Source organism: Rhineura floridana, chromosome 4 (genome assembly GCF_030035675.1).
Source record: "Rhineura floridana isolate rRhiFlo1 chromosome 4, rRhiFlo1.hap2, whole genome shotgun sequence".
Lineage (NCBI taxonomy): Eukaryota > Metazoa > Chordata > Lepidosauria > Squamata > Rhineuridae > Rhineura > Rhineura floridana.
In genome coordinates, this window is record NC_084483.1 from 7,732,580 (window position 1) to 8,270,632 (window position 538,053).

Below are 538,053 nucleotides of genomic sequence, written 5' to 3' on the forward strand. Positions count from 1 at the left end.
CAGGACACGGAATAATGGGCTCAAGTTGCAGGAAGCCAAATTTTGAATGGACATCAGGAAAAACTTCCTAACTGTTAAGAGCCATATGACAATGGCATCAATTACCTAGAGAGGTAGTGGGCTCTCCAACACTGGAGGCATTCAAGAGGCAGCTGGACAGCCATCTGTCGGGAATGCTTTGATTTGGATTCCTGCATTGCGCAGGGGGTTGGACTTGATGGCCTTATAGGCCCCTTCCAACTCTACTATTCTATGATTCTATATAAATAAATAAGTTAAACATTGGATATAATTTTTATGCAGATAAGTGATCAAATCCTGGTTAATCAAATCTGCCAGAGTGGGAGTGGCTGACTGGTTGACATATTTAATTAACAACTCCCTAAGGGAAGGTTCTATGCCAACATTGTTGAAGGAGGCTGTGATAAGACCTTTGTTAAAGAAGCCTTCGTTAGACCCTGTAGATCTTAACAACTTCTGCCCAGTCTCTAATCTCATCTTTTTGGGCAAGGTGATTGAGAAGGTAGTGGTTGCTCTGCTCCAAGTTTCCTGAATGAATCAGACTATCTAGACCCTTTTCAATCAGGCTTCAGGCCTAGTATGGGACAGAGACTGCCTTGGTTGCCCTGCTTGATGTCCTACACTGGGCATCAGACAGAGCATCCCTGTTGGTGCTGCTGGACCTCTCGGCAGCCTTCAATGCCATCAACCATGCTATCCTTCTGGGCCCTCTAGCTGGAATGGGATTGGAAGGCACTGTTTTATGGTGCCTCCAGTCCTACTTGATGGACAGGACCTAGAACGTGGTGCTGGGAGACTACTGCTTGACCCCCTGGCCATTGGCCTATGTGGTACCTCAGGGTTCCATTCTGACTCCCATGTTGTTTAACATTTATATGAAACCACTGGGAGAGGTCATCTGGAGATTTGGAGTGCAATGTCATCAATATGCTGATGACACTCAACTCTATCTTTCTCTAACACCAGATTGCAGGGAGGGAGTGCTCATCCTAAACTGGTGCCTGGAGGCTGTGAAGGGCTGGATGTGGGCTAACAAACTGAAACTTAATCCAGACAAGGTGCTGGTTGTTGGTCAAGGGGGAAACTGCACCAGGGATAGGGTTGCAACATATTCTGGAAGGAGTTGCACTCCCCTTGAAGGAGCAGGTCCACAGTTTGGAAGTCCTCCTGGATCCTGTCCTGCTGCTTGAATATCAGGTGGCTGCTGTAGCCAGGAGTGCTTTTGGCCAACTCAGACTGGTCTACCAGCTGTGCCCATTCCTGGAGGCAGTTGACTTGGCCACAGTGACACATGCATTGGTGACATCGAGGCTTGATTACTGTAACACACTCTATGTGGGGCTTCCTTTGAAAATGGTTCAGAAATTACAGTTGGTTCAAAATGCAGCAGCCAGAATGTTAACTGGAGGACGGCACAAGGAGCATATCACCCCTGTGCTTTATCAACTCCACTGGCTCCCAATTTGTTTCCGGGCCCAATTCCAAGTGCTGGTTCTGACCTTTAAAGTGCTAAACGGCCGTGGACCAACGTACCTGAGGAACCACTTAAGCCCATATGTACCTGCCCGGGATTTAAGATCATCTGCCTCTGGTCTACTCTGTGTGCCTGGAATGAAAGAATTTAGACTTACAGGCAGGCAGAAGAAAGCCTTTTCAGCTGTGGCCCCCAAGCTTTGGAATACCCTACCCAAGGAAGCCTGTTGTGCGCCCTCCCTGATGGTTTTCTGGAGACTTCTGAAAACTGTCTTGTTCCAGAGAGCCTTTGGGAGGGACTGAAAGTTGAGCCTGAAACTGGTTTTATACCTTCTATCTTAATTTTACCTCTTTAGTATTTAGCTTTATACTGTGAAAGCAACAGAGAGAAATATTGCATTCAACTGTTCAAAATTGGGCTTTTATTTCTTTTTTACCACATGTATGTAATTGTAAAACTCAAATATGCTGCAATGCTATACCCACTTATCTGCGAGCAACTTCCGCTGAACTCAGTGAGGCTTACTTCTGAATAGACATGAAGAGAGGGAGTGTTCCTAGCATTATTCCCTCTGTTAGACTTAGGTACCTTCATCTGAATCTGAACACTTCTTGAATTTTGTTGCCTACAGATAACAGAAAGCACTGTGCTTTTAAAAGACCAAACCAATTCTTCCAATCGTAAATTGTTTTAACAGATTTTAACATTGTATATATTGTTGTAACTTGCCCTGGGACCTTATGGTGAAGGGAGCATTGTTGTTGTTATGTGCCTTCAAGTCAATTTCGACTTATGGCGACCCTATGAATCAGCAACCTCCAATAGCATTTGTCATGACACATGAGCTACCCTGCTCAGATCATGTAAGTTCAGGTCTGTGGCTTCCTTTATGGAATCAGTCCATCTCTTGTTTGGCCTTCCTCTTTCTACTCCCTTCTGTTTTTCCCAGCATTATTGTCTTTTCTAGTGAATAATGTCCTCTCATTATGTGTCCAAAGTATGACAACATAAGTTTCATCATTTTAGCTTCTAGTGATAGTTCTGGTTTAATTTGTTCTAACACCCAATTATTTGTCTTTTTTGCAGTCCATGGTATGCGCAAAGCTCCTCGAACAGCACATTTCAAATGAGTTGATTTTTCTCTTATGCACTTTTTTCACTGTCCAACTTTCACATCCATACATAGAGATGGGGAATACCATGGTCTGAATGATCCTGACTTTAGTGTTCAGTGATACATCTTTGCATTTGATGACCTTTGCTAGTTCTCTCATAGCTGCCCTCCCCAATCCTAGCTTCTTCTAAATTCTTGACTACCACCCCCATTTTGGTTAATGACTGTGCCAAGGTATTGATAATCCTTGAGAAGTTCAATGTCCTCATTGTCAACTTTAAAGTTACAAAAATCTTTTGTTGTCATTACTTTAGTCTTCTTGACGTTCAGCTGTAGTCCTGGTTTTGTGCTTTCCTCTTTAACTTTCATCAGCATTCGTTTCAAATCGTTATTGGTTTCTGCTAGTAGTATGGTATCATCTGCATATCTTAAATTATTGGTATTTGTCCCTCCAGTTTTCACACCTCCTTCATCTTAGTCCAATCCCGCTTTCCGTATGGTATGTTCTGCATATAGATTAAACAAATAGGGTGATAAAATACACCCCTGTCTCACACCCTTTCTGATTGGGAACCAATCGCTTTCTCCATATTCTGTCTTTACAGTAGCCTCTTGTCCAGAGTATAGGTTGCGCATCAGGACAATCAGATGCTGTGGCACCCCCATTTCTTTTAAAGCATTCCGTAGGTTTTTGTGATGTACACAATCAAAGGCTTTGCTGTAATCTATAAAGCACAGAGTGACTTTCTTCTGAAACTCCTTTGTCCAGCCCATTATCCAACGTATGTTTGCGATATGATCTCTGGTACCTCTTTTCTTTCTAAATCCAGCTTGGACATCTGGCATTTCTCACTCCATAATGGTAAGAGCCTTTGTTGTACAATCTTGAACATTACTTTACTTACATGGGATATTAAGGCAATAGTTTGATAATCACTGCATTCCCTGGGATCCCCTTTCTTTGGAATCGGATTGTATATTGAATGCTTCCAGTCTGTGGGCTGTTTTATTTTCCATATTTATTTGGACAGATTTAGTCTCAGTAACTTGTAGCAGCTCTATTGATATGTCATGTGTTTCTGGTGATTTGTTTCTTCCAAGTATTCTCCAAGAGCAGCTTTCACTTCCCATTCTAAAATTTCTGGTTCTTCATCATATGGTTCCTCCGTGAATGAATCTGTCATTTTTGCATCTCTTTTATAGAGTTCTTCAGTACATTGCTTCCATCTTCCTTTTATTTTATCTCAGGTTCTCCTGTTGATTACTCAACATCCCTACTCTTGGTTTAAATTTCCCTTTAAGTTCTCTAAGGGAGCATAAGACACCCAATAAATAAATAAATATCGTATCCAGTTGTGAGACAAAAGGGGCATTTGGCTTGAAGAAAAAGGGGCATAAACAATAAGTTTATGGCCCATGATAAAGTGGGACTGAAAGAAAAACTTAGTTTAGATACAGGACATGTTCCATGCCTCTGGCATTAACAGAGGAAGCTGTGGGCCAGAGAACCCAGAAAGATGTGCAGGAATTCATAGGAGAAGACTTTAATATACTGTATGATGCTCACCATCCAAATCTTTGGTTGAAGACCACCAGTTTTATGTAAAACATTTAAAATATAGATGTAAAAAGCTATACTTTACTGTTCAATTTTGTCAAAAAAAGCTCATCTTGTTAGTAATATTTTCCCATTCAGAAGGTATGTTTTCTGAATAAACCAATTTGCAGATCTAATCAATAAAGAAGCAGGCTTTTTGCTTGCTTTATCAGAAAGATGACAAATGAGCAAACAACCAGAGATTACCTTCTCAACAACACCAGTAACTACTGAACTGAAAAGTTACTATATTCATTTGTTTAAAGCAGATTTGGAGTTATGATTCTGGAGATTACACAGAATAATGTAAAAAATTGCCCTTCAATTTCCCCAAACTTAATCTGTTGATGCCTCATCAATGCATTAGCCTTGCTAGTATTTTATTCCACAGTGCAGCAAAAGCAAGCTCAGTGTCTCCTATCACTATGTAGAGCTCTGAAACCACATGTTTATTTTCCCCAGCTATAAAAAGTTTATAAGGGTAGCTGGCATTCTTATGGGCCACTGTACAGTGATTTGCTACTGCATTCCACTCTAACACAGACAGGGCTCTGTGTTTCGTACCGGAGGGAAATCTTTGTGATATGGCTGTTCAGCAACCAACAAGAATACAGACCTCCTAAAATATATCACTGCGTTTGCTTTTTAACAAACTAATCTATGAATGGGAGAAAGCTTTGCATATGTGAGGAATTAATCTAAATAGCCCAAGAAGGCTGGAGAGTATCCAGAGATGCAAGTTATCATAAGAAGCATATTCTCCCCCTCTTAAGTAAATCATGTAAATAATAGAAGCACTCCAGTGCTTCTCCTGCTCATCTGATATTATAAGTCAACGGGTTTCCATTCATTTCAGTGGCAGTATGCTTATTAGATTCAGTAGAAGAACTGGTTCTTTTAAGCAGTGCACCTTTCAGAGCAGGGGATATCTTCAAAAAGCAGCAGACGTCAGAACATAGCAGAGAGGGGTATCTATGTATTGCAATAAGGTGCCTATGGAGCAATAAGTGAACAGAGCAGATGAGGAAAAGGACAGAATCACTAGTCAAATTAATCCTCCATCAACATGATATGGCAAAATGAAGCATGGCATAATCACTTTGCTCATGTAATTAGTGTAATAAACAACGATTCAGACAGCCTGTAGCCGGGGTGGGGCAAAAGGGTGCACTGCCCCCCACAAGCTGTGCTTTGCCTCCCACCCCAATTTTTTTTTAAAAAAATATCTTTTTAATTTGTGACATGACAGACAATGACAGTCTTCATTTAAAGCTTGTTTTAAGAATAGGAGCAATTTAAGAATAGAACCCTCTGAAAAATTCACAACACAACAAAAGCCGGTTCACTTGATTTTCCCTGATCATGGAAAGGCCATAGCTCAGTGGCAGAGTATCTGCCTTGCATGCAGGAGGTCTCAAGTTCAATCTCTGGCATCTCCAGGCAGGCCTGGGAGAAACTCCTGCCTAAAATCCTGGAGAGCCCCAGCCAGTCAGTGTAGATAACACTGAGCTAGATGGACCAATGGTCTGACTCTGTATAAGACAGCTTGCTATGTTCCTATGAGGGTGGATATTTCATGATCACATTCACTCCATAATTACTTCAGTGATCCTGACTTTGATTAGGTATCTCAGTTTTAGATAAACAAACTTGTCTGTCCTAGAAGGTTTATGGAAGGGCAGACAGAAAATAAATACTTTAGGGTATGTTTGTTAACTCCTTGAGGGTCCCTCCTTCTGGTCTTGCTCCTGACGTTTGGATTTTCTTTCTTGTTGGACAATCAACTGGTTGCTATTTAAAGGACTAGCAAAATGATTGAAACTAATTGTGAAAAGCAAATGATTTTTTTTTACTGGTTGCTGGGTTGATTTTTCTGCCCAGAAACCCTTAAAAAGCCTCATGCTGAGCTGCACACATTGGGAAAATCAGAAATTAGGCCTGAGTTACCAGGGCCAGGGCCAGGCATGACTAGGTCCATGGGCACCACCCTGCCCCGGGCCTGTGGCACCATAGCTCAATCCCCTATACAGGTGTTGCAGGGCTAATAAGCCTGCCTGCACACCCAATCTACCTCTCATGTTGTGAGAATGACATGCACACATAGTGTGCATGCCTGTCATCAGGCAGCAGGGGTGTTAGCCCCATAGGGAAGCCCCCACCGCCATATTGGGTGATGGCAGACATGTGTTCACAGCATGCATGGAATTCATACTGATGGGAGAGGTTTACTGAAGCCCGAAGTGAAGAAACTACACTTTCTGTATTGAGGGGGTGCCTGGGAGCTCCCTCTGTGCAAACCACAGCATGACCCGACACTGCTGTGGATCATGGAACAAGAGCACCACCGTCCCACAATAAGGGCTACAGGGACCCTCAGCCAGGGCCCAACCTGGATGCCCTCTGGTGCTGGCTCTATGAGTTATATAGCTTAGGTGGCCAGCCAGCTAACTCTAGTGTGCGCAACAGTGTTTCTATTCCTCTAGGGCTGTTTTCATCTTTTGCCATCAAGTACTAATGATAAAGAAGAAAAATAGCCACTATGATTGTGAGTATAGTGAGTGCTTGAAAAGAGTAAAGGGTAACTTAGGGTAGATTTTTTTCAGATCACTTTTAAGTTATCTCTTTATTTCACCTTTTAGCAAAAAGCACCCAATCTTACTCTACTCATCATAATAACTGCAGAATAAATAAACTCTTACTTTTTACTGCAGGCATACATGCTTCTTTAGTCTTAGCTGCATAGAGAACACAACTGAAACTGAAAAAAAGCAGAGCATGTTACTATACAGGCTGTTTTTTTCACGATCACTTAAGTAATGATAGGGTGACTGTGATCGTGAAAAATCAATCAGGAAAAATCTTGAGTGAGCAGGCTTTGAGGACTCTTCCAGTTGAGGTGTTCGTTGTGCACTCACTTTGCCTTATTCACTGAATTTTTCAGAGGGTCCTATTCTCAAACAAGCTATCATTTTTTAAATGGAGTCTGTCATTGTCATGTCACAAATTAAAAAGACAATTCCCCCAAAAAAAAACTAGGGGAGGGAAGGCTGGCGCACCCATTAGCCTCACCCTGACTACAGGGCTGAGTTTGGTCCTGTTTCTACAGGGAAAAAAGGTTATGAGTGTTTGGCCAATGTTTGGTTACAGCAGAGGGCCTGGTGTTTATCCACAAAGGTTTTGTTCCTTCCCATTTCCTTCCCTGGTTCATGGTGGAAGCTTATCTGCATTTGGGGCTTCATAGCAATAGCCCCCTACTTTCTGCACTGTGCATACTTTACCTGATGTACCCTTTACGGCAGATAATGATACCTACCTGTTGAGGAAGACACATTTCCCAATCTCGCAGAGGGGAAAAAGAAATGTGCAGGATTGGTGTGTGAAGCAGTCTGGCTTTGAGGCACGCACTTTCCTTCCTTGGCTTGCCTGGTTTTGCATCCCCAGCAGAGCTGTTTACTGTTAACTCTTGACTGTTTATATCTGGAGTGCTGAGGTAAAGAAGCTGTGAGGGTGCTGAAAAGGCAAGGGGATCAAGCAATATACTCTTATTATATTTGTTATTAGGCTGAGCTGTCTTTTCTCTAGAATTTCCATTAACAAAAGGCGCCACTTGTGTGCCCTAGACATGAGGACAGAGTGATATAGCAACATGCCTGATGTCTAAGTTGTGTGTTTCCTGGCTGGAGTTTACATACTGCTCTTTTTGTGCTATGGTTGCTAAAGGGTTTTCAGGTGTTCAATGACTGCTTTGTAACTGCCATCCAAATAGCTTTCCTCACAGCTCAAGCTGATAGTTATCTCTTTTTTAAAGTGTGTATTTCTTGCCCAGTAATATTAACACATTTGTTTATTATGGTGTACCTTTTTAAAAATAACCACTCAAGTGATAATTGCGGGTGTAGGACCTGCTTCCAGTTGGACATATAAGGTATATATAAGGAAATAAACTTGACATAACCAAATAGTAGGCAACAGAATGCTGCAAAATAAACAAACTGGACTCAAAATAGCTGCTGCCACCCTGATCGTGGTGAGGAGAATAAATGACCACTCTTCGGATGTACCTTTTTTTTTTTTAAGTAGTTTTAAATTTATTTTTGTTCCATGTTTTCTACAGAAAGAATTGCAGCCCAGGAGTGGAACATCTGCTTTGCATGCAGAAGGTCCCAGATTCAATTCCTGGCATCTCCAGGTAGGGGTGGGGATGTCCCCTGTCTGAAACTCTGGACAGCCACTGCCAGTCCATGGAGAGACAATACTGGGCTCGGTGGTCCAGTGGTCCAACTCGGAATCAGGCATCTTCCTGTGTCCCTGTGTTCTCTCACCATTGGGAAAGAGTTAGAACTGCCAGGATTACACCAGCTAATTTATATTCTTTAAGTGATGAATATGACAACTAAACAGACTGATCTAAAAATGAAAATGGTACAACTTTAGTGTTCCAGTGACCAGCTTTTCTAAGAATGAATTAACTGGAGGCCCTTTTTAGAGCAATGGCCCTATGAAGGTCACTAGTGCCACACTTAGTTAGTCTGCCATTGTTTGCCTTGAGAAATCAAGTCATAGCCACAAAGCAAGATTGAAGGGGGAGCAAGCAGAATACGTCTAAAATAACATTGTTACAGCCAATTTCACAATTGTAAAGCTTCTATATCTAATGTGTGTTCATGGTGACTGACTTGTTTCTGAATTGCCTAAATTATTAAACATGCAAAAGACTTAGGATTTGAGGCTGGTGAAGTTCTTTCCCCCCTCTAGGATGCACACCTTAACATGGTGAGGGGGTTTGAGAGTGTTGAAGAAGCTGAGAGCAATGCCGTCAGGAGTCTAGACCAAGAGGCTAGACTCCTAGCAGGGGCGCCCACGGTGGAATGGTCAAAGCTGAGAAACCAGACTAAGATGCACCCAAACTCAGAGGAAGGTAATGGTAAACCACCTCTGAATACCTCTTACCACAAAAACCCTATGAACAGAGTATCCAAAATGCAACACGAGATAGTGCTGGAAGATGAGACCCCCAGGTCAGAAGGCACTCACCAAGCTACTGGGGAAGAACAAAGGACAAGTATGAGTAGTGCTGTGACTAATGTTATGTTATGTTAATATTTATTTATACCCCGCCTTTCGGCCAAACGGCCCTCAAGGCAGCTTACAGAAAAAGTAAACACAACTATAAAAATACATCAACAAGGCAATACATCAATAAAGCAATACATTATACAAAACATTAAATTAAATAGCAAATAACATTAATTAAGAAAAATTATCCAGGAAGGGAATTCCATCTTGCAAAGACATTTTTTGAGCAACCAAAAAGACAACTGTACACATGGATATCACCAAATGGTCAATATAGGAATCAAATTGATTATATAATTGGTAGCAGAAGATGGAGAAATTTCATACTTTCTGCAAAAACAAGATCAGGAGCAGACTGCGGTACAGATCATGAACTGGTTGTATCGAAAATCAGAGTAAAGCTAAAGAAGAACAAAGCAATCATAATGCCAAAATACAATTTAGATAACATCCCAGAAGAATATAAAGATCAAATAAGGAACAGATTTGAGGCTTTAAACTTAGTTGACAGAGAACCAGAAGAACTATGGAGTGAAGTCAGAGACATTATCAGGGAAGAATGCAAAAAGGCAATACCTCTAGTTAAAAAGAGAGAAAGACCTCCCTGGATGACTGAAGAAACTCTTAAAACGGTTAAAGAGAGAAAGAAAGAAAAAGCAAAAGAAGAGAGAAACACGGTCAGAACCCTAAATGCAACAATACAGCGACTAGTATGTAGGGGCAAAGAGAACTATTACAGTAGCTCTTGTATAGAAATAGAAGAGGACAACAAAAAGGGTAGAACAAGAGCCCTATTCCAAAAGATTAGAGAAATGAAAGAGAAATTTAAACCAAGAGTAGGGATGTTGAATAATCAACAGGGGAACACACTGACTGACTGAAGTGAAATAAAAGGAAGACGGAAGCAATACACTGAAGAACTCTATAAAAGAGATGCCAGGATGACAGATTCATTCATGGAGGAAACGTATGATGAAGAACCAGAAATTTTAGAATGTGAGGTGAAAGCTGTTCTTAAAATACTTGGAAGAAACAAATCAGCAGGAACAGATGGCATACCAATAGAGTTGCTACAAGTTACTGAGACTGAAGCTGTCCAAATATTGACAAAAATTTGTCAGAAATATGGAAAACTAAACAATGGCCCACAGACTGGAAGTGTTCAATATATATCCCAATTCCAAAGAAAGGGGATCCCAGGGAATGCAGTAATTATATCGAACAATTGCCTTAATATCCCATGCAAGTAAAGTAATGCTCACGATTCTACAACAAAGGCTCTTACCATATGTGGAGCAAGAAATGCCAGATGTCCAAGTTGGATTTAGAAAGGGAAGAGGTACCAGAGATCATATGGCAAGCATACATTGGATAATGGAACAGACCAAGGAATTTCAGAAGAAAATCACCCTGTGCTTTATAGATTACAGCAAAGCCTTTGACTGTGTAGATCATGTAAACCCATGGCATGCTTTAAAAGAACTGGGGGTGCCACAGCATCTGCTTGTGCTGATGTGCAACCTATACTCTGGACAAGAGGCTACTGTAAGGACAGAATATGGAGAAAGCGATTGGTTCCCAATCGGAAAGTGTGTGAGACAAGGGTGTATTTTATCACCCTATTTGTTTAATCTATATGCAGAACATATCATACGGAAAGCAGGATTGGAACAAGAGGAAGGTGGTGTGAAAATTGGAGGGAGAAATATCAATAATTTAAAATATGCAGACGATACCATACTACTAGCAGAAACCGGTAATGATTTGAAATTAATGCTGATGAAAGTTGAGGAAAGCACAAAAGCAGGACTACAGCTGAATGTCAAGAAGACTAAAGTAAAGACCTGAACTTACAAGATCTGAACAGGGTGGTTCATGATAGATGCTTTGGAAGGTCACTGATTCATAGGGTCACCTTAAGTCGTAATAGAAGGCACACAACAACAGCAATAATAATTTCTTGCTTGTATACAACATGTATATACTTCCAATTTAAGGTCCATGCTCAAAAATATGTTGGTTAATTTATTTTTTTATGTATCCCATGACTCATCATCCAGCATAGGGATGATGCAACCCTGAATTAATTCCTAATATTATATTATGATTTCGGTTGGTTTTACATTTAAGAAAACTGCCTACAAAAATGTCTTTATTAGGAGAAATTCTCTCTAAAATACTGGAATTTTTAGTAGAATAAAAAAAGAATTCACAAATGGCTGTAGAAATGCAGACAACTAAATTCAAGACTGGAAAAAAGAGAAGCTGAGGGGTCTTTCCATCCCTGCACTCCTGTCAACAATTGTGCTGCAGCACTCTGCACAAACTGGATATTCTGGACCAAGTGTATTTAGTACATTTATATATCACCATTCTGCCAAGGAGCAGTGTACATGGTTCTCCCCTGTCAATTTTATCTTCACAACAACCCTGTGATATAGGTTAGGCTGAGAGACAGTGACTGACACAAGGTCACCTAGTGAGCTTCATGGCTGAGCACGGATTTTAACCCTGGTCTCCCAGGTCATTGTCCAGCACTCTAACCATCACATCACACTGCCTCTCCCGATCTAGAAATGAAACGTATAACATTAGAGCAAGTTTGTCAGTGAAAATGAGATTCTCCCCATCTTGCAGCATGAGCATTCAGAAATAATGTTTAACACATGGAAATCCTATCAGCACATCCACATTGGCTTGTCATCTGTTGTCTCTCTTAAACATACACCAGCTAACAGGCTGCATCTGCTCAGCATGGTAAGCTGTTGGTCTGTGGTATAGGCTGTAGCCCCATGTTAATATGTGTGCAAGAACTACCCACATCAGATTGTTTGACTTGAAGTATAAACGTGTGCTTAAGGAAGACAAGTTTGACAGCTCAGGGACCTAATCTTTTCATTAGCAGCCTTCCATGTCTATTAGCCTGTCTCCCTGGATTTCCTTTTGTGCCACAGCTAGAAACAGCTTTTGAAACAGAACAAACAGGCACGTGCAAAAATTTGCATTCTTTACATAAAAAATACTTCAAGATGTAGCTAGGCTAGGGATTGCTTTCTCATACAGTAAGAATCCCATCTCTAATCATTTCCTGTGCACAGTCAGTTGCTAAGTGACTTGTTCCTATGTCACTTACACTTTGCTCAGTTCATAGGTCAATTCCCATCACAAGGGCAGTTTCATGTATAGTTGCATTGTGCTCTTTCAAAAAAGGGGGAAACAAGGAAAAAGTTATATCTAATTTTATTTCTTCTCTACTCCTTGGGACTGAAATATGGAAACTGCAATAATAATAATAATAACAATATTTAATTTGTTTGTCGCCTATCTGGCAAATAGCCACTCTAGGCGACGTACATTAAAATAAGATAAAATACAATAATATCAGATGCAGTCACATTAATAACAATAGATAAAAATACTGGACAGTCATCAATACATATAAAAACAATTATATTAGCAGCATACGATAGATAACAAAATCATGGAGATTTACCCCTCCCAAGGACCTCAAAGGCCTGTTGAAATAGCCACGTCTTCAGGGCCTTGTGGAATACCTCTAGGGAAGGGGCATTTCGAAGATCACGTGGGAGGGAGTTCCAGAGAGTGGGGGCCACCACAGAAAAGGCTCTCTCCCTAGTACCCACCAACCTAACTGTTTTGGTTGGCGGGATTGAGAGAAGGCCTTGTGTGGCTGATCTAGTTGGGCGGCATAGGTGGTGGCGGTGGAGGCGCTCTTTCAGGTAAGCTGGGCCGAAACCGTATAGGGTTTTAAAGGTTAATACCAACACCTTGAATCGGGCCCGGAAAACAACCGGCAGCCAGTGTAGATCAAATAATACTGCCGTAATGTGGTCCCGGCGGCGGCTGTTGGTAAGTAAGCGCGCCACTGCATTCTGTACAAGTTGTTTCCGGGTCGTTTTCAAGGGTAACCCCACGTAGAGCGCATTACAGTAGTCCAATCGAGAGGTGACCAGGGCATGTACCACGAGCGGGAGCTGTTGAACAGGGAGGTAGGGTTGCAGCCTACGTATAAGGTGTAATTGATACCAAGCTGCCCGGCTCACAGCCGAAATCTGAGCCTCCATGGACAGCCTGGAATCAAGAACAACCCCGAGGCTGCGGACCTGGTCCTGTAGGGGCAACTTCACCCCATCAAACACCAGGTCAACATCTCCTAACCCTCCCTTGTCTCCCACAAGTAGTACCTCGGTCTTATCAGGGTTCATCTTCAACCTGTTCCTGCCCATCCATCCACTCACGGATTCCAGGCACTTGGACATGGTCTCCACAGCCCTCTCTGGTGAAGATTTAAATGAGAGATAGAGCTGAGTGTCATCCGCATATTGGTGACACCACAGCCCAAATCTCCTGATGATCTCTCCCAGCGGCTTTACATAGATGTTAAATAGCATGGGAGAGAGGATAGAGCCCTGTGGCACACCACAATTGAGAGGCCAAGGGTCTGAAACCTCATCACCCAATGCTACCTGTTGGTGCCTATCAGAGAGAAAGGAGTGGAACTGTAAAGAACCTTGTTTTTTAGACAATGTTAATGTTTTGTTGTTTGAATTTCTGTGCACTGTATTCTTTTCTGATGTGTATTTTGTATTTGTGTTTATTTTATTTTTTTGTGAGCCGCCTTGAGGGCCTTTGGCCAAAAGGCAGCATAGAAATAGAATGAATGAATGAATGAATGAATGAATGAACCACCATAAAACCGTGCCTCCCAATCCCAAACTCTCCAGGTGATCTAAAAGGATACCGTGGTCTACGGTATCGAAAGCCGCTGAGAGATCCAGGAGGACAAGGAAGGTGAATTCTCCCCTATCCAGTGCCCTCCTCATATCATCGACCAGAGCGACCAAGGCTGTTTCAGTTCCATGTCCAGTCCTGAAACCCGATTGGTATGTATCTAGATAATCCGTTTCATCCAAGTGTGTCTGCAACTGATTTGCCACCACTCTCTCAATGACCTTGCCCAAGAATGGTAAGTTCGAGATTGGGCGGAAGTTGTTTAAGATCTGGGGATCCAAGGAGGACTTCTTTAAGATGGGTTTAATAATAGCCTCCTTGAGGACTAGTGGCATAACACCCTCTTGCAAGGATGCATTAACCATTGCCTTGATCCCCTCACCCAATCTCTCTTTGCAGCTCATAAGGAGCCACGATGGGCAAGGGTCATTTAGACAAGTGGTAGGCCTTACAGATGAGAGCACCTTGTCCAGATCCTCAGAAGGAAGAGGCCGAAATCGATCCCATTTGACCGGTTTGCAACTGGTCAACTCTAGTTCACTCACTGTATCCACAACGCACTGAATCAAGCTCCTCAGGTGTTCGATTTTATCAGCAAAGTGCTTTGCCAATTTGTCACTGGAGGCCTTAGACTGTTCCAAGGGTTCCTGAGCAACTGGACCGACCAGGCTTCGGACCACTTGGAACAACCTCCTGGGACAGCACTCTGCGGACGCAATAGAGGCAGCAAAGAATTCCCTCTTTGCCGCCCTTACCGCCACCTGGTAGGCAGCTATTGCTGCTCTAACCTGTGTCTGAGCATCTTTGGAGCGCGACTTCCGCCATCGGCGCTCTAGTCGTCTCACCTCCTGTCTCAAAGTACGCAACCGTGGTGTGTACCATGGTGCTACTTGAGTTCTGTTCAGGGGGAGAGGACGTTTCGGAGCCACTCGGTCTAACGCCCCGGCTATCTTCTCATTCCACTCCATCACCAGGGCTTCAACCGGGCGACCTTCAGCAGGTTCCAATTCCCCAAGCACCGTCAGGAAACCATCTGGATCCATCAGGCGCCTGGGGTGGACCATTCTAATAGGACCTTTTCCCCTGCGGAGGGCGTGCGGCATCGAGAGATCCATCTTTACCAGATAGTGGTCTGACACAGGGGTAGAAGAATTGGCCCCTAACTTCAGCACACTACCCTCCCCCCCGGGACAAATACAAGGTCAAGAGTATGACCGGCTACATGGGTGGGCTCAGTGTTACTAAGGCGCAGTTCCCAGGAAGCCATGGTTTCCAGGAAATCCCGAGGAGCTCCCATGAGAGTGGTCTCGGCGTGTATGTTAAAGTCACCCAGAACTAATAGCTCCGGGGACAACATTCGCACGTCCGAGATCACCTCGAGCACCTCGGCCAGGGAGTTTGCCGTGCAGCGGGGTGGGCGGTGCACGAGTAGGATCCCTAAACTGCCCTTCGAGCCCAACCTCCAGTACATACAATCAACAAAGCTAGTCCTATGAAGGGGAGGTCTGGCAAAGAGCAACGACTCTCGGTAAATAACTGCCACTCCCCCTCCCCGCCTTCCGACCCTCGGCTGCTGTGCGTAACGGAAACCTGGTGGGCACATAGCCTCAAGAATAGGAGCTGAGGCTTCATCTAACCAGGTCTCCGTAATCCATTTTATCTGTAAACATCCAATGCTTGTGTGTTTGAAAGTTGTGTTTGCCTTGTCATACATGCAGTAGCAAATCTGTAGGGGCAAATTCAGAAGCACAGGGTCCCTCCATGATGGTCACAGCCATGCCCCCTTCTAAGATTATAAAACCATCTAAGTTTATACAATAATCTGGACAGGCTTGAATACTGCTTTCTGCTTCTCCATTACTGTAACCATTTGACTGTCCTTTCTTACTGTCAGAGATATTGCTTGAATTATGGAATTAAGTATTTATCTCCTGCTGCTACCAAACTGCTTGATGATGTGGATGGGATGCTATCATCAGGAGTCACTGTCTTTTCTTCTGCAGTTACAGAATTCTCCCTCTCCACAACTTGGCGTTTTGAAGTAAACCTCCTTTCACTCTGGCTCCAATCAGTAGCAAAGGCAAGGAAGCAAGTTAGAAGACTCTTCTTAGTGGCTAACACATTCCCCTTTCATGCTGATTGGCTGATAGGATGCTGGAGAGATAGGGACCCCTCTGGGACCTGGCTCCCCAAAAGGTAATTGGTCTAAGGCCCCCTGAGACCCTGTATGACTATACCCTTGCATACATGATGCTCAATAGTGTCTCACTAACTCCTTCAGCCTTCCTTTTCTGTACATTCTACACACAAACTGTTTCTTCAAAGTTTGAATGCAGTATTTAACGGCCAAAGACTTTTTAATGATCATGTGACCACATATTGAATGAATGTATTTGTTTTGGTCGTAGACCAGCAAAGTGTGGCCACATAAAATGGGAAACTTTCTTTGGAATTGTTAATTAGCAGCCTTCAGTTGTTAACTGGGAGTAAGACCCCATAGGGTCTAGAGAATATATTTACAGGACAATTTCCCCCTTCCATACCAATAGAGTGGGTACACTAGATGGTAAGAAAATGCATTGGGAGGGTTGGGGGAAAACCAACCACTTGCTTTATTTATTTGTTTATAAATTACCAATTATTAATATTTATTTGTTTATTATTAATGAGCCCAGGGTGGCAAACATGTCAAGACTAACACAATACAGTTTAAACTTCTAAAACAGTTACAAAGCTATCCCCTACTCTTAAAAATTAATAATTTCAGGATGGCCAGTGACAGGTCTTTCAGCCATCAATAGCCTGGGTAAACAGCAATGTTTAAAAATTTATCCCAAAAGTTAATAGTGGGAGGAGTGAGACATCTCACTAGGGAGGGCGTTCCACAAACCATGAAGGGTGTGTTATGTGTTACCACCAACCATGCAGCCCAAGTGCAACAGGGCCTCCTGTGCTGATCACAGGGATTGAGATGGTTGTTAGTGGGGAAGGCACTCTTTTAATCCCCAGCCATGCTCCAAATCCCCAGATGACAACTCCCAGCAGTTTCATAAAGATACTGAATAGCATAAGAGACAGTATGGACCCTTGCAGGACCACACAGTTCAAAAGCCATAGACCTGAGCAACAGTCTCTTAGTGCTCCTTTCTGGTAGTTACCCTCCAAGTAGGAGTGGAAACACCACAGTACAGTGCCTCCAGTTCCTACTCCCCTGAGTCGCTCCAAAAGGATATCATGGTCAATAGTGTCAAAAGGTGCTGAAAGGTCAAGGAGCACCAACAGGGTCACACTTCCCCTGTCTCTTTCCTGATAAAGCTCATCAGTCAGAGCAACCAAGGCTATTATTTCAGTGCTAAAACCAGGCCTGAAACCAGTCTAGAATGGTTCTTGATAGTCTGCTTCCTCCAGAAATATCTGTAGCTGGTGTGACACCTCAGTCTCCGCTGACCTTCTTCCCAAAGGAAACCAAACTCTGGAGAAGTGCAGGGACCCCTGAAATCTCACCGCTTGGAGATTGGGGGAGGCACGCAACAATATGATGAGAAATTGCCTAGTTGAAACGAAAATTAGGAGAAATTCACACTAAAATTCCAGAGAATTTTCATGAGGGTTTTTTTTTTAAATTGCAAATTGCTGCAGAAATGTGAACTGAAGTTATGATTGGAAAAATGAGAAACTGAGAGAAACCAAAACTGGCAGATCTTTCCATCCTTAACACAAACTCAAAACTGGTAAATTATGCCTGATTGAAGATGGAATAATGATTATGTTACAAAAGGCCCTTCATATGAAGCAGAACTTTATATTTTCTCTCATCAGAAACTGTGGTGCAGTAAAGCAATTAAAAAAATAATTAAAAATAAAAATCTGAGTAAAGCAAATGGTGCAATCCTTTCTGCTGATAGCATCTTTACATTCTAGGCATCATCCTAGATACTCCAGAACCTGCCTCCATTAAACCAATCAGTATTTGGAAAGTTTTCTGTCAGCCTCACTGCAACTCCATAGAGAATAGGTTGAAGTACTCAAACTCTGGAACTCCCTTCCTAGGGCGGTTAGACTGGCTCCCTCTCTGTTGTCCTTCTGTTGGTAAGTGAAGACTTTTCTATGCCAACAGGCTTTTGGGAATTGAATGCAAGGACTATTATGGTGCTGTTATACTGATTTGTGCGTGTGTTTTAAACACTTTTAATTATATACTTTAATTACATTTTAATTATAACTCTGTTTTACTTATATGTTTTTAACTGTATTTGTTTTATTTGTTTGGACTTCTTCTGGGAGTAAGGGCAGGATATAAATTTAATTAATACATAAAATAATAAATAAATGTTTGTAAACCACCTTGAGTCTTAGTTCTGGGGAAAAGGCAGGATCTAAATGACTACTACTACTACTACTACTACTACCAGAGCTTGGAAAAGTTACTTTTTTGAACTACAACTACCATCAGCCCCAGCCAGCATGGCCACTGGAGTGGGCTGATGGGAGTTGTAGTTCAAAAAAGTAACTTGTCCAAGCTCTGACTACTACTACTACTACTACTACTACTACTACTACTACTACTACTAGAAAAGCTAAGATGACCATAATAATAATAATTCAGTGATATCCATTGTTCTGCATTTTATGTTTACGTTATTTTGTTATGTACACCACCATATTTTGCTATGATTCGGTAGTTTACTTTTATGGATTAAAATTAAATGATTGAGTCATAGTGACCTAGCCATCCTTGTCCAGGAAAGGGCACAATTTATGCAAAAGCCAAAGTTGATGGTAGGTGCTCTTTGCCTGGATTTACATAGACATTGGTGGTATCAATAGCACAGAGCTTGGAAGTAACTCGTTATTTTTAACAAGTTACTTGTAATTAGTTACAATTTTAGATAACGAGTGGGTAATTCCATTACATTTGGCAAGTAACGGAACGACTAGTAATTTCCCTACTTTTCAGCTGCAACTTTAACGTTTCCACGTTAGGTTGGACGTTACTTGGCAGCGGGAACAAGGGGAAGTCAGCTCCTGGCTGTGATTGGTTAACACAAGACATGTGCCTCACACTGATTGGACCTCTGCGCAGACTCTCTCTTCCCTCGTGATCTGTGTTAGGAGGCACGAGGGAAGAGGTGAATAGGCAGGGGGGCCTGCTAGCGTCTGACTCTGAGAGGAAAAAATGGACGCCGGAGGAAAAAGCCAGGGCAAGGACAAGGAGGAGAAGGCAGCAGCAGAATGGTGAAGAGCTGTGGAGGTGAGTGACGATGATTTGTGTGTGCGTGTGTGTGCCCCAGTGTTTGTGTTTTTGGCTGGAGTCTCTGGTTTTGGGGGGTCTCTGGCTCTCTGGCTACCACCCCTTACTCTCCAGACTCTCAGCTTCAATTTAAAAAAAAAAGTAAGTTTCTAGGTGGTCTAATTCCCGAGATATACACCAAAACGTCAACCGCCCCCCTGCACAACTTTTTTTAAACAGATCCATGCTCTAGCTACAACTCCCATCAGCCCAATCCAGTGGCCATGCTGGCTGGGGCTGATGGGAGTTGTAGTTTAAAAAAGTAACATTTCAAAGCTCTGGCTGTAACCCCGCCCTTTCATGATTGTAGCCAATGACGCCAGAGTTGTGACTTGTTGATCCAGGCATGCCTAGGCTGAATGTCAGAATATGGTGGCTTTGAGTTTTTTGCAGTTTGCGTAAGTAATATGGCTTAATGTTTTTTTTCCTCTTCTGTCCAAGAGTCAGACCCTGGGCTATGAAATATGAAAGTATTTAATCCAGTATCTGCTTTTCTGGGAGTAAAGCCATTTCTGGGAGTAAAGCATGTACCTGGAGTAAACCCCATTGAACTCCATTAGGACTTGCTTTTGAGTAGACATGGTTAGGATTGTGCTGTAAATTAATGGGACTTGTGAGTAAACATAGCGCAGACTTGTGTTTTTTTAAAAAAATGAATGAAGTTTATTTATTTATTATTTGATTTATATCCTGCCCTTCCTCCCAGTAGGAGTCCAGGGCAGCAAACAAAAGTACTAAAAACACTTTAAAAATCATAAAAACAGACTTTAAAATATATTAAAACAAAACATCTTTAAAAACATTTTTAAAAGCTTTAAAAACTTTTTTTTAAGAAAAAGTTTAAAAACATATTAAAAAGCAATTTCAACACAGACGCAGACTGGGATAAGGTCTCAACTTAAAGGACTTGTTAAAAGAACAAGTTCCTTATCACTTGAGGCTGCAGTTTTCCCTGGTTGAGTAAGCCCCATTGAATACATTGGGACTTGCTTCTGAGTAAACAAACATAGGATTGCACTATAAATATCTTTACAGGTTATATAAATAAACATATTTGATAGTCATGCTTATATAAATATTTTCATAGAATCATAGAATAGTAGAGTTGGAAGGAGCCTATAAGGCCATCAAGTCCAACCCCTGCTCAATGCAGGAATCCAAATCAAAGCATTCCCGACAGATGGCTGTCCAGCTGCCTCTTGAATGCCTCCAGTGTCGGAGATCCCACTACCTCTCTAGTAATTAGTTCCATTGTTGTATGGCTCTAACAGTTAGGAAGCTTTTCCTGATGTCCAGTCGAAATCTGGCTTCTTGCAACTTGAGCCCATTATTCTGTGTCCTGCACTCTGGGATCATCGAGAAGAGATCCCGGCCCTCCTCTGTGTGGCAACCTTTCAAGTACTTGAAGAGTGCTATCATATCTCCCCTCAATCTTCTCTTCTCCAGGTTAAATATGCCCAGTTCCTTCAGTCTCTCCTCATAGGGCGTTGTTTCCAGTCCCCTGATCATCCTTGTTGCCCTCTTTTGAACCTGTTCCAGTTTGTCTGCATCCTTCTTGAAGTGCAGAGACCAGAACTGGACACAGCACTCAAGATGAGGCCTAACCAGTGCTGAATAGAGGGGAACTAATACTTCACATGATTTGGAAACTATACTTCTGTTAATGCAGCCTGATATAGCATTTGCCTTTTTTGCAGCCACATCACACTGTTGGCTCATATTCAGCTTGTGATCAACAACAATTCCAAGATCCTTCTTGCATGTTGTACTGCTGAGCCAAGTATCCCCCATCTTATAACTGTGCATTTGGTTTCTTTTTCCTAAGTGTAGAACTTTGCATTTATCCCTGTTGAATTGCATTCTGTTGTTTTCAGCCCAATGCTCCAGCCTATCAAGGTCCCTTTGAATTTTCTTTCTGTCTTCCACGGTATTAGCTATGCCCCCCAATTTTGTATCATCTGCAAATTTGATAAGCATGCTCTGTACCTCCTCATCCAAGTAGTTAATAAAAATGTTGAAGAGCACTGGGCCCAGGACCGAGCCCTGTGGTACCCCACTCATTACTTCCACCCAGTTTTGTCATGCTGTGTCCCTATAAGTATCCAATTGCATACTATGGTTGTACAATACTTCCTTTACATTTTAAGTATGCCTTGGGGTAGTCATGGTTCTCCATTGTTTTCATCCTGAGGGGCAGATAGGCTGAGAAATGGTGAGTAGCCCATGGTCACCCACTACACTTTATAGCTTATTTCCATTTTGAAAAATTAATTAAAACAATTTACATGCAGGCAAAATTTATTAAGCAGATTCACACAATATGTGTAAAGTACATGCAACTCGCATTTAAAGCGCATGACTTCCCCTAAAGAATTCTGGGAAGTGTCATTTCCCCCTCACAGTTATAGTTCTCACCACTCTTAACAAACTGCAGTTCCCATGATTCTGTGGTGGGATTCATGTGCTTCAAATGGGTGTTGAATGTGCTTTAAAGGAATGGTGTGGATCTGCCCTAGGTATGATGTTCATTCAAGAGTGAATTGAAAAGAACAATTTCAAAAGATACTTTATATATATATAAATATATATATATACAGAAAGAAAGAAAGGAGAGATGTAAAGGGGAGTATTTCTTTAGATGTTACCCTACTTTCCATTTTTGCTTTCTATTTGCTTCTAGCCCTATTCTGTCACTCTCCAGTACACATGAAGAAGGGGCAGTGAGGGCAACTCCCAAACCTGGGTGTTGCGCCTCCAAGTTAGTTACTTAGAACTAGGTATGCCTTTCCTATCTACAATGTATTTCTATAAATGAAATAGCTTTTCTTATTTTACTAAGTCTTACGTCTCAGTGATCTCAGTGCAGGGTAAAAGCCTGCCACAAACACACACATTGGTACACACAAGCATCATAGACTGTTGACAATCTCTGCTAATATCTATACAAATGTACATAACATGCATCACCTGAACTCACATGATCTAGAGTTACCTTAGATCTTGCAAGATTTGCAAATGAGAAGCAATAGGGTTTTATATTAGTTCTGATTGTCTATTGGGCTGTCATAGGTTATATGTTTTTTTCATTTTCTATGGCAAAAACTCCAGCTTCAGTGGAATTTATGTGACGTGTTCTAATCATTTGAATTTGGCTAATGAATGCTTTATTCTTTCATCAGAACTTTAGCAGTAGTACTAAAATATTAATAAAGAAAAGGGAAAGAAAAAATACTTTACATACATCATTCAGCTGTATTGCTAATTATAGATATAGATATAAAAGATAAACGGCATTTTGTCAAAAGTATTTTTGTCTACATTTTATACCTCATCCTTGGTTTTCCAAGCTTGGCATGGAATGCTTCTCATATAGAATTAATTTGAAATGCTGCATATATATTATCATAATCATCATATTCAAAATAAAAAATGTGTACCGCCTTCAAGTTGATTCCAACTTATGGTGACCCTATGAATAGGGTTTTCATGAGGCTGAGAGGCAGTGACTGGCCCAAGGTCACCCAGTGAGCTTCATGGCTATGTGGGGATTTGAACCCTAGTCTCATTTTGTTCTCACAACAACCCTGTGAGATAGTAGGTTAGACTGGCCCAGGCAGGGTTATTCAGTGAGCAAAAATGATGCAAATAGGATCTCTTTTAATTGTGCTATCGACCTGCTTACTTCCACTCTGACTGGGGCATCTTGCAGCATGGGGAAGAGATGGGGGCACATCACAGCTGAAGTTCACCCATATAGGAGCATTATCTCTTGTTTATTACAGAGACGCCTGTTGCAGGTTTTGCTGCTGAGAGCAGCAGTCAGTTAGTGCGGCCACTTGAGTCACAGCTTGTTGATCCTGAGGAGGCAAAACTAGAAAGTGAGGTTCAGAAAGGAGGCCCTGTGCATGAGGAGGAGGAGGACATGAAGCAGTGCCAGTTGCCCACAGCCACATCTGCAGAACAGCAAGTACCATGGTTTGGCTTTGAGAAAGCTTGTACATTTGTGAGCCAGAGTGGGAAAAATGTTGTTGTACGATGCAATTACTGCCTTCCAAGGATCAAAAATCTGAGATCAGCTGTTTCCTCCTCATCCAATGTGAAGAAACATTTTGAGGTAAGCCTTTGTCATGCTGGTCCTCAAAGAGTGTCCATTGTCTATTTATGTTTAAATTGTGAAGTTCTTCTTCCATTTTTTCTTGGATTCATGCTTTGTTCTTCTTCCTCAGAGGGCACACCCTGAGAAGCTGAGAGCAACTGAAGAAGCAATAAAGGCAAGGAGACGTGGCCTTCCTGAACCAATGCATGACACCCCTCCTCCCAAAATGCTGAAGCAGCAGCAGACAACCCTTGAGAGGTGGGGATCTGGCAGGGAGCCTGTCACCCAGAGCAATCTCGACAGGAGAATCATTGATTTCATTGTAGAGGAGACATTACCACTTCAGACTGTGGACAAACCATCATTCATTAATCTGGTTCGCATTGGACTCCCCAAAGATCTCACCATCATATGTGCCAAGACTCTGAGAGACAGAATTGAGAAGAGAGCATGCCACATGAGAGAAACTCTTGCAAACCGAATGGGTGCTGTGGCATATATAGCAACCACTGCAGATTGTTGGACCAATGGCAAGAAGAGTTACTTTGGGGTAACAGCCCACTGGATCAACCCAACTACCCTGAAACGTGAGGTCGGGGCCTTGGCTTGTAAGCGTCTGAAGGGGCGCCATACATACGATGTCCTTTCAAAAGCACTGCATGATGTACATCTGCAGTACTGGATCCACAACAAAGTTATGTGCACTACTACAGACAATGGCTCCAACTTTGTGAAAGCGTTCAGAGTTTTCATGGCCAAAGAACCAGTGGAAGCTGCAGGCACCAGTGACGATGATGGTGATAACCAGGAGGAGGAGGAGGCTGAGGTGGAGTTTGTGCCTATCTGTGAGATCCTGGACACAGGACCTGAGGCAGAGGAAGAAGCTGCAGACAGAGAGGATTTTGTTTTACCACCACACCAGAGATGTGCTAGCCACACCCTCAACCTTGTGGCAACACAAGACATAGAGGCCATGCTTTCTGACTCCTCCAAAAGTAGTCTTCTTGGTCCTTTCAAGAAACAGTTTCGTTCCTTGATGGGAAAGTGCAGCAAGTTGTGGTCCAAGCAGAACCAGTCAGCACAGATTGCTGAGTATATCCATGCGCAATGTGGTGTGTATCTGAAGGTACCGAATAAGACCAGGTGGAATTCCACCTTTGATGCATTGAAGCAACTACATGAGCTCCTGTCAACTGTGCCACTAAAAATGCATGCCATAATGGACCGCTGCTCCTTGTCCAGGATCACAGCTGCTGAGATTGAAGTGGTACAGGAATACACAGAGATTATGGAGCCACTAGCCCAGTCCCTAGATATCCTGCAACGGGAGAACGGCATGTTCATGGGGTATTTGCTACCAACGCTCTGCAATCTGGACCGCAAGTTAGAAGGACTGGAAAACAAACCTGAGAGGTACACATACTGTTTTCAGCTGCTGAGGGGTGTGCGCGAAGCCCTAAGAAAGCGGTTTGCAGCTATCTGGGAGGACAAGAGGCTTCTTCTGGCAGCCTGCCTACACCCTCGCTTCAAACTAGATTGGCTGGAATCGTGTCAGGCCGCCACCCATACCAACAAGTAAGAACATTAGGGAAGCCCTTTGGGTGGATTACTCCAAGGGAAATGTTGTCTCAAGGGAGGCATCAGAGGGCTTAAGGTGGTAGGCAGGGGCTGGGCCTTTTCTTCCTGGGGCTCCTCATCACAACCTTGGGTTGCTGCAGGTAATCCTTAAGGGTCTGCTGTGCTGTCCCATGAGTGTGGTGACTTGGTCACCTTCCTGTCTTCCATGTCATCATCCACAGGCTCAGGCTGGACCCTGAACCAGGGGACATGACAAGCATCAGGAAATGAAGAGCAGATGATGGTTTCCTAACATATATGTGTTAACATATCCTCTCTCTTTCTTAGATACACAATGGAAGCCTTGTTGAAAGCTGAAATGAAGATGGGTGTACTTAATGAGGACAGTGATCAGTCTTCAGATAAAGACCAGGAAGGAGATGACTTAGAAGATGACTTCTTTAACTTTCTGCCCCAGGGCAAGAAGTCAGCAGTGGACACTGCTGAGGAGGAACTGGTGAGGTACCTGAGGTCTCCCAGCAGGATGCCCGGAGGATTGTTATTAGACCCAGGGCCTTTTCTGTGGTGGCCCCCGAACTATGGAACAGCTTACCTGAGGAGATACGCCTGGCGCCTACGGTACTTTCTTTTAGGCGCCAGGTTAAGACCTGGTTATACTCCCAGGCATTTTAACGTTCATGTTTTATATTTAATGTTTTTATTCTACTTTGTTGTGATTTTGTATGTTTTATTGTAACTTTGTATTTTAACTCTGCTGTTCACCGCCCAGAGAGCTATTCGCTATGGGCGGTCTATAAATAAAATAAATAAATAAATAAATAAATCACTCCATGGCTTTCCACGTGTGCTGCGGGGTTTTTTGCAGCACAACACAGGCATGCCTTCAAGCGCCACAGTAGAACGCCTGTTCAGTACTGGTGGCAACGTAATGACTGTAAAAAGACATTCCTTGTCTGACATGCTCTTTGAGCATCTTGTTCTTTTGAGACATAACAGAAACATATTATAAAAGCATTTCAAGTGTAAAATTTGATTTCAAGAGTTGGGGCATCTTCATTGCTTGGGGGGATGTGAGATTCTGTTATGCCATTATGTTAATCTTATGGATATTTTTTTTTATTCTACTACCCCCTGTGTGTGTCTGTTTATTTTTAATATTGTTTTAGGCTTCTTAGATGTGCAGCAGCCAAGGCCAGCACCTTGTAGGAGTTTTTTTAAAAAAGTAACTGAAATGTAATCGTAGTGATTACTTTTGAGAAAAAGTAAAGTAATCAGTTACTTTCAGAGCAATTGTAATTGTAACGGTAATTACTACTTTTTTTGGGCCAAGTAATTGTAACTGTAATTTATTACTTTTTAAAAGTAATCTTCCAAGCTCTGCAATAGCACCCCTAAACTGTGAACTGTTCCTTCAAATGGAGTGCAACCACATTTAGAACAGACAAAATTCCTAATTCTTGGACCTGGGAACCATTCATCAGCAGGATTCAGCTGATGAGGAATTTTGTAGTTCGTTGGACTGGGTGCCCTTGAGGGAATTGAGGACACATGCTTGAAGCAAAAAGGTAGGCCTTTATTGGACGACAAGTGTACGCATGGTACTGCTCGCCTGGAGTTTTTATACATTTCAGGACAAAGAAATTAGCATTAACGAATCAGGAGGCTACACATCAGTATGGCAGTATTACATAGGCATTGCATAGGCATTGCATAGATATTGCATAGGTATGGCATGAGCATTACACTGTTTACATTATGATCTCATTCAGTTTGGCAATGTTCAGAACTTCCCATCCCAGAACATTTTTGCTATGAGCTGAGTACTAAAGCTCATGAGCTAAGCAATTTAGGTAAGCATTTTGGCTACTGCACTTTTCCCTACATTCTGGAGAGTACAGAGATGTCCAGAGATGTTCAGTGTCTATTCAGTGTTATCTTAATTGTTTAGAGTACAAGCTGTTCCAAACAAACCAGCACAGTCAGACAGCTCCAAAAATGGGTTCTGGCTGGCTACTAAACTTACTAAATGTTAAACTAAATTATTAAAATATTTTAAACCTTTATAAACTTTTATAGCTTTATAAAAGAATATATTTTGCTTATTGTTTGTATATAAAGAATTTCCCCAACACAGCTTCAGTTTATTGCCCCTCATCCAGCCCACCACTGCCTTCAGGCTTGTGAATGGCCTCTCCTAACTCAGATTTAATAAATACAGCTGAGTGTCATCAGCATACTGATGACACTGCGCCCCAAATCTCCTGATGACTGCTCCCAACGACTTCACTTAGTTGTTTAATAGCACTGGAGAGAAAATAGTGCCTTGCAGCGCTCCACCCCTGCGTTTCCAGAATACAGGGTGGTAGAGTTGCCAGGCTCAGGGCCTGAGAATGATTCTGTATCTTTAAGAGAAGAGAAAATTCAGCCAAGTGTAGGTTTTCTTGCAACACTGTAATGGGAAAAACCACAAGGTGGAATTCTCCCTTCCCCTTGCACAACTTTTAAAGATACAGAAGACCTCTTGGAGGCTGGGCCTGGCAAGGCAAAATTTTACATGGTATCAATTGCATTTAGAATTTATTTGAGCCTGCTCCCAAAACAGACTGTGAGAAACAATAAACTGATATGCAAAGGGGATGTCATGTTAAAAAGATAAATGTAATGGATCCAAATTCTATTAACTCCAAGCAAACTCCAGAGCTTGTCGAGAAAGAATTCCTATGGCACAAGAATGAGCTGGCAGATCTTCAGGACAAAGAGAGTTCCACCAATGTACCTGCTATGGTGGCGACATATCTGGCATTCCACTAGCAGATCTTCAGTGCAGGATTACGCCCTTAGACAATCATATGCAAAGTTATGGAAGATAATAAACTCACTCTAGAACTGCAATGGCTCATACAGCCAGTGGTTTGTAGTACCCTGAAACACATTTTTCCATAGCCTCAGTGGCCCACCTTGCTATGCAGTTGCAACAGTACAGCTATACTCCATGACAGGACATTAAAGAGTATTGGTTCTCAGCCACAGGGGCTATGGTAAAACGTACCTCTCTGTGTTTCAGGGTACTACAAACTACTGGCTGTATGAGTCATCGCAGTTCTAGAGTGAGTTTATAATCCTCCCTAACTTTGCATATGATTGTCTAAGGGCGTTTATGAGTTTATAAGCAGTTATCACACCGTAAATAGTCACTTGATCCTATCTACTGTGTGGTGGGGAGTGGAAGGAGTTTGGTGTTGAAACTGTGCAATGCTGTTGATGTCAGCTCATCTTATCTAGGGGAGTGCTGAAATTGGTCTGCTTTGCTAAAAAAAACCAAGCAAAACACTGCCTAACACATCCTCTGTATTGGAGATCTGTTTCCCATTTTCCCAACAGCAGTGGCACCGCTAGCTCTTTAACTAAAAGAACCCTGCCCAAACGTGACTCATAGGACATCGGCATTAGATTTTCTATAGCATTTAATTTTCCACAGAGGCAGCTGCCACTAAACCTACATTAAATATAGGCTTGGTAATACTTCTGACATTCATAGGCCATCATGAAATATTAATGGGAAACTTGGGGGGGGGAGCCACATGAGTGAAGCTGCTGATTTTCTGAAATGGGGCTGTAAAGGGCTTGTGGTTTCTGTCCCACAGGATTTGAAAGAGCATTTTAAAGTCACATAGAGGTATTATCAGTTCTGGAATTCAGGGTTGTCCTAGGAATTGGATTCTACTCACTCTCCCACAACACTCAAAAGAATTCTCATGTATGTGAGGTCTCTGTGACTGTAGGAGCTGTCGATCCTTAAAATAGATTACTTTCTTTTTCCTTGTCATAACAGTTTTTTCCTGATAACAATAATATTTTACTGTACTGTTATTATTATTACCGACAGGCACTGTTCAAGGGCAAAAGTTATGCACTTTTTAGGTCCCAATAATTTCTATGGGAAAGTAAAGGACATGCTTACATCTCTCAAAATCCATGGGATTCAAAAGTGCTAAATTTTGACTGAATCAAGCCTACAATATTTGACGTTATAATTATTTTAAATTAAAATAATAATTATTATTTCAATTATTTTAATCTCAAACAATTCTAATTTATGATTATATTTCAGCATGCCCTCCAACTCATAATCTCTCCTGCAATTGTCATTGTACATCAGTTCACAGACCATAGTTCATTGACCACAGTAGGTCTGGTGCATAAGAGCTTTTATTAATAATTTTACATTAGACTTCATTTATGTTTGATATCTTTGGAGCACTAGTTTTTGCATAGGTTTTTATTGCTCCCATAAGACATGCTTTCTTTCATCTTCCAGTTAAATTTTTCATCAGTCATACTAGTTTTAGAGAAAAGACTCATTTTTAAATACAAAAATACCTTCTGTCATAACCCAGTTTCAGCTGCCATAGGTTTAAGTTGCCTTTCAGTCTCTATAAGGAATTGGTCTGCTCTTTTCTTCCCCTTCTTCTGATCTGACAAAGGTGCCTGGGTGCAATGTACAGGGTATGTCTTACCAGATTTGCACAGAACCACCTAGCAGCACTCTCAGTTCAAGTGACCATCTTCTTCCATTGGATTAAGGCCAGTTTCCATTTCCTAGGAGCTGATTGGGAATCTACGTCCCATTTACCACCCTTTTTCTAAGCAACAGAAATTAAATCTCCCTATTCTGTCCAACAGAGGCTATCAGCTGTTTATCCTGGAACAAAACATTGTTCCTCATGTACATGAGGGATGTACTAGTTTAGTACATGTACTAAACTAGATGTGATATTAAGTACATGTTTGAATTCCCTGGTTGGGATTTTTGATGAGGATAGAAGAACAGAGAAACGAAAGTGATATTGTGGTGGGACAGCATATCACAGACTGCCTAGCCAGCCAGAAGACATGGGATGATGCCTAAAGCAGATGATATAACATTCACAGAGGAGGACCATAGTAGCAATGGGAGATTTCAATTATCCCGACATCAGCTGGAAATTTAACTCTGCTAAGAATGGAACATCCAATACATTCCTGACTTGCCTTGAGGACAACTTCATCCCTCAAAAAGGGGGAGGAGGGAACAAGAGGTCTGCTATTGTTAAGATAATCTTGACCAACAGAGAACTGCTTGGAGAAGTAGCAGTGGCAGAAACCATGGGTGAAAGTGACCATGCCATTGTGAAATTTATGATAGCAAGGGACGTGAAAACTGAAAATAGATGGACATGTGCCTTGGACTTTAGGAAAGCTGATTTTTGAAGAGCTTACAGAATAATTGGCTAGAAAGTTTGAGGTGGGAAAGAGTCCAGAAAGAATGGGAAATACTGTGGAGTACTGAACACACAACTGCAAACTTTCCCAATGAGAAGGAAAAATGGGAGACATCTAAAGAAGCCAGTGTGCCTTCATAGAGAGATCTCTGATGACCTAAGACTTTAAAAAAAGGCATGTACAAGAAATGTGTGTATGTGTTATGTGCCTTCAAGCCATTTACAGCTTATCGTGGCCCTATGAATCAGCGACCTCCAGTAAACCACCCTGTTTAGATCTCATACATTCAGGTCTGTGGCTTCCTTTATGGAATCAATCTATCTCTTGTTTGGCTTTCCTCTTTTTCTACTCCCTTCTGATTTTCCCAGCATTATTGTCTTTTCTAGTGAATCATGTCTTCTCATGATGTGTCCAAAGTATGATAACCTCAGTTTCATCATTTTAGCTTCCAGTAATAGCTCTGGTTTAATTTGTTCTAACACCCAACGCAATACAAAAAGTACAAGAAATAGGAAGGAGGAACAAATAGCCAAGAATGAGTACAGTATAGCATCTTGCACCTGTAAGGATGTCAAGAAACCTAAAGCCTAGAATGAACTGAGGCTTGCAAAAGTTATTAAGAACAAAGAGTGCTTCTTTGGCTACGTTTGGAGCAAGTAGAACAAGGTAGGGGTAGATCTGCTGATTGAGGAAGCATTGGCAGGAGATAGAACCAAGGCAGAACTACTCAACTCTTATTTTCCTTTTATCTTCTTCAGCAAGGGGGATTGTGTGAAGGCTGCAAATCTAAATACTCAGTGGGACTTACTTTTGAGTATACATGATTGCACTGTAAAGGAAGTTAATGAGGAATATCTACTATCTCTAAAGCAGATTTGAAGTGTACAATCCCCCCCAAAAAAGTATTTTAAAAAAGCCCATCAGTTTTTAGAAATCTTATGTATCTCTTTTAAAACATTTGAGAAATGAGTTTCATTCCCCAATCTTAAGAAATCATAGTCTAATCCAAAATCCACTGAAATGATCAAATGCTTTGTTCTGACAATCTCCACGTTAGAATTGCATATCTGTTCCTTTCTGTGTGGGGCCGTGCTTCCTGTCAGCAGGAGTCAGTACAGTACAGTACAGTAATTTTCAGAGAATAGCATTGGGTGATTGTCTTTTGGCTTCCTGGCAGCTGTGCTGTGGGGTGCCCGCAGAGCTTGGAAAAGTTACTTTTTTGAACTACAACTCCCATCAGCCCCAGCCAGCGTTTGCTGGCTGGGGCTGATGGGAGTTGTAGTTCAAAAAAGTAACTTTTCCAAGCTCTCTTGTTCCCCATGCTGCTTGGGTGCAGTCATCAGGAGCTCTGTTTCCAACTATGTTTCTCAGCTCTGTTTCTCTGTAACATCTGAACTGGGAGAGGCCATGCAAGCCGTGGACTGGTGCCTGGACTCGGTGGTGGGCTGGATGAGGGCCAATAAACTGAGTCTGAATCCTAGCAAGACAGAGACGCTGTGGGTTGGTGGTTCCAGAGTTCGTTTAATTGGTCAGTTACCTGCTTTGGATGGGGTCGTACCCCCTCTGAAAGAGCACATTCATAGTCTGGGGGTTCTCATGGGCCCATCTTTGTTGCTGGAGGCCCAGGTGACCTCAGTGGCTAGAGTGCCTTTTACCAGCTTCAGCTGGAAACACAGCTGTGGCGGTTTCTGGACTGGTATAGCCTTACCACTAATCCATGCACTGGTAACCTCCAGGCTGGATCACTGTAACACGCTCTATGGGGGCTGCCTTTGAGGTTGGTTCAGAATCTGCAGCTGGTGGAAAATGCAGCGGTGCAACTGCTCACTGCAGCAGGGTATCGCCAACATGTCACCCCACTTCTGAAAGAATAGCACTGGCTGCCCATTAGCTACTGGGCCTAGTTCAAGGTTCTGGTTTTGGTGTACAAAGCCCTATCCAGCTTGGGATCAGGATACCTGAAAGATCATCTTACCCCTTATATACCCAGTCAATCACTATACTCTGCAAGTGAGGGCCTCCTGCAGATACCATCTTTTCAGGAGGTCCGTTCCACACAACGTAGGAAGGGGACCTTTAGTGTAGTGGCACTTACCCTATGGAATTCCCTCCCCTTAAATATTAGGCAGGTGCTATGTTTTTAAAGCTTTTTTTAAAAAAACGTGGTCTGTTGTTATGATATCTTGGAGTGCTTTTTGGTATTTTTGTTTGCTACCATGGACTCCTACTGGGAGGAAGGCCGGGTTATAAATAAATAAATAAATAAATAAATAGATAAAAATGTAGCATTCCCTCTCTTGTTTACTTAAGGCATGGCCACCAGAGGACAAGGCTAGTATGTGTGTCTCCCTTATATATTGACTAAATGCATCAGGGGGTTATGATAATCCCCCCCCCCAAAATGGAATCATCCAGCCATGTCCAATGCAGAGAAAGCATGCTGTGTGTTGAATCTACTGTTAAGCCACTGTTCTGGGCTGATTGTCTTGCAATAAAGAGTCATATCTACAGCAGGGACTCATGCAAAAAACACAGGGAAAGTGGTCTCTTTTAAGAATGGGTAATTGCACCCTGAAGAGTAAATCTTTTGAACTGTGAGAATGAAGCATAGCTTCAGTTCTGATTTAGGGAAAGAAAAGGGAGTACCTCAGCACAAAGGAGGAAATGGTTTATTCTGGTAAAAAAAATATTTCAACTGATGCATGAAGAGGGCAAGGAAAGTGACACACAGGCACAAGTATAGTAGACAAAAACTAAGCCTACAAGGGAGACATATAACAGGAAGAGACAGAACAAATCCTGATAGCTGTGTGCAGTGTTAATACATTATCTGAATGATTGCTAGATTTAGAACATGAAACAAGCATTAAATGAAAAGCAGTTTTGTTAGTTTTCTTTTCTTTTTTTGCATCTTGTTAGGAAAATAGGAAGATTTATGTAACTTTAAAGTTGACAATGAGGACATTGAACTTGTCAAAGATTATCAATACCTTGGTACAGTCATTAACCAAAATGGAGACAATAGTCAAGAAATCAGAAGAAGGCTAGGACTGAGGAGGGCAGCTATGAGAGAACTAGAAAAGGTCCTCAAATGCAAAGATGTATCACTGAATACCAAAGTCAGGATCATTCAAACCATGGTATTTCTGATCTCTATGCATGGATGTGAAAGTTGGACAGTGAAAAAAGTGGATAAGAGAAAAATAAACTCATTTGAAATGTGGTGTTGGAGGAGAGCTTTGCGCATACCATGGACTGCAAAAAAGACAAATAATTGGGTGTTAGAACAAATTAAACCAGAACTATCACTAGAAGCTAAAATGATGAAACTGAGGTTATCATACTTTGGACACATAATGAGAAGACATAATTCACTATAAAAGACAATAATGCTTGGAAAAACAGAAGGGAGTAGAAAAGAGGAAGACCAAACAAGAGATAGATTGATTCCATAAAGGAAGCCACAGACCTGAACTTACAAGATCTGAACAGGGTGGTTTATAACAGGTGCTATTGAAGGTTGCTGATTCATAGGGTTACCAAAAGTCGAAATTGACTTGAAGGCACATAATAACAACAACATACATTTTATCGTTCAAATCATTTTTGAACAGAAGTTTTAGAAAGTGTACATGCTGCAGTGTTATACCTTTCTAATTAAGGAGTCAAACAATTTTTTATTTTACTGGACTGTTGAACAGGGCAGTTTATTTGTCTTATTCATAACCTGTTTTGAAAACCTTCCCAATATGAAGCTTTTCTGGGAGTAAAGCTGCAATGCTAATTTCATATACCTGGGAGTTAACCCCATTGAATTCAGTAGGACTTACTTTTGAATAGACATGGTTAGGATTGTGTTGAAAATCAGTGGGACTTTTGAGTGAACATAGAAAAGGTTTGTATTGTAAATCTTTCTCTCCCCCTCTGATCCTTTTTTAAAAAATGTAGTTAGGCAGGGCTTACTTAGGTGTCAATGCTTTTATTTGGCAGGAAATCAATACTTTAAAAAAATGTTCTGCAATGGCCAACAGGTTTTGACAACAAACTATTATATGGGGTATGCATTTTTACATATCCAGTGTGCGTGTGTATATGGAGTCTTTCCAACAACCCTGTGAGGTAGGGTTGGAAACCAAGGCAGCTCACAATAATAAACAAATCAATTTAAAATCCAATAACCATAAGTTGCAAAACAGCTTAAAGTGGCATGATTCTGAATTTTGGATTGGGTGAGTGAAGTTCCTTGTCACTGAATTGCAGTCCTGTGCTTGCTTTCCTGTCTGAGTAAGCCCCATTGAATACATTGGCACTTGCTTCTGAGTAAACATGCATAGGATTGCACTATAAATATCTTTTCAGGTTGTGTAAATGATAAACATCTTTGACATTCGCATAAATCTTCTGTTGTCATTACTTTAGCCTTTTTGACATTCAGCTGTAGTCCTGCTTTTGCGCTTTCCTCTTTAACTTTCATCAGCATTCGTTTCAAATCATTAATGGTTTCTGCTAGTAGTATGGTATCGTCTGTATATCTTAAATTATTGATATTTCTCCCTCCTTCATCTTGGTCCAATCCTGCTTTCCGTATGATATGTTCCGCGTATAGATGAAACCAATAGGGTGATAAAACACACCCTTGTCTCACACCTTTTCCGACTGGGAACCAATCGCTTTCTCCATATTCTGTCCTTACAGTAGCCTCTTGTCCAGGGTATAGGTTGTGCATCAGGACAATCAGATGCTGTGGCACCCTCAGTTCTTTTAAAGCATTCCATAAGTTTTTGTGATGTACACAATCAAAGGCTTTGCTGTAATCTATAAAGCACAGGATGATTTTCTTCTGAAATTCCTTGGTCCATTCCATTATCCAACGTATGTTTGCAATTTGATCTCTGGTACCTCTTCCCTTTCTAAATCCAGCTTGGACATCTGGCATTTCTTGGTAAGAGCCTTTGTTGTAGAATTGTGAGCATTACTTTACTTGCATGGGATATTAAGGCAATTGTTCGATAATTACTGCATTCCCTGGGATCTCCTTTCTTTGGAAGTGGGATATATATTGAATGCCTCCAGTCTGTAGGCCATTGTTTAGTTTTCCATATTTTTGACAAATTTTTGTCAATATTTGGACAGATTCAGTCTCAGTAACTTGTAGCAACTCTATTGGTATGCCATCTGTTCCTGCTGATTTGTTTCTTCCAAGTATTTTAAGAACAGCTTTCACCTGACATTCTAAAATTTCTGGTTCTTCATCATACGTTTCCTCCATGAATGAATCTGTCATCCTGGCATCTCTTTTATAGAGTTCTTCAGTGTATTGCTTCCAACTTCATTTTATTTCACTTTGGTTAGTCAGTGTGTTCCCCTGTTGATTATTCAACATCCCTACTCTTGGTTTAAATTTCCCTTTCATTTCTCTAATCTTTTGGAATAGGGCTCTTGTTCTTCTGTTTTTGGTGTCCTCTTCTATTTCTGTACAAGAGCTACTGTAATAGTTCTCTTTGCCCCTACATACTAGTCGCTGTATTGTTGCATTTAGGGTTCTGACTGTGTTTCTATCTCCTTTTGCTTTTGCTTTCTTTTTCTCTTTAACCATTTTAAGAGTTTCTTCAGTCATGCAGGGAGGTCTTTCTCTCTTTTTAACTAGAGGTATTGCCTTTTTGCATTCTTCCCTGATAATGTCTCTGACTTCATTCCATAGTTCTTCTGGTTCTCTGTCAACTAAGTTTAAAGCCTCAAATCTGTTCCTTATTTGATCTTTATATTCTTCTGGGATGTTATCTAAATTGTATTTTGGCATTATGATTGCTTTGTTGTTGTTCTTTAGCTTTACTCTGATTTTCAATACAACCGATTCATGATCTGTACTGCAGTTCATTTTACAAAGATGCTGCTTGAGACCTGATGGGAAAAGTAGCTGAAAGAGTTGTCTGTCATTTCAACCAAGAGGATGATGCCAGGACATGCCTTTGGCAATCCAATCAATGCAATCCCAAAAGTAAATGTAAAAGTTTGGCCCTCAGAGAGGAGCCCATTGTTTGAATCTTATCAAGCTAGCTAAAAGGTGAATGACACCACCTGTCTTCACATGACTCCCCCCCCCAAAAAAAATCCTGGCAAGTGTAGTTTCCTCCTCAGAGTTATAGTTCCCATCGCCCTTAACAAACTACAGTTCCCATGATTCTGTGGGATTCATGTGCTTCAAATCTATGTTGAATGTGCTTTAAATGCATGGTGTGGATCTTGCTTAGTATGCTGTGCATTTATTAGTGAATTGAAAATAACAATTTTAAAATATACTTTTTAAAACAGGGCTGTAGCTCATTGGTAGGGCATATGCTTTGCATGCAAAGGTCCAAAAGACTATTGCCTGGAATCCTGGAGAGCCAATGCTAGTCCATGTCATGAGTACTGAGCTAGATGGTACCAAATGGCTTGACTCAGTATAAAGGAAGAAAGAGACCCAAGGGCCACAGTGACTCTGAAATTTATTTATGTATTTTATTTACAACATTTATATATTTCTTTATTGTAAAAAAAAAACCCCTCAAAGCAGTTTATTTGTTGTTATGTGCCTTCAAGTCGATTTTGACTTGTGGAGACCCTATGAATCAGCGACCTCCAAAGCAGTTTATAGAAGGAATTAAAACAATAAAATTATTGACAAAAAGGCAGGTATTTAAAAACATTAAAAATAATAAAACCAACAATGAGTTAAAAACAGATAAAAAACATAACAGCTTCTACATGCCTGGATAGGCTTGCCTAAAGAAAAATGTTTTTAGCAGGTACCAAAATGAGTACAATGAAGGTGACTACCTAATGTAAATAGGCAGGGAGTTCCAAAGTCTAGGTATTGCCACACTAAGAGTCTGATTTCTTGCGAGAACAGAACAAGCACTATGTGGAACCCGTAACATGGAAAACACACCTTGAACTTGGCCTGGTAGCAAATTGGCAAGCAGTGCATATTTCAGAGCAGAGGTATTATATGTTGACAGGGTCTCACTCATGTCAGCAATTGTGCCACAGCATTCTGCACTTACTGCAGCCCCCCCCCTCGGGTCAGGTTGTGCTGCATGGGGATTTCTGTGACTTTGGCTGATTGGCTGCCAGATTTTTTTTAGTTTTGGTTAGGAACCCTGACGGGTTGTGGGATGCTGAGTTTTCTGCCTTACTCATAGGAATCTTGTTGTGGTTGGTATGGATTGCATTTAGGAAATCATCACTGTGTTTTGTTTTTCTATTTGCATTTCATTTACCTCTGACCTTAATCCCTCATATCCATAAAAGCAACAACAGTGGTTCCATGTGGTCAGCTCAACCCACTGATGTTAAACCCACCTTGTTATTTGCATGATGGTTTGCTTCTTGCCCAGTAGTTGTAAAAGAGAATTCATATACTGGGAAGTGTGGCTTCAATTGCTGTTGTTCCCAATCGACTGCCTATGAAGGTAGACCAAACCTTTTGTGTTTTCTTTCTGTCAATTATTACTCACTGGAATTTGGTTGGCTGTCAAAGTGAGTTTATAGCAGCCCAAAGAGTAGGCAGGAAAGAGGAGAGTCTTCTTAACTCTTACTCATTTCTCAAACCTCCTCTGCAGTGAAGGGTCAAGTCTGTAAAGAAGTTTAGAGCGGCCATGTTAAAAGGCAGACAGGGCATTCCAGGCAGGGGATTGTCAACCCTGTTTTGATATGAATATTGTTGCAGAGGATCCCTAGTCAAGCCTTACCAACAGCACAATCCTAACAATATCTACTCAGAAATCCTGTTGAGTTCTATGCGGCTTAGTCCCTTAGTAAGTTTAGAATTGCAGCCTTCAGGGGCATCCATCTTTACCCTTGAGCGCTCCCATCTAACATCTCCACAACACTAGGCTTTCTTCCTACAATGGCCAGAAGCAAGTAGGCTAGATTAAATGTTCCTTACCCAGGTTCTCTAAGCAGGTGAGAAGGAGTGATCCTATCACTTCAGCTGGACCTGGAAACACCCTCATTTAGCTAAGATTTCTATCTTAATTTCCAATCAGAGAATTTTTTTTGTTTAAGTGGTATGCTCCAAGCAACTGTGGTTGATGCTTAATGTATCATGCTTAATGACATCACTGGGGCATGCCCCATGATATCACTAGGACATGCCCCTGACATCTCAGGGTTTGGGATGCTTCTGACCTGGCAACTCTAGAGGATGTAGCTCCTACTCTGCAATTTGCGCTAGCACCAGGTTGTGGAGTGCGAACAACAGACATGCATGCTTGCTCTGCTTGTGAATTCTGTTATTTAATTCATTTTAAATTGAACCTATTGCAAAGGCCAAACCAATGCACATTTACTCAGATGTTTGGGAGTATTCACATTCTCTTCCCACTTTCTCTTGCTGATCGATGTGCTGCCTCATGATGACACAGACATGTGCCCCAATGTCTGTTAGTCTTGTCCTCCATCAATCAACATTGGTCTCCCCTTACCAACCCCTTACAGTGTGTCATTATTAATATCATGGCATTCTTTTCAACCCAATTGAAAACCCAATCCATATAAGAAAATCAAAGTCTTACTGTGCAGCTATGTGGCTATTGCCAGAACTTCAGTATTGCCTGCAATGTACAGGGGATGAGGATTGTGACTGAAAGGGAAAAAATGGGTGCATTGAAGCAAGCACAATATGTGAGATTGTAGAACGTATTTACTGGAAATGTTCAATATCTTTCCCCATTTCATTACTGCAGGTGTAATTGATATTAAAACCTGCGTTCATTTGATTGATTAAAATCACATGCATTTCTTCAGTTATTTGTTGTGCTAGCATTCATTTGTGTTTTTTCCCTAACCATTATTTTTATTGCTGTTTGTGGTATCAACAGCAGCAGAGGCCACTCTGGCTATCCCTAACAACCCTTATCTTGTTTATCCAGAATGCCGCAAACATTGCATTGTTCTTGAGCATTCTGGGAAAACTGGGGCCTCTACTGGCAGCTGCTGGTCCCCGTCCTCCCCCCCCAATGATGCAACAGCCATGGCAGTTTGCATTTAAAGGCACATCTTTGCAGTGCAGTTCTCTAGCCAGGTAACGTGTACAAAATGCATATATTAGTACAAATAACATACAAAAATGTATTATATTGGTGAAAATGCTTTGCAAAAATGTGTATATTCTGCAAAATTACATACAAGCAGGTGTATATTAGGATAAATTCACACTAAAATGCTACTGAATATTCATGAACTTTAGTATTTAATGCTAGTCCTACTCGGAATAAACCCACTGAAGTTAATACACATGACTAACTTAGGTTCATTAATTTCAATGGGTCTATTATGAGTAGAATTTAGTTGAATACAACAAAAATTTTTAACAAAATACACAACCTAATGTGGTAATGTGGAAAAGTGTAGTTAATTAAGATTCAACGACTACTGAGCAAAACAAGAATTGAGCGAAACTGCAGTGGACAGATTTGCCCCTCCCTAGTGATAATATATCCTTCCCTGGACCCTTGCCTAGGGAAATTTTATCGCTTTGGAACTGAAATACAAAAGGTCCAATTAGCCAGCAATATGTCAGCAGAATTTATTATAGGAAACAAAAGTTGCCAAAACTGGAGCCCAACAAGCCGGGTCCATATGAAAAAATTCAGGTGGTAATTTATCCTTCCCTGGAGCCTTGCTTGGGGAAAAATTTCTAATAAGACATTTTACTGCTATTTCATTAACAGGTAGCCAATTTTGTAACATCTCAAAAGTTGTCCTATTTAATTCTTTATAAACTACAACAAGTGTTGCTTGGGTCAACTGAAGAATCCCAGCACTGTCACTGACGGCTCAGGAAGCCTCAGTGGCTAGGAATGCCTTTTTCAAGTTCCAGCTGGTTTACCAACAGAAATGACTTGGCCAATGTACTTCAAGCTCTGGTAATTTCCAGACTGGGTGATTGCAGTGCTCTTTACATGAGGCTGCCCATGAAGATGACTCAGAAACTTCAACTGGTCCAAAATGCAGTGACCAGATTACTGGGCTGGGGTTCCATTTAGATCTCATATAATCCATTTTAAAATAATTGCATTGGTTGTCAGTTCAATGCTTGTGTTAGTGTTTAAAGCCCTAAATGATTAAGGCCCCATATTTCTCCTTCTCTACAGACCCTCTCAGGTGTTAATATCTGCAGAGGAAGCCCTCTTGGTAGTTCCACCAGCCTCAGCAGCTCAGGGGTGGTGGTGGCCTGAAAGAGGGCATTCTCTGTGGCAGCCCTAAGTCGTGGAACTCCCTCCCCACAGAGGTGTGCCTGGCAACTTTACTATACAATTTTTGGCAAATGCTGAAAACTCACTTTTTTACCCTCGCCTTTGGCACTTGAGCTATACATTTTTAGCACCCATCCTATTTTTGTGATTGTAGGTTGTTTTAAATTGTTTTAAATGATGTATTTTAAATTGTTATAACCTCCCCAGGGACCTTAGGGTGAAGGATAGGTAACAGATTAAAATAACAACAGTGTTTGCACAATTTCTGGTTACACTGTACTACAATGCAATATTATTTTTCCCATGCTCATATTTATGCATTGCAGATTTTTAATTATTTGAAAACCTGTATAATTTCTTCTTCTATATTTCTTCTCTTAGTCCTCCTATAACTCCTATTGCTAGTAACAAAAAGGAATCACCTTATTTTTCTCCCAATGCTAGTGAAAAGGGCAATTGATGCTCAGTCCTGTAGCTAATATCATTCCTAGGAATAAGATCTGAAGATCTCATCTGAATATTTAGTTCTCTGCCTTTTAAGGGGTTGTTTCTATTGCTTCCATCAATGATTTATGAAATTTCAAGTATCTGATTCTTGCCCTTCCATGATATATGGAATTTTTTTAAAGTGTCATTATTTAAGGGACCATAAAAGTTGTATTGGAATATCTACCCTTTTACTGGTTTCAAAGGCCATCTGGCCTTACTTAAGCCACCAAATGTACATTCAATTCCTCCAGGGACGGTTTTGTTGCATAATGCTGGCTTGTTGCCCTCTGAAAAAGTCAAGGATTTAATGGATGCCACCAAGTTTCCCTAGCTGTACGGCTGTTCTATACAGATGTACTGTTGGAGTTTTAAAAGTCTAACCTGGTCCCTTGACTTAAAAAAAAATATGAAGAAGATTCACTTAGCCAATAAACTGTAATAGAATAGTCTTCAACTTGGGGCGAGACCTATGACAAATGTCACTATCTATTTTTTCTTAAATTATCTGTGGAAGTGTTTATGTACTATGAAACATTCCACATGAGCTAGACAGGAAACTATAAAATATTTTATGATAATTGCATATGGCTGACAGCAGTTTTAATGCAAATTTGGTCCCATTCTGAAGAATGCCAGAAAATATTTTTCCCCTACAACAATCCTGCTTTGACACCCCCCATTTGACTTCACACCATTAAAGGAAAGTTCTGTTTAGAACTTATAATAGCTTTTTTTTTCAGAGCTTGGAAGTAACTAGTTACAAAAAATTGTTTTAAATGTTTAAATTGTGTTTTAAATTGTTTTTAAAAGATGTGTTTTAAATTTGTATATGTGTTTTTAGTGTTTTTAGGTACTGTAAACCGCCCAGAGAGCTTCGGCTATGGGGTGGTATATAAATACAATAAATAAATAAATAAAAATGAATTACGTCTAATTTATTACTTTTTTGAGGAATTAGTGGGTAATTTTTTTACATTTGATTGTAATAGAACAAGGAGTAATTTTATTACTTTTTGAGGAGTAACTGTAATGTCTCCAGCATTACTTTTGGGGGGTAAGCAGGGGAAGTCTCCTGCTTCTCTGATTTGTGGATGAAAAATGTGCCTCAAACTGGGCTTCTGTGCAGTGTTGCTCTTTCCTCATGCTCTGTGGATGGGTAGGAGGCGACGAGGGACTAGGTGGAGAGGGAAATGGGGGTGAAGTGGCAAAAGCAATTGTTAAAAAAATGGACAGTGGTGGAGAAGAATGGAGTGGAGGGAGAAAAGTGCTGGAGGGCAAGGAGGTAGATGAAGGAGGAGGAGACAGCAGCTGAATGGAGATAAAGAACTGTGGAGGTGAGAGACGACAATGTGTGTGTGTTAGGGTTGCCAGGTCAGAAGCATCCCAAACCCTGAGATTTTGAGAGCGAGCCCCAGTGGATGTCATGGGGCATGCCTGAGTGATGTCATGAGGCGGGCCTGAGTGATGTCATTAAGCATGATACATTAAGCATCAAGCACAGTTGCTTGGTGCATACAATTCAAACAAAAACATTTCTCTGTTTGGAAATTAAGATAGAAATCTTAGCTAAAAGATGGGGCCTGGGTAGGGAACATTAAATCTAGGTAACTTGCTTCTGGCAAAAAGGGTTTAAGTGCCCTCAGGCCAGGCCAGGCCGGCCAGGCCAGTCACCAGAAAGCCATTGTAGGAAGAAAGGTAAAATCTGACATTTGTCAGATGTTCTTTTTTTCCATATTGTGAAAAACAAACTAGGATGTTCCTCAGTGGAGCAGAGTCCTTAGGTTTTGTAGTTAGTGCATGGTCAGCGCTATCAAAGTCTTCAGCTGATATTTCTAGGTCAGGTATAATTGAAACAAGCCATCCCGCTATAAAAGATGATGGCACACATGCGTGCTACGTGTGCGCATCCCTGCCATGAGCCAAGATGGTGGCAGAGGCTTCAGCACCTTAGGGAAACCTTGGCCCCCATCTTGGTTAAGGGCAGCACTGTGCACATAACCGCACAACAGCTGAGAAAGGTAGGTTGAGCAAGGGAATGGCGGGGGCTCCAAAGCTCTCGCCATGCGATCCATGGCAGCAGTCCTGCCACGAATCATGGAAGGGGAGCTCCAGGGCCTGGGGTATGCTTGTGCCCAAGGGCTCCAGCATGTCTGGGGCCGGCCCTGCCAGCTTCCTTCTAGTTTTTTCTCCAATATTCCTAATTCTAAGACCAGTTCTGCTTTGAAAGTAGAAGTGTTCTGTCCCATATTGCCATTAGACATTTGTGCTGATTTATGATGCCCTGGTGCCATGTTGTCTGTTAGAGGCCTTTTGTTTGAGGCAGAACTATCCCATTCAGTTGGATAAAAATAGCCTGCTAGCACTCTTTCTTTGGTCTTAATATAGGAAGATATCATACCTTATTAGCCAAGTGGATCAATATTTGCAAGTTATAGTGTTTAAATGCTGCAGAAAGTGTTTTTTCCCCTACAGGGGGAAGGGGTGCTAAGAGATTAAGTGGTCATCTTGTGGCTCACCTAGCCATGCTCCCCATTTTGCAACTGTTTATAGTTTTTATGGTTATTGGATTTTAAAGGGATTTATTTGTTATTGTGAGCCGTCTTGGCTTCCAGTCAGCAACCCTACTTCACAGGGTTGTTGGAAAGCCTCCATATATACACACACTGGAGATGTAAAAATACATACACTCCATATAATAGTTTATTGTCAAAACCAGTTGGTCATTGCAGAACATTTTTAAAAAACAATTAGATCAGTATTAGTTTCCTACAAAATAAAAGAAGTGGTACCTAAGTAAGCCCTGCCTAATTGCTTTAAAATAGGATTGGAAGGGAAGAGAAAGATTTAGAACACAAACGCAACCCTTTGCTACATTCACTCAAAAGTCCAATTAATGTACAGCACAATCCTAACTATGTCAAAAGTAAGTCCTATTGAATTCAGTGGAGTTTACTCTGGGTATGTGGGATTAGCATTACACCTTTGCTCCCAGAAAAACAAGTACCGGATTAAAGCTTCATATTGAGAAGGTTTTCAAAACAGTGTCTTCTTCAACAGCCCAGGAAAATTTAAACTTGTTTGACTCCTGCACACAAGAGAGAAAAAGACTGAAAGCTATATACTTACTTAATTTATGAAATTTTTAGAAAAGCAGGAAAAACCAAGTTTTCTGACTTGCAAAGGGCTCTGGTTATTTCCTTGTCAATCACAACCCTGACTTCACTTATTGGCTGCAAACCTGAAAGGGCAGAATCAGAGCAGCCAGCTACGAGCTCGTTTAACTGAAGTTGTGGTGTGTGTGTGATGTTTTGGTGTATATCTCGGGAACCAGACCACCTAGAAACTTAATTTTAAAAAAATGAAATCTAAGAGTCCAGAGATTAAGGTGACTCACCCAGAGACAACCCCCCAAAACTGGAGTCTCTGGGCAAAAACTGGAGACCTAGTAACCCTAACACCCTCCAAGCCACAGGGGCCCCTATCAGCCATAGGGGCCCTCAGCCAGTGCCCAATCTGACTGCCCACTGGTACTGGGCCTGACCCCACCTACAGCATTGTGTCTTATTTCTTCAACAACCACATGTTGTGCACAGTTGCATGTGCCAAAAGCCCAATGAGCAAGCTCTTGTGTGATAGGAAACCCACACAACCAGGTGTCCTGATCGCACAGGGCCCCTACTACCTGGGCATGAGAAAAAGCCATTTTGCTTACCTGTTAATTCCTGTTTCCTGAGGTAGCTGGAGGAAGCAGTTACCCTGCCCAGTTTTGTGGGCCATGCAGTACAGTTTTGAGGGTTGGGGGGAAAACCAAACAGATTTATTTTTATTAAATTTCTGCCCTGCCCTTCTTCCAAAAAGGAGCCCAGGGTGGCATTTATGGGGTGGAGACAGGGACAAATCCTTGTACTGATGGAATAATACAACCTATCGTATTTTGTGGTAGTTTTTTAAAAACTGCTGTAGCTCAGAGTTTCTTCATTGGATTTTTCTGAAATTTTGCTAGCTACTGGTAAATATTCTATGCCAACTTTCATGTTGATGAAGGTGAATGTTCTTCTGCGTTTTCTTTAATTCCATGGAATCTCAGGTTTGATCTACGGCTGTGATTTTCCAATTCTGTCAGCTTATTTTTGAGAATTTTATTTTCATGTTTGAGGAATAGTATGTCCTCTGAGTTTGTCAAGCTCATGTCCATAGCTTCTGAGGCTGTGGTGGCAATTTCCTCCAGCTGAGAGTTCAGTGTTTCTAATTTATCATCTATGGGTCTTACTGACACCATCCAGCTTCCTTCTAGCTTTTTCTCCAATATTTCTAATTCTGAGGCCAGTTCTTTCTGGAGAGCACCCCAAAGACCTGGGGAGCACCCCAAAAATCCAGAGTCTGTGGGCAAAAACTGGAGACCTGGCAACCCTAGTGTGTTTGTGTGTCTTAATACTGTGTTTGCACTTGGTGTTTGAAGTGGCCTCTGCCGCCCTCTGTGCCTCCTTTGCTGCATTTGCAGTGTTTTATCTTTTTTGCACCTCAGGGAAAAATGTTTGCTTGGGTGGGTGTGCCTTAGTTGGTGGCAGGGCAGGGTCCAGGTGGTGGTTGAGTGAGAGAGATGATGCTGGCTGGCTGTGTGTGTGTGTTACCTTTGGTTTAATACACAAAGATCTGAGCGGTGGCCTCTGCTTCCCTCCCTGTCTCCCTTACCAATGGATAGACCACCAGTGCTAACTTATGGATAAAAATAATTATTCTACTACCTCTTTGTGTTTATTATTTTTAATGTTGTTTAGACTACTTAGGTGTGCAGCAACCAACGGCAGCACCTTGTAGGCACTCTAGGTTTTTTTTTTTTAAAAAAATAACTGTAATTGTAGTGATTACTTTTGAGTAACAGTAAACTAATGAATTCCTTTCATAACAATTGTAATTGTAATGGTAATTTATTCCTTTTTGAGGCCATGTAACAGTAATTGTAATTTATTCCTTTTTAAAAGTAATCTTCCAAGCTCTGCTTTTTTCTAATAATACTCTTTTAAAGTTTTAGGTTTTAAAAATAAAGCCTAAAGTCCTGACATACTAATATAGGAATCACAGCTTCACCTAAGTACGTTTGGGATGCGACTTGCTTCAAATGTGCAGATGTTATGCTTGTTTTTCAAGTTAATAGGCTAATTCTCAGGCAGGTTTCTTACCCTACACAGCAAACCATTTGAAACCTTGTAAAGAATACTCAGGTTTCCTTAAGGCTCGTCCTGTCTGTAAACTCATTCTTAACAGTGAGTGTGCAGGCTTTCAAATGTTCAAGGTTCAACTATGTGCATTCTTCAATAGTACAGTGATGTGGTGGATTGTACATTAAATTACTGAGGGTACAATCCTATTCACATTTAACCTGGGAGTGTTTCTCATTGAATTTGATAGGCCTGACGTGTGAGCTGAGATGAATAGCACTGCAATGTGAGTTACTCTCAATATATCTTCATTCTACCATGTACATCTACGATATAGAACCTATTTAGTTATTTAGAAACAAAGCCTGTTAATATACAGTACTTGATCCTTGAGGTTTTTTTTTTCAACACAGTGTCCTTCTTGGAGACTTTGTTCTGCTATTTATCCTTTCTGAACATATTTCTACCCAGACTTTGGCATATTGACTGACTTCAGTGGGCTTGAGAATGCCTAAATATGTTGGAATGCTGCTGATGCAGCATGAAGATGATGATTATAAAGCAGGGTGAGCAACATCGCCCTAACATTTATTATTGTGAATGGCTCCCTCATCCTAAATGAACAAAAGCTTTTTCTGTTCATAGAGTGAACAATTAAGATTGAAGCCAATATGTATAGGATGAGAGTACAGGAAAGAATAATAAGGTTATGAGGGGGAATCGTAAAAGTAAAAACTCAAAAGAATATTGCGTTCACCCATTTTGTGAATATATACAGGCTGGTCCAAGAGAGTGACACAAATGTAGCTTGTTTTCCTTTAAAGTTTTGCTTCTTGGCTTCTTTATAATTTTTTCTTCTTGGAGAAAGGAGAGGTTATTATATGGGTTTCTTGAACAAACCTAGATTTTATAAATAATTGCCTGTCAGACTGTTCAAGACAGACAAATATACAGCAGACCAACAAAAACATGATCTGTCATATTTCTTAAAGAAATATGTTGATTTTTCATTCTCTGGGGTTGTAAGTGTACCAGTTAGAAACAAATGCCAGTGCTTTTTCTGCTTATGCATTTTTAAAAAACAAATGTAAAATGTGGTAAAGATACAGCTAGAGAAGGAATTTTTATTCCAGTATTCTTGGCCCAAAATGTTTTCATTTGCTTATATGCCTGCAGATCGAAACCAAATACAATAAATGCTGGTGTCCTTTTTTAAAAGTCTGGATGTTTACAGAAAGCATATAATTTTCCATCATTATGGATGCCAACAAAAATAAGAAATCATGATAAAAAGAAAAGTTTAATCATACATTTCAACAAGCACAGACAGAACATCAGAAATGTTTTTTCTTGTTCTTTATTGTACACATGATTTTCAGTTCTTTAAGATGCAGATTAGTTCCAGGAAAATGGCATGTAAAAAAGGTTTCTTTAAAAAGTACAACTCTGCCACTATCAACAGTATGCTATTGAAGGTATTGACTGCAACAATTTACTAGAATTTCCAGTTTTGAAAATTGCCCAGTGAGGAGGTTAGTACACATAATAAATCATTCTGTTAATTGATTGTGAATGTCCTCCATTTGGAATCTTTCCTGGTCCTTGTAATTAAGTCTGCTGCAGCAGCATTTACCATTGGATTGATATAGGAGGGTTCAAGTGAAACATTCAATGAGTTTCCCATCGAGAATGATTACCACAGGCCTTTCCATGTTCAGCTTCACCACAGAGTCTGAACTATGTATTGCAATAGTCTTCATAAAGAACAAAGACGTATGAAATGAACTGGGAGAAAAATGAACTCCATTTATTTATGCTCCTCTGATACACTTGCTGTAATTATATTACAATTGAAGGAAATATTTTTATAATTTCATCTTCTTTGAAATTAATAACAGAAAAGTATAGATTGAACAAAAGATTAGATGGACCAGAGAAGGACTGCATGGGATGTAGTGAAGAGAGCTGTTGCCTTCAGCAGAAGCCAGCGAATGTGTTGCAGTTATCAACAGTGGTAGGATGGAATCACAAAGCTCAAGAGCTTTCACTCAAAAAATACTGAAAACACAAAAGTGACATTTGAGCAAAGGGTAAGCCTTTACTTCTTTCAGTACTGTGGGAACTTGTAACAACGTTTTAAATTTTAATGTTGTTTTTTGAAGGTTATTATGACTTGGTCTTGTTAATCTCACCTGAAAATATATATTATTTGATCCTGGGCATGGTCCTAAATACTAGCCCAAATGCCTACAATTTAAGCAAAAAGGCCACAGGCCGAAACATTCTGTACACATTATAGTCCTTTAAAATGTGTGGTTCTGGGTCATGGAAAACTACGTATGTTCAGTGGGCAATCTACATTCCGTAGTTTGTTAAGAAGAATGAAGCAGCCCCCAATGGAAAACTGAATCACCAAGATTATTCTAAAACTTTATCTATGCTTTTCCTCAAGTTTCTAATTCTCTGCAGTGATGCTAAGAATAGAAACAGTTTTTCTCTCTATTAATGTGTATTAAAACCGTATGCACACTTTACCCTTCAATCTGAAAATATGAAAGAGCAAATTACCTGCCTTCAAAGGAGTCCACTCACAGAGTCAGGAGGAAGTTATAAGGCCATCACGTCCAACTCCCTGCTCAATGCAGGAATCCGTATTACAGCATACTCAACAGGTGGCTGTCCAGCTGCCTCTTGAAGGCCTCCAGTGTTGGAGAACCCAACACCTCCCTAGGTATCACTGTCATACCGCACTAACAATTAAAATGTTTTTCCTGATGTTCGTTGAAATTTGGCTTCCTGTAACTTGAGCACATTATTCCATGTCCTGCACTGTGGGACGATTGAGAAGAGATCCTGGCCCTCCTCTGTGTGGCAACCTTTCAAGTATGTGAAGAGTGCTATCATATCTCCCCTCAGTCTTCTCTTCTCAAGGCTAAACATAACCAGTACGTTCAGTCCCTCCTCATAGTGCTTTGTTTCCAGTCCACTGATCATCCTTGCTGCCCTCCTCTGAACCTGTTCCAGTTTGTCTGCATCCTTCTTAAACTACAGTGTCCAGAACTGGAGGCAGTACTCAAGATGAGGCGTAACCAGTGCTGAATAGAAGGGAACCAATACTTCACGTGATTTGGAAATTATAATTAATGCAGCCTAAAATAGCATTTGCCTTTTTTACAGCTGGATCAGACTGTTGGCTCATATACAGCTTGTGATCACCAACAATCCCAAGATCCTTCTTGCATGTGCTATGGCTGAGCCAAGTATCCCCCATCTTATAACTGTGCATTTGGTCTCTTTTTCCTAGGTGTAGAACTTAGCACTTATCCCTGTTAAATTTCATTCTGTTCTTTTCACCCCAATGCTCCAGCCTATCAAGATCCTTTTGAATTTGGTTTCTGTCTTCCAAAGTATTAGCTATCTTTCCTAATTTTGTATAATCAACAAATCTGATAGGCATTCCCTGCACCTCCTCATCCAAGTCATTAATAAAAATGTTGAAGAGCACTAGGCCCTGGACTGAGCCCTGCAGAACCTTGGTTGTTACCTCCCACCAGTTTGAGAATGAACCATTGATAAGCACTCTTAATGTGTTTCTGCAGCCAGCTGTGGATCCACCTGATAGGCATTCCATCCAGCCCACATTTAGCTAGCTTGCTAATCAGAGTATCATGGAGCATTTTGTCAAAAGCTTTGCTGAGGTTGAGATATATTATGTCCATAGCATGCCCACAGTCTACCAGGGAGGTTACCCAATCAAAAAATGAGGTAGGATTAGTCTGGCAGGATTTGTTCTTCATAAATCCATGTTGGCTTCTAGTAACCACTGCATTATTTTCAAGGTGCTTACAGAGTGACCACTTTATAATCTGCTCCAGAATTTTTCCAGGGATCGATATCAGGCTGACTAGTCTGTAGTTCCCCGGTTCCTCCTTCTTGCCCTTTTTGAAGATAGGGACAACATTAGTCCTCTTCCAGTCAGCTGGCACTTCACCCATTCTCCACGATTTTGCAAAGATAATAGACAATGGTTCTGAGAGTTCTTCAGCCAGTTCCTTCAATACTCTAGGATGCAGTTCATCGGGCCCTGCCAATTTGAACTCGTGCAAAGTGATTAGGTATTCCTTGACCATTTGTCTATCAGGGTCAAACTGAAATGCTGCCCCTTCAACTTCACACTGTCCCGGAATGTCATAGATCCTCTTTTGGGAGAAGACTGAGCCAAAGTAGGAATCGAGGACTTCTGCCTTTTCTTTGTCATCTGTTATCATTTTCCCATCCTCACTGAGTAGCTGTACCACCAATTCTTTTCTCTGTCTTTTACTATGGATATACTGGAAGAAAGCTTCTTTGTCGCATTTGGCATCTCTCGCTAACCTCAGCTCTGACCCATCTTCGATTCCTTTTCTCATCAGGGTCGCCATGAAACCTTACTTAGCATTGTTCTGAGTTTATTAAAAACGGCTTTCCTGAAGTTCAGGGTGTGCTTATGGCTACTCTTGGCTTTTGCTTCCTTTAACATCAAGAACTCAAGTATAGCGTGGTCACTTTCCCCAAAAGTTCCTGTAACTGCCACTTCATCCACCAAGTCACCTCTATTGGTTAGAATCAATTCAAGGATAGCTGATCCTCTAGTTGCTTCTTTCACTTTCTGCAGGAGAAAGTGTCATGGCCCCGTCAGAGTACTCCTCAGATGAGGATGACTCGGGAGTAACAGCAGCAGACCCAGGAGCAGCAGGAGACACGGAGGAGCCTCCTGAGAATCCAGCTCCTTCTGCCCCTCAGCTGCAGAGCACCCCAGGGACAGCAGAGGCCCTGCAGCCAGACACAGACAGTGAACAGGATACTCCCCCCTCACCTGCAGAACGTAGACAGCAGAAGGTCAGGCAGAAGAGAGGCAGGCCTGTCTCCTTAAGGCCCAAACGCTGAGGGCTTACACCTGCTGTCCATCCTGCTCTTTACAAGGCACACCTTGGCTGCAGCTTGTTGCTGACTGCAACGTCAGGCGTGGCTTTGTGTAGACCTAGTTTCCCTGCAGCATCTCTTTGACTGACCTCCTTGGCAATTGATCCCGGACCTCCACTGACCTCACTTCTGGACTTCTGACTCGGCAAGTCCGCTTCGGATAGGCCTGGCAGATTTACAACCCGACTGCTGGCTAAGGACTTTCGTTCCCTGCCAAAGACCCAGGAATTTCCAGCCCCCCCTGACACTGCTGATGCAGTGTAGAGCTGACAGTAAGTCACTTTCAACACAAGTCAGAAATTTCTTGGAGGGGCCGTGTTTGGCAGAATTTGGCTCCCAACAGCTATCAGGGTAACTGAAGTCCCCCATTACTACTACATCATTCCTCCTTGAAACATTGAAACATTGGCAATTTGCTTTTCAAAAGTTACATTCTCATCTTCTGCTTGATTGGGTGGTTGGTGGTAGACTCCAACTAACATGTTCCTTTTATTCCTTGCCCCATTAATTTTAATCCATCATCATCATCATCATCTTTATTGTTACGGTCATAGACCAGAACATTCACATATAACGCTATGAACAATTATACAAAAGTACGAAGATACAATCATAAAATAACGGTAAAACAGTTACATAGCGTGGCGAAAACACTCATAATAAAAATCCAGATATTCTTGGTGGAGCTGGTAAGGTCACCCTCCTGTATTTCTGTGTATTTCTAAATATATATATATTTAATATATAGTGCGACCTCAGTCGCTGTATTCCAGTCATGGGAGTCATCCCACCAAGTTTCAGTTATACCTATTAAGTTTTATTTACTCCCTGTGTTAAGAGTTCAAGTTCGTCTTGTTTGTTCCCATATTCTGGGCATTTATTTTTCTTTCCCTTTCTATTCCTCTTCCAAGTACCGGAAGGATGGATGAGAAAACTATTGTGGCCCCAAAGTCCTTGAGTTTCCAACCCAGAGCTTCAAATTCTGATGTGATTTCTTTGTAGCTCCGCTTGGCAGTATCATTCATTCCTATATTGATATGAAGAAAGGGATATCTGTCGGTGGCCTTTATGAGCAATGGCAACCCTTCCATCACATCTTTTATCTGTTCTCCAGGAAAGCAGTATACTTGGCGAGTCCATGGATCTTCTTGGCATACTTGGGTTTCAATCTCGTGCAGTAAGGAGTCTCCCACCACTACTACTCTTCTCTTCTTGTTGTTGTGGGGCATGGTTTCATTACCTCTGCTTGGCTGAGCTTCAGCCTCTTGCTTGCTGTCTCATGGGGTCACCTGTAATTCTATCCCTGCAGACTAGTCTCATCCTCAAGTGCCTGGAAGCGGTTCCATAATTCCACTGGTGAAGATTGTCTTCTAGCTCTTCTGCTCCTGTCATCCTTTTCCATGGAATTTCCTCCACTTCAATGTTTCTTTCCACAAGAGTCTCCTTTTCTGCTTCAACATGCTGTTGTTCTTCCACCTCCTGTACTTCTCTTTGCTGTTGTTATTCCAGTGTTCTAGAACTCTTCATCTTCTCTAATATTCTTCAGTGTGGCCACCAAGTATTTTTCTTCCAACAGTGCCACCAGCTTGCACTTGTTGCACATTTACACCATGTTATTCTCAGGCAAGAAAGCAAACATTGCACACACCATGCAGGTCACCACCACTGTAGTGTCCTTCCAGTGCATAGTATCTACTACCTTTTGTTTCTTTCTTTCTACTGGTATTGGAATGGACTATGCTTTGTCCTGCCCTTCTTCAGGGTAAATACGAGAGTCCCACTGGTATGTGGTGCGGCGTACAAGGGAAAAACTTTTTAGGGACTTCCCCTTTGATCTTCCCCACCGAACTCCTCTGCCACACTCCTGTTAGCTCTCCCTGTTCACTCACTCTGTTCACTCACTCACTCTCTGAGAGCTGGCTCACTTGTATCTCCTCTGGACTAGCTTACACATCTCCCTCTGTTCTGCTCAGTTAGGAGTCAGAAAGCCGGAGAGTGCCCCAGATGTGATGTGGGAAAAGGTTTTGTGGTCAGATGAGACTAAGATAGAGCTTTTTGGCCAAAATTCAAAGCTCTTTGTGTGGCGTAAACCTAACACTGCCCATGCCTCAAGTCACATCATCCCTACAGTGAAGTATGGTGGTGGCAGCATCATGCTGTGGGGATGCTTCTCATCAGCAAGGACTGGGCATCTTGTTAAAACTGAACAAAGAACGGATGGAGCAAAATACAGGGAAATACTGCAAGAGAACCTGCTTCAGTCCCCTAAAAAACTGAAGCTTGGGAGGAAATTCGCTTTTCAGCAGACAGTGATCCCAAGCACAAGGCCAAAGCAACATTGGAGTGGCTCAAGAACAAAAAGCTGTATGTCCTACAGTGGCCCAGTCAAAATTCTGATCTCAATCTCATTGAGAATCCGCGGCGCTCTTTGAAAATTGCAGTCCACAAGCGACATCCAACCAACCAGAATGACCTGGAGCGAATCTGCCAAGAGGAATGGGCCAAAATCCCTCCAATACTGTGTGCAAAGCTGGTACATATCTACCCCAAAAGACTTAAAGCTGTTATTGCAGCAAAAGGAGGCTCTACCAAATATTAATGTGTGTGGGATGAATACTTATGCAAGCAACATGATTCAGTTTTTTATGTTTCTTACAAACATTTCCCAACATAAAACCAATGTCACCTTACAATAATTGATTTTGAGTTTCAGTATTTCAAAATAAAATCGCATGCAGAACGAAAGTACAATGTACCATTTCTAATTCAGTAATATGAGAGCATTGGCCAGGGGTCTGAGTACTTTTACAAGGCACTGCATATATTTTTAACATATAACTTAACTCCGCCTCCCTTTCTATTCCTTCTGTTCTTTTTGAACAAGTTATATCCTTTCATGGCTACATTCTAGTCATCCCATTAAGTTTCAGTTATACCCATGAAGTTGTATTTACTCGTGTGTATTAAGAGTTCAAGCTCGTCCTGTTTGTTTTCCATGCTTCAGGCATTAGTATACAGACATCAAAGACCATGTGATTTATGGCCTGGCTTCCTTCCTATATGAAGACTATTACTGGGCCCCATTAGAGCCATTCCCTCAGTTCCTCTGACTGTGCACAAGCCTTTGTTAGTCGTTACTGCCAAGTTTACGTCTCCTTCTCCCTTAGGATTCATTTTCAAGCTCTCCTGGTGAATTTCTCCATTCAGTGGCCAAACATATTCTTCTCAGTCCTTGTGAGGTGCAACCCATCAGTTGCCAGCAGTCTATCTTCCAGGAAGCATAGCACGTGATCCCAGAATCCAAATCTCTCATGTGGGCACCACCTTCGTAGCCAGTCATTCACCCAGAGTATTTTTCTTTCCCTTTCCACTCCTCTTCTAAGTACCGGAAGGATAGACGAGAAAACTATCAGGGCTCCAAAGTCCTTGAGTTTCTTTCCTAGAGCTTCAAAGTCGGACCTGATTTCTTCATAGCTCCGCTTGGCATTATTATTTGTTCCCACATGAATGGGAAGAAAGGGAAATCTGTCAGTGAGCTTTATGAGCGATGGCAACCCTTCCGTCACATCTCTAATCCATCCTCCAGGGAGACTGCATACCTGGCGAGTCCATGGATCTTCTCGGCATACTTGGGTTTCAATCCCATGCAGTAGGGAGTCTCCCACCACTACTACTGTTTTTGTTGTGGGGCATGGTTTCATTGCCTCTCCTTGACTGAGCTTCAGCCTCTTGCTTGCTGTCACGTTGGGTTCTCCTGTAATTCTTCCCATGCAGCCTAGTCTCATCCTCAAGTGCCTGGAAGCGATTCCATAGTTCCACCGGTGAAGGGTGTCTTCTGGCTCTTCTGCTCCTGTCACCCTTTTCCATGGAGTTTCCTCCACTTCGTTGTTGCTCTCCACAACAGTCTCCTCTTCTGTTTCAACATGCTGTTGTTCTTCAACCTTCTGCACTTCTCTTTGCTGTTCTTCTCTTATACTCTTCAGTGGCAACCTGCCATTCCGGGCCCCTCACTTTTTCTTCCAACAGCACCGCCATCTTTCACTTGTACACCATATTGTTCTCAAGCAAGAAAACAAACATTGCACACATCTTGCAGGTCACCACCACTGGACTATCTTCCCCATCCATAGTCTCTACTGCCTTTTGTTTCTTTCTACTTTTATTGGTATGGCCTGTGCTTTGTGCTGTTCTCCTTCATAGTAAATAAGAGAGTCACACCAGTATGTGGTGTGTTGTACATGGGGAAATTTTTTTTTAGGGACCTCCCCCTTGACCTCCCCCACCATACTCCTCTTAGCTCTCCCTGTTCGGTCGCTCTCTGAGAGTTGGCTCACATCTATCTCCTCTGGACCAGCTGAGACAGCTCCCTCTGCTCTGCTCAGTTAGGAGTCAGGAAACAGAATGAAAACTCCCAGCATGCACAGCTGCTCCTAGTTGCACTCAGCAGCTATCAGGCCACGCCCCTTCCAATCAAGCTGCTATGGAGCCCTTCAGAGCACATGGTTTCAGAGCCTCTTTATCTGTCCCTTCCTACACCTCCTCTGCCAAACTCCTGTTAGCTCTCCCTGTTCGCTCGCCCTCTGAGAGCTGTGTCTATGCAAGTATCACTGTTTTGAGCATGCCCTGATTGAAAGAGCCTCACCTAGGGCATAAATTCATACAGAGACACGATGGGCAGCTTTCTTTGAGGGTGGATAATTATGCTGCATCTCTGTACCAGGAGTGATGAAAATTGCTCCAGTTACACTGCATGCAGAGATGCACCAGAATTGCTTTCACCTGAGGACACCCGTGGTTTGGGCTTGCAGGAGGCCTTATTTATTTGGTAAGTATTTTCTCATGCTACAGTGTCAATTCTCTCATAGCACATAGCTTGGAAATCACACTCTTTCAAAAAGCAAATAAGGTAGACCATTATTATTATACGAATATCACAGACGGAAGCTGAGGCTAAGAGATAATGGGTTGCCTGGTGAGTTCTTAGCTAGGCTTAAATATCATATCAAGGACTACCTGGCTCACAGCTCATGGAGTTAACCATTCAGTTCTCGAATGAATACCTAATGGCTTTATAAGCCTTAAAAAAAAGCAGATCAATTAATAACCCTACAAAATATTTTCCTCATAATTAAAAAAGAAAAGAAAGATGATTTGTAATTCGGTGGACAGAAAATAAACCACATGCAACTTTTGTCCTGATATGTATAATGATATATAGTGATGAACTAAATTTAAGAAAAAGGACACTGCTGTTTAGATGTGTGAGGTGACACTGAAATAAGAGCTACTGGAAATGTCAGAATTGTGTGAACTGTATTTTCCTTCACCTACACAATATAACAAACATCCTGCCATTAATTAGCTAAATGTTCCATTTAGAAAACAAGAGTAACAATTAAGGGGGATGAAAAAAAGACAGTCAGTGATAGTCACAACAAACCAGCCCACTCACAATTACACATACACATTCTGGAGTTCTTATTTATTTATATTTCTCCCTCCATGAAGGGTACAGAAAAAAAACCACCTTAATATAACACTGTCTTTCTTGTTGCTGTAGCCACATCCATATCAGCAAGCAAGAAAAGTCATCCCGTTTCTGTGGTAGGCACTCTGTCAAAGAAAGAAAATCTGTAATGAATTATCACATCAACTTAAACAAGGAAAAGAGGCAGAGAGCAAAGTAAGGCTTTCTTCCTGTTTTGTACACTATTGGCTGCAGTCTAATAGCAAGCTTAATCTTAAAATTTCTGGTCGGGAAGCATTAAGCAACCACTTTTTCTGTTAAAGCTCAGTGTGGTTAGCAAGAGGTTAGAGATTCTGTTTCAGGACATGTGCAAAAAATGTCATCCTATTTTGTTAATTACTTAATAAATAAATACACTGAGTCAAAAACCTACTATTTTAATATTTCTGCCCTTCATAAATCCATGCAGTCTCTTCACTATGGGCAAGATTCACGCCTTAAGTACAATAAATTACTGTGGTATCATGGTCATTCTACGGTCTAGGCTAAAATCTCTTTGAGTTATATAAACAGACATCAGTGTCACTACAATACTCATCCAATCACCCATCACTTCATCTAGCAGATGGATGTCTCCCAGTAGTGTAGTTGTTTCTGACACTGCCTATTATAACATGCTTTTGAAAAAGGGGCAGGTATTACCAAAGTCAATGCTATAACATGTGAGAAAGATAAAAATCCACCCTAAAACCAGACTTTCTTCAAACAAAACACATTCCTTAAAGGAACCTCTGTTTAGCTACTAGTTATTTTCTCATAGCATGACACACTTGGTACATGTGCATTTCTTACACAAACTCTGAATTATGATCCTAAATTTTCAGAAGTACAAACTGAAGGTTGGGTGGGTGCGTGGTAATATAATCAGCATAAGAAATAGAAAAAAATGTTATTTTCTTAAACTAAATCTATATTGAGTGTTAACACATAGATTATTAGTCAACCTAGAGCTATGAATGAGGTAAAATATGAAATTGCATAAATTATTAGGAAGTAGGCAATTTTTAAAAAATGATCAAGAAAGATCCATAGAACCAGAGGTCCATCAGCTCAACATTTATTCTAAGTAAATGGTTGAAAATATTATTTATTATATGATTGTTCAATGTTTAGATAATCATTCCAGAGAGTAGTAAAATTAATTAAAAATCGGCCATGACTTTTTTAAACTTTGAAACTGCAGGTCAGAGTATGGGGCAAGGTCAGTAACAGGATTACAGATACTCTGTGAACATGGCTGATTTTTAATTAATTTCAACAAACTGTGAGACCACTGACAGAAAAACGTTCAACAGGGGTCTAACACTCTTGGTTTAGACTTTGAACTCTGAATTCTCTCTGAGTGTTTTGTGTATCACCATGAAAGAGGGTTGTTAAGGAAGTGTTTCTGAGTTCATGTAAGATTTTATTTGGAAATGAGCTTATGGGAAGCAGCAGAATGACTTGGGGGGTATCATTCAACATGGTGGAATGTGAAAAATCCATGCTGGCTATAGCATACAGCCACTCTTGTGGCTGCATAATAAGGAACCTTAAAAAGATATCTACAGCTGTTGGGTTACAGAGTGGCTTAGTTCGTACATAAAGCTAAGCCAAACTATGGCCTAGGGAGAGCAAGCAAGCATGTAGGTGCCCAGGAGGAAAACTGTAGCTGCCTCACTCCTCCCACAATCTTGCTGCTGCCATTCTGGCTGGAGCTAATTATGTGTGAGCCCAGGCTTGTGGTTTTTCTTGCTCCTAGCAATCCATGAGATCTAACCAACATTTGTTCTTGGTTCATGGTTTGGTTCATGCCTGAGTTTGCCCATAAGCCTGAGTTTGCATGTAATGCTAAGCAAACTCTGACTTACCTTATATAATGAAACTTGCTAATGTATCTTCAAGGATGTGATTGACTAAGTTTGACTGATGTGCAGTAGAGAACCTCAGCTTCAGGAGTCACTCCTTGACACAGACACCATGTCAATCTACCCTGGTCTCCTAGATTCAAATCCTTCTACTCTGGCTTTCATATTCTTTCTACATTGCTCACACACATACATGAGATAGATAAGATATACTGTATATTGAATACAGATACAGTTGAACCTTTCTACCCAAACTTTCAACAAGGGCCTCTAAGGCAGCTTATAAACCAATTAAAACAATATAAGATTATCAACAATAACTGAAAAAGATTAGATAAAAATAAAATGAGCAGGATTATTATAGATTTAAAAACGAAGGAAAGCTCCTAAAATTCATTTGATTTTAAAAGGTTGGGTAAACAGGACAGGGTCTGATGTCTAAAAGCTAGTGAAGGAATCAAGTGTATTTGCTAAGGGAGGGAAGTCTACAATTATGATACTATCACAGAGTAGCTTAAGGCTACCCTTTCTCCAGTAGTTACCTCTAAAGGTAGAGCACCAAGAGATGAAGATCTTAGTTGATAGGCAGGTTCACTTGGTCACTGGCCTTGTAGGGCTTTGTAGGCTAAAGCTTGCATTTTGAATTGTGCCCAGAAACAAAGTGGAAGTCAATGAAGATCTTTGAGCACAGGGGAAGTATGTTCCTAACAATGAGTGCCTGTTTACAACCTGGCTACCATGTTTTGGACCAAACAACGTTTCTAAACACCTTTTAGAGGCAGTCCCATATGCAATTAGGGATGGACAAATCTGTCCATTTCCATTTTGCTCTGTTTCTCATTATTCCATTCTTATGTTTAGTTAACCCTATTTCCACGTTTGCAATTTTTAAAAGAAAGGTTTACATGAAAACAGAAAAGATATAATTCACAGAAGATCAAGGCTCAAACACTGGGCATTTTCTTCCCAGAAGGAAATATCCTACTGAGGCAGGGCAGGGCTGGAGAGTGGGACAACTCCTCCCCTTCAAAGAGGAGGCAACAAGATCTAAAGACCCTGCCCATCACATCTGGAGGGAGGCATCATCCTACCTATAGAATGTCCTCTAAGTTAATATGTCAAATTCATATGTATTCAACTAATACATTCCATCAGTGCAAGGATTTCTGCTTGTGCAATGGGACTTCCCCCTCCCCCTGTGCCTTCCCTAAATCTGTGCCATAGAACAGATTTAGCATGGGGAGAGGAGAGGGGGAGAACGTTCCATTGTGCAAGGAAAAATCCTTGTGCTGACAAAATGAGAGATGTAGCGCTATGTTGAATTCTACCCATACACATTTTTGTATGCATTTCTTCTAATATATATACTTTTGTGTGCAATTTTGCCTAATAGAGTATTCTTCAACCTTGGGTCCCCAGATGTCGTTGGACTATAGCTCCCATCATTCCCAGCCAGCTTAGCCAATGGCCAGGAATGACAAAGAATTGCAGTCCAGCAAGATTTGGGAAGCAAAGGTTAAAGAATACTGGCCTAGTATATGAATTATTGCAAGCAGGTTTCCCCTGCATTCTAAGACATTATTTTCACTAATATATACATTTTTGTATGCATTCTTTGGCTGGAAAATTACATCACAAAATATGGATACTGTGAATGTCTGCATTCAAATGTGGACCAGAAAAAAATTATCTCCCAAATTATCACATAATAATGCATTATAATTATCAAGCCTAGGAATTGCCGAAGCATTGCTAATTGTGGCAGGTCACTTATTTTGGGGGCAGGGGGAACTGATGTACCAACCAAAGACAGGTATTTCACACCATGGATACTACTTGTACAGCCATCAGGCCCTTACTCTCTAAGGTGAGTGCAACACCATCTAGTACATGTTGACTGTCATCTCTGTCAAATAGACACCAACCAACAGTAAGTCAGTTTTGTTAGGATTGAACTTCAGTTTATTAGCCTCCATTCAATCCTTTACTATACACACTTATTTGAAACATCCACAGATTCACCTGAATGAGATGAACAGGAGAAAAAGACTTGGGAGTCATCTGCATACTGATGATACTTTATCCCAAATGACTTATCCCAGCTGTTTCATGTGGATGTTGAGTATCACAAGAGACAAAAGAGAGCTCTGCATAGTCCTTTAGCATAAATGCTGCTGGGTCCTCCTCTGTGAGGCATTTGCACTTACAAGACATTCCCCTTTGGACACAGGCTATCAATCAAGAAAGATAAGGGTCGAGCACTCCCATAATAGGCTACATTTCTGCATTTCTCTGTTAACATCTCTAGACTGGAAAAACAAACTCATCAAAGCAATTGCAAGCATATGACTCTGTGGAGAACATCCCACATATATTCTACATTTAATATAGAGACCAATTTGGAGCAGATAGGAGTAATTTTATTCACTAAAAACTAACTCTATAGCAAACTACCAAGTGCTTTATAGGTTTTAAATCTCAGGATTTAAGGCTGCAATCTATTCAGAAAGACTATGATCTATTCAGAAAAGGTTCACTAGGTGGCATTACATGGATACAATGGTAGAGATAAAGCATGTTTAGTTTGTTGCTACTACAGAGTGGGCCTTCAAATGGCTCTAGCCTGTGTTTGGTTAGATTAGTTTTTCTCCATTTTAGTTTTAGTTGTCATCACCTTAAGCTCTTAGAGTACCAGAGAGACTATGTGGCTCTAGTCAATGGGAGATAATTTTCAAGGCTGGTCATGTGTACTACTCAAACCATTTCCAGAGACTGACTAGAGTACCAACAGTAAATCCCCAGAACTGTCATGAAATCATCTCAGTCTATGGAAAGGGACTGCTTTCAAGTCGATCCCAACTTATGGCGACCCTATAAATAGGGTGTTCATGGTAAGTGATATTCAGAGGGGGTTTGCCATTACCTCCCTCTGAGGCTAGTCCTCCCCAGCTGGCTAGGGTGTGCTCAGCTTGCCACAGCTGCACAAGCAAGCCCCTTCCTTGTCTGCAACTGCCAGCTGGGGGGCAACTGGGTTCCTTGGGACTATGCAGCTTGCCCACGGCTGCACAAGTGGCAGGGCACATAACCCCTGAACCACTCCCTGTGGGGGTGATCTTTAGCTGGCCCTCGACACCCAGGAGACACGAGCGAGGATTTGAACTCACAAACTCTGGACTCCCAGCCAGGCTCTCCTCCCCACTGTGCTGTACCAGCCTTCTCAGTCTATGGAACAGACCAACCAAATCAGCATACACCACTACAGACGTCATGAACTGCTATCAGTCTAGACTAGGGTTGCCAGGTCAGAACCATCCTAAACCCTGAGATTTCAGGCCCTAGTGATGTCATGGGGGCAGGTCCAAGTGATGTCATTAAGTATGATACATTAAGCATCAAGCACAGTTGCTTGGCGCATACAAATAAAACAATTACATGTCTCTGATTGGAAAATAAGATAGAAATCTTAGCTAAAAGATGGAGCCTGGGTAGGGAACATATAATCTAGCCAAAAGCAAGAAGGGTTTCAGTGCTGCCAGGCCAGGCCAGTCACCAGAAGGCCACTGTAGGAAGAAAGGAGCCTAGTGTTGTGGAGATGTTAGATGGGAACACTCAGGAGTACAGATGGATGCCCCTGAAGGCTGCAATTCTAAACACACTTACTGAGGAACTTACTTCTCAGAAGATATGGTTTGGATTATGATGTTGATAAAGCTTGACTAGGGATCCCCTGCAAAGATATCCATATCCAAGTAGGGTTGGCAACAGTCTGCCTGGAATGCCCTGCCCCTACCTTCTAACATGGCTGCTCCAAATTTCTTTACAGATCTGACCCTTCGCTTCAGAAAGAGATCTGAAAAATGAGTAAGAGTAAGAAGATTCTCTACTCTTTTCTGTCTCCCCTGTGGGCTGCTATAATCTCACTTTGACAATTCCAGTGAATAATAATTGACAGAGAGAAAACACACATGGTTTGGTCTATCTGCACAGGCAGCTGCTTGGGAACAATTGCAACCCCGCTGCCCAGTATATGAATTCTCTTTTACCACTATTGGGCAAGAAACAAACCGTCATGCAAACAACAAGGTGCATCATCAGTGGGTTTAAGGGGGTTGAGCTGAGTGCATGGAACCACTGTTGTTGCTTCTATGGATGAAAGAGAGTGAGGTTAAAGGTAAATGAAATGTAAATAGAAAAAGAAAAAGACAGTGATGATTTCATAAATGCAATACCATACCAACCACAACAAGATTCCTATAAGTAAGGCAGAAAACTCAGCACCCCACAACCAGTCAGGATTCCTAACCAAAAACCAAAACTAAAAAAATCCTGGCAGCCAGTCAGCCAAGGTCACATAAATCCCCATGCAGCACAACCTGACCCAGAGGCTGCAGTTAGTGCAGAATGCTGTGTCACAGTTGCAGACATGAGTGAGATCCTATCAGCACAATACCTCTGCTCTGAAATCTGCACTGGTTGCTGATTTGTCACCAGGCCAAGTTCAAGGTGTACTTTCCATGTTATGGGCTCCATATAGTGCTTGTTCTGCTTTTGTAAGAAAGCAGTCCTGTACTTATGCTTTGGAACTCCCTGCCTATTGACATTAGGCAGATACCATCTTTGTACTTTTTTCAGCAACTGCTAAAACCACGTTTGTTTAGCCTACCCAGGCATGTACAAGCTATTGTGGTTTTTATCTGTTTTTAATTCATTGTTGGTCTTATTATTTTGAATGTTTTAAAATACCTCTCTTTAACTGTTTTTGCCAATAATTTTATTGTTTTAACTCCTTCTGTAAACTGCTTTGAGATTTTTTTAATAAAGTGGTATATAAATGTTGCAAAAGATAATAAAGTGGTATATAAATAAAAGATCCTCCGTGGCACAGAGTGGTCAGCGGCGGTAATGCAGCCGAAGCTCTGCTCACAGCCGGAGTTCAATTCCAACGGAAGGTGGAAGTCGAATCTCCGGTAAAAGGGGTTGACGTCCACCAGCCTTCCACCCATCTGTGGTCGGTAAAATGAGTACCCAGCATATGACGTCACCCTAAGAGTCGGAAACGACTCGCACTGTAAGTGTGGGGACACCTTTACCTTTATATAAATGTTGTAAATAAAATACATAAATAAATTTTGGAGTCACTGTGGCCCTTGGGTCTCTTTCCACTTTTAGGAACAAAGGAATCTGCCTTCTACCAACTCGCCATTATAAGTAAAAACATATTAAGAAACTGCTTTACAGGGGTTGAGTTGTGGAGTTTATTGCTGAGATGACATTGTGTGTAATTTGACACTGCTGATTAGTATGTATTCATTATGTATTATCTGTTACTATGTACTGCTTATTATGAATTATATTTATATACCTGTTTTAACTTTTTGTATTGCATTGATGTTATGTTATATATTGATAGATATTTATAATTATGCAGTATTGTAAACTGTCTTGATGAAGGACAGTATATAATTTTAATAAATAAATAAATAAATAAAATCAGGTCCTCTGCTAGCTCCTGCAGGGGTGTATTAGGCAGCTTGTGAGCAGGACACTAAATGGTTAACTGATCATGAGAACCTAACACTAGATACTACATGCAGACACTTGAAACAGGGGCTTTCCAACACAGAACCTGGACAAGGGGATAGAATTTTGATAGGTGTGGGGAACCTTTGGCCCTGCAATTCCTCATCAGCCCCAGCCAGCATGGCCTATAGTCAGGGATGATAGGAGTCATAGTCCAGCAACATCTGGAGGGCTAAAGATTCTCTACCTATAGCAACTCCATCTCCTGATCATCTATGCTGATGCTTTACTGAGAACTAAGAGAGGAAAATACTATTCTGCTTGTCCAGCAAGATCAGGCTGGTGTTTCTGCATACTCTGATCTGGCATTTAAGCAACAGCACAGATAAGCCTAATGGTATGTTTTCACAGTAATCTGGGTTTCCTTGGATGGGAAAGGCACTGGAAACAGGGACAGCCATTACCTATACATCACCTGGTTTGCCTGATTCTGACTGCCATATCTTCCTTGTCCAGAATATTAACAATTACAGTAACTTTATCCCCTGCCTCCAAGTCTATCCTGTAGCAAATGACACACATATTAAAACACTTTATGCCACCTGGTGCCAAAGAACAAAGAATATCTAGTATTAGATGTGCCACAAAAGAGAGAGATAAAACATTCCATGTTTGCAGAGACTCTACAATCAGTTGTTGCCCTAGTTTTGCAACTGTAAATACAGGGACTTACTGAGTAACAGTTACTTAAACAATGCAGTTTCAGGAATCCACACTTTCCTATGCAGCCTAAAAATATAGCTCTCACCAAACTCTACAGTGTTCTTCTCTTACCAAAGGATTAACCACCAACAAATGAAACCCTAGAGGATTGGGACATCCTCTATTATATTAAAAAATACTTCATTTTCTTTTTTTAAAAGAGGTTTAACATTGTCTGCAGTTCAGACCCACACAGGGGCTTCCTGCTCTTATTTATGAGAAGACAATTTGTGCAAAATAGAAAATATTTCACTCTGTATCTAATTTCATATATTATTTTCCAAGGGTGGGAAGCAAATGCACAAGTGAAGCTCCAGAATTCACTTTTTAAGACAAACTCTATGCACGCTTACCTGGGAGGCTTACTTCTAAATAAACAGTGAGGCTTAATTCTGAATAAGCATGCACAAAATTATGTTGTAAGTGTATTAATTAACCAGGCAAAGCATATGAGCTTGAACATACAGAGTATTTTTAAAGTAAATTGTAAGATAATATCATAAAAAATTAATAGCTCAGAATGAAATATTCAAAGGCAGGCCAGACATTAACTGACTAAGAGAGATCCAGTATCCCACAAGAACCACAAGTCCAAAGATGTCATAGTTTTTCATCTTGTCCAAGTTATTAGAGTTTGCATTTGAATTTCATGCAAAAATAATGCATTTTCCTTCTTGACCTTGACATTTAAACAGTTTTATAACCACAGCAACAACTTTTAACACATAAATACAACATTTAAAGCTACTGTGCAGCCTATATGGAGACAAATGAACATGAGAAAAAACTTGGATTCAGATTAAAGTTAAATAGTTTAATTCTCCATGGTTTGGGGCAGGGCTGTGGAGTCGGAGTTGGAGTCGTGGAGTTGGAAGCAATTTTGGGTGGAGTTGGAGTGGGTAGAAATGTACTGACTCCGACTTCAAAATAAAATTAATATTTTAATATTAATATTAATTTATTAATATCAATACATTAATATACATTTGCCATTTATGAAGGAGTTAGAGTCGGAGTCAAAGGTTTGACATACCAACTCCACAGCCCTGGTTTGGGGGATGACATTTTGGCAATGTCACACACACAAGTTTGGTTTAGGTCATCTAGGAAAGAGCCTACTCTATACACTCTCCCTCCCTATTCAAAAACAAACAACCCCCTTCCCTGTTTCTTGCAAGCAAATACTTACATGATTGGAAGACAACATCAAAGCATGTATTCAACAGTATTTTAGGCAGTTCCAGCTTCAGTTAGGGTTGCAAATCACACATTTTCTCAAAAACAATTGATCTGAGTGAAAATGGAATGGCCTAGACAGTGGGTAACCACCACTGTGCAAGCAGATCACTTCCACACTTTGAACATGATCAAGGCTGAGAAATAACACTCAAGTGAGGAGGAGAGGGGAAATCAACATTTGGTAGAATGTATTTTTCACCTTTCCTAATGCATGCCACCTTTTAGCCTATTCACGCAGACCTTGTTCATGAACATGAATAAAGTGGCGAGGGACATGCTCGCAAGCCCCAACTCTAACAACCCTGCACTTGCCGGCTCCTCTTCAGACTCAGAGGAAGATTTCTAAAGACATTTGCTTGAATATGCTTAAAAGCAGAGGGTTCCCAATAGCAGAAAGGCGTCTATGTGCATTCATCTGTAGAAGCCCCCTTCAGACCTTTGTGCTGAATAAGACCATGCACGAGAATGTTAAGAGCAGGGCATTGGGGGGCACTCTCTACTTTAAGCCCTTCCAGATTCTTCGCTAAGAGCTATAATTAGTTTCGCACCAGCACTTAGGTGTGGGAGGATTGTGCATCAATATTGCAATATTGTACACACAACTACCCAGTGTGATTCTTTCACATTGCAGTTGGTAAGTAAGCCAAGTCATGGCAATATCTAATGGGACTTCATTGCCATATGGAGAATGTACATATTATCTATGAAGAAGGAATTGTGCACATCTCCCGGTCAATATGCACGCTCAGTGGGGAAGCAATATTCATTAGGATTGTGGGGGAAGGGAATGGTTAAACCTCCTCCCATGCTTCTCAGCTGATAGGCAGCAAACACCTTAGTAGCAGGGGGGAAAGAGCTGGGTTGCAGGAAAAGTTAATCTTATCTGCAACCTGCTCTTTCCCTTGCTGTTCTCCACCGAGCAGCAGGACTCAGCAGCAAACATTTTGGTCCAACCACATTCAGAGAAGTGTAGATTTATTGGGAGATAAAAGTTATACCAGTTAAATGGTGCAGTATAATCAACACCATTAAGAGAAAAGCTGTGTGTAGTTCAGTTAGCTGCATCTGAAAAATGCAAGATAAATGTGCTTGAATCTAGATAACTGAAACATTTTTTTTCTTATTACGTTCATTTTCTTTATGATAGCAATGAAGTCTAGCTTCCCCAATATCAGATCAAAATACGAATGCTCAACACTGATGAAAGACTAAGGGCCAAACTACACGTTCAAGAAAAATAGCTTCTTTAATGAGCACACAAATAGGGAATCTCTGGTCCTCCAGATGTTGGATCCCAACTTCCATCAGCCTCAGCCAGCATGGCCAATGGTCAGGGATGCTGGAAGCTGTTGTCCAGCAATATCTGGAGGGCCAAAGGTAAGCCATCCCTGACCTAGGTAAAAGCTGCTTTAAGAGCAGGATTTGAAGAAAGGGAGGTGCCTTCCTCACTTAGTGCTTCTCTGATCCATACCCCTCCCCAAATCCTGCTTTTTCCCTGAAGGGTTCCAAATGTATGTTTTCTCTCCAAACAGAAGTTTAGAACCCTGTAGCAGAGCTTGGAAGTAATTCGTTACAAGTAACGAATTACTTGTAATTCATTACTTTTTTGAGTAACGAGTGAGTAATTCCTTTACATTCTGATTGTAATAGAACCAGGAGTAATTTTACTACTTTTGTGGAGTAATTGTAACGTTTCCAGAATTACTTTTGGGCATTACTTGGGGGGGAGCAGGGGAAGTCTTCGGCTCCTCTGATTTGTGGATGAAAATCATGTGCCTCAAACTGGGCTTCTGTGCAGTGTCGCTCTTTCCTCATGCTCTGTGGATGGGTAGGAGGCAATGAGGGAGGAGGCAGAGAGTGAGACGGGGTGGAGTGGAGAAAACAATTTTTTAAAAAACAGATAGTAGTGATGAAGAATGGAGTGAAGGGAAAAAGGATCTTGAGGTCAAGAACATGGATAAAGGAGGAGAAGGAGGCAGCAGCAGAATGGAGATAAAGAACTGTGGAGGTGAAAGATGACAACGCATATGTGTGTGTGTGTGTGTGTGTGTGTGTGAATACTGTGTTTGCACTTGGCACACAAAGTGGCCTCCACCACCCTCTCTGCCTATTGTGCTGCATTTGCAGTATTTTAACTTTTTTGCATCTCAGGGGAAAATGTTTGCTTGAGTGAGTGTCCCTTAGTTGGTGGCAGGGCAGGGTCTGGGAGGTGGTTAAGTGAGAGAGATTATGCTGGCTGGCTGAGTGGGGGAGTTGCACTTGGTTTGACGTGCAAAGATCTGAGTAGTGGCCTCAGCCTCCCTCCCCACCACCCTTACCAGTGGAGAGACCAGCATTGCTATCTTATGAATAAAAATAATTATTCTACTACCTCTGTATGTGTTTGTTTATTTTTAGTGTTGTTTTAGGCTACTTAGATGTGCAGCAGCCAAGGCCAGCACCTTGTAGGTTTTTTCAAGTAACTGAAATGTAATTGTAGTGATTACCTTGGAGGAAAAGTAAAGTAATCAGTTACTTTCAGAGCAATTGTAATTGTAACGGCAATTACTAATTTTTTGGGGCCATGTAACTGTAACTGTAACTGATTACTTTTAAAAAGTAATCTTCCAAGCTCTGCCCTGTAGTGGGAAACACTGATTTGGATTGGAGAAGCAGTGAACAGAGGAAGGATTAAGCACCCCCTCCCTTGTTTCTATACTCAGATTCCGTCTTCTGCAGCTGTTTTTCTTTAGAAAAAATAGTCCATCAATGGTTTAGTTACACACATGTATGCAATGTATAATTCCATTCTATTACAGAACTGGCATACTGCTGGAATTCTCCATCTTGTTTTTGTTTTTTCCCTGTGGGCAGACAAAGTAGCAGCAGAGATCTAGATTGCCACTCTGCTGCTCACAAAGGACCAGTTGTCATTTGTCTCAGGAGAATAGGGAAGGGGTAAATTGCAAGGATGAATCAAGCTGTCAAGTAGAAGTGCCTTTAAATTACTCTCCTCCGAGTTGGAATGCCCCTTTACCACTTTTCATACTCAAAACATTTGCTTCTAGTTGCTAACGGGTCACCGAAGTACAACTTATATCTACAGTCATTCCTCTGTTCTGAAGATATATGGACTGTAATATTAATCTGCCTAGGAAGGATGGTCAGTTGAAGCCTTCCTTAACATACTGCCATGCTTAGAAGAGCAGTTTATAAATAAATGAAATCAACAAACCCTTGAAAAAAATAGAATAATTTTCCTGTTTATGTGGATAGGGTTGAGGAATGGGCTTCCAAATTCTAAGCTCTGCTTGATATATTCATCTTAGGCTGAAATACTCAAAACTGTTTACTCCACACAAACTTCTGTTAATATAGGTAAGAGATGATTCCTTCAGAGAATACAAAATTAGAAGCAAGGACTTAATTTCTGAATAATGGATTTACAATTCTGGGTATTCTGCCTCCCTCATTTATTCTTATACAAAGTCCTGCTACAGATGTCAAATTTCAATTGCAAACAAAAGGGCAAATATCTACCAGTTAAGCTGCAAGGAAATAAGATGGAGTACATTTTATTAAATTTATTTTATGGTTTTATTTCAAAAACACACAAAAATGTATATAGAGGTTTACAGTTCAGTTTCCTTTAAACAAAGAAACCAAACCCAATGGAGTGCATACAGAGGCTAGGATTCAAGGCCATGTACTCAGATAAAGTGCTTCCAGATGGGCTTCTAGCTGCAGCCCCCAAAGCCACACCATTTGAGAGGACCCCTCACCTTCAGGAGTAACTTTTTGGAAAATGCAAAGGGCTGTGGAAAGAGGTATTTGAAACTCCCTGTACGCATACCATGGACTGCACATAGCATTTTGAATCCCAACTTCAATAGTTAGAAGATGCATCACAAATACCTTTAAAACACTAAAACGTGCACACACATACAACCTCATTTCAATCAATTAAAATGCTTCCCTAATTAATACATTTTTGTGGGCTACCTAAACAGTGGAAAGCTCTATGCTTAAGAGGGCCTCTTCGGGGAGGGAGTTCCTTCTTTTTGTGACACTACTGAGAAAATCTTTTCTCTAGCTCATGTTGGTGAAATGGAATTCAAAGCTGATCTTAATCGATAGAATCGATAGAGTGATGGTTCCATTTGGAAGAAGGGGCTCCCTTTTCAAGCACTATATGGCTACAATTCCAAGTGTTTTAAGGACAGTCTTCTTCCACATGAGCCTGCTAAGGAAGAAGAAATCCCTTCTCCAGTTGCTCACTACCAGAGATCAGGTGTACTATCACTTGGGGCGTGGACCTTTTTGACTGTTGTGCCCTGCCTCTGGAATGCTCATCCCAGCAAGGCTTGCCTGATGTTGAATCTTTATGCACCATGTGAAGGCCTTTTTATTTAGCTAGGCCCTTTTAAATTGCTGGTGTGTGCATTTTGTTAGCGGCGGTGCTGATTTTATTATTTATTTGCTATCTTATTGTTTTGGCTACTTTTATTTATTGCATTGTTTTTTTCTTTAAACCTGTAAGCTGCCTTTTTTTTAATAGGAAGGAAGGATAGAAATATTTTAATAAGCAACAAAAAATGTGGCACACAAGTGTGTGGCACACCAATTTATCGCAGTGTAGCAGCATCTCCTGCCCAAATCCATATCATAAAGTAACTCATGGTTGTAAATCTCGATGTCTTCCTTTCCAGTTCTGTTTATTGGTAAAGGAAAGAGCCATTCTCTGACCACTGAGTCAATGGAATTATGTAGTTTATCATTACTTAATTTCAGTTTTAGTACTTTATTATTTACGGATTTCAAATATACTGAACCCATGGTCTTTTCTCCCCATGGAGACCTCCTTCTTTCTTGTGCCTCACATTCAAAATGTCTGTGGTGGTGCATGTACATGGGATTCATATGCATAATCTATGACTTTGAGACACTGGATGTAATCCAAATGGTTAAAATAAATGGAACTCTCTGCCACTGACTTCAGAGGGTGTTCATTGCAATCATTGTGTAAGCATTTATTTGCAGGAGAGAATACACTGGTGTATCACTCTGCTTCAAACAACAAGGCTAAGCAACAAGGCTAGAAATAATTCTTTAAGCAGTAACTTGGTGGCACAGGCAAAAGTAGTTATCACTTCTGTTTGGATGGCACAGGCATTGCTTGTAATGCACACCCATCCCTGCACAACTTGTGACTCACTAAGATGAATAAAGCTTGCTAGCTACAGATGATGGCCCAACTCAGGCCTATACAAGTTGTGACTTACCAAATCCCTGCTATGTCTGCAAAAATAGCATTCAGCAAGCCATGATGGTGGGCTACGTTCAACTTGATGGATCAGAATTTTTTCAGACCTAGTGTTTGCCTTTAATGCAGATGGAAGCAGATCAAGCAAAACTGTATGAGGATTTGGGGATCAGAGTCATCTTAAAGTGGATCCAACCTATAGTATTCTGCCAGTGCAAACATGACCCTAGGACTGGGAATGAAGCTCAGAGGAGCCAACACAAAGGGACATGTTACCCAATAGGTATATGCACAATCACAGAACCCCCCCCATACATTCCTTTCTTTGTGATGATTAATGTCGAGCCCCAGCTCTCTCAGGAGGATCAAGGAGGAGGGCTGGATGAGCATCATTGCCGGCTGCTATGGCAAGGGGATGAATCAGAGGGTGTTGAGACTTTCGAGGACGAGGTGGGAGGGTGTGTGTTTGACACTGTGCCAGTTCCCACGGTCAGTTCTCCCACCAAAGAAGACCACGCTCAGCTTCCAGACACCCCCATAGAGCCGCTGGGGGATGTCTTGGTGCACGAGCCAACTCCACTCCCCCCAGCTCCCCCCTTGGCACGTCAAGAGCTTCCCTACCTCCTGAAGCTGAGTCGGCACCTATCGAGGCTGTATTGCCGGATGAGCCAGCGGAGGCACGTCCCCTTTCAACCCGTGCCAGACGCTGGGAGAAGCACTTTGGTCACAGGGAGGTTCTTCAAACGAGTCAGAGATTATGGGCAAAGACCTTTCCTACTTAAGCCTGCTCCCCCTTGACCGGGGTGCTGACTCAACTTCCTTCACATGCTGCAGAGTTTATTTAGGTAGCCTAGTTAGGGATTGCAGTGAGGTAGCACAGTGTGCCTATGAAATATATTGCCTTTGATGTTACTTTAATAAAACAGGAATTGATTCCATCCTCATCTCCATTCATGTCATGAAATCGTGCCCCCAAGAGCCACGGTTTGCATGCTTCAGACCCAATTCCCACCCGTTGGGCAATTGATCTGGAACCCAATCACCAAATTGCCCTTGCCAAGGCTGTGCAAACCAGCACCAACCCTGCAAGGTAGAAGATAGGCTGCCACCACCCCTTCACTGGTTCAACTCTGAGCTAGGGGAACTCAGAGCCCAGAAATAGGTAAACCAAGGTTCAGTGAGAAAAGAGCCAAACAAACACTCCTTGTCCAGAAACCTCTGGTTACACCAAAATACACTCCTGCTTAACTTCTTGGTAGTTTGTGGTCAGTGGTCAAGGTGCTGGATTCAGAACCAACTTTCCCCCTCAATGAATACATCAGGTTAATAAGAAGTAGCTTTATTAAAAATATCAGTGCACATTAATATATAGCAGCAAGACAATTCCTCAAAACCACACACCCAACCAGGGGTTCAGGTATAACATAAGAGAGTTCAACACACAACAGAAAATAACAAACTGTCTAGCCTGTCTACTTACTTAAGAGGTAGTTGATGGTAAGTCTCATCTCTCCTCAGAGAGAATAGCATCAGGTAAGAAGCAGTGGAACCCCACATAGGTAACCCCCCATCAAGATGGAATCCCAGGGGAACATTTAATTATGTTCTCTTTATTTACTCTGAATAACAATGAGACAATCTATGGTCTAGGTTCTGCCACTGGCATTATATTGACTCTAACCTACCATAATTTTGCTTCCTAGTCATTCAATTCCCTTTTCTAGCACTGCATCAAAAAGCCTTTAACAATTGCTGCTCCCACTTCCCAGGACTTGTCTGATATCATCATGAAGAAAGAAAACAAGGCAAAAGGATGATGGCATCTGCTCCAGTAAAAACTTTGAGGTGTGGGAATTGTGCATGAATGTTTGCCAAAAGGAGAAAGAAGAAAACTGTAATGGAATGAACTGAGCTTCTCTCACCATAGTTTACAGTAGCCTCTGAGAAACTTAAAATATGGTGAGAGCAGCTTTAAAAAATGAAACTATAAAACAATACTTGGCAGTAGCTTTTGCAGTACAAACATAGTTATGCAAAGTTCTTCCCATCACTGCCACAAACTTTAATAGACTTATTTTTCTGAGGAAGAGAAGTTCTGGAAATAAAGTTAGGCTGGAAGCCTTAAGGGAGATGTACTGAGAAAGAAAGTGACTCTAAGGGTAGATTTTAAAAACCAGGGCAGAGCATTAAAACCTGTACCCTACTAACATTAAGACCTCCCACAAAGTATTATTGAAGATTACTAGTACAGTGTGTAGTATAGTGATTAGACCCTTCACTAAATAGGGCTCACGTTTTCAGTTAGCTTACAAATATTTATTTGGAGCTGCTGCTCTGGTCAGGGCCAAACAAACGCGTCTGTGTCCTAGTTATTGTTATTCCTGACAAACTCCATGGAGTATTTTAAGGCCATTTGCTTGGAAGAGAAACAGTGTGGTTCAGAAAGCTGAGCTGGAAGGGAGAGGGTGGGTTGGAAGAGCCAGAAGACGCTGGGATTTAATACTAACTGCACTGCTTATTTGCTGTGTGGGCTCCAAAACGCCATTCACCCTTGATGGCATTTCAGTTTCCCTGTCTTTAAAATAGGGATACGATTACTTTCCAAGAGTGTTTCAATGGATTACAAGGCAAAAGTTTCTTTAATGCTTTCAAAATATAGCATGTTGTATAATTATTATTTGCATTAGGCCATTTCTCCCCATTGTTTCTTATGGCTAGATACCATGATTACTGAAGTGGATGTTGAAATAGGCACCGACTGGAGTGGAATGTTCATGTAAGCAACTGAAAACGTTTGGAGAGAAATAGATATTTTCCGTGAGGTGCTACAGCTATGAGCTACTCAGGCACCGATTTTCTCTTTTTAATATTATCACAGGATAAACACCTATATATTAAAGCAAACATATATAGTTTCCTGGCTGTGGTATGCTCCATGAAAAGTGTGTCCACTTTAGTGTGTGTGTGTGTGTGTTAAATTTGATAAATCTTGTTTGTTGGGAAAATAAATCATTTTCGTACTGTAAGCATGGAAAACTCTCAGGCTTGATTGCCCTTTGGTGGCAAAGACTTTGGGTGTGGCTAGTTCTATTACTGCTCAGTAGTCCTTGCTGCCCGATGTACTCAGTTTCTACTGAGGCTCTTGTTCACCAAAGCAATGGGAGGTAAGAGGAGTTAAGGCAATGCATCATTGGTTGCCAGTGGTGGAGATGGGAAGAAATAAAAAGTAAAAGAAATATACGATTTCAATCAAAGTCTGAAATTTGTAGAAGTGGTTTTGGTCTCAAAATAGAAAAAATATTTATCCAAGAAACTCCTACTCAGGTGCGAACATCCTACTTCTAGTGGGATTTTGTTTGGCAAAGTCCTGGGCAAGAGTGTAAGCTAATACAGAACATGTCTATAAACAAATATATGTATTTAGTACAGACTGACACATTCACCAGAGTATTTCTGTGATTTTAAAGTATAAACTATTTCCTAAAGTCGTTTCCTTTTGTGATTCTGCTAATTTATTCAATCCCCTCCATTCTTTGTGCATTGAGCGTTAGGAGCTATTTTAGCCAGCCTGATTGAAATGTGCGTTGGAGGCACACACTCGCTTGCATCCAAAATGGTCTTGTCATTTTTACTCCCTGAATAGCTGAGTAGAGGAAGGAGCTTTGTACTTCCCCTTCCCCAATGTGCTGAAATGGGGATGAGCAAGATGCATGTGATGCAAGAATGGGCTAAAACAGCAAGCCATTAAGCATGTTTTTTTCCCCTTACACTTGATACTAGGAAAGAAAACAAAACCAATCAGGACAGTGCAGTGCTGTTAAAATACTGTCAATTCCATTTAATTCCAGAATGAAAATTTCTCTTAATATAAGAAAAACAGAAGGCGATTAATCAAAGAACAAGGTTTTAAAGAAACATATTGGATAACTGAATGAAAATTGCATATCCAGTGTATGTTTTGTAACATATGTCACCCTCAAACCTTCTACATATCCTGCTGTCATGAGCTAAAATATGAGGTCTTCGGGCATTCAGGACCACAGAACAAAACACTGCCACTACAACAGCATTGATCTCCACCAAACTGCAGCTCCCTTTTTACTTGTTGGCTTTTGATTGCAAAGCAGTTTGTGGTAACTCTTGAATGTCAAGCTCATATTTTTAGCCCTACAGTAGCTCTGAATTACCTTGGGTTTGTGGGTTTTAAAACAGATTCTTAACATTACTGATGTGGCATTTTGTTTTCAGTAATTGATATTAATTTTCAGGTTGCACTTCTGGTTTCAATCTGAGAAACTCTCCAAGGACTGCAGCTAGAAGGTTCACAATAGAATGGTACGGGATTCCTTTTAGCTTTGGAAAAGTTTTCACTGCGATATACTCTTCCAGTTTCGCTTGCATTAAATATTGCCCCTGCACAGTACAAAGCATTAACATTTGTCTGGCTGAAACAATTATTTTGGCATTTCTGCAAGTAGCCTAGAATCTGGTGGTAATCAGTATTTCTACAAGCTCAAGTTGATACACTGGACCTGTATTACACACTTTAAAAAAACGACGAAAACACCAGCCATTTATTTATGGGGCGATAATATACCAGCATCAGATGCTTTCCATATGTAGAGTGCAATGCCAATCTCCTGCTCTCCATTGTTCTTACATTGTAGACTGTATCCAGAGATAGCACAACTGGTCATGATCAGCCTCTGCCAATATTGTGTAGCTGAGGACTCACCAATTCTCCATAGGTCAGTAATTAGGAAAATACACAGCCCAGACTGTTCCTTAGTGCCAGATCTTTAAAAAGTAACAAGCTGTGCTTCTAAACACACTGAAAATGGAAATGGACTGCCTTCAAGTCGCTCCCGACTTATGGCGACCCTATGAATAGGGTTTTCATGGTAAGCGGTATCCAGAGGGGGTTTACCATTGCCTCCCTCTGCGGCTAGTCCTCCCCAGCTGGCTAGGGCCTGCTCAGCTTGCCACAGCTGCACAAGGCAGCCTCTTCCTGTCCGCAACTGCCAGCTGGGGGGCAACTGGGCTCCTTGGGCCTATGCAGCTTGCCCACGGCTGCACAGGTAGCAGGGCATGTAACCCCTGAGCCACTCACTGAGGGGGTGATCTTTAGCTGGTCTTTTACACCCAGGAGACACAAGCAGGGATTTGAACTCACAGACTCTGGACTCCCAGCCAGGCTCCCCTCCCCTCTGTGCTATACCAGCTGGTTAAAACACACTGAAATGGCACAAAATCGTGTTGTTTTTTTAAAAAAGATAATGTGTAGGTGGAGACTTGGATTTTGAACATGAACATGTTATAATTAAAATCATTTCATAGAACCGGGGTTGGGGGGTTGGGATGGAGATCAGAAAAAAGATGTTTCCAGATTATTTACAAGACACTAGGAGATGGTGTGCGTGGGGGGGGGCAGGTAGATCGTTAGGCCAGCCTGAAGCTGGTGCAGCAATCAGCCCCAGACCAGGCCCAGTGCTGTCATACAGCGGTGATGACTCAGCCCCTCCCTGCCCTTGGAATGTCCCCTTTCAGGGCTTTCTCTAGGCTGCCACTACCAGGCATCCTACTGACAGTATGTTTGAACACATGTTCAGTGCATGGCAATGGACACTGGGAGGTCAGTGGAGGCAGGGCTGGTTCTAAAGGGCACTGGCCTGAGGGCCCCTGAAGCTACAGGATATCAGGGGCCCCCTCAGCAGCCCCTCCACTCCCCTTCCGCGATCTGCAGCCCCCACACCCCCTATTTACCTGTTTCCTGCCTTTTAGTATTGCCCTTAATGAAGATGGCAGCCGTGGTTTCCCTAAAGTACTGAAGCCCCTGCCACCATCTTAGTTGATGTCAGAGCTGCGCGCACGTAGCATGGACGTGTGCCTTCAACAAAGATGGCGGCAGAGGCTTCATCCCCTTAGGGAAACCGTGGCCACCATCTTGGTTAATGGCAATAGTAAAAGACAGGAGACAGGTAGGTGGGGGGGCGTGCATGCGCGAACGCGAATGCGCACATACGCCGGGGCCCAGGGCGAGCTGATGCCCACGGGCCCCGGCATGCCTGGAGCTGGCCCTGAGTGGAGGGATACCTCCACTCAGTCCAACTTCTCTCCCCTAGACCACTACAAAGGGGATTTGAATTATTTTATTAGTGACCCATCTTGGAAAACCACTAGCTCTCAGCTTAATGTATGTGAGGTGCATGATGTAAGTACTGTATTCTGAAAACTGCAAAATAATGTTACTCTAGTAATAATTGGCTTGGCAACACTAGATACTAATTTACTAATAGGCAAAAAACCTTGTGGTTTGAGAACGTACCTATAGCCAACAGATATTTCTATCAAACTTTTAAAAGCAGGGAAATTGTGCAACTATAGTGAATGCACCAGGGGAGCAGGAAATCTGACCTCCTCTCTGAGATATTCTACAAATTGGTCAAAATGAAAACACAATTTGGGTTGGTCTTTCACAGTCCAATCCACTTCCTGTGTAGCTTGGTAAAATTTGGTAACATGTGCCTCTGAGCATATGGTGAGTGGTGGCAACACCTGTCATCTCCAAAGATGGAGAATTATATTTTTGTATGTTTGTTGGTGTTCTTACTTTGCTTCTTTCCTGTGTTACTGATGTTTCTACAGAGAATGTAATCTAGAAGATTTAATTTCCCTCATTATTCATTCTAGAAATCTGTGTTAATTTTATTTTTAAAAATTTCAAAGCCTTTTTACTGGTCAATGTCATATTATGGTGAAGACAGCCTTTTGTGTTTCAAATTGGAGGTTATGTTCTACTTCTATTTTGGGTGCATTAACAGTTGAATCTGAAACAGCAGTTTGATGTAAAATCAGACGGATGACAATATGTTGCTACTTAAGCAATGACTCTAGCTGTTGGACAAAAGAGGGTGCATGTTTTCAGCCTGCTATGTTTAAACCACTTCATTTAAGGCAAGGTGGGCATGGTCAATTAAAAACATAGAAATTTGCTAGAATATATTTCACCTTTTATCTTGTGCAAACTGAGACACTCTTGATGTCCACTGGAGACTATTCTGCAGAACAGTCAGAACAGTCAGTGCCATCATTCCACAATTATTTTTGGAGTTTTTTAGTGTAAATTTGCAAAGTGTTGCTGTACTTCACATGTTCACAGAAACAGAAGCAAAAGAAAATAATTTACTATAGGAAACTTCCTTAAAATTGCAAAGTAAAGTAAAGAACTGCGAAAAAGACAAATAATTGGGTGTTAGAACAAATTAAACCAGAACAAATTAAACCAGAACTGTCACTAGAAGCTAAAATGATGGAACTGAGGTTATCATACTTTGGACACATCATGAGAAGATCTGATTCACTAGAAAAGACAATAATGCTGGGAAAAACAGAAGGGAGTAGAAAAAGAGGAAGGACAAACAAGAGATGGATTGATTCCATAAAGGAAGCCACAGACCTGAACTTACAAGATCTGAGCAGGGTGGTTCATGACAGATGCTCTTGGAGGTCACTGATTCATAGGGTTGCCATAAGTCGTAATCGACTTGAAGGCACATAACAACAACAACCACCACCAAAGTAAAGAATGATACTGTTCACAATGTTTTCCTTCTGGAAAGGAAAGGTGCTTCCCCTCTGCCCAGTGCCCACCCATCCAATCTCTTCCCCTTCCCTCCCCCTTCCTCCCTCCCCTCCCCTTCCTGCCCTCCTTCCCCCACCCCCACCCCAGGTCAGTATCACCTATCCTAAGCAGGATTGCACAGGTGTAAATCCCACTGAACTTAAAACGCATGCAATAATCAAACCTGCCCCCTCCTCCTACCTCCTATCCCCTTCCTCTTGCCCCTTCCCTCCCACTTCCTTCCCCCCTCCCTTCCCCTCCTCCATTCCTTTCCACTCCCCTCCTTCCCCCTCCTTCTCCTTCCACTCCCCTCCCCCTCCTCCATGGTCAGTTTTACCTCTCCTAGGACTATGAGCTGGGAGACCAGGGCTCAAATTTCCACACAGCTGTGAAGCTCACTGGGTGACCTTAGACCAAGTCACTGCCTCTCAGCCTCAGAGGAAGGCAATGGTAAACCACCTCTGAATACTGCTTATCATGAAAGCCCTATTCATAGGGTCACCATAAGTCGGAATCAACTTCGAGGCAGTCCATTTCATTTTCAAGCATGATTTTATGGGATTAAATCCCATTGAACACAATAAGCATGCAAATGATCAAACCTGCCCTCCCCTCCTCCTCCCTCCCATCACCTCCCTTTTGCCCCTTCCTTCACCCCTCCCCATTCCTTTCCAATATCCTCTTTCCCCCTCCCACTCCTTCTGATCCTCTTTCCCCCTTCTTCCTTCCTTCTACTCTCCCCTCTCCCTCCTCCTCTCCCATGGTCAGTTTTACCTATCCTAGCCATGATTGCACAGGAGTAAATCGTGTTAAACTCAAGAAGCATGCAAGCGATCAGACCTGCCTTTCCCCTCCTTCCCCTCTCCTCTCCTCTCCTCCTCCCTTCTTCCTTTCCTCCCCTCTTATTTCTTCCTTTGTTTACTCTCCCCTCTCCCTCCTCCTCTCCTCTCCCATGGTCAGTTTTATCTATCCTAAGAATGATTGCAGGGGAGTAAATCCCACTGAACTCAACAAGTATGCAAGTGATCAATCTGTTCTTAGCAAACTTGAACAGGATCCCATTTCTTACCTCCCAGACTAAAAAGCAAACTGGAGGTTATGCTCTATTTCTATTTTGGGTGCATTAACAGTTGAATCTGAAACTGTAGTTTGATGTAAAATCAGACGGATTACAATATGTTGCTACTTAAACAATGACTCTAGCTGTTGGAAAAATAAACTTGGCCTGCCCAAGATGCATGTTTTCAGCCTGCTATGCTTAAACTACTCCACTTAAGGAAAGATGGGCATGGTCAATTAAAAACATAGAACACACCTAGAATTTTGCTAGAATATATTTCACCTTCCACTGTGTTATCTTGTGCAAAATGTGAAAAATCCACACTGGCTATAGAACACAGCCACTCTCGTAGGAGTATAATACAGTGTGCTGAACCAGATCTTTAACAATGGTCCTTATGGGCATATGTCTGTGCTGCAAGACCTCATTAACTCACCAAGCATGCCAAGCTCATGGTGTTTTCCTGTTTTTTTGGCCATGATATTCAAACATTTAGATAGATTCTAAAAAACTGTGCACTTTGGAACAAGTATGGAGATAAACACCAGAATGTAAATGGGATCAGAAAGGATGTATACATACCAACAAACATAGTTAAAGCATTTTTAGACATGACATAAGCTTTTGTCTATTCTGTGTTCACTCATATATAAATGAATAGCCTTGTTTGAAGGCCTAAAATGAATATTTCAACAAAGTTCAATGCACCTTGGCTGAATTTGGAGGCAACCTCCACTGTTGAAGGCAGTATGCCTTTGAATACCAGTTTCTGGGAACTGCAGGTGTAGAGAGTGCTGTTGCATTCAGGTTCTGCTTAAGGGCTCCCCATCAGGGCCGGCCCCAGACACAAGGCCCCAGCGCTCCCTTTCTGCGATTCGCGGCACGATTGCTGCTGCGGACCGGATGGCGAGCTCCGGAGCCCCTGCCATTCCCTTGGTTCTTCAACCTACCTTTCTCGGCTGTTGTGTGGTTGCACATGCAGTGCTGCCTTTAACCAAGATGGCAGCTGAGGTTTCCCTAAGGGGCTGAAGCCTCTGCCGCCATCTTGGCTCATGGCAGGGATGCGCGTGTATAGCACTTGTTTTTGTAAAAAACAAAACAAATGTAAATAAATGTAATGAAGTGATGAGTAAATCTTTTAATCATGTATTTAAAATTGTTGTACCCTGGGACCTTGTAGTGAAATCATCATCATCAGACAGACGGTCCTTTAGTGGTACACTTTGAAGCACAGGAACTTGTCATGACAACCTCCACAGCCACATCCCTATTAAGACTATATAACAAAAATTAAATTTCTTATCTTACTGTTTATTTCAACAGTTCAGTCAGGATTTGCACAAGAGCTTTTACCTCTAAGAGAGCTGTTGCTTTAGAACAGTGGTTCTCAAACTTTTTTGGTTCACAGCGCACTGTAAAACATATAAAAATTTTCTGGGGCACTTTGTGTACAAAATTAAACATATATTAATATATATTGAACTATGAATAAAGGTTACTTAAATACAGATGGGTTTCTTCTCATTTTTAAAATATACTTTCATAATATTCACGGCACAACTAGTCACCTCTTGTGGCGCACCCGCGGTGCACCGTTTGAGAATCACTGCTTTAGAAGTTAAGCAGCCCAGACTGAAAGCTGATATAGGAGTTGGAGACAGATCCTGATCTTGGCAAATGCCTACATGCTCTTCCTCCTCCTCCTCAGTAACGTCACAAGCATCTAGGCAGGTACTTTGCCGGCAACCCTAAGCTCTTTTCTGGCCCACCATCTCCACAGCTGCTGTGACCCTGGGAATGATGGAGGCCATCCAAAAGCTGGCCAGGGACCAAGGCAACTGGTATGGAGCCCTCTGGCAGGGATATCTGGATCAAACAGCTGCTCAGGCTTATTGGAGGTGTGGAGGTCTGCTGGTGGGGGGGGGTCATTTCCCCCATTGCTTCTTCAGGGACAAGTCAGGTTTTGAACAGGGTTGAACCCTGACATCTACACAGAATTCCTTCAGACAAGTGGTAAAGCCATGATTACAGCATATCAATGGGCAAGTCAAAGACCTCTATGTAGATTTAGTGCTCAGTTTGGCCTCGAAGAGGGTTGGTAGGAGTTAATGTAAGTAAATTGACCTTTGCTGCAATCTGAAAGATGTTTTGTATTGGGGGGTGGCTGTTGACTAGAAATCCAGACTCAACCTGCAGTGTTAGCAGTGGACTACGTTGCAGGGTTACTCTGGCTATCTGTTCCACACACACCCCTCCAACCTTCAGTATAGCAGTCTACACTGCAAGGTTGCCCCCAACCTGCAATATGCAGTTACAAGCCACTTTTTCACAGCCACATCCACTCCAACCTGCAAGATGTGGGCAATGGACTGCATTTGTATTGGTATGACTATTGATTTATTTTTGATATTGAACCTCCCCATGTCCAAAGTTTCACACAAAGTAAAAACTGAGTTAGAAAGAGCAGAAACCTCTCTTTTTGCTGCTACCATTTGTTTGGGAGTGGACACATAGATACCCAATCACAGTTACATTAATGTCTTGAATTTCACCACTGATGTATCTGGACAGCTGTAAGGATTCATTAATAATACGATGCACCCACAGGTTTCTTAGTTTAAATAAGAGACATATGTCTCATTTTTTAAAAGGCAACTGTGGAAGATCCATCTTCTCCAATCGAGTAGCAGCTACATGAAAAGTGGAAGATTGGCACATTGTCCTCACCACTTTCTTATTCTGCTCCACTCTGCTTCGATGGCAAGACTATGCTCAAATGAAGCAATGACACCATAGCCATCAGTATGCGTGCACACCATGCATATAAATGACACCTGCTAAAGCTTCTGCCTCTGCCTGCATGGCTTTGGCTCCAACCTCATGCTTTCCCTCAAAAGTTCACTGTGTGCTCAGACCCAGATCACACAGGTGCAGTATAGCACCACACACATACAACACCATTTAAAAAGGGAGTCAGCATTGGGGCAGGCAAGCTCAGTTGAGAACAGGGAACAGGCAGACAGGGGATATGGGAGCCAGGATGCTACTGCCAACCAGATTACTAGCACAGCTGAGGGCTGGATCAGGTGGCTGAGCTCCAGAAGATTACATCGTTGCTCTTCCTCTGGGGAAAAAAAAAGGGTTATGGAGTGATTTTCATCCATGTCACTTCATCTTTGAATGCAGCAAGATGCCGGGGGTAGAGCTCTGACTTTATTTCCCCCTGGTCTTTCTTCAACAAGCACACAGATAGCTTCCCAAAATCAGGAAAGCACTTTTGTAAAATTTATTTTCCTCTAGTAACAAGACCACAAAAGACTGAAACGTACAACTTTGTCAGCCATCATCCTGTTCTAGATGGTTGTATTTTAATAGCTACAATAAAAGCCATGCAAGTAAATTATATTGTACATTTTTGACTCTCTTGGGCAGAATATGGACAGTCCCCTAGGAAAGTGAGCTTTAGAAGTATCTGCTCCTTTATGACACAAATGGAAGGATAGATTCTTTTTATTGTACATTTTATTTCTGAAAGCCTGCCTGAATAGTTACAAATTCAGATGAAGCTACAAGAACACTTGAGGCTCATGTAGCCTCGGTGGCCCGGAATGCGTTCTACCAACTTCGGTTGGTAGCCCAGCTACGTCCCTATCTGAGTAAGGAGGACCACTCATCAGTGGTACATGCTATGGTAACCTCGCGTCTGGACTACTGCAATGCGCTTTACGTAGGGCTACCTTTGAAGACGATTCGGAAGCTACAGCTAGTGCAAAATGCGGCGGCCAGACTGCTAACAAGAACTAAGCGGTCTGAGCATATAACACCTGTGCTAGCCCGTTTGCACTGGCTTCCAATATGCTTCCGGGCCAGATTCAAAGTGTTGGTACTTACCTATAAAGCCTTATACGGCACGGGACCACGATATCTGTCGGAACGCCTCTCCCGATATGAACTGGCCCGTACACTACGGTCTACTACGAAGGCCCTCCTCCGGGTTCCGACTCATAGGGAAGCCCGGAGAGTGGTGACAAGATCTAGGGCCTTCTCAGTGGTGGCCCCCGAACTATGGAATGGTCTCTCCGAGGAGATGCGCCTGGCGCCGACACTATCATCTTTTCGGCGCCAGGTTAAAACCTTTCTCTTCTCTGAGGCATTTTAATTCCTGTTAATTGTAAATTATTATATTTTGATTTTAGACTGTACAGTTTTGTGTACAGTTTTGTGTTATTTTTATTGTATTTTTAATGTTCACCGCCCAGAGAGCTGTTGCTAGTCGGGCGGTATATAAGCTTAAATAAATAAATAAATAAATAAATAAATAATCTCAAGAAACCAAAATTTTTTTGGCCCTGGTTTTCTGATGAATAAAGGCGGAAGAAAACTGTTTGTACTCAATTTTCAGAGCCACAGAAGCAGGAAGAGAAGGAAAATGAATGTGAAAAAGGATTACTTAAAAAAAATGAAATCACAATGGAAACAACAAATAAGTGAAAAAGGATAACTTTCTTTGTTTCTTTCAAACAAAATCACAATGTCGCAGCAGGCAAGACTAATCACTGTCTCTTTTAAGACAGATAGTCTCCTCTCAGGAAGACGACAAGCTAATTATAGTGTTCCTGCCAGAGGGAACTCACACATGCAAACCATTATGTAAAATATAAGGGTTTTTTTCTTCAAGAATGCTCAAGATCATTAGACATGGTTTCTCAATGCTAGAAAATCAAGCCAAATATGAAAACAAACATTTTCAGGAATATGCAACATAATTCCCTCAGCATTTATGGAAATATAGTAGAGTCCTACGAAAATGTGGCTTGACATTTCATGATGTTCTGCTTTTTTCACCTCCGTTTTCAGCGTTTCACTTCTTTTACTATATCAATTCTAATTTAATTGTATTACAGAGAGTGAGGGTAGCTGTACCCATGGCTATTCACTGGAGAACATGTCAGTCTGATTTCAGTTAACAAGCAACAGGAAGGCAGTACCGACAAACACTGATGAAAATGAAACTCATTATAAATTGCATTTAGAAATAACAGCTCGGAAGGGGGTGGGTAACACTGGGAGTGCAAAAGAACAATTTACTAGGACCACTGACACACAGCACTGCTTTCCTTACTTATCTGCTGTGATAATTTAAGGCCAAGGTGATGACCCAGCTGATTTAACAGCTAAGCATGCAAATTCTGCTGTACGTTATGGGTGATCTACCAGCAAACCATTCATATAAATAGCTGCAGGAAGAAGACATTTCAGTTCAATATATTCTTACAAAGCCAAGGAAAAATATTTTCACTGGAAGCACAGAAGGGCTTTAGTAAGTACAAATGTAACTATCCTTTCACTCACTATTAACCAAATCACACCAGGATGCAAATCTGCAAACACTGTTTTGCTTGATTTTGTGCATGGCACCTAATCTTTCTTGACATTCTGTCATCTTCCTCTGCTGTAGAACATTGGTGTTCTACACACAAGGATAGTGTTGTAACCAGCAAGCAAACCCCTCAGTTATCATTGCCAAACCATTATTCATCAAACTACAGTAATAGCATGCTTGCTGCTCAGGATGCCTTTGGTAAGAGGATCTAATCCAAAAGGAAATAAAACTTATCTTACTGAATTTATTCCCAGCGTCAGTTGGGAAAGGATTCAATATAATGTTTCGTCTGATACTTTAATCCAATGTGGAAAAAATTACAATCAATCTAGAATGCAAGAAATATGTCATACAGAAGATTAATTAAACTTTGTTATTATGAGAATGTAGGCAGCATTCTTATTTGACATGTGAAAAGCAAACAGTGAATGATGTTAATACTAGGTACCAGTGGGAGCTGGTGCCCACTGGATCTGGTGGAGCTGCCAGGAGGTCATGAGGGCATAGCCAAACTGTTCTAGTTTTCTCCCCATCCTTCTCCCCTGCAAAGATACTTAAGTGTTGCTGCTGTAGAAATAGTTAGCACCTACTAAACTGAAAAGTGTCCTATTTTGGTTCCGAAGGGGTTTGTGCTGCCATGGTTGCTTCTCGGCTGAGAGAAAAGCTGTGTGGCCTCTACCTGTTCTGGTTCTACTTGTTCTGTTCTGTCCTCTGCCTTTGAAAAGAAACAGTGGACACTTAAACATTGCAATTCTATTAACACATAGCATCTAAGTCAGCCATGGGGAGCCTTAGGCCTGGGAGCCAATGTGGCCCTCCAAGCCTCTTGGTTCATCCCTCGTAACTCTCCCCAGGCCAACTTCTTATTCCCAGGCCACACCCTTCACTGGCCCTGCTTCACACCCCAAGTGCTTTTGCCTAGCTGGAATGTGTTCTTGAACTCTGATAATGCCTCTTGATGATGATGATGATCCACCCTTCATCATTAGGTCCCAAGGCAGGTTACAGAAATTTAAAATACAGTATTAAAAACCACTAAAATGCATTATATTCACAGGAGTAGGGTGGGTCCTGAAAACATACATCTCAGATGCCAAAGGCTGGGGTAAAGAGGTGTGTCTTTAGCATTTGACAAAAATTGTGTAGCAAAGCTGTAGGAAGGGAATTCTACAACTTAGGGGCTGGCACAAAGAAAGCCCTCTCCTAGGCCACCATCTCCTGAGCTTTCGAAGGTGATAGCACTAAAGAAGGTCCCTCTACTGATCTTAACATCTGAGAGTGTCTGTAGGAAAGGAGACAGACTGAGATATTTGGGGGCTGAGTCATTTAGGGCTTCAAACACTAATGCGAGCACCTTGAATTGGGCCCAGAAACAAAGAAACACGTCAAGGATGCCTGCTGTCCCTGTTACTTTTTGACATCTTCCTTGAAACTTTGGCAATTTCCGTAAGAACTCGCAAGAGTATAAAGGATATTAAATATGGATTTGAAGAAATCAAAGTATCTTTGTATGCGATGACATAGAATTATCGTTGTTCCAACCAGATTCTTTGAGAGAAGACTTTTGGCTTTTCCAAACATATGGCAAAGCTTCAGGCTGTAAAGTAAACATCTCCAAGTCTGAAATGTTTGCATACAACATCTCAAATGATTTGCAGAAGATACTTTCAGACCTAACCAAACTTAAATGGAAGTCTTCCCCAGCAAGATACCTTGGCATTTGATGGCATCCAAAATTTGATCAAATGCATAAACACAACTGCAACCTAATCTCCTTGCAACTGGACAGGGATATACTGTAAAAGCCTGGGAAAAGCCTATCAATATCTTGGCTTAAAAATGATTATATTACTGAAGGTGATATTTTTCTGCTCAACTTTCCTGCTTGAATTTAAACATGTAAAATTAACTGAATGGCAACATAAACTCTTTGTATGGGGGGAATAAATCCCAAAGATCTATACCAGAAACCACGCAAGGGAGGCCTAGGATTATCCAATGTCCACCGCTATTATGAAGCACCTAAGTTGGCAATAATATTTGATTGCTATACAGCCACCATCTTAACAGATATGCAACAACATTTTTACAAAACACAGCTTTGGGAAATGCTCTGGTATAAGCCTAAACAATATATCCTGAATCCAAATATTTTGCTCTCTATTAAGACAACATTAAACAAGCAAAGAAGGCACTGAAGTCTGCTTCCTTCTCTTGTGTCTCTAACTCCACATAAATGAACTAACATATATAAAATGAATGTTTTTTTGCTGGGGACGTGGATCTCTGAGAGCAAGCTACCTACGCATTTTCTGGAAATGTAATAAATTTCAAGAATTTTGGAAGGAGTGATAAGCAAGAGCACTGGCTACAACTTTCCCCACACTCAAAAGACGATGTCTTTGCTATGTAAAATCTAAGGTTCAACCACAGGACTTTGAAGTGATCACAACTCTTTTAACAACTGCAAAAATATGCATCAGAAAAAGATGGAAAGTTGAAGAACCTCCTCAACTAAAAGAATGGCTGCAAATGACGTAAGTGATAACTTCGATCACATTGACGTATATGTGAAGAAAAGGTTTTAACCAACTAGAGAACAAGCTTATAGAACATTGGGCTTTATTTCTGAGCTACTGGAATGAGAAAGTTGAAGATGATATACATCCGTACAACTTATTTACAGTTATTTGAATAAGACGCTCCTCACTCCATGATCAACTATGGAATGCTTTAAAAGAAATGGGGGCATCTGATTGTCCTGATGCGCAACCTATACTCTGGACAAGAGGCTACTGTAAGGACAGAATATGCAGAAACTGATTGGTTCCCAATAGGAAAGGGTGTGAGACGGGTGTATTTTATCACCCTATCTGTTTAATCTATACGCAGAACATATTTTACGGAAAGCAGGATTGGACCAAGATGAAGGAGGTGCGAAAACTGGAGGGAGAAATATCAATAATTTAAGATATGCAGATGATACCATACTACTAGCGGAAACCAGTAATGATTAGAATCGAATGATAATGAAAGTTAGAGAAAAGCACAAAAGCAGGACTACCGCTGAAAGTCAAGAAGACTAAAGTAATGACAACAGAAGATTTATGTGACTTTAGAGCTGACGAGGACATTGAACTTGTCAAGGATTATCAATACCTTGGCACAGTCATTAACCCAAATGGAGACAATAGTCAAGAAATCAGAAGAAGGCTAGGACTGGGGAGGGGAGCTATGAGAGAACTAGAAAAGGTCCCCAAATGCAAAGATGCGTCACTGAACGCTAAAGTCAGGATCATTCAGACCATGGTATTCCCCATCTCTATGTATGGATGTGAAAGTTGGACAGTGAAAAAGATAGGAGAAAAATAAACTCATTTGAAATGTGGTGTTGGAGGAGAGCTTTGTGCATGCCATGGACTGCGAAAAAGACAAATAATTGGGTGTTAGAACAAATTAAACCAGAACTATCACTAGAAGCTAAAATGATGAAACTGAGGTTATCCTACTTTGCACACACAATGAGAAGACCTGATTCACTAGAAAAGACAATAATGCTGGGAAAAACAGAAGGGATTAGAAAAAGAGGAAGGCCAAACAAGAGATGGATTGATTCCATAAAGGAAGCCACAGACCTGAACTTACAAGATCTGAACAGGGTGGTTCATGACAGATGCTATTGGAGGTCGCTGATTCACAGGGTCTCCATAAGTTGTGATTGACTTGAAGGCACATAAGAACTCCACACCATGATCACCTTTTCTTCTTCTTTTCTCTCTCTTTTTAAAAATCATTTTATTATATATTTTTCTTTCTTTTTCTTTTAGTTCTTCTTCCCCCCTTTTCTTTTTCTCTTTAACGGCAATTTAATGGCAATTTTGATTAATAAAAGGTTATAGCAGTAAAATCAATTTTGTTGAATGATTTTCTTTCCCTTTTTCTTCCATTTATTTTTGAGTTTACTATACAGGCATATTTAAAAAAGAAAATAAAAATCATTAGATGACGAGATAATGCTCTGAGCTGTAAAAAACGAAATTACTTTTTATTTTATTTCTTGTTACAAACTGATCTAACAAGCTGCTGAATGGTAAGAAGCCTAGCATCATTTTGATTTTGCCAATTTATGAGGAGCAGGCAAAAAAAACAACAGAAGAAACAGTCAACTTACTATTTATTTACTTATTTATTAAATTTATATGACGCTGTTCCTCCCAAAACAGCCCAATGTGGCAAACACACAAGCAATAAAATATCTAAAAGCATATTTATAAAAATAAAACAAATAAAAGTACTATGAATTATGAAAATTATTATTTCTCTACCAGTCCTCCATAGTGTCAATCAGACATAAAGCACTCACTTCTATAGAAAGAGCTGAAAAAAAGAGGCGGAGGGGAAAATAACACTTAATACTTCCTGAAAGTTAATCCATCTCATTTTCTCTAGCACTATGAGTTTCTGCTTCTTTGTGTTGCTCTGTACTTTCTCCCACCCCTTTGAGGCCTACTCAAGAGGGCAGAAAGAGATTTACCAACTACACCAGCAAGAGAAGTCCCCGAAGAAAGAAGGTCTGCTTCCTTCTCTTGTGTCAGTGGCAGTGCCTCCTAGATGCAGGAATGCATTTTGCTCTTGCATTTGAGAGTTGTACTCTCAGAGAGTTGTACAACTCAGGACTTGCTTGTCCTCAGTGTATAGGAATTGTACTGATCAGATACATAATCTTACTTAAAATCTCCTTGTTACTGCATTTTTGAAATCATTTCAGGGAGTGAATATACAAACACCTTGCAAATATACAAACACAATTTCCCCCGTTTTTTTCTGGACCTTTACATCTCTATTCAAAACCTGTGTGTGTGTGTGATGTGCCTTCAAGTCAATTATGACTTATGGCGACCCTATGAATCATAATCAATTTGTTCATGATCAACTTTGAAGTTACATAAACCTTCTGTTGTCAATCCTATAAAAAACTTCAAACAAAAGAGAATTTTCTCAACTATATCAGAAGGGAGAAATGGGTTAAACTGTTGCAACCAAGTTTTTCTGGGTTTTAACTTTCCTGTGATGACATAAAGCTAAGGTGGGGGAAAATACCAGTTTGGAGTTGAATATGATTTAAATTTGCCAACTCCAAACTTTTCTGGCAGCTTGCCAGGCTTAACTTGGATGTTGGCATTTCAAAGTTTGCACAGCTCTAAGTTTAATCTGCTGCCGTCCAAAAGAGAGGACTTGGTAATAGATGTGAAAATATTCCACATTAATTCAGCACAACTGGCAGTCTGTTCCCAAGATAGCAAACCACAAAATCAGAATGTTTTTTAATTGTCTCACACCAAAAAGGGGTGACGGTGATACTGTGACCCTCTGAGGAAAAGTATCCATGTCAGTCATATTAGAGAGGAATGATATCCGATACCACGTAACAGTAATGATTGCAGGAGGAAATAGGACTGGTTTTTCAGAGTAACACTTGTAATTCTTATTTGCAAATCTCCACATTCAATAGGTTCCCCCACCCTGTCTCTATAAACATTCAGATGGAAAGCTCCAGCAATTGGAATAAATTATGGCCAAGCTTCATCTGCGTTCTAGAGAGTTTTCTGTCAGAAGACTTACTCTTTACTATTACACTGTTATCGGTAAAAATGTGTAGTTAAGTAGTTAGTGCCTAAGAGACCCATAGAAGGACCTTGAAATAAATGAACATATTCTGATAAATGTGTTGATCGAGAATGCCAAAAGGTCTCTCAGGACTCAAGACTGAAAATCAGAATAATTCAGTAAAAATGGTCTTTTTGTCCTAAATGAAAAACAAACAGAAATGTAGTGCATTTATCATTATAACTACTTTTAAGCCGCATGCCAACTAAAAAGGTGCTTTTATTAACACATGGCTCTGAACAGAAAATTGTAATAACTTACCTTCTCCCTCTTCCTGCCCTCCACACAATTGCCCCTTTACAATGAATTGAGTGTTAGATCCCATTCATTCTAGAGCAATAGAATTTGAGGCCACAAGCAAAACAATGGAACGATACTGATATACACAGTAGCAGATCACTGATTTTACATGAAGCTTAACTGTCAGGCTGCAGTGGGAACACTAATGTTACGGTAGGTTATTTCTATGCTGCCTAAAGTACAAAGATACAAGATACACTCACACATAGGAAGGAATCACACCAGCATCTTCTACACAGAGTTGACCACATGGTAAACTGAGCAATTAACATGCTCCTATAAACTTCCGCAATTCCTGTGGTTGTGGGAGCACAATATAACAATACTCAGCTCACAGCTAGAGGCTGGACAACATCCCCAGCCAGAACTGCCACTTTGTAAGCTTTTAAGTGACCTCCACACAAATAAGCAGTAATGTGATCACACCCTAACACTGCAGTACTACTGTGTCAAGGACAATGTCTACTAACCCAACAACACAAAAATATGCTAAAGGGACTGAACATTTTCCAAATATGTATCAGGCCAGTTATTGGAAGATTGTAAAGATCATCATGAGATAGGCAGAAATGTCTCACTATACCCTTTCCTACCAAGCCGATTGGGGCATATGCTTTAACATAGGTTATTGTCGCTGCTGCTCAGTCTTGCGCATGGAAATAACCTGCTCACAAATGCCTTATTCATTTCAATTGAGTGACCCAATTGGCAAGTGTGAAGAAATATGAATGTGAATCAGTTCCTTCCATAGGAGTGAGAAAAATTACAGGTGCAGTATGGGCAGGCCCATGGATTTCAGAATTTTATGTAGCACCTGTCTTCTAACAGGTTCAAAAGATCTATTTACAACAATAACAATGATTAATTATCATTAATATCCCATTCTTCCATTAAAATGCCCAGAGCAGCATATTTAATCATGATACCAGAAAATGTAATCAATTAAAAAAAAATACTTAAAACTTCATTGTGGGTATCCAATACTATTTATTTGCTAGCAACATGCTTATCATTATGCTGGGTAGTATGTGTTCAGAGTAGGACTTGCAGGGATCCCATTTCCTCTGTCCCTTTCCACTACAGGATCCCTGCGTGAGGACAGGACAGCCGCTATCAGAGGTTGAGGGCAGGATGTGCAATGCCTTAATTACACTAGTGAAGGTTCTGCTTTCCACCCCTTGTGACATTATTCCTAAGAACCAAGCATGTTCCTATCAAAATTGCCCCATCCTAGGTTCTCTTGCTTGGTCACAGTAATGGCAGAATGTTGGGAGAACAGAATAGCATGGTTGGAACTGGTGTGTGTGTGAGGGGGGGGATGACCAAAAAACAAAACCCAGGGATGAGCTAAAAATTATTCACTAACAGGCAAAAAACCCTTGCGGTTTAAGAATGTACCTATAGCCAATAGATATTTTTTATCAAACTTTTAAAAGGAGGGAAATTGAGCAGCTATAGTAAATGCACCAGGGGAGCAGGAGACCTGACCTCCTCTCTGAGATATTGGACTGCCCTACAAATTTGTCAAAATGCAAACACAATTTGGGTTGGTCCTTCACAGTCCAATCTACTTGCTGTGTAGCTTGGAAGAATTTGGTAACGTGCCTCTGAGCATATGGTGAGTGGTAGCAACACCTGCCATCTCTAAAGATGGAGAATTACGTTTTTGTATGTTTGTTCTCATTTTGTTTCAGTCTCTGCCAGCTGCACCACTATCCCCCTAAGTGGAAGGGAAGGGGGTAGGGAGAGGGGAAGGGAGGGGAGGAAGGGGAGGGAGAGGGGAAGGGAGGGGAGGGAGGGGAGGGAGAGGGGAAGGGAGGGGAGGGGAGGAAGGGGAGGGAGAAGGGGAGGAAGGAGGGGAAGGGGAGGGAGAAGGGGAGGAAGGGGGAGAAGGGGAGGAGATTGGGTGTGTGGGCACTGAGCAGAGGGAACACCACTTTCCTTTCCAAAAGGGAAGCTTTATGAACAGTATCATTGTTTTTAAGGGTTTCCCCCACCTTTTTAGTCTACAGCAGGCACATGTAGTCTCTCACCCAAATTTAAACCAAAGCTGCCCTCGGCCATGTCCACACCAGACCTATATTTCATTTTAGACAGTCATGGCTTTCTGCAAAGAATCCTGGGAAGTGTAGTTTGTGAAGGGTGCTGAAAGTTGCTAGGAGATGCCCTGTTCCCCTTACAGAACCACAATCCCCAGAAAAGGGGCTGACTGTTAAACCATTCTGGCCACTGGAGCTCTGTCAGGGGAATAGGAAGGAGTCTCCTAACAACTTTCAGTAACCTTCACAAAATACACTTCCCAGGATTCTTTGGGGGAAAGCCATGGCATTCTAAAGTGGACTATATGTCTGGAATGAGTGTGGCCCCCTGATTAGCCAAGCCAAACAGCTGTGAGTCTGGCTTCTAGAATACTGACAGTTGGTTCTTACTGAGCATGCCCGATGTTATAATAGATTTCAATGTTAAATTTCTTAAATTAATTAAAATGAGCCAGGCATTTTGTTTTAACTTTTAAACTGCAGAAGATGAAGGACAGGGTATGGGGCAAGGTCAGTAATAAGATTACAGGTACTCTGTGAACATGGCTGATTTTTAATTAATTTCAACAAATTATGAGATAACTGACAGAAAAAGTCCAACAGGGGTCTGGATTTTTTTCTCTTGTTTTACATACTTTGAACTTTCAATTCCCTCTGACTGTTTTGTGCATTGCAATGAAAACATAGGGGGTTGTTAAGCAAGCATTTCTGAGTTCAGGACTATAAGTTTTGTAAGGTTTTGTTTTGAAATGAGCTTATAGGAAGCAGCAGAATGACATGGGGTGAAATTTCAGAACAAACACAACTCCTAACCACCATGAAGAAGAATATGGACTAGTTCACGGCATAGTGCACATCCAACAACTCATATCAAAGTACATAGAAATGATAGAACCTGGAAAATTGATACAATGGAACACCGATGGGTACCAACTAGTTAAAAATAGTTTAACTACAGCTAGCTAAAAAGTAGACTTTACTATGAATTAATTTTATGTTAGTGAAAGTGATTGGAATAATTTTTGTAACTTCTTTGAAGTAGCTAAGTAGTGTCAGCAAGCTTCTAAAAACTATCCCCATTTAAAAAATTAAATCTTGTTTTTGTTAAATACATTGAACCAGCTAGTCCTGGAGTTATCAGTGACTTTAGACATTTAGTTTAGCCAAGAAATCTTTGCAAATTATTCTGAACAACTAGAGTTTTAAAGTAATTTTTTTTAAAAAAAGATTATTCTCTAAATTAGCCTATCCCAATTTGTGGCCCTCCAGATGTTGCGGTACTACAATTGCCATAATTCCTGAACATTGGGACTGATGAAAGTTGGTGTCCTACAACATCTGGTTCGCAACAGGTTTGGGAGGACTATTTTAAGATTATTGGGAACAATCTTTTTACCTACATCTTTGAGTCTTGTAAGTAGTCAAGTAGGCCTGTCAATTACAAATTCCATGCAGGTCTTCCAACTCCTCTGGATCAGTCTGAACTCCTAGTTATTCCAAGCCAGCCTCCTTAGAAACACTATGCTGAGCATACTCCTAACAGTTAGCTGCAGGCATAAAAAGGAGTTGCCACATCCTTTCCTGGGAATTAAGAACGTAAGACCCTGCTTATCTAGTGCAGCATTTTGTTCTCACAGTAGCCTACCTGATACCCATGGAAAGACTGCAAACAGATCCCCACCTGTGATTCCGCAAATTGGTTATTCCAATCTGGTCTGCTTAATGCTAGCAGCTTGTAGTCAAACGTGCCAATTCCAGTCTTTCCAGCCAACCATGACCATAATTAAGAACCAAGGATTAGATAACTAATTTTCCATTCCAGCTAGGGAGCAGACACAAGATGGATAATCCAGTTAAGGCTAATCTGTACATTTGAAGAAACTGAGTGATGCGTTATTGGTTGGTAATTTGGGAAGCAAGCTACCTTGAGTTTATGCTGGGCTGGGGGGAGTTGGATGTGGTGGACCACCGGCTGAGGTGGCAGGCTCCCAGTGCCAGCAGAAGCCCCTTGTCCTGGCTCAGCTGTGGCAGTGCCAAGAGCATTCCGGGGGTGTGGCAGGGGAGGGGACTTACGTGGCATCCAAATCCCCTTTGGAGCACTCCCGTGGGTCCCAATCAGGATGGGAATTCCACCGGCAAAAAGGTTGGAGAGGAAAGCAACAGAACTGTAGATCAATGGAGACTGCTTACTCCCTGATAGTGCTATTGTTGGAGGGGGCGGCTCTTTCTTTCCGACTCCTGCACGCAGTTGCCAATGGAGCCTGTGTCCAGTTGGACCGGCTGCCAGCTCCTCCACTGCTGCTCCCCACCAGCCCCCCCCCGAGTTGGATTGCTCTCTTGAACTCTGATTGTGAGGGAAAAGGACTTAGCTGAGATCTGTTAATCAGGTGATCCAATCCAGGCTCCTGCACACCACGCCAAATTCTGGCCCAGGCACCAACCCTTATTGGGTCCTTCAATCCTGGTTCAATTTGCTCAGCGGCCACCGAGCAGAATAGGGAGCAAAGCAAGACTACAGAAAAACCACAAATTCAAAACTGTAACAAATACACCAGTTTATTACACAAAGAAATGTAATAAAAATATTATGGAACTGATAGAATAGAATATAAAACAAAAATAAATGAAAGTAATTTAAACAGTATCTTAAAGAAGAAAAATATATTTTTGCATAAGCTTAATGGTGTTATAGGGTTCTTTAACTTGTGTAGGCAAAAATTCCTTATCTATATATATTGAAATGTGGGAAATGGAAATTATGGGACTTGTTGACTAACTTTTGATAATAATAATACAATTATTTTTTTAAAAAATATAGAGTATATTTTACATTTTCCTCATAAGTCAAAATGTCCAGCTTGTTTATAGACACTGAAGTTTGAATCTTTAAGAACTAAATCAAGTGGGGAGAACTGTACTCAAAGAGTGCTTATCAATGGTTCCTTCTCAAACCAGGGGGAGGTAATGAGCAGAGTACCACAGGGCTCCGTCCTGGGCCCCGTGCTCTTCAACATTTTTATTAATGACTTGAATGAGGAGGTGCAGGGAATGCTTATCAAATTTGCAGATGACACAAAATTGGGAGGGATAGCTAATGCTCTGGAAGACAGAAACAACATTCAAAGTGATTTTGATAGGCTGGAGCACTGGGCTGAAAACAACAGAATGAAATTTAACAGGGATAAGTGCAACGTTCTACACCTAGGACAAGGAAACCAAATGCACTTGGCTCAGCAATACGACATGTGAGAAGGATCTTGGAATTGTTGTGGATCACAAGCTGAATATGTATGCCAGAGTACAGGACACGGAATAATGGGCTCAAGTTGCAGGAAGCCAGATTTCGACTGGACATCAGGAAAAAATTCCTAACTGTTAGAGCCATACGACAGTGGAACCAATTACCTAGAGAGGTAGTGGGCTCTCCGACACTGGAGGCATTCAAGGGGCAGCTGGACAGCCATCTGTCACGAATGCTTTGATTTGGATTCCTGCATTGAGCAGGGGGTTGGACTTGATGGCCTTATAGGCCCCTTCCAATTCTATGATTCTATGAGCAAACAGTATGATGCAGCTGCAAAAAAAGAAAATGCTATTTTAGGCTGCATTAACAGAAGAATAGTATACAAATCACAGGAAGTATTCGTTCCCCTCTATTCAGCACTGGTTAGGTCTCATCTTGAGTACTTCATTCAGTTCTGGACACTGCACCTTTCTGTCATCAGCTGTAGCCTTTGATAGGAAGGTCCTTCAGAAGGCTGTAAGGCAGTGAGGAGAGGGGCAGAGGAAGCCCACTCAGGTCTTGAAGACTGCTCTGTTATATCCCTATCAGGAATGTCTTATCTTGAGTGTCTAATTACTGAGTATGATTGATGACATTCTGCCCACCTCTCCTTCCTCTGCTGGCAATCTGAGGGGTGTGGTTTATGGCTCCCGCCACTGCTATACATATGGTTAGGTATTTTTCTGTCCTTTCCACATGTGTGCTCCATTGAGGTTTTGGGGTTGCTGTTTTACTTTGGTGTGGTTAAGCCCTTTTTTTGCTGTGCTTCTCTGTTCCCTGTTGGTTTCTCTTTTTCTGTTCCATATAGTTTCTGAAAGTCAGGTTTCAGGGATCGATAGAGTTGAAGTTGGAATGTCAGCATGGGGACTAGGAGTTGTATGCTCTGCTAGTTGATCTGGTGAGAGGGATGATTCCTCTCCCTGGAGTAGAGGCAAGAGGCTTTAGTGTACCCTGCCTGTTCCTTCCAGTGGGAGGTGTCATCCCTATCAGGATTGTCATCCAACTTTCCCAGTAAACAGAAATTCACAGTAAGACAATTTTTCTGTTTTCTTTCAGTCTCTCCTCATAGGGCTTTGTTTCCAGTCCCCTGATCATCCTTGTTGCCCTCCGCTTAACTCGTTCAAGTTTGTCTGCATCCTTCTTAAAGTGGGATGTCCAGGACTGGACACACTACTCAAGATGAGGCCTAACCAGTGCTGAACAGAGGGGAAACAATACTTCACATGATTTCGAAGCTATACTTCTGTTAATGCAGCCTAAAACAACATTTGCCTTTTTTGCAGCCACATCACACTGTTGGCTCATATTCAGCTAGTGATCAACAACAATTCCAAGATCCTTCTCCCATGTAGTATTGCTGAGCCAAGTATCCCCCATATTATAATTGTGCATTTGGTTTCCTTTTCCTTGGTGTAGAACTTTGCACTTGTCCCTCTTAAATTTCTGTTGTTTTCAGCCCAGTGCTCCAGCCTATCAAGATCCCTTTGAATTTTGTTTCTGTCTTCAAAGGTATTAGTTATCCCTCCCAATTTTGTATCATCTGCAAGTTTGATAAGCATTCCCTGCACCTCCTCATCCAAGTCATTAAGAAAGAGGGAGAGGAGGAAGCATAGTGGGGGGGAAAGCAGACTTTGAAAATACATGATAGGAAAAGCATAAGACCAAGAAAAAGCAAATACTCCAGAGAGAACCAAAGGACCCAACCATCACCAACTGCAGGGTCAGTCTGGTGAGAGGGATGACTTCTTCCCCTGGAGAGGAGGCAAAAGGATTTGGTGGACTCTGCCTGTTCCTTCCAGTAGGAGGCATCACCCCTATCAGGAATGGCATCATCCTCAGGTACACTGTGCATGTTTAGCCTTGAGAAGAGAAGCCTGAGAGAGATATGATAGCGCTCTTCAAGTACTTGAAAGGTCGCCACACAGGATCTCTTCTCGACCATCCAAGAATGCAGGACATGAAAGAATGGGCTCAAGTTACAAGAAGCCAGATTTCGACTGAACATCAGGAAAAACTCCCTTAATGTTAGAGCGGTACGATAATTGAACCAATTGCCTAGGGAGGTGGTGGCCTCTCCAACACTCGAAGCATTCAAGAGGCAGCTGGACAACCACCTGCCCGACAAGCTTTTCCTTGGATTCCTGCATTGACCAGGAGGCTGGACCTGATGGCCTTATAGGCCCCTTCCAATTGTACTAATCTGATTCTATGATTCTCTGGCCCAATCCTGAAGCATTGTTCCACAGGGAACTCTCCATGGTCCTACCTCTCAGTTGCCTGACCTGCACCTTTCCACATCTGACCAGGTCATCCCCATATAACAGCTTCAGCCTGGAAAAGGAAATTATGTAATCAAACAATGGTAGAGTTCAGTTGTGATCAGGGTTTTTTTTTTGAATGTATGATTTGTTAAAAAATACTTTTAAAACTTGAAATTATATTTTCTTTTTAAACAGAGGTGCCTCCGCTCACTCACAAGAAGCTACACACGCTCAAATGCAGATACCAAGCATTCATATGGAATTGGTCTTTGGGTCCCAGTCCAAATAATCTGGCTTTATTTATGGGTCATGCTGCCTATATAATGCCATATATGGATATAATTTATCTTTATGTGTGTCTATAGGGTATGTGTGTGTATCTGTCTGCTTGTCTCTGTGTATATATATACACACATATGCAGACATGAACACATTTTATAATGCACATGCTTTTATTACATTGGATCCAGACTTTCCTACAGCTGCATATTTAATGCACGTAATTCCGTAATAAAACATATTAGTTTTCCAAATTATCCATTTATGTAAACTAGGATTTAATAAATATAAATATATTTGTTTAACTTTCAGAATTCTCTCTCTGTTAATCCCGTTCCTATAGCCTAATTACCCCCTTACACTATTATTGTTTATGTACCAAAGAGCTCACAAGGACTGGGAAGAATGTGTTTGACCACAGCATGGAGCTTTTCATCAGAAGAGCTTTAAACTGAATCTTGAGGTAGGGAGATGTGAACTTGGCGGTAATGACTAACAAAAGCTTGTGCACAGTAAGAGGAACTGAGGGAACTGCTCTAATGGGGCCCAGTAATAGTCTTCATAAACATGTAGGAACGAAGCCAGGCCATAAATCACATGGTTTTCTATGTCTGTATAGTAATGCTCAGAGTGTGGGAAACAAACAGGACGAACTTGAACTCTTAATCCAGAGAGTAAATACGACTTGATAGGTATAACTGAAACTTGATGGGAGGACTGGGCAGAGGTGGGAGGATGGGTGGTTTGGGCGCCTGGCCAGACGGAGGGCTGGACGGACAGACAAGACAAGCGGGCGCCCTCTTTTACCTCCTGCGGGGTGGGCCAGCTGATGCCATGGAGAGCAGCCCGGCGGCACTGAAGAAAATCCCACATAGCATGAATATAAGTGTGTGCAGGTTGATTGAACACCAGAACCGGAATTGTCTGCTCCTCCTCTTCACAAAGTTTTAGTCTACTTGACATCATCCCTGCAATCTCATACTTTTGTGATGGGGGGCCTGTCATCATGGATGTGCTCCTTGGAGTGGGTGCTGGAAGAGGCGGCGGCCAGCGGTGCCCACAACCTGGAAGCTGGGGGATTATCCACAAGTCAGTGCCGCTAGCCACGATCTTAGCGATACCATCCGCCACCTCCTCCTGGTCCCGGTCCCGGTCCCAGCCCTGCTTTGCAGGCCAGCCGGCCATGAACTTCCAGGGTGGGCCCCTGCAGGGTGCCAGGCAGCAGCAGCAGAGCCTAGTGGCACTGGAGGTCCCATTGGGCCCATTGCTGGGCGGCACACCACAGCCGCAGTTCGGCCTCTCTAACTCGGCGGCCACCCGCGTCGAGATCGGGCGCTTCGAGTTGGTGCACCCTAACATCTACACCATCTACGACCTCACTGAGTTCATTGACAATCTCGCACTCGCAGAGCCGGATTCATGAGCACGTCATCTCCATCGAGGGCCACAGAAATACAGCTGGAAGAGCTGGATCTAAAACCATGCAGGAGACGAAGCTGTGACAACTCAAGCCAGAATTTCCAGCAAGATCAGAAGGATCCAGTATGATTCCTACAGTATGATACCTACTACTGGGAGCTTGTAATTGCTGTTGTTTTCTTTCTTTTAATAATGTTATTCATTATTTAATTTTGGGGATTGTATTATTTTATTGATATATTATGTTCTATTGATGTATTGCTATATTGGTGTTTTTTGTAAGCTGCCTTGAGGGCCTTTTGGCCATAAGGCGAGGTATAAATTTAATTAATAAATAATAAATAAATTACTCCCATGACTGGAATACAGTGGTCGAAGAATATAACTTGTTCAAAAATAACAGAAGGACTAGAAAGGGAGGTGGAGTGGCACTATATGTTAAAAATATATATCCGTACACAGAAATACAGGAGGATGAGTTTGGCAGCTCCACCAAGAGTATCTGAATTAAAATAAATGGTGCAAGGAATAAAAGGAACATGGTGGTAAGAACCTACTACTGATCATCCAATCAAGGAGAAGACAAGGATGAAACTTTTGCAAAGCAAATTGCCAATGTTTCGAGGAGGCATGATGTAATAATAATGGGGGACTTCAATTACTCAATATCTGTTGGGAGACAAATTCTGCCAAACACGGCCCCTCCAAGGAATTCCTGACTTGTGTTAGAGATAACTTTCTCCTACAGCAAGCGGAGGAAGGAACTAGAGGATCAGCTATCCTTCACTTGATTCTAACCAACATAGATGATTTGGTGGATGAAGTGACAGTTATGGGAACTCTGGGGGAAAGTGATTTTTAGCCAGAGGTGTACCCTGGACTTCAGGAACACAGGTTTTAATAAACTCAAACAATGGTACTTAAGGTTTCATGGCAAGCGACCCTAATGAGAAAAGGAGTCCAAGATGGACGGGAGTTTGTAAAACAGGAAATTCTAAAGGCACAATGGCAAACAATTTCGTCAAGGAAAACTGGGGGGAGATCAGAAGAAGCCATTGTGGCTTCACAAAAAACTTAGAGATGACCTGAAAACAACACAAAAAAATGACACATACAGGAATTGGAAGGGAGGCCAGACCACAAAGGAAGAGTAGAGACAGGAAGCACAGAATTGCAGGGATGGTGTCAGGAACGCTAAAGCTGAGAATGAGCTGAGGTTAGCAAGAGATGCGAAAAACAAGAAAAAAGCTTTCTTCGGGTACATCCGTAGTAAAACACAGAGAAAAAATGGTGGTACAGCTACTCAGTGAGGATGGGAAAATGATAACAGATGACAAAGAAAAGGCAGAAGTCCTCGATTCCTACTTTGGCTCAGTCTCCTCCCAAAATAGAGTCTATGACACTCCTGAGAAATGTGAAGTTGAAGGGGCAGGATTGCAGTTTGAACCTGATAGACAAATGGTCAAGGAATACCTAATCACTTTGAACAAATTCAAATTGGCAGGGCCCAATAAACTGTGCATCCTAGAGTATTGAAGGAACTGGCTGAAGAACTCTCGGAACTACTGTCTATTAGCTTTGCAAAATCATGGAGGATGGGTGAAGTGCCAGCTGACAGGAGGAGGACTAATGTTGTCCTAATCTTCAAAAAGGACAAAAAGGAAGAACCTGGGAACTACAGACAAGTCAGCCTGACATCAATTCCTGGGAAAATTCTGGAGCAGAGTATAAAGCAGTCAGTCTGTAAGGACCTTGAAAATAATGCAGTGATTACTAGAAGCCAACATGGATTTATCAAGAACTAATCCTGCCAGACTAATCTCATTTTTTGATTGGGTAACCTCCCTGGTACACTTTGGGAATGCTGTGGACATAATATATCTAGACTTCAGCAAAGCTGGTCTGCCACCACTCGTTCAAGGACCTTGCGCAGGAATGGAACATTTGCTACCGGTCTATAGTTATTAAGATTTTCTGGGTCCAGGGAGGGTCTCTTCAGGAGGGTCTCACTACTGCCTCTTTCAGGCAGCCAGGGCCCACCCCCTCTCGCAGAGAGGCATTAATCACTTCCCTGGCCCAGCCAGCTGTTCCATCCCTGCTAGCTTTTATTAGCCAAGAAGGGCAAGGATCCAGCACAGAAGAGGTTGCACGAACTTGTCCAAGCACCTTGTCAATGTCCTCAAGCTGTACCAACTGAAACTCATCCAAAAAATCTGGCGGTATAATTTCCAAATCACGTGAAGTATTGGTTCCCCTCTATTTGTACTGGTTAGGCTTCACCTTGAGTTCTGCGTCCAGTTTTGGACACCACACTTTAAGAAGGATGTAGATAAACGTGAATGGTTTCAGAGGAGGGCAACGAGGGCAATGATTATGGGACTGGAAACAAAGCCCTGTGAGATGAGAGTGAAAGAACTGGGCATGTATAGCCTTGAGAAGACTGAGGAGAGATATGATAGCACTCGTCAAGTACTTGAAAGGTTGCCACACAGAGGAGGGCCAGGATCTCCTCTCGATCATTCCAGAGTGCAGGTCATGGAATAATGGGCTCAAGTTACAGGAAGCCAGATTTCAACTGAACTTTCTAACTGTTAGAGCGGTACGAGTAATCGAACCAATTACCTAGGGAGTTGGTGGGTTCTCCAGCACTGGAGGCATTCAAGAGGCAGCTGGACAGCCGCCTGTCGGGTATGCTTAAAGTTGGATTCCTGCATTGAACAGGAGTTGGACTTGATGGCTTTATAGCCCCTTCCAACTCTATGATTCTAACCTTAGTAAAGTTGTATGGTGGCACCAGGATTACAAGAGGATATAAGAACCACATTCTCCAGAGATTGGTGGCAATATTCACATTTGGTGTCACAGTGTGGAGGTAGCCCACATGGTTCCACAATGCCTGATACAGTTTGCTGTGATTCTTTAGTACTGCTGTCTTGCCTGAAAGAATGAATTTGAGCTTCTGTCTTATATAAGCAGTTGTCACCATTTTTAACCCCATTTCAAAGAAATGCTGATGCACGTTTTTGTGGCTTTCCCCCTTTTCTATTGCTGTACAGCTGTGAAAATATTTGCTTGAGATGACTATTAAATATACTAAAAATATTTGGAGTGTAAATAGCTGCAATGATTGCCTATATTAAAATGTAGAGAATTGAAGAAAAATAGATAATATTTATGGAAAAAATAAACTGGAATTGAAGATTAAAACAAACCGCCATTATAATTATAGAGGCTGCTTCCATTGTGAGTTCACTGTGTATATGAACTGGAATCAGATCCACCAGCAGCAGTAGATTCCACAGTGTACAATTTGTATCTATCAGTGCAGAGGTATTCATACTAGTTACTAATTGCTTGTTGCGAAGAAGATAATTTAAGCTAACTTAAATAAGGGGTGGAAAAAACATGTTTTGAACATTATTGTCTCATTTGCAGGTATTACTGCAATTAAACTGAATTGTAATTGCCCAATAGTTACCAAAACTTGGCATAATGGAAAAAGAAAATAAAAAGAGTCCAGGAAACTTCTTAATTTACTTTGTTTTACTTTATTTTAAAATGTTTTGTTTCAGTACCCCCTTTTAAAAAGAATAATGCACCAACAGCGCTTGTTACCCTGCTTTCCTGGTTTATTTATACTGATTTTGTTTTTAAAATGGCTCTCTTGAAAGTAATAAATACATAATATTCGTCAACATTAGTTTACAAATAATATATGCTAATAGTATGTAAATTTAGATGTTTTACTAGAAAGACCTAGAGTTCAAGACCTGAAGTTCTTGCTCAGGTCAGGGACTTACAAGATGAGTACAGGATTGTAGACAGCCCTTCAGCTGTCAATCACTTCGGTGATGGCTGTTGCCTACTAGACAAGGCAGGGCTGCCAAAATGTCATGGGGGCCAGCCAAGTTCTGGTTTTCTCTCCATCCTCTTCACTTACAAACATACTGTGGACACTTAAACATTGCAGTTTTACAAGCACCTAACTGAACTGTCTTACTTTGGTTCAAAAGGGGTTCTTGCTGTCACAGTTGCTTTTCTGCTGGGAGAAAAGTTGTGTGGCCGCCACCTGTTGTGTTTATAAACAGTGGAGACTTAAACACTGCAGTTTTAATAATACTGAGCACCTAACAGAACTTTAGTCCTATGGTTGCTCTCATGAGCGTGCACACAGTTAAGGTATACCTCCTCGGTACTGAGCAGAAGCCTAGATCTCTGCTCATCCAGTAATACTCTCTAAATCCTGTTTTAACACACACACACACACAAACACAAAGCAAGTGAGTTGCTGGAAACTCACATTCTGAAGGCGCTACAAAAGGCTTCAGTCCTATGTTCACTCTCATGAATAAGCCCCACAGACCACAGTGGGGTTTACTGCCTTCTGAATAATAATAAAGAAGGATTATGTTAGTCACCACAAGTGCTTGGAAAGTTCATTTTAAAAAGAAACAAAATAGTTCCGTTCAAGTTAATCCACATGCACTTTTTAATTTGTAATAATTTCTGCCTGCCACACAACTGTTAAAGGCACAAGAGTGCTGCTCCCCCCCCATACTAATACTAAACCATATGAAGAACTCAAAAGTAAAAAAGAAAAGAGCACACTAGAATCGTAGAATCATAGAGTTGGAAGGGGCCTTGTAGGCCATCAAGCCAACCCCCTGCTCACACCAGGAAATCCACAGCTAGGGCATCTCCCGCAGATAGCTGTCCAGCCTCTGCTTGAAGACATCCAGCGAAGGGGATCCTACCACCTCCCTAGGCAGTCGGTTCCATTGCTGAACTGCCCTTACTGTCAAGAAGTTCCTTCTAATGTCCAATCTGAATCTACGCTCCTTCAACTTAAAACCATTAGACCTAGTCCTACCCTCTGGGGCAGCAGAGAACAAATCTGTACCCTCCTCTATGTGACAGCCCTTCAGGTACTTAAAGAGTGTAATCATGTCGCCCCTCAGCCTTCTCTTCACCAGACTGAACATGCCAAGTTCCTTCAACCTTTCCTCATAAGACTTGTTCTCCATACTGGCTATCATCCTCGTCGCCCTCTTCTGAAACCGCTCTAACTTGTCTTTATCTTTCTTAAAATGAGGCGCCCAGAACTGAACGCAGTATTCCAGATAAGGCCTGACCAATGCAGAATATAGTGGGACTATTACTTCCCTCGACCTGGAAACTATAGCTCTGTTTATGCAGCCCAAAACCGTGTTTGCCTTTTTTGCCGCAGCATCACACTGCTGGGTCATGTTCAACTTACGATCCACTACAATTCCAAGGTCCTTCTCACACGCACTACTGCTAAGCCGGGTATTTCCCATCCTGTACCCGTGCATTTTGTTTTTGTGGCCTATATATTTAGGCAACTTGAATATATTTCTAAATTAAAAACAAATTGCATCTGTAATTGTATAATTGTATAATACAGAACTAAGTCATGCATTGAAATCCATTGAAAGTTCCATAGCATTAATACAGAACTAAGGAGAAATAAATCAATGGATTTCAATGAATTTTTTTATTGACTATCAAAATTATACAGCAACGAGAGTGGCTGTATACTATAGTCAGCATGGATTTTTCACATTCCGCAATATTAAATTGAAAATACCCCCCATGCCATTCTGATCCTTCCCATAAGGTCATTTCAAAACAAAACCTTACAAAACTTGTAGTCCTGAACTCAGAAACGCTTGCTTAACAACCCTCTAAATTCTCATGGTGATACACAAAACAGTCAGAGAGAATTGAGAGTTCAAAGTGTAAAAAGAGAGAGAGAAAAACCAAACCTCTTTTGGACTTTTTTCTGTCAGAGTTCTCATAATCTGTTGAAATTCATTAAAAATCAGCCATGTTCACAGAGTACCTGTAATCATATTACTGACCTTGCTCTATACTCTGACCTTCATCTTCTTCAGTTTAAAAGTTAAAAAATGCCTAGCTGATTTTTAATTAATGTAAGAAATTTTGGCTTGAATTCAATGATAATGTCGGGCATGCTCAATAAGAACCAACTGTCAGTGTTCTAAAAACCAGACTCACAACCGCTGGGCTTGCAGGGGCCACACCCAAACCAGATTTTGATTTCACGTGAGACAGTCATGGTTTCCCCCAGCGAATCCTGGGAAGTGTAGTTTGTGAAGCGTGGTGAGAGCAGACTCCTATTCCCCTAACAGAGCTCCAGTGGCTAGAGTGGTTTAACAGCTGACTGAAGCTCTGTGAGGGAAACAGGGCATCTCCTAGCAACTCTCAGCACCCTTCACTAACGACGCTTCCCAGGATTCTTTGGGAGAAGCCATAACTGCCTAAAGTGGAATAACAGTCTAGTGTGGATGTGGCCAAGAACAGCTTTGGTTTAAATTTGGATAGGAGGCTACATGTGCCTGCTGTAGAATAAAAAGGTGGGGGAAACCCAAAAAAGAATGATACTGTTCACAATGTTTTCCTTCTGGAAAAGAAAGGGGCATCCCCTCTGCCCAGTGCCCACCCATCCAATCTCCTCCGTTTCCCTCCCCCTTCCTCCCTCCCATTCTCCCCACCCCTCCCCAGGTCAGTTTCACCTATCCTAAACATGATTGCACTGGTGTAAATCCCACTGAACTTAAAAAGCATGCAAATAATCAAACCTGGCCTCCCCTCCTCCTCCTGCCCCTTCCCTCCCCCATTCCCTTCCAATCCCCTCCTCCTCTTCCTTCTCCTCCCCTCCCCCTCCTCCTCCGTCATGGTCAGTTTTACCTCTCCTAGGACTACCACCTGGGAGACCAGGGTTCAAACCCCCACACAGCCATGAAGCTCACTGGGTGACCTTGGGCCAGTCACTGCCTCTCAGCCTCAGAGGAAGGCAATGGTAAACCACCTCTGAATACAGCTTACCATGAAAGCCCTATTCATATGGTCACCATAAGTCGAAATGGACTTGAAGGCAGTCCATTTCATTTTCAAGTATGATTGTATGGGAGTAAATCCCACTGAACACAGTAAGCATGCAAATGATCAAACCTGCCCTCCTCTCCTGCTCCCTCCCATCACTTCCCTTTTGCCCCATCCCTCCCCTTCCTTCACCCCTCCCCCTTCCCTTCCAATACCCTCTTTCCCCCTCCCACTCCTTCTGATCCCCTCTCCCCCTTCTTCTTTCCTTCTACTCTCCCCTCTCCCTCCTCCTCCCTCATGTTCAGTTTCACCTATTAGCCATGATTGCACAGGAGTAACTCCTGTTGAACTCAATAAGCATACAACTGATCAGACCTGCCTTTCTCCTCCTTCCCCTCTCCTCTCCTTTCCTCCTCCCTTCTTCCTCTCCTCTCATCTTCTTTCTTCCTCCTCCCCTGCCTACTCTAGACTTCCCTCCCCATGGTCAGTTTTACCTATCCTAAGAATGATTGCAGGGGAGTAAATCTCACTGAACTCAATAAGCATGCAAATGATCAATCCGTTCTTAGCAAACTTGAACAGGATCCCATTGCTTACCTCCTGGGCTAAAAAGCAAACTGGAGGTTATGTTCTATTTCTATTTTGGGCGCATTAACAGTTGAATCTGAAACTGCAGTTTGATGTAAAATGAGATGGATTACAGTATGTTGCTACTTCAGCAATGACTCTAGCTGTTGGAGAAACAAACTTGGCCTGCCCAAGATGCATGCTTTCAGCCTGCTATGCTTAAACTACTCCACTTAAGGAAAGGTGGGCATGGCGATTTGAAAACACAGAACACACCTAGAATTTTGCTATAATATATTTCACCTCCCATTGTATTATCTTGTGCAAAATGAGACCATTGGAAACTATTCTGCAGAACAGTCAGTGCCATTATTCCACAATTGTTTTTGGAGGTCTTTTTTGGATAGTGTTGCTGTACTTCACATATTCACAGAAACAGAAGCAAACGAGAATGATTTACTATAGGAAACTTCATTAAAATTGCAAAGTAAATCAAACATATTTAAAGTGACTATCTGAACTATATCAACTGTCTTAATATAGTTGCTTCCTACCTGCTAAAACAAGATCAGCCCAGCACATGTCTTGTTTCTGTTATTTGTGCTGATTGCAGATGTTGCCACCATTCACCATATGCTCAGAGGCACATCTTACCAAATTCTTCCAAGCTACACAGCAAGTGGATTGGACTGTGAAAGACCAACCCAAATTGTGTTTGTATTTTTACAAATTTGTAGGGCAGTACAATATCAGAGAAGAGGTCAGGTCTCCTGCTCCCCTGGTGCATTCACTATAGCTGCTCAATTTCCCTGCTTTTAAAAGTTTGATAGAAATATCTGTTGGCTATAGGTACATTCTTAAACCACAAGGTTTGTTGCCTATTAGTGAATCAAAATGGAGATTCGGAGCGATCCCCTGCCCTCCCGAAGCCACTCCTACTGGAATGCTGTTCCTTCCTCCACTTTCTGTAGGAGACAGTTATCTCCAACACAAGTCAAGAATTTCTTGGAGGGGCTGTGTTTTCCAACACATATCACGGTAATCGAAGTCCCCATTACTAGTGCATCATGCTTCCTTGAAACATTGGCAATTTGCTTTTGAAAAGTTTCATCCTCATCTTCTACTTGATTGGATGGCTGGTGATAAGCACTATTTGAGTATGATTCCCTAGCCAACTCTGGATCCACCTGATAGTTGTTTCATCCAGTACACATTTATCTAGCTTGCTAATCAGAATACCATGGAGCACTTTGTCAAATGCTTTGCTGAAATCAAGATATATTATGTCCACAGCATTCCCACAGTCTACCAAGGCAGTTATCCAATCAAAAAATCAAGATAAGATTAGTTTGGCAGGATTTTTTTCTTGACAAATCCATGCTGGCTTTTAGTAATCACTGCATTATTTTTAAAATGTTTACAGACTGACTGCTTTATAATCTGCTCCAGAATTTTCCCAGAGACTAATGAAGATAGGACAATGTTAGCCCTCCTCCAGTCATCTGACACTTCACCCATCCCCTATACTTTTGCAAAGAAAATAGCCAGTGGTTCTAAGAGTTCTTTAGCCAGTTTCTTCATTACTCTAGGATGCAGTTCATTGGCACCTAAAGATCTGAACTCATTCAATGTAATTAGGTATTCCTTTGTCTATCAATCTCAAGCTGCAAATCCTGCCCCTTCAAGTTGTACTTCACATTTGCCAAGGGGGGTCACAGACTCTCTTTTGGGCCTCTTTTAAGCCAAAGTGGGAATTGAGAACTTCTGCCTTTTTTATCCTATCATTTTGCCATCATCTTTAAGTAGTTGACCCATCATTTATTTTCTCCGACTTTTACTATGGATGTACCTGAACAAAGCTTTTTTGTTGTTTGTGACATTTCTCGCTAACCTCAGCTCATTCTCAGCCTTCCTGACACCATCCCTGCAATTCTGTGCTACCTGTCCAAGAGTACAGACAGTTGGCCTTTGTGACCTGGCCTTCCTTCCACTTCCTGTATGTGTCCTTGTCAGAGCTTGGAAAAGTTACTTTTTTGAACTACAACTCCCATCAGCCCCAGCCAGCATGGCCACTGGATTGGGCTGATGGGCGTTGTAGTTCAAAAAAGTAACTTTTCCAAGCTCTGGTCCTTTTTTGTTTTCAGGTCATCTCTAAGCTTTTTGTGAAGCCACACTGTCTTCTCTGTGTTTTCCCCCTTTTTTCCTTGTTGGAATTGCTTCCCGTTGTGCTTTTAGAATTTCCTTTTTTAGAAACTCCCACCCATCTTGGACTCCTTTTCTCATTAGGGTCGCTTGCCATGGGACCTTACTTACCATTGTTTTGAGTTTATTAAAATTGGCTTTCCTGAAGTCCAGGGTAAGTGTATGGCTACTCTCAGCTTTTGCTTCCTTTAAAATCAAGAACTCAAGTATATTCAGATATCTGGGTAAATGAACTCCATTACAACTAAATCATGCCTCCTTGAAACATTGGCAATTTGCTTTTCAAATGTTTCATCCTCGTCTTCTTGATTGGGTGGTTGGTAGTAGACTCCAACTACCATGTTCCTTTATTTCTTGCCCCATTCCTTTTAATCCAGATACTCTCAATAGGGCTACCAAGCTTATCCTCCTGTATTTCTGAGAAGGGCTATATATTTTCAACATATAATGTGACTCTGCCTCCCTTTCTATTCCTTCTCTGTTTGTACAAATTATATCCCAAAAGTTTCAGTGATATAGAAGGGGGCAGGAGGTGATTTTAGCAAACTCTCCCTTTCTACTGCAGGTCCTTGCACTGCTGCTGTGGAGTTTGTCAGTCCTCTGGAGCAGATCTCCAGGTGCAAGGATTGCAGAGGAAAGTGGGAATCAGCAACAATCCTCACTCCTGCCATTTGCACTACCCTCTGCAGAATCAAAGAGCTTTCTGTGGACAGAGGGACATAATAAGGTACAACTCTGTGCCTATTTAATAAAATCAGGGTTTCCCTTGCGGCAGGAAGCAGCTCAAGAGTAGGGTTCCATGTTCAACCCTAGAATGTGTATTTCTGAGAATATGCCTTTTTCTTCACCCCTGTGAAACCATGACGTCATAACAGTGGCGAGGAAGGGATTACAAAGTGTAGAGCTGATCAGGCAGACATGAGCCCAGACATCTAAAATCAAGCTAGAAATATCATTGAATTGGCTCATAGAATCAGAACATTCATTTTAACATAGGGGTGGCTAATCCATGGTCCTCCAGATGTTGTTGAACGACAGCTCCCATCATCTCTGACCATTGGCCATGCTAGCTGTGGATGATGGAACTTGGGAGTCCAACAGCATCTGGAGGGCCAAAGTTTAGCCCCCCTTGCTACACTCCCTTGAAGTCAATGCAGCTTACTTCTGAGTAAGCATGTGCCTGTAAAACTGTTTTTAAATTAGTTCTTCACATCTGTCTTAATTCAATTGCACTGTGCAAACAATACTTTTTATTGTTTAGCGTCTGTTTTACTGTTTTCAGCATCTAATTCCGTAAACCCACATCTTTTAGAAGAAATGAGCCCTTTTAAGAAAGAAATACTGCTACTGAAGAAAAATCAAAACGCCTATAAATTCTGAACTAGTATCTTAAGCCATTTCTCAACAAGTCCATTTCTGCATATTTTTGTTTTTAGATTCAGTGCTGTGTTTGAAATAAAGCAGAAAATAACTCGAGTCTTCTCATTCAATAATACAACTTTCTAAGTGGTTCAACACTAAGTTGGTGAAGACCAACAGTAGGAATGTATCTTTATCCACAGGCAGCCAAAATGTACCATCTCATCTTGGAGTAATTTATCCAATGAGATGATTTAGGGGACAGTTCAATGGCACCAGTTTTGGAAGGTAAAAGCAGAGGGGAAGGAATATAAATCAAAGGTGACTGGCAGGTAAAGGATATATGCAGCAATCAGCCAAACCATGTGCATGCTGGCACAAATTCAACAAGATCATTTATAAAAAATTTAAGTCAGGAATACACAAAAGGGGGTCTGGTGCTAACTAAATCCACAGATAGATTACACGCCACTGAAATAAACACTTCCAGATGCTGGTGTACAAAAACCTTTCACAGAGAGAAATGTTTTCTTTCATAAATTTGAAGGGAGGAACCTTGGGTAAAGCTAAGAGGAAAACAAGGGCTCCATACTGTGACCTGACTTCCTACTGCTTTTATGGGACTGGTCATTTTTTTCCAATACAAAATGTAACATACACAGAAACAATATCCTGAAATACAGCATTAACTATGTAAATTTTTAGTCATGCTTAGATAGCAAAAAGAGAACCATGGAGTATTTTATAAAGTACTTAAAACTGATTTCGTCTCATTGACTTCAATCCTAGTTTTCACTAATGTTTTGAATGGCAAGAATTTTGTCCTTAAAGAAAACATAATTTCCTGAGCATTTTTTTTCATCTATAATAGAAATTATATATGAATGTGTTTCCAGCATTTGGTCCAAAAATATTGAACAGCTAAGCCTCAACGTTTGTGTTAATCATATATTTGTCTATTGCCTTATGCCACATGCTAATATTCATGCTATTCATGATATTATTTAATTCATGCACATGCTTTGTCGGGAATGCTCTTTTTACTCACAGAAGTCATCCAGCTGTGAGATGCAACAGTTCACAGATATCAGTTGCAACAACTTACATTACTCCATTAGCCACCTTCCATTTCCTCAGCTCTCCTGACTGGACTAGCATCCAATGTTGAACTGAGTGTTCAATATCCAAATGGATTCTACACCTCCCTTGCAACTTTCTAGATCTATTTCAACTAGGCACGCACATAACACCAACATGCATGGTTCAATATACAGAAACTACATCAAGCCTTAACAGAAAATACTGGGGCCAGTTTTGGATTGTGAGGGAAAGATCTGAATAAACTTTTTCCTTTTCTTTTCTGGGCTTTTTACAGCGTGCAATATCATTTAAGTGCTGACCCAAGTCTTTGCAACCATGGTAAGTATATAATACTGCATCTGTCACTGCCTCCCAAGATCAATACTACAATCCAGACTATTGGTAAAGGGAAACACGACCTAAAAATGTGAGAATCGTTGTTCTAAGGGAGTCTTCAGCATAAGCAGCAAGGCTCTGCTGGTGGCCTAAGACAGAGCAATGGGAAGCAAAGGTGTTAGTGCTTTCCTGACCCCCTTATATGCACTGTGCATGTATTTTGATGTGGCTGCCAAGGACTTATGAAAGACAGAAACAATAAAAGAAGGAAATGGCACCCAGCCAACAGAAAATACAGCCTTAGGTAGCAGCAAGTAGAGACTGTAACTTGTGGGGAGGGAAGTGTTCAAGAAGCGACAGCGTAAAAGTTGGCTATGGGTAGAGGAAGTACTGGTGGCTGGAGATGGAAGCGAGATTGAACAATGTGTGCAGCAGCAGATGATTTACCACAAATGGGGTAAAAGCAGGGGAGGGAAAGAGAAAACTGAGAAAAATCTTACTATGTTCCTTAATATCCACGAGGGAGATAGACCTTTCTGCTTTCATGGTTCTACTGGAAATGTTTAATTCAAAGTTTGGGATAAAATAATGGCTGTGTCAAATTACATTACAGTGCCTTACCATAGCAATTTGCACTGTACATTTTAATGGAAAAATGTGGAAGTATAACAAATGCATTAGAGAACTTCTGGTTTAAAATATTGATGGTTTTAAATATTCTATTTACATTCTTATTTACATACCTGGGCCCATAAATGATCAAACCTGGGTCACAATGTTCCATGAATCAAAGTCTTTCATAAAACAAATACTATGACAATGTCCTGTACACAGTGGATATATTTGAATCAGTTATCTGCAGCCAGGCATTCAGACGTACGCCAGGAACAACTTAAGAAAAATTGTCATGTAGAACTACCATTTCTAAAAGCATAGGCAACACATTGGAATAGACAATGAGAATGAAGGACTGAATGTTAGCTTCTCACAGGAGCATTGAACTGAGCCTCTAACTTCTGCTTGCCAGAAGCTCCTGTACATCACATATTTCTGTGTCTAATGTGGGTGTTTACAAACCAAAGATGTTTTAAAATTATCTCTGACAATCACAATCCCATTTCTGATTTTAAGTCATGATCTAACAAGAAGAGTAGTTACATTGAAATCAGTGGCATGCTTCTGGAGAATGTAACACACTGTGTCAAGTAAAACCTTTTCTAATTTTTGTTGTTATTGACAATTTCCATCAACATCAAATGAAGTCAAAAGCAAGACTAGGGACTTAACGTCAGTTACAGTTACCACAATTAAGTAGCATAGGGTGGGCAATGAAATATTAAATGATGAAATCCATGTAGAAAAAGCATCTTAGTTTTATTTAATTACAGAATATGAGAGGTGCATTGACTAATTCTAAGGTTTTGAAAAGTGTGAAGTGGCACTTGTCTATCTAATCAGTGGAGAAATTCACCTTAGGCAAGACAAAGAAAGATAAAATATGATCTAAACCAATCCGATTAAATTATTTTTCATGTTATTGATGTTATTTTGCTTATAAGGGGGTACAATTGTTGGGAGATGTAAAACATGTTTAAAGGGAAATTGCAGTGCTCTCTCTCTCTCTCTCTCTCTCTCTCTCTCTCACACACACACACACACACACACACACACACACACACACACACACACATAGACACACATGCACAGACACACACACACACACACACACACACCTTCTAAATCAAATTTTAAGATTTGATACTGAGCAGTTTAGAAGTTCCACTGATGTACACTCTATGGCTGTTAAACACACTAGTCACCAGATTAAAGTGTTTCCATTAGCCACCCCTGGAGGGGGAATGGGTTGGTCTGCCAATCACTTCCAAATTCTCTTTGAAGCTGATTTTTTTTTAAAAAAATACCATTAAGCTGCTCCCACCAGGTTTTACAGTACAAAGGGGGTGGGGTTTGACTGCATTTTGTGCCCCCATTTTCAGAGGAGAGAGGTGCTGGGACCAGCAGAACAGTGAGTGTGTTTCTAGCTTACATTTCCTCCAACTGCAGCTAATGAATGAAGCCAGAAGGGGACTTTGGTTCTTACCTGAAATAAATTTCTCCTGGATGATAGTCAATCAAGCGGATACATGGCACCACTTAGCGTCCATAGGCAGGAAATGCAGCAGAACTGCAGGGACTAGGTTGCCTCAACCACATGATCTCCCCAGTCCTTTCATGATGAGTTGGAGAATAAAATATTTAAAGGAAGGCACCCTCTCATAAAGAAAAAAAGTCAGTTAAGTTCAAAACAACATAAGACCTACTCCCGATACGTAACAAAAGACACTGAGACTGCAAAAAATAGTTTAATCAAATGTATTGTATTATATTGAAAGAAACGTCATGGACAGAATGGATCCATGGAGAACAAATGTATGCATGCTTTACTAAAATTGTTCAAATGAATACCCATGAATTAACCGGAAAAACGTTTGTAGCAAACGGTAACAGCTCCAAAGAACTGGTTGAGCCAAGTTAAATAGGGTGGGCCTTGGTAGACTATCATCCAGGAGAAATTTATTTCAGGTAAGGGCCAAAGTCCCCTTCTCCCTGGATGATAGTCCATCAAGTGGGATATACTCAGGCAGTCCCAACCAAGACTGTGAGGGGGGAGTAGCATGGCTCAGATGACTCAAGAGGTAACCATGTGCTGCAGAACATGTCAACCAATGGCAGCTTTGGCCAAGGCATAGGTATCCATCTTATAGTGAGTTGCAAATGTATTGGGCAAGGACCAAGCAGCAGCCCTGCAGATCTCCACCAGTGGAGCATTAACAGAGAAGGCAGCCGTGGTTGCAGCTGTTTGTGTTGAATGAGCAGCTATGTTTTTGGGAAAAGGTAACTGTAAAGAGTCATAGGCTAACTTAATGCAGGCTGACAAACAACAGGACAAGGTAGAATTAAAAACTTTTCTCCAGGACCCAGGATGAAACGAGATGAACGGCGAATCGGTAAATCTGAAGGCCTTAGTTTGATTGATGTTGACCTTCAAAGCTCTCCTAACATCAAGAGAGTGCCAAGCTTTCTTATGTAGATGAACTGTGTTCGGGCAAAAGGATGGTAGAACAAGTTCTTGTTGACGATGAAAGGAGAAATTCACTTTGGGCATAAATAAAGGACCTGTTCATAAGATGACCCTGTCTGCATGAAAAATACAAAGGTGTTTTGCCACTGATAATGCATTCATCACCGAGATGCATCTGGTGGATCTAATTGCCACTAGAAACAGAACCTTGAAGGACAAAAGACAAAGAGGAACAGTGTGAAGTGGTTCGAAGGGTGGTCTCTGAAGCCTAGTTCAGACTGTTTGAAGACTCCAGGAGGGATATCTGTGGACTGTGGGTGGGCAGAGTGTCATGGTCTCTCTTAGAAAGTGCTTGATCAATGGATGAGAACTAGTTATCCTCGGGGAAAGCAGAGACAGCACTGATGATAAGGTTGATACTTGACACTGCAGGATGTCAAGCTTTGAATCTGCAGTCAGCTCATCTTTCGACAAGAGTTCAATATGCCCTGTGGAATATGCCAACAAGTAGGGAGGAGGAAGCCCGAAAATGGACCCTAGGGCCTTTTGACTTTTGGCGTGGGTGGTGGAAGGCATGTGCTGGCTTAGGAGCAAGCTTTAGAGCTGGAGCCTCTGACACTGGAACTGTGACAGCTGAGGATTGGATGGCAGCCATCCCGGTCATTGACTCAGCATAGAAAAGCCCCCAAATGGTGGCCATTTTCTTTTTGATGGGCTCCACTGAGGAAGCCAAGTTCAAGATGGTGGGCTCTGCACCGGTGACTGGGTTCACAATGGTGGCCATCTTTTTAGCTGGGCACTCTGCCGCTGTGGAGGGGGAAGCTGCCTGATGCTTGGATTTCTTAAGGGCTTTGAACGGCACTAGCCCGCTCTCTGTGGCCATTGTTGGTATGATGGGTGGTTTTTGCAGGAGTAGCCCACTCTCCACTGCCAACAACGGGGTCTGAATGATGGAGTGTGTGAGGCTGTGGAGATCCGGACCTTTTGTTGGCCAAGCTTGAAGCATCTGCCGTGGGTAGCTTGCCCAGTAAATGATTGGGGTGAGAGCCCTTCAGCCTCCATCCCACTCAGCTCACACACATGCACCTTTCTGGGATGCAGAGGAGGCCCGAAGGTAAGCAGAGAAAGCAGATGACAAAGTCCACAGTCAGCTATCAGTTATAGGCTCTAATTCAACCTAGACAGTGAATCACACTCTCTCCTGCTCCAAGCAACTCAGGCAGAGAGAGAGGAGGATTGAAAGGAGTGGGGCAAAGGACAGAGGGGGAAATATTTTTTTAAAAAAAGGGGGGAAAACTCACCACACCAAGATAACAATACACACAGAAAGAAAAAGCTGAGGCAGAGAAGTTTGGAGTAAAGGAAAAACGCAACCGCCTAGGACAATGAGGCAGGAATGGACTGGGGAGATCATGTGGTTGAGGCAACCTTATCTCGCAATTCTGCTGCATTTCCTGCCTATGGATGCTAGGTGGTGCCATGTACCCACTTGATGGACTACCATCCAGGGAGAAGCACTATAGGCTTATAGTCTAGCCTTTTCTGCTAAAATGTGAAACTGCTTTTGAAATTTCACCGAGTTTAAATAGCAGTTAAATAGCTTTGGTGAGGCAGCTGCTAAACAAAAAACGAAACAAAACAAAAGCGGCAAAACCCTGTACAGTATACATGCTGGCTTCTGAGCAATTTACTTTGCTAAATTGCTACACTGGATTTTGTTTTAAAGAGAAATGGTTAACTCTCAAAACAGTTGGGAATTTGCACTATGCCCCTAGATTTCTCAAAAGGCCCAGTCTATCCTGAACTTTATATAATGTTACATGGAGATAATTATGGCCATGTGAAGGCTACTTTATATTGCTTTCCACAGTAGCTCTGTCCATTATGACAAGAGATTTGTATGCAGTTGTATACACCATGTGTAGTGGGTTATTTCTCTCCTTTATTTTGATGTTCATGGAGAAAATAACCGGAAGTGGATAGGCCATGTACATGATCAGATCTGCTTAGAGACAGCCAGCATAGGGAACAATGTAACACACTTGCCATGTGGTGATCATACCGAGCGCAACAACCCTTAATTTTCCTATTCTGTGTTACATCCATATTAAATTGATATGAAATTGAAACTTGGGCAAACGACCAAAAAGAAAATACTTTACAAGTGCATAAGATTATATAATTATTTTATATAATTTCCATCCCATAGCACCAAGTTATCCCCAGTAGAGAATGCCAACATATTTTTCATTTAGAAGATTATTTTTCATTTAGTTAGAGAACTTTTTGGCATTCTGCCATTGCAACTTCAGTTTAGGTGCCCAGTAATCTCTCAGAAACTCACAGTCTGTCAAATTTTAATGCTTCAGCATAAAACAACACTGACTTTTGAACAACTGTATTGTCAGCACAAGTGGATTTATCTTAAATCAGCAACATGTATGGGAAACTGGACATAAAAACCTTGAACTGCAAACCATGCAATCAGACAACCCATTTAATGAAAGATTGGGAAACTATAATAAGATACAAGTTGAAACAAATTCAGAATTGGGACTGTAAATTAGTTAATTATTTGTTTAGAAAAGATCTTATTATATTTCCTTTAAAATAAATATCCATAGTTCAAAACATCAATGAAGATGCATTTTTAAAAATCCTCAAGGAAGGAAATAATTTATTTTAAGCATTAAATAAGGTAGGCTGTATTATTATCCCCTTTTTCAGAGGATGAAGTTGCTGATTCAGAGTGGGAGGGGAACCTGTTCCCGGGCCAGCCCCAAAATCATCTAATCTACTGGAAGAGCTTCCACAAGAGGAGCTTCTGCAGGCAGTACCTCTCCAGCCTGAGGACCTCACGTCACCTTCCTCAGACTCCATCTCCAAAGTCCTAGTGCAGCCGGGGTCACCTCCACCTTGTAAGTTTAACATTAATTACTGAGGCAAAGCTGTGGCTCCTATATAAAGCTCAGTTTGCCAGTAACTACTGCTGAAGTGACATCTGAGCGTTGCTCTTAGGAAGTAGTCAGTCTGAGCCCTGCACAGAATTGCCTTGCCTTTGCAGAGGTCAGCATTCACAGCAGAACAAGCTGTAATCTTATACAGGCTTACCAGGGAGCAGGTACTACTGAACTTAGCTCTGAGTAGACATATAGGATGTTAGAGCTTAACAAAGCTACCAAACATTTTCAGCACGGAAGCCATTATTTAATATTTCCTCAAGTTTTTGAACCTAAGATAAAGAACTTTAAGAAGTTAGACAAACGTTAGTTACACGTGAAGGAAAGAACTAACAAATTTGTATGACAGCACAACCCAAGAGACTCAAGGCCTTATGTTTTGGGTGTTTTTTTGCCCCCCAAATTACTCAAGAGGCAAATTTTAATTTGATATTAAGATTTTAATTGATTACAATTCTATTCAAAACACAGCAATCTTATTTACCCTAGGATATCAGCTAGAAAGTGAACACACATTGTTAAAAAACAAAAACAAAACAGTGAACCTGCACTGTAATGATGATGGGCTTGATCCATTCTATGGGGCTCAGTAGAGTCTTGTTTTCCCCATCACCCCTTCCCCCTGAAAGAAGAGCACGCAGGCAGAACAAGGTGATATCGCACACCTCCCATATCCCCATTGAACCTTTGTACTCTGTCCAATACACTGGGCCTAATGTATCTATGATCAAATTTTTGTTGTGTGAAATGATAGTAATGATAGTAATTCTGCTCATGTAATTTGAAGATGCATTTTATGACTAGATTATTTAGCATTATCTGCTTAGAATTAGATTTAATTTATTTAAAATTTAATTTTAATCCTGTTATATAACCGCATGGAGACGCTATTTCAATTGTTATGAAATTGCCCTATCCAGAATTTACATATAGATATATAACTCCTGGAATGAGTGGTTGCAGGCCAGCTCCAGACTCTCTTGGATGAGACTGATTATCTGGATCCATTTCAGTCGGGTTTCAGGCCTGGTTTTGGCACAGAAACAGCCTTGGTTGCCCTGTATGATGACCTTTGTCGGGAGGGAGACAGGGGGAGTGTGACTCTGTTGATTCTCCTTGATCTCTCAGCGGCTGTCGATACCATCGACCATGGTATCCTTCTGGGAAGACTAGCTGAGTTGGGAGTGGGAGGCAGTGCATTGCGGTGGTTCCACTCCTACTTGACAGGTCGCCTCCAGAAGGTGGTGCTTGGGGAACATTACTCGGCACCATGGACTCTCCGGTATGGGGTTCCGCAGGGGTCAGTTCTGTCCCCCATGCTGTTCAACATCTACATGAAACCGTTAACACTGTTAACTTTTCGGCGCCAGGTCAAGACTTTCCTCTTCTCCCAGGCATTTTAGCATGTGTTTTAAATTGTTTTAATGTTTTTGGTTGCTGTAAACCGCCCAGAGAGCTTCGGCTATGGGGTGGTATACAAGTGCAATAAATAAATAAATAAATATAACTCACATGAGTATTCTAACCTTGCAAATAGGCAAGCCTACACAACAGCCAAGTCAGCCCTTCTCTTCCAGCTAGAGAGCAAGGATAGGTAACTTTCACTTTGGTCTGTTTGCTGCTCAGAAAAATTGGAGGGGATGATGGAGAGAGAAAGAGCCTGAAGATACAGTGAGCAAGAAAGGGACAGACAACAAGGAAGTGGTACTAGCAGTATAACGTTTTGCCCAAGTTCAGGGAAAATGATGTTTGGATGGATGGAGACCATGAGACTGTTAGGACCTGATGTTCAGGGATTGCCAGCAAATGCTTGTGGGAAAAGAAAAATTCAAATTTTATTAATTTATTTATTATTTTATTTATACCCCGCCCTTCCTCCCAGCAGGAGCCCAGGGCAGCAAACAGAAACACTAAAAACACTGTAAAACATCATAAAAAGACTTTAAAATACATTAAAACAAAACATTTTTAAAAAATGTGGGCCTGTAGAAGTTACCACTCCCCTCTTTTCTCCATCCAGGTTCTACAGTGCCCACAGCCTTTATTTATCTGTTTTCTTATTTTGACTAGGATGCAATTACGTCTAAACTCACCCTAAAGAAAAACTTCACTTTCTCTTACAGTGAACAGTGTGTGTGATTAACATAAGCATGCCCCACACTTAAGCAACTTAAAGCACTTGGCTAACTAAGTAATGCCTATTGGTTTTTTCACTCCTCTCACAAGATGTTCCAGCAGAGAGCTGTTTTGCACCAATCTGGGGATCCTTTGTGGGCAAAGGTCAGTGCTGTCCCCTCTACTGAAATGAATGGGAAGTCCACAAGTGCAAAAGTTCCACGTGTGCTTCACAGCATACCTGGAGCTGTTTTATTAATAACTGATGTTCCAATTCCTATACATTAAAACATATACTTTTGGGTCATCACAAAACATTTTGAAACTATGACTAGCATGCACATGTGTGTGTTTGAAAAGGAACTGGTGAAAATATAAGCCATACTAAGAGTTCTGCTGGATCATACTAATGAAACATCTAGTTCAGCATCATGTTTCCAACCGTGGGCGACCGGAAGCTGCCAGGAAGTCCATCAAGAAGGCATAAAGACCACAATCATCTGTTGTCTGTACCCCCTTTCCAGGCATTCAGAGGCATTTAGCTGACATGGCTAATAGCCATTAAAAGGCATATCCTCTAAGAAGTTTCTAACCTCCTCATCTCATCTAAGCCAGTCAAGTCATATCACAGCAGCTTGTAGCAGTGAATTCTGTGCTAGTTACGCATTGTGTGAAAGTTGTACACTTTTTTTGTACTGAATCTACTATTCAATTTTATCAGATGGTCCCAAATTCTAGTAGTATGAAAAAAGAGACACATTTCTCTCCACTTATTACATTTTCATTAGGAACATAGGAAGCTGTCTTATTTGTCCATCTAGTTCAGTGCTGTCTGCACTGACTGACAACAGCTCTCCACGGTTTCAAGCAGAGGTCTCTCCCTGCACCTCCTGGAGAAATCAGGTATTGAACCTAGACCTTCTGCATCCCCACACCCCAATGGGATCTACTTGGTTAGTCATGACCACCTACGTATCATGAGGAGGCTGGGGGAACAAACACATGGCCACACAGCCTACTGTCTTTGTGTTCTTTGTAAACCACTAGCTATCTTACAACTTACTAGAAGCTGAAGGTTCCATAAAAGCCAATCCTTCTAGACTTTTAAATACGTCGCTTCAGAGATGAATTCTCTGTTAGAAGCAAGATCTGCCACTTAATTAGTTTTAGAATAGTCACTCTTCACAATATTGTAGTACCTATAATTTAAAATAACTATACACGTAAACTTCATAGAAACTGAAAATATTCAACAAAAAGAATAATTTATAATGAAAAAGGAACTATTTTTTAAAAAATACGTCTTTCCAAAAGAAGACTGAAAATACTGTTTTATTTCCCAAAAGAATTATGCCATTTTATAAAGAAAAATTATAGTTGCCACAAATTGTTCTCAACAATTCCAAAGCTTCTTCAGTTGACCACTTGAAAATCAAAGTTCTTTAACATTATAAATATAGCTTCTTATGACTCTGTTATTACATACTGTGTATGGGGAAAGGGGTCCAATCTTGTGGCCATAGCGTCGAATGGCCTCTCTGATGTGGGCAGGCTGGATGGCATCGCTCTGAGCCTCTGCGCCACAAGCTGCAGTACTCTGCAACAGGAAAACACATTTGTTCAGACTAAATCAAAAACATACAAGCATACAGTGCATTAATTAAGATAATACTTTTAGAAAATGGACTAGTTCCCCCCTTTTTTCAGGACACAACGGTTGCTGCATACTTTGCATTAAAATAAAATCAAACACCTATTAACAAATCAAAGGGGACTTTTAAATTACCCCTTCCTAGAAGATAAAGAGTACACTATATGTGCCCTTCAAATTTCTACATAGTATTTTAGAACAGAAGATTAAATGCCAAAATTGAAATAATAAATTCTTAAGCATCAGTGCTTGTTGTAAGCTTCCAGCAGTCAAACGTTTGTGTTGGCTGGTGCACGAAACTTCAAAAGTCCATAGAAGAGGTACAAGGGGCCAAGCAGCAACCTCCAACCCTGCCTCCCTCTTTACTTCATTATCAATGGAAGCAACTGATTCACATGTTCATGTCAGGAGAAAAGAAAGATGGAGTGCTGATGCCAGTACACTGAGCCCCAAGCACATCCATAATTTTGGATGCCTCCTATCATCGGTGTGGCAAAGTGGTTAGAGTGTTGGACTATGGGTGTGGGAATGCTGTGGACATATATCTCGACTTTAGTAAAGCTTTTGACAAAGTGCCCCATGATATTCTGATTAGCAAGCTAGCTAAATGTGGGCTGGATGGAACAACTATCAGGTGGATCCACAGCTGGCTACAGAATCGTACTCAAAGAGTGCTTATTAATAGTTCCTTCTCAAACTGAGAGGAGGTAATGAGCAGGGTACCACAGGGCTCGGTCCTGGGCCCAGTGCTCTTCAACATTTTTATTAATGACTTGGATGAGGAAGTGCAGGGAATGCTTATCAAATTTGCAGATGATACAAAATTGGGAGGGATAGGTAATACCATGGAATATAGGAACAAAATTCAAAGGGATCTTGATAGGCTAGAGCACTGGGCTGAAAACAACAGAATTAAATTTAACAGGGATAAGTACACCTAGGAAAAAGAAATCAAATGTACAGTTGTAAGATGGGGGATACTTGGCTCAGCAATACTGCATGTGAGAAGGATCTTGGAATTGTTGTTGATCATAAGCTGAATATGAGTTAACAGCATTTTAATTGCTTAATGTTAAGTTAATTTTATATCAAGTTGTTAAACGCTTAAGCTGTCTGTTTTAGGGATTTTATCTGATTTCTTTTTTACTGTATTGTATTTTATTCCTTGCTGTGAACCGCCCAGAGAGCCATAGGCTAGGGGCGGTATAGAAATGGAAATAAATAAATAAATAAATAAATAACACTGTGATGTGGCTGCAAAAATGGCAAATGCCATTTTAGGCTGCATTAACAGAAGTATAATTTCCAAATCGTGTGAAGTATTGGTTCCCCTCTATTGGGCACTGGTTAGGCCTCATCTTGAGTACTGCATCCAGTTCTGGACACTGCAGTAGAAGGATATAGACAAACTTGAACAGGCTCAGAGGAGGGCAACGAGGATGATCATGGGACTGGAAACAAAGCCCTATGAGGAGAGACTGAAAGAACTGGGCATGTTTAGCCTTGAGAAGACTGATATGAAAGATTTCAGATACTTGAAAGGTTGTCACACAGAAGAGGTCCAGGATCTCTTCTCAATCATCCCAGACTGCAGGACACGTAATAATGGGCTCAAGTAATGGTAAGCCATATTTTGAGTGAACATCAGGAAAAACGTCCTAACTATTAGAGCGGTATGACAATGGAACCAACTATCTAGGGAGGTAGTGGGCTCTCCAACACTGGAGGCATTCAAGAGGCAGCTGGACCTGTCCTGTATGCTTTAAGTTGGATTCATGTATTGAGCAGAGGGTTTGACTCGAGAGCCTTATAGGCACCTTCCAACTCTACTATTCTGTGAGCAGGGAGCTCAGAGTTTAAATCCACACTGGCTGACCTTAGCCCTGTCATGCCTCTTAGCCTAACCTACCTCACAGGGTTGTTGGGAAGAAAAGAGGGGGAAGAAACATGTATGCCACCTTGAACTCCTTGGAGGAAAAGTGGAATATAAATGCAATACAGTAGAGCCTCAATATAACATGCCTCAATGTACCGCATAATTGGATATATTGTTTTCATGCCCCTCCCTTACAGTAAAATAGCTCAGCAGTTCACATGTCTTTTAAGTCACAAGATCAAAAAACACCGCAGGCTCCCATCCCATCAAACAACTTTCCTCACTTCAGTCCCTGTCTAGGAACCAGCACTATACTTCCTGGCTTTAACCCTTAAGGGTGAGCCTGAGCTGAAATCATCTGGGGAAGGTTTCTCATTCACTCTTACATCAGTCTCTACTCTATTTTTGTGTTTGTTACTGTCAATAGTGAGTCCTTCCGTTTGCTTTCCTGGGTGGTTTTGAGCCATTTCCCCCGTCGGTGCCCTTTTACCCAACCCCCCCATTTCCCACCCTTTTTTCTTCCCGGCAGCTTTCTTCTAGGGATTTATCACTCAATCTTTTTCTCTGCTTTGGTTAGTTCTCAAGCCCTTTTGTTATTGTCTGCGGAGTTTAATTTGTTAAGTTAGTGTTACCTTTCCTGCTTCTTCCTTACCCACTTCCTTGCCAAGTGGCAGTAGCAGCAGTTTTTCAAGGGTTTTTCTCTTTTTCCCTCTGCTGCCCTATATTGGTTACAGGTTTTCTCTTTCTGCTCCCAATTACTGTTTTTATTAGTTTTGGTTGCATCTTCTCCTTCTGCCCCGATCCTCTCATCTGTTTTATTAAAAAAACATTCTAAGTGCCTGCCAGAGCAGTTTTCATTATAATGTGGAAGCCCTATAATGCAGGTGCAATCTTTGTTCCCCAACCCCTGTGGTATACTGAGGTTTTACTGTAATAAAAAGTGACTAATAAATAAGATTATTTATTTATTTATTACATTTATACCCTGCCTTTCTTTTCATGATAGAAACCCAAGGCGGCTTACATATGGTTCCCAGGCGGTCTCCCATCCAGGCACTGACCAGACCTAATCCTGCCTAGCAAAATTCTTCTAGCTTTCCTTGAGATCTTTTTGACCTGCCACCAAAAGTGGCCCAATTTCTTTTCCTGAATGAAATTCTTTGGAAATCCTAGGGCGTTTCACAGCATTTTTAGTTAGCATATCAAAATAACCAGTAAGTATACTTTTGCCTGAGTGCTACAAAATTGTATTTTCCAAACTAAAAATGACCAGCTCTAGTTGGTCATATTAGTCACATATCTTGACCCATGACAGATCATGGTGATAAGTGATATGTTACACATTTTGTGATAAACCACTTTACACTGCAAAACAAAGAAAATTATTTTTTCCTGATGCTCTGGCAGTGATCAATGACTAACTGAAATTTCAATTTACACTCTCTGTGGTCAGGTATGTTTGCTCACAAATGTGCGCAGTGCCAAAAAAAGTAATATTTAGTATTATGTACCTGTTGTGCCAAGCTTACATATATTTTTCCTGCTCAAAGGCTGGTAAAATTCCACCAGAGGAGATTCCTAATGTTTGTTCAGCAATGTTTGCTCTTCCACTTATCTTTAATTCTGTGACTTACGTACTATTTCATTTTAAGCAGCATTTCTCACCAGACTGGAAAACCTAACAAATCCTTCTAGCAAGCTAGGTCATATAGCCAACCTTGATTCTTAAGATCCCTGACACTGTTAATCACAAATGATAAATATTAAGGTGGGGTATTATTTATTATAAGATAGGTAGGTTTCTGAAATATCAATGTTCGTAGCTGTCAATTATTCTAGATATTTTTACCTGTCTTCCCACAGCAGCTCACATAAAATCAAAACAGTAGCCAATGGGGACCAGTTATGAGTAGAGCACAGCAGATACAAATTCAATGATAACTGAACTAGAATGGTCCCAATAAAAAAATTAAAAAAGTTTTCAATTGTATCCAGTGGGGAAAAAACACAGGGCCAGCTGGACCTCCCTGGGAATATTGTGTCACAACACCAATGAGAAGTCTTTTTCTTTAGTTACTAGGCACCTCACCTTTGACAGCGGAGAAACCTAGAGGAAGGCCTCTGAGGACCCTCAAAGCAGGTCCATGTGGGAGGAGGCAGCAATTTGTGTACTAAGGTTATAAGCTGCTTAGGTCTCCGAACTGTTATGTTAGCTACCGCTTTCAAAACTCATGAGATGTGACTGATACTCAGTCCCAGTTAGTCAATTAGTTTCTGTATTTTGAACTATCTACAGTTTCCAAACAGTCTCCATAGGCAACCCTAAATATAATACACTACAGTGATCCAAATGGGAAGATACTAGAGCATGGAAACTGTGTGCAGGCTATCTCTGTCCAGATAGGGTCACATCTGGCATACTAGCCTAAGGGCTTCTGATATTGGGCATGTCTGGCTATCAAACCTGGGCTGTATCACAAACCTCAGGAAATGAGACCACTTTGCAGTAATTCTATATGGAAGGGGAAGCTGACATGGAATGGATATACCACACTGTCAGCTTGAGATCAAGACAGTAGCTTAAGGGTGGCGGCATCTAGATGAAGAATCCACCCTTAGTCCCAACACAGCAAATGCAGCACCTCTGGCAATAGATGTGGCAGGAGAGAAAAACCAGGGCTGTGGAACACCATTGCCTGGGCTATCATAGAGTGACAAAGATACATTTGGCCCCAGCTTGCTATATGTTTGTGACTGTCCTTGTGATCATCAGGATTAGTGGGAACATGTGGAAGAAACATCCAGCCCAACTGTACAGGAAGGCATCCATGACAGACCTCTGGTCCAAACCCGTTGGCTACAATACTGCTTTTTACTGAAGGTAGCAAAAAGTTCATGGTCAACATCCTTCGACACCAGTAAAGGCTCTTCTAGATAGTTTACACTGGTGGCAAGATGCATTGCAATTGGTATGATAGAATCATAGAATAGTAGAGTTGGAAGGGGCCTATAAGGCCATCAAGTCCAACCCCCTGCTCAATGCAGGAATCCAAATCAAAGCATTCCCAACAAATAGCAGTCCAGCTGCCTCTTCAATGCCTCCAGTGTTGGAGGTATGTTGCACTTGGGCACACCCCAGTCCCACAGTTGTAGGGTGAGTGCTAATAGGGTTGTCAACTTTGTACTACCTCATGTTATTGATATAAAAGGTGGTAGTCACACTGTCAGTGGCCAACTGAATTGACTGTGAAGGGATACCTCAAATACCTAGAAGGCCTTGATGATATTGTTGTGCAGCTGCAATTCCACTGAGGACCACAAGGTGTTGATCTTGAGCAAAATGGGAGTCTGATGATCCCATCAAATTGAGATCTTAATTGAGATCTTAATGTCCACGGATCACAAGTGACTACAGAGTACAATGACATTGGGTTTTATCCAAATAAGTCATCGTATTCACACAAAGGCATCCACTTGTGCAATGAAACTTCCTCTCCCTCTCTTCCCACGCCCTCCAAATCTGTCATGGATTTTCCCCTCCAACCCTCTGGAGATGACTGGAGGGGGGAGTGCAGGGGACACATGGGAAGAAGAGAGGGAGGAGAAGTTTTATTGCACTGGTGGAAGGACCTGCACGAATGGGCTAACTTTGTTGGATATAAACCTCAGTATCCAAGATGTACTCCTTAAACAGTGGGCAAAGGACCAACATGTCTATCTGACTGCTTAACTAAGGCCATGGCAGTATCTGTCTCTGACTCTAGCGCTATGAAAGGCTTTGGTCCTGATGGTGGCATAGATCTCAAGTTGTTCTCAAGGCAACTGTTTGCAGGATTATGGAATATGTTAATATTATGCTGTTTAATTTCTCCTTCAGACATCTTCTCCAAGACTGGCTATGGTGAACAGTGCTGGCTGAGCAGTTTTGTATACTTCTACTAAACAAGGAAGAAGGCCACTTAGCTTTGGCCTTTTTTGGCTGTTGCCTCACATCCAGATTCTTCCTCAGCTTGAAGGAACTGAAAAAGTTCAAGTAGAGTACCAAATTTGTCAATACTGAAGTGGCAATAGTTATGCCGAATACAGAAATCAACTCCAATGGAGAGCAGTGCCATGGCTACGCTAGAAGAGTCTACTGTTGTGCTAGTAACCTTGCAGTCCAAGCTGATTCTGAATGAAGATGCTTTGAGAGGAATGTGGGGAGGAGGAAAATATATTTAAAAAACCTTCTCTATTTAGAGTCTCTTGTTATTGCTGTTATGTGCCTTCAAGTTGACTATGACTTATGGTGACCCTATGAATCAGCGACCTCTAACAGCATCTGTTGTGAACCACCTTGTTCAGATCTTGTAAGTTCAGGTCTGTGGTTTCCTTTATGGAATCAATCCATCTCTTGTTTGGTCTTCCTCTTTTTCTACTCCCTTCTGTTTTTCCAAGCATTATTGTCTTTTCCAGTGAATCAGGTCTTCTCATGATGTGTCCAAAGTATGATAACCTCAGTTTCATCATTTTAGCTTCTAGTGATAGTTCTGGTTTAATTTGTTCTAACACCCAATTATTTATCTTTTTCGCAGTCCATGGTATGCGCAAAGCTCTCTTCCAATACCACATTTCAAATAAGTTGATTTTTCTCTTATCAGCTTTTTTCACTGTCCAACTTTCACATCCATACATAGAGATTGGGAATACCATGGTCTGAATGATCCTGACTTCAGTATTCAGTGATACATTTTTGCATTTCAGGAACTTTTCTAGTTCTCTCATAGCTACCTTCCCCAGTCCTAGCCTTCTTCTAATTTCTTGACTATTGTCTCCATTTGGGTTAATGACTGTGCCAAGGTATTCATCATCTTTGACAAGTTCAATGCCCTCATTGTCAACTTTGAAGTTACATAAATCTTCTGTTGTCATTACTTTAGTCTTCTTGACGTTCAGCTGTAGTCCTGCTTTTGTGCTTTCCCCTTTAACTTTCATCAGCATTCGTTTTAAATCATTACTGGTTTCTGCTAAGAGTATGGTATCGTCTGCATATCTTAAATTATTGATATTTCTCCCTCCAGTTTTCACACCTCCTTCATGTTGGCCCAATCCTGCTTTCCGTATGATATGTTCTGCGTATAGATTAAACAAATAGGGTGATAAAATACACTCTTTCCAATTGGGAACCAATCGGTTTCTCCATATTCTGTCCTTACAGTAGCCTCTTGTCCAGAGTATAGGTTGCGGATCAGGACAATCAGATGCAGTGGCACCCCCATTTCTTTTACAGCATTCCATAGTTTTTCCTGATCTACACAGTCAAAGGCTTTGCTGTAATTTATAAAGCACAGAATTCAGTAAGTCTTTCTCCTGCTTCATTTCTGTCTCCTAAGCCCCATTTCCCCACAATTCCTAGTTCTTCTCTGTTACCTGCTTTTGCACTCTAGTCCCCCATGTTTATCAGCACATCTTGTTTTGGTGCGTGATCAATTTCTTCTTGTACTTCTAAGTAAAATCTCTCCAATTCCTCTTCTTCTGTGTTTGCTGTTGGAGCATAGAATTGGATCAGTGGGTCTTAAACTTTTTTGGTTCGTGGCGCACTGTAAAACATATGAAAAATTCCTGGCGCACTTCGTGTACAAAATTAAAAATATATTAATATATTTTAAACTATGAATAAAAATAACTATACAAATGTGTTTCTCCTCATTTTTAAAATATACTTTCATAATATTCGTGGCACACCTAGTCACCCCTTGCGGTGCACCAGTGTGCTGCAGCGCACTGTTTGAGAATCACTGAACTGGATGATGGTTATGTTAATAGATTTCCCGTTGAATCTCATTGATATAACTTGCTCAGACCTTGCATTGTAGCTCCTAATTTCTTTTGCTACATCACTTCTATTAAAGCAACCCAATTTCTTCTTAATTTCTCATTTCCTGCATAAAATATTTTGTAGCTGTCTGATTGAAAATGTCCTATTCCTGTCCATTTTAATTCACTCACGCCAAGTATTGTAATGTTGATACATTCCATTTCTTGCTTGACAATTTCTAACTTTCCCTGGTTCATGCTTCTCACATTCCATGTTTCTATTGTGTGTGTCGTACAACTCTGGACTCTCCTTTCGCATCTGTGCGCATCAGTCTCTGGGCTTCCTTTCAGCTTTCACCCAGCTGCGTCATTAGTCACAGCGCTATTTGTACTTGTCCTTTGTTCTTCCCCAGTAGCTTGGTGAGTGCCTTCTGACCTGGGGGTCTCATCTTCCAGCACTATCTCGTGTTGCATTTTGGATACTCTGTTCATAGGGTTTTCATGGTAAGAGATATTCAGAGATGGTTTACCATTGCCTTCCTGTGAGTTTGGATGCATCTTAGTTTTATGTCTCAGCTTTGACCATTCCACCTTGGGTGCCCCTGCTAGGAGTCTGGCTTCTTGATGGCATTGCTCTCAGCTTCTTTAACACTCTCAAACCCCCTCACCACATTAAAGTGTGCATCCTAGAGGGGGTTAGAGTCTCTACACCAGCAAATTCTGCCTAAAATGGGGAGGCTGAATCCTGATGCCTCCAGAGTCAATGTCTGTCCTTAGTGTGAGAAAGGCTGAACTATGGTACTCTTTATCGCTATGAAATTTCCATGGCAAACAATCTAGAAATTTCCAAAGAGGGACTAGATACTGATAGAAAATGGTGCCAGTAACTGCTAGCTTCTTATGCCAATCTACCACCACTCACCATCCTAGCTTTGACCTTGCACCACTATTTTGAGAGGGAGGATCTCCAGTAATATTGAGGACCTTGGGGTGGAAAGTTTATTGTAGACCATATAATTAGCTATATCTTAACACAAATTAAGAGATGAAGCCTTTGTTTACATTTAGCGTTACATTTACCCCCTTCTGAGTTTCTACTAAATGTTTAACCTGAATGTGTGTGTTTTAAAATTTTTATGAATGGATATACAATTTTATTTAACTCTTCTAAAGCTGCTGCATAGTCAGTTTTGACAACCACACACCGAGCATAGCCAAGGTGTCAAGATAGCCTAGATACAAAATGAAGAATGCTATTCATATTGCCATAGGGTCTATTCCAGCAGTAAAATATTTGGGTTTCACATTCCCTTTATAGATGTCACTCAGCAAAGGAAGAATACTCTGCAACATTATTACTGAATGGATGTAGCATGTGTACATATTTCAAGCTCTGGGTGTTGACTGCTTCTAAAAATAAAGCTACATCCTGTTCTAGGAAACATCACCAAAGATTTTGGGCTCTCTCTGGCTTGAAGTGAGGTTTTCATTGATACACAGATCTTATATAAAATTGGGGAGATTTCTTTTTTCATATATTTTTGTGACAAAAACACTGTTGTACCTTACTTTGTGTTAAAATTAGATCTTAAGGCTGGATAAGTCATGAACTTTTGTTGAGTTGGAAAAAGCACCATAAGATGCCTTTTCACCATAATTTCCATAGGTAACACAACGCTGTGAGCACAAAAAACTCACCAATACCATGTGCTGGAAGCTTACAGGACACAGCATTTTCTTATATGTAAGAAACAGATCATGCTGGGGCACATTCAAAAGATCACATCACCATGTGAATAGAGCAGAGAGAAGTCACCTAAAAAAGCTGTCAGCCCTCAGATAAACAAAAGACTTCCCACCAGACCACATTGGGTATTAAGATCAGCAAAGGGGGCCCTCTTGATAGTTCCACTGCCCTCAAAAGCTCAGGTGGTGGCGGCCTAGGAGAGGGCATTCTTGGTGGCAGCTCCTAAGTTGTGGAACTCTGTGGAACTTCATTGTACAATTTTTGGCAAAGGCTGAAGACATCTCTTTACTGTTTGACACCTGAGAGGTATATTTTTAGAACCCACCCTATTTTTGTGATTGTAAATTGTTTTTAAGTTGTTTTAAAGGATGTATTTTAAGTTGTTATAACCTGCCCTGGGACCTTACTGTGAAAGGCAGGTGATGATAATGATGATGAAAGCAATAATAATGGCACTGGACTCCTTGGAAAAGTAAAATGATAAGTAAATCAAGAGGAGGTAGGTGCTGGATTTGTAAAAAATCAAAGCGGGATTTCATCCATATGTGGTGGAGCTGTGATAAAGCTCAGTGCTATAGGAAAATCGTGGTAGATCTAGTTGAAGAAATGTTTAAAGTAAATGTAGTAGCTGAACCACTGCTGTGTCTATTAAGGCCAGGAAAGTGTCAAATAATATCAGATACAAGTTTTATACATAATGAACATAGCTAGGATACTCTGCTAAAATCTGGAAACAGGACAGCTATCCAAAGAAAATCCATTTAACCAGGAAAACCTGGGAACAACTGGAGGTTATAAAGCTGAGATGCGGTAGCCACATAAACCAGTAATGGAGAAATGGCTAAGTAATCTCCTAAAATAATGATTATTAAAAAAGAACTGGGGTTAGATGATATAGGAGTAAGCTGTAGGCTGCGATAATTTAAAGAACATAAGGTGTATGTTTATATCAATTATAATTATTACAGTTAATATTTATAGCAAAATTATTTTTAACTACAATGAACTGATGACTATTTATTTGTATCCAATGTATTTTTTCTTTTCTCTCTCTCTATTTTTTCCAGTATATTTTTGTTATCTGTCTAAAATAAAGAAAATTATAATAAAAGATAACAATAATAATAATAGCATAATCTCCACTATATCTTAAATTTCCATTTGAAATCATGTATTTGGTACTTCAAAGTGGGAAATGTTTTGAGAATGCTCTAGGTCTGACTTTCCTGTACTGAACAGGAAGTTGGACTAGATGTCCTACAAGACCCCCCTCCAATTCTGATTGTATGCTCATTGGCCATCATCTGATGTCTAATCTTTCAGGAACCACTTTGATACCTGGTCCATCTATACATGCTGCAGAGAAAGATGTTAGCATCCTGAGGTAATACAATGGACTGTACCACTTCATATTACGGGTACAGAATACCATTTTGAACAGATAAGATTACTTTTAAATATATATTAAAATAACAGCAGCAACTTGTGTAAAGGGGCTTTAAGTGCACAATAAGGTAATGCTTGAAATATAATTCCTTCATTACTAGCAACCAAGCATCTAAGCACTGTAATTGTAAACCCTACTTTTTTCCTTTTTCTCTGTTTGACTTTTGAGGAATCTTGTCCAATGCTGCCATTCCCCATGGCTGCAGACTGGATTTTTCCAAGGTGTTGTGGGCCTGTTGCTGGAGGGGTGGGTGTTGTTGGTGGTGTGTTTTCAGGAGAGTCTGGATTGGTCTTCATACTTGCCATCTGCCCTAACACGTGCATCTAAAAAAACCAACAGATGACTGTCTATTACTATGTTTTGTTAATATATTTACTGAGCAGTCACACTTTTGGAAGTGCAAGCATTAGCCTAAAACATTTCTAGATCTTGATTAGAAGCTGGGGCAATCCAAGTAAATTTTGTTTAATAACATTTATTTATTTATTTATTTTATTAAACAAAATTTATAGACTGCTTAATGAAAGAAAATATATTTAAGCCATTTGCATAAAATAGTGTAGAATATTTATCAATAATACTGATAAAATCAACATACTTTAAAAACAAGTAGACACAATAAAATTATCAAAAATGCAGATTAAAATCAACAGAATATAAAAAGAAGCACACTTAATAAAATTCCGTGTTTGGGTAAGGTTACCAAAACAAAAATGTTTTTAGCAGGAGAGAATGTCCTCCATTTCCATTTGGCAAACTTGTCCTCATTCTTCCGGGAACAAAGAGGCTTGGACAGAGACAGACTCAAACCACTCTGACTCAGAGACAGGTTCACAACCATCACTGAGAGAATGGGCCTTACTGATATATGCTTATTCTTATGAGAAAATCAATACATTGAAAACGCTAAGTACATATTTACCTCAGTAGAACTAGGATACTGAATGAAAGTCGCAGATATTGCATGGCTGAAGGGGTCACCAGCTTTGAGAGCCATGTCCTGCTTGATCAAAAGGGCCAGATCCACCAGCTAAGGAAATAATGGCAATAAGGTTCAAAAACCCAGAATTATTAACTTGTCTGGCTACTTAATTAACTAAGATCTGCACCATAAGAGGAAATTAAGTTTTCAAGTTTAGGTTTCACTTTAAATCTGGATAAAATTGCAGCCATTATGCATCATGCGCTTGTCATTGCCTTTCACATGTGGCTGGTAATTTTCCAAGTAACTTTCCAATTATTATATAGAAAAGTTGGTACACCTAACATATATTGCACATTATGCTCTGTTAATGTATAGTACCATAGTACCACACTCCACAGCATAGTACAAAATAAATAAAAACCCAAGTATATGGCACCATTAAGGTTATGTGGCAGATAAGAGAGAATAAGGTAAGATAAGAAACAATAAGATAAGAAAGAATTTGGTTTGTTTTTAAAAATTGCAATAACTGGGCATTTCCTCCCTACAATTATCTGATCCGTGTAGTGCACTCATTTACCTGTGCTACAGTCTCATAGGCTAAATAACCCAAAATTTCCATGGCAATAGCATTTGGTTTTATTTCCATACTGCTACAATCCAACCAGTCTCGGAACTTGGAAGCCTTCTTGACTGTGTAAATAAAACACAAAACAACTGTAATGTTAACACTGTCCCCTCTCTTACAGATAGCTACTTATAAACATTAAGAGATACCCCTTGGGCAACAAGGAGCTGAAGTCAGCACTCTAAATCCTGAAAACCTTTGGCTATGATCTAGGAGAGCCAGGATGTAATTAGGCATGAATTACCAATGGCCATATCTGTTTCTTCCAAGGGAAGTCCATAGCTGACATGCTGACTGAAGCTCCTTAATAGCAATCTGGCTATTAAGGCCATCTGAACAGCCAAAAGTAGCATCAACTCCAGGAATAAGTTGCAAATCTGATACTAAAGGGGGAGTGCAATTCCACCCAAAACAGGCTGTATACCTATCTTCACATCAGAAGAAGCTCCAATAGTACCCCTGTATTGGCTGGATTAAAACTGAAGCTTAATCCAGGATAGCTTGACCTCAGTTGTCCATGCCCTTGTGACCTCTCACTTGGACTATTGTAATGTTCTCTACATGGGGCTGCCCTTGAAGATGGTCTGGAGGCTGCAGCTAGTTAAAAATGTGGCTGCATGGTTGGTAAGTGGGGCAACCTGATGGCAAAGTCTTGCTCTGGCTGTTGATGAGCGTCCAAGCCTAATTCAAGGTGCTAGTACTTGTGTACAAAACCCTAAAACACATTGGGATCCAAGTACCTAAAGATGTGACTCCCGCAGTCATCAACCATCTTGGGATCTATGATCGGGATCTATGACCGGTAGGGGACATCTTGGTGGCGGTGCTGCCTCTGACTGTTGCCTGGTTGGTGTTGACCCACGACAGGGTCTTTTTGGTGGTGGTTCCCCCATTTGTGGAATGCTCTCCCTGGTGAGGTGCACCTGTCTTCCTCATTATTGATTATCAGGAGAAATTTAAAAACATTCCTGTTTACCAAGCACTTGATGGCTGAGAGATGCTGGCCATGGCAATCATGAAATTAGTAACTGTGAGGGTAGGTTTTTAAATCTTTCTGGATAGTTTTTAACTGTTTTTGATTAATTTAAATATGTGCTTATTTTATTTTAAATTGTAATGTTTTAATTTGTAGTGTTTTACTTTTTGATATATATCCCAATTCCAAAGAAAGGGAATCCCAGGGAATGCAGTAATTATTGAAATATTCCCTTAATATCCCATGCAAGTAAAGTAATGCTCAAGATTCTACAACAAAAGCTCTTACCATATATGGAGAGAGAAATGCCAGACGTCCAAGCTGGATTTAGAAAGAGAAGAGGCACCAGAGATCATATAGCACACATACGTTGGATAATTGAACGGAATAAGGAATTTCAGAAGAAAATCATCCTGTGCTTTATAGATTACAGCAAAGCCTTTGACTGTGTAGATCATGAAAAACTATGAAATGCTTTAAAAGAACTGGGGGTGCCACAGCATCTGATTGTCCTGATGTGCAACCTATACTCTGCACAAGAGGCTACTGTAAGGACAGAATATGGAGAAACGGATTGGTTCCCCATCAGAAAGGGTGTGAGACAGGGGTGTATTTTATCACCCTATTTGTTTAATCTATATTCAGAACATATCATACGGACAGCAGGATTGGGCCAAGATGAAGGTGGTGTGAAAATTTGAGGGCGAAATATCAATAATTTATGCAGACGATACCATACTACTAGCTGAAACCAGTAATGATTTGAAACGAATGCTGATGAAAGTTAAAGAGGAAAGCACAAAAGCAGGACTACAGCTGAACGTCAAGAAGACTAAAGTAATGACAACAGAAGATTTATGTAACTTTACAGTTGACAATGAGGACACTGAGCTTGTCAAGGATTATCAATACCTTGGCACAGTCTTTAACCAAAATGGAGACAATAGTCAAGAAATCAGAAGAAGGCTAGGACTGGGGAGGGCAGCTGTGAGAGAACTAGAAAAGGTCCTCAAATGCAAAGATGTATCACTGAATACTAAAGTCAGGATCATTCAGACCATGGTATTTCTGATCTCTATGTATGGATGTGAAAGTTGGACAGTGAAAAAAGCTGTTAAGAGAAAAATCAACTTATTTGAAATATGGTATTGGAAGAGAGCTTTGCGCATACCATGGACCACGAAAAAGATAAATAATTGGGTGTTAGAACAAATTAAACCAGAACTATCACTAGAAGCTAAAATGATGAAACTGAGGTTATCATACTTTGGAAACATAATGAGAAGACATGATTCATTAGAAAAGATAATAATGCTTGGAAAAACAACAGGGAGTAGAAAAAGAGGAAGACCAAACAAGAGATGGATTGATTCCATAAAGGAAACCACAGACCTGAACATACAAGATCTGAACAAGGTGGTTCATGACAGATGCCCTTGGAGGTCGCTGATTCATAGGGCCGCCATAAGTCATAGTTGACTTGGAGGCACATAACAACAATAAAACCTGGACTCCTTTGAGAGGTAGGTGAGGGATACAAATTTAATAAATAAATAAATATTTTTTGACAGAGATACATTAGCCATAGTATTCCATGTCTGTTAACTTCCAAACTGGATTGTTGGAATGCACTGTATGTGGGTATGTCCTTGAAGATGACTTGGAAACTTCAATTGGGCCAAAGTGCAGCAGCCAGATTACTGCCTAGGGTTCCATATGGAACTCATATAATTCCTGTTTTAAAACAGCTGCATTGCGAGTTCATTTCTGGGCACGATTCAAGGTGATCACAGTATTTAAAGTCCAGCCTACACGACTTAGGCCCTAAATATCTGAAACACTGCCTCCTTCCCTACAGACCCTCTTGATGTTAAGATCAGCAGAGGGGGCCCTCTTGGTAGTTCCATCGCCCTCAGACGTTTGGGGAGGTGGTGGCTCAGGAGTGGGCATTCTCTGTGGCAAATCCTAGGTTGTGGAATTCCCTTTCCACAAAGGTGTGTCTAGCATTTTCATTCAGTATCTAGCGATGGGGTTTGCTGCCTAGTTCTGATCCGCTTGTATGCTTGTATGCTTGTATGCTGATCGTCCGTCATTTGATCCCAATCCGCCCTTTTTTGTTCTCCCTTGCTTTGGCAATTGTTGATTCGATCCGCTGGTTAATGTTTTGTTTGTGAAAAAAATTGCATAATTTTTAACATAAATTCTTATGTGTTCCGTGTGGTTTATTTTTTCCTTTTTATCACACCTAAACACTGTTACAAATGCATCAACTTAGAAGAAATTATGAAGATAATTATGTAAAATTGGGGATTTTTTTTTTTTAAAAATCCATTGCTAATTACAGCCGTGGCCCACAGCAAAAAATCAGTGCTGGTCCAAAAAGATAGTGTACTGTCAAATTCAGTCAGAATCTGGTACTAAGTCCAATTTAGCGGATATTCCCTCCCAACCCTAGCCTTTGACCTGATACATATATTTTCAGGACCCACCCTATGCCTGTGACTAAGTTGTTTTAAATTGTTTTTAATATTGAATTGTTGTAACCTGCCCTGGGGCCTTAAGATGGGCAGGTAAGAAAATGAAGTAATAATTATAATACCCCTAGACTTTTCACATTTACTGCTCTCAGTACAGATGTCACTCATTCTATCCTCATGCATCTGATTTTTTCTACCACCTGGAGCCTCTCCAGATTCCAGAGATCGAAAGGAGCATTGACAGGACCACCAGTCATGTCAGCAAGTAACCTCTTCAGAATCATAAGGAAACCATAAGGATCCTTCAGTCTTCACCAAAAAAAAAAATGTAATGTACATAATTTAAAAAATGAAATATTAAAAACACTTTTAGATATCCTCAAGAAATGGCAGATACTGTAACCTCAGAAGTGGGCGTTGACATTGTGTATTGATAAGCTCCTAAACCCAAACAGTTTTGAGTTCAAGACACAGATAACCTGACCAAGACACAGATAACCACAGGTATCATGAACTATCTGTGTTCTTAATGAAGTTAGACTAAAGTCCATATCAGCTGAACCCAGCCTTCTATTACCCTCATTAAGTCTATATGGTACCTCTTAGGTTAGCAGATTTAAATAAGATGATTAAAATATATCAGTTATTCTTGTTTTCATGGTGTGTGCGTGTGTGTACATGAATGATTCTATGTTTTTATTTTTAAAAAAATGCTTCATGGTTCAGGAGTTTTTCATACTACTAGTTTGCATGTTGAAGATTTGCATATTGAAGATTTATATTGGTATAGTCTCAATTATAATTTTTAGATGCAAACTGCAAGTACATCATAAGCCTCTCAGATTGTCAGCCTAAACATTTACAGATGTCATGCAGTGATCTAAACTGAGCTCACAAAAAGCCCCACCAAAATAGGGGAAAAAAATCACTTACAGACCAACTTTCCCTCCTGTTTGACATTTACAGAGGATGCAATCTTGAATGTGTCATTTATTTTTCACATTGTGATTTGCAAGGAAATTAGTCATTTCTCCAAATCTAATGCTTGTTATGGAAAACAAGATTAAGTGGCTTTTATTGTGCTTCCATAATGCAATGTCATGTGTTATTATGTCATGCTTTTTACAAACTCTTTCACTGTACTCTTTTTCTCTCCCTTTCCAACTTATAACCCATAAGCATCATCTAACTGCTTCTGTAGTGATTTTGTTTTGTATAATGAAGCCCATTAACCTGGGTCCCACAAATATGTCTAATGGGTTGTTTTCCAATGATGCTAACACCCCAATGCTTTCATTGTGTTATTTGGCACAACAGCAGTGTGCACTGATGATTCTTGTAATTTAAAATAAGCTCCACGGAAAGAAGCTACAGATTTTAATTTAGAAAACATGTTTGGTAGAAATGGAAATTCAATTCAATTTGTTAACATTAGTTAATGTGAAATAACTACTAATTAATGAGCAAGTGTTGTGGCACCTACCCTGTGGAACTCCCTACCCTTAAATATTAGACAGGCAGCATCCGTATTGTCTTTCCAACACCTTCTGCAGACCTTCTCCTATTTAAGTAGATACTTGAATCCCAGTAAGATGTTTTTAAAGATGTTTTCTTTGTAAGATGTTTTCAAAGAATTTTAGTGTTTTGTCACAATTATTTGCCACCCTGGGCTCCCTTCAGGAGGAAGGATGGAATATAAATTTAATAATAAATAATTAAATAAAAAATAAATAAGAACTTTTCTCATCACATATTGTGAATTTTCTCACCTTGTGTGACAGACCTCACTAGTAAGGTACAGAAGACTGTTACTCTGAAAAATATCATATCCTGAATGTTTGCTTTAAGAACATAAGAAGAGCCTGCTGGATCAGGCCAGTGGCCCATCTAGTCCAGCATCCTGCTCTCACAGTGGCCAACCAGGTGCCTAGGGGAAGCCCACAAGCAGGACCCGAGTGCAAGAACACTCTCCCCTCCTGAGGCTTCTGGCAACTAGGGTGGCAGAGCACAGCCATCATGGCTAGTAGCCATTGATAGCCCTGTCCTCCATGAATTTGTCTAATCTTCTTTTAAAGCCATCCAAGCTGGTGGCCATTACTGCGTCTTGTGGGAGCAAATTCCATAGTTTAACTATGTGCTGAGTAAAGAAGTACTTCCTTTTGTCTGTCCTGAATCTTCCAACATTCAGCTTCTTTGAATGTCCACGAGTTCTAGTATTATGAGAGAGAGAGAACATTTTTTCTCTATCCACTTTCTCAATGCTATGCATAATTTTATACACTTCTATCATGTCTCCTCTGACCTGCCTTTTCTCTAAACTAAAAAGTCCCAAATGCTGCAACCTTTCCTCGTAAGGGAGTCGCTCCATCCCCTTGATCATTCTGGTTGCCCTCTTCTGAACCTTTTCCAACTCTATAATATCCTTTGTGAGATGAGGCGACCAGAACTGTACACAGTATTCCAAATGTGGCCGCACCATAGATTTATACAATGGCATTATGATATCGGCTGTTTTATTTTCAATACCTTTCCTAATTATCCCTGACTTCACTGAACCAAGCTAGCCATTAGCTCTCTTTACCTGGAAGAAATGTAAATGCTTCCTGTGCAGGCCAAGACCACCCAGAGGAGCCCTAGCTGGCATCTGATTCTGATTCTTGGTTTGGTCTCTGACTCCTGGGTTGACCCCCCTGCCTGTGATCTCAGGCTCCTAGTTCTTAGTTTCTCACTCCTATGCCACAGCTGACTACACACCCATACAGCTCAGATCCAACATCTAGCAATGAGGTCACTGCCACAGGCACAGAAAAATGCAAACACATACCTGCTTTTGCAAAGCCTCCATGCCCTGAGGAGGAGGTTTGGAATGCTTTCTCCCCTTTGTAACTCAGAAGGGGAAGTTGGGAATGTTTCATACTTTATCTATCTGGTCACAATATGCTATGCTGCTAGGTTATCTAAAAATCCCAGTCAGAAACAATATAATTATTGTATAATACTTACAAAAACTCAATTGACGACTTTCAGAGAATTCTGCATATTGGGTTGAGTCCATCATTCTTGCTTGTCTTTCTGCCCTCTGTAAAAAAATATATAAAAAACACTTGTTATCCATATACTTAGCACCACAAAATCCTCACAACTGTAAGTCTGATAGCAACTCTCAACACCAAATTAGTACTGCTAACAGATTTAAATACAAGTTGATGACATTGACACAATCCTGCTGAGTACATGCTCATCATTGCACATTGCATTGCTGACCTCACAGGAAATTGTTTATTACATTTGCAACCTGTCTTTCCTCCATGGCGCTTAGTGACATACCTTCCCCTCCAGACGCCACACACACATACCTTTATTACATCAACTACACAACATACACTATCATATTATGCTGAAAAGACTTGAAATCTTTCACTGGGTCAACCTAGCTTAACTGTAATCCAGACCTTTCTCTTTAGACTTCTAATATATTTATTGCCTGAGCAAAACTGCCAAACATGCTTTACTATAGTTGGTTAAGTACTTTACCTGTTCTGTTCTACAAAACAGCACTCATTGTCTAAATTATGTGCAATTAATTCCACAGTTCTGAACACATTTACTTTGAAGGAAACACCAGTGATTTAAAATGGACCTTACTTGTACATATATTTCCTTAGAACAGCCTTTCCCAACCAGTGTGCCTCCAGATGTTGTTGGACCACAACTCCCATCTTTCCTGACCATTGGCAATGCTGGCTGAGGCTGATGGGACTTGTGGTCCAACAACATCTGGAGGCACACTGGTTGGGAAAGGCTGCCTTAGAATCACTGTGTGGAAGCTTTGCCTTTAAATGGGTAACATCCTAACAGAAAAAAATGGGAGACTTCTCAGTGCCATTTCCCTTCTTTTTTTGCTCTCATTGTCCTTAGCATTATTGGCCCATATTGCTGATGAACGCAATTGGGTAATGGAACCAATGAACAAATTGGCTAACAGAACACTGCCAACTTCCTGTGTGCTAGGCCAAGGATAGTGGATAAAATGATGCAGAGAAGAACGGCACAAAAAAACCACATGAAATTGCCACACACTAGGGTTGCCAGGTCAGAAGCATCCCAAAACCTGAGATTTTAGGGGCGGGCCTGAGTGATGCCATGGGGTGGGCCCGAGTGATGTCATTAAGCATGATACATTAAGCATCAATCACAGTTGCTCGGAGCATACAATTAAAAAAAATATCTGATTGGAAATTAAGCTAGAAATCTTAGCTAAAAGATTGAGCCTGGGTAGGCTACTTGCTACTTAATCTAGCCTACTTGCTTTCGGCAAGAAGGGTTTAAGTGCCTTCAGACCAGGCCAGTCACCAGAAGGCCGCTGTAGGAAGAAAGGAGCCTAGTGTTGTGGGGATTGTTAGATGGGAGCATTTGGGAGTAAAGATGGACGCCCCTGAAGGCTGCAATTCTAAACACACTTACTAAGGGACTAAGCCCCATAGAACTCAACAGGACTTACTTCTGAGTAGATATAGTTTGGATTGTGCTGTTGGTAATGTTTGACTAGGGATTCTCTGCAAAGACATTCATATCCAACAGGGTTGGCAACCCCCTGCCTGGAATCTTTTAATGTGGCTGTTCCAAACTTCTTTACATATTTGACCCTTCACTCCAGAAAGAGGTCTGAGAGATGAGTAAGAGTAAGAAGATTCTCTACCCTTTCTGTCTACCCTGTGGGCTGCTATAAACTCACTTTGACAGCCAACCCAATTCCAGCGAGTAATAATTGACAGAGAAAACACACATAGTTTGGTCTACCTTCACAGGCAGCAGCTTGGGAACAACTGCAGCCACACTTTCAAATACAGGCATACCCCGCTTTAACGTTCACAATGGGACCGGAGAGTATACTTTAAGTGAAAATCTACTTTAAGTGAAGCAATTGTCTTCACTTGTACTGCACGCAATCACCACTAGATGGCAGCGGCGTCATTCCAATAAAATGCATGTTATTGTGAAGCACGCGAACGTTAAGTGGGGTATGGGGACGTATGGAGCATGTACGTTATAGCGAGGCAACGTTAAGTGAAGCAACGTTAAGCAGGGTATGCCTGTATGTGAATTCTCTTTTACCACTATTGGGCAAGAAACAAACTGCCATGCAACCAACAAGGTGCATCATCAATGAGTTTTAGGGGGTTGAGCTGAGCACATGCAACCACTGCTGTTGCTTCTATGGATGTAAGGGAGTGAGGTTAAAGGTAAATGAAATGCAAACAAAAAATGAAAAACAAAATACAGTGATGCTTTCCTAAACACAATACCATACCAAACACAACAAGATTCCTATGAGTAAGGCAGACAACTTAGCATCCCACAACCAGTCAGGATTCATAACCGAAAACCAAAACTAAAAAAATCCTGGCAGCCAGTTAGTTAAAGCAGAATGCTGCGGCATGATTGCTGACATGAATGAAATCCTATCAGCACATAATACCTCTGCTCTGAAATCTGCATTGGTTGCTGATTTGCTACCAGGCCAAGTTCAAGCTGTGCTTTCCATGTTATGGGTGCCACATAGTACTTGTTCTGCTCTTGTAAGAAATCAGTCCTGTAAAGTGGCAGCCTTTTGGATACTCTGCTCATAGGGTTTTTGTGGTAAGAGGTATTCAGAGGTGGTTTACCATTGCCTTCCTCTGACTTTGGACACATATTATACTTTGGACACATAATGAGAAGACATGATTGACTAGAAAAGACAATACAGAAAAACAGAAGGGAGTAGAAAAAGAGGAAGGCCAAACAAGAGATTGATTGATTCCATAAAGGAAGCCACAGACCTGAATTTACAAGATCTGAGCAGGGTGGTTCATGACAGATGCTATTGGAGATCACTGATTCATAGGGTCACCGCAAGTCAAAATCGACCTGAAGGCACATAACAACAACGAAGTGGCAGCATCTATACTTTGGAACTCCTTGCCTATTGACATTAGGCAGACGCCTCTTTTCAGCACCTGCTAAAACCATTTTTGTTTAGGCAAGCCTATCCACGCATGTAGAAGCTATTGTGTTTTTAAATCTGTTTTTAACTCATTGTTGGTTTTATTAATTTGAATGTTTTTCAATACGTCTTTAACTGTTTTTGCCAAGAATTTTATTGTTTTAATTCTTTCTATAAACCGCTTTGAGATAAATACAATAAAGCAGTATATAACTGTTGTAAATAAAGTACATAAATAAATTTTGACGTCACGGTGGCCCTTGAGTCTCTTCCCCCTTTTAGGAACAAAGGAATCTGCCTTATACTGACTCAGGCCATTTGGTACCGCATAGCTCAGTACTGATGACATGGACTAGCATTGGCTCTCCAGGATTCCAGGCAATACTTTTTCCTCCCAGAAATTGAATTCTGGACCTTTCCATGCAAAGCATATGCCCTACAATGAGCTACAACCCTTTCCGTTTAAAAAAGTGTCTTTTAAAATTGTTCTTTTCAATTCACTCTTGAACATCCACCATACCTAGGGCAGATCCATAGCATGGATTTAAAGCACATTCAACACACATTTGAAGCACATGAATCCCACCACAGAATCAGGACTATAACTGTGAGGGGGAAACTACACTTCCCAGGATTATTTAAGGGAAGTCATGTGTTTTAAATGCGAGTTGGATGTGCTTTAAATGTATTGTGTGGATTCACTTAATAAACTTTGCCTGCATGTAAATTGTTTTAATTAATTTTTCAAAATGCAAATAAGCTATAAAGTGTAGTTGGTGACCATGGGCTACTCACCATCTTTCAGCCTATCTGCCCCTCAGGATGAAAACAATGGAGAACCATGACCACCTCAGGGAAGAAAGGCATACTTAAAATGTAGAGGAAGTTTGTACAACCATAGTGTGAAATCGGATACTTATTGGGACACAGTATGAAGAAATATTTATATAAGCATGACTATCACATTTGTTTATTATTTACACAAACTGTAAAGATATTTATAGTGCAATCCTATGTTCATTTACTCAGAAACAAGTCCCAATGTATTCAATGGGGTTTATTCAACCAGGAAAAACTGCAGCCTCAAGAGAAAAGGAACTTGTTCTTTTAACAAGCCTTTTACGTTGAGACCTTATCCCAGTGTCTGGGTTGGAATTGCTTTTTAATATGTTTTTAAACCTTTTTAAAAATGTTTTTAAAGCTTTTAAAAATGTTTTTGAAGATGTTTTGTTTTAATATATTTTAAAGTCTGCTTTTATGATTTGTAAAGTGTTTTTAGTGCTTTTGTTTGCCGCCCTGGGCTCCTACTGAGAGGAAGTGTGGGATATAAATCAAATAATAAATAAAAATAAATAAATAAACTTCATTCACCCAACCCAAAATTCAGAATCATGCCACTTTAAGCTGTTTTGCAACTATTTATACTTGTTTTATGGTTACTGGTTTTTAAAGGGATTTATTTCTTATTGTGAGCTGCCTTGTTTTCCAATCACCAACCCTACCTCACAGGGTTGTTGGAAAGACTCCATACACACACACACTTGTAAAAATACACCCCATATAATAGTTTATTGTCAAACCAGTTGGTCATTGCAGAACATTTTTTAAAAAATGTGATACCTAGGTAAACAATGCCTAAATGTTTTAAAAATAGGATTGGAGAGGAAAGGGAAAGGTTTACAATACAAACACAATTCTTTGTTATGTTTACTCAAAAGTCCCACTACAGCACAATCCTAACCATGTCTACTCAAAAGTATGTCCTAATGAATTCAATGGGGTTTACTCCAGGTACATGGGATTAACATTGCTTTACTCCCAGAAAAGGAAGTATTGGATTAAATACTTTCATATTAAATACTTTTCAAAGCACTGCCCTCTCCAACAGCCCAGGGTCTGACTCTTGCACACAAGAGAGAGAAAAAAACGTTAAGCCATATTCTTACTTACTCAAACTGAAGATCTCAAAGCAACCATTTCCTGACATTGCAATGAAGTCTAGGCACTGCCTTGGTCAACAAATCACAACCCTGGCTTCACTTATTGGCTACAATCCTGAAAGGGCAGGGTTAGAGCCAGAGCTTGGAAAAGTTATTTTTTTGAACTACAACTCCCATCAGCCCAGCCAGCATGGCCACTGGATTGGGCTGATGAGAGTTGTAGTTTAAAAAAGTAACTTTTCCAAGCTCTGGAGTTAGGAGCTGCTATAACAGATCTGTTAAACAGATTTAACAGTCGCAGGGGGTGGCTGATGTTTTGGTATATATTTCGGGAACCAGACCACCTAGAAATGTGTTTTTTTTTAAATTGAAGTGGAGAGTCCGGAGATTAAGGAGAGTTACCCAGAAACCCAGAGGGAACCCCCAAAAGCCAGAAACTCCAGCCAAAAACCGGACACTTGGTAACCCTACTACACACACATTAATAGAAGGAACAGTTTATATTTAGTCCCACAGAGCTCTAGTGTGGCTAGAAAAAATCTAAATGTCATCTAGTCTACCACTGAGACAGTATCCTACATACACAAATAAGTCTACATTAGCCTGTCTAATAAAATAACGAGGCCTATGTTAAAAGTAGATCATCATTATAATCATCATCATCACCACCACCACCACCACGTAACACAAATTCTTTAAAAAGGAAGAGGCTTGCCTTTAATTATAGGTTGATGCATTTTGTTTCGAATTCTGGGCCCTGATGCACTGAGTGACATGAGAGACACTGTACTAATAGCTTAGCTAAAGGGGTACAGTGGGGGACTTTAATACAAGGCCAACCTGTTGTCCTGCCCAGAGTGAGAGTCACGAAACGGAGGTGAGGCTAGAATTAATTCCTGTTTTATGAGAGTAACATCAAAGGCAATGCATTTCATAGACTTAGCTGTGCTAACTCACTACATTCCCTAACTAAGCTACCTAGGCTTACTCTGCAGCATGTGAAGAAAGTTGACTCAGCAACCGGGTCAGGGGGGCGCCGCCTTAAGTAGGGAAGGTCTTCACTTGCAATCTCTGACTCCTGCGAAGTCCCACCTTCTCTCGACGTCTTGTGCGGGGCAAAGGGGGGCGAGCTTCCGCCGGCTCATCTGACAGTACAGGCTCAATAGATGCCTCAGGAGGTGGGAAAGTGTTTGAAGTGCCAGGCTGGGAATCTGGGGGGGGCAGAGCTGGTGTGCCCGCCTGGTCACCCCTCAAAGGCTCTGTTGAGGCATCTGTAGGGGACCAAAGTCTGCTTCGGCGGGAGAACTGTCTGTGGGAACTGGCAGGCTGTCAGCTACTCCCCCTCCCTCATTGTCCTTGAAAGTCTCATCTACCTCTGATTCCTCCCCCTGCCCTATCTGAGGAGGCTGGGACTCGGCCGGCTCCCCACCCTGATTCCCCTGGGAGAGCTGGGCCTCCACACCTGTTCAATGGTGCTATTCATTCTGAGATAAATTATACATCATGATGCAAAACAAAAATACTGTGTACACTTTTCTTGGATGACACTGAAAGATACAATAGATATAAACTGGCATTTGTACTATATGTTTAGTCTTCAAACAGTCTCTTTCTATAAGGGAACTAAAAAAGCAACAAGATCTAGGTCTAAAAATTACTTTGATTCCATCTAAAAACTTCTATTCTTCATACATTATTTGAGCAGGCCAGAAGCAAAAGATCAAGGATAGCTTAATTAAACCCAGCATTTGGAGGAGCTGTGCTGATGAGCTGCCTGCCTCTAAACTTTTAATCAAAATACATATCCCTACTGCTTGACATCGGTGTTCACAAAGAAACCAACATGATAGTTTTGTACGGTACACAGTTTCCTAATTCTAAGGGCACCTTGGTTGTATGGATGCCACAGTGAGTATGGAATTTGCTAACCTGGAAGAAAAATCAAATAATTTGCCTGGAAGATAAATCAAATAATTTGCCTGATCCAAATCAGGTACATCAAAAATTTCTTCACAGGTTATTGAAATGACACCTCTCCCACACATTATGATAGCTTCTTGTATACATATTTAATGTAATGTATTAAAGGGAAAGACACATACAAAAATACAAAAGAAAAGCATGACTACAAGCCATGATCGATCCTTTTCACCATGATAGAGCCTCCTGCTTATATTTGAATTCATTATTTCAGCCTTTATGGTAAGCACAATGGAACTGCGCAGGAAAGCACAACCTCCACTCATTGTTTGTGCACAGGGTGAGAGAAGGTGCAAGCAAGGACAATCGGTAGAAACATCCTCTCAAAGCTCCAGAACTTTCTGCATTGTGGATTGCCCCAAATAGGGTATGCCCAGACATCATGAAGAACATCTTTTACACAGTTAAATGAACATGATCTGCTGTTAAGGAGAAGAAAAACAAAAAAAGTACCATTAAAAAGTTAAATACTCCATCAAGAAAATTCCATTGCAAATCCTAGCTGTCTTAAAACGTATCTCATCACTTTCACTATAAAATGTAACTGACTCGCTCTTCTTCAATCCACTTTTTACTTAACTGGAAACCAAAGAAAAAGGGGCAGCAGGGCATGAACCATTTTAAAGATTAGACACACTTTCCGTCTTATGCTGAAGCTAAGAAAACCTTTTTGTGGCAGATTGACAGATATTGTGATAAAACTGCAGATTTGGCAATAAAGAACAGATACACAGGTAATACTTTGTTATCTTACTTATCCTTGCATTATAAAGCAGACCGTTCTTTCTGTCTTACCCATTAATTTGAATGAGTATGTAAGAAGTGCAAGTCTTTGATGTCATGCAGCTGGTTTATACATGCACACTGTCCGGAATCTTCCCACGTAAGAAAATTTCATTTATACCAAAGGCAGGATAAGATCTCAACCTAAAAGGATCCCAAGAGGAAGCTGGAGCGCCAAAGCATCTCTTCTCTCCCCTTCTACGTGAAACAATTATTTGTGTGTGCGTGTAATTTCTGTTAGGGTAACCTGGGAAAAACTCAGCAATAGCTTATTCAGCCACGTGAGGTACAAACTGGGAAGGCTCCCAGCCGCCCAGTCTTCTTGCTTTCTTCTCGGGAGGAAACTACTGAAACTCTCTTCCCTTCATGCTTCTACCCTGTTGTTCACTATTCTGCACAATATGCATGGGGAACCTCAGGCTGATGGGCCAAAGGTGGCCCTCCAAGCATATCTATCTGGCCCTTCAGACTCCCCCTAGGCACACCTACTCACCAGTCACACACCCCACCAGCCCTGCTTTGCACCCGCCTTGAGTGTTTTTGTCTGGCTGGAATGTGTCACTGAACTGTGAGGATGCTTCTTGTTTGCCTGGACAGAGAACAGAAAGGGATCTGTGACTGTGTGTAGAAACCAGCCTACTGTTCAAAGATAAAAATCACATTTATTGCTTTAAGCACTTTTGCCTCTGGCCCCACCCACCACTAGCATGTGGCCCCCAGAAGGTTGCCCAAAAGAAAACATGATCCTCAGACTAAAAGAGTCATCCCAAACAGATGACTCATCCTACCTTCTGTGTATTTATTCCAATTTAGAACAATAACCTAAGAATAGTTCCACACTGCTCATACAATAGATTCACTAACAGGCAAAAAAACCTTGTGGTTTGAGAATGTACTTATAGCCATCAGATATTTCTATCAAACTTTAAAAAGCAGGGAAATTGGGCAGCTATAGTGAATGCACCAGGGGAGCAGGAGACCTGACCTCCTCTCTGAGATATTGGACTGCCCTACAAATTTGTCAAAATGCAAACACAATATGGGTTGGTTTTTCAGTCCAATCCACTTCCTGTGGAGCTTGGAAGAATTTGGTAATATGTGCCTCTGAGCATATGGTGAATGCTGGCAGCACCTGCAACCAGCCCAAACAACAGAAACAAGACATGTGCTGTGCTGATCTTGTTTTAGCAGAGAGGAAGCAACAGTATTAAGACAGTTGTATAGTTCAGAAAGTCCTGTTAAATGTGTTTGATTTACTCTGCAATTTTAGTGAAGTTTCCTATAGTAAATTATTTTCTGTTGTTTCTGTTTCTGTGAAGTACAGCAACGCTTTGCAACACTAAAAAAAGCTCCAAAAACAATTGTGGAATAATGGCACTGACTGTTTTGCAGAATAGTCTCCAGTGGATATGAAGAGAGTCTCAGTTTGCACAAAATAAAACAGTAGGAGGTGAAATATATTCTCACAAATTTCTAGGTGTATTTATGTTTTTAATTGAACATGCCCAGCTTTCTTTAAGTGGAGTGATTTAAGCATAGCAGGCTGAAAACATGCATCTTGGGCAGGCCAATTTGTTTTTTTGGGGACACGTGAGAGGGCCTTCTCAGTGGCTGCCCCTAGGCTTTGGAATTCCCTTCCTAGGGAGGCAAGAATGACCCCCCCTTTGCAGTCCTTCCGCCGACAAGCAAAGACCTTCCTATTCCAACAAGCCTTTGGAATTGAAGGCTAAGGATAGGGCGTGAAGGGTGCTGCATTGCTAATGTCTATTATGCATTGCTGCATTGCTAATGTCTATGCTAATTGCTGCATTGCTAATGTCTATTATATCATTTTTAAACTAGTTTGAACTTTTTTAGCTATATGTGTGTATGGTTTTAATATTGGAAATAGTTTAATCTTATTTTAATGTAGACTTTGTATGTTTTTAATTATATGTATTTTTTTATCTGGAAGCCGCCATGAGTTCCAGTTTTGGAAAAATGGCGGAGTATAAATAAAGATAATAATAATAATAATAATAATAATAATTTTCCAACAGCTATACTCATTTCTTAAGTAGCAACATATTGTAATCAGTCTAATTCTACATCAAACTGCAGTTTCAGATTCAACCGTTAATGCACTCAAAATAGAAATAGAATATAACCTCCAGTTTGAAACACAAAAGGTTGTCTTCACCAGCATATGGCACTGACCAATCAAAACACTTTGAAATTAATAAAAATAAATTTGACACAGATTTCTAGGATGAATAATGAGTGAAATATAGTTTTCTAGGTTAGATTCTCTGTAGAAATAGTATCAACACAGGAAAGAAGCAAGGAAGAAGAACAGTCCTTATTGCAGGTGTTGCCACCACTCACCATATGCTCAGAGACACGTTACCAAATTCTTTCAAGCTACACAGGAAGTGGATAGGACTGTGAAAGACCAACCCAAATTGTGTTTGCATTTTGACAAATTTGTAGGTCAGTACAATGTCTCAGAGAGGTCACATCTTCTGCTCCCCTGGTGCATTCAATATAGCTGCCCAATTTCCGTTTTTTAAACTTTGATAGAAATATCTGTTGACTATAGTCACATTCTCAAACCACAAGGTTTTTTTCCCTATTAGTGAATTTCTCTGCTTTTAATCCAGGAGATAAGAAATGGGATCAGTTTGCTGAGAATGGATTCATTCTAGAGTACAGGACACGGAATAATGGGCTCAAGTTGCAGGAAGCCAGATTTCGACTGGACATCAGGAAAAACTTCCTAACTGTTAGAGCTATATGACAATGGAATCAATTACCTAGAGCGGTAGTGGGCTCTCCGACACTGGAGGCATTCAAGAGGCAGCTGGACAGCCATCTGTTGGGAATGCTTTGATTTGGATTCCTACATTGCGCAGGGGGTTGGACTTGATGGCCTTATAGGCCCCTTCCAACTCTACTATTCTATGATTCTATGATCATTTGCATGCTTATTGAGCTCAGTGGGATTTACTCCCCTGCAATCATGCTTAGGATAGGTGAAACTGAGCATGGGGAGGAAAAGGGGGAGGGAGGGAGGGTTGGAGAGGGGAGGAAGTAGGGAGGAGAAGGAGAGAAGAGAGGGGGAGGAAAAGGAGGGAAGGGATAGGAGGGAGGATGAGGGGAGGGCAGGTTTGATTATTTGCATGCTTATTTAGTTCAATGGGATTTACTCTCATGCAATTATGCTTGGGATAGGTGAAACTGACCTGGGGGAGGGGCAGGGAGGGGGAGGAGGGGGAAGGAGAGAGAGGAAGGGAGGGAGAGAAGGGGGAGGAAAGGTGATTTTCTCCATGTTTTTATTCTACAGCTGGCACATGTAGTCTCCCACCCAAATTTGCACTATCCCCCTCACAGAGCTGGAATCCCCACTCTGATCACTGGAGCTCTGTCAGGGAATAGGACTCTTGTAACAACTGTCAGCACCCTTCACAAACTACACTTCCCATGATTCTTTAGGAGGAAGGAGGGAAGGGATAGGAGGAATGAGGAGGGGATGGCTGGTTTCATCATTTGCATGCTTATTTTCAATGAGATTTACTCCTATGCAATCATGCTTGGGATAGATGAAACTGACCTAGGGGTGGGGCAGGGAGGGGGAAGGGGAGGAGATAGGGGGAGGTATAGGGGAGGAGATTGGGAGGGTCGGAACTGGGCAGAGACACACCAGACCTTTATTCCACTTTAAACAGTCATGGCTTTCCCCAAAGGATAAGAACATAAAAACATAAGAAGAGCCTGCTGGATCAGGCCAGTGGCCCATCTAGTCCAGCATCTTGTTCTCACAGTGGCCAACCAGGTGCCTGGGGGAAGCCCACAAGCAGGACCTGAGTGCAAGAACACTCTCCCCTCCTGAGGCTTCCGGCAACTGGTTTTCAGAAGCATGCTGCCTCTGACTAGGGTGGCAGAGCACAGCCATCACGGCTAGTAGCCATTGATAGCCCTGTCCTCCATGAATTTGTCTAATCTTCTTTTAAAGCCATCCAAGCTGGTGGCCATTACTGCATCTTGTGGGAGCAAATTCCATAGTTTAACTATGCGCTGAGTAAAGAAGTACTTCCTTTTGTCTGTCCTGAATCTTCCAACATTCAGCTTCTTTGAATGTCCATGAGTTCTAGTATTATGAGAGAGGGAGAAGAACTTTTCTCTGTCCACTTTCTCAATGCCATGCATAATTTTATACACTTCTATCATGTCTCCTCTGACCCGCCTTTTCTCTAAACTAAAAAGCCCCAAATGCTGCAACCTTTCCTCGTAAGGGAGTCGCTCCATCCCCTTGATCATTCTGGTTGCCCTCTTCTGAACCTTTTCCAACTCTATAATATCCTTTCTGAGATGAGGCGACCAGAACTGTACACAGTATTCCAAATGCGGCCGCACCATAGATTTATACAACGGCATTATAATATCGGCTGTTTTATTTTCAATACCTTTCCTAATTATCGCTAGCATGGAATTTGCCTTTTTCACAGCTGCCGCACACTGGGTCGACATTTTCATCGTGCTGTCCACTACAACCCCGAGGTCTCTCTCCTGGTCAGTCACCACCAGTTCAGACCCCATAAGCGTATATGTGAAATTAAGATTTTTTGCTCCAATATGCATAATTTTACACTTGTTTATATTGAATTGCATTTGCCATTTTTCCGCCCATTCACTCAGTTTGGAGAGGTCTTTTTGGAGCTCTTCGCAATCCCTTTTTGTTTTAACAACCCTGAACAATTTAGTGTCGTCAGCAAACTTGGCCACTTCACTGCTCACTCCTAATTCTAGGTCATTAATGAACAAGTTGAAAAGTACAGGTCCCAATACCGATCCTTGAGGGACTCCACTTTCTACAGCCCTCCATTGGGAGAACTGTCCGTTTATTCCTACTCTCTGCTTTCTGCTTCTCAACCAATTCCTTATCCACAAGAGGACCTCTCTTCTTATTCCATGACTGCTAAGCTTCCTCAGAAGTCTTTGGTGAGGTACCTTGTCAAACGCTTCTTGAAAGTCTAAGTACACTATGTCCACTGGATCACCTCTATCTATATGCTTGTTGACACTCTCAAAGAATTCTAATAGGTTACTGAGACAGGACTTTCCCTTGCAGAAGCCATGCTGGCTCTGCTTCAGCACAGCTTGTTCTTCTACATCACATCACTCGAAAATGCTTGGAAGTTGTTTAAAAACACTATATTAGAAGCTCAACTGGAGTGCATACCGCAGATCAGAAAAGGTACCGCCAGGGCCAAGAAGATGCCAGCATGGTTAACGAGCAAAGTCAAGGAAGCTCTTAGAGGCAAAAAGTCTTCCTTCAGAAAATGGAAGTCTTGTCCGAATGAAGAAAATAAAAAAGAACACAAACTCTGGCAAAAGAAATGCAAGAAGACAATAAGGGATGCCAAAAAAGAATTTGAGGAGCACATTGCTAAGAACATAAAAACCAACAACAAAAAATTCTATAAATACATTCAAAGCAGGAGACCATCTAGGGAGACAATTGGACCCTTGGATGATAAGGGAGTCAAAGGTGTACTAAAGAACGATAAGGACATTGCAGAGAAGCTAAATGAATTCTTTGCATCTGTCCTCACAGTGGAAGATATAGGGCAAATCCCTGAACCTGAACCAACATTTGCAGGAAGGGATTCTGAGGAACGAAGACAAATAGTGGTAACGAGAGAGGAAGTTCTAAGCTTAATGGACAATATAAAAACTGACAAATCACCGGGCCCGGATGGCATCCACCCGAGAGTTCTCAAAGAACTCAAAGGTGAAATTGCTGATCTGCTAACTAAAATATGTAACTTGTCCCTCGGGTCCTCCTCCGTGCCTGAGGACTGGAAAGTGGCAAATGTAACACCAATCTTCAAAAAGGGATCCAGAGGAGATCCCGGAAATTACAGGCCAGTTAGCTTAACTTCTGTCCCTGGAAAACTGGTAGAAAGTATTATTAAAGCTAGATTAACCAAGCACATAGAAGAACAAGCCTTGCTGAAGCAGAGCCAGCATGGCTTCTGCAAGGGAAAGTCCTGTCTCAGTAACCTATTAGAATTCTTTGAGAGTGTCAACAAGCATATATATAGATAGAGGTGATCCAGTGGACATAGTGTACTTAGACTTTCAAAAAGCGTTTGACAAGGTACCTCACCAAAGACTTCTGAGGAAGCTTAGCAGTCATGGAATAAGAGGAGAGGTCCTCTTGTGGATAAGGAATTGGTTAAGAAGCAGAAAGCAGAGAGTAGGAATAAACGGACAGTTCTCCCAATGGAGGGCTGTAGAAAGTGGACTCCCTCAAGGATCGGTATTGGGACCTGTACTTTTCAACTTGTTCATTAATGGCCTAGAATTAGGAGTGAGCAGTCAAGTGGCCGAGTTTGCTGACGACACTAAATTGTTCAGGGTTGTTAAAACAAAAAGGGATTGCGAAGAGCTCCAAAAAGACCTCTCCAAACTGAGTGAATGGGCGGAAAAATGGCAAATGCAATTCAATATAAACAAGTGTAAAATTATGCATATTGGAGCAAAAAATCTTAATTTCACATATACGCTCATGGGGTCTGAACTGGCGGTGACTGACCAGGAGAGAGACCTCGGGGTTGTAGTGGACAGCACAATGAAAATGTCGACCCAGTGTGCGGCAGCTGTGAAAAAGGCAAATTCCATGCTAGCAATAATTAGGAAAGGTATTGAAAATAAAACAGCCGATATCATAATGCCGTTGTATAAATCTATGGTGCGGCCGCATTTGGAATACTGTGTACAGTTCTGGTCGCCTCATCTCAAAAAGGATATTATAGAGTTGGAAAAGGTTCAGAAGAGGGCAACCAGAATGATCAAGGGGATGGAGCGACTCCCTTACGAGGAAAGGTTGCAGCATTTGGGGCTTTTTAGTTTAGAGAAAAGGCGGGTCAGAGGAGACATGATAGAAGTGTATAAAATTATGCATGGCATTGAGAAAGTGGATAGAGAAAAGTTCTTCTCCCTCTCTCATAATACTAGAACTCGTGGACATTCAAAGAAGCTGAATGTTGGAAGATTCAGGACAGACAAAAGGAAGTACTTCTTTACTCAGCGCATAGTTAAACTATGGAATTTGCTCCCACAAGATGCAGTAATGGCCACCAGCTTGGATGGCTTTAAAAGAAGATTAGACAAATTCATGGAGGACAGGGCTATCAATGGCTACTAGCCATGATGGCTGTGCTCTGCCACCCTAGTCAGAGGCAGCATGCTTCTGAAAACCAGTTGCCGGAAGCCTCAGGAGGGGAGAGTGTTCTTGCACTCGGGTCCTGCTTGCGGGCTTCCCCCAGGCACCTGGTTGGCCACTGTGAGAACAGGATGCTGGACTAGATGGGCCACTGGCCTGATCCAGCAGGCTCTTCTTAAGTTCTTATGTTCTTAATCTAGCTTTAATCATACTTTCTACCAGTTTTCCAGGGACAGAAGTTAAGCTAACTGGCCTGTAATTTCCGGGATCCCCTCTGGATCCCTTTTTGAAGATTGGCGTTACATTTGCCACTTTCCAGTCCTCAGGCACGGAGGAGGACCCGAGGGACAAGTTACACATTTTAGTTAGCAGATCAGCAATTTCACATCTGAGTTCTTTGAGAACTCTCGGGTGGCTGCTATGCGGGCCTGGTGATTTGTCAGTTTTTATATTGTCCATTAAGCCTAGAACTTCCTCTCTCGTTACCACTATTTGTCTCAGTTCCTCAGAATCCCTTCCTGCAAATGTTAGTTCAGGTTCAGGGATTTGCCCTATATCTTCCACTGTGAAGACAGATGCAAAGAATTCATTTAGCTTCTCTGCAATCTCCTTATCGTTCTTTAGTACACCTTTGACTCCCTTATCATTCAAGGGTCCAATCGCCTCCCTAGATGGTCTCCTGCTTTGAATGTATTCATAGAATTTTTTGTTGTTGGTTTTTATGTTCTTAGCAATGTGCTCCTCAGATTCTTTTTTAGCATCCCTTATTGTCTTCTTGCATTTCTTTTGCCAGAGTTTGTGTTCCTTTTTATTTTCTTCATTCGGACAAGACTTCCATTTTCTGAAGGAAGACTTCTTGCCTCTAAGAGCTTCCTTGACTTTGCTTGTTAACCATGCTGGCATCTTCTTGTCGGTGTGTGCGTATAGATATCATACAAGTAAGAAATTCTGGTGTCGAATAGATCCAGTGAATAAACCAGGCCAGGCAAGTTTCTTGTAAGAGTCTTTACTGACAAAATACAAAACACAGTTCTTTCACTCCAAACAACTTTCCCCCACACCAGAGCTTCTGCAAGAGCAGCTTCTTATCTACCCGGTTGCCCTTGTCAACCACCTGCTGGCCTTGAGGAACCTGGCAACCCCTCTGCTCTGCTTAACTCTTTTGCTTCAGGTTTCCTTCTCTCACTGAAAAATCCTGTCTGTGAGTCTCATAACTTGCTTTACTGAACAACACTTCTTGGCCCTGGTGGTAACTTTTCTGATCTGCGGTATGCACTCCAGTTGAGCTTCTAATATAGTGTTTTTAAACAACTTCCAAGCATTTTTGAGTGATGTGACCCTCTGGACTTTGTTTTTCAGCTTTCTTTTTACCAATCCCCTCATTTTTGTGAAGTTTTCTCTTTTGAAGTCAAATGTGACCGTGTTGGATTTTCTTGGCAATTGGCCATTTACATGTATGTTTAATTTAATAGCCCTGTGGTCACTGCTCCCAATCGGTTCAACAACACTTACATCTCGCACCAGGTCCCGGTCCCCACTGAGGATTAAGTCCAGGGTTGCCGTCCCTCTGGTCGGTTCCATGACCAACTGGTAGTTTGTGTAGTTTGTGAAAGCTGCTGAGAGTTGCCAGGATATACCCTATTCCCCTCACAGAGCTGCAATCCCCAGAATTTTCTGGGAAGAGGGCTGATTGTTAAACTACTCTGGCCACTGGAGCTCTGTCAGGGAAATAGGAGTCTCCTAACAACTCTCAGGACCCTTCACAAAATATACTTCCCAGGACTCTTTGGGGGAAGCCAGGACTGTTTAAAGTGGAATAAATGTCTGGCGTGGGTGTGGCCCCCTGTTTAACCAAGCCAAACAGCTGTTACTTTGGCTTTTAGATACTGATGAATGTAAATTTCATTAATTAAAAATTTAAGCCGTGCATTTTTTTTAACTTTTAAACTTCAGAAGATGGAGGTCAGAGTATGGGGCAAGGTCAGTAATAGGATTACAGGTACTCTGTGAACATGGCTGATTTTTAATGAATTTCAACAGTGTTTCGGAGTTCAGGACTATATGTTTTGTTTTGTTTTATCATTAATTTTATTCAAATTTTCAAACAAAACAAAACAAAACAAAAAAGAAACAAATTAAACAATAAAATAAAATGTTGACTTCCGATTTGTCGCAGATCAGTTATAGGTCTATGATATATAGCAAACCTGTCTCTTAATATATTACAAAATCACTTTCCTCCAGTAGTTATCTTAATTAATCATCAAATCTCATTAACATCACTTTATTCTTTCCGCAAAAAGTCAAAGAGAGGTTTCCACTCCTTGAGAAATATATCCCTCGATTTTTCTTCAAATAAACATGTCAATCCATCTCATCAATTCTACTAGGACCAATAATTTCAATAGCCATTTTTCCATTATCAGTGTTAATTCCATCTTCCAACTTCCATCCTTGCACCCATAATAATCTTGCTGTCATAGTCATAGTCATATAGTAAGAGTCTGATGGGAATTTCCTTCATCACAAATAGTTCCTTGCCATCAATTCTGAATGTGTTGCTGAAATATTGTTGTAAAGTCATATCTCTGTTCCTCTTTTTTACGAAATGCACTAGCACATCTCTTGAGAGTTTTTCCATTGTCACATATCTGGAATTAATTCTATAAATTTTCTCTATTTCAAGTTCCATCAAATCATTCCAGTCCAGAAATTCCATCGAAACATTGATAGCTTTATCTCTGATATCTTCATCAATTTCTCCAGGGACAACGCCGAATTCCAAACAGTAATCTTTATCTCCAGGATCCACAAACTCCAAATATTTTTCCAGTTCCACACTTGATATATCTGTTCCAATCTCCAGGACTTGCATCCTCCCTTCAATTTTTGCCATAAAGTCCAAATCTTTTTCCAATTCCACATTTGATATATCTGATCCAATCTCCAGAATTTGCTCCTTCCCTTTAATTTCTTTTTCATCTTCTATTGCTTGTCCATCTGCTTCTTTTCTCATATAATCTTTATTTCTTTCAACTCCTGTTTCACTTTACCAAATTCAGTTGCCATCTCTTGTCTACTCTGTCCCAGTTCTTGTTTCGTTATCTTAATCTCATCCATTATCTTCTGAAACATATCCAGAGGGGAAAACCCTTCCAGGGGTACATCCAGGGTCTCTGCCACTTCTTTGATTGTCATTCTTAAAGCCGAAAAAAAACCCCTTCAAATTTCCAATATAGCCACAATTCCCAAGAAAAGAGTAATTTGCTTCTTTTTCCAGCAATAAGGGAGTTAATATTCCAGGCCTGTTGACATCTGGCCAGCACAGTTCTTATCTCTCGCACGTCCAAGAATGCAAAACAAATTTGGTTCACAGCGCCGAACAATTAGTAACATACACAAACAGCAGATTCGTCTAAAGAAAGTAGTCCAAGAAAAAGTAGTCCCAGACATATATCAATCAAATAATAATCTAAATCAGATTTTCTCTTCGGGTAAGTTGCCCCTCATCCGTTTTAATCTTTATAGTTTCCAAATTCAGGCCTGCTTTTTGCCATAAAAAATAAGATAAGCTTTTTAAATTTTCTTTCCTCCTCCTTAATTCCTTGTATAAAAGAGAGAAGTGTAACTCACCCAGGTATCTTAATTGCTGATTCTTAAACAAATCTCTTTTACTGTAGTAATTTAAGCCAAATGATAAGATTAGACAGAAGAAAGCTCGCCCGTTGTGGATCGTTTAAAAGAAAAAACGTCTCGCTTTTTTTCAGCCCAGCTTGCTGAAAGTCCTAACTCCGTCCTCGGCTGCTAGGTATGCCTTCCTTTCCTAGAGAATTCCTGATCAATTCCAGCCACCGACAGCCCAATGAAGTTTCTGTGGATAATCTCTTCGGTTCACCCTTGCCTGGGAGAACATTTACACCAGTCAAAGTTCCCTTTTGACTGATTTTAAACTGAAAAAAGCTTCCTCTGAGACAGAGCTCATCTCAGAGGCAGCCACAGGCGGAGCAATCTTCCGGGAAGTTTCAGGACTATATGTTTTGTAAGATTTTGTTTTGAAATGAGTTTATGGGAAGCAGCAGAATGGCATGGGGGTATTTTCAATTTAACATGGTGGAATGTGAAAAATCCACACTGGCTATAGAATAGAGCCACTCTCGTGACTATATAATATGATTACTGCAGATATGCTGGCTCTAGACTAGTGCTTCATGCAGCAAATACTTAACAGCATGGCCAGCATACTGTCATCTTTAAACACCAGTGCATGTATTGTTGCATACTGTCCCAATCTCCAACCGTTGTGAGACTTCCAGGGGTTCCAGCGCTAACCCAGGGTTTTGTTTCCTTGGAATGAAGATGGACAGAGACTGTGGTGTGGTTTATTTACACATATACACAGCCTGACCTTAAGATAGAGGGGTCCCCAGCTTTAACAGTCCATCTGATCTTGTTTCCCAAAGCCCATAGCTTTGGGAGTTAAGACACAGAGACCAAACCTCTCTCCGTGTCTTTCCGGCTTTATCTGAAGACGAGACTAAAAAACACAAGCCTCTCCTTGGCTTCAAGATGTGGAGGAGGGGAACCTCTCTCCTGAAAAGAATTCCAATAGCACAGAGTTTCTTGGTCACATCTGTTTGGATATGCAGATTGACCACTCAATAAGCCCATTAACTCACAGGCTGATTTGACTAAACTATTACTTTATGTAAAGGAAATTAGGCTGACCAGTAGACCAAAGAAAATTAGAATGACTTGGTACATCTCTTACAGGCACACAATTGTAAGCTAGAAGGGGTCTCACAGATGCCATCCAAACGTATCCCTCACAATTCTATAACCACATGTTAAGGAAAGAGTGGGAGGCCTTCTTGGCTCCATGGGCTAGATCTCTATCAGAATCTCCCTCATGGGCCAAATTTGACTACCTGTCAAGCATTGTCAGGAGATTCTGTCCTCTGAAGTCTCAGAGTTGGACTGCACCACAGCAGGCAGCAAGGTGAAGCTAAAAATAAGTTTTTTCCCTTCGTTTCAGCAGCTGTTTCACTGCAAACCCCTTCATAGTGAATTAGCTGCAGAAACAAAGTAAAAAAACCAAACACACACCCTTGCTTTTCGCTGCACCTTGTTGCCTGCTATGATGCTTTGAAAGCACAGCTAAACTGAGCAGGTTTGTGTGCATGACAGAGTTTCCTGCAGGGAGCTATCTTGCGGACCCAGACCAAGCAGATCACATTCCCTTTGCATCAACCAATGCGGAGGGATGGCAATCCTGTTAGTGCTGGGTTCCTGCTTTGTACAGTGCTTCAAAGGCTCCCAACAACTAGCTGGTTGTTGGGTGCTTTGGAAACTGTGCAAGAGGACTGTAGCTGCCCTTACCTAGGTGATGTCAGGTGTAGGGTAGATGGGCATGGATTGACCAAACAGGTGGGCCAAACAAGGAAGCCTGGTGGGTCAAGATTGGTCCATGGGCTTGAGATTCTAGACCCTTGCATGAATGAATCCTGCCCTACTCAAGGTTGTCAGGTATGTACATGCATGTTTTTAAAAAAATGTTTTTACATTTGCAGTTTACATATTTGCTGTGGAAAACATCAGCGTAATCCTGGCATCCCTGAACAATTGTATCTGCCATATTGGGGTGGGGAACCTTTTTCAGTCCAGGGCCAAATGCCCTTCTGGGAACCTTCCAAGGGCCTATTGCCAGTGGTGAGTGGGGTCAGAGGGAAAAGTGGGCAGAGCAAGAATATACATTTCACCTTTCTACAGTAGGGTACTTTTTACACACACAAACATCCCTTTCTAGGCAAGCAAGTTACATTGTCAGAGTTCATGAATACATTCCAACCAGGCAAAAATATTTGAGGTATGAAGCAGGGCAGTGAGGGGTGTGGCCTAGGGAAAGTGGGTGTGGCCTGTGGAGAGTTCTGGCCCCAGGCCTGACATTCCTGGGGGTTTCCCACTCCATTCATTACTACCATCACCCCTAATGCCTGGAGCAATTCAGAACTTGTTTTTGAAAGATTTGGGGACTTGATTTGGGAAGAAGAAAAATCAGAAAGATCTGCTTCAATAAGTGTTAATTCCCCACATGCAGGTTTAGAAAAGAGTGGGAGATGTCCTGTTGTATTTCTGTTTCCAACACTGTATTAGTCTCAGTCCACACATCCTTCAGCATAACAGCAGGTTGCACACAACTGCACATGACAATCTCTGCACACACATTTGTGGAATAGATTGTTGTAAGGTGAGGCCACAAGACAGAATAAATTCAGATGGCCTTGGCAGCAAGCTGAAAGGTTTGAGAGAAACTGCTTAGAATTACAACTGACTATAACAAAAGGTATTTCCCATCTGGTCTGTTTACTTTAATTACTTCCTTGATTTCTAAAGGACCTTCTCTGCTATGGGCAGAAATAACACTTTCCTATCTCATCTTCCAACTAGAAGAGCAGATCGTGAGGTTGGCTAATGAAGGAAGTTGTGGAATCTGTTATTCTAATTTCTATCTGATTAAAGATTAGGACTAACTGCTTTCCTGTGATTTCTACTTCATTGTTACAATTTACTTAAATCTGCAAAGCAGTGAATTTTATTCAAGATTAAGTTTCACTGAAAATTCTAAACACAACTTTTCTGAAAAGATTTTCCAAGCTTTTAAAAAGCGTTTTGGTAAAACTAGCCTAATTCACATAATAGAATATATAATAACCTAATTGGGGGGTTGGATAACACCAATTCTGAAGGTTCTGAAGGTTTATTAAAAACTGGAATACAAAGTGAAACCCACCATAAAGCAAACCTATGCAGGGCAAGAATCAAGGAGAAAACTATAAAGCTGTTTGCATCCCACTATGTGCATAATTATCCCACTCCAAATAACATATTTGAAACTACCTGCTACGCACAGAGAAGCTATACATCTGAATTTGAAAGACTTCAGTAGCAAGCAAAGGCTTGCATAGTCCTCATGGTTAATTCACTGTTTCATAAATATATAACAAAGTAATATTCCAATATGTTACAACACTATTGTTCTGATAAAGGTTGATTCTAGGATGCATGGGAGAGTCCAATGGGATGGCAGGTAAAAACGAGGGCAAAGAAATTCAACTGTATATGGATTCGTTAGCATGAGCTTTACTGATAATTTATCCCATTTCCTAATGAAAGCAAAAAAAAATAAAAGCACCACCACCATGTCTCTATTAAAATGCAATCAGATTTGGTATGTTGGTGACACTTTAAAGAACACATTATGTGGGAAAACAAAATAAACATTTACCCTGGCAAACGAAAGTAGGCTTGGGGTTTTAACATACTTGGCAGGCAGGCAGAATTATATTCACGTCAAGCACACAGAAAACCTAATTTAATATTTAAATATTTGCTTAAGTAATATACTATTTTAAAACAGCACATTAGAAGATACATTTTTGACAAGACGTTTCAAATACTCTATGAATAACATATAGAAGCAATATATTTAGGTGAGATCACAGACTTTTGCTCTCTTCTTTATCCTTCCCATCTGCTTTCAGAAGATAATATAATCTCAGTACAGAAACCTTCATAATGCTTCCAGCAAAGGCTATTTCAAAACTATCATTTAACAAGTTTTGAACCTTCTATAGAAGCAACTTTTGAGGAATACATTGTTCAGGATTTTTCTATGCTAACAATATTTTGAGCATTATGTATAGCCTAAATTACCAATGAGACTGATTTGGGTCAAATTAGGTAACATAATTATTTTCCCCTGAGTTTCTAACACAGTTCATTCTAAATGAGAAAGGATCTTCAGATATCGAGCACCAGACAAACCAAGCAAAAGGTCTCATACCCTACTGCAGGAGTGTGGAACTTTTTTCTGTCAGAGTTCTCATAATCTGTTGAAATTCATTAAAAATCAGCCATGTTCACAGAGTACCTGTAATCCTATTAGTGACCCTGCCCCATACTCTGACCTCCATCATCTGCAGTTTAAAAGTTAAAACAAAATGCCTGGCTGATTTTTTATTAATTTAAGGAATTTTGCATTGAACTGAATGATAGTGTCAGGCATGCTCAGTAAGAACCAACTGTTAGTGTTCTAAAAGCCAGACTCACAGCTGCTTCGCTTGGCTAATCAGTGGGCCACACCCACACCAGACTTTGATTTCACTTGAGACAGTCATGGCTTCCCCCAAAGAATCCTGGGAAGTGTAGTTTGTGAAGGGTGCTGAGAGGAGACTCCTATTCCACTGAGAGAGCTCCAGTGGCCAGACTGGTTTGAAAGTCAGCCACTCTGAACTCTGATTGAAGGTCTGTGAGGGGAACAGGGCATCTCCTAGCAACTGTCAGCTGCCTTCACTAACTACACTTCCCAGGATTCTTTGAGAGAAGGCACGACTGCCCAAAGTGAAATAAAGGTCTAGTGTGGATGTGGCCAGGGACAACTTTGATTTAAATTTGGGTGGGAGGCTACATGTGCCTGCTGTAGAATAAAAAGGTAGGGGAAACCCTGAAAAGCAATGATACTGTTCAAAATGTTTTCCTTTTGGAAAGAAAAGGTGCTTCCCCTATGCCCAGTGCCCAGCCACCTAATCTCCTCTCCTCCCCCACCTACTCCCCTCCCTGTCCCTCCTCTGTCTCAGTGTTGGACTATAACCTGGGAGACCAGGGTTTGAAGCCCCACACAGCCATGACGTTCACTGGGTGACCTTGGCCAGTTACTGCCTCTCAGCCTCAGAGGAATGCAATGGTAAAACCACCTCTGAATACTCTTTACCATGAAAACCCTATTCATAGGATGGCCATTTTCAAACATGATTGCACAGAAATAAATACCACTGAACTCAAAAAGTATGCAAATGATCAAACCCACCCTCCCTTCTCATCCCTCCTATCCCCTCCCTCTTGCCCCTCTCCTCCCCCTTCCTTTGCCCCTCCCTCCCCATCCCCTTCCAATACCCTCCTTCCCCCTCACCCTCCTCCCCATGGTCAGTTTTGCCTATCTTAAGCATGATTGCATGGGAGTAAATACCACTGAACTCTATAAGCATGCAAATGATCAAACCTGCCCTCCCCTCCCCCTTCCTTTGCCCGCCTCCCCATGGTCACTTTTACCTATCCTAACCATGATTGCACAGCAGTAAATCCCATTGAACTCAATAAGCATGCAAGTGATTCCCCACCTTCCCCTCTCCTCTTTCCTCCTCCCCTTCCTTCTTCCTCCTCCCCTGCCCACTCCAGCCCTCCCTCCAGCCCTCCCAGTCAGTTTTACCTATCCTAAGCATAATTGCAGGGGAGTATATCCCACTGAATTCAATAAGCATGTAAATGATCAATCCATTCTCAGCAAACTTGCACAGGATCCCATTTCTTACCTCCCGGATTAAAAAGCAGAGAAATTCACTAATAGACAAAAAACCTTGCGGTTTAAGAACATACCTATAGCCCACAGATATTTCTATCCAACTTTAAAAAGTAGGGAAATTGGGCAGCTATAGTGAGTGCACCAGGGGAGCAGGAGACCTGACCTCCTCTCAAAGATATTGTACTGGCCTACAAATATGTCAAACTGCAAACCCAATTTGGGTTGGTCTTTCACAGTCCAATCCACTTCCTATGTAGCTTGGAAGAATTTGGTAACATGTGCCTCTGAGCGTATGGCAACACCTGCAATCGGGACAAATAACAGAAACAAGACATGTGCTGTGCTGATCTTGTTTTAGCAGAGAGGAAGCAACGTTATTAAGATAGTTGATATAGTTCAGATAGTCACTTTAAGTATGCTTGATTTACTCTGCAATTTTAATGAAGTTTCCGATAGGAAATCATTTCCTTTTGTTTCTATTTCTGTGAATATGTGAAGTACAGCAACACTTTGCAAAATTTACACTAAAAAACCTCCAAAGATAATTGCGGAATAATGGCACTAACTGTTCTGCAGAATAGTTTACAATGGACATGAGGAGCGTCTCAGTTTGCCGAAGATAAAACAGTGGGAGGTGAAATATATTCTAGCAAAATTCTAGGTGTGCTCTATGTTTTTAACTGACCATGCCCACCTTGCCTTAAATGAACTGGTTTAAACACAGCAGGCTGAAAACATGCATCCTCTTTTTTCCAACAGAGTCATTGCTGAAGTAGCAACATATTGTCATCAGTCTGATTTTACATCAAACTGCAGTTTAAGATTCAACTGTTAATGCACCCAAAATAGAAATAGAACATAACCTCGTTTGAAACACAAAAGGCTGTCTTCACCATCATATGACACTGACCAATAAAAAGGCTCTGAAATTAATAAAAATAATTTTGACATAGATTTCTAGGATGAATAATGAGGGAAATAAAATTTTCTAGATTAGATTCTCTGTAGAAACATTAGTAGCATAGGAAAGAAGCAAAGTAAGAACACCAACGAACATACAAAAATATAATTCTCCATCTTTGGAGATGTAGCCGTAACTGCAGGGGTTGCCACCACTCACCATATGCTCAGAGGCACGTTACCAAATCCTTCCAAGCTACAGAGGATGTGGATTGGACTGTGAAAGACCAACCCAAATTGTGTTTGTATTTTGACAAATTTGTAGGGCAGTATAATATCTCAGAGAGGAGGTCAGGTCTCCTGCTCCCCGATGCATTCACTATAGCTGCGCAATATCCCTGCTTTTTAAAGTTTGATAGAAATATCTGTGGGCTATAGGTACATTCTTAAACCACAAGGTTTTTTGGCTATTAGTGAATTTTTATTGTCTGGTCAGGTTTCTAGCCACCAAAGATTGTATTCAACTAATTTCTACCCAGAGTAGACCCAGTGAAATTTATCAATCTAAGTTAGTAGTATCTATTAACTTCAATGGCTTTATTCTGAACAGCACTAGCACTGAATACCAAGTATTTGGGATGTAGGGTTGGGAAGAACACCCTTTGCTAGCTTGTGGAGCTTTCTTTTGGCTTTCCTTTGTTGTGATTTTGCTGTCTTATATTGTTTTGCTCGCTGGTTAAATTTATGGCATTTTATTGCACTCTATTGCATATTTTGTTTTGATATAATGTTCATCGCTTTCTGGGCCTTTGGTCTGAGAAATAGTATATAAATAAATTGTAGTAATAATAGCTGTAATAGTAACAATAACAACACAGGTTGTATCCAGTGGTGTCCATGCACATGCAGAACAGACTTCTGCCTTGTGCAGTGGAATATCTCCTCCTGTGCACCCTAACTCTTTTCCAGAGGGTTGGGGAACCCTCTTGAGTAGATTAGGGAGGGCAAGAGCGGGAGAGGAAGAAGTTCCATTATGGAAGAGAACTGCTGCTTCCTGACAATGGTAAGCCTCCTGAATTTCATCTCACCCACAAAAATCATTGAATGGTCCTGGAAATGTTCTGCCTCCTAATGACATAGTAAATTTGGGGAATGCAGGGTCAATTTTGGCTATGCACTATGACTTAGACAGCAGTTCAGATCCATGTGGTGGAAAGGAGAAACAGTTAGGTATTGCCAGCATACTGGTGACTATACTCCAAATTACCTCTACAGAAGAGGTGGCAAAAGGCATATGTTAGGCCTTGAAGTCAAGCTGCCTCCAGCACATGTTCTCATGGACCCTTGTGAAGAATCTTCCTACCTGAGCATTCTCTCGGGTCATAAACAGATCTACAGGAGGTTTCTCAAAATGGTGTGTTAGTGCCAGAAAGCCTGAGGACTCAAGTCCTCATCCTTATTGTCCCTGCCTGCTCACTTGTATTCTCTGAACACACAATAAGGAGGTTAAGAAGGGGCAACAGGCAAATGGGGTTTGCCTTCTCCCTTTGGACAGTGGTGCAGATCTGGCCCACAGGTAGACAATAAGCCCCATCCTTAAAAACCTTGACACTGTCACTGCTGCCCATTCATTGTCTTTCTCCCTCAGAGGCCCAATCTGCAAGTGGAGATGACTCCTTCATCTTGATCTCATCTCTACTTGCAGACTTGGAGAGGGTGGGTGAACAGGCGGCAGCCACAAGGAGGAGAAGCAGGGTTAGGGGGTTCTGCAGTCAGCAATGGGCCCCTGGCTGGGGCATGTGTCTCAATAGGTGCTCAACGGAGCTGACTCTTGATGCCAAGTAACATATCTTCTTTACTTTGAGTGTTAAACTTTCAGGGAGAGAAATCTGCCTCACACATCAGCTGTAGGATGCAGAGTGCAACAATGTTACATTGCTAGCCACTGGCCCTTTCGTTTATAGAGTTATTAACCATTTTGGAACTTGTATAACTACAATCAATCTGAAGATAGCATTACAATTATTGTATAAAAGAGTTCATAGCATTTGATACCAACTGACATGGCTGGCATATAAATATTTTTAATTATTTCAAAGCGGATGTAATGTGTGCATCCTTTTTCTTCTTGCAAAACGTTGTTTGATTTGGTTTTCATAAGGATTCCCATTGCCAGATGCTGTGAACAGCACAATGTTTTTTCTACAGATGTCTGCAGCCTATGAGAATCAGCAGTGCTTTGAATAACACCCCCAGTATAACAGTCCTCTTGTCATTGTTGCTGTATATTATAGCATATAAATCCCACACAAGTGGATGAACAGACTTTAAATAATGCCATCTGACAATGATAGAAAAAGAAGTTAGAAGTCTGACAAAGCCTTGGAAATGGTTGTTAGCATTAGCAAATAAAATCCAGGCCACTGGGGGAAAGAAGTCTCATCCTTCTTTGCTTTGATCAGACCAAAACCTTATTTTCAATTATTGTTTCCTACAACTCACAGGAAAAGGTTTTACCATTATTTAAACACTACTTAAGAGAAATTGCCTTTCCTTTCATAAATGTAATCCCAAATCCTATTTCGTTGGAAGAACAACATCCCAACCCATGTGAGGTTGTTTCACACATTATAGTAGTGGTCATGCTAAACCAGAATATGAGATGTAAAAAAAACAAAATCATTATATACTGACTTCAATATAGTGCACATACATTGAGTACATATAGGGAACTCTATTTGGGCAGAGTCCCCTGCCAAACAGTAGGGTAGTGGCAAATGCAGAAGCGCAGGGTGTCTTCAGGCCCCCTCATAGCCACACCCCCTCTAAGATTATACAACCTTCTAAAATAATACAGCCATTAGAGTGGTTGTATACTATAGCCACGATGAATTTTTCACTTCCACAATGTTAAATTGAAAATACCCCCATGCCATTCTGCTGCTTCCCATTTCAAAACAATGTAACAAAACTGAACTCAGAAACACTTACTTAACAAACCTCTAAGTCTTCATGGTGATACACAAAACATTCAAGAGAGAATCCAGAGTTCAAAGTCTAAAACAAGAGTAAAATAATCCAGAGCCCTGTTGGTCTGTTTTCTGTCAGTGGTCTCATAAATTGTAGCAACTAATTAAAAATCAGCCATGTTCACAGAGTACTTGTAGTCCTATTATTGACCTTGCCCCATACGCTGACCTTCATCTTCTGCAGTTTAAAAGTTAAAAAAGTGCATGGCAGATTTTTAATGAATTTAAGAAAATTAACACTGAAGTCTATGACAGAGCAGGCATGCTCAGTAAGAAGCAACTGACAGTGTTCTAAAAGCCAGACTGCTTGGGATAATACCAGCACCAGACATTTATTCCACTTTGAACCGTCATGGCTTCCTGCAAAGAATCCTGGGAAATGTAGTTTGTGAAGGGTGCTGAGAGTTGTTAGGACTCTTCTATTCCCGACAGAGATCCAGTGACCAGAGTGGTTTAACAGTCAGCCCCTCTACTCACAGAATTCTGGGAACTGTAACTCTGTGAGGGGAATAGGGCGCCTCCTAACAACTCCCAGCACCCTTTACAAACTACACTTCCCAGGATTCTTTGGGGGAAAGCATGACTGTTTAAAGTGGAATAAATGTTGGGTTAGTATGTGGCCAGGGACAGCTTTGGTTTAAATTTGGGTGGGAGACTACATGTGTCTGCTGTAGAATAAAAAGGGTGGGGGGAAACCCCGAAAATGATAGTGTTAACAATGTTTTCCTTTTGGAAAGGAAAGGGGCTTTCCCTCTGCCCAGTGACCACCCACGTAATCTCCTCCCCTCTTCCCTCCACCTTCTTCCGTAACCCTGCTCTTCCTTCCCTCCTCCCTGCATCTTCACCTGGTCAGCTTCACCTATCCTAGGCATGATTGCACAGGTGTAAATCCCACTGAACTCAATGAGCATGAAAATGATCAAACCTATATTTTCCCTCCCTCTCTCTCTCCTTCCCTCCTCCCCCTCACTTCCTCCTTCATGGTCAGTTTCACCTATCCTAAGCATGATTGCATGGGGTATATCCCATTGAATTCAATAAGAATGCAAATGATCAAACCGGACTTTTCCCTCCCTCCCTGCCTCCTCCTCCCCCAGGTCAGTTTCACCTATTGTTAGAATGATTTCTGGTGAGGAGATCCTACTGAACTCAATAAACATGCAAATAATAAATCCATTCTCAGCTCATTTGCACAGGATCCCATTTCTTACCTCCCGGATTAAGGGGTAGAGAAATTCACTAATAGGCAAAAAGCCCTTGTGGTTTAAAAACTTACCTATAGCCAACAGATATTTCTATTGAACTTTAAAAAACAGGGAAATCAGGCAGCTAATGTGAATGCACCAGGGAAGTAGGACACTTGAGCTCCTCTCTGAGATACTGTACTGCCCTACAAATTTGTAAAAATGCAAACACAATTTGGGTTGGTCTTTCACAGTTCAATCCACTCCCTGTGTAGCTTGGAAGACTTTGGTAACATGTGCCTCTGAGCACACAGTGAGTGGTGGCAACACCTGCCATCTCCAAAGATGGAGAATGACATTTCTGTACGTTTACTGGAGTTCTTCTTACTTTACTTCTTTCCTGTGTTACTACTGTTTCTACAGAGAATCTAACCTCGACAATTATATTTCTTTCATTAATCATCCTACAAATCTGTGTTATATTTATTTTTCTTAATTTCAAAGCCTTTTTCTTGGTCACTGTCATATGATGGTGCATGCAGCCTTTTGTGTTTCAAACTGGAGGTTATATTCTATTTCTATTTTGGGTGCATTAACAGTCGAATCTGAAACTGCAGCTCTCACGTAAAATTAGACTGATTATAATATGTTGCTATTTAAGCAATGAATCTAGCTGTTGGAAAAAAACAAAATCGCCCTGCCTGAGATGCATGTGTTTAGCCTTAAACCACTCCACTTAAGGAAGGGTGGCCATGGTCAATTAAAACATAGTGTACACCTAGTTATTTGCTAGAATATATTTCACCTCCAACTGTTTTATCTTGTGCAAACTAAGATACTCTTGATGTCCACTGGAGACTGGCTATTCTGCAGAACAGTCAGTGCCATTAATCCATAATTTCTTTTCAGGTAAATTGTTGTTTTTTAGTGTAAATTATGCAAGGTGTTGCTGTACTTCACATATTCATAGAAACAGAAGCAGAAGAAAACAATTTGCCACAGGAAACTTGACTAAAATTGCAAAGTAAATCAAACATATTCAAAGTGACCATCTGAACTGTATCAACAGTCTTCATATTGTTGCTTCCTCCCTGCCAAAACAAGATCAGCACAGCACATGTCTTGTGTCTGTGATTCAGGCTGACTGCAGGTGTTGCCACCATCCACCATATGCTGAGGCCAAATTCTACCAAATTCTTCTAAGCTGGATTGGACTGTGACAGACCAACCCAAATTGTGTTCACATTTTGACAAATTTGTAGGGCAGTTACAGTTGACAATGAGGACATTGAACTTGTCAAGGATTATCAATGAACTGCAAAAAAGACAAATAATTGGGTGTTAGAACAAATTAAACCAGAACTATCACTAGAAGCTAAAATGATGAAACTGAGGTTATCATACTTTGGACACATCATGAGAAGACATGATTCACTAGAAAAGACAATAATACAGTAATGTTGGGAAAAACAGATGGGAGGAGAAAAATAGGAAGGCCAAACATTGATTCCATAAAGGAAGCCACAGACCTGAACTTACAATATCTGAACAGGGTGGTTCATGACAGATGCTCTTGGAGGTCGCTGATTCATAGGGTAGCCATAAGTCGACTTGGAGGTACATAACAACAACAACAACAACAACAACAACCAATAGAGAGGTCAGGTCTCCTGCTCCCCTAGTGCATTCATTATAGCTGCCCAATTTTGCTGCTTTTAAAAGTTTGATAGAAATATTTGTTGGCTATAGGTACGTTCTTAAACCACAAGTTTTTTTTGCCTATTAGTTAATTACAGCATAATTGGGCCAGGTTTGAATCTGCTTTTCTATCCTTGTTAATGCCTTCTTCCACAAAAACAGACATCCGTAGGAGCTAATCAGCATGAAAGGGGAATGTGTTAGCTACTGAGAATAGCCTTCTCTGTGGCTGACTCACCTCCTTTCACTGTGATTGGCTCCAATCAGTATCAAATGAGAAGAAAGCATGTTAGAAGACTTTTCTCAGTGGCCAACACACACCCTTTCATGCTGATTGGCTTGTAGGATGCTGGTGTCAAAGGAACCCTGCCGGGACCCTGATCCCAACAAAGTAAAAGGTCAAAGACCCCCCTGAGACCCTGGATCACTACACCCATGCTGCCGAAACATAGATTTTTTCTGGTAATGTGTAAAATTGTGTGGACGCTCAGCACCAGAATTTGTTCATAGCACTAGAGCACGGTACTAATAAAGCAGCATCACTGAGAATATGGATCTATGAAATTATCCCACAACATTGAAATTGTCACTGTCTGTCCCCTTCAGATCATGGAAAGAGATTATAGGCAGGTGTCAAGTCAAGTCAAGTCAAGTTTATTACAGTCATCAACCAAAGCAAACATAGCAAAAATTATACAAATATAAATATACTTTTAAAACACAATTACAAAGTTAAAATTTTAAATGACTGAGGTTAGAATTTTCCTAGAGGCAACAGCTGCAGCACAATATTTAGCTACGGCTTCGGTTACATATACTTGTCGATCTGCAAGAAGGAAATCCACATAGAAGGCATCGCTTCTTCCAGGGAGATGAGAAAGTAAAGGACTAATTAGGTGATATCTAGCCTCACAATATTACGGAGAGTGAAGTAGGACATGGGTTAATGATTCTATCTCACCGTCACCACAGGGACATTTCCTGTCACTATAGGGTATTTTTTTGAATCTACCTTCTAAAACCGCAGACGGTAAGCAGTTTAATCTTGCCAACGTGAACGCCTTACAGAATTTCGGTAGAGATAGGTTGGATAGATAAGACCTAGCGAGCTGGGGATTGCTATTATGGATATGTTTTTTTACCAGCATCAAATGTTGCTGGAGATCCACATCTTTAACTTGTTGAGTAATGAGCTCTTTAGCTTTTAGAAAACCCATTAATGTAATTTCAGGAATTGAGAACCCCAGTTTCGTTATTTTATCAATAATCGTCTTTTCCCATAATGAATGAAAATTATCCTGGAGTATATGCAGAACCAATCCTATTGGGGTAAATATCAATTTCAGCCAGCTGTTAATTCTAAGGCACCAAATTCGTGCTTCTATTGAAGGTAGTCCTGTTTCCATTCTTAAAATAAAGCTAGGGACACAAGTAGGAACTGCAAGTATGGACCTTAGAAAAGTATTCTGGACTGCTTCCAAGGGTGCAAAGTTCTCACCAGTAGTTCCTTGTGAGCCATATAGCAATTGGGGAATTATTTTTGCTTTGAAGACTTTAATGGCTGCAGTGGGGATTTGGCCTCCTTTGTTATAATAAAAAGATAACAAGGCTTTGACAGTTCTTTTTGCATTTATGATGGCTAATTTCGTGTGTAAGGTCCATTTAGCAGTAGATTGAAAGGTTAGTCCCAAATATTTAAATGCTTTGACTTGATCAATTATGTGGCCATTTATCCTCCAAATATGTTTTGTTCTTTTGTTGGTAAAAATCATTACTTTGGTTTTTTCGTAATTTATCATTAAAGATTCTTCAGAACAAAACCTGGCTATCTCAGCAAGCAGTCTTTTCAGGCCTACAGGAGTTCTTGAAATTAGCATGATATCATCCGCGTACATCAAAATAGGTCTAGGAGTATCAGCTAGCTTTGGAGAATGTGATATAATTGAAGTCAGCCTATAAACTACCGGATTTATATAGATATTAAATAATAACGGGGCCAGGATACAGCCTTGCTTAACCCCTTTATAGGTGGGAATGGGGTTCGTTAGCTGTCCCATGTTATTGCACCTAACACGAAGATATGTGTTGTCGTATAGACCTTGAATTAGTACTAACAGGCGGGTATCAATATTGGAATTACCTAGCTTATTCCAGAGCCTTTCTCTCGAGATAGAATCGAAGGCCGTTTTTAAATCAATAAATGCAGTGAATAATGCACTCCCAGTTCCTCCCTTGTATTTATTAACCAGATGCTGAAGCACCAGAGCATGATCCCCCTGAGACCCTGGATCACTACACCCATGCTGCCGAAACATAGATTTTTTTCTGGTAATGTGTAAAATTGTGTGGACGCTCAGCACCAGAATTTGTTCATAGCACTAGAGCACGGTACTAATAAAGCCGCATCACTGAGAATATGGATCTATGAAATTATCCCACAACATTGAAATTGTCACTGTCTGTCCCCTTCAGATTATGGAAAGAGATTATAGGCAGGTGTGAACCCCAACACCTTTCTTCTTGAAAACAAAGCAACTTCATCATGCAGATTTTGTCAAATTTGTCACTTTTAGCAACCCTTTTAAGTACTTTACTCTAAGTAAGAAGCTGTTTCAGGTGACATGCCTGACAATATGACAGCAAGTGGAGGAAGTCCAGTCCTCCATTGGACCTGTGTCTATACAAATTTTTCTATTAATCCTATTCCTCTTTTCCCTGTTAATGAACGGTTCAATGATTCCTTGCCATTATTTAAACCAAACCTCTGAAACTTCTATTGGGAACACTTGGAACATGAGAAGAAATTTGGGCAGGATAGTCATTTAGACTGTGGCACTTCTGCCAAACCATGGTATGGATAAGTGCTTCTAGGAATGCAGTTCTTTTGCAACCTCTTCTGTCCAAATTGCTCTTCTCCAATCCTTTGTTACTACTACTTCCTCCATAACAAAGGTCATGACCCAACCATTTCTGCAGCCTTCTTTGAACTATTAAAGAATTGCTGAAATGTAACAACTTTGATTTTCTCCTATTTCATGCCTGCTACTGCCTAAATCCTGCTACTGCTCTAAGATAGTATGGATGTGCTGCAGCACTCTATAACCATTGGTTAAAGAGAGCAGAATATCATCTGCAAATAGGTTGATGGTACGTCACTTGCCATCTGCAGAGTGGATTTATACTGCCAGCACCTCAAGGTCGAGTGGAAAAAGCAGGGACGATAATTGGCTTTGTGCCTCTTAGTATTTTAACAGGAGTTTTGCATCCATTAATTCATATTCTTGCATTTGAAGTAGAATACATGCAATCTAACAACTGCTCAATTTCATCTTCTGTGCAAGTTTTTTGATGAATAATCATTCATCATTTTGGGACATGCCCGGCCTGTATAAAAGGAAAGGGTCCACTTGAACCGAGAGGGAATCAGACTGTTGGCGCTGATAAAAGGAGGCTACAACACACGAGAACGCTTGTAAAATACGGGGGAGCCCCCCCTTCCTTCTATACTGCCTCCCTCGTTATTTGACCTGGACTCGGACGCTAGCTATCGGTATGACCCAGGGACGCGACTTGATATTCCATCTACGCCAGGCCGCCACCGCTGCCGCCTCTTGCAGTGGAGGGCACTGAGCCGGGCTGGAGCCAGAGAGGGACTGTGGCTTCTTGGTGGACCTGATGCTTTGGCCTGTCCTTGGAAGACGCCATTTTTGCTGTGAAGATCTTTCGGTGTCTTCTGAGAGCTGGGAAGCGCCCCTGCAGTTGTTGCCGCTAAGATCAAGAGGAGATGTAGCCTTTGATCTTGCAAACAGACTATCACCCACATTGGCTTTTAGTGGGAAGACTTATATCTGGAGCTTCCATTTGAAATTACATCTTTTGGACTATACAGGCGAGAAGCCCTATTAGTGAAATCTAGTTGCCTCTACCTTATTGTTTAGTCTTTATTGTTTAGCTTTGATGTTTTGATGTTCTGATGCTCTTGTTGTTTTTGATGCTCTGATGTTTTATATGTCTTTGCTTTGTACGTCGCTCAGAGTGGCTGAGTATTCCAGCCAGATGGGCGACTAATAAATCGAATAAATAAATAAATAAAAATAAAATAAAAGTTCTCTCCCTTCCTGCTGTTTTTAACAACTGGTATTCAGAAGCATGCTGCGTCAAACCATGGAGGCACAGCACAGCCATACTAGCTATAGCTATTGATAGCCTTATCCTCAATGTATTTGCCAAATCTTCTTTTAAAGCCATTCAAATTGGTGGCCATCCCTGCCTCCTGTGGGAGTGAATTCCATATTTTAACTAAGAGCTGCATGGAACAGTACTTTCTTTTGCCTGTCCTGAATCAGCTTCATTACATGTCTATGAATTCTAGCAGTGGAGACTGGTCTATTATGGCAGGTAGAGCACTGCCCTCCCTAACCCGCCAAAATATAGCCCAGTCCCGTCTTTGCTCCTTACATTCATATTCAATACAGTATCTCACAAAGAGAAACTTTGCATTTGTTTCCGTCCAACTTCTGTATTATGGCTATTTTATCATTGAAGTGTGAGCTGGATAATTTTACGATGTTATTTTTGATTTTATGTTGCATTTTATTCTACTCTTTGGATGCTACCATGAGAGCTTTGACTGAAATATAATTAACATATAAATAATAAAATATTTATGTGCATAGTTTCGTAGAATCTCAGATTTGAATACAAATCTCCTGCCAGTTTGTGGATGTTAGTTCCAGAAAGTTCTGAGCAGATGCAGAACCCATTTGTGCGCCTCCACAGAAACGATGAAGAACAAATTGTAATTATATATGGATGTAGGTATACAAAGAAATGTCATACGACCATGAGCAATATGCCCCATCTTTGAACACTAAAACCTTTAGGTACCATCTGCACCTTTTCAACCATGTTTTCACAACCATGGGGTCTAAAAGCATGCTTTTAATAAATATAGTGTAAATTCTACTTGATGCAAATCTGCAAGCTGGCAGATTCTGTAAACATTTAATGAGCAGAATCACAGAAAAATCGGTCTAGTACATCACCTCAGGAGCAATGCCTGGCCATTATCTATGGTTACCATTGTTAGATCAACATATTTCGAAGTCTAGCTACCACACAACCATCAAAATAGACAAAGAAATCCTTCTGTTAGTATCAATAGCTTCCTTGTCTAATAAGCAAATAACAAATTAATGAGGCCTTAGAGGAAGGCTGTATTTTAGGAAGTAGTGTTTTAAATTCATTTTTTAGTTATCTTGTTTGTGAATTTTGCAGTATTTTTTTAAAAAGTCAAATATTTTGTCATTTATCTCTCTCCAAAATGAATCTAGCATCAGGCTTGGCTGGCAAGACGCCTATTTTTGAGTTACTATTTTCTTCTATTCATGTTGTTGGCCTTCCAGTGTTTATTCAAACATGAAATGTACTATGAAAGCAGTATGGTGCCTGTGTTGCTGAATTATTGCTATGTAACACCCAAGAGTTGGAAATATATCCCTATACTAGAAGGCAGAGTGACAGATGAATAGTGTTCCTTTTAATCCTGTGGGAGTAACAACTGAAATGCAGCATTCAGAGCACAATATTGTTTGCATACCAGTCCAGGGATGGGAAGGGTTTTTCTTTCCGTGTGTGTGGGGGGCAGGGGAAGGAGAGATTCCCATTATAAAACAAATGACAGCAACTAATTTTATTTAAAAGAAAAAAGACTTTCTATAGTAAATCGTATTAACTATAAATACAGTTTAAAATGCTTCAGCTAAAAGTAATATTTAGTTTTTAAGATGCATTTTCTTTATCTTATCACAACATACGAAGCACATTTCAGACAAAGAAACTTTAATATGTAAAAGCTAGGAAATGCTATATTAGAACTATACACTGGGGATTCTCAAGAAAGTATATAAAGAACACAAATTCCACTGACTTTCATTTAGACTTTGGCTGCATTCAGACATCATGTTCTTGATCTTCCAAAGCATGGTTTAGACTGAGAATGAGGTCTCTGCTTGTGTGCTGACTCCTTCAGTGGTGGCTGCTGCCCACTGGGGCTGGTGGGCAAAGGACAGGCCAACAGACAGTGGAGTTAGAGGTAAGGAGAGCTAGACATCACAATAGGCAGAGCACACTTGACAGAGAGAGAGGGGGAAATGAAGGTACCACTTGTACTCACCTTAAAGGTGTTTCTGAGGGGCATTAGGACACCACCAGGTGGGGTTATTATCCACCTATCACTTGAAAAGGCAGAAATACATCAGAGTTTGTCAGGGATTCCCCTGGTCCCTCAGCCTCACTTCCTATAAAAACAGGTTCCTTAATTCTTTGCTGCCATCACTTCACACAGAATACTTTTTAAACCCTCCTAGTAGTGTGTATGGAAGGCTTCAGGTGTGAGATGACACCACCATTGAGAGACAGTATATATCTTAAACTATGTTTGTATGCTTATTAATATTATTTACAAAAGGGATATTATTTACAAAAGGGAACACTTACTTATTTTGGGACTTTTGCTGACACCAGACTCTAAGTGGCTCTCCCATCAGGCCAATTTCCCTAAACCTGCACCCCAGCCAATTACTTTCACAACCCACTCCAGCTACTGAAGTCAATCTGCCTCTGTACCCCAAAACTCATCTGGTTGTGCTCTCAGCTGCTTGAACAGTTTAGCCAGTGTTGTAATGGGTTGCAGATGGATTACTGGGCCCTGTGTCAGGAGAGGCTTGATTAGTGGTAGAGTCTAAGGTGGTTCAACCACTAGTGGCACAATCTCTGAGAACCAAGGCCTCCTGGGCCAAAATGAAGCTATTAGGACTATTGATGCTCTCTCTTGTTGTACTTTCTTTAGTACTCGCACAATCCGTGGTGTTGGAGGGAAAGCACAGACCCTTCGGCAATGTAATATACCCATGCCTTCTATCTGCATGTCTGGAACCTGGTGTGTAAAACCTTTTCAGTTGGTGGTTCTTGTCTGATGCAAAGCAGTCCACCTGCATCTTCCTGAAGTGGACGGTGATGTATTTTCATGAAGGTGTCATTCACTGGGCATTAATTTCCTATGATTCAGCCAATCTGCTTGCACATTGTCTGTTCCCTGTACATGCTCAGAGACTAATGAGTTCCTTTCTGCCTATGGCAATAGGAGAGTTGCTTCTGCCTGGAGGGCTCGTGATTTCTTGCCTACCTGACGATTTATAAGTGCTTTTGCTGGAGTATTGTCAGTTTGAATTAGCACATTCTTTAGATCCAGGGCTAGAGCAAATTGAAGCAATGCTGGCCTTGCTGCTCTCAATTCCAGCCAGTTTATGCTTCAGCTGGCCTCCATTTGAGTCCAGGTGCCCTATACTGTCCGGCCTCTGCAGTGTGCTCCCCAGCCAAGAGACTGACATCTGTTCTTATGGTTTCTTGAACAGGTTCCCTCATGGGATACCCTTGGCTATGTTGCTCCTCTTCAGCCACCATTTGAGTGCTGAATGGATCTGTAGTGATGCTCATATTTGTGTTGACTGCATGCAATGAGTGACTGAAAGGGTAAGAGCATCTACTGCAATAGTCTGGTGTGAAACCTTGCCCATGGTGTTATTTGTAAAGTTAACTAGCATTCCTAATGGCTAAATTCATTAAGTCTTCTGAGAATTTCTTTACTAGGCGGGACACAACTGCTATTATTTTTTCTGTTTGTTCCTTTGACAACAAGATGATTTCTTTGTTGGTATCTATTAGAGCCCCTTGGTGTTGTAGGCTCTCCAAGGGGTTCAGATGGCTCTACTTTGTGTTTATCAACAATCTGTGTTCTTTCAAGGCTGCCAAAATGCTGCTCAGATCTTGGTATGCCTCCTGAAGGGATGGTGATCGAATTAGAATATCGTCAAGATATGGATACAGATGTATTTCTTCCTAATGTAGATGGGCCACCAGTGTCACCATTATTTTTGTGAACACTCTCAGAGCCAAGGCTAGTCCAAAAGGCATTGCCTTGCACTAGCAGTGTTGATCTATGTATGCAAAGCACAGGAACTGGTGGTTGTCTGGTTGTATGGACACATGTAGATATGCCTCCATTAGGTCTATAGAAATGAAGTAATCAGGAGGTTGGAACGCTTCTCTAATGGAGATCTGTTTCCATTCAGAATTTGAAATACATTACAAACCTGTTTAGGTATTTTAAATCCAATACCATCCTCCAAGCACCCCTTTTCTTCAGAATGATGAAAAGCAGTGAACAGCCTCCTGAGAATCTCTGTTCTGATTGTATGCATCTATTGGTGCTATCTCCAGGTGTTCTATTGCTGCTGAAATCAGCTTCCAATTTTTTGATACCTGTGAAGCAGGGAAGTGATAAATCTGCCTGGATGCAAGAACTGGAACTCCATCTTGCATCCATAATGTATTGCTTCTTTTACCCATTTGTCCAAAACCATAGATTCCCATCTCCCCCTACCTGATGGCATGAGTCAGAAATGCTTTTGACTCTTTCCGCCTCTTGTGGTGGAGTTATTGGAGAACCTATTATTTGCATTCTGTGGTCTTGTGAAGCCTTCAACATTCCTAGGCTGGTCTGTAGGGTCTACAATGCTGAGTTCTGGTTCCAAATCTTGGGAAATGAGAGGACTGGTATGGATGAAAACACCTTTTCCTTTTAGTTTGCATTTGGCATCACTTTTTTCTTATCTTTCATCTCAACCAAACAGATCTCCAAAGTTTGGTCCCCTAATAGTTTCTTATGATAAAAAGGCTTTGTAGCAAGATTCAGGTGAGAACTTGGATCTGCCTCCCACCACACTGTTCTTATCACAGTTTTCACTGCTATGGCTGTGGAGGAAAAATTGTGTTGCATCTATAGATGCTTCTGTCATAAAGGTAGTTGCCCTTGTGATCTTGAAGCAGGCCTTTCTGAACCAGTTGAGATCTTCACTGGGAAATCTTAAAATGTCATCTATCCATAGTTAGGCTGCTCTTGCAAACACTAATGCTGTGCAAGATGCTCGTAAGGCCAATGCTGATGCTTCACGTACTTTCTTTAGCATGAAGTCGAGTTTGTGTTCTGTTATATCTTTCAACTGACAGTCCCCTTCTTTAGACAGGGAATTTTTGGACAACAGAGCTGAAATGGGTTCATTCACATCTGGCACCTTCAGCTGCTCCACCATTGCTTTTTCTAGCATGTAATATTTGCTGACATAAGACAATTATTTCTTTAACTGTAGTTTCTTTGTTTCTTTAACAAGTTTGGAACCTTCATTACCAGAGTAGTCATTCCATTCAGAATGTTCCCTATCAGGAGTGTTACTGCAATGTTCGTCCTCCCCTGATTTTTGGATGTGTAGTTCTTGACTCTGTTGAAATTGCTCTCACTTGACCCTTAGAAGAATAGAATTATGAGCAAATGGAGAGAACTGCTATTAATTCGCCATATTTAGCGGAATTGTCACTGGTTGTGCATTGTAGGACAAAGCCTGTTGATCACAATTAATATTGGGTACTGCCACGATACTTGATAATAATTGTGTTGATATTTGTGACATTAAGTTCTTTTTAATTTGTGTGATCAGTGGCAGAGGCTGATCTTCCTGACCAATCTTCCTGCAGCTGCAGCAGCTGCTGCTGCTGCTATTGTAACCCACACTGTCTTGAAGAGACAGCAGAAGAATAAGGTACTTTTTGTACAATAAAGAATTTAGGCTTAGTATCGATATCATTAAAGGGCTATTTTTGCATGTCTTGACCAGAGGGGCAGGAGACACCACAACATTAGGCCCAAAGTGCTGTAACCTGACGTGTCTAGTGGTGACAGCAGAGTCAATTGCTTTTAATGTAACGGAATTTGTCGGAGCATAGGATATCATTTGATTGTTTACTGGGGATACTGAATTAAGCAGTAAATTAGGATTTGGAACCTCTTTCTCCTCCTCCCCATCCAACAGTTCTTCACGTTCAAGGTTTGTAACCTTGCCTGCCTGAGCTATAGTCCTGAACTCAGAAATGCTTGCTTAACATCCCTCTAAGTTTTCATGGCAATGCACAAAACAGAGGGAATTGAAAGTTCAAAATATGTAAACCAAGAGAAAAAAAATCCAGATCCCTGTTGGACTTTTCCTGTCAGCGGCCTCATAATTTGTTGAAATTAATTAAAAATCAGCCATTTTAATAGCGTACCTGTAATCTTATTACTGACCTTGCCCCCTACTCTGACCTTCATCTTCTGCAGTTTACAAGTTAAAAAAAATGCCTGGCTGATTTTTAATTAATTTAAGAAATTTAGCATTGAACTGAATGATAACGTTGGGCAAGCTCAGTAAGAACCAACTGTCAGTGTTCTAAAAGCCAGACTCACAGCTGCTGGATTTGCCTAATCAGGGGGCCACACCCACACCAGAGCTTTATTTCACTTTAGATAGTCATGGCTACCCCCAAAGAATCCTGGGAAGTGTAGTTTGTGAAGGGTGCTGAGAGGAGACTCCTATTCCCCTGGACAGAGCTCCAGTGGCCGGAGTGGTTCAACAGTCAGCCACTCTGACTGAAGATCTGTGAGGGGAACAGGGCCTCTCCTAGCAACTCTCAGCACCTTTCACTAACTACACTTCCCAGGATTCTTTGAGAGAAGCCACGAATGCCCAAAGTGAAATAAAAGTCTGGTGTGGATGTGGCTAGGGACAGCTTTGGTTTAAATTTGGGTGGGAGGCTACATGTGCCTGCTGTAGAATAAAAAGTTGGGGGAAATCATGAAAAATGATACTGTTCACAATGTTTTCTTTTTGGAAAGGAAAGGGGCTCCCCTTCTGCCCAGTGCCCACCCACCCAATCTCTTCTCCTCCCTCCCCCTCCCATTACTGCTGCTCCCTAGGTCAGTTTTACCTATCCTAAGCATGATTACACAGGAGTAAATCCCACTGAACTCAAAACGCATGCAAATGATCAAACCTGCCCTCCTCCTCCTCCCCTCCCCTCCCTCTTCCCTTCCCCTTCCTTCATGCCTCCCTTTCTCTCCCAACCTCTTTCCAATCCCCTCCTTCTCCTTCCCCTCCCCACCTCCTCCCCTTCCCCCTCCCACATGGTTAGCTTTACCTATCCTAAGCATGATTACACTGGAGTAAATCCCACTGATCTCAATAAACATGCAAATGATCAAACCTGCCCTCCCCTCCTCCTCCCTCCCATCACCTCCCTTTTGCCCTTACCTTCCCCCTTCCTTCACCCCTTCCCCCTCCCTCCCCCCTCCTTCTGCTCCCCTCTTCCCTTTCCCTCTACTCTTCTCCTCCCCTCCTCCTCTCCCATGGCCAGTTTTACCTATCCTAGACATGACTGCACAGGAGTAAATCTCACTGAACTCAATAAGCAAGCAAATGATCAGACCTGCCTTTCCCGTCCCTTCCTCCCCTCCCCTCTTCCTTTTCCCTCCTTCCCTGCCCACTCAAGGCCCTCCTCCCCATGGTCAGTTTTACCTATCCTAAATATGACTGCATGGGAGTAAATCACAATGAACTCAATAAACATGCAAATGATTAAACCTGCCCTCCTCCTTCCCCTCCCCCACCTGCCTGCTCCCATCCCCCTCATCCCCTACCCATCCCCTGTGGTCAGTTTCACCAATCCTAAGCAAAATTGCAGGGGAGTAAATCCCACTGGACTCAATAAGCATCCAAATGTTTTTAAAAATGTTCTTAAAGTTGTTTCGTTTTAATGTATTTTAAGGTTTGTTTTTATGATGTTTTAAACTGTTTTTAGCTTTTCTATTTGCAGCCCTGGGCTCCTGCTGGGAGGAACGGAGGGATATAAATCAAACAAATAAATAAATAAAATAAATGCTTATTTTCAAAGAGGGTTGTGGCACAGCAATTGCAAGTACTCTTGGATGAAACAGATTATCTTGACCCATTCAGTCTGGGTTTAGGCCCTGATAATGGGACTGAATCAGCTTTGGTTGCCCTGATGGATGACCTTTATTGGGAGAAGGACAGGGAGAGAGTGACCCTGTTACTCTTACTTGATCTTTCAGGCTTTTGATACCATTGACCATGGTATCCTTCTGGGCCAACTTGGCATGGATATTGGAGGCACTGTTTTACAGTGGTTCCAATCCTATCTCCAAGGTAGCTTTCAGATAATAGCATTGGGTGATTGTCTTTTGGCCCCCTGGCAGTTGTGCTGTGGGGTGCCTCAAGGTACCATCTTGTCCCCAATGCGGTTTAACATCTATATGAAGCCCTTGGGAGCAGTCATCAGGAGATTTGGAGCGAGGTGTCAGCAGTACACTGATGATGCCCAGCTCTATTTCTCTGTAACATCTGAATTGGGAGAGGCCATGCAAGCCCTGGACCACTGCCTGGACTCGGTGGTGGGCTGGATGAGGGCCAATAAATTGAGGCTGAATCCTAGCAAGACAGAAGTGCTGTGGGTTGGTGGTTCCCGAGTTTGTTTAATTGGTCATTTGCCTGCTTTGTCCCTCTGAAAGAGCACATTTGTAGTCTGGGGGTGCTCCTGGATCTATCTTTGCCAGCTTCGGCTGGTAAGACAGCTGTGGCCGTTTCTGGACCAGGACAGCCTGAGCACTGTTGTCCATGCGTTGGTAACCGATAGGCTGTATTACTGCAATGCGCTCTATGTGGGGCTGCCCTTGAGGTTGGTCCAGAAGGTGCAGCTGGTGCAAAATGTGGCGCCGAGACTGCTCACTGGGGCAGGATATCGCCAACATGTCACCCCGCTGCTGAAAGAACTGCACTGGCTGCCCATTTGCTACCAGGCCAAGTTCAAGGTTCTAGTTTTTGTGTACCAAGCCTAAACAGCTTGGGACCAGGATACCTGAAAGACTGTCCTACCGCTTATATACCCAGCCAATCACTGCACTCTGCAGGTGAGGGCCTCCTGCAGATACCATCTTATCAAGAGGTTCGTTCTGCACAACATAGGAAACAGACCTTTAGTGAGGCAGCACCTACCCTGTGGAACTCCCTACCCTTAAATATTAGACAGGCGCCATCTCTGTTATTTTTTTAGTGCCTGTTGAAGACCTTCCTCTTTCAACAAGCCTTTTACGTGGAGACCTTATCCCAGTTTGCTTCTGTGTCGGAATTGCTTGTTAATACACTTTTAAACCTGTTTTTAAAACAGTATGTTTTTAACATGATTTTTAAATTCGTCAAAGCTTTTTTAAAGAAATGCTTTACAAGGTTTGTTTTAATGTATTTTAATGTCTGTTTTTATGATGTTTTAAAGTGTTTTTGTTTGCCGCTCTGGGCTCCTGCTGGGAGGAAGGGCGGGATTTAAATCAAATAATAAATGAATGAATGAATGATCCATTCCCAGCAAACTTGCACAGAATCCCATTTCTTACCTCCCAGATTAAAAAGAAGAGACATTCACTAATAGGCAAAAAAACGGTGTGGTTTAAAAACGCACCTATAGCCAACAAATATTTCTATCAAACTTTTAAAAGCAGGGAAATTGGGCAGCTATAGTGAATGCACCAGGGGAGCAGGAAACCTGACCTCCTGTCTGAGATACTGTACTGCCCTACAAATTTGTCAAAATGCAAACACAATTTGGGTTGGTCTTTCACAGTTCAATCCACTTGCTGTGTAGCTTGCAAGAATTTGGTAACATGTGCCTCTGAGCATATAGTCAGTGGTAACAACACCTGCAATCAGCCCAAATAACAGAAACAAGACATGTGCTGTGCTGGTCTTGTTTTAGCAGAGATGAAGGAACAATGTTAATACAATTGATATGGTTCAGATAGTCACTTTAAATATATTTGATTTACTTTGCAATTTTAGTGAAGTTTCCTATAGTAAATCATTTTCTTTTGATTCTGTTACTGTGAATATGTGAATTAAGTAACACTTCACATAATTTACACTTAAAAAACCCTCTAAAAACAATTGTATAATAATGGCACTGACAGAGGACATGAGGAGCATCTTAGTTTGTACAAGACAAAACAGTGGGAGGTGAAATATATTCTAGCAAAATTCTAGGTGTGCTCTATGTTTTTAATTGATCATGCCTTAAGTGGAGTGGCTTAAGCATAGCAGGCTGAAAAAAATGCATCTTGGGCAGGCCAATTTTTTCCCCAACAGCTAGATTCATTGCTTAAGTAGCAACATATTGTAATCAGTCTGGTTTTACATCAAACTGCAGTTTCAGATTCAAATGTTAAAGTGTCCAAAATAGAAATAGAGCATAACCTCCAGTTTGAAACAGAAAAGTCTGTCTTCGCCATCATATGACATTGACCAATAAAAAGTCTTTCAAATTAATAAAAATAAAGTTGACACATATTTCTACGATGAATAATGAGAGAAATATAATTTTCTAGGTCAGATTCTGTGTAGAAACAGTAGTAACATAGGAAAGAAGCAAAGTAAGAAGAACACCAACAAACATACAAAAATGTAATTCTCCATCTTTGGAGATGGCAGGTGTTGCCACCACTCACCATATGCTCAGAGGCACATGTTATCAAATTTTTCCAAGCTACACAGGAAGTGGATTGGACTGTGAAAGACCAACCCAAATTGTGTTTGCATTTTTACAAATTTGTAGGGCAGCACAATCTCTCAGACAGAAGGTCAGGTGTCCTGCTCTCCTGGTGCATTCACTATAGCTGCCCAATTTCCCTGCTTTTTAAACTTTGATAAAAAAATATCTTAAACCACAAGGTTTTTTGCCTATTAGTGAATACCATCTTTCTATTAGTTTGAGAAAACTCTCTCTGAAAGACAGCTTTCTCTGAATTGTTACCAGTTCCACATACACAGCCAGCTGGACAGGCTCATGTCTGTAATCTCAATGCGTGGATGAGGCTATGGTGTCAGGAGGAGGGGTTGGATTTGTTAGGCACTAGGGAACACTTTGGGACAAGTCAGGCATGTACAGAAGAAATGGGCTCCACTTGAATGGGCATGGAACCAGATTGCTGGCACTTAAAATAAAAAGATGGCAGCGTTAAACTGAACGAGAGGGAACATCAAACAAGAGTTGAGGAGGGTCTGGTTCAGAACAAATATCTCCTTTGGGATAAAGATATAAAAATGATGAAAATTTAAATGGGGTAGGCCTAGAAGTTGGCATTGTGAGTGAAGGGGCACAGGATAGCAATTCAGGCCAAAGTATCACAGGCCAAACCAAAAGCGCCAAAGACTCTTGCAGACAGACACTGTGCTTATACACTAATGCTAGAAGCCTCCATGCTAAGATGGGAGAACTGGAGTGCTTTGTCTTAGAGGCTGGGGTGTAGTCACTGGGGTCCCAGGAGGTCTTAGACTCCTTACATTTTGGGAGCCAGGTCCCAGCAGGATCCCTATGTCTCCAGCATCCTGCAAGCCAATCAGCATGAAAAGGGAGTGTGTGTTAAACCACTGAGTGTCGATTGCAAGCAAGCCTTTATTAGTTCCTACTTCAAAAAGCCAAGGCAAGTTGTGGAGAGTGAGAATTCTGCAATTGCAGAAGAGGAGACAATGAATCCTGATGATAGCATCCCATCTGCATTGTCAATCAGTTTGGTAGCAGCAGGAGATAAACATGCAGACACTGAATTCAGTAATTCAAGCAGTATCTCTGACAGTGAGAAAGGACAAACATGGTGACAGAGAGAAGCAGAAAGCAGTATTCAAGCTTGGCCAGATTATTCTATAATTTTAGAAAGTGGTGTGGCTGTGACTATCATGAAGGGACCCTGCAGTTCTGAATTTGCCAATACACTACTGCTGAGAGGATGTAGTGAGCATAACTGAAACCTGGTGAAATGGAGAACAGTGGGACACAGTTATCCCTGGATATAAATTAAATTGGAATAGCGTCATGGAAGTAGTGTCGCTGTACACGTGAAAGATGACCCTTAATACAGCAAGCTAGAAACTTCCTGCCCAGAGGCAGATTCCTCCACAGAATCATTGTGGGTAGTGATACTGAGCTCTAAGGGTATTGCTGTAAACCGCCCAGAGAGCTTCCCCTATGGGGCGGTATATAAATGTAATAAATAAATAAATAAATAAATAAAATAAGGGTAATCTAGTACTGAGGATGTTCTATCATCCCCCTGAACAAAATGCTCAGGGGGATCTTGAGATAATAATGAAATCAAGGAAGTGTCCAAACTGGGAAATGTTGTAGCGATGGGTGACTTCAACTATCCTGACATAGTTGGCTAAATGTGTGTTCCAGTAATGATGAAGAGATAACATTTCTAGATACCCTAAATGAATGTTCCCAAACAGTTGGTCACGGAACTGACCAGAGGGATGGTGGCCCTGGACTTAATCTTAAGTGGTGTCCAGGACCTGGTAGAAATGTAAGTGTTCTCAAACCAGTTGGGAGTAGTGACCATAGTGCTTTTAAATTAAACATACATGTAAGTGGCCAATTGCCAAGAAAATCCAACACTGTCACATTTGACTTCAAAAGAAGAAATTTCTATAATTGAGGGGATTGGTAAAAACAAAGTTGAAAGGCAAAGTCAAGAGGGTCAAATCACTCCAAAATGCTTAGGAGTTATTTAAAATCACAATATAAGAAGCTAAAGTGGAGTATATACTGCAGATCAGGAAAGGTACCACCAGGGCCAAGAGGATGCTGGTGTGGTTAATGAGCAGAGTTAGAGGTAAGAAGACTTCCTTCAAATGAAGGTCTTGTCCAAATGAGGAAAATAAAAAGGAACACAAACTCTGGCAAAAGAAAGGTAAAATGTAAGGGATGCTAAAAAACAAATTGTGGAGCACACTGCGAAAAACATAAAAACCAACAACAAAATGTTTAAATGTATTCAAAGCAGGAGACCACATAGGGATGTGGTTGGACCCTTGGACGACAAGGGAGTCAAAGGTGTGCTAAATTAGGATAAGGAGACTGCAGAAATGTTAAATTAATTATTTGCATCTATCTTCACAATGGAGAATATAGGGCAGATCCCTCTACCTGAACTAACTTTTGCAAGAAGGATGTCTGAGGAAATGCGGCAGATAGTGGTGACTAGAGATGAAGGTCTAGGCTTAGTAGACAAAATAAAAACAGACAAATTGCTAGGCCAGAATGGGATCCACTCAAAAGTTCTCAAAGAACTCAAATGTGAGATAGCTGATCTTCTAATAAAAATATGTAATGTGTCCTTTAGATCTCCTCTGAGGACTGGAAAGTGGCCAAGGTAACACCAATCTTTAAAAAAGGGATCTGGGGAGGGATCCTAGAAACTACAGGCCGGTTAGCTTAACTTCTGTCCCAGGAAAACTGATGGAAAGTATTGTTAAAGATAAAATAACCAAGCATATAGAAGAGTAAGCTTGGCTGAAGCAGAGAAGCATGGCTTCTGCAAGGGTAAGTCTTATTTCACCAACCTATTTGTGTTCTTTGAAAATATCAACAAACATATAGATAGAGATTATCTAGTTGGCATAGTGTATTTGGACTTTGAAAAAGCTTTCAACAAGATACCTCACCAAAGACTCCTGAGTAAGCTTTGCAGTCATGGAATAAGAGGAGAGGTCCTTTCGATACCGTTGACCACGGTATCCTTTTAAACCACCTAGAGGGATTAGGAATAGGAGGCACTGTCTTGCAGTGGTTCCGTTCCTATCTCTCGGATAGGCAGCAACGGGTGGCATTGGGAGATGAGGTTTCAGACCCTTGGCCTCTTCATTGTGGAGTGCCACAGGGTTCTATCCTCTCTCCCGTGCTATTCAACATCTATGTGAAACCGCTGGGAGCAATCATCAGGAGTTTTGGGTTGCAGTGCCATCAGTACGCAGATGACACTCAGCTCTATCTCTCCTTTAAGTCCTCACCGGAGTTGGCTGTGAATACCATGTCCAAGTGCCTAGAATCTGTAAGTGGATGGATGGGAGAGAATAGGCTGAAGCTGAATCCTGACAAGACTGAGGTATTACTTGTGGGAGATAAAAGGAGGTTAGGAATTACTGACCTGATGCTTGATGGGGTAAGTTTACCCCTGAAGGACCAGGTCCGCAGTCTTGGGGTCATACTTGACTCCCAGCTGTCCATGGAGGCTCAGATTACAGCAGTGAGCCGGGCAGCTTGGTATCAATTACATCTGATACGGAGACTGTGTCCCTATCTTCCTGTTCGCCTGCTCCCTCAGGTGATACATGCCCTGGTCTCCTCTCGCTTAGACTACTGCAATGCGCTCTACGTGGGGTCACCCTTGAAAACGGTCCGGAAATTACAGCTGGTACAGAACGCGGCGGCACGCTTGATTACGCATAGCCGTCGCTGGGATCATATCACCCCAGTGTTATTAGATCTTCACTGGCTACCAGTTGTCTACCGGGCCCAATTCAAGGTGTTGGTGTTGACCTTTAAAACCCTATACGGTTTCGGCCCAGTATATCTGAAGGAGCGCCTCCAGAATCACCGATGGTGCTGCCTGACGAGATCAGCCTCGCAAGACCTTCTCTCGGTCCCACCGGTGAGAACAGCTAGGCTGGTACGGACCAGAGAGAGGGCATTCTCTGTTGTGGCCCCCACCCTCTGGAACTCTCTCCCTTTCGATCTCAGACATGCTCCCTCCCTGTCCAGCTATTGCCGAGCCTTGAAGACCTGGCTGTTCAGGCTACAAGATTGGGACAGATTAATTTATGTTCTGAATTAATGAATGGTTTTTTAGCTTAAAATTTGATTATGTTGATCTATATGTATTGTTTTTATTCTTGTTGTTCGTCGCCTAGAGTGTCCCTAACCCGGACAGATAGGCGGCTGAAAAATAAAAATTTATTATTATTATTATTATTTTGGATCAGGAACTGGCTAGGAAACAGAAAGAAGGGAGTAGGAATAAATGGGCAGTTCTCCCAATGGAGGGATGTAGGAAGTGGAGTCTCTCAAGGATAGGTATTGGGACCTGTGTTTTTTTACTTGTTCATAAACATCTAGAGCTAGGGGTAAGCCAACTCAGGTGTTAAGAGTTAGGTGGCCAAGTCTGCTGATTATGCTAAATTGTTCAGGGCCATTAAAACAAAAAGAGATTGGGGAAAGCTCTGAAAGCAGCGTCCCAAACTGAGTGGATGGGTGGTAAAATGGTAAATGCAATTTAATGTCAGCAAGTGTAAAGTGTTGAGGCATGTTGAGGCAAAAAACCCCTTAATTTCTCATATACACTAATGTGGTCTGAACTGGCAGTGACTGACCAGGAACAAGATCTTGGGGTCATAGTGGATAGATCAATGAAGTTGTTGACCCAGTAAACAGCAGCTGTGAAAAAGGCAAATTCCATGCTAAGGATCTTTAAGAAAGGTATTCAAAATAAAACTGCAGGTATTATAATAACAAACAAATCCCTGGCACCACCACATTTTGAATACTCCTGCTGGGAGGAAGGGAGGGATATAAATCAAATAATAAATAAATAAATAAATACTGTGTACGGTTTTGGTTGCCTCACTTCAAAAAGGATACTGTAGAGTTGGAAAAGGTTCGAAAAAGGGCAACCAAGAAGATCAAGGGGATGGAGCGACTCATCTGTAAGGAAAGGTTGCAGCATTTGAGGCTTTTTAGTTTAAAGAAAAGGAGAGAAAGAGGTAACATGATAGAAGCTGAGAACGTTCTGCATGGCATCGAAAGAGTGGATAGAAAGGACTTTTCCTCTCTCCCTCATAACACTTGAGCTCATGGAAATCTGATGAAGCTGAATGTTGTACGGTTCAGGACAGAGAAAAGAAAGTACTTCTTCACACAGCATATATTTGCTATGGAACCTCCTCCCATTGGAGGCAGTGATGGCCACCAACTTGGATGGTTGTAAAAGAGGGTTAGAGAAATTCATGGAGGATAACGGTAGAGGCTACTAGGCACAATGGTTATGCTCTGCCACCAGAGCTGGAAGCAGTATGCTTTTGAATAATAGTTTCTGGAAACCACAGGAAGGGAGAGTGTACTTGTACTCAGGTCCTGCTTGCGGACTTCCCATGGATATCTGGTTGGCCACTGTGAGAACAGGATGCTGGACTAGATGGGGCACTGGCCTGATCCAGCAGGCTCTTCTTATGTTCTTACATTTGCAGAAACCAATCCACTGCCGGTGTCTTCAGCTGATCCATCGCCCACTGTGGGGAAGAGATAGTGTTAGTTGATCAGCTTGTGTGAAGGTTTGTGCTTATTGGGGGTAGCCCATTCCACTTTCCACAGATCTGGAAATGAGCCAGGAAAAGGAATAGTGACCGTCTTCTTGTGGCCTTCTGGAAAAGCAGTTTTAACTCCCTTAGAAGAGGAAGCCGTGCCTTCCGTGGTCTTAACCTGTTCTTCAGGCAACTCCAGGATTCTCCTGGCCTTAGCCACCAAAACTGGGAAAAACTCAGATTGGAAAAGTCTCCCCTTAGGGGCAGAGCCTCCAGCTCATGCTCTGAGACCTCTCCCTCCTCTCTCTCCTCCAAGGAAAGGGAGCCCTCGGACTCTAATAGCAAACCTAGAACTGCTGCCACCTCCTGCTATGTTTGCACTTCCTCCCCACAAGGGGCGCCCTTGTAGCCATTTGTAAAGAACTGTGACCCTTGGTCCTGTGTTTATGCCCCTTACTCTTGCCCCTGCCATCAATCAGGGATGACTGAGGGGAGGGCAATGATGTTATAGAGGAGATATGTGAGGAGGAGCAGAGGACTAAACATGTGGGGAATGGAGACTTAGTGCGCCTGTGTTTAGAATGGTGGGACTTGTTAAGATGCTTCCTTTCCCCCCTCTTTTTCTCAGCAAGGTCCTCTTCTTTGACCCCTTCTGGGAACCATGAGTGGCAAAGGTCCTAGGAGTGCCTGCTAAAGCCTTGGCACCCTGCACCTCCTTTTCCACTATCCCCCTAATCCAGGCCATGAATTTGTGGAACTCCTCCTCCCCAGGAAGACCAGTCATGGGGTAACCACATGCACTCACCGCATCCTACAATTCCTGTTGCTGTGCCCCTGACTGAGTCAGCCCTGGAAGATCAACTGGAAGGAAAACCTTTCTGGTCGCTGTGAGGAGAGCCCATCTGGTCCTCTGTGGGGATAGCAGCTCTGCTGGTCTCCACAGCAGCTAATGAAGCAGCTCTGGCCAATGCCAACATGGAGGTGGGTGAGAAGCCAGTCTGAGCTGTGAGCCGGGGCTGCGTTACATGATCTTGCTGTTTGGGAGTTTGGGTGGGGAAAAACACGGCCCATACCAATACAGCTGCCTGCCAACAATCGTGGTCATGCCCCTGCTAAGCTGAGTAGGCATGTCCTGCTGGTAGCTGGGTGACTTGTCTGGAACGGTAACATGGTCACACCTCCAATTGTCTCCTGGAGTGCGACCCGCCACTGAAACTCCCTCGCTCTGCTGCTGTCGCAGCCTGCTAGTGCTACGCCCAACCCTCCCTGACTAAGATTGGTGGGTGAGGGAGGGAAGAAAAGAGGGTTAGAAGAATAGAAGTGGAAACAGGTGAGCTAAGAAAACAAACCAAGGAAGCACAGAAGTATCTGAGCTCTGAAGGAGCTCCGCTAGACCCAGCCATTCCCAGGGCCAGTCCGGAGAGCAGGGATGGCCCTTCCCCCTGGTCTGCTGTCCAGGAACCTCCGGGGAATATGTTATTCCTGATATATTTCGGTCAATAGCTGAGCCCCATATAATAGATATTGGACATCATAGGTTTGGAAATGAAATGAAATGAATCTTTATTGCTCAGAGCCATAGGCTACCACAATTAATAGGTTTGGAATAACACAAAGTTTGTCGAGTAACTAAGCCAGCTTTCACTGCTGTACCTTTTAAAATATAAATCAATGGAACATAAACAAAAACACAAATTTTAAGTCCACACAGAGACTTTGGTTTTCAGTTGCTTTCACACCACATTATCTGACTTTTATTTACTCCCATAGTGATTCTCATCCCTGTGTCGGCAAATCTTCTTAATCTTACATGAAAGTTAACAGAAATATACTCTCCTCATGGTATTCAATGGGTTAAGCTGATATTTTTCAATCAAAATTTATTATACTTTGTTAATATTTTAGAATCATCATAGTGTTTTTCTTTATATCAGTGATGCAACCACATGATGTGCATCCCTGGAAACAAAAAGACACGCCATTCAGTTTAAACAGTAATTTAAAAAATTTATAATTATTTCAGAAAGACAGTTTTAAAGAAATACAGCATAAACAATATTTGCTTTCTGTATAATTCATTGTAAGTGAAACCATACCACTAAACAATCATATCCTGTTTGGGCCATAATGACATCAGAAATACATGTTTATCATCTGCTTTGGACAACTTAGCATGTTTTTGGCCCAGGGCAAACTGGAACTGAAACCATTTGCAGTTGGCCAAACCAAGATAACCACACATTTCTGAAGTAATTGATACCTAAAAGGAACATAGCCTTTAGATCACAATTCATGATTTAAGTACACTAATTCTTTAAAGAAGGTTGTAAAGATGTTAAAGAGCGCACTGGACTTCCTCCAAAACTTAGCATGCAGAAACCATATTCTACTAAACATGGTAAATAAGATATCCTATATTACTTGATATTCTACTACCATCTTCTTTCAGAACATATTTTCTGGATTTTAAAAACCCAGAGTATTTTTAAAGATACTTTTTTAGAAAAGTATCCACAATAAGAAAACCTCTTCTTGACCAACCAACTTTTGACAAAGTAGAATGCAGTTTTCCAGAAAATTTTAAGTTCCTAGTAACAACAAAACAAGTTCAATTTCCCGAATCTTTCCTTCTAAGCTGTTCACACAACACACATTCTCTGGTGCAAATCTCTTCTCTTGTCCCTTCTTGGTTTAAGCAATGCAGATGTATGTTTGAATTGCATTTGCAAACTTAATTAAGAGAAACTCTGTCACAGCATAGAGATTTCTGAAATATTAAGTAGTATATAAGTGTTTTTAAATAAAATAAATATAAATATTACTCGTGGCTTGCACTGGTGCAGATGCAATGTTAAACCATGTGTCATGGTGTGTTAAGAAGTTGGGGATAAATTGTAGAAAATGCACAGAAATGTATAAGGTTGACCTTTTGTTACATTCAGTATGGACCCCAATGCTCCTTCCTATCTTCTTTCTTACAGAGGCATATGGAAATTAAGGTTGTCCTTTGTTTTACCCTGCCTTATATCCTGAAGTAAGCCATGCCAGCATGTCAATTTCAGAGTTAAATTCCTAGAAGTGAGAGTAACCCCCTTCACACATGAACAAGTATCACATGTAGAAAAGAAACGTAGACTTGTTTTGCTGGCCTTGCCCTCCAGTCTCTATGCAATAGATGTGGATGTCTGCAGGAGAAAGCCTTCATATGTGGAGTTCTATGTGCGTATGCTTTCCATGTGAGCTGGAAGCCAACTGTGCAGGATTCCAGCGCACATGGAAGGACTGCATGCTAGGCTTTCCCTTGACAGAGGTCCATGCCTAACATAAAGACAATGGAACCAGGGACAAGGAACCATGTAACATTTAGGACAGAAGTAGCAGTGAAGTCATGTAGCCTCTTTTATATGTGATGGGGGGGGGGAGAATCTAGTCTTTCAGTTAAGGAATTATCTAGTCTCTGGTATCCAGTTAGAACCGTGTTCCCTGGAGTCCATGCTCTTCTTCTACCAGGACAGAACAACATATTTTATCTGTCTCAACAATTGTTTGTGAAATTTTAAATTTCAAATGTTAATTTTAATTTTTTTGTTGTTGCAATCTTGTTTTCACGTATGTTATAGTGCATTTTATTTATACTCACTTGTATTTTAACCTGTTTCTATTGTTGTACACCGCCCTGAGAGCTTATTGCTAAAGGGCGGTATAAAAGCACAATAAATAAATAAATAAATATCTTGCACGCAGCTGATATTCAGAGGCATGTTGCCATTGACAGGGGTGATAGAACATAGCCATTGTGTCTAGTCAAGCCATGATTACAGTGAACACGAGAGGAGAGTGGGGAATTCATATTAGAGAGCAGGAGGAGGGAATGGGCAAGCACACAGTTGCTCCTGATTTGTTAATTGGTATTAATAAATTGTTGATTTTAAGTCTGCAAAAAGCCCTAGTGAGATGACAACATGGAACAGTCTATGCCATAACATTATACTTGATACGCTAAATGTTAGCACAGTGGTTTCTTGCTAATAGAGAATCAGGACAACTTGAAATTCTTCCACAGAGTCATGGCCACAGTGAAGCTATGTAGCTAGAAGAGCATATTGTTATAAATAAGCAGTTTAAAAACCCGTTGAGTAAATGCTGTAGGAGACATAGGAACACAAGAGGCAGGTGAGACTAAAGACAGTCCAGCATCCTCTTCTCACAGAGACCAACCATATGCCTATGGGAAGCTGGGAAGCAGGACATGAGCAGAACAGCACTTTCCCCATTTGTGATCCCCATCAACTGGTATGCAGTCGCAAACTGCTTTTGATCCTGGAGGTAATATACAGCCATTACGACATCAGTGTTACTGCTATAAAATGTCTAGAAAGGAAAAAAAAAGTGACTAGAGTGATAAAAGTGCTAAACATCTCATTCCTTTTCTGCTATGCTATAGGTCTTATGTAAAAGTTCAGGTTTCTATTTAAGGAGGAAAACAGAACTAAAATAGTACAAATAGAACGGAAACTGTCCCTTCAGGTCAACAAGAATGAAAAAAGATGTCTGCACTGGGATGCTTGAGGTTACGTAGGAAAAGAAGGGAGAGGAAATGTTATGCTATGAAAATCTTAACTACCACTTCCCAAAGTAGAGAGAGATTGGCACATTCACAAATTAGCCTAAGGACAAGGAAAGCACTATAAATTCAGATAGCATTCTGTTCAACATATGGCTAGTGAGGAAGTCTGCTCTTGACCCTTCGCCAGAAGACCCTAACCATTGATATGCTTTAACATATTCTTATATTAATCACATTTTATAAAGTTGCAAGGTGCTGGCAGAAATGAGGAAGTGAGTACTGCATGAACATTTGTGAGCAAAAAGGGAAGGAACAGGAAAATTTGTAATAGCTAAGGGACTTTTTACTGTTAGCTGGGGGTCATCAAACGGGGGGTGGAAGATGCTGGAAAATGTGTCCATGTGACTAATGTACACCCCTTGATACCACACCTCATGTATATCTTTGTTGCCTTATAAGGAAAAGTTGATCTTATTTCCTATACTTATATAAACCATTGTAACCCTAGGCCCAGTTAGACAAACATTCTTTTGTGTTCAGGCAACTGGCACTTGACTCTCTCTCCTGATGTACATCAGTATTTTCTTTTATTGCAATAAGCTGGCAGCCACTCTCCAGGGCTTCAGGCAGGAGACTTCCCCCAGTCCAGCCCTCCCTGGAGATGCCGCCAAGGACTGAACCTGGGACCTGCTGCATGCAAAGCAAGCGCTCTACCACGGAGCTACAGTCTTATCACACTCCACTATAGGAAAGCTTGAAAAGTGCTGTCCTGTGACCGCTAAAAAGTTGCTCATCTTCCCAAGTTTTACTCAGATGACCAACAGCTGAAAATATATCACGGAATACTTGGAAAATGGCAACTCGCATAAGGTCACCACACAACATTAATCCAGCAGTTCCGTACCATGAACAGTATGTAAAATATATTTTCTAAACCCGAGAGAAAATATATTCCATGTTACACTGCCTACCAACAAGCATACAGATCAGGAACATACATGGTAGCCATAATTTGCATTTCTATTTTATATTGAACACCCAGAAAACTGACATGCCTTTCTGGGTTTATAAACTACTGCTTTAAAATCAACTGGTACATTTGCTAATATTTTGAAAGCAATTTTTAAAACATTAACATTTTTGTTAGGATCCCAAGAAAATTGTCTCTTGGCGGAAAGCTTTTATTTAACGGTGTTTATACCTCTTAGGATTGTGCTAAGTGCTATATTTTGAGTTAGGAACTACTCTGGGTATGTTTACTATTTTGCTGTTTCCTGCAACATGCGGATATGCTCATTTGCCTAGACCACTTGCTTTATTAAAATGTTCATTGCTGACCAAAGCACCTTCCATCCTTCCCATTCTCTGAAGGCTGGTAGAAGTTCATTGTCATTTAAGTGAGTTAGTGTGGGAGCTGTAGGTGAAGGATCCTGCCACATATCAAGGAGATGAACAAACAACCTCCTTTTAATTGTGTAAAGTAAAACTGCCATATATTATGTTTCAGAAAAAGGTAAAGAATTTACCTCCATTCTTTCTAGTTTTACATCATCAATCTCATCATCTTCAAACAAGCCCAAGAGTTCTCCAGTCTGATCAATGGAGATAAGGAAGTCTTGAGCAATTTTCTGACGTTTGTTGGCGCTGCTGCTACTGAGTTTGTCTGAAAGAGATTGAAAGGGGAAACAAATTATTTGATTTGACTTTGGTGTTGTTATTAACAAAATACATAATCGTTTGCCAAAACATTTCTAAATGCGACTCTGGAAACCAGGCATTGAATCAAGTGTAAAGTTCTAAGACTATTTGTTTTAAATGTAGTCTCCTATTTCTCATTCCTCTTATTCTATTCAAATTTTGTTCAATATGGTTCCATAAATCATGAGGGAAGATGAGAACCTTAAATCTGCACAAAAAATACAATATTACTTACTCTAATGCCTAATTCACACGGCTGTCTCTTCACCACTTTCTTGGTATAGATCCACATCACTTTTGGGTATCTCCTTCATCCAACCCATCACAATATTGCGACAAGCCCATATGCCCACAACTATCAAGTTTTATTCAAAGAGTGCCAGTCTTTTATAACAAAATGGCAAAAGTTGCCTTTAACTTTCTCTGGTAAGATCTCAGCCGTTAAAAAGACTTCCAAATATCAATTTTTTACTTCAGCATTTGCAATTTAAAATAATACCTCAGCAACTGAATAGGTGGCATCAACTTATACTCACATTTATATGGAATTAAAACAACAACAACAAAACTAGGCTAAAAACAATAATTCTATATGACAAAAAAGAAAAAGTAGGACTTCAGGTGCCAAACCTAACACTTTATTACCTGCCCATTAATTTGAGAAGTTAAAGTAGATTTGAACATGGCAGTTTGGAATACAGTTAAAAAGTTGTCCTTTGAGATACAGCTTATATAAAAACATTACAATATTTCCCATAGGTTGGGCATAAGGTGAAACATAATATAGCAAAGTCAAGAATAGTAATGTCTAGACCAGACCAGACCAGACCATATGCACGACTTGCTGTTATGTTTAACTTCTTATAAATAAAAACAGTAAAATGTAAAATAATGTCCTAGAAGTCACTTTCAGATGACAGGATCGTAGTATGCATGAGTTACAATGGAAGTAACAGTCAACACAAAGAGAAAAGGGAGATAAACTAAGGTATATCTTTGTTACAAGTTATTTATTTATTTATTAAATTTATATCATAGAATCACAGAATCATAGAGTAGTAGAGTTGGAAGGAGCCTACAAGGCCATCGAGTCAACCCCCCTGTTCAAGGCAGGAATCCAAATCAAAGCATTCCCGACAGATATCCATCCTTCCTCCCAGAAGGAGCTCAGGGAGGCAAACAAAAACACTAAAAACATTCTTAAAACATCTTAAAACAAAAGACTTTAAAATACATCAAGACAAAACTTCTTTAAAAACATTAAAACAAAACTTCTTTAAAAGCGTCTTATTAAAAAAGGAAACCGCTTTAAAATATATATTAAAAAAGCAATTCCAACATACACGCAGATTGGATAAGGTCTCTACATAAAAAGCTTGTGGAAAGAGGAAGGTCTTCAGGAGGCGCCAAAAAGATAACATAGATGGTGCTTGTCTAATATTTAAGGGCAAGGAATTCCAAAAGGTAGGTGCCACAACACTCATAGAATCATAGAGTAGGAAGGTCCTATAAGGCCATCGAGTCCAACCCCCTGATCAATGCAGAAATTCAAATCAAAGCATTCCCAACAGATGGCTGTCCAGCTGCCTCTTGAAGGCCTCCAGTGTTGAAGAGCCCACCACCTCCGTAGCTAATTGGTTCCATTGTCATACCACTCCAACAGTTAGCAAGTTTTTCCTGATGTTTCACTCAAAATCTGGCTTCCTAAAACTTGAGCCCATTATTCCATGTCCTACTCTCGGACAATCGAGAAGAGATCCCGGTCCTCCACTGTGTGGCAACCTTCAAGTACTTGAACAGTGCTATCATATCTCCCCTCAGTCTTCTCTTTTCAAGACTAAACATGCCCAGTTCTCTCAGTCTCTCCTCAGTGGAATTTCTTTCCAGTCCCCAATGATCTTCGTTGCCCTCTTCTGAACCCGAACCAGTTTGTCTGCATTCTTCTTAAAGTGCAGTATCCAGAACTGGATGCAGTGCTCAAGAGGAAGCCTAACCAGTGCCGAATAGAGGGAACCAATACTTCATGCAATTTGGAAACTATACTTCTGTTAATGCAGCCTACAATAGCATTTGCCTTTTTTGCAGCTACATTGCACTGTTGGCTCATATTCAGCTTCTGATCAACAACAATCCCAAGATCTTTCTCATATGTAGTATTGCTGAGCCAAGTATCCCCCATCTTATAACTCTGCATTTGGTTTCTTCTTCCTAGATGTAGAACTTTGCACATATCCTTCTTAAATTCCATTCTGTTCTTTTCAGCCCAATGCACCAGCCCATCAAGATCCCTTTGAATTTTGTTTCTGTCTTCCAAGGTATTAGCTATCCCTTCCAGTTTTGTATCATCTGCAAATTTGATAAGCATTCCCTGCACCTCCTCGTCCAAGTCATCAATATGCATGTTGAAGAGCACTAGGCCCAGGACCAAGTCCTGCAGGACTCCACTCATTACCTCCCTGCAGTTTCAGAAGGAACCACTGATAAACACTCTTTTACTACAGTTCTGTAGCCAACTGTGGATCCACCTGATAGTTGTTTCATCCAGCCCAGCTTTGACAAAAGCTTTGCTGAAGTTGAGATGCATTATGTCCACAGTCTGCCCACAGTCTACAATGGAGGTTACATTTTCAAAAAATGAAATTAGTCTGGCAGGATTTGTTTTTAATAAATCCATGGTGGCTTCTAGTAATAACTGCATTGTTTTCAAGGTGCTTACAGATTGACCGCTTTATAATCTGCTCAATAATTTTCCCAGGGATGTCAGATGGACTGGCCTGTAATTCCCAGTTTCCTCCTTTTTCCCCTTTTGAAGATAGGGACAACATTAGCCCTCCTCCAGTCATCTGATACTTCACCCATCCTCCACAATCTCATAAAGATAATAGACAGTGGTTATGAAAGCTCTTCAGCCAGTCCCATTAATACTTTAGAATGCAGTTCACCGGGCCATGCAGATTTGAACTTGTTCAAAGTGATTAAGTATTCCTTGACTATTTGTCTATCAATTTCAAGCTGCAATCCTACCCCTACAACTTCACATTTCTCAGGAGGGGGTCATAGATCCTCTTTTGGGAGAAGACAGCTAAACTAGGAATTGAGCACTTCTGCCTTTTCTTTGTCATCATTTTGCCATCCTTATTGAGTAGTTGTACCACCATTTCTTTTCTCTGTCTTTTACTATGGATGTACCTGAAGAAAGTTTTGTTGTTGATGCTTCTGGCATCTCTCGCTAACCTCAGCTCATTCGTAGCTTTCTGACGCCATCCTGCAATTCTGTGCAACCTGTCTGTACTCTTCCTTTGTGGCCTGGCCTTCCTTTCACTTCCTGCATGTGTCCTTTTTTGTTTGCAGGTCATCTCTAAGCTTTTTGTGAAGCCACATTGGCTTCTTCTGTTGTTTCCCCCTTTTTTCCTTGTTGGAATTGCTTGCCATTGCGCTTTTAGAACTTCCTTTTTAAGAAACTCCCACCCATCTTGGACTCCTTTTCTCATTAGGCTCACTTGCCATGGAACCTTACTTACAATTGTTCTGAGTTTATTAAAATCAGCTTTCCTGAAGTCCAGAGTGCGCGTATGGCTACTCTCAGCTTTTGCTTCTGTTAAATCAAGAATTCAAGTATGGTGTGGTCACTTTCCCCCAGAGTTCCCGTAACTGCCCTTCATCCTCCAAGTCATCTCTATTGGTTAGAATTGTGGAAAATGATTTTAATTTTGTTATAAGTTGTTTGTTAGGATATTGAAAGAAATAGACGCCCACATCGCCCTTGGAGAAATTCCTTGAAGTAGCCCTTGTAGGGAATCCTGTAGCATCAGGGAAAATGTGTGACAAAGTTCATGTAGTAAAGGTCAATGTTTAATTTACTTGGGTAGTGTATTTAGGCAAAAGATGGCGCATGTACCCTCACCAACGCCCTAACCTAAAGAAGAAAAACAACACCATATAAGGGGAAATGGAAACTAGAAGGGTCTACCACAAGGAGTAAACGAAACCGCACGTATACAATTTCCTGTAAATGGGCTGATTTCGGGGAAATGGGCATGTGCTTATGTTATACTTTCTATACGTAACCTTCCTGTTAATAAAAAGGCTGGCTGCGTCCAGCTAAGGTAGAATCAGTTTGGCTGCTTCTCCACTTGCAAGTGTACTAATAAACTTTGGCATATTTTTACTATACTTGTTTCGTCGTCTCCAGGTTTATTGGAACCTTGTGATCTGGGAGCGAGCCTTAGCCTTTCAATATTCAAATATTGAGGCGTTATTGTTAACAGAATCAAGTCCAGGATAGCTGATCCTCTGGTTGCTTTCTCCACTTTCTGTAGGAGGAAGTTATCTCCAACACAAGTCAGAAATTTCTTGGAGGGGCCGTGTTTGGCAGAATTTGTCTCCCAGCAGATAACAGGGTAATTAAGTCCCCCATTATTACTACATCATGCCTCCTTGAAACATTGGCAATTTGCTTTGCAAGTTTCACCCTCATCTTCTCCTTGATTGGGTGGTCAGTAGTAAACTCCAACCATCACACTCCTTTTATTACTTGCCCCATTTATTTTAATCCAGATATTCTCAGTGGAGGTACTAAACTCATCCTCCTGTATTTCTGTGCAGGGATATATATTTTTAACATATATCATGACTCCGCCTCCCTTTCTATTCCTTCTGTTCTTTTTGAATAGGTTATATCCTTCAATTGCTATATTCTAGTCATGGGAGATAACCCACCAAGTTTCAATTATACCTATGAAGTCGTATTAACTCTCCTGTATTAAGAGTTCAAGTTCGTCCTCTTTGTTTCCCATACTCTCGGCATTAGTATGCAGACATCGAAGACCATGTGATTTACTTCCTTCCTACATTTTTATGAAGATTATTACTGTGTCCCAGTAGAGCGTTCCCTCAGTTCCTCTTACTGTGCACAAGCCTTTATTAGTTGTTACCACCAAGTTTACTCTTCCTTGCCCTTAGGATGCAGTTTAAAGCTCTTCTGATGAATTTCTCCATGCTCTGGCCACACATATTCTTCCCAGTCCTCATGAGGTGCAACCCATCACTTACTGGCAGTCCATCTTCCAGGAAGTGCAGCCTGTGGTTCCAGAACCCAAATTTCTCACGTTGGCACCACTTTCATAGTCAGTCATTCACCCAGAATATTTTTCTTTCCCTGTCTACTCTTCTAAGTACGAGAAGGATGGATGAGAACGTCCACTTCCTATGTTGTGCAGAATAGATAAGATGGTATCTGCCGGAGGCCCTCACCTGCAGAGCGCAGTGATCAACTGGGTATATAAGGGATAAGACAATCTTTCATGTGTCCTGGTTCCAAGCTGCATAGGGCTTTATACACCACAACCAAAACCTTGAACTTGGCAGGGTAACTAATGGGCAGCCATAGCAATTCTTTCTGCAGAATGATGACATGTTGGCGATACCCTGCCCCAATGAGCAGTCACACCGCCAAATTTTGCACCTGCTGCAGCTTCTGGACCAACCTCAAGGGCAGCCCCACATCACAATAATCCAACCTGGAGGTTACCACTGAATGGACAATAGTGGTCAGGCTATCCCAGTCCAGAAATGGCTTCAGCTGTCTTAGCAGCCGAAACTGGTAAAAAGGTAAATCAGAAAAAACTTACTAACTGTTAGTGCCATACGACAATGGAACCATTTACCTAGAGAGGTAGTGGGCTTTGCAACACTGGAGGCATTCAAGAGGCAGCTGGACAGCCATCCTAGGTTTCGACGGTGGCTAGGAGTGCTTTTGCACAGTTAAGATTAGTGCACCAACTGCGCCCGTTCCTTGAGCTGTCTGATTTGGCCACAGTGACACATGCCTTAGTTACATCCCGCTTAGATTACTGTAACACACTCTGAAGACTGTTCGGAAACCTCAGTTGGTTCAACGTGCTGCAGCCAGAATGTTAACTGGGGTGGGTTACAGCTCCACTGGTTGCAAGTCTGTTTCCGAACAAAATTCAAAGTGCTGGTGATGACCTAAAAAGCTCTATACGGCTTAGGTCCAGGCTATCTATCAGACCGTATCTCCTTGTATGAAACTGCCCGGGCCCTGAAATCTTCAGGAGAGGCCCTTCTCTCAATACCCACGCCCTCTCAAGTACGACTGGTGGGGACGTGTGATAGGGCCTTCTTGGTGCCTGCCCCATGGCTTTGGAATTCCCTTCCTAGGGATGTAAGAATGACCCCCTCCTTGCAGTCCTTCCGGCGTCAAGCAAAGACCTTTCTATTCCAACAAGCCTTTGGTATTGACGACTGCTAAAGATAGGGCTTGATGGGAACTGCATTGCTAATGCCAATTCCTCCATTTTTAAACTGGTTTTTTTATTCTCTTTTAGCTATAAGTATGAATGGTTTTAATATTGGAATTAGTTTAATTTTATTTTAATCTAGACTCTGTGTGTTTTAATTATATGAGTTTTTATCTGGAAGCCGCCGTGAGTTCCAGTTTTGGAAGGATGGCGGGGTATAAATAAAGACAAGAAGAATAATATAATAATAATAATCTGTCGGGAATGCTTTGATTGGGATTCCTGCATTGAGCAGGGGGTTGGATTTAATGGCCTTATAGGCCCCTTCCAACTCTACTATTCTATGACTCTATTATTCTAAAAGGCACTCCTAGCCACTGAGGTCACCTGGGCCTCTAGCAACAAAGATGGATCCAGGAGCACCCCCAGACTACAAACCTGCTCTTTCAGAGGGAGTATGACCCCTTCCAAAGCAGGCAACTGACCGATTCAGGAACCACCCAACTACAGTGCCTCCGTCTTGCTAGGATACTGACTCAGTTTACTGGCCCTCATTCAGGCCACCACCAAGTCCAAGCACCGGTCCAGGGCTTGCACGGCTTCTCCTAATTCAGAAGTTACAGAGAAATAGAGCTGGGTATCATCAGCGTAATGCATAGTACCCTGCGGCACAGCACAGCACAAGTGCTGGGGGGGGGGGGGAGACAGTCACATAATGCTATTCTCTGAAAATGACCCTGGAGATAGGATCAGAACAACTGTAAAACAGTGCCTCTGATACCCATCTTTGCAAGTTGGTTCAGAAAGATACCATGGTCAATGGGATGAAAAGCTGCTGAGAAATCAAATAAAAATAACAGAGTCACACTCCCCCTGTCCTTCTCCCGATAAAGGTCATCCATCAGGGCAACCAAGGCCGATTCAGTCCCATAACCAGGCCTGAACCCAGATTGGAACTGGTCAAGATAATCTGTTTCATCCAAGAGTACTTGCAGTTGCTGCGCCACAAGCTTCTCAATCACCTTCCCTACAAAAGGAATATTTGCAACCAGGCACTAGTTGTCACAAACCAATGGGTCCATGGTGGGCTTTTTCAGGAGTGGTCGGATCACCGCCACTTTCAGGGCAGCTGGGACCACTCCCTCCCACAAAGAAGCATTGACCACACCCTGGACCCACTTAGTCATACCCCCTTGGCAAGCTTTAATAAGCAAGGAAGGGCAAGGGTCGAGTTGACATGTAGCTAGTAGCATTGTCACAAGCACCTTATCCAGGTCATTAGGCCGCATCAACTGAAACTGATCCCAAGAAGTTGCAGCAGACGTTGCACTGGACACCTCACTGGGGACTACAGTAGATGTGGCTGGGGCATCAAGATTGCTACAGAGGCGAGCAACCTTACCCTCAAAGCGCCTTGCAAACAATTCACAGTGGGCCTCTGAAGGACCTAAAACTCCATTTTCCTGGAGTTGATGTCTACAGACCCCTGACAATACATAAAAAGTAAATTGAACAACTACCTGAGGATGTAATGGAGGCAGAGAACTGGGCCTTCTTCGCCACCCTCACCACCACACAGTAGGCACAGTTATGATGCTTTACTTGTACCTTCCATCATCCCCATTTAGTATTCAGGTTTCTGTTTTGTTTTTTAAAAAGGGATTTCCAGAGTTTCAGTCAGGCTGGGATTCTCACGCATCAAACTTCATCCCTAATCTCAGGTAAACTGATACGGATTATGGTTATTTAGAGGTGAAAGAAGTACATTTCCAGAGATACTTTTGCTATTTTCATATTTTCAAAACATACTGTTTAAGCAATAAGATGAGTAATGTTATTTCTGCTACAACATTCCCTTGTACACATGTGTATATAAAAATTTATGGCACAGGAGACCTCCATAACTTTACATCAGACAACCACAGACTTATTAAGATCAAGGCAGCCGCCCATCTAGTCCTGCATCCTGTTCTCACAGTGGCCAACCAGATACCTGTGGGAAGCATAAAAGCAGAACCAGAACCCCACAGCATTCTCCCCTCTTACAGGTTCCAGCAACTGGCATTCAGAAGCATACTGCCTCTGACAGAGGAGGCAGAACATAGTCGTTGAAGAAGTACTTCATTTTTCTTCCCTGAATCTTCCAACATACAGTTTTACTGAATGTTCCTGAGTTCTAGTGTTATGAGAGGAGAAAAACCTTTCTCTATCTACCATGCAAAGTTTTATACATTTTCATCATGTCACTTCTTACTTGCCTTTTCTCTAAACTAAAAAGCCCCAAACGTTGTAACCTTTCCTGAATCTTTTCCAACTCTACAATATCTTTTTTGAGTTGAGCTGGCCAAATCTGTACACAGTATTCCAAATGCAGTCGCATCATAGATTTTTATAACGCATCATATTGGCAGTTTTATTTTCAATTCCTTTCCTAATGATCCCTAGCATGGAATTTGCCTTTTTCACAGCTGCCACACACTGGGTCAACATCTTCATCAAGTTATCCACTATCATGCCAAGATCTTGCTTCTGGACAGTCACTGTTAGACCCCATAAGCATATATGAGACATTAAGATTTTTTGCCCCAACATGCATCACTTTACATTTGATCATATTAAACTGCATTTATCATTTTACCGCCCATCCACTCAGTCTGGAGAGGTCTTTTTGAATCCCCTTTTGAATCCCTTTTTGTTTTACTCACCCTGAACAATTTAGTATCATCAGCAAACTTGGCCATCTCACTGCTCAGCCCAAAATTAGTTCATGATGATAATGATAGTGGTGCTGGTGATGAATATGACTAACCCTAGATTATTTGTGACCAAGTTAAAAGCACAGGTCCCAACACCAATCCTTGGGAAACTCCACTTTCTAAATCTCTCCATTGGGAGAACTGTCCATTTATTCCTAGTCTCTGTTTCCTGTTTCTTAACCAGTTCCTGAACCATAAGAAAATCTGCCCTTCGTCAAATCCCTTTCTCTCAGCCTTTCCAATCCATACTTGGGAATTAACATACACATTATCTTTAAAGATTTTCTGCCACAGACTGGTTATCTGCCTTGTGGACAAGTCACTCCTCTCGGTATCTGTTAAGATGAGAGGGGTAAAGCAAGGAGATTTGGGTGGGAGGAAATTGGTGTGGTACAAGTGTGAAGAGATTATTGGTGTTTAAGATAGCATTTGAAGCATCACTACTTTTGGTGAAACCTCAGCCTTTTCTGCCCATAGAGATACAATAATTTAATATGAAAATGGGAAGGAACTAAGCAACACATATATAAATCAAATCCAACATTAAGAATACAGTGAGCTAGAATACAAGTAGCTGTGGTTCAAGATAAACAATATCTTGTTAGATATATTGCAGTTAGATACTGCAGTTAAGAAAATGTGAAGAAATTGCTTAGCATAGAGATGTGGAAGGAAACAAACTTCAAAATAAATTATTGTTTTATAGCAAGTTATTTTCTTTTATGCAAGTATCATGCTAAGTGATCAATTAGGCATTATGGTACTGTCTTACAGTCACCAAAGGCTTGTCCAGCAAATGAACATCCTACAATAAGCTCACAAAAGGGAGAAAATAATGTTTTTTCAATGCACATTGGCTGCTTACAATTTTAAACACCTCCAAGCTATACATCAGTATTAAGTAATTTTATATTAAGGTTGCTTCATAAAGTATGGCAGGTTCATTTATAATCAATTAACAAAATGTCTACTCAACGGAATTTCAAATCCAAGCACCTTACTTATGTAGGCTGCCACATGTAAATTACACATGCTGAAGTCAATTAAGTCTTTTAATCAGCAGCAGTTACTTAGTTTAACACAGCTCTTGACATTAAACAGCTCTACTTATCATCTGGTTGCTGGACTGACATACTGCATTTTTATAAGTAATCTGAATGGAAAAACACAAGGTTAAACGGAGTTCCCAACTAAGTAAATATTTTTGGATGTCTAAAGCTATCTTAATAGACTTGAAGGCACATAACAACAACAACAACAACAAAAGCTATCTACATGAGGAATATATTTCCCATTTGGTATATACAATGCATATGTTGAATATTCCCCACAGAAAGTCAACTTATCTAGAACATTTTCTACCTTCAAGAAGATCATCTTCTTCAATGCCTTTGACAACTTTAGATTTGTAGTCTCGGAAAAGCATGTATTTAAGTAGCCTTCTCAGCTTTTTCTAGGGATAAAGAAAAGGAGAGATGCTAATTACTATCAATACAAATACTCCCTGCCAGAGCGAGAAAGATAGCTCCAATGGAAAGAATCACAGCAACAATCTTTTTGTGTATGCATACAAAATTACATAAGTAGAGCAACAACACGCTCATTGATACAATACAATTTGCTGACATTTAAACTTAATGAAAGTTAAATAAGAAATATAAATCTGTCAATGAACAAAAAAGCAGATCCCTTTGAGCAAGTATATTTTCACTCTAGTTTTCATTATACATAATATTTCTTTCTTTCTTTATTTGATTTATTAGTCGCCCATCTGGCTGGTTATCCAGCCACTCTGGGCGACATACAAAATAAAATATCCAAATACAGTGTGTTGAGCTGAAGCCTGCTTTGCTGGGTGCACAAAGCGGAAAGTAGTCAGTAAGTCAATCAGGCTGCACGAAGCAGAAGTCTACCAGCAACATTCCTTGGTATACAGTAATACCTCGGTTAACGAAGTCGATGAATTCCTGGACGTTACTTCTTTAACAGAAACTTTGGTTACCAGCGGCAGGAATAACATGGAGAGTATAGGGATAGCCTCCTACCCCACTAAAAAGTAGAGCAGTTCAACTTATTTTAGCAAACATTTTATTAAAAACTAAAATACACATGTCTGAAATGAAACAACCGGATCAGGTAAAACTTGCATAAGTAAACAAAAAACATTTTGAACCTTCTACACACCGCTTGAAAGCTTCTTCCAAAGTGCATCCAGGGATGCCTGGCTTGTCTTTTTTTCTTTGATCCTATAGTATCTCACTGTAGCAATCCAAACCTTTGAGTACAGCTCTCTTTACCGTAAAGCTTGCTCAAAGTCAGGATCTTTTACTGATAGGGCCTCTAAGGCAGTGGTTCCCAACCTTTATGAGCACGGGACCCCCTTTATAAGCTCAAACTTTTTTGTGACCCCCTCCCCCCAGGGAGGCAGGCTGGCTGCCAGGAAGGAAGGGGGAAAGCAGCCTTTCTTTGCAGGCTTGCTTCTTTTTTGCTTCACAAAAAGCCCTCTCCTCTCATTCTAAGTAAGGGCGTTGCCAGTAGCGGCAGTGCAAGGAGACGGGAATCAGTGATAGTAATCACCTCTTCTTCCTGGTAGCTCCACCCTCAGCCTCCTTTGGCATCTGCCATGTATTTTGTAGGTAGATGCCTGCCCTTAGTGCGTCTGAAAGACGCTCTGGCGCTTCAGCAAAAGGCCTCCCCTCTCATTTGGAGCAAGGGGGAGGTGTCATCTGCAGCGGCAGTGGAAAGCAGACAGTGTAGAAGGAGTGAAGACTTTTTAAAAAAAATAATAAATAATTCATTTCTTTACTGTTCATGGCCCCCTCTGGATTATTTCGTGCCCCCCCTGGGGGTCCTGGCCCCCAGGTTGGGAACCACTGCTCTAAGGCACAAGACATCTAACTTAAATAATCAAACATTAAGTGGTGTTCCCTCTCTCTCTCTATGTCATCCTCCCCTAGACTCGAACAAGCATCTGCTCTCTACCCCGTGCTCTCTCTCTCTGCCATCTTCCACTACACTCAAGCAGGCAGCTGCCACCTCCACCACCTCATGCAATCTCTCTCTCTTCCATACTCCCCTACACTTGAGCAGGCAGCCACTCCCCACTACTCTGTGTGCGCTCTCTCTCTCTGCCATCCTCACCTGCACTCAAGCAAGCAGCTGCCATCTCCACTACCCCATGCTCTCTGTCTCTTTCTGCCACCCTCCCCTACACTCGAGCAGGCAGCCGCCACCTCCACCATTCTGTGTGCTCTCTCTCTCTCTCTACCATTGTCCCCTACACTTGAGCAAGCAGTCATCACCCCACTACCCAATCCTCCCCTACACTCGAACAGGCAGCCACCCCCCACTATCCCATGCTCTCTCTCTCTCTCTCTCTCTCTCTCTCTCTCTCTCTCTGCCACCCTCCCTACACTCGAGCAGGCAGCTGCCACCCCCACTACCCCAGGTTCTCCCCCATTGTCTCTGTCACCCTCCCCTAAACTTGAACCACCCCCACCACTCCATGCTCTCTGCTATCCTCCCCTACATTCAAGCAGACAGCCGCCACCTCCACCACCCATGCTCTCTCCATGCCATCCTCCCCTACACTTGAGCAGTCAGCCCCCACCTCCATCACTCCATGCTCTCTCTCTCTCTGCCATCCTGCCCTACACTCGAGCAGGCAGCTACCACCCTCATTTTACCCTATGCTCTCTGTCCCCCCTCTCCTATATTCAAGCAGGCAGCTTCCACCCCAACTACCCCATGCTCTCCCCCCCTCTCTCTGTGCCATCCTCCCCTCCACTCAAGCAGGCAGCTGCCCCCTCCACTACCCCATGCACCCTCTCCCTGTCCCTGTCTGCCATCCTCCTCTACATTTGAGAAGGCAGCTGCCCCCTCCACCACCCCATGCACACTCTCTTTCTCTACCATTCTTCCCTACACTTGAGTAGGCAGCCACTGCCACCATCAACCATGCTCTCCCTCTCCCTCTCTGCCATCCTCCCCTATATTCAACCAGGGAGCAGAGAAGGAGGAGGAGGGGAGGTGCTATTTTGAGTTGACAAAGGGGAAAATTAGAATCTAGTAGCCTGACCTTAAGTTGCAGCAGCTCTTGGCAGCAGGCAGGAACTGAGAAAGAACTGTGCATTGCTCTTGTAGGCTGACTTCTTAGCCTTTTCTCTCTCACTCCCCCTTATCTCTCTGTAATTCCCTCTCATAAAGTGTGTGTATATTTGCGTGTGTGTAATGCTCACTCAAACTGTAACCATGGGCAGCTGTTTTTGTTCTAGCACAGCAGCTGAGCTGTTTTTACATTCATGGGGAGAGAAGAACAGAGACAGAAAGGGATGAGAGGGGCCGGGGCTTCACTGTGCTAGGCTGAGTGGGCAGGAATAGGAAGGATGCATCCATTAGAGGAGGAGGAGGAGAAATTGATCAGCCTGGCCTCTTTGCTAGCTGTGGCTGCAATGCACCCATCCTGACCCTCTCCCTCTCTCTCTGCGACCAGGCAAGGAGGACTTATTAACTGTGGCTGCTGCAGGCACTTCTCACACGCAGCTGGAATCATGCTGCTTGCCAGGTCATGCAGGCGCATCTGCGGTAGAAAGTGCTTCTGGGGCATTGGAAGCATAGTTTACGGTAGAGGTGCCTGCGCCACCTGGCAAGGAGTGCAATTCCAGCCATGCATGAGAGAGACGCCTGCAGCAGTAGCTGCTGAAATTCAGCAGGAAAGGAGCCACATTATGACCAAGTCAGAGTGTGCTTCTCCGCGCCCCAAAAATTATTCATTGAAAGGAGCTTTGTTCCTGGAAGATTCATTAACCGAGGTATTACTGTGCTTCAGAAGTGGAAGATCTCTGAATAAAGCAGGACTAAGAAATAATCTGCTTTTGAAAAGAAAATTATAGTCTTTAGTTGAGGAAAAAATATTAAATGCATCCTCTCATTAAAAAATTCTGTTTTTCTTAGTACATTCACCTAATATGTGACAATGAACATGTCAACAGAATCCACACCAAGGTTATTTGTTTGTTTAATAGTAGGTAGGAGGAGGGATTTTTATTAGGACTATAGTTAGTGGGAGAAGGTTTAACGTTGCCTTCCTCAGCCGCAATCCAAATTAAAATCACACACTGCCAATGGTAGCTCTTTTTCCTAAGGTTAATCGCTGTGTGTATATCTCAGGAGGGTTCGCTAGGGAAGGTTAAACTCCCCCCTTATGCTGCAATCCTTATGAAAATCCTTATGACCCCCACTTGTACTATTACATTTGTAAAGTAACTTGCATGCTACCAAGTTTGTTTTCATATGCAGCTTGGTCCTGTCTTACTCACACTACCAAGCGTTTGTGTCTCAAAACTTTCATTACAATTTGCTTCATATTTACATAAATATACATAACTGAACACCTTTTATCTAGATGCACTGAGGTGCGGTGAGCAAAATAAAATCTGTTTCGCATGGTTAAAGCAAGATCTTCATTAGTGTCTGTGAGAGGGAAGATACCTGAAGCAGCTGAATGCTTCAAGGGCTGGGCATGTCAGAAAGGACTGACTAGGCTACACACTGCATTTTAAAGCTCTGAAATCTAGGCATTTTTACCACAAAGAAAGAATTCTGCTTGAAGGCATTCCACTTCACTCAATGGCGTACCTAGAGTATTTGACACCCGGGGCGGATCATTTTTTAACACCCTTCTCCTCTTAATAGTCCCCTCCCACCAAGACCCTCTGCAATTTTGAAGTGGTCCTTGGGGGGGAAAGGTTTGGGAATCCCTGCACTAGATTCGTCCCCCCATGAACTACAAACAGACATGTTTAAAAGTGGAAACATTTGACTCCTCTTTACTGGCATTCCCACAGTAACAATCTCAATGTGATTCCTACTGCCGACCTCAAAACTGTCTTGGAATTTATTTAACAAGCTCCCATTCTGCTTAAACCATGCGCAGGGGTGATATCATTAAGCATGACACATTAAGCATCAATCACAGTTGCTTGGAGCATATAATTAAAAAAAAATCTGATTGGAAATTAAGCTAGAAATCTTAGCTAAAGATGGAGCCTGGGTAGGCAACGTTTAATCTAGCCTACTTGCTTTTGGCAAGAAAGGTTTAAGTGCCTTCAGGCCAAGCCAGTCACCAGAAGGTCACTGTAGGAAGAAAGAAGCCTAGTGTTGTGAAGATGGGAGCATTCGGGAGTAAAGATGGATGCCCCTGAAGGCTGCAAACACACGTACTAAGGGACTAAGCCCCCATAGAACTCAACAGGACTTACTTCTGAGTAGATATAGTTGGGATTGTGCTGTTGGTAAACCTTGACTAGGGATCCTCTGCAAAGACATCCATATGGAAGGAGGGTTTACAACCCCCTGCCTGGAATGCCCTGCCCTTATCTTTTAACGTGGCTGCTCCAAACTTCTTTACAGATTTGACCCTTCACTCCAGAAAGAGGTCTGAGAGATGAGTAAGAGTAAGAAGATTCTCTACCCTTTCTGTCTACCCTGTGGGCTGCTATAAACTCACTTTGACAGCCAACCCAATTCCAGTGAGTAATAATTGACAGAGAGAAAACACACATGGTTTGGTCTACCTTCACAGGCAGCAGCTTGGGAACAACAACTGCAGCAACACTTTCAAATATGTGAATTCTCTTTTCCCACTATCGGGCAAGAAACAAACTGCCATGCAACCAACAAGGTGCATCATCAATGGGTTTTAGGGGGTTGAGCTGAGCACATGCAACCACTGCTGTTGCTTCTATGGATGTAAGGGAGTGCGGTTAAAGGTAAATGAAATGCAAACAAAAAAAGAAAAACAAAAGACAGTGATGGTTTCCTAAATGCAATACCTTACCAAACATAACAAGATTCCTATGAGTAAGGCAGACAACTCAGCATCCCACAACCAGTCAGGATTCATAACCGAAAACCAAAGCTAAAAAAATCCTTGCAGCCAGTCAGTTAATGCAGAATGCTGCGGCATGATTGCTGACATGAGTGAGATCCTATCAGGACATAATACCTCTGCTCTGAAATCTGTATTGGTTGCTGATTTGCTACCAGGCCAAGTTCAAGCTGTGCTTTCCATGTTATGGGAGCCACATAGTACTTGTTCTGAAGTACTATGGGCTGAAAACAATAGAATGAAATTCAACAGGGATAAGTGCAAAGTTCTACACTTAGGAAAAAGAAACCAAATGCAGACTTATAAGATGGGGGATACTTGGCTCAGCAGTACAACATGTGAGAAGGATCTTGGACCTGTCGTTGATCACAAGCTGAATATGAGCCAACAGTGTGATGTGGCTGCAAAAAAGGCAAATGCTATATTAGGCTGCATTAACAGAAGTATAGTTTCCAAATCGCATGAAGTACTAGTTCCCCTCTATTCAGCACTGGTTAGGCCTCATCTTGAATACTGCATCCAGTTCTAGTTTCCGCACTTCAAGAAGGATGCAAACAAACTGGAATGGGTTCAGAGGAGGGCAACAAGGATGATCAGGGGACTGGAAACAAAGCCCTATCAGTAGAGACTGAAAGAACTGGGCATGTTTAGCCTGGAGAAGAGAAGACTGAGGGAGATATGATAGCACTCTTCAAGTACATGAAAGGTTGTCACATAGAGGAGGGCCAGGATCTCTTCTTGATCGTCCCAGAGTGCAGGACACGGAATAATGGGCTCAAGTTGCAGGAAGCCAGATTTCGACTGGACATCATGGAAAACTTCCTAACTGTTACAGCCATACAACAATGGAACCAATTACTTAGAGAGGTAGTAGGCTCTCCGACACTGGAGGCCTTCAAGAGGCAGCTGGACAGCCATCTGTAGGGAATGCTTTGATTTGGATTCCTGCGTTGAGCAGGGGGTTGAACTTGATGGCCTTGTAGGGCCCTTCCAAATCTACTATTCTATGATTCTAAAGAGGCATGCATGTGACCCCGTGTCTGTGTCCCAGAGCATAGCCATCTGCTGCAGTGAATCCCTGCATTAGATACCATTGCTCTTGAGTTGAACTGGAGTGCATCTAGAGCCAGCTGAATCATCCTGGAAGGTTGATGAGTAGCAATCTTCCTGAGTACATCCTCTGCCTAAAGCATGACATCCTGGCAAAGACCGAGGTAGCAGCTGAACCCTGAAGGCTGCTGCTTGTGCCTCAAACTCCTGGTGCAGTGCTGTCTCCACCTTCTTATCACAGGGATATTTGGGGCCCCTTCGCCTTCCATGGGAAGGACTGCAGAAGACATGAGCCCAGTTACTGGGTGGTCCATGACCTTGGCTTTAAAGGAATAGTGCCTATTCAGCAGTTTATGCACCCCTTTGTGCTTGTGGGCTCTCACCCACTCCACATTCCATATTGCATCAAAAGAATCAAGGAACAGCCATGTGACCTGCTTAGGGGTCCCATTGGGAAAACTTTTGATTTCTCTTGAGGAGGCGGTCCCAAACTGTGGTCCGTGTCCTTCATTCAGGTGGTCCGTGGCATGTCTGTGGATTTGTAGTTAAAGACAGGAGATAGCATACCTACTGCATTAAATGTTCCCATTGATTTTTATCACTGCTTTTATATCTCATGTTGCATTGCCGTTTGAATTCTATGGAATGCTAAGGTGGTAGCATGTGTCTCAGCCTGGTCTGCTGCTTACACAAGGCCTCTTGGCTCACTTTTTTCACTGTGTCAGGGAGAACCACCTGCCCCGCAGTGGGCTTGTATGCCAAGCCACTGAAAGCCCTCCAACAAATTCAAGAAAAAGCCGCTGCTTTTCCCCCCGCTCCAGCGTCTGCCGTTTGTTCTGCTGCTCACCAAGTCTTGGCCTTACACTTCGCTCACTCGTGAGTAAAGCTCAGAGGTGTGACCCACTTCCTGCCCTGCATGCTGCTAGATGACACCTGACTAGCTAGTGCTCTGCAGGAAGGGGAGGAAGACAGGCAACAGAACATGAAAGAATCAAGGAAAAGGAGGTGAAGGGTGAGAAAGCAGAAGTAATAGTTGGGGGGGGACACAAAAGACGACTAACAGCAATGCCTTTATGGAACACTAGCCACTCAACCAGCCTCAGCAACAGGTAGAACTGGTGTGGTGAACAGGGCGGGCCCTTACCTCACTGAGGAGGATAGAAGATTGTGGATCCTGCCTGTCTCAGCTAGTGGAAGGAACAATCCCAAGGAGAGGACCGTCCTCCATGTGCCACTAAGGAAAATTATGTTTTGATTTATAAGTTATTTTAAACATGGTAGCTACATTCATTAACAGAGTAATTTGTACCAACAATTATTTTTTAAAATTGTACCTTATCTTTGCGCATCAAAAAAATAAGATCTTCTGCAGAGATTACTCTTGCTCCTCTCATTTGAGAAACTTCAGAGGCTTGCTGTAACTGTAAACAAAGAAGTAAGGTAACATAATCAGCAGCAGTGCTATAATTTGTTTGCATGCCCTTATTCAAATGCATTAGCCATAACCTATAGCAAATACAAAAAGTTCTGCTTAAGAGAACTTAAAAAATCCAGTATGTTCCCTTAGAATTTCAGAAGTTAAAACACAAGTGAAATGACATCCTATTTCTTCACTACGCAAGTTAGGATCTTCTGTTCTGCTGATCTCATTTTGACAGATGCTATTGCAAAAGCATTTTATTGTGCGTCTTTTCCTCCTAGAAGAGATATGCTATCTTACAAGCAATTGTACCATGTGAGATTTCTTGTAGAAGTTGAAGACAACGATCTAGCTACTACATCAACGGAGAAAAAAGTAATGTAATTTTTTATAATCCCCATAAATACAATTGTACATTACTTCAGCCTTTCCCAACCTTTGGGTTCCCAGATGTTGCTAGACTGCAACTCCCATCAACCCCAGCCAGCATGGCCAATGCTCAGGAATTATGGGAATTGTAGTCCAGCAACATCTAGGATCCAAAGTTGGGGAATGCTGCACGATTGCAATTCAAGATTAACTTTCCTCCCTCTTTTTTAAATTAAACTTTCTTTGTATTATAGCATAAGAACAACAACTTGAGGGGAATTATTGTATTGTACAATCTAGCAACCAGGTTAGCACTACTTAAAGTGTTAAAATTGAGAAAGTTGCTCTCAAGGGCCTGTATGTTAGATCACTGAGGTTTTTATGAAAGTGCTGCTTGATTAAAATAATTTATACCAAGGTGAGAATCTATTGGACTCAACCAGCATACTAATCTTATTTTTTTATTCCTTGTCACCTTTACTTTATATTCAGTTTGCTAAACAGAACATTTTTAGTGTATACTCTGGAATATCAAACGATGTATCAGGAAGTAAAACCAAAAAAAAAAAAAAATGAAAAATTGCAAGATGCTGTAAGTGATTTTATTTGTAACCCCCCCCCCGTTTCAGCCTGCATACACTTTAGTCCATCAGGGGCTGAAAAATAGGAACAATATATCACCAAAAAAAATCTTAACAACAATACAATTAATTAAATATTAAAAATAAATTTGATATACTGACTTCAAAGTGAAAACACAAATTTCAGAGATATCGGGCAATACACGGCCACAACAATCCAACACAGAGGAGGCCGGCAGGAGGGGAGTTGGCATAAGGGGCCATCACATCCTACCATGGTTCAGGAGCTCCAGGGAGGGGAGTATGCTTGCTGCACCAGCAGGGCGCAGTTTAATGAAATGAGATGCATGTTTTGTTCTGCCACTCTTTTCTCTAGTGTAGCATCTGCCGGCAGCAGGGACCACAGTATGGAGCCCAATGGGGCCAGGATGCAGCGTACATCCTTCTCCCCTCAGTTCCACCTTGACACCCCCCCCAGAATGCCTCTTTTTCTCGCCTTGTGCTGGCTTCAGCTGCACCAGCCTCAGCTGTGCCAGCCAAGCCTCAGCTGCACTCGAGTGGCAGCAAAGTTGCCCAGCTGTGCTGCAGCTGAGTACCCCCCCATTCCCTGGACATATGCCACATCCTGACTCCCCTCAACCTGACGTAAACACCAGAAGGATTGCCCCCTAAATCTCAGATAAAATCTCAAATTACTAACTGCAGGTACTAACTGCAGGTACTCTCTATTATATACTTTAAAGAAATCATGGCCAGGTGTTAATACAAATTGTGTCAGATTTTTTTTTCATCCGATAGAAAAGCCATTGCAAAAAAGAATAAAGGAACATCTCCAAATCCCCTGTTCTTACAAAAGAAGAAGAAATCGAATTCCAAGTTTAAACCTCAAGGTGTCATTGTTTTTAATCTTAATATCCATCCCACCTCTTTCTTCAATAAAACCTTATTTTCATCCATATGCATTACTTCCAATGCCCAGAATTTAAGATCCTTTAGAGAATGATTTAATTCCATAAAATGACTGACTAGAGGAGCCCCCAACTTGTTATTCCTATTCTTCAGAATCCTAGAAGTTTTTCCCACATTATCCTTCGGCAGCTACATTGTAATACACAAATGATACAGGCTGTACCACACATAGAAAAACCCTTCGTTTTTTATTATCGACATAGTTCATAAGCCACAGATGTTGATGCAGCAACTCCCCTCTTCAGCGCCCACTTCAGTAGGTTTCTTTTTTGTGCGAAGACAATGGCTCCGCCTTAACCCGACCGTTGCTCTTCACACTGAAGCCGTGGGGAATGGGGTGAAGGGGGCTGGAGCTCAGCTTCCCCCTGTGAATGACGGGGGCTAACAGTCTGTTCAGGCATGGGAAGCAGCTGGGGATCAGCAAGTTGGCAAGGCGGTGCTTCAGGCGCAGATGAGAGGGAAGTGTCCAAAGGAGCAGCCTCTAACAGCCCAGGCTGTGCTTCCGCGGGGGGACCAGGTGATGGGGCGTGCAGCAAGTCTTCCTCTCTCAAGTCATCTCCCCAGTCCTCAAAGTCAGAGTCCCCTTCCTCAACCACCACCACCCCAGTCCTGAGTCATAACAGTTCTATTGTGAGCATTTTTCCTTTTACTATGGATATTACCCATATGGTGTCTTTATCTTTATACAACACACTGCCACACAAGAACTGTTTAATGTAGCTAAATACTCCTCATTATTCTCCACATCTGTTTTTACTGCATATACTTTATGGTATTCTTCCAGTCTTTTCTTTTTATCACTTTACATTCTATTGTGTGACAGACCAACACACACTTTGTACATGTTCCTGTTTTCCACACTTCCAGCAAGGAACAGAGGTGGCAGTCCATTGCCTTATGTCTTGTCTTGCCACAGTGTTTGCATTTTCCTTTTGATTCTGCTTTGTTTCTTTGATTTCTGACTGGGGTGTTTCACTCCAGTTTATGGCTTGTAATTCTTGTAATTCGTGGGTGGTGTCTTTCATGAATGTAGCTATTTCCATGGCTTTCTTAAAGGTGAGAGTAGGAGGTGTTTCCAAATAGTTTCATCTCTGAGACCACAGACCAGCTGGTTCCTTAGAGCCATTTGTATGTTGTGTTCTGTCATCCTTTGGTGTCCAGGGTCCATAAGCCATAACCATTTACCTTTCCTGCTCTCTGCACTTGTGAAATGAAAATTTCATGGTAGTTTTTCATATATAATTTTAGATGAAAAATATACCTGTAGCAGAGCTACAATTTCAGCAAACAGTTTAGAACATGGCTTCTTTAGGTATGTCAAGCTACAAAGCAAGCTCTCTCTCTCTTTCACACACACACACACACACACACACACACACACACACACACACACACACACCACCCCGCACTCATACGCATACCCAACAGTTCAATAATGCAGATTCTTTCAAACTTGGGTATTACAGAGTGCAAAATATTGCTCAAGATGTTCAGTATACATCAACCAGTCTTCTAAAGTATTATTAAAAGTGTCCATATTCTCCATGGGATCCCCCTTTTTAAAATGGAACATTCATGAGGTTGTTGTATGGCCGCTTCACATGCTTTCCCAATTCTGTTTCCTCTGCCCACTGTTTTCTTAGGTCTAGTTTTATAACAAGATCTCTATGTCTAAAACAATCCAATCAGCTCAGTCACTCACACTTTCCTGATCCTCTGCTGAATGCAGTCTACAGGAGTACAGCAACAATGTCATCTCATCTTCACTGCCACTGCAATATCTGTGAGTTGTACTAAGGACTCTCTAGATACAGCACTGTAATAACTGCTTCTTTATTAGGTAGTCGTGTTGCTTACTTGTCTGTTTGCCTTGTTCAGAGACCACAGAAGCTCCCTAGAAGCTTGATCTACACAACAACACTGACATATTTATCACTCTCTACCAAGTCTCTTTCCTTTGTGTTCCCACAAACAAATCAAAATGACAGATCCCCTCATTTATTTGTTTGTTTTATTTCCTGTGAGGTAGGTTAGTTTGAAAGATTGTGATTGGCCCAAGGTCACCCAGTGAGCTTCATGGCTGAGCAGGGATTTGAACCTTGGTCTCCCAGGTCTTAGTTCAACACTCTAACCACTACACTGCACTGGTCCTTGTCCTTTTTGGGACTCCTGCAAAATGGAATTTTCTGCATAGGTATGTATTATTTTTTAAACATGCACACACAAACCCGAGCCTCCCACAAAGAACTAATTGGGGAATGAGCAAATGCATAAACACAGAAAATGAACACTGGGCTACACAGGGACTTTGGGAGATAAAATATACAAAATGAAAATGGGTGCTGGTGCAGACATAGGCTTTCAAAAAGATAAACTACATTAAAATTTATTTCTCATCTGTAAGGTGAGACGATAAATAGAAATCTGATTTTTTTAATTAAAAATATTCTTAAAAGGTTTCTTACTCACCTTTCATAAACACACCTGAAAATAATTTGAAGAAATATGCCAATGGTTTTTCTCTCTAGTACTGGGTGAATAAGTATATTATTAATCTAAGATCTCATGCTGGTATGACTTGAAATAGGCCTATTCAGAAGTTAAAAAGATCAACAAAAACAGTAGCTGTTTCTAATATGGAAAAGGGGGGAAGCTTTCAGTTTTGGCAAGCATTCAGTGGGAAAAAAAGATTCAGTCACTAAATCATAATACTGGACTGCATTATTTTTTCCCCAACTCTAATCACATACACACAAAATCTGAACTGAATCTGGTATGCACAACAGAAAACATACTGCATGAAAAAACTTCACATTTTTCCTTTGAAATGCTCAAGAGGGCCTTTGCAGCTACAAAGGCGAGAGAACTTTCAGGAATTCAGAAGTCACAGTAACATAATATTCCTTGAAACTGAACTGAAAAGTACAAGAATGTGAAAAATGATAGTTCTATTTCTTTGGCACAGTAAAGTGGCTTCTTATTCTGATTAGTTTAAGGATACACAAGGTACTTAAATTTCCAGCATAAAATATAGAAAAGCTGGGTAAAATTATAATACAAAGAACAGGATGGATACCTCATTGGTGTAATGTCGATGAACCCAGAGGACTTATAACAAGCATGCATTTACTCAAAAAGTGCTTAGAAAATTGATGTTAGTTTGCTGATAATACAACACATATTTTTTTCAAATTTCATATATATCTACAGAACCCTTTGAACTAAATTGATAATATAATATAAATCTCTGTTGGATAGGAGGTAACAAATTTTTAATACACTGTGGCCACAACCTGATAGAGAGTAGGGTGTGCTTATGCCCAGTGATTTCTGTTTGTGAACACTGGGTGCCAAGTGGCACTATTGCAATTTAGGCTGCAACCCAATACTTGTCTCCTCAGAAGGAAGCTCCACTGGTTCAGCGGGACTTACTCCCAGGTAAGTGTGTATTGGATTGCAGCCATAGCCACTTTAATTCCATTAGACAAGGATTGCATACATTACATTCAACATTTTAGGCATGAAGTCCAGCTCCCTGCAGATGTATACACAGATGTCCGGGGAAAGGGCTTCTCAGTGTGTATGACATCAGGGGTGGGGCTGTCATGAACCTGTCAGAATGGTTCAATGTAACATGGCTCTGATGCAGTGAATTGTGGGGATTTCATCTTGTGTAGAGATGGGCCTCTGAGTGAGTGGAAAAATCCAAGTTTCGTTTCTCAGCTGCCTGTTTATCTGATGAGAGCCTGGTGCCAAGGTCAAGCAGGCCTGAGAACAGGGAGGATGGGCCTGTTAGGTGCTAAGACTGGAGAAGCCTCGAGAAGCATTACCTCATTAGAAAGCCCCTTGATCGGATAAAATAGTATGGTCTGTTGCTAGGATCTTTTCCTTAAGTATAGGGGGTGAAACCTATAGCTTTTGTTCCCCTGGGTTCCATCTGGACAGGTGGTTACCTGAGTGGGGTTCCACTGCCTTTCACTACCCAAGCTATGCCTCTCTGGGGAGGGGTGAGACTTGCAACAACTACCTCTTCAGTAAGTAGAACAGGTTAGTTAGTTTTGTTATTTTGGTTTGTGTCTGAACTCTCTGTTTGTATTTTGCCTAAGCCCCCTTTTTGGGTGTGGGTGTTAAGGAATGTTTTGCTGCTACTAATTGTGCACTTATATTTTATTCCAATAAAGCTACTTCTTATTTACCCATGTGTGTTCTTTGCAGGAGGGAAAGTTTGGCTCTGAATCTGGTACCTTGACCACTGACTATTGTGTTTGGGGGTTGTTTGGGGCTCCAGGATGAGGAGTGCCTGTTTGGCTCTTGTCTTTGGGAATCCCTGGCAGAACTATTCCTGGGCTCTGGGTTTCCCCTGACTCAGAGTGGTTACTCAGATTAAGGGGTGGTGGGAGCCTAAGTACTACCTTGCAGGGTTGTATTTGGTTTGCTCAACATTGGCAAGGGGGGATAATTTGCTGGGATCAATTGCCCTGGGTTAGGAATTGGGTCCTGGAAATACACCTAGTGCCTGTTGGGTGGCACTAGGGCATGACAGGGACTACTTGGCACGACCCCACTTTCCATTCCTGTGCTGGTCAACACGGCAGCTAGAATGCTTGAAGAGGACTTGTGTGATTGTGTTATTAAGAATTTTGTAACATCAGTTTATTCAAAACAATGAATTAAAGGGGTACGGGAGTGTCTCTTTAGTGAAGGCAAGTAGCAAAAAAAGGTTCCATCATTATAAATTATATAGCTTATAAATTATATAGCTCAAAATTATATAGCTCATAGAATGGCATCTGTTGAGCTCATAATGTGAATGAACTACATGTGTGCCAAATTTCAAACCAATCCTATAAAAATTGCCACAGGCCGAGTAACTTAAGAAACAATTACAATTGTCACACTGACTCTCTTTACTTGAATTTCTGAAACAGATGTATCTATCTTTATTTCCAAGATTGATGAAAACAACTGCTGTACTTTATTCAGGCTTGCCGATGAAGGCTTAGACTGATTCACTAGCTATAGTCTTACCTGGACCAGGATAGCCTGGCCTCAGTTTTTCATGCTCTGGTGACCTCCCGCCTGGACTACTATAATGCACTATATGTGGGGCTGCCCTTAAAGACAGTCCGAAGGTCCAGCTAGTGCGGAATAGTAAGTAGGGCAGCCCAATGGGACCACATTGCACTGGTCCTGAAAGTGTTGCACTGGCTGCCACTGAGCTATCAGATCCAATTCAAGGTATTCATACTAACCTATAAAGTCCTAAGTGGCTTGGGGCTCAAGTACCTAAAAGAATGCCTTCCCCAATATCAACCATCTCAGACCCTACAATCGGCAGGCGAGTCCTTGTTGGTGGCGTCACCACTGGAGGCTGCCCAGTTGGCACTGAACCATGATAGGGCCTTCTCAGTGCCAGTTCCCCATTTCTACAATGCCCTCATGAGGTGCATATGTCTTCCTCATGAGGTGCATCTGTCTCCCTCATGACTGACTTTCAAGAGAAATTTCCCCAGGCGTTTGATGGCTGAAAGATGCTGTTCCTGGCAACCCTGAAATTATTGGCAGAGAGAATGATTATTTTTAACTAGTTTTAGTATGTTTTTATTGGTCTGTCTGCTGCCAGGTGTCCTTTGGGAGGAAGGATGCAATGTAAATTGAATAAATAAATAAATAAATTCATGCTGTAGCACTATGAATTGCATTTTAATCTGCTGTATGTAACTTCCACAACAGGTTGCAGTGCAGTGTACAGTCTGGCATTCCAAGTGAAAACTACCAATTATATTCAAAAATTAATAGTTACAAAACAGCTACTTTCATGTTTAGTAGAGCCTAATATTTTAATATATTTCCTTCTCAAAAGCCAGAGAAATCCAATATTAAAGAAAGCAAAACCCTGTTGGTTTAAGATCAAAGTTAATCTCATATTTCCCAAAGCTGGGAAGCTGGGAGATAAAGGCTGATACTTAACAGACCTGCCCCTCTCACGTCACTGAGTCTTACTGTAGTGCCACATAAAAACCTCCTCTGTGGGAAGCCAGCGCGTGGATTGTGAAGGGTGCTAGAAGAGGGCCCACTCCTGCTCTTTAACCCATCCTGCCAGCTATTGATATGGGCAACAAGCAGGCATGGGTCAACTCTCAGGAAGATTCCTCTAGCAATACAGCAAGGTTCAAATGTTTCATAAGACAATGCAAAACCATGACAACTTGGGGCATCTGTGCTGGTTCCTGGTACTTCTCCCTCTCCATCTGGATTTGAGCCTAAAAGGCCAAGAAAGAGTGTGGATGTAAGTTGTGAGCAAGAACAATTTGTGACATTACACAAAATGATTGCTGATCACGGGACGTCTGTCAAATCATCAGCCTTAACCAACATGAGATAGCCTTAACTCTGATTGACAGGGGTTTTCATAATTCAATTGTATTTTACAGTTCAATTGTATTACTATAGCCAAAGTATGAATTGCCTGAAAATAACCCAAGTGATGAAACATACCAGCACTACATAGGCAACTGCTTGAGCAAAATATTCAGTATATAATAAAGAAAGCAGTGGATATTGTAATTGTATCTTTAAAACTTACAATAAATAACTCAGGAATAACATTTTAAAACTTCAGTCACAGTTCTAATGATTCTATGTGAAAAAGGGATCAGGGCGGAACCACTTTATCCCTGCTATTATATTTTATCTATAAAGCACCTAAAATGTCTAGGTGCTGTATAATACATTTTAAAACATAATTTTACACCTGCAAGTGCACAGTCTAAAAATTAAGTGATACAAAAGGGAGGGTAAGAGGAAAGTGGGGTGGAGGATATGGACAAAAACTGGGCTCCTGACGGGAGGAAGGGCGGGATATAAATCAAATAATTAATCAATAAGTAGCACCAAATTCTTAAAAGAAAGTGTGAAAGTGAGGTGTTGAGGATGGTGGTAAAGTCATCAAGAATTTATATGGCTATTATGGCTTCATTATAGGCTTCTCCAAGCTGCTAATTCCAAAATTTATTTTTTAAAATACTACAAATTTAAAAAGGAACATGGATGGTGGGTTACAAAAAAGGCATTCCAGCCCTGTTCTTTACTTAATAAATGTTACTTACAAAGATATCATGGACATCCAAGAAACAAACCTATGAACATAACAAACTCCCTCCCTGAAGCAATTCAACAGTGTTACTAAAAATGCCACTCTAAAAATCTACACATGTTGATGGGGGTTGCCATTCTCCAGCATTATTACTTGCAAAGTCAATAAATAGGCACCAAATTTCAAGAAAATTGCCTGCATCTCTTTTACCACTAAGTACTCTCATCCTCTCTATTTAGATTGGGCCCCATACATTCACACCCACACTCACCTCCCCACAATTGATTGGCAAATACTGCTTCTTATGTATATATATTACCAATATGAACAGTTATTTTGAATCCAGTCTTGATTTAAGATGTATTTATTTAGCAGTCCCCCCAAGGCATTTTACAACAGTTATAAACAGTTCAAAACCCATAATCATATAGTTATTAAATCACATTTCAACATTAAAATAACATTAAAAAATAGGAGCAGCTAAAAAACCTTCTGCTCCTTGATTGAAACAACTTTCAGCCTAACCTACCTGCCAGGGTTACTGCAAAGATAAAAGAGGGAGGAAGGACCCCGGAAGAAAAGCGAGGTGCAAATATATCGTGTCATGTTCACAAACCATGCAGTGTGGGGGAAAAAAAATGCACAGAGGCAACCCTCCTATTGCTTTAACTGCAATATTCTATAGTCCTTACATTTTACAGCAAATTACCCAAAAGAACAACTCGCCAACGCGCACATTCTCTTTTTTTTTATCATTAATTTTTATTCAAATTTTCAAAGACAAGAAACAAAGCAAAACAAAAACAATTAAACAATAAAATAAAATGTTGACTTCCGATTTGTCGCAGATCAGTTATAGGTCTACAATATATAACAATCCTATCTCTAAAATTATATTATAAAATCACTTTCCTCCAGTAGTTATCTTAATTAATCATCAAATCTCATAAACATTATTTTATTTTTTCCACAAAAAGTCCAAGAGAGGTTTCAATTCCTTAAGAGATATATCTTTCAATTTTTCTCCAAATAAACATATCGCTTAATCCATCTAATTCAAATCTGTTAGGCCCAATAATTTCAATAGCCATTCTTCCATTATCTATATTAATTCCATCTTCAATAATCCTGTTAAGTCCAGTAATTTCAGTAGCCATTCTTCCGTTATCAGTATCCCATAATAATCTTGTTGTCATAGCCATAGTCCAAGCAAACATATCAATTAATCCATCTCGTCAAATCTGCCAAGTCCAATAATTTCCACAACCATTCTTCCATTATCAATATTAATTCCATCTTCCATCTTCAATAGTCCTGTTAAATCCAGTGGTTTCAGTATCCATTCATCCATTATCAGTATCCCATGATGATCTTGCTGTCATAGCCATAGTCATATAACAAGAGTCTGATAGGAATTTCCCCCATCACAAATATGTCCTTGCCATCAATTCTGAATATGTTGTTGAAATATTGTTGTAAAGTCACATCTCTGCTCTGGGTGCATCTCTGCTCTGTCACATATTTGTAGTTAATTCCATAACTTTTTTCTATGTCAAGCCCCATCACATCATTCCAGTCAAGAATTCTGAGTATGTTGCTGAAATATTGCTGCAAAGTCATATCTCTGTTCTTCTTTTTTACAAAATGCACTGGCTCATTTCTTAAGAGTTTCTCCACTGCCACATATCTGTAGCCAACTCCATTGATTTTTTCTATGTCAAGCTCCATCATATCATTCCAGTCCAGAAAATTATCCAAGACATTGATAACTTTACCACCAAAATCTTCATTAATTTCTTCAGAGACAACGTTGAATTCCAAACAGTAAACTTTATTTCTAACATCCATAAACTCCAATCTTTTTCCAATTTCACATTTGTTCCAATCTCCAGGGCTTGTAGCTTCCCTATCCCATCAAACTCCTCTCTCACAGAATCCATTGTTTCTTTAAGCTCCTGCGTCATTTTGTTAAATTCAATTTTCATCTCCTGTCTACCCTGTCTCAGGGTTTGTTTCGTTATCTCAATCTCAGCCATTATTTTCTGAAACATAATTTCTTCCATGGTCTCAATCACTTTCCTGGTTGTCTTTCTTAAAACCACAGAAACAAAAATTATTTCAGCCACAACTGGGTTAATGTTCCAGGCTTGCTTATATCAGTGGAGACATTACAGCCTGCCTTATCTCTATGTATTCAGGAATACAAAAACAAACTTAGTTCCCAACATCAAAACAATTAGTGGCGTCGTGAACAAGCAGATTCGTCAAAATGAAATAGACCAAAAAAAAAGTTTTTGTTCCCCCCTCCTCGAAATAGAAATCCCTCTTCCGTTGGTATCTTTAGAATGCACCTCCAGGACAGCTTTTTGCGATAAAAACAAAGATAAGCTTTTTCGATTTCTTTCCTCCTTAATTTCGTTAGTGAAAGAGAAAAGCCATAAACTCACCTAGAAGTTCTTCACAGCTGATTCATTGACAAATCTCTTTTTTGCTACACCAATTTAAACCAAGTAAAAAAAGAAAATAGAAAGAAGGCTTCTTATCTGCCTGTTGAAGTCCGTTTTTCTTTAAAGAAAAGATAAACGTGTCGCTGTAATCAGCAAGAGCTTGATGAAAGTCCGTCCGGCATTGCAGTTTGAACCTTCTCTCATAAATAAATGAAATCCAGTCCTCCCCACAAAAACAGGCTTTGTGGTTGATCTCTACGTTTCTCCCTGACCGGGAGAAAATCTTTACCAGTCAAAAAGAGCGTTGTGACTGATTTTAAAGCTGAAAAAGCTTCTTCTGAGACAAGAGCTCGTCTCAGAGGCAGCACAGGCAAAGCAACCCTTCACGGAAGTCGCCAACACGCACATTCTCTAAGCATGTGCAGCTTAACTGAATCAACTTTCTGCTTAACCTACCTCTCAAGGTTGGTGCAAAGATAAAGGGGGAGGGAGGACTGTGATGTTCCTGTATATATATAATACTGTAAATATGATAAGTGCAGGTTTATTAGAGTATATTGTGTAAGTAGACTGAGTGAGAGGGGGGAGTACATGGGTTGGAATGTTGATGAGTGTTGTATTATGATTGGCTGAGCGCTTGAGTGCCTGAAGGTATAAATGAGAGGATGACAGTAGAGTTCAGTTGGTTCGGTTGGTTCTGAGGGTTGGAGGGTGGATTGGATTAGGCGGGTAGTGAGGCAGGTTAGTGATGACTAAGAAACATAAAGAGTAACGCGTCTTATGAAACCACACGCTTGTTGACTAAACCTTTAAGTAATCTTGTTATTCCCTGAGTATATAAATAAATATTTCTTGGTTTACCGAAACTCCTGATCCTTGGCTGGGTTTACACAGACCAGAAGGGTGGGCAGGGCAATTACCAAGGTTGGGAAACAGTACCAATGGTGGCAGTGGTGAAGAGATAGCGTAACATCAGGTATCCAGAGCAACCCAGGGCTGTAATCTTTAGAGGCACAAAGATACAGGGAGGTTGAGGCCTGTAAGTGCACCCAGACACAAAGTAGCAATAAACCAGGAGGAGACTAAGGCGCAGTCTCAAGACATTATTGTTTACAGGGAGTGTCTGGTGCTGCTGCTTAGCAGTGGGATCTTGTGAGATCTTTGCTAAAGAGAACTGTTTTGAAAGCAGGACCCTGAGGTGGGACCGTGACAAGGCGGTGACCACAGGAGGGATCCTAGCAGGTGGCGCCTGAGGTGGGATCCTGACAGGTGGGGGCCTGACAAGGACCTAAGAAGAAAAGCAAGATGTAAATATATCATGTCATATTCTCAAACAATGCAGTGAAGCGGGGAAAAATGCAAGGGCAGCCCCCCATTGCTTTAACTGCAACATTCCACAGTCCTGATATTTTATAGCTAAATACCAACCAGAGAGAGAGAGAGACAGAGAGAGCAAGAGTGAGAGAGAGAATTTATAAAATAATCCTTTGTTATGTTTACTCAAAAGACCCATTGATTTACAGCACAATCCTAACCATGTCTACTCAAAAGTAAGTCTATTGAATTCAATGGGGTCTGCTTCCAGGTATGTGGGATTAGCATTGCAGCTTTACTCCCAGAAAAGTGAGTATAAGATTTAAGCTTTGTATTGGGAAGGTTTTCAAAACAGGCTATGAATTAGCAAATAAATTGACCTGTTCAGCAGCTCAGGAAAATTTAAACTTGTTTGACTCCTTATATTTAGAAAATTATAACACACTGTAATGACATCATAAACCGCATGTATACTTCTTTATTTCCGTTCAAAATTATTTGATAAATAAAATGTACAATATGCTATTTTTGCAAGTAATTAAAAAAACCCTGCATGCACACTTTTATTATCATCATCACTGAAATTGTTTACTGTGCATGCCTACCAAGATCCTGCTGTGATCTGTTCTGGACCTCAATCTGTATGTGCACACAGAGAGAAAAGTGGCTGGGCAGGTGCATACGCTGTTGCTGCAAGCTATAAGCTTATTCCATTCATGTGATATGCAAATGCACACCATTAAGCAATATGCACAGACAAACAGGAAAAGGTAGCTTATTTCAGGACTTGTAAGAGGTTCTAGCTATTGCCTGGACTTCAATAAATGCCTTATCAATCACAACTCTGACTTCACTTATTGACTAAAAACCTGAAAGGGGGAGATTGAAGCAGCTGGCTAGCTCATTTAACATAAATTGCCAGGGTGTGTGTGACATTTTGGTATATAACGTTTGATCCAGAGCACTTTAGAAACGTACTTTTTTAAAAAAATAAAAGCCATCTAATCTGTTGGTGGCCCTGAGTTCACCCACTCACGTACTCCAAATCAAAAAAACAAAATAGAGTCAATAGAAAAAAATGCAGTCAATGTGGGAAGGCAGGACACAAGGCATTCCTACAGTTAAAAGGCCTGGGGTTTGGTAATTAGCCAACTAGATGGACAATCCCATATGTAAAACATCAACCACAATCAAGCTTGCTTGCTGGAGCTGTGATCTGTCTAGGAGTTCCACTGCTGTTCACACACACATGCATGCACCACACACACTATATACAAACCAGACACACATGCATCTCTCCCTGCCCAAGTGCATCTCTCCTAGATCACACATACACTTAGACACATATGTACATACCTCTTTCTCTCACACCTACATACATAAATACTCCCCTCCTCTCTCCCACAGAGTGCATATCTTTTGCATAGATCAGACATACACACAAGCCACACACACATGCATACTTTTCTCCCCTCTCACACACAGACAACATATATCTCTCCTTCTCTCACACAAACCATGAATACATACAAACCATGGGGCAATCCCCATAACTACTTTTGTCCCTCTCCCCTTCCCCAGACCGAGCAACTGGCCGTCATTAGCTCCATGCGGCTGGCAGGCAAATAAGTGAGCAAATGGGGCAATCCCCGTCACTCCTTCTCCCCCCCAACTTTATAAAAAATCCCCACCACAGAACTGTACATCTATCTGCCTGCCGTCAGCTCCATGTAGCCAGTGAGCATCATATTACTGACAGAATGAGGTGATTTCTTCCTCCTCTACCTCCAACAGAGGCCTTCCACAGGGTGAAGAAGCAACCTGCTTGGCACATGCTCCTGGTTGCCTCAGGGACAGCGAGAAGGGCCTTTGTGGATGCAGGATTGATAACCCTTGGAGTAGAACAAACAGTATTCCCAACAGTGAGTTGGTGGTTTACACTCTTCTTTAAAACAGATTGAAAATGATTTTAATATAGGGAGTGTCTGCAGCATCTGATGATGAAGAAAAGCTGTCAGATGCATTATTCACCTCCAATCTAATGCCTTCTAAAGATAAGTAACATCAACCATTACCACCACCACATTCTGAAAAAGTCTTTATAAAAAAAGGTTTATAAAAACAGTCGTGCTTCACAGTTTGTTTCATGTTTTTTCAAAGATCCAGGCCTGTGGCTAATCTAAACCATCACTCATTAAACCTGCAGACATTCCACTATGGGGCAAGAACAGCTAAGCTACCTAACTATTTGTCTATCAAATGTGAACTTGGAAGAAAAAATGCCTTTGGTGAGATAACTCTAGATCATTCATGAAGTGAAAAAAGCTTTAAAGCAGGAGTGGTCAACATGGTGTCCTCCAAATATTGTTAGACTACAACTCCCATTTTCCCTGACAATTGACAATGCTGGCTGGGGCTGATAGAAGTTGTAGTTCAACAACATCAGGAGGGGTACCACAATGGCCATCCCTGCTTTCAAGTGAATTGGGCTCTTTATAAAATGTTTTCAGCCATATTGGCCTATTAGAATAAAATAATCAAAACATGGCAACACCTTCATGAGGTCCAACAAAAAGTTACAAAATATTTAGCAAGCTTTGTAGGACTCAGGCTAGACATGTAAGCCATTGTTGAATTTCAGAAATGTAGAAAATGTAATTTCATAATTAATTTTTCTTTCTTTCTTGAATGATGGGGCTGTATGTATGGGATGTGATCATGATATGTATATGACAGAGGGGTGCTGTATGTGTACTGGGCCCAACATTTAAATGCATGTGCACTGGATAAAAGATACACTCCCACCTTCCCTGCCAAGTTTAGAGAGCTGCTAGAGGAACAACTCCAGCAACTTACATGAAAAAAAAAGTAAGAAGGAACCCCCCACCAAAATAGGGACTGTGATTTATCAGGGACAAGGACAAAAACCAAAAACCAAAAACCAGAGACTGTTCCAGGTAAACAGGGACAGTTAGAGCATCACCAAAACATCCCAAAGTAAGACAAATGGTCAAACTAATCTGAACATTGCCATTTACATAGTGCACCTTTGGACAATTATACACATTCTTAATACACATAGACAGACAATTTTGTCACAATTGACTCTCAGCAAGGGATGCGAGAGGAATTCTGTTTGGTTTGCTTTTCACAGAGGACTGACCAAATTCAATGTTCCCTGACTTATTTTCAGATCAGAATGCAACTATCAGTCACATTATGCAGTTCTCCTGAACTTGCAATGCACTTTCGGTTTATAAAACAAATCCACTGAAAAGTACATACAAAATGTGTACAATTTGAATGTGTACAATTTACATGCAGATTTTTCAAGTGATCTTTTTGAAAATCTGCCAAAAAAAAGTGTCTAAATGATTGACCTATGACTGAGTGCCAGTGACACTAGTATGGAATAGACTTAGACTGCTCAGTCTATTCCTAGCCTCAGCTTAATTGGATTCAGTAAGATCTGTCATATTTACAGAGCCTTATTTAGGGTTCCTTAAAACAATGGTTTACATATCATTTTTAATGCTTTTAAACACATTTGAAGCACACACACACACAGAGGCAGAAATTTGATTATCAGTAAAATGTTCTTTTGTTGCCCACAACTCATGCTAGGTGGTGATTTCATGCTATATTGTGAACTTAAGACAATTTATTTATTTATTTATTTATTTAATTTATATACCGCCCGACTAGCAATAGCTCTCTGGGCGGTGAACATAAAATAGCATAAAAATACAATGAATAACAAAATAATACTAAAATACAATCATCAATCCAATACAATAAACATTTTAAAAAGTAAATCAGTGTAACTTAAAATGCTTCAGAGAATAGGAAGGTTTTGACCTGGCGCCGGAAGGAGAGCAGAGTCGGCGCCAGGCGTACTTCCTCGGGGAGACTGTTCCATAGTTCGGGGGCCACCACTGAGAAGGCCCTAGACAACACTCATTCATTGCTGTAGAAAATAGCATTTATTCAAATCCTGCATCCTTCAATTGCTTACACAAGGAAACTGCATACTAATTTATCAAATTAAATGCAAAAGGGGCAAAATATCCTCTTTGGTGACACTGGTGGCCCCGTGCTTTTCTTTGGGTTGTACTACCATATCTAAAAGCACATTTTGGCCCATTTTTTTCTTTTTTTTATTTCCTCGCTATCAAAAATCATATATAGATATGCTTGTGGGGAAAAACTATGCCCGACCAAATAGATTAAATATGGAGTATGAATGCCAGCCCAATTTTATGAACTGCTGAGCTCAAATACCACTTCCTAATAGTCCCTGCACACCTCAAAAGCCTGAATCTTTTGGACAGGATCCAACAGAACTATCATATGGCCCTAGTTTTGTTGTTGGGACAAAATTTATGTAGGACTCCCTGTAGTTGAAGTCATTTTAGGGCTTTGAAAGAGGCAAGTAGGGCAGATCCACATAGCTCTGCTTGAATAGTACAGTTAGATGCTTTGGTACAAACCTGTTTACACTGTACTGCATATGATTCACCTGTCCATCTGGTGTTGTTTTAATACATATAGAAACATAAAACTTATAAATCACAGAAGACCACAGAAATGCACAAGGTAGTTGTATATCCCCCTGCCAAAACCCCACTCTTCAGGAGGAGTTATTTTACCTTTAGATTTTATTATCCTACACACTACCAGAATCCCTGCTTCCATGCTCTGCCTGGCACAAGCAGAGATCCTAATTCCACAAACTGAGTTAAGCAAAGCTGTTGCTAGGGTTCTTGTTTTCTTCTCCACACCTTTGCTTACAAACGGCCTTGGCAACAGAAAGCCTCAACCCCTCTGGATACTTTATAGTATCTAAAGATCCAAGCTATGGGTTGCTGTTCTGCTAGCAGTAACTTCCTCTCTTTAATGGAAACCTTGCTGCCACTACTAATAACCATCTCTGCCCTTATTTGTCTTATACCTGTCTATTGTGTAGCTTTGTCACTAGTCACAGTTATACTTGTTCTATTTGGTAACTAGGCCAAGAATCAGCCATGTGTTAAATACAAATGAATGTTATTTAATTAACAGATGTAAGAAATATAAAGAAGTTTACATCATATGCAGGTTCCAGAACTGTCTGGTTACAAGAGAAAGATTACTAGTTTCATTTATCTTACTCTTTGCAAAATCTCCTCGGAGAATAAAAATATAAGCCTAGCTATCTTAACCATTACTCTCCCCAATCTTCCTCCCAGATATATTCACCATCCCCCATTAACTCTGCCAATCAGTACACAGCATTCCTCAACATTCTAATTCACTCGCTCCCCCTCTCCTCGCTCCATACCACATTTGCTCTAACACAGGCACCTTCCAAACTTTACCTGCTTAACTGTTTATAACAAACCATGAAAAGTAAAACATAATAGAATTTCATTATCTCTAATAAAATATTTCACCATAATATAGGCTGGTCTATAAATATCAACAATAAACAAACAAACATTATTTTACGCATTTATAGGCCAACCTATAACAAAAGGCCCCATATAATGCATAAGATGTTGTGAAGGCAGGCAGATATTCTACCAATGACCTAATAGCTCATTCCAATTAAAGTGATATCAGTGCAGTGTAGTAGTCAGGGGCATGAACCTGGAAGCCTGAGTCTTAAATTCCATCAGCCAGGAAACTTGCCTGGCTACCTTGGGCATGTTAGTCTTTTAGTCTAACCTCCTGCACAGGTGGCTATAAGGATAAATGGGAAGGCAGAACCATACACCACCCTCAACTCTTTGGGATTAAAAAGTTTAACAATAAGAACAACAATGAAGGAGGAAACAACAACAACAATGGATGAGGGGTTATTATTCACCATGAATATTCTTTATTGACTCTGACTTTACATACTTGTCACATGTATCCTTTGCCTCCTCCCAGTCTTCATACATCCCATAAACCTTCTGGGTAGGGAATATAACTTATTGATTAGTCTATGGAAGGTCTGAGGTCTAGCTTGGTTAGTCCACTGTTGAGACTACATCCTTTCAAAGGACTGTGGGAAAGACACTGTTCAAGCTGTAACTGGTGCCTGGAGAAACACTGCCTTAAGCGTTTCAGAGAGTGAGTTTGCTATCCCTGTATCTGCAGGTCCAGAACTACAGGGCCAGAACTGCTTTAGCCATGAGCTTACAATCCCTAAACAAAATTATTATGTTGTACCCATAAAATAATAAACTTGTACATGGGACAATAGCCTGGGACAGGTTCATAGTGGGGAGAATTTAGATCAGGAAAATTATATAGGAGAAAAGAGTTAATGTTTCCTATCTCAAAGCCATGGACCTAGTCAGTTCTCCTTGACACTAACTGAGAGATAAAATCTGAGAGAGAAAATCACCTGTCTCCTGCCATATTAACTAGTTATTTCTTAAGAAACTATGCCCTGCTTAGCTTTCAAGGTGGCTTACAGCCAAATAATTTTTTAAAAACAACCAAAAAGCAATTTATAAAGCATAGTTAAAACAACCTAACTCACCACCCCTGTTTTGTTATATGGAGCTTAATATTAATAATAAAGTCATTTCTGATTAAAAATACCATTCTGTGTTGTTAGGATTACTGTTTCCTGTTACTGATGCGAAAGGAGAGTCAAGAGTTGTATGACACACACAATAGGAACATGGAATGTGAGAAGCATGAACCAGGGAAAGTTAGAAATTGTCAAGCAAGGAATGGAACGTATCAACATTGCAATACTTGGTGAGAGTGAATTAAAATGGACAGGAATGGGACATTTTCAATCAGGCAACTACAAAATCTTTTATGCAGGAAATGAGAAATTAAGAAGAAATGGGGTTGCTTTAATACTGAGAAGTGATGTAGCAAAAGCAATTAGGAGCTACAACACAAGGTCTGAGCGAGTGATATCAATGAGATTAAATAGGAAACCTATTAACATAACCATCATCCAAGTCTATGCTCCAACAGCAAATGCAGAAGAAGAGGAATTGGAGAGATTTTACACACACGCACAAGAATAAATTGATCACACACCAAAACAAGATGTGCTGATAATCATGGGGAACTGGAATGCAAAAGCAGGGAACAGAGAAGAACTAGGAATTGTGGGGAAATGGGGCTTAGGAGACAGAAATGAAGCAGGAGAAAGACTTATTGAATTCTGTGAAGCCAATAGTTTGTTTCTTGCGAACTCTTTTTTTGAGAAACTGAAAAGACGACTGTACACGTGGACATCACCAAATGGTCACTATAGGAATCAAATTGATTGTATCATTGCTAGCAGAAGATGGATAAGTTCCATACTTTCTGCAAAAACAAGATCAGGAGCAGACTGCGGTACAGATCATCAACTGGTTGTATCGAAAATCAGAGTAAAGCTAAAGAACAACAAAGCAATCATAATGCCAAAATACAATGTAAATAACCCTAATCCCAGAAGCATATAAAGATCAAATAAGGAACAGGTTAGAGACTTTAAACTTAGTTGACAGAGAACCAGAAGAATTATGGAGTGAAGTCAGAGACATTATCAGAGAAGAATGTAAAAAGACAATACTTCTAGTTAAAAAGAAAGACCTCAATGGATGACTGAAGAAACTCTTAAAATGGTTAAAGAGAGAAGGAAAGCAAAAGCAAAAGGAGATACAAATATGGACAGAACCAGACCTTGGAAAAGTTACTTTTTTAAACTACAACTCACATCAGCCCCAGCCAGCACGGCCACCAGATTGCGCTGATGGGAGTTGTAGTTCAAAAAAGTAACTTTTCTAAGCTCTGGTCAGAACCCTAAATGCAACAATACAGTGACTAGTACGTAGCGACAAAGAAAACTATTACAATAGTTATTGTATAGAAATAGAAGAGGACAACAAAAAGGGAAGAACAAGAGCCCTATTCCAAAAGATTAGAGAAATGAAAGGGAAATTTAAACCAAAAGTAGGGATGTTGAATAATCAACAGGGGAACACATTGACTGACTGCGATGAAATAAAAGTAAGATGGAAGCAATACACTGAAGAACTCTATAAAAGAGATGTCAGGATGCTCTTAAAATACTTGGAAGAAACAAAGCACCAGGAACAGATGGCATACCAATAGAGTTGCTACAAGCTACTGAGACTGAATCTGTCAAAATTTTGACTAAAATCTGTCAAGAAATATGGAAAACTAAACAATGGCCCACAGACTGGAAGTGTTCAATATACATCCCAATTTGAAAGAAAGGGGATCCCAGAGAATGCAGTAATTACCAAACTATTGCCTTAATATCGCATGCAATTAAAGTAATGCCCAAGATTCTACAACAAAGGCTCTTACCATATATGGAGCGAGAAATGCCAGATATCCAAACTTGATTTAGAGAGGGAACAGGTACCAGAGATCATATTGCAAACATATGTTGGATAATGGAATGGACCAAGGAATTTCAGAAGAAAATCACCCTGTGCTTTATAGATTACAGCAAAGCCTTTGACTGTGTAGATCATGAAAAACTATGGAATGCTTTAAAAGAAATGGGGGTGCCACAGCATCTGATTGTCCTGATGTGCACCCTGTACTCTGGACAAGAGGCTACTGTAAGGACAGAATATGGAGAAACCGATTGGTTCCTCATCGGAAACGGTGTGAGATGGATGTATTTTGTATTTGTATTTTGTCACCCTATTTATTTAATCTATACGCATAACATCATATGGAAAGCGGGATTGGGCCAAGATGAAAGAGGTGTGAAAACTGGAGGGAGAAATATCAATGATTTAAGATATGCAGACGATACCATACTACTAGCAGAAACCAGTAATGATTTGAAACGAAGGTTGATGAAAGTTAAAGAGGAAAGCACAAAAGCAGGACTACAGCTGAACGTCAAAAAGACTAAAGTAATGACAACAGAAGATTTATGTAACTTTAAGGTTGACAACGAGGACATTGAACTTGTCAAGGATTGCCAATACCTTGGCACAGTCATGGAGACAATAGTCAAGAAATCAGAAGAAGGCTAGGACTGGGGAGGGCAGCTGTGAGAGAACTAGGAAAGTTCCTCAAATGCAAAGATGTACCACTGAACACTAAAGTCAGGATCATTCAGACCATGGTATTCCCGATCTCTATGTATGGATGTGAAAGTTGGACAGTGAAAAAGGCGGATAGGAGAAAAATTAATTCATTTGAAATGTGGTGTGGTGTTGGTGGAGAGCTTTGCACATACCATGGACTGCAAAAAAGACAAATAATAGGGTTTTAGAACAAATTAAACCAGAACTATCATTAGAAGCTAAAATGATGAAACTGAGGTTATCATACTTTGGACACATCATGAGAAGAGAGGACTCACTAGAAAAGACAATAATGCTGGGAAAAACAGAAGGGAGTAGAAAGGCCAAACAAGCGATGGATTGATTCCATAAAGTCACAGACCTGAATTTACAAGATCTGAACAGGGTGGTTCACGACAGATGCTCTTGGAGGTTGCTAATTTATAGGGTCGCCATAAGTCATAGTTGACTTGAAGGCACATAACAACAGGGTTACCGTTTAATATTTAGAAATTGCATGACATGTAAAAATTTGTATGCAATAAATAATGATACATCATATTTAGTGCAAATAAAGAAGGAATATAAAAATGGTTTTTGATTTCTAAGGGTGCAATCCAACTTGCATTTATGTCAGGCTGAGAGGAGCTGGATGTAGCAGATCTCTAGTTCAGCTGGCTGGGTCTTGGCTCTGCCGGGCTATGGCAGCATAAGTGTCTCAGCCCAGCTCAGCCAGCCTAGTCCAGCTCAGCCAGAGCTCAGCTAGCTCAGTTGAAACCAGCCTAAGTGAAGCCACATAAGCCAGCCGAGGGGGCATTCCGGAGGCGTGTCAGGGGAGGGACTGAGGTGTGGGGACTTAGGCCACATTTAACTTGTGTTTGGAGCTCTCATGCAGGTCCCAACTCGGGCAACACTGGGGGGAAAAGTCGATCTAAGAAAATAGATACAATCGAAGTCAATGGAGAGGGCTTGCTCCCCAGTAAGAGTATTTGGGACAGCAGGCTTTTACTTTCTGGTCCCTGCACACAGCCCCCGACTGAGCTGGTGTTTAGCCAACCCAGAAGCTCGTGAATGGCAATTGGATGCAGTGAAACTTTACACAAGTTTCTCTTGCACCAGCACCACTTATGCGAGCTTCCCCTGAGTTGGATTGCTTTGCCTGCCTCACTTAATATTCATTTTAAAAGACATGATTTTTCAAAAATATTTATGTGGACAGACTATTTCATATAACTTTAGAGCAGGTATGGGGAACCTGTGCCCCCCCCACAAATGTTGTTCAACTCTCACCAGCCCGAGCCAGCATGGCCAATAGTCAGGGATGATGGGAGTTGTGTAGTCCAATTTCCTCTGAGTTCCAGAGAGGCATGGACCACTTCCAACTTTTGAGGCGATACAGAAATAAGAAATGATGATACACAAAAACAAAATAAGGCATTTGTAACTCTTTTAATCCAACAAAATAAATTTCAGTTAAAAAATAAATTATGTCTTTTACCAAATCACATCTCTTGTTTGCTTCAAGTTGCAGTCCTAAACTGAGATTGTGTGTATGACATTTTGGTCAAAGCCACATAAAAGCAAGCTGCAAAACTTATCAAATGCCAAAAAAATTAACAAGTGTCTAAATCTGAGGCTTCCTTGGAACTAGAGGCCTAGGGCAAATAGCAACTTTGGATTGGCCATAGGTGGGTCACAGAGTCCCCACCCCTATTTGAGAGAAAGGAGAAATAATATCTTTTAAGCTGTGAAAGGTTGGTGAGAGAAAATAAACTTGTTTAACATTATTTCCTCTTAAGTACTACTGCAAAAAATACGAAATGAAATCTATTATATAATTACATTGGATCAAACAACAGGAATGGAAAGGAATAGGGAAGCCACAGCAACCCCATAAGAATAAATTATTAGACTACCTTTTGGTTCAGGTTCTAACATGTGGAGTAAAATTGTCCGAACAACTTAACATCAAACTATCAAGAAGCCAGTTGAGATGTCTTTTTCAATAAGCAAGATGCATACAACTTTCACTGTAAACGTTCATCAAACTAATTCCCAAGAGTGAAATATAAGACACAGATCTACCTTGACACCCTTCATTATTTTAAGAGAACCACAAAAAACAATGCTCAGTTCCTCAGTGCTGTTACAAAAGAGCTTTAACATCATTTTTCCAAGGAAGTCTGTTTTTAGCTTCCCTTACCATGAAACCTCTAACATTTCAGCAACATTTTATTTTTATATCACCTTTAAAGGTAAAAACCTTCTAAAAAAATTACAACACATAAAACAGTAAAATACATGAAACTATAATTAACTAAAACAACAGCATAAAAATAACATGGCAAAAAAAAAATTTAAAAGTCCGTAATAGTTAAAAGACATGCTGTGAGGTTGATCGGGCACAAGTAAAACATCCTAACTGTGCCTACTGTGTGGCTGTGAAGGTGGCAAAGAAGGCCCACTTCTCTGCCTCCATTGCATCATCAAGTAGCCATCCAGTGCAGCTTTTTCGTATTGTCAGGGGTCTGTTGACATCAACTCCAGGAAATGGAGTTTTAGATCCTTCAGAGGCCCATTGTGAATTGTTTGCAAGGCACTTTGAGGGTAAAGTTGCTTGCCTCTATAGCAAACTTGATGCCCCATCCACATCTACTGTAGTCCCTAGTGAGGTGTCAAGTGCAACGTCTGCTGCAACTTCTTGGGATCAGTTTCAGTTGATGCAGCCTGAGGACATGAACAAGATGATTGTGACAATGCAACCAGCAATGTGTCCTCTCAACCCTTGCCCTTCTTGACTTGTTAGAGTTTGCAGACGGTGTATGATTGAGTTGATCCAGGGTGTGCTCAATACATCTTTGCAGAAGGGAGTGGTCCCAGCCACTCTGAAATAGGCGATCATCTGACCACTCTGAAAAAGCCTACCATGGACCCATTAGTTTGTGACAACTACCCCCCAGTCACAAATACTTATTTTTAGGGAAGGTGATTGAGAGGATTGTGGTGCAGCAATTCCAAGTACTCTTGGATGAAACAGATTATCTTGACCGATTCCAATCTGCGTTCAGGCCAGGTTATGGGACTGAATCGGCCTTGGTCACCCTGATGGATGACCTTTATCAGAAGATGGACAGGGAAAGTGTTACCCTGTTTATCTTACTTGATCTCTCAGTGGCTTTTGATACAATTGACCATGGTATCCTCCTGGGCCGACTTGGTGAGATGAGTATCAGAAGCATTGTTTTACAGTGGTTCCGATCCTATCTCCAGCGTCGTTTTCAGAGAAAAGATTGTCCTTTGGCTCCCTGGTAATTGTGCTGTGTTGTGCTGCAGGGTAACAACTTGTCCCCAATCTTGTTTAACATCTATATGAAGCCATCTGGAGCAGTCATCAGCATACTGCTGACACCTCGTCCCAAATCTCCTGATGACCGCTCCCATGGGCTTCATATAGATGTTAAACAGCATGCAGGACAAGATGGTACCCTGAGGCACCCCACAGCACAACTGCCAGGGGGCCAAAAGACAATCACCCAATGCAATGAAAATGATCTTGGAGACAGGATTGGAACCACTGTAAAACAGTGCCTCCAATACCCATCTCATCAAGTCGGCCCAGGAGGATACCATGGTCAATGGTGTCAAAAGCCACTGAGATATCAAGTAAGAATAACAGGGTCACACTCCCCCTGTCCTTCTCCCAATAAAGGTCATCCATCAGGGTGACCAAAGCTGATTTAGTCCCATAACCAGGCCTGAACCAGACTGGAGTGGGTCAAGAGAATCTGTTTCATCCAAGAGGTGGTGCTGCACCACAACCCTCTTTGCAAATAAGCATTTGCATGCTTATTGAGTTCAGTGCGTTTTCAGTTCCCAACATTTCTCAACTTAGAATTAATTAGTCCAAAGAAGGAAAACAATATTTCTACACCTGAAGAGGCTACTGCTGTTAAGAGCTGGATTACCACTCCAGTTCAGATCAACTTCATCTCCTCAAATTCTTTATTCATGGACCTTCTCCATCTTTGTGCTCTCTCTCTCTCTCTCTCTCTGTGTGTGTGTGTGTGTGTGTGTGAGAGAGAGAGAGAGAGAGAGAGAGAGCACACTTCATGTACACCACATGCAGAATAGGACTGATCAGGTTGTCTCCCATCTCCATAAACTGCTGTTAACATATTCATAGAATATAATTAGAAGTTGTATAATTGAAGCTAGGCTATTTTTTTACTAATTATTTTAAGAAAATTTTTGAACTATTTAAATTAAAAAACCAATTTAAATAAAAAGATCCTATTTTTTTTAAAAGAAAATCATTGATTTTTATCAGCCCTGATTAGGATTGAAGAAATGTTGGGAATTTTATGTCGTTCGTGTGAATAAGCGCGTGCCCAGTTCCGGTGTTAGCCGGTAAGAATAACCAGAGAACAGAGACAAGTGCAGAAAGTTCTAAGAGTCTTTTACTTGTAGATAAAACACAAGCCTCAGACAGATACAAAACACCAGCTCCGCTTTCCTCCATAGACTTTTCCCCCACACTCAGCTGGCAGAGCTGTCCAGCCTTTATCTCCCTTGGTTGCCTTGGCAGCACCAGGTGCTGGCCTTGACAGCCTCACCAAGGCTCTGCAAGGCTCTGCAAGCAGCTTAACACCTGCTCTGCTCTTCTTTGCTTTAGTCTTGATGGAAACACAAGGCAGTCATGCCTATGGGTCAACATTTTATAGTACAACGTACTCAGTGCATACTTCTCTCTGTGGATATGTATAGTTGCTCAAGCTTTCTAGCACAGGGATAGTCAGTGTGATGCCATCCAGATGCTGTGGACTACTAACACCTCTGCCCATTGGCCATAGTGGAGTTATAGTCCACAACATCTTGAAGGCACCATGTTCGCTATCTAGTACATCTACCAAATGCCTATATAGTCAAAACATAGAAGAATAGTTTTTTTGGAGTGATTGTAACATTTTACAGAAATGGGAATATTATTGATGCCTTGTAACAGGCTCCACACAACCTGGGACCCACCAAGTCAAACACAGCCCACCAGGTGCTAAGTAACTCGCAATACCAGGCAAGCAGCAAAAACAGGAAACTTACTCCCTCTTCAAGTATTGTTGTGTGTAGGGCATTCTTATAGTGAAAAAAGAGTGGGATCATACCATTAACCTCCACTCTCTGGCCTAGTCCCAACCCTAGTCCTTTGATGTATGCAAAACAACCCTTTGTTGTTCTTTTACCTCACATTTTTCATCATATGGTTCCTCCGTGAATGAATCTGTCATCCTTGCATCTCTTTTATAGAGTTCTTCAGTGTATTGCTTCCATCTTCCTTTTATTTCACTTCAGTCAGTCAGTGTGTTCCCCTGTTGATTATTCAACATCGCTACTCTTGGTTTAAATATCCCTTTCATTTCTCTAATCTTTTGGAATAGGGCTCTTGTTCTTCCCTTTTTGTTGTCCTCTTCTATTTCTATACAATAACGATTGTAATAGTTTTCTTTGTCTCTACGTACTAGTTGCTGTATTGTTGCATTTAGGGTTCTCACCGTGTTTCTATCTCCTTTTGCTTTTTCTTTCCTTCTCTCTTTAACCATAAAGTTTATTCGGTCATCCACTGAGGTCTTTCTCTCTTTTAGGTGTCCCTGCTAGGAGTCTAGCATCTTGCTCTCAGCTTCTTCAACACTCTCAAACCCCCTCACCACATTAAGGTGTGCTTGTGCATCCTAAAGGGGAAAAATAACCTTTATGCAGGAGCAATTTCTCGTGCACAGAGGCTCCATGTGATCAGTATGGCTGTGCAACTGGGTGTCTTGATCACATGGAGCCCCTATAGAGCAGTTGCTCATATGTAGTATTCCTTTGCAGAGATTTTCTATGTCAGGACTAGCTTGAGGACATAATGCTAGAGGCAGGACCAGCAGAATATTTCTACTCCTGCTTCACCCCATGATTGCACACATGTGAACTAATGGGAGTGAAGAAGACTTTAACGAGCCCTTGATATAAGTATGGTTGTCTGTGTTTCCATATGGGGATGGGAGGGATCATAACTTTTCCATGCCAGCCTACATCAAAAATATGATTAACATATCAAAGCCCAGCATGAATAATGGTCAGCAGTTATGGGAGTTGTAGTCCAACAACTGAAGGGCCGCAGGTTCCCCATCTCTGTGCTACAGTCTCCTCCTTACTTCTTTTTGCACCTCTAGCATTTACAGGGAATTAGAAGTTTTTTAGGAAATGCTAGTGTCTACAATTTAAGTAATAACCTGCTCATGTATGATGTAGTCTAATTTGCTTAACCAGTGTGTGAAAATCAGCACTTTGGAAGAAGGGTTGTCTTGGATTCTATATCCTTATTTTGGCTTGCTATCAGACGGCATGACCACAATGACATAACAGCTCTTGGTCAGAAACATTCCATCTGTTCAGAGACTTCTAAATGATATACTTGTGAAAGGCACATATAAACGACTGATCAGTGAAATCATGCTGCCCAGAATGGAGCAGGTGGACTGAAGAATATGCCATTCCACAAAACCAAAAACGTATGTACTTATTTATTTAATAGAAGTATTTATATACCACCATTTACATACCGTACTACTAGGGTAGTATACAAACATTAAAAAAAATTAAAATCAGTATAATGACAGCAATCCATCTGTGCAATTTTAATAGCAAAACACCTCCTCCTCATTTTTTCCCAATAAAGAAAAGAAAGAATATACATCAATGCATTTTTCTATTTAAATATTTGTGTGCTTTCAAAATGCCAACATGTTATTTTGCTTTTTTTTTTACTTTCAGATGTTTTAATATCCTCCATAAAGAAAGAAAAATAGATCACATACAGCACTAATGGTTCCTAAAGTAAACTTATGCTATGAAACTGATATAAAAAATGTCCTTTGACAAAAGATAAAGCTTGAATAGACTTGAGACATGTATCAGTTCTCTAAAACTTAAGTACAGTAGGGCCCCGCTTTACAGCGTTCCGCGAATGCAGCAGTTGTCAGTTGCAGAAAGGCCCCGCTCTTACAGCGCTTGTTCCGTTTTTACGGAGTTTTTTTGCTGTCGGGCACCATTTTCGTCAATGTTAGTCAATGGGTTCCGCTTTACAGTGGTTTTCGCTTTACAGCGGGGGTCCGGAACGTAACCCGTTGTATGAGTGGGGCCTTACTGTAACGATATACATCATTGGAAGCAGTATCTTCCTTTGAGACAAATAAGCCATCGGGCATGCTCAATAAAACAACAAATTACAATAATGGCAATGAAAAATAGTATTTACAGTATTACATCTTGAGCAGCATTTTTTGAGTAAGGGTGCTAAGGGAAGTCTTTGTCTCTGCCACTCCCAACAAAGCATTGTATTAAAGGCCTTGCTGGAACTCACACAGACAAAATGGAAGGATTCAGACCCTTTGTCTACTGCTGTAAATAGGAAAAATGAGTGTGGCTCCTTAGCCTCCCATTATATTGACCATATAGAGCTTACTTGAAGTACCACTCTGAATTATAACTGATTTCAATAATTAATCCTCAGTAACTAAGTTTAAGTGTAAATGCATCTACTGCCATCCCTGTCTCTCCTTTGTTCCTTATTCTGGCGTCTTTTGGATCATCATTTTTAGATGTATGGCGACCCTATGAATCAGCGACCTCCAAAAGCATCTGTCATCGACCACCCTGTTCAGATCTTGTAAGTTCAGGTCTGTGGCTTCCTTTATGGAATCAATCCATCTCTTGTTTGGTCTTCCCCTTTTTTTACTCCCTTCTGTTTTTCCAAGCATTATGGTCTTTTCTAGTGAATCATTTCTTCTCATGATGTGTCCCAAGTATGATACCTTCAGTTTCATCATTTTAGCTTCTAGTGATAGTTCTGGTTTAATCTGTTCTAACACCCAATGATTGGTCTTCTTTGCAGCCCATGGTATGCACAAAGCTCTCCTCCAACAACACATTTCAAATGAGTTCATTTTACTCATCTCCTTTTTTCACTGTCCAGCTTTCACATCCATACACAGAGCTCAGGAATACCATGGTCTGAATGATCCTGACTTTAGCGTTCAGTGATACATCTTTGCATTTGAGGATCTTTTCTAGTTCTCTCATAGCTGCCCTCCCCAGTCCTAGCCTTCTTCTGATTTCTTGACTATTGTCTCCATGACTGTGCCAAGGTATTGGCAATCCTTGACAAGTTCAATGTCCTCGTTGTCAACCTTAAAGTTACATAAATCTTCTGTTGTCATTACTTTAGCCTTTTTGACGTCCAGCTGTAGTCCTGCTTTTGTGCTTTCCTCTTTAAATTTCATCAGCATTCGTTTCAAATCATTACTGGTAGTATGGTATCATCTGCATATCTTAAATTATTGATATTTCTCCCTCCAGTTTTCACATCTCCTTATATTACCCTACAACTCTTGGGTTATTGTTATGCTATACTCAGTTCAAAACCAGAAACTTTTGGAGTAAAACAGTATTCCTCATGGAGATTAAACCCAATGCCAGGCAAACAAATTGTAGCATGAGAATACAAGATCTTTATTTAAATAAAATTATGTCCCTGATATGTTACCTACAGTTGTTTGGGTCTATTTGCAAGTGAAGGAAGTGTGTAGAAGTAACCAGAGAAAAACTTCTTTAGGAATTTGCTAGTACAGCAGTGTTTCTCCAAGTGTGGGGTAGGGACCACTACTAGGCCTTGCCCCACTTTCAGGGGGGCCTCAGCACTGTAGCCCATCCCCAGATCAAGCAGTAGCTTTTGCATGAACGGATGCTACCTTCAACAGCTTCAAATGTAATAATAATGAATTGAGAACAGAGGAGAAAGGCATAAAGAGCAGGGAAGAGGATGAATGAAACTGGCAGTTGTGTGGTGGGCATGGGGTACAGGTTGGATGTGAAAGGAAAAGGGAAGAAGAAATTATAGGAGAAAATACTTTGAGAGACATAGGGAAGAGGATTTTTTTGAAGAAATAAAAATAAAACCCTCTGTTTAGAGCCCCTAGATCAGCCTTTCCCAACCAGATGTTGTTGGGTGTCGGGAGGCAGAGTTGGGGTCCCGGGGGGTTGGAAGAAGGGGATTCAAACAGATGGCAGGGAGGAGGGGGAGCAACTTTGCCCGAGTGGAGCGAAGACGAAACAGAGGAAATGCCAGAGATAGGGTTGCTTAGCAACGGAGAGCCTGAGAGCTTTGGAGTTTCAGAATCGCCCCTGGACATTCCCGCGCCTCCCCTTCTCCGAAGCTCAGAACAGGAGGGAGAAGAGGGAGGGCTGCCCAAGGCAGAAAAGCCGCGAGGCAGTTTACCATCAGCCCCCCCAATCTCCCATACTGGAATCAGAAACTTCAGAAGAGGAGGGGCCGATGCTTCCCCCTTCGCCGCGCACAAGAAGACATCTGAAAAGACAAGAGAGAAGGGGAGGAAGGCGGGTAGTACCTGAGGGGCAGTTAAGGAGGAGCGAAAGGTTGCGTGCCCGTTTAGCCCCTTCTTAAAGAACAGGCGGGAAGCAGCTCCTTGCTCTGTCAACTTTCTCTCAATGCCGCAGGACCTGTATTTCTGTACTGCTTCATAAGAAGACGCAGTCTTTGTTTGGACATTACTCTAATAAAAACTGAATTACTTACAACCCCTGGTCTGGTTCCTGAGTCTCATCCTGGGCCTGACATTGGGCCACACTTCCCATCTTTCCTGACCATTGGCAATGCTGGCTGAGGCTGATGGGAGTTGTGGTCCAACAACATCTGGAGGCACACTGGTTGGGAAAGGCTGCCCTAGATCAACACATTCTGCCTAAAATGGAGAGGCTGAGCCTTGATGCTTCCAGTGTCAGTGTCTGTACTTAACTTGAGTTAGCAATTTCCAAAGAGGAATTAGGTATCAATAGAAAATTGTGTCAGCAATTGCTAGCTGCTTATGCCTATCTCTACCACCATCTTGTTACTGTCTCTGCCCTTACACCACTGTTTTGTTACTGGTGAGCCTCGGGAAATTTTAGCCCTCTCAGGTGGGCCTTGGTGGTGGAACGCTTGAGAACCCCTGGATCTCATTTTTTTGAACTGGGAGACAAGGATATCAGCCCAATAAACCAAGAATTGCCAATATGGTCCCCATGGGTGAAATGGCACCCTTGAAGTCTTTTCCTCTTTGAAAAGTACACAGAGCTGAAGGAGGAAGAACAGTGATGCTCTTGCCACTTCCTCGTTCATCTCGATATAAGAACATAAGAACATAAGAAGAGCCTGCTGGATCAGGCCAGTGGCCCATCTAGTCCAGCATCCTGTTCTCACAGTGGCCAACCAGGTGCTTTTCAAGGTTCAGATTAACTCTACTGGATCCAACTTTACCATATCCCTTGGAAAAGCAAAGTTTGTGTGCATGCATTTTCTCTCTTTCTGTCTCTCAGAGGTGGGGGAATGATCCAGGGGAGGAGGGGAGAGAATTAATCATAGGAGGTGGAGCCTATGCTACTCACACAAAAATCCAAATGTGCCCACAGGCCTGAAAAGTTTGGCAACCCCTGCAATAAGACCAAAGCTCATAGCATTTCTAAGCTTATGGAAATTACATGTGTTGTGTGGGGTCAGGTTTCTAAGGCTGGAAGGGGGCAAGTAGCACAAGATCCAGAGCAGGCAAGAATAAAGTCCTGAAAACAACAACCAAGGATCAGATGGGGCAAAAACAGATGGCATAATACAAGATAGACTGCTGGAGGTTTAGTACTAAAAGCAGAAGTGTGGGGAAGGGAACAGGAGCTTATCTGGCCAAGGCCTCCTCAGAGCAAGGAAAGACTGAAGGGCAAGCTCTATAGCTGGCACTTTATGGGGCCAGGTAGAGCCTGGCTAATCCTTACAGTTTCCTGACAGAGTGGTGTGGATTGTGTTACAGGCAAAGTAGGCACTCTTCAACACAACAGTCTTCCTGGGTCCTTGCACCAAGAACCATGGGTCTGGTGATAGAGAGGAAGACGCAGCAGCCTGGCTGCTAGGAGCCCCAGTTCAACATTTACACACAAGCAATGAAAAATAAGTGATGCCAGTAAGATGTAACAGTGGATGGACAGGTTTGCAAAGGACAGTGTCTATCCTTTCTCTCACACATCTGTGTGCACACAGCTAAACATTACTGCTGTTCTAGTGAAATCCTCTTGTTTATTGGAACCCCTTTCCCAATAACAGATCACAGCCACTTCTATCCTTAGGTTTTTACGCTGATAGTTTATGAGGATGTTCATAAAATCAGAGCACACCACAACAGCCTCCAGCTGTTGATCTTCAGGCCTTCCAAAATGTCCTCATATGCTCTCCCCCTCCTTATGACTTCTGTCAGGTTGTATACACCTCCCCTCTCTCACTGGCACCTTTGCCATTTCAGTTCACTGACTCCTCCATCTGTCAGCCCTCATTCTGTGAGTCTCGAGCACATTGCCCAATACTCTGTCCCTTCCGTCATAGTCTGCTGATAGACTTTCCCCGCACATAGACTTTCCCTGCCTCTGTCCTCCTTTTCAATGTCAACAGCACTTTCCTGCCAGTCGCTAAGCCCAATGCAAGTTTTTCCTCTGCCAAACTCAACTTTCCCTGCTAGAAACTGCATTGCTTGTCCACATACTTACTACTGCCAATTTCTTCCTTCAATTCATAAATATTCCATAAGATCAATCAGAGGTTGCAGGATAATCATGAGGAGTAAGTCTTTAGCCAATTGTAATTTTTTTTGTTTTTAATTTTTTAACACTTTAAATAAAGTTAGGCAGATTACAGCATTCTCTCTAGGATTTTTTGGAACACAAACTTTACAATGTAATGAATAGCAACAGAAATGGTTAAGTATTCAGGGCACAAAGGACAATATGTAAAAGTTAGCTTGCAGCTCAAGTATTAGAAGTTAACACTACCATAATACTTGGTCTTCAAAACTAATAAGCCTTTGTATCTGTGCTGAAATGTACAGTTCTTCAGAATATCAAATGATAAGTTCTTGTAAATTGGACTTGTATAGTACAACATGTCCTATTAACTCTCAGGAGATAGAACAGCACCTTGCCTTATGAACATGCACCAGAGATAACGCTATCTGTCTGGGAAGGATAATCTGCTAATGGGGGAGGTTTACTGTTCCAAGGTTTCGACATGTATTCTGTCATGAATGTTCCAACTGTGGGTACATACTAAGCCATTTATTTTAAATTAGTTGGTACAACAGAACATGCTGGGAGAAAAACACAGCAGCATCAGATGCAATTTGTTGGAGATAAAGGTAGTGTGCATATTGCCCAGTGTGGCATTTTTAAGCAAGACTTAGCTTTCCTGAGAGAACATTTACAACAAACAACAATGTTAATCATTGTCAATGCATTTTTTGAATTTCAAAATATTTACCTCAGAGAATCATATTTGTCACTTTCTGTTTCATCTTAGCAGTCATGGACTTTCTGTGGGTTTTGATTTACATTACTTATTGTTTTTATACTGAAATGGAAAATCTTGAACATTTACTATTTTAAAATAACATTTACTGTCCTGCAAATAGCTTATGATATATTGCATAAATAGGTGTTTCAGAGCAAAAAACTAAGTCAGTGTGACAACTACTGCAAGTCCCCTAAATAGAATACTGTTCTTCTCAATTAACACCAAGTAGAGGAAATTAACACCAAATTGAGCACACTTTTAAGTCCCTTCAATTTTCAACTCCCTTGGCTTCATCTGTTCCAACTACCTGGTCCATTTTCCACCCAATAAAACATTCACTCTAACCACAAAAATGACAATGAGAAAGGAAACAAAAAGGAAGAGACAGACAGACAGAAGAGGAATAGGACAGATGAGGGAACTTGGTTTTTGGGAAAAGAAAACCTTCCCTTTTGAAAATCAGCACAGAAATGGGGCCTAGCCCCCATTCCTCACATTTCCAGTTACAAATCATGTCAGGTAGCAGTGCCGGGAAAGCTCTTCGAGAGCTGTTGCTGGACAGGGTAGATAACACTGGTCTGAATCAGTAAAAAACAGTTTCATATTTAATGCCCTAAACAAACTAAAATTAGAATTGTCAATTTGGGGGTTTACTGAGAAACAAACCATAAACAAATATTTAAACAAGAATTACTCTAAGTGACAGCTCTGTATAGTATTTCTCACACTACAGTTTAGTAAATAACATTGCACATTTCTCAGGAGAGTCTTCACTGCTGAATTTAATAAATGTTGTATGTTAATTTTTAATGTGATTTTATTATAATGTTTACTTTTTGGCCTGGCACCTAAAAATGTGCTTATTGCAGCATACTGCATGAATAAATGAAGAATTATTTCTCAGAGGCATGCAAAAATACATAGTGATGTCAGCAGTATTAAATTCCAGTGCCAAGTTAGGAAACAGCTACATTTAGTTCAACTTTAAAAAATCAATATTATACTAATTTTAATAAGAGGGAGAAGATTTACTTTATTTTTAGTTCAGATATGTAGTCATGTGCAAGGTAACTCAATACCCACTGTAAAAAATAGGAACTATGAAAATGTTCTACAGCTGGTTTTAATCAGCTTCCTTTGTTTAACATTAGAAACTAACCTCCAGAAGACATATACAAGCTGCACATCCTACAGGTAATAGCATCCAGATGAGATGCTCTTATTGAACATCATGCTCAATATCATAAAGAATATACTGTGAAACAAGCACCTTGGCAAAGACCTTGAAGTTGACTTATTTCTGGTATCGCTGCAGCTTTTTCTTAGCACGTGAATATACGAAAACTATGCCGAACTCCTCATATGCAGAGCAAAGGGGCATTTAATGCAGGCCACATTTAAGCAGGTTGTCCGCAATGGCAAATGTTAACTTCCTAATGATGTCTTTATTTCTCTAGTGAAACTATTGTCAATATTAGTGTCTTGGCTTTTTGCTGTTGTTGCAACACAAACCAAAGTGCTGTTGCTGCACATTTCAGCATATTATCTTGATTCTTTTCTGGATCCATTTTAGTTGGGGTTTATACCTTTGCTGGTAGTGGTGGATTATCTTCATCTGAAGATTGATAGAAGTGTGATCCTGTTGGTCTTGTTAGTATTACTGCAGGTGTGGGGAATCTTTGACCCTCCAGATGTTGCTGAACTATAGCTCCCGTGATACCTGGTCATTGGCTGTGCTTGCTAGGCCTGATGAGAAATGTGCTTCTCCAACATCTGGAGGGCCACATATTCCTCACCCCTGTATTACTGCTGTTATTGGAGTTGTCCTGTGGGATTTCTCTGAGTTCCATCTTTCACCCAATATTATTTAGAATCTATGAAACTTAAATGGAAGGGAACCTGCCTCCTTCCTCATGTTGAACATCTGAAGCAGGGCACCTTCTCTACAACTGCATGCTGCCTATGTGGTTTAGAAGCCTAAACACACAGGATTATAAATCATACAGGGAACCTACACATGCACAGCAGTCTTCTTATTTCATACCTTCCTTCTCAAATGTGTGGAAGGCAGCAGGAGCAGGTAATGGGAACTCAGCAGAGGAGGTAGGGCTACCAAGCATAGTCCCACTGTCCCTCCTCAAGCTGTGGTAAGCACATAGGGATGAATGTAAGGTTTCTAAGTTTCTTCTTCATGATATCCAGGTGCAATGGTCCTAGCTATGCATCAGTGTCTAGAAATTATCACAGGCTGGATGGGTGTCCAAACACTGTTATTGGATCCTGATAAGACAAAAGTTATGATGGATAGTAAAGTAGAATATGTGAAGCAGGAAAATTTGCCAGTTCCACATAAGATCACGCCATGCCTGCAAAAGTGGATTCTTTGGTGGCAGCAGTAGCCAAGGGTGCCCTTTTCAACCTGTAACATCTGAACTGCTGTCAGTACTAATTCCTAGAGAAAAAGAATCTATCCACACTGCCATACATGCCTTCAGCTTCCCAAATCAATTATTCAATACACCCTTTTATGTGGGGCTAGTACCCTTGAAAACTGTTTGAAAGGTGCAGCTGGAGCTGGCAAAAATAGGTTTACATTTCAACTGTCCTCTGGGCACAATTCAAGATGCTGGATGGTTGTGCCCAGCATACCCTTGGCAGTTTATTTACTTATACGAACACCACCATCTATTCAGAACTTCATCAGAGGATAGATTTTCTTTCCCATGAAAATTTGCTTAAACTTCACAGATTAAGTAGCAAGTAATTAGACCCCTTGGATTTAAACAATTTCCGCCCAGTCTCAAATCTGCCATTCCTGGGTAAATTGGTTGAGCGGGTAGTGGCGAACCAACTTCAAACGTACTTAGAGGAAGTGAACTACCTTGACCCATTTCAATCAGGGTTTAGACCCAGACATAGGACAGAAACAGCATTAGTAGCCCTGGTGGATGATATGAGAAGGGCACTGGATAGAGGGGAATATACCCTCCTTGTTCTCCTGGATCTCTTGGCGGCTTTTGACACTGTCGACCACGGTATCTTGCTGGATCACCTAGAGAGGTAAGGGATTGGAGGCACCGTTCTACGGTGGTTCCGCTCCTTCCTCTCTGGGAGATACCAGAGAGTGGTACTGAGGGATGAGGTTTTGGAGCCCTGGCCTCTCACGTGTGGGGTGCCACAGGGCTCTATCCTCTCCCCGATGTTATTCAATGTTTATATCAGGCCACTAGGAGATGTCATTAGGAGATTTGGGCTGCAATTCCACCAATATGCAGACGATACCTAGATCTTCCTCTCATTTAAATCTTCCCCACCAGCAGCAATAGAAATGCTGTCTAAGTGTCTGGAGTCGGTGAGGAGTCTGGTGATGAGCAGGAGTAAGCTCAGACTGAATCCTGATAAAACTGAGGTTCTGTTGGTGGATGATAAAGAGAAATTGGGGATTACTGATTTGATGCTCAGTGGGGTATTATTGCCCCTAAGAGATCAAATCCGGAGTTTGGGGGTCATTCTTGACTCCCAGCTATCTATGGAGGCGCAGGTAGCGGCCGTCAGTCGGGTGGCGCTTTATCAACTACATCTCGTCCGAAGGATACGCCCTTACCTCCCGAGCCACTTGCTTCCCAAAGCAGTACTTGCTCTGGTCTTATCCCGGCTGGATTATTGGAATGCCTTATATGTTGGTCTTCCCTGGACTATGGTTCGTAAGCTGCAACTAGTGCAGAATGTGGCAGCTCGCCTGATTAAGGGCAGTCGCCGCCGTGACCATATCACCCCAGTCCTTAAGGAATTGCACTGGCTACCTGTGGTTGCGCAGGCCAAATTAAGATCCTGGGTTTAACTTATAAGGCTCTTTTTTTTTTTTTCAATAATTTTTATTCAGATTTTCATAAAACATACAAGACGAAATCATAAAACATTCAAAGACAAAAAACAAAATCAAAAATAGTTAAACAAAAAGAAAAAAAGAAAAAAAAAACAAAAATAAAAAATAAAGAGTAAAATATTGACTTCCCATTTGTCAAAGATCAAATCAGTTATAAGTCTATAATATATAACAATCCTGTCTCTTAAGTCATATTATAAAATCACTTTCCTCCAGTAGTTATCTTACTTAATCATCAAATCTCATAAACATTACTTTATTCTTTCCACAAAAAGTCAAAGAGAGGTTTCAATTCTTTAAGAAATATATCTATCAATTTTTTTTTTCCAGATAGGCATATCGATTAATCCATCTCATTACTAATTATGATAATCTTATTGTCATAACCATAGTCAAAATAAACATTTCAATTAATCCATCACATCAGAATCTGTTAGGTTCAGTAATTTCAGTAGCCATTGTTCTATTATCCCTATTAGTTCCATTTTCCATCTTCCATCTTCAGTAGTCTTGTTAAGTCCAGTAATTTCAGTATCCAATCTTCCATTATCAGTATTCCATAATAATCTTGCTGTCAAAGCCATAGTCATATAGTAAGAGTCTGATGGGAATTACCTCTATCCCAAATATTTTCTTGCCATCCATTCTGAATAGGTTGCTGAAATACTGCTGTAAAATCATATCTCTGTTCTTTTTTTCAAAATACACTGGGTCATCTCTTGAAAGTTTTTCCATTGTCACATGGCTGCAGTTAATTCCATAGATTTTCTCTATATTGGGCTCCATCACATCATTCCAGTCCAGAAGATTATCCATGCCATTGATAACTTTATCTCTAGAATCTTCATTAATTTCTTCAGAGATAACATTGAGTTCCAAACAATTGATTTTATTTCTAAAGTCCATAGACTCCAAATCTTGTTCCTGTTCCACGTTTGTTCCAATCTCCGGGATCTCCTCTCTCACAGGGACCCCTGTTCCAGTCTCCAGGGTCTCCTCTCTCACAGGGACCCCTGTTCCAGTCTCCAGGGTCTCCTCTCTCACAAGGACCCCTATGTCTTTAATCTCCTGTGTCTCCAAACAATAGATTTTGTTTCTAAAGTCCATAGACTCCAAATCTTTTTCCTGTTCCACGTTTGTTCCAATCTCCGGGGTCTCCTCTCTCACAGGGACCCCTTCCAGGGTCACCTCTCTCACAGGGACCCCTATATCTTTAATCTCCTGCTTCATTTTACTCAATTCAATTTTCAGCTCCTTACAACCCTGTCGCAGGTTTTGTTTCGTTATCTCAATCTCATCCATTATTTTCTGAAACATAGTTATTTCCAGATTCTCAGCCACTTTCTTAATTGCCATTTTAAAAGAAAAATATAGGAAAACCACTTCTTATTTCAGCAACAATTGGGTTAATACTCCAAACTTGGTGACATCACAGTATAAACAGAGCAGACAGCCTTATCTCTCCATGCTTAAGTAAACAAAATGCAGTTCCCAGGATCGAAACAATTAATGGCGGTCGTCAGGAAACAGATTCGTCAAAATAAAATAGACCAAAAAGAGAGTAGTCTCAGACAATATAATATTCTTCAAAATAAAAATCTGGAATAGAAATCCCTCTTCTGTGTATATCTTTAGAATGCAAATCCAGGACAGCTTTTTGCAACAAAAACAGAGATAAGCTATTAATTAGTGAGTAGCAGAGAGAAGTTATGGCTCCCCAGTGAGATGTCAAAAACCGATCAATCTGGCAAATCTCTTTTAAATAGCAACAATTTAAGTCAAGTAAAAGAAAAATATAGAAAGAAGGGTGCTTGCCTGTTAGTGCGTTCTCTCTTAGAAGATAAGATGAACGTTCGCTTTATCAGATAGAGCTTGTTGTTGAAAATCCGTCCCACCTTCGTCGGCTGGACCTCGTCCCATAAATTAATGAGATCTGGTCGTCCCAACAAAAATAGGCTTTGAGGTTAATCTCTTCGTTTCTCCCTACCCGGGAGAAGTTTAATCAGTCAAAAAAAAAAAAATCTGACTGATATATCTGAATAAGCTTCTTTTGAGGCAGGAGCCCGTCTCAAAAGCAGGCACAGGCTAAGTCACCCTTCCCGGAAGTCCGGTTTAACTTATAAGGCTCTTCATGAGGCCGGCCCACTCTATTTAAAGAGTCGCCTTCATTTGCACCAGGGGCGCCGGCTTACAAGATCGTCCTTGAATGGCTCACTTCTTATACCTCCAGTAAAAGAGGCGAAGTTGGTGAGGACAATGTCTAGAGCCTTTTCTATCGAGGCTCCTACACTTTGGAATTTGTTGCCAACTGACCTCTGTCAGGCCCCCTCCCTGCTATGCTTTTGGCGGACCTTGAAGACCTGGCTCTTTACCCAGGCATGGGAAGGGGATTAGGCTGGCAGCTTGCAGTTCTTGAGGGGTTTAAACCCAAATTTAGGCTGGCAGCTTGCAGTTCTTGGGGAGGTTTAAATCTTTAAGCTTTCAATTTTTAATTTCTAATTTTTAGGATTTTGATTACGTTTATATGAAATGTACTTGTGTTTGGTTGTAAGTCGCCCAGAGTGGCAGATCAACCTCTGCCAGACGGGCGTCTAACAAATCAAATAAATAAATAAATAAATAAATAGAACCAATGATTGAGAATGAAAGATGGCAAAGAAACTAACATTGAGATGTTCTGAATCTTTTAAAATGGGGTTCACAGTTCACATATTTTCACAGATACAATATATTAATCAGAAGTGTTTAGCCCAATGTACCTTGTCTTGAGTTTCATGATGGAAGAAAGGTTGACTATAATTGCAAAATAAAATTAAGAATATGAACCTAAGGACAACTTCAGAGACCCTACTGTAAATACAGCAGGTGAGCACAAGGTCAGGCTGTTCCCTTTTCTGGCACCACGATCATGGAGTTCTCTTCCAAGGGAGATCCATTGGGATCCATTTCTGCTCACTTTGAAGAGGGATTTGGGGGCACTTTGTTGTAGCAAGAGTGGATTGCTGTTTTAAATTTTGATTGCTGCTATTTTTTAAATTGTACAGGATTACAATTTGTAAATGTACTTATTATAATGTGGATTTGCATTTTAACAGCTGCTTTAAGTATTTCCATGAAAAAGAGAAGTAGAATAAAAATACTATTCTTGTTATAATTCTAGTATTGGTGGTACAACCAAGAAAGATGTTGCACCCCAGAAAGAAACGGCACGAAACTCTTTTCTAAATCTGTATCTCAGCCAATGAGAGCTTTGACTGTCTGAAAGTGTACTTTATTTTTTAAACAATGAAAGGAAGAAAAATATCAAGGCTAATAAAAATAACCGAGGCCCTTCCAGAATGTGCCTTAGTGCATGAGTGAGAAACCTTCAGAACACAAGCCAAACCTGGCTCAGGCTTCCCCACTTGGCCTGCAAGGAGGTTTGGGGCAAGCCACAGCCATCTGCCCTACACCTGACATCATACATTATATTAGGTAATGCAGATAAGGGCAGTCCTGGCCAAAAGGCTTTGTTTGCCGCCCTGGGCTCCTGCTTGGAGGAAGGGAGGGATACAAATTAAATAATAAAAAAATAAAAGAAGCTTTGTGGGTGCAGCTGATTGGAAGCACCTGCAAAGCCCCCTTGCACAGCTTCTGAAGCATTGCACAAAGCAGGATTGGACTCCTGCACATCAGCTGATATGCAGGGAGGTCAATCCTGCTTAGTTTAGGTGCTCAAGAGAGCACTCTGTAGGGAACTCTTGCACACCTGAACCTACGCTAGGCAGGATGCAAACCCCTGCTAAAATGAAGTTTTTTTCCCTTTGTTTAGCAGTGGTTTCAATTCATACCCCCTGAATCCTGCCAAACTGAGCAGAATCTAAAATTAAGTTTTTCCTTTTAGCAGCACCTTGCTACCTTTGAGGTGCTTTGATGTCTTTTGTGACATGAAGTGATTGACAGGTGGGCAGCCTTTCCCACCTAACAAACTTGGCACCCTGATAAGGATCTGGCCCATGGAGCCAAAAAGATTCCATATACCTGCCTTATAGTGTATATTCTGCTCCCAAATATATGTTGGTTTAATTATGTCCCTTTTAATTTTCTCAGTTGATTTGGCTGAATAGTAAAGTAATTGTCCTATTGAAAGAAAAAATAAGGAAAATCTTTCAAAGAACTGTTAATCTCTTTAGTCTCTTAAGAGAAAACCCTTTTTGGTATCAAATTTTATTGCATTCTTAGAATTTAGAAATTGATGGACTGCTAAGTTTAGCCTAGTTGTCTTTTCTAGTTAGAAATCTTCACACAACAACAACAAAAGCATCACATTGTACTTGACGTGCAACAAATGAATGAAAGTTCATTTTGCTGATGTGGTTTTTTCCTCCTTCCACTTCATGTTCCAGGTGCAAAAGCTTGCTAAAATTGATGTGGCAGGCAGTTGTTTGAAAGCAATGTCTGGTTCAGTATTTTATCAAGTCCATGAGTAAAATATTCTGGAACTACTGCAGTTTCACAAATCTACTTTTATAGTTAGAGCTCTGAATAATACTATAAAAATGGCCTAACGTAACCGTAGGACCTATAATAAACTTAAGTAGTATGTTTCAGAGCAATCTAAAAATGTACAGTACTGTATACACAGTTTCATTATGCTGTTCTTCTACAGGGGGAGTAGCCAGTATGGTACTCTCCAGATCATCATAGATCAAGCGAGTTGGGAGTCCAACATCTGGAGGGCCTTGGGCCATAGGTGAGCTGTTCTACAGAAGATATTGGGAGAAAAACCTTTATTTATTGCATAATGGGCTTCTTCAAGGAAAATGTCTTAGTTTAATAATGAACATAATCTATCTCCTCCTGTGCAGCTGCTCACATAGGAGGGGATCCCCATTGGACTTTAATTCCCTCAAACTACTACTGAGTGCACACACAGCAGCATGTCCTTCCATTATCCAGAATGGGACACCTGTGCATGTCTCCCAGAGAGCAATCCAGCAGGCTCACTCTTGCCCAGAGTGACATGAGTAGCCAGTATGCACCAACTGGGATCACTGGATTTCCCTACAGGAGGCACTCAAGAATTTTCCAGTCCAAGTAAAGGCATGGTACATTAGAGTGAGGTCTACTATACACATGCCTGGCCTAGTACCAACAATTTAGGGCACCCCACTGGGATTACTTTCCACATTCACAGCAAATTGAGCCATTCTTTTACACTACTTAGAATATAGTTTTTTTCCTCATTGTAATAAACAATGAGAATTTTTTCACACTATAAATGATCAAAGGCAGATATTAAAGTAGATGACAATATAAAAGTATAGCTCTGTGGCCAACAGTAGTGATAAAACTGCTTATCTCACCACTCCTTAATCACTCCTTTAAGTGTAGACAAGTAAACCAGTAAGTGAAATAATTATGGTGTACTTCTGTGTGATGGCATTGATTTGAGTAAGGTATTATCTTGACCATGCCAGCAACTCATTAACAACAAACTGAAATAGTGAACACTAGGTGTCAGTCAGTGTAAGAAATGGAGAAATATCAAAAACGTATTGTTTCCAGTCAGGTGGATGAGCTAAAAAACCAGAACCAGCTGTGACCACATTGGCTTGTAACTGCATATTACTGTTAACAAGCCAATCTTCCTTAGAAAAACTGAATCAGATTCACTTGAAATCAGGTAAGTTGATTATCAGAAGCTACAATGATTTCTCTCTATTAAATGCCACTGAAGTTGCTGTTGAAAATACATCCAAGTAGCTTACAATATTAAGCATTAATTTAATCTGTCAATACTTGTCAAGGCTGCATGAAGATGGCAGCTGATCCTACCAACTACAGCACTAAATAGGAATTGAGGGGGAAATTACCTTAAGGAAGAATAATGTGACACAGTAGATTTAGTACCACCATAATTGGTAATTTGGAATATACTACCCTGGTGCCCCTGCTAACTCAGTTCCCAGTTTGGTCTGATGAACCTAACTTTGCAAAACTATCCAGCTGAAAACTAACAATTTTGAAGTAATCTTAAATACAGCTAGTTGTTCAGCACAAGATCTCCATTTGGGCACAAGTACACCTTAGATGAAAGGCAGGGTACTTCCAAAAAATAGCAGCAAAATGCAGAGTTGCCCCTTCCACACCGTAATGTGTACATTTTCTCTCATGTCCTGATGTGATCATACGTATGATTCCCCACTACACATCATTGGCTGCAGCTGACATAGGCTGGGAAATAATGGTATAATGATGTCAGGACCAGGGCTAAGAGGGGAGGAGAACGACTTGATATGGGGCTGCTATTTTCAGCAACATCCCCAAGTTTCTTATAATGTGTAACTTTTAAAGTTTTAGGAACACAACTTTATCCCTTTCTTTCTCAGATATTATCTCTTGGTTTTGATATTGGAACTGATTCCCTTGCTTCCCATTTCTTTTCTCCTTTCTCTCCATTTCCATCCACTCTCATTTTTATTCTGCTATTACAATTGTCTCCTCTTATCCTTGCAGTTTTCCTTCAGTTAGCTGTCTAGGCCTGGTTGGCTAGATTGGGTTCTGTTAACACTGCTGCTGCAATCCTTGCTCTCTAAAGGAGCAAACACCACTTGCTCAGCACCCGAGCAGAGAGGGATGTGCACTGTTGATAGTAGCTGCTTTGGAATAAGAACTTAATTGCAAGACTATGGATTTCAACCCAATCAGATGATAATGCTATTTCATAAGAATCTAAGTACAGTCTACTTTCTGTCTGTTATTTAAGATTGCCATTTTTCTTTTTTGAAATAAAAAAGTATGTGTAAAAATACAAGATAGAGACAAGTAAAAAAGAAAAGGTGCTAGATTACATTACCATTATATTATAAAAAGAAAATAAGTTTTTAACCTATCCTGAAACATATTATTCCAGTACTTAATAAACATTTCCCAAATTTCTAGAACTTTGTTTAGCTGGAAACTTCAAGTCCTTTTGATATCATCTGAAAATTAAAAAGCTGTGTTTTCCCCCAAGTAGTGCTATATACAGCTTAGCCACAGTACAAAGACTAACAAGACTAATTTTAAATCTTTAGGTATCAAACCATCAGTTATTTCATTTATCATGCTAGTAGATTTCTCAGAAATTTGAATTAGCAAGCAAACCAAAAGAACATGAAGAATGTTTGAATGTGTCAAGCTACAATGCCAACAAAGAATTTGCATTTGATAAATACAACTGATAGCCCAATCCTTTACATGTTTACTCAGAATTCCGTTACATTGTTTTCAATCAGGCTTGCTCTCAGATAACAGGATATGGGGTTGCACCTTATTTGGTGTTAAATACTACTGACACTGAGTTTTGAAGAGATTTGCTTCTAAAACTGGCAAATAATAATCTTAGAAACACACTTTCCATATCAACTATACTCTATATCCAAACTGTATTTGACAGAAACAGGGACAAAAGCAAACAACTTTTATAAAGTTGTCATTTATAATCATACACTTTAGAAAAAAATATGACACTGATTGTTGCAATCTCCTGACAAATGAAAATATCTCTTTTTGTAAGATTTCTGAATCTACCAGGTTGATTCTGCACCAAAACAGGTGTGCCATAGGTCTGCAGCAATGCAGTTACGTTGTTTAACTCTATGGTAGCAACAGATGAATATCCCAAGGATTTTGCCCAGATGGTTTTTGTGACCTCCTTTATCCATTCATGTAAACACACCATATTTTCCGGTTTGCTGAGTTGTATATACATTCTACGACTTTGTACTAAGTCTGAATGTTTAGTTAGCCAGAAGATTGTTTCCATCCTGTGATTCATTAGATCCCTATGGGATCTCCACTTCCTTTATTTTATACAATCACAAATTATATTAGCTTGTCCTATTTTGATAACCCCTTTAATTAATGTCCTGCACAGGAAGCTTTATTACTTCTTTAAACAATCTCATAAAACAAGGACTTTTCCTGGTACTGGGTTGGCAAGAAGGGACAGCTGCAAATAACTTTCTAACTATGGTTGTGCAGTATTTCTCATGCATAGCTTGACACCAGTTAAGTTCTGTCGATGAATTTAACACATTGATCTGTTTTTAAAAGGATCTAAGGGAAACATAAAAGAGCCCACTAGATATTTAACAAAAATGGAAAAGCCACATTTATATAAAGTATTAAAGATATCCCCCAAAGCTGAATTCAGACATCACACCAAAAGCAGGATTTTTCTAACTGTAAATGTCCTGTTCTAGGGACAGTAACATGGTTTTCCCTCCAACCACCAGGAGGAGGCAGGGCCAGCTTTAAATTTGACTCATCTACTGGGGAGGGTGCTTCTTAACTCCCAGAAGGAACTGGAAAGAGCAGTCTCTAAATGAAAAATCCAGTGCGACTATATGCTAAGATGCCAACATGGCTAGCCTTGGGAACCTTCCAGAGAAAAACTCTGAAAACAGTTGAAAATTACTGACAAGAAGGAAGGTGGAATGAGAAACACAGGTGACCCTAATGCCCCCCCTTCCTGGTAGCCTCTCATCCAGAAGAATGACACAACCATAAGAAACAACAGTACAAGACGCTTATATCTACTGTGATCTTTTAGGGACAGCCATGCAAACCCCTTTCATACTTTCTCCTCCACATCATGTGAGATGCTTGTGGAACTAGAAGGTGTGCCTTAATGTTAGAGGTACTTATGAAATATTCTTACAGGAGAAACTTGAAAGAAATATTTGTTAGGACTGATATCTTTGACAAAGAAGCTTTCTCTGACCTGCATTTTCTGATGATTATGTGTTCGCACACCCATCTGCATACTGATTTCTTGAAGGGGGGTGGATTCATGTTAATTTCTCAAACAGCAATTGTGATTGCGCATGAGAGTTTCTTGAGGTTTGTGTATGTATGTGAGACAAACGGGCAGAAAGATACTGGGTAATATTTGCCAGCTTAAGTTCTACATCTTTTGAATGTAGCAAATGGAGTCCCCCCCCCCCCGCCTCAATGTGTTGGTTACCATGCTTAATGGAGTAGGCTAATTCTCATTATGCCAAACTTACCTTGAAACGTCCTGGTCTCTGAATGAAACTGAGGAATTTCTTATTTATTTATTTTTTAAATCTTCTTACCAAATTAATTAGCTGAGCGTGGACAATGTCTTCCACCAATACTGCTGACTCATGTAGAGGCCTGCGAGCATCTCCTAAGGAAAACCTGAAAGGCAATTATTTTGAATGTTACTAAGTGTTACAAAATGATGTTGTTGTTGTTTTAAAAAATAAATCTCCCTGTTCCAAAAAGGTAGCAAACAGGAATTAAGAGCACGTGATGCAACTGGATTGCAAGAATAAATCATGTTACAAATTAAATATCACAACTAATGGAAAAGTTTAATTTGACATTATTTCACAAATGATCTCCCAGCACAGTAATTCCAGGTATAGGTCTGTCTATCATCTTTTATTGCATTAGACTAAAATATTTATTGAGTTTGGTCATTTACATCCCACTCTTCAACAGGCAGCCACCTGTCGGGTATGCTTTAAGTTGGATTCCTGCACTGAGCAGGAGGTTGGACTCATGGCCTTAATAGGCCTCTTCCAACTCTACTATTCTGTGATTCTAAGTACTCAGGGGAGGTTACATAATGAAAAGCACAACAACAAAAAAGCATCAACAAAAAAAACTCATTTGGTAGAAATAAAAATCAATTACAAACTGAGATAAAGTAGAAGGTATATCAAATTAAAACTAAAAGGTCTAAGAAGATTTTTAAAGAAGTTCTTTGCCTAACACCAGAAAGTTATTAAAGTAGACCCTAAACCACTCAGCTCCAGTGTATGGGTCTATAAGTACACAATGGTGGCAGAAACCTGCTTGCTTGCTGCCATTGCTGTCAAAGTAGGCTCAGCATGAGTTTTCTACCACTTGCATTCTAGCCGTCTCCCAGGCTGCTTCACTACCCTCAGTCTCTGGTATATGTCAATGAACTGAAGAGATTCTGCTCTAGTGAAAGGTTACTTAGGAACTTTCATGTCAACCACCCAAGTCATCTCTCCATTCCAGAGGGTAAGTAGGGCATTGACAGGAGCGCAAGACAGAAATTCCATGAGACTCCTCAGGATTTTTATCAGCCTCCAGGGGTGGGCCATTCTAATAGCTGCCCTTTGTCTAAGCCTCAACAGGGAATTGATCACAACAAGCTACGAGGAAATCCCCCAAGCTAATATCGTTTTATTCAGTTGAGAAAACCAGGAGTGTCCTATGGCATATATTCTGCTGATGGGACAGCCTTATGGTTGTCATGGTGGCCATGAAGTCCTGAATTGTCACAGAAAAAACCAACATGGCACAGATGTTGAGGTCACCCAGGAGAACAGCCATCTTATGAGTTCCAACCCCAAATCTGAAATCACTTCCATCAGTTCAGGGAAGGATACTGCTGAGGCGTAAAGTGGGTGGTAAACTGGCAGAATCCCAAAGTGTCCCACATATCCAACACAAGGTAAAAGGTACAGGTGTCCCCACACTTATAGTGCAAGTTGTTTCCGACTCTTAGGGTGACGACTTGTGACGTTTACTAGGCAGACCGTATATATGGGGTGGGGTTGCCAGTTCCTTCCCTGGTCTTTCTTTACTCCCCAGCATATGCCGGGTACTCATTTTACCAACCACGGATGGATGGAAGGCTGAGTGGACCTCGACCCCTTTTAACGGAGATTCGACTTCCTCCTTCTGTTGGAATCGAACTCCAGCCGTGAGCAGAGCTTCGGCTGCGTTACTGCCGCTTACCTCTCTGCGCCACGGAGGCCCTTAGCACAAGGTATGGATACTCAAAATTAGTACCAATTCAGATAGGAGGATTGGGGGGTAAATTCCTATAAACCTGGGAAGTGGCACCTTTTAATGTGAAGAACTACAATCTCTTGGGGAAATCTCTTAGGTGCCACACATCAAGGTTGGTATGTGGGGCCAGACTCAGTGATAGGTGAAGCTGAAGCCAAAAAGTGGACAAGAGCAGAAATGGTGATAGATCACTCATTTTCTTCTGCCACTCCCTTCACCTCCTCTTTCTTCCCTCTTCTCTCTTTATCTCCCTCTTCTCTTCCCACTAAAGATGTTCTTCCCATATGTAGCAATAAGGCTTGGGGGGGGCATCAAGGGGACTTTATCTTGGCTTAATTGCTCAGAAGTTTGCAATTTGGCTTTTCTCTAAGCCTAATTTAACAGGGGGGGTGATATTTTGAGGGATGGGTTAATTCTTCCCAGGATAGCTGCCTCCCTCTGTGCAGCAATTAAAGTTATTGGTGGGAAGCTCCCATTCACAAAAATGGGCAATTTTTCTCTAAGTGTGGGTGGAACATAGGAAGGGAGATTGTCAGCAACATCCAATTCAGGGGCTGGAAGTTCCTCACCCTAACTATAGACTATGGCCACCTCTCCCTCCCTGGCACTGGAAACACCGATGCTGAGCCAAGTATCAAGATGTGCACAGCTGACAGAGATCAAATCATGAATGAAATATCTTCTTATGGACTAATTAGGTATTCAAAAAATGCACCAGCAGACATCAACAGCAAATTGCCAGACTAACTAGGAAACTTCCTGGGTTAGGAATTGGAATGAAGAATGGGAATTAAGGTGTTTAATCCCTCTCAGTTTATCTGGCCAATGAGATCTGTTACCATACCTCCCCCATCTGTAACTAATCTCATAGGATGATAATGCTTTCTTCAGTGGAGGATAGTAATCATAATATATAGAAGCAACTGTAACAACTCTGCAGCAGTGCACAATTATCTGGAGAAGAAAGGAGAGAGGAAAAGAGAGACCAGATTTAGCCCCATCCATGATTGTGTTGCAAGATAGGTGTGTATGTGTGTGTGTGTGTGTATGAGAGAGAGACAGAGACAGAGAGAGAGGACCCAAAACATTAAACCATTTACATAATTGTCTTGAGATGCCTCCTATCTAGCCAAGCCTTATATCCAAGTTGTCAAACGTAAGGCTCAGAGCCTAACCAAGCTGCTTGGGATTCCAATGTGATGGGATCCCAGGGCAGTAAAGCATTAATCGTTCTCTGGACCCACTCAGTCAACCCCCTATGGCTAGCTCTAAGAAGCCAAGATGGGCAGAGACCAAGCAGACAGGCAGTCAGCCGCACTTCTTCAAGCAGCTTGCACACGCAACCTCAGGCTGTAATAATCAAAACTGATCCAGTACAAATGGAACACCCAGTGCTCTGGATTGGACTTGCTTTAACTGTGACATCTAACTGTCCAAATCTGAGCAATTTTGTCCCTAAAGTACCTCAGAAGTAGTGAGTGATTCTGTATGCCTCAGCATGCCCCACTCTTCCCTATAGAGCAGGGACAGTTAATTTGGTGCTGTCCAGATACTGCTGGACTCCAGCTCCCATCGTCCTTGGTCATTGGCCATGCTGAGTGGAGGTGAAGTCCAACAACATCTGAAGGGCACCATGTTGAATGTCCCACCATAGAGTATATAGGAAAGTGGAATGCAGGGGGCTGGACTGGAGCAAAATATCAAAGCTACCACTTGCTAACATTTTTTGTAAAGAAGAAAGTTGAGGAATAAGACATGGTGGAAGTGGCCACCTCTAGGGGAGGCTTGGAAAAAAAGAGATGTCTAGATTTATAGGACTGAAGGTCAACTAACATCACATGGAGTTGAAGTTGCTGGAGAGGGGGGGATGCTCAGGCAGAGGAAAGTGGATATAGAGGTGGTGCTGATAAAGTGTTTATCGGACACAGGATGTGGAAAGGTGGCAGACAGGGACTGCAAGGTGGGGATTTCATTAAATTTAACTAGTGGTCCTACCATTGATGTCTTCCACATCAATACTGTTTTGCCCCCTCCAATGAAAATATCTGAGTGTAGCCCCTGGTCATCTGCTAGGTGACTCAGGCACATCTGATGCCAATACCCAATGTCTTTAAAAAGCAACATCTTGAACAAGGTCCTAGCATGTAAGTATACTTTCAAAAAAAGAAGACTTTCCTAACATTCCACATCTGAAACTGTTTTTTTTTTTTTTTTTACTTAGAAAACATGACAGGCCTAATCACCCAATTTGCTTTTAAAAGTCGGACCAGTGCTACTGGACAGAATAAAGTCAAAACACTGCCTTAAAATGTTGGCAGAATAAAATGGAAGAAGCCCTACCCCAAGAAGACTGAGCAAGCCTCATTAGCTCCTTATTCATTCATTGGTGATCACTCGTGGCTGAGTAAGATTGTCTTCCAAGATAAGGTCTTTAACAGTGAGTTCGTAAGTGACTGTGGAGGCCAATTCTGGATCCACACAGCCTCCCACAGTGAGGACATAGGTTTCCAGATGGAAGATGGTCACAATGAGGATTTGCTTGACGTGCCTTCCGCTTAGCTCATTTGTCCCTTTGTGCTTCTTCGACATCCACAGCACCTTTGATAATAGCTGACCTCCATTTGGGACATTGATGGGCCAAGACTTCCCAGTTCTCGATGCTCATGTTACATTTTTTTAGATTCGCTTTAAGAACATCTTTAAACCTCTTCTGCTGTCTACTAATATTCCATTTTCCATCCTTAAGTTGGGAGTAAAGTAGCTGCTTTGGAAGACGATGATCAGGTATTTGAACAACATGGCCAGTCCAGCGAAGTTGATGTTGAAGGATCATTGTTTCAACACTAGCAGTCTTTGCTTCTTCCAAAACACTAACATTAGTCCGTTCGTCTTCCCAAGTAATTTGCAGAATTTTCCGGAGGCAGCGTTGGTGGAATCTTTCAAGAAGTTGGGAGTGGCGTTTATAGATGGTCCATGTTTCTCAGGTGTACAGTAAGGTCGGTAGTACAATGGCTTTGTAAATAAGCATTTTTGTCTCCCTGCGAATATCCCAATCCTTGAACACTCTACACTTCATTCGGGAGAATGCGGCACTCGCAGAGCTCAGACTATGTTGAATTTCAGCATCAATGTCAGCTTTTACAGAGATGGCTGCCAAGATAGGGGAAGTGATCAACGTTCTCCAGCATCACACCATTAAGCTGGATTGATGGTGCTACAGAGGGACTAGTTCACACCTGTTGATGAAGCACTTTGGTTTTTTTAATATTAAGTGAGAGCCCAAGCTTTCCATATGCTTCTGCGAAGACATTTAGGATCATTTGAAGATCTTTCTCTGAATGTGCGGAGACCACATTATCATCGGCATATTGAAGTTCTATGACAGAGGTTGACATTATCTTACTTTTTGCTTTCAGCCTACTAAGATTAAAAAGTTGTCCATCTGTTTGATATTATTTCCACACCAGTAGGAAGTTTCCCCTCAAGAAGGTGTAGAATCATAGCAATGAAAATAGCAATGACACATCCGTTTTACGCCAGATCCGACTCTGAATGGATCGCTCTGAAAGCCATTGTTATCCAAAATTGTAGCTGTCATGTTGTCATGAAAGAGTCGCAAAATATTCACAAATTTATCAGGGCACCCAGTTTTCAGAAGGATGGTCCAGAGAGCAGTTAGATTCACAGTATCAAAGGCCTTAGTCCGATCAATACATGCCATATATAAAGGTCGATTCTGCTCCCTGCATTTTTCTTGAAGCTGTCATGCAGTGAAGATCATGTCCACTGTCCCCCTGGAAGGGCAGAAACCATTTTGAGATTTGGGGAGGACATCCTCTGAAATTGGCTGGAGGTGATTTGCGAGGATCCTTGCAAGGATTTTACCTGCGGTAGCAAGAAGAAAAATACCTCAATAGTTCCCACAATCTGTTCTATCACCCTTCTTTAAAAGGGTGATAATTATGGTGTCCCTAAAGTCTTCCAGGATCTCCTCGCTCATCCAGATTTTTTCAATGAGCTTATGAAGTTGTTGTGTAAGTTCAGGCCCACCTTCTTTAAAGACTTCAGCAGGAATCCTATCAGGTCCACTAGCTTTGTTGTTCTTCATTTGATTTATGGCTTTACTGACTTCATCCAAATTAGGGGATACTGCAAGCTCGTCTCTAGTTTGTTGTTGTGGAATTTGCGAGAAGACCTCATCAGTCACGATAGACTTAAAATTAAGGAGGTCGTGGTAATGTTCTTTCCAGCGCAGTGCAATAGACTCTTTATCCTTAAGAAGTTTGGTATCATCCATTGAACGTTAGGGATTTGTACCGGTCCATAGATTTATTTATTTATTTATTTATTTTCATTTCTAGACCGCCCATAGCTAATAGCTCTCTGGGCGGTGTACAAAACGAGATTAAAATACAATATAGAATAAAATCAGTAACAGAGAGGAACACATTAAACTAAAACATTAAACATAAAACATTGAACATTAAAATGCCTGGGAGTATAACCTGGCGCCTAAAAGAAAGAACCATAGGCGCCAGGCGTATTTCCTCCGGTAAGCTGTTCCACAATTCGGGGGCCACCACAGAAAAGGCCCTAGATCTAGTAACAGTCCTCCGGGCATCCTGGTGAGTTGGTACCCGGAGGAGGGCCTTAGATACTGAACGAAGTGAACGGGTAGGTTCATAGCGGGAGAGGCGTTCCACAAGGTATTGCGGTCCCACACCGTGTAAGGCTTTATAGGTCAACACCAGCACCTTGAATCTAGCTCGGAAACAAATAGGTAGCCAGTGCAAGCGAGCCAGGACAGGTGTTATATGCGCAGACCGATTGGTCCTTGTCAACAGCCTGGCTGCCGCATTTTGCACTAGCTGAAGTTTCCGAACAGTCTTCAAGGGCAGCCCTACGTAGAGAGCATTACAGCAATCCAATCTAGAAGTTGGCATTAACAGAGTCATTTTAAAATATTTACATTAGAAGAAAATTACACATTACACTCCTGTATTTATTGCTACATTTTGTTTTGAACTGACACACTACTCCCAGCCACAGCTACACTAAAGTCCTGGATGCCTGAATTGTTTTCTATGTGACAGTTTTAATTAAATGTATGGGGCTGGGGGAAGCCTTTGTGGCATTAAAAAAGCCCCATGCATCATCAGCATCTGCAAAGTGCTAGATTTCTTCAGCTTTCTTTATCTACCATGCATTCTTAAGTTCTCTAGTTCTTCTTTGGACCTCAGCCTTTGCACCGGCATAGATTATTTTCTTAGCGGCACAGTTAATGTCTTTCTGCCATATCTGGAAGGCTTTCCTTTTCTTGTCGATGATATGTTCAATCTCACTATCATTCTCATCAAACCAATCCTGATGTTTCTTAGTTTGGTATCCAATAGTTTGTTCACATGCTGCAATAATGGATGTATTCAGTTTAATCCAGTGTTCCTCAACATTTTCAGGAAGTTCTGTCGGTAGATGTTTCTTGAGAGTTGTTTGAAAGCAGGCTCACTTAAGAGGATCTTGAAGGTCACGAATGTTCATTTTACGCCTTGAATGCCATTCAGGTTGCTATTGCCAACTCCTTCTTTCACAATGGTTTCTGGCCATAAATCAAAATCATGACCAACTCTTGCACTGAAATTGCCCAAGAGGATAATTTTATCCTGCTTAGGTATCTCTGATAAGATGGTGTCCAGCTGATTAAAAATTTTTCCTTGATGTCTTCATCAGCATAGCTTTATGAATGAATGAATGAATGAATGAAACTTTATTTTTACCCTGCCCTTTTTCCAAACTGGAACTCAGGGCGGCTTACAAATAAAACTACATGTAGTTAAAAACATAGAAAAACATACCATTAAAATACAATTAAACTATGCACAACCTTAAAACCGTAAAAGGCACTACAAATCTAAAAACAATTTAAAATAATACAGATAATAATATAAAACAATAAAACAACCCTTGTAAAGCCCAATCCTAAACACCTTCTATCCGAAAAGCCTGTCGGAATAAAAAAGTCTTTACTTGCCGACGGAAGGATGGCAAGGAGGGGGCCATTCGTGCCTCCCTAGGAAGGGAGTTCCAGAACCTAGGAGCAGCCACCGAAAAGGCCCTATCTCGCGTCCCCACCAATCGCACTTGCGAGCTTTAACTGGAGAGTTGAGAGTCGTTCATTAATGCCAGAAGAAGGTATAACCTCCTTTTTCTTCCTTCAGTTGTCCCTCTCCTGCTCTTCGAGTTTCTTGGAGTGCTGCTATGTCAATATTAAAATGTCTCAACTCCCTCATGATGATAGCAGTCCTGCGGTCAGGATGTTCACAATCTGTATTGTCCAGCAATGTCTGTATATTCCATGTTTCAAAATTCAATTGTCTTTTGTGACTGCTAAGTGGTGACCCCACTACATGCGGTAATCCAGTCAGGGAGAGAGATGAGGCAGACTATGTTTAGGGCAAATTTTCTAGCCCCCTCCCCATATGGGGTGAACAGAGTGGATCCTGAATAGGACTGCTCAGTCGTGGATATAGCTGCCGAACTACTCAACTGCCTCAGTCCTTGAGCCAGAACGACTGAGTCTGTATTCACTGCCCATGTGACGGTCCATGACTAGAGGCTTCCGGATTTCACAGTCATGCCCCCGTCACCATTTGCCGATCGCCATGGGACTTTTGGTTTGGTTTGGTTGGAAGACTGTGTGAATTTGTTTTATGTGGAGTATAAACAGTGGTTGGAGAATACCAGTTATTCTAGCTCAGCCTCACTGACGGCAACAAACAACAGAGAAAAGTGCATTTCAGGATAGAGTCTGCATTAGGAAATTCAGTTTAGTAGTAAAAATGGAACAAATGACTTAAGAAACCCTCACCCCATTATGATTGTAGTCAGCTACTTCTGCATTCTCATCATGGTACTTTGTGGAGTTGCTGTTTTTCTGTTCTGTACACAAATGGATCTAGAAGCATTTCAGTTTTCTTATATTTAATCAAAAATTTTGTGTTATTGTCTTTGGTTCTAAAAAGCTTCCAGATGGAATGATTATATAAGCACTTCCTATTCATCGGTAATATGAAATATTGCCTTCTTTTGTTCTGTCACATAAAATACTATCTAGGCAAAATATAGCAAATATTACAGAATAAAATGTTTTACCAAGTGTGTCAATAACTTTCAACAAAGATTAAATCTTGCCGTGAAAATAAAAAAAGAAAAATGAAAGCACATGAAAGTATTCAGAGATTCACATTTTACATTAGGAACTGGCAACTGGGGCTCCAGGCACTTCCTGTGTTCCTCCAGCACAGCCCTTGATCCCACCTTATTAGATACCTCAGCTTTTTTCTCCAAAGGTTTTCCCCATTTTTTTTAAAAAAAAAAATAGCATAGTAGTTCTATAACACTATAATGCTATAAAAAAACAATTTTCTGATGGTGTTTCCCCATGGTTCTGTCCTGGGTCTTTTCTGTCCACATTATAACTTGTCTGTCTTGGCTCTTTTTGTTTTTTCAGATCTTCAATACTATTAGGAAGCTTACTAAGCTGATTATTATTATCGCTTTATGTTTGAAAGTACTTGTTAAGATTTCTGACTTGGTCCCTCCCAATTCCTCCTGATTAGCTTCTCGTCTCTTAAATAGGAATTCTGATCAAACTGAATTTCATCCACCTTCTCTCTTCCTCTGTCCACCAACACTTTCGAATGTACTAGGGAATGCTTTATTCTCTATCACTCAAGCAACTCAAACTAATTTGTTAAATCTGTCATCTCAGTTTGATTATATGTGACGCTAAACCTTCCTCTATCTTCTATCTCTCTCCTCTGTCTTGAGTTATTTGGCTTGCTTAACCTGTTACTTTGCTCTGATAATTTTACATCTCTTTTCCATTTACTATATGGGAATATTCAATTTAAAGTTCTTCTATTAAACTTTACACGTCTTTATTATCTTGTTCTCACATATCCATGAGGGGTAAATCCACATCAGTGTCCCAGTGCAGTCCCATGATATATTTAGGGTTCCCCACTCCCAACCCTAACATTTAATTTTTGTGTTCTAGTTCCCAGAAAGTCTCTGTCATCTCATTTTCCTCCTTCTCCACCATCAACCCCCTCCCCCATTGGTAAATAAATAGTTTTCCTGTGACCAAAAGGTAACAATTGTATGATGAAATTCCAGGCTTAGAGTGTTGGACTACGACCTGGGAGACCAGGGTTCGAATCCCCACACAGCCATGAAGCTCGTTGGGTGATCATGGGCCAGTCACTGCCTCTCAGCCTCAGAGGAAGGCAATGGTAAACCCCCTCTGAATACTGCTTACCCTGAAAGCCCTATTCATAGGATTGCCCATAAGTTGGAATCGACTTGAAGGCAGTACATTTACATTTTATTACACATTAACTATAACCTCAATCAGATAAAGTTGTTAGCCTGCAACTAGCACACTTGTTTTAACATGTCAACTTTTCTCAGGTTAATTATGCTTTATGTTTCAGCGTTGAAAAAATATTCAAGTCATTATATGAAATATTAATGTGTAAATGCACAGGTGGGGAACCTCTGCCCATGGGCTAATCATGGTATGCCAGGGGGTCAAATTTGGCCTGTGAGTCCTTTTTAAAAACCAAAGAACCAAAACAGGTCCACTTGTCAATCAGCTGAACCATTCGAATGGGGGGGGTGACTGTGATGTTCCTGCTTATATTGTAAATATGGTAAGTGCTGTTTATATAGAAGACATATGGTAAGTGGAGTGAAAGAGGAAGGGGGAGTACATGAGCAGTAGAATGCTGGATGATTGGCTGAGCGTTTGAATGGCTGGGAATATAAATGGAAGAATGACAGCTGAATCTGGGTGGATGTTGGGAGTGTGGAGAAAGAGGGAGTTGGAGTTCTGATTAATAATAAGTCAAGTACAAAACAGGAATAGATGAAACCATACGCTTGTGAAACATTCTAAAACTAATCTTGTTATTTCTGATATTTAATAAATACTTATTTGGTTTACCAAAGGCCTGATCCTTGGCTGGGGAATATACATACCAGAAGGGAGGGCAAGGTAATTACCAAGGCTGAACAGAAACAGTATCTAATGGTGGCAGCCGTGAAGGGAGGAATAATAACAATTCAAGTATCCAGAGCAACCCAGAGTTGTATGCGTTATCTATAAAGATACAAGGGGGTTGGGAACAGCATAAGCATGCAGTCACAAAAGTAACCAGCTAGAGAGAGACTCAGGCAAAGTCTCTGGGAGTATTGGTTATAGGACGTGACTGGTGGTGCTGCCTAGCAGGGGGATCTAGTGAGATCTGTGCTAGAGCGGAGTGAGAAACCATATAAAGGACAGTCCGGACTGGTGGTATCCCTGGTGGTGCCTAGTGAAAGGCAGTAGCCACAAGCAGGTGGGAACCTGACAGGGAGAATCAGGGAAGGACGTCACAGTGACATCATCTGATGGCGAGGGGGGCTGAAAGAGTCCTCACCCCCGCTGAATAAATGGAATCTAATCTGATTAATTACATCTATATCAAATGGGCTGTATCCAATGCTATTCTTATGCAGAGTAGACGACTGAAATTAATGAACTCTGTTTTTTTACCTCTTTATCACACACAGTACAAGTACTTTGTATATTGGTTGTTTGCACCCTGCCTTACTCCTGTGATGCAGTTTCTCTTCATGTTTGCTCCTATATACAGAAGAAGTAACGGCGTATCATCTAAAATACTAGTATAATCAGCATCATTTACCATGGGATGTTTGAAAGTGATGTATGGTGAAAAACATGCACAGAATTGTCAGAGGGTACATCTGAGTTCTGCACTCCCTCACCTAATTTGCACATAACACTAAGCCAAACCATAGCTTAGCACAAACTTGTGAATGTGCTTGATCCTGGGGAGGCGATCTCAGTATTTGCTCTTTTCAGACTTTTTACCTCCCTGTGGCATAACCAAGGAGAAACCTTGACTATAGTTCATGGTTAAGGAGGCAAGACCTTAAGCACAAGCCCAGGTTCATGAACCTAATGCCAAAAATCATAATATTATAAGCATACTTATAAAGCCTTCATCTTTAAAATATTATGTACTGTTAACACAAGTACTAATTAGTCCAGAAAAACCAAAACCATAAAAGTATGAAAGGTCCTCATCTCAGTTGCTACCCTATTACATCTGGAGCAATTCTGATACAGGTTTTACTTAAGAGTCAAGCTCTTTCTATACAAACTTGACCTGGTCAGGCTGCTGTGAAAGATTCTGGTAGGCCTCAGCTAAAGTCCTAGTTTGATTCTAACACTGATGTAATAAAACCATTCTCTGCTTTGACCACTTCTCTACTTTTTTCTGAAGAGAACCTTACACTAAACTAACCACCATCATCACACCAAATTGTGTTCTTTACATGTTGTAACAGTAACAACACTTACTCTGTTTGATTTATACCAGAATGAAACAGGAGCAAGCAGTACCTCAGCCACTCCTAAAAATGGTTGCATTTCAAGTTAAGCACTTTCAGCGTAAATTAACTGTATAAATCCACTGACTGACAAAAAGAAAACATATAACATAATTCAATCCAGTTGTGGGATCTAATATGTTCCATTTGGCACAGAGGGCTTCAGTATGGATCAAGAAAGAAATGAGACAATAGACTTTCTAGAGTATGTGAGCTGGACTGTGATCAATCATTTCTGTAAAATAAAGAATATGTTTGTCTGAGTCTCAACAATACCGTGCAATGATAAAGGAATTTAGCAATCCCAGAAGAAATGAATATTCAAATGTTTCTCTCAAGGGAATAGGATAAAAAAGAGATAAAGAGAAGAGGATGTCAAAACATAATCCCAGTGTATACGTGGTAAGTTTTAACTAAATGTGGAAATCCCTAGCCATTTTCCCTAGCCATTTTTAATCTAAATTAAGACTGCATTTTAAAATAAACCTAAATGCTGTAAAATGCAAGCCTTTATGAACTGTCATTGCAAGTCTTTTAAAGTTATTTTGAAGTTACTTTCAGTCTATTCAGATTTCTGGTAATAACACTATTTTAAAAATATCAAAACCTTATCAAAGAGACAGAGGAACTTAAAATAAATGTTGCTTCGTAAGTCCTTAATCGGAAACAAAGCAAAAGGGTCCACTTTCCAACCATTTAATTGTTCAAGAGAAGACAGGTGGGTATTAAAACTTCTGGAAGTCACACAGAGTATTAGACATTCTGTTGTGTAATGTCTTTTGTTTTAGGTCCTAAACCAATCATTCTGAAGATAAAATGTTCAGGAAGCTTGCTAAACCTATTGAAGGCAACATCCTAAGACAAAAATGATGTTTTGTTGTTTTGTTTAAATCAGTGGTCCCTAAACTTTTTTCTCCATGGACCACTTGAAAATTGCTGAGAGTCCTGGCAGATCCCTACATTATTTTCTGCCTGTTGTAGCAATGTATTTTATTGTATTACAAATGTTCTTCACAGACACACCACAGACCACCTGAATGAAGCTCACGGACCATTTGTGGTCCACAGACCACAGTTTAGGAACCCTTGGCTTAAATATCTCTCACATACACAAAAGTACCAGAGTGAGTACCAGAGTGCCTCTTTCTCCCCACCTCTTCCCAGGCTGCCTTACAATTGCCAAGCAAGTCCCTAAAGCCACACCTTCTTTGGTTTGCTTGGCCCTTGGGCCTCTGATGGCACAGTGGATCTTTACTATTCTTGCAAGTGTGGCCAGCTGCTCCAAGTGGCACACCATGCAGTGTTGGCTCAGCTGTTCTACCTCACAACTTGTTTTTTTACAAACTGTGCCATTTGGATGCAAACTTGCCATCCTCAAATGCAACCCTGACTCTTCTTTTGGGACCTTTCGACTTTGAGATCTGGGCATCTCCTGAAATTGGCATTTTATGGAGTCGGAAAATACCACTGAGTATCATTCAAGTAATTTATTATAATAAATGGGAATTAACATATTCATTAAAATATATCAAATATAATAAATTCACACAGACTTTCATAAACAGCACACTAAAACTAGCCTAGCCATTCAAGCTGGAAGGGCAGGTTGTCACAGAAAGAGGAAGAAGAGGAGTGATTTTGCTAGGCTGTGGGATAGGTTTTACAACAAGATTAGAATTCTTGTACTAAGAGAATGGGCAGAGAGCAAAAAGAAGAGAAAAGGTCTTGCCTCCTTCCTGGGCTAACAAAAGTAAGGTAAAAATTAACAGTCAACTGGGACAATACCTGTTGCTTATTTTTAATTTGGGGATTTAATTTTCCAATTTAACAAGCAACCCAAGAAGCAGAAGATGCAAAAAAAGATTAAGTTTGAAAGAATGGACATAACACAGGGGTTCTGACTGTGTGTGTTACATAGGCAACATTTCAGAGTACTGGTCCCACCTGGATTCTAGTTATGGCTTACGCTATACCTACACCTTTCTATGACTAGAATTTCAGCCAACATACCATTACCTGCACAGGCTATCCATAATAACATTGTGATGCTACAAACAGCTTTATAAAGGCTTATTGCTTTGCACAAAGAGGATTTTTTTAAACACTTCAATTACATTGTTTACAAAAAACTAGTTAAACATTCAACAATATATATTTTAAAAAATAGTCATGGTACAAAAATACAAACTATACATTTTCCATTGCCTGACAATAAGTTCTTATGTATAACATGTTTACTAACAATGGACTTTTCATCCCAACAAGACTTTCCAGAGTTCACCCTGTGCCTGTGGGGTCCATATTGTGTCCATTTTATAAATCCATACGACTGAATGGCAAAATCATCTTCTTTCTTTGTATTGCTCATAACTATGACTTGTTTAGTCAGGTTTTACAGCTATGGGCCAAAACCATATTATGCCATTTATTCAGGCTGCCTCTTTCCTCGGTTTTCCAGCTTTTTTGCAATTATCAAGCAAGCTGCTACAAGAAGGAAGGATAACATTCCAAAGCTTTTGCCATCATAAATATTTAATAAAGCCAATGCTGGTCTTCGATCCAAGACTCAGCCTGTTATTCTTCCACTCTCTATGAAGACTCTGTTCCCAAACTGCTCTATGTACCCACATTCCCACCATACATGGATAAATGTTCCCATTTCTTCAAAATTGTTGCTCCAACACCTAGGATTAATCATGCCAGATATCACCTTTAATTTTTTTGGTGTTGGGTACCATTTTCAATGTAAACTGATACACTTTCAATGTATTTTCCTTTGTCCTGGCTGAGATTGATTGGAAATGTTTACTTTGCCATGCCATATTCCGTCTCTAAATTTACATTTTATATCATTCCCCCAATATTCTTTTAGTCTTTTTAATGTACACAATATTATTTGTGTCCATTAATTATAAAATTATAAAAAATTACAAGAGCTATGACTATTAGTTTCATTTCTGTTGAGAGTCTAGTAGCTTGTGCTTTATGATTGGGTTCACCCCAAAATTATTATTATTATTATTGACTTTATTTATACCCCGCCATTTCCCCAAAACTGGAACTCATGGCGGCTTCCAGATAAAAATACATATAATTAAAAACATACAAAGTCTACATTAAAATAAGATTAAACTATTTCCAGTATCAAAACCATACACAGATATAGCTAAAAGAGTTCAAACTAGTTTAAAAAATAATATAATAGACATTAGCAATGCAGCACCCTTTACGCCCTATTCTTAACAGCCTTCAATTCCAAAGGCTTATTGGAATAAGAAGGTCTTTGCTTGTTGGCGGAAGGACTGCAAGGAGGGGGTCATTCTTACCTCCCTAGGGAGGGAATTCCAAAGCCTAGGGGCAGCCACCGAGAAGGCCCTCTCACGCGTCCCCACTAGTCGTACATGAGAAGCTGTGGGTATTGAGAGAAGGGCCTCTCCTGAGGATCTCAGGGCCCGGGCAGGCTCATACAAGGAGATACAGTCTGATGTATGTTAAGCCAGATGTGCTTTACCACCATGGGTAGCTATTTAATTTGTTGTCCAGTATTCAACTTTGTACCAATATATAAATCTTTCAAAGTATATAACCCCATAGTCTCCCACTCTTCAAATTATTTTTGTTTATCCTGGTGGTAGAATAAGGGATAATATACAATTGGAGTTAAGGGGAGTATGTCTGGAGTTCTTTATTTTTAAAACATATTTAAAGTGTGTTTGAAGAATGGATTTTCAATTCCTTCTAATTGGTGAGGGGGTTTTGTTATTGTAAATGGGAATGCCTTTACTTTATTTTTCATATTACCATCTGCTTTCATTTTCACCCAGAATTTATCCTTATACTGTTTTATTATAGAAATCATTTGTCAAATTTGGAAGGCCTTAAAATACCAGTTTAAGGCCTCCATTCTAATCCTTCTTAGAAATTATTTTATTGCTCACCCTAAATTTTTTCCCCTGGATTTTTCGCCCTGGATTGATTGAATACTATCTGGCATCTATCCAGTTTACTTTTTGGTAGATCAGTAAGCAAAACTTGGAAAAATGGAAATAATGGTGTTAGAGAATATAAAATACTGGTGTTATAATAGACCTAAAAGCTGCTATTCTTCTGAGCCATGACATATTTAAATTTTTCCATCTCCGCAAATCCTCCCTTGCTGTCTTCACCTTTTGATAAAAATTCAGTCGCAATAGTTTGTTTAAATATTTTGATACTTTAACTCCTAAATAAGAAATCCATTTTCATTGAATTGTAATTTGGTTAGATTTTGTATATATTCTTTTGTCTCTCTGTCAGCTCAAAGCATAACATTTCATATTTATTTAGATTAATTTGTAATCCTGCCAAATTACCATATGTTCTTATGGGTTCTAATGCAACCTTCAGTTACATTTCCGCATTTTGAAAATATAGTATCATCAGCAAAAAGCCCAACTTTGTACTGACGATCAGCAGCAGAAAATCTTTGATTCTACTGTTTGAAGTCCATGTCCAATTTGAAGCTATATTGCAAAGACTTGCACTGAATTTATGCCAAGGCTTTTTCAACAAGGATCTTGCTGGTGCAGATTGATTGAATAGTCTTGGAGCCTTTAACTGGGAGAGACAGATTATCATCATAGTTTATAAAATAAGTTGACTTCTAAAAAGAACATAAATTACTAGTATTTATTGCCCGCCTTCAGCAGCAGTAGGCCTTAGTCAGAAGAGCAAGAACTCTTAAAAACCCTTGGAATTCCACAAGTACTCATAGCTTTTATAACTCACATCTACAGGTAAATCAGCACCCTACAGTATACTAATGGATGAAATCTCTCCTAACTGCTTTTACTATAAGTTTGTTGCAGAAGCCAGGATTCCATTCACAGATGATTAAACAAACCTTGGGTTATTTTGCCTTATGTTTTGTTATTTTGTTCCTCCTTCTCTCTGAATGCCCAGCAGCTATATTGAAGTATTTTGCAGTAGCCAAAGTCTGGTAAGGTGTCATTACATCATCACTTTTTGTCTTTGGTAGCTGGAGAAAGGGGACAGGAGATAAGAATGCTCTTCTCCTCAGAGATCTTGTTGCTTTTGACAAACCACTGAACTGATAACAGCCCCATAGCTCCTCTTTGTTAACTTTTCCCTTCCAGCAGATGTCCTGCCTGCTGCAGGCACTATTTCAATAAATACACTTTTTCAGTCCTAAAACTTTTAATAGTGAGCAAGCAGAAGATTAGTAATAACATGACCAAACCCAACCACTGCCTGTCTGTTGTGCCATTTTAACAGATTACTATTACCTGTAACTATACGCATCAGGTGTATAGGTCCATATCAACATCAACTGCTTCAGGGCAGGTGAAATTGCTTAGTATGGCAAGTAGACAAGCTCTTCCCAAACTCATTCTCTGTCATTTCAGAGTTCAGGGAGGTGCTACTACACTGGCCACATTTGCAAGCAACCCTAAACCATGGTTTAGCACAATACACATGCAGAAATGAGCTTCAGCAAGCATCAGGCTCCCACCCCGCACTCCTCCTCCACTGCAGCCAGGAGAAGGATTTTTGAAGTTTTCACTCTCACTTTTACCTAACCACAGCTTCCTGTGTCATCTGAACCAGAAATTATGATTAACGTTCATTATGGTTCATTTAAATAAACAAGCTTCAGAAACCACAATATGAAATGGGCTTATTTGAAATTAACCATAGTTTGTTGATTCAGATGAGGCAACAATGATTAATGAAAAGCAAAAGCTTCTGAACTCCACCTCTCAGTTGCATGGGAGGAGATGGAAGGTGGGGGAAGCACATGAGCGTGCTAAGTCTCACTGAAGTTCATTCTTGCTTGTACATGTCATGGTTAGAGATGTGAAGGCCCAGAAAAAAACTGGAAAAATTCAGAAAAAAATGTTTTTCCTGTTTTTTTCTGAAGCCTTTTGTGTTTTTCTGAAAAATTGAAAAAAATGAAAAAGATGAAGAAAAAATGGATTACAGAATGTTTTATTTTAGCATGATGAATAAAGTGTTTCATCGAATCTTGCCCCCCCTTTTTTTCTCAGTTCTTTTTATGGGAATGGATGCTTTATATCTGCTTGACACTGTGGAGAGATAATATTTAATGCTTAAAAACGGTATAATCTACAATCTACTCCAGGCACCAACAAAGGAGAATATATGTATATGTGTGTATACATCAACAGAAGTCAAGATGTCACCGGAAGCACTTTATGGCAAACATTATAAAGATAACTGAACAGAGGAGTTCTAGTTCAATCCATTATAAATACCTCATTCTTCTTAAAATCACAAAAACATATTTATAGTTAAGAACTCAAGCATGTTTCTTAGAAGACTTCATTTAACTGCAATTTGGCACAATTTCTACTTTGAGTAGGACTAGCATTAAATACCACTCAGCACCTTTTAAAATCCAAACATGGTAAAGATGCCTGTATAATAATCTTTTGGCATAACATAATACATAATACAGAGAACTTTTGCCTACTAGAGATGGGATGCGTTGGTCAGTGCCAGCAAACCAATCTGTTGATCTAAGAGGCTGGTATCTATTCAAGTTCATTCTTTGTCTACTAGCTCCTGCTTTTACCGATCCATTGGAATTTTTTTTGATATTAACATCAATAAACTGAATGAAATATCAATAAGAATATCAATATTAGCTCAATGTTTTAGATGTGAACTCTTTAAAAAAAAAAGTTTCCAAAAACACCCGCAAAAAATAATTACATAACAATCCGATCTGCAAAGATAGTGAATAAGTAAATTAATGGGAAATTCGGTACCGTATCCAAATTGGGCATAATTCTAGCACATCCCTATCACTGACTCATCCATCTCAGAAAAGTGCTGCGTGGGAATTGCTGGGGACCAAAGTTGCCTTCTGGCTATTGAGATCAGGAAGGAATTTTTCACTAAGATCTCTCATTGTCCTTGGTTTCCTGGATTGTTCATCTTCCCATACTGTTCAGATGCAATTTGGGCAGAGATGGGATAAGAGGAATGGCTCATCCATAAATGCCAAGGGGAAACCTTGGGTACATGAAACAATCCACATACCCCAGGAGAATAACTAAGGAGAGAAATCATCAAACTGATTGCTGACCTCTTCTCCTCTCTTCAGCTACAAAGCAGACAAACAGGTTAAGGTCCTACTTTTTACTTGCTAAATTAAAGGAGAGAGAGAGAGAGAGAGAGAGAGAGAGAGAGAGAGTTTAAAGTGGGAGCCTATTTCCACACTGTGTGAGAGCCTTCTCTTTTTCTTTCCTACTACCACAAAAGCAAAATATTTTTATTCAAGTCAGAAAGCTGCCTGATCAATGACCTTGGACACATAATAGCAGTGGAATCCTTAAAATGACAGTACAAGGAAATGCCAGGCCTAAGGAAAGTTTTTCAATGACCATACTGTGTCCCTTAAGGAGGGTTGCCAGTTCCCAAAAACTGAGGTGGTCTAATCTGCATATTATGCAAATGATTTGCTAATTATGCAGATCAAATGGTGAGCTGGAAAATGGTTAAGCCATCCTCTTTGCTTTTCCACTCAAAATCACCCCGTTCAAAGTTCCTGAGCTGAGACATTCTTTTCAGAGAAGATGGCAGTATGTGATGTGTGGGTGGTAAGAGTCATGTGTGATGTGGAAAGAACCCCAACCATGAGATTGGAAGAGTCCAACCCTGTGCCAGAGTTTGCCCCTTTTTCTAGGATCTTGGACTCATAGAAATGCAAGGAGGAGAGGGGTTTTCCCCCACCCTACTGAGTTAAAAATTACTTTGAAGCTCCGGGCCTGAGATTACTATTATGCCTTGGATGGGGTGTTTTTATCCTAGTCCCTGGACGCTCAGGAAGTGTGATAACAAAAAAGGGTATTGTCTGATTTGCACGGGTAAATCATAAGCTGAGGAATGGATTGCATTATAGGGGGATACTGTCTTTGGCAAGAGGAAATTCTACTCCCCAGGGGTTGATTGGATTTACCTTTTGACAGGTTGACCAGCTCAACCTATTTGTTTAGCCAATTCTGGCTATTCCTGTATTGTTGTGACATACCAAAGTTGAGAGCCAGGTTGCCTAGCCCTAGAAATATCAATATGTGTGTGGGGGGGTGATTCCCAACATGCCTATCAGGTCTCCCCAGTTTCCCAGTCCAATGTCTGGAGACTAAAGTGTGGGCAGCAGTAGGCTGCCATGTTACAATTTTTCTAAACACTGAGATGTGATTGACACCAATTTTACCACATTACAGCGCAGCACATATTCAGCACTGAAGTTCTAGATTGGTACTGCTGCTAACCTATTGCATTATCGTACAAACACTCCCATACCACCTTAAAACTAACATTTATGAGCTTTCATGGAATAGGTCACTTCCATTGGTTGTGTGTAGTATTATACTCAATTTGCAGGTATATACGGGTGTAGAGTTTTTTTAAAAAATTAAACAATGTGGATGTCAATGAATATATTATAAATATATATATATGTAATATGACAATTCGCATTCTACACTACAAAAGCTCAGATCATTTGTGCACAATGTGAAGCACATGGTAAGATAGAGTCTTGCACCATTTAGAAAACCTACACATTTATTATGCATAAGCTGTGTTGGACTCAAGCCCACTTCATTATGAAACCTTATGTGATACTTAATTTGTAAGTCTTTAAGGTACCACAAGACTCTTTGTTCTTTGCACTGCAAGAGACTAACACACCTTAACCCTCTGGATTTTTTCCATTTTCCATTTATGCTCAGTGTGTGCAGGCAACATGGCATATTTGTTGTGTTAACCATCCACATCCAAATCTTGTATCAAAATACTAAAGACTGTGGTGAATCATGACATGAGGCTCATACCAATATTGATATGGTATCCTTTCCTGTCCCATGTTACTTACAGCTTCATTGCTACAGTCGCAGATTTGCGGACCTACGCCCAATATCTGTCTCTTCAATAGATTAAACACAGCCCCTTTCAACCCTGCCATTCTATGTGAAAGGTACCTCTTGGAGACTTGAAACTAGAATGGGAATTTCCTGAGTGACATTCTTAAGGGCAGAGTTGCCATACTGTCCTGTCCAGTTGGCCAGGTTTTACCTGGATTCTAGCCATGCCAGGTTGTAGCACTGGTTGGCCAGGATTCCCAGCTTTCATTTAAAAAGGACAGCAACTATCTAGCCATTGTATAACCTCAGACACAATGTAAAGTGTTCAGACAGTATTCTGACTATTTTCTGAGAAACTAGTCAGCTCTGGCCTTTTGGTGTTTTTAGACAAAGACTGCAGTCATAGCTGTGGTTGACATTTTGGAAAGCAGTGATAGTATTACCCTCACTCCCCCCAAAAAAGACTAAAGTGACACACATACTGTCTGGAGAAGGACCACATTGGTTTATTCTGAAACCTTTTTGTTTGTTTGCTCTTCCTTGATGGAGAAATGATAGCTACTGCATGAACAACATTTCATAAGAATATAAGAACATCTGAACACAATTCAGAAATCCAGGAAGCATCACTGTGTAGCCCTCCAACAACTGCTGACATTGGATATTGCCTTCCACACCTGTAATTAGGACAGTTTTCTTTTTTTAGGTGACAACATGGTGAGGTTGATACCATAGCTCAAACTTGTATCAAATAAATGATCATAGAAGTAGAATCCCTAAGGAGATATCAGGTAAGAGGTTCAGATTCTTGTTAATGAAAGTAATTTACTTACATTTGGTTTATATGTTTATTTCTGTAGCTACTGGCTAGGAAACATGATTCAAATACACTAGAAAACATAAGGCAAAACAATAAAAATCAAGCATTAATGTTCACTGGAATAATCTACTACAGGCTTTTCTTTTCTTTTTGCAAGTCAGAAGGGGTTTTCTCTTACACTGCTTTTAAGACACGCACAAATCAAATTAGCAATGCCAGGCTTTACATAACTTCTAGGGGAAGCAAGTTGCTTGGTTATGGAGCCTCCATAAAAAACATTGTGCTGTATGCCTGTGCAGTTTAAAGATTATCTTTGGGTTCACATACTTGTAAAAAAATGGAAGCTTTACTTACTGTGAACTTCTATTTGATGGAGAAGGACGTTGTCTGATAGGGATGACGTCTCCCACTGGACTGACAGGCAGGGCCCACAACCCTTTGCCTCTTCCAGGTGGAGGAGTCATCCTGCCCTCCAGTCCAACTGACAGAGCAAGTACAACTCCTCGACCACTCACAGATGAAGAAAATGGCACTCCTATTTATTTATCTATTATTTATTTATTTGATTTATATCCTCCCCATTCTCCCAGTAGGAGCCCAGGGCGGCAAACAAAAGCACTAAAAACATTTTAAAACATCATAAAACAGACTTCAAATATATATTAAAACACAACCACCATTATTTATTTATTTATTTATTTATTTATTAAATTTATATACCGCCCAACTAGCGTAGCTCTCTGGGTGGTGAACAACAAATCAATACAAAATACAATAAAATCCAATAAAAACGAACCACAAAATATAGAGAATGGGAGATCTAAAAACAATTACAATACAGTTTAAAACAGAATTAAGTTAGATTAAAAGCCCTGGAAAAGAGGAAGGTTTTAACCTGGCGCTGAAAAGACAACAGCGTCGGAGCCAGGCGTACCTCATCGGGGAGACTGTTCCACAGTTCGGGGGCCACCACCGAGAAGGCCCTAGTTCTTGTAACCACCCTCCGAGCCTCCCTGTGGGTCGGAGCTCAGAGGAGGGCCTTCGATGAAGAGCGCAGTGTACGGGCAGGTTCATATTGGGAGAGGCGTTCCAACAGGTATTGTGGTCCCGCGCCGTATAAGGCTTTATAGGTCAAAACCAGCACTTTGAATTTAGCCCGGAAGCAAATTGGAAGCCAGTGCAAGCGGGCCAGAACAGGTGTTATGTGTTCGGACAGCTTAGTTCTTGTTATCAGTCTGGCAGCCGCATTTTGCACTAGCAGTAGCTTCCGAACTGTTTTCAAAGGCAGCCCTACGTAGAGCGCATTGCAGTAGTCCAGTCGCGAGGTTACCAGAGCATGTACCACTGATGTAAGGTCCTCCCTGCTCAGATAGGGACGTAGCTGGGCTACCAACCGAAGATGGTAGAACGCATTCTGTGCCACCGAGGCTACTTGATCCTCTAGTGACAAGGAAGGATCTAAAAGGACTCCCAAACTACGAACCCGCTCCTTTAGGGGGAGTGTAACCCCATCCAGGACAGGGTATATATCCACCATCTGATCAGAAAAACCCCTCACCAACAGCATCTCAGTCTTGTCAGGATAGAGTCTGAGTTTGTTAGCTCTCATCCAGTCCACTGAGGCCAGGAAACGGTTCAGCACATCGACAGCCTCACCTGAAGAAGATGAAAAGGAGAAATAGAGTTGCGTGTCATCAGCATACTGATGGCAGCGCACTCCAAAACTCCTGACCACACCCAACGGCTTCATGTAGATGTTCAAAAGCATTGGAGACAAGACCGACCCCTGCGGGACCCCACATTGGAGAACCCACAGTGTCGAGCAATGTTCCCCAAGCACTACCTTCTGGAGACGACCCGCCAAGTAGGAGCGGAACCACTGCCAAGCAGTACCCCCAACTCCCAACTCCGTGAGCCTCTCCAGAAGGATACCATGGTCAATGGTATCAAAAGCCGCTGAGAGATCAAGAAGAATCAACAGAGTTACACTCCCTCTGTCCCTCTCCCGACATAGGTCATCATACAGGGCGACCAAGGCTGTCTCGGTGCCGAAACCAGGCCTGAAACCCGATTGAAATGGATCTAGAAAATCGGTTTCATCCAACAGTGCCTGGAGCTGGCCAGCAACCACTCGTTCTAAGATCTTGCCCAGGAATGGAACATGCGCTACTGGTCTGTAGCTGTTGAAATTATCTGGGTCCAAGGAAGGTTTTTTCAGAAGTGGTCTCACTGCCGCCTCTTTCAGGGGGCCAGGGACCACTCCCTCTCGTAAAGAGGCATTTATCACCTCCCTGGCCCAACTAGCTGTTCCATCCCTGCTAGATTTTATTAGCCAAGAGGGGCAAGGATCCAGTATCGAAGTGGTTGCACGCACCTGTCCAAGCACCTTGTCCACGTCCTCGAGCTGAACGAACTGAAACTCATCCAATAAAACATGACAAGACTGTGCTCCAGACACCTCATTTGGATCAACTGCTATAAACTGGGAGTCTAAGTCCCGACGGATGCAAGAGATCTTATTTTGGAAGTGTCCAGCAAACTCTTCACAGCGGACCACCGATGACTCAGACATGTCCTGGGGGCCAGGATACAGTAGCCCTCGGACAATTCTGAAGAGTTCCGCTGGGCGGCAGAGAGATGACCTGATAGTGGCTGCATAATGTTGTTTTTTTGCCGCCCGCACCGCCTTTGAATACAGTCTGGTGGAAGCACTTACCAAATCATAATTGCATCCATCGGGAGTTCGCCTCCACTTCCGCTCAAGCCGTCTCCTATCTTGTTTCATCGTTCTCAGCTCCGGGGTATACCATGGAGCTGTATGAACTCTACACGGGAGAGGGCGCGCAGGAGCGATCATGTCAACAGCTCTGGTCATCTCTGCATTCCACAGTTCGACCAGGGCTTCGACAGGAGCATCAGTCTTATCAGCCGTAAAAGCCCCAAGAGCCCTTTGGAAACCTTGAGGATCCATTAGTCTCTGTGGGCGGACCAATTTAATAGGTCCCCCACCCTTGCAGAGGGGAAAAGCCACTGAAAGTCTGAACCTCAGCAAGCGGTGATCTGTCCATGACAAAGGGAGAGATGTAAAACTCCCCACATCCAGATCACCATCCCCATGTCCTGTAGCAAAAATAAGATCTAGAGTATGCCCTGATGTATGTGTTGGGCCACTAACATATTGGGACAGCCCCATGATTGTCATGGAGTCCATGAAGTCCTGAGCCGCCCCAGCTAAAGTAGCCTCGGCATGGATGTTGAGATCCCCCAGTAATAATAGTCTAGGGGATCTCAGCAATACCTCCGAGACCACTTCCATCAGCTCAGTTAGGGAAGCCGTTGGGCAGCAAGGTGGGCGGTACACCAACAAGATTCCCAGTCTGTCCCTGAGACCCAACACAAGGTGCAAACACTCCAGACCAGTAGCTACATGGACATGGTGCTTGATGAGTGAGATGGAACTCTTATAGACCACAGCGACCCCACCTCCCCGACCCTCGGTTCTACCATGATGCTGAACCGAATACCCTGGTGGGTAGAGCTGGGCAAGACTAACTCCTCCCTGTTCACCCACCCAGGTTTTGGTTATGCATGCCAGATCAGCTGCCTCATCCACAATTAGATCATGGACGAGGGAGGTTTTATTATGTACCGATCTGGCATTTAAAAGCAGCAACTGGAGATCCGAGGGCTGGCTGAGAGGACAACCAACAATCCTGTGGATGTGAGAAGGACCGGAACAAGGCACAGCCACTAAAGGAAAACAAATTTTAAAAAGGGAAGGAAACTCATGCACACACCAAGGGAAAAAGGGAGAGGAGAATACTCATAATTAGTAGAAATATCTATACACAAATATGGGTAGTTTAGAACACTAAAGGACCCTACTGTCAACGACCACAGGCAGGGTCGGACTGGAGGACGGGATGACTCCTCTCTCTGGAGAGGAAGCAAAAGGTTATGAACCCTGCCTGTCCATTCCTATGAGAGAATGTCCTCCACTGCCAACAGGCAAATTCATTCAGGCTCCAAAATGTCAGGAAGTTGAAACTGTTAAGGATCATGCCCTTAACCAACAGGTTGTTTAGGCAATATTGATATGGGACGGTAACCTATCTTGTGTTTCGTTCCAGCTTCATTGCTATCTTAAGAGCAGGATAGCTGTCAGTGGGAGAGTGGTGGGCCTAAGTTCCAGATTTGTCCATTCACTGGAATCAGCACTTGGAGTCTATACAACTAAAACTATCATGCAACTGAAGCTTCCATTACTGAAAAAAATACTAGAAAGATTTGCTGTAAAACAACAGAAAGTGTCAGTGATTTTAGATCCAAGACATTTAATACCACTAAACAGTAAATGTCTTGGAACTAAAATCACTGACACTTTCTATTAAAAGATTCTTAACCACAGTTCACTAAATATTTATAAATAATCTCTTCTATAATGTCACTCATAGTCTGGCTTATGTGTGAAGTTTTTATATGCATAACATAGTCTGCAGTACTAAGTGTGGATGAATGGGGGTTGGGGAAGAAACACATTCTGGCCATAAACCCTCCCTTCTTGCAAATGAAATCAAAGACGACCTTGATAAAGGAAGTGCCTGTACTAGAACTAAATAAAATACTGTTAATTATTCAGAAGACAACTTCCATATGTACATATGTTCAGAACTGGGGACAGGTACACTTCAATACTAGTCTGCGTCTGTGTTAGAATTGCTTAATATGTTTCTTAATAATGTTTTTAACCCCTTTTTAAAGTTGTTGTTTTTAAAAAAATGTTTTTAATGCCGTTTTGTTTTAATGTATTTTAAGATCTGTTTTTATGATGTTTTAAAGTGTTTTTAGCGCTTTGTTTGCTGCCCTGGGCTCCTGCTGGAAGGGCGGGATACAAATTAAATAATAAATTAATAATAAATACTAAGTAAGGGCGCAATCCAACTCATAGTTACACCACACTGGGGGGAGTTAGATATGGCAGGGTCCTAGCCAGAGCTTGGAAAAGTTACTTTTTTGAACTACAACTCCCATCAGCCCAACCCAGTGGCCATGCTGGCTGAGGCTGATGGGAGTTATAGTTCAAAAAAGTAACTTTTCCAAGCTCTGGTCCTAGCTCCATCAGCAGAAGCCCCTCAGCTGCAGCAGAGCTGGGACCCTGCCAGCTCAGCTGTGGGTCCAACAGGGAAGTCCAGCCTGGTGGGAGGGATGCCAGCGGAAGCTGGCATACGGCCTGAAAAAGGGGCATGCTGGAAGCATGCTGGAGCGAGAGGGGCTCACACAACATCCAACTCCCATTTGGAGCGCTCCTGCAGGTCCTGATCTGGGCCAAAGTAATGCCAAGAAAAAGGTCAGTCTAAGAAAATACTTGTAATGGAAGTCAATGGGGAGTGCAGACTTTTTCTTTTCGCTTTTTGTGTGCAGCTCCCAACTGAGCCAACATTTAGCTGGCCTGGTGGCTCCCAAACGGCAAATAGATACAGCAGAGTTTCCCACCGGCTCCTCCTCCTCCATTGGCACCCCTTCCACCAGCTTCCCATGAGTTGGATTGCTCTGTAAGACTACTTCCCATTGGAGATGGCTGAACCTGTGCTGGAGGTGAAGGATATAAAAGCAGCTTTAATTCAAAAGCTAATATGGTGTAGTGGTTAGAGTGCTAAACTAGGTCAATATTCAACTAAACTCTTGGATAGCAAAACACCTTCAACTAGTACAAAGGGATTTGCCCCCCCACCACCTCCCCCAACATGTGCCCTGCACCATCCCCAAATCTGCTCTGGAAGGTTGGGGGGTGCATGTGGGGAGAAGAGGGGGAGAATGTTCCACTGCACAAGGAAAAATCCTTGTAGTGAAGAAATGCTCAACTAGGTGCTATGCTGAATACCACAGGACTGCAGAAACCCATGTTCAAAATACACACTCAGGCATGACCCTCGCTGAGCATTTCTTCAGTATAAGGATTTTTCCTTGTGCAGTGGAACATCCTTCCCCTCTCCTCCCCTCATGCACCCCAACTTTCGCTAGGTAAACATGGGTCAGCACAATCTCTCATCCTAATCTAACCTCAGAGGTTAGTTGTGAGGGTAAACAGAGGAGAGGAACCATGGGTGCTGCCTTGAACTCCTTCAAAGATAGGTGGAATAAGAATATAGTAATTATTAATTATTAATACACTTGTATACTACCCCATAGCAGAAGCTCCCTGGGCGGTTTACAACATAAAAAACAATATCCATTCACATTTGGTACAATTGCTAGTAAAAAATAAATAATGAAAGCACTTCCATGTGTCATGAGCGCAGCAGAATGTGGGTGGAACAACAAGATTGCAGAGGAGGAGGACAACGAGTTTGAGTGGGATGACAGTTCCAATGCCAGGCTGACTGGCCTGCAGGACTCTGAGAACTCTCTCACCATGGACAGTGATAGCTCCAGCTCTATAGCTCCAGTTACCCATGAGGAGGCCCAACCAAGTAAGGCAGCGGCCACTCCGCCTGATGAACCTCCTCTTCTCATGCCTGCTTTGCCACCGCCTCAGAGCAGCCCCCGCCCTCTGATGGGAAGGGATCTGCTGATGCAGAGGAGCACATGGAAGCAGTTGCACTGGCACGTTCAACACACCCCTGAGGAGGAGTGCTCAGGTGCATGCACATTCTGTACACTGACACTTAGTACACACAACTAGGGTGCCTGCCCATCCTTATTTAAGCTGGGTGAGGGGTGGACACACCTTAGTGCAGTAAAGTTGTGCCTAGTCTCTCCTAGTAATGCTGCAGAACTCTGTGTAACCTGTAAACTGATTCATGAAGTGCTCTGAACCAAAATCTTCTATTAAACTTACTAAAGAAAAACAAGATTCCTCATTCATGTTTGACCCCATGAGTGAGATGGAAGCAAGCAGCGGGGTAGAGGAGGGCTATCAGAGCACCCTAGAGTCCCTGATAGCTGAGTTCCAGCAACTCCGCACTGAGAACCAGATCCTTCAGAATGAGACTCAGACTCCTTGGAATGAGACCCAGACCCTTTGAGTGGAGAACCAGAACCTGCAACTCCAAATGACCCAGCTTGGAAACAATGGGACCGTCTTGGAAGGGGGGCTGCTCCAGCTTAGCTGATGCCTGTGCCTGTGCCTTCTGTCAAGGCACCTATTGGACTCCCCCTACAATACAGCTGAAAGTGGGAGCAGTTTGCAACATTCATTGCGCAGTGCAAGCTATACTTCAGAGTGCAGCAGTTGGACTTTCCCAATGACTTGCTGAAAATTGCCTTTGTGATCAGTCTACTGGAAGGGGAGGAAACCCAGTGGTCGACCCCTCTGCTGCTTCGGGACGACCCTGTGTTGGCACAGTATGATTATTTCATCGCTGCCATGGCAGAAATCTTTCAAGACCCACAGCAGAAGGTCACAGTAGCTTGCCAACCGGGAAACCTATGCCAGGGCAAGAACTCAGTCAGGACTTACAGCAAAGCATTTCAAATTTTGGTGCAGGGAGTGGATTGGAACGAGTCAGCTCAGATGTACCAATACCAGAAGGGACTAAATGACGAGATACTGGATGAATTGGAGCGAACTCTGGCTCCCAACTCCTTATCAGAGCTCATCCAGAGTTCCTATTTTCCAGCATCTTGGTCTTTGACCCCTTTTTTGAATTCTCATCCAGCTGTGCCTGCAGATAGACAGCAGACTTGAAAGTCATCACTAGAGCACTGGGCTTCCTTGACTCGGCCATTGCCCCCCATACCTCTCTCCCACATGACTTTCTCTCCTAGCGTGGGAACCTCCACTCAGTTGGGGGAGTAGTCCTTGTAGATTGGAGGGGTGCGGCCATGCCTGACAGAGGAGAAAGAGAAGTGACATCGAGAGGGGCTGTGCCTATATTACAGGAAGACAGGACATCTGGCGAAGACCTGTCCCTCCAAATCAGAGAAAGCCCAGGTGCAGGAAAATTACAAATCCCTCCTCTTATGGAGGTTTCTTGAGCTGGGATTGACTGTAATCCATGTCTTCCAGAATTTTATGAACACTCCAGTTACCCGTGAAGAGGCCCAGCCTGGTCGGGCAGTGGCCACTCTACCCAATAAACCTTCTCTTCCCACGCCTGCTTTGTTACCGCCTCAGAGCAGCCGCCCTCCCCTGACAGGAAGGGACCTGCTAATGCACAGCAGCTGCCCTTACCTCACACATGGAGACGGTTGTGGCAGCAACTTCAACACACTCCAACATCCCCTCTGAGGAGGAGCGCTCAGGTGCACACTCGTGCTCTACAGTGACAGTAAATGAAAGTAGGGTGCCCACCCATATTTATTTAAGCTGGATGAGGGGGCATGTCTCGTTGCTGCAACACATCTTCGTGCAGTAAAGTTGTGCCTAGTCTCTCCTAGTAATCTTGCTGAATTCTGTGTAACCTGCAAGCTGATTCATGAAGTGCTCTTAACCGAAACCTTTTACTAAAGAAAAGCATAGTTTTTCGTTTGTTTGACTTCCAAGTGTTCCGGAAGGACACCATGTTAGTTCCAGCCAAGGGACTTTCACTATACTCTGCAACCCACACCCCCATATACAAAGCCCAGACAATAAATTATTTATTATTACAAATTTGTATATCTTGGTCTTCAGGCCTGGAGACTTTCTTAGATGCTTACAATTTAAACAGAGGCAAGGAATCTTCTGCTTACAGGCCAATAATGGCCCACCAGTGTCCAATTTGGCCCATGAGGACATTTCCCCCCAAAATGTCCACATGTAAATCAGGTGATGTCACCCAGTGATGCCAGCTGATGGGCAGGACAAGGTTCAATACTGCTGTGAATCAGACCTTTGCAGAGAGTAGGATTTAATCCTCCACTCATCAGCTGGTGAGCAGAGAGTTCAATCCTGCTTGCTGCTGCTTTAGGAAATGTATTGGTGAAGCAGATCTCTCCTACCACCCCACAGGTGAACTTTGACAGATGGGTGAGACTGCCCATCTACCAGTCATCTGACATCATTATAACATCAGATGATTGGCAGTTGCGTGTCCCTGCCCACCTGTCAATGTTGGCCAACAGAGAAGGGGGGAAACAAAGATCTGGTCCATCAGGCCAGAAGGTTTCCCTATCTCAGATTTAAAGGAAAAAGGCATAAACATCATAATTAATCATTAAATAAATACAGTATCAGCAAAATCTGACAGAACATAATAAAAAAGGTCCTCAGCTGGCACCAAAAAGACATGAGTCAGAACTAGGAAAGCTTCCCTGGAGAGAGCATTTCCCAACCAGAGGGCCACAATATAGAAGGTCATTTCCCCAGTCATCACCTAGGGCAACTTGGAGAAGGGTTTCCAAGATTGATCTTACAAAGTGGGCAGGTTGTGCAGGAGAAGTTGGTATTTCAGGTACCTCCATCCTAATTAACTCCACATTCTATTACTCATGTGAAATTGAAAGTGCCCCAGAAAGGGTCATCCTGAAACAGTCTGGTCATTTGTATAGATCTGTATTTGAATAGATTTGTATGGATGCATGTGGCAAAATGACACACAGTTTATATGACATGTCCTGAAGCATTCGCTATGCACTCGCACAAAGGCATTATACTAACTAGGAAAACACCAGGAAAAAAATTGAGCTTTGCTGTCATAAAAAAGAGAAAGATAGCACTGATATGTCACATGCCTAGAACATCCATCAGGGCATGTATACAGGGAAATTTAGGAACACTGCTCAATTTGCCTACTCTGCTTGTTTTCCCAGCTTCTGGAACAGCCACGTCTGAAGAAACCCACATCCTAAGCCACAAACTGCAGACACCTGGACTTATTCTTCACACAGGATGACAACAGCTTTTTAATTTGATAATGTTGGTAGACATCCTCAACATTTGTATAGTGCTTTTAACTAACAAAACTGAAACATCCTTCCAGAGCCCTTTTGTCACGAGCTGCTAAATGCAAAAACTCCACTGCTCTTTTGACAGCCTGGTTCTATCTCATTAAAAGAGTGGTCAAAGACTGGAATGACCAGGTTTTCTTTACTTCTCTATATATACCATTGAGAAATTTGTTAGGATTCCACAACCATTTCAGTTGTCAGACTGAAGATCTCTTCTTTAAAATGGTATTTCTTGAGGAGATTTGGAATGAGGAAGGGCAAGTCACAGGGACAGCTTGATAGCGGTGAACTGCCAAGCTGAGCCTTTCTAAATTCTGTCTGCTTGGGCAGCTTAACAAAAAGAGCTTTCCTGTCCTATTTAGAAAAGGATGAAACAAAAGAGCCAGGGTGGCATAGCAGATGGAGTTTCGGACTTAGACCGGGGATACTGGATTCAAATCACTGCTCAGCTATGAAGCTTACAGGGTGGCCTTACATCACTCACTATCTCTCAATACAGCTTGCCCCACAAGGTTGTTGAGAGGATTAAACAAAGAGAATCCATATGCAATGGTCTGGACTCCTTGGGAGAAGTGTGGTTATAAGTAAAACGATTAATTAAAAATAATGATTAACCTAGGACAGATAGCACTGTCCTCAGATAATTTATCCTGGGTCCAGAGGCTACTCAGAAACATCATCCTTTATGGATGTACACTTTCATAACAATGAACTGATTTTTCTTTAGCCCTTTTCAGACATGAATTGCATGGACTTTCAATGCATGTGGGGGGGGGGAGTGTTGCAATGTTGCACTCTGTCTTTACCGATATACATTTGTTTCTTTGTCTGGTGGATCTACAGTGCAGCTCCACGGCAAAGTAACATCTTTATTACTTGTTGCTGACAAAAAAACACTGTGATAAACTGGACGTTATCCAAAGAAACTTGGCTTAATATTAACTTCAAAGAGACTTAACAGTATCTGAGCTCTTCTGAGTTAAACTGAAATTAAAAGCACAACTCTATTAGCATATACCCTAGTAATTCCAAAATTCTACAGAGACCATTCTATTCCTGCAGTGTCAGAAATTGTACACAAAATGAGCTTATTATGCATTAGCGGTCCTCTTCAAATCCTCACAAGTACCACTCTGCATCCTTCTGCAAGCAGGGCCTTGCTAATTCAATCCTGGGAATCACCACTACTTCTCCCTTTCCTCTGTAGAGACAGCTACAGGTGTTTCAAGGCCCAGGCAGAGGCTCTTTTCATCCTAGCATCTGGGATGATGAACCCCAGAATCACTGGAGAAAAACTGATGCTATACATGCCATTCCTACCAGGAAGACTCCCAGGAACTTTTCTTCCCTAGAAATTATGTATGAAATGTGTGTTTCCTGACAGCAATTCTGGCACTGGTGGTTCCTGTTCCCAAGTAGGAAAAGAGGCTCCACTTGGGCCTGGAAGTGCCTGTAAAGACTTCCACTTCAAGCTACATTTCTTGGTCTGGGCAGGAGAAGTGGGACGCAGCTGGGGAGTGTCTCTATTGCTCTGAGGCCTTGCATGTGCTCGCTTGGAATGAACAAAAAACCTCAAACTCTTTTCAGGGTGAGTAGAGTCCCAAGTTGACCTAATCCACCATGGACTGCCACGCCTGGGGCTGTGCAATTCCTACTCTGTGCCTTTGGAATCCTTCAAGAGAAGGATTCTACTCACTTATATTCAATAGAAGTGCTTTCCAGTGCAAGGGCAGTTCAATCAGTTGCATCTTTTATGAGCATTGTGTTTTCTTCAATAAAATGAGGGCAAACTTTTCCCCACAATTCTTAGTCAACCTGATTTTCTAAGCACTGCATTGCTAGCTCAATGTTTTCAAGATAAAAATTACATATCAGATCTATGGCTACTGAGAAATACTGTAAGACATAATTACTTGCATTTTTAGGATCTGAATTTACGAGGTTATTTTGCAAGTCCTTGCTGACTGAAAGAGAAAGAACACCACTAGTCATTTTTATTTTCTTTTACTATTTTTAATCCTCATATTCTAGTTTCACAGCCCAATGAAAACCACGATAGCTGGTAACAGCTGAATGAAAATTTAAAAATTATAATTAAATTAAAATTTAACAATCTTGCAAGTATTTGTATCAGTACTGTTAAGTTGATCCAGGTACATTATTTTTCAGTTACTATCATTATGTGATGATAGTTCTAAAATATCTGAAAACTGAGATCCCCAGTCAGGAAAATGTAAAGTATCAAAATTTGCTAGCAATGGTAAACTGACCCAAGACTATGTGTTTTTTTTCTAGAATTCAAATGGAGCCCACAAGAATTACAGATAGCATTACATAAGTTGGATAATTTTAAAGGTCTCTAATTAAACAGCACGTGACATCTGTTTTTCAATCATACCTCTAAAATCAGGAAAACAAATTTAGATTCTGGCCTCCTGTTATTTCAACCTGCCAATGAGCAGATAACCAATAGTTTTAGTAATGTCTAGACTTAATATGCTTAATGTTATCAGCTGCTTGCACGGGACCAGAAGAGCTGCAGATGGGGCTCCTAGCGATATAGTAATTGGCATTTTCAATGTCTTTTGAAAAGGAATCCAGAAAATAGGCACATTGTGATAAAATGCTAGAATCACAATTTTGTGTTAGGAAAACTTCAGTATTCTGGCAGATTGCACAATATTTACAAGAAAATGTAGCTCATTGACTCAACCATGTTCAACAACATTTGAGGTGGAGGGTTACAACCACTGAGGCAGTAAGCTTGTGTTCATACTGCAGGTGGAGGAAGTTCACATGACTGAATGTTCCTTCCTCTTGGGGAAGGGCCACAGCTCAGTAGAAGAGAATCTGCTTTGCATGCAGAAGGTCCTAGGTTCAATCCCCAGCATCTTTGGGTAGCACTGGGAGAGACCCATGCCTGAAATCCTGGAGAACTGCTGCCAGTCAGTGTGGACAATATTGAGCTAGATTGACTAACAGTCTGACTCCATATAAGATAGCTTTCTATGTCCCTATATTCCCTGCACATACAAAACTAATGTGTTAGTGTCAAGGCTAGGCTAAAGAGATGCAGTCTGGATACTGGATTTACAGCTTCAGTGAGCACTAGGCCTCAATCATCAAATGGAAACAAGTGGCCACATAAGGGTAGATAGGACTGCCTGGTCTCAAGTCTTGACCCTAGGTTCAGGATTGCAGCCACCTTCTCATCTAGGGTAGGAGAAAAATCTCAGGGTGATGAAATGAAGCAAGTTATTTTCCCATAGTATTCTAATGAGATAACAGGGAAGGGGAATGATCTCTCAAAGATCCCCCATAATCTTGTGACTGTAGTTTGATCGGATCTTGCCCAGGCATGTACTGGCAACTGATGGCTATCAGCTCAGTTGCTGCCTTTGTGAATGGACCAGAAAGGTAGAAAGATGACTCATTCTTTTGTCCTCTGCCTGGCTAGGGTGGAGTGGTGTGGTGAACAAACCTGCAGTTTTGGATTAAGACTGAGGTCAGGCTGGGACAGAAGACTCAAAGAGAGCTGAATGCTCTCTGTAAGGATCTGAATGTCCTGGCAATTCTTCAAAAAATCTGAAAAGGGGCAAAAAATTTGGGACATCTGTTGGAATTAATATGTAGCCTCGCCTATATTCAGACTGTAGATAATAGAAATAAAACCATACATCACAAAAATGTTACAAATCTCCAATGACCTCATTCCAAGGAAACAGAACTAGGGTGTAGTCTGCTCCCATGGAGCCCTCAGAACTAGGAGAATTGGGGCAAGCATAACTGTGGATTGTATTCAGCTATATCCTACCCATTGAAATTAATAAACCTAAGTTGGTCATGTCAAAGGGTCCACTCTGAGTAGGACTTGCATTGAAAACCATCCTGTATGTTTAGTCATCATTCTACAGATTGAGATAAGGCTTGCATTATGTATGTCATAAAAAATGTGTGCATGGTACTGGTTGGCTTGAACTTTTACTAATGGTTGGAGCTTTTGCTCAGCATGGTTTTATTTCTCACACACACCCTTATAGTGACAGTCTTCCCCTTGATTCGCCAAGTGCCAATAAACTCTATCCCCTGCTCAACCAAATCTGCTATGCACTATCCCTGAGCTCCCAGGTTGTACCCCATCTCAGGGTCTGAACAGCAGGAGAGATGGAACGTTCAGGAATGAGGCAGACAACTAAATGACTTTTCCCCCCAATATGCATGAATTGGGGAACTGGGAACAGAGCAGGATACTAGAAAGCTTAGATTGGCATACCCTTTCTTCACACAGTGCTATCACTTCTGTTAAGCAATAGGTAGTTGGGAGGGACAAAGTAAGAGGCATCTGAGCTAATTCTGCCTCTCCCTGAAAGATGGATAATCTGTTTAAGACAGTGTAGGAACACTGTGGACTCATTCCAGGAGCTGGGTGAAGAGTTCCCTATTGCACCCTGCCCACCGCAGTATACTGGTAGTAAGAGATTCATGTGCAGAAAAGTTTAACTGGGTTTCATTTTTTAAAGTAACAGAATATTAAAACAATACAAATGCAGAATGCCTCAGTTAACAAATCCTCCAGGGATGAAGCTCCTGGAGTCTTTTCTTAAGGTGAAACCGGCCAGCTTTGCTTTGCTATGGATAAACTTTCAAGCCTGTGTCTTCGCTTTAAGGTGAAACTCATCAGCTTGCGTCTTTGCTTTGCTATCAATAAACCCATATGCCTTTGCTTTGCTAGGGTGAAACTGACAAGCCTCTGGGTTTGCTTTGCATTAAAGAGATCTCTTGCTTTCTCCTAGGCAAGATCACTTAACCACCCCAACCCAAAACAAGGATTTTCTTTCTTTCTTGATACCTTAACAATAAAAACAAACAGCATTACAAAACAACTATCTTTGTGTCTATCCTTACAGAAACTCTGGTGATATTGGCATTAAGGTAACAAGTCATGCATGAATAATTCATGATCAGAATAAGAATTGTTATTCTAATTGATGGTGGGGCAGGCAGTGTTGGAAAAGGGTTGCTCCTGAGGGTGGTCATAACTCTGTACCCGGTGGTTTTGGCACAACACACTCTCTAAACTTCTGGGCCCTCCTAGCTCTAGCTGCTTCTGATTCTCATTAACCAGAGCCCACTATAGCTATTCCTTCATCATGTGGATGTATTTGCAAGCGCAGTAGTTTGTTCTCTGAAGGGAACTCTTCCAGTCCCAGGTGGAGGGAGGGAGGCCACTTACTAGTTAGACAAAGCTCCATTTCCCTACCTAGCGAAGACCCTCCGGGGCGCAGAGTGGTAAGCGGCGGTAACGCAGCCGAAGCTCTGCTCACAGCCGGAGTTCGATTCCAACAGAAGGAGGAAGTCGAATCTCCAGTAAAAGGGGTCGAGGTCCACTCAGCCTTCCATCCATCTGTGGTTGGTAAAATGAGTACCCGGCATATGCTGGGGGGTAAAGAAAGGCTGGGGAAGGAACTGGCAATCCCACCCCATATATACGGTCTGCCTAGTAAACGTCGCAAGATGTCACCCTAAGAGTCGGAAACGACTCACACTACAAGTGCGGGGACACCTTTACCTTTACCTTTTATCCCTGCCTAGTACCCTAGGACAATTCTGTTTATGTGAGTGAATGAAAGATTCTGGAGCAGCACTGCTTTAATCAGTGTTCAGACATGAATTAATTCTGACTTAGTAGCTGTTATACTTATTTCAAACCCTGCCCAATAGTTGAGAGAAGGGGCATTGAGAGCTACCAGCCCACATCTTAGAAAATATTAATTAGAGGATTGCTTTTCCTATATTATAGAGATTTCTACTTTTACTCAGAGGAGCTTATAGAATGATACCAGCACTTTCCAAAATAGGTTTTTTGCATCTACACAAAGAATGTCTAAAATATGAAAATCTAGATGCAAAGTTTTCCATCAAGATGAACAACACAGATGTTATTTGGCAAGTATAAGCAAAACTAGATATTAAAAATATTGTTTTAGCTTGTGAAAACAACTGTTTTTGCACATGTAAGTGTATAGTGGAGGTTGAGAAAGAAATTTTTTCTTACTGGTATTATGAAAAGAATCTGAAAACACAAACACCAGTAATTGGTGATATAAACTGGAGAGATCTGAGCAGTAATTAAAATTATTGAACCTAGGCAGCCTTTGGGGTTGGGTATAGGAACACAGGAGCAATTCCATTCTCTAAGGCAGCTGATTTGCCAGGCTTGTACGCCAAGGCCTACACAAACCATCCACTATGTATTACGGCCTGCCCGATGTCCTGACACCCCTGCTCTCCCTGATTTTGTAGTCCCTAGCAGGCTGCTGAAATAAGTTACTGAATCACTGGAGGCCACAATATATGACTAGTGGGTCTGTGCTCACTTTGGTGGGTCTCACTGTGCAGTTCCAAATCATACTGTAACTTGCACTCAGGTGTTCTGACTTTCCTTTTTCACTGAAAGAAAATGCTGATGGAAGTACTGTCATTTGTGCATCTCCTTTTCTGGTATTCAACAACAAAATGTACCTTTTCTAGAGGGTAGTTGTGATGGTCTCTTGTTTGTTGTTGTTATATGCATTCAAGTCAATTAAGACTTATGGCAACCCTATGAATCAGCAACCTCCAACAGCATCTGTTATAAACCACCCTGTTCAGATCTTGTAAGTTCAGGTCTGTGGCTTCCTTTATGGAATCAATCCATCTCTTGTTTGGCCTTCCTCTTTTTCTACTCCCTTCTGTTTTTCCCAGCATTATTGTCTTTTCTAGTGAATCATGTCTTTTCATTATGTGTCCGAAGTATGATAACCTCAGTTTCATCATTTTAGCTTCTAGTGAAAGTTCTGGTTTAATTTGTTCTAACACCCAATTATTTGTCTTTTTCGCTGTCCATGGTATGCACAAAGCTCTCCTCCAACACCACATTTCAAATGAGTTGATTTTTTTCTTATCCGCTTTTTTCACTGTCCAACTTTCGCATCCTACATAGAGATTGGGAATACCATGGTCTGAATGATCCTGACTTTAGAGGATCTTTTCTAGTTCTCTCATAGCTGCCCTCCCCAGTCCTAGCCTTCTTCTGATTTCTTGACTATTGTCTCCATTTTATTTAAGGAATGTGCCAAGGTATTGATAATCCTTGATAAGTTCAATGTCCTCCTTGTCAACTTTAAAGTTACATAAATCTTCTCTTGTCATTACTTTAGTCTTCTTGACGTTCAGCTGTAGTCCTGCTTTTGTGCTTTCCACTTTAACTTTCTCCAGCATTTGTTTCAAATCATTACTAGTTTCTGCTAGTAGTATGGTATCATCTGCATATCTTAAATTGTTGATATTTCTCCCATCAATTTTCAAACCTCCTTCATTTTGTTCCAATAGTGCTTTCCTTATTATATATTCTCCGTATCAATCAAACATATAGGGTGATAAAATACATCCCTGTCTCACATCCTTTCTGATTGGGAATGAATCAGTTTCTCCATATTTTGTCCTTACACTAGCCTCTTGTCTAGATTATACGTTGTGCATCAGGACAATCACATGCTGTGGCACCCCCCTTTCTTTTAAAGCATTCCATCATTTTTCATGATCTACACAGTCAAAGGCTTTGTTGTAATCTATAAAGCACAGGGTGATTTTCTTCTGAAATTCCTTGGTCCGTTCCATTATCCAGTGTATGTTTGTGATATGATCTCTGGTGCCTCTTCTCTTTCTAAATCCAGCTTGGACATCTGGCATGTCTCTCTCCATATATGGCAAGAGCCTTTACTTTACTTTACTTGCATGAGATATTAAGGCAATAATTCAATAATTACTGAATTTCCTGGGATCTCCTTTCTTTGGAATTGGGATATGTATTGAATGCTTCCAGTCTGTGGGCCATTGTTTAGTTTTCCATATTTGTTGACAACTTTTTGTCAAACATTTGACAGATTCAGTCTCAGTAACTTGTAGCAAATCTTCTGGTATGCTATCTGTTCCTGGTGATTTCTTCTTCCAAGTATTTTAAGAACAGCTTTCCCAGTCACATTCTAAAATTTCTGGTTCTTCATCATAAGGTTCCTCCATGAATGAATCTGTCATCCTTGCCTCTCTTTTATATAATTCTTCAGTGTATTGTTTCCATCTTCCTTTTATTTCATTTCAGTCAGTCAATGTGTTCCCGTTAATTATTCAACATCCCTACTCTTGGTTTAAATTTCCATTTAATTTCTCTAATCTTTTGGAATTTAGGGTTCTGACCGTGTTTCTATACCCTTTTGCTTTTGCTTTCCTTCTTTATTTAACCATTTTAAGAGTTTCTTCAGTCATCCATGGAGGTCTTTCTCTCTTTTTAACTAGAGGTATTGTCTTTTTGCATTCTTCCCTGATAATGTTCTTATATATTCTTCTGGGATATTTAAATTATATTTAAATTGGGCTCCTGCTGGGGGGAAGGGCAGGATATAATCAAATAATAAATAAATAAATAAAATATATGTTGGAATTATGATTGCTTTGTTGTTCTTCTTTAGGTTTACTCTGATTTTCGATATTACCATTTCATGATCTGTACCACAGTCTGCTCCTGGTCTTGTTTTCGCAGAAAGTATGGAACTTTTCCATCTTCTGCTACCAATTATATAATCAATTTGATTCCTATGTTGATGTCCACGTGTACAGTCATCTTTTCAGTTGCTCAAAAATATGTTTGAAAGAAACAAATTATGGGCTTCACAGAATTCAATAAGTCTTTCTCCTGCTTCATTTCTCTCTCCTAAGCTCCATTTTCCTACAATTCCTAGTTCTTCTCTGTTCCCTACATTTGTGTTCCAGTCCCCAATGATTATCAGCATATCTTGTTTTGGCGTGTGATCAATTTCGTCCTGTACTTCCTGCTCCCAGGCTATGGTCTGAAGTCACATGAGGCTAAGCAGGATTAGGTGTGATCAGTGCCTGGATGGGAGAACACTTGGGAACCATATGTAAGCCACCTTGGGTTTCTATCATGAAAAGAAAGGTGGGGCATAAATGTAATAAATAAATAAATAAATACTTCTGCATAAAATATTTCCAATTCCTCTTTTGCGTTTGCCGTTGGAGCATAGACTTGGATGATAGTTATGTTAATAGGTTTCCTGTTAAATCTCATTGATATAACTTGCTCAGACCTTACATTATAGCTCCTAATTGCTTTCGCTACATCACTTCTCACTATTTAAGCAACCCTGTTTCTTCTTAATTTTTCATTTCCTGCATGAAATATTTTGTAGTTGCCTGATTGAAAATGTCCCATTCCTGTCCATTTTAATTCACTCACGCCAAGTATTGTAATGTTGAAATGTTCCATTTCTTGCCTGACAATTTCTAAGTTTCCCTGGTTCATGCTGTTGTAGTAGAACATAATAAAAATATATTATGTCACAGGTTTTTGTGGACTAGGGTGCACTTTCTCAAGTGCATGAGGTACTTATTCAAATTTGAATAGACATCCTAAGTTACACATTGTGTAAAAAAAAACTAATGAGGTCAGAAGAAAATTAAATGTAAGCAACACCGACCATGACAAATGTGTTAGCTTAAATGTATGTAATATAATTACAGTGACCATTTACAAAGCAAGGCTGATGGGAACACAAATTTTCTGTGTGCATGATACAGTATTAAAAGATTTTCTTTAAAAGATAGTTATTTTACAAAGAAGAGCTAGTGTGGTGTAGTGGTTAAGGTGTTGGACTAGGACCTGGGAGACCAGGGTTCGAATCCCCACTAGCCATGAAGCTCACTGGGTGACCTTGGGCCAGTCACTGCCTCTCAGCCTCATGAAAACCCTATTCATAGGGTCGCCATAAGTCGGAATCGACTTGAAGGCAGTACATTATTATTATTATATTTTACAAATATGAACATACAAGTAATAATGATATTATATAAATGATTTTGTTCTAACCTGTGTAAATGCTGGTAAAACAAAAACAAAATGGATACAAAAAACAGTAACAAATTTCTGTTAAAAAAAGGCAAATGCTATTTTAGGCTGCATTAACAGAAATGTAGCTTCCAAATTGTGTGAAGTATTGGTTCCCCTCTATGCCATACTAGTTAGGCCTTATCTTGAACACTGAGTCCAGTTCTGGACATCACACTTTAAGAAGGATGCAGACAAATTGGAACGAGTTCAGAGGAGGTCAACAAGGATGAACAGGGGACTAGAAACAAAGCCCAATGAGGAAAAACTGAAAGAAATGGGTATGTTTAGCCTGGAGAAGACTGAGGGGAGATATGATAGCACTCTTCAAGTACTTGAAAGGTTATCACACAGAAGAGGGCTAGGATCTCTTCTCAAGAGAATTTGAGGAACATATTGCTAAAAACATAAAAGCCTGAAACAAAAAGAATACATTAGTAGCAGGTAACCGTCTAGAAAGATGGTTGGACCCTTGGATGACATGGGAGTCAAAGGTGTATTAAAAAAGGATAAGGAGATTGCAGAGAAGCTGAATGAATTCTTTGCATGTGTCTTCACAGTGGAAGATTTAGGGTAGATGCATGAAATAACTTTTGCAGGAAGAGAGTCTGAGGAACTGAAGAAAACTGAGAACTGAAGCAAATAGTGCTAACAAGAAATTAGGTTCTAGGCCTAACAGACGAAATAAAAACTGATCTCATGGACATTTGATGAAGCTGAATGTTGAAAGACTCAGAAAAAAACAAAATAAAGTATTTCTTCACACAGAGCATAGTTAAACCATGGAATTCACTCGCACAAGAGGCAGTGATGCCACCAACTTGCATGGCTTTACAAGAGAATTAAACAAATTCATGGAGGATAAGGCTAACAATGGCTACTAGCCATGATGGCTATGCTCTGCCTCCATAGATGGAAACAGTATACTTCTGGATACCAGTTGCTGGAAATTGCAGGAGGGTATCCCATTGAGCTCAGGTCCTGCTTATGGATTTCCCATAGGCATCTGGTTGGCCACTGTGACACCAGAATGCTGGATTAAATGGGCATTTGGCCTGATCCAGCAGGCTCTTCTTATATTACTATGTTCTTAAGTAGAAGACAGAGCTGAAATACCTCCCATCCCAAAGATCAAGAGTTAGAATAGATATTGCTTGTCAACACCATAAAAACTTGCAAAGCAACAGTGAAACAAACAGGAGGGGGGGGACAAGTATGAAAAATACTGGAAGAAAGAGGAAGAAACTGCAGGGCCACTATGGCTTAGCAGTTGCTTTGTGAGGATTGCAGGATGAGTGTTGACAAGGCCTTTCTTGTCCACATGACAACTGTGAATTTTCCAGGGCTAGTTTTATACTTAACAAGTTTTAAACATGAAACAAATTGCCCATGAAGCTCACACTGGTCATCTACATCTCAATCATTCACAAAATATATATGGTGAATTGGTTCTGTTTCTGCTTGAATACAATGTTATGAAGACATGGAATACATGTTCGCTAATGCTTTCTATTTTCCCTATTTTATTGAATTTGTCATTGCTTAATATATGGAATGGCAAACACCTCCTGAAGATCCAAAAAGCAAAGGATGCTCAAGCCACATGAAAAATTGTCATTTAATTTCATAAAATATAGGTATATCGCTAGTGATTCTGCTTTGAACAACAAGTAAAACCTTCTCATCACGCTTTGGATTTTCCAAGTTCTTTTAAGCATGAACTTCCCAGACTTGTCATGCCCATTTTTATCATTATTGATTTTGACTGTTTTCAGCCACAGGGGCTTAAGATACACAGTTCTGTGCTTCAAATGCAGGCCAGCTGTTTTAGTCTATTCCCAAGGCTGCAGCATGTAACATGTGTAAAAGCATACAGTAGATTAGTGTATTATCAGGGATAATTTTAAGAAAATGTTTAGATAATATATGATTAGAAATTGGTAAAGGGATCTACATTAAAAAGAGAAGTACTGTGATAGTAACTAGAGCAAACAACATGCAAAGCTGGCTCACTGCCACACACAGTGTAAGCATGATGCTGTTCAAACAGCCAACTAGAAAAAATGTATTTTCAAGCACATGAACAGACTCACTGCATGTGAAAAAAGAAATTATACAGCCACGAGAGTGGCTGTATACTATAGTCAGTGTGGATTTTTCACATTCCACAATGTTAAATTGAAAATACCCCCATGCCATTCTGATGCTTCCCATAAGCGCATTTCAAAACAAAACCTTACAAAACTTATGGTCCTGAATTCAGAAATGCTTGCTTAACAACCCTCTAAATTTTCATGGTGACACACAAAACAGTCAGAGAAAATAGTGAGTTCAAAGTCTAAAAAGAGAGAGAGAAAACCCAGAGCCTTTTGGACTTGTTTCTATCAGAGTTCTCATAATCTGTTGAAATTCATCCTATTACTGACCTTGCCCCATATTCTGACCTTCATCTTCTGCAGTTTACAAGTTTAAAAAATGCCTGGCTGATTTTTAATTAATTTAAGAAATTTTGGCTTGAACCCCATTATAACGTCGGATATACTCAGTAAGAACCAACTGTCAGGGATCTAAAAGCCAGATTCACACCTGCTGGGCTTGCCTAATCAGGGGGCCACACCCACACCAGAATTTGATTTCACTTGAGACAGTCATGGCTTCCCTCAAAGAATCCTGGGAAGTGTAGTTTGTGAAGGGTGCTGAGAGGAGACTACTATTCCACTGGCAGAGCTTCAGTGGCCAGACTGGTTTAACACTCAGCCACTCTGATTGAAAGTCTGTGAGGGGAACAGGGCATCTCCTAGCAACTGTCAGCACCCTTCACTAACTATGCTTCCCAGGATTCTTTGAGAGAAGCCATTATTCTCCAAAGTGAAATAAAGGCCTGGTGTGGATGTGGCCAGGGACACCTTTGGTTTAAATTTGAGTGGGAAGCTACTTGTGCCTGCTGTAGAATAAAAAGGTGGGGGAAAGGCTGAAAAGCAATGATATTATTCACAATGGAAAGAAAAGGGGCTTCCCCTCTGCCCAGTGCCCACCCATCCAATCTCCTACCCCTCCCACTCCCCTCCCTGCCCCTCCCCCAGGTCAGTGTTGGACTACAACCTGGGAGACCAGGGTTCGAATTCCCACACAGCCATGAAGCTCACTGGGTGACCTTGGGCCAGTCACTGCCTCTCAGCTTCAGAGGAAGGCAACGGTAAGCCACCTCTGAATACCATTTATCATGAAAACCCTATTCAAAGGGTCGCCATAAGTCCGGACAACGTGAAGGCAGTCCATTTCCACTTTCAAACATGATTTCACAGAGATAAATCCCATTGAACTCAAAAAGTATACAAATGATCAAACCCACCCTCCTATCCCCTCCTTATTGTCCCTTCCCTCCCCCATCCCCACCCCCTCCAATCCCCTCTTTCCCCTCCCCCTCCCCCCTCCTCCCCTTCCTCCTCCCCATGGTCAGTTTTACTTATCTTAAGCATGATTGCACAGAAGTAAATACCGTTGAACTCTATAAGCATGCAAATGATCAAACCTGCCCTCCCCCTTCCTTTCTCCCCCTCCAATATGCTCCTTCCCCTTCCCCCTTCCCCTCCCTCTCCACTATGGTCAGTTTTACCTATCCTAACCATTATTGTATACTAGTAAATCCCATTGAACTCAGTAGACATGCAAATGATCAGACCTGCTTTTCCCCTCCTTCCCCTCCCCTGCCCACTCCAGCCCTCCCCCCTCTTGTCAGTTTTACATATCCTAAGCATGACTGCATGGGAGTAAATCGCACTGAACTCAATAAACATGATAATGATCAAACCTGTCCTTCTCCTCCCCTCCCCCTCCTGCCTGCTCCCATCCCAGCCCTTCCCTCTGCATTTCCTCCCCTCCCCTCCCTCACCTATCCTAAGCATGACTGCAGGGGAGTAAATCCCATTGAACTCAATAAGCATGCAAATGATCAATCCATTCTCAGCAAACTTGCACAGGATCCCATTTCTTACCTCCCGGATTAAAAAGCAGGGAAATTCACTAATAGGCAAAAAGAAACCCTTGTGGTTTAAGAATGTACCTATAGCCCACAGATATTTCTATCAAACTTTAAAAGGCATATGCTCAGAGGCATATGTTACCAAATTCTTCCAAGCTACACAGGAAGTGGATTGGACTGTGAAAGACCAACCCAAATTGTGTTTGTATTTTGACAAATTTGTAGGGCAGTCCAATATCTCAGAGAGGAAGTTAGTTCTCCTGCTCCCATGATGCATTCACTATAGCAGCCCAATTTCCCTGCCTTTTAAAGTTTGATAGAAATATCTGTGGGCTATAGGTACGTTCTTAAACCACAAGGGTTTTTGCTTATTAGTGAATCTGTATTTCGTTCTGCCATTTCCAAACTGTATTAATTTGTGCATTAATTGTATTAATTTCCAAGATCTTATTTAATCTTATAAAAGTCACATGCCATTGGCACATCACTGTATACTGAGTTTCCTTTTAAAAGGAATATAAAGAAAACTATGCAATTATATTATTAATTTTCCCCCAGATACTCTCTCATATGACAAGACAAAAGATCCCTTGTCGATAATATTCCCTACTCGATTTCAAGTTGGCAATCATTTTATATAATCTGAAAAATGCAAGACCACTTTTAAGTAGGTTTCTGCAGTATGGATAACTCTACTCTAGGACACTTTCGAGTCCATATACAATTTCTTATTTTCTCCCAACTTGATCTCTTGAAAATTCACCTTTGAAAAAAGAATGAAAAACAAGAACTGAAAACAAGAACAAACATCTGTCTTGAATCTCACAAAACCAAGACACTTTCAGCCAGATGTATCTCTCTAAAACTTGTTCTTGCATATCTTCATTATAATTCAATGTAAAGAGAAGTGGCAAACTTCTTCGATGTTTTTATGCTCAAGTATCTACACTGAGCCATCAGAATATACCAAGAGAAATCACTAATTTATCTGAGCTCACATTCCTTCTGATAAATTTAAGGCAAGGAACCCAGATATCTCCTTATTCACCTTATAATCTGATAGTGGCCCATATATATTGATTACCTCCCACTAGGATGGAAGAATCTTTCAATTTTGGTTCTCTCGGTTTCTCATTTTTTCAATCATAAATTCAGTTCACCACATTTCTGCAACCGTTTGCAATTTTTTTGAAAATCCTGATGAAAATTCTTCATCATTTTCATGTGAATTTCTCCTAACACATTCTGTATACTGTTTTGACTAATGTACACATTTTTGCAAGCAATTTATCCTAAAATAATGCAGTTTGTATGTTATTTTCAGTAATATTTTTATGCACATTTTCCCCTTATATTCATTTTTGTAATCTCTGATTGGTTGGATAACTGCATTGCAAAATTCAGGTAAGTGCAAATTTTGAGGAATGGCTATGTTTCAGTTCTTATATTGTTCCGGTAAGTGCAAATTTGATAGATTTGACTTTAAATATGAAGTGAATCAAATTTGTTCCCCATCTCTACCTACCTCAAATGAGTCACAGAGCTCAGAGGTTGTTTAAAAGAAAGCACGGCTACATATAATGATGTTTTAAGGTGATTTCATTATATGCTAAGTCCTTTAAATTTGTTGACAGTTTTAATGACTGTTGCCAGAGAGTTCTAAAATAGTCTGTCCTTTGTCACCATTTATATAAGGCAGTATTGCATTGTTTCATTTGACAATGTGGCAGTTAATTTTGAATCTGTGACTTTTGCAATGGGGATTGAACAGAATAGTTATATCCATATTCTAAACACACTCCCTATTTTAGAAGTTTCCAAAACTAGTAATATACATGGTCATTGTACTAACAGTGGAGTACTTTATGTAAACTGAAATGGTTAGAAAACATTAATAATTTCAGTTGAGAATTATATATATATATATATATATTTAAAGACTATTTTGAATATTTCAATCTTAGTTTTAGGAAAACACTTACTAAGAAACTGGAGGTGAAAAGCAAAAATGCCACCTTCAGACTAATTTGAAATTAGCAGGCCAGGACTGAATTTTGGGAGGAACAACACTTTTTAAAAAGTGATCTTTAAATATATGCTAATGTACAATCCATTCCAAACTTTTGGTTAAATCTTAGAATGAAAAGGTTTTCCTCTTCTTTTCTAAAAGGATTTTTTTAAAAGGAAGCCTAGTGTTGCTTTTTCTCTGGAAAAAAAAATAGGGACAGGGTCCCCTTTTCAAGCCCTCAAGCAGTAGACCACACAAATACATTTTAACTGGTCAAAGCTCAGAAATTCCAAGAGGAAGTCCTGTGGACCAAAGAAAACAACAGTTTTTTCCAGGAGCAGCTGTTTGTAGGACAAACCGAACTAAGGCTCATAGAGCTCAAACCCTTTTAAGAGTGGTCTATCGAACTTGATTATTCAAGTGCATAATCCCTGCAGATAAAATGAATGTTTTCTTCTTACAATTTTTCATCATAACACATCTGTTGATCTTTCAAGAGGAGCTACTCTGCAGTGAAATTAGGACACAGACAATGCAGTCTCCTTTAATAATATAGAAATTATGGTTAACTGACCATCATATCCCCACCCATACACCTTGGCCAAGTTAAACAAGCCTAACAACTCTACCTTTTGCTAAATAAAGAAGTAGTATATAAATCATGGGACTATAAGAAAATAAGATCTACTTTCATTCCAGAATGATTTATAGAACTTCCTTGGGTTAAATTTCCAGATCTTCCTTAGTAATAACAAACCAAAAACGTTAGGATAAGGAATGTGAGAAATCTTCCATTACAGAACTCTAATCACCACTTGAAAGGAATCTGTGAAGTATCTATTGCAGGGATGTGGAACCTGTAGCCTTTCAAATGTTGTAGGATTCCAGTTCTCGTCAGCCTCATCCACCATGGCTAATGATCATAGATAATGGGAGTTGTAGTCCAGCAACATCTGGAAAGCCACAAATTCCCCATTCTTGGACTATTGTAACAGGTACTTTTATTTCTTTCCTATAGAGAGGGAAAAATAATCATTGCATCACAGAGGATATGAAGTGAGATGAGGATTAAAGTTTGGAACTGCAAACCTCTTGTCCTTGAGCATGATTCAGACACTCCCTACATGTGTAGGGGAGCACAAGACCACACCTACTTGCACTATTCCCAACATCCTTGCTGCTCACTGCCCTGCCCTACTCTTACATCTCCACATTCAGTGGGGTATCAACAAAGAAGGGCGTACATCAAGGATGAGGAACCTTGGCCCTCTATATATTGCTGACTAAACCCCCCATCATCTATTGTCCATGCTCGCTGGGGCTGTTGGAAATTGGAGACCACTGGATTCCCACCACTAGTTATATGAATACAGCTATAAGCACACAGGCGAACCTTTGCAAACATCCCACTTAAAACAACAATGTCCAGTGAGATGAAGCTAGAAGCCATGCCAGCAAAGAGGCAGGTTCTCCCTCTACACATTCAGTCTGTGCATGAGGCTGAATAAGACTTTAGTAACAGTTTAGTAACTGAGGCACATCAGTGGAGACAAACCTATTTCAAAAATTAACAGGTTTAGGCCTGGGCCAGGAGTCCTAGGTATTTAATACTGCTGCTACTAGCTCCAAAATACAGTTACAAAGTCTGGCAACTATACTGTGGGACGCACCTTGCAAACAGTTAACTAACACACTTGCTCCACTAACACAACAGAGTGGAGAACACTGTATTTGGGAGCCTAATTTTGTTCCTGCCAGCCTGTGTGTTCGAAGTTCTGCTCCTGTGATGTTCTCACTGGTGGAAGAGAGCAAATAACTTTTAACAATTCCACCTTCCCAAGCCCCTTCTGTAGCACCCCCCAATTCTGCTTCTATGGACTGTGGAAGCTTCTGGAACAACAGGAGTGAGAGTAAGAGAAGGGGCAAATTGTGACATTTGCCTACACCCATCTGCCAGCAGGATTCTCTGCTTGATCTATCTTTTTCTGTGAATGAAATGCATACTAAGCATCCAAACTCAGGGGATGTCAACTTCTTCAGATTAGAGTGTGTAACAGTCATGAAGTGACGACAATTTAAACAATGTTATGTAGTAGAATTTGGTAATATTGTTAACAGCAATGTTATTTACAAACACTCAGTAACATTGTGTTCATTTCTCTACAATTAGGGTGGTATTCAATGTTAGTTTTACTCCAAGTAGGCTGATTGAAATTAAGACATTACTAATTTAGGTTCCATTAATTTCAATGGGTCTCCTCTGAGTAGGACTTAGTTGAATATAACCCTTAAGCTCTATATGTTAATCAGAAAAACAAGAAAATAAAAGTATTATCCAATGAAAGTGATTTCCCCCCAGAACCATATATTAGAATGGGAGGAAATAACTGAACTGCAGACCCCCATGACATCACAAACTGATTTTGAAATGCCTACCAGTTTCAAAAGAAGATTGCCAGGTGGAATGGGAAGCTGCTGTTTAAAAAAGTCAAACACTGTTGGACGTGGAGAACTTATCCCAATATTATTTGGAGGGAAGTCATTGCCCATTTTCCACTAGTGGAACTTAAGTCTCAGAAATATCTAGAGGTATTTCTGAGGTATTGCAAATATCTGAAGGTATCACAAACATTGAAGTAATGATGCTGAAATAAGATTAATAATGGCTGAGAAAATGTGATTGTTTTTAACGTTTTTAGCATGTTTTTAACTGTTTTTAGATGTTTTTAATGATATTGACGTGTTTGCTGCCATTGGCTCCTTTGGAAGGATGGATATAAAATGAAGTGGTGGTGGTGGTGGTGGTAGTAGTAGTAGTATTTCATCATGTGTGATAATTCACTAATAAATTATCATGCACAGTTAGGTGGGGTGGTGGTGTTTTGAATAAACGAACACAATACTAACTTTAGCAATGTAGCTATAACATATTGTGCACTCTCCCTTTAGGACCAGTCACTCAGAGCCAAGAAAGGGAGTAGGTCCTCTTGCTGATGGGGCAGTCAAGCTCAAGGAATACAGCTTTAAACAGGGAGCAATTTTGTTTAGGTTCCCAAAGAATTAAATCCCTAACACAGCCTTTCCCAACCAGTGTGCCTCCAGATGTTGTTGGACCACAACTCCCATCAGCCTCAGCCAGCATTGCCAACGGTCAGGAAAGATGGGAATTGTGGTCAAACAACATCTGGAGGCACGCTGGTTGGGAAAGGCTGCCCTAACACCATTTCAGAAATATCCTTGCAAAAGTGTAACTCACAATGTATCAGTAGCCAAATATTTATCCAAAAGTTTTCTTTGGCAATTAGATGAGGTTTTTGTATTTAATAGTTCCTAGTAAAGGGTTAGAAATCAAAACCAACAAAGTCATATAAATTACACATATCCTTTCAGCGCACAAAAATGGAATCTGAACTTATCTGTAAATTTGCTCATCGTGCATTATTATGTAACTATTTGTAATTATAATTTATATATAATATAATGTATTTTTCAGCATCACATTAGAATGGTTTACTTGAATAAAAATAAAACAGGATTTACACATTTTCTTAATTGTGGCTGCATTTCAAATAGCTAAATAGAGTTCAAAAGTGCATAATTAGGGGGAAAGGGAGCCTGCAACCCTCATTTGCACAGTGCAGCTTTGAAGTATGAATTATTCTTAGTGCAGACTCTGGCATTTCTTATAACAGAATAGGAGGAGGGAAAGTTGAAGCAGAACCCAATAAGCTTGTGACATAAAGGCATTCATATGACTTTCATCTCCAAAAGGATTGCCTTTCATTGGCTAAAATTTATTCAAATGATCTGAATGCAAGTTTGAAGATAATGGAATTCTAGCTTCACTGTGTAAACACTGCTGTACGTATAGGAATGGTTACCACTCTGTCTTTATAGGGACTTCTACCATTCTAAAAATACTGTCCCACAGCTGTTTAAAATTTATTTTTTTAGACCATAGCACCACTGTTTGGTTGTTTCCAATTTCTAAAACCACAAATAGTAAAAGTGTACTCAGTCTACTGCAAACATAAATAGCAAATGCACGCTTCAGCACTTTTAGAAGGATATGGAAATTGGCAACAAAAATGCAGTTCATGTTGAAAATTTATGAAATCTTGCCATTTTCCTTCAGAAATACAATCAGGTAAAATTAGGAAGATCTCTACTAGCTGGGTGGCATTTTTGCATTTATGTGTTTCTCTTTTTAAAAAAATTGAAAGACATCCATTATGCAGTTTCTGGCACTTGATACAATACAGCAATGGTACCTTTACTAAAACCACTCTCTACACTTGTGTTTAGCAACATCTTACACAAACATTTTTCACCTTAGATATCCCCTGGCATTTATATACGCAATTGGAGTCACCCACATCCAGGGGAAGGGCCATACCTCAGTGGAAGAGTACATGCTTTTCATGCACAAAGGTCAGTCCTTGCCATCCCATGTAGGGCTGGGAAAGATTCTTGTCTGAAATCCTGGAATACCACTGCCACTCAGCATAGACAATGCTGAACAACTCAGGGGGAATATATCACAAAACACCCTCTTGGTGGTGCCAAGTTCCAAACAGTTTTTCATACTATAAGCTCAAAAAAGAATTTTAAAAATGCATCTTTTACCTAATTAGGCTAATGTGAGGTTTTATTCTCCCAACACAGATTCGCCCCCTTCCAGGTTAGTCCTAATGAAGAAATTTAAGGAAGCCACATGTGACAGGGAAGGAGAATAGCATGGGTCCACGGCTCATTCATCATCATCCAAACCATGGTTTGAAGGATCATCTGAACTGAGCCGCGGAATTTCTCTGCATCCTTTTCTACAGTGCCGTGAAAAAGTATTTGCCTCCTGTCTGATTTTCTGCATTGTTGCATATTTTCAGCACTGAATGTTGTCAGATCTTGAACCAAAACCTAATATTAGAGAAAAGAGAAGCTGAATGAACAAACTCAAAATTTTGATACTTATTTCATTTATTTATTAAAGAATGTTAGGCAACACCCAATGCCCTTGTGTGAAAAAGTAATTGCCCCCCCCATTAACTCAACCCAATGAAAGAGATTATTAGGGCTAGGTGTTTGAATATCTTGGTAAACAACCAGGCCTGCTTTGGGCAGTCCTGCCTAAGATAAATCTGACTAACTTTGGCCCTTACCATCAGATTGAAGTTGCCAGCATACATGTTCCAAAGCCACATCATGCCACCATCAAAAGAAATACCTGAACATTTTCTGAAAACTGTTGATGATGCATATCAGCCTAGAAAGGGTTACAAAACCATTTCTAAGGCTCTGGGGCTCCATCAAACCACAGTCAGAGTCATATTGACCAAATGGAGAAGATTTGAGACAATAGTGAATCTTCCCAGGAGTGGTCATCCTGCCAAAATCCCTCAAAGAGCAAGGAGTAAAATCATCCAGGAAGTCACGAAGGACCCCAAAACAATATCCAGGGATCTACAGGCCTCTCTCTTGCCTCAGCAAGGTCAGTGTTCATGACTCCACCATCAGAAAGACACTGAGCAAACATGGGATTCATGGAAGAGTAGCAAGACGGAAACCACTCCTCACTAAGAAGAACATGAATGTTCATCTAGAGCAGCATTTCCCAACCAGTGTGCCTCCAGATGTTGTTGGACCACAACTCCCATCAGCCTCAGCCAGCATTGCCAATGGCTGAGGCTGATGGGAGTTGTGATCCAACAGCATCTGGAGGCACACCGGTTGGGAAAGGCTGATCTAGAGTTTGCCAAAAAGCACCTGGGTGATCCTCAAGAGTTGTGGAACAATGTTCTATAGACAGATGAGTCAAAGATGGAACTTTTTGGGCAACATGGGCCCTGTTATGTCTGGCAAAAACCAAACACTGCATTCCACATGAAGAACCTCATACCAACAGTCAAGCATGGTGGTGGCAGAGTTATGGTTTGGGGATGCTTTGCTGCATCAGGACCTGGATGACTTGCCATCACTGAAGGAACCATGAATTCTGCTTGTCTCAGAGAATTCTACAGGTGAATGTCAGGTCATCTGTCCGTCAGCTGAAGCACAGCTGGGTCATGCAGCAAGACAATGATCCGAAACACACAAGCAAGTATACATCAGAATGGTTGAGGAACAAGCAATTGAAAGTTTTGGAATGGCTTAGTCAAACTCCAGACCTAAACCACACTGAGATGTTGTAGCAGGAGCAGTTCATGCTAGAAAACCCACAAATGTCACTGACTGAAAGCAGTTCTGCATGGAGGAGTAGGCCAAATGTCCACCACAGCGCTGTGAGAGACTGATCAGGAACTACAGGAAGCATTTGGTTGCAGTCACTGCTGATAAAAGGTGGCATAACCAGGTTTTGAGTCTAACGGGGCAAATACTTTTTTCATATGGGGGCACTAGGTGTTGCTTAATTTTCTTTAATAAATAAATGAAATAAATATCAAAATTTTGTGTTGTTTGTTTACTCAGGGTCCCTTTCCTCTAATATTAGGTTTTGGTTCAAGATCTGACAACATTCAGTGCCAAAAATATGCAGCAATGCAGAAAATCAGACAGGGGTCAAATACTTTTTCACGGCACTGTACTTGAAATTTTACATACAAAAGGGCAGATTTCGAAAAATGATAAGACCCTAGGGTGTCTGGAGGCCCTAGTAATTTAAAAATAATTTGAACTCAGCAATCTTAAATCTCTTAGCAAGTTTATGAGCTCATTTAAACACATGCTTAGATGGGTTGGCTGCCTTTGACTTTATGTTTTCTTGTGGAAAACTAATGCCAAAAGCTCATTAGAAGAAAAATATTGGTTTAAATTTTAAAGCTGTTTGCAAAGGATAATTTAAAGTAGGAAAAATCATTTGTAAATATGCGAGTTTTAATATGTGGCTTATACTTGTTAGCCCCCTCTAGGATGCACACCTTAACATGGTGAGGGGTTTGAGAGTGTTGAAGAAGCTGAGAACAATGCCGTCAGGAGTCTAGACCAAGAAGCCAGACTCCTAGCAGGAGCACCCAAGGTGGAATGGTCAAAGCTGAGACACCAGACTAAGATGCATCTCAGAGGAAGGCAATGGTAAACCACCTCTGAATACCTCTTACCACGAAAACCCTATGAACAGAGTATCCAAAATGAAACATGAGATAGTGCTAGAAGACGAGACCCCCAGGTCAGAAGCAGAGCTTGGAAAAGTTACTTTTTTGAACTACAACTCCCATCAGCCCCAGCCAGCATGGCCACTGGATTGGGCTGATGGGAGTTGTAGTTCAAAAAAGTAACTTTTCCAAGCTCTGAAGGCACTCACCAAGCTACTGGGGAAGAACAAAGGACAAGCAACAGCAGCGCTGTGACTAATGACGCAACTGGGTCAAAGCAGAAGCCCAGAGGCTGATGCACACAGATGTGAAAGGAGAGTCCAGAGTTGTGCGATGCACACAATAGGAACATGGAATGTGAGAAGCACTAATGAGGGAAAGTTAGAAATTATCAAGCAAGAAATGGAATGTATCGACATTACAAGACTTGGCATGAGTGAATTAACATGGATGGGTTGGGACATTTTCAATCAGGCAACTACAAAATATTTTATGCAGGAAATGAGAAATTAAGACAAAATGAGGTTGCTTTAATAGTAAGAAGTAATGTAGCAAAAACAATTCAGACCTATAACACAAGGTCTAAGTGAGTTATATCCATGAGATTTAATGGGAAACCTATTAACCTAACCATCATCCAAGTCTATGCTCCAACAGCAAATGCAGAAGAAGAGGAATTGGAGAGATTTCACGCAGAAGTACAGGAAGAAATTGATCACACACCAAAACAAGACGTGCTGATAATCATGGGGGACTGGAATGCAAAAGCAGGGAACAGAGAAGAACTAGGAATTGTGGGGAAATGGGGCTTAGGAGACAGAAAGGAAGCAGGAGACTTACTAAATTCTGTGAAGCCAATAATTTGTTTCTTGCAAACACACTTTCCTAACTCTCTCAATGAAAGAGCTTAAATTGATACTTATGCTGAAATTAGTAGTACTTAAATATGATTAACTTTGCCATGGTCAATTCTCTACATTTAGCTATGCATTTTTCCTAACTTTATATGTTCTTTTTTTGAATGTTATAATAAGTAATATTACAATTATTTATTATCAGAGGATGCATAATACTGTGAGACCTGGAATTTTGCCTTGGAACGTGCCTTCCATTAAAACATTCCTTTCATGCTATTGGATGCTTCCTATGTTGCCCACCTCCTTCCCTTCTATCCCCGCCCCAACACGTTATGAAATCCTCTTCCACTTCAAGAAGATTCCCTACACCTGCTGAAAGGAATGCATATGCAGAAACTGTATCTTTCAACTTTTCACAAAATGTATGCTCAGCTGAACCTTTCCCAAGAGAGGGATGGAATCCTCAATACTATTTCTATTTACCTAACTGATTCAAAACATCAGTGCTTTCAGCTGTCCTCTGTATTTTAAGTTTCACCAAGAGCTATGTCAAAAAAGAAAAAGAAAGCATTGCCCAGGTTTCTGTACTTATCATCTCCCCCAAATAACACTGGTCTAGCCTGGAAATAAACCACCCTATTCCTTCAAAATGGAAAAAAGCCATGTCAAATCCCTTCAACCTCCCTCAGCCCCAAAGCTGCGATTTTGAGTTGGGGATCATGGAGGCTTACAAGGCTGCAAATGAGAGTTCCACAGCTTAGTAGAGGTTGCAGACAGCGGAGCTTCTACTGGTGAGGGGTGAGAGTGTATATGGCAGCAAAGTCTCTCAGATCCCCAGGCTGCCTTTGACAGGTTTGCAGGACTTTCAGTTATTGCAGCTTTCACCTCACATTCTAAAATTTCTGGTTCTTCATCATTCAGTTCCTCCGTGAATGAATCGGTCATCCTTGCATCTCTTTTATAGAGTTCTTCAGTGTATTGCTTCCATCTTCCTTTTATTTCATCTCGGTCAGTCAGTGTGTTCCCCTGTTGATTATTCAACATTCCTACTCTTGGTTTAAATTTCCCTTTCATTTCTCTAATCTTTTGGAATATGGCTCTTGTTCTACCCTTTTTGTTGTCCTCTTCTATTTCTATACAATAACTATTGTAATAGTTTTATTTGTCCCTACGTACTAGTTGCTTTATAGGTGCATTTAGGGTTCTAACCATGTTTCTATCTCCTTTTCCTTTTCCTTTCCTTCTCTCTTTAACCATTTTAGACAGCCAGTGCGGTGTAGGGGTTAAGGTGCTGGACTACGACCTGGGAGACCAGGATTTGAATCCCCATACAGCCATGAAGCTCACTGGGTGACCTTGGGGTAAGATGGTCTTTCAGGTTTCCTGGTCCCGAGCTGTATAGGGCTTTGTACACCAAAACTAGAACCTTGAACTTGGCCCGGTAGCAAATGGGCAGCCAATGCAATTCTTTCAGCAGTAGGGTGACATGTTGGCGATACCCTGCCCAAGTGAGCAGTCTCGCCGCTGCATTTTGCACCATCCGCAGCTTCAGGACCAACCTCAAGGGCAGCCCCACATAGAGCGCATGACAGTAATCCAGCCTGGAAGTTACCAGTGCGTGGACAACAGTGGTCAGGCTATCCCAGTCCAGAAACAGCCGCAGCTGTCTTACCAGCCGAAGCTGGTAAAAGGCACTCTTAGCCACTGAGGTCACCTGGGCCTCTAGCAACAAAGATGGATCCAGGAGCACCCCCAGACTACGGACCTGCTCTTTTAGAGGGAGTACAACCCCACCCAAAACAGGCAACTGACCAATTATCCGAACTCGGGAACCACCAACCCACAGTGCCTCCATCTTGCTAGGATTCAGACTCAGTTTATTGGCCCTCATCCAGCCCACCACTGAGTCCAGGCAGCGGTCCAGAGCTTGCACGGCCTCTCCTGATTCAGATGTTACAGAGAAATAGAACTATTGTAATACAGGCATACCCCACTTTAACATACGCAATGGGACCGGAGCATGTATGTAAAGTAAAAATGTACTTAAAGTGAAGCGATCATCTATGCATGTCCTGCACTGCAATCGCCACTAGATGGCAGCGGCGTCATGCCATTAAGTGTCCGTAATTGCAAAGCACGTGTATGTTAAGTGGGGTATGGGGACGTATAGAGCATGTACGTTATAGCGAGGCGACATTAAGTGAAGTGATGTTAAGCGGGGTATGCCTGTAGCTCTCTTTGTCCCTACATACTAGTTGCTGTATTATTGCATTTAGGTTTCTGACCGTGTTTCTATACCCTTTTGCTTTTGCTTTCCTTCTTTATTTAACCATTTTAAGAGTTTCTTCAGTCATCCATGGAGGTCTTTCTCTCTTTTTAACTAGAGGTATTGTCTTTTTGCATTTTTCGCTGATCATGTCTCTGACTTCACTCCATAGTTCTTCTGGTTCTCTATCAATTAAGTTTAAAGCCTTGAATCTGTTCCTTATTTGATCTTTATATTCTTCTGGGATGTTATTTAAATTGTATTTTGGCATTATGATTGCTTTATTCTTCTTCTTTAGCTGCCACGCACGCCCCGCTGCCGCTGCCAAGCCTTGCAGAGCCCAGCCTCACTGCCGCTGCTTCTCGACCTCCCGGGGAGGCTGGGGAGGCTTGCCGCCGAACACCCGGCCCGGCCAAAGAAAAAGCCTCCTGAAGCCACGTGTGCCGCAACAGGAGCCGCACTGCACTGCTGAGGCCTTGCGGCCAGAATTCAAATGGACGGCGGGAAGCTGGCGGGGTGGCCTTAAATGGCCTTCCGCTGCCCCGCCCCTATGCTGCATCACGCGCCAGCGCGCCGTGTGCGCGCGCATCTCCAACATGGCGGCCCGGGCATCGGCCGCAAACTCACCCCTGAGCCCGGTAAGTCCCGGGCACGGAACGTGAATCTCTTTAATATTTAAAAAATCTCAAAGCAATGCATATATTTTTTTTAAAAAAATGTCTGAAGGTACTTGCTGCTTTAACTACAAATATCTTACAATGTTTATATTCCTAAATTCTAGATATGGATTAATTCATTTATTAGGATTACCAAAGCAACCATTTATTTTAATTGCCTGATAGCATGCTCAGGAAAAACACATTTTCTTTTTTCAAAGTTTTATATTAAATTAAATGTAGGAAACATCACAAATGAAACATGGTTGTCTTTAGCTTGTAACTAATTTTAGTTTCATTTGTCATACATTTTTCATGAACATATTTACATATACGTAACTGAAAGAAAAGAAATTATGTAAAATGCATCATTATTGTAATGCTATACCATACATTATAATTTTACACTCTTTTTTATTATTCTGCAGTATGGAGTGGATTATAGCACATATAATTCTCACATGATGTTTCTAATTCAGAGGGAACAGACTAGGATGTGGAGCACTTCTAGCCAAATCTTCATCCAGACCCAAAGATCATGGACGTCACTGTAATTCAGAAACACTCACAAGCAGATAGCTATAGACTTTTTTGTTTAAAATAATATCTCCTCTACACCAGTTCCAACTAAAACATTAATGTTCTTAAAGCTTTTTACCAAATGCCCAGAGCTGAATTTCCAGAAGATTACAGTTTCTTGTTTTAATTTACAGGCTTTCCTTTTATAAAAGGCTATTGCTCAAATCTTAAATATGTAGTTATTTTCACAAAATTTGAAATGTTTTTTCCCTTCCTTCCAAAGTTGTACAACATTGTGCATAACTAGTTACACTCTGCCATCAGAACTCAACTTGCCTTTTGAATCTGGCATTTCATGGTGGAAAACTAATTTATACATCCCTTCACAGTGGTGCATGCAATTTACTATATAAGCTATTTGCGTTTATTATGGCACAGCCTTACCGTTCTTGTGATACTTATTCATGAAGTCCAAGAACCTAGATAGTGGAAATGGCACACACAGTGCTCTAGTGCTTTTGGATGAGTGTGGAAACTTTACGTTCTATATTATTCATCACCTTCAGTGCATCAAAGGTGCAGTAGTGAGGATGTATTTACACTAGTAGTTTACCACTGCTCCTACAACTGAAGAATTGGCATGACGAACAGCAGTATTAAACTATGCCTAGAAGCTCCAGTAGTAGAATAATGCTGCATGCTGGGATGATACTGCAAACATGATCCTCCACCTGAAGTGGTAGAATTCCAGAAGTCCCCTAATAATCATGAATAATTTTCCTAATAGCGTGTATCAAGCCATAGACACAACCAGTTTGCTTGCATATCAAATTGATACCCATTAGGATAAAAATGTTCTCATAGTAATGGGGGACTTCAATTATCCCAATATCTATTGGGAGACAAATTCTGCCAAACACAGCCCCTCCAAGAAATTCCTGACTTGTGTGGGAGATAACTTTCTCCTACATAAAGTAGAAAAAGCAACTAGAGGATCAGCTAACCTTGACTTGATTCTAACCAACAGAGATGACTTGGTGGATGAAATGGCACTTACGTGAACACTGGAGGGAAATGACCACGCTATACTAGAGCTCTTGATTTTAACAGAAGCAAAAGCTGGAGTAGCCATACACATACCCTGAATTTCAGGAAAGCCTGTTTTAATAAACTCAGAACAATGTTAAGTAAGGTTCCATGGCAAACAACCCTGATGAGAAAAGGAGTCCAAGATGAGTGGGAGTTTCTAAAAAGGAAATTCTAAAGGCACAATGGCAAGCAATTCCATCAAGGAAAAAATGGGGAAGACATCAGGAGAAGTCCATGTGGCTTCACAGAAAGCTTAGAGATGACCTGAAAACAAAAACAAAAAGGACACATACAGAAAGTGGAAGGAAGGTCAGGCCACAAAGGAAGAGTACAGATAGGTGGCACAGAATTGCAGGGATGGCATCAGGAAGCTGAGCACGAGCTGAGGTTAGCGAGGGATGCTAAAAGCAACAAAAAAGCTTTCTTCAGGTACATCCATAATAAAACAGAGATAAAAGAAATGGTGGCACAGTTCCTCAATGGAGATGGCAAAATTATAAGAGATGACAAAGGAAAGGCAGAAGTGCTCAATTCCTACTTTGGCTCAGTCTTCTCCCAAAAGAGGGTCCATGACCCTCCTGAGAAATGTGAAGTTGAAGGGGCAGCATTTCAGTTTGAGATTGATAGACAAATGGTCAAGGAACACCTAATAACTTTGAATGAGTTCAAATCTCCACGGTCCAATGAACTACATCCTAGAGTATTGAAGTAATTGGCTGAAGAACTCTCAGAACCACTGACGATTATATTTGCAAAACCGTGGTGGATAAATGAAGTGCCAGATGACTAGAGGAGGGCTAATGTTGTCCCTATCTTTAAAAGGGCAAAAAGGAGGAATCTGGGAACTACAGACCAGTCAGCCTGACATAAATCCCTGGGAAAATTCTGGAGCAGAGTATAAAGAGGTCAGTCTGTAAGCACCTTGAAAACAATGCAGTGATTACTAGAACCCAACACAGTTTTATCAAGAACAAATCAGGCCAGACTAATCTTATCTCATTTTTTGATTGGGTAACCTCCCTTGTAGACTGTGGAAATGCTGTGGACATGATATATCTCAGCTTCAGCAAAGCTTTTGATAAAGTGCCCCATGATATTCTAATTACCAAGCCAGTTAAATGTGGGCTGGATCAACAACTATCAGGTGAATACACAGTTGGCTACTGAAAGAGTGCTTATCAATGGTTCCTTCTCAAACTGTAGGGAGGTAACGAGTGGGGTACTGCAGGGCTTGATGCTGGGTCCAGGGCTCTTCAACATCTTTATTAATGACTTGGATGAGGAGGTGCAGGGAAATGCTTATCAAATTTGCAGATGATATAAAATTGAGAGCAATAGCTAAAACCTTGGAAAACAGAAACACAATTCAAAGGGATTTTGATAGGCTGGAGCATTGGGCTGAAAACAACAGAATGAAATTTAACTGGGGTAAGTGCAAAGTTCTACACCTAGGAAAAAGAAACCAAATGTGCAGTTATAAGATGGAGGATACTTGGCTCAGCAATACTACATGTGAGAGGGATCTTGGTGTTGATCACAAGCTGAATATGAGCCAACAGTGTGATGTGGCTGCAAAAAAGGTAAATTTTATTTTAGGCTGCATTAACAGAAGTATAGTTTCCAAATAATGTGAAGTATTGGTTCCCCTCTATTTGGTACTGGTTAGGCCTCATCTTGAGTACTGAATCCAGTTCTGGACACTGCACTTTAAGAAGGATGGAGACAAACTGAAATGGGTTCAAAGGAGGGCAGTGATGATGGTAAGGGGACTAGAAACAAAGCCCTATGAGGAGAGACTGAAAAAACTGGGCATGTTTAGCCTTGAAAAGAGAAGACTGAGGAGAGATATGATAGCACTCTTCAAATGCTTGAAAGGTCGCCACACAGAGGAGGGCCAGGATCTCTTCTCAATTGTCCCAGAGTGCAGGACATGGAATTACAGGCTCAAATGGCAGGAAGCCAGATGTTGACTGAACATCAGGAAAAACGTCCGAATTGTTAGAGCGGTACAACAGTGGAACAAATTACCTAGGGAGGCCTTCAAGAGGCAGCTGGACAACCACTTGTTGGGTATGCTGTAAGATGGATTCCTGCATTGAGCAGGGGGTTGGACTCGATAGCCTTATAGGCCCCCTTCCAAGTATACTATTCTATGATTCTTCAAAATTAGCAGCAGTCAATTTTAACCACCAAAAGTATGGTCCATCCATTTTAAAAGTTTTGACAATGAAAAACCCTCGATTAAAGCTTTCTAGATGCCTTAAAACTTCTACACACTGAAAAGTGGCTATTAGCACCCATATTTCACAAAGGTATTATAAGATTTCAGTTGTTTTTAGAATCTAAAAACAGTAACAACTTGTTTTCACTAGGTTACACTGCAAGACTAAAATCTGAGAGACAATCAGATTGTGTGACAAAGCTCTGCCATAGCAAATGGTAAAACCTGCCCCATAGAGATGACTTGTGCAGCAGTGAGGCCATTTACTGTCTCTTGGCTTCCACAAAGGTTATCCTGCATCACAAAGATACTTGCTTCAGAATGACAGTCAAACAGGAAACACAAACATGTTATGACTGCTCATCCTACCATATCTGCACAAGATTGTTGTAATTCTTTTACAAGTGGCCATTGCATATGCCACCACTACAATGGCTTTTTACTGACAGAGATACATTAGTGCCTTATGTATCCAACCCCCTCCTCCTAGATCTACTCTCACAAAACAAACAGTTATGGTTATCATCTGGTCTGTGGTGGTTGTACTAATGAAAACAGCTTTGCTCACAGAAAGACACTTCAGACCAGCTGTTGTTCCCCTGACGAAGGCATAAATACACACAGGCTGAAACGCGTTGGGCTTGGATTACAAATAATATATATTTTTCTAGCATTTTGGGGTTCCCCCCTTCTTTTTCCCTTCTCTTCCTTTCTCCCTGTCATCTTACTACCAAATTTTGAGATATATAGGTTTGCATCAGTGATGCGGGGTGGAAATTTTTCCCCAAACTGAAAGCTTTCCAGTGCTTTATTTTTCCACAGAAAACTTTCTGTTTCTTAAGTTCATTAGTAACAATGGATCTCAGTTGGAAATAAATATCAGGTAAGCTTGACAGTTTCAATGTTTTTAGCTTGGTTTACTAAATACAAGTAAAATGAACTTGCTAAATTAGAACTCTCTACCGTAAAATTTTCCAGTACAGTTTATTAGTTTCCCTAAGTTTTCTTCCCCAGAAAACGCACATCACTGATTTGCACTGACATAAGAGATTCTGTGCAGCCAAAACTGGTTTAGGATTGTTTGGAGCAAAATTACATACCGCTTTATACCTGCTACCTCCTATCTTAATAGTGTGAAATACCACATCTGATTAATTTTTCATTTAATTGTGATACCTTTGAGATTGTTTATAAAAAAAAATGAACAACTGTCACACTTAAAGCATATGAGGAAACAGGCTATCAGCCTGGCTATTCAATGAGAAAAGGGCTTTTCCCATTTGACTGCATTTTTTACAAGTATTTATACAGTGTGCCTATTGTTGGTGCACTGTGATTGTCACTCAGACAAGGACTGCAATTTCCCATATGTCTTCCTCACATTGTGTTATAACTACAGTTTTTTTAAAAAAAAAATTATTTTGTATCATTTGGCTGTAATCACTGTACAGTGATTAGTCAGGTGCAACTTTTATGGAAACCTCCTAAGTAGAATAGTTTCGGAATTCAGGTAGGACTGGTATTTTTTAACCCAATGAACATTTACAATACTCACATTGGCATTTTGTGTTCCTGCCAATTGGAAGAGAAGGTTCACCCCCCTTTAACTGGAGGAATAGCAACCATTCTGGGAAGGAAAGCTATTCCAACTATTTCATCCTGTATACTATTTCACCAGTGCGGACAACTCCATCAGTTAAACCAGAGCTATTCACCAAGATAGCATAGCAGCTAACTTGAACAAACCCAGTTGTCCCCCTCCCAATTTTATCAAAACAACCCCATGAGGTAGGTTAGGCTGAGAAACAGTGACTGGGCCAAGGTCACCCAAGTGAGCTTCATGGCTGAGTGGGGTCTCCCAGGTCCCAGCCCAAGATTCTAACTACTACACCACACTCAAAAGCAGTGACAAGGTTATTCTAATCAGGTGTAGCCATATCGACTACTCCATAATAATACTGCACCTGACCAGTCCAGCACAGCAGCTAAACTGTCCCAGGCTATGATGGTCTGAAGGCACATGAGCCAGCACCCTGCTGAAGTTAAGCAAGGTCAGGTCTGGTCAGTGCCCGGATGGGAGACTGCCTGGGAACCATATGTAAGCTGCCTTGGGTTTCTGTAATAAAAAGAAAGGCGGGGTATAAATGTAAATAATAATAATAATAATAAAAACAAGATACTGACTAGTATGCTCCCTATGATGCAAATCACACAACATGAAAAAGGACAAGCCCATAGTCATGAACTTGCCCATTTATACCTCAAGCCTTCTGCTTCCATCATATTTTCTGCATATATGTCTATCACCAGATACCAGATACAGATACTAATACAACAGTGTCCTGTGCAAAGCAAACTATCCCAAAGCTTCTCATCATGCTACGATTCTACTAAGAAAAATTGCTGTCAGATCTTGGAAAGAGGTTACACTATAATCACAGTGGCTAAAATGCGTCTACGATTCATCCCAGACTTGCCCACTGTGCTACACAATAGGCTTCTGTGATGCTACACTGCATTTTGCAATAGTTACTGTGATGACCCACACTGATCTGTTGCTATATTGCCATGGTTTGGCTTACAATGCTATTTATTATGATACATCCTACACTAATGCAGAGGCCATCAACCTTTTTGGACCAGGGAGCACATTTAAGATTTTATGAGAGTGCTGAAGGCACCAGTCACAATATGGGTGCATGGCACAACACAAAATGGCTGCTCTTGACCTGAAGTACGACACACACACCCAACAAACTCATTTTTAACATGGGATGTCAACTGTGTCCTGCTGATCCTGAGTGTGGAGATACAGCTGTTAAAGGCACAAGGACCTTATTTCCCTAATTCCAATCCTAAACCAAAGCCTACTTAACTGGCAGTAAGACCCACTTACCTGGAAGAAAGCCCCATTAAACACAAAGCGACTTGCTTCTGAAGCAAATATGTATACCACTGTACTGTAGGCTAACTATTCAGTGAATTCTTAATGAGTGTATGGACTTCACCTCCTGCACAGCAGGAGACATGCCTAACCCTTTTTGCAAGGTTTTCGTATTTTGGGAAGGGATTCTTTGACATCCACCTGCATTTACTGTGTAGTAGTATTTGCAGAAGATAACTTTTAGGGAGTGCCTGATCTCAGATGAACTTACCATAGGAAAGATCCATCCTTGTTGCTACACAAAAAATAAAATGCAAATTATGGAGATTCCAAGGACCAATAGAAAACAAGACAAAAACAGGAAAAGTACACTAAAGGGGAAGGTAAAACAGAAGCTGTTTAGGACCCCTATTACCTGGTGTCCAAACAACTTGATGCTGCATCCAACTATCTTTATGCTGCATTGAGACCAAAACAAATTTTAAGTAGAGCTCACCCTATCGGTGTTCTAAAAGCCAGACTCACAACTGCTTGGCTCGGCTAATCAGGGGGCCACACCCACACCAGACCTTTATTTCACTTTAGACAGTCATGGCTTCCCCCAAAGAATCCTGGGAAGCGTAGTTTGTGAAGGGTGCTGAGAGGAGACTCCTATTCCCCTGACAGAGTTCCAGTGGCCAGAGTGGTTTAACACAAGGCCGCTCTGATTGAAGCTCTGTGAGGGGAATACAGCTTCTCCTAGCAACTCTCAGGCAAGTACCCACCCACCAAATCTTTTCCCCTCCCTGTCCTCTTCCTACCCTCCCTGCCCTTCCCCATGATCAGTTTCACCTATCCTAAGCATGATTGCACAGGAGTAAATCCCATTGAACTAAAAAAGTATGCAAATGATCAAACCTGCCCTCCCCTCCTCCTCTGTCCTATCCTCTTGCCCCTTGCCCCCTCCCCCTCCAGCTCCCCCAATTGCAGGTTTTACCTATCTTAAGCATGATTGCACGGGAGTAAATCCCACTGAACTCAATAAGCATGCTAATGATCAGACCTGCCTTTCACCTCCTTCCCCTCTCCTCTTCCCTCCTCCTCCCCTTCCCTCCTCTCTCCCCTTCCCTCCTCTCTCCCCTCCTCCCCCCTGCCCACTCCAGCCCTTTCTCCCCCATGGCCAGTCTTACCTATCATAAGCATAATAGCACGGGAGTAAATCCCACTGAACATAATGAACATGCAAATTATCAAACCTGCCCTCCTCCTCCCCTTCTGCCTGCTCCCATCCCCCTCCCTCCACTCTGCTCTTCCTCCCGTACCCCTGCCCTTCCTCCTCCTCCCCTTCCCATCCCTCTGTAATCAATTTCACCTATCCTAAGCATGATTGCAAGGAAGTAAATCTCACTGAACTCAATAAGCATGCAAATGATCAATCCATTCTCAGCAAATTTGCACAGGATCCATTTCTTACCTCCTGGATTAAAAAGAAGATAAATTCACTAATAAGCAACAACAACAACAAAAACACCTTGCGGTTGAAGAACATACCTATAGCCAAGAGTTATTTTCTATCAAACTTTAAAAAGCAGGGGAAATGGGCAGGTATAGTGAATGCACCAGGGAGCAGGAGACCTGACCTCCTCTCTGAGATATTGTATTGCCCTACATATTTGTCAACATGCAAGTACAATTTGGGTTGGCCTTTCACAGTCCAATCCACTTCCTGTGGAGCTTGGAAGAATTTGGTACCGTGTCTCTGAGCTTATGGTGCCCACACTTGCTCATAGATGGTGGGAGCAGCTTCAACAGAGGTTTGAAAAGGTGCCTACTCAGCACCCACCCCCACTCCCTCCTTCTTCCTCTCCTCCTTCTTGCCCTCCTCTGAATCATGTTGGATCCTTCCCTCTCCAATCATTGTAGAAAGTTTGGTTTAGGCAAACACACAGGTGTGTCAGTTTCACCCCAGTAAAGCAAAGGCACAGGCTTATCAGTTTATTGATAGCAAAGAGCAGACATAGGTTGGTCAGTTTCACCTTAAACCAAAGGCACAGGCTTGAAAGCTTGGCCATAGCAAAGCAAAAGCACAGGCTAGTCAGTTTCAACTTAAAGCAAAGGAACAGGCTTGAAGGTTTTTCCATAGCAAAGCAAATCTAGTCAGTTTCAACTCTTAAAAAGCCTTCCTTAAAAAGAGCTTTGTTCCTGGAGGATTCATTAACTCAGGTATTACTGTGTATTGGAAGCACACACAAAGATACAAGAGGGGAACAGGAGAGATGATAACTTACTGCAGTAGACACTTGACATTAAAAAAAAAACCCAGTAATTTACAGTGACTTGAAAACTTTTTGAAATTGGCCAAAGTGCACAAAAGCTAAGAGATGAAGATCACAATTCTGTTTTCTGCAAAACATCTTAAGTTTACATAATACGTTGCTATTATTGAAAGAGTAACATTTAAATCAATAGACTGTTGATATTATGTAGTCAAAAGACTGCAGAATCCTGAAAATGAAACTTTACAAAACTAAAAAAAAAAAATGACTACATAATGAGACTTTAAGAAGAAATTTGAAACAATAAAACTGCATAGAAATGACTGAGTGTGACTCACGCTTGAAGAACCAAGTCAATGACCACCCATGTATAGAAAAATTTGGAAGTAATATGCTTGCTTTCACATTTATTTTTTTTAAAAAAATGACCACACACATGCATATACCATGTGGCAAGAGAAAGATGAATTTAAATGTTTTTTTTTAAAAAAAACTATGTTCTTGCCTTCTGTTTACATTTAGAAATATTATATCCAACAATCCAAAAAACATTCCAGGTATAGTAAAATAGTAGAAACTGTTTGAAAAAGTATTTCAACTATTATGTCACAAAAGCTGAGTTTATCAAAGCTATTAAATATAAAATGTCTGAAACACCTTTGAAAACACTAACTCCAGCTCCAGCAATTTTCTGAATTATTCTGTCATTACTTGGAATATTAGTTACAGAAGACAAGCTACAAACAACCAAATGCATGCATTCATTAGACAGGAAGATCTCAGCCATCAGTGCAAGTAGGCAACCTGCTCTCTTGGGCTGGGATAGGACCCAACCTCAGATTTGCAGCAGCAATAATCTTCAAGAAGCATTTGCACTGTTTCATGTCAGGCAAGTAGATTATAGCACTCACCAACAACAGACAGCCCCTTGTGCGATTTAGAAAAGGCCATTACACTAGCACATAAGTATTGCATTGCAATTGTTATATTACAATAAAGATACTAGATTGTTACATGTATAATAAATTACATAATAAATAAAAAAAACTGATGGCTTTTAAGGGGCAAGTGGAGCAGAGCCGCATGAATGGCTTCGAAACGTTAGACAAATTCATGGAGAGTAAAGCTACTAGCTATAAAGTCTATAACGGCTACTAGCTATAATGTCTATGATCTACGTCCACTGTCAGAGACAGTGTGCCTCTGAAGGCCAGTTGCTGGGAATTGCAGGTGGCCATAGTCATACTCAGGTTCTGCTTTCAGGTTTCCCAGAGGCATCTGTGTGACCAGTGTGAGAACAGGATGCTAGACTAAAAGGGCCATTGGTCTGATCCAAAAGCCTCTTATGTTCATGGCTCTCGCCCACTGTGGTGTTGTTATGTGCATTCAAGTCCATTATGACTTATGGCGACCCTTTGAATCAGTAACCTGCAATAGCATCTGCCGTGAACCACCCTGTTCAGATCTTTCAAGTTCAGGTCTGTGGCTTCCTTCATGGAATCAACCCATCTCTTGTTTGGCCTTTCTCTTTTTCTACTCCCTTCTGTTTTTCCCAGCATTATTGTCTTTTCTAGTGAATCATGTCCTCTCATTATGTGTCCAAAGTATGATAACCTCAGTTTCATCATTTTAGCTTCAGTGATAGTTCTGATTTGATTTGTTCTAACACCCAATTCTAATTTGTTTGATTTGTTTGAACCACCCAAGGGTGGTTCATACCAGATGCTCTTGGAGGTCACAGGGCCGCCACAGAGTCGCCAAGTTGTAATCGACTTGAAGGCATATAACAACAACAAACACCCAATTATTTGTCTTTTTCGCAGTCCATGGAATCCGCAAAGCTCTCTTCCAACACCACATTTCAAATGAGTTGATTTTTCTCTTATCCACTTCTTTCACTGTCCAACTTTCACATGCATACATAGAGATTGGGAATAACATGCTCTGAATGATCCTGACTTTAGTGTTCAGTGATACATCTTTGCATTTGAGGACCTTTTCTAGTTTTCTCATAGATGCGTTCCCCAGTCCTAGCCTTCTTCTGATTTCTTGACTATTGTCTCCATTTTGGTTAAGGAATGTGCCAAGGTATTGATAATCCTTGACAAGTTCAATGTCCTCCTTGTCAACTTTAAAGTTACATAAATCTTCTGTTGTCATTACTTTAGTCTTCTAGACATTCAGCTGTAGTCCTGCTTTTGTGCTTTCCTCTTTAACTTTCATCAGCATTCGTTTCAAATCATTACTGGTTTCTGCTCGTAGTATGGCATCACCTGCATATGTTCTGCATATAGATGCAAATAGATTAAACAAGTAGGGTGATAAAATACACCCCTGTCTCACACCCTTTCCAACTGGGAACCAATCGGTTTCTCTATATTCTGTCCTTACAGTAGCCTCTTGTCCAGAGTATAGGTTGTGCATCCATTTCTTTTAAAGCATTCCATAGTATTTCATGATCTACACAATCAAAGGCTTTGCTGTAATCTATAAAGCACAGGGTGATTTCCTTCTGAAATTCCTTGGTCCATTCCATTATCCAACATATGTTTGTGATATGATCTCTGGTGCCTCTTCCCTTTCTAAATCCAGCTTGGACCTCTGGCATGTCTTGCTCCATATATGGTAAGAGCCTTTGTTGTAGAATCTTGGGCATTACTTTACTTGTATGGGATATTAAGACAATAGTGCAATAAATAATAGTTCAATAATTACTGCATTCCCTGGGATCCCCTTTCTTTGGAATTGGAATGTATATCGAATGCTTCCAAGCTATGGGCCATTGTTTAGTTTTCCATATTTGTTGACAAATTTTAGTCAAAATTTGGACAGAATTAAGTCTCAATAGCTTGTAGCAACTCTATTGGTATGCCATCTGTTTCTGGTGATTTGTTTCTTCCAAGTATTTTAAGAGCAGCTTTCACCTCACATTCTAAAATTTCTGGTTCTTCATCATACAGTTCCTCCTTGAATGAATCTGTCATCCTTGCATCTCTTTTATAGAGTTCTTATGTGTATTGCTTCTATCTTCCTTTTATTTTATCTCAGTCAGTCAGTGTGTTCCCCTGTTGATTATTCAACATCCCTACTTGTGGTTTAAATTTCCTTCATTTCTCTAATCTTTTGGAATAGGGCTCTTGCTATACCCTTTTTGTTGTCCTCTTTTATTTCTATACAATAATTATTGTAATTGTTCTCTTTGTCCCTTTGTACTAGTAGCTTTATTATTGCATTTCGGGTTCTGACCATGTTTCTATCTCCCTTTGCTTTTGCTTTCCTTCTTTATTTAACCATTTTAAGAGTTTCTTCAGTCATCCATGGAGGTCTTTCTCTCTTTTTAACTAGAGGTATTGTCTTTTTGCATTCTTCCCTGATAATGTCTCTGACTTCACTCCATAGTTCTTCGGGTTCTCTGTCAACTAAGTTTAATGCTTCAAATCTATTTCTTATTTGATCTTTATATTCTTCTGGGATCTTACTGAAATTGTATTTTGGCATTATGATTGCTTTGTTGTTGTTCTTCAGCTTTACTCTGATTTTCGATATGACCAGTTCATGATCTGTACCACAGTCTGCTCCTGGTCTTATTTTCGCAGAAAGTATGGAATTTCTCCATCTTCTGCTACCGGTTACACAACTACCCACTTATTCTTCCCAAATACACTCAAGAACCTCTTGCAAGTAACAGATCTAAATCTAAGCAGAAATATTGTTACCCAAATGGAACAAAACCAAGCAACCAACTCATAAACATAAAGTCTATCTTCGTGCTTGCCTGATAGGGATCTCATTCATTTACTCTTGGTTTACTTTTTGGTCTACAGAAAGTACACAACTTTAACATTTTTAACAAATCTTTTAAAAAGGGGGCAAAAATATTTTATTGGGATCATTATTATTGGGATAATCATCTAATGTTTATTATCTACTGCAAAACACTATTTCATCTACTTAAAAAAGAAACTATAATTATAAAGATATATGTTGTTTGGTTACCCAACAGATTTAGCTAAAATCTTCCTTTGTAGCATACCTGAAGTATTCCAAAAGAAAACCACATTCTTCCCCACAACTGTGCCAAATTAAATGGATTGTAAAACTCAACAGAGAGCAAGTGTGGTGTAGTGGTTAGGACTACGACCTGGGAGACCAGGGTTCGAATACCCACACAGCCATGAAGCTCACTGGGTGACCTTGGGCCAGTCACTGCCTCTCAGCCTCAGAGGAAGGCAATGGTAAACCACCTCTGAATACTGCTTGCTCACCATGAAAACCCTATTCATAGGGTCGCCTTAAGTCGGGATCGACTTGAAGACAGTCTATCCATCCATCAATACTCAACCAATGCTCCTATTCTGATAATGCCCTCTGAGGTTTAGATTAGGAGCTCTTTTCTCCCTCTTCTCAATCCCTTTTTCTTTGGTGTCTTGTTGTTTAGATTAAGGGCAGGCTGTCTTGTTGCTGATACTTGTAAGCAATGACATGTAACATAAAAACCAACTCTAGAGTGGGTTACAATGCTTTAAATAAATAAATAAATAAATAAGTATGCAGATTGAATAGCTATGGGAAAATGGGGAGGCATTAAATAGGGTGGTGTGAAAGAGCTCCGATAGACTCTGGCACTCCTGATTTAACTCAAGTGAGTGTTGGTAGATAAGGATACTGACAGCCTACTTCAAGAGATCACAGAATCATAGTACACTTGGAAGGGGTCTATAAGACCGTTGAGTCCAACCCCCTGCTCAATGCAGGAATCCAAGTTAAAGCATATCCAACTGGTGGCTGTCCAGCTGCCTCTTGAATGCATCGGAAGTTGCAGAGCTCACCACCTCCCTAGGTAATTGGTTCCACTGTCACACTGCTCTAACAGCTAGGAAGTTTTTCCTGATGTTTAGCCAAAATCTGGCTTCCTATAACTTGAGCCCATTATTCCAGTAAAAGGTCAGTATTTGAAAAGAGTGGGGGAGAGTCCCAGACGGGAGGAGAAGGCGGAGGGGGAATGGAACAACAAAGGAGAAATACTGACAAAGAAACCAGGATGGTTTAGAGGTCCAGCAGAGGGATTATTAAGGAAAGGAGGTAGAGGGAAAGGTGAGCTACAAAAGGAATTTGGGCTGCATCAGTGAGGAGAATGAAGAGAGAGAAGAGGAAGAGTGATAGGACAGAAGTGTCTAGGGTTGTCACCTCTAATGGTAGGCCAGAAAGAGGGAAAAGAGGGGGAAAGCACCCAAGAGAGGACACATCGTATGTAGAACAAAATAAATATAGTGGAGTCCAGTGAGGAAAGGGGGCAATGGAACTGTTCCAGAAAGTTCCCCACCACAGAGCTCTATGAGCACACGAGACAACTTGAGGTTCTGAGGACTCCTGGGTCCAGAAGTGGGGATAAGAGCTGACAGGCAGTATTCAACTAACTTCTTGCACTAGTGCAAACATTAGCACCAGAGCAAGGGAATTCCCCTGCTCCTCCCCTTACACATTGTCCAACACCATGCACAATTTTGCTCCGGAGAGTTGTGGGAATCCTCAGAACAGATTTAGGAGATACATGGGAGAAGGAGAAGGGGAGATTCTTCCATTGCACAAGGAGAAATCCTGGCACTGACAGAATCTTAGCCTTAGCGCCACATTGAATACAGCCCATAGCTTCAAATTTGAGATATTTGTATCTTGCTGTTTTAGTTCAAGGTGGTTATTTGTCACTCAACTTCCTTTGTCTGACTTCCGTTAGATATTCCTACAACTCTTTAACACTGAAATAATATTGCTGTGTACTTAATTTTGTCTGCTTTTTACTATGTGTAACAAATGTTTGATTCAATGCCCATTTACTTCCAAGTACAGATGGGGGAGAAATTTGATTCAGTTCATATTGAAAGACAAATCTATCAAATTCACACTTTCCAAAACAACATGAGAACTGAAACACAAGCCATCCTTCAAAATTCATGTTTATACAAATTTTGTGATGAAGTTCTCCAATCAATGGCTACAAAAATGCATATATCAGGGGAAAATGTGAATAATTAATATATTTGTGAAAACAACATACAAAAATGCATTAAATTAATGCAAATTGCTTGCAAAAGATATGTCCATTAGTCCAAACATCATACAAAAAATTAGGAGAAATTTGCACTAAAATGCTGATGAATTTTCATGAGGGTTTTCTTTAAAGGAAAATTGCTGCAGAAATATTGAGAACCAGGGTGGGCTTCTAATCAGAGGGAATTATTTTACTAAAGCTCTCCAATCCCAGTGTTTTGCGATAGGGTTGCTGAAGGAAAGTGTCACCGTGTCTGTACTCTGCTCTCTGCTAGCGGTGCTTGCTTGGAAAACTGAACAAGTGGGTATGCTTTGGGGGAAACAGCCTCACAGGCAAAAATGGGATATACAATAGGCCTGATTTGCCCCACAGGCCAGAGGTTCTCTTCCCAGTTTCATGGTTTGCAAAATTTTCCCCTTTCAGGTAAGCCTGTTGTAATTCATACTAACTTAAGAACTCTCCGAAAAAGCTACTAGCTGTGTTTTGTTCTTATGCCTTAAAAAGGAATCCATTACGAAGATATTTTTCTTTCAAGCTGTGTACTTTTATGCCTGCTACTTTAAAAAAAATCAATTATAATACTCGTTGAGACCCACAAATATACAAAAAATGGATATATATGTCATGAAAAATATGACGCATAATTTAAATATCCAGCCATATTACTTTCAATTTCTACAGCGTATGTTAAAACTGAAGAACAGATCCTTCAAATGCATACTTATTAGTAATTGATTTTAAAAAAACTGTAATATATTTATTTCAACGCTGATCTTAGTTGATACACAACTGTAGGTAAGGGAATCCTAGTTCCAATCTCGATTCTGCCATGAACTTACTATGTGGCCATAGGCAAGCCTTTCTCTTCCACATCTCCCTCTGTAACATAATTCATAGGATGCATTTTGAATTGCTCTACAAATACTGATTTGTTATCTTCTTTTTAAAAAAAGGATTTTACAGAATTATAAAAGAAAAAGAACGTAACAAATACAGTTGGAGGATAGGCATCAAAGAATAATTATTTTCACTGTCACATTACAAAACCACTCCTCTAGTATAAATAGTTGAATGAGATCATGACACAGGCAAAGAAATTTGCAGAGCATGTGCAGTAGCATAAATGGTGTAGAAATGTTCCGGGTCTTCAGATTCTTTTGCGACTTTTAAATTGTGTGTTATTTTCTCTGATATTGTCAGATTCCAAACATTATTATACCATAAAGACAATTGTACATCATGTTTTTCAACTTTTTTATTTTTCCATTAAAAAATACACAGTGTAATAGTCAAAGGAAAAAAAGTTTACACACTGGTTTCCCTCAACTAAATTTAGGAAAAAACCAATTCCCCCTTCTCCCCTCCCCTGATATCTGGGATCCTGTTCCACGTATCTTCCATTTTTGAGCGATGAAAATTCAGTCAGCTGCCAACAGCCACACTAATAGTTAATTTGAATGTATGTTTATGGCCAGATCATCCAGCATATTTAGCAGTGATAATTGTGGCATTATTTAAATAGCTGTTTTAATAATCTTAGTAATCTCCTGATATAAATCCAAAACTCATGGGCAAGTGGGCACTCCCACCATAAATGGAAGTATGCGCCCCTGGCAGCACACCCAAGCCAACAATCCAGTGCCAACCCTAAAGTCATATGAGATAATTGTACCGGTGTGCAATACCACCTGTGTGAGATCTTTAAAGAGCTTTTCTTCACATCCTTCACACAGATTTGTAAAGTTTAGAGACCATCGATCTTTCCATTTAGCTTCATTTCTATCAATTTGTCCCCCATAGAGTTTTAAGACCTGTAAGAGCAGACACCAATCACTTCCCTGTAATTGCCCTCATTCAACATTGTTACTTCAAATTTAGTAAGTTCTCAGATTTTGGTTTGTTAGAAGATAATTAAGTTGGTGGTGCTGTAATGAACTTAAGCTTGGATCACCTAAGTTGTCCATATGTCATTATACTAAAAATCACGTAAACAAAACTATATCTCAGTGCTGTACTGAACATTATTAATTAGAAAAGCAGAACAGCACATTCAGAGTGAAACCTTCAATATCCTTAAATACCAAATAAGCTTCGGAGAGGGTTCAGCTCAGTATTATTAGGGATTAAATGTATATGTGCTTACAAGTCTGATATTTGTGAAGGCATACATTTTAATTTCAGAATAGCACAAAGACAAAAGTTCCAAAGAATTACATAACAAAGATAATTAAATGAAGTCAATGCTGCACTTCAGAAGAGCTGCTTTACAGCTATGAAGGTAGAAAGCTAGCAGGCATGTGGGAGCCATCTAGTGTATTTCACAGAGTGTCACACATGACTATCTACCTGAAAGGACGTAAAATGTGGGTGTGTTGCTGTGCAGAGCTTCTGGCTCTTGGGGAACTAGCTTGGATCCTTGAGGCCGCGTTAGTTGACCTGTAAATTATATTTCCAGGGTCATAGTAAAGGTGACTTTACTATGGACTGACTGCTTCTCTGCTGTCCTGCAAAATGAGAATCTCAGGGAAGAAGGACATCATTCCAAGGAACAGAGAAAGGATCTTTTAGAACAGAATAGTTCCTTGGATGATGAACTGCTATCATCTCAGTGAATGATTTGAGAATGAGGCAAGTTTTGTTTGTGATAGGGGTGCCGACCGCTTGGTGCCAAAGGCCTATCACATCCAGCATTTTGATCCCGAAGTGTTTCAACCAGATACCTAAGGAAGCTCATAAGCAGGCCACTGCATTTTTATTTATTGCATTTATATACCGCCTCATAGCCAAAGGCATGAGCCCTCTCCCACTGTTCATCTGCAGCAACTGCAACACTAGCAGCCATTGATAGGTTTAATCTCCATGAATTTGTCCAATCCCCTTTTAAAGCCATCTAAGTTGGTAACCATCATGTTTTATGGAAGCGAATTTCACACTTTAACTATGGAAAGGAAAAGAGAAGAAGCCCAGACGAGGCTGCTCGCGGCATCTTCCCCTAAAAAAAGAACCGTGAATATACACTGTACCATTTCTTTGTATGAAAATTTTAAAATTGTAAACCATCTTTGGTGCCTTGGCAGAAATAAATGCAATAAACAAACAAACAGTGTGCTATGTGAAGAAGTACTTCCTTTTTATTTGTCTTGAATCTCCCACCATAAAGCTTCATTGGATAATCCTGCATTCTAGAATGATGAGAGAGAAAAACTAAAGTTCTCCCTATCCACTTTCTCAATACCATGCTTCATTTTAAAGCTTCTATTATGTCCCTCCTTACTCATATTCTTTCTAAACTAAATAGCCCCAAACATTGCAAACTTTTCTTACACTGCAGCTGTTCTAGAACACCCCCACCAATACTTTGAACCATGGGTGTCATGGCACCTTAAATACTAACAAATTTATTATGGCATAGGCTTTCATGAGACACAATTCACCTCAGAAGCATAAACTGTTATCTTGAGTTACAGGTCTATATATACATGTGGTTGGGAGTGGGGAGCTACGATTCTCGATTGTAAGACTGGAGTCTGATTGGGAGAGGGTTAATGGACTTGCTGGAGGGAACAAGTACTCTGCATTTGCTAAGGAAATGTCTCTCCATGAATGGGCTCTTCTGGGAATCAGGGCGCATCTACCCACCCACCACCCATGCCTGGTGGGAGATAATTTTATCACATCTTTTGAGAAGCTGCGGCAAGGGAAATTGTCAGAGCTGTAGGATTCATTGGGATCTCTGAAGAAAATGGGTGCTCCCCAGAAACCTAAAAAGAGGAGCAGTATTTCTTGTGGAATGTTAATGCTGTTGAGCCTTCACATCAGCAGCAGCAGCAGCAGCAGCATTTATTACATTTGTTAGTCACTTTACATAAAAAAGTATATCCTGAGCCATATAAGGTTATCTAGGTCAAAACCAGCACTTTGAATTGAGCCTGGCAACTAATAAGTACCTGAGACCTTTTGGTCCCAGTCAATAATCTGGTTGCTGAATTTTGCACTAGTTGTAGTTTCTGTACTGTCTTCAAAGGCAGCCCAACATTGGAGTAATCTAACCTAGAGGTTACCAGAGCATGGGCAGCAGAAGCTAAGTTATCCCTGTCCAGATACAGTCTCAACTGGCCACCAGCCAAAACTGATGGAAGGCACTCCATGCCACTGACTTTACTGTACCTCCAGCAACAGAAATGGATGTAAAAGTACCCCCAAGCTGTGCACATGCTCCTTTAAGGGGAGTGCAACCTTTCCAGAACAGGTTGAACCCCATCCATCCAATCTAGGGAAGCACCCACTAGCAGTGCCTCAGTCTTATTTGGATTGAGCTGAAGCTCTCATCCAGTCCTTCATTGACGCCAGACATTGATTCAGCAAATCCACTGCAGCACCTGCAGATGTAAATGATATTTAGAGCTGCATGTCACCAGCATATTAATGATAATGCACTCTAAATCTCTGGATGGCCTCACTCAGTGGTTTCATATAGATGTTAAACAGCATGGGGAATAAGATCAATCCCTGCAGAACTCCATATTGAAGGCTCCACAGGATTGAGCAGCATCCGCCAAGAACCACTTTGTGGAGATGGTCATCAAAATAAGACTGGAACCACAAAGCAGTGACAGCCAGTCTTAATTCAGAGAGCTGCTCCAGGATACTATGGTTGATGATACTGAAAGTCACTGAGATAAAGTAGAATCATCGAGGATGACCAAGCTGGTTTCTGTGCCAAAACCACGCCAAAACCCCAACTGAAATGGATATTGAGAATACTAAATCTGTATATTTATAAATAAATACAATTTTTACAAAAATGTCATAAAACTCCTGGGACCTGAGAACATAAGAAGAGCCTGCTGGATCAGGCCAATGGCCTATCTAATCCAGCATACTGTTCTCACAGTGACCAACCTGATGCTTGTGGAAAGTCCACAAGCAGGACCTGAGTGTAACAGCACTCTCCCCTCCTACTGTTTCCGGCAACTGATATTCAGAAGCACGCTACCTCTGACTATGGAGGCAGAGCACAGCCAGAATTTGCCATCCCTGAATGTGTTTAAAACTCTCTTAAAGACATCCAGATGGTATCCATTACTGCCTCCCTGTGGGAACAAAATCCATAGTTTAACTATACGCTGTGTGAAGAATTACTTTCTTTTGTCTGTCCAGAATCTTCAAACATTCAGCTTTAATTAATGTCCGTGAGTTCTAGTGTTATGAGGGGAAAAAATCTCTACCCACTTTCTCAACACCATACATAATTGTATATACTTCCATCATGTCTCTCTTACAAGCCTTTTCTCAAAGACCTAAACCTTTCCTCATGGGAGCTACACCTTTCTCTTCAACATTTTGGTTGCCCGTTTCTGAACCTTTTCCAACTCTACCATAATTGAGCAAACAGGAGTAGAGGAGCTGTCTTAAAGCCTTTGCAAAAGCATCTTTGAAGTAGCTTGTGTGCACATACATGCAAAGCTACTTCAAAGGACACTTTTGCAGGGCATTAATCCCCACTCAGCTGGTGAGTGGAGATTAAATCCTGCTGCTTTTACTGCACAATTTTGTTCCCTTCAGGGAACAAGATCACATACCCAAGGCACTATTAAACCCTGTCCTTCCGTCCGTCAGCTGACATCACCAGTTACATCAGCTAGTGGGTGTGGTTTGGGAGAAGGGCCATGATTGGCATGGAGGCCGGAGGTTCCCAACCCCTGATATAGCATCTTCACTGTAAACAAAGTTTAAGTAACATTAATAAAATCCAGTCCTTACTCCAAGGAGCTTGCAGACCAAAACGTCAACATGGAGGGACAAAACTGATTGTGAGCAGAATCTGGAAGGTAAGAGCACACAACAGTTTTAAATATTTGAAAATAACTGCATGGAATAACCCTTGATTGAGTCACTGAAAAATATTCCTGTTTCCTTTTTAGCCGGGGGGGGGGCACTCCATGCATCTTTATAAAATGACTTCTGGATCAGCTAATTATCGCAAAATGCAACCTATAATTAAAAGATACCCAATGGTTCATATATTCAAAACTATTCTTTCTCAAACAGTAGGCCAGGACCCACCAATGGGCCTCAGTGCCTCAGCCTGCCCAGTGACTCTTCACTTGCCTATCCTGCCCCCTAGCCATGCCTTTTGGTTGGACCAATAACTGCACCGGCAGTTCCTTGCATGCAGAGTAAATCTGCAAATGTCTGCACTCAGCTTGAAGAAAGATGTGGTATGGAACTCCTTGCCACAAGGAAAAAAACTGTGGCAAAGAACTTAGCAATGATTAAAGGCAGATCAGATATCAATATAAAGTGATGGCAGTAACAGCCAGCTGATTATGACAAGCTCTGCCTCCATCCTGTGACTGGTTCTGCCCCTGTGCCATTTTGTGACTGGTGGGGCCCAATAATTTTCAGCCATCTCACGTGGGTCTGAGTTTAAAATACTGAGAGTCCCCATTCTAAACGTTTTCAAAATGAAACCTTTCAGGGCTTTAAGCCAAGGAATTCCGTTGTGGTTATAATTGCAGTGTTTAATTGTTTGCTAATTGTTTGCTTGTGGTTTTGAAGATACCTTAAGAAATGTTCACCTTTTAAAGAATATTGAACAGAACTTATTAGATTTAAGTTTTCAACTATTCTAAAAAGGGCTCAACTGTACATTGTTTTGTTGAAATCACTTGCACACAGACAATGTAGCAACCACACCTTACTATAAAGCTTGAGTTTTTTGTGATTCATTTTTCTAAAATCCAAGAATGACAAAACATACTAAAATCAGCACAATCACACCTTTCTTTTTTATGGGGAGGGGGGAGGAGAATTGGCAAGTCTTGCCCAATCTCACATAGGCCCAGTGTTGATTTACAGGACTGGCATCGACATCAAACTGGTTGGGCAACTCTTCAGAGCTGTGCCCCATTCCAAGACACTCGGCAAAGTCCCATTTCTTGATGGGAGAAGTGCTTGGCACGGACAAGGCTAAAATGTGAAAGAGAGTTGTGCAGTCACCGGGTGTCCCTCCCACCAGGAAACAGGACATTGTCTCAGAGACCCCCTGCAAGGAGGTAGGAGGAGCATTGGAGGGAGTGAAGTACTTTTTCTATGCTCATTTAGGTTCCCCTCCTCCACAGCACAAAAACCTTGCAAGAACCCAGTAGTGGGAGAGGATCAGTCTCTCACTTCATACTTAGCTTTTAGAGAAGGCAGGAGCGGCAGAAGAGAAAAGCCCAGCACCAAGAAAAGACAACATTTGTCCTGAATCCTCTGGCACATTAAATGACTCTCTCTCTCTCTCATGTGTGTGTGTGTTTCTGTCATTCCACAGGCTTTTAAAAAATGGACGGAGCGAAAAGCAACAGAAATCTCACTACTTCCCCCTTCCTTGGTGCAGAATGGAAAATTCTATTGCCTAAATTATCTGCTAGACAACAGAAGCTAAACTAGTAAGTTCTACTGGACCTGAGTAGGTTTTGATACCATCGACCTGTATTGCCTGTCAGAAATCGGTTATAGGGACACTTTTATGGTGGCTCTAGTAATTTCTCAACACTAGGTTCTAGAAAGTGATGCTGGGAGACTATACTTCACCCTTCAGGTGTTTTGCTTGTGGGGTTTCAACTTGTCCCCCACATTAACATCTACATGAAACAACTGAGAGGTTTTTCAGATATTTGGGGTGTGGTAGACCCAGTCCTGTTGGTCCTTTACAATCAGTTCCAGGGAGGCTGTCAATGTTCTAAGTATTGTCTGATATCAAAGAGACCAAATGTTATCAACAAACCAAAATTTAATCCAGAGAATGTGGAAACTCTGATGGTTAGAAGAATGATGAGTCCAAGTATAATATTCAGCCTGTTCTCAATGGGATTGGAAGGAGAAAGACCCATAGATCCAGCACTGATCCAGATTATTTATTTATTTAAGAAATTTCTATAGCACTCTTCACCAAAAATGGCCAGAGGGGGTTTACAACAGAATAAGACAATATAAACATAACACTTAATAAGCAAGTAATGTTTTTAAAATCCCATTAAAATACATGAACAGCATAATTAGCATAAAAATGATTTAATCCATCAGCCACTAAAAGCCAAACAAAAAAGATGAGTTTTTACTTGGCATCTAAATCAATATAAAGCTAGGCTAAGATGCACTTCAGTGGATGGGTCATTTGACAGATGTGGGCTCACCACCAAAAAGGCTCATCCATGGGCCCCCACACTCCACAGCACATTTAATGCAAGAGCTACCCGAAGAGCCTCATGAGTTGATCTTAATGCCTGGGCAGGTTAATACAGGTGAAGGCATTCTCTCAGATACTTTGTTTATATCTCACCCTTCCTCCCAGCAGGAGCCCAGGGCAGCAAACAAAAGCACTAAAAACACTTTAACCATCGTAAAAACAGACTTTAAAATACATTAAAACAAAGCATCTTTAAAAACATTTTTTTAAAAAACTTTCAAGACTTTTTTTTTTAGAAAAGGTTAAAAATATTGGGTTTTTTAAAAAGTTCTAAAAACATATTAAAAAGCAATTCCAACACAGAAGCAGACTGGGATAAGGTCCCAAATTAAAAGGCTTGTTGAAAAAGGGAGGTCTTCAATAGGTGCCGAAAAGATAACAGAGCCTGTCTAATATTTAGTCACAGGTTGTTCAGGGTTTTAAATGTGAACATAATAAGCAGGCACCATCTCTATTGTCTTTTCGGTGGCTACTAAAGACCTTCCTTTTCCAATATGCCTTCTCAGTAGAGCTCTTTCCTGCTCTGCATCTGCCTTGGAATTGTTTTTAGATTTTTTAGTTTAGATTTTTATTGTTTGTGTGTTTGCTCCCCTGGACGCCTTTGGGAGGAAGGGTGGGATATAAATTTAAATAAATAAATAAATAAGCAGCCTGAACTGGGCCTAGAGGATAACTGGCAACCAGTACAGCTGTTGGAGAATAGGAGTTATATGCAATTGGCCTGGAGCTTCCATCAACACCCTGGCCACCAGATTCTGCACTAGTTACAACTTCTGGATTACCTTCAAGAGTAGCTCCATATAAAGCACATTACATTAATCCATTCTGGAGGTTACCAAAGCATGGATAACTGTAGCCAACCTATATCTGTTCAGGAAAGGCCATAGTTGACATACCAGTTGAAGCTGAGTATAGACATTCCTAGCCACTAGGTCACCTCAACCTCAAATGACAAAGATAGTACTAAGAACATCCTCAAGCTATGAACAACCTCCTTCAAGGGGAGTGCAACCCCATCCAGAAAAGGCTGTTCCATTACATCCTAGACTTGGGAACCACCCACCCACCAGACCTCTGGATTCAGTTTAAGTTTACTGATCCATATCCAGCCCATTACCGCCTCCAGCCAGTGATTCAGGACTGTCACTGCCTCTCCCGATAGAGCTGGTGTCATCAGCAAATTGATGGCACTTTGCTCCAAATCCTGATGACTACTTCCAGCAGCTTCATCTAGATATAAAAAGCATGGGTGACAAGATTGATCCCTGCAGGATTCCCCCAAAACAACTCCCACAAGGCTGAGCAGAAGTCATCTAATGCTACTTTTTGGAACTGCCATCTAAGATAGGAGCAGAACCATAGCAAAATGATACCCCCAACCCCTAAATCTCAAAGGTAGTCCAGATACTGGCATTGACAGATAATGGCATTGACCAGGATGACCAGGGCAGTTTTGGTCCCAAAACCAGGCCTGAAATCAGACTGAAGTGGGTCTTGATAAGCAGTTTCACCAAAGCATGAATCAAGGTGTCCTGCCACCACCTTCTTGAGCACCTTTCGCAAGTAGGGGATATTAGCCACTGGGCAACAGTAGTCCCTGGACACAGAAATAGTTGACATCTTCTTGAGGAGGGGACAAAAAAGGGCCCTCTTCAAGGCCAATGACACTTCCCCCTTCTACAAAGAAATATCAATTACTCCCTGGATTCACCCTGTGACATCTGTGTCCAAAAGTGCATTTCCATCAGCTGAGAAAGCAGACCTTGCCCATGTTTCACATGCTTTGGCTACATCCAGATTAAATTACTGTAATGTGCTCTGTTATTGGGCTGCCTCTGAAAATTATCTGGAAATTTCAGTTGGTACAAAATACAGCAACTAGATTATTGACAGAAACCCAAATTTTGATAGCTGAAGCTAAGCAGATCTGGGTCCGATTAATACTTGGATGGGTGACCACCTGGGAACTGCTTGTACATGGCCTCGAATGCAATGACAAAAGGAAAGTGGGATATAAACATAAAAAAATAAGAAAATAAAATAAGCTACTATAACAACTTAATTGGCTCCCCAAGTGCTGGTTTTGACGTTTAAAGCCCTAAACGTAAGAACCCCCTAGTGTATGTTTTGATAATCAGGCGAGGTCCTGCTTCATGTCGCTCTGATACCTTCAGCATGACACTATGATGCCATGCCCCCTCCATGATGAGCTTTCGCCGGGCCTTGAAGGCCTGGCTCTTCAGGCTTTTGGGGTGGGTTAGGTTTTATTATCATCGGTTAAGATTTTTTAATGCTCTAATGTAAATTGTATGTTTTTATGTTGTACGTCGCCCAGAGTGGCTGGATAACCAGCCAGATGGGCGACTAATAAAGTAAGTAAGTAAGTAAGTAAGTAAGTAAGTAAGTAAGTAAGTAAGTAAGTAAGTAAATAAATAAATAAATAAATAATGTCATGGGGACATGGGACAGGGCCTTTTTGGTGCTGGCACCCAGTTGTGGAATTCACTGTGGAGTTGTGGAGAGTTGACTAATTTCTTCTCTCCCGCTTTCTATCAACAGATTAACATATTGCTGCTCAGACTGATTAAGAATAGTTTAAGAATTTGGACTGTATTTGCTCTAGTATTTGTTTTTGACTGATAGATTGGCTGGTTTCCTGTTTTTAGATTGTTTCATTGTTGCAAATTTTTATCATTTAAGTCAGGTCCCATTTGGAGCAGAAAGGTGGGTACCAATTTAATCCAAGCCAAAATCTGTGAACCCTGCTAAGAAGTAATGAGCTTGCATGTGCACCAACTAAAGTTGCTCCAGAGGAAAACTACTTTGCATCTTCTAAGACTTTTCTGGATAATCAGTTTTTTGGTGCAACGAATGTGAACGCAGGAAGCTGCCTTATACCATTTAATAATTCTCTACTCTGACTGGCAGCATCTCTTCAGGGTCATAGGCAGAAGTCTTTTGCATTACCAGCTGCCTGATCCTTTTAATTGGAGAAGCTAGGAACTGAAATTGAGACCTTCTGCATATGCTTTTCTACTGAGCTATGGGCCCTCCCCAGGTACTTCAAATTTACCCAAATAAGCAATGTGCAATTATTCCTTACTTGTTATGTTGAATCCCAATCCATCCTACTTTTGTTTTGATGATGTTACATTTTCCTAACACTCAAACAGCAATATATTGCTACAAGGAAAAGGTTATATTCTTTCTCCAGCTAGTGACTAATGGCCAAAATGGTGATTTGATGTGCTCCCCAGAACATAGTTGCATGAATGCCATGATCACCTGTTAGAAAAATCCAGTGGCATCACTGATGGCCCTGTCCTCCCAGATATGTTGGGGCCATAACACGGAACAGGCCTATAAAGTTAGCTCAGTGTCTGAAATTGACAACCTTCAAGGCAAATTGACTAGTTCCTTCTCAGTTTGCCCCCAGCAGGAAACCTTCAAACCTTGCCTTGAGAATAGCAAGTTTCAGCTCCCATGGAACTCCCCGCCTCTCGAGACAAGTGCTCCTCCACCCCTATGCTACATTTCACATCAATTAGTCTTTCTTACATAACAAAAGGGGGGATAGGAGTATGACAATTCCCCCTACCCATACATTACATCACTACCTTGCAGTTAGACTTTTAAGACTATCCCACAAAGGGGGATGCGATGGACGTATCCTTTGAACTAATCATCTGGATAAGCCCTCCTTAACTGGGATGTACGTAACACTTGTCTATAAGGAAATAAATTTCAGAATTTCCTTTGATCTGAACAATAGCTTTTTAATCACAACTGTTTTCAAAGTAGATGCAGTACACACTGTTTGCATTCTCTGTACAGGAATTAACATTTCTAGACAGGGTGGGAAACAGGTACATTAATAATGAAGTTGTGTAACACTTTCACATATTCTTACAGTAACCAGCAAAATATATATGTTTTATCTTAGAGGATTTGCTATAAATTAAGTTTCATCCCTGCGCACACTTACAAAAATGGAAAACACACTTGCTTAGAAAAATGCCTTGAAGGTATTTTAGCAATATCTTCATATTTCGATGTTTTTGTTTTAATTCTAACTGCTCCACATCCAGGTAACTAGACAGTGCCTGACCACAAGGCAGCCAAGTGGTGCAATTATTCATACTATTGGTAATAATCACGTCTGCATAGCTGCTGCTTAAACCTCTAATTACAGAGTCAGGATATCCCCAAGGCTTGGGAAACAACATTAACTTCATAATATGAATTTAACAAGCTGAAACTTATACAAAGTTAAGAAATCTTTTAGGAAGCATTAATCATGCCAAATCTAGAATGAACCCCCCCCCCCGTTAAAAATAAAAAAAAATGTTCTAAGCTAATTTTAAATTATATTTGGAGAATAGAACAATGCACAATATCTGAGTAGCATGAACATGAAAATGTAGGATTTATTTTCTGGGCCCAGACAAATGTTAAATAACACACTAATAAATATAATTAGTTTTAAAACCATTGAGGGGGTCATCAACTGTTGCGAGAGAGAGAGAGAGAGAGTTTAAATACTACAGAATCTATAGCTACAGGCAAACTTATTAACAATTAGGGCTGTGCACTGGAATTGGCTAAGTCCCAAACTAAGCCAATTTGGGGGGAATTTGGGATTGCCTAAATTGAGTTGAGACAGCCCCATATCACTGCAGGTCAGATGGCCCAGAGAGATCTGGAGCTGTTTGGGCTGGGGCGACGGAAAGGAAGGAGAGGAAGGTGTCAGGCCGAAAGAAGAAAGTGCAAAAAGGCCTACCCAACCAGCTGGAGAAGGTAGGGATGAGGGGAGTGGATGCCTTTGGGTGCAGGCTTTCCGGCTCAACTTCTCCTTCTTCCTGCCCAGAGTAGTGACCCCTGAGGCAGCATTGTGCAGGATAGAATGTTCAGCTTACGAAGATCTGATCCTGTGTGGTGCAGGTTGCCACTCCTTCACAAAGGGCATGTTTACAGATAAGCCCCTCACGAAGGAACAGCAGTGCACCAGATCAAACCCTTCCCCCCAATAATATGTCTAATTGGCTGTGGCCAATAGGGATGGGTGAGAATTTCAATTCAGTTCACGTTTCAAGCAGAATTTATCAAATTCACAATTTCCAAAACAAAATGAGAGCTGAAACACAGCCATCCTTTGAAATTCACATTTATTCAAATTCTGGGATGCAGTTCGCCAATTAAATAACATTTACAAAAACGCATATATTAGGGGAAAGTGTGCATAAAAATGAGTACCTTAGTGAAAATAACGCATGAAATGTTGAGAGATGGCTTGCAAAAATGTGTACCTTTGTCAAGACTGCCTACAAAAATTTGGAGAAATTCACACTAAAATAGTGGAGAACTTTCACGATTATTTTTTTTTTAAAAAAACACTTTGCAGTTCACCGTAGAAATGTACAGAACTGAATTTAAGTTCAGAAAAATGAGAAACTGAGAGAACCGAAACAGCCAGATTTTTCCATCCCTAGTGGCCAATGAGGTTGGGAAAGTGTGACTGAGTTGTTCTGGTTTTTCCCCTATTCTCCTCCCTTGCAAAGACACTCTGGACATATAAATATTACAGTTTTATCAATGCTTACCAAACCTAAGTGTCTTACTTGGGTTCAAAAGGTGTCCCTGCTGTCACAATTGCTTCTCTGCTGGGAAGAAAAGTTGTGTGGTCCCCCACCTATTCTAGTTCTCTCCCTATCTTCCTCTTTTCAAAGAAACAGCGGCATTTAAATACTAGCCTTTAAAGTGCTACTGGACTATTGTTTGGTTTCTGCTGTAAACCATGGCTTGATGGCTACTCCTTTGATTGAAAGTGTACCAGAATAATGTATCCAATATCATACAATGAGCTCGTGGCACAGAGGAGGAATTTTAAATTAGGTCTCAAGATCTTTTGGTGGGATTATTTTTTAAAAAAATAACAAAGGTATAAAGACAAAGCTCTTAACTAACTGAGAAGGAAATAATGCAGGCAATATTCTACCCAGTCAAAGCACGATGGAGCCTAACTATTAACATCAACAACCCCTCTTGGCAACCACAGCCTCCTCTCAGACTTGAGCAAGGAGATCATGATTAAGAATTATAAACCTCAGAAATAAATGGTATGAGCATGCATAGAGTGTACCTTCCTCACCAGTGAGGAATCTGTGTTTGTAATTAATACGATGGTTCTACAACAGTAATCCTTCATTGTCAGTCAGCCACATGATGCATGGAATTACTGTTCTTTTATCAAGACACAAAAAATACCAAAATAATTAAGTGGATCTAGAAGCAACAAATAATAACCACTGTAATGTTAACAGAATTCAGTCAGTCCATGTTTTATGTGTTCCAGTTCATCAGAGCCTACAGCAGTTTCAGACCCTACTTTACAAAATGCAACTTCCTATGATATCTTTTCATGTGACTCCCATTTAGTATTATAGAAAGTGAAAGCAAGTAGGTTTTCCTATTCTTTTCTTCTTTCTTTTCAGCTTTGCAGAAATGGAGTTTATATTGTTGTGAGCAAAGTTTGTCAGTTAATAAAAGTAATCAACGTTACAGAAGTCAAGCTTCCAAGAACCATTAGTCCTGTTAAGAAGACCTTGGCTGTGGCCATTTCTGTGCGTGTCAAAACCCAAAACCCAGGAGAGAAGGAAAAAGAAGGTAAGATGACAGATTGCAGAGTAAGGTCCAAAAGAAAACAGGTAGATGGCTTAGGCTTTGGAAAGGCAAAGGCTCAAGAGGGCTGTAACTAGAACTCTAATGATAAAACCATGGCCAAAAAAAAAAAAAATTGAATGTGTATTACAAAAACTGATTTAGCTATAACTTCTCTTGAGGATGGCTTACATCAGCATGCAGCAAAGAAAGAGATTCTAAATGAGCTTGACCAAGACACAGAGGCTGGGATAACTGATCTATTAAAGAAAGAGATGGAAACAGCACAGGGCTATAAAGACTGCATGTAGCTTGGAAAAATGCAATATGAGCAATTAACACTGAAGATCCAAGAAGTACCTCTTCAGCAACAATGGCAAACCCACAGCCACGGGTGGTCAATCTTCCCAAACTGATGAATGGAAGATTTAGAATGGTGACATTAGCTGCTGGCAGGGATTTTGTAGCCAAATGCGAAACCTCTAAAACCAGACTGACAAAGGTAGACAATTTTAAATACCTAAAATCCTTCCTCAGTGCGGCAGCAGCCAGTGCAATTGATGGTGTGCCACTATCAGAGCCAAATTATGACGCAGCTGTGAAAATCTTGACAGAAAGATTTGGGTGCAAGGACTTGATTATTAATCCCTAAATGAACAAACTGCTAAGCCTGAACACAGTAAAAAGGTAAACAGACACCTTTGCTTTATGATACCTGTATGCTACCTGTGAGACTTAAGTCACAGTCTGGAGTCCAAGTTGTCTCCAACATCTGTGGGAGTTTGTTGTGTCCACTACTGATGAAAATGATTCCTGGAGATATAGCACCGGAGTTCAGCCCCAGTTGGGATGACAGTGAAGATACCAGAGCTCCTGAAGTTCCTCCAAAGGAAAAGTGAGATTGAAGAGCTTACCTCAATTTTGACTAAGAGTGGTGTTAGACCACTTGACATCTCCTTCAAATGCAGCCAGAATAAGTACATTATCTAGAACAGAAAAGAATTGGTTTCTACTCCATCTGCTGTAGCACATTACACAACAAGCTTAGAAGCAGACTGTATATTTTGCACTGCTCTTGACCACAGTGCAGATGGTTGTTCACCTCTGACGCATCCTGAAAGAAAGGATAAGCTGAAGAAACAAAACTGATTCTTCACATGTCTGGGGATAAGACACATGGCCAAATCCTGCAAGGCAAAAGGTATCATTTGCTCCAGTTTTGGGAAATGCCATCATAAACCTATTTATTGATAAGCAAATGAGCACTCCACCAACAAGAGAACTTCAATGAGATGGTTCTCAATAGTTCCATCTCCAGAGGACTTAAAGTCGCAGAAAACACTGTTACTGCAAACTGTGTAAGCTTTAGCCAAACAGACTGCAGGAAAGAAAACTTGTGCTGTCTACTAGATGGAGGAAGCCACATAACATTTATATGTGAAGGCATCTCCAAGGCAGTAAGCTCCTGGTGGTGAGAGAAGACAGATTAAGTATCCACTCCTCTGGGGTATAAACACCAGTAACTACCAGAAGAGTCTAGGTCGCCCTGCAAGGTCTTTGGGGGAAACCAGATGAAATTGAAATGGAGGCCTTGGAAATGTAACATGCATGCAGTGCCATGAGAAGTGTCCCAGGAGATGCCCTGCACCAAGTATTAGAAACAAGAGGCCTCCAGCTGGCAGATGCCACAAATGTCATGGGCTGGAGGAAGAAGTGCTGATCGGAGGAGATTATTTGGAAACCAGAAACAGGCCAAATGGAATGTCTCAGAGATGAAATGGTGGCACTCAGGACTATATTTGGATAGGCTGTTCGGAGTCCAACTATAATGTTCATCTTAGGCACCAGTACCACAGAAGCCAGAGTACTGAAAGTCATAACAGAAGAGGAATTTCCAAACAGCTGAGAGCCTTCTGGAAACTACAATCCGCTGGCATTGTGGAAGAGCTGGAGAAGAAGACAAAGTGTGATAAAAAGATGCTCCAGAGATTTGACACTTCTGTGAAATACAAGTATGGAAGTAACAAAAGCAAGGCCTTAACTTTGGTTCAGAATTGTGAGTGCAAAGAATGACGGGTAGAAAATTAGTAAATTTGGAAGGGGCCTATAAGGCCATCAAGTCCAACCCCCTGCTCAATGCAGGAATCCAAATCAAAGCATTCCCAACAGATGGCTGTCTAGTTGCCTCTTGAATGCCTCCAGTGTCGGGTAGCCCACTACCTCTCTATGTAATTGGTTCCACTGTTGTATGGGTAGAATGTTTCTGTTTAATGTACTAAGAGAAAATGCTAAAAAGATGTTCTGAGAATGTTGATGCTGTAATGCAAGTAGTACAAACATGAGAAGAGCAAACACGTTAAAGCATTTACAAGCTGCGTGTATGTAACCCTTAGACTTTGAACTGCTGATAAGTGCTTCCCCTAATAATAATAATAATAACAACAATAATAATACCTTATTATTATTATTATTATTATTATTATTATTATTATTATTATTATTATTATTATTATTATTATTATTATTATTATTTGTATACCGCCCCATAGCCGAAGCTCTCTGGGCAGTTTACAACAATTAAAAACATTAAAAACAAATACATAAATTTAAAAACACTTTTTAAAAAATAATAATTTAAAACACATGCTAAAATGCCTTGGAGAAGAGGAAAGTCTTGACCTGGCGCCAAAAAGATAACAGTGTTGGTGCCAGGCGCACCTCGTCAGGGAAATCATGTTTAATTTTCTCAGTAACACATATTAAGATGACATACTCAAACGACATACTGTAATTTGGGTTATGTATGCTTTAAGGAACCATATAAATGCATGCTGTAGAAATGAAGCAGAGAGCTTTGGGCATTCATGACATTCCATGTCACTCTGACGTTCTCTCCAAACAGCTGTTTGAACTTTGCTCCCAAAATAAAGGTGCCTCTTACACATCTGATCTAAAAACAATGTGAAGCTTTGTTTTTTTCCACACAAGGGAGATATGAAATACAGCTACCATGGAAGTCAGACCAACCTGACTTACCAGATAGCTTCCTTGTAGCCACGATAATATTTAATCAGCTATCTGGGAAGTTCAGAACTGATGCCCTGCTCTTTAAGAGGTATAGCAGTGTCATTTAACAGCACTGTCAGAAGGGCATAGCTGAAGAAGTCATCCATAATTCTGCACTTAAGACAGGCATGTTTGTCTTTCTCATCCAGTCATCCAAGAGGATAAGGCTACCACAAAACTGACAATAGTGTTTGATGCCTCAATCCCATGAAAGCACATGTGACTCTTTCACAACTTGAACTGATGGGGTCATTCATTAGACCAAGACTGGTGAACTACCTGAAAAATACTAAAAATGGAAGGTGTAGAAGTCTACATGTGAACTGACTCAACAAGCATCCTCCACTGGATTTGTAGCACTGCAAGGCAGTGAAAACCCTTTTTAGCCAAACTAGTGACTCAGATTCAAGGGTTAAATAACTCTCTAGATTGGCCAATTGTGCAGCAGATAAGAACCCAGCTGATCTCCATACCAGAGGAACTTAGGAAATGTCACCATCAAGGTAAAGGGTCCTGTGGGTTATCGCTCTCTGAAGATGAAGTGCAAGTTAGCAGAAGAAGGCTCTATTAAAGGGGGATCCAGAACTCAGAGCAAGCCTTCAGATGGCTGTGCAAACCAGCTGCAACTCTGAGAACCTACCACACACACTGCACTAGAAAGATAGTTTAAAGGGTACCTCAACTAACTGCATGGACATAGCACTTTATATCCAACCTCCAAAATCCACAATGCAAACTGAGAGGTCCTCTGCTGAGGAAATATTCTGTGCTGAAAGAGACTGGACTGGGAGAACTCAGGCAAAAACCTCTGCGACAGAACTACAACAGTTGAAACATAAGCTGTAAGAAGAGACTCAGGGTTAGCAGTTTAATCCACTCCTGGACAAGGATAGTTTGATACTTTGGGGTCAAAGACTAACAATTTTATCCCCTCAGAGGTATCCTATACCAGGCATTCATGCAACTCAATAAAAGGAGGAAATATCAACACTGATTAATTAGTTTTCGGAAAGATGGAGGCAAAAATATGTATTGAAGCTACAATCAGCACATTGCAGTGTTCCATCAGAGTGCAATACTGAGACCTTAATATTGGATAAAAATTGAGACCTTAATGGAGACAATAGTCAAGAAATCAGAAGAAGGCTAGGACTGGGGAGTGCCGCTATGACAGAACTAGTAAAGGTCCTCAAATGCAAACATGTATCACTGAACACTAAAGTCAGGATCATTCAGACCATGGTATTCCCCATCTCTATGTATGGATGTGAAAGTTGGACAGTGAAAAAGAGGATAGGAGAAAAATAAACTCATTTGAAATGTGGTGTTGGAAGAGAGCTTTGCGCATACCATGGACTGCGAAAAAGACAAATAATTGGATGTTAGAACAAATTAAACCTGAACTATCACTAGAAGCTAAAATGATGAAACTGGGGTTATCATACTTTGGACACAACATGAGAAGACATGATTCACTAGAAAAGACAATAATGATTGGAAAAACAGAAGGGAGTAGAAAAAGAAGAAGGCCAAACAAGAGATGGATTGATTCCATCAAGGAAGCCACAGACCTGAACTTAGAAGATCTGAACAGGGTGGTTCATGACAGATGCTCTTGGAGATCACTGATTCAAAGGATCGCCATAAGTAATAATCGACTTGAAGGCACATAACAACAACAAAGCACAGGGGGAAATGTTTTAGATTCTGGAGTGAGCATATACAAGCTCAAGGGAAAGAATTATATAATAAAACATATATATCTACTGGATCCACAAATTAAGATTATTAATGAATGCCCAGTGGACTTCATGAAGATACTGAGGATATTTTGACAGTATCAATCTGTTATTGCGGTCTAATGCCTACTTTCTAAGTGTTACCTGGGGAAAAAAAGTTAATGATGGTTAAACAGAAATCATTTTGAAATCATACAGTTTTTATTAGTATCATTTTCCAAATGCCTAGTCTAACATGAAAACTACTGGGGTACACTGGACTCCACCATATTAACTTAAAATCCTCTTTGAAGACCTGGAGGAGAAAAGGGAGGAGATGCTGGGGTGAAATACTGGGCTCACTGAAAAGACAGAAAACTGAACAGGAACCAAAAGGTTTCTGAAGTGAAATACTGGAAGGGTTTTGATTTAAAGGACCTCTAGGAACCACCCTGCTGCATCTGGTATTTTCTACCTGCTTAGAGGCAGGATAGGGGCCTTAGTCACCATGGCTTGCTGGTAAAGGATGCCTGGGAGGAGAGTCTGCCACAGAAAAGGCATGCAGGTTCTCTTCCTCGCTGGGTGACCTTATGAAGCAGAAATAACTAGAGTCAGACACAGCTACTGACCTTAAAATTTCAGGACGAAGGAAGGGGGCTGGCAGGAGTCCCAGGCAAGCAAAAGAAAAGCAGGGAGAAAAAACTCTTGAATGGAGCCTGAGTGTCCAGCAGTCAACAGGGAATGTGGCCACAGGCCACACTTAACCAACAACCAAGCTGGGAAGCTGACTGGAATAAAGCTGAAGGAATCTTGGATCCAACAAGCTGCTATCATTACCTAAAGAAGGGAGCCATTCTGAGTCTCTGAGGGGGTAAGCATAGCTCAGAAAACAGGCATCCTTCAGCATACTCCTTTGCCTCAATCACAGAATGTTGGGATGGTCCTGGAAGGGAACTGTTGGACTGTACTTGGTGCCAAAACTGTTCTTGAGAGGTATCACTGCTGTTGGTTGAGGTAATTAGGGTGGGCTGTAAAACCTAATCCCAAATAAAAGCTGTCAACTGAACATGCCCTCTGCTTGGGTCCATTTGTGCAAAGAAAGAAGAGTCTGTGAGAATGAACACAGGTCCTTTGAACGTACCCCTGCCAGTGGATACCCAGAACCAGATGCACCCTAATAGCCTATGGGTGGGTCTGGTTCCCCCCTCTTCAAAAGAACATTCAAAATAAGATATCAGTGTTGCACAATCAGAGGGGTAAGTCCTGTTTCAAGATAAAACTTATCTTGAAGCAGAATCAACTCCCTAGAGTAAAATTTATTCCCAGGATGCAACAGATTCGTGCAATGCTCTCGAATGACATTTTCTGCACTTAAAGAAGAATGCACCAAAAATACATAAACCAAAAATCTACTCCAATGGTCTTGAAGTGGCATAACCACAAAAAATGAAAGTTATGATGTAGGCAAAATGCTACATTATTTTCGTTACCCTGTTTGAGAAGTTGCAGTTATATCCTGTGAGAACTCCAGACTCTAGCTTATCTTAGGTATTTGGCAGTTTTACTTTGCCATTCTTCTCAGCAGGGATAAAACAGGCCGCCTATAGTTTAAGCTTAAGTTGAATGATTAAAAAAAAAAGATAGGGGGATGGGAGATGAAACCCCTCAAAGAAAACTGACCCCATAACTGTTTATTTACTTACAAGGCATAGCTGCACTATATTTATTTATTTACTTATTATTTAAATGCATATCCTACCTTTGTGCATACAGTATCTCAAAAAGCTAAAATTAATAATAATTCCTTAAAACCCTGATTTTCCATTCTATCAGCCAGGAATACTTCTGTTTTGTCTTTAGTAAACTTCAGTTAATCCATCCTTACCTAGTTTTTTACCTCTGCCAACATCAGCAACTTCAACAGCTTGCTTGGACTGATATGGAAAGACAAAGAATTGGATGTCATCCACATATCAAGAGTGTGGTCCAGGGCTGTGGTGTCGGAGTCGGAGTCGTGGAGTCAGAGTCGGAAGCAATTCTGGGTGGAGTCGGAGTCGGTAGAAATGTACCGACTCCGACTTCAAAATAAATTTTGATTGACAGATTTTTTAAAATATAAATTCAAAATGTCAAAGAAGCTTCCCATGAAGTCAGCTGTAGTTGAGCATTTCACCATAACTCAAGATGGAAAACATTTTGTGTGTCAGTGTATGACCCAGGACCCAGATGAAGACAAATGCTGTGATGCCAAGATCAGCGCATATTCAGGCAGCGATAAAAATGCTCCCATGAGAGCTTCCAATTTAAAAAGACATTTACAGCCCTTTCCGGGGCTGTGGAGTTGGAAGCAATTTTGAGTGGAGTTGGACAGTAGAAAAACAGAGGAGTCAGAGTCGAAGGTTTGGCGTACCGACTCCACAGCCCTGGTGTGGTCTACTGGTTAGAGTGTCTGACTAATATCAGGGAGCCTCCAGTTCAATTCTTTTATTGATGTGTTAATTTAAGGAGATTTAGATGATCATTTAAACAGATTAACTATCCAAGCTCTCTTTAAATTGTACAGTCCTGCTATAAATCTATGAAATAAACACAACAGGTTAGATGTGTGCTAAGTCTGGGTCCAATACCTGGGCATAAGTCCCATTGAACCCAATGGAGCTTACTTTTGAGTAGACATGTATTGGATTGCAACCTAAGTAAGACAAAACCAATAGGAACTAAGTTATGACAAACTAATAGGAACTAACTAAATGTGGTTCCAAGCCAATATTTTCAAACACTACACTGACCACAGCTATGGCCTCAATATTCCACATCAAAATTATCAACAAACTATACCACAAACTATGACAAAAAAAGCAAAGTTGGGAAAGATTGCACACCTGAGTCCATAATTCACAAAAAGGCAAAAAACTATTGCGGTTTAAGAACATACCCATAGCCAACAGATATCTCTATCAAACTTTAAAAAACAGGGAAATTGGGCAGCTATACTGAATACACCAAGAGAGCAGGAGACCTGACCTCCTCTCTGAGATATTGGACTGCCCTACCACTTTATAAAAATGCAAACAGAATTTTGGTTGGTCTTTCACAGTCCAATCCACTTCCTGTGTAGCTTGGAAGAATTTGGTAACACGTGCCTCTGAGCATATGGGGAGTGGTGGCAACAACTCCAATCAGGACTGCATCTCCAAAAATGGACAATTACATTTTGTGTATGTTTCAGTTCTTACTTTGCTTCTTTCCTGTGTTACTACTGTTTCTACACAACATCTAACCTAGAAAATTATATTTTTCATTATTAATCCTAGAAATCCATGGAACATTTATTTTTATTAATTTCAAAGCCTTTTTATTGGTCAATGTCATATGATGGTGAAGACAGCCTTTTGTTTCAAATGGGAGGCTCTGCTCTATTTCTATTTTGGGCGCATTAACAGTTGAATCTGAAACTGTAATCTGATGTAAAATCAGACTGATTACAATATGCTGCTACTTAAGCAATTAATCTAGCTGGTGGAAAAAAACAAAACTTGGCCTTCCCGGGATGCATAAGTCCAGCCTGCTATGTTTAAACCACTCCAATTAAGAAAAGTTGAGAATGGTCAATTAAAAACATAGAGCACACCTAGAAATTTGCTGGAATATATCTCACCTCCCTCTGGTTTATTTTGTGCAAACTAAGACACTCTTCATGTCCATTGGAGACTATTCTGCAGAATAAGTGATGTTATTGCACCATTGTTTTTGGAGTTTTTTTTACTGTAAATTTTAGTGTAAGTTTTTTTCATTGTTGCAAAGTGTTGCTGTACTACACATATTCACAGAAACAGAAGCAAAAAATGTTTTCACTAAAATTATAAAGTAAATCAAACATATTTAAAGGTACTATCTGAACTATAAAAAAAACTGTCTTAATGTTATTGCTTCCTCCCTGCTAAAACAAGATCAGCACTCCACCTGTCTTCTTTCAGTTAATTGGTCTGATTGCGGTGTTGCCACCACTCAGCATATACTCAGATGCCCATGTTACCAAATTCTTCCAAGCTATACAGGAAGTGGATTGTACTGTGAAAGACCAACCAAAATTCTGTTTGCATTTTTACAAATTTGTAGGGCAGTACAATATCTGTACTGGCCACATCCACAACGGACTTTTATTCCACTTTAAACAGTCATGGTATCCCCCAAAGAATCCTGGAAGTGTAGTTTCTGAAGGGTGCTGAGAGTTGCTGGGAGATGCCCTACTCCTCTCACAGAGCTGCAAGCCCTAGAAGAGGAGCTAATTGTTCAACCACTCTAGCCACTGGAGCTCCGTTAGGGGAATAGGAGTCTCCTAACAACTCTCTTTCTGCTAAAACAAGACCAGGAGCAGACTGCGGTACAGATCATGAACTGGTAATGTCAAAAATCAGAGTAAAGCTAAAGAAGAAGAACAAAGCAATCATAATGCCAAAATACAATTTAAATAACATCCCAGAAGAATATAAAGATCAAATAAGGAACAGATTTGAAGCTTTAAACTTAGTTGACAGAGAACCAGAAGAACTATGGAGTGAAGTCAGAGACATTACCAGGGAAGAATGCAAAAAGACAATACCTCTAGTTAAAAACAGAGAAAGACCTCAATGGATGACTGAAGAAACTCTTAAAATGGTTAAAGAGAGAAGGAAAGCAAAAGTAAAGAGAGATAAAAACACGGTTAGGATCCTAAATTCAACAATATGGCAACTAGTATGTAGGGACAAGGAGAACTATTACTATAGTTATTGTATAGAAATAGAACAGAACAACAAAAACGGAAGAACAAGAGCCTGGTTCCAAAAGTTTAGAGAAATTAAAGGGAAATTTAAACCACAAGTAGGGATGTTGAATAATTAACTGGGGAACACACTGACTGACCGAGATGAAATAAAAGGAAGATAGAAGCAATACACTGAAGAACTCTATAAAAGAGATGCAACGATGACAGATTCATTCATGGAGGAACCATATGATGAAGAACCAGAAACTTTAGAATGTGAGGTGAAAGATGCTCTTAAAATACTTGGAAGAAACAAATCACCAGAAACAGATGGCATACCAATAGAGTTGCTACAAGCTACTGAGACTGAATCTGTCCAAATTTGGACAAAAAATTGTCAACAAGTATGGAAAACTAAACAATGGCCCACAGACTGGAAGCCTTCAATATACATCCCAATTCTAAAGAAAGGGGATCCCAGGGAATGCAGTAATTATCGAACTATTCCCTGAATATCCCATGCAAGTAAAGTAATGCTTAAGATTCCACAACAAAGGCTCTTACCATATATGGAGCGAGAAGTGCCAGGTACCCAAGCTGGATTTAGAAATGGAAGTGCTACGAGATCATATTGTAAATATATGTTGGATATTGGAACGGACCAAGGAATTTCAGAAGGAAATCACCCTGTGCTTTATAGATTACAGCAAAGCCTTTGATTGTGTAGATCATGAAAAACTATTGAATGCTTTAAAAGAAATAGGGGTGCCACAGCATCTGTTTGTCCTGATGCACAACCTTTATTCTGGACAAGAGGCTACTGTAAGGACAGAATATGGAGAAACCGATTGCTTCCCCATCGGAAACGGTGTGAAACGGGTGCATTTTATCACCCTATTTGTTTAATCTATATGCAGAACATATAATATTGAAAGCAGGGTTAGACCAAGATGAAGGAGGTGTGAAAATTGGAGGGAGAAATATCAATAATTTAAGATATGCAGACGATATACTACTAGCAGAAATCAGTAATGATTTGAAATTAATGCTGATGAAAGTTCAAGAGGAAAGCACAAAAGAAGGACTTCAGCTGAATGTCAAGAAGACTAAAGTAATGACAACAGAAGATTTATGTAACTTTAAAGTTGACAAAGAGGACATTGAACTTGTCAAGGATTATCAAACCCTTGGCACAGTCATTAACCAAAATAGAGACAAAAGTCAAGAAATCAGAAGAAGGCTAGGCCTGGGGAAGGCGGCTATGAGAAAACTAGACAAGGTCCTCAAATGCAAAGATGTATCACTGAACACTAAAATCAGGATCATTCAGACCATGGTATTCCTGATCTCTATGTATGGATGTGAAAGTTGGACAGTGAAAAAAGTGGGTAAGAAAAATCAACTCTTTTGAAATGTGGTGTTGGAGGGGAGATTTGTGCATACCATTGGACTGAGAAAAAGACAAATAATTGGGTATTAGAACAAATTAAAGCAGAACTATTACTAGAAGCTAAAATGATGAAACTGAGGCTATCATAATTTGGACACATAATGAGAAGACATGATTCACTAGAAAAGACAATAATGCTAGGAAAAACAGAAGGGAATAGAAAAAGAGGAAGACCAAAGAAGAGATGGATTGATTCCATAAAGCAAGCCACAGACCTGAACTTACAAGGTCTGAACAGGGTAGTTTATAACAGATGCTACTAGAGGTCGCTGATTCATAGGGTTGCCATAAGTCGCAATTAATGTGAAGACATATAACAACAACAACTCTCAGCACCCTTCACAAACTACACTTCCCAGAATTATTTGAGAATGACTGTATAAAGTGTAATAAATGTCTGGTGTGGGTGTGGCCCCCTGAATAACCAAGTCAAACAGCTGTGAGTCTGGCTTTTAGAACACTGACAGTTGGTTCTTACTGAGCACGCACGACATTATCATAGGGTTCCAGCGAAATTTCTCAAATTAATTAAAAATCAGCCAGGCATTTTTTTTTAATTTTTAAACTGCAGAAGATGACGGTCATCGTATGGGGAAAGGTCAGTAATAGAATTTACAGATACTATGTCAACATGGCTAATTTTTAATTAATTTCAACAAATTATGGGACCAGTCTGAACAGCAGTCTGATTTTTTTTCTCTTGTTTTACAGTTTGAACTCTCGATTCTCTCTGTGTTTTGTGTATTGCCATGCAAACTTATAGGGTTGTAGAGCAAATATTTCTGAGTTCAGGATTATAATTTTTGTATGATTTTGTTTTGAAATGAGGTTATGGGAAGATGCAGAATGGCATGGGGAGATTTTCAATTTAACATTGCAGAATGTGAAAAATCCATGCTAGCTATATTATACAGCCACTCTCATGGCTGTATAATATACAAATCAGTAAGGCAACAAATGTTGCTTTGCCAAGAGGTTCACTTGATTGCCTAACTGAGAGAACTACCAAAAATCTTCTGAAACAAAATATATTTCTACTCTCAGGATTCTTAGGAGAGGTTGGACTGAAAGGAATTTTGTTTTTGTTAATTGGTACTATCACAAAAATGGTGGCAACTCAGCTGAAGGATTAGTGGAAAGACTGCTGATGAATATAAAAACTGAAATGCTGAACACAGAATGACTCCTGTTTGGCTTGGAACTTATAATGTTTTCTACATTAGCCAACAAGCTCTTAAAATCACATTAAGTCATTTAATTCAGAGTGCAATTAATAAATTGCTTGACAGGCCTGAGGTGCCTCCCCTAAGGTATCAAAGTTAAAAGTCTTGCAAGGATGTTGGACATACGAAAGATGAATAGCTACAAGCTCCTTGGTATGTTATCCTTTTCTCAGAGAGACACCTGTTGAAGTGGGAAAAGATATGTTTGAAGGAGTATATAAATTAAAAAATGTGACAAAACTCTGTTACAGTAGGGCCCCGCTTATATGGCGGGTTAGGGACCAGGCCCCTGCCGTAAAGCGGAAATCGCCATAAAGCGGAACCCGTTGACTATAATGGGTCGAGCCACGCGAAAATGATGCAAAAATGCCGCAAAATTGGCTTTAAAACAGAGAATTTCCCCTACTTGAAAGCCGCTGCATCAGCGGAACGCCAGGAAACGGAACGCCGTAAAGCGGGGCCCTACTGTACTAATAATAGTGCCTTAACACGCTCTACGTGGGGTTACCCTTGAAAACGGTCTGGAAATTACAACTTATACAAAATGCTGCGGCTCGACTACTTACAAACTGTTGCCGCCGGGAACACATCACCCCAGTGTTGTTCGACCTACACTGGCTTCCAGTTATTTTCCGGGCCCAATTCAAGGTGTTGGTATTAACCTTTAAATCCCTATACGGTCTCGGCCCAGTTTATCTGATGGAGCGCCTCCAGCGCCACCAACCATGCCGCCCAACAAGATCAGCCACACAGGACCTTCTCTCAATCCCGCCAACTAAAACAGCTAGGTTGGCGGGGACGAGAGGGCATTTTCAGTGGCGGCCCCCACTCTCTGGAACTCCCTCCCATATGACCTTCGACATGCCCCTTCCCTGAATGTATTCCGCCAAGCTTTGAAGACCTGGCTCTTCAGACAGGCCTTTGGGACTTACGGGGAGGGTTAAATTTTTACAACGAATAGCCTACTACTCTGTACTGGAACTGTTTTATTGTTTTATTGTTATATTGTATTTTATGATGTATTTTATTATGATGTAATGTATTGTTGTTAAATTGTACGTCGCCTAGAGTGGCCATTGGCCAGATAGGCGACCCACAAATTAAATTATTATTATTATTATTATTATAAAAAAAGCATTGTTATATTTACAGGTTATATTGTACTGTGTTTTGAAACATTGTGTGATAATGTAACTGAACACAAATTTGTTTGTATTTGGCTAGACAAAGGAAAAATATTTTATTGAGGTTTTTGTAATGATTAAACAATACAAATGAAACTGAACAAAAAACAAACAAGCATACAAAATAATGCCCCCCTCTCTAAATTAAAGGACAAAGAAGAAAAGCCAAAATAGGCTTCACCAAATTATTATTTTTTAAAAAATAGGGCACAGAATATATTTCACACTACACACTCACACTCTTTCTTGTACCATCTGCCTTGCAGTATCTCTAAAGACAGGATTTAAAATACCATTTCTCAACATAGTTAAGGGTCAGCTTAGCTGCCAACTGTAACTTCATATACTAGAACAAAAAGCAATCTGGTGATTTATTAGCTTTTTAAGTGAACATGCAAAATGTGATCTGCAAGAAATTATGGCACTATTCCTGCCTGTCAAGGCAGGTGGTCAGACTGTCTCAAGCTATTAGTCAATGCAACTGTGACCAAAACAGCAGCCTCTATGGGATTTCTAGAGATTTTAGCCTTAACTTAGCAAGGAAAGTTGTTAAATCGAACCAGTCTCTTGTTTTTCTTCCTTCCTTGCTTTCCATATTTATATCCTAGTTTACTGGAAGTGGTGATAACCCTGTAATAAACATTACTTACATGTAAACAATAACGATCATGAGTATAGCCAATCTGACTCCAGAATGCGGAAGTGTGTCTGAGAATAGCAAATTAATTTGTTTTGACTCATGCTAATAGTCCAGTTTCATGGTCCCCTTATCCAACTTAGAAATGCAGGCTGTTCAAAAATAAAAGTAGTAAGGACCCTGGTCTTAACAGAATTTATAGGGAAAAAACGTTGAAACCTCCCAATTTCCTATCACCTTTCACCATTTTGCTAACCACACACAAAGCCTGCCAAGGAAAGGTACCAGAAATGTTCTATTTAATGTGCTATAAATTCTGCAACAATCTGGGATATTTCAGGAACTGATGGGGTTATGAACAATTTTGGATTTCCAGAACATTAATACACCAAAACCCTAAAACCTGGTAACCTCTTAATATACCGCTACGGGTTTGTTCTTGCTGCAGAATTTGAGGGGACTTGGGAATGGCATAACATAATATTTACCCTTAGTGACCCATGTTAAACTGACAACTGGCTGATGATGTGGACACATATATACATTTGAATGGGTTCTGGCTTTAAGCCATGGATCACCAACTTTTTTGGGCCCTTGGAGAGAGGATAAGGAGGAGATTGGTTGTTAGTGTACACTATCTGAATTCTGCAGAAATTCCTCTACAAGGTTCCACAATCTGCTTTTTCCTTGTGTGTACCATACAAATATATTGCCATTTGTAGGGACCGCACCTGATATAAATTATTCTCTCCCAGAATCGTTCTTCACTGGCAAAACCTGTATAAGCAGTTGGTTCCAGCTTATAGAAAAGTTTTGATTTTGGATGCTGCTTGCAACAGTAGTGACAGTTTTATCCTAAGCATTGATGAGAATTTCTGCTGAACACGGTTTATTCCAAGGACTAACAAAAAAGACAGAAGCAGGAAACGTACTAAAAGGGAGGGCAAAACATCTGCTCTTTAAGATCCCAGGAATTCCTACTGTCTACAGCCAAAAAAAAATACCCGCTTATCAATCACAGTTTTGACTTCACTCATTGGGCTAATAACATTGACAGGCAGGAGTAGCCAGGCTGGCTCATTTCACTTACACAGTAAGTTCCTTAGAAGGTTACCTGCACATTTTGCGCCATAACTTTCTTTCTAGGAGGCTTAGAAACTTTATTTTTTAAAAAATATGCAAGCTCAGATTCTGGGCTACCTGCTGGAGGTGCCAACAAAGGCCTTCACGGGCACCATGGTACCCACAGCTGATGGGTTAGCAACCCCTGGTCTTCTAAACAAATCACACAACACAAAAATGGTGCCAATTAATCCAAGCAGTCCACAGAAGAGTTCTACCAGAGGTCCATCTACATTCTCTACATGGATTCCCTTATTACCTTGCTGAGGACTTGTTTCAGTGATGAAAACCAATCTACTTTTGCTGAAACTACTTCCATCTCAGATGAAAAATATTTCAAGACCATGTCAATTTCATTCAGGAACTTTACAAATATTAAAATATTGGGAATGAATCTATTGTTTGGTATGAGTTGTGAGCAAAGAGACATACCAAAGGAATATACCTATCATTGTGTGACATGTGCAATCTGAGTCTTAGCGAACTACCAGACCACACAAAATTGTACACTACTACTAAAATGGTCACCTTAAAGCGCTTTAGCTCCCAGTTACAGCATGCACAACTAAATAATCCTTTAGCACTTTCTGCAGAGGGAAGACATGGTACCGTTCGACAATGAATGAAGATGTATTCTCTCGCTTGTGTTTGTTAAGAGTATCTAGAGAAAAGTTGAAAACCTATCCCAAGGAGAAATTTATAAAAGACGTTATTGACTATTTTGGCCATGACCCTCTAAGACTCCATTTTTTGTTTAAAGAATGAATCACTTTGGACATACTATCTTATGTACAAACAAGTATTAACAAAACAAAAGTCTGACTAGTTTCAGACCCCTTGTAAGGTGTTCCACAGCTAGGGCAAATTCTGTCTAAAAGGTGTGGAATTTAGCCTTAAGGTTTTTTAATTTGGTTTAAAGTCCTACATTATTGTTGTTGAAAAGACAACCTGAAGCTATATGTTTTTCTAGTCCATTAATGTTAAATGTTTTGCCTTATTATAAAGCCACAAGAGTGGTTGTATACTATAGCCAGCATGGATTTTTCACATTCTGCAATGTTAAATTGAAAATGCCCCCCATGCCATTCTGATGCTTCCCTTAAGCTCATTTCAAAACAAAACCTATAGTCCTGAAATCAGAAACGCTTGCTTAACAACCCTCTACATTTATTTATTTATTTATTTATTTATTTATTGCACTTGTATACCACCCCATAGCCGAAGCTCTCTGGGCGGCTTATAGCAATCAAAAACATTAAAACAAATATACAATTTAAAACACAAATTTTAAAAACAATTTAAAACACAATTTTAAAATTTAAAACAATATAAAAACAATTTAAAACACATGCTAAAATGCCTGGGGGAAGAGGAAAGTCTTGACCTGGCACCGAAAAGATAACAGTGTTGGCGCCAGGCGCACCTTGTCACAAAAATCATTCCATAATTGGGGGCCAACACTGAGAAGGCCCTCTCCCTTGTTGCCACCCTCCAAGCTTCCCTTGGAGTAGGCACCCGGTGGAGGGCCTTTGATCTTGAATGTAGTGTATGGGTGGGTTCGTATCATATCGTATTAATGGTGATACACAAATTGAGAGTTCAAAGTGTAAAAAGAGAAAGAGAAAAAATGGACCCCTTTTGGACTTTTTTCTGTCAGAGTTCTCATAATTTGTTGAAATTCATTAAAAATCAGCCATGTTCACAGAGTACCTGTAATCCTATTATTTGTCCCATACTCTGACCTTCATCTCCTGCAGTTTAAAAGATAAAAAAAAATGCCTGGCTGATTTTTAATTAATTTAAGAAAATTACATTGACATCAATGATAGCATCTGGCATGCTCAGTAAGAACCAACTGTCAGTGTTCTAAAAGCAAGACTTACAGCTGCTGGGCCTGACTAATCAAGGGGCCACACCCACACCAGACCTTTATTTCACTTTAAACAGTCATGGATTCCCCCAAAGAATCCTGGGAAGTGTCATTTGTGAAGGGTGCTGAGAGGAGACTCCTATTCCATTGAAAGAGCTCCAATGGCGAGAGTGGTTCAACATTCAGCTGCTCTCAATGAACCTCTGTGAGGGGAACAGGGCATCTCCTAGCATCTCTCAGCACCCTTCACAAACTACACTTCCCAGGATTCTTTGGGAGAAGCCATGACTGCCTAAAGTGAAATAAAGGCCTGATGTGGATGTGGCCAGGGACAGCTTTGGTTTAAATTTGGGAGGGAGACTAGATGTGTCTGCTGTAGAATAAAAAAGTGGGGGAAACACTGAAAAATGGTACTGTTGACAGTGTTTTCCTTTTGGAAAGGTAAAAAGCTTCCCCTCTGCCCAGTGGCCACCCACCTAATCTTTTCCCCTACCCTTCCTTCCTCTCCCTCCCTTTCCTCACATCCTCCCCCCCAGGTTAGTTTCATCTATCACTTCAAGAAAGATTTGGTCAAAACCTTGTAGACGTGAAGAAGGTGATGGGAAAAATTACACTGAAACATGCTATTAAGAAATATTGCAAGGATAAGTTATAGGGTGTTCCAAGAAAATGTCGGTGCCCAACCTTTTAATCACAACACAGATAAACATGTGTACTTAGTCCTAATTACTCAACCTCTAGTAGCTAACACATTTGTGTGATAAGAATGCAGCTTTCTTTGTGCTTCTGAAAAAATGCTATAAATGCGTGCTGAAAACTGCTTGGGACATCATTTTGGGGGCTTGCAGGGAGCCTCCTGGTCGGTCTGAAATTTTCTCAGACCAGCTGTCCGTTTTGTTCTAATAAATTGCTTCTGGCAAGATCTGGATTTAAACACAATGTGAAGCTCTGTTTCTTCTACAATTCATGGAGCTATGACTCAGATAGACATTCTTACTAGAGACCCAGCAGTCTGGACCATCCACCACCCACAGAGGTAAGAGACCTTTTGAAATCTCCATTGGGGATTGCCAGTAGGGGGATTGCCTGTGCTGCCTGGCCATCTCATTTGGAACTATGCTATCCAACCCTTTTGCTGCCAAATCTGTTAGACACACTAAGTAGATAATGTAAGTAAAGAGAAAAGAAAAGAGGGTAAAGAAAGAGAGAGAAAAAGAGTGCACACATTAAAGCATTTTCCTGGGAAGAGGGATCCAGAGTTGAACTGAAAGTGGTGCTAGCGAATGGACCCTTGTGTGAATTGAGTGAATGAGACCCATGCTCTATGTGGATTGAGCATGTACCATCTTAGAGAAAGAAGTCTTCCACTTAGATCCTACTTTCCGAAATGGGCATGGCTTGTTGTAATTTGGCTTCCATTCTCCAGACTAGTCTGCCTGCTCCTGTTCTGGCCTGGACGTGCCTGGGGGGACCAGACCTGGTTCCTAGTTCCGGCAGCTCCATGGCAACATGCACCCAAGGTATACGGAACTGGTGGCAAGCAATTAAATGACTCTGAACTCATGAAACTGTTTCCCAACAAGAGTTGGTGGACACCTAGCCATCCCAAGCACTCTATCCATCATAGTTGAAACCACCAGAATTCTTTCATACCACTAATGGCACAAGTACTACTGGCTGCGACAATGGACTGGATGGGGGCTAATAAACTGAGGCTCAATCCAGACAAGACTGAGATGCTGCTAGTGGGTGGTTCTTCTGACCGGATGGTGGATGTCCAACCTGTCTTGGATGGGGTTGCACTCCCCCTGAAGGAGCAGGTTCGTAGCTTGGGGGTTCTCCTAGAACCATCACTGTCACTTGAGGCTCAGGTAGCCTTGGTGGCATGGAGTGCCTTCTACCAACTTCGGTTGGTGGCCCAGCTATTACCCTATCTGGACAGGGATAACCTGGCTTCAGTTGTCCATGCTCTGCTAACCTCCAAGTTAGATTACTGCAATGCACTCTACGTGGGGCTGCCTTTCAAGACGGTTCAGAAACTGCAGCTTGTGCAAAATGCAGCGCCCAGATTGGTAACAGGGACCAGACGGTCCGAACATATCAAACCGATTCTGGCCCGCTTCCACTGGCTGCCTGTATGTTTCCGAGCTCAATTCAAGGTGCTGGTTTTAACCTATAAAGCATACACGGCTTGGGACCACAACACCTGATGAAACACCTCTCCCAATACGAACCCACCCATACACTATGCTCAACATCCAAGGCCCTCCTCCGGGTGCCTACTTGGAGGGTAGCTGGGAGTCTGGCAACAAGGGAGAGGGCCTTCTCAGTGGTGGCCCACAAATTTTAGAATGATCTCTCTGACAAGGTGTGCCTAGCACCCACACTGTTATCTTTTCGGCACCAGTTCAAGACTTTCCTCTTCTCCCAGGCATTTTAGCATGTGTTTTAAACTATGTTTTAAATTGCTTTTAAAAGATGTGTTTTTAAATGTGTATATTTGTTTTTAATGTTTTTAGTTATTGTAAACCGCCCAGAGAGCTTCGGCTATGGGGCGGTATACAAATAAAATAAAATAAATAAATAAATAAATATGGCTTGCTAATCTTTCTTACTATTCTGGCTGGCATATATGTTATTGTGGTGCTTGTACGATGTTGTCTTAATTTGCTGTACCATGAAACAAATGCAAAAGCCTTTGAGCCCAGAACAAAAACAGGAAATACATAACATGTATGTGGAGATCATAGAAAGGAAAGAATATAAGAGTGAAATCAGTGGTTTAGTGCAACTGGAAGTTTGAGATTAAGTTGAGCTATAGAAACTCAAAAGGGGAGAATTGTAGAATTAAAATTCATAGGCCTCAAACTTTGGTCACAATCTTGCAGACAGAAAGAGGGTAATGGGAAGGATAAAACTGAAGCATGCTGTTAAGAAACGTTGATGCCCAACCTTTTAATCACAAAACAGATAAACAGATGTGTGCAGTGTTAATGACTCAACCCTAGTAGCTACGATGTTTGTGTGATAATAAGAAAGAGCTTTCTTCATGCTTCTGAAAAATGCTATAAATGTGTGCTAAAAACTGCATGGAACAGAAAATTTTGTGGGAATGCAGGGAGCCTCCTTGTCCGTCTGAAAATTCCTCTGAGCAGCTTCTTGTTTTGTTTTAATAAAGAGCCTCCAGCAAGATCTGGATTCAAACACAACACAAAGCTCTGTTTCTTCCACAGTGTAAAATTCTACATCCAGGAAAAATAAACCAAACGCACAGTTACAAGACGGAGGACACTTGCGAGAAGGATCTTGGGATAGTTGTAGATCACAAGCCAACAGTGTGAAGTGGCTGCAAAAAAGGCAAATAATATTTTAGGATAGATTAACAGAAGTACAGTAGGGCCCCACTCACATGGCAGGTTCAGTTCCAGTCCACTGCCGGAAAGCGAAAACCGCCATAAAGTAGGGCCCTACTCAGCTGTAGTGCGCGAGCGCCCCACGCTCCAGCTGATCGCACGCTCCAGCTGACAGGGATCAGCTGGAGTGCGCAAGCTCCCCACGCTACAGCTGATCGTGCCGCTGGTGCCACCATATTAGCGGAACGGCAAAAGCAGGGCACCGACAAGCAGGGCCCTACATTATAGTTTCCAAACGCGGGAAGTATTAGTTTCCCTCCAGTCAGCACTCATTCTTTGGATCTTTGAATCTCATCTTGAATACTGCATACAGTTCTGGACACCATACTTTAAGAAGGATGCAGACAAACTGAAACAGGTTCAGAGGATGGCAATGAGGATGATAAGGGGACTGGAAACAGAATCCTATGAAGAGAGACTGAAATAACTGGACATGTTTAGCTTTGAGAAGACTGAGGGGAGATATGATAGCACTCTTCAAGTACTTGAAAGGTTGCCACACAGAGGAGAGCCAAGATCTCTTCTCGATCATCTCAGGCTTCAGAACATGGAATAATGGTCTCAAGTTGCAGGAAGCAACATGGCGTACACGTGCAACAAGTGCAAGCTCGTGGCATTGTTGGAAGAAAAGGTGAGAGGCCTGGAACGGCAGGTGGCCACACTGAGGACTATAAGAGAAGATGAAGAGTTCTTAGACGGAACACTGGAACAACAGCAGCAAAGAGACATGGAGGTGGAGGAGCAACAGCATGTGGTAGCAGAAGAGGAGACTGCTTTGGAGAGGAGCAACGAAGTGGAGGAAACTCCATGGGAAAGGGTGACAGATAGGAGCAGAAGAGCTAGAAGACACGCTTCACCAGTGGAGCTATGGAACCACTTTCAACCACTCGAGGATGAGACTGGAGGACAACCTGTGGTGGAAGAATTACAGGAGACCCCATGAGACGAGCAAGAGGCTGAAGCTCAATCAAGCAGGGACAATGAAACCACACCCCACAACAAGAAGAAAAGAGTACTAGTAGTGGGAGACTCCCTACTGCAAGGGATTGAAACCCAAGTATGCCGAGAAGATCTGTGGACTCGCCACGTATGGTGTCTACCAGGAGGACGGATTAGAGATGTGACGGAAGCGTTGCCATCACCCATCAAGCCCACCAACAGGTATCCCTTTCTTCTCATCCATGTGGGAACAAATGATACTGCCAAACGGAGCTATGAAGAAATCACATCAAACTTTGAAGCTATGGTAAGGTAACTCAAGGACTTTGGGGCCCAGATAATTGTTTCATCCATCCTTCCAGTACTTAGAAGAGGAGTAGAAAGGGAAAGAAAAATACTCCATGTGAATGAATGGCTATGAAGGTGGTGCAGATGTGAGAGATTTGGATTCTGGGACCATGGGCTATGGTTCCTGGAAGATGGACTGCTCACAAGTGATGGGTTGCATCTCACAAGGACTGGGAAGAATGTGTTTGGCCATAGCATGGAGAAGTTCATCAGGAGGGCTTTAAACTGAATCCTAAGGGGGAGGGAGACGTAAACTTGGTGGTAATGACTGATGAAGGCTTATGCACAGTAGCCGGACCAAAGAGATCGGCTCTAATAGGGCCCAGTAACAGCCCTCAGAAAAATGTAGTAAGGAAGCCAAGCCATAAATCACATGGTCTTCGATGTCTGTATACTAATGCACACAGCATGGGAAACAAGCAGGACGAACTTGAACTCTTAAGACAGGAGGGCAATTATGACTTGATAGCTATAACTGAAACTTGGTGGGATGACTGCCATGACTGGAATACAGCAATTGAAGGATACAACTTGTTCAAGAAGAACAGAAGGAATAAAAAGGGAGGTGGAGTTGTGCTGTATGTAAAAAATATATATCCCTGCACAGAAATTCAGGAAGATGAGCTTGGTAGCTCCACCGAGAGTATCTCGATTAAAATTAATGGGGCAAGTAACAAAAGGAATGTGGTGCTTGGAGACTACTACCGACCACCCAATTAAGGAGAAGATGAGAATGTAACTTTTGAAAAGCAAATTGCCAATGTTTCGAGGAGGCATGATGTAGTAGTAATGGGGGATTTCAATTATCCCAATACCTGCTGGGAGACAAATTCTGCAAAACACAGCCCCTCCAAGAAATTTCTGACTTGTGTTGCAGATAACTTCCTCCTACAGAAAGTGGACGAAGCAACCAGAGGATCAGCTATCCTAGACTTGATTCTAACCAATAGAGATGATTTGGTGGGTGAAGTGGCAGTTATGGGAACTCTGGGGGAAAGTGACCACACCATACTTGAATTCTTAATTTTAACAGAAGCAAAAGCTGAGAGTAGCCATACGCGCACCCTAGACTTCAGAAAAACTTATTTTAATAAACTCAGAACAATTGTAAGTACAGTTCCATGGCAAGCGGGCCTAATGAGAAAAGGAGTCCAAGATGGGTGGGAGTTTCTAAAAAAGGAAATTCTAAAAGTGCAATGGCAAGCAATTCCAACAAGGAAGAAAGGGGGGAAACAGCAGAAGAAGACTATGTGGCTTCACACAAAAGATGACCTGAAAACAAAAAAAAAGGACACATACAGGAAGTGGAAGGAAGGCCAGGTCACAAAGGAATAGTACAGGCAGGTATCATGGAATTGCCAGGATGGTGTCAGGAAGGCTAAAGCTGAGAATGAGCTGAGGCTAGCAAGGGATGCTAAAAGCAACAAAAAAGCTTTCTTCAGGTATGTCCATAGTAAAAGACAGAGAAAAGAAATGGTGGCACAGCTACTCAATGAGGATGGCAAAATGATAACAGATGACAAAGAAAAGGCAGAAGTCCTCAATTCTTACTTTGGCTCAGTCTTCTCCCAAAAAAGGGCCAATGACCCTCCCGGGAAACATGAAGTAGAAGGGGCAGGATTTGAGCTTGAGATTGATAGACAAATGGTCAAGGAATACCTAATCACTTTGAATGAGTTCAAATCGGCAGGGCCCGATAAACTGCATCCTAGAGTATTGAAGGAACTGGCTGAAGAACTCTCAGAACTGCTGTCTATTATCTTTGCGAAATCATGGAGGACCAGTGAAGTGCCGGATGACTGGAGGAGAGCTAATGTTGTCCCTATCTTCAAAAAGCACAGAAAGGAGGAGAAACTGGGGAACTACATCAATCCCTGGAAAAATTCTGGAGCAGATTATAAAGCAGTCAATCTGTAAACACCCTGAAGCAATGCAGTGATTACTAGGAGCCAACATGGATTTATGAAGAACAAATCCTGCCAAACTAATCTCATCTCATTTTTTGATTGGGTAACCTCCCCTTGTAGACTGTGGGAATGCTGTGGACATAATATATCTCCACTTCAGCAAAGCTTTTGACAAAGTGCCCCATGATATTCTGATTAGTAAGCTAGCTAAATGTGGGCTCGATGGAACAACTACTAGATGGATCCACAGTTGGCTCCAGAATCATACTCAGAGAGTGCTTATCAACGGTTCCTTCTCAAACTGGGCGGAAGTAACGAGTGGGGTACCACAGGGCTCGGTCCTGGACCCAGTGCTCTTTAACATTTTTATTAACGACTTGGATGAAGAGCTACAAAGCATGCTTATCAAATTTGCAGATGATACAAAATTGGGGGGCATAGCTAATACCGTGGATGACAGAAACAAAATTCAAAGGGACCTTGATAGGCTGGAGCAGTGGGCTGAAAACAACAGAATGCAATTCAACAGGGACAAATGCAAAGTTCTACACTGAGGAAAAAGAAACCAAATGCACAGATATACGATGGGGGATACTTGGCTCAGCAGTACGACATGTGAGAAGGATCTTGGAATTGTCGTTGATCACAATCTGAATATGAGTCAACAGTGTGATGTGGCTGCAAAAAAGGCAAATGGTATATTAAGCTGCATTAACAGAAGTATAGTTTCCAGATCGCGTGAAGTACTAGTTCCCCTCTATTTAGCACTGGTTAGGCCTCATCTTGAATATTGCATCCAGTTCTGGTCTCCGCACTTCAAGAAGGATGCAGACAAACTGGAACGGGTTCAGAGGAGGGCAACAAAGATGATCAGGGGACTGGAAACCAAGCCCTACGAGGAGAGACTGAAAGAACTGGGCATGTTTAGCCTGGAGAAGAGAAGACTGAAGGGAGATATGATAGCACTCTTCAAGTACATGAAAGGTTGTCACATAGAGGAAGGCCGGGATCTCTTCTTGATCATCCCAGAGTGCAGGACACGGAATAATGGGCTCAAGTTGCAGGAAGCCAGATTTTAACTGGACATCAGGAAAAACTTCCTAACTGTTACAGCCATACGACAATGGAATCAATTACCTAGAGAGGTAGTGGGCTCTCCGATACTAGAGGCATTCAACAGGCAGCTGGACAGCCATCTGTCACGAATGCTTTTTTTTTTTTTTTTCAATAATTTTTATTCAGATTTTCATAAAACATACAAGACGAAATCATAAAACATTCAAAGACAAAAAACAAAATCAAAAGTAGCTAAACAAAAAGAAAAAAGAAAAAAAAAAACAAAAATAAAAAATAAAGAGTAAAATATTGACTTCCCATTTGTCAAAGATCAAATCAGTTATAAGTCTATAATATATAACAATCCTGTCTCTTAAGTCATATTATAAAATCACTTTCCTCCAGTAGTTATCTTACTTAATCATCAAATCTCATAAACATTACTTTATTCTTTCCACAAAAAGTCAAAGAGAGGTTTCAATTCTTTAAGAAATATATCTATCAATTTTTTTTTTCCAGATAAGCATATCGATTAATCCATCTCATTACTAATTATGATAATCTTATTGTCATAACCATAGTCAAAATAAACATTTCAATTAATCCATCACATCAGAATCTGTTAGGTTCAGTAATTTCAGTAGCCATTGTTCTATTATCCCTATTAGTTCCATTTTCCATCTTCCATCTTCAGTAGTCTTGTTAAGTCCAGTAATTTCAGTATCCAATCTTCCATTATCAGTATTCCATAATAATCTTGCTGTCAAAGCCATAGTCATATAGTAAGAGTCTGATGGGAATTACCTCTATCCCAAATATTTTCTTGCCATCCATTCTGAATAGGTTGCTGAAATACTGCTGTAAAATCATATCTCTGTTCTTTTTTTCAAAATACACTGGGTCATCTCTTGAAAGTTTTTCCATTGTCACATGGCTGCAGTTAATTCCATAGATTTTCTCTATATTGGGCTCCATCACATCATTCCAGTCCAGAAGATTATCCATGCCATTGATAACTTTATCTCTAGAATCTTCATTAATTTCTTCAGAGATAACATTGAGTTCCAAACAATAGATTTTATTTCTAAAGTCCATAGACTCCAAATCTTGTTCCTGTTCCACGTTTGTTCCAATCTCCGGGATCTCCTCTCTCACAGGGACCCCTGTTCCAGTCTCCAGGGTCTCCTCTCTCACAGGGACCCCTGTTCCAGTCTCCAGGGTCTCCTCTCTCACAAGGACCCCTATGTCTTTAATCTCCTGTGTCTCCAAACAATAGATTTTGTTTCTAAAGTCCATAGACTCCAAATCTTTTTCCTGTTCCACGTTTGTTCCAATCTCCGGGGTCTCCTCTCTCACAGGGACCCCTTCCAGGGTCACCTCTCTCACAGGGACCCCTATATCATTAATCTCCTGCTTCATTTTACTCAATTCAATTTTCAGCTCCTTACAACCCTGTCGCAGGTTTTGTTTCGTTATCTCAATCTCATCCATTATTTTCTGAAACATAGTTATTTCCAGATTCTCAGCCACTTTCTTAATTGCCATTTTAAAAGAAAAATATAGGAAAACCACTTCTTATTTCAGCAACAATTGGGTTAATACTCCAAACTTGGTGACATCACAGTATAAACAGAGCAGACAGCCTTATCTCTCCATGCTTAAGTAAACAAAATGCAGTTCCCAGGATCGAAACAATTAATGGCGGTCGTCAGGAAACAGATTCGTCAAAATAAAATAGACCAAAAAGAGAGTAGTCTCAGACAATATAATATTCTTCAAAATAAAAATCTGGAATAGAAATCCCTCTTCTGTGTATATCTTTAGAATGCAAATCCAGGACAGCTTTTTGCAACAAAAACAGAGATAAGCTATTAATTAGTGAGTAGCAGAGAGAAGTTATGGCTCCCCAGTGAGATGTCAAAAACCGATCAATCTGGCAAATCTCTTTTAAACAGCAACAATTTAAGTCAAGTAAAAGAAAAATATAGAAAGAAGGGTGCTTGCCTGTTAGTGCGTTCTCTCTTAGAAGATAAGATGAACGTTCGCTTTATCAGATAGAGCTTGTTGTTGAAAATCCGTCCCACCTTCGTCGGCTGGACCTCGTCCCATAAATTAATGAGATCTGGTCGTCCCAACAAAAATAGGCTTTGAGGTTAATCTCTTCGTTTCTCCCTACCCGGGAGAAGTTTAATCAGTCAAAAAAAAAAAAAAATCTGACTGATATATCTGAATAAGCTTCTTTTGAGGCAGGAGCCCGTCTCAAAAGCAGGCACAGGCTAAGTCACCCTTCCCGGAAGTCCATCTGTCACGAATGCTTTGATTTGGATTCCTGCATTGAGCAGGGGGTTGGACTTGATGGCCTTGTAGGCCCCTTCCAACTCTACTATTCTATGATTCTATGAAGCCAGATGTCAACTAAACATCAGGAAAAACTTTCTAAGTGTTAGAGTGGAATGACAATGGAATCAAATACCTAGGGAGGTGGTGGGCTCTCCAACAATGGAATTATTTAAGAGGCAGCTGGATAGCCAACTCTACTATTCTATGAAAAAACAGGGAGAAAATTAATGTTCTATAACCCTGTCTAATTCTACATTTTCTACTTCGTGCTTCGGTTTTCATGCATAGATGACTCAAGATACACAATCATCCCCTCGCCTCTGACATTTAGGCAAGCTCTAAAAACGTTTTTATTAACACACCCTCACTAAAAATAGTTGTAAGAGCGAGGGCCCTCTATTTTTACTATGATGGCCAGCTGAAGGAATTGGATTCTGTTTGTTGCATCTCTTGTATAGTTTCTAATTGTTTTATATGTTGTAAGCCACTGTGGAAGCATAATATATTTTGAACAGGAGCACATATATTTATTAAATAAATAAATAAATTGTATGTGACATCTTACAAATACACATATACACTAATGTTTGACTACCAATTGTGCAGCCTATTTATTTACTCAAAAGTTTTTCTGACAAAATGCCCCATAAGTGGCGAATTGCTAGATAGCCAATACAGTGAGGCCAAAGGTCTCAGACAACAGTATGGGGTTCAAAACTGAAACCTCTGTTTACCCAAGTTTTTTCCCCTTGTGTCAAATTAATGTGTTTGAGGAAACTGGCTATTTCTTTAATTTCATGTATCTTCAAAAAGCCCTAAGACAGCTGTGGGGAGCCTTTTCTGCGCTACAATTCCCATCAGCCCCACCAAGCATGGCGAATGGCATCTGCCATAAAAAAACTATCCAAAGCTGACTTTGACTTCAAAAATAAACAAAGAAATTCAACCAATTAAATCAGAGAAGAGTAATGAATATTATAGCCTGCTTTACTTGGGTATCTAGATACTGAAAATTCAGGCCTTCATTTATCATTCCATTCAGCTCTCTCCTTTGTGTTGGATATCACACATAGCCATCTCCCAGTACAGCAAACATATACAATTTTTCCAATATAAGCAAATATAGTATAAAGCAAATGTAGTAGTATACGGAGTACAGTATGTGATTGTTCTTATATAATTCCAGCAGTTCAGTTGCATCTTATTATAATTCATTATGTTAATACACCCCTGGGAAAAATCATTGTCATCCTGTTTCACTGTTTCTCATCTTCTATTTTAATTTAAAAAATTTTTAAATACAAGGTTTCTGTAAAGTAGAGATCAGTGACATTCTCAGATTCCAATTAGAAAAGTATGGAAAAGATGTTTACTTAATCCTCAAATTTATTTGGGAAAAAAATCTAACACCAAAAACAAATACCAAAATCCTAACAGTAAAATTATGACCAATATCTGCTTTTACACCAAGGTTTATCTTGTAATTAAGATGCTGATTATTTGGAACTGTCCAAAACCATATTCACCATTTTAAAACACTAAGCAAAGTTATTATTTTTTTAAATCAAACATATGTGCTTTTTTCTGTTTATGTCTTCGGAAAGAACATTCCGTATAATGAAAAACATGACCAAATTTTTCACAGTACATCAGTATAAAACCCTGTAATTGACTTCTGGGGTTGGTTTACTCTGTGTCTATTTTTGTCTGCATAGAAAACAGAAATGATGTGGTGAAAAGACCAAAATGTAGGTCCCACTGCAGGATAAGGCTCCATCCTGATTAGCAAAGTAGTATCATATTTTCTCTGGGAAACATGCCCATTTTGTAGAAGGGAATTCAGGCCACATGAACCTCCATTTAAAATAAAATAAAAAATCAAATCTATGGTCTCAGGCGTAAAGTCGGGCTTGCAGACTCTGGTGAGTGGTACTCTCCGCTTTGCTTGGATGGGAATAGCTCTGCCAAGCCCTTCCACTGAATAGAATGCAACTTCATCTATGACTTTTATCTGAGATTAAACTAATATATGAATTTCCAGCTATTCACAATTTTTTTCAAGATACAGACTAGCATTAAGCTGCCATTCATTATTATTTATTTAGTTTAACCTGAAATGACCCAGTGTTTAAATATGATTTTTCTACAGTTTGCTAAAAAAAAAAAAACCTGAATGGAAGGCCCTATAGGAATTTATGATTTACTGTTTCAAATTTATACCAAACACTGCGCCTATTGTGCTGTTCATTCATTTTAAAAATCTCTCACTCCCAATACTGTTAAGTAGTAGGACTCTGTACAGACAACCACTGAGCCTTAATTGGAGCAGAATAGGGGAGGTTCTTTCAAGCATACGAACCACTATCTTTGAGGGAATAGTGTGAGGGCATCATAATGACTCACTAGCTCCTCCCAAAGCCCCTGAATTAGTCCTGGTGATGAAATGTGCAAATATGTTTTCCTCAGTGGTACACTATTTATTTGTTACATTTACACCCCGCCTTTCTTTCACCATGGAACCCAAGGCGACATACATGTGGTTCCCAGGCAGTCTCCCATCCAGGCACTGACCAGACCCAAACCTTCTTAGCTTCAGCAAGGTGGTGGCCTCATGTGCCTTCAGACCATAGCCTGGGACTACATGCAATACCTCTGACCTGATGGTATGAGGATATCATCTTAGGCTGCTTTCACACTTCACTATATTCCATTATTCTGATGATTTCTGAGCTGGTAATCTGGGCATTATATTTGATCTTTCACACAAGGTACAAGCTAGTTCTGGAACTCTAGTGGAATATAGTGCAAGTTTAGCGTACTTTTCATGATAAATAATAACCAGAAATAATCCATTTGCAAGCTTGGGAACCTGGAAAATCACAGGAGTTTTTCACTACCTGCAGCCGCTCAAGTGACAGGCATCCTAGTATGCAGTGCATTCCAGCCTTTTTTTTTGCCTGATGAAAACTGTACAGTATTTCAGCGTAGGTGTGGGTAGCAGCAGCACATCCCTGTGTCTATACAACTAAAAAAAAAAAAGTCAGATGCTAAAGGGAGGAGGGTTGCATGGCGACAGGATGAACAGTGGGGAACTCATTGTGCATGTGTATAAAGGGTGAAAGACAAAAACAAGACATTCAATACTGCCGTGTGAAAGACAGTTGCGCAAAATGCCGGTATATCAGCTGAAAAATCTACTGTTCCTTAATGCAACAGGTACTGCAGTGTAAAAGAAATTTTAGAAATCAGGACAGAAGTGCTATTGTTTCAATTCATTAAACTAACAGAATATGCTCCATGTCTGAAAGCAGCCTTAGATAAGGGGTGGGGGACATTCTTGGCTCCACAGGCCAGGTCTTTATCAAGATCTGCCTCACAATCCAAATTTGGCAGGTGGGTGGGGCTGACAACTTGTCAATCACATGGCATCATGACATCACATGATTGGCGGGGGGTGCCCACCTCACAAAATCCCTTGCACTTCCTGTTAAGGCTCTGCAATTGGAGAGTTAAAGAGGCGAGACTTGGAAAACCCTTTTCCAACTGTCCCTCCCCCTTTAAGTTCCTGATTGTGAAGACTTCAGGGCAGTGTGGGGAGACTTGAAAAAGACTTTATGACAGCCCCTGCACTCCTGATTAAGGAAACAGGAGCTGTCGTAAAGCCTTTGCAAAAGTGACTTTGAAGTAGGCTCACGTGCAAGAGAGCTGCTTTGCACAGGGCTCTAATCCCTGCTGGAAACAGGATTGCACAGCCAAGGCACAATTAAAGCCTGTCCTCCTGCCCATCAACTGATGTCACTAGTGATATCAGGTGGCAGGTGGGTGGGCGTGGTGTGAGGAAAATGGCCTCATGGGGCAAATGGGACCCCCCTGAAGGGCCATGATTGACCCGGAGGCCCGAGGTTCCTCACCCATCTTAGATGCATAAGAGGAAGGGGCATAGCTCAGTGACAGAACTTCTGCCTTGCAAGCAGAAGGCCCCAAATTCAATCCCTGGCACCTCCAGATGGGGCTAGGTGAGATTCCTGCCTGCCAGTCAGTACAGACACTACTGACTGTCCGCTTTCTAAGTTCTATGCAGTCTGCTTGCAGCTTCCTATATTCCCATGAATAAAAATCTCTTCCCTTGCAGCCAGCACAAGTAGCTACCAGGTGGGAGGATTCTTGGTCCCAATAGTTTCAGCTCCATAAATATCAGAGCCAACTGGAGATCGGGATTTGAAGTTCAAGGGTAGAAAGACCTGGGTTTCAACTGTATACAGGTAGGACCAAAAGCCATGGGATTTGATGAAGTTAGTCGGGGACAGTGTGCAGAAACGAAGAGCTTTCCCCTATGGAAATACTGAAAGAATTGTGAGACAGGTAAGAGAACCAGCTGAGGAGAGAATCAGCTGGTTTTGTCCTAGAATATAAAGGGAGTCAAGCAGGAGTGATCAACTACACCAAAGGCAGTTAAAAAGTTCAAGAAGACTGCGGACTAAATAGAGATGTTTAGATTTGACAATAAGGAAGTCATTGGTGATTTTTGTGAGGGCAGTTTCAGTGAAGTGCAGAGACATAAACCAGATTGGAGAGGTTCAAGAATGGATGTGGAGAGGGAGGATGTGTCAAGGTGTTGTTGTTTTTTATAAGAAGGGAGCCAGTGGTAGGTTTGAATGCAGAAAGGAAGCAGCCAGGGGGAGGAGAGGGATAATGGTAGCATAGTAAGAAAGGGAAAGGAAATGAGAATGGGATTGAAGGAGAACATGAAGGGATTAGACAAGTACAGCAGGGCAGTCATCTCACTAAGTGAGATGGGCAAAACAGTACAGGTAGAGGAAGATGTAAGAGGGAGACAAATATGGTGGCACACACTGTCGTATGGCCACAAAGCAATGGTTGATTGAGGCTCAGGACAAATGTGTGGCATACTGTACAATATTCTCAAGGCCTGCCCTGCCTTCTCCCAGAATCAGTAAATTATTCTTGCTGAACACTCTCCAACTTGTCCTCATGTGCTACCTATGCCAGAGATGAGGAACAGGCCTATACGGATGGCTCACTGGCTTGGATCCAAAACTCTCCCATCTCACAGGCCACTGACATGTGAGCTGGACTGCGCACCTGTCAATCACATGATGTCACTCTAAGTGCGCTCCTGATTCTTCCTTCCTTCCTTTGCAGAGGAAGCTTGTTTAAACCATGCCTTCAAATGAAGAATTAGGAGTGAACTCGAAGTGCACTTTCGGTCCTTTCTCTCCAGCTGTAATTTGGCACCTTTTCCATTTGATGCCTTTTTCTGTAACTGCAGAAATGGAACAGTATTTCTAAATATTTTGCATTTTGAGGGGGAAATATTTCTGTATGCTGGAGAAAATAGGGTGCATGAAGAAGCAACTTAGGTCGTGTCCACCCAGAGATGTTCTCTTGCAAATGGATCATTCAGATCCATTTTTGTGTATACACAATTGCCTCACAAGCATCCACTCCTGTTTTTTAGACACTACATTCATCACTATTCCACAGCTTCCCTCCCCTCAATCACTCCTTCCACACCCTCCACTAGCTTTTAACATTCTGAGCATGCACACAGGTATTTCTGTACCTGTGTGCATGCAGTTTTTAAAACAAATCTTCAGGAAGTGCATAATAGTACATATTACCACCATGTTTCCCAATGAACAAAATAGAAGGTTGTTTATTTGGGGGAGGGGAGAGGTAGGAAAGAGAGAAGGATCTCCATCACCAGCACCTCTCTTGTACGCAGACACAGAGAGAGAGAGCAGGAAGGGAGACTGGGTAAAGGGAATCCACAATGCTAGTTCCTTCTGCCTGGACTCTTCCCACACACACATACAAAGCAGCAGCCACTATTCAGGCTGGCCATTCAGGTTATATTATTTTCAGTGTTTAATGCAGGACCAGCTTCATATAAACATGTTTCATTAAGAATAAAACAAGTGTCACCTCACATATGACAAACCACTAAGGAGCATCCACACCAGCAGTGACTGTGAATGATAAAAAATGTGGTTTTTTTCCTAATCAGATTATCTGCATAATGGGAAAATCTGTATATGGGAGAAAAGTACAGATTGGCATGTGGATAAGGATGACATGAAAAATGCACACGGGATGGTTCAATCCACTGTAAACTGCCATGCGTACACACCTTTATTTTCCTGACTGGATAGGTCCACCTGTTACTCCTTTTTTTTTTTTTTATATAGTTTTTATTCAAATTTTTCCAAAAAACAAACAAAACAAAGTAAGAAAAAACATAACAATACTACAACAAAAAATAAAAATAAAATGGTTGACTTCCGATTTGTCACAGATCAGCTATAAGTATATAATATACATCAAACCTGTCCCTTAATATGTACATACAGAATCCCTTTTCTCCATAAGCTATCTTAATTAATCATCAAATCCCAGTATCATCATTTTATTTTGATCTTTCGACAAAAAGTCTAAGAGAGGCTTCCAATCCTTAAGGAATGTATCTGTCGATTTTTCTCTAAGTAAACACGTCAATTTATCCATTTCTACTAAGTCCATTAATTTCAGTAGCCATTCTTCCATTGTTGGTATTGATTCCATTTTCCACTTTTGTGCATATAATAATCTTGCTGCCGTAATCATATATAATAATATTCTTCCATATTTCTTTTCTATTTGTTTATCCATAAAACCCAGTAAAAAAAATTCTGGTTTTGACTGAATATTTATCTTTAAAAATTTTTGCATCTTCCTACCTATCTGTGCCCAGAATAATTTCGCCTTTTGGTCCACCTGTTACTCCTAATCAATACAGCGGTAATGGCTGGACAAAGGAAAATATGGAGGACCAGACTGGAAGACAGACTGGGCAAAACACAGGGAACGATGTCAGCAAAGGCAGACACGAGCATCCAGACGCAGCTCAACAGAATGGAAATCTTATAGACTGGATCTGCATTTTATTCTTTTTAACTTGTGAACAGCTTAAGGGATATGGCTAACTGGGTGGTATATAAATGCCAAAAATTTATTAAAACTCAGCAGTCTCAATTCTTCTGCACCACTGACCTGCAATGTGGGGGGGGGAGAGAGAGAGACCAAAAATTACATGTGTATTCCAGAATTACCTAGGACAGGGGAGGGACATGTAGTCCAACAACCTATGAAGGCAACAGATAGACGTAACCACCAAAAACACCTTTGGAATAGTTTGCAGCCAAGACTACAACCTGGGAGACCAGGGTTCAAATCCCCACATAGCCATGAAGCTCACTGGGTGACCTTGGGCCAGTCACTGCCTCTCAGCCTCATGAAAACCCTATTCATAGGGTCGCTATAAGTCGGAATCGACTTGAAGGCAGTACATTTACATATTTTAAGGACATTGAGTCCCACCCCCTGCTCAATGCAGGAATCCAAATTAAAGAATAACCGACAGGTGGCTGTTCAACTGCCTCTTGAAGGCCTCCAGTTTTGGAGAGCCCACCGCCTCCTTAGGTAATTGGTTCCACTGTCGTACTGCTCTAACACTTAAGAGGTTTTTCCTGATGTTCAGTCGAAAATCTGGCTTCCTGTAACTTCAGCGCATTATTCCATGTCCTGCACTCTGGGATGATCGAGAAGAGATCCCGACCCTCCTCTGTGTGGCAACCTTTCAAGTCCTTGAAGACTGCTATCACATCTCCCCTCAAGTCTTCTCAAAGGCTAAACATGCCCAGTTCTTTCAGTCTCTCCTCATAGTGCTGTTTCCAGTCCCCTGATCATCCTCACTGCCCTCCTCTGACCTCATTCCAGTTTAGCTGCATCCTTCTTAAGAGCGTGGTGCTCACAACTGGATGCAGTACCCAAGATGAGGCCTAACCAGTGCCAAATTAGAAGGGAACCAATACTTCACACAATTTGGAAACCATACTTCTATTAATGCAGCCTAAAATAACATTTGCCTTTTTTGCAGCCACATCACACTGTTGGCTCATATTCAGCTTGTGATCGACAACAATCCAAAGATCCTTCTCACATGTAGTATTGCTGAACCAAGGCTTCCCCATCTTATAACTGTGTATTTGGTTTCTTTTTCCTAGGTGTAGAACTTTGCACTTATCCCTGTTAAATTTCACTCTGTTCTTTTCACCCCAATGCTCTAGACCAGCCTTTCCCAACCAGTGTGCCTCCAGATGTTGTTGGACCACAACTCCCATCAGCCTCAGTCATTAGAAATGCTGGCTGAGGCTGATGGGAGTTGTGGTCCAACAACATCTGGAGGCACACCAGTTGGGAAAGGCTGCTCTAGACTAACAAGATCCCTTTGAATTTTCTTTGTCGCCCAATTTTGTATCATCTGCAAATTTGATAATCATTTCCTGCACCTCCTCAGTCATAAAAATGTGGAAAAGTAAGAAACCCAGGGCCGAGTCCTGTGGTACCCAGCTCATTACCTCTCCCCAGTTTGAGACAGAACCATTGATAAGCACTCTCAGAATACAATTCTGTAGCCAAGTGAAGATCCACCAGATAGTTAATAGTTATTACATCCAGTCGTCATTTAGCTAGCTTTCTAATCAGAGTATCATCAGGGTACTTTATCAAAAGCTTTGCTGAAGTCAATATATTTTATGTCCACAGCATTCCGACAGTCTACCAGGGAGGTTACACAATCAAAAACTGAGATAAGATTAGTCTGGCAGGATTTGTTCTTAATAAATCCATGTTGGCTTCTAGTAATCACTGCATTGTTTTCAAGGTGCTTACAGAATTTTCACAGGGATTGATGTCAGGATGACTGGTCTGTAGTTCCCTGGTTCCTTCTTTTTGCCCTTTTTGAAGATTGGGACAACATTAGCCCTCCTCTAGTCATCTGGCACTTCACTCATCCGCCACGATTGTGCAAAGATAATTGACAATGGTTCTGAGAGTTCTTCAGCTAGTTCCTTCAATACTCTAGGATGCAGTTCATCAGACCCTGGAGATTTGAACTTGCTCAAAGTGATTAGGTATCCCTTCACAATTAGTCTATCAATCTCAAGCCGCAATCCTGCCCCTTCAACTTCACGTTTCTCAGGAGGGTCATAGACCCTCTCTGGGGAGAAGACCGAGCCAAAGCACTTCTGCCTTTTGTCATCTGTTATCATTTTCCCATCCTCACCGGGTAGCTGTACCATCATTTCTTTTCTGTCTTATTTATTTATTTATTATTTATTACATTTATACCCCACCTTTCTTTTCATGATAGAAATCCAAGGCAGCCAGGTGGTCTTCCATCCAGGCACTGACCAGACCTGATCCTGCTTAGCTTCAGCAGGTTGCTGGCCTCATGTGCCTTCAGATCATAGCATGGGACCATTTTACTATGGATGCACCTGAAAAAAAGCTTTTTTGTTGCTTTTGGCATCTCGCTAACCTCAGCTCATTCTCAGCTTTAGTTTTCCTGACACCATCCCTGCAATTCCATGCTACCTGTCTGCATTCTTCCTTTGTGGTCTGGCCTTCCTTCCACTTCTTGTCTCTTTTTGCTTTCAGGTCATCTCTAAGCTTTCTGTGAAGCCACATTGGCCTCTTCTGCTATCTTCCCCCTTTTCTCCTGAATGAAATTGTTTGCCATTGTGCCTTTAGAATTTCCTTTTTTAGAAACTCCCACCCATCTTGTACACTTTTTCTCATTAGGGTTGCTCGCCACGGAACCTTATTTAACATTGTTCTGAGTTTATTATAATTGATGTTCCTGAAGTCCAGTATACGTGGATGGCTAACCCTCAGCTTTTGCTTCCTTTAAAATCAAGAACTCTAATATAGTGTGGTCACTTTCCACCCAGAGTTCCTGTAACTGCCACTTCATATACCAAGTCATCTCTGTTGGTTAGAATCAAGTCAAGAATAGCTGATCCTCTAGTTGCTTCCTCACTTTCTGTAGGAGAAAGTTATCTCCCACACAAGTCAGGAATTTCTTGGAGGGGCCTGTTTGGCAGAATTTGTCTCCCAACAGATATTGAGTAATTGAAGCCCTCCATTACTACTTCATCATGCCTCCTCGAAACACTGGCAATTTGCTTTTCAAAAGTTTCATCCTCGTCTTCTCCTTAATTGGGTCGTCAGTAGTAGACTCCAAGTTCCTTTTATTCCTTTTCCTCGTTTATTTTAATCCAGATACTCTCGGTGGAGCTACCAAGCTCATCCTCCTGTATTTCTGTGCAGGGATATATATTTTATATATATTATAAAATATTATATAATGTGATTGTGCCTCCCTTTCTATTCCTTTTGTTCTTTTTGAACAAGTTATATCCTTCAATCACTGTATTCCAGTCATGGGAATCATCCCACCAAGTTTCAGTTATACCTATCAAGTTTTATTTACTTTCCCAAATCCTATTCTCATATCATGGATCACTTTACAAATCTCACCACTGTACTTCTTTCTATCTATCTGTCTGTCTGTCTGTCTGTCTGTCATTTGATTTATATCCCGTCCTTCCTCCCAGTAGGAGCCCAGGACAGCAAACAAAAGCACTAAAAACACTTTAAAACATCATAAAAACAGACCTTAAACTACATTAAAACAAAACAACTTTAAAAACTTTTTTTTAAAAAAAAGCTTTAAAGACATCTTTAAAAGGGGGTTAAAAACATATTGTTTAGGGGGGAAGTTTTTAAAAACATATTAAAAAGCAATTCCAACACAGACTGGGATAGGGCTCAACTTGAAAGGCTTGTTGAAAAAGGAAAGTCTTCAATAGGTGCCAAAAAGATAACAGAGATGGCACCTGCCTAATATTTAAGGGGAGGGAATTCCACAGGGTAGGTGCCGCCACAATAAAGGTTTGTTTCCTATGTTGTGCAGAACGGGCCTCCTGATAAGATGGTATCTGCAGGAGGCCCTCACCTCCAGAGCGCAGTGATCAACTGGGTATATAAAGGGTAAGACGGTCTTTCAGGTATCCTGGTCCCAAGCTGTATAGGGCTTTGTACACCAAAACCTTGAACTTGGCCCGGTTGCAAATGTTGGCAATACCCTGCCCCAGTGAGCAGTCTCACCGCTGCATTTTGCACCAGCTGCAACTTTCAGACCAACCTCAAGGGCAGCTCCACATAGAGCACATTACAGTAATCCAGCCTGGAGGTTACCAGTGCATGGACAAGAGTGGTCAGGCTATCCCGGTCCAGAAACGGTCTTATCAGCCGAAGCTGGTAAAAGACATTCCTAGCCACGGAGGTCACCTGGGCCTCTAGCAACAAAGATGGATCCAGGAGCACCCCTATTGTTAAAGGCTCTACTCTACCCATTGTATCATTTGTATGAATCTGCTGACTCCAAAGAAAACAGCAAGCTGGATATGTGCAGGATAGCAAAACCGACACAAGACTGAATCAACCATCGAAAAGGTGTCTGGTCAATAGGATCAATATTACCCAAACATTTAGTGTTCTGCTATACTCATGAACCTATAAACAAACAAGATGATTTAAAGCTATAATTTGGCATTTTTCAATTGAAAGTTTTAATGATTAAAACTGTAGTTTCATAATTTTTATGAGCTATGAAATCGCAATTACCACTGAAAATAGCTTTTGAAACCATTTTATTTATGTTTCAAATTACCTACACTAATCCTAAAGCAGAGAAAAAAATATAAGATTTTTTCTTATATAAAACAAGTACTGTAGTAGTTTAGAATTTGCATGTACTAACTATCTGCTGTTCATGAGTCTATTTCCTCCTATGAAGGAAAGGGCAGGATAAACAATAAATAATAATATCAACATAGTATATGAAATGTACTGAAATATCTATGCAAGACAACTGTTTGACCTTATCAAGAATGATCTATACTTACACTGCACGCTGGGAAATATATGATATGGTAAGGAAGCCATCCTTCATGCATTTGCTTTCAGAATTACTTGAAGACCCAATCCTTTTCACAAATAAGGATAAATAAATCTGACCATTTTAGTTTCCCTCCATTTTCCCAGTCTTAAGTCTGGTTCAGCCCATTTCCACATGTTTGTGATTTGTGATGTTTGTGAGTCCATATGGAAATCTGTGCACATTTTCTGTGTATTTCTCCTAAAATCATTTTTGTATGCAATGTTGCCTCACATATGCATTTTGCAAACAATTTCCTCCTGTGAATGCATTCTTGCACATCATTTTCACTAATATACACATTTTGATATGCACTTTTCACTAATATTATATGTAATTTGTGTGCATTCTTTGGTTGGAGAACTTGTCACAAAAATCAGAAGGGGAGGTGAATTTCAGTTCACATATTAGTTCAGGAAGTGCAAATTTGGAACATCCACATTAAAAGGCAAAATAAATGAATTTCTCCCCCCCTCCCTATACACAAATAATGATGGGGCAGATAAACTAATTTTGGCAAATGAGCTCAGTGTGCCAGCTAGCAGACAAATTAGCTTCTAGAAACCACTAACAGTATCTTACAGAATCACAGCTGTTAACAAAATGCTGATCTCAGTCAAAATGCCTTGTTAATCAAAAAGATTTCCAAGTACTTTTCAAAGCAGTGCCTTTTATAGGGCAATAAACTGGAATGAATTCACAGCACAAAATTAAATCTCTGATTATACTTAGAAAGGGTCTACCGACAAGGTTTAGTAAACAGAATTAAAGTGACACTTCATATCATGCAATACATCTGCTTAAAAGTTTACATGATCGGAGAGACCTGGGAGAAAAAAGAGGAATCTGGAATGTGAAGTAACTCATTCCCAAAACAAGTATTGGAACAGAAAGGATTTTGTGAACTGGGAAAGATGGAGAAACGTTAAGGCTATTTTGGAAGCTTGCAGTAGAAAGGAGTGAACTACTTTCACTTCTGGATTATATTGTTCCCAGATCTAAGAACAACAACAAAAAATCCTAATGTCTAGACCAGCCTTTCCAAACCAGTGTGCCTCCAGATGTTGTTGGACCACAAGGTTCTGGAGCGGGTGGTTGCCAGTCAGCTCCAGGTGCTCTTGGATGAGACCGATTATCTGGATCCGTTTCAATCCGGTTTTAGGCCTGGTTTTGGCACTGAAACAGCCTTGGTCGCCCTGTATGATGACCTCTGTCGGGAGAGGGACAGAGGGAGTGTGACTCTTGATTCTCCTTGATCTCTCAGCGGCGTTTGATACCATCGACCATGGTATCCTTCTGGGGAGACTCGCGGAGTTGGGAGTTGGAGGCACTGCTTGGCAGTGGTTCCGCTCCTACTTGGCGGATCGTCACCAGAAGGTAGTACTTGGGGAACATTGCTCAACTCCTTGGACTCTCCATTGTGGAGTCCCTCAGGGGTCGGTTTTGTCCCCCATGCTTTTTAACATCTACATGCAGCCTCTGGGTGCCGTCATCAGGAGTTTTGGAGTGCGTTGCCACCAGTACGCTGATGACACGCAGCTCTATTTCTCCTTTTCATCTTCTACAGGTGAGTCTGTGGATGTGCTGAATCACTGCCTGACCGCGATAATGGACTGGATGAGAGCTAATAAACTGAGACTCAATCCAGACAAGACTGAGACACTGTTGGTGAATGCCTTCCCTGCCCAGATGGTGGATGCTTACCCTGTTCTAGATGGGGTTACACTCCCCTTGAAGGAACAGGTTCGTAGTCTTGGGGTTCTTTTCGATCCTTCCTTGTCTCTGGAGGCGCAAGTGGCCACGGTGGCAAGGAATGCATTCTACCACCTTCGGTTGGTAGCCCAGCTACGCCCCTATCTGGACAGGGATGACCTCGCCTCAGTTGTTCATGCTCTGGTAACTTCTAGGTTGGATTACTGTAATGCACTCTATGTAGGGCTGTCCTTGAAGACAGTTCGGAAGCTTCAGCTAGTGCAAAACGCAGCAGCCAGACTGCTGACGAGGACCAGCCGGTCAGCGCATATAACACCTGTTCTGGCCCGTTTGCACTGGCTACCTATTTGCTTCCGAGCCAGATTCAAGGTGCTGGTTTTGACCTATAAAGCCCTACACGGCGTGGGACCGCAGTATCTTGTGGAACGCCTCTCCCGCTATGAACCGACCCGGTCACTTCGCTCAGCGTCTAAGGCCCTCCTCCGGGTACCAACCCATCGGGAAGCCCGGAGGACAGTTACTCGATCTAGGGCCTTTTCTGTAGTGGCCCCCAAATTGTGGAATAGCCTCCCCGAAGAAATACGCCTGGCGCCGACGCTTCTATCTTTTCGGCGCCAGGTTAAGACCTGGCTATGCTCCCAGGCATTTTAAAGCATTTAATGTTACCATTTTAAATCTCTTTGTTTCAGTTTATTTATTGTGATATTTTGTATTTCTGTACTTTTAATCTTTTGTACACCGCCCAGAGAGCTATTCGCTATGGGCGGTTTAAAAATGAAATAAAATAAATAAATAAAATAAATAAATTCCCATCTTTCCTGACCATTGGCAATGCTGACTGAGGCTGATGGGAGTTGTGGTCCAACAACATCTGGAGGCACACTGGTTGGGAAAGGCTGGTCTAGACAATTTCAAATTATCCAAGAGCCCCTACAGATGACCAAACTAGCCTCTGGTGGACTCTCTCACCCAATGGTAATTTAGTCATCTTTATTATCCATCCAAGTAGTAAGAATTAAAGAAAGATCTGCCTCATTGGCAAATTGTGCACAAAGTAAGAGCTCAAGAGGTCATCTGTATCAGTTCAAATTCTTTTAACAATCCTGTAGACTACATTTCATCTGCTTTCACCTGTTTCATAGAGGTTTAATTTGTTGGATTTAACAGACATGCACCTAAAGTATAAGATTTTTAGAAGGTAGGAAATGGGATGTGACAGAAAGACACAACCACAATCCTCCTGTTTAGTTTACATAAATCATTAGAATCAAGAGGTAAAGCTTTTTCCTAGACTGTACTCCTTTAAGCTGCAGGTGCAAGCTGGAATATTCCCACATCAGTAAAATGTCCCCGAGCAGAGGTGGAGAACATGTGGCCCTCCAGGTGTTGTTGGACTACAACTTTCATCATTCCATGGAAGCTGGAGTCCAACATCTGGAGGACCACAGATAACTACCCGAGTTAGAAAAAGCATGTCAGGAAGAAGATAGGCAGAGGCCTTCCCTGTAACATGCTGAGGTTTAAGGAGGGAGGGATGATTTTGCAGGAAAGTATTCAAACATTTTATTTATTTATTTATTTATTTATTATAGTTATATCCCACCCTTCCTCCCAGCAATTGGTTCCTATCCCTGTAGTCTGAAGTGATGTTGTCCAATAAACTTGATTCTGCTTATTGTATGAAATGGAAAAGTACAGCCCACATCCAGGACAGCATGTTGGGGTGCTATAAAGTAGTTTTTGAAACCAACTATAATGCTTGAACGTAATCATCTCTATACATACAAAAGAATTAATACTGACATTTCAGGTATAAAGAATATTCCAGTTAAAAAACAAACCATTGCATTCACCTATACAAGCAAGCAGAATATCATCTTCCACCAATGCCATAAAAGTATAACTTGTAAACAGAGCTCAATTGCCTAAGTTCCATAGACAGAATTGGGGGGGGGGGGTCAAAATGAATGGTAAACTAGCAGCCCTTTCTCTCCCTGCCCACAATCCAAAACTCTCAATGATTTCTTTGTAATTTGTCTGAAGTAGATCCAAATTAGGTATTCTCCATAGTTCTTTCATCAATATATGTTTAACTTGTAGATATGCCACAATTTTTTTTACAAGTGTTTCATTTTTCAAAAGTCTGGTATCATTTTTCTGCAAACTGAACTATAAACAATACTGCTGCGGGGTAACAGCAAACCCACCCTAAACAAAATTGGGTACCACAAAGTAACAAAGATATTTAGGGTTGTTGTTGTTTTTAATAAAGAAAAGATCATGTAAATCAACAGCCTAAAATACCATAAATGCTGAAGAAAACATAAAAAGGCAAAATGCAGTTTGTCAGATGTGATGAAAGTATATCCTATTACAGTGCTAACACTGTATAATGAGTAAAACTATGTACTTACTTTTCATTTAAGTTGAGTTTTTTACACTTTACCAAAGTAAGAAAGAAAGAATGGCATATGCCTTAGTTAAATCTAGATTAGATTATTGTATGGTGGGGTTGTCTATGAAAAATGTCTGGAGACTTTTGGAGTCTTCATTGTTGTAGATAGGTGCCTGGTAGCAGGAGCATATTACACCCATTTTACAACAGATGCACCAGTTGACAATTTGTTCTCCAAGTAAAATTCAAGGTTCTGGTGATTGTCTCTAAAGGGCTTGGCCCTGGTTAGGTAAAGGATCATGCCCTCCTACAATACGAGTGGGAAGTTTGACTCTGTGCTAACTATGTCTGAGTGGACCACCCATCTGTGCCTTTTCTTTAAATGGAAATGGACTGCCTTCAAGTCAATCCAAACTTATGGCGACCCTACGAATAGGGTTTTCATGGTAAGCGGTATTCAGAGGTGGTTTTACCATTGCCTCCCTCTGAGGCTAAGAGGCAGTGACTGGCCCAAGGTCACCCAGTGAGCTTCATGGCTAATTGGGGATTCGAACCCTGGTCTCCCAGGTCATAGTCCAACACCTTAAAATTGTGGAACTCTGTAGTTTAAATGTTTTTTACTGAACATTGTTGTTTTTAAAATTATGTAACCCATCTTGAGTATTGCCTTGACTGTGAAAAACTAAAATATAAAATATAAATTTCTCCCAAAACACATAAAAATAAATAGAAATGCTTATTATAATTATAGACGTATAATGTTACAGAATCTTTAACATACTGAGTTTTTATTTTTATTTTAACGCTCCAAGTTTTTTCAAAATGCATCAGAGGTATTAAATCCCTGTGCTAGCCCATCATCCTATGACAATATGTATTGTGGACAGATTAAGATGGTCCGCCCCTGGAGACTAATGGAATACACTGGATTCCTGAATGCCCTGGGGGAGTTCCCAGTAGATACAGCAGGTGACCCTGTTGAAGCCCTTGTCATGCTGTGGAACAGCGAGGCACGTCGGTCTCTTGACACGGTTGCCCCCAAGAGCCCTCTCCAGCATTGTGGAGCCCGGTTTACACCTTGGTATACCAATGAGCTAAGGGCAATGAAACAGGCTGGACGGCAGCTAGATCACAAGTGGCAAAAGATGTGCTGTGAGGCTGATTGGGCACAAGTAAAACATCATAACCGTGCCTATCGAGTGGTGGTGAGGGTGGCGAAGAAGGCCCACTTCTCTGCCTCCATCGCATCCTCAAGTAGCAGTCCAGTGGAGCTTTTCCATATTGTCAGAGGTCTGTTGACATCAACTCCAGGAAATAGTTTTAGACCCTTTGGAGGCCCACTGTGAATTGTTTCCAAGGCACTTTGAGGGTAAACTTCTCACCTCCGTAGCAGTCTTGATGCCCCATCCACATCTACTGTAGTCCCCAATGAGGTGTCCAGTGCAAAGTCTGCTGCAACGGTTTCAGTTGATGCGGCCTGATGATGTAGACAAGGTGCTTGTGTTGATGCTGCCATCAACATCCTCTTGACCCTTGCCCTTCTTGGCTTACTAAAGCTTGCCGAGGGGGGTTGACCGAGTGGATCCAGGGTGTGGTCAATGCATCACTGAGGGAGGGAGTGGTTCCAGCCGCCTTGGAAGAGCCAGTGATCCGACTACTCCTGAAAAAGCCCACCCTGGTTTGTGACAACTACCGACCTGTCGCAAATACCCCCTTATTGGGGAAGGTGATTGAGAGGGTTGGAGCACAGCAATTGCAAGTACTCTTGGATGAAACAGTATATCTTGACCCATCCCAGTCTAGGTTCAGGTCTGGTTATGGGACTGAATCGGCCTTGATCACCCTGATGGATGACCTTTATCGGGAGAAAGGCGGGGGAGTGCAACCCTGTTATTCTTACTTGATCTCTCAGAGGCTTTTGATACCATTGACAGTGGTGTCCTTCTGGGCCTACCTGGTGAGATGGGTATTGAAGGAACTGTTTTACAGTGGTTCCAATCCTATCTCCAAGGTCATTCTCAGAGAATAGCATTGGTGGACTGTCTTTCATCCCCCAACTGTGCTGTGGGGTGCCGCAGAGTACCATCTTGTCCCCCATGCTGTTTAACATCTATATGAAGCCCTTGGGAGCAGTTATCAGGAGATTTGTGGTGAGGTGTCAGCAGTATGCTGATGATACCCAGCTCTATTTCTCTGTAACATCTGAATCGGGACAGGCGGTGCAAGCCCTTGACCGCTGCCTGGACTCGGTGGTGGGCAGGATGAGGGCCAATGAACTGAATCTGAATCGTAGCAAGATGGAGGCACTGTGGGGTTGGTGGTTCCTGAGTTTAGATAATTGGTCAGTTGCCTGCTTTGGATGGGGTCATACTCCCTCTGAAAGAGCACGTTCAAAGTCTGGGGTGCTCCTGGATCCATTAGAGGCCCAGGTGACCTTTGTGGCTAGGAGTGCCTTTTACCAGCTTCAGCTGGTAAGACAGCTGAAGCTGTTTCTGGACCAGAATAGCTGACCACTGTTGTCTACACACTGGTAAACTCCAGGCTGGATTATTGTAAAGCACTCTATGTGGGGCTGCCTTTGAGGTTGGTCTGAAAGTTGCAGCTGATGAAAAATGCAGTGGCGAGACTGCTCACTGAGGGCAGGGTATCACCAACATGTCACCCTGCTGCTGAAAGAATTGCACTGGCTGCCCATTTGCTACCGGGCCAAGTTCAAGGTTCTAGTTTTGGTATGCAAAGCCCTATACAGCTTGAGACCAGGATACCTGAAAGACCATCTTATTCCTTATATACCCAGTCAACAACTGCGCTCTGGAGGTGACGGCCTCCTGCAGATACCATCTTATCAGGAGGCCTGTTCTGCACAACATAGGAAACAAACCTTTAGTGTGGTGGCACCTACCCTGTGGAATTCCCTCCCCTTAAATATTAGGCAGGCGCCATCTCTGTTATCTTTTTGGCACCTATTGAAGACTTTCCTCTTTCACAAGCCTTTTAAAGTTGGGCCCTATCCCAGTCTGCGTCTATGTTAGAATTGCTTTTTAATATGATCTTAAACCTTCTTTTTAAAATGTTTTTAATCTTAGATGTTTTGAAAGCTTTTTTTAGTAATGGTTTTGAAGATATCTTGTTTTAATGTGTTTTAAAAGTTTGTTTTTATGTTTTAAAGTGTTTTTAGTGCTTTTGTTTGCCACCCTGGACTCCTGCTGGGAGGAAGGGCAGGATACAAAAGAAAAAAAATGTAATATTGGGAGCTGCATTATATGAGAGAGAAGATCTATAATTCCAGAAACATTAGCCCTAATTCAGTCTAATCATGCAAGGACTAAATGGGTGCAGGCACTATCCTTGCTCCCCACACACACACATTCACTACTGAAAGTAGTAACATGCAATTGTTGAAGGAAGAAGACCTGACACTGGCGGCAAGGTTGAAATCAAAGCTCACTCTCACATCTACATGGTTATGCCTATACATGCACAGGGCTTTAATCTTTCTTGTTTCATTTAATAAAATTCTACAAGATCCCAGAGTTTAATATGGCATATAGTACATGGGTACTCCTTCCTTTTCCAGTATTTTGCATACATTACTTTGGCTGGCAGCATCACTTGAAGAAGTAGAACCTCTCTCTATTATTTGAAAGGAGTAGTACAAAATATGTATAAAAACATACTTTAGGATCCTAAGGAAGATCATCTATCTCAGCCAAAATCCTTTTGCTGTAGGACAGTTTCACCATTGCTGGTGTAACACTGCCATCTTGATTACACGTCTGAGATTAATGTGAACTATTCCTACAGATCTTTTACAATCTATGAAGCATGAGATACCATTGTGTCAACGTTGTTACAATTTTCTTTCAAGGAAGTATGGGCTATATAGGTATTGGATACTTTTCCAAATGTCCCAAGACATATTGACTCCTTTTCCACTTACATATGTAGCTTGGAGACTTATGCTTGAGCCTTTTTTTTTTAATTGCCAAGATTTCATGTACAGTTAGACTTCAAAGTGTGAATCTCTGTCACTTCAGCCAGTCATTTAAGAAATTCCTTATATGTAGAAAGTCAAATAATGGAGATCTAAAACTGCTTATTCTTCAGTACAGTAGTTGTGCATGTCAGCTTTCTTAGGGCAAAAGGTTAAGCTTAGACCAAAATAATCTTTGTTCTGAAACAAATGTAGAAACTACTTAAAACCTAACCCTTTCATCTTGATATTATTCAATTTGAAGATTACTGGCAGAAAGAACTAGAGGTTCTCTTTAAATTCTCTTTAAATAGTTATTTATTTATTTATTTAGACTATTTCTATACTGCTTGATATATAAAAATATCTCTAAGCAGTGTACAAGAAAAAAAGAACACAAGTATTATAAAAAGTACACAATCAAGCCATAATACAAATAAACTCATACTTAATACAAATTATTAACAAATAAATATACCAAAACAGCAATTTCCATCACACTTCCCCACTTATCCCGTCCCGCTCTGTTCCAACAACTTGGAAGAGAGTCCTATCGTAAGCCATAGTGCATTCAACAAGGCTACCCTTCTGCCTCCGTTGTTTCAGTCTCCAAGATGATTTTGCAATACTCCACCTCCTTGAGAAAGAGGTCGTCTGGCGGCACAATGGTGTTCCAAGGGTAAGCCATCAGGTCTCTGGTCTCCAGGAGCTCCTCTACATGGCGAGCTTGCAGCCAGTTCTGGCCAGCAGCCACCAAAGTGCTGGTCATGCACCGCACCAAGGGTCTCCCCACCGCCACGACCATACTTGCACTGGGGTCTGCGAGTGCAACAAGGCTCTGGCTACTCCTCCTCCACCTCCTGCGCCGCCGCTCCTGCCACGCGGACAGTTCGAACTCGGCCCCAACAAGTGATGCGGGCTGTAAAACAAGACTTTCCTCATGAAGAAGGGCATGATGGTGCGAGGAGAGGTAGGGGTCGGGGGGCAAGGTGGTCCTGTCTCCCTCTCAGGGCTCCTGAGGCAGCGCCTTCCTCCTGCAACTGCCGCCGCGTCCAGTTGGTAATGACGGCTCGGTATCTTTTCAAAGGGCTGGTGGAAGGCTCAAAGGGACTCTCTCCCATTTAGCACTTTTCTCTTTCCTTTTCTCATTCTGGTACAGTTGTTCACCCTCACTCTTGGGGACTCCGTCAATGGCACCGCCCTTGCCAGACCCATTGGACGAGGAAGCTGCTGCTGCCGCCATCTTAGCGATGTAGTGAAAGAGCTTGCTGTGGGCTTGCTACTTATTTTTGAGTAGTAATTAGCAAGCTATCACCCCATACGTAAGGGTTTTTTTGACGAAAACCATCTGATCATTCTGAAGTGGTGTCAATGTTAATGTAGTGGTATATGATTCTTCTGAATGTGAAACTTTGTTCTCACTCTACCTGTTATGTTAGGGAGGGACTGGAATTTTCATCTAGTAGACAGAAAGCTTGGGGATGAGTAAATTGCTAAAACTTCTGGCAGTCCAGGGCTCTTAATACTTCATGTGGAAGGGGAGGGCAGAGGGAAGGGTGTATGTTACTTGAGAAGGATATATGGCAGATGTGGGGAACTTGTGGACCTCCAGATGTTGCTGAACTACAACTCCCATCCGCCCCAGCAGTCTTGGCTGATGGCCAGAGATGATGGAGGCAAAACATTCCTCAACCATATATAGTCAACAGGAAATGAAAGGAAGCAAGTTCAAGAATTTATGTGGGTTTTAGAGCAGTGTGCTCCTGAGAACATCTGTGTGCAAGACATGACTTGGCAATTCTAAAAAAGCAACTTTCAGGTTGTGGATAGTTTGGAGGCAGATACCAAATGGTGCTTAAGATCAAGTGAAAGCATCTAGCTCTTTGAAATGAGTGCCCTAATCTGATGATTAGCTAGGTGGACAATCCTCAAAGCTGTGCACTGGCTCTCCTTTTGGAAAGGACTGACTGACTCTGATCTGGAGTAGCAGTAGCAAGGCAACTTGAGAAGATTTAACTGCTGATAAGATGTGAAAGGTTAACATTACTCTAGTGTAGCCCGTTTAATGAAACAGACTAGGAATATCAAACCAGTACTCCTACTGCCTTGTAAACAATTAGCGAAACTAGTGATAGCAAATGTCATTAAAATTTAACATCTTGTAGAAGTCTCCCTTCCACGTTTATGGGCAATGAATGAGCTACAATGTCCAAGTAGAGGACTGAATTTAATCCCCTCCTCTCTCAAAAACTGTTTTCATTATCTTCATATGATTTTGTCCTCCCCCCTTTTACAAGCCGAATATTTCACATGAGTAAATTATTCACACAGCACCTCCACCATTTATACTTCAGTGAACAAAATGAATGTTTGACAGATAAATAGCCACTTGCTGATAATTCAGACGTTGTCATCATTTCAGAACTGCAAATGAAGGATTTAAAAAGTATAGTTGCATATTCAAAATTGCTAATTATGAATTTTGGGTAGTGGTTTATACTACTCACATCGAAAAATAATATCAAATATCTCTGTAGATTTAATACACTGAGTGAGTGAGTGAGTGAGTGAGTGAGTGAGTGAGTGAGTGAGTGAGTGAGTGAGTGAGTGAGTGAGTGAGTGAGTGAGTGAAATTAAGTTACTGTCCGCCAAAACATCTACCAGGTAGAACATATCTTTCAGCTATCATGTACAATCTCAATATACAACTCGCATATTGAAGACACTTTTTTTTTAAAAAAAAATGCCCTAATAGATAAAATTCAAAACTGGTTTCTTTTGACACTTCATTGAACACTTGAAATGATTTCTATTAATTCTCTTGAACAGAATTCATGGCTTAAATCTACATGCTTCCATACTTGAAGCATCTGGAACAAGTATAAATGTGAAGCCAGAAACAAATGTTTATTGCTTAATGACACCTCTGCAAGGAAGGGATTGAACATTAAATCCCTGACACAAAAGTATGCATAACATGCAACATTCAGCTATAATATTTCAACCTGAATCTCCATCAAGGCTTTAAAAGAACTAGCTTGCATTTTTCCCCAGTGCAAATGCTGTGAGGTAGCTTTACAAACGCAGATTGAAATCTGCAATTGCAATTACTAAAATAAATGAAAAACCTTTAAGTGGTAGTGAAACTGGCATGCAACGTAAAGAACTATCAAGGACGATATTGCCTAAAAATAAGCTTACAATAACTATTTTAAATGCTGTGTGTGGTCTTACCCATATATTTTGGCATAATGCACTTTCTCCAACCACAGCTAGAATCATCCAAAAGCAGTGGCACTGGATAGTCTCTGTCTCACCTTTCAAAGTTGAAGAACATTGTTCAGCAGACCACCATGAGTCCATGGACAGGATCCACAGCACTGCAGCAGCTGTTCTTGCTAAGGTCTCTTTAACTATAGAGGAAACACTTCAAAATTCTTCCTTAAGAGAATCATCCTTAACATGCAAACAGACTTACTCAGAAAAATTATGCCAGTTCTATAATTATCATTTGTGTATCTTCACATTTATTCACCAAGATTACACTGGAACATTACTTTTGGAGACATCGCTAATAGACTTGAAGATACCGTCTTATTAAAATTATTTGCTTGTAGAAACAGATGATGACAGAGTTAGAGGATTATGTGTGGATTTTTTTTTAAAGAGGATGTTTTGATCTTCCATCTGAATACAGACAAAAAGCTGTTCCATGTCAGAACAAAAACTGGCTAAAATGTTCAAACATTTATCGGTTCAGGACATAAGTTGTAAGGGAATTGTCTGACTATGGCAAAAGCAAATAAATTCAAAACAATAAAAAATTAAATTCAAAAAGCCCATTCAAATTATATATAAATATCCATTAACCATAGCACCCCCTCCACACACAGCAATTAGGCATTTGAACTATGAACATTAAGAAAATTAACAGGGTGCCTAATTTTCCAGGGATGTGATTATCTAAAAATAGTTCAGTCTGCTAGCTTCTGAGAAAACTCCTGTACTTTAATTATTGGCAGTAGAATATTCACTGAGCAAAAAAACTCTGGAGATTACTTTCACTTTTCCCAAGATATATTTAGAATAGTAACTAGCATAATTTGGATATTATTTTTCTTTGGTTTTGTCAGTAGCATGTTTGAAATAAATTTTATTAAGTGGTAGTGTAAGTAACATTGCATTGTGGGTACCAGTTTCCTGTTTTAACCTAGCCACATCCTCAGTTGTTATATGAAACAAGTTTCCCATATTTTGTGCACAGTTGACTTTTTTTTCCCCGAAAGAAAAATAACTGGAGAATAAAACAAAAAAGATAATGGTTTGAATCAACTAACTGCTTCCAGTTGGTCTATATTTAAATAAATTTTAAATAAAATTATACATTAACATATTCCTCACATTCTGAAGGCACAGAAAAATGCACTTATTAAGAAGAAAGGGAAAATGTGATTTCTGTCACTATTTCTAATACACATTTAGCATGCAATTTACAAACATTCTCACACTGATTCTTTGAGATACATCATTCATATACCCATTGTGCAGATGGCAAAATGTCTCACGACAAACCACACAGCAAGTTGAACCCCATGTAGCAGGCCTGGTTGCAAGGGTTAAAATGTTTACCATCTAATAACAAATTCTTGTCATTAAAACCTCAGGTTAATAGAAAACAAGTGTCCATTGCAGATTAAGGCTACACTCCTTGCATGTTTGAATTGTGCTTGCAATTTTCTGAAGCCAAACTGCTCTCTCTTCCAGTAGGTAGAAGGTTCATAGGGGTGTTTCCTTTCCTTTGGGATGTGATGTGAGGGAGAATACCCTACCTATGCTCTAGCCGAGTAAAACAGAGGACAAGTTGGACACTTTTCTCCAGCTTTGCTCATTCCTGAGTTGCAACTGGAAGAGCAAAGAGTCTTGAGGAAGTAGTTGTCAGAGTTGCAAATCACAGCCCAATAGGACACAGGAACTCAAATTTAATTATTTCTTTTCTAATGGATTGTGACCAGAGAATCTAGGAGATTATACACATGCTTCCACACAATCGCAGCCCCACTATAACAGGAGGGAGAGACAAGGACAGTCTCTAGCACTCTTCTCATGCCTCTATCCATGTGTTCATTGAATATGTTAAGGTCAGTAGGAACCCAGCTCCTGGCCTCACCCCCAATATATATGCATCCACTGCCTCTGCTCCAACAGACACATGTATGTTGGGTACGTTTTAATGGCCTCTACATGTGTGCAGTTATATGCACTACAGCCCATTTTCACATTCTGTTGTCCTGATTTAGGAACAAATGACATGATACCAGGTCTCTCCCATGCACTGATTGAACACAGGAGTAGAAAACATCTGGCACTCTGCCTTACTGGTTTGTTATTTAATGAAGGTGTTTCTCCTCCCCTTCTCAGCCAAACTTTTGGAGCTGTGTAGGTCAGCTCACTGATCTCAAAAGGGAGAGAAAAGGTCTCTAGCCTTCCTCCAATGAGTTGCAACCCCACCCCTACCCCAAATTTCCTCCAGGGAACAGCCAAGTTGGAGGGAAAAGAATGGACTAGGCTCCCTCTTTTTTCCATTTGAGAAGCCCTCCTGTACTTGCAAGAAGATGAAACGTTACCCAGAAGTGGGGGGAATGGGACACTTTCATAAGAATTACTGCCTGGACAAGACCTTAATTTTTTAGGGATATCTATTTTAATTGATCTTTAATCTCAAGTGGCTAATGTGATGCAGTGAGAATCCCACTGTGGTAATGATAAAAGAGTACTGTACATTGAAAAGGGACAGCCAGGCTCAAACCCCAGCACCCACGGAGCTCACTGAGTGATCCTGAGCCAGTCACTAACTCTCATAACATACCATAGAGTTTTTGAAAGGAGAAACCCATTGAAAACTTCAGCATAAGCCCTGCTAAGTTCCTTGGCAGGACACAAATGTGATTAAAAATGACCAAAAAAAGTAAAACAAAACAACTATCAATATATTTACTAACACTAGAGGGAAAATCTATGAAATTCTACATAATGTTTCATCAATCTTCTGAAAAATACTAGGTTATTCAATATGTAAGTAGAAAGGGAAATAAGAATGTAAAGGAAATAAGAATGTAAAGGAAATGAAAGAGCACACTCAGGAATATTTGTAATATGTTCTAATATTTATTGAATGTATATAACACCTTCAAATTTGTCCATTATATGGCAAAAAGGCAGGGGTGCTTATATGCCACCAGTGATTTAGGCAACTAAACATAACAAATGTATTTGGGTTAGTTGTTTTATATTTTGGCAAAAGTTTTTTTTTCCCCTATGACAAAACACACCCTATTGGTAATATCTAATCTATTTCAACATTTGGCAGTTCAAGTCCTGGCAGAAACATGTCCATGCAAAATGCTGGAATACTATAATTATACATTACATCTTGAAGAAGTATGCTAAATAAATTAAGGGAAGGCAATTATAAGATAAAAAGTTTCATTTGCTGAGAATGCTAGAGGAAAGTGACAGTCATTTTATGCCTTTAAACATGCAACTCTGATGGAGCCAGAACTGAAACGGCAGTGTCTGCTAGCTAGTGAAAAAGTAAGTAGCCGTGTTGCAGACGTTGATTATGGCAAAACTGGAGGCATCATCTATATGATATTAAAACAAGGTGAAGTCGCCCAAAAAACTGTTTAAACCTGTTATAAAAACAAACTTCTTCAGGACAAATAAACTTTCTAAAACATACCATTTACAACATACACACTGTTTAAAGTGAACACACACAAATGTTTAAACACCACACAAAAAGTAAAGATTACAGGTTTTCAAATTTTGAACATTTTGTGGTTCAACCAGCTATATAAGTAGAGAAAAGTCAACTTGTTTGTAATTTTTTAGGAAAATAGCAAATCCCGTTGTACTGATTATTACTGAGCTTTTGCTTTTAATATCTGGTGGCAGAAGATCTCCCCCACTTTACTTGCAATAACGCAAACTTTACAGGATGACCATTATTAGCTCCATTATTTCCTCTAGTTCATGGTCAGACATACCATTTGGCCAATTCAATTAATAAAACTGAATATTTAGTATTTAGGCAAAAAGAAAGATAATATCAAGAAGTCCACCTCTATAGTGCAACTAAGTTCCATGAGAAATTTCTGGACAGCAAGGCAGCAATGCTGTTAGTTGTTAGGCAAATAACCATTAATGACCACTTCATTGTTTTGTTTGGAAATCATCATTCATTACGGTTCATAATTATTACTACTTTGGACATATATTTACCTTTGAAAAACTTATTTTTAAAATAAATTGTGTAGATCTTTAACTGTTTTCCCATATTGACTTCTCTTACTCCTCTTTACTAAGCACAAGCAATTTTTGATGAGAGAAATCATGAAGCACTCCTTATATGCAAGTGTGCACGAGAATTCGTCCTTACCAAATTTTCTTCGCCATAATTATTGATGTGATGAGAACTAACAAGGAATCCAATACAATAAATAAGTGCAAAATGCAATTGCAAAAAAAAAAGTATATTTAAATACATATATCAGCTATATGGTGGCATAATTTTTATGGCGTAGTTTTGATTACATTCAGATCTACCTCACCTCCCTCAGCAAGGAATCTGGAAAAAGTCAACTGAACAGGACACTATCATCAATGAGGAAAATAGAGCAGGGGATTTTAAAAGTCATAACATTAAGTAAAGTATATAAAAGGAAATATGAAGAAATACACTGAAGTTACATAAATAGTGGCACTAAAGAAATTAATGTCGAATCATATAATGGAAACTATATTAAAATTACATAGGTTGTTGTGAGAACTGTAGATTTCAGTAATGATTCAGGATATAGCTTAGCTGCAGCTTCCTTTTGCAAGTTAAAATGACTGGGCATAAAACTAACTAAAAATAACTACATTCTATTTTGAGATTCAAATGACTTTATAAGAAACATCAATTTATCAAAGTTTTCAATCAAAGAAAAACTACACTCAAAGATTATGCTCACAAACAAAATCTACTTACTAGGCCGGCAATCCTATGCACACTCACCTGGGAGCAAGTCCTATTGAATTCAGTCGGCCTTGCTTCTGAGTAGGAGTGTGGTCTCAAGACTGAAATTTTGTGCACACTTAGTGGGGCGTACTTCCAAGCAACCATGCATAGAATCACAAAATCTTAAATTGCTATTATATTCAAACGGAAAAATATCCAACCTAAACATCATGTGTATGTGACATATTTAACTGTTGTCATTTTTGTTTCTTTTGATTACATCACTGTTCAAATAATTTGACTTCACAGGGGATTCTTTGTGCAAGCCAATTCGGACATCAGAATATGATCTTAAGAGGAAAGGTAGAAGATAACTGTAAGTGTACAGGCAAGTTAAGAACTATTCAATGTATCTCATTCTTAAAAAAAAGAAAAAAGTGATGATGTTCATTAACACGTGGAAGACATTATGGCCAAAGTCATTTGTGTAAAATCAAAATGTATACTGTACTTCTTCCCTCCAAGCTGTACTGATTTTGTCCCCTTCCCTAACCTCTCTTATCCATTATCATCCCCACCTTCATATATTTCACAAGTCCACATACATCCGTAGCATCACCTTCCTTCTGCCATTTTTGGTCACTGTCGTGTTTGGTAATGCCAAACATTATGCATCTCAGAAATGACATGTGCAAATGCTAGGAAGTACTTTAGAAAGTAGCCACAGTATTTTGCTACAATTAGCTCAAACCTCCAATAATGCTGTTAAAGCTGCAAATATAAACTACCAATACTCTGTGATCATTTTAACAAAGTAACTCATACAGTTTCTCAAAGATGCTTCCAATTATGTCCTTAACACAAATGAACAAATAAAAAAAGCTAACACACAATTGTCTGTGCACATTATCCTTTAGTCTGCGCAGTACACTACAATTTATTTTGAAGCCCAAATTATAAACAGAACACCACCTTAATTGAACTATGTGCACTAGCATAGTTAAAGTTTTTGATAGGTAATTGTATTGACACATTTAAAGAGACCATATTAAATGTGCATGCCAAAGTGCCCAGACAGTGCATATGTATCAGATATGTATTCACTTTCAAAGCAAGCATTGACTGCCAACATCTGTTTACAGAAATCCCTTTTTGAAAAGTTGAACACTGTTCATTTCTCTCTCTAATGCATTAAGTATATAAGCATTTAATATTAACTATTAGAAACAGTATCAAATATCTCATATACTGCATCCTCCCTGTCTCTGTTTTAAAATGTGTAAGTCACAATATGCAGATGACAGGTTCTTTATGAAACAGAAAAGGCTGACATATAATTACACTTAATGTTCATTACATAAAGCTGCCAACTAGCCTTGGGAGCACGTAACCTAGACAGACATGATTTAAGGTTTGCAAAGGAATCCCCAGACTAACACTTCAGTGACAGCCAATTACAGCACCAAAAACACAGCCCCAGTAAGCTGTCTGCTAGTAGAATTTGAGGAAAGGTAAAGTTTCTTACAATGAGTTACAGATTCACAAGCAGAGGAAGACAAGAAGGAAAAGAAAAACAGAAGGGATCCAGCTACCCGGCAAATATAAAGCAGACCCAAAGATCGTGATACAATCCAAAGATGTAAATTATTGTAAATCATCACTGTTGTTCAGAATTTCACACAGACATTTGTGCCAATTCTGCTATACTTCTCTACACAGACACAATAAGGAAGTGGGGGGGGGGGAGAGAGAGAAGAGAGAAAGAGGCAGGGAAGTTGGGAGAGTATAAATGAAGTTCTGCTGTCCATATGCTTTAACGGCACAGAAGTTAGGCTCTTTCAGCATTTTGTATACTCTCCAAATCCTCATGAGTCACAAAAATTAAAAAGCTATATCCTTCTGGATGCCAGGAAGGGCCTTACCACGGGGCTTTTGTCAAACTTTAAAAAGGGGGAGGAAAGGAAAAACCACAGTGCTGGGCAGTCCCACTTTACTTGACTACTATGATGTCACAAACCACATGATTCTGTCTCTCCAGTAACACTGCTTGCAAAAAAAGGAGTTTTAAAAGCTTTTGCTTTTTTGGATTGTATGAATGCTTCATTTGCCTCACAAACAACCACAGAACCACAAGTGCGGTGCAAACTTTCTCCAAGAGGACATAGCAAGAAGCCTTTGGTTTTTAAATGGTTAATTTCAACAGGTCACCAGCAGCCACCAAGACCAACAAAGTCAGTAAGTGCTCTCAAACCACAGTCTCTTCAGTAATAGTAGATTTGTCAAATATTCTTTTCTGTTTCATTGCTTTGTTTTTCACATCTTACCAGTGCTTCAGAATTTTTTGATACAGGAGAAAAATATAGAATCTATGCACTCCAGGCACACTATAAAACTAAAACAAAGCTTGGCTATGGTTTGTGATTTCAGTATAAGGCTTCAAGCAGTATTTGCACCAGAAGACAACACAGTGTGCGACACGAGGGGGAAACCATGGCATCGAACAGTCTCTTCAGCTCAGTGACACCTTGTCAGCAAAACTTCTTCTGGGGTAAGTGTTGGTGTTCATAAATACTACAAAATATTACTGATTTTCCCAAACTGTTGTCTATGTTCTACCTTTTTTCTTTAAAACCACTATTTGGACAAAGTGAAAAGAAATGTTGTATAATATACGTACTTTTTTTAAAAAATTGAAAGTTGGGTAGAAGGTAATACTTTACTGTACCCACTATTACTTGTACAGCAGGTGTCCTCATCTTTCTGTGATTCCCTATGCAATTATGCATACATATGAACGACGCATGGCTGTATAATCAGCTTTCAAAATTTAGGAGAAATATGCTAGCTATCATATTAAGCAACCATGTGAAGGACCTAGAAAAAAGATGTTTCAGAATTCTAACATCACTGAAGTCACGGCAACAGCCCAATGTGGCTGATTTACACAGTTTTGAATCTCTGAGGAAAATTATTAAGGCAAGAAAAATTAACTACACTCTCCATACAACTTTTCATCCATACGCATGCAAAAGCTGGCATCTCAATTTTAATACATTTAATACGTGTACATAAATCTTATTCATTTCAACTGAAGCTTACTTCCAAGCATATATACTTAAGATCAAGGTCTTTGCCAAGTGTCTATACAGAAACAAAGAAATTTTGCATTTGTTTCTGTTCTCTACACAAAAAGATAAGTTTTACAAATGTACCAAGTTACAGGGACTTGATTATACTGTTTTAAATAAGCATACATACAAGCTAATAAACCCCTTGGCATCAAAACTAGGAAGTAGCAAACCAGAACAAAGATGCAGCAGATGAGCCTGATTCTACAACCGTAGTAACATGTTTAAAGAAGCTCTAGGTAACATGCCTGTTAAAACAGACATCTTAAAATATTATCATGGATAATAAGTTAACCCAGCAGATACAGTCCACTTATGTGAATGTCAAAGCATGAAGAAAACTCCGAAGCTGTAAATCAGCACCTCTAACAGCCCTTTGATCTTTCCTGTCTGTTTTCAAAATTCTGTCAGTACATTAACGACACATGAAATTTTAAAAATTGCCAAATTTTATTTCTTAACAATACATAACATGGCTGAAAAGCGTCACTGACCTCTACAGAGTTTGCAATGTAGTGAGATTTAGTTTCCAAAGATGCAGTAAAAAGCTGTCTAATCCCAAAGGCCATTCATAGTCCCTTTGAAATGCTATAAAATTATCTGTTTAAAAGTATCTAAACAGCAACAATACATAACAGGTAGGAAATGCAAATCACTTACAATATTTTCTTAACGTCCATTTTGGTTCAATACTTATGTTGGGACTGTAAGTGAATATATTTTCTTTTCCTTCTAAGAAAAAGAAAAACCCTGATTCATGCTTGAAATGCATGCACCTACATTGAGCTTGTATCTAGCTGGTGGTTGGAGTTCACTTTACCCCTCCTACTTGACACATTTCAACTGGCTCTTGAAACCAAGGCAATCTGTGAGCACACTTGGACACGAAGAAAAGCTCATACTCAGGGAATAAAGGGACCTATTTAATTTCTGATATGCAAACACATCTGAAGCATTACATAGTCCTTCAAAACCTTCCTTCTGCAAGTTTGTCACATTAAGTTACACCGTAACACACACAAAAACCCAGAGGCTTTAAAAAATGTTAGGTATTTTTTCCCCTACCCAACTTTCTGCCTTAATGAAGCACAACACAAATGCTTGTGTAGCCAGACCACATTATCCCAGTGTTTAGAACAGGACATACATATATATGAACTTATTTTTGCTTGGAACATCCAAAGAGAGATTACAAGGAATACAGCTGGCTAAAGTTCTCATAACATGCAGTGTAATCTATTTTGGGTCATTCCTTAAACTACCTGGAAGGTCTTGGGACACAGGCAAAACATCCTTCCAAATGTACCACATTTAAACAGGGCTGGCAAAGCAAATATGACCTTGGTGACAAGCTACAACAATTTTTTCCCAGGGAAAATATATTAATTCATCCGGATAAATTGATATAATGCTATTTGTTTCTGTTTAATTGCTGTCTTCTAATAGAGGAATAAAGGCAAGCTAAGTTAGACACTTTAGTCATTTAGAGCTGATACGTGTTAATGAAGTGCTCTGATTCATGCCACTGGGAACTGTGATTTTGTATCATCATCTGGTCTTGCATTATTCTTATTGCATTCAGTTCAGTACCTGGCTCTTCTGATCAGCCACATTTTTCTTACTAGCCAAATTATCAACTATCAGTTATAGAATGAATGAAAAACCAACACTGGGGGATGGAAACATCTGACTCCACAGTTTACAGCTGATAGAAGCTTCCTGCAGCCTTAAAAAAATCATCAGATGTAATGTCTGAATATGTCAATAACTGCATTCTGTATTTGTAATATTCCACATAATAATCAAATGAACAGTCAGTGTTTGGGCCTCGATCTATATTGCTTTACATTAAGCTTGTTAATTTATTGTACTTGTAGCAGCAATAGTAAATATATCCTAAATTTGTGGTAGAGTATGCAATAGGTTTGGAGCACAATCCACTGGAATTCGAGTAGATGGATGGAACACTAGTGCTTTCATGCAGCTCCCATTCCTTTCAATGGGGCTTGTGCTGGAGAATTTCCTGCTGGATTATGCCCACAATTTACATCTGACTTTCGAGCATGCCAATTAGACTTAAATAAAAATAAATCACCAGTTTATATATATATTACAATTCTCTACTATGCTTTCCTATTAGGGACAGTAGGTGCCTGAGTAGGAGTGATGCTACATCTGTAAATATCATTACTTTCAGATGCAAACTTCAGGCAATTTAGGGAAAATTTACCTGTTCTAAAATGTTAAAACCCCAAATTTCAACCTCAGTGCCGTAAAACAAAGTAGATATGACATGCACATATCTGTGAGGTGGGGGTATGGGAATGCAGGACATTTCACAACAAATACTCGTCCCTTTCTGCATAATACAGGCCATCATGTTTTTCACATTTACAGACTTTTGAAATACTACACAGGCAACAAAATGAAGATTTAATGATCCCACAAGTATTTATATTCTCCTTATTGCTCAAATTCCCCATTTTGATGTAAAATTCCCAGAGAAGAGAAATGTTCCAGTTATTTGATAGTTAAACAAACGAGTGAAAAAAGCTAATTCATAGGAGAGACTAAGATTTTATCAGGCATACAGGATTAATCTTTATTGAATAGAACTATTCACAAATCAAAACTAACTCTACTTCATTACTTTCATACAGCGCTAATCAATTACAAACCTTTTCTAGTGATTCAAACTCCATGTGCTTTTAATTTTATACACTGGTGGTCTAAAATATAGAAATGAGCCTGAGCTAACTCAGTATGCACTGAAACCTTTGCTTTCCCACCCCCAATAAATATTCATCTGGAGGTTTTCTTAGAGAGAGCTGCTCATATGAAGACTGTGGTAATATTTTTATACTGTACCTCCTTGTTGAAGTAAAGGTTAGGGGTTATCAAAATACCTGTACATACAAAATGGGGGGGGAGGGAAAAGGAAAGTATTCACACGAAAAAACCAAGGGAACTATATTATTTATTTTTGCATTTCCTATGATTAATGATGCACCAGTGCATACTTGAAAACTGAAGTCAAAGTATGGGTAACACCTCACATTCCTTTATAAACTGGGCAAATGTCAAAGCTTGTAGGCTGTATTAACTAGCGTACCAGAAATATTTAAAAGATTCTGTGCCCCTTACAGTACTGGTGAGAAAATATAGGTATGTACTGTGATTTCATAAGAGGTGGTCTAATAATGTTAACATATATTTAATAGAATACTTAATTTTTGTTTCTTCAGTGGGATAGACTATGGTATCTTTCCTCAGAAGTAAACCCCACTGTGTTCAATGGGGACACGACACACTCAACTAGTAAGTGTGTTTAAGTTTGCAGCCTAAAAAGCTTGATTACATTTAAAACTCTGCAGGCTGCATGTGTAAAATAATCTATACCATTTAATGCTTTGCCCACATGGATATTTTTCTTATCAGATAGCAACAAAAAGCAGGACACAGACTAATCAGGACAAGCTTTTATAGGCACAGAACACCTTGTACTCTCTACCTTTCCAAGCTTCTCTAGCAAACAAGAGGAAATGGAATTATAGTCTTGCTATAGGTACGCAGGAAAATTCTACTCTGACTATTGCAGGGGATATTGCAGGGTTCAGAAATGGCATTAAATATACATCATTAATAAAGCATTACAATAAACTGCCCATTTACTGTGTCCTAGAGGAGTGGTGAACTTGTGGCCCTCCAGATGCTGTTAAGACTACAACTCCCAACAGTCCCAGCCAGCATGGTCAGTGACAGGGGAGGATGAGAATTGTAGTCTAACAACTTCTGGATGGTCACACCCCTGCCCTGGAGTATAGAAATGGAGGAGGTTCAGGGTAACAGCAAACTTAAAATGATAAACCTGACATATTGTGACGCCTGTGGAAATCCTACCTCCAAGGGCAGTTAAAGAAACAACTGCCAAGTACTCTTCTTATATTTTAAGCATGCAATTTTCTCAGGATATATATTTTTAGGTTTTTTAAAAAGTATGTTTCAGTTTGCAACCCTATGCAAACTTATTTGGAAGTTCCATTGGAATAGGTAGGATTTACTTTCAAGTAAACATGTAAAAACTGCATTTTTGTCATAAATACAAATTATAAAATACATTTTCATTAAAAAAGTTATTCTTGCAAAGATGCCAGGCTTACAATGTCACCACAGGCTATTGTTCATAGACAGCAGATAGCCACATAATCTTTGAGATTTTAAAAGCTCTCTCTTTTTTTGCCAAAAGGCTGTACCGGTTACATTTGAATTATGCTGACAAAACCTAGTTTTCCAAACTTTATGTGTGTAAGAGAAATACCAAAAATATTTTCATTTGTATCCAATCTCACTCTTTCTAAAGCTAAGAATTATTCTTCCATTATGTCAGATGAAGAGTCTCTTTCAACATAATTTTATCCACATTGCTCTCGATTAAAAAATGTTTTTAATCAGATATTTCATTTCAAGTTGTCAGTATTTTCAAGTTTGTCAAGGACAGTTTTTATCATTCTTATAAAAAATAATTTTCATGATTTTAAGTGAAGGTTACAACTATTATTTCCTCTCCTGTCTGGTTTTAAGAGGTGATATACAATCATTAATGTCAGGCACTTTTAGAATTAGCAATAGCTTTTAACTTGTAACATGTTAAAGTTAAAAACCCTGTAGCAAAGATGTTTTGGCAGACATTCAATTATAAGGAATTTATTATTGTATATTTTTTATATAGACAAGGGCCGCATCATAGGCTACAACCATAAATGCACAATTCCAAGCAGTTTCCATTGAAATCAATGGGATTTACCACATCCCAACTCATGCGTTTAGGTTTATTGCCCAACATCCCAATCTGAAATGCATTACTTGGAACCAAGCCCAACTGATTAGGAACAATAACTTGGAAGCAAGTTCTTATAACCAATGGTACAATTTCCCAACAGAATGTATTGAGGATCACCGTGTGAATCATTTTTCATATACACAATATATTTAATTATTTTTCCTCCAAAAATTATTTGAAAAGCATTATTGTAATAAGTCTTTTGTCTTCAAAAGTGGAAAGATACATGAACTGTATATGCATGTTCATTTTCCCTATATTTATTCAAACCACGCAAAAGTATTATTTATTTATTTCCATAGGATCAGACATTCTATAGCTAAACAAATTCATGAAAGCCAGACACGCAAGTACTAAGAGTGCACTCAGGAACGCACTACACTATTAGTGATACTCACACCAGTTGTTTTGCATGGTAAATTCTTTATGCATCAAATAAAATAAACTACCTTGTTTACATGTAAGCAGAAAGTATACTTTTATGGAATATATTACACATACAGACTATATACATATATGTAGGTTCCATCCCTAGGTCCATCTGGGCAGTAGGAAATAAAAAAGGCTCTCATAAGCACATTTGGCATATTGTAACATAACACTCAGGGTTACTAGAACATAAGAATCTTTATTACAGGACCAATATTATATACTTTGCAGCTACAAATGACAGCAAAACAGTTACATAATTTTATTTAATTGCATCTGATTTCTATTCTGTCCTTTCATGGAATTTGAGACAGTATACATGGGGCTCGCAAGTGGTCTCCCAGTCTTGCACCAGCAAGGCCCACACCCAAGGTTGTTGTATCATGCATGGTCTGAAAAACTTGCATCATAATCCTGTTCTGGTGTTTCAAAAAATACTGTAATATTTTCTGTAAAAAAAAAAACCACCCTCACTAAATAGATCCTTAATCTTACGTTGCAACTCAGAAAGCTCCTCTGGGCATACCAAAGACTTGTATGCACTCAGTGTGACTTAACCAGGGGCCCGGGGTGGGGAGAAGAAGAGTACTGTTCCCAAAGTAAACAAAAAAAAATCCCATAGATTAAACAAAAAAGTGCATAGATTAAATTGTACTTCATTTCTTTTTTTCCAGGGAATTGTTAGTAATCGCAATGGCTGTGCCACCTTGTTAGCATTTATTTTCTTGAAAAACGATAAGTAATGGTGTATTTAGGTTAATAGTAACTAAAGGGTTTACATGAAATGCTACATAACTATCTTACATTTTTCAAAATACAGTCAGCTGTTGCACTTCCTTTTTCTTCACCTGTAAAGGAAATGTTCTCATGTGAAGAACTTTAAGAATGCACTAAATGTTTCATCATGGTTGATGTAGAAATCACAGGTATAAACATAATCAAAGTAGAATATTTAGGATGCAATTCTATACTTTACCTGGAAAAAAGCCCTACTGAACTCAATTGGACCATCTGATAAATAAACAGATCGGGGTTGCATTCTAAAATACTAGTAGCTGGGCTGATGTTTAGAAACAACCATTTCAAAGGTACAAGCTTTTCAGTATTTATCTAGGGGGAAATCAGGTTAGAAAAGCATTCTGCTGCCTTCAAGTAAACAACTATGAAATAATCTACAAACAGACTGCACCAAACGTAACTTATTTATTTACAATATTTATCTACTGCTTTTCAACTAAAAGATCTCAAAGTATATTTTCTTCTGAAGAACTCATTTTCATGATATAATGTATTATTGGAAACAACTAGAATGTTGCTTCTTTAGGATGTCGAAGGAGTTTTGTAACACACAACTGAAGAGCATTTGAGAAACAGAATGTAAGTTCGACATGTTCAACACAGAATACAAAAACAGCATTGTGAGACATAAAGATAGCAAATGTTTGCACTGTATTTCCTCAAAATAATTAGTGTTATTTGCTTCCCTAAAGTAAAAATTCACTAAATTATATTTACAAACGGATACCCTAGATTCCCACTTTTTCAGTAAGCAATTTTAAGATTCTTTTTAAAAGTCATTTTGATTTAAGAAGTGTAGCAATTATAACAATGAACGACAAGGGCCCTAAATAGCCCTGCTCACTCACATAGTGTGACCTTGTACATATCAGCAGAACTTCATTTCACTCTTTTCCCGTATCTTTCATTCACTTCATTTCACTTCTTTCTAAATCATTCCTATTCAGTTTCTGAGCTCAGGATGGCATACAGTATTTGTTGTTGCTGCTGCTGTTTAGATGTTACAGTGATCCTGTCACCTTTCCCATCTAACTATAAATGGAATTTTTTTTAGAAACATTAAAAACCCAAAACATGCAGGTATGTTTATTGACATTTTATTTTTAAAAAATCAGCAAAAGGAGTCATATGGGTTAAAATTGTAAATGTACTGCCTTCAAGTCGATTCCAACTTATGACAACCCTATGTATAGGGTTTTCATGAGGCTGAGAGGCCAAGTGACTGGCCCAAGGTCACCCAGGGAGCTTCGTGGCTATGTGGGGATTCAAACCCTGGTCTCCCAGGTCATAGTCCAACACCTTAACGGTGCCACTACACCACACTGGCTCTCCATATGGGTTAAAGCATACTTCATACAGTTATTCAGCAAAGAACTGAATCCTAGACAAATATACATCTTAGTTTTCAGACTTCAAACATCCATAAAGAAATTTAAATTAAAATGACTGATTAATCCGGTCAAACCAGTACTTATTTTAGAGTTAGGTAAATTGTTTGCAAAACCTGGACATATAATACAATAATGAAACAAATTTTCTAATATTTTTACATGAGAAGAGTATCTTAAGTTTGTGTATAAATATATAAAACACTTCATCCATTCATTTCCACTGGCAGAAATAGAGAAGTATTACATTTTTAGAAAATGCTAGAATAAGACTCCAATACTATAAATCCTTGTTGGGACTAATTCCCATTGAATTCAGTGGGTCTTACTTCTGAGTAAACATACATAGAATTGGTCTGTGATAGCATTAATTCACTGTTTATATAAAGGCAAATATGCAGTGCACAGACATACACTGATAGTTCTCTACGTTTACATAGGAGATGGAATATTCCAGTGCTGAATTCCTCAACTTTCTTTTTAGAGACAGATCTTTTAGTGGATTATTCCAAGCGTACATCCTCTACAAAGTATGATTTTTCTCTCTTTACCTTTATATTTCCATATGCATCTACAAAGCAACTCCCACTAATCTAGAACACTTACTTTTAAAATATGGGACAGGAAAGAAGGGGATTAATTGTAAACTACCAGTACAATCTAGGCACTAATCAATCAGTCATGATCTGGCTATAAAACAATATATAGTAGATAAGACTTGAATGAATGGACTGGCTCTGTGGAAGCAGGCAAACACTGCAGCCAATTACTTCAACACAAAAAAATGTGTTAATACATTACAGAGAAATATTTTATAAGAATGCAAGCATAATTTACAGAGCTCCCAAGATGTACCAGACAACTGCTACTGGACAGCAGTTATGTTTACTCATAAATGCAGAAGATGAAAAATAGTTGAATCAATTCATCAACAACAACAACAACAACAACAACAACAACAACAACAACAACAACAACAATAATAATAATAATAATAATAGTTTAGATTTATATCCCGTCCTTCCTCCCAGTAGGAGCCCAGGGCGGCAACTGATAGCTTTCTGGTTCTGATAAAATGCACAAAAATCTATCTGCTTCTAAGATTCTCACCACCTCCGAAATGTTGTAAAAGATGCTGCATTTGTTTTCTCTCCTTTCCCCATCCTCTTTCTCTCCTTCACATATTTGATTCTTCTTATCAATTACTGAGGCATCTTCATCCTCCTAGATACTACAATTTCTATACAACTTACAGCATTCACAGCACAATTTACACATGTATATACAAGGTTTGAAGATAATGTTGTTAGTTGCCTATATGATCTGATGATACCTTCTTGAAGAAATATAGAATGTCTGCATACAGTAAAATGCCTTGAGCAGACCCCTTCTGCTTCACCATAATGATGTGATCCAAAAACTCAAGGGTACCTTAAACAACAGGCTACCTGTTCTAGCCATGCTCAGGAATGTGACCAAATCATTTTTATTGATTTAACCTTTACAGGAATGCTACATATCCTCAGAGTGAAACATTTATAATGTATTTCTAATAAGATATTCGTCTAAGACGACTGAATTTAAAAAAGAAAAGAAAAAAGATCTAGGAGTGTAAGACTGGATTATGTTCATTTTTCCAATATTGTTGATTAAAAAAAAATCATTATTTTTAAGTGTCCATTTAATTGCACTGAAAGAAGATAGGAAAGCAACCCACCACACGCAATAGCTACTAATGTTTATACACTATAGAGAAACATTTTATAAAAATGCCAACACCATTTACAGAATGGTTTATGCATACAGACGGAAATCAAAAAATGCATTCGCAGCTTGTGACCACTAAGCCAAAGCAGCAGCTCACAAGCCAATGTATCCTGGTCATGTCCTTGAGAACACCCATATTTGTAATCCCTGGTGGAGAGGGGGATGTTCTCCAGCTCCTGAAGAGCTATCATACATTGTAGATAGCCTGTATTTGACTTGACGAATTACAAGCTGTACAGATTTATATCGTGTTTTCATTAACAAAACTTCAACAGATATTAAGTTCAGTAACACAAGCAGCAGCATAGGTAAGACTGCAATCAGTTCAACCTATGATGTTTATGTCTAAATACGTATTTCAGCCTAGATCTTTTACACCAGTCATGAATGACACCTGGAAGACTTTACTCTCCCAAAAATTACTATACCAGAAAAAAAAAGGGGGGGGGGGAGAGAAGAGTGCTATATTCTAGTTCATAAGGCATATATGGAAGGCTATAAACTTCCAAAAGATTGCAGTTCTTCCCATAACAGTCTGTTTTTATACATCACTGCTGTTGAAGAGTCCCCTCCTTCAAACAAATTTCATAAAACTATGTATCCTAGGCACTTTTGCTGAATGTTACACTAATTATTTATTCACTAACAGGCAAAAAAACGTGCAGTTTAAGAACGTACCTACAGCCCACAGATATTTCTATCAAACTTTAACAAGCAGAGAAATTGGGCAGCTATAGTGAATGCACCAGGGGAGCAGGAGACCTGACCTCCTCTCTGAGATATTCTACTGCCCTACAAATTTGTCAAAATGCAAACACAATTTCGGTTGGTCTTTCACAGTCCAATCCACTTCCTGTGTAGCTTGGAAGAATTTGGTAACGTGCCTGTGGACTGTGAAAGACCAACCCAAATTGTCTTTGCATTTTGACAAATTTGTGTCCTACATGCTATTGACAACATGCAGTGTAACATGAGCAGACTTCCTCTAACACAACAGGACTTCTCCCTCCTCTTCTCCCTCATGCGCCCCCCCACCCTCCCAAATCTGGCTAGGGAATTGGAGGACCCTCTGGAGCAGATGGCAGGGGCCTGGGGAACTAAAGGGGATAAGAGGAAGGGGAAGTTCACTGTGCAACTGGGCAGACATAACTGGATGTCACCTGTTATGTTCTCAAAGCTGTATATGCGCTCTTAGAATTTTATTATGCCTGAAAGACTGGCTACATGAAAATAAGTCAAGTATAAGTATTCAGTTAAGAGTTTATGGGCCTATATGTGCACATATGTCTGAATTTCCTAAACTGTGCTAAGAGACTGCAAAAAAAGGGGGGGGGGAGATGGAGAGCCAACCTAGCAACAATGGCATTCACAATTAGCAATTGCATGAAAGACTTTTAAAAAGTAAACTACGAGTGTGGAGGGGGCTGATCTGAAATGTAGGGGGCTTTAATCTTCCATCCCTCCTTACAGTCTGTATCTAGTTCAGGCCTGACACATCTGCTATTTAGAGTGGGATGAGAGGGACAGACAACACCCATTCACTCCAATGGAATCCTTGTCCAATTCAAATTATCAGGCTTCGGGGGGCTGATCCTTATCAAAAACACAGTGGGAGAGGGAGAGTTATATCAGGAGTGGGGAACCTGTGGTCCTCCAGATATTAAACTGCAACTCCAATCATCCCAGATTTGGGTGTAGCTGATGGGACAATATCTGGAGGCTACAGGTTCCCCAATCCTGCCCTATACTGCACTATTGTGCATGGGACGGGAGAGGCACAGTCTGAACAAGAGGTGACCGGTAGGTCACTGAAACACTCTGAGTTGACACACCTGGAGTGAGGCTCCAGGTTTTCTTGCAACACAGTTCTACCAGTCATGCTCCCACTTATTGAAGCAGGGCTACAGGAAACTCCCTGCAGATATACCCTATGGATAGCCAACATCTTTAGAAATAAGTCGTTGAAATCAATAGGACTTACCCTCAAGTGAAATTTTAAAATCAATGTGCCAGCCTCTCTAGGCAATGGTAAAATCTTTCTCAGAAATATGTCCTGGTATGGATGTAACACACCTTAGGAATAAAGATTTACATTTATGTATGTGTACAAGTGGGGTGGGAGATGGGGACAAACAGTCCATCAGTATAAGAAGGAGTGCTCCCCCAGCCCAGTCCTAATAAATTATACCCTCAAAACCCTTAGCTTCACAGGGGTCAGAACCTTGAAATTTATAGGAGTCTAGGCTGAGTCAGATTTGTTTTAGGAATGTGGGCCTTGTAGCATGCATTCCCTGCTCCTAATCTCCACTCTAGGCTATTCCACCGTTTTCCTTCTCTCCCCATTAGAGCCCCTCAACATTTCGTGCCTCCTAAAGGGCAATGACAAAGCCCAGTCCATTTCAAATTTTTAAAGAGTTGTGGGCACCAGCCATAACATGGTTGCCATGGGGGGCATGGCATAACACAAACTTAGGGAGAGTACAGTCATTGCTGCTTCCCGCTCTACCCAACTCGGACGGCCTCATATTTACCATGGGAAGTCAACTATGTCCTTTTGGTCCTGATTGGGCAGATACAACTATTAAAAGCACAAGAACCCTGTTTTCCCCCATCCCAATCCTAAACCAAAGCCTCGGTTACCATCCTGTAAGCCCCATTAAACACAAAGATACTTACTTCTGAAGTAGCCATGTATACCACTGTACTGTAAGTTAACTATACAGTGAATTCTTAATGAGCGCATGGATTTCAGCTCCTGCTCAGGAGGAGACATGCCTAAGCCTCTTTGCAAAGTTTTCACATTTTGCAGCTGTCATTTGGGGAAGGGATTCTTTATCATCCATCTTCACTTATTATGTGGTAATATCTTCAGAAAATAACTTGTAAAGAATCCCTAATCTCAGATGAACCCACCAAAGGAGAGATGCATCCCGACTGCTAGGAAAAAAGGAAGGGCAAACTATGGAGATTCCAAGGACTGCTAGAAAATAAGACAGAAGCAGGAAAAGTGCACTACAGTAGCAGTGGGAAAACCTTTTCTGGCCAGAGGGCCAGTTGTTCATGTCCACAACCCCTGGTAGGCCAAAGTTGACCAGTGGGTGAGGCCACCCACCTGTCAATTATCTGATGTCATAGTGGTGTTACATGATGCTTCCCTTTGAAGCCCCAATTTTGGGGACTTCAAAGCAAACCTGAAGGTACACACCGATTTGCCCATGAAGGGACCATGTCTTTAAACGCCTTTCACCCTGTAGAGAAGCGCAGAGGGGATTAAAGGTGCACTCCAATCAGCCCATCAGCTGACGGGCAGATGGGAGCGCACCTTCAAATGCCTGCCCTCACCAGTGACATCAGCTGTAGGTGTGGTTTGGGGAATATGAACTGAGGGCCAAACTGGACCCCCTGGGAGAGTTATGGTTGGCCTGGACGCTCTCCACCACTGCACTAAAGCAAGGGGAAAATAGAAGTTCTTTTAAGATCTCAGGGGCTCCTATTGCCTGGTGCCCCAATAGTTTAGTTATCAAATACAACTCTGACTTCACTAATTGGCTAAAATGACTGACAGACAGGAGCAGTTAGGCTGGCTCATTTCACAGAAATCACTTATAAGGATGCCTGCACATTTTGCGCCATAACTTTATTTCTAGGAAGGCTAGAGACTTACTCATTAAAAATGAAAGCTCAGTCTTTTTGTTGCCTCTTCTGCTATGTTGTTTCCATCTTTAATATTCTATTTTACTGTGTTTCTATGCAGTGGCAAATCCTTAATGTGCTGAATTGTTTTTTTTCCTTTTCTGGAAAATTGTCAAAAAGGAAAACAGCACATTCTGGCCATGATTCTTTAATATGCTCCCCATCACTGAGTGGTTTTCCATGTTAAGCCTTTGAAATCTTTGAAATCTCAAAACCAGCAGCAACTAAGTTGGAACTATCTGAAACAAATTTCATCAAAACATTTGACTGCATTTTTTTGTTGCTGATTTCTTGAGAAATGTGTAATTTTTGTTCTTGCTCACTTTTATCGCAAAGCCATTTATGAACAGTTTCATAATGCCGCTTTAAGGAGGAAGTCCTGCACACCACTATTTTGGAACATAAGATGCATAATGCTTTAGCACCCTTTTTAATCATGCCAAATCTTTCACTCTACGATTCTTGAAAATCTCTGCTGCTGCTCCCTTCATTTGAACGTTTTTGTTTCTTTGCTGGTTGAGCTGACATTCTGAACAAGCTGAAAAGGGCAAATACAATTTAAAAATATCTCACCGATAAACTTAAATATGATAATATAACTTAGGAGGGAATTGCAGCGGCCAATTGCCTCGCTCTCTTCGCTTCAGCGCAGGGATGTCTGCACTCCTGCCCAGTTGCACCTCTGCACTGTTTGGCCATGGCAACAACAGCAGCTGTTAAAACAAGGCAGCAAACCAGCCTCCTTGCCAGGTCGTAGTCGCCTCTTCTCCTTTCAAGTCCCAAACTCGGTTTCTGTCTGCCTTTCTCCTGTGGCCCTACCGCTTGGAGAGTCCCTTCCTCATAGGCTAGACCAGCAAGGCAACCTCCCCAGAGCACGGCACAAAAACAGTCTGCCGGCCTCTCAATCTCTTCCAACTCTAGGTTGGGGGTGGGGGGAAGAGAGGAAAGGGAGAGAACCCCAAAACTGCACTGGTGCCCCAGGCCCCTCCAGCCACCCAGCAGCACCAAGGCTCTTCCCCTTCCTTCCTTCCTTCCTTCCTTCCTTCCCAGCTGCCTGCGGTTGTCTTTCTTCTTCAGTCGTTCCACCCCTTAATCCCCCCCTCCCGCACTCTAAGGAGGGCGGTGAAAGCACAGTGTGTTGCCTGAGAGCTCTGGCAGAGACACACAAGGCCTCTGTGGGAGGAAGAGATCCCACAAGGTTCTCAGACGGTGGTCTTTCTTGGGGAAGGCGGAGAGCCAGGCATGCCAACAAAAAAACTTCACGTGCCACCTTGGGCATGTGTGTCATAGGTTCGCCACCCCTGGCACAGGCAATTACAGGGGGAAATGGATAATGCACAACCCCATCAAAGGTCTTCATAGTCTAGTAAGAGACCTAGACCTAGTTTTTACTGTGGTGGCAAACCTGTGTCTGGGCTGTATTTTTTCGGATGCAGGCAAGGCCTCACATTATTATTATTATTATTATTATTATTATTATTATTTGTAAATTGTATTGTTTTTATTTGTATTTTGTATTTGTATTTTTTGTGTGTGTAAGCCGCCTTGGGGCCTATTTGGCCGAAAGGCGGCCTAGAAATAAAACATTACATTAAATACTCCACCATCAAAACTTTCTTCCACATAGAAAGCTAGTATATCAGAAAGAAAAGTTCTAGCCTAGGTTTCTGACTAACAGGCTAGTTTTCTATGAGCCAGTGCAGACATACTCTTGACTCATTGTTAATAGATGGAGAGCAGGCCTTAGGGTCACATGCTGTCCTCCACACATACACACACCATGCCAGCAATTTTGTTGGCAGCTAATTATGGTTCCCACTTAACTTGGATTTAAAATCAAGTTGGTGTTCTGATTTCTAGCCACAGTTCAGCGTACGGTACCAGTACTATTAACTGAAGAAGGGAGGGCTACATCAAGGGTCACTGTTCAAAACCATCCTGGCTGCTTCAAACATGATCTTAAGGTCTTATACAGGCAGCACTTCTACAAAAAAAAAAAAAAAAGCACGCAAACTGTATGCAAATTTTCCTAGGTGACAAGGTGTATCTGGAAGTGCTCTCCATATAGGCCATTAGTCATGTTTAACACTTTTTCAACTTAGGGAAACTTCTTACTATGTCATACCTTTCCACATGAAAATGCAGATGGTTATCCTGGCTCCAAAGTATTCATAATCTACCTGGTAATCTACGGGGAGTGAAAACCAAAGCAAAAGCTTAGCAGCAATGGAAAAAGGTTTGCCACACTATCCAATAGTAAACATAGTACAGCTCTGAAATGTACCAAAAATGACCTACTGCTCATCTTCATATCCTAGGACCAATCCACTGGTCTTTTTGGTTTGCTTTTTAAGCTGAAAACCACCTGAAATATACTTTTTTGCTACTCTGGCTATAGCAGGTGGGCTGCCTTACAAGTGTCTTAACCCCAGAGAGACTATCTGCAGTTTTATGATTCACTGTAAGCTAGCACAAGTATCTCAAATTCTCTAAGACAGTAAGGAAATACTGTAACCAATATATTATGAATGCCAAAGAAATAAAACTATTACAGAGATTAGCTATATTTTACTGTAAAAAGATATCAAGCGTTCTTGATACCTGCCTGTTTGCATTTCTATAAGTTTATTTATTTATTTATATATTAAATTTATTAGTCGCCCATCTGGCCGGCTGTCCAGCCACTCTGGGCGACGTACAAAATAAAAACATACAAACACATTAAAACATTAAAAATCTCAACAATAATAATAAAACCTAACCCACCCCAAAAGCCTGCCTGAAGAGCCAGGTCTTCAAGGCCCAGCGGAAGCTCATCATAGAGGGGGCATGGCGGAGATCATTTGGGAGGGAATTCCACAAAGTGGGGGCCACAATTGAAAAAGCCCTCTTCCTAGTTCTCACCAGTCTAGCTGTTTTAACTGGTGGGATAGAGAGAAGGCCTTTTGAGGCTGATCTTGTTCAGTGGCATCCCTGATGATGTTGGAGGCGCTCCTTCAGATAGACTGGGCCGAAACCATATAGGGTTTTAAAGGTCAGAACCAACACCTTGAATTGGGCCCGGAAAACAATCAGTAACCAGTGCAACTCCTTCAGCACTGGAGTGATGTGATCTCACCAGCGGCTGCCTTCAATCAGGCGAGCCGCCGTGTTCTGTACCAGTTGCAGCTTCCGGACCGTTTTCAAGGGTAACCCCAAGTAGAGTGCATTACAGTAGTCTAGGCGAGAGGAGACCAGGTCATGTACCACAGATGGGAGCAGATGGTTGGGAAGGTAGGGGCGCAGCCTCCATATCAGATGGAGTTGATACAGCGCCGCCCAGCTCACAGCTGAGACCTGAGCCTCCATGGACAGCTGGGAGTCAAGAATGACCCCCAGGCTGCGGACCTGGTCTTTCAGGAGCAATTGTACCCCAATGAGCACCAGGTCAACATCCCCCAACCTTCCCTTGTCTCCCACAAACAGTACCTCAGTTTTGTCAAAGTTCAGCTTCAGCTTATTCCTTCCCATCCAGCCACAGTTGCATATTGAAACAGCAAAGTACCAGGTGTAATGGAGAGTTTTATGTAAAATCCATCCTCACCCCCCCCAAAAGAATATTCTTGCCAGCACTGCATCAAAGAGTTATACTACAAGAATTAAAAGAAAGAAAAGTAGAAAAGGAAAGCTTTCATTAGTAACATGAAAGGCTACTCCACTTAACAAAACAAGTTACAGTTCATTTTTTATATATATTTACAATTTAAGACTTTTCAGGTCATGAGAACAGGAGTTGAAAATTTAATGTGCACTGTTTTGAGGATAAACAAACAAAGAGGACAAACATGAAAATTATTCTAATTCATCATACAGAGCACAGCTGAGATCCAGAGATGTCCAGACACCAATAATCAATTTTCTCTTCAGGCAGCAGAACATCGAGCATCATGCAATCCTGCTATGGAGTACCTCTAATATTCTGCCTGCTTCTTGGAAGGCTGTGCAATGCCCTTGGGTTCCCAGAATTCTAGCTATGGCCATGATCAGAACTGCAAGTGTACCAAATCTGTGCATCTGAAGTTTTCTTTGTTTCTTTCTAGCAGTCCAATTCTGACAAACCCCATCAACCGTGGGGTTTTGCTTTGTTTTAAAAACGTACACATTTACATATTAACATTTTGGTTTTATATATACAAAAACCTAAACTTAACCTTTCTAATATGCATGCACATTGACACCTTAAATAAGTGTCAAACATCTATTAAATTCACAATATTACAAAAATCTACAACATAAAAAGCACATATAAAAATGATAAATTCAGCAGACTCAACAAGGACAGGTACAGAAAATAAAATACAATTTTCAATTAAAACCAACTCAGCCTGACAAATTAAACTCAAGGTCTTAGACAGAGGTACCTTTCCCAGCTCTACTGGCCTAGGATCCTTTTAAATGGAGACCCCAAGGTCTGAACTTGAGATCTTTTGCGTGAGACACCCATGCTTTGTCACTGAGCTATGTCATGTACACTGTTCAACCTGCTATGATAGTTCAGTATGCTCTATTAGTGAGGTTCTTTTTTGTATCATTATAGAATAGTTCTCAGCATAATATCAGGGAGACAAGCACTCCGTCAAGTTTTGAACCAACTTCAGTGGCACTTGTGAATCAATGAAACGTTATACAGAGCCGAACGTGGCAAAGTTCTGCCTTTCTTCTGACCCACAGTTTTGCTCAGGACATGTACATGCATGTAAGTGTCAAGAGAATCCCTATTGCCATCCATACATATAATTGCAACTTCTTCTAAGACTGCCTGATAATGCCTTCTACCTTCAGACAAGGACACCTAAAGATGCATATTCAGTGATGCCCACAGCAATGGAACTCCCTTTGTTCAGAGACTTGCCAGGGCCTCTTTCAGAAAAGTTTTATTTCAGCTGGCTTGTACAGTTCAGAGTTAAGCATTTAACTAGGAATAAGATGTTACTGTATACTTTATTTAGCTTAATTTTAGTTTGTTTTTTAAATGCTGTAATTCAACCTAAGTATAATAGATCAGGTTAATGGCATCGTTACAGATTATCATGTGAGTCACAGCCTCAGTGCAGCAGCTTACAGAATCCTATCTTTAAGACACCAATTATGTGATTATTTACAAGTAGTTTTGAGTGACTTGCGGATATTAGCCATTTAAATATATTTTTGCAATAGAAGAGTAATAGCCAACAAAAATGTCACACTTTTTGTTAATGCCTATGTGATCCAGTGTGTGAGTGTGCTTGTCTTGGCCTGGCAACTCACTCAGTAGAGGACTTTGTCAAATCACTGTACCATAGCTTCAGTTTCAATCGGCCAAACAGGAACACTAAATTATCTGCCTCGTGGAGCCATGTTGAAATATATTAGACAAGACACAAAGTACTCTGACCCCAGAAGGGCTACAGAATGTTGGCATTTAGCAAAATTGTTAACTTGCGCATTGAGCTATTTAAAACCAAAGTAGTACATTGTACTGTGAAACCAAAGCCAGCCTGTTACTCATAAGTGCAAAGATGCAAGATTCTATTATGCACACTTCACACTGTATATTCAACAGAACATAACGAATACAGATTCATAACTAATTACGTTACAAGAAGATTTAGTCCTCCAGCTTTGTTCCATAGAGCACTTCAAAGTATTTTTACCAATGACTCTGAATCATGATCAGAGGAAGACAATGGGACATCTGTTAACAATGCAAGAACAGTACAATGAAAGAATAATTATTTAAGGGTCCCCTTCTATGAACAACCCTTAAAAATTATGCGTCAGCATTATTTTCTCTTACTGACCTATTTTTAGAACTAGAAAGTCAGTTGTTTAAGAAGGGTTGGCAAGATGACTAAAAGTGATGACTGCACAACTTCTTAAAATCACATTTTTGGAAGAAAAACAGGCTGCACTAAAATAAGTTACAGATAAACAGTTCCATTCAGAACAAGGCCAGGCCTACTGGCAGGCAGAGTGAGGAAGCTTCTTCTACCAGCTAACTTTGGATGTCATGAAAGGACAACAAATTGTTCATCATTTACTATTGTTGTACTTTTAATGCTAGTGAGATGAAGATGCATCATCATATACTATGTAACACCATAATTTTATCTCTGTTTTCTCTTTTTAAAAAATACTGCAAAAAACAATAACCAAAAGCAAGAGCACATTGTGAGAAGTAATTGATTACATTTATATCCTGCCCTTCTTTCAAGAAGCTCAGGGTAATGTACATGATTCTCTCTCCCACTTTTATTTTCGCAATTACCATCTGAGGAAGGTTAAGCTGAGAAACAGTGACTGGCCCAGTAACCTCCATGGCTGAGTGGAGATTTAAATGTAGGCTCTTCCAAGTCCTAGCCCACCTAGAGTGATAATTTATCTCAAACCATGGCCAATGTGACTGTTGTTTTTAATATTTGAAGAAGAAGCTCCTCCCAGATCAGCCTGCCTGAGTGTTAAGATCTGCTGCAGACACCTTGCTCATAGTGCTCTCACTGACTGACGTCCAAGGTGTGCTAGCATGTGGAAGGCCTTTTGGTGGTAGCCCCCAGGTTGTGGAATGACTGCACCTCCAAGGTGCAATTTGTGCCAGCACTGTACAGCTTTTGTTGACAGGTCAAGAAGGAAGATGGCTTGAGTGCAGGTGGAGAAAAACACACAAATGTAATCAAGCGCTAGTATGTGCTCATGTTTGAGCTTACTCAGTGGCAGTGAAGGTGATAAAAGAAAACTTACTCACTATTTAGAGTGGCTCAGAGCTTAGTACATACTGGCCCTGGGGAAGTGGTAGAGCCATCAAAAGCCCACTGTGACATGCTTGCTAAACATTTTGAGAATAAAAGCGCTTCCATCCCCAGGATTTGCACTCCATGGTTGGTACTGATGAGCTGGGTAAGGTGTCTGCAGCACTTTCTTGTCTGATGCTGTTGGATGAGTTTCAGTTGCTGCAGCCTGAAGACACAGACAAGGTACTTGGTTGGGTGTGGGCAACCACTTGTGTCTTTGACCCTTGCCCTTCATGACTGATAAAATCTGGCAGGGAGGGGACAGCTGGATGGGCCAGACAGATAATTAATGCTTCTCTCCAAGGAGTAGTAGTAGTTCCAGGCTACCTGAAGGAGAGTAGTAAGACCTCTCCTGAAGAAGCTTTTCCTGGACCAGAAAATCCTACTAATTGTAAACTAGTGGCTCCGAGGGTGGATGACAAGGGAGAGGGTTTTTTAAAGTTGTGGGCCCCCATCTGTGGAATGCACTCTGCAGTGAGATTCACCTGGCACCTTCATTTACATCTTTTCGGTGCCAGGTGAAGACTTATCTATTTTTCCCCAGGCATTTGATAGACTAAGATGATGTTTGTATTAGTGTGCTGCCAAAGCTTTCTGTGGCTGTATGGGGATGGTGGTTGTTGTATTATTTTGTTATTATCCTATTTAGTTTTTAACAGTGTTGTAAACCACTTGGAAACCTTGGGTAACAAGTGACTAACAAATCTAAAAATGATGATGTAGTACCAGTTTGCTCAGGTTTTGGATGAGTGAGGTGAGGCGAGATTATATTGGAATTACTTTTTAAAGATGTTTTTAAAGCTTTTTTAAAGATGCTTTGTTTTAATGTGTTTAAATTATTTTGTGTTTAAGATGTTTTACAGTGTTTTGGTTTGCTGCCCTGGACTCCTTCTAGGAGGAAGGGTGGATTATAACATTAATAAATAAATAAAATTAAGTTGATGCTACCCCCACTACTGTACTGATATGCTGCTGCTATAATTTCTTCTTTAATTTTAGATTGCATTTTTATAGGATTTTTTTTTAATGCAACTCACCCTGGGAACTTTGGGTGAATGGCAGGTAATAAATTCAATAAGTAATTATCTGCCATGAGACAATAAGAAAATGAGAATATGATGGATCCAGTCAAAGGCACACCTAGTCCAGTATTCTGTTTTTACAGTGGCCAACCTGATGCCTATGGGAAGCCAGCAAGTAGGATATGAGCACAACAGCACTCTCCCAACTTGTGATATGTAGCAACTGGTATTCAGAGACAAATTGCCTCCAACAACGGAGACAGAACATTTTCATTGTAAAACAAGTTTGCAAAACCATGAATTGTCTAATCATAGTCTGTCATGTTCTTGTTCTTTTTGGTTAAATAAATGTCCTACACAAAAAGTACTTAAACAGAACTCTATCGTCATATCAGACACTGACAAAACAAAGGCAGATAACACCAATGATATAAATAGGCAGCAGAAGAGATCAGCTTAAGTTAGAATCACAGCTGTAATCAATCGACATCTCCAGACTCAGGCTCAGTTGTAACCTACCTACTACTAGCATAACACAATTTACTTTAACAGATGACAGTAATATAGGCCTTTCCGCTGGAATCTACAGAGCTTTAGCATCACAGAATCTTGCTAGCAGAGTGATGTTGTTGAATCCAGAATGATAGTATCATTCTAATATAATCTGCTTTTCAGTTCAGACTTAGTGTAGTGTAATGACTAAAAATGACAGGAACAAGCCCAACAGGTGGTATTCAACTTTATCAGCTATTCCCTGCCCTCTCCAATCTGCAATACAGAACTAATAATGGACAACCTTACATGCTTTTACAGATTACTGACTTAATGTACATGAAGTGCTCCAAATAGCAATATTGTTAAGTTTACATTTTTTACAATACTCCCTTCTAGCAAAGCACATCTTCATTGTAGTGACTTCCTCGGGTATTTCTTGGAGCATTATACAGTGCATAGTAAGTGAGACTTGCATAAATATGCATGCAAAATTGTTTCTTACTTGGAATTCCAGACAAATTTACAACCTTACCCCATGTGTCTCATACGCACAAGAAAAAGGTCATTAATACACTCAGATGGACTGCAATTGGTCCAGGGTTGGCCAATCTCTGCCTTTTCAGGACTGAAGTATATTTTGTTCCACAACCAAGCTCTTTTTTGGATAAGCTGCACAATAAAGTCATATATTCTGCATAAGAGGCATGCAATACGTGCACCTAGATATGACTGGGGCATTGCATACAAACTGTGGAGAAATCTCTCTGAATTTCAGTTTTTTTAATGAAAAAAAGCCAAACTTATCTCAGCTTGACTAAAATGTTATCTGGGAGCCACATAAAAATGCTGTGGGGACCAGAAATGGTTCCACATACCATTCATTTGCTATCCCTGATTTAGGAAGCTAATGGGATCAAGCTATGCCTGAAGTTGCTGTCAAGTTCTCCACCCCAAAGAGAAAATTGGCAAAAGAATGACTGACTCAGGAATCTCCATTCAGTTTTGATTAGGATTTTATGTTAAAGGGAGGGGAGACTTATCTTGAACATTTTATTTTACTAACATACTTACAGCAAAAGAAACAAAGAATTTAATTTTTTTCTTTAAAACGGGGCAGAATTAAAAAGACTGCAAGGTAAAAAGGCAGAAGTTACTATAAGCAAATACTTTATATTACACAACAATTTGTGAAAGGCACAACTAATATTTGCTGTGTACTTGCATTGTTCTCATTTGGAGTAACCTACTCTCATTCCTTTCCCTCAATTGCTGTGACGTCTTGGATGTGATAGTATCATGTTCGCTCTCATGTTTATGCATTCCTTGGCATCAAAAACTATTCTAGCAGTTGATAATGTTTCTTCTGTTTTGGATGTTATTGCCTCTCCTAGCTTAATCCCCCAGCAGAGATTACTGAAACATAAACCCCTCATTTTGGAAGCTCTTATTCCTTTTGACAAAACATGGAGTTTCTTAGGGTAAAGATATCAGCATATGTAAATACTTTAAGGGGAATTTTTTTTCATGATCCTAAGCATGTGAACAACAAAACATATTAATCCTATGCTAAATTGATGATATTAGCCTCTATCATGCCTATCTCTAACTGATTCTATGTGCAGTATGTATGTTACAGTGGCAAGACAATGCAGTATATTACATTTGGAATTCCAACTTTTTATAATGCAAAACGCAGATGACACAAATATGATAACTATTATAAACAACAGATAGCTTAGCAATCCCCCATTCTCTTTCTCTTGCCATTCAACTACTTCAGTCGAACCTTTGGTGGGCAACTTCAGGTCCAGAAGCCAACTGGTCCTCCAGGCCTCTTGAAGCTCATCCTGGGCCAGTGGCGTACCAAGGGCGGAGCGGTTCGCCCTGGGTGCAGGCAATAAGGGGGTGCGTTAATGAGTAAATCTGATGCAGAAAAGCTGGCTCGTTAGCATAACCCAAACGACCAGGACGCGAGGAGGCAGATGTATTTAAGCATCTGGGTCTTCCGCCAGACAACTAGGTGGTGCTCGAATGGACTCCTGTATGTGCGCAGGTTCAACTTCTGGGACAAGCATGGGCCTTCGTGGCTTGGCGTCCACCCTCCATTTAAGGGGGTCAGCACAAGAGAGCTCTGAGGCTCGCTTACTGGCTCAGTTACTAAAGCCAGCTGCGTTGTCTGGACTGGCATGTGGGGGTTGGAATTAACACCAACAGGACGCCGCTTCTTAATCTTGCTGGTTGCTACTTCCGATTTCACAAAACATGTAACAGCCTCAAGAGAGGATTGATCGGGGCGGCAGGTGGAAACTGATTTCCCAATCCGCCACTGTTTAAACGGGTGACTGGGTTTCTCTAGCGCTCACTTTGCATGCGGCTTTAAATGTCACCTTGCCCCTTTTGGTGGGACATCAAGGCAGCAGCCAACGTATATCTCCCAGTTCGGACAGGCATAATCAAGGCACGTGCTAGTTTGCAAGGCAAATTAGAGACACTGAGGATCTGCTTTTTGCCTCCCAAGCCTTTCTAATGCTGAGTTTCCACCTCGGTGTGAGATGGAAAGAGCATGAAGGCTGAATTCCTTTCCACATTTACTGCAGAATAAGTCCCACTTAACGCAGTGGGACTTACCTCTGAGTAGGCATGCATAGGATTTGCAAAGGGGCTTACTTCCAGGTGCATCGGCATATGATTGCAACCCAAATGCTTTTGCATGCTTCCCTTAGGCATCTGGTTGGCTACTGTGAGAACAGGATGCTGGACTAGATGGGTCACTGACTCTCAGGTTCTTATAAATTGAAAGCAGCATACACAGTCACATACACATGCACTCCTGCATCTGGATGAGCATTGCAGCATAGTGGAATGTCTGTCTCTGCCACTTTTATGTTGATAAATGGATTTTAATAAAGTACTGCACACGTGGTGCAGCGGAGAGGAAAGTTCTCCTGACAATCCTGTTTTACTGTTAATATGATTTTAAGAAGAACTGAGATTTAGTTCCCCCATCTAAATATCACTAGTCACCCTGCAATTCACAGATTAAGGTTGCAATCCACATAAATACCTACCTTTGTGAAAGCCCCCTTGAACTCTACTTTTGAGCTGGCATGCATAGAACTGCTCTGTAAGGCAGTTGACACATTTCTTTCTTTTTTTCATGAATCGATACCCTGTTTTTACCAAAACAACAACAAACCTTCCCAAGCTTACAAAATCAATAAACAGTGCTTGCGCTGAGGATTAGTATAAAAAGACAGGACACAAAAGGAAAAAGGGATGAAGAGGGAAGAGGAAAACAAGCAAATTCCGGCAGCATATTTTTAATGTTACAATATCAACTTCATAAGAGCCCTGCTGGATCACATGGGACCCCAACCGGCATTGTTGTTTCTATATGAATAGCCAGACAGATGCTTCCAGGAAGCCTGTAAGTACACCACAAAGGAAGAGCCTTCTCCTTTTGTTTGGCTCCAGGTCCTGTGATCCAGCAAGGCTCTTATGAAGTTGATATTGTAACACTAAGACTTTTCCTAACTATTTGTATATCTGTTGCTTCACGTGAAAAAACTTTTCAAAATTAAACTTAATAAAAAGTGTTCTTCGATCAACTATGAGCGAAGATAGATTGGCAAATCTGGCTATACTGTCTATTGAACATGAATATGTGGAGAAGATCAATTTTGATGAAGTCATTGACAAATTTGCAGAAGTTAAGGCTCAAAAACAGAAACTGTAATGTTATTATTCATTACTGCGACAGACCAATATGTAGGTATAAGGTTTTTTCCCTTTTTTTAAAAAAAAATATTAATGTAATAAAAAAGTATTAATCCATTACTTTTTTCCTTTTTTGTACTGTAATTTTTATTTATTTATTTTTACTGGCATCATCATATATACAAAGTTCAATAAAAGAAAATTTTCACTGTCTACATTTCTTTTCTGGCCATTATTATTATCATTCGTTTCATTTCATGATTATTACTGAAAATAATTTTGTCATATAGAGGGGGTTGTTAAAAAATGATCCGCTCCAGGTGTCAAATACGCTAGGTACGCCACTGTCCCAGGCCATACAGACCCAGCCCTGCTTCACCTTCTGCTCAGATGCTTTGCTTGGCTAGAATGTGTCCTTTCATATCTAGCAGGGTATGTGCATGTGGGTGGGTGTGCGTGTAGAAACCTCCGACTTTAGGGTGTCTGGAATGCTGCCTACAGCACAAAGGTGAAAGAATTGGTCTGCCCATGTTTCACATGTGCCCCATGAAAGGCTGCTCCTGAGAGAATGCTGTCCTCAGCATTAGAGTTTTTCACAAGGCATGATTTAACAAGCACATGCCCTGATCCAGTTGTCCTTTTCAGATGCAGAAGTTCTACTATGCACACAGACAGAGCCGCCCTTAGGCACCAGGAAGCAGGACAGTTGCCCCGGGCCCTGCGCTTTGGGGGGTCCTGCGCTTGGCGATGAGAAGCTGGGCTGCGGCAGGGTTTTTTCTCTTCAGCCGTGCAGTCTCGCCAGCCGCTTCCCGCTCTTGGGGAATCTCCCGCTCTTCGGCTGCGTGCCTGAGCGTTTTTTCCCCTCTCCGCTCATCAGCTGTGAAGCGGGTGTGCGTGCGGTGCTTAGCTAGCCAATTTTAGGCAGGAGGTTTGAATCCCCTGCCTGAGCGGCTTCCTTGTGCCGCCTGCCGCCCGCTCATCAGCTGTGCAGCACGTTTACAGGCAGCGCTTGCCGGCTTATTCTGGGCGGGAGGTTTGAAAGAGAGAAAGAATGTGGGAGGGGGGCAACTATGCTTTTGCCCTGGGCCCCGCACATGCTAAGGACAGGCCTGCACACAGATCTCTCCTACTTAAAAGAGCTCCCCCATTCACTTCAATGAAAAGGATGACTCCATATGTGGTGCGAAAAGATGCATGCACCCAACTACCCACTTCTCATCCCCATAGATACAACATTGTGAACAAAAAGCTCTGCACTGTAGGCACAGCATTTAAATGTTGTAGGAATATTAACATAACAGGATGAAGCTATGTTGTGGTTTCATCCAGCTGCTAATATCATATTCCAGGGTATACAATGAAGTAGGACGAAGCCACAACTTAGCTTCAATATATTTGCTATTTATTTAATGTGAAGGTTCAACATGGAAAGACAATTTGAAATTAGCCAAAACCTGAAGCCTGTTAACGTGGTAGAATCAAATATGGCTTTTCATTTGCTAATATCCAGATATCTCATCTGTAATGCACAGTGTTTTAACACTAAATCATTAATGTTAATTAAAGACCAATTGTTAAATTGTAATTCCATTAATTATCTGCAAAATTTATATAATGATATTACAAAAGAGAGGGGGCAATCAGAACAGTAATCTGAATTTCTTTATTTAATTCCATCACTCAATGCATATTTTATTACACAGGGAAATAGCACAAGAAAGGACCCCTGTCCCAAATTGTTGCAGTTCCAAATGGATCCTCCTGCTCAACTGCTATTAAACTTTTTAAAAATATCAAGAGATCCAATCACAGATCTCTTACTGTCATTTCTTGTGCATTTAAGATGTTAGTGCAGCCGCAGAATCAAGTATTTAAAAATTTATTAGCTCATGAAATGTTTTACTATCTACCCTGTCAATGGCCACATTCTGATGTAATGCTAAACCACAAATTATAGTTTGTTTGACTATACTGTGTATGCTGTGCCTCACCAGACTCCTGAGTAAGCTTTGGAGTGGTGGAATAAGAAGAGAGGTCCTCTTCTGGATCTGTAACTGGTTAAGAAACAGGAAGCGGGGGGGGGACAGGAAGCAGAGGGTAGGAATAAATAAGACAATTCTCCCAGTGCAGGGATATAGAAAATGAAACTTGATGAATAGTATTGGGAACTGTGCTTTTTAACTTGCTCATAAATGATCTAAAGTTAGGGTTAAGAAGTAAGGAAGCCAAGTTTGCTGATGATACCAAGCTGTTCAAAAAGGGATTGTGAAGAGTTCCAGAAATATCTCTCTGTAGTGTGTGAATGGGCAGTAAAATGGAAAACACAATTCAGTGTAAGGAAGTGGAAAGTGATGAATGTCGGGGCAACCCCCCCCCCAATTTCAAACCTATGTTCATCGGCTCTGAACTGGCGGTGTCTAACTAGAAATAAGACCTTGGGGTTGTAACAGATGGCTTGATGAAGATATGTGGAAGCTGAGAAAAAGCCAAATTCGAAGGAAAGGAAAATAAACTGCCAATATCATAGTGGCATTTTACAGATCTATTGTGTGGTCACATTTGGAATACTGTGTACAGTTCTAATCGCCCCACTTCAAAAAGAATATTGTAGACCTGGATATGGTTCAGAAAAGGGCGATCAAGGGGATGGAGCAACTCCATGAGGAAAAGTTGCAAAATTTAGGGCTTTTTAGTTTAGAGGAAAGATGAATGAGAGGAGACATGACAGAGGTGTATAAAATTATGCATGTTGTGAAGAAAGTTGATAGAGAAAGGTTTATCTCTCTCACACAACACTAGAACTCACGACATCCAATGAAGCTGAATGTTAGAAGATTCAGGACAGACAAAAGAAAGTACCTCTTCACACAGTGCCTAGTTAAAACTGTGGAATTCATTCCCACAAGAGCTAGTGATGGCCACCATGCTGGATGGCTTTAAAAGAGGATTAGACAATTTAACGGATAAGGCTTATCAACGGTTACTAGCCACAATGGCTATGTTCTACCTCCACTGTCAGAGGCAGGAAATCTCTGGATGTCCTTTGCTGAGAATAACGTGATGAGAGTGCTGTTACACTCAGGCCCTGCTTGCAGCTTCTCACAGGCATCTGGTTGGCCACTGTAAAAACAGGATGCTGCACAAGGTAGGGCACTGGCCTGATCCAGCAGGCTACTCTTATGTTCTTATGCTCCCACTTCACTCCTCCCTTAGTGAAACTCAGAAGCAAACTATATAGAAGCTGGCTTAGCATTATGTCTGAACCAGGCTTAGTTTGTTTTTCCTAAGCAAACTGCAGTCAAGGAGCCAAGAACAAACTTTGGCTTCCCAACTGTATCTTGTTTGGAGATGTGCTGTTTCAGACATGACACTAGTTAAGCTAGCTGTTCTCTGGTTTGTTTCCCTGTTTGACTAAGGAAGGACTGAAACAGGAAAGCTTGACATACATGCACCAGCAGGAAGCTCATGCACAATCTGGTTCAACAAACCATGCTTTAAGTCCACAGACAGCTGGTGTGAAATTAAATGATTGGGTGGCTAGCAGGTTTGGAAAGCAACCAACCTAAAATGGACTAATGGCCATTCTATGTTAGCAAGATCAAAAATTATTTCTATTAAGAACAATATTGCTTCCTAATGACACTAAGATGAAGGAAAGTTTCACTGAAATCTATATACCTCAAATAAATGTTTTAGAAGAAGGCTGTAAATTACATGGTTTCTTAAAAGTTCCTGAATAGGTTGTGGCAACCTATGACACAGCAGAAGCCAAAGGAAGCAATTTTAATATTTCTGTCAACAAACCATTCTGTCATGTAATTTATTTTGCTAATAATATTTTTTTCAAGAAAAAAATGCACACAAGTAAACCTACCGGAAGAATTCCATCTGCTCCAATGAAGTCAACAAAACAGTGGATGAAATGTATTTCAGAATCAAAGTCTACTTGTTTGGATAGCTTTTAATACTAGAAATGGTGCTAGGTCTAAAACAGTATGAAGACGTCTAGGTCTTCCACTTACATAGCCAACAATAACTTCTACATTGACAGGAATTGTGTATATACTGGCAGGGAGAGGAGTTTAGAAAGTGCTTAATCAGGAAGTCCACAATTACATAAAAAATAAAAGTTTGTCCGCTACTTGTCTGAAGAATCAGGCTGGTCTGCCATCGCTCACTAGATTCATGCCCTTCCTTTGATTTCCAAGCCCGAGTAATGTCCTGTTATATTTCCTTCCAGTCTAAGTAACAAAATATGCATTATTCAGTTTAGATATACTCTTTTAGGTTTAGGAAAACAAACTATTACGTCTAAGAATGGCCAAGAGAAAGGAAACCTAGTAATGTATTTGAAATGACACACAATACTATTATTTCCAAACAACGGGTCAGAGCCTCACTAAGTCACAGAAACTTTGTGAGTGAACCTTAGTGTTTTCCATTGACATCTTATTTTTTCCAACTTAGCACCAATTAAGTGCTACTTTGTGAATACTGGTTGGACTTCTCATATATTTGGCTATTTATGTGCAGGCTACTAAATATCTAAGGCAGTGGATGTCTTAAAAAAAAGCTTGAAGCTTCTCACTTATGGAACCCTGTTATGAACATATCCCTACTATACTTTGTGCATGGGTACATGAATTGTTTTCGATGCATTTTGAAACCCCTCTTACACTTTAGAAACCTTCATTCGGTTCAGCATCATGGTAGATCTGAGGGTCGGGGAGGTGGGGTTGCTGTGGTCTATAAGAGCTCCATCTCACTCACCAAGCACCATGTCCATACAAATACTGGTCTGGAGTGTTTGCACCTTGTGTTGGGCCAGAGGGACAGACTGGGAATCCTTTTAGTGTACAGCCCACCTTGCTGCCCAATGGCTTCCCTAACTGAGTTGACGGAAGTGGTCTCGGAGGTATTGTTGAGATCCCCCAGACTATGTCAACATTCATGCCGAGGCTACTTTGTCTGGGGCGGCTCAGGACTTCATGGACTCCATGACAACCATGGGGCTGTCCCAATATGTTAGTGGCCCAACACATATATCGGGGCATACTCTCAACCTTATTTTTGTTACTGGACATGGGGATAATGATCTGGACGTGGGGAGTTTTACATCTCTCCCTTTGTCATGGACAGATCACTGCTTGCTGAAGTTTAGACTTCCAGTGACCTTTTCCCTCCGCAAGGGTGGGGGACCTATTAAATTGGTCTGCCCCCGGAGACTAATGAATCCTGAAGGTTTTCAAAGGGCTCTGGGGGATTTTCCGGCTGATAGGACTGGCGCTCCTGTCGAAGCCCTGGCTAACCTGTGGAATGCGGAAATGGCCCGGGCTGTCGACACGATCGCTCCTGCGCGCCCTCTCCTTTGCAGAGCTCATTCAGCTCCTTGGTATACTCCAGAGTTGAGAGCGATGAAGCAAGATAGGAGGTGGCTTGAGCGGAGATGGAGACGAACTCCCGACGAATGCAATTATACGCTGGTTTGTGCTTCCACCAAGCTGTATGTAGGAGCGGTGAGGGCGGCGAAAAAACAACACTTCGCCACCACTATTAAGGCATCTCTCTCCCGCCCAGCGGAGCTTTTTAGAGTCGTCCGAGGGCTACTCCATCTAGGCCTGCAGGACACTGCAGATACTTCGGTGGCCCGCTGCAATGAGTTCGCTGAGCACTTCCAGCATAAGATCTCACGCATTCGTCGGGACCTAGACTCCCATTTTATAGCAGCTAACCCTAGTGAGGTGTCTGGAGCACAGTCTTATCATGTTTTGTTGGATGCGTTTCAGTCAGTTCAGTTCGAGGACGTGGACAAGGTGCTTGGACAGATACGTGCAACCACTTCGGTACTAGATCCTTGCCCCTCTTGGCTAATAAAAACTAGCAAGGAGGGAACAGTTGGCTGGGCCAAGGAAGTGATAAATGCCTCCTTGCGAGAGGGAGTGGTCCCCGGTTGTCTGAAAGAGGCAGCAGTGAGACCACTCCTGAAAAAGCCTTCCCTGGACCCAGAGGATTTCAGCAGCTACAGACCAGTGGCAAACGTTCCATTCCTGGGCAAGATCTTGGAACGAGTGGTTGCTGACCAGCTCCAGGCGCTATTGGATGAAACCAATTATCTAGATCCATTTCAATCGGGTTTCAGGCCTGGTTTTGGCACTGAGACAGCCTTGGTCGCCCTGTTTGATGACCTTTGCCGGGAGAGAGACAGAGGGAGTGTAACTCTGTTGATTCTCCTTGATCTCTCAGCGGCTTTTGATACCATCGATCATGGTATCCTTCTGGAGAGGCTTGCGGAGTTGGAGGCACTGCGTGGCAGTGGTTCCGCTCCTACTTGGCGGGCCATCTCCAGAAGATAGTGCTTGGGGAACATTGCTCGACACCGTGGGCACTCCAATGTGGGGTCCCGCAGGGTTCGGTTTTGTCTCCCATGCTTTTTAACATCTATATGAAGCCGTTGGGTGCGGTCATCAGGAGTTTTGGAGTGTGTTGTCACCAGTACGCTGATGACACGCAGCTCTACTTCTCCTTTTCATCTTCCTCAGGTGAGGCGGTCAATGTGCTGAACCGTTGCCTGGACGCGACAATGGACTGGATGAGAACTAACAAACTGAGACTCAATCCTGATAAGACTGAGATGCTGTTGGTGGATGGTTTCTCCAATCAGATGGTGGATACATATCCTGTCCTGGATGGGGTTACACTCCCCCTAAAGGAACAGGTTCGTAGTCTGGGAGTCGTTCTAGACTCTTCCCTGTCACTTGAGGCTCATGTAGCCTCGGTGGCACGGAATGCGTTCTATCAACTTCGGTTGGTAGCCCAGCTACGTCCCTACCTGAGTAAGGAGGATCTTACATCAGTAGTACATGCTCTGGTAACCTCACATTTGGATTACTGTAATGCGCTCTACGTAGGGCTACCTCTGAAGATGGTTCGGAAGCTACAGCTGGTGCAAAATGCGGCGGCCAGACTGCTAACAAGAACAAAGCGATCTGACCATATAACACCTGTTCTGGCCCGCTTGCACTGGCTTCCAATACGCTTCCGGGCCACATTCAAAGTGTTGGTACTAACCTACAAAGCCTTATACGGCACGGGACCACAATATCTGTCGGAACGCCTCTCCCGTTATGAACCGGCTCGTACACTACGGTCTGCTACGAAGGCCCTCCTCCGGGTCCCGACCCATAGGGAGGCCTGGAGGGCGGTGACAAGATCAAGGGCCTTCTCAGTAGTGGCCCCCGAACTATGGAATAGTCTTCCCGAAGAGGTGCGCTTGGCGCCAACACTATCATCCTTTCAGCGCCAAGTTAAAACCTTTCTCTTCTCCGAGGCATTTTAATTCTTTGTTAATGATTGTAATGTTTGTAATTTGATCTTAGCTTATCCAGTTTTTTAGATTGTGAAATCTGATTTTAGATTGTGATGTTTTTGTATTTTATTGTATTTTATTGTATTTATGTTCACTGCCCAGAGAGCTATTGCTAGTCGGGCGGTATATAAGTTTTAAAAAATAAATAAATAAAATAAATAAAATTCATGCAGATATGCCCTACAGCACACAAACAGCCAATCTAGAATAAATCAGTGTGCAAGAGTTCTAATGCACAGACAGAGGTTCCCCGTTCATGTCAATCTTTGCAATAATTCCACGTCCATCACTATTGCACATGATTTGCCACAGCACACATGGAAGTGTCGTCCATAGCTGCAGCAAATGGAAATATATGTTCTTGTTATGAGATCAGCAGTCACACCGGAGTACCGCTTAAGATTTGGATCAACAATAATTACTGTCTACTAGGACTGGCAACTTTAAACTATGGAAGACTGAGAAATACATAAAAGAGAATGTCTATGTGATATATGAATGGTGATAGAATTCACCACTAGAAAAAAAAAAGTCCACTGTATAAGAACGAAGTATATTTCACTTACAAAGTCTTCTAAGTTAATAAGTCAAAGAGCAATCACCCACCCATTGCTTTGCTCACTACCACAGCCATTTATCTATCCCTTATAGAAACCTATGCATTGCTGAGAGGACAGCAGCAAACTGTTTTCCCAAAGCTTGATACTAGCTGCAATAGTTTAAAGCACCATCTTCTGCCTTCTAATCCTAAAAGGCAGAAAGCTGAGAGCACCCAAGGCATTTTCATTTCAGTGTATACACCCTGCTCTTTCCAAGTCCAAAGGGGCTAACAACAATACAGTAGGGCCCCGCTTTCCGGCATTCCGCTAATGAGGCAGCTTTCAATCAGGGGAAATTCCCCGTTTTAAAGCCGATTTTGCCGTTTTGCGGCATTTTGGTGTCATTTTCGCACGGCACGATGCATTAAAGTCAATGGGTTCCACTTTACGGCGGGGGCCTAGTCCCTAACCTGCCATATAAGCGGGGCCCTACTGTATACAAAAAGAGGCACGTGTGGCATAACAGACTCAGCCACTCACCAGCCACATAGAGATGAAATTTCCAGGTGCCTGATCTCAGCCCCCAAACATGACAACGTTGTCAGTGGATATTATATCTATTTATAACAGCTCCACCTCAAAATGCTATTCAGCTCTGAGGCCACCTGACAGTAGCAGTCCAAGTGGCTCAAACTGTATCATCTGATGTAACTAAACTTTTTAATGAAACAAGTAGAGGCTTTGAATGGTTAGAATTCAAAATGGTTGGAATCATTATCTGCTTACTATAAAGTAGCTGCAGTTCTTTAGAGCTATAAGAACATATTTATCCTAGCTTTAAAAGTGCATTCAATTCTCTTCCAAGAGATGAAGATAATAATTCTTTTAAGTATATCACCTTATAACTATAAGAAATCAGAGAGCATAGCTGGCCTAGAGCACTTCGAACATCAGCAAATTTTGTGGGCACATGATAAGTCCTATTAGTAAAGAGTTAAGTAGTACGTTCATAATAAAACTAACAAATACAATACAAAAATGTATCCGCCCTGCTTTTCCCCTGCAGTTCTGAGCAGAGGGTATAATCTTAGTCTTAGGCTGAATATTGTCTTTCAACTCCTTGATAAATCAGAAAAAATGATCCACAGAGAAAGAACTCATTAGCTTGAGTTCACCCCACCTTCTGCAAACCAATACATCTTGGACTTGTATAAAAGAAAAAAGGCATATGCTGGAAGGTCAACCTCCCTGATGAATAGGTCAGCCTGGCCTACTGTAGAAGGCAACTAATCAAGCTTTAAGTATGGAATCTTCCCAATTATGGGATTTTTAAAAGGTAAATGGCTTTATGAAAATCAAGGTAAAGGTAAAGGTGTCCCCGCACTTATAGTGCGAGTTGTTTCTGACTCTTAGGGTGACGTCTTGCGACGTTTACTAGGCAGACCATATATACGGGGTGGGATTGCCAGTTCCTTCCTCAGACTTTCTTTACCCCCCAGCATATATAAAAAAAACCTTTCTAGTCTCATCACAAAGCAGAACTGGATCCCTGTGTCATTTTACATGTTCTTTGTAAGTAATTATTTTCATTGTCAAGAGCAAAGAATGGTTCCAAATGGTTCACAAGTTAATACTGTCACAACCGGTATTATTTCGGCATAACGTACCATTTCACATCAGGACAAGAAGGTAACTTCAAAATATTATAATACACTTTTTAGAAAAAGCAAATTTAACAAATAACATTTATTCTGATCCCAGGATTAAACACATTTAAATATACAGCAAAAATGAGTGAAAAATATATAACACAACACATACTTCCTTATGTAAGTTTGTTCTAGCTGCATGTATTTTCAATCCAACAAGAAGAGTGCCTCTTAAGTTACTTGAAAACTATTTCCAAACTTAACAAAATTATTTCATTAACATATATTGGACAAATCTGTCCTGTCTTCCATTAACTCTGCTTCCTAGTTGTGAAAAACCATGAATATAATAAGTTATGGAAGCAAAACAATACTTACATCATACTTTGCAGTTCAGGAGTAAAGTTTGTTGATTTCCCAGTCCCTCTTCCGCTGCTTGATGGAACAGTTGACATTGGGCTAGCTACAGTGTTGCTCATCTGAGTAAACAAAGGAGAAAAACCACAGTGTTAGCAGGTATACAAGATCAAACACCACATAATGAAAAAACAACAAATTAAAAACCCCAAACAGCATATGCACGCTTTAAAATATCAAATTCACACTGTTCCATTCTGAAATTCATAATGCCTTCTTTAGTAGAACTAAAATATACTCTTTTTTTCTTTCCATGGGGAACTGAAGCAACACTGCTTACTGTAATATACAAAAACAATTAGTAATAGTAGTAATTAAGGTGAATGTTTGACAGAATTCAACTAAAAGGTTAAATGTTATTGCTTATTTTGAAATCACTACAGTAAACCAGAGAGCCTCAAAGAAATAACTGACCTGTTTCATACATCACATTAAACCACATTTAAAAACAAACAATGGTTTAATGTTAATGAGAGCCATGCTGGTACATACAGCTGAAAAGACCATGCTTTGCTCCTTGCCAGCTCCTGCAGCTGCCTTGCTTTGGAGGAAACAAGCTGGAGTCTGACTTGTCATTATGTGCAAATCCAAGCTCACCATCTGTTTCTCCCAAACAATGCACAAGAAGAAAGCTAAGAACAAACCTTAACTTCCACATGTGGTTTGTTTGAAAAGAAACAATCCGTGAGTCTGGATTCACACATAACAAACCATGTTCTAGCTTGCTTCCTATCTGGCACAGCAGGAGAGGGGGAAGAAGAGGAGCATTGACTTTTGAGCAGCATGATTCTCATCTGCATTAAACTATAGCTGACACATGAACCAAGCCGCTTTATGTCTGCTCAATTAAGATGCCTATATTAAAGAAAATACATCTATACTATATAGCCCTAAATGGTTTGGCTTACAAGTACGTAATGGAATGCTTTCTCCCATACTAACGTGTCCACGCTGATATGCCGCTCCGCTCCCCCGCGCGCACGCAGCCTGGACGGGCGGAGTATAATTGCGGCTGGGGGCGATGCTGCAGTCGCCATCTTCAAAGTGGGAACCGTCGCGCGTCGCATGCAATATGCGCGCGCGACGTGCAGCGTGAGAGGGGCGGAGCGTCAGGGGCTTGTTTAAGCCCGCACCGCCCCTTCTGTTCCTTTCTCTGAGTGCCTCTGACGTAGGAAGTTAGGGCACATAGGGACCAGAGAGTTCATCTTTGCTGGTCTCAAGCGCTCCATCCCTTTCCCCCCCCCATCTGGATTTGGCCCTAATAAACCAAAGAAAAGGGTGGATGCATGGGGGGTAACTTGTAAGGAAACACTATTTGTGACTTTGCATGACATCATTACTGATCACAGGGCATATATGTTAAGGCATCAACTTTGGCTTCTGATTTCTCTGCCTTGTGGAGCTTTAGCCAACATGAGATAGCATTAGCTCTAGTCTTAAACCAGCGGACTTTTAAAATAATTGAATTTCCTTGGTTTTTGAAAATGAAATTTATCATTACAGTATTGGCAATCCAGTGCTTTTCTTAAGCTATTTGAAACTGCTTTCTTGCAAGTCTACCTATACGATATCTCATACTATAAATGATTAATGGTAACCATGATTTGATTTCAAGGTGCGCATGTAATTTAATGTTTTTAGATCTACACCTCAAATAAAATGCAGGTAACCATATTTGCTAATTATAACAAATCAAAAGAATAATAGTTGGGTAATACTTTATTAGGAAGAACTAGGGACCCAGCTTTTCATATATCCAAACAATGGTTTTTTTTTATAATTCTCTGATTTATAAAAAGTGGGGAGGGTTTAGAGATGTGTATTGGAACCCCTCTTCCTGCACTTTATGAAAGATGTGGATTGCAAGTGGGGGTGCAATTCTGTTCTGATCTACAAGACTAAGTCCAATTAAATAAATACAATTTACATCTTAGTAAGAAAATATGGGATGGGAACAATCAAGATCCCTTAAAAATGTTCCACATTCACCAATAGAAGCTTGTGTCATGCAAGATATATTATTATTACCATTACCATTATTTTCAGCGTTATTGATTAATACTTATTTATTCAATTTATTTATACACATTTTTCACATGCTCAAAGCGGTTTACACAAACAACAAACAGTATAATGCTGTGGCACAACAATACATAATAAAAAGTACATTCACTACCACACTAAAAAAGTTAATATACAACAAAGTGTAAATGAGCATAAAGCTCAACAATAAAACTAAAGCAAAAATATTGAAAACTAACCCCCAAGCTGATATAAAAATCTCTTCTATCCCTCTGATCCTTGTGCCTCAACCCAAAGGGCTAGAAAGCCTTCTGGAAGAAGCTCCCTTCTGAAGGCTCCCAGGGCTGGAGGGTAGGGCAAGGCAGTGGAAATAGCCATCCCCTAATGACAGAGTCTCTCTCTTCTCAGAGTCTCTTTGTCAGCATGTCTTCTTCCCATAATATTTCTCCCCTTCCTCCCATAAAAGCTCGGAGTGATTTAGAGCATAATAAATTGTAACCAGTCACAAAACAGTAGTTTTAAAACCGCGTTTCTAAAAACAAAGAACATAGCAGAGCAGACAAATACTAATAGTTCGACTTCAGAGCACAGTTATGATCCTATGTCCCCAAAGACCTAATGAACAGATTACTGTGTAATACTCATGGAAGTTAGAGGAACTCAGTACATTATGAATCTGGCTTTGGCTTAATGAAAAATTATTCAGAGTTATTAAGATTACTAACATTTCCTTCAGGTGATTTTTTAACTATTTCTAAATTCATGTTTATTCAGTAATGCTAGGCTAACAACAATTGAATAGTAACTTATTCCAGTGTATTATGGAAACTCATAGGAAAGTCATCACACACTGTTGTGTCAACATCTAATTTTAAGGTTTTGGTCTAATTTTCTCTTTAACTCACAGACAGTGTAACATTTTCTCCCTTCTTTGGTGGCCTTTCTAGAAGAAGCAGATGAGGTTGAAATTAACAGCACAGTCAATTATATTCATCTATGCATGTTGTGTCACAGCTTATTTTTAAAGGATAAAATGTCGATCGGTGTAGACCAATTAATGTTCATAATCTAGATAAAGCTACACAATTCATGTCTTCCTTGAAAAACATTTTTCCAATATACACAATAATACTGTTAAAGTCCTTGAGATTTATGCACTGTTACAGCATATGATGTTACAAGAGGAAACTGTTTCCTCACAACATATATATTCCTTATTAATGGAAACTTTACCTCAGTTTTGTAGCTATTTTCTCGTTTAGGAGTCCTATCAAATTTGACTGTTATCTGTTTCACCTGTTTTTGGTACATGCCATATTTCAAACCATAAATTAAACCTTTTGCATATGTAGATTTCTCCTGAGCATAACATGGGCATTTATGCACACCTTCAGAAAAGCCTCTAAATCTGCAGTTTAGAAATATCATGTTCTGATTCACATAATTTCTTATTCAGTTTTTCACACATAAATTGTTTCAAGCATAATATTAGGACTATCTACAGCAGCCTTTCCCAACCAGTGTGCCTCCAGATGTTGGACCACAACTCCCATCAGTCTCAGCCAGCATTGCCAATGGTCAGGAAAGATGGGAGTTGTGGTCCAACAACATCTGGAGGCACACTAGTTGGGAAAGGCTGATCTACAGCATTGATTACTGCTACTTCATTTACGTCTTCCTTTTCTCTGTGTAACATCAGTTGATTCAACTGATCAATCAATTGAACATCAATTGATTGAACATTCCTTCAAAGTTGCCATAAGCACACAGTGAAACAGTCTTCATTTATTGAGAAAAAATGTATCCTGCCCTCTTCATACTTCACCTTTTGCAGAGAAAATCAATCTCAATTGTATTTTATTTTCTGGAGTCTGTTTACCTACTCTCAAGTTATTTCACAAATTAGCATACTCTGTTGCCACTCTGTCCAAAATTTATGATTAATTTTTCATACCTAAAGAAATGTCACAAGCTGAAGTACCCTGTGCTTGCAATAGTATACCTTGCATCTCCACTTGTTAATGTTAGAAAGACAGGATTGCCCTTTACAAGAGTAAGTTACAGCAGATCTCCAAAACACACTTCTTTCTGTCCAAACAGAGCTTCATCAGCCTCCTAAATATTCCCTACCATTGTAGATGGATAAAAGCAAACATGATATTGAAAATTAGGCAAATCTCATCTTTGATTAGAAGTTTTAGTTTCATAGATGTGCATCAGCCTTATCACTTAGTTTTCAACACTTCATTTTTTTCATATGCTCCACAAGAAGCATAAGATGGTCATACCACAAGTGTTGTATGCTACCAATCCAGTAGGAGCATCAACACAAATATCAGCACAACCTTTTTTAACACAAAAGAAAACTTCACCAATTCCTGCAGAATTGGCAAAAACGAGTAACTGTTCTTCATTACTGCATGTGCAACATACGTCATGGTGATCAACACTCTGCCAGATCACATCAGTTGCTTTTAGTACACTGCCTTCTGTTCAGGGTTCATTTGGTTTAACAGAGTGTCCAGGTTTGACCTTTGTTCAAACTGGGCTTATACAGCACTGGTGACATCATCATCATGCAATATACTAGAGCTAAAGTATATCCAACTCCAGGATCATTTTGACTCTCTCACTACTTTGAGAGTCATGAGCAACTTCAGTTTCAATATGTGCAATGAGAACTTCTTTTATAAGAATTTCCTTGATTCTAGTTCTAAATATAGTTTCATTTTTATGCCTCTTACTAAATAGAGAACAGTTTTCTGATTTTTCTGCTGAAGAAAATAACATCCTGAAATGATTTGATGAGCTCTATTTTTTAAAAACCCATACAAGTTCAGACTGCTTAATTGCTTGGAACTTCTTTGAAATCCATTCCACTCAAAAATACATCAACCTGTTAAAACATTTGTCTTCACTGTATCTTCAGAGATGCAGTGCATCATCACTTAACACTGAAGTTATCTTTCAAAAGAATGCATTCTACCCCACCACAAGCTATTTCCCTCTATGTCAGGTGTTCCTCAAACTCCACAAGCTTCATTCAGGTGGTCCACAGCATATCTGTGGTTGCAGATGGGAAAAGGCACATCCTTCACATTAAATATTCATATTGATTTTAATTGTTTTATTCCTTCTTTTATTTCTTATTCTTTGTATTGCAGTATGAATTCTATGGAATTGCAATTGCTACAACAGGCAGAAAAATCATTAGGTGGTCCAAGACCCTCAGCAGTTTTCAAGTGGTTTGTTGGGGGGGGGGAGTTTGGGAATCACTGCTCTGTGTTAACATTTCTAACTTAGGAGGTATAAAAGAGTCATTGTCAGTTTGCACAGAATATGTGAAAACTACCATTTTTTCTTCCAAATATTTAGAATCTTATCTTCAAATTGAGTAACAGAGCATTCTTCTAGCTCACTTTCCCAAACCATGTGTGTTTTAAGTTTAGTTATAAGCTCAGTTCATATGCAATGTATTCCTTAATTTTATCTCTTTTCCCAGTACTACATACTAATTTAAAAGCTTCCTCTAACAAAAGCAAAGTGTGTCTGATATACCTGTCTCAACACGGAGGAATACCAGTTGTTATGCATGCCAAACATTCTCAAATGTCTAAAAATGCTGTCACATTGATTATTGTGATAATATTCAATAGTGTTCTAGTTTCTTTTTGAATGATAGAATAGTAGAGTTGGAAGGGGCCTATAAGGCCATCAAGTCCAACCCCCTGCTCAATGCAGGAATGCAAATCGAAGCATTCCCGACAGATGGCTGTCCAGCTGCCTCTTGAATGTCTCCAGTGTCGGGAGAGCCCACTACCTCTCTAGGTAATTGGTGCCATTGTCGTATGGCTCTAACAGTTAGGAAGTTTTTCCTGATGTCCAGTCAAAATCTGGCTTCCTGAAACTTAAGCCCATTATTCCATATCCTGCACTCTGGGACAATCGAGAAGAGATCCCAGCCCTCCTCTGTGTGGCAACCTTTCAAGTATGTGAAGAGTGCTATCATATCTCCCCTCAGTCTTCTCTTCTCCAGGTTAAACATGCCCAGTTCTTTCAGTCTCTCCTCATAGGGCTTGGTTTCCAGTCCCCTGATCATCCTTGTTGCCCTCTTCTGAACCTGTTCCAGTTTGTCTGCATTCTTCTTGAAGTGTGGAGACCAGAACTGGACGCAGTATTCAAGATGAGGCCTAACCAGTGCTGAATAGAGGGGAACTAATACTTCACGCAATTTGGAAACTATACTTCTGTTAATGCAGCCTAATACAGCATTTGCCTTTTTTGCAGCCACATCACACTGTTGGCTCATATTCAGCTTGTGATCAACGACAATTCCAAGATCCTTCTCACATGTAGTATTGCTGAGCCAAGTATGCCCCATCTTATAACTATGCATTTGGTTTACTTGAGTTCTACATCATGAACAAAACCAACAATACTCTGTGTGTGTGTGTGTGTGTGTGTGTGTGTGTGTGTGTGTGTGTGTGTGTGCGTGTGCATGTGTCAACATTAGTGCCTGGAGAAAAAACAGAAGTCACATATTACCACATATTACCACCATGAAGTTTTGTGGCCTTCCACACAATGAATTAATGTAGACTGATCATTGTCTATATTTTGACTGGCAATGTACCTGTCTTGACAAAGTAACATTCTCTTAATTTGCAGTGAACCACAGTAATGTCTCTAATTTCCAGTTATTAATTTATTCAAAACACTTTTCAGTTGTAGTATAACTTGCACTACAAAATCTTATTCAGATTTTGTTTATGGATAACAAATCCTTTCAGATAGAACCTTAATCAAAATGATGCTGAGACTGATTTCAGAGACTTCCTTGTAATATTATCTACAGTATGAAACACTAAGTTTGATATATGTGCTGAATTATTTCTTTTCTGCGTTGTCCCCGTTTTGTTTTGTACATGGACTTTTTTTAGACTATACCTGATCTTTTCTTCTCAGAACACTTTCTGTCCTGTTTCTATCTATAGTAGATGAAAACTGTAGCACCATTTGTGTTTACTACCTTATGCAACTATGGGTTTTGGCACGATCCCTGCATTGTTTCTTCTTACCCATTTTCAGTGTTCAAAAGGTAAAGGTGTCCCCGCACTTGTAGTGCGAGTCGTTTCCGACTCTTAGGGTGACGCAACGTTTACTAGGCAGACCATATATATGGGGTGGGATTGCCAGTTCCTTCCCCGGCCTTTTTTTACCCCCCAGCGGGTACTCATTTTACCGACCACGGATGGATGGAAGGCTGAGTGGACCTCGACCCCTTTTACCGGAGATTCGACTTCCTCCTTCTGTTAGAATCGAACTCCGGCCGTGAGCGGAGCTTCGGCTGCGTTACCGCCGCTGACCACTTGTTTCTTTCTACTTTGATGGTATTGTTTCTTATTTTGTGTTTTATTCCAGATTCTAAAACAATAATATTCAAGTTGATTAAAAGCATTTTCTTTTAATACTAAAAAAACAGTATTAAATAATATTTTTCTATATTTCTAGAACAGTTTTAGCATATTCTGCATTACAGGAGTCTTGCAATCATTGCACAGAACACTTTGAAAAGAGTATAGTGGAAAAAAGTAATCAGATCAAGAAACTGACTTGTTTATGTGAAAGAAAACAATAAATACTTATTATTTATCTGAATTATTTACTTGAGGTGTTACGCTGTAAAATCTCAGCAATTTAGTACAGTAGGGCCCTGCTTTAAGGCGTTCCGCTAATGCGGCGGCTTTCATTTTTAATTTAAAAGCTATTTTTTCTCTTTTGCACCGTTTTCTGCCGTTTTCATGTCATTTTCGCGCGACGCAGCCCATTAAAGTCAATGGGGTTCCGCTTTATGGCGTTTTCCGCTTTACAGCTTGGGTCCAGAACGGAACCTGCCATATAAGTGGGGCCCTACTGTATTGAAGATAGGAAGTCTATGTAACAATCAGAATTAACTTGCTCTAGGTCTCAGACTGTAATTTTTAACATTTTAACAATATAAGTAAATTAAGAATAGAAAATCAAAATTCTCAGTACCGTTATGTAAATGAGTCTATTTACATGTTTTATTTATTTATTTATTTATTTATGAAATGTATACCCCGCCTTATGGCCAAAAGGCCCTCAAGGCGGCTTACAAAAACACGAATATAGTAATACATACATCAATAAAATAATGCAATTCTCAAAATTAAATAACAAATAACATTATTAAAAGAAAAGAAAAAAAACATTTAAATGTGTCACAATGAGAGAACCGCATGTTGTACATGTCAGAATGCAAATAAAATGATACCAGCAACTTTGCTAATAATTAAATATACATGAAACTATTTAGAATGTGCAAAGAAGAATATGAGAAAAGCCCTGCCAGATCATCTAGCCCAGGATCTTGTTCTCACAGTGGCCAAGCAGATGTCTCTAGGAGTGCCACAAGCAACACATGGCCTGGAAAGCATTCTCCCTCCTCCCCAACAACCAGAGACACACTATCTCCTTTTTCTTTGTTCCTCCCTATCCTCTCTTCATCAGTGATCTGTCACTGAGATAGATGCATAAGAACATAAGAACATAAGAAGAGCCTGCTGGATCAGGCCAGTGGCCCATCTAGTCCAGCATCCTGTTCTCACAGTGGCCAACCAGGTGCCTGGGGGAAGCCCGCAAGCAGGACCCGAGTGCAAGAACACTCTCCCCTCCTGAGGCTTCCGGCAACTGGTTTTCAGAAGCATGCTGCCTCTGACTAGGGTGGCACAGCACAGCCATCACGGCTAGTAGCCATTGATAGCCCTGTCCTCCATGAACTTGTCTAATCTTCTTTTAAAGCCATCCAAGCTGGTGGCCATTACCGCATCTTGTGGGAGCAAATTCCATAGTTTAACTATGCGCTGAGTAAAGAAGTACTTCCTTTTGTCTGTCCTGAATCTTCCAACATTCAGCTTCTTTGAATGTCCACGAGTTCTAGTATTATGAGAGAGGGAGAAGAACTTTTCTCTATCCACTTTCTCAATGCCATGCATAATTTTATACACTTCTATCATGTCTCCTCTGACCCGCCTTTTCCCTCATCCCTCAAAATTACCTCACTGTTGTATTTATTTCATCAATTGAATTTATATCCTTCCCTTCCTCCCAAAAGGAGCTGAAAGCTTCCTGCTACCCCTCTTCCACAGTCAAAATGGTGTCAGGAAAACTATACTGGGCATGCCTTACTTGTGTGATTCCACTGACCTGAATGGGACTAGACAATTTATAACCTAATTTAGCCTCTTTACTGGCTATTCCAAAAGACTAATGTATCCAGCTATTGCCAGCTCTCTTCTCTCCCCTAATCCCTACACTTCAATTTTAAAGTCTTAATTTTTCCATCAGGAAAACACCTATACCAATATAATTAGTATGTTACTTTGTTTAAATTATCAAAGAAGCAAGCCAGCAAGTTAACAGGTGCAATTTGCTGCCTCTCTTGTTATCTACATATATTCTGATTTTGTCAGTTTCCAGTCAGAACACTGGAAAACTCTACCAGGCATACTCAAATTAAAAATTATGAAAAGGTAACTATAAGCAAGGGACAAAAAGAAATGTGCCAAGTATCCACACATCACATTTTTTCTGATTATTTTGTTACATTTTTATCTCATCTTTCCTCCACAAGGAAAGTCATCACAGCATCTTACATTGTTCTCTTCTCCCTGTTTATCTTCATAACAACTCTGTGGCTGAGAGAAAATGATGGCCCCAAGGTTACCCCATGAGCTTTCCATCTGAGCAGGGATTTGAACCCTCATCTCACTGTTAAAAGTCCAACACTATCAAGCCCACTATACTGGGCATCCCTCATAAGATGGTTGGTTTGTGCTTTTCCAGCTGATTAGATAACAGTTTCTGCATAGAATCCAATTCTCTCCAGTCGTTCCCCCCCCCCAATTCATCTTAACTAACCCTTCTCTACAAGCTATAATCCACAATGGCCTACGAACCACTTTTATTGAGTTTTGGAAAGTTCGTTGGTTTTTTAATTTCTTTTGACTTTTTCATTGCTTTGGAAAAGTAGTATATATAAGTAGTATATCACCAGTTCTCTCACCTTGCTAAGTTTTAAACCTTAAAATATTTCACCAAGAAAATATCAAGCAGAAACCACAGATTACTATTATGATTTCAAGAGGGGAAAACACCCTTGTCAATTCTTTCACTGACTGACTGTGGGACTTTTGACTACTCAACTGTCAAAAGCTTCCTATTCTGTATACTTTATCCAATGGCATGAATGACAGGACTATAAATAACCAGATTTTTTTTGGGGGGGGCGCTTTTAGTTACTTTAAATTTTCACACTCAGCAATGAACTTAACTATAGCACAGACATTGGGGGGAGATACTGAGACTGCTCAAAAATAATGAGGTACAGAATTGACTACGGGTTGTATTCAATGGAGCCCGAAAGAACTTCTCCTTAGCATAAGGAATCAGCACTAAGAAACTTGCACAATGGAACTTCTTTCCTCCCACATGCCCCCTCAGATATGTTCTGGGGGTTCGCCCAACTCTCTGGAGCAGATCTAGGAACAGCACAGGGGGAAGAGAAGGAGGGAGTGCTGTTGTGCAAGTGGAAATCTTAGCACTTGCACAATTATTTAGTTGAATGCTACCCTAAATCATTTGCATGACTAACAGCACAATCCTAGCCATGTCTACCCAGAAGTAAGACCTATTTAATTTAGTGGGGCTTACTTCCAGGTAAGTGGGGTTAAGACTGCAGCATAAAAACCATCATATAATTGACTGAAGAATACATAAACTTTCTGTAAGTACTGTCATCATATACTCATTTTTATGCTTTGTCCTTCAAACAAATGGGAAAAAGTCACATACAATTCTCCTTATTGTCACAAAAGCCTAAGAAAACAGTGAGTGTACTGCTAGTGCACTGCTCCAACATCAACTGCCTAATACAGGAGGAGAGGTCAAGGCTAGATTATCATGGCTAATCTCTTCATATTTAATGTTTGTAACATTTTTGTAGTTTACTCTTAACCTTTTCAAGTGACAGGAAAGGCCGCAAAAAAGAACACTAATACTATATAGCTATACTGCCAACAAACACTGTAAGCATTATGAGGTGCACACCATATTATTTATTTATTTATTTAGTTTGATTTATATACCGCCCTAAGCCCGAAGGCTCTCTGGGCGGTGTACAAAAAGATAAAAACAAGCACAATATATAAATACAATAAATAAAAAAAAACAAAACAAACAAACAATAACGAACCAAACAACCTGAACAAAAATAATTATTGGAGGTTACAGCCAAAATAAGTTCATATCCCACATATTTCCAAAAAAGGTTGTCTGAATTTTCAGTTAATGTACAAGTGAAAGCCATCTAATTCATGGAGATGCTTTGGTCTTTGATTCCCATCTTCAGATAATATTTAAAAACGATAGTGAATTGTGAATGCTGGTTCCCTTCCACTAATCTGTCTGACTTGCAAAGATCTGATAAGCCTTCATTTATCGAAGGTCTACTCATTTCTTACATTATTTTTAGAGCAGTAGCTTTAAAAATGGAAAGCAGATGTTAGTATCATTTGCCCTCAGTCAGCACTCTCAGATTTGCCAATTACTGTTTTACCTTTCACCCATGCATATTTCCTAAAGCATAAAATGTATTGTAAACTATTCCAGATTTTTGTTGCTTTGGTTAAATAGCATTGTATTTCACACCATAATTATTCACAAGTCTTATTTTAAATGTATTATTTAGAATACTGGACAATTCAGCATCTCTCCTTGATTATTCAGGAGGTTCTATATCAACACATATTTCCCTTTTTTACCAAAGGGGGAAGAAAGTAACAGGAAGTGACTGATCAGGTATTGAAGCAAGACCATATTCCACAATGTACATGTGGGAAATGTGGTATATAAATAAACTAGCTATAACTATGTTGTCATATCGTCATTTCCCAGTTTTCAAATTAAATTTCAAGTACAATTTTCCATATATGCCCAGTTTCCAGCAAAGTTCCAACCTCTCAAGCATCTGCAAGCACCTTAAACGAGTAAGCCCCCATCTTTCCTTCTAGGCAGCCTCTAAAGTTTCTCTGAGCATCTCTTGTTCACTTTGGTTGCTACAGCATGGGGCTAGAAACTGTGGACGAAACTCAATAGTGCAATACCAAAAGGGTTTTCCACATGTTTAATTTCAGTGAGTGCACTATCTGCATAGATGCTTGCAACACAGAAGCCCTCTTCAGGCGTTACCTTTAAGTGTAGAGAATACACATAGGGAGGCAATGAGGATGAGTGCACCAACTCCACCCTCCCTCATCATTCCCCATTGCATGCTAACTTGTGGAGGCTGACTGTGTGGAGCGAGGAGCCTTTCGTACTAGTGGAAACTCTTGCAACATTTAGAACTCTTTCATGGGTCTAAAACAAGTTGGAGGGCAATGGAAATAATGAGGGAGGCACAGCTAGCATGTTCATCCCTGCTGCCGCCCTCACAGATTTTCTTTACACTAAAAGGTAACATCTGAAGGTGGCTATATAATTGATCTCTATGCATGTACATCACATGTCACATTCAACATGTGTACAGTTTATCTACAGTGTACACAGGTTACTAATTTGAACGTGGGCACAATTGTTCACATATAATTATGTGTACATGGGTTGTTACAGGGATTACAGGATGGTATCCCAGTGTTGTTTTGCCCACTGAAGAACATTTCTTCATCAGATGATCAAACTGTTATCTCATTGGCTAGGCACCCAGAAAAGGTGTTTGCTGATCTGTGCTTTTTCAACATGCTGAAGGCAGGACAGATTTGAGTAAAGTCATTTTCTGTCGTTTACAGTAGTAATTCTGTAGTTTGAGTTTCAGAAAATTGGAGAGTATAGATCAGGGATCACCAACCCTTGACCCAGGCACCACAGCATCCATGGGGGTCTTCAGTGGCACCTCCAAAAGGTAACCCAGAATCTGAGCTTTCATTTTTTTAAAAAAAAAACAGTCTCTAGCCCTCCTAGAAAGAAAGTAATGCATGCAAAATGTGCAGGTACCCTCCTAAGTGATTTCAGTGAAATTTGCCAACCTGGCTGCTCCTGCCTGTCAGTCTTGTTAGCCAATAAGTGAAGTCAGAGCTGTGATTGATAAGTGAGTTTTTTGGACACCAGACATCCAATATTCATCTTTCCTGGGCTGGGTTTGCCCGAGATCAGGTACTTCCTTGAAAATATTTCCTGCAAATACTACTACACAATGAGTGTGGGTGAATGTTAAGTAACTCCCTCCCCTTGCCCAAAGGCAAATGTGGAAACTTTGCAGATATTAGGAATGTATCCTGCTTTGCAGGAACTAAACTGTTTAGTAGTAGTAGTAGTAGTAGTAGTAGTAGTAGTAGTAGTAGTATTGAATTTATATCCCACCCCTTCTCCTAAAAGAGCCCAGGATGGTAAACAAAAACAATCTAACAAGATAAAAACATACTAAATACAGTTTAAAATATTTCAAAACACAATTACAATTTAAAATATTCTATAACACAGCTTTAAAACATTCTATCATCAGTGACCTTCAGGTTTCCAGGAACAGTCATCAAATGCTTGGATAAACAGGAATGTTTTCAAATTCCTCCTTATAGTTCATAGTGATAGAGACAGATGAGCCTCACTGGGGAGGGCATTCCACAAACAGGGAGCCACCACTGAAAAGGCCCTGTCACGGGTCAGCGCCAACTGGGCAGAGCTCAATGACGACTCCACCAACAAGGACTCGCCTGCTGATTGTAGAGTCTGAGATGGTTGATATTGGGGAAGGCGCTCTTTTAGATACTTTGGTTCCAAGTCATTTACCACTTTATATGCTAGTACTAACACCCTGAATTTGGCCCAGTAGCTCACTGGCAGCCAGTGCAAAGCTTTCAGGACGGGTCCCATTGGGCTGTTTCAGTCTCCAGACTAGCAGTCTCATTCTGCACTAGCTGTAGCCTCCAACTATCTTCAAGGGCAGCCCCACATACAGTGCATTCCAGTAGTCCAAACAGGAAGTCACCAGAGAAAGCATGGACATATGAGGCCAGGCTATCTTGGTCCAGGAATGTCCATAGCTAGCAATCAGCCTTAGCTGGGCATAAGCACTCATAGCCACAGAAACCACTTGTGACTCTAAGGACAAGTTGGAATCCAGGAGTACTCATCCAGCTCATCACTACCTCTAGAAACCTTCACAGCCTCTCTCGATTCAGATGAAATGGAGAAACAGCTGTGTGTCATTAGCATACTGATGACACCATGCTCTAAATCCCCATATGACAGCTCCCAACAGTTTCATATAGATGTCAAACTGCATGGAAGATAGAATGGACCATCATGGGACCCCACTGTCCAAAAGCCATGGAGACTAGCAACAATCTCCTAGAACTACTGTCTGGTAGTGGCCCTGCAGGAAGGAGCAGAACCATTGCAACACAATACCTCCAACTCCAACCTCCTTCAGTCACTCCAGAAGGAAACCATGGTTAATGGTGTTAAAAGCCACTGAGAGATCAAGGAAAAACAACAGGGCCGCATTGCCCATTTTCCCCCAATAAAGGTCATCAGTCAGGGCCACCAAGGCTGTTTCTGTGCCAGAACTGGGCTGGAAGCCTGACTGGAATGGATCTAGATAATCTGCTTCCTCCATGCATGCCTGCAGTTAGCCAGCCACCACCCTCTTGATTACCTTGCCCAGGAACAGAATATCAGAGACTGGACAGTAGTTTTCTAAAACCTCTGGATCCAGGGAGGACCTTTTCAAGAGGGTCTGGATCCAGGGAGAACCTCTCAAAGAACCACTGCCACTTTAAAGCATTGAGCTTAACTCCCTCCCTTAGTGAAGCACTGGCCACTCCCTGCACCCATCCAGTCATTCCCATTCTACTACATTTTACTAACTATGACGGGCAAGGATCAAGAGGGCACATAGTTGGCTTCACTGCTGCAAGCGTCCTGCCCACATCCTCAGGCTGCAACAACTAAAACTGATCCCACAAGCTATAATTTGACAGTGCTCTAGGGAGCTCCAACAAGCCTAAACCAACTGTGGCAACAAATTCAGCCCAAATCCAAGTAATTTTCCCTCAAAGTGATTCGCAAATCTCTCACAAACAGACTACTGAGTGGTCTATTGTTAATGATATCACACTAGTCTGGACCAACCAGTTTACCACTCTGAACAGCTCTACTGGGTGAGTCACTATGAGACTCATAAAGAATTCACTGTATAGTTAAAGTATAATAAAATGGTATATATACATCTCTACTCAGAATAACGTTTCTTTATGTTCCAAGGAGCTTATTTCCAGGTAAGTAGGTACAAGATGGAAACCTAGGCTTTGGTTTAGAGTTGGCACTGTAGATAAACAGGGTTCTTGTGCATTTAGCAGCTGAGTGAGAGTCAGAACTTCAACAAGTTAAGCCTTTCGTAGTATGGAAATAAAATTATAGGAAAACTTCACCATGATTACTCTCTAATTTTCTAATGCTATACACCACATGGTGTTATGTCATGTCCCCATGGCAGCCATTTTGTGACTGGTGCTCTCTGGTCCAAAAAGGTTGGTGACTCCTGTATAGATGGATTCTTGTGTTCTTAAATGCTGTGCTATATTTCTATCACCAGTGTAGTAGAGATTGTTGTTGGTGTTATATTCCTTCAAGTCGATTACGACTTATTGCGACCCTATGAATCAGCGACTCCGAGAGCATCTGTCATGAACCACCCTGTTCAGATCTTGTCAGTTCAGGTCTGTGGCTTCCTTCATGGAATCAATCCATCTCTTGTTTGCCCTTCCTCTTTTTCTACTCCCTTCTGTTTTTCCCAGCATTATTGTATTTTCTAGTGAATCATGTCTTCTCATTGTGTGTGCAAAGTAGGATAACCTCAGTTTCATCATTTTAGCTTCTAGTGACAGATCAGGTTTAATTTGTTCTAACGCCCAATTATTTATCTTTTTTGCAGTCCATGGTATCCACAAAGTTCTCCTCCAACACCACATTTCATATGAGTTTATTTTTCTCTTATCCACTTTTTTCACTGTCCAACTTCCACATCCATACATGGAGATTGGGAATACCATGGTCTGAATGATCCTAACTGTAGTGTTCAGTGATACATCTTGGCATTTGAGGACTTTTTCTAACTCTCTCATAGCTGCCCTCCACAGTCCTAGCCTTCTTCTGATTTCTTAACTATTGTCTCCATTTTGGTTAATGACTGTGACAAGGTATTGATAATCCTTGACAAGTTCAGTGTCCTCATTGTCAACTGTAAAGTTACATAAATCTTCTGTTGTCATTACTTTAGTCTTCTTAAGGTTCAGCTGCTCCTGCTTTTGTGCTTTCCTCTTTAAATTTCATCAGCATTCGTTCAAATCATTACTGGTTTCTGCTAGTAGTATGGTATCATCTGCATGTCTTGAATTATTGATATTTTTCCCTCCAATTTTCACACCTCCTTCACCTTGATCCAATCCTGCTTTCCGTATGATATGATCTGCGTACAGATTAAACAAATAGGGTGATAAAATACACCCCTGCCTCAGACCCTTTTCGATGGGGAACCAATCGGTATCTCCATATTCTGTCCTTACAGTAGCCTCTTGTCCAGAGACAAGAGGTTGTGCATCAGGACAATCAGATGCTATGGCACCCCTATTTCTTTTAAAGCATTCCATAGTTTTTCATGATCTATACAGTCAAAGGCTTTGCTGTAATCCAGCCTTTCCCAGCCAGTGTGCCTCCAGATGTTGTTGGACCATGTGATGCGTCCTTCCCTGGCTCTCCCTGTCAGGTTCCTACCTGCTCGTGGTTACTGCCTGTCTCTAGGCACCACCAGGGACTCCACCAGTCCGGACCGCTCTCTCTTATGATTTCTCTCCCCGCTCTAGCACAGATCTCAACAGATCCCCCTGCTAGGCAACCACCAGTAACGTCCCAATACTAGTATTCCCAGAGACTCTGAATACTGGTATTGTTATTCTCTTCACTGCTGCCACCATTTGTTACAGTTCCCCTTCAGCCTTGGTCATTATCTTACCCTCCCTTCTGGTCTGTGAAACCCCAGCCAAGGATCAGGCCTTTGGTAAACCAAATTAAGTATTTATTACAGATAACAAAGCTAACAAGATTAACAAGATTTCTTCTTAAGGCACATAAGCATATGGTTTTACTCAATACTAATCCGAACTCCACCTCCCTCCTGGTAAACAACTCTCTAAACCCCACCAAGCAATCCACTCTTTCTCTTCTCCCCCCAGATTCCACAATTCACCACCTCACATTCCCCCAGATTTACCTGTCATCCTTTCATTTATACTGTCAGCCATTTTAAACATTCAGCCAATCATCAAGCATTCTATTGCCTATTCACTCCCCCTCCTCTTTCACTACTTACCATGTATACTCTAAACAACCAGCACTTACCATATATACACTAATATATAGGAACATCACAGACCACAACTCCCATCAGCCTCAGCCAGCATTGCCAATGGTCAGGAAGATGGGAGTTGTGGTCCAACAACATCTGGAGGCACACTGGTTGGGAAAGGCTGCTGTAATCTATAAAGCACAGGGTGATTTTCTTCTGAAATTCCTTGGTCCGTTCTATTATCCAGTGTATGTTTCTGATATGATTTCTGGTGCCTCTTCCCTTTCTAAATCCAGCTTGGACGTGTGGCATTTCTCGCTCCATATATGGTAAGTGCCTTTGTTGTAGAATCTTGAGCATTACTTGCATGGGATATTAAGGCAATAGTTTGATGATTACTGAATTCCCTGGGATGTTTAGTTTTCCATATTTGTTGACACATTCTTGTCAAAATTTGGACAGATTCAGTCTCAGTAGCTGGTAGCAACTCTATTGGTATGCCATCTGCTCCTGGTGATTTGTTTCTTCCAAGTATGTTAAGAGCAGCTTTCACCTCACATTCTAAAATTTCTGGTTCTTCATCAAACAGTTCCTCCATCTGGCATCTCTTTCATAGAGTTCTTCAGTGTACTGCTTCCCTCTTCCTTGTCAGTCAGTGTGTTCCCCTGCTGATTAATCAACGTCCCTACTCTTGGTTTAAATTTCCCTTCCATATCTCTAATCCAGTAGGTCTCAAACTTGTTTGGTTTGCGGCACACTGTAAAACATATAAAAATTTTCTGGCGCACTTTGTGTACAAAATTAAAAATATATTAATATATTTTAAACTATGAATAGAAATAAACTATAGAAAACTATTACTTACCCTATACAAATGGGTTTCTTCTCATTTTTAAAAATACTTTCATAATATTTGAGGCACACCTAGCCACCTCTTAGGGCGCACCAGTGTGAGAATCACTGCTCTAATCTTTTGGAATAGGGCTCTTTTTGTTGTCCTCTTCTGTTTCTGTGCAATAATTACTGTAATAGTTCTCTTTCTCCCTACGTACTAGTCGCTGTACTGTTGCATTTAGGGTTCTGCCCATGTTTCTGTCTCCTTTGCTTTTGCTTTCCTTCTCTCTTTAACCACTTTAAGAGTTTCTTCAGTCATCCATTGAGGTCTTTCTCTCTTTTTAACGAGAGGTATTGTCTTTTTGCTTTCTTCCCTGATAATGTCTCTGACTTCACTCCATAGTTCTTCTGGTTCTCTATCAACTAAGTTTAAAGCCTCAAATCTGTTCCTTATTTGATCTTTATATGCTTCTGGGATGTTATTTAGATTATGATTGCTTTGTTCTTCTTTAGCGTTACTCTGATTTTCGATATGACCAGTTCATGATCTGTACCGCAGTCTGCTCCTGGTCTTGTTTTTGCAGAAAGTATGGAACTCCTCCAACTTCTGCTACGAATTATATAATCAATTTGATTCCTATATTGACCATTTGGTGATGTCCACGTGTACAGTCGTCTTTTCGGTTGCTCACAAAATGTGTTCTTCAGAAACAAATTATTGGCTTCACAGAATTCAATAAGTCTTTCTCCTGCTTCACTTCTGTCGCCTAAGTCCCATTTCACCACAATTCCTAGTTCTTCTCTGTTCCCTACTTTTGCATTCCAGTCCCCCATGATTATCATCATATCTTGTTTTGCTGTGAGATCAATTTCCTCCTGTACTTCTGCATAAAATCTCTCCAATTCTTCTTATTCTGTGTTTGCCTTTGGAGCGTAGACTTGGATGATGGTTATGTTATTAAGTTTTCAATTTAATCTCATTGTTATCACTCACTCAGACCTTCCGTTATTGCTCCTAATTGCTTTTGCTACATCACTTCTCACTATTAAAGAAACCCCGTTTCTTCTTAATTTCTCATTTCCTGCATAAAATATTTTGTAGTTGCCTGATTGAAAATGTCCCATTCCTGTCCATTTTAATTCACTCTCACCAAGTATTTTAATGTTGATACGTTCCATTCCTTGCTTGACAATTTCTAACTTTCCCTGGTTCATGCTTGTCACATTCCATGTTCCTATTGTGTGCATCGTACAACTCCGGACTCTCCTTTCGCATCTGTGCACATCAGACTCTGGGCTTCCTTTCGGCTTTGAACCAGCTGCGTCATTAGTCACAGCGCTACTTGTACTTGTCCTTTGTTCTTCTCCAGTAGCTCTGTGAATGCCTTCTGACCTCGGGGGTCCAGTACTATCTCGTGTTGCATTTTGGATACTCTGTTCATAGGGTTTTCGTGGTAAGAGGTATTCAGAGGTGGTTTACCATTGCCTTCCCTCTGAGTTTGGATGCATCTTAGTCTGGTAGCTTTGACCATTCCACTTTGGGTGCCCCTGCTAGGAGTCTAGCCTCTTGCTCTAGACTCATGAGGGCATTGCTCTCAGCTTCTTCAACACTCTCATACCCCCTCACCACGTTAAGGTGTGCATCCTAAAGGGGGATAGTATGAGATAGTAGCGATAGTATGGCATTTTAGATTTTTTTTTAAAAAAATACTCTGGTACATGAGACTAAGAGGGGGGAAGGGATATTATCTGTATGCTAATCCAAACTATATTAATATTTTCTATTATGATTTAAAGATGACAAGACAGTGGGGGGGAAACAAAATACAATTCATTTTCAAACTAGCAAAAATTAATTGTTAATGGTTTGTCTCCTCCAGTCAAGCCACAAGCTGTAAACCAAGAACAAACCTTGGGCACAGTTTGTAATTTATCTGGAGGAGACAAGTGACAAGTCCAGGTTTAGACAACACACTAACCCCAATCATGGTTTAGCTAATGGCAACCCCAGAGAAGGAGCAAAGCAGCCATGATCTCCTCAACAGGAGCCAGAAAAGTTTCACTAAGCCATGGCTTGCCTTAGTGTTAAGTGCGTCCTCGGTCACTGAATATTGCTGGTGCGGAATCTGATTATGTGCCCAAAGAATCCGGCATTCTAGTGACATTAAATATAGTGGGACTTTCATCTGGCTAAATATGCACAGAATTGTGCTGTTAATACTCATTTTGACTTCCCTTATGTTTGGGCTGATGGATAATTAATATCTAAAGCTTCTTAGACAGCTAATGATCTGATCATAATGTTTGCTAAGCATCCAAGTTCACCGATAGCAATTACAAGTCCAGATACTATAGAATAGGGGCTTATAGTGTTTGAAAGATTTGGAAGACTTTTTGAAGTCCTTTATAGGACATTCACAGGAGCTTTTGTTAGTTTGTGGCAGCAAAAGCAACAAAGAACTGTGTGGTACTATTATAAATATTACCGTCAAATAAAATTATGAAGCCTTTAAGGCCACAATCCTATGCCAGCTTAGCTGGGGGTAGGGATGGGGTCTGTTGGCTATTGCTAATTCGAAAGCATTCTGTCAACCTAACAGGCTGGTACAGATTCAAGTTTGTTCTTAGTCCCATCCTTTTTTCCCCTCAGAAAAATATTGATATTAATATTGATGTTTTAAAAGGAAATGTTGATAAACTGAAGGGAATAGATAAAATATTTATATTAATGTCATTATTTTAGATGTGGATTTTTAAAAAAATATATTCAGAAAATAGGCACGGAAAATCACTGCATAAAAATCCAATCCGCAATGATAGCAAATTAATGGAAAATTCAGTCCCAAATCTGAATTGGCCAGAATTCTAGCACATCCTTACTGAGAGTAAGCCCTACTTAACTCAATGAGACTTACTTCTAAGTAGAAATGTATAGGATTGTACTGTAAGATGCCCTTTGACTCTTTGCAGAAAAAAATAGCATAACTTTTAAAAACATATTAAGAGTTTTGCCCAATAGTCAATGTCACTTCCTGAACATCAGGTGCGGGTTCTTTTCCTATAAGCATCTCTTTACCCACACACACACACACACTGAGAGAATGGAATCTCTCTGCCTCTAAAGCCAGTTTTCACTCCTCCCTATCTTGTGTGCACAGCTTGCTTTCTCCCCTACTCTGCTTTCGCTTCCCACTGTCTTCTGCTCATCTATAGGAACATAGGAATCTGCCTCATACCGAGTCAGACCATTGCGCCATCTAGCTCGGTACTGTCCACACTGACTGGCAGTGGCCCTCCAGTGTTTCAGGCAGTGATCTCTCCCAGAACTACCTGAAGGTGCCAGGGATTGAACCTGGGACCTTCAGCATGCTACCACTGAGCTACGACCCTTTTCCAACCAACCACTTCCTTCATCTTTCTCTGCCCCGGGTGACCTCATCTCAAGCTGCTGGCAGCCTTTACAGGAGAAAGGAAACCAGTATTTTTTTTTAAAAGGTACTTTTTATGCAAAGAAATAAAATGTACGCAAGTAGAGCTATGTAAACTGGTAAAGAGCTATGCAAGATGAAAACATTGCTCCTTTAAGGATACAATAACATTGTCATTTAGGAAATGAACTCATATACGTTTTTTACACAAATATCTGTACATGTGTCCAGACATCCCATATTCATTTTCAGTGTAGCCTGCAAACAATATTCAACTGTGTCTGCTAGATGTTTCAGCAAAAACACTGGCAAGCAATTGATCCGCAATTTCTTGCTCTCATGTTTTTCATTCTCTCAGTCAGAGAGAACCCTATAAAAACAAAAAGGTTTCTTTTCCATCTCCCTTTTTACTATGTCAGAAGAGATTTCCAAATACTAACTTGCCATTATCCAAGTCTTTAGAGGAGTGCCAGATATCAACAACTTGACTGACAAACCAAGCCTTAAGTAGATAAAATTGTATAGTTCTGTTTAGTCAGGTTCTAATTGTCTAGAAGAGCAGCTATGCCTTGCTGGTGTTAGTGGTAGTTGTTGAGGTTTATATACTAATGCTAAAAGCGTCTGAGCCAAGAAGAAAGAGCAGGAATGTGTGGTTTTAAAGGAGAGCACAAATATAATAGGCATAAATAAAAAGTGGTGGAACAGAGCAAACGTGGTGGAATGGAGAGATACAGAAAGGGCGTACTGGAGGTGGCGTTGCTCTGTATGTCAAAGACAACCTAGAGTACAACAAACTAGAAATCCCCAAAGAAGTAGGCTCCTCTACAGAATCACAGTGGATGTTGATACCAAGGATTAGACAAATTCATACTGGATAAGCCTATCAGTGGCTACTAGCCATAATGGGTATATGTTGCCTCCAGGATCAGAGGCGGTATGCCTATAACACCAACTGATGAGGCTCACAACTGTGAAGACAGTGCTTGTTGTTCTGATGTTCTGCTCCTGGACATCACATATGCATGTGGTTGGCCACTGCGGGAGCACAGAATGCTGGACTAGAAAGGGCGGCCTTTGCTCTGAACCATCAGGGCTCTCCTTATACAATTAAAACAATGCAAGTGTCTCAGGAAAGCAATTCATATCAACCGATGATGAAACACTGGTGATCTCCCAATTTAGCCAACAGTAGCCATCTCTGATAGTTCACAGCAAGAAAAACAACCTGCAAGGGTTAGGAGGAAGAAAGCCCTTCCTTACTGAATAAGTAATTACTAATATAGAATCATAGAATGGTAGAGTTGGAAGTGACCTATATTGGCCATCGAGTCCAATCCCCTGCTCAATGCAGGAATCTGAATTAAAGCATACCCGAAAGATGGCTGTCTAGCTGCCTCTTGAAGGCCTCCAGTGTTGGAGATCCCACGACCTCCCTTAGGTAATTGGTCCCATTGACGTACCACTCTAACACTTAGAAACTTAGGAAGTTTTTCCTGATGTTCAGTCGAAATCTGGCTAGCTGCAACTTGAGCCCATTATTCTGTGTCCTGCATTCTTGGATGATCGAGAAGAGATCTTGCCCCTCCTCTGTGTGACAAACTTTCAAGTACTTGAAGAGTGCTATCATAAGTCTTCCCTTCTCAAGACTAAACATGCCCAGTACTTTCAGTGTCTTCTCATAGAGCTTTGTTTCCAGTCCCCTAATCATCCTCATTGCCCTCCTCTGAACCCATTTCAGTTTGTGTTCTATCCTTCTTAAAGTGTGGTGTGCAAAACTGGACGCAGTGCTCAAAATGAGGCCTAACCATTGCCAAATAGAGGGAACCAATATATTACGCAATTTGCAAACTATACTTCTGTTAATTCAGCCTAAAATAGCATTTGCCTTTTTTGCAGCCACATCACACTGTTCGCTCATATTCAGCTTGTGATCCACAACAATTCCAAGATCCTTCTCGCATGTAGTATTGCTGAGCCAAGTATCCTCCATCTTATAACAGTGCATTTGGTTTATTTTTTCCTAGGTGTAGAACATTGCACTTATTCCTGTTAAATTTCATTCTGTTTGCATCCCAATGCTCCAGTTTATCAAGCTCCTTTTGAATTTTGTTTGTTTTCCAAGTTATTAGCCATCCCTTCCAATTTTGTATCATCTGCAGATATGAATAGCATTCCCTACTATTCCTCATCCAAGTCATTAATAAAAATGTTGAAGAACATTGGGCCCAGGACCAAGCCCTGTGGTAACCTGCTCATTACCTCCCCCCAGTTTGAGAAGGAACCATTGATAAGCACTCTGAGTACGATTCTGCAGCCAACATTGGATCCACCTAATAGTTATTTCATCCAGTCCATATTTAGCTAGCTTGCTAATCAGAATATCATGGGGCATTTAGTCAAAACCTTTGCTGAAGTTGAGATATATTATGTCCACAGCATTCCCACAGTCTACAAGGGAGGTTAACTGATCAAAAAATGAGAAAAGACTAGTCTGGCAGGATTTTTTTATATATAAATCCATGTTGGCTTCCAGCAATCACTGCATTGTTTTCAAGATGCTGACAGATTGATGTTTTATAATCTGATCCAGAATTTTCCCAGGGATCGATGTCAGACTGACAGATCTGTAGTTCTCAGGTTCCTCCTTTTTCCCTTTTTTATAGATAGGGACAACATTAGCTCTCCTCCAGTCAGCCAGCACTTCACCCATCCTCCACGATTTCACAAAGGTAATAGACAGCGGTTCTGAGAGTTCTTCAGCCAGTTCCTTCTAGGATGCAATTCATCGGGCCCTGGAGATTTGAACTTGTTCAAAGTGATTAGGTATTTCTTGACCTTTTGTCTATCAATCTCAAGCTGCAATCTTGCCCTTTCAACTTAATGTTTCTCAGGAGGGTCATGGACTCTCTTTCGGGAGAAGACTAAGCCAAAGTAGGAATTGAGCACTTCTGCCTTTTCTTTGTCATCTGTTACCATTTTGCCATCTTCAATGAGCAGCTGTACCACCATTTCTTTTCTCTGTCTTTTACTATGGATGTACTTGAAGAAAATTTTTTTGTTGCTTTTGGCATCCTTTGCTAACCTCAGCTCATTCCCTGCTTTAGCCTTCCTGACACCATCCCTGCAATTCCGTGATACCTGCTTGTACTCTTCCTTTGTGGTCTGGCCTTCCTTCCACTTCCTGTACGTGTCTTTTTTAGTTTTCAGGTCATCTCTAAGATTTCTGAGAAGCCACATATGCTACTTCTGCTGTCTTCCCCCTTTTTACCTTGACAGAATTGTTTGCTGTTGTGCCTTTAGAATTTCCTCTTGTAGAAACTCCCATCCATCTTCAACTCCTTTTCACATTAGGGTTGCTTGCCAGGTTACTTACCATTGTTCTGAGTTTATTAAAACCATCGTTTCTGAAATCGAGGTACACGTATGCCTACTCTCAACTTTTGTTTCCCTTAAAATCAAGAACTTAAGTATAGAATGGTCACTATTCCCCCAGAGTTCCCATAACTGCCACTTCACCCACTAAGTCAGCCTTTCCCAACTAGTGGGCCACCAGGTGTTGTTGGACCACAATTCCCATCTTTCCTGACTATTGGCAATGCTGGCTGAGGCTGATGGGAGTTGTGGTCCAACAACATCTGGAGGCACACTGGTTGGGAAAGGCTGCTCTAGTTGCTTCTTTCACTTTCTGTAGGAGAAAGTCACTTTCAACACAAGTCAGGAATTTCTTGAAGGGGCTGCGTTTGGTAGAATTTATCTCCCAACAGATATTGTGGTAATTGAAGTCCCCCATTACTACTACATCATGCCTCCTCAAAACATTGGCAATTTGCTTTGCAAAAGTTTCATCCTTGTCTTCTCATTCATTTGGTGGTCATGGGACCATGAACTAAAAAAGAGCCCTGGATGTTGAAACCGTAACCATGGCCAAGTTATTCAACTTAGAAGTATAGGCATACAGCATTTTCTTTAGATGAACCCTGCACCTCATAAGACCACCCTGTACCCTTTAAAATAATTACTTCCCCAACTAAGATTTGTTAGATGGTTTAGATAATTAACTTCTTTACACATCAAAGTCTGATGATATGCATGTCCTATTTCCTTTCTTCCGGACATTAAAAAAAACTCAGCCAAAAGCAGAAGCACTCAAATCAATTTTCTCCAATAAATCCAACTAACATGAAATTCAAAACCTACTGTAATATTCAGTGGGTCAATGTACTGCAGTTGTTTTTGCTTTGAATTTAAATGCAGCTGCATGCCATATTCTACAAAATGAATTCAGATGTTCAGATGGGATTGCAGATTATTTCAACATGCTTTAGTTTACATATGAACCCTCATAGGAATATGGTAATATTTGATTAACACTATTTAAAACTAGTAATTATGAGGTTCTAGCTAAATTTATGTGATATTTGCTAAATTCTTAACTTCTGAAGAAAATCTGGTAGTCATAAAAATAATTTGAAAGGAAAAAACATCTCATTTAATAAGAAAAGGTTTTATTTATAATCATCTGTATGAAAGCTATGAAACGCTCTCAGAAACTTAACATATCTTGCATACTGAACATTGAGCGATTTCTATTTCAGATCAGATCAGTAAGTATCTATGCAGAAATAAAGTTAATCTCAGTTTCAGGTTGATTGGAACTGAATCTTCTCTACTTAAGAAAATGAGGTTCCTCGGTGCCACCAGCAAATACTGCATAAAAAGGCTGCAGTGGGCCCATTATGGTGGTAAACCACTCCCACACTATATTTGTACTCAGGGTGGCATTACAGATGGAAAATAAGCTCCTTAAGTGATCATGTGACTGCATCCTCAGTTACAGACTTCCTTTGGTAAAAACACATTAGGAAACATAACAAAAGCATTGCCGATGAACTTTTCAAAGGCATTATTTATAGTAAAATATGTGAAAGGATCAGTGTTTAAAATAAACTTTGGCAGAAACCCTCTAGATTATTCACAGTTTTTGAGCAGGCAATAATGCTACTGTTCACAGCAGAGAATATAATCAGCTTATATGAGCTCTCCAATGAATCTGGAAATATGTCAAGCAAAACATATGATAGTAATAAAACTCATCCTAGGAAAGAATGATTCCTTACTGAATTCCTTAATGTTCAACATTTATATCAAGCACAGTGTGCCACCTTTTCCAAAAAAACAAAACATAAGGTACAACCTACCTCATATGAATGTCAATGGCAAGGATCAATGGGGTAATAGCATATTATGCACTTTTTTTAATGTCCTTCACTCCACCTTATCCAGGAAATCTTTTGAACCTGGTCTGGGCTCTCCTCTTATGAAGGCAGGTTTACAACAAGCATGATCAGGCAACTACTGGATTTTATATCCATCATATCTACATTAAGAAATGCTCAAGGTTTTTTTTTTTCTTGGCTTAACAACCCCAAGAAACCCTGCTATGGCTAACACCTTGAAGAGGTCTTGCCAGGTACAGAAAACTGTTTTGGTTGCACCCACCTCACTTACAAGAGACTTAAATTGGGCTGACCAAACATGTTACAGCTGTGAAATGGAGACTGGTGCCATGTGGAGCAACGTCAACTGTCACCACTCAATGAGGTATTCAGTATTCAGGGTGACCATCTCCACGTTATTACAAATGGCCAGTTCAATCTCCAATGATGAGCTACTAATGGATCACCATGTAGAATGATTTAAAGCAGGCATAGCATGCAGAGGGCTAGGATTCTGAAGTTTTGTAGAATCAGGGGTCCATAGTTGCTACGTTAGATGTGCTAGGACTCAACATCTGGATGAACATGGAATCTCACACATTACTTATGTGTAGAGTGCCACTATCTCTCCATTAAAAAAAGAAGAATCAATTATTCCCTGTACATATATGAACAGGGGAAGAGCTTCCATGTAAGAGGTCCCAAATACGAGTTTCAGACAACATTAACTCCATACCTCTTATTTAAAAATTAAGCCATAGCACATGACGTACGTTTTTCAATTCATGTGTTGATTCCACCTACACATCCATTGCAAAAAAAAATAAAAGTAAGCACACACACAAAAACTTTCAAAATGTGAGGAACACTTGCTTCCAGTTGCATGCAGTTTTCCTCTCCCCACCCAAAAAAAATCAATTTAACTTTTCATTAGGGGCCGTATATAAATACAATAAATAAATAAATAAATTATCCAAAATCCTTTTTCCCCGTTTAAATTAAAATAAACTGATCCCCAACTGACCAGAGCAGACGGAGCTGTGTCAGCTGCTCCAGAGGAGACACAAGTGAGCCAGCTCTCAGAGACCAAGCAAACAAAGCAAGGACTTTGGCAGAGGAGTTTAGCTGGGAAGGTCAAAGGGGAGGTCCCTAAAAAAATGTCCCTTCTACAGTGCAACACATACCAGCAGGACTCTCCTATTGACCCTGAAAGAGACAAAGCACAGACCATTCCAATACAAACAGAAAGAAAGAAACAAAAGGCAGTAGAACTTATGGATGGGAAAGTGGTGGCGGCCTCGGTGGTGGCCTGCAAGGTATGTGCAATGTTTGTCTTCTTGCCTGAGAACAACATGGCGAACACATGCAACAAGTGCAAGCTGGTGGCAGCGTTGGAAGAAAAAGGGAGGGGTTTGGAACAGTGGGTGGCCACACTGAAGACTATAAGAGAAGATGAAGAGTTCTTAGATAGAACGCTGGAATAACAGCAGCAAAGAGAAGTACAAGAGGCGCAAAAACAACAGCACATTGTAGCAGAAGAGGAGACTGCTGTGGAGAGCAACAACTAAACGGAGGAAACTCCATGGGAAAGGTTGACAGTTAAGAGCAGAACAAGGAGACATCCATCACTGATGGGACTATGGAACCGCTTCCAGGCATTTGAGGATGGGACTAAAGGTCAGACTGTAGGGGAAGAACTACAGGAGACCCTAAGTGACAGCAAGCAACAGGCTGAAGCTCAGTCAAGAAGAGGCAATGAAACCACGTCCAATGACAAGAAAAAGAAAACAGTAATAATGATGGGAGACTCCCTACTGCATGGGATTTAAACCAAGTATGCCGAGAACATCTATGGACTTGCTACGCTGCCTTTCTGGAGGACGGATTGGAGATTTGATGGAAGCGTTGCAGTCACTCAGAAAGTTCACTGACAAATGTCCCTTTCTTTTCATCCATGTGGGAACAAATGATACTGCCAAGTACAGCTACGAAGAAATCACGTCAGACTTTGAAGCTCTGGGAAGGAAACTCAAGGACTTTGGGGCCCAGATGGTTTTCTCATCTATCCTTCCAGTACTTAGAAGAGGAGTAGAAAGGGAAATAAAAATACTCTGTGTGAATGAATGGCTATGAAGGTGGTGCCAATGTGACAGATTTGGATTCTGGGAGAATGGGCTACGCTTCCTGGAATGGACATCTGGCAAGTGATGGGTTGCACCTCACAAGGACTGGGAAGAATGTGTTTGACCACAGCATGGAGAAATTCATCAGGAGAGCTTTAAACTAAATCCTAAGGGGGAGGGAGATGTAAACTTGGCGGTAACAACTAACAAAGGCTTGTGCACACTAGGAGGAACTGAGGCAACAGCCCTACTAGGGCCCAGTAATAGTCTTCATAAAAATGTAGGAAGGAAGCCAGACCATAAATCACATGGTCTTCGATGTCTGCATACTAATGCCAGGAAACAAACAGGATGAATTTGAACTCCTAAAACAGGAGAGTAAATACGACTTGACAGGTATAACTGAAACTTGGTGGAATGACTCCTATGTCTGGAATACAGTGACTGAAGGATACAACTTGTTCAAAAAGAACAGAAGGAATAGAATGGGAGGCAGAGCCATGCTATATGTTAAAATTATATATCCCTGCACAGAAATACAGGAGGATGAGCTTGGTAGCTCCACTGAGAGTACCTGGATTAAAATCAGTGTGTGTGTAAAATTAATGAGTACAGGGCATGGAATAATGGGCTCAAGTTGGAGGAAACCAGATTTCAACTGAACATCAGGAAAAACTTCCTAGCTGTTACAGCAGTATGACAATAGAACAAATTACCTAAGGAGATGGTGGGCTCTCCAACACTGGAGGCATGCAAGAGGCAGCTGGACAGCCACCTGCTGGGAATGCTTTAATTTGGATTCCTGCACTGAGCAGAGGATTGGACACGATGGCCTTATAGGCCCCTTCCAATTCTATGATTCTATAATGGGGAAAGGAATAAAAGGAACATGGTAGCTGGAGTCTACTACACCCAATCAAGAAGAATACAAGGATGAAACTTTTGCAAAGCAAATTGCTAACATTTCAAGGAGGCATGATGTAGTAGTAATGGGGGACTTCAATTACACCAATATCTGTTGGGAGATAAATTCTGCCAAACACGGCCCCTCCAAGAAATTCATGACTTGTGTGGGAGATAACTTTCTCCTACAGAAAGTGAGGAAGCAACTGGAGGATCGGCTATACTTGACTTGATTCTAACCAACAGAGATGACTTGGTGGATGAAGTGGCAGTTACGGGAACTCTGGGGGGAAATGACTACGCTATACTAGAGTTCTTGATTTTTAAGAAAGCAAAAGGTAAGAGTAGCCATATTTGTACCCTGGACTTCAGGAAAGCCGATTTTAATAAACTCTATGATTCTGTGACAAAAAAAAAATGTTTAATTTGAGCCAGGGCATATCAGAGCACAGCAGAACATATTTGCAATGCATAGCTCAGTCCTGAAAATGTGAAGTAATAATCTCTGCTCATGTGCAGATTCATCACAGCCAACTAAACATAATCAGTCTGTGTTATGTCTGAGATTAGGAACAATAGCATCCAGGTTTGGGAAAGGATGTGGAGCCGAAACTTCATTTTAGAAATTGTTGACAAAGCTCACCAAAAAGCAAGCTAGAAATAATAGCACCAGCATTTTGATTTCCATTCCTCTGCATTCAAGATAATCTGAACCTAAGCTAGGAAAGGGGCTTGTTGGAAACTGATTTCCCCCTCCCTTTTTTTTCTGGACATACTCTGAAACTGCATGTGGCTCCCATCAACCTTTCCTGCTCTATCCAGCAGCTTTTAATATGTGAATGCAGGGTAATGGTTAGTATGGAGTTTGCTGCAACACATATACAAGACATCCACTATTTCTTCTCCCAATTCCCCAGTTCACAAAAAATAACTGCAAAATGATTAAGTGAAAATAGATATTTACTATATAAGAAATTCCCTGTTGCTTGCTTGCTCTCTCTCTCTCTCTCTCTCTCTCTGTCACAAAAAATACAAAAGAAAAGAAAAGTTCCTCAACACAGGAAGCATTCCCTGTTGCTTTTCTAGTTACCCATCAGAAGATCTGGTCTTCAGCAAAACAGCTCTGAGCATGCTCAGACTAATGTATATTAAGGCTATCACATGGGGCTTTTCTTTTCTTTTACACATTTTATTTCTTCTTTGCCATACAAATATCAGAACAGTATAAAACAATACATAACACACAACCAAAGTAAGAAAGGAGCATTATTCACATTGTTGCATATAAAAAATCAATTTTGTGTTAATTGCCCTTGTTTAATCATTGTTCTCTTTTCCACTTTGAGTTTTCCTGTATAGTCTTTTTAGAGTGGTCCATGTACACACACACTCAACCCCATATGCAATAAGACTTGACCAAGATGCTCAAAAAATTTTCTACTGCATTTCTTAAATTCTTTTTTCTTTTTTAAAATCAGCTTCTTAAGTGTATAAATCAAAAGCTTCATAACAATTTAAATGCCTGTTACAATGTACTGGCATGTAGCTTATACAATCAAAACATATATACATAAATAAATCAAAAAAGGAAGAAAAAATAAAATAAAAATGCTTTAAAATTATAATAATAAAAATAAGAAATCAATACATAAAAGAGGTGGAGAAGAGAGTTACCGAGATTAATGTAAGCTTTAAAAAGCATAACATTTAATACACGGAACACCATAGAGATCTAGACATTTACTTTTCGTAGATGGATTTAGTACAATAAACTGCATAGACTACCAGAAGACATCCCTCTATAATGGGGCATGAGTTGAGGGCTTATAGAAATCATGCTTCCCCACTGCTACATAGCTGATATACATAAACCATTTAATATGAAAGTTGTCTTTTTTATTTGGATCCTGCCTCGCCAAACTTTGTTTTGTTAATTTTTCCATTAAAGCTATGTTCCATATCTGAGAGTACCATAATTCTATTAAATTGTAACCAATCTTTTTCCAATGACAAGCAATTACAATTCTTGCTGCCACTAGTAAGGTTACTATTAGATCCTTAGAGTGCAGTGATAGATTATCTCCTTGGAAAATCGACAAGAGAGCCATAACAGGATCAGACTTGATGTTCTGCCCTGTAATCATCCCAGTTTCATGAAACACTTTTTTCCAAAATGCCTGAACAGCAGCACATGTCCACCACATATGAAAATAACTTCCACACCCCCTCCAACACCTCTGTGTAGCAGTATTATTGATTCTATGCAAAAGTAATGGAGTTAAATACCACCTATGAATAATTTTATATGAATTTTCTCACAATTTTGCTGATATTGAATGAAATGGGTATTTATCCCATAAATTTCCCCATTTTACAGAATCAATCTCCCTACCAACATCTTCCTCCCATTGTTGTCGTAGACTATGTAAAGTCCCGCTAGTCAGATCTAGTAATATTTTATATAAAGATGCTAAAGAACCCTTATCAGTGAATGATGTTCCCACCAAATACTTCTCAAATGAAGTCAATGATTTCTGTCCCTGCTCCTCCACAGAAGGTATTGTTATGAAGTGCTGAACCTGAAGTAACTGATACCAAGTACATTGATGTGGGTATAGTTTTTCCTGAATTTGTTTAATAGTAAGTGGAACTCCGTTCATGAATAAGTCATGTAATGTGTAAAGCCCCTTCATCTCCCAACAAGCAAAGTCTGAGAGCTTATTTTGATAGTAAAATAATGGATGGTGAAGAAATGGAATAATAGGAGTTATTCTTTATCAAAAGAGTGCAATTAAGTAATTCCGTTTTGCTTAATTTTTTTAGGAATGAAAACCCCAAGATATTTGAGTGTAGAAACGCAAAGTTTTAATTGAGTTTCCTGTTGTAGAATTGCTTGTAGTTTTGGAGCCAAATTAAAACATAACATTTCTGATTTATCAAAATTAATTTGTAAAGCCAGCCAGAATTCATATTCCTTTATAATTTCAATTAGCCTAGGAATAGCCTGCATAGGGTTTGTTACCAAAACTGCAACATCATCTGCAAAGAGATTTAACAGATACAATTTACCCTCTAAGCATAATCCCTTAATCACATTATCAGCCCTCAAAATTTGAGCTAATGGCTCCATTGCCAAAGCAAAGAGTAAAGGTGATAGTGGGCAGCCCTGTTTTGTACCTCTCCCAATTTCAAACATCTGAGAATCTGTTCCATTTACCCAAACACACCCTCTTGAGCCCTCATACAGACTTTGTATTGTGCTTATAAAATTCTCACCAAGATTCATTTTAAACAAGACTTGGAAAAGGAACTTCCACAGAACCTTGTCAAAAGCCTTGGTTGCATCAAGCGAAATGATTGCCAATGACCTCTTTGTACGGTTACTATAGTGTACCGCATCAAACAACCTGTGTATTGGGTCCACTACATGGGGCTTTTCTTGAAGCAGTCCTGACTCCTCTCTTACCTGCTATAGTGGCTCTGCTGGATAAGCCTCCTATGAAAAGATGGAGTGGGAGCCTTCCTAGTAAGCAGGCAGTCCTCGGAGGGACCTTTTTCCCATAGCTATACTTTTGGATTAGGATTGGCTGGGTGGTGCAGAGGATTGAGAAAAAAATGTTTGCAGAGGTTCTCCAAGTTCATACAGAAGTATAAAATGTTTTGTGCAACAAAAAAGAGTGTGTGGCTTTGAGATTTGGGGGGTTATTTTTTAAAAAATTGCTCGACATTCTCTTTGGGAGGGCTGTGCCCTAGTAGTCCTAGTGGACCAACCACCACTGCAATTAGGTCCAACATCTATTCTCTTCAAGAAGAGTTGTGGAGGGAGGAGAGATATCCTTTCCTCATAAAATGCTTATAATTCTATTAGGCACTGAAAGTCATGACATGTCAGTGACCTTGCAATCACTCTTGCTTTCCGTCTGTCTTCCATGTAAATACTGCTTATTTTAATAAGAGCATAGAGATCATCTTTCTTGAGAAATATCTAAGTTTAAATATGAAACGCACAATTCTTGGGAAACAATTTACTAATCCTATCTAGCAAAAGATCTAATCCTCAATTTATACTGGAAAATGAAATTAACACTTGTCATTTGTGTGTGGCATTACAACAGCCAGTAAATTAATTACCCATAATTACCAAACAAACATTCTTTGAATTCCCCACATCGATCAGCTTTTCAAACAAGTTGGCAGAAGCTATATAAAACAGCTCATCAACAGATATATAAATTTATGTATCTACCTTTTGCACTCAACTCCATATCTAACACATGGCAACTAAGGAACTTCACTTGTTAGTAATAAACTCCACTTTTTCTGAATATCAAAATGTAAAATTCTACTTTGTCACAAATCAAAAAGCTTAAGGAAATTAATTTCATTATGGGATCCAAACACTACCCAAAAGCAAGTCGCGTCTTCTGTCACAGACACCGAGTTCACACACACATCATGTATTAAAATCGGCACATCTGAAGAGCTTGTCATCATGACTGATCAGCCACAGAAAGAGCATTCATAATGCCTGACCTCAGAACTTGGGATTCAGAGAGTTTTTTTCTGGAGTGCCCAAGGTTGCTTCTCCTCTCCTTCACTGAACATTAAGCCCCAACATGCCATATTGCACAAGCTAGTTATGATATGGCACAAGGGTCTACAGTTAAAAGGGTGGGGAAAGAGGATGTCCACAGCACTGACCGTCTCTTATGTAGCTGTAACCTTTTCCACTACCCATTCTTATGTACTCTCCTTCTGCCAGAAGAATAGAGGGTACACAAAAGCTTAAATGTCCCAGGTGCAGGTCTGACACAGCCATTCAACTGTCTCCTTTAGCAACATGCTCCTTAGTTGTATCCAGCAAAGTTGTTCTGTTAACACCGTGATGCTCACCTGCACAACAGGACTTCCTCTCCCCCTCACCCAAATCTGTTGCTGGGTGTTGGGGGAACCCACAAAACATATTTGTGGAGGAGCACAAGGAAAGGAGAGGAAGAGGACGCTCTCTTGCATAGCCAGAAGTCCTTGCGCTAATGGGATGACTTCATTGGATACAATCCTTTGTGTGTCAGGCATATGAAAGATATTCAACAGTGCCCTTCTCCAGATCAAAAGGAACACAGAGAGGCCTGCATTGTCTAAACACTCTTTATAGTTATTCTGTTAACAGATAGCAGCTGAAGCTCTTTTCCATGGAGGTACAAAAGACCCAAAAGCAGGTATGAGCCACAACTGCTGGGTGTACACCTGATCAATATTTCATGGACATGCTCTTGACCAATTTCAAACAGAAAAGATTTTCCCTACCTGGAGTTTCATAGCCTGTGAAGTAATCCAGGAAAAACTGGCTAATGGGTATGCCCAGAAACTCCTGCATAGATGTCAATGAACCTGTCTATGGAGTAGGAAAGGGCTTCAATAATCATGCTACATCACTGCTTGCAACTGTAGAACTACTCTGCATGTTCCAGACCAATTATCTTCATGTAGCCACCATATCTGTTAATGCCACAACTTTTGTATTGCACTAGTATCCCAAAAATGTTCCTGTGATCTCTAAACAAACAGAATATATGTGTATATGTAGTGCTAGGCCATATTTAAAGGCCTTCCTCAGAAAACACAATTCCTTGTATAATCTCAACATCTCTGTCAAGCCTGTTGTCTCCTTAGCCATGCACAGTTGACCCTGAACTTGCACAGATGATGGGGTTCATGGTACAAGCACAGCAGGTTCTGTTTGGGCATGGTGTGTTCCTTGGGAGGAGGAAAGATGCACATTGTACTGATGGTGGGGGTTATGGGAGAGATTGCAACTGTACCATATTGCTGTAGCTCAGTTACTAAGTCTTCCAAATTTGATGTAGGTTCTTAGATTCTCCTCTCAAATACTGCATTGGTCTTTGCAGGGTTTGCATGGATTTCTCTGATATAAGGAATTCTTTATCTGACATCTCTGGTTCTATAATGTAATCACCTTGGCATGAAATGAAAAGAACAGTAATGAATGCTGCAGTCTGGGTGCCGCTACCTAAGGATCACAGAAAAGGTCATAGCTGCTGTGGTTAGATTTCCCAATAGGACAGTGCCATGCATGGGGTGGAGATGGAGATGAGAATGTGTCACAACTACAAGGAGCAGTGGAGATAAGGACTCTTAATACTGAGGGGACACATCTCTCCTGTTATTGTTACATTTGTTGTAAAATAAAAGAGAGTATTGTCTTCTTTTTCATCCCCGAACAGCTATTGTGATCGGTCACCTCCCTGGATTGTTTCTTAAGCACATTTATTTCTGCTAGCACAGGTCAGAAGATCTGGTGAAGCCACTCTTGGCCATTTCATGAGAGAGCCTGTTGACAATGACCTCATTTCAGAACCACTTTGGTCCTTTCCCAAGCATAGTTGCTCATCCATAGGCTGACAAAGTCCATTTTTGTGTCTATCCACAATTTGGCACTCTTCACCTTCAAAACCTGAAATAACTGGGTAGAAGCCCAAGATGCCACTGCATAAAATTGCTCAGCCCAAGTTTACATTGAAGCTAAAGAGACAGGAGGATCTTTCCAACAATGTCACTAAACCAGCCTTCACCAACCTTATGCCCCCCAGATGTTCTGGACTATCATTCCACAACTGCACAACTCTTCTGGCTAGAACTGATGGTAGTCCAAAACATCTTGGAAGGTACCAAGCTAGTGAAGGCTACACTAAACCACCAGGAAAGATATCTAGGGCATGCAAAAAAAAAAAAGTTATTTGGACATCTTCCATGTCTAACTGAAATAGCGGCTGGAACATTGAGGTATATCTGGCGATATGGGCTTACTGAAACTGATATAAATTTTCAGCTGGAGATTAGTTTGGGTTTTTTAAATTATTGCCACTGTATTCTTTGTATACTACTATATATGCTTTTAAAATTAAGTACATTGTTAGTCTTTAATTACAGAGAGCCATCAGCTAGAGCAGGATTAAGGGCAGGCGACAGAATGAGAAAGGTGTGCTTAGGGAACTACCAATGAGAATTGTTTTTGGTTTGCATCTCCTCAGCACCCTCCTCTCTAAGGCACAGCAGTTTATGAAGATGGAGTAGAGGACTATAGCTCATCAAACTAGCTTGTACAAACTATAGTTTTAAAAATCTGCTTCAAACGATTGTTCTTGTTTCTAGCTGGCTAGCCAGTCAGAAGCCATGCTCTGTAAATGTGCGTGTTATGACAGTTTGATGCCATGTCTGAATTAAATCAGTGTGTGGCAACAGGTGCATGTGTAAATAAACCCCGAGTTCTTTTACAAACTATCTCAGCATGATATGTGCAAAGGTAATATTAATGTTCTGCATTAAGGTAAGAAAATTATCCTTATTTTGCTGCTCCTTGTGCTTCTGTTCTTCAAGACTTGCAGAATACCCATTCTATTTACAAAAAACCAAAACCAGCAAAGTGAATTTTTGCTTGTTTCTCTATTTAAGGAGTGCCATAAGGAATCACTGACACTGTGTATATAGCATGTAATTGCCTCAGTCTTGAAAGGGCATGAGCCCTGCTCATTTCCCAACTGGATACATTGTAGAGCATTTAAGGTGAGACATTTAATAGAATGTTTCACCTTCCCGCTTTCCAGAAACATTACTGTCTCCCATCAGGGTGCTCCTCTCCTCAGCCTTCTGTACAGTCTATTACCGCTCACTTTTTGTAACCAGCAAGCAGGATTTTTATGGCTAACACAAAAAGTCTTCTCTATTAAGAAGAAAGCACCGAAACAGGCCATTCTCATTGATGTCAACTACAGGAACGTCAAGTTTGAATCTGCGGCAAGAGGCTTTACACAAACTGGGCCTCCTCCCTACTGTAGCCCCTTGCACTCCCCAAAACCTGTGTTCTGAAAAGCATGGGATGTGATGCAGGTGGGCTACAGTGGAAGGGGGAAATTGGCAAAATTAGGAAAGTTCCTCCACTTGTACAAGAGCAGGTCTGGATCCAAGCCATTATATTTTGGCAGAAACACTATAATCTATGGCCAGCATTTAAGGCTCGTGTGGCCACAGATTATGTGAGGTGGTCACCTCAATTGCAGATTATGTTTACTATTAAAGGCAGACAGACCTCCAGGACATTCTCTTACACAAAAGCCTCAATGAAATGAATGGGAGTTTAATAAAGCATAGTGCTCTTGCCCAGCTCCCATTTCTTCCAATAAGCCAAGATATGTGATGAGACTAGCCAAGTACACCATGCCTCAAACCATCGAGAAAACTGTAGAAATGGCATGCCTACAATATTCCAAATTTACCTCTCAAGAGACAAACACACTTGGCCACCATAGTCTATTCACTAGTAACCTCAAAACTGGATTACTGCAATGTGCTCTATGTAGGGATGCCTTTGGGCCTGGTCCAGAAACTCCAGCTGGTGCAGAATGCAGCAGCTAGAATACTGATAGGAGCAGACTGCCGCCAACATTTTATAACATCCGGTAAAACATATGCACTGGCTGCCTATATGCTACCTGTCCAAGTTCAAGGTTCTTGTGTGGATATACAAAGCCCTGAACAACTTAGGTCCAGGATACCTTTAAGGACCGCCTGAGCCCTTATACCCCCCATGTTATGGGAGCGCTGTTAGTTGTCACCCGTGTTTTATTGTTCCACACAGCCATAATATTTTATGATATGGCGGCATAGAAATATTGTTATAATAAATAAAGATACACAGGCTTCTATAGAATGCCACCTACAAAGCATTTCTGTCACTGCTCATTCTATCTTGGTTCTATGGATTAAAAGCTACTCTTATGCTGTTGCAGCCATCACATCACCTTCCTGCCTAATCAGTGTAAAGGGCAAGCTAGGGGTGAGGAGTGGGGAATATATTTGTGGCTTGCTAGGAGATAGATTAAGCAGTGAAAGCCTAGCACCGACATATGTTTATATAGGTCAAATTATGCCATTTCTGATGTTTGCCCAAGAATCTTGGATACTGTCTTGGACAAAACAGCAGAATCAGCATAATTTGACTTAGAGAGACCATCAAAATCACATCTACGTGAATTTCTGGAAACATATTCACACATTTGTGAACATATTGAAATGTATCAGCATTGCTAATCCGGAGTCTCATGGTGAAGCTTTATGAATGTAACATTCTCTAGCATTATAGCAAGAGGCAATCCTTTTCAAGATTATTCTATTTTCTGAACTTACATCATAAACAAGATCTCACTAAAAGTCACTTCTGGAAAAGCATTCCCAGTTCCTAGGTGCCAGTAAGAAACATCTAAGTGTGCCAAGGGCTTGTTTCTTAGCTATACCCACAGTGAAAAATGACAAGTTGTCCAACAAATTCCATCTTAGGAGTTCCTATCTAAATTAATTCTGATGATCAGAACCTGTGCCATTCAGATCCTTTCTAAACATAACCACAGTCCAAATCAAATCATCTTCGCAAACCACACAAATTGCAATTTTGGCTTGATACAGAGAAGCATTGCATTACTAGGTGTTATTTTGGACTCTCAGCTGACGATGGAGGCTCAGATAGCAGCCGTAAGTTGGACCGCTCTTTATCATCTGTCCCTTATTCGTAAAATCTGTCCATTCCTCCCCAGGCATCTTCTACCGACGGTAGTTAGTGCCTTGGTTCTTTCATGCCTGGACTATTGCAATGCTTTGTACGTAGGTTTACCTCTGAGATCTGTGCGTAAACTTCAACTTGTCCAGAACGCGGCGGCACGACTCATTAAGGGTTGCCATTGGAGAGAACATATCACTCCAATCCTTCGGGAACTACATTGGCTCCCGATAGTGTCAAGGGTGAAGTTCAAAATACTGGTTATAACCTTTAAGTCTTTTTCTGATGCTGGTCCGATTTACTTGAAGAATAAACTTTCTCTTCTTGGAGAAGGTGGTCGTACCAGATCCTCAGCAGCTAGATCTCTCCTGGTTCCTTCAATTAGAGTGGCTAAACTAGCCGGCACTAGGTCCAAAGCCTTTTCCATTGCGGCTCCCCTATTATGGAATACCCTGCCAGTGGCCATTCGCCTAGCTCCATCACTTTTGTGTTTTCGGAAGCAGCTGAAGACCTGGCTTTTTGATTAAGTTGGTGGGGATATCTGTTATAGCCATTCAGTGTTGGATGTGGATTGGCTGTCATAATTCATTTTGATTTTTACGTTGTTTTATTTATATGCTCTAATTTGTTTTAGTATGCTGTAATTTGTATTTCCATATGTATTTTATTTTTGTTGTACGTCGCCTAGAGTGACAGGATTTACCTGCCAGATAGGCGTCTAATAAATTTTAGATAATAATAATAATAATAATAAACTGCTGTAAACCGCCCAGAGAGCTTTGGCTATGGGGCGGTATAAATAAATAAATAAATGCAATAAATAAATAAATAAATAAAGCCAGAATTAGGGCATTCATAGTAAGAACATAAGAACATAAGAAGAGCCTGCTGGATCAGGCCAGTGGCCCATCTAGTCCAGCATCCTGTTCTCACAGTGGCCAACCAGGTGCCTGGGGGAAGCCTGCAAGCAGGACCCGAGTGCAAGGACACTGTCCCCTCCTGAGGCTTCCAGCAACTGGTTTTCAGAAGCATGCTGCCTCTGACTAGGGTGGCAGAGCACAGCCATCATGGCTAGTAGCCATTGATAGCCCTGTCCTCCATGAATTTGTCTAATCTTCTTTTAAAGCCATCCAAGCTGGTGGCCATTACTGCATCTTGTGGGAGCAAATTCCATAGTTTAACTATGCGCTGAGTAAAGAAGTACTTCCTTTTGTCTGTCCTGAATCTTCCAACATTCAGCTTCTTTGAATGTCCACGAGTTCTAGTATTATGAGAGAGGGAGAAGAACTTTTCTCTATCCACTTTCTCAATGCCATGCATAATTTTATATACTTCTATCATGTCTCCTCTGACCCGCCTTTTCTCTAAACTAAAAAGCCCCAAATGCTGCAACCTTTCCTCGTAAGGGAGTCGCTCCATCCCCTTGATCATTCTGGTTGCCCTCTTCTGAACCTTTTCCAACTCTATCATATCCTTTTTGAGATGAGGCGACCAGAACTGTACACAGTATTCCAAATGCGGCCGCACCATAGATTTATACAACGGCATTATATCGGCTGTTTTATTTTCAATACCTTTCCTAATTATCGCTAGCATGGAATTTGCCTTTTTCACAGCTGCCGCACACTGGGTCGACATTTTCATCGTGCTGTCCACTACAACCCCGAGGTCTCTCTCCTGGTCAGTCACTGCCAGTTCAGACCCCATGAGCGTATATGTGAAATTCAGATTTTTTGCTCCAATATGCATAATTTTACACTTGTTTATATTGAATTGCATTTGCCATTTTTCTGCCCATTCACTCAGTTTGGAGAGGTCTTTTTGGAGCTCTTCGCAATCCCTTTTTGTTTTAACAACCCTGAACAATTTAGTGTCGTCAGCAAACTTGGCCACTTCACTGCTCACTCCTAATTCTCCTAATTCTAGGTCATTAATGAACAAGTTGAAAAGTACAGGTCCCAATACCGATCCTTGAGGGACTCCACTTTCTACAGCCCTCCATTGGGAGAACTGTCCGTTTATTCCTACTCTCTGCTTTCTGCTTCTTAACCAATTCCTTATCCACAAGAGGACCTCTCCTCTTATTCCATGACTGCTAAGCTTCCTCAGAAGCCTTTGGTGAGGAACCTTGTCAAACGCTTTTTGAAAGTCTAAGTACACTATGTCCACTGGATCACCTCTATCTATATGCTTGTTGACACTCTCAAAGAGTGTCACACTCTTTGTGAGTAAGCTCACAACATGTCTGGAAAACTAAATAATGTTCTTTGGACTTGTAAATTGACTAGATTACATTTACGGAAGAGCAACGCAGAAGGATGTAATACAGACATTTTAAGAATGCTTGCAGCTGTCATACAGACGAAGCTAAAGAAAAGGCACTCCTAGCCACCGAGGTCACTTCAGCCTCCAGTGACAAAGCTGGATCCATGAACACCCCTAGGCTATTTACCAGCTCCTTCATAGAGCGTACAACCCATCTAGAGCAAGATAGCTTGACAAATGTGCTCAAAGAATTGTACTGGCTGCCAGGTTGGTACCAGGCCAAGTTCAAGGAATAACTATTGGTATAAAAAGGCCCTGATGGCTTGGAGCCAGTTTAATTAAAGGATTGCCTTGCCCGATACATACCTATTTGATCACTTTAATCTGCAGAATGTGCATTTCGTGCCACATAATGTCTGATCCACATTTGCAAGGAGCCGTCCCTTTAGTGTGGCAGCACCTGGCAACTCCCTCCCTAGTGATATTAGGCAGACACCCTGACTACATTGTTTTAGATGCCTTCTGAACACTTTTCTGTTTCAGCAAGCCTATCCAGACATATGATTTAGTTACTTATATTTCTTTTCAAGCTTTATTGATTTTATCTTTGTTTTTAATTATGATGATTTTATGTGTATTCATTTCTAATTGATTTGAGTCATGTTTTATCTATAATTTTATCTGTACACCACTTGGACATTTTATTTTATCAAGTGATTTATACATTTTCTAAATTAAATAAATAAATAAGCATTATACCCAGTTGTTAGTCTCACCAACCTAATACCTCCTTCCTCATAGAAATAGCTCTGCCACAAATCCACTACTTTTATTAAGATCTCCAAAATAGTATCTACATTCCTTTCAGAATATGCTTATGTCAGGAAAATATAGGACTTTGGCTTTGTGTCGAAATTAGTTTTGTTTAATCCATCCCAATCCTGCACATCTCCCATTCTGACCAGTGAAGTGAGTCTTCCAGAAAAAAATATTAATTGGGAAGATAACCACTGCTCTAAGCAGATGGAAGTCTGAATTAGTATGTCTGATTTCATAATCTTTTTGCAGAAAGTGTGTTATCTCCCTAGCCTACAGGACATGTGAGAAAGCTTGCCAAGACTCGTCAAGATAATCACTTCCTCATAATCCATGTGGGAACCAATGCTACTCAGAGACATAGATCTGAATGTATTAGGAGTGACTATGAGGGTCTGAGTAGGAAGGTTAAGGACACTGGGTCACAGGTGGTGTTTTGTCACTCCTTCATCTTGAAGGTCGTGGCTAGGAAGAAAGAGACAAATACAGAGAGCCAGTGTGGCGTAGTGGTTAGAGTGTTGGACTATGACCTGGGAGGCCAGGGTTCGAATCCCCACACAGCCATGAAGCTCACCGGGTGACCTTGGGCCAGTCACTGCCTCTCAGCCTCAGAGGAAGGCAATGGTGAAACACCTCTGAATACTGTTTACCATGAAAATCCTATTCATAGGGTCGCCATAAATCGGAATTGACTTGAATGCAGTCCATCTACATTTTCATCTTGAAGGTCGTGGCTCAGGAAGAAAGAGAAAAATACTGGAAGCAAATGACTGGCTATACAGAAGCTGTCATCAGGAGAATTTTGAATTCTTGGATCAAGGTTCTGTGATGTAGGACTTCTGACGAGGGATGGGTTACACCTCACAAGGACTGGGAAGAATGTCACAAACCTGATCAGGAGAACTTTAATGATTAATAATGTTGAATAGTAATAAGAAATGAAATGCTAGAAGACAGAATGATGCCACTTGCTTAAGACAGAAACGTACACGAAGCCAGATGGAACCACAAGTACTCACTAATAAGCAACAAAAAAAACAGTCGAGGTGTACAACCCAAGGTTTCCAGTGTCTCCAGACTAATACACAGAATGCAATGGGAAACAGGATAAATTCAAAATCTTAATACTTTACAGGAAGATAAATATAATGTAACAGGCATTACTAAAATCTGGTGGAATGTAGGGCTTGAAGGGTACAACTTGTTAAAGGATGAGAAGGAGTTATATTATGTGTAAATGGTGTATAAACATGTGAGGAAATATATTAAACTGAACATGGAAGGTCAGTTGTGAGCATTTGGGTAAAAACAGGACAAGGAAATAATAATAATCTGCTACAGACTGCCAAGCCAGGCAGAAGACCTGGATGATTTCTTCCTAGATCATATTATGAAACTTTCAAAAAGGAGAGATATAATGGAAGACTTCAATTACCTGATAACTGTTGGAATTCTGCTAAGAATAAAAGATCTAATACATGCCTGACTTGCCTTACTGACAATTTCATCTTCTAGAAGGTAGCAGGAGAAGAATATCAGGTATTCTAGACATGATCCTCACCAACAGGAAAGAACTAGTTCATGAAGTGAAGTATATGAGAGTAAGAAGCAGAGGAGAGAATTATCCTTTGACTTAAACTGAAGATTACCTAGGCTTGGAAAGCTAGTCAAATATTGTCAACTATTGTCAACTAAGGATCCTCTGTGGTGCAGAGTGGTAAGCGGCTGTAAAGCCGCCGAAGCTCTGCTCACGGCTGGAGTTCGATTCCAACGGAAGGAGGAAGTCAAATCTCTGGTAAAAGGGGTCGAGGTCCACTCAGCCTTCCATCCATCCGTGGTGGGTAAAATGAGTACCCGGCATATGCTGGGGGGTAAAGAAAGGCCAGGGAAGGAAGTGGCAATCCCACCCCATATATACGGTCTGCCTAGTAAATGTCGGAAGACATCACCCTAAGAGTCGGAAATGACTCGCACTGTAAGTGCGGGGACACCTTTACTTTTTTATCATTTTACCATATTCAAATATTCCATGAATACCACTGTGTGGGCTGGCAGCTTCTTTTTATTTTATTATGATGCCATTTCTTAGCAAGAGTTTATTTGTTTTATTTATTCATTCAGTTTATATCCCACCCTTTTTTTCCAAAAGAGCCCAGTAGAGGAGTGCCACTTGCCTCCTAACCCTGTAGAAATCAGGAGCAAAGCAAAGCTTTTCTCACTAGCTACCTGCTATAATTTTAGATATCTCCAAACAGAGGCACAAGTAGCCACCAGTAGCAAAACCCAATGTCTACCAGCGTGTCAGACTAGGACCAGAGAGATGCAGGTTCAAATCCTCACTTGACCATACTAAGATGTCCATTATCCTAAGTTCTTTGGGTAAAAGGGCAGAATAAACGTGTCATAAAATTTGTTACCCTCTTAAAAAAAAGATCATTGTTTCACAATAGCTATTTAATTTGCTGTTATATGTAGCACAAGTATCAAACATGTTGATTATATTTTGTTGATTTCATAAGGTTAATGTTTTTAAAATACTTGACTATTATTTGATAATATTTGACCAAAATCTTTTGACTGGTCAAACTCCCAATATAAAATTTATGCTATTGTGATCACAGCCAAATGAGCTGTGATACTTTTATGATCTTTTTGTGTAATAAATTTCTGTAATAATTTCACTCAAAAATTATTAAGCTTCTTCACACACTGAACAGATTACTGATTGAGACCATGACTCTCACATCAGCAGAAGACAGGACATGCAGAAGCATAGGTCTAACTCAGAGCTTGGAAAAGTTACTTTTTTGAACTACAACTCCCATCAGCCCAATCCAGTGGCCATGCTGGCTGGGGCTGATGGGAGTTGTAGTTCAAAAAAAGTAACTTTTCCAAGCTCTGGTCTAACTAGTTTTCTCCCCACGCCACTATGTACATTACATTTCTCAATAAGCAACCAACATTCCACCCAATTAATTTCTGAGGAATTATCTTGGGTTTGGCCTTGTGCCTTAATATTGCCCTTGGGGTGAATATAATCACTGAGAATGCAGTGTCTATCATGTCTCATTGCTTTAGAAGATTATGCAGAAATAAAATCATTAGCCACAAACTTTTAACCATGCCTAAGATTATTATGCAAATATAATTGCTAAAACAAATGTTTCTTAAATTGTACACTACTACAATGTTAATGTGTAGTTAATTGACTAATCACATTTCAGACGCTTCCTTTGCATTTAATAAGCCCACAAAAGTGATTCTTCTAACTTTTGACACTGATCTTTAAAAAGGATGGCAAATCTTACAAAAACCTTCAAGCAACAGCAAAACTAAGAGAATCTCAAGTCTTGCAAACAAATGGCCCAGTCAAAAACCAAGAGTAGTGAGTGTAAAGAAAGAGTATAAGAATTGGGACTATGGCTGAAAAAAGCATGCAATAAATTCCAAAGGGAGGCAAAAGCTGAGGAAAAAAATATTTTATATAAGTATCTTATTATGACTTATAGCAAAACGTAAAAGAAAATGCTCAAAACAAGGAGAAAGACAACCCACTAGGTTTGTTTGCTTGTTTGAAGGGAGGCAATTCCAAACAAGATATTCCATAAAACACTCATTGACCATGTCCATTAAACTTTAAGTTGTACATCACCAATTAACTTCAGTTCTGGAACCATTCTGAAATTAATGAAATTAACTCTGCATCAATATTTCAACATTTTGCTTTAACATATTTTGTTTCTGGAACACATACTTTACACATATGCAGAGAGGTTTTTATTTTATCTGCTGTAGATTTTATGTAATTATGTAGTTCCAAATATATACAAACTACTGGGTGAAATCCAAGGGGTTGGGGGAGGTGATTAAAGGGTTTAAGAACATAAGAGGAGCTTGCTGGACCAGGCCAACGTCTAGTCTGGTATCCTGTGCTCCCAGTGGCCAGCCAGATGAGCAAGGGAAGCCCAAAAGCAGGACCTGAGTGCAAGAGCTCTCTTCCCTCCTGTTTTCCAGCAGCTTATATTCAGAAGCGTACTGTCTTTGACAGTGGAGGTAGAATATATCTATTAGGGTTAGCAGCATACTCCATACTGCCTCCGACTATGGAGGCAGAGCATAGCCATCATGGCTAGTAGCTATCGATAGTCTTATTGTCCATGAAATGGGCTAATCTTCTTTTACAGCCATCCATGTTGGTGACCATCAGTGCCTCTTGTGACAGTGAATTCCATAGTTTAACCAGGCACTGTATGAAAAAGTCTGTCCTGAATCTTCCAACATTCAGCTTCATTGGATGTCCACAAGTTCTAGTGTTATGAGAGAGGGAGAAAAGCTTTTCTCTATCCACTTTCTCCATGCCATGCACAATTTTATACACTTCTATCGTGTCACTCTTTCTCTCCTTTTCTTTAAACTAAAGAGCCCCAAATGCTGCAACCTTTCCTCAAAGGGGAGTCGCTCCATCCCCTCAGTCATTTTGGTTGCCCTTTTCTGAACCTTTTCCAGCTCTACAATATCCTTTTTGAGGTGAGGGGACCAGAACTGTACATAGTATTCCAAATGTGGCTGCACCATAGATTTATATAACATTATGCTAGCGACAGTTTTATTTTCAATACTTTACCTAACAATCCCTAGCATAGAATTTGCCTTTTTTCACAGCTGCCACACACTGGGGCAACATCTTCATCAAGCTATCCACAACAACCCCAAGATCTTGTTACTGATCAATCACCACCAGGGTATTTGTAAAATTAAGGGTTTTTTTGCACCAATATGCATAACTTTACACTTGTTTGCACTGAATTGCATTTGCCATTTTACTACCCATTCACTCAGTTTGGAGAGGTCCCTTTGAAGCTCTTCTCAATCCCTTTTTGTTTTAACCACCCTGAACAATTTAGTATCATCAGGAAACTTGGCCACCTCACTGCTCACCCCTAACTCTAGGTTGTTCATGAACAAGTTTAAAAACACAGGTACCAATACCAACCCTTGGGGGGGGGTCCACTTTCTACATCCTTCCATTAGGAGAATTGTCCATTTATTCCTACTCTCTGCTTCCTGATACTTATCTAGTTCCTGATTCACAAGAGGCCTTTTCCTCTTAATCCATGACTGCTAAGCTTATGCAATAGTCTCTGGTGAGGTACCTTGTCTAAAGCTTTTTTAAAAATAAATTCAAAAAATTTTCACACTATGTTAAGTGGACCACCTCTATCAGTATGCTTGTTGACAATCTCAACGAACTGTAATAGTTTAGTGAGACTCTAATAGTTTAGCGAGACAGGACTTGCAGAAGCCATGCTGGTTCTGTTTCAGCAAGGCTTGCTCTTCTATATGCTTGGTTATGTTATCTTTAACAATACTTTCCACCAGTTTTCCTGGAACAGAGGTTAAGCTAACTGGCCTGTAATTTCCAGGATCCTTCCTGGATCCCTTTTTAAGGATTGGTTTTATATTGGCCACTTTCCAGTCCTCAGGTATGGGGTTGAATCTCAGGGACAAGTTACATATTTTTGTTAGGAGACCAGCAATTTCACATTTGAATTCTTTCAGAACTCTTGGGTGGATGACATCTGGACCAAGCTATTTGCCAGTTTTTTGTCTGACATGCCTAGAACTTCATCTCTTATCACCGCTACCTGTCTCAGTTCCTCAGCTCTCTTACTGCAAGAGTTAGTTCAGGCACAGGGATCTGCCCTGTATCTTCTGCTGTGAAGACAAATGCAAAGAATTCATTCACCTTCTCTGAAATGGAAATGGACTGCCTTCAAGTTGATCCCGACTTATGGCGACCCTATGAATAGGGTTTTCATGGTAAGCGGTATTCAGAGGGGGTTTACCATTGCCTCCTTCTGAGGCTAGTCCTCCCCAGCTGGCTAGGGCCTGCTCAGCTTGCCACAGCTGCACAAGCTAGCCCCTTCCTTGACCGCAACTGCCAGCTGGGGGGCAACTGGGCTCCTTGGGACTATGCAGCTTGCCCACAGCTGCACAGGTGGCAGGGCACATAACCCCTGAGCTACTCACTGTGGGGGTGATCTTTAGCTGGCCCTTCACACCCAGGAGAAACGAGCGGGGATTTGAACTCACAGACTCTGGACTCCCAGCCAGGCTCTCCTTCCCACAGTGCTAGAACATAAGAACATAAGAAGAGCCTGCTGGATCAGGCCAGTGGCCCATCTAGTCCAGCATCCTGTTCTCACAGTGGCCAACCAGGTGCCTGGGGGAAGCCCGCAAGCAGGACCCGAGTGCAAGAACACTCTCCCCTCCTGAGGCTTCCGGCAACTGGTTTACAGAAGCATGCTGCCTCTGACTAGGGTGGCAGAGCACAGCCATCACGGCTAGTAGCCATTGATAGCCCTGTCCTCCATGAATTTGTCTAATCTTCTTTTAAAGCCATCCAAGCTGGTGGCCATTACTGCATCTTGTGGGAGCAAATTCCATAGTTTAATTATGCGCTGAGTAAAGAAGTACTTCCTTTTGTCTGTCCTGAATCTTCCAACATTCAGCTTCTTTGAATGTCCACGAGTTCTAGTATTATGAGAGAGGGAGAAGAACTTTTCTCTATCCACTTTCTCAATGCCATGCATAATTTTATACACTTCTATCATGTCTCCTCTGACCCGCCTTTTCTCTAAACTAAAAAGCCCCAAATGCTGCAACCTTTCCTCGTAAGGGAGTTGCTCCATCCCCTTGATCATTCTGGTTGCCCTCTTCTGAACCTTTTCCAACTCTAGAATATCCTTTTTGAGATGAGGCGACCAGAACTGTACACAGTATTCCAAATGCGGCCGCACCATAGATTTATACAACGGCATTATGATATCGGCTGTTTTATTTTCAATACCTTTCCTAATTATCGCTAGCATGGAATTTGCCTTTTTCACAGCTGCCGCACACACTGCTAAACCTTCTCTACAGTCTCCTTATTCTGCTTTAGGACACTTTTGTCATCCGAGGGTCCAACCGCCTCCCTATACTGTCTCCTGCCATTAATGTATTTTTTTTTTTAAAAAATGTTGTTGGTTTTTATGTTTTTTTAGCAATGTGCTCCTCAAATTCTTTTTTAGCATCCCTTATTGTTTTCTTGCATTTCTTTTGCCAAAGATGGTGTTGTTTTTTATTCTCCTCATTCAGGCAAGACTTCCCATTTTTTTGAAGGAAGCCTCCTTACATCTAATAGCATTTTTAACCCTGCCTGTTAACCACACCAGCATCCTCTTGGTCCTAGTGGTACCTTTCCTGATCTAAATTATACAGCTGAGCTTCTAATATTGTGTTTTTAAACAATTCCCAAGTATTTTGGAGTGATTTCACCCTCTTGGCTTTGCCTTTATTGAACCTCTCTCAGATGTTCCCCTTTTCACACACAAAGGAAATAATAGCAAGACTAACACATTTATTATGGTATACGTTTTTGTGGCTTACAGTCCACTTCATCAGATGCTTAAAGTGATATTGTCAGTTGCAAGTATGGGGGGGGGGGCTACAAACAGGGAGGAATGCAGAGAAGCACAGACATGATAATTGTGGCTGTTGAAAAGTTGGGCTGGCAACACAGGCATCCTAACATATTTAGTAAGCCAATTAACACATGGATAACAATCCATGGTGTTGATTCAATCCCAAAGTGACAGCACCGAACACCTCTTGATGTATTGTAATTCAATGACTTTATATTGCAGTCTCCCTTTGAAATTACACTGTTCCAGTCTAGCCATCTTAAGGTCAATTACAGAGTGTCCCGGAAGGTTAAAATGTTCCTCCACTGGTTGTTCAGTGTTGCTATTTCTGATATCAGATGTATTCTGTAACATATCAATGATACAATAATAGGGGTTTAGTGGTGGAATTCTACTTTATTAGTTATGCAAACATCCAAACATCATTTATTAGTTGTTCTGTATTGCTTCCCCAATGTTACTGCATTATTACCATCTGCAAAGGCACCCTTGCACTATGGAGCAACTACAGTAGTCCCAAAAACCCCTGTAATATTTGTGAAATTTCAGCAGGAAGTTACAGGTCATGCACCAATTAGAAACAAAGCAGTATGTAGGCCCTAAAAGTCTTGCAGTATTGAAAGCAGGATTGTACATAACCACCCAAATACCATTAGCACAAATAATTATGAATGCACAATAAAAAGGATGTCTGGAGGGGCCCTTGGCTTACTTACCATGCCAGAACATCTGTGTTACCAGCACAACCCTAACTGCCACAGTTATCATGTCTGTACTTTCCTTCTGACCCCACTGTTTACAATTTACCCACAACTACTTGTATATACTTGCAACTAAGGATAGCAGTTCATGCATCTGATGATGGACTGTAGTCCACAAAAGCTTAACTCAAAATAAATCTGTTAGTCTTGAAGGTGCCACAAAACTCACTAAAGTGTTATGTCCTCAGTAAACTCATTGCTTCTACTCATTCTCTCTCATACTCTTAATGCTTCCATTTCACACAGCAAACCAAGAGAAATTGCCCAAAGCCATCCTCAGAGTCCAAGACTACACTAGGATTTGAAAGCTGCAATCCTTCCTTCAAATCTAATTTATTTATTTTATTTTATTTTAATTTTATTTATTAGATTTATTAGACGCCCATCTGGCAGAGGTTAATCTGCCACTCTGGGCGACATACAACAAAATACAATACAATCTATGTAAAAACAATTCAAACAGCAAACAGTATAAAATTTAAAAACTGAATAAATCCCCACAGAACTACCCTCTGCCACCCTAACCCCCTTCCCAAGCCTGGTTAAAGAGCCAGGTTTTCAAGGCCCGACGAAAGCATAACAAGGAAGGGGCCTGACGGAGGTCAGTTGGCAAAGAATTCCAAAGTGAGGGAGCCACTACTGAAAAAGCTCTGGACCGTGTCCTCCCCAATCTCGCTGCTTTTGTTGGGGGAATAAGAAGCGAACCATTCAAGGACGATCTTGTAAGCCAGCTTCCCCACCCCATCTTTACACACTAAAGGAACCAATGCCTCTATCTCTCATTGGTATTTGTGTGTACACATATATCAATGTTTTATTATTTTAATTGACTGTTTTACATGTCTTCCGGCAAAAACTACAAAGACAAATATAATAAAATAAATACTGCTAAAATGGAAAGAGAGATCATTTTTTAAAAAAATCAGTGTATATTCTAGCCACTATTCTAACAATATTCTATCACAAGGCACTATACCTGAACAAGTGTCTTTCACATCATGTGTTGAAGCACTTTAAGACGTTATACCAGCTCACCTAAAAGAAGTAGACAAAAAGTCACTATCATTCTTCCTGTTTTCTATTGTCTGACTCGTTATACAATACCAGAAACCAAGATTTAGCTATTTGGCAAATTATACAGTCACAAGAGTGGCTGTATACTATAGTCAGCATGGACTTTTCGCATTTCACAATGTTAAATCGAAAGTACCCCCCATGCCATTCTGATGCTTCTCATAAGCTCATTTCAAAACAAAACCTTACAAAACATATAGTCCTGAACTCAGAAACGCTTGATTAACCCTCTGTATTGTCATGGTGACACGCAGAACAGCCAGAGAGAATCAAGAGTTCAAAGTGTAAAAAGAGAGAAAAAAATCAGATCCTTTTTGGACATTTTTTCTGTCAGAGTTCTCATAATTTGTTGAAATTAATTAAAAATCCGCCATGTTCACAGAGTGCCTGTAATCCTATTGCTGACCTTGACCCTTACTCTGACCTTCATCTTTTGCAGTTGAAAAGTTTAAAAATGCCTGGCTGATTTGTGACACCACAGCAGCTGTAAGATGCATTGGGGGGAGGGTGGCTGAGTGAGGGGGGAGGAAGCTACTTAATTCCGCCACACTCAAGATATAGCCTGGCAGCCATCTTTGCTGTGGCCACACTTAGGCGGTAGGAATTGCCGCCATAATCGCCCACTTTAGGTGAAATTCATCATAGAGGATAGTTTGGGGTAGCACATTCATCCTTTTCTTTTGCCGGCTACTGCTAGCCTCAAGCAGAGCTGCTTTCCCCCCCTAGCCGGAACTTGGGTGCAGTCTGTGGGAGGTTACGGTGGCCACCTTCATGTCATCTTCTTCAGGCCCGCCCGGCTCCAGGTTGGCAGGTGTTGGGATGCTAGACGAGCTGTCCTCGGTGGCTTGTCCAACGCTGACCAGGCTGTCCCCACTTGGGGTCTGTTCCCGGGCGCCACCAGCGCTGTTTCAACTCATGCCGCTGCCTCCACCCTCGCACTTGCAAGCGAGGCAGCTTTCCCGGTGCTATTGGCAGCTAGTGGCCGCAAAGTGCCAATTGGAGTCCAGTAGCCACTTACCCAGTGGCGCCGCTAAGCCCGCTTTGTCAGTAATGGAGAGGGCAAGCTAAAGGTGGCAACATCGGCCCCGCTAATGAGAGGGGGGCACGGTGTGGGTCCATTGGGCAAAACCAAAGATCTAACCCTCCCAAAATGCTCCATCCTGCATTCTCTGCTCTGCCTCAAAAAGACCTCTGAAATAAAACTAGGTGGCAAAAAGCCAATAAAGAGAGAGCCAAGCAAATCTCCCCGGGAGGAAGTTCAAATCTTGGTGCCACAGCTGAAAAGCCTCTGCCCAAGTAGTTTTAAAAAGTAATGGGACCTAAAGCAGGCCTGCTGAGAAACGCCTTAAAAGGCAGATAGCAGTATTTTTAAGTATCCTGCACTCCGATCATTTAGAGCTTTAAAATACTAATACCATCTTGAATAGAGTGTAGAATAATCTGGGAGCCCATGAAGCTTTCTGAGAGGAGGAAAGAGGAATGATAGGAGGACCTCTTTGTGTCCCCTGTGGCCTGTTCCAGTCAATAATTTGGTGGGCATGTTTTAAAGCAGCTGTAGTTTCTGAGAACTTTTTAAGCACACACACAATGCAATACTATAACCCAATATTGTTTCAAGGAAAGGCTATGTTAGTGCTTTGTGAGGTCCACCTGAAAAGCAGTATATACAAGCCACAAATAAATAAATAATATGCTTTCATTATTTGTCATGGAACATAGTTCTTAGGCCATGTCTTGGTTCAAAGCTTGTGAGGCATACACTCCTAGTCCCTTATTCATTTATAGATGTTTGGTGGTGTCAGGAAGTCTAAAGCTGGGAATCAGCTGTGGTTAGTGAGAGATGCCAAAAGCAACAAAAAGGCTTTCACAGGTACATCCATAGTAAAAGACAGAAAGAAGGTATGGTGGCACAGCTACTCAATGAAGATGGCAAAATGATAACAGATGACAAAGGAAAGGCAGAAGTGCTCAATTCCTACTTTGGCTTAGACTTCTCCCCAAACAAAGAGAGCTTGGGGTATTAGAAAGCTTACAGAACATATCAACCATGTGTGCCAAGGCAGTGAAATTGATGAATACAATGATCGAAAAAGGATGGGTGGTGGAAGGTTATTGAGCAGGGAAACCATAAAGGAGTTTTTAAAACTTAAAATCATGTGTAGACAATGGATAGGAAAATGATTTTCTCAAGGGGATTTTTCCCAAGGACACCACCCTTTCTGTCCGGGAACACAGGATATAAGTATCTAATTGATAACTCATTGTGAAAGCAACTTTAAAATTGTTATTAGATATGTTTATAGGGGATGGCCCCTCTAGGATGCACACCTTAACATGGTGAGGGGGTTTGAGAGTGTTGAAGAAGCTGAGAGCAATGCTGTCAGGAGTCTAGACCAAGAGGCTAGACTCCTACCAGGGGGACCCAAAGTGGAATGGTCAAAGCTACCAGACTAAGATGCATCCAAACTCAGAGGAAGGCAATGCTAAACCACCTCTGAATACCTCTTACCACGAAAACCCTATGAACAGAGTATCCAAAATGCAACACGAGATAGTGCTGGAAGGTGAGACCCCCCAGGTCAGAAGGCACTCACTGAGCTACTGGGGAAGAACAAAGGGCAAGTACGAGTAGCGCTGTGACTAGTGACACAGCTGGGTCGAAGCCAAAAGGAAGCCCAGAGGCTGATGTGCACAGATGCAAAAGGAGAGTCCGGAGTTGAACTATGTACAGAGTAGGAACATGGAATGTGAGAAGCATGAACCAGGGAAAGTTAGAAATTGTCAAGCAAGAAATAGAACGCATCAACATTACAATACTCGGTGTGAGTGAATTAAAATGGACGGGAATGGGACATTTCAATCAGGCAAGTACAAAATATTTTATGCAGGAAATGAGAAATTAAGAAGAAATGGGGTTGCTTTAATAATGAGAAGTGATGTAGCAAAAGCAATTAGGAGCTATAACACAAGGTCTGAGCGAGTAATATTAATGAGATTAAATGGGAAACCTATTAACATAACCATCATCCAAGTCTATGCTCCAACAGCAAGCGCAGAAGAGGATATGGAGAGATTTTATGCAGAAGTACAGGAAGAAATTGATCACACACCAAAAAAAAGATGTGCTGATAATCATGGGGAACTGGAACGCAAAGGGAGGGAACAGAAAAGAACTAGGAATTATGGGGAAATGGGGCTTAGGAGACAGAAATGAAGCAGGAGAAAGTCTTACTGAATTCTGTGAAGCCAATAATTTGTTTCTTGCGAACACATTTTTTAAGCAACCAAAAAGATGACTGTACACGTGGACATCACCAAATGGTCAATATAGGAATCAAACTGATTATATAATTGGTAGCAGAAGATGGAGAAGTGCCATACTTTCTGCTAAAACAAGTCCAGGAGCAGACTGCGGTGCAGATCATGAACTGGTCGTATCGAAAATCAGAGTAAAGCTAAAGAACAACAACAAAGCAATCACAATGCCAAAATACAATTTAAATAATATCCCAGAAGCATATAAAGATCAAATAAGGAACAGGTTTGAGGCTTTCAACTTAGTTGACAGAGAACCAGAAGAACTATGGAGTGAAGTCAGGGACATTATTAGGGAAGAATGCAAAAAGACAATACCTCCAGTTAAAAAGAGAGTAAGACCTCGATGGATTACTGAAGAAACTCTTAAAATGGTTAAAGAGACAAGGAAAGGAAAAGAAAAAAGAAGAGAGAGATATGGTCAGAACCGTAAATGCAACAATACAGCGACTAGTACGTAGGGAGAAGGAGAACCATTACAATAGTTATTGTATAGAAATAGAAGAGGACAGCATAAAGAGAACAAGAGCCCTATTCCAAAAGATTAAAGAAATGCAAGGGAAATTTAAACCAAGAGTAGGGATGTTGAATAATCAACAGGGGAACACACTGACTGACCGAGATGAAATAAAAGGAAGATGGAAGCAATAGACTGAAGAACTTTATAAAAGAGATGCCAGGATGACAGACTCATTCATGGAGGACAGATTCATTCATGGAGTAACCGTATTATGAAGAACTAGGAATTTTAAAATGTGAAGTGAAAGCTGCTCTTAAAATTCTTGGAAGAAACAAATCACCAGGAACAGATGGCACACCAATAGAGTTGCTACAAGCTACTGAGACTGAATCTGTCAAAAGTTTGACTAAAATCCATCAAGAAATATGGAAAACTAAACAATGGCCCACAGACTGGAAACATTCCATATACATTCCAATTCCAAATAATAATAATAATAAAATTTTATTTTTGAGTCGCCTATCTGGCCGAATTAACGGCCACTCTAGGCGACGTACAAAATAATATAAAATACAACATATAAAATACAACATAAGTCATAAACCTCAGACTATAATTAATCAAAACCATCCACAACTGTATCACAATAAAACTAGTCCAGGCCAGGAATCTTGTATGCCTGCCTGAATAGTCAGGTTTTTAAGGCTCGGTGAAAACTTCGCAGGGAGGGGGCATGGCGAAGGTCATAGGGCAAGGAATTCCAAAGGGTAGGGGCCACAATCGAAAATGCCCTCTCTCTGGTCTGCACCAGCCTAGCTGTTTTAACTGGTGGGACCGAGAGAAGGTCTTGTGAGGCTGATCTCGTCAGGTGGCATATTTGGTGATGCTGGAGGCGCTCCTTCAGATAAACTGGGCCAAAACTGTTTAGGGCTTTAAAGGTAAGTACCAACACCTTGAATTGGGCCTGGTAAACAACTGGTAACCAGTGTAGATCTTCTAACACCGGAGTGATGTGATCCCGGCGACGGCAGTTCTTAATCAAATGTGCCGCTGCATTCTGCACCAGCTGTAATTTCCGGACCATTTTCAAGGGTAACCCAACGTAGAGCGCATTACAGTAGTCTAAGCGAGAGGAGACCAGGGCATGTACCACCCGTGGGAGCAGATGGACAGGAAGGTAGGGTCGCAGCCTCTGTATAAGATGTAATTGATACCAAGCTGCCCGGCTCACTGCCAAGACCTGAGCCTCCATGGACAGCTGGGAGTCAAAAATGACTCCGAGGCTGCGGACCTGGTCCTTCAGGGGTAATCTTATCCCATTAAACACCAGGTCTATATCTCCTAGCCTTCTCTTGTCTCCCACGAGCAGCACCTCGGTCTTGTCAGGGTTCAGCTTCAGCCTATTACCTCCCATCCATTCACTTACGGACCTCAGGCACTTGGAAATGGTATCCACAGCCACCTCTGGTAAGGACTTAAACGAGAGATAGAGCTGAGTGTCATCCGCATGTTGGTGACACTGCAACCCAAATCTCCTGATGATGGCCCCCAGCAGCTTTACATAGATGTTAAATAGCATGGGGGAGAGGATAGATCCCTGTGGCACACCACAATTGAGAGGCCAAGGGTCTGAAACCTCATCTCCCAATGCTACCCGTTGATGCCTGTCTGAGAGATAGGAACGGAACCACCGTACAACAGTGCCTCCTATTCCCATTCCCTCCAGGCGATCTAAGAGGATACCGTGGTTGACGGTATCAAAAGCAGCTGAGAGATCCAGGGTGACGAGGAATGCATGTTCTCCCCTATCCAACGCCCTCCTCAAATCATCCACTAGAGCGACCAAGGCTGTTTCCGTTCCATGTCCAGTCCTGAAGCCCGATTGGAATGGATCTAAATAATCTGCTTCATCCAAGTGTGTCTGTAACTGTTTGGCCACCACTCGCTCAATCACCTTGCCCAAGAATGTTAGATTCGAGACTGGGCGAAAGTTGTTCAACTCTTGGGGATCCAAGGAGGCCTTTTTTTAGAATGGGCTTTATTACCGCCTCCTTGAGGGCTGATGGCATTGTACCTTCTTCCAAGGAAGCATTCACCACTACCTTGATCCCTTCGCTCAGTCTCTCTTTACAGCCCATAATGAGCCATGTAGGGCAAGGATCAAACAGACAGGTGGTCGGCCTCAGAGTAGAGAGCACCTTGTCCACTTTGTCAGAGGGAAGAGGCTGAAACCGATCCCACCGGACCGGGATGCAATTGGCCGACTCTGGCCTACTTCCTGTATCCACGGCATACGAAATCGTGCTCTTCAGACACTCAATTTTATCAGCAAAGTGTTTGGCAAATGTGTCACAGGAGGCTTTAGAATGTTCCATGGGTTCCTGCGCAACTGGACCGACCAGGCTTCGGACCACTTGGAACAACCTCCTGGGACAGCACTCCGCGGACGCAATAGAGGCAGCAAAGAAATCCCTCTTTGTTACCTTTGTTGCCACTTGGTAGGCAGCTATTGCTGCTCTAACCAGTGTCCGATCGTCTTCAGAGCAAGATTTCCGCCACCGGCGCTCTAGTCGTAAAGAAAGGGGATCCCAGGGAATGCAGTAATTACCGAACTATTGCCTGAATATCGCATGCAAGTAAAGTACTGCTCAAGATTCTACAACAAAGGCTCTTACCATATATGGAGCGAGAAATGCCAGACGTCCAAGCTGCATTTAGAAAGGGAAGAGGCACCAGAGATCATATGGCAAACATACATTGGATAATGGAACAGACCAAGGAATTTCAGAAGGAAATCACCCTGTGCTTTATAGATTACAGCAAAGCCTTTGACTGTGTAGATCATGAAAAACTATGGAATGCTTTAAAAGAAATGGGGGTGCCACAGCATCTGATTGTCCTGATGCACAACCTATACTCTGGACAAGAGGCTACTCTAAGGACACAATATGGAGAAACCGATTGGTTCCCCATCGGAAAGGGTATGAGACCGGTGTATTTTGTCACCCTATTTGTTTAATATATACGCAGAACATATCATTCGGAAAGTGGGATTGGACCAAGATGGAGGAGGTGTGAAAACTGGAGGGAGAAATATCAATAATTGAAGATATGCAGACGATACCATGCTACTAGCAGAAACCAGTAATGATTTGAAAAGAATGCTGGAGAAAGTTAAAGAGGAAAGCAAAAAAGCAGGACTACAGCTGAATATCAGAAAGACTAAAGTAATATCAATAGAAGATTTATGCAATTTTAAAGTTGACAATGAGGACATTGAACTTGTCAAGGATTATCAATACCTTGGCACAGTCATTAACCAAAATAGAGACAATAGTCAAGAAATCAGAAGAAGGCTAGGACTGGGGAGGGCAGCTGTCAACTAGAAAAGGTCCTCAAATGCAAAGATGTATCACAGAACACTAAAGTCAGGATAATTCAGACCATGGTATTTCTGATCTCTATGTATGGATGTGAAAGTTGGACAGTGAAAAAAGTGGATAAGAGAAAAATAAACTCATTTGAAATGTGGTGTTGGAGGAGAGCTTTGCGGATACCATGGACTGCGAAAAAGACAAATAATTGGGTGTTAGAACAAATTAAACCAGAACTATCATTAGAAGCTAAAATGATTAAACTGAAGTTATCATACTTTGGACACATCATGAGAAGATCTGATTCACTAGAAAAGACAATAATGCTGGGAAAAACAGAAGGGAGTAGAAAAAGAAGAAGGCCAAACAAGAGATGGACTGATTCCATAAAGGAAACCACAGACCTGAACTTACAAGATCTGAATAGGGTGGTGCACGACACATGCTCTTGGAGGTCGCTGATTCATAGGGTTGCCATAAGTCGTAGTTGACCTGAAGGCACATAGCAACAACAACATTAGCCTGATGGCTAAATGAAACCTCCAATGACAGCATGAAACCACAGCAGTAGCCAGGCCAGGGACAATCCATGGCTATCACCTTCTCATTCAGCTGGCAAGCATAGAGAAGAGTTTGAACAGAAACAGAATACTGCTTTAGCCCAAGCCTATGCATATTTACTCATAAGTAAATCCCCATGTGTGCAAAGGGTATTATTCCTAGGTAAGTATGGAAGGGACTGTAGCCTCAGTCTCATCCAGTAAGGCAATTCTTATTTTCTTACTTGAGTGCTTCTGTAGTCCAATTATGCTGCGTCTGCTGTCTAACAAATTCTCTTTGGGGTATTCTAAACTTTGTAAGATTTTTTTTATTTTAATAATGTCAGGATTTTATTTACCCATTATAAAGCACCAAAAAGGCCACAAAAATTCTTCTCCCTCCGTAGGTCACCTTTAAGATACTTAGGTCATTATGAGCTGTCTCAGAATTTCCATATGCTGGAGGGGGCTCAAACCATAATGTGCAGCAAACATCACATTAGGAAAGGCCTGATTTTCTCAGTCATTTGTTTTTATTGCTCTGCAGAACATAAAAAGTGGAAAAAAGAGATTTTTATTTTCTTGCTGTGTAGCATGTAATTTGCATCAGTGAAAAAATTCAGTACTCCTGGGTATCACTTAAACATAGAAACTAAAGAGTAATGAAGCTCCTGTCTAAATGGGAACTATCACTTCATACAGCCAGTGTCTAAAGCATATGAGCAAAATATAATGGAAGCTGCACCCAAAAATTCATCACACCAAATAAAATCTATTCACTAATACGCAAAAAAACCTGTGGTTTAAGAATGTAGCTATACCCCAGAGATATTTCTATCAAACATTAAAAGCAAGGGAAATTGGGCAGCTATAGTGAATGTACCAGGGAGCAGGAGACCTGACCTCCTCTCTGAGATATTGTACTGCCCTACAAATTTGACAAAATGCAAACCGCAAGGTTTTTTGCCTATTAGTGAATCTCTCTGCTTTTTAATCCGGGAGGTAAGACATGGGTTTCTGTGCAAGTTTGCTAAGAATGGATTCATCATTTGCATGCTTATTGAGTTCAGTGGGATTTACTCCCGTGCAATCGTGCTTGGGATAGGTAAAACTGACCATGGGGAGGGAGGCCTGGAGTGGGCAGGGGAGGAGGAAGAAGGAAGAGGGGAGGGGAGGAAGAAGGGAGAAGTAAGGAAGAAGGGAGGGGAAGGAGGAAAAAGGCAGGTCTGATCATTTGCATGCTTATTGAGTTCAGTGGGATTTACTCCCGTGCAATCATGCTTAGGATAGGTGAAACTGACCACAGGGGATGGGGAGGGGAGGAGGAGGGAGGGGCGCAGGCAGGAGGGGCAGGGCAGGTTTGATCTTCTGCATGTTTATTGAGTTCAGTGGGATTTACTCCCATGCAGTCATGGCTAGGATAGGTAAAACTGACCATGGGAGGAGGGAAGAGTAGAGGGAAATAGGGAAGGAGGAAGAGGGGCGCAGAAGGACGGGGGAGGGGAAGGAGGGAATTGGAAGGGGAGGAGAGGGATGAAGGAAGTGGGAGGGAAGGGGCAAAAGGGAGGTGATGGGGAGGAGGAGGAGGGGAGGGCAGGTTTGATCATTTCTGTGCTTATTGAGTTCAATGGGTTTTACTCCCGTGCAATCATGCTTGAAAATGTAAAGTCAATTCCGACTTATGGTGACCCTATGAAGTTTTCATGGCAAGTGGTATTCAAATATGGTTTTACCATTGCCTTCTTCTGAGGCTGAGAGGCAGTGACTGGCCCAAAGTTACCCAGTGAGCTTTGTGGCTGTGTTGGGATTCAAACCCTGGTCTTCATGGTCCTAGGATAGGTAAAACTGACCATGGGGGAGGAAGGGGAAGAAGGTGATTGGAAGGGGATGGGGGAGGGGAAGGAAGGGGAAGGGATGGGACAAGAGGGAGGGGATAGGAGGGGGAGGAGGGGAGGGGAGGGCAGGTTTGATCATTTGCATGCTTTTTGAGTTCAGTGGGATTTACTCCTATGCAATCATGCTTAGGTAAAATTGACCTGCGGGAGGAGGAGGGCAGGAACGGGAGAGGGAGGGAGGAAGAGGGAGGGGAGGGGAGGAGATTGGATGGGTGGGTACTAGACAGAGAGGAAGTCCCTTTCCTTTCCAAAAGGAAAACATTGTGAACAGTATCATTCTTTTTCAGGGTTTTCCCCACCTGTTTATAGCAGGCACCTGTAGCCTCTCACCCAAATTTAACCCAATGGTGTCCCTGGCTACATCCACACCAGACCTTTATTTCACTTTAGACAGTCATGGCTTCTCCCAAATAATCCTGGGAAGTATAGTTAGTGAAGGGTGGTGAGAGTTGCTAGGAGATGCCCTGTTCCCCTTACAGAGCTTCAATCAGAGCGGCTGACTGTTAAACCACTCTGCCCACTGGAGCTCTAGCAGGGGAATAGAAGTCTCCTCTCAGCACCCTTCAGATACTACACTTCCCAGGATTCTTTGGGGGAAGCCATGACTGTCTAAAGTGAGATAAAAGTCTGGTGTGTGTGTGACCCCGATTAGGCAAGCCAAGCAGCTATGAGTCTGGTTTTTAGAACACTGAAAGTTCTTACTGAGCATGCCTGACATTATAATAGACTTAAATGTTAAATTTCTTAAATTAATTAAAAATCAGCCAGGCATTTTTTAAACTTTTAAACTGCAGAAGATGAAGATCAGTGTATGGGGCAAGGTCAGTAATAGGATTACCGGTACGCTGTGAACATGGCTGATTTTTTAATTAATTTCAACAGATTATGAGAACTCTGACAGAAAAAAGTCCAAAAGCAGTCTGCTTTTTTAATCTCTTTTTAAACTTTGAACTCTTAATTCTCTCTGACTATTTTGTGTATCACTATGAAAATACAAAGGGTTGTAGACTTCCGGGAAGGGTGACTTCGCTTGTGCCTGCTTTTGGGACGGGCTCCCGCCTCAAAAGAAGCTTATTCAGATATAAATCAGTCAGAACATTTTTTTTTTTTGACTGATGAAATTTCTCCCGGGCAGGGAGAAACGTAGAGATCAACCTCAAAAGCCTGTTTTTGTTGGGAGGACTGGATTTCATTAATTTATGAGATAAGGTCCAGCCAACAATGCCGGACGGACTTTCGAACAAGCTCTATCTGCTTAAGCGATACGTTTATCTTTTCTTTAAAGAGAGAACGGACTAACAGGCAAGCACCCTTCTTTCTATTATTTTTTTTACTTGGTTTAAATTGTTGCAGCAAAAGGAGATTTGTCAGATTGATCGGCTTTGGACAGCTTCTGGGTGAGCTATAACTCTTCTCTGCTATCCACGAAATTAACAGCTTATCTCTGTTTCTGTCGCAAAAAGCTGTCCTGGAAGTGCATTCTAAAGATATACACAGAAGAGGGATTTCTATTCCTGATTTCTATTCCAAGGAATATTATATTGTCTGGGACTATTCTCTTTTTGGTCTATTTTATTTTGACGAATCTGCTTCTTCACGACGCCACTAATTGTTTTGATGCTGGGAACTAAATTTATTTTGCATTCTTGAACATAGAGAGATAAGGCAGGTTGCTCTGTTTATACTGTGATGTCATCAAGCCTGGAATATTAACCCAATTGTTGCTGAAATAAGAAGTGGTTTTTCTTTATTTTTGTTTTGCTTTGTTTTCGTGGTTTTAAAAATGGCAATCAAGAAAGTGGCTGAGAATCTGGAAGTAACTATGTTTCAGAAAATAATGGATGAGATTGAGATAACGAAACAAACCCTGCGACAGGGTAGTAAGGAGCTGAAAATTGAACTGAGCAAAATGACGCAGGAGTTTAAAGAAATAGGGGATCCTGTGAGAGAGGAGAATGAGATCAGAGATGAGAAAAGAAAAAATAAAGGAAAGATACAAGCCCTGGAGATTGGAACAAATGTGGAATTGGAAAAAGATCTGGAGTTTATGGATTTTAGAAATAAAATTTACTGTTTGGAATTTAACGTTATCTCTGAAGAAATTAATGAAGATATTAGAGATAAAGTTATCAATGGCTTGGATAATCTTCTGGACTGGAATGATGTGATGGAGCTTGATATAGAGAAAATCTATGGAATTAACTGCAGCCATGTGACAATGGAAAAACTCTTAAGAGATGAGCCAGTGCATTTTGTAAAAAAGAAGAACACAGATATGACTTTACAACAGTATTTCAGCAACTTATTCAGAATGGATGGCAAGAAAATATTTGGGATAGAGGAAATTCCCATCAGACTCTTATTATATGACTATGGCTACAACAGCAAGATTATTATGGAATACTGATAATGGAAGATTGGACACTGAAATTACTGGACTTAACAGGACTATTGAAGATGGAAGATGGAACTAATAGGGATAATGGAATAATGGCTATTGAAATTATTGGACCTAACAGATTCTGATGAGATGGATTAATCGAAATGTTTATTTGGACTATGGTTATGACAATAAGATTATTATAATTATTAACGAGATGGATTAATTGACATGTTTATTTGGAGAAAAATTGATAGATATATTTCTTAAAGAATTGAAACCTCTCTTTGACTTTTTGTGGAAAGAATAAAGTAATGTTTATGAGATTTGATGATTAATTAAGATAACTACTGGAGGAAAGTGATTTTATAATATGATTTAAGAGACAGGATTGTTATATATTGTAGACCTATAACTGATTTGATATGTGACAAATGGGAAGTCAACATTTTATTTTTTTTTGTTTAATCATTTTTGTTTTGTTTTGTTTTTTGTCTTTGAATGTTTTATGATTTTGTTTTCTATGTTTTATGAAAATTTGAATAAAAATTATTGAAAATACAAAGGGTTGTTAAGCAAGCCTTTCTGAGTTCAGGACTATACGTTTTGTAAGGTTTTGTTTTGAAATGAGCTTATGGGAAGCATCAGAATGGCATTGGGGGGTATTTTTGATTTAACATTGCTGAATGCAAAAAATCCACGTTGGTACAGCTACTGTTGTGGCTGTATCATCTGGTCAACAGGTCATTAAAGGAACACGAAGCACAGCTACTTGAGATGGTTGTGGCCTGTCAGCACCAGAGCTTGTCAATGTTACTTTTTTGAACTACAACTCCCATCAGCCCAATCCAGTGGCCGGGGCTGATGGGAGCTGTAGTTTTAAAAAGTAACTTTTCCAAGCTCTGGCAGCACAACAAGAAAATCCTTCTACAAAGGGATTTTGAAGAGACAGTCACCACCACCATGCTAGACTCTTGTAGGAAAAGGCACCTTAAAGACTATCATAAACTTTCATGGAGTTTGCACATCTTTAATGGGGGAAGTTATTTTCACTAATTTTGAAAAGAAAACAATCCAGCTGAATAATAAAACATATCCCCCATACTGTGAGGAGCCATCGCCTCCATAAAAGCCACAACCTACATGGAGCCATTTGCAAAGGGACAATCATTTCTTTCCTCCTGCCAGGAATTCAAAGCAAATGCCAGCACAGGCAATTCACTTTAAGTGAGCCATAAATTATGCCCTCCTTTCATCCAAATATTTCTGTTCGGTGATGATCCACAACAGTTCTGTTTATTAATGCTTTACTGAGGTGGATTCTCTTTTATTCTTAATATTTTTCTTCTTGGTAGATTTATTTTCTGTTACTAATACTTCTCTGTCACCATAGAAACAATCTGGGTGGGATGTAGGAATTAGAGGTTTTCTGCATTCAATTTTATTTCATTTTCTGGCTAAATTACCTAAGAATGTTGCACATGTTAAAATGCAGACTATCAGTTTCAAAAGTTTTGTTTTGTTTTGTGGTATAGATTTTCTCTCCTGCAAGAATTTAACTTTAATACAATATTGTCTACCATGTAACCCTACAAAAGTGCATTGTATAGGAAAGCTGCATTGAAAAAACATCATATGTGAATTCTTCAAAATTAGCAGTTATACATTCACTGATTTAGATTGTGGTAGAACTTATTTTTGCAACGAAGAATATATTTTGACCTAGTAGGAAAAGAGAAAGAAGGGCATCAGTACCAAAAACGGAGAAGAAAGGAGAGATGGGGTACCAAATATGCACAGAAATATAGATTTGGTAGTCTAAGATATTTCAAATATATTCTTCCTCAAGAGAATTACAAATAAAAATGATCTTTGGCTGCATTCACATGTAATGCTAAGCCATCATTTCTTGTAGTCGTAGTCTGAATGTGTGGGCCTGCCCTGGTAACTAGCAATGGTTTGTTTGCTACCAAGAGGCCAGGATATGAATCCATGGTTTGAAGTTGGCTTATGAATTCTGGTATATTTAAAGGTAGTGCCTCATTTTATAAATACAATATATTTTTAAAAAAAACTCTAATACCATTAAAAAGGAATAACTACTATGAAGATCATAGAAGATCTTAGAAGAGTTCTTAGACAGAACGCTGGAACAACAGCAGCAAAGAGACGTGGAGGTGGGGGAGCAACAGCATGTGGTAGCAGAAGAGGAGACTGCTTTGGAGAGGAATAAAGAAGTGGAGGAAACTCCGTGGGAAAGGGTAACAGTTAGGAGCAGAAGAGCTAGAAGACACGCTTCACCAGTGGAGCTATGGAATCGCTTTCAACTACTCGAGGAGGAGACTGGAGGACAGCCTGTGGAGGAAGAATTACAGGAGACCCCATGAGACGAGCAAGAGGCTGAAGCTCAATCAAGCAGAGACAATGAAACCATGCCCCACAACAAGAAGAGAAGAGTACTAGTAGTGGGAGACTCCCTACTGCATGAGATCGAAACCCAAGTATGCAGAGAAGATCCATGGGCTCTCTAGGTATGCTGTCTACCAGGAGGACTGATTAGAGATGTGAAGGAAAGGTTGCCATCACTCATCAAGCCCACCAACCGGTATCTCTTTCTCCTTATCCATGTGGGAACAAATGATATTGCCAAACGGAGCTATGAGAAAATCACATCAGACTTTGAAGCTCTGGGAAGGAAACTCAAGGACTTTGGGGCCCAGATAGTTTTTTCATCCATCCTTCCAGTACTTAGAAGAGTAGAAAGGGAAAGAATGAATGGATACGAAGGTGAATGAATGGCTACAAAGGTGGTGCTGACGTGAGAGATTTGGATTCTGGGATCACGGGCTATGCTTCCTGGAAGATGGATTGCTGGCAAGTGATGGGTTGCATCTCACAAGAACTGGGAAGAATGTGTTTGGCCGCAGCATGGAGAAGTTCATCAGGAGGGCTTTAAACTGAATCCTAAGGGGGAGGGAGACGTACACTTGGTGGTAACGACTGATGAAGGCTTGTGCACAGTAACAGAAACAGAGAGATCGGCTGTAATAGGGACCAGTGACCGTCCTCAGAAAAATGTAGTAAGGAAGCCAAGCCATAAATCACATGGTCTTTGATGCCTGTATACTAATGCACAGAGCATGGGAAACAAGCAGGATGAACTTGAACTCTTAATACAAGAGGGCAATTGCGACTTGATAGGTATAACTGAAACTTGGAGGGATGACTCCCATGACTGGAATACAGCAATTGAAGGACATAACTTGTTCAAAAAGAACAGAAGGAATAAAAAGGGAGGTGGAGTCACACTATATGTTAAAAAATATATAGTTGACCCATGGGAGTGGTAGGAGATAGTAACCAGCAAAGCCGCACTGAGTAGAATTAAATTCTCCACTCATCAGGTGATGAACAGTGAGGCAGAGTTCAGTTATGCTCTCTGCAAGGGTCTGAATGGGATTTAACACTCCCTACTCTTCCATTGATGAGTATTCTGTTGCTTTGGCTGGGCAAAGCCAATGCAGAATTGAATCCCACCAATCAGCTGATGTTACCATCTATCAGGCTCACGTCAACTGATTGACAGGTGGACCTGGTTTTGGAAAAAATGGCTTCATACACCAAAGTGGACCCCCTGGTGGACCAAGACTAGCCAGCAGGCTGGAGGTTCCCCACCCCTGGTTTAAATAAACTTATTACTAGTAAGCTATTGACCATAGATATAAAACACTATCCTTAATCATGCTCTGTGATCAAATATGTAAAATGTTTAGAGGTTTTTACAGTTAAGCAGTATATAAATTATGTTTAACAAACAAAAATGGGAACAAAAGTATTCACTAATAGGCAAAAAACCTTGCAGTATAAGAACGTACCTATAGCCCACAGATATTTCTGTCAAACTTTAAAAAGCAGGGAAATTGGGCAGCTATAGTGAATGCACCAGGGGAGCAGGAGACCTGACCTCCTCTCTGAGATATTGTACTGCCATACAAATTGGTCAAAATGTAAACACAATTTGGGTTGGTCTTTCACAGTCCAATCCACTTCCTGTGTAGCTTGGAAGAATTTGGCAACGTTCTTAAACCGCACGGTGTTTTGCCTATTAGTGAATTTCTCTGCTTTTTAATCCAGGAGTTAAGAAATGGAATCCTGTGCAAGTTTGCTGAGAATTGATTGATCATTTCCATGTTTATTGAGTTCAATCAGATTTACTCCCCTGTGATCATGCTTAGGGTAGGTGAAATTGACCATAGGGGATGGGGAGGGGAGCAGGCAGGAGGGGGAGGAGGCGGGCAGGTTTGATCATCTGCATTTTTATTGAGTTCATTGGGATTTACTCCTGTGCAATCATGGCTAGGATAGGTAAATCTGACCATGGGGGAGGAGGAGGGGGAGAGGAGAGTAGTGGAAAGGAGGAAGGGGGAAGAGGGGAGTAGAAGGAGGGGGAGGGGGAAGGAGGGGATTGGAGGGGGAGGGGCAAAGGAAGGGACAGGGGAGGGCAGGTTTGATCATTTGCATGCTTATTGAGTTCATGGGATTTACTCCAATGCAATCATGCTTAGGATAGATAAACCTGACCTGCAGGAGGGGCAGAGAGGGGAGGAGGAGGGCAGGAAGGGTAGGGGAAGGGAAGGGGATGAGATTGAATGGGTGGGCATTGGGCATAGGAAAAGCTCCTGTCCTTTCAAAAGGAAAACATTGTGAACAGTATCATTCGTTTTCCGGGTTTCCCCAACCTTTTTATTCTACAGCAGGCACATGTAGTCTCCCACCCAAATTTAAACTAAAGCTCTCCCTGGCCACATCCACACCAGATATTTATTTCACTTTAGACCAGCCTTTCCCAACCAGTGTGCCTCCAGATGTTGTTGGACCACAACTCCCATCAGCCTCAAACAGCATTGCCAATGGTCAAGAAAGATGGGAATTGTGGTCCAACAACATCTGGAGGCACACTGGTTGGGAAAGGCTGCTTTAGACAATCATGGCTTCTCCCAAAGAATCCTGGGAAGTGTAGTTTGTGAACGGTGCTGAGAGTTGCCCTGTTCCCCTTACAGAGCTTCAATCAGAGCGGCTGACTGTTAAACCAGTCTGGCCACTAGAGCTCTGTCAGTGGAACAGGAGTCTCCTCTCAGAACCCTTCACAAACTACACTTCCCAGGATCCTTTGGGGGAAGCTATGACTGTGTAATAAAGGTCTGGGGTGTGTGTGGCCCCCTGATTAGGCAAACCCAGCAGCTGTGAGTCTGGCTTTTGGAACACTGACAGTTGGTTCTTACTGAGCATGCCTGGGCTTATCATTGACTGTAATGCTAAATTTCTTAATTAAATTAGAAATTGGCTAGGCATTTTTTTAAGTTTTAAACTGCAGAAAATGAAGGTCAGAGTATGGGGCAAGGTCAGTAATAGGATTACAGATACTCTGTGAACATGGCTGATTTTTAATTAATTTCAACGAATTACGAGAACTTGACAGAAAAAGGTCCAAAAGGGCTTTGGTTTTTCTCGCTCTCTTTTTACACTTTGAACTCTCTATTCTCTCTGACTGTTTTGTGTATCGCCATGAAAATTTAGAGGGTTGTTAAGTAAGTGTTTCTGAGTTCAGGACAATATGTTTTGTAAGGTTTTGTTTTGAAATGAGCTTATGGGAAGCAGCAGAATGGCATGGGTGTATTTTCAATGTAACATTGCTGAATGCAAAGAATCCATACTGACTATAGTATACACCCACTCTTGTGGCTGTATAATAACCCTCAAAACCTTATTTTTCCTGATTTTGACACGACAAAGAAACAAGTGGCACTTGCAGTAAAATGTTGCAGTATAGCCTCACCTTCTATTTCTATTTTAAACAACTGAAGGCTTCTTTCAAACCTAATTTCAGCAGAAGGACGGTCTTGGGGACTGGACCGGACCCTGCAGGTGCCACCTAAGGCCACTGCAACAAGAGCAACAACAACAATAATAATAATGTGCACCTGCATGAACTGCATTGGTGACCCACACCATAAACATATGTAACTAAAACCTGGTATTCATGTAACAGCATAGCAACTATCTAGCACATCCTTTGCATGTAAGCATCTGTACTTGAAAAACCGAGGGATGTGAAAATACTGAAATAAAAACAACATTTGTTGTAGTCAAAACAAAATGTAAGACCTAGGGAGTCGGAAAAAAGAGGGGGGGCTCTGCAAGTAACAGTGAACTCTAACACGAGAAATAGAATAATGAGGTATGTAAAAAATAACAAAAGCCATGGGATCTAGAAAAAGGAAGGGAAGGGAAAGTGGGATTAAAAATGACAATTGAAATTCCAGCTCTTTATTTATTTATTTAGATTTATATCCCACCCTTTCTCCCGGTAGGAGCCCAGACAGGTAGATGCATGGTGTAAAGTGCATTTTTCATCTGTGTATAAACTCCTGTATACGCTCTAGGCCATTTTGGGGAGCATCTTATCTTGAGTTATGAATGTTACTAAGATGATCTCCCACATGTGTTTTCAAGGCCTTAGTGGTTTCACCAACATACAGTTTGTCACAAGAATATTTGATTGCAAAAAAAAACACACACATGGACACACATTCTAGAGATATATCTGCAATATGTATTTATTTAGCAAGATTTATATACCTCTTCATAAAAAATTCAAAGCAATTTACATAAAATAGTATAAAACATTCATTTAAAATAGTGATAAAATAGATTTTAAACCAATAGATGTAATAAAATTATCAAATATAGATAAAAGCAACAGCTTTAAAAGCAAACGTACATAATAAAACTGCAGGGTTGGTTAGACATGTAATTATGTCAGAACATCATTCACAATTGTCTCCACATGTGAGTGGTTTCAGCAGGCAAGGCTGGCTTGGTCCAAGGTGCTCGTAGCTGGGGCAACAACACAGAAAGTTAGAGAAGGCTCTGACCGAGACCAAGCAGTGACACTGTGAGAGTCTGAAAGGAGGGGAGGTCCTGCAGACATCAAGAGGAGGAGGGAGGCCCATAGAAAGGAAGGCTGAGAGGAGGGGAGAGAGTGTACCTTGGGTGGTTACCAGGCTTTGGAAATTGGAATTTGTGTGATGGTAGACCTGGCCTCTGGAGTTTCTCAAATGCTGCAGGATCTGAGACTTATCTCTTGCCTCAAACAGAAACCATCTGAGCTCAGGAAGGTACTGACAGAATTGACACAGCAGCAGTACCAGAATTAGACTCTTGGCTGTCTTGGGAAGTGAAAGCAGCAACTACCTCTTGCTTCTTGAACCTGGAGAGCTGCTGCCAACTCATCTCTAGAATCTCAACTTTCTCTAAACGTGATAACGCGCCGGCATTCTGTTGATTTGGGGGCTGCTGAAGTAGCTTCCTCAGCTGCTCCAGGCTGGCATCGATGTGGTCCCTGCAGCATTTCTCAGTCAGTGGTTTGATGGACTTTCGGTAGAGACTACTGGAATTGTTTGAGTTCCTTGCAGAAGCTCCCTTCTTGTACAGACCATTTGGCTCTTCCTGGCCCAGTGCTAGCTCCTGTCTTTTGGAGAATGTGAGACAGTGTCCTGGGTTTCTCTTGTACCCCAAATCTTCAGCTATTCAAATGAAACAAGAACAAGTCTGCCTTTTTTCTTTTAATGGTTAAATATATTTGTTTTCATTCATCTGCAGCCTTCTGTAAGTACAGGGGATTCACCCTTCACTCCTTCCTCTCTTGTTCCCACAATATGCACAAGAATTATGTTCATGTGCAAAAGAGGATCCGTCAATGTGGGGTGCTGAGGAGAAGAATGACCATGCTTGTCATAATGGACTACTCAATCTTTAACAGTCTTTATATGTATTAGAGAAGAATTGGGGAACCTGAGGCCCTCCAGATGTTGCTGAACTACAACTCCCATCTGATCATTGGTCACATTGAATCACCTGATGAGAGTTGGAGTCCAGTAGCATCTGGAGAGCCACAGGTCCCCCACCTCCCATATTAGAGCACAATATGTCTTTGGTATTCATTTAAGTGACACATAGTTTTTTTCATATAGTTTTCATAAAAGATTGGTCATTCTTTTCCTTTTTAATGTTTATATTAGATGATTATAAATATTGTATATAATTTTTGCATATATGATATGTTTCACTATCACCGTGTTATAATTTATGCAAATATATTCATAATTTTCCTTTACTTGTTAACTAAGTAATTGTGTGGAGAATGCCAGGGCCAGTTTCCACAAGCTTTTTGTTTTGGCAATTTGGTTATACTACTACAGTTTGGGATATTTTGATCAGTGGGATCAGCCTTTGCTTATGCCACTATAACTTCAGGAGAAGGAGGGAATGGTCTGTCTGGCTCCAGTTATGCTCACTGAAGCAGATTTTACTCCATACTGGTTACTCCATATCTTCTCTTCCCAAATAAATCCTCAGGTCAGGAAACAAGAATAGTGAGTGACATTGGAGCATACAGAATAGATGCAAGCCTAGGTGACAGCACCTTCTCAAACATGCACTTGCAAGCACCAAATGAGCACCCAGTTCCAAGAATGATCAATTATGGCTGCTACCCCTTATTTATTACTGTGCTTATGCCTCTCTCATTTCTCCAAAAGCAACCATTCGCCACTCACAGAGACAACCATCTCTCTCACACATGCATGAACGCATACACAGCACACTACCAGATTGCCACCTCTTCCCTCCATGGGCTGCTATTACTTCCAGACGTTCATGACAGATGGGAACTGAACACGTACAGCAATAGGATGAGGAAACTGCACCTCTTACTTTGCTATCTGTCGCATTTTCTTTAGATGCACATGATATAAAGGTTTGAACATGAAGTTTGGCAGTCTGATATTACTGTGATGCTTGACCCTCTAATCCTGTTCAATTAAAGTCATTACTGTTGCCAGTTGTGCTTCTATTCTCTGCATGACTAGTAGCTAGGAAATCATACTCACGCATGCACACACTCAATTCTCTCCCCTACCCGCAGCTAGTGCTAGTGTGATGATAAACCAAGAAGGGTTGCCGACATGAGTGGGAGACTGAAAAAGAGATGTCTTGGAAAACTGACTAGCGGATACGGCCATTCAATCAAATGAAAATGGGGAAGCGTGGTTGATTCTGTTTGGAGGAGCTGGGCAACATTTAGTCATCTTAGGTCAGGGGTCACCAACCTTGTTGGGCCAGTGGGCACATACGGAATTTTGAGGAAATGCTGTGGGTGCCAGTCACAATACAGCTGCTGGGAAGGGCATGGAACAACATAAAATAGCTGCTTTGAGGGTGTGGCATCAAACAAAACTGCTACCACATCTAAAAGCAGAAAAAGAGACAGGACTCAGACTAAAAAAAAGTTGCAGGCATGTCCCCACATCAATAGGAAAAAGGCATCTACATCAGCCACCATCACACTCGCTCACAGGGAAAAGTGTTTTGAATATCTCTGTTCAGAATGTAAGGGAGAGTTGGTGCTAATCCTGGCATCCAATGAAATATGGGTTTGTCTGATCTGGGATGTTCAATGGAGGAGAGGTAGAATCAGTGCAAACAGGAACTGTGCAGGAAGAACAAACAGTCTCTCGAAGAGCAAGCAGTCTCTTGTGCACTCTGGATTTTTGAGAGGATATATACTGAGACCTTTTGTGGGTGCCATAGGCAGTACTAGTGGGCACACTGATACCTGTGGACACAACATTTTCAGCCCCATACATCAGAGAGTTATCAAAACAAAGTTATTGGTTCATGAGTTAGTGACTCTAGGTGGGTGTGTCACTGCTTGTTGTCAGGTGTGTGTGTGTATGCATGACACACGCTGTTCCACTGAGCTACATTTCCACATACAGTTCTATAAGTACTGGACTATATAGCTGCATCCCTGGGCATGATGCCTGAGGCTGGGGCATGTCATGGACAGATCCCGCCCTGGGTTCCTGCTGGGAGGAAGGGCAGGATATAAATAAAATAATAAATAAATAAACAAATCCATATGCACCTACCAAAGTGCTATCATGAGCCTCTCTTTGTCTGTGGCTGTACGGTTGGAGTACTGCATTCTGGAATGGAAGGTCTTGGTTCCACCTTGCTGCCTCTTCCCCTTTCCCATCAGTAAATATTGTTGCAAGCAGTACTCCCAAAAGGTAGGCATTGCATTCTGCGGCTCGTACTGGGAGGAAGGGCGGGATATAAATTGTTGTTGTTGTTGTTGTTGTTGTTGTTAATAATAATAATAATAATAATAATAATAATAATAAATAGTGCAAACTGAACTCCCACCTCTTTTTTCCTATTTCATTGTTCTTTCCCACTGAGCTACCTGACAGCTCACAGTGCTATCTTATTTGACTTTGTGTGTTAGTCCGCATTTTTCCATGTTGAGGTGGCTCCCTTTTTTCTTCGTCACAGCTTGCTTGTTCCTCTCACAAAGATGTTAATATATACCTGCTGGGTGTATATTGTACATATGGAAACCTTGGTACACACTGGTACTTAAATCCTTCTGGAGGAGCTGATAGCCTATGGGTTCTGTAAGAGTATGGAGTTAGATGACTGTTGTGAGTGGTACTTCTTTCTATGGCTGGCCTTGGCTCTATCTCTGGAAAGGGAGCCTTTTACAAGCTGGTGTTGGCTGTGTTTTCAGCTGCTAGGGGACTTTAACACTAGAAGTAGTGGTTGCAGGTGTCCCTTCTAACCAGTGGGCTGCAGAGAACTCTTAGAGGAAGGTGCTATGAACTTCCTGGCAGTGTCCTTCTTTGCTTTGTATGGGAGGAGGTACAGACTGGGTTCTGTGGTATCGTGGTCTCTCAACAGTCACCACACATTGCTGGGTGTATTTCTTACATGGTGCGGGGTGTATTTGGTGCACAATGCTAAATGTCATTACTGGTGACAGTGGAATCACCAGAGATCATGAGCAGTGGTTCCATGGTATTGCCATGCTGGCTCTTGTGCTGATGTCTACTTTGGCTGTTATGAGGGCAGAGGACACGAGTTAGTTACAGCAGCATTATGTTGGTTCAAGAAGGGCCATAGAATTAGCAAGTCTGATTTTATCTTGGAATAGATGTCAGGAATAAAGAATTAACTCTTCCAGAAACATTTAAATGAGAGAGGAAGTATGGCAACTTTTAAGTACTACATACTTAAACATTCACATATGAGATTTTTGTTGCTGCTGTAAGACAATTTCACAAATCTGTGTTTTCAAGATGTTTGATTTAGGGCAACTTTTGCGGTCTGAAAAAAGCTTTTGCAATCTAAGGACATTAAAAGTCATGACCTGTAGAATGCTAAACCAGTTGATTCAGTGTTTATCTCTTAAAGAGGCTTCAGTTATTGGGCGACCCCCAGTGACGGTGCCAGGCTATTTTGTGCCCTAGGCAAGGCTAACTACTTGCACCCCCCCAAAAAAATTGCTAACTTCAATTTTCAAAAACAGATGTCTTGTAGAAAAAATGAAAAGCACAAAACTTGAAACTGCTAAATTTATTTTAGTTGCATTTTTTCCAAGGGTTAAAACAACTAATCTGTATAAGACTGTGTCCCTCAAAGGTCAGTACTGCGCCCCTCTGAGGTCTGCGCCTTAGGCAGCTGCCTAGTTGGCCTAATGATAGCACCGGCCCTGGCAACCCCTCTCCACTAGGTCTCTGATCCTGAACAAACCTCTCTCTTTCCAGTCTCGAAACTGTTGGTATTTTTCAGGAGAAGAGAATCCTGGGTGGTCAAGAAAGGGGATTAGGGGAGAGTTCCTCAGAGCTAATAATTTCTCCCATCTTTTCCAAACCACCAGGGTGGCATGAGTAAGAGGATTTGCTATTTTATGGATGGCCACCCAAGACAAATGTAGAAAGGGGACTGCTTGGAGAGAAGGGTGCCCTGGAGTAAATTCAATTTGGACCCATGGAATATTTCCATTTCCATTAATGATAAGTATCATTTGCTTTAATTGAAATGCATCGTAGTATACCTGTAGATTAGGCATAGCTAAACCACCTTTACGTTTCAGTCTATATAATGCAGACTTAATGAGCCTGCTTCGCTTTCCCCTATGGACAAATTCATTAAGTATCTTTTGCCAAGTGTTTATATTTTTAGCTTTTAAGTGGATAGGTAGGGTTTGGAACAGAAATATTTTTTTTGGAAGAATAGACATCTCAACAGCCTCTATCCTTCCTAACCAAGAGAGATTAAGATGTTTCCAAGAATGTAGCTCATTTAATACTGAATTGTGAAGACTGCTGAAATTTCTTCTATATAATTGGTTGAGATCTTTTGGGATAATGACTCCCAGATAGCAAAAGCCCCCGTAGCATGGAGTCCCAATCATTGATCTAAAAATTTGATCTCCCTCCCATTTAGGCATATTTAGTGGAAGGACTAGCGACTTAGAAACAGACTGATAGTATTATCCCTTCTCTGCTCAGTGCATATGTTGAAAGGGAAATGTGAAGTTGAAGGGGCACGATTGCAGCTTGAGATTGATAGACAAATGGTCAAGGAATACCTAATCACTTTGAATGAGTTCAAATCTCCAGGGCCTGATGAACTGCCTTGTAGAGTATTGAAGGAACTGGCTGAAGAACTCTCAGAACCACTGTCTATTTATTATCTTGGTGAAATTGTGGAGGATGGGTGAAGTGCTGGATGACTGGAGGAGGCCTAATGTTGTCCCTATCTTCAAAAAGGGCAAAAAGGAAGAACCTCGGAACTGCAGACCAGTCAGCCTGACATCAATCCCTGGGAAAATTCTAGAACAGATTATAAAGCGGTGAATCTGTAAGCATCTTGAAAACAATGCAGTGATTAGTAGAAGCCAACATGGATTTATCAATAAGAAATCCTGCCAGACTAATCTTATCTCAATTTGTGATCAGGTAACCTCTCTGATAAACTGTGGGAATGCTGTGGACATAATGTATCTCGACTTCAGCAAAGCTTTTAACAAAGTGCTCCATGATATTCTGATAAGCGAGCTAGTTAAATGTGGACTGGATGGAACAACTATTAGGTGGATCCACAATTTGCTCCAGAATCGTATTCAAAGAGTGCTTATCAATGGTTCCTTCTCAAACTGGCAACAACAAGTGGGGTACCACAGGGCTCGGTCCTGGGCCCAGTGCTCTTCAACACTTGTATTAATGTTTTGGATGAGGAGGTGCAGGGAATGCTTATCATATTTGTAGATGATACAAAATTGGGAAGGATAGCTAATACTTTGGAAGACAGAAACAAAATTCAAAGGGATCTTGATGGGGTGGAGCATTGGACTGAAAACAACAGAATGAAATTTAACAGGGATAAGTGCAAAGTTCTACACCCAGGAAAAAGAATCCAAATGCACAGTTATGGGGGAAACTTGGCTCAGCAATACTACATGTGAGAAGGAACTTGGGATTGTTGTTGATCACAAGCTGAATATGAGCCAACAGTGCAATGTGGCTGCAAAAAAAGGCAAATGCTATTTTAGGGTGCATTAACAGAAGTATAGTTTCCAAATCACATGAAGTATTTGTTTCTCGCTATTCAGCACTGATTAGGCCTCATCTTGAGTACTGCGTCCATTTCCGGACACCACTCTTTAAGAAGGATGCAGGCACTGGCAATTTGTTTTGCAAAAGTTTCATCCTTGTTTTCTCCTTGATTGGGTGGTTGGTAGTAGACAGCAACCACCATGTTCCTTTTATTCCTTGCCCCATTTATTTTAATCCAGGAGCTCATCCTCCTGTGTTTCTGTGCAGAGATACATGTTTCAAGTTCAAGTTCATCCTGTTTGTTTCCCATACTGCGGGCATTAATATACAGACATAGAAGACTGTGTGATTTACAGCCTGACTTCCTTCCTACATTTTTATGAAGACTGTTACTGGATCCCAGTAGAACTGTTTCCTCAGTTCCTCTGACTGCACAAGCCTTTGTTAGTCCTTAACGGCCAATTTTACAAATCCCTCAGGTTTCAGTTTAAAGCTCTCTTGATGAATTTCTCCATGCTGTGGCCAAATACATTCTTCCCAGTTCTTGTGAGGTGCAACCCATCACTTGTCAGCAGTCCATCCTCTAAGAAGTATAGCCCATGGACCCAGAATTCAAATCTCTCACGTCAGCACCACCTTCATAGCCAGTCATTCACCCGGAGTATTTTTCTTTCCCTTTCCACTCCTCTTCTAAGTACTGGAAGGAAGGACAAGAAAACTCTCCTGGCCCCAAAGTCCTTGAGTTTCTTTCCTATAGCTTCAAAGTCTGATGTGATTTCTTTGTACCTCCACTAGGCAGTGTCATTCATTCCCAAATGGATGAGAAAAAAGGGATATCTGTCAGTCAGTTTTATGAGTGATGGCAACCTTTCCATTCCATCTGTAATCCATCCTCCAGGGAGGCAGCATACCCACTGAGTCTATGGATCTTCTTGGCATACTTGGGTTTCAATCCCACACGGTAGGGAGTCTCCCACCACTATTACTCTTTTCTTCTTGTCATGGGGCATACTTTCACTGCCTCTGCTTGACTCAGCTTCAGCCTCTCGCTTGCTGTTGCATGGGCTCTCTTGTAATTCTTCCCCTGCAGATTGTCCTCCAGTCTCATCCTCAAGTGCCTGGAAGCGGCTCCATAGTTTCATCGGTGATGGATGTCTTCTTATTCTTCTGCTACTAACTGTCACCCTTTTCCATGGAGTTTTCTCCACTTTGTTGTTGCTCTCCACCACAGTCTCCTCTTCTCCTTCAACATGCTGCTGTTCTTGCACATCCTGTACTTCTCTGTGCTGTTGCTGTTCCAGCGTTCTATCTAAGAACTCTTCATCTTCTTATACTCTTCATTGTGGCCACCCACAGTTCCAGGCCCCTCACTTTTTCTTCCAACAGTGCCATGAGCTTGCACTTGTTGCATGTGTACGCCATGTTGTCGTCAGGCACGAAAACAAACATTGTACACACCTTGCAGGTCACCACCACTGGAGTGTCCTCCCTGTCCATAGTCTCTACTGCCTTTTGTTTCTTTCTTTCTACTTGTATTGGAATGGCTTGTGCTTTGTCATGTCCTTGTTCAGGGTAAATCAGAGTCCAACTGGTATATGGTACACTGTAAAAGGGAAAAAGATTTTTGGGGACCTCCCCTTTGTCCTTCCCCGCCAAACTCCTCTGCCAAACTCCTGTTCACTCTCTCTGTTCGCTCATTCTCTGAGAGATGGCACACTTGTATCTCCTCTGGACCAGCTGACACAGCTCCCTCTGTTCTGCTTAGTCAGGAGTCAGGAAGCAGAATGAAAACTTCCAGCACACACAGCTGTTTTTGTTGCATTCAGCAGCTATCAGGCCACGCCCCTTCAGCCAGCAGCTATCAGGCCACGCCCCTTCCAGTCAAGCTGCTATGGTGCCCTTCACAGCTCACGGTCACAGCACACAGCTTCAGAGCCCTCTTTGTCTTGTCCTTCTCTTCCTCCCTATACCTCCTCTGGTTGTTTGAGTCCTGCCATGGGCCATGTAGGAGTGACCTCCATAAGGCAAAGTATACATTTCAACTTGAAAATAACATTCATTTCAGAGGCAAAGAACCCAGACCTCTCATTCCTAAGAGTAAATATACACAGTCACACGAGGAACGCACAATAGGAATATAGAAAGCTGCCTTATGCTCAGTCAGATGATTGGTCTGTCTAGCTTAGGAATGGGTTTTGCTGCCTAGTTCGGATCTGTTTGGATTCCAAAAGTTCTTCTTTCCTTCCCCATCTGCCATTTTTTTCTTTCTGTTTGCTTTCACACTTGCTAATCCATTGTGTTTTTTTAGCAAAACAAAAAGTAATTTTTAATAAAAATGCTTAGGATGTTCCACGTGTTTTTTCCTATTTACATATCAGTTAGGACGATAATTGTCCATTGAGTCTGTCTCTTGCTTCAGGCTAACTGATGTGCTGCTTAATGATTCCCTCAGACAGGTGGCTATGCTGCCTTCACTGATGCATGCGAGGAGAAAACCTGCATCTGGAATTTAATGACCAACCCCCTCCCCTTTCTGCTCAAAGGAACAAGGTTTGTTTAGCCAGTATACATTTTCCCCAAGTTGTGGGGAAACGTGGGATACATTTTCAGAAACCATACTTTAAGGAATGGTCTCGCTCCTATCCTGGCTTACCTGTAGGAGATGCCTTGTCTTTGGAGCTGAGGATCAGGGGAGGGGGGTTGTGAGGTGGAACACCTGTAAAGATGACATATGTCAACAAACATCAGAAGGACAGATTGCTATTAGAGCAGGCTGCTTGTTAGTTCATGCATTTTCACCAGAGCTCCAGTCAGCAGAGTTCCCACTTGTGTGTTCAAAGTTCTTTAGACGCGAGGCAAAACTGATTACAGGCATACCCCGCTTTAACATACGCAATGGGACCGGAGCGTGTATGTAAAGTGAAAATGTACTTAAAGTGAAGCAATTATCTATGCATGTACTGCACTGCAATAGCCACTAGATGGCAGCGGCGTCATGCCATTAAGTGTCCGTAATTGCGAAGCGTGCGTACGTTAAGTGGGGTATGGTGGCGTACGGAGCATGTACGTTATAGCGAGGCGACATTAAGCGAAGCGACGTTAAGCGGGGTATGCCTGTATCTCCATGTCATAAGCCCTAGTATCTGAGATACATAAGCCCTGTCTGGCTCTTACACACTGTTGTCGGTGTGCCATGGCTGGCTGTGGAGCCATCAGAATCCTACACTCCATTAAGGCTCTGTAAGCAGAGCTGGAACGGGGGTGGGCAGTTCTGTTTGGTTTCTCACTGACTTAAGTGAGCATGTTTGAACTTAGAGCCCTCTGTTTTGCTGCTGTAGCATTCTGCCATTGCTGAGAGTAGACCAGAGAGCACTTGGGATCTTAGCTAGGTCCCACTCCCCCACACCTGGGCCTGGTCCAGGTTTGAGGGGACCCTCAGCAGCAGTGTCCTCTGAAGTACCCGCTGCACTCACCCTCACTCTGGGCTTGAGCCATAGAACTGCCCTGCTGATTCACCACAGCTGCTCCAAGCGGGGCTCCCCCTTTCCCCCCTCCGCAATGAGAACAAAACACTGAATGGCAAAGGGCAAGTCAGGGGAACTGTGGAGGGATGCAGGGCTTCCAGCTGTTGGGAGAAAAACGATGTCTCCTCTTGCAGGTAAGAGGGAGCTGCAGAGTGGACAGAATAAGGAAAGAAAGAGAAGGTGAAGCACGAGAAGGAGAGTGCAGGGAGCAACCCTAGCCCAAGCCCTGAAGCTCATTGTGGCTGCCAGAGAGACAGCCTGCAGCTGCTGCTCTGGAGGGAGCAGCAGTGTCAGAGACTACTTACCTTGGGGTAGGCGAGGGAAGCAAACCCTCAGTATTTTTGTTGCCCATCCTTTTTGTCCCGATTTTGTATAGTTGACCAGGGGCTGTGTATGTTCCTTTGCAAGGGTCTGTTCTATTCCAGCCAGAGGGGTTCTGTCCAAAGTGGGAGCACAGGCTAGACACAGACTCCAGGGAAGCAAGGCGACCAAGTCCACATAGGGGACCCAATAAGCAAAGCCAGACCAAACAGAGGTCAGGTTTCAATGAGGCCAGTCAAGCAAAGCAGAGGCCAGGTTCCAATAAAGCAAAGGAGGCAGCACCGTGGATAGCTCAAAGTGGCACTGAGACTGGGCACCAGACGAGGCAGGATAGAATGTTACCCCAACAGCCCCTTAAGGGACCCCTTCAGTAGGACTGCAGCGTCCTCTGCACCCCAATGAATTATGTCTCTACTCTTGAACAGCAGCCTAGCCTGTTTTAGGAGCTGTTGACCCCAGCGGCAGGTGTGATGTGTGTGTGTGTGTGTGCTATGGCTTCTGAGCTGGAGTCCATGGACTCTGGGGAGGGCAATGCAACCTCTTCAGGTCACAGGAGTGCTGTCATCATGGGTTCCGCTGGTTCTGGAACTTCCAAGAAAGCATGGTTGTCTAAGGCTGAATCTGATGGCAAATCGTCCTCCCATTCTGAGGGAGGATGGGGAGTCAGAATCCTGGGTCACTAGGTAAGAAAAGATCACTGCCACATCTGTAAGGTGACCTCCCCAAATGCTGAGCCCAACAAAAGTTCCCAGGCCATCCTTTGTCCAGCTCATCCCTACTTATGGAGCTCACACACCATAAGACTCTCCCTACTACATCAGTGGTCCCTGGCAGGCTTACCTGGCAGTGACAGGTAACTGTCCCAGTGTGGCATCAGTCCTAGTCATTGTGGGAAATTTAAATGGTGGCTTGCAGACCCAGACACTTAGCATAAGCCTTGCTGGGTTACTGGGACACCAGTAGCTGCCCACGCATGATGGTGGGCCTCTGCCTTCCCTTTCCTCATGTGCCAGCAGAATTGCACTTGTGTCACAGTTATGCCAGTGTGACTCTGGTGCTATATTTGTGTAGAGCCCTGATATTTGTCATTGTAAATACACAGGAGTGATCCTATCCTTATTCAACAGGTATCACACACTTAAATAACATTACTGAATAAATGTGGTATCATAACTATCTATGGCAGTTCATCTTCTATTTTTTTTAAAAAAAAATCCAGTTACATGAGATTAAATATAGAGACTGGTGCTCCAGGAATAACTTGTTCACAGCTTTGGAGAGTAACTAGAAGCTAGTGTAAACCTGGGGAAAAGGGTAGGGGGCAGGTGGGCAAGCCTTGGAAGAAAGGGAAATAGCACTACAGACGACTCTATAGCCCCTAAAAATGGATAGAGAGCAGAGACCCTGGTGCGGTGTCTTTCCAAAATACTGGAATACTATAGCAAACCATAGTGCCCCCCAAAGCCACCCCCCCAAAAATGATTTTCTGTGATTTATAAGATGAGCAGGCTTGTTTTAATTTTAATGTTATAGTTAATTAATTGTAATTTTTATTAATTTTGTCGTATCTGTTTTTAATGTGTTTTATATTTATATGTCGTATTCACATTCGCTGGTTTTAAATGTGTTTTTATCTTGTTGTACACCGCCCTGAGAGCCTGTTGCTATAGGGCGGTCTAAAAGTGCAATAAATAAATTAAAAAAAAAATAATTCCCCACCCCCACCCCCTGGCCAGTCTGTAAAACATGGGATCCCCCAGGAATAGCACAACTCACCAGCCATATATTGTGGCCTGCAAGGTGGTTGGAAACCACCAGACTTTGAAGTCTCAGGCAAGCAGAAGAACCAGATTTATCAAGCCCCTGGGGGGCTGTCATACATGTCTGATGGGGCTGCTTTCAACCTAGGGGATCACAAGTTGTGCAGGCCTGCCCAACGAGATCCTGTGATTGTGGGGAAGCTACCAAGAACATTTTACATAATGTTTCCTGCGTTAAGCAGGAGGTTGGCTTCTATAGCCTTATAGGCCCCTTCCAACTCTATGATTCTATGATTCAGTGGCAGCTTTCACTTCATTTGGACATGGTCTCCACATGCATTATTCAAGAAGACATCCTCAGCTAATCATAATCATCAAATGAGATGTTGGAGACCTGGATAAGCATGTTAGAGCATTTATTTATAAGGAGAAAGACTCAGCTCTTCAAAATTTGCTCAGAAAGCGACAAGATGCCTAAGCCAAAGCAGGAGCATTGGTGTGACTTGACTATTCCTCACAAACCTTCCTTCTCATGCCCATAGTTTATATCTCATTCCTGCAATATATCACCTGTCCAGACAACTTTTCTTCATTAGGGATAGTTTAAGATTTACTTCTTTCATACAATGGCTTTTATGGGAGATTTGCAAGGTTCATCCTTGGCCTCTTTCATTCTGTACAAATCTTAAATATTCTCCAAATATTAACTCTAGTGTGACCCTTCCCCTCCATAACTATTAAACTTTTAACCCTTTCTACAATTAATCAAATGAGAAAAAAGTTTGAAGGTGCAGTTTCTAGTGTTGCTATGCAAATTTAGAGTTGGCAGATTTAAACACACGTATATGAGCACTTGAGTTTCTGACTCAATTCATAAGAAACATATTTTGCACATAAGAAATTTCAGGGAAAATTGCACTCAGGAAAGTTTGGAAGAAATGGTTTATCTTTTGCAATATTGTTGAGAATACCTGAGTTACAAATTGAAGTTTGTAATGGTATGCCAGTTCCAATTATTCAGTGTGCACACAACTGTGGTCAAATTCAGGATAGCAGTTTATTAAAATGTAAAACATGTTGCAGAAGATCTATTGTGTATTGTATTAATCTTAGTGATGTCAGTTGAATAAAACAGTAGCACTTTCTCAACAGGCAGCAGTAGATTCTAGTAAATGGAATAATGGAGATTATTCCGTGGCAATACAAGACTGATTTTAGTAATCCTAGTAGATATTTCTTGGACTTTAACTTTTAAGTGAAATCTGAGCCCTGGGACTTGTTTTCAATGCTTGCCTTACCCCTAGCCAGTGGTAGCTGGTGACTACTGGAACTGGTAGGACAGGGCAGAAATGAGGGAGGCCAAGAGGAGCCAGAGCAAATGACAGGCAGAGCCAACTGGCTCTAGTTTTGTTCCTTCCTGCTGAGTTCTACAAGAGCAACATGAAGATTAAGGAGGAGGAAGCCGACACTCAGTGCCATCCCCTAAACTAGATATAAGCAAGATGGCAGACAGGTGGGGGCTCACTGACTGTTGGTGGGGCAGCGCCCCATTTGCCCTAATGGGCCAACCTCCACTGACCTACTCCATGTGAAGTAAATGCTTCTGTGCATGTGTGGTGTTTCCCCCGTATTACTGCTCTCTGTCCCTATACATTTGTTAAAGAGCAGAGCATAAAGGTCACAGGGTGCGGTTTTCGGAAAAGGCAGCTTGGGGTAGGATTATAAATCTCTCTCATACTCCAAGGAGCTCAGGGAACTGTAAATGACAGCATGTCCTCATTTCTTCTCACAACAATCCTGATAGGCATAGGTGTAAACTTTGAGGGGTGGGTGGGACTCAAGCCCCCCCCGAGGGGCTTCGTCCTTGCCAGGCACTATTGACAGGCTCACATGACAGACTCAGTTACAACAGCAGCTGCAGCCAAAGGACTGCCCCATCTCTCTTGTTGCATATTATGATCTCCATGTTTCTTTGGGACTTTGATCTTGTTTGCCAGTATTTATTTGTATGTTTGTTTGTGTGCTTGTTTGTTTTTATAACCTGCCTTAAAGGGCCTATGGTCCTCACAAGGTGCCATAATCCTTAACTCTGGCTCCACCCACTTTCTTTGGAACAACAGACTGCAAGGCCTCAGTTGGGCCCAGCAGACTGCACAGCTGTAAAGAAAACCAAACTAGGTAAGTCAAGAGTGTACATAATACATATAAAATATCTTCAGTATATTTTGCAAGAACAATAACCATTTTGTCACAATGGGTGTGTGGGTGTCTCTCAGTCACTGTGAAAAATGAGAAGTAGTCTGTGGGACTTTAATGACTGTTTTTATTATGGCATAAGCTTTTGAAGGCCAGATCTTATTTCCATATCTATATCTATGTTAGGGTTGCCAGGTGACCGGTTTTTGCCCAGAGACTCTGGATTTTTGGGGTCCTCGCTGGGTCTCCAGGTGAGCCACCTCAATCCCTGGACTCTCAGCTTTCACGTTTTAAAAAAAGTAAGTTTCTAGGTGGTCTGGTTCTCTAGATATACACCAACATGTCAGCCACCACACCTGCAACATCTGTTAAATGAGCTCTAGCTGGCTGCTCCAACCCTGCCCCTTCAGGTTTGTAGCCAATAAGTATTGACCTCCAGGCAGTACCAAGACCACACTGCCTGAAAACTTGCTTCATAAATTGAGTAAGTATATAGTTTTCAGTCTTATTCTCTCTTGTGTGCAGAAGTCAAACAAGTTTAAATTTTCCTGGGTTGTTGAAGAGGGCAGGGTTTTGAAAACCTTCCCAATATGAAGCTTTAACTCACTTTTCTGGGAGTAAAGCTGCAATGCTAATCCCACATACCCAGAGTAAACCCCATTGAATTTTGAGTAGACATGGTTACGATTGTGCTGTAAATTAAAGGGACTTTTGAGTGAACATAGCAAAAAATTGTCTTTGTGTTGTAAATCTGTCTCTCCCCCTCAAATCATATTTTTTAAAGGAATTAGGCAGAGTTTACATTGGTATCATTGCTTTTATTATGTAGGAAACTCATACTGGTTTTTTTTTTTTAATGTTCTACAATGACCAACTGGTTTTGATAATAAACTATTATATGGGATGGGACAATGTGTGTGTGTATATATGGAGTCTTCCCAACAACCCTGTGAGGTAGGGTTGCAGACTGGAAACCAAGGCAGCTCACAACAAGAAATAAATCCCTTTAAAATCCAATAACCCTAAAACAAGTATAAACAGTTGCAAAACAGCTTAAAGTGGCATGATTCTGAATTTTGGGATGGGTGAGTGAAGTTTCTTATCATTTGAGATTGCACTTCTGTGCATGCTTCCCTGTTTGAGTAAGCCCTATTGAATACATTGGGACTTGCTTCTGAGTAAACAAACATAGGATTGCACTACAAGTATCTTTACAGGTTGTGTAAATAAACATCTTTGACATTCATGCTTATATAAATATTTCTTCACTTAAAGCACATGACTTCCCCTAAAGAATCCCAGGAAGTGTAAAAGATTTTTTTTTATATAAAACGGGTAAGGGCTGCAGCTCAGTGGCAGGGCACATGTTTTGCATACAAAGGTCCAAAATTCAATTTCTGGAAAAGGCTATTGCCTGGAATTTTGGAGAGTCAATCTAGTCCATGTCATCAGTACTGAGCTATTCGGTACCAAATGGCCTGAGTCAGTATAAGGCAGATTCCTTTGTTACTAAAAGAGGAAAGAGAACCAAGGGCCACAGTGACTCCAAAATTTATTTATGTATTTTATTTACAACATTTATATAACACTTTATTGTAAAAAAACTCAAAGTGTGTTACAGAAGGAATTTAAACAATACAATTATTGGTAAAAACAGTTAAAGGCAGGTATTTAAAAACATTCAAAATAATAAAACCAACAGTTAACAACAGATAAAAAAAGAATAGCTTCTATATGCCTGAGTAGACTTGCCTAAACAAAAATGTGTAAGCAGGTGCTGAAAACACTATTATTATTATTATTATTATTATTATTATTATTATTATTATTATTATTATTATTAATTTCTATACCGCCCCATAGCCGAAGCTGTCTGGGTGGTTTACAACATAAAAATCAATATACAATATATAATATACAATTCATATTTGGTATAATTAAAAGGAAAAACAACACATCACATTTTAAATAAACATAACTAAACAATAAATACATAATAACAGAATAAATAAAACAAACCAAACATAACAATTATAAAAATATGTAAAAATATTCTCCAATGTCCCATTGTGCTTCTCCCCACCTAACCCCATCTTCTACAACCAACAGCACTATAAACATTTCTTCCATTGTCTTCTTTCTCCAAGACGACTTCAAGTGCGATGCTGTGGTGCCAAGGACCTGCCTCAGGCAGCCCTTCCCCTTCATATACTTGGAGTAGAAGACAAAAAATTAAGGCAGAGTAGGTAAATGGCAACAGCTGCAGTAGCACACAAGAGTCCTTCCAAACACTCACACCTAGACTAGAGTATGATGAAGGCATCTGCCTAATATCAATAAGCAGGGAGTTCTAAAGCATAGGTGCTGACACACTAAAGAACTGATTTCTTACAAGAGCAGAACAAATACTGTGTGGCACCCGTAACATGGAAAGCACACCTTGAACTTGGCCTTGTAGCAAATCGGCAACCAGTGCAGATTTCAGAACAGAGGTATTATGTGCTGATAGGATCTCACTCACGTCAGCAATTGTGCCACAGCATTCTGTACTAACTGCAGCTCCCGGGTCAGGTTGTGCTGCATGGGGATTTCTGTGACCTTGGCTGACTGGCTGCCAGGATTTTTTTTGTTTTGTTTTGTTTTTGATTAGGAATCCTGACTGTTTTGGGGATGCTGAGTTTTCTGCCTTACTCATAGGAATTTTGTTGTGATTGGTATGGTATTGCATTTAGGAAATCATCACTGTCTTTTCTTTCTCTTTTTTTATTTGTATTTCATTTACCTTTAACCTCACTCCCTTACATCCATAGAAGCAACAACAGTGGTTCCATGCTCTTAGCTCAACCCCCTTAAATGCACTGATGATGCACCTTGTTGGTTGCATGACAGTTTGTTTCTTGCCCAGTAGTGGCAAAAAAGAATTCACATACTAGAAAGTGTGGCTGCAACTGTTGTTGTTCCCAAGCTGTTGCCTCTGAAAGTAGACCAACCATGTGTGTCTTCTCTCTGTCAGTTATTACTCACTGGACGTGGGTTGGCTGTCAAAGTGAGTTTATAGCAGCCCACATGGTAGACAGAAAAGGGTAGGGAATCTTCTTACTCTTATTCATTTCTTAGACCTCTTTTTGAAGTGAAGGGTCAAATCTGTAAAGAAGTTTGGAGCAGCCATGTTAAAAGGCAGGGGCAGGGCATCCCAGGCAGGGGGTTGTCAACCCTGATTGGATATGGATATATTTGCAGAGGATCCCTAGTCAAGCTTTACCAACAGCACAGTCCAAACCATATCTACTCAGAAGTAAGTCCTATTGAGTCCTATGAGAATTGCAGCCTTCTGGGGCATCCTCTTTGAGTGCTCCAGTCTAACACCTCCACAACACTAAGCTCCTTTCTTCCTACAATGGCCTTCTGGTAACTGGCCTGGCCTGAGGGCAGTTAAACCCTTCTTGCCAGAAGCAAGTAGGCTAGATTAAATGTTACCTACCCAGGCTCCATCTTTTAGCTAAGATTTCTCAATTTGCAATCAGAGAAATGTTTTTTAATTGTATGCTCCAAGCAACTGTGCTTGATGCTTAATATATCATGCTTAATGACATTACTCAGGCCTGCCCCTGAAATCTCAGGGTTGGGGATGCTTCTGGCAACCCTAATCTATATCTATATAAAATTTATTGTTTTAAACAACAGCAACAATACAAAAATACAATATTTGTTTATTGTTATAATAAAAAATATTTTGTTACTCTTTTTAGTCTAAGTGGAGTCATGTGCCATGTTGAGATTGTTTTGAAATTACACTCTTGTGTTCCTGAGCTTAAATGACTTTAAAATATGTAATTAAATAGCCCGGAAGTTGACTGTTGTTATAGAATTGTGAGGTTAGTCTGGATGATGTCTTTGGGTCCCCCATCCAGCTTCTGATTTTGAATCTGTATAGATGGAGTTAGCCAAGACACCTGCTGAACTAGTCAAACCAGTTCCTTTCATAATAGGTCTAACCAGGTCCATCAAATGCTCCATTAACATGTGTAAGCATTTGGCCAAGAAAAGATGAGTTGCCATAGGAACAAGGGTAGCCCTTCATCCCACTTACCTGGCTGGGGCAGGCAGTGGTCTGTGCGTATGTTTGTCTGATTTGGATCTGGAAAGACAGAGAGAGGCTTGCTCTTTTTGCAGAATCCCAAGAAACCTAGTGAGGAACCAAAATCTGTTAGAGTGTGAATACTGTGAGCCCCTCCACCTTACGCCCAGGTTGTATATATATGTAAATAGACCGTATATCATAAAACACCACAGCCTCCACTGACCTTCATTCCAAGGAAACCAAACCCTGGGTAAATGCAGGAACCCCTGAAAATCTTACACCTCTTGGAGATTAGGGTGTGAGCAACACTATATGTCCACCCTGCCTGATTCTTCAGTCATGCATCTGAGGAACTAGGCCCCAAGTGATGTTACCTTTCCTTATGGAGGAGTTGCTCCATCTCTTGATCGTTTTGATTGTTTTTTATGTACTGAGATATTATTTGGATGTTTTATATCCATACTGAAAACCCAGTGTATGATGCTAAGAAACTATGGGCATCATTGAACCAAAGCAAAAGATTTAAGTTCTGTTAATTTCAATGGCAGAGTTAAATATGTACTTAATTTATCTCCAGGTGATATAAATTGGACTTAAAAGTGCTTAATGTTTGATGGATTAAGATATAGTCTTTATTGTTATTGTTTTTAGCCAATGGCCATTACAATATAAGTAACATTATGGAAAACATATAATAAAACATATTTATAAAACATTTGTAAAACCTTAGATTTCAATCCAATGGTATGTGAATAAAACCCTGGGCTTTCAAAAGCTAATAAAAGTAGTGATAGAGATGATAAAATTTGTTTAGATTAGGAGTGTACTCGAGTACTCAAGTGGTCCCTCCTTTACTGTTGAGGCTAATGCGTTTCAGAAAGGCCATTCTGATCATCTCTGCAGCTAATGCGAACAGGGCTACCCTGTAAGTAACGAATTTATCTGTGTCAGCCAGCAGCCATCTGATCTTAAATTTGTCTGCCTGGCCTTCTAACAAAGTCTGAAAGGGGAAGATGAACTTGGCCCTTGGTGACTCGTATAGAGCGCAGTATAAGATGTAATGCTCCATACCTTCAATTTGCCCTGATCCATATATACACAATCGGTCTACTAATGGTTTTTTTGAGTATCTGCCAGCCAGATGTTCGGTGGGCATCAACTGGAATCTGAGCCGTGTGAAAGCGCTCCTTATGGGGAAGAAGGTTACCTCCCGCAAATAAGGGGCCCTTTCATGATCTAATTTAATTTTGCCATACCAAGAGGTGAATTTACAGTTTTTTAGATAGTCAAGGTCTATTTGAGCATCTTTATCATAGACAAGGTCCCTAATCGTACTTTCCGATTTATCCTGCATTAATGTAGCTGGGGAGATCGAATAACTGAGTATCAGGCGTCTGCCGCATTGTGCCCAGCCTTCCCGGTTCTGTAGCTCCAAAAAACATGTTTTGGCTAAATGGTGTTCTGGCTTCATTGATAACTTCTTCCAGTACAGTAAGATGAATTTGTGTATGTGTGCTTTAAGAGAGGGGAGACCTACTTCACTCCTTAGTAATGCGCCAGGTGTGCTATGTGCTACAGACAAGAGCAGGCGCAGGAACTTATTTTGGATTATATCCAGTTGGTCTCTACAATGCTCGCCCCAAATTGCTGCTCCAGACAGAAGGTGGGTCACGATCTTGGCTACGAAAACTTTTAGTATTGGTTCTACTAATTGATGGCCCTCGGTATGGCAAAGTGTCTTTATAGGTCCTGTTAAGCAGGCGATTAAAGTTGTAATTGCCTCTAAGTGGGTGCGCCACAAGGTGTTTTCGGAAAAGTGGAGCTCCAGGTATTTGAATGAGCGGCACTGTTCTATACTATGCCCATCCAGGGTCCATTTATGCTGCTCGTGCCTCTTAGCGAAGACAACGACTTTAGTCTTTTTATAGTAAATGGATAATCCTTCTATCTTACAATACCTTTCAAATTTAGTGAGCAATCTTCTCAGCCCTACACAGGTTAAAGAAATGAGGGCCATATCATCCGCATAAAGCAGACCTGGGATCTTCTGTTTCCCAACAACGGGGGGAAAGAAGGAGGAATCGAGGACTTCCTGCGTAATATCATTTATGTAGATTGAATAAAAGCGGGGCCAGGATACAGCCTTGTTTAACACCCCTTGAGGTAGGGATTGAGTCAGAGAGAGAGCCTGCCCTGCCAACTCTGATCCTGATGTCTGTGTTGGAATAAAGCTGTTGTATAAGGAATAGCAGGTGTCTATCTAACGAACTGGCCTCTAATTTTCCCCATAGTTGCTGTCTAACTATGGAATCAAAAGCAGATGATAAATCAACAAATGCAACATATAATTTTTTGATGTGTTATGTACTTTTTTTTAATTAAATGGTTCAAGACAAAGCACTGATCGATTGTACTGTAACCCTTGCGGAAACCAGCCTGCATTGGGGATAAGATGTGCTCATCTTCTACCTAATGTTCTAGTTTGTCTAAGAGATGTCGGGCATATATTTTAGTGGGGACATCAAGTAAGCTTATTGGGCAATAATTTTGAGGCTCCCCCCGATTGCCTTTCTTGTAGAGTGGGATTACGATGCTAGATGTCCAGCTTGTTGGCAATATTCCTGTTGCATTAATTGTTGTAAATAGTTTTGCAAGAATTGGCGCCCACCATACTGGGTCGATGTGGAAAATTTCAGCTGGTAGCATGTCCCAACTCGAGGCTTTGCCCGGGGTGAGCTTTGCTATCAGACCTTT

At 40.9% G+C, this 538,053-nt stretch overlaps 1 protein-coding gene and 1 long non-coding RNA gene across 2 annotated transcripts; both read right to left on the reverse strand.

Annotated features, from left to right (window-relative positions):
* Positions 1 to 56,565: 56,565 nt before the first annotated feature.
* Positions 56,566 to 447,131, reverse strand: SUPT3H (SPT3 homolog, SAGA and STAGA complex component). The gene is made up of 12 exons (XM_061626041.1): positions 447,003 to 447,131; positions 446,056 to 446,156; positions 264,633 to 264,717; positions 217,331 to 217,417; positions 209,420 to 209,510; positions 198,870 to 199,006; positions 141,655 to 141,730; positions 135,151 to 135,263; positions 134,568 to 134,675; positions 133,783 to 133,968; positions 122,615 to 122,725; positions 56,566 to 56,724 (listed from the first exon to the last, which is right to left on the reverse strand). The coding sequence occupies exons 1-12, from the start codon at positions 447,129 to 447,131 to the stop codon at positions 56,683 to 56,685; spliced, it is 1,266 nt and encodes a 421-aa protein (XP_061482025.1). The 3' UTR covers positions 56,566 to 56,682.
* On the reverse strand, positions 191,765 to 192,766 carry LOC133384247 (uncharacterized). The gene is made up of 3 exons (XR_009762467.1): positions 192,715 to 192,766; positions 192,118 to 192,180; positions 191,765 to 191,913 (listed from the first exon to the last, which is right to left on the reverse strand). It is a non-coding gene; the product is annotated as an uncharacterized LOC133384247 (long non-coding RNA).
* Positions 447,132 to 538,053: the final 90,922 nt, after the last annotated feature.

Excerpts from the sequence above, each read along its gene's own strand:
- SUPT3H (XM_061626041.1), bottom strand. The coding sequence starts at position 447,131 with ATGGCGACTGCAGCATCGCCCCCAGCCGCAATTATACTCCGCCCGTCC. Across the intron at positions 209,511-217,330 it reads TTTTGATGCGCAAAGATAAG|AAAAAGCTGAGAAGGCTACT; the intron begins GTACAATTTTAA and ends CTTTATCCCTAG. Across the intron at positions 134,676-135,150 it reads CCTATGAGACTGTAGCACAG|CTGGTGGATCTGGCCCTTTT; the intron begins GTAAATGAGTGC and ends TTATTTCCTTAG.